Genomic DNA, 495,426 nt, shown 5'->3' on the forward strand with positions numbered 1-495,426 from the left:
ACGATTTGTTGTAATTATTTTATATTATTTGATGCCAACGTGACACAAATTGCCGTATTTACTCTGACAATACCCGAATCACTGCATGTAAACCCATTACGGAGCTGATTTTCCTTGATATAGGGGTAAATCAGAACAAATATTTGTCAACTACTTTTTGTCATGTATAAATACCATGCCCACATAAAGTTCATGATAAAGAATGTTCAATTGATTTTTAGTAAAAGACCAACGATGTTTTACTGGAGTAGCACGTGTCCGCAAGGTAGTGTCACGTGTAACGTATAATAATTAAGACCTGCTTTTAGTAGGGTCGGATGCATTAATTAATATAAAACTATTCTACAGAAATTAATCACTTCTTTTGAGATATTATTTTGCTCGTTTATTAATAATTATTTGAACGCATGTTGCACTTTGCAGTTTCGAGAGTGTGGTTTGGTTTACGCCAATTATTTATGGTCAAATCATAAAGTCATATTCAAGTTTAAGACGGTTTGAACGAAAGTGTTGTTTTATAAGACCTTCTAGTTTTAATCAGAATATAAAGAGATTTTAGAGATTAAAGAAACAGCAACTCTAAAAACAATACAACAAGAATAGACATCTGGATGGTAACATAAGTTGTTTGTTTATATGTATAAAGGAGAGGCGGGTGATAGCAAAAGGGATAATCAAACTCATAGGTCGAGAACCCGAAGCGACAATGCCATGGCAAAATACAAACACGACAAAATGACAAACAACAGCCTACTAAAAAACGACATAGAAAACTAACAACCAAGCGGAACGAACCCCACCAAGTGAAGAGGGTGAAGATGTTTTATTGTTAATGGCCATTGTTATATTATAGTTCGTTTCTGTGTGTGTTACATTTTAATGTTGTGTTTTTGTTGTGTCGTTATTCTCCTCTTATATTTGATGCGTTTCCCTCAGTTTTAGTTTGTAACCCGGATTTGTTTTTATCTCTATCGATGTACGAGTTTCGAACAGCGGTATACTACTGTTGCCTTTATTTATGTTTAATGACGTAATTAACTATATTACATATATCAATACAGGAATCTGATGTTCAGTAGTTGTCGTTTGTTGATGTGGTTCATAAGTGTTTCTCGTTTCTCGTTTTTTATATAGATTAGACCGTTGGTTTTCCCGTTTGAATGGTTTTTACAATAGTAATTTTTTGGGGCCCTTTATAGCTTACTGTTCGGTGTGAGTCAAGGCTCCGTGTTGAAGACCGTACTGTGACCTATAATGGTTTACTTTTATAAATTATGACTTGGATGGAGAGTTGTCTCATTGGCACTCATACCACATCTTCTTATATCTATGAATATAATCGGATTAGTTAAATCATGGAAGTAATATTTAAATATTACTTCTATGGTTAAATGAAGATAGGCTATTTAAGTTGTGTGTCTTATGGACGATCGGTAGAAGCACAGTGAAACATCCTACCTGACAAAAAAAAATCGAGATTAAAAGGGGCGTGTTCAGTACAAAAAAAACCCCTAGTTAAACACCTTCACATATTCATATGCCTTTCCACAGTGAAGAATATCGCCATTAATAGTTTTTGTCCTTAAGGGAATTCGGTGTGGATGGCAGATCTTGATGATCTCTCAAATATATTTACTTTTCTTTACTCGATTTGTGCTTGACAATTTGTCTAGCTACTTGTCTATTGTTGAAGACTGTATGTTGACCTGTAGATGGATTTGTGTCGTTATGTTGCTGTCTCTTTGACGCTTATCAAAAATCTCTATTTATTCATAAGGACAAATGAACGCAACGATGCTGTAAAATTCATTCAACTCCAAATTAAGTGTTATAGGAAAAATATTGCTTTGTATATTATTCTAATTTTCATAAGAGTGGATATTTTTGTTTGAACTGCTCATATAGCTTATCTTATTTCAATATTCTAATTGAAATTGGTCTCAGTTTATTAACTTGAGAAGTGCATTTCACAAGAACTACAAATAACAAATCTTGAAAACGACGCAAATTACAAGGTATAGACTAAATTAGTTGGAAAACACGTTCTGTAATGACGAGTTTTCTCCGACGATTTGTCAATAATCTCACAATATTGTCGTTGATGAGTGATAATGAATTACTAATTGGTACGTTTGTTTTAGACTTTTGTCATAACGTGTTTCTCACGTAGTTTTCATCATGGGAGAACAGATAAAGATGTTTATGGTCAACTAAATTCTTCTACTTTATTAGAAAATTGAAGGAAATGTCAGCCAAATTATTGATATTGAATTTACGAAGACGAATTGTTTTGTTAGTACGAAGAAATTCAGTTTGAAGTAATATCTGCAACTTAGAACGTAATTAAACAGGAAAAAAAAAAAGAAATCGGCACTGGTTGTTTTTTTTCAAGTTTCATTATCAACAGAAGTCAAAGAAAAGAAGTAATTGAAACATCTGAAATTGATAATGACTGTTTGAAAGGATAGAAGGAGATGCGAGACATATTTTAATCTAATAGATATAGTTGACTCTTCTATATAAATATATGAATAACACGGTTCCGTACATTGTACAAAGACAAATGAAATCCATTGACCACATCTAAAACTCAGTGGAAAAAAACCAAGGTAATCGTTTATTCTTGTATTAAACCATGGATAATTAACATGAGAAGCTGAGAAGTTGCGCTTGAGTTATCTATTACAATGCTATATTTGAGTTGCTAAAAAAGTAATTTTCTCAAAACTTTAACTTATTAAGGATAAATCATATGAAACTTATCCACCATGACTACTCTCGCACTTCTTGCACTGTTCCGTAATTTTAAAAGCATACAATTCTAAAACAGGACCCATTTTTGGGCTTGATTTTTTCTATTGATTTTTATAAGTAACATGTGGGCTCATGGAATTTACAAGAAGGAATCATTGTCTATTTATTCAAACATCTTTTGTTCAAGCTCTACTACGTCTTTTAGTTTTAAATAGAATTGAGAACGGAAAGGGGAATGTGTCAAAGAGTATTAATCAGAGACAACAACTCGACCAAAAGTGCAGAACACAGCCCACGGCCACTAAAGGGTCTTCAACGCAGCGAGAAAATTGGCAGTGATGGTAGCAAGTGATTACACCATTTTTTTTGGATTAGCCTTTCTGAACCCAGATGAAGTAGGTGATTGCTTTGCTGAAGATTTAATACAAGATATGCCAAAAGAGAAGAAAATAGAAGCTTTTGCTGATTATGTTTTAGCCACATATGTTGATGACAGTGCTTTGTTCCCACCATTCGTATGGGCTGAAACCCCATCTACCGCAAGACGTACCAATAAAGGAACAGAGGCATTCCACAAGAATTACAATGAATTGTTTTATGCATCCCATCCTTCAATGTTTGTGTTTTTGGCAATATAGTGAAGCTACAAGCTACTACATACATTAAATTGCGAACTACCCGTGCAGCAGCAGTAAGAAGTAGACATGTTTCAGAAAAGGAAACATTTGCCGTTCAAAAGTATGAGAAATATGCAGAAGGAGAACTCAGCCGCAGAGACTTTGTGTGTGTAATGAGTTACAAATTCCAGCCTTTAATATAATATATATGTTTTCCGACTGTACATAATTTTTTGTTATAAAGTATTCTATTAAATGACTTAAAATGACTTTAACTCCACCAGTGTAAACTGCCGGTCAAAAGCCCGGATAAAGGAGGAGGGAAGTCATTTTTCTTTTAATTGGCGCAATCGTATATTTTATTTTTGGCGCAAATGATACTATGCCGCGGATTTCTCCCGTGTGCTAGTAAGTAGAATAGGCAGTTTTGTAGTGGACAAATGGCTTGAAGACGGAATAAATATATATTTGTAAGCTGTTTGTGCAACTTCGGCAGCCAGTACATAGTTGAAATTTTCATGTTACTCAGTTCTGCTTGTAAAGAGATACCAAAAAGTTTATGTTTGTTAACGATGTCATTTTCCGAAAATTGAGTCATTTGGAATGTTTGTGAATTCGTGATTTCCTTTTGCAGAACCTCAATATAAAATTTACGTCAAACAATTATGATATATTGTCAGCCTTATCAGCCGTGACTAAAACAAATTCCTTGCTGAATTATTTTAGCTTACGTTTGATAAGAGAAATAGGGCTATTATGGTTGTTGTAAGGAGTAAAATGTTTTTTTTTTAAATGTTTAATACGTATATCAACAATTTTCATTACTGAATTGAAAAAAGAATCTAAGGATTTCATGTCGGCTTTTTCTCGTTTTGTCCATTTCATAAAGTATATAAGTATGTAGTGTGTCGTGGATGATATTACGACACTCATTCCAATTAATAATTGATATTTAGGTCCTATACTAAGGAACGATTTTAACTCTCGGTCCTGGACGATGTTAATGTCTCCTTTTATAACATGGGAACTGGGGCTATACTTGTATTTGGAATTACTGGAATTTTTTGACGTAGGTGTATTTTCACTAACATAAAAGAACGATTTCGCATTACTCCCATACACAAATGATTTCGCACTACTCTTACACGTGCATGATTTCGCATCACTCCTATACATGCATTATTTCATCAAACCCTTGCCATATAATTCTACATATGTTGGCTATATTTTCACATACTTTTTTCACAGACTCAGCTTTAAAAATCATATTCTCAAATCCATAAAAAAACAACAGTCGCTTCCTCCTTTTCCAGAATAGTAAGTAACAAATTTTGTATGTTTTTTTTGACAATTCAAGATCCGCCTCTACCAATGTTGAATACCAAATATCATTGTTAGAGTAATTCTTAATCGTTAAGGAGGAGTGAAGCGAGTAAGCGCCCTTATTAACCTTTAAAAGTTACCTAATATACTGTATAGCTGGCTATAAGAATGTGATTAACAATTTTCCCATTCCATACTGATACAAATTAACAATTTAATGTTATTTCTACTAGCTTGAATAGTCTGATTTTTTTATACTTAGATATAAGAAGATGTGGTATGAGTAGACAACTCTCCATCCAAGTCACAATTTGTAAAAGTAAACCATTATAGGTCAAAGTACGGCCTTCAACACGGAGCCTTGGCTCACACCGAACAGCAAGCTATAAAGGGCCCCAAAAATTACTAGTGTAAAACCATTCAAACAGGAAAACCAACGGTCTAATCTATATAAAAAACGAGAAACACTTATGAACCACATCAACAAACGACAACCACTGAACATCAGGTTCCTGACTTAGAACAAGTGCAAACAAATGCAGCGGGTTTAAACGTTTTAATAGGCGCCAACCTTCACCCTACCTGAAACAGTAGTGTAACATCACAACACAGAAAGACACACTATGAAATATCAATTGAAATGGTTTAACTCAATTAAAAGACATATTAACAAAAACAAGTGAACATACACTGAACGAATAACTTTGATCTATGACACAATGTAAATACAAAATTAATAAAACAAGGGGGTTAGATATAAAACAATATCAGAAAGACAACCATAACCTGGGACAAAACACTGCCAAACAAAATAACGTACACAGGTAAATAAAAATAATTTTTTAGTAAGGTATACATGGAGTACGGAAATAATTTTTACAAATAAATAATTTTGTTGTTCCTAGTACGAGAACAAAAGTGAAAATTTATCGTCATACTATACACTTATGAAAGGTGGTATATATTGAAAATAGTGAGACTAGATACAACACTGAATAAGTAAACATTAAATAACAAAAATACATTACAAATTGTATCAACAGGTCAAACAAGTGAAACTGCGAGCTACTGCTCACTGATGATATCCCCGCCCAAATACTTGACGGTAAACAGGAAGTTTTTGAGGGATGAATCTGAAAACGCATCACACGGTATAGCTGACTTATATAAAACCTGAAACCAAATTTCAGAAATCCTTGTAATGAAGTTCCTGAGAAAAATATGACGAAAATTTTCAACTTGGATGTCATGTGTAAGATGATGCAAGTGTTCGGTAAACAGGAAGTTGTTGGGTGATGAATCTGAAAACGCATCACACGGTATAGCTGACTTATATAAAACCTGAAACCAAATTTCAGAAATCCTTGTAATGAAGTTCCTGAGAAAAATATGACGAAAATTTTCAACTTGGATGTCATGTGTAAGATGATGCAAGTGTTCGGTAAACAGGAAGTTGTTGGGTGATGAATCTGAAAACGCATCACACGGTATAGCTGACTTATATAAAACCTGAAACCAAATTTCAGAAATCCTTGTAATGTAGTTCCTGAGAAAGATGCGACTAAAAATACTCATGGGACGGACGGACGGACTGACGGATGGACGGACAGACAGAGGTAAAACAGTTTACCCCCTTTTTTTAAAGCGAGGATATAATTAACACGACAGTACGATTTGAGAGTACTCGCAGTTACTGAAAGCTAGTTAAAAGCCAAAAACAATTAATAATAAAAAATCATGCATCAGAGACTAAAATCATCTAAAACACATCCACTTGGGATTTAGTGTTTTAACGTCATGGACAGTCAAAGAAGACATGACTTGTGCAATGCCAAAATAAAACTATCGACAGGCAGTAGGATAGCTAGGAGTTAATAAATATGTATAATGTAATATATAGATAGAGTAATCTCTATATAGAAAATGAACGTGGATGTATATTTATACATCCCGAAAAAAAAACGTTTGAAAAGAATACAAATTTAGTTATGTTTTAATTTGCTGATGACCAAATCGATATTTGTGCCAATGTAAACTATATTCAAAGATCTAATTACAACATTGGTAAGATAACCTTTACTAATAAGTTTGTTTAAAGGTTCGATGAGTTTACACGGATCACATGTTTCTTTATATGAAATGCATTTTGTGAGAATTTGTCGGTTTAGAAAATATCTTTATAGAAGATAATATCATGAAGGTAAATGCCCGTTTCATCGAAATTATATACTGGAAGCAGTATGAAACACATTTTACGTGCTAAACTGAGAATATATCATTTTCATGTAAAACTATAGGCTCCCAGTTTATCTTTATTTTTACGATTTGCAAATGTAATATATTACGTATAGATTAACCAAATACAATTTATCTAGTTAGCGCAAAAATAATGAAGTATAAAATTTGACTGAACAATATTATGTTGAAACGTATTGTGGTAAAATAAGAAGGGTTCAATGACAAAGTTATAATTATGGACATATCAGGCCACGTTCCTCAAATGGAGACATGTCTGTCGAAAATGTCAAAAGGTGGTCAATTATATCGACACCGAACAAATGTTCCGTTCGTGATACACATGGTCTTAATATAAAAAGTTCGTTCAATATTTCCATGTTACTTGCATTTAACTAATAATTTTGTATGAATAGGGACATGTTTTAATCGGGGCGTTTCTGTCAAAATTTTAGGATGAAAAGAATGTCTGCTGTTCCCCACCATGTTTACAGCTATCCATTAGGTTTCATTTCTGTCAATAGAAAATCATTTTGAAAAAATTGTCTTTTCATTACAAGAAGGTCAAGTAAAATCAATCTGACACGACCCTTTCAGTGGCCTACCGCGTTGTAACAATACACTAATACAGACTTTTCATTAAATAGCATCCCCTAATGGGCGGGTAATCGCTGGTTGAAGTGGGAGCTAGAGGCGATTATTTGTCAACAGCGGGAATTGACAAATATTATTATTATTCTAAATGAGACGCCTTGCTATTATTATGTATTGTTCAAACTCGTTTTGTTGTAAAATAAAACAACTAAAAAAAATTCAAAATACAAAAATAAAAACCTACTTTGTACTTTCTATTGTCGGAAACCAGGTGGTACCATAGTATAATTATAGGTAGTCTTTACTGTTAAATCACTTTATACCTACACATAGGACTATTCTGAGAATTATTAGCCGTTCTTTACATTTTTTCTACTTTTAACATCAAAGATAGGCATGTACTAATTTTGTTGCATTATTTTGTCATAACTGGTATTCATATATTTCCGATAGTGCAATCATACCTTGCGATGTTTAAAATAGTGTCAAAATGTTCGACACCCAATTGTAAATGACCCAATACAACAATCACGCGTCCAGATATGCAATATCGTATCAATAATATTTTCCATTCAGGAATAATTTAAACGAGGCGATAACACAATTCTTACGCAATAGTTACTGATATTTGTAACAAGGGAATTCCGTGCTTTTGATGCAGGGGCTTTCTTCACCAAAAAGAAACTTACGACAAAAATCGATCGTAAGTTATACTGATATGTTCATGACTAACTTGTCAATACACAATACCTTTGTCCAAGAAAAATCTAAGACAGAAGCAAATAACACGAACTGAACAAAGAATTTCTGATTTGATTGACATAAGTATATACAGACCCATGGAGAAAATGTCAACCATTACACTCATTTTTATACTCAATGGCAAAAACAAATGGTCGGTCTTATATTATGTCCAAGTATTAATGAAATGAGTCTCAGATGTTGTTTGATTTGGTATAGGATCCTTTAGGATCTCAAAATGCTGAAACAAAAAAAAAGGACAGAGGACATATAAAGCAAGTTATGACCTTTAATGAATAATAACTGTATGATACTATGATACTATGACGTCGTTTCTGTCTCCAATAAATTACGTTTATTACATCAATTAACAACTTAAATTATGATAATTACTGATTCATATGTTGGAAATACCCAACCGCATCAGTATTCTAGGGGAAACGGAGGCGTAAGAATTGCATGAATTTTATTTTGCATGAAATGCCAACGAACTGTATAGACGATGGAAATATTTTATCAAAATAGAAAATTAATTAATGGCACAGTTAAATATGAAAAATTAGATTAAATTGAAGGTCGGACTCATCACGATGAGCAGTGAATTGTCTGTGATAACAGTCAAAAAATAAAATTAGTAGGAGTAATTTTATTTACATATACTTGACTTTGAATTTTGCTTCGAAAATTAACAGAAGAAAATTATTTTAATAATTTATAATTTGTTTCAAAATTTTCCCATGACTGCTTACATACTTTTTCAGTCACGAACAAAAAAAACCAAATTGGCTTATCTTAATAGCTACATTTAAAAGCTAGAAAAAAAAGGAAAACAGCAGATGTAAATTAAAACAATTACACAGACAACTACACATAAATGGTACATTTCAAGGACAAATGAAATTTCAATTATTTTTCCATCATATAATGACGATTTTTCAAATGTATCTTCCATCTATATGACATTTATTTCTTTGCGCGTCGTGCAATTAGGAAATGAAAATAAAAACGAAATGATTTTAATGCGGTCAAAATTAGAAATTAAAATTTAATCAAAAAGTTGTTCAGAATTTTTTTTCAGTTTAAACTGCAATGTTGATAAATTTTGACAAATTTTCTGTTATTGTCCTAAAATTCACTACGAACAGAATTTTAAAACCAAAACCAAATTCTACCGGAAGAAACGCTGTGTTTTGTCTGTCTGGTCATGTTAGTATTATATTGACATTTTTATATTTCATTTTACTTCCATGGTCAGATGTTGGATAAGTATGTCCTGCGAAGCAAATTCACAAAAAAATCGAACATTATGATAAAACTGTTTTCAACAGCAACGAAAAGCACCGAACGACAATTTTATTTTATAGATTATATGTTGACTTATTGTAAATCTTTTAGATATTAATAAGACTCTTTAATATTTTCAAATATCAGATGTTTAAGATAACTCCATTTACATGGACATAGACAACAAAAATGTCGTTCAGTGCTATTCGTTATATTGATAATAACAAAAAGACTAAAATTTCGTAAGTTGATCAAACAGGTATACCATTGATAGTATGCATATCCTTCTGCATATAAAAGTCAAAGTCCTTGTATTCACACAAATACACTTTTTAAAAAGGTAACGTTCGGTCGGTACAGTCTGGATATTAATGCCTAGCACCTAAACTCTAACACTTGATGATATGACAGTTTGAGATACGTATCAACTGATACAATCTATTAAAAATCAAAATAAATGAAGAGAAAACAAAATTGTAGCCTATGAACGCACACGATGTGATGTCAACGGTCCGCCATACGACACCTGACTGGTAAATGTAATTAGGGAGTAAAAAGAAACTGTTCCGCTGAAATGTCAGAAAAATTTTCTGCCTGATCTTTATAATCAAAAACAATCTTTTAAAGACATGTAAATATTAGGGTGTTTTTGAAGAGAAAAATGAGAATTTACATTGGAAGGAACAAACTTTAACGTCAAAATAATAGAAGTCATGACACCGTGTCCGTAAATTTGAATATCGACATGAATCTCATTATGGACATAAAGAATAAAGACTAACTACTTTGATAGGACCACCAATGTAACATTTAGATAGTTTGTATCACAAAATTAATTTCTTCAAAAGAAATTTGAACGACGTATAATTTGGTCGTCACGGAATCAAATCATTTTCCACCGACTTCACACGTCTTTATCATTTTATATCACCAATTTACAGTAAACTGTTGACACGATGTTATTTCTATTTTTGTTGATTTGATTTAAAATTTGCATAGATGATTCAAACATTATTTCACATAATATAGAAATACTATAGCAGTAGAGCATTTGTAAACTTTTTTTCTTTAAAATCACATTTAAATGGTTTACTAAAAAACTTAGAGATTTAGATATACAAATAAGTAAAAGGAAGATGCCCGCTCAAGAACAATGGTTATGTACCATCAACTCATTATTTGAGTCACACTATAAATAGTTGTATTACTCTTGACATTGTAACTTAACTCGCAGCTCCTTTAAGTATATAAATTGACCTTGAGAAGTGGGGACAGCTCGGTTTTTCTTTGTAATTTAAAGGTTGTCATGTTATAGCAGCTCATTCATGTTGACGTCAACATAGCAACAAACATTACACTGACAACCAGCAAACAAATATCGAATATCTTTTTATTAAATTTTCCGATTTTAGGCAGTATGGAAGACATTGAATTCATCACAATTTTATAATAGCATGTCTAGAAAAAATGATATGGAACATGCATTGAAAGGTTATTGTGATCTGCAGGAGTCGATCTGCGAAAGAACAGAAAGACCAACTTTTACAATGTATGACAGACTAGTATGCTGATAAAAAACAAAGGCTCAGGCGGGATTAGGGAAAGAACGAGAGAAAATGTTAAAGTGAGATAACATCAAATGGGAATTATATCATATTACAATACCAGAAGGCCTCAGACCACAATTATTCTTCCCCTTTGCTACAATGCATTTTTTGGTAAAAGTCAAATTGAATTAAAAAATTTGCACCGCTTCAAACCTGAAATAAATTTAACTGCTTATAGACCATTATTATTCTAATAAAATATGCTTGTCCCAGAACAATCTATCAGTGCTTTTTCTTTTGAGAGCCCTATTAACATGCCAATGGTAGGATTTGAATCTTGAATAAATGACAAAGGCTAATTTCTACCCTACTTTCATTTTGGCCAAATCACTACTTTCACTTTCAACAATAAATTTTTTCCACATGTTTTACTTATTTCAATATATATGCAACTGATAGGATCACTTAAATAGTTAACATTTCAAAGAAAACAGTAGACAGAATACTTAGGAAAAAATACCCCATATAATAATTGGGAACTATATTCCTAGACCACGAACAAAGGGAATTAATTGTGGTCTGAAGCCAGAAGATGAAGTGAAAGGACTAGACTAAAAAGCTTTGATAAAATTCAGAAGTGAACAATAATTAGACCGTTAATTTTCTCAATTGAATTGTTTCATATTTTTCATGTCGGGGCCTTTTATAGCCGACTATACGGTATGGGTTTTTCCCATTGTTGAAGGCCGCACGGTTGCCTATAATTGCTTACATCCTCTTCATTTGAACTTGGGTGGATAGTTGTCTCATTGGCAATCATACCACATCTCCATATTTTTATATATTATCAAAATAATGAGACACAGAACAATTTTGTTTCACTCTTGATGTCTTGTAGTTGCTGCAGAGCTATTTGCCTATGTGTCCATTCATTGTATTTAAAGCGACACGGCCATATTAAACCCTGAAATTAATATCAAAGAGTCTAAATAATATATGAATAAATAATAGTCCAGCGCGATGGAATAGAACTCAGATAATTTTATTTTATTTGAATTTTGGTGTTTTAACGCCACTTTCAGCACTATTGGCTAATTCGTGGCAGCCGGTTTTTATTGGTGGAGGAAGCCGGAATGCTCGGAGAGAACCACCGACCTTCGGAGGGAAAAATGACAATCCTTGTCAATTAAGATTGGAGTCGAACACACCTGCAACGTGCGGAATTCGAACACACAACCTCAGTGTTGACAGGCTAGTCATACAGTAGTTTAACTACTTATATAAAAATAAGGAGATGTGGTATGATTGTCAATGAGACAACTATCCACCAAAGTTCAAATGAAATGTATGTAAGATATTATAGGCAACAATACGGAATTATACAATGAGAAAAACCCATACCCTATAGTCGGCTATAAAAGGCCCCGACATGAAAAATATGAAACAATTCAATTGAGAAAACTAACAGCCTAATCTATAACAAAACAATTTACGAAAAACAAATATAACAAACTTGAACCAACGACAATTCACTGAGCTACAGATTCTTGACTTGGGAAGGCACATAAAGAATATGGCGGGGTTAAATATGTTTGAAGGCGCCAGCCCTCACCTAACCTGGGACAGTGGTGTAGAAGTACAACATTACTACTCGGTCACTGAGGCCCCGAACTCAGATAATGTATAGTATCACCAGGTGCCATTTTTAACGCCTAATTTCGAAATTACTTCCGTTTTGGTCGATGCATTTTGCATCTTTGTCGTAAGTAATCCTTTTATTTATTCATATCGATAATAGTGTGGTATACAACAATAGAACAACAACCTGGCTCCATTGAAAATTTTCCATTTCCAAAAATTTGTTAAAACCACTGAACATTTGACAAGCCTTCCTTTCGTAGTTTTCTGTATTTTGTTTTTTCCACTTGAGCAAGATTGACATGAATCTTTAAAGACAGACATGAAATAATACCAAAATTGTCTTGTTTCTTTACAGTATATTATTTGCAATGAAGTATTCCTTTGACTAAACAAATTAGTATGCATCAAAGGACATACGCAATAATCAAGTCGACCAAAACAAACAATTCTTCAATTGATCATACATAATGTTATATCGGTATATAAATACAGAGACATTATTTTTATATTGATAGTTCCTTTGAAAATGAGAAAATCGTAGTCTTTGAAAATAGGTAGATTTCGATAAAAATTACCTTGCTAAGGATCAACATTAACACAATGAAAATCGATGTATGGAAAGACCTTTATATATTCATTTTTCGCTTTTATTTCATTTATTTTTTTAAATTTATAGCATCAGATGGATATTCTATTTTTCAATCCAAGACAAGAATAATCATATTTTTATGTGTTTTCTTTATTTTACAAAAAAGAGTTGTTACCGTCTTTTATTCGCACCAAAACAGAATTAAAAAACTATCTGTAACATGTTAGTATACACATTAAGAATAAATAATGTTCTCTAAAATTACGTAATGTTCTCTCTCTTTATATTATATCGATTCACTGAAACTTTGTTTTTGTCTATTAAGGTATAACTTCGTCTCAGTTAAAAAGTTTTCTTTTTTCTTTCATGTCGTTTAAATGTTTAAATTTCCTATTACTTTCAAATTAACAGCAGATTACAAATAACAATAACAGACAGATGTTACCAGTTTATTTTACTTTTTCGTTTGTTGTTATTAATCAGATGACATAAATACCGTCAAAGCCGTTGACAAAGCGTGCCGTTCTACATTTCTCCACAATATACTTGGAGGTAAATATTTTCTCTAAATGGTAAAAGAACTTTCATGGATGAAGATGGGGTTTTATGTGTGTCATAAACATAACCAATTTATCGATACATTACATTTGTCGGTAACATATTGAGGCAAACGATACATCATAATGTCTATATTATCTCGTGTAAGTTTGTTTGTTTGTGGTTCTTTAATCATTTATGAAGTGACAAAATAAAGAACAACTTTTATTTGAACCAGTTTTTTGTCAATATTAGATAAATGTTGAGTGATTATACGATTACAGATGTATATACTGATTATGCTATATGATTAAAAGTTAATGGATAACACAAATGTTACAAATCTTTCTTATGTTGAAGACATCGTAGATATACATGCGCTTAAACTTATATCGAATATTAAGTTTCATGTTATAAAGAAAAAAATGTAAATGGTGAAATAGTCTAGTTATAATAAAGAAAAGCTAAATTGTTATAGTCCCTACAGTCTTGTTACAATGAATGACGATAAACCGCCAGTATGACGACGCAAAATGTGATGATTAAAATAATGTTTAATTAATAAATTCAAGAACTTTGGTTGATAAAAAAGGTTGAAAAAAAATCTTCATTTTCTGCTTGTTTTTTTAGAGATGCATACAATTGAAAATACAAAATAAAGTACTGAACATATTTGCCAATAGTACTCAAAGTTCAGGACACTGCGAAATGAAATGAAAGACATTCACTGACGAGGTTTGTCTTCAGCCAATTCTGAAATATAGCTGACCCTAAACTTATATATATAGTAAGTGAGACACTGAGCTAAGCGCGGAATCTTATCATTGAGCCATGGAGATGAACCGTAAAAATGTCATAGTCAGTTGACTTCTGTCAGACGTACATATACACCTAACAATCATTCTATGCGAATATATTTGACTTATTATTTACATGATAAAATAGATAAACAGACAAAAGAGCAAAAACCGAATTATCACTTTTGTACGTGAAAGGACCATGAATGTGTCATCTGCTAGATGGAAACTTCAGACCAAGGATTTATACTTAGTAACTAACTATATAAATCCTTGTTCAGACATTAATGAGCGCAGTTAGTAAATGCCTCTGTCGCCGCCAAAATATCTTTCCTATTATTTACATTTAGTCCAAATAAGAACAAATGAAATGGTTCCGAAACAAAATCAGTGAAGATAGATGTGTATCAAATATATATAAACACAGATGTCTGTGCACCACTGGTTTACAACAAAAGGTAACAGCTATCCATAATACATGTATTGCCTTCGTGCTGTTGCTTTAGATATTGTATAAACATAAAACTGAATAAGAATTTGTGACATGTTTTGTTGGTCTGTCTACTTGAAGGGCAGGAGTTTCGTTAACAAGTGCGTAAACATGGTCAGCAAAAGTTCATCCCTTAATATACAAAATAATAAACTACTGAATTATACTTGAATGAAAAGATGAAATTGTGGTGTGGATACTATTGTCATAGTTCGAGTGGACATCAACAGGAGTACCAAACAACTTTAATAGAAGTGGTATTTATTTACTGCTAGTCTGTCATTCATGAAGATCTCGATGGAAATCTTGAAAAATATTAACTGTTTTAGATTTACTTTACGTTTTGTGGTTTTTTGTTGTTGTTGTTCATCATTTCATACTAAAACTAAACGAAGGAATGTCGCTGATAAATTATTTAATTTAGAGTGTTACTGTAACATTAAAATAACTATAGCATTTATGGAATGAATATAATAATGGGAGACTGAATGTCAAAATAATTTTGGCAGTAACTTAATTATGCAATGTTATTGTACAGTTAATAACTTTAGATAAACAATAAGTATACGAAAAATAATTTTTTACTTTTATGTAGTTCTTTCATCTTGTAAATAAATAAAAACAATGATGAAAAATATATTCCTATGTATATATAAAGCTATAGAAGATAGCTTGCAATCTAAGTGCATATATAAAAATAAGAAGATGTGGTATGATTGCCAATGAGACAACTCTCCACCAGAGACCAAATGGCACAGAAATTTACAACTATGGTTTACCGTACGGCCTTCAACAACGAGCAAAGCCCATACCGCATAGTCAGCTATTAAAGGCCCCGAAATGACAAATGTAAAACAATTCAAACGAGAAAACTAAGGGGCTAATTTATGTACAAAATAATGCACCAAAAACAAATATGTTACACAGCAACAAACGACAACCACTGAACTACAGGCTCCTGACTTGGGAAAGGCACAGAATGTGGCGGGGTTAAACTCGTTTGAAGGCGCCAACCCTCCCCTAACCTGGGACAGTGTTGTAACAGTACAACATTAGAAAAAAACTATAAAAATCAGTTGAAAAAGGCTTAACTCATTAGATGGATACAAATAGTAATACATCACACAGCACAAATATGCACATTTATAGTAGTTTCAAGATAACATTCTTCTCATCCATGATACTGTTATCTGTCTTGGTTCATCAACACTCAAATAACGTTTCCTTTGTACACTTTCCCTTTCCCATGTTAACCTTTCCTTTCATTTTTGCAACTTTTATTTGACTATATATAACCCCTTAAACAATCTGCTTATAAATCTAATTCAATCGAACTGATGACTAACTGTACATTTTTATTGGTTTTTCACCGCCGTTTAAGAAATTATCATTTTTTTATTATCATTATTATAACTATTTGTTAAACAGATGGGACTGCATCTCCGCGTTATAATGGTAAATTTAAAGTCTTGACGAGTATGTAGTTTATGCTTTTTCGTTCTAAATCTACCAAATGTGAAATATCCTTATCTTCAAGAATAATGAAATAATTTTTGTTAGTGTTATGGGATATTAAAACACCTTTTCAATACAGTTTGATATAACATTCTATTAGGACTGACCAAGTTTTTTTCTTCAAAAAAGGATGTGATAGCGAACAGTTTTGTTACATAAACTAAAAAGGATGTGATAGCGAACAGCAGTGTTAAATAAACAAAAAAAAGGATGTGATAGCGAACAGTAGTGTTAAATAAACAAAAAAGGATGTGATAGCTAACAGCAGTGTTAAATAAACAAAAAAATCGTAAGGTTTCTGCGGAACCCAGTGTCTCTCCTACTTTTGCTGTTAGTCGCAGGCTCAACAAAAATAGGGAAACAATTATTAAAACATTTCCTCTAGATAATATCTTTTGATTGTAAGAAGTTTCTGTCCAAGTTTGGTAATATAAATAGTTAAGTCCATTTATAAGTAATATACGGAAAAACAGGAAATAAATGTTTACAAAATTTCCTTCTAGATACTAGCTTTTGATCATAAACAAGCTTCTGTCCAAGTTTGGTACAAATCCAGGATAGTTTAAGAAAGTTATTAAATTTTTTAAAACTTTAACCACAGAGTGAATGTTATGTTAACTGGCAAAAAAACTATGTCCATTTATAAGTAAAATACAGATAAACAGGATTTTTTTTTACAAAATTTACTTCTGGATACTATCTAATGATCATAAACAAGCTTCTGTCCAAGTTTGGTAGAAATCCAGGATAGTTTAAGAAAGCTATTGAAATTTTAAAAATTTTAACCGCAGAGTGAATGTAATGTTAACTGGCAGAAAAACTAAGTCCATTTATAAGTAAAATACGGATAAACAGGATTTTTATTTTTAAAAAATTACTTCTGGATACTATCTTATGATCATAAACAAGCTTCTGTCCAAGTTTGGTAGAAATCCAGGATAGTTTAAGAAAGTTATTAAAATTTCAAAACCTTTAACCACAGAGTGAATATTTGTGGACGCCGCCGACGACGACGGAATGTAGGATCGCTATGTCTCGCTTTTGCGACAAAAGTCGCAGGCTCAACAAAAAGGATGTGATAGCGAACAGTAGTGTTAAATAAACAAAAAAAAAAGGATTTGATAGTAAACAGTAGTGTTAAATAAATAAAAAAATTATGTGATAGCGAACAGTAGTGGAAATAAACAAAAAAGGATGTGATAGCGAACAGTTTTGTTACATAAACTAAAAAGGATGTGATAGCGTACAAAGTAGTGGATTTAAACAAAAAAAGGATGTGATAGCGAACAGTTTTGTTACATAAACAAATAGGATACGCTGCATACTGTTTGGTTATATAAACGAAATGTTTAATATATTAAAACAAATTGCAACGGAAATGCCAAAACAAATTTAATTTGATTCATTATTACAAATGTGATGTTCTGTTAAATTGACGCCTGTATCTACACTTTTCGTTGTTATTATGGGTTATCAATGGATGACTTCATATCAGTTTCTTGTTTTAAATCAATTACTTGGTTGAAATAACTATCAATTTTCTATCATTTGTTTATAGTTCTTAACAGAAAGTATCGGATTTGTATCCGTTAGGCATTATTTGCAAAGATAACAAGTTTAAGCCATCGGCAGAAGCAATTCCTTCACTTCAACAACATTTCTATTTAATACGGTAACTAAAAACACACGACAATTCTGTTTTGCTTTGTCAACAATGTATAGAACGTCCATCTGACTAATCGAAAGAATTTTTTCAGGAACTTTAGGAGTTTCTGTACTTTATTTTAATAATAAAAATAACACAAATTAGAATTAGTATTATTCATTTTGAGGGACAATCAAAGCAAGTTAATTAGAAGTCCAGCAAAATTGATGCCAGTTTATATCAAGTATAAATTATAAGGTTAGTTAATGGAAGCACACATTAAAATAACCTGTATTTCATAAATTGTTGTACTACAAAGGAAGAAAGAGAATCATAGTTAGTATGTCAAGAGGATTTAAAACAGTATTCATTTCTGTATCACATGTATCATGGCTTCGTATTGTACTTCTGGGTTCTGAAAATATTATGTCATATTTTATCAAATCATTAGTTGTAATAGATGTCTCAAATCTGCCATTTTCATAACCATTTTGACAGATTTTAGCACAGGTTTTTGTGCCGATTTGCTATATATTAAATCTTTTGTAAAAAAACATGTTTCGATTTTTTAAATGAAAAATAAACTTCAATGCAAAACCAACTTTCTATAGAGATTTTCTTTCATGTCTAGTCTGGTGACGGGTGTACACTGCAAGTTTTTACAATAATGCAAAATTTGAATATGTCAGAATAACATCTTAAATAACGAAAATGCCAAAAAATTCTGTGAAGAGGTACAGTGATTTAAAAGAAACCGATTCAATTTTTAGTATTTCATTTTTTGATAGGTAGAAAAAGCATCAAAATAGGGTTTTTTTTCAAATTAAAACAAATGAATAACATTTTTTGTTAAAAATATTAGAATGAAAGCTAAAATTTAAGAAAGAAATGACCAAATATAAATAGGTGTGTAATTTCAGTTTAAGGTCATATACATTTCTTCAATGTTTACACATGCTTATGGTTGAATTGTGAAAATATACAAAATGTTACAAAAATAAGAAAAGAACTACGTGCCACCCTAACTTTATGATAATAAACTATAAGTGACCGATACGAGGAGAGAGGTACGGTCAATTTACAGAGAAAAGTATCATGCATGTCAAAACATAGTTTTTGTGCCGGAGGGTACCGGATAAACAAATTTGAAATGGAAAATAAATATGTGAGACCATAACGATATGAACCTAAGAATATAATTATGTCCAGACAATACTAGCGCAAAGCGAAGGTATCTGGACAATAATAAATAAACAAAGTTTATAAACAAATTTGACGATGTATCAATAACTAAATATAAACATTTTCCTGCCCTTATCTTATATAAATATATATACAATTATCTCCGCATCACCCTCTTCAAGATATCATATATGACAGGAATGGCGACTACTTAGAACTTGTAATTAAACGGACACAATTCTTACAAGTTAAGGATAATTTTGCGTTTTCCTGAATGAATTCATTTTAAAAGAAATATGATTTATTGAGTACTATTTGCTTAAGATTAATGAATATAAAAACGTGAATAAAAAATAGCAACACTAAATAAAATGGCGTATTCTTATCAATTTGTGTATCTTCCTTATCGTTTTTATAGTCAACACCACAAAGAAATATCAGAGACATATAATACATTATTATATGTATTATATGTCTCTGGAAATATACAATTCATATTTTGTCCAAAGAAACAAGGTTGTATTATATATGGCAAAAACTTTCACAAGATATAACATTTGAATTGAAACTTTGGGATTCAAGATAACGCACATATGCAACAGATCACATTTTTAACGAGTTGACTGATGAGCAGATGACTGAATATAGCTCATCTTCTGAACAGTGTCTCAGAAGTGTTGGGCGGACCCGGGATGGGGATAGGTCCTCTATCTTGTGTGCGAAATTTCGTTTCCTTAAAAACATAATCCATTTCACAGTTCCCCTTTTATATAACCAAAAACAATCCGGAGATTTTCTCGGTGGCCCCTCTTTCTTTTAACAACATTGTTCCGCAAACCCTCATTCAAAAAGTCATGGTATAATAAATTAACTGATTTTTTTGATTTTTTCATAAATCCCCATCCCTCGTTATCTTCAATTTCGTTACCCTGGAAATGCGAAATTTAGTTGATTTAAGCTTTAAGGTTTCATCGTAACCATACTTACTTTCAAAACGTATGTAGTCCACACCAGCTACCTCATTTTAATATATGATGTTACACTACCGGTGAAGGTGTCCTTGCTCTGGTCACTTTATCTAGTACTTTATTTTACTATTTTCGTCTTTATCTAGACCGCACTGAAAATTTCAGAAATTAGTTTTCTTCATAGTTGAAGGTTGACCTTTATTATAAATGTCTTTTGTGTTATGTGTTTGTTTTTGTTGTAGGGCTGCTGGCTCATAAATGGATATCAAACATTAAATTTTATTCATACACATATTTTACTATGTGTTTCTTTATTCTACATTGGCTAGAGGTACAGGGGGGGGGGGGGTTGAGATCTCACAAAACATGTTTAACCCCGCCGCATTTTTGCGCCTAGCCTCTGGCCTTGTAAGTCTTGTATGTTTTTTTAATTTTAGTTCATTTATATGTTTTGGAGTTTAGTGTGACGTCCATTTTCACTGAACTGGTACACAATTTTATTTAGGGGCCAGCTGAGGACCACCTCCGGATGCGGAATTTTCTCGCTGCGTTGAAGACCCATTGGTGGCCTTAGGCTGTTGTCTGCTCTTTGGTCTGGTTGTTGTCTCTTTGACATATTCCCCATTTCCATTCTCAATTTTACATACTGACTATATATATATTATTAGCAAGTCTTTCATTTATATTATTCACTTGAGGACTATGTATGTAGTTTTGCAAAGAAACGGTTGAATATCTACTCTACAATTTTAAGTATACGACATAATAAAGGGCATTCTGTACTTTTGTCTATAAAATACAATTGTATGACCATAGACTGCCAGCCGTGCATGTCAACACTTTTTTCTTTGAAGGTAAAAATGTAAGAAACTGTTTGCAAACGTACATGTGAAGTTTGATATGTTTTGTGTAGAATAATTATAAAACTCTTAGTTGTTATGCAAATATGGATTATATTGTCAAATATGTCAATTTCATTGGTGTTTCGATAAATCAGGACCTTGTCTATTTTTCATTTCTTCAAAAACTAAAATGATAACAATTTGTCTACTCAAAGTGGCTCCCTCTGTAAAAAGTCGTAACCTTTTTGCATATAAATATCTTTATTGAATTTTCATTGTGGTTCTGGTGCAATAATCTTGTGATGTTTAGAGGTTTAGGCGAGATAAGTTAAATTGATAATCTTTTAAATGACAAGTTACAAACGAGAGGGATTATCATTAAAAAGATTGTTTGTCAACAGTTAACGGTGTGGGAGATTCCTAGGTACGGTTTGATATACAGAGAAAGGTGTCGTTTGTTTACACTTCGGCAGGTGTAAAAGTTGTCAAACTCGGAATATGTAAAATATGTTGGTGCACTAGAACGTGATTTTTTACCAACTTTAAATTTTGAGGTCGATATATGCACTTTGGAGAGAGATAAATTAAAGTTTTGCCTACCGTGATAATGTATGATTGTTATAATGAACTATTTCAACATATTTCACAATATAGATATAAAAGAAAATAATCGCGTTCATCAACCTTATTTGATAACTGTATATATACATCCATTCCTGACTTTTGGTTACTTGGTAATGAATAATTGGTTCCTTCCAGAACACCTTGACCTTGAGTAATGGATTTTACTATTTTGGGTGTTTGATTTCTTGAAAATTGAAGAATGGTTTCTATATCTAATTGGTCAAGAACCTAAAAGTACAGCGGAGAAATCTCGTAACACATCTCAGATAATCATAATATTATTATCATTCTTTATGAAACTTTTTATTGTATGGTCGAGGATCAAAGTTTTGAAAATTAAGCTCTTTTTAAAACATGTCCAATAGCTGTATGAATTGTTTCATAATGATTTAAGATTTTTAAAAATGGATAGTTTAATCGTAATTTCTAATCTTTTGTACAATGTATTGATCTTGCAGATTTTTTTCATTAAATATAGTTTCCTTTTCTTTTTTGAGATTTTCTATAAGGGACAATTGTGTCTATGTATGTCGTCTTCTTGCAAATTATAAGTGTGTACAAGTTATAAGTATTTTGCGAATTTCTTAACATAATATGAAAAAACGGAACACTTTCTGTTATTTACAATGTAGCTTATCACTGTCATACTTGTATTACTACATGCTACAGCCATATACCGCGTGACACTGATACCAAGCTTTTAGGGTATATTTTGTGGTCTTAGAATGTGGTACAAGCATAAAAATTGCAGCATTATGGGAAAGAGGACAGAGCTGAATATTATGTTGAAATATATAAAGTGAGCAAAACACCAAGTTGGTTAATTATTCAGGTCAAACTTGTTTCACTTGATGTAATAATGTGCATAGCTGTTCAAAATTTAGTTTGTGTGTGTTCAGAAAGTCGGTAAAACTTATAACTTGCACAAAGTATATTATCATGATAAGAAATTCATTTACATTAAAAAGGTATACCATCTCTACGGGTTAGTTATGGTCGTTATCTCGTTTCTAATTGTTACATACCTTTCACTGCACGAGTGTCTCACAAAAGGTTAAAGATGTGTGATCACTTATCAGATTCGGCACATTGCTGACCTTGACTACCAGGCAATAAGAAGAATGCAGTATGTGGATATGCTCAATCAACTCATTGTTGACCTTGAATTTCAGTAAATCAGACGAAAGCCGTATGTGAATATGCTGCCTCAACTCTTTGATGACCTTGACTTCAAGGAAATATGACGTATGCCGAATGTAAACATGCAAAATCGACTCTTTGTTGACCTTGACTTTCAAGCAATATTACAGATGCTGTATGCGGATATGCTGAATCAACTCATAAATGACATTGTCAACCAGGAAATATGACGAATGCCGTATGTTGATATGCTGAATGAACTCATTGTTGACCTTGACTAGTAGGAAATATGACGGATATCGTAAGCAGATATGATGAATCGACTTTTTGTTCACCTTGACTTTCAAGCAATATGACAGATGCTGCATACGGATATGTTGCATTAACTCATTGTTAACCTTATCTATCAGAAAATATGACGAATATGCTGAATTTACTCTTTGTTGACCTTGACTACCAATGCAATATGACGGATGACAAATGACCTTGACGGCCAGGAAGTATGAAGAATGCCGCAGACAGATATGCTTACCCCATGCGCATGATATCACTCCCGAATTGCATGGACGTTCAAATTTGTTGTTTGTTTGATGTCTGCATGTCTTTAAACCGTCTATCATTTGTCTCGGTGTAGTATTGGATTTTCTGATATGTCCTTAATTTGGCGCTTCGGTAATCTTCTAAAAGAGGAAACGAGATCAAGGGGGCAATACAAACCAGTTGCTACAATACACGCTACAACACAAACAAAAGAAAACAGATGAATAGTCTACAAAATACTACACAGAATGCCAAAGACTGAGTAACACGAAACTCTCCAGAAAACGGGATGAATGCGGGTGCTCGGGAAGGGTAAGCATTTTCCTGCTCAACTAGTGACGCCCGTCGTGTTGTTCAAGGTAAGCAAAAAAAAAGAATAGTCAAAGTATTCTTATATCAAGTTTTAGTGGCGAAATTGCAACATTAATGTTTGTGTTTCTTACAAAATTTGTTAACTGAGAATAAACAAGAATGTATGTAATATAGGCTATAAACTTCAACTCGTTTGAAATATATTGTATATAGGTTGGGTAGCACTGAATGTTGGGTAGCACTGCGTATTGGGTATGACTAATTACAAAGTAGCATAGGGTTTTTGTGTAGTACTAAGTATCGGGTAGCACTGAGTATTGGGTAGTTTTAAGTATTAGGTACAGTGTAGCACTAAGTATTGGGTAGTACTAAGTATTGGGTAGCACTGAGTATTGGGTAGTACTAAGTGTTGGTAGCACTGAATATTGGGTAGTACTAAGTATTAGGTAGCACTGAGTATTGGGTAGTACTAAGTATTAGGTAGCACTAAGTATTGGGTAGCATTAAGACGTATTGGTTAATACAAAGTATTGGGTACCAATAAGTATTGGGTAGCACGAAGCATTGGGTAGCACTAAGTACTGGGTAGCAATAGGTGGTTGCCAATAATACAACTATTTATTTACTTATAATCATGCTTAAACAGAAACCAAAATACAGATATATAGTGGAAGTTATGCAACCAAGCTTAATGTATCGATACCAATCTTGTGTAGTAACTGTAAAGATCATTTACCCAATACACACTGTACCCAATACTTAGTGTTACACAGTATTCAGTGCTACCCAATACTTAGTGCTACACAGTATTCAGTGCTACCCAATGCTTAGTGTTATCCAATACTCAGTGTTACCCAATGTGCTACACAAATACTCAGTGCTTCCCAATAACATCTTTTTGATTTTTATATTGGTTAGAATTACAGTAATGAAAATATTCATTCATACATTTTGTTTCACATTTTTGTTTGTAATTTTTTGTGTGTGTTAATAATCAGCAATCAATCAGACTGGCTGTTGTAGCCCTTAAATTTGGGCTTGAACTACTTGAACTAAAAAAAATCATCAGAAGTAGTATTAGTGTTATTGAAATAAATGAAGAGTCACATGTCAGAGAGGAAGAGTCACATGTCAGAGAGGAACAGACAAAGCCATGTTCATGACGAAAGACAAACAAGATTTTAAAAAGAACAGAAACACTGATGCTTCAGTTAAAGGAACCCTATACCAAAAACAGGTTTTTTTTTTAACTTTAATGATGTGGACACCGTATATATACTTATATTGATAAGGTCTAGACAGTACAAATTGTAACACACAATACTCCACTCAAAGTACTTTCTTTTCTGAAGAATCAGATATATACTGGAATCCAATACCGAGACTTACTAAATAAGACATTAATACATAACATACACTAGCTTGTTAAATAGACATCGACAAATAGTATTAATCTGTAGAAAGTTCAAACCTCTTAAATGTTTGTTATACATTGTTTTAGTGTAATTACTTTTCCATAAGATTTAATTAGATTGTTAATTTATTCATTCAATATATTTGTTTCCTTATTTTTAGTTTTATATTTTAAACTAAACTTTAAGAAATTAAAATGAAAACAATTTACAAAAATAAAAATTTATAAATTAATGTTTATAAATATTATACTGCATCACAATACAGGAGAATTTCAGTCTAATAATTCGTTTTAGCATGCATTCCTTGATAATTTTATCAATTCATGATAATTATAGGAACATTTTCAATTTATCTGTTATTTCAAAATTATTCCTATATTATTTCAATTGATACCCCAATAAAGTGTATTGTTATACTTTTAAATTTGAATGTATGTATTTATATATCTTTATGGAAAATAGTGCCTGGCAGAGCTTAATTTTTAGCGAAACAAAAGAATTGATGTGACAGGGGTGACAAACTGAATTTATCACTTTTCTTTGCTTCACCTCATTCCGGAAAAACAGCCGCGTGCACATATTGATTTCCGTAAATTTGCCGAAAGCTTCACCGCATGTTCCTTTTTCTGTATTTTCAGAAGTGATAGTTTTTATGTCTAAAATTATTTTATGGTGAATATTTGATTGACATCTTAATGTACATGTTTAAACAAATGAATTAGCAAATTTTTCAATATATTTTTTATCAAAATTGCAAGGATGATCTACAGATTTCCTATTTGCAGCACGTGTCTATTAACTGAAGAAAATCTTCATTTGATCTCTAATAGCCATTGAAATCTTTATAATGAGTTTATATAAAATTGGTTATTTTGTGGTAAAACTTTCTCACGTCGTGTTTTGATATAAAAAATAATTAAACAAGCTTTAAAACTTAATATTATCATTGCATAAAAGTGGAAAATAAACAAGGTTGATATTGCTAATTTTCTGAAGGGTAAAATGCAATAATAACGAAAATATGTATTAACCACAGAACACACATTTTATATTTGTTGTATGAGGCGTTTTTATGCGAACAAATTTATTGTTTGGCGTGTAATCCCATGTTTATTGAATTTCTGGTCTTGTATTTTACATAAAGAAATCGTGTTTGTTGTCATATATCTCATGCAGTCGAATAAAATCTCCTCAAAATACCAACTGTTGCAAACAAGGACGTCTGTTTATGTTGCAAATTCAAATAATAATATTAACTGTTACATAGAATTTGATAGTATAAATTACCATTGAAATTCATCACAATAAAGTGTAAAAAATTCACCGGGAGTCAATAATCGTGGCGTTTCATCCTTTCAAATTACCTTGTAAAGTAAAATGTTGGTGGTCCTAATCTGCCCAGTGGATGTCTATCATCCCTTGTAATACATATTTCACGTAGATATTATTTATAAAAAGAAGTGAAAATCAAAGAAAATGAACACATATTTTAAAGTTGAATAATAAAAAAATAATCTTCTTGCATAGAACTTTGCTTTGATTATAGTACTAAAAATTAAAGCAGAATTTAACATAATTAAATTGATATATTGAAGATGCGAATGTATGCAACAGATTTTTGAGAACAAATCTGTGTACTGTCTAATTTCTGAAATTTAAATATGAGCAATTTTTTTTCATATCTTGACTTTATTTTTGTGCCTATTTTGTCCAGTTAATTTTCTGGGATTAAATCCTATATTCTTATCATTCTGGTTTTATTCCGAGTCATCTTTCTATCTTCAAAACTAAACCGTTGAACATAGTTAACAAAATGACTCTAATATTTTAATATTGAAGTTCTGTTAATTATCAGTGTATCCAATACTGAATTTTACATTTTTAAAGAATGGAAATTAAGAAAAAAGAATAGAATGTTTAGATTTTCTTGTAGTTATCAAATTACGAGTGCAAAATACACTTGTATAAAATGTAATAAACTAATAATGACATCTATATTGAATTTAATAATATATATTAAAAAGATAATCCTTTTCAGGTAACATACTATAACAGATTAAAACAGTTATTTTTTCAAATGCATGCACTAAAAACAGCACTTTTAGAACAGATTTTTTGACAGTTTACCTTGAAGTCAATTATCTTCCATAATGTTTCTATATTGCACCGAAATAAGTTATATTTGTCAGATTAACTTGTTCTGCCATCATTCACTGATTGTCTATGGTGTAACGATGCTTGTGATAAAATGTTTCTGTTCAGGGCAGTGGCCTGTTGCAGAGAGACGGGAGACGTGAACGCAGACCCAGGCGAGACTGGAAGACCATGGAGTCCTTTAAGAAAACTTAAATCGAGTCCTCGGGGACTAGTTTCGGGATCACTTACGGGTAGTCTTAGTCCTGTTGGAGATGGATACCACTGGAAACTCTGAGATCCATTTTTAACAGATTGCATATTTGACGCGTTAGTAGCACCAATGTCTAGTCCAAGTAAACGATCTACGGAAAAGTTCGTGGTTCTAGTATGTGCTGGATTTGGCATGGCTGCTGCGGACGATAATAAGTTTGTGTATGGATACAGAGACAGCCCTGAAAGTCCAGGATACCTCAAAGAGGCCGCACCGGCTCCAAGGTTGTAAAAAGGTGACATAGACCACATGTACGGAGAATTTGGTTTGAAAGGAAATCCCGGAAAACCTGCTCGTTTCAATGCGGCAAGTCTACTTCGAGAGGCTGTTGTGGATCTGCGCCGAAGTTTTCCAGTTGTTCCACCTATGAAAACATCATCGCAAGATGGATCTAACATCCAGTAGTTTCCTTTTCCTGGATCATCATAATGTCTTGGTACTTTGACGAAACATTTATTCAAACTCAGATTGTGACGGATAGAATTTTGCCAGCCCTGTTTATTGTCTTTGTAGTATGGGAAACTTTTCATGATAAATTCGTAAATTCCATTCAATGTCAGTCTTTTTTCAGGACTACTTCTGATAGCCATCATAATAAGTGCATTGTAACTAAATGGTGGTTTTTCTGGCTTCTTCACTCCATTCTGTTTTTCATCTTCGCGTTTTTTATCTTCAGTTTTAGCTTCATTTGATTCTATCCCTTCAGAACAAGAATCTGCATCTGATTCGGTGGGAGATTTTCCTCGGAACATACTCTCTGAAAAACTACTTTCCTCGACATCAGATTCAAATGTTTCAACATCTATGTTCCCATTGTCATCATTTGTTTCATTACTTGAATTCTGGGCTGAATTTTCACTTTTGAAATGTAACGAATAATCTCTTGGTGTATCGTCAATGTCTTCTCCAAGCACCCTACTGATGCTGAATGACGGTCTTGACTTCTGTACTGGAAAATCAGGACTTGTTCCGAACTGTACCATACCGACTTGAATTATTTTCAAATATGTGATTGGAAGTGTATTATTGAAACTAATCTGATCATATGAACGTTTTGTCAACTTTTAACAAGTCTTTATTAATGACAATTTGTATTACTTCTGGGTATAACCTAATCTCAGCGAATCTTCAACGATCATCACCAGATGATATGACTCCGCCTTAAATTCGAGTAAACCAATAACTTAAAGAAAACAAGCTGTGGAGCTCCGCCCTAATTCAACAGTACTTGTTCAATCTAAGCTCATTTTCTTTTATATCATATTTTTATTGTATTATGTATTTACGCCAAAAAGGTGTAAATTTATAACATACGAGACACGTGTAAAAGATTGATATACGATACTCATACTGGGAAAATTACATTTTTTTACTCTTTTAAAAATCTTGTCACTACAAAAATAAAAGAAGTCCGATTTTAATGATGCATGCAGCAAATAAGATTTTCATTTTAGTTTTGAAGATAATTTAAAACAAAGAAAGAAACAGAAAATAAGAAAATATATAAATGGAAAGGCGGGGAGGGGTGTTATTGATCATCTGTGATATCGAAAATTGACCACCCATTTTGATAACTCCAGCTGAAACACGTTAAAGTACAGGGAATGTTCACAGGTGTCATTTTCCTATCCTATATAAAATCATATAAAATTACAAATATATTGACTGGTTTTTTTTCGGTTAATCTAATTTTGTTACAAACGTAAATATGTTGACGTAGAACTTTACTAGAAAAACATAAGAAAAATTCCAAACGCAATATTTCATTCCTTCTGTATTTACAAATAATTTTAGATGTCTCTGTTTACTTTTAAACAATCTTCAATTTTTAATAATTTTTTTAATGTCCCTTGTTCTTAACTTGCTTTATTTACCAGAGATTTATTTTTATTTGTGATTCAAATTATTTTTTCTCATCCATTTTATTAAAAAAAATAATTCATTGATAAAAGTGGCCTTGTTCTCTGTTTTATAATTCCAAACTACGATTGTCTACTCATTTTACCTAAAATATAATATGTGTAAAATCAAAATAAAAACAATATATTTTTTATATTACCTAGATAACCTTTAAAAGATGGAGGAAATCCACCGAGAATAAATACAAATGATGGAAACTTTCAGATGCAAATAAAATTTTGCAATACGGCTCTTATTTTCACATTATCTTTATTATTTGTAAACACAGCCTTTGACTTGTCTTTCATACTTGTGAATGTTAATAAGCAGAACCTTTTGAAATCTTTACTTGTTATACTTAACAACTTGTTATGTGAAACTTGTTTCCGTCGGTTCTGTTAATATTTAGATATATGGTTTGGTGTTGATAGAATGTTTATATGTTAAAAGTCGAAGGATAGTAACTTCAAATAAAAAAATCACACATACAAATCTAGAAGTGAATGAAATTTGTTGGACGCTTATTTTCTGTATCCGTTTCTTTTAGAAGTATGATCGTCAAAATAGTTTTGATAACATCTTTTTCTAAACAAATAACATCTCAAAATTATTAAGGAAGAAAAGACGCAACGCTTATTTTTAATGAATGACTTTATGAACATGATTGCAAATAATCCATTTAAAAATTGTACATGTAATCAGAACTTTATAAGTTCCCAAATATTTTCTTATTTGAAAGTAGGTATATGCTTTTGGTGTTTACAGCTAACTTACTAAAATTAATATCGACGTGAATATGGATACCGATCCTAGTGAATTGATGAACAATGATGAAAGTGCAAGAGGATATGGATGGGGTTTACAGAATTGAGAAATATAAAGAATAGAGGGTGCTGAATTATAAAGAATAGAATATGATAAGAATAAATAAAAAAAGAAAAATTACTTAACAGTTACCCCCCTTTTTTCCCTATCCAGACCCTCGTGCAACACATTTTTTTGCATATCAAGGGTACAACTCCAAATTTCGCTTTTATGTATTCTAAACTCTGTCCCGGTTTCAGAAAAAAAAAAAAAAAATGCCTATTAACATGAAATTTTATTTTCATTTTTTTTACGGTAAAAATAAAAGTTTAAATTTATCTTCTTTTGAGTAAGTAACATGTCTATTCATTCATATTTTTTTTTACTTGTGCAGTTTTTTTTTTTAAATAGCCAATTTTAAAGACTTATTGCTATTTGAAAAAAGAAATAATTTTCTGATTTGAAAACCTAAGTTTGTATTTTTTTTTTTATAAATATGCCATTCTATCATAAAACCAATGGGTTAGTAGAATCTGTCTGCTTGGGTTTGTTTTCTTTTGTTCTGTGGTAATTAATTGTTGAACAACATTACCAATACAAATATGAAAGCATATTGAAACAGAAAGCCCTTGAGAAGTTGAAAACCCGCTGATACACGAACGTGAAGTTTTGTAAATTAAGTCAATTAGACTCTTTTTGTCATCGTTATATTTTTCTTTCTTGATTAAACTTAGTCTAGTCCTCAAGCACGCTGGGAATGAAAACAAGCTATTAGATAATGCTAAGTTCATTAACTTGAGAAAATATCATGTCAGTGTGGCATGGCTCAATGCTTCCGTGGCTCGTCTGATTGTCATACGGTTAAAAATAATAATAAATCAACGGTTTAACTGTATACAATGCCACGGGAAAAAACAAATAAGGACTTCAAATTACCATCGATTGGACCCTTAATCGACTTGCTTGTTAGGTGTTGGTCTAACGGTTGATTAGGACGACAGGGGTACAAATGTCAATGAGATCTCGTATTATTAGCCCACTGGGAAATTGTCAAACACCAGTGCTTAGTCGCGATTTTAGTGAAAGAGTTAAATTCTATAACAATATTGAATTGCAAACTTTCACAAAATGTATCCGTCATAATTATATATAAACGAAAATAATACATGGTGAATTTTATTTCGGAATGTCAAACAAAGCATTATCATAGTCACATGAAGAGTCTTCGACATTGAACAAAAAGCCAGTAACATAATGTACCCTTAATACTGAAATGAATATATGCTTGGGTAATTAATTAGATACACAATAACTTTCTGTTTTGATGTCATCTTTACACTTCTGCCAAAGACCTACATATAACATTGATAAAGTACTTAAATGAGCATTGCTCAGATAAAAGATGACTTTACGTTTGATTAAGTTATAGACAGGGCTTATTTCAGATGCGTTTACGTTGTGAATCAGTTTATTTATTTTGTCGTTTCATCTGTCTTTGTACTATAGTGTTCCTTTTGGTCGTACGAATCTTGATGTACATCCAGCTTTCGGATTTTTGGCTTTGGACGTTCCTGATTCGGGTGGGTCAAGATATGCAATTTTAATTCATCATTTTCAAAGTGTTGCTAACATTTGTATAACCTTGTATTTTTATTTTACTTTAATTTGTATACTTAACGTGTATCATTATGTACTAGTACTATATTGTACTTTCAACTACAAAACTGTTTTGTATGTTTGTTTGGATGGTTTTAAGTCAGTTGTGTTGTATATCTGATTTATATTTTAAACATAATTTTGGCTGCTGGATCCTAGTTATTGTCACGTAAACCAATTATGTATGTTTGGATTGCTCACACAATTTTGTCAATATGCCGGAACTATAAACAACTGTCATACAAGTGGGAGGTTTGGCTAGCTATAAAACCACTATTTTTTTTCTCGAAAAATGCCTGTACCAAGTCAGGAAAATGACAGGTGTTTTCTAGTCGGAGAATTTGGTATTGTAAGGTTTTATGGACTTCCCCTTTTTTTAATTTATCTTGGAGTTCGGTATTTTTGTTGATACTTGTTTTATCTTTGGTTAAGTTATCAGAGTTTTTTTTCAGGTAAAATAACCTAACATAAAGTTATAATGGCTTTTTTTTCTGTCGACTTCACCTTTGTTTTGGGTTATTTTCAACCTGTACAGTTTGCAATACTGGTTTATTTGATGATGAGTACAGAGTATCAAATTGTACACGACCCATGAAAGATAAATTCAGAGCTCCACCAAATGAATTATTTAATTAATATAGTGTTTCCATTAACTCAGACCAAGAGACTAACACCCGCTTTGGTACTGACTAACTCAAAGCTTCACATCTTTTTCTTGTAAACCATCCATTTAATTCTACCTCAACTTTCGGACAGCTTTGTTTCCGATTTTTTATAAGCATTAGTCATCCAAACATTTTCAAATATTTTTGTCAACTTCGTTAGTAAGTGTGGGAAAAAGTCTTAATCTCCTTTTAATCCCTAAACATCTTTTACCGCAATAAAGTATGTCTTCACTTCTCTCTGCGGTGACCAGTTTTTCTTTTATATCTGTATTTGTAAATAAAGGTTACACATACAAACACCATTTATATACATTTTAAAAATATTGAATAGATAGATTTGATGTGGATATAAAAACTTATCTGTTAATTTGTGTTGACCGCTGGGATAATTAGTTTGACCATGGTGGTCTTGTTACATTCCCGCGGATGTGTATGGTCAATCATATGTTGTAGGCGATTAACAATCATAATAAACAAATCCTTCCGCTAACGAGACCGCTGAAACATAATGCCAAAATAATGGATGATAAAACTATTTATCAGCTACATATGTTTGTGTGTAATTTGTTTCAGATTCTTTATAAAACAAACAATTGCAGATTATGTCAGAACTGGATAGGATAAAGTTGCCAAACAATTAGTGCTTAGGCAAATTTGTTTGTACTCTTGGTAATTAGTATATTATTCCATCTGTCTTGCTAAATTATAAAGACTCGGAGTCGGTTTTATGAGAAGAAAGTGCCATTTTTATGTTATGGCTACTAAAGACGAACGATAAAGGCAAAATCGGTTATTGAATCCTGTAGTACCAGAATTAAAATTGAAAAATACACCTTGCGTCTTTTATGCAGTCATTCTATACGGATTGGAAAACAACGTTAATTTGAAACAAACAAAAAAACGCGAGTGTCTACACCCAATCTGTATTTTATTATCCTCTTTTTCAGTCCCTGTTCGTAGTTTGTCTCTTGTGCCACAGGAGCACGGCTGTCATTCGGTATATCGAGAAAATGATCGTGAAATAATAAGTAACGGTGGTCAAGTATTGCGATGGGATTGTGAAAGATCTGGTATAGGATCGTGAAGGAAATCTTATCGAGATAACACATGCAAGGTCAATAGATAATCTAATTTATCAAGTTATATAAAAAAAAAAAAAAATGTTATGTCAAAATGGTTCATCATTATGATCAGTATCAGACGGAAAATCAGTGCTTAAAAGATCACCGTTTGCACAAAATTCCAAAAGGCAGATTGCTCTTCAACAATTCAATGACATAAAAATATAAACAAACATGAATTTGTTCATCATATGAATGACTAAATTACTATTCTCTATACAATGGCGTTTTGTATTAATGTTTCAAATGGTTTTTAAAATTACTTTGCAGTGGCTTAATCAGAAAGTGGGGCAAAATTGAAATGTTTACATAAATTTGATATTGATGATCGTGAAAGATCGGTACCACTTTTTTGTGGTCGTGAAAAGGACGTGAAAGATCAGTTGTCGCTAGGTGTCGCTTATTTGTCATTGGAAAAATCATTGAAAGCGTTCAAATCGTTTTGAATTTATATGTACATTTATCATTGTAATTGGTACAGCAAAACACTGGACTTCCATGACTTCTACCGATTCACTTTTGTTTGGTAATCAAAATGTAGGGGTATGTTGGTTCAATGTCAACTAGTCCGCGGTACCCTATAGCAATAATTGTCTGTCCGTCCGTACATCCGTCAACATGATATATCGTATTATAAGTCAAAATTGCTTCAAATGATATCAGTATTTATATCTATAAGATGAAAATCCTTATTTATTTTTTTGTTAAAAAAAGGAGGACAATTTTGGTAAAAACTCATTCTTTTTTTTATTAAAAACTCACAATGATAATTGATTCCGGGCATTTCAAATTTGCGGCATCTGAAATTTGGTGAAAGATAGGAAAAAAAAAAGTTTTTAGTTACAATTTAACAAATTATGATTTTCATCTTCATGTGCATGGTAAGATTTCAACAACAATTTATATTTAGGTATAATAAAAAAATATCCATTGGCTGCCATTTTCGTAATGACCGTGATAATGCATGAACAATTTCATAGAAGAAATTTTATATGTATAAAGAACATGTATACCCCGAAATAATCCTTGTTGAATTTGTTGTGTTTAAGCACTAGATAGAGGCGGTGGAAACAATGAACGATACGAGTCCTGCTCAATAGTTTTCGATCTGCCGAGCTAAATAGTTTTACGTTCGAGCTGAACAAGTTTTGACAGTTCACAGGATCACTATATCCGGACATATGGTTTTCCCTTAGAGTTAGACAATGTAAGCTTTTATTACTATAGTGCAGCGTGAATGCATTACCAGGCAAGCGAATCCAGATTTGTTACGATCGGGAATAGAACAAAATCGGTAAATTTACAGACCAAACTAGGGAATCGATCACACCACAATCGAGGTACGTAGTTCGTATTTTCACCAGATAGTAAGGAGCTAGGACGTATATCAATGCGTAAACATTTAATGTAGTTCAGGGTAAATATGTGTTTTACGAACAGATGAATATACATAAGTCCCGTGAAGGATGAAATCGCTAGACTTATAACATATAAGTTGGTTAATTTTTCTTTCCTCTGTGAATGACAATGGAAGTGCTAGTGCTACTTGGATACAAATTTAATAAGTATTATTTTTCATTTAAGTTTTTTTCAAAGGTTTTGTAGAAAATGAGGTGGTATTAATTTACCAAATTACCAATTTCATCCCCCCCCCCAAAAAAAAATGTTCTTATTAAGACATCAATACTCTTCAATCTCTTCAATCAATTTAAGTACATCAATTGGTAATAAAAAAAAATTCTGATGATTAATTTAAAAGTTAGATGTGATATGATTGGCAATGAAACAACTATCCACCATAGACCAACACCAAATAATGTAGATGTAAGCAACTATATGTCACCGTTCGGCATTCAACGATGAGCAAAAACTCTAAACAGTCTGGTCTGATTACGCATTGTTTTCACCATCAAAATAACGTGTTGCCTGATCTTTCACGATCATTTTTTTATAAAAAATCAACAAAATCCTTTTTAAAAATAATAATCTTAACCTTTTCAAAGAAAACATCAATTTCATTGTACAGTACTATCTGACACACAAAATATTTTGTTTCAAATATATCATGATTTATTGGAATGTTACCATTATAAATTTTAATACGTGTTTTTCTTTATGATTCGCATAGGGTTATGTGTAGCCTTTTGTTTTTTCACATAAAGTACCGCATTTTATTTTAATTACCATTACCTTATTCAGGAAGTTGAACCATTTTCACAGACGTATTGCTTTTTCTGATTTTTTCCGCGTTTTGACAATAGAGCGTTATGCACGGTATTGCGTAATCGGTAACGACGTAATTTGACGTTTTCAAACAATAATCGTGGACGTTTTTACTTTCCTCTTCTTTTTTTTCAACGTCAAAGTTTTTTTATGGCCAATATTGATACTTTTAAGTGTGTGAGTAAGATAATATGAAATGTTAAAAAAAAAATTTCAATAATATTCCATTTATTTCTGAAAGGAAGGAAGCGGCCCCCAATTTTGATTCATACTTAAAAAGTTAAACACGATTAAATAGTTAACACTTCACCAATTTAAATAACTGGTAAATTTAATTTTTAAAGATAAGAAATGTGGGGGAAAAATAATTGTATTCATCTTTATACTCTATGAACAACTCATTGCAGTATTTGCAGGAATTTTTCGCAATTTCAATTATTGACTCCTCACATATCATAACAAATATGCAGCGGCCATCGGAAAAAACATCGGTTAACATCGGTCCTCAACAAACACGAATGTCTATACAATATTTCAAGCTTTAAATGAAGTCTAGAAAAAGCAGTAAGTATATTCAACATTGACAACTCCAAATTCCCTAAATGAAAACAATCTTGATATATATATACCTAAATACAATCAATGATCGAGCACAGATCATGTGTATGTGGATTAAACTAGCTTCGTTTAATCTAATCCATTCTCTATCAATCATTTTAAATTTGGTTTATTCGGTTGTTCTATTAAGGTCCTTTTACGCTCATAACCCTTTATACATTTTGCTAAAATAAATTATGATTTCGAGCGTACTTTGTGGAGGTTAATCTAGAATCATGTGTATAGTACATGCGCACTGGTAGTATATACGTTTATTTATTAGTAGTTATTAAAATCGAGAAGTAACGATGAAAAAGAAATGATACAAGAAAGAGATATGAATAATTTAAACGTCTGACGTTGTTTTGGATATTTACAACCATGTGTATAGAAGCACAGTATTCCCAAGGCAGAAGGAAGAAAACAGAAGCAAAACATAATGAGAGAATTGGAAACTATTTACAGGAACTGAATTCACCACCATCGGAAATCATTGACATGAAGAATACATTTTAAGGAACGTATCTTGACACGATGAGATGACTGCTGCCTATTTTTGAGTAGTTTGAAGTAATTTGTCCTGTGTACCAGCTGTTTGTTAGAAATTGTTTTCCTCTAATTAGTACCCCTCGGCATCTAAACACAATATTGCTTGACGTTTCCCGTTTATGTTTTCTATTTAATTGAACACATAAAAGACTATCTCTTTTAACTTGTACGTCAACATGGTATCAATCAAACATCAACCACCTAGAAAATAACACTGGCGTTTGTAACATTCTTAAAAGCTTGTTTGCAAATAATCTGGAATCAAAGAAAAAAGTTCTTTCAGGTCGATGGAGAATTCCTGCAAGACATGACATTATATATTGGAGTAATTTAACCTAAAGAGTATTTTGTTTACCTTTACCGTTACTTAAAAAAACGTACTTAATCAAAACAAGAGGCTCTCAAGAGCCTGAATCGCTCACCTGTATTTCAGAGGAGAAGATTTTTAAATGTTAGCAAACTTGAACAAATTGTGTAAAATTGTCTTTAAAGGGCAATAACTCCTTAAGGGGTCAATTGACAATTTTGGTCATATTAACTTTTTTGTAGATCTTACTTTGCTGAACATTATTGCTGCTTACAGTTTATATATATCTATAATAATATTCAAATAATAACAAAAAACTGCAAAATTTTGTTAAAACTACCAATTCGGTGGCAGCAACCCAACAACAGGTTGTTCGATTCGTCTGAAAATTTCAGGGCCGATAGATCTTGACCAATTAAACAATTTTACCTCATGTCACATTTGCTCTAAAAGATTTAGTTTTTGAGATATAAGCCAAAAACTGCATTTGACCCTTATGTTCTATTTTTAGCCATGGCGGCCATGTTTGTCGATGGATACAAACTTCGGATACAATTTATAAACAAGATACCCATAGGAACATTTAGTTAAAGTTTGAAGGTAATTGGCCCAGTAGTTTCAGAGGAGAAGATTTTTAAATGTTAGCAAACTTGATGAACAATTGTGTAAAATTGTCTTTAAAGGGCAATAACTCCTTAAGGGGTCAATTGACAATTTTGGTCATATTAACTTTTTTGTAGATCTTACTTTTCTGAACATTATTTCTTCTTACAGTTTATATATATCTATAATAATATTCAAAATAATAACAAAAATCTGCAAAAATTTGTTTAAACTACCAATTCGGTGGCAGCAACCCAACAATGGGTTGTTCGATTTGTCTGAAAATTTCAGAGCTGATAGATATTGACCAATTGAACAATTTTACACTGTCAGATTTGCTCTAAAAGCTTTAGTTTTTGAGATATAAGCCAAAAACTGCATTTGACCACTATGTACTATTTTTAGCCATGGCGGCCATGTTTGTCGATGGATCAAAACTTCGGATACAATTTATAAACTAGATACCCTAAGGAACATTTATTTAAGTTTGAAGGTATATGGCCCAGTAGTTTCAGAGGAGAAGATTTTTGAAATAGTTTACGACGACAGACGACGACGACAGACGACGGACGACGACGGACGCCAAGTGATGGCATAAGCTCACATGGGGCCCTTCGGGCCCCGGTGAGCTAAAAAGGAAGTAATGAAATAGCACCATGTTAATATTGCTAGAAGTTTGTCTACCAGTCATGCATCTATATAATTAATACATGCATTCAATTTATTATATGTATACAATTAAAAAACTGTTTCAACCATACAATGCAGTCCCCAATTCTTTTTTGATTATAACAAAACACGTTTTAAATATTATATATATATATATATATTAAAATGTCTCTAATCAAAAGTGAGCATTTTAATCTCTTATGACATCAGGCTTCGACCAATACAAGTTCATTCTCCATTTGATGTTATAACCTGTCAAATGATACGTTTATAAGCACTACTGCCTGATTTTAAATAAAATTGAATCATTACAAATGTTTAGAACACATTTTGAATACACAAATATACGTACGGTTGCTTATAATTGCTTACATCCACTTCATTTGAACTTTGATGGATAGTTGTCTCATTGGCAATCATATACCACATCTCCTGATTTTTATATGCAAGTAAAATATGGATCCGATTCCCACAGAGGAACTATGCTCCGTGGGAATCGGACTCAGATTTTACCTACCTACTGTTACAAACTTTTCATAAATTGCTCCTCGGGATTTGTATCCGTCTGTGGATTTCGGATCGGCATACACGGTGTGTATACTTTAGTATATAGCACCGCAAATCTTACATTAGAGACCTCTGAATGCCTTTTTGTTATTTAGCAAATAAATCTATTTGTTAGTTCATAGGCATATCTATCAATGCTAAATTAAAAATTACGATAAAAATAACAATGTTTAAGTTTTAAGATAAAGTAATAGAAACTACATTTGTTTTGTCCTTATGTTTCCTTTAGACGCCAACAGTGACGACAGAACACACCTCTGGAAATAAAATAGTGTTTGTTAATTCAAGAATCGACAGTGAGAAAACAAATTTTAACAAACTATTCAGTGGCAACCAAATGTTTCTCACCAGATTTTAAGTCAGATTGATTTGCTCCTTGTACTATGAAGCATTTTTGTCTTAAAGATGAAATATTGAAGAAACGATGATGTGGCTGTTCCAGAATGACATGCAGATATTCCCCATGACCTATACCGTAAATACAAAGATATAGCATCAAGAATTCAACAACCACCGAAGAGGAAAAAATCCAATATACACCTGCAAATATTAAACATATGAGAGCTGACGATAGACTGTATTATGACATCGGTCAATATTTATTTTTCTGCTGTAAATGTTTACAAATTGTACGTCAAAGGATACAAACATTACTAATGAAGGAGACAAATACGGAATCTAATTCCGGGATCAAAATATAAACTGCCAACATATATAATTAAATATTGGCAGCCTCTATTTTATATTTCATTGATGATTATTTTCGTCCTGTTCGTAATCAATCCAATATTGATGATTTTCGTAAAAAAAGAATTATCTTTTTGAGATGTAATAAGAAATCTTTAAAAGATTAAAATTGTACGACTCATAAGTCAATTGTGCCGTCAAAACATGTTTTACTTGAATGATTTGATTGAGTAATCAGGATCAAGCATTGAGAAAATAAGCAGGGGTGAATTTGATAAAAGCAGAAACTAATAATTTTGTTTCAATTAGAACAGAAAATGTGTGAGAAATGAAGAAAGGTGTAATTTGATTGTTTTGCCTCGTCGACTTCGACATTGTGGACAAACTAACATGACTGATTAATTATTAGTTGTCAAATAGTAGAAAAACACATTCTAACGCCGCACAAATACACAATTACTTTGCTTTTAGATTTTTGAGAAACTGAACAATAGCAACATTAATGACATCTTACATGAAATATGAAATATGAGTTGCCAATAGTTATACAGCCATCACATTATTGCTATAAAACTTAAAAACACGAAATGAACAAATTTGACAGGACTATGCTGCGAGGATAATACCGGAAACTTTAGTTTTTAATGATCATATTTTGAAATAAGTGGTGTTAATGTTCCGTATATTACTGGTATATAAAGTCTGCTTACGAGTATTGATAGTAGCCTAGAACACATATTTTTAGAAAAAAAGACAAAACACCAGTACTGTATAAACAGATGAACACAAATAACCAAAACACATCAGTGAACATTTGTTAAAGGGTTGTTTGATATACTAAAGCTCTATTTTACAGCCTAGATGACCGAATGGTCTGAGGTAGTGTGCAATGTGCAGGCAGTGTTGAATTAGCGATTCCCATCTGATGGAACGATATACATTTAAAGGTGCAAACATGCAGTTATAACATAGTTAAGCTGAATGAAAGCCGTAAAAAGTATACGTGATATAGTTGGAAGCCGTCATATAGTGAAAGCCGTCTATAGCTTCGCATATTCAATCGAGATCATGCGTTTTCAAAGGAAAAAATAATGGGTGAATATACACAATGAAAAACAATCAAATACTAGAAAATACCAAGTATATAAAATTCAATCCAATTCAATATTTGTTTAAGTCTCGTCTCTCAATAATATACAATACACCAATAAATTAAGTGTACAATAAATATATAAAATAGAGAGCCATTCAATATACAGATAAATAAGAGACTATAGCATTAAAACATTACAACAAATTCGTCCATTATAAGATATATTTTATGTACTTTATTTACAGTATAAAACATTTCTACATATATCAAAAATATGATTACGCGCTTTGGCACAGCTACGAATCATATCATTCTATGAATAAAAACACTAATTTCTATTTATCCTCAAAAGACTAAAAAAAATAAAAAAAATACTGAAATGCTTTGCTTCATCAAATACATTTTCCCTAAGTCGTCATATAATGGACACGTTAAAATTAAACGGACTTCATCTTCTAAAATATTTTTACAATTATCACAAACTAGATCTTGCAAAAGTAAATACTGAAATCTCTCAAATTCAATTCTTAATGGGGCCACCCAACACCGAAATTATAGCAAAAGAACTTTTTTGTATAGATGTTATTCGAATTTTCAATATGTTTCAGTTTCAAAACTTTTCTTAAATAAATTATATGTTCGAAATTTGTTGCAACCTTTACCTGATATATAGCTCTCTCTCTCTCTCTCTCTCTCTCTCTCTCTCTCTGTGACTAAATTGTATAGCCACGTTTACTGAACATTCTAGACAAAATAAAATCAACAACTGAGGTGCATTGTACTTTCAATATATTCTGTAATGTTATATACACAAATACATATAGTGATCACGTACTCAGAAAATGTTTTCCTTACATGCAAATTCCATTTTTTAATACAGCCGTGGTTTCTACGCATATTATCGGCCCATATGGAAGCCTGTCTGTTTAGCCGATTAGAACACCCATATTGTTCAAATAGCACCAAACTCGAATTGAACACCTTTTTTTTGAAAGAAAGTGCAAGTCTCCACCCAACATCCCCTGGAACTGCTGCGTTTGGAGTTTATTTACCAACTCCAAGAAAAAAATCTTCAAGCTCTATTATGAATGGCATTAATAATAGAAGAATCCTTGCAACCCCAAATTCAAGCACCTTATTCAAAAATCGGGAGCACCAAAACTGTATATAGTTTTAAAAACATTATGAGTAGCACCACCTAAAATTTACACTTAGCTATAACAAGACCAAATGCTTTATATGCAGAAATAGAAACAGCAGCAGCTTTAGTAGTTACATTATAATTAAAAAAAATATTCACGTAAAACTAGACCTAAATAATTATAAGAAGTAGAGTATTCAATGATATTATATCCATATTTGAATACAACTTCTAAAATGCACAATATTACTCTTGTTGGAATCAAAATGAAAAGCGCTTTATTGCTGTTCTCCATCTTGATAAATATGAGACCTTCAAAGATAACAAAAAAAAAGAAAAAAAAGAAGGAAAAACAACTTCCTAAAACAAGATATCCAGACGACCCAATCGAACAAAACTGGCAATTAATGAGAAGTATTATTTCACCATTCGTGAAACATGGAAATGTGCGTTATTACATCAACACAGAATAAAACAGCAGAAAAAACTGGTAATTAATTTAACAAGAAAGGATAGGGTAGCTGTAAAGGTCGGTTGTTTTGTGTGTGTCTGAGCTACTACATAATTACACGTGATAATTACGTGTAATATTAAACAACATACATGTTTTGTCGAAAGAAAAAAAAACAAATACAAGTATTGTTTCAATGCAGATTGGGGTACCTTAAATAATCTGTGTTTGTATTTTATACTTCTTTATTTGTTAAGTAAAACGACAAAATGTTACATACATGTATAAACTTAATATATTCATTAGGGTTTTTTTTTCTTTTTTATTTTCATAGGTTTTTAGTTTTAAATTAATGCTTCATAATATAACACATCCTATTTAAAAGAACCCGAAGAAAAATGTTCTGCATTCTGGACATTCGACCCCGAGCAAGGTGCCTAAGTATTTGTTTGTTTTATACTTTGTGATAGACTATGCATTGATTGCAGTCCAGGTGGATACTCACCCACATATGTCTTACACCTGTTGTTCATTTCTAGACGACTTTGTCGCTACAGGTGTTGGAAACCAACTTGGAAGCAATTTTACAAGTTGACAGATAAGTTACGTAAGTAAATTTCTCTGCTGTAGACATTTGTATAATTAGATGTTTAAACATGTAGGAATTTCTAAAATCAGTGTAATGTCCGGTATTAATTTTAAAAGCATTTTTTTTTTCACTGCTGAAAATGAACCATCTTCCTTTTCGTCCTTTAACATATCGGTTTTAGGTTGACTTTATGTTAAGCACCAATTTCCACTGAATTACTTCACTCCAGGATCATTTTCAAAAAGTCTTTCAATCTTTAAAGAAAAAATCCATATCCGATCACTTTATGGTTCTTATTATTTCTTTCATTATTATTTAATCAAACTTTATAAATGCTTTAAGACGAACAAGCACTACACTTTTGGCAGATTTCTGTAAGTTTAACTTGGCCCTAAATATTTAAAAGAATGACACTTCTAATGAAAACCAAGTTTTCAAATACACACTTATAAAGTTGTTGAGGATCTGGTACCTGCTATAGAACCAGACGAATATCTCAAGAAAGCATGCGCAAACAGAACAACTATACTACCATGAAGTACGAAAATTACCATCCAACAAATATCATAGGAAAAAGTAAAGAAACAATGCAAATTATTATGACATTCCAACCAGATATTCAAACTCATTCTTTGTGAAAATAGTGACCGATTAAAACCATCTAGAAGACACTGTAGTGGGCGCACCAAGCTAAAATTGTATTTTTACACTAATCATGGCGATGTATAGCGCTTTTGATCGATAGATGTTAAGTTAAATTGTTTTAAAAAATATTTAGACTCTACAATATTCAAGTTTCATCAACTAACCCATTTTGATTGACCATACATACCACTTAAAGAGCCATTTTGAGATTGTTTTGTGGTAGTATTGTTGTTTTATTTTTGAACGTTTCGAATTGTCATGCGATTATCCAAATATATTTGGTTATTTCTTTCCATTTTAGATATATTGTGAAAAAATGAAATAATTGAATGAATGTTTGGATAAAAAGCTGTGATCCAGTGTCTTGTTCGAAAAGAATGATAAAGGAAACAGTCATATTTCGATATATATATATATATAACGATGAAAATGTGATGTGTCTTGTCAAGGTTTTGTATAGTGACTATACAAATCCTTGGTCTTGTCTTTATAACTCTCGACTTTAAAAACGAATCTTTAGTATTTGAATCAGTATGAAGAAAGTATACAAATATTTTCCAACAAAAAATAAAAAAAAAATATGTGTTTCACGATAACGTAGAAGACACTCAAAATCCAAACGCGATATAAACTGCATTTGAAAAGGTCAAATTTAATTCCTTACATATATTCAAACTGTGCAAACTCTTGCCATTTGTTAATTATTTCATATTTGCACTTCCTACGCCAAACGAAAATCTCATTATCCAAACAATAAACTAATACGTTCAAGTCATTAATATTGTTAAGTACATGTTCATCGACAATTATATGACCTTTCCATTTGCAGAATCTAAGGGTCAAATTGAACGAAGTCAATATTTTTTGTAAGCTTGTCATTGTCAGCAATAATAAGTTGCCATATAACGGTCAGACCCAGCATAGGATTAAAGCTCTTACGATTAAAATTGAATTTGTAAATCGACTGGCAGTTGATGCTGACCTTTGCGTCAGAGCGCAGTCTTCATGACACAAAAACGGAGCATGCACGTGAGTTAAAGCAGAATAGTAGTAAATCATTGGCGATGTTAGATTTGTATGCTTCAAAAAGATCCTTCTAAGTATTGAATGCTGTAAATTTATCTATTAGAGATCAAGTAAGTGACTTAGGAAGTTTGAGAGCGTAGGACGGTAGTTTTCTCCAGGCACTCCAGCTTCCCCAAACAAAATAAAAACTGGCCGCCACGATATAGCCAATAGTGCTGAAAGTGTCATTAAACACAAAAAATCAATCAATCAAATTAGTGAATGTAGAAATTTCACAGATTTAGAATGAAGGTAGTGCACTAAGAGCAGTGAAAATGTCATAGAAGTCGAATCGGTATGGAGTTAACGTCACAGTACCCAAATAGCACCGAGTACCCAAATTGCACCTATTTAGCAAAAATAGCAGCGAAAATCTTACAAGTTTTCTTAGGGACTAAACAATCTGATTTTTTTTTATTATTTGACATTATGCACGTCTTTCAAATAGGTAAATATATTTGAATATATACACAAACCGTTCACAGTATATATCATCAGATGAAGTATTCACTGGAAAAAGTAAAATCTACGGAAACGTCGCCATGCAACGTTCACAAAAAAATCATCTTTTAAAAATGAGCAAATAAAATATGTTACGAGCATCCATTTCATAAAAAAATGAATAGTAAGCATGGACTAATGTCAAATTGTTCTAAATATTTGAAAAAATTAAACAAAACATCTGTTATACGATTTTTAAGGATGTGAATTTAAGCATGGATGCAATTTGTGTACTCCTCATTAAAGAATCATGGATCGTTTAGTGGTCGGTTCATACCTATTTTTCTATGATTCAATATGGATTCAAAATTAAATTGGCGGAACTACATAGTAATTAAGGATACATCTACAAAATAAACATACAATGGAAACTTTTGTCTGGATCATAAATAAACGCTGGTGAAAAAACTGTCAAAATAGGTGCCATTTGGGTACCCTCACGTTAGTGCACTAAGGGCACCAGAAAAGTCATAAAAGTTTGATCAGCATGAAGAATTAGTTTACTTAGGTCAGTAGAAATATCATAGAAGTTAAATCAGTATGAAGGTAGTGCAGCAACAATAACCGCAGTAGACACAAATGTTCTGTAACAATCAACCAAATTATGATAATGTCAGCAAAACATTAAAGAGACGCGGAATTAAGATACCAAAGGGATATTCAAACTCATAAGTCGAAAACAAACTGACGAAGCCATGGCAAAAAATAAAAACGTCGAAAAGAAAAACAACAGTACACAAAACACTTTGTTTTGAATCCCCAGGATTTCATACATTATTTTCTTCCATCAATAAGAGGGGTTCAAAGGGAAGACTTTCCAAATCTTGGTACAACAGCTATCTTTTAAGCAGTTACCAGTATCCTGAAATCCTGATAGGAAACATTGCATCAACTGGGAAGTGTAGATATGAGAAATGTTACAACATTAAAATGAAAACTTTACATTTGAAAAATTGTTGATTAAAACACAGAGTAAAAGTATAAATCAATCTGGAAACTATCTGTCTGAAACTTTTCATGAAGAGACATCATAAAACAATAACTTGTTACATCTAGAAGTGTTATTCCATCTAGAAGTGTTATTACATCTAGAGGTGTTATTACATCTAGAAGTGTTATTACATCTAGAGGTGTTGTTACATCTAGAGGTGTTATTACATCAAGAGGTGTTATTACATCTGGAAGTGTTATTACATCTAGAAGTGTTATTACATCTAGAGGTGTTATTACATCTAGAAGTGTTATTACATCTAGAAGTGCTATTACATCTAGAGGTGTTATTACATCTAGAAGTGTTATCACATCTAGAAGTGTTATTACATCTAGAAGTGTTTTTCAATCTTTAGTTTTCTGTGTAGTATTCTGTGGACTGTTTGTCTTTTCGTTGTTTGTATTTTTGGACATGATGTCATTTGTTCATTATTTGAATTGCATTTTTTATTGCCCATGGCAAAAAATGTAATTCGACGAAAAGACGAACAATGGAACAAGACCATAAAGCAAATAGAAAACAAAAGATTGCGTTTTTTTTGTGTTTTTACAGAAGTTATGAAAAGAAATATACCGAGGGGACATGCAGCAAAATTTATGGGTAGTTATAATTATGTGTAACAACTAACGTGTGTAGGTATAAAACAAAGTTGTTCCGAAGTTAACGAATTGATAGTTACTTGACATTTTATACTCAAAAAAAGATTCATACAACATACTAATAAGAAAAATATTTCTTTTGTTAGTGCATTTGCTTTATATTCATTTTTGCAGTGATATAAGATGTTGGCGAGCTATTCGTATTTTTTTGTCAAATTTCAACATAGATCGATAGTATGAGGGTAGGAATGTCCTTTATCGTCAGGCGTCAAACGGTCATTTTCGGCTACCGTTATAGCGTCAACTTGGTTAAAATTTTATCGTGATTCGTCAAAATATCCTTATCGTGATTCATCAGAGGTCTCAAATAATTAACCGTTACCGTTATTTTGGAAAGAATTTAACATGATTCGTCAAAATCAGTTCGATTTTCTAACGTCATAAAGAAAGTGTACATTTTATAGTCATGCAACAAAAATTACCGTTAACGTCATTTTGCAAGACTTTTTACCGTTATTCGTCATGAAGGTACCCCCATTACGACCCTCATAGTATAGGCGCCTCTTTGGAAAAATTAGCATAGCCTTCAGCAAAAATTGTTTTATCTTATGTTTACAAAATTAGAGTCAGTTGCAATACGCATTAATGTAAGAATTCAAGGTTAATAAGAATCCAGCTCATTGTACATTTACCTCATACCTGTTATATGTTGCTTTCTGTAAAACTTCATTAATGTTATCCAATATGGCGGTTGAAACATTGTTTCCGTTTATGCCGACTTCTCGTTAATTTTTTTTAGTTATGTTTTCCTAGTTAATATAAAAAACCATCTATAAATAAATCGAAACCTGGTAATTATTTGAGCTTTCTCAAAATTCAGCATTACTTTATTTAAGGAAAGTGTTTCTGTGGGTAAAAGTATACCAAAGACGCATCAGTATATATCCCATATTGAGCACTCTGCTAATTTTGAGCTATTGCTATTTATCTGACAGTCCAAGATGGCTGTCATTGTAGAACACAGTTTATTATAGGACTCTATGAGGAAAACGTATAAACAGCTCCGAAAACCTCTGGTGGGCACATAATAAATCTAACATAAACAGCAGTAGTTGTCCTTTTCTATATTTAGACATTTCAATTTTTAAAGGGAAACTCCATACTAAAATTTACGACAAAAGAGACGATTTTTCATTCCATATTGTTAATTTTCCCTTTTTAGACGGCGATGTTCCTTTGGCTCCATCATACGGTGTTTATATACCCCAACTCGTTCGTTATGCCCGTGTGTGCAGTGATGTCATAGATTTTAACGAACGTAATCAATGCATCACTGGTAAATTAATAAGTCGGGGATTTCGCTACCATTTAATTGCTAAAAACTTTTACTAAATTCTTTCATAGATACAAAGTTTTGATTAGTAAATTTGGCTGTACCTGTAGTAAACTTAAAAACGGTATTTCACATCCTAAGTTGTACGGTAATATTGTACTGAAAGCGCGGAAATCACTTTGTGATCCGTGTAAACTCATCGAACCTTTAAACAAACTTATTAGTAAAGGTTATCTTACCAATGTTGTAATTAGATCTTTGAATATAGTTTACATTGGCACAAATATCGATTTTGTCATCAGCAGATTAAAACATAACTAAATTTGTATTCTTTTCAAACATTTTTTGGGGATGTATAAATACACATCCACGTTCATTTTCTATATAGAGATTACTCTATCTATATATTACATAATTAAAGAGTCTATCCTAAATTGAGGTAAATTATATGGCCTTCCAAATACCGTTTCGATTCCTAACATCACTGAAGAGACATTAATTGTCGAAATCCGGATATGGTGTACAAATTTTTGCACCTTTTGTTTGCGGTATACCATTTTTTCCGCAAGTTTATTGTTTTCTGTTTGGTTTTAAATTAATAATAAAGATCCAGTTTGTTACATCTTGTGATCCGTTTATTTGGCAATCGCCAATGGCAGTCAGCAGGGTTTAAGAACATCCGTTGTTCGACCTGTTAGTCAAATGCGTTTTGTTTAAATATACTTTTTCACTTTTTTGGTCTTTTGGAAAATGTTGTTTGTGCTGTATTTAGACCCCTCTACCAAGAAATTTGTTTTGCATGCATACGTATAAAAAATTTTATCCAACGCAATCATAGGTTTGAACGTTGTTTTCAATTTAGACTTATTTATACTTACACTATAAATATTTATTAACAGGTTAACTCCTAACTATCCTACTGCCTGTCGATACTTTTATTTTGGCATTGCACAAGTCATGTCTTCTTTGACTGTCCATGACGTTAAAATACTAAATCCCTGGGATGTGTTTTAGTTGATTTTAGTCTCTGATGCATGATTTTGTATTATTAATTATTTTTGGCTTTTAACTTGCTTTCAGTAACTGCGAGTACTCTCAAATCGTACTTTCGTGTTAATTTGACCTGTTGATACAATTGGTAATGTATTTTTGTTATTTAATGTTTACTTATTCAGTGTTATATCTAGTATCACTATTTGTAATATATACCACCTTTGATAAGTGTTTAGTATGACGATAAATTTTCACTTTTGTTCTCGTATTAGGAACAACAAAATTATTTATTTTGTAAAAATTATTTCCGTACTCCATGAACACCTTACAACAAAATTATTTTTATTTACCTGTGTACGTTATTTATTTGGTGGCATTTTGTCCAAGGTTATGGTTGTCTTTCTGATATTATTAAACATCTAACCCCCTTGTTTTACTAATTTTGTATTTACATTGTGTCATAGATCAAATTTATTCGTTCAGTGTATGTTCACTTGTTTTTGTTAATATGTCTTTTGATTGAGTTAAGCTATTTAAATTGATATTTTATAGTGTTTCTTTCTATGTTGTGATGTTACACTATTGTTTCAGGTAGGGTGAAGGTTGGCGCCTATTAAAACGTTTAAACCTGCTGTATTTGTTTGCACCTGTCCTAAGTCAGGAACCTGATGTTCTGTGGTTGTCGTTTGTTGATGTGGTTCATAAGTGTCAGTCACGTTTCTCGTTTTTTATATAAGTTAGACCGTTGGTTTTCCTGTTTGAATGGTTTTACACTAGTCATTTTTGAGGCCCTTTGTAGCTGGCTCCGTGTTGAAGGCCGTACTTTGACCTATAATGGTTTACTTTTACAAATTGTGACTTGGATGGAGAGTTGTCTCATTGGCACTCATACCACTTCTTTTTATATCTAACAACCAATGCATTAAATCCGTGATATAAAACTACTACTATCAAAACTGATCTGTGTCCACACTTGTTAATCTATAACAATGACTTAGAACTGAAAAATACACTTGTATTATTAGAAATGTATTAATCTATGCAAATGTCAAAATATTGAGAAAAAAATATCGTTATAACACAGCCGCTGTACAATTTTCAAAAGACGTGATCAATTAATTACATTTTAAAAATACAAAATATATATAAAGACATAGGCGCCTATCCTCTTTAGCATATTCTGAATACTAGTATGAAATATAAGTAACATTTTTGAAACAAAAATAGTCAGCTGATAGATGTTCAAAAGAAACCCGGTCATCATCAGTGAAATAATGTAATTTGTAATTTGGTTAGATTTCACAATGACAGATCAAGTTTGTATTTTGTTTCATCTCTGATATGATCAAATGTGACGCTTCTATTACCGTAATTGGTATCTGATTAGTTTGCCCGCGGTGTTTCCTGTGACATTTGGAACACATCAGTAGTGCTCATTTATTTGGACAATTATCTATTTTATGTTCGTATAATTTAACTATTTGGTAAATAAAAATTTGTTTCTGCTGTGGGAAAATACGAGGACGAAGTCGTAGCTAATCATAAGTGGATTTGGTATTAAAATGTCAAGTAGTATATTTAACAACAAAGCCAGAAAGTTTGGCATCTGCACATGAAGAAAATTACTAAATAATAGCAACAAATATGTGCAATTTGTATGGCAGCGCTATGATAAGTTTGATGACACAACTACAAAATAATGGTATCATATAAAATTATTGATATTAAACAAGGTTAAACATAGTTTATAACCTTTAAGCTATATATCTAATGATGAAAATAGCTGCAAAATTTTGTTTCCAGCAAATAAGTCTCCATTTAGAATTTGAAGAAAATCGTTCATGAAAAAGAACAATAAATTGTACTCTTTCATTCTTGGTGACAAATGCAGGTTTACTTGAACTGATTTTTACTGCGTATTACGATATCGTGGTATTTTTTTCATGTTCCGATAGACTTATAGAACTGATTTTATACAGCTTGACGTGTATGCCGTCATGGCTTGGACTATTAGTATATACACAGTTGTTCGTTTATTCTTCCACTTCTGATACAGATCTTTGAAATGATATAAAAGTCGTGCCAGTGTCATAGAAAAAGAATTACAAAAGTACAGTAGCGTGTTATCAGATGCGGATCCAGGATTTAGAAGAAAAAAAAGTGCAGAGGTCAAACTAGGCATACAACGTTAGGAGTGGGACAAGTAAAAACTCTATGCATGAACCATAAATGCAGCTACATAATGGGCGCACAGGGCCCTGGACCCATTTAATCCGCGTCTGGTTATAGAATGCAATAAAGCGACTGTTTAGAAAGTACAGATTTCGCTAGAATATCGATAACAAATTTATGTATATATGTATATAATGCATCAAACATATATTTGCATAAAGATATACAACAAATGCATGTCATTTTCTGTTAATATGCATTTAACATATGACAACATTTGGTGTTATTCATAAATGTGTATCATTGTCTGTAGTCATGGACGTGTACAGCAATAAGTTTGTTTCATGGAGACATTTCCCAATGTATTCCTTTGATGTCAATGAGGACAAAACAAATTAAATTATTGTATATTCTATGTTATTTCAACACTCCATAACCGGACGAGAATTAACAAGGCGTAGAAATATTATGGACTATTATCGTCGACAAATGATTTAAGCATGCCATTTGGATTAATGAATGCATCAGCCCTCATATCCGTATTAATTACAATTTAACAATAAATTAAATACTGTATTCTGATTACAATTTCAACGAGAGGAAGTTATTGATGATAAAAACAAAGTATTAATACCCATGTCTGTTTCACAACCTAGCAAGAAATTGCTTTAGATAATTGAAAATTGATTTTATTAACCATAAATAAACAATGAAAGACATAGGCCGTTACCAGTTTATAATGAATTGATATAAAATAGGAAAATAGGATATGCTTCCGAAATGACAAAATATAACAAATGAAAATGAACATCTGTTTTTGGTTGTGACTGTGTCCAATTAAACATAAACTGAATAAAACAACACATGAGTTTAGGGGATTAGGGCATTCTGTTTTATTCTATACGGAAATAACTGCAAATTTTAATGTCAACATAATTAATGAATTCATACCAATTTACTACCTGGGATATTTTTCAGAAAATAATGGAAACAAAATAATGAATTTGTACAACTGCTGAAATTCTTGAAGGTCTATAATATTATTATCATTCACTATGTCCAAATATACTATGGTCTTTTATTTCATTGACATTATTTTACTCGTGCATACGTAATTGTGCGTATTTACAATTCCGCAGTTGTGGTTTTACACTGTTAGTCCCGAAAGCAAATTATGTATGCTTATTACATTGATATGCTCTGAAACCTATAATGTTGTCTGTAAAAAGATACGATAAACTGTAAAACAGTTCACCATAGATGGCAAAATATTGTGATTTTGATACAACATCCCATAATTAGAAAATCAACAAATATATACTGTCATGCACATACAGGCCTACAGACACCTGGTCGGAATGAAACACATAGTCATAGGTATAACCTGTTTCCGCACACAGCCATGGGTCAATGATACATAGAAATAAGAAGATGTGGTATGAGTGCCAATGAGACAACTCTCCATCCAAGTCACAATTTGTAAAAGTAAACCATTATAGGTCAAAGTACGGCCTTCAACACGGCTCACACCGAACAGAAAGCTATAAAGGGCCCCAAAAATGACTAGTGTAAAACCATTCAAACAGGAAAACCAACGGTCTAATCTATATAAAAAACGAGAAAAGAGAAACAGTATATGAACCACATCAACAAACGACAACCACTGAACATCAGGTTCCTGACTTAGGAAAGGTGCAAACAAATGCAGCGGGTTTAAACGTTTTAGGCGCCAACCTTCACCCTACCTGAAACAATAGTGTAACATAACAACGTAGAAAGACACACTATAAAATATCAATTTAAATGGCTAAACTCAATCAAAAGACATATTAACAAAAACAAGTGAACATACACTGAACGAATAAATTTGATCTATGACACAATGTAAATACAAAATTAATAAACGTGACAAGGGGGTTAGATGTAAAACAATACCAGAAAGACAACCATAACCTTGCACAAAATGTCACCAAATAAAATAACGTACACAGGTAAATAAAACTAAATTTGTTGTTAGGTATACATGGAGTACGGAAATAATTTAACAAAATAAATAATTTTGATGTTCCTAGTACGAGAACAAAAGTGAAATTTTATCGTCATACTATATATAAACACTTATCAAAGGTGGTATATATTAAAAATAGTGATACTAGATATAACACTGAATAAGTAAACATTAAATAACAAAAATACATTACAAATTGTATCAACAGATCAAATTAACACGAAAGTACGACTTGAGAGTACTCGCAGTTACTGAAAGCTAGTTAAAAGCCAAAAACAATTAATAATAAAAAAAATCATGCATCAGATAGATATAAGAAGATGTGGTATGAGTGCCAATGAGACAACTCTCCATCCAAGTCAAAATAGAGACTGTTTGCTTTAACTTCAACTGAGTGTGAATATGAATTTGTATAGTATTTTCAATGAATTCATTTTGTTTTGAGTTGGATGACCGAGCCCCCGACATTAACAAAAACTTACATATATCAAACAATCTATTAAACTTGGTGCTTTTTATAAGTATTCCATCTGCTACTATTAATAATAAGGAAATTACAAGCGACAAAAACATTAACGAAAACTCGAACTGTTGTAACCCAAAATATTCTACATCTGATATTGATATGAACATAAAAATATATTAAAAAATACCCATTGTGTATAATATAACAGGTTAAGATGAAAATATTCTTTTAAACTGAGTTTTACTGTGCGTATTGCTATGTGTTTCTTTATTCTACATTGGCTAGAGGTATAGGGAGAGGGTTGAGATCTCACAAAACATGTTTAACCCCGCCGCATTTTTGCGCCTGTCCCAAGTCAGGAGCCTCTGGCCTTTGTTAGTCTAGTATGTTTTTTAATTTTAGTTTATTTATATGTTTTGGAGTTTAGTGTGACGTCCATTTTCACTGAACTAGTACACAATTTTAGTTAGGGGCCAGCTGAGGACCACCTCCGGGTGCGGGATTTTCTCGCTGCATTGAAGACCCATTGGTGGCTTTTGGCTGTTGTCTGCTCTGTGGTCAGGTTGTTGTCTCTTTGACATATTCCCAATTTTCATTCTCAATTTTATTTCACTAATTACCAACCAACAAAATGTTTCTCCGACTGGTTTCCAATCTTGCGAGATACACATGGTTAATTGAAAAAAGAAATATTTATATTTATATATAATTATACATACTTTATTTTTTCATATACATGTATACTATATTTTTTCAATTAGTGCGTATTCGTATTTTATGGTACTATATATGTCTCTGTCCGTTTTTATATTGGACTGTTATGTTAAAAACCTTTCAACTATCACTATTATGATAATTAATTATTTTACAGTGACATTTTTCAAAGAAGAGTTGGTCTGACGATGTGTCAGTTTTATATCTCTAACAGTAGTATTCTATTTTCCTATTAAATAGTCAGTAATTTTGCACGATCAGATGTATTAATCACCAAGAACAATCAATACGAAGATTAAATCATTGTTTATCTTAAATTTAAAACCATAATAACCGTTTAAAATGGTTTGAAATTGAAAACAAATGACTCTTGCATCATATTTTCCCCGATTTGTATCATTAGAAAACTATAAAAATATTATTAGGATTTAATTCCGACTAAACCATCACAAACCGTGTCAGATTTAATATAAAGGGTATTTAACGACAATTAAATCCTTGGAATTTTCTCTGCTATGACGGTGAATACGCACCTGCTATAAAGAGCTCGAACACGATCTAGTCAACTCTTGGTAATAGCGGGCACGTGCCTCGGCGGTCGGACAACTCGAATCTCAAATGACACGAAAATCTCCGATTAATGTCTTGATTAGGAACATTTTCAATTCAGATATTTCAGTACATCAGGATCGGCGCTTTTTATTTCTATTTGATAAGGATACGGGTGGATACCGACTTGTAATAACGTAATTACAATGTGGCGGTTTAAAAACATCAACTTGTCACCGTATCGTTGTAGATATAGACAACAATATTACAAAAAAATATCCTTGGCAGGTATATGTTGATTAGATAATCACTGAAGACAAGTTAAGAGTTAGTTAATTTGTGTCATTAGACATCCGTTCACTGTTATATGAATTTCAGTCGTTTAATTTCTGAGAAATTGTGTTGGGCGATTTTAATAAGTTGACATTCATAAGAAAATGTCAGTTTGTTAAAAGATGAAATAAAATTCTGAAAATGGAATCTTTTGTTAAAGATCGGAATTAACTGTTAAACTATAATACTGGCAGATTTATTATTTTCAGTCCGATAAATTTGTTCCATTTTTAAATTAAAATTTAAAATGAGATTTTGACACGAGACATTTACCATTGACTGTTTTAAAGGAGTAATGCAATAAACTGTTTTTAAAGATATTTTTTAATTACTATAATTTAAACGGGTCTTTGATTCAGATGCATTCCTGCTATTTGAATAGAATCAAGAAGAGTTCTTATCCGAGCTCCAGATAACTGATTTAGCGGGCAATAAAAATATTAAGGATTATCGTGTGTACATCTTACCTCCTCTTCTGGAAAAATAACTTTCCTATCATTTTTTTCTTCGTTTGTTTTTGATTTTTTTTTTATGGTTGATTTCCTTGTGTTTGTCGCCATAATGAAGTTTGTGGCAAAAAGTTGGCTTATTATCGAAAACTCAGTACAAAATAGTCAGATAAACTAATTATAAAAGGAAAAGGAAAATAGTCCGACATTGCAGCTTTAACCGATTTTGATCATAGCTTATTGATCTTTATAAAATTAAAACATTCTACACATTATATTTCCCTACCTAGATTACTACCGCCTTGAACTATGAAGGACGTTAATTTGTTCACTTTACTCTTATAAAGCGTTCCTCCGGCAAAATGCATCAGCATATGTATATAAAAGATTCATAATTTTTAGCTTTTTTAAACTTTTCTTTCAGATTAGTTTTTGTTTAAACATATTTTATTCTTTCAGTTGACATCTCAACCCAATATATGGTGTTATGGCAAGATGGTTTTGTATCATAAGAAACAAATCTTTATTCGGAAAGACGAAGAAATGCTATAGGATCTATACAATTCAAGGCTGTATTGACTGAGTTTTCAGAAAAAGAGGTACTCATCTTCATAATACTTAATACCCGTGCGTGTTTTGTCATGTATCAATCTTTATTCAAAAAGATTTTTTTGAATTTTATACTTTGTTTTAAAACCTATTTATATATGGGAAGCTTATGCTTATGAACAATGGTAAAAAATGCCTAACTGTATCTTGCTCAAACCAAAAAAATCATTATACAATTGACTTTGATAAAGTTTCAAATTGATTTTGTGATAAAAAAATATTTATACCAAATAATGTAGGAATATAGTTCTTATTCTATTCGTCATAGATATATTTTCACGGTTGATTTTATTAGGGGTATAAAGTAAAACAAGTCCGGAACCTTGACAGTTGTCTACGTTTGTCATATCTTTAATGTGTGTCTTTATTTGGAGAAGTGGGGGTTGATGACAGATCTTTTGTTGTTTTTGTTAAATTTATTCACATAATTTTTTAAACTAGGCACAATTTATAGACTAAGAGCTTATATTATTGCATAGACACCTGTCTATAATAATAGTTGAAGACTGTATGTTTTCCCTCATATGTTGTTCGTGTCGCTGGTTTCCTGTCTCGTTGACGTACACCCACATCTCTTGTTATTCTGTTCATCTTTTGGTTATTTTTTTCGTTGAGATGCTGTCTCAAGTCTTTTTTTTAATGATACCTCATCTTATTGCTAAATTTTTCTAAATTCCTTATTGCTTTTTCCCCAAAATATCTTTCACCTCATTTATATGAATGTCCTTTTGGTATCTTTCGCCTCTCTTTTATACTTTTGTAATATTCAAGTTTGTTTAAAACTACATCAAACCCTATCTTTTTCAATGTGAAAAAGACCTGTCCAAGTTCGAATAAAACTTGATATTCCAGTAGTTTGATTTATGACATGGCCCTTGCATTATTCAAAGATAATTATAATTAATAAAGATTGAAAATGTCATGAAAATTTTAGGTTTCATTTAAAATGAATATATACGATGTGCATTTATATTGTTGTCATAACAATATAAATGCACATCATAAAAATCATACGGGTACATTAAAACGAATGGGTTTTTGTTTAGCAAATATTAAAATTAATAAATCATTTGACTTTCAATGCATACTTCTACGAATGTGAAAATTTTCCCCAGAAGATTTGTTTGAATTATTTAAAAGAGATTTTTTGAAAAACCATGATCATTGACTCTAAATATGCGGGATGATGTGTATTTTCATTTTTCTTTTTATTTGCGTCGCGATTTGTATCTCCTAATATCGTTGCTGTGCACCTGCATAAATTATTACATTTAGTGTCTAGTAATAAACTTGAATTGCAAATAAATATTTTTCAAAAGTTATTAAAATTGCGATCAAGTGTTATAGTTGCAAAATGAATGCAAATGCAATTTTGTAACAATAAGATGTTGCATGATTGCCAATGAGACAACTATATCAACATACCAGAGTACAAAGATGTGAACAATTACAGATCACCGCACATCCTCCAACAATGAGCAAAAATCATACCGTAAAGTAAGTTATAAAAGGCCCCGCTTTATGACAAAATGTAAAAAAAATCAGAACAGAAAACCAACGGCCTAATTTATATCACAACAAAGTACGAAAAACAAACATGACAGACAGCATCCAACGGCAGAATGTTCCTAACTTGGGACCGGGGCTCATAAAAAATATCATGGTGGAGTTTAACATGTTGGTACAGCAAAACGTATGATAAAACTGTAAAAGTTAATTGGAAAGGCACAGATCGGTCATCTAAACGTAAAAACCAAATTTCAACAATTCAGCAGACACAAAGTATCGATCTAAGAGTTCTCGCAGTTACTGAAGCTAGTTGAAAGCCTAATTTAAATTAATAAATAAACCATTTTCTTCCAGACTTAACTTCATTATTGTGCATTTTAGAACACCTTTGTTGACATAATGGAAAAAAATAATATATTGTAGCAATCAATAACACGTCATCACTGCACGCACAAGAAACTCTATGACTCTTTTTACAGAATAATCTTCGTAATCAAGAGATATACAATCTAGAGTAAAATTACTATTTTTAGCTCACCTGGCCCAAAGTTTTCAGACCAATCAGGCAACACGTTGTTGGGTTGCTGCCCCTAAATTGGTAATTTTAAGAAAATTTTGCAGCTTTTGGTTATTATCTTGAATATTATTATAGATAGAGATAAACTGTAAACAGCAATAATGTACAGCAAAGTTAGATCTACAAATAAGTCAACTTGACCAAAATTGTCAATTAACCCCTTAAGGAGTTATTGCCCTTTATAGTCAATTTTTTACAATTTTCATAAATTTTTGTAAATTTTTGTAAATTTTCACAAAATATTTTCCACTGTAACTACTGGGCCAAGTTCATTATAGATAGAGATAATAGTAAGGAGCAAGAATGTTCAGTAAAGTAAGATCTACAAACACATCACCATCACCAAAACACAATTTTGTCATGAATCCATCTGTGTACTTTGTTTAATATGCACATAGACCAAGGTGAGCGACACAGGCTCTTTAGAGCCTCTAGTTTTATTTTTCATTTTTCTGTATTTTACTAATATGATAGTTACGCTTTTTTGCAGTCAATATTTAGAACAGTCTGTGGTTAAAAGATTTTTGCGTACTTGAATAACTTTTAAAACCTTCATGGATTTTTACAAAACTATGACAGAAGCTTCTTTATAATCAAGAGATAACACCGTTAGCAAAATTTTGATGTTTTTCTTTTTGATTTTCTTGGCAGTCAACATTACTCTTAACCCTTTACGATTTTTTCTATACTGTACACTTTGTGTAATATTGTATTAATTATAGTAGAGATATGAGATATAAAAATGGAAATTGAAAGTGAATCATTTTTTTATGTTTTGTACATTTTTTCATTGTCTCACAGTGATATAATAATAAAATTATGGGAAAATGTTTCAAATGCTCAAGATTTAGATTAATTGTACGTAATTTGTTAGTGTAGAAATATTTTTAGGAATATGAATGTGTATAGTTATTTGCATTGACTGATTCATTCATTCATACAATTTTCTTGCTAATCATAAAGTCCTGCCAAATTATCAAAGACAAACATTTGTTTAAATGAATCTGTGTTTGTAAATCTAGATCCCACATTAAAAAGTCGTTTACATAAACAAGGAATATTTTATGTACCAGCAGCACAAATATGTTTCGAAATCAAAGTTAAGCATTTCCTTATATTATACTGACAGCAAAAGTAACGACCACATCTGTTCTAGTATTATGTAAACTTTCTAGTTTCAGACAGCCATTTCAACACTTACAATAGGTCTGTTTCTTAAAGTTTGAAGCTTTTTCCTGTAAACAAGGGCAAAATTGTTTATTTGAAATCTGTTTTATGGGACATAAAGAGCTACGAATACAGGAAAACAATAATATATAGATACAAACAAAACAGAAATTGGCCAAGTTTTCAAATAACAGGGATTACTTAAGAAAACAGTGAAACTCTCTAGTATCAATATCGATATGGCATTTATTACTTTGCACCAAGTTGTTCTTTGTGAATAAAAAGACAGATCACACTTGAAGTTTTCTTTTCTTTTTCATATACACGTAGACCTCTATATAAATCAATAGTAAAGATGAAAGCTAAGGACTCGTGCGATTTGAGATATATATGAATTTACAATGAAATTTTGATAAATGAATGCATGTAAGGCTAAAAAAAAAACCATGGCGACTAATTACGTACAGTAAAATTAAAATAAAACGTTTTTTTTTTATTCTACCACAACCTTTAACATAAATCACATTCAATCCGAGTAACAACCAAAGTACAGACGTACTGATGACCGCAAGTTCTGGTGGATGGTCACAAGCATTTGTCTCAGAAAAAAAATCATATCTCTATATCTGAAAGTTGGATTAAGGTACATACACAAAAAAAAAAAAAAAAAATCTGAGACAAGTTCTTGTGTGGATGATGAAAAAATGACAGGGAATTCAACCTCACCGTAATAATTATTATTATATTGTAGTGATATAATCATTTGTTATCAGTATACTCTGGATTGTTGTTATATATTAAAAATATAATATTATATTAATATTTGTTTAACAGTTATATATAGATAGCAGATCATCTTAATAACTCTACAGGCAAATTTTCATCCATTTATATATCATTCTATTCTACTTTTCTAATGATAGTGGATAGTGCAGTGCAAGTGCATGGTGGAAACTCTTCTGTGATAATTCGTTTTTCTAATAGATTGGATTTGAGTAGGCATTCATATTTTCCCGCTTTTGTTGCAAAACGTTCTCGAGATATTCTTCCGCATGCGTTAACACAAATGTTCGGTATTCATGATTTGTTATTGATATATATATTTCTCACGACAAAACATTTTCATATCATTTATCTATGTTCTTAAAAATTATTTTCATGAATATTTATTGATGAAATTAATATATAACAAGCGATAGGGAATGTTATTTTGCACTCGATAATATCCGCGTAATTATACGAAATACGTTCGCGGTTATCAGTCAAACGGCAAGGAAATTTCTGCGGCAACATAACACCGGTATGACCTCTCAAGGTCACATCCGTTGTAAAAAGTGATATTTTTCCAAAGCATTAACGAGATGGATTATCTCTTTGCTGTCTTCATATAAAAATAATAAGATGTGGTATAATTGCTAATGATCAAACTATCCACCAGAGACCAAATGACGAGGGTATAAACAGCTATAGTTCACCGGAAGGTCTTTAACAATGAGCAAAATCCATACCGTAAAGTAAGCTATAAAAGTCCCGAACGTGACAAAATGTGAAACAATGCAAAAGAGATTTATGCTAAAACAACAAAAGAAAAAAATTTGAGAGCAACCAAAGACAAACATTAAATAATCACAGACTCCTGACTTCATAACTATTTGTTGGGACAAAGACATAAAATACTATGTTATTATTTCATTGATAACATTACGATGGTTTCGAAACAAATAAATGGCTGATCCGAAATTTTGGGTTTAAAAACTGGGATGGCCTACTTATTTATTCTAAGCAATACCTCACCCCACAAAAAAATAACACATTAAAATGTCTATGCAGTTACAATGTATTGTATAGCTTGAAGTTAAATTTTGTGGATGAAGTTTTTTCAAATATATTTCTACATATGTTTTTCTAGAACAAAATCGACGTCACAACATTCAAGTTTAGAGATTCCATTTTTTCATGCAAGCCAGACTCAATAGGCTATTCCAAATATTTGACCTTTCAGTATTTTGTTCAGCCGTTTAGGATAAAAAATGTAATGAAGTCTCAACTATATTTAAAACAGTCATAGAGTTCTGTGGGATTCCGATAAAGGAGTATGTCATATTTATGAACATTTAATACAATTTTATTGTTATAACTTGTGTCAATCCCGTTTGCTACTTTAGCAAATAAAATATGTTTAAACTAAACTTTAAAATGCTGGTAGAAAGCACAAAACTGTGATTTTCATACATTTTTGTAAATTAAGAATTTTTTTCTAAAAATGAATAGGCTGTTACATCAACTTTACCAAGTTTAACAAATATAGGGTAAAGTAGCTCGTTATAATTTTACTTTATTAGTTTAAAGACACTTTGATTTCTCGATGTCAACGGATTTGTATATGGAACGTATTTTTGCGTGATTGGTTTATGTTGGAATAGCATGTTTTAATCATTCGTGTTATATAAGAGCGTATTAATTTAAATGAGATAGTTTGGTTGAAAATTTTCAATTACAATCTGTCAGAGCAGTGATATAAATAAAATTAAGATGTAATTTGTTTGTTGTTGATGTGCCATCGTCGTACAACAAATCTAAAGTTTTACAGAATCATTAGCGAAAGTAATGAAAAGACTATCAAATGAACATGGAAATGTCACCAACAATATCCCAACGTCGTTTAAAAGCTCTTCATACAAAAGCAAATATTACGACATAGGCATAATATTTACTTATATGAGTAGACTTCGATACTAATTAACTTTACAACGTCTGACGAAAATATTTCTAATAATGTGCTGTAGAAAGAGTAATTATATAGTTTTATCATTAAGATTTTATTACTTACGCTGATAACGAAAGAAATGGCACAACCATTAAAAAAGTGCGACATCGATATCATGGGATCATATATAGGTAAACTAACAACCAAAGAGGACACAACGACCGTGTATTGGTTTGTACATAAATCAGGCCGATAGTTTTCTCGTTTGAATTGTTTTACATTTGTAAATTCGGGGCCTTTTATAGCTTGCTGTGCGGTATGGATTTTGCTCACTGTTGAAGGCCATACAGGGACCTATAGTTGCTAACTTCTATGCCATTTTGTCTCCCATGGAGAGTTGTCTCATTTGGAATCATACCATATCTTCTTATTTTTATATAGTACACTAAAACCTTGTGTGTACAAACAAATAATCAGACATAGTACAATAAGACGTGTGTGTACAAACCAATAATCAGACAAATAACACTAAAACGTGTGCATGCGTATAAACACATAATCCGACATAGTACAATCAAATGTGTGTTAACAAATAATATTCAGACAAAAATGAAGGTGCACCAAGCAACAGAGTAATGCCAAATTTGTAACATGATGTATATTATTTGATTGATAACGAAACAACAGAAAAACATTAGCTTAAACAATATACCATGATTAGTCTTTTCTGCTTCTCCGCCAATCATAAACAGTTCACGTGACAGCTTTAATATGATGAGCTAGGTTATCAGGTAGGATGTATTTGTAAATGAAGATCAAAAGATGCTATGTGCTATTTATAAACTAACAAACCTTCTGATGATTTGCAATTTTCAATGGATATGAAAATAACACTTTATTTATAAATGTTGTGCGTCCGAAGCGCTTTTCTTGATTTACTTTCATCATGAACGGTAAAATCCAAAAATTCAAGTCAATGCAAGAAGGTATAAATTAAGATCAACTTTGCCTGAGAGAGTTGGAACCTTATGGTTTCTCAATAGTTTCTGATATCTTATCCACTAAGAATTTTAGAAAGTATTCTATAAATCGTGTCACTGAGTACTGAAGCACGGACTACCCACTGGTGATACCCTCGGGAACTAACTGTCCACCAGCAGCGATATCGACCCAAGCACGGACTGAAGCACGGACTACCCACTGGTGATACCCTCGGGAACTAACTGTCCACCAGCAGCGACATCGACCCAAGCACGGACTGAAGCACGGACTACCCACTGGTGATACCCTCGGGAACTAACTGTCCACCAGCAGCGACATCGACCTAGCACGGACTGAAGCACGGACTACCCACTGGTGATACCCTCGGGAACTAACTGTCCACCAGCAGCGACAACGACCCAAGCACGGACTGAAGCACGGACTACCTACTGGTGATACCCTCGGGAACTAACTGTCCACCAGCAGCGACATCGACCCAAGCACGGACTGAAACACGGACTACCCACTGGTGATACCCCCGGGAACTAACTGTCCACCATTAGCGACATCGACCCAACACTAGTAAACGAAAACAACACTTTATAAATTATGTGCGTCCAAAACGCTTTTTTGTATTTACCATCATCAGAAACGCTCAAACCTAAACTGGCATTTGAAAACCAATGCAAGGATGTATAAATACCTAAGATTGAGATGAACTATACAACAAAAAGGGGCCTAAAATATAGCCACATCCATTTAAATTGCAAAATACATCAAACATCACGTACAAAAGAGTTAAGTCAAGCGTTTCGAAATTATGGCTTGACATTCCTTTCATTACATACAGTATTCTGTGCGATGACAAAAGCACGGTCTGCAATCACAGGCACTTTTCTCTGAAAAAGTTACCTTTATACCTTGATATATTTTATGTAGGTAATCTTTTTTTCAATAAGGTTTGTCAATCTTTTACATCAAAACAAAACCACTCGGCCCCCATTCTGCTGTTCTTGTCCATCCACAAATAGATCACGTGACCACGTTATTGCTATAGTGGCATAATCACATCGAATAATCATGATCAGGACCTAAGACAGAATTATCGTCAAATAAAGATGCAATCCTGAAAATAAGGAGATGTGGTATGCCAATTAGACAACAACCACCACTAACAATGCAAAGGACCAGGGTGTAAACAGACAATTATAGATCACCGCAAGGCCTTCAACAACGAGAAAACCCCACGCCATATAGTAAGCAATAAATGCCCCGGCATGACAAAATGTGAAACAATTCAAAAGAGGAAAAGCAAGTACTGATTTATGCTGAAAATAATAAATAAAAAACTAAAATAGCAGACAGCAACCAACGACAATCATTGAATTACCCGACTTGGGACAGGCACATAAAGAACGTTGCAGTGAAAAAAAAATGTTTGTGAGCGTCGCAGTTACAGAAAATAGTTCAAAGTCAATCTCAACAAATAAATAAACAATGTTTTCAAGATCAAAGTACACAACAAACGGATTTAGTGAAAAGACCTCATTAAATCACTTGTATTTCGAATTATTAGCAAAATATAGCTAACATATTGAGTGGATGATTGATAATACAGAGTTTTACTCTAACGACCGTGTCTAAAGAAATCCGTCTTGTCTTCCTTTCGTATCAAAATTATGGGAACATAAAACAGAACAGCCAAAAACCACCGAACATTGGCATAGGGAGTTGCAACCATATATTTAGATATGAAACAATAACATTAGTTTACGAGCTGGAAATTTACAACCAAAATGTATCATTTAAATCATGCCAAAACCATAGCCTCGGCTACTTGGCGGATGGTACTATCGGGGACTTATCATTTAACAGTCTGCGGTTCCGACCATTTTGAAGATATGATTTTCGAGTATGTGGAATAATCTTCATAAAGTACGATTGTTATTGAAAGTTTGGATGTTAAAATCATAAAATCAGATTAACAAAGAAAGAAACTTGTAAAGCTTGTAAATTTATAATGATTTATTAAACAATTAACATAGATTATTTCTATTCCTTATTTTGTTATTATTATCATTATTATTTAGAATAAAAAGAAGAATGTGTCTGAGGACACGAATTCCCCCGCTCATACTGTCTCGTGATGTGTGAAAATACTTTTGGGACGGACGGACGGAAGGATGGTCAATGTTAACACTTAATGCCACCTTCGCCTAGCGGCGGGGCATAAAAAATATATTTTTAATACCACTGTTATCAACATTTATTTATTTTATAAATTTTGCTGACTAAAAATATTTAATTGTAAGCAATTTTCGCATGGATTGTCTCGCTTTTTCACTAAACAATATCTTTACGTCCTTTGATTTCAGCTGTCGGTTGTGTAAGTTTTGCAATATTTTGTCGATATGTTACAGTACTTTAATGGACGTATTTTGTGCTTTTGTTCTACTTTAAACTTTCAAATAGTGGAATCCTCAAATACCATGCGAACAACGTAAAACATTAAAAGGCGAAACTTAGACATACAAACTCCTTATAAAAACCTTTTTGGGGACTGGAGTTTTCTGCATTGACATTTAGTTCAGATTTACTCTCGGCTGTGCACTAAATCGTGTCTTTCTGTTCTTTTTAAGAAGTTGCTGAGAGGGATATACTGGTCATCTCTGTTCCTTCGTCCGTCTGTCCTTAACAAATTTCTGAAGCATTTTTCACGACAACTACAAGCCTTAGCTTCTTAGCTCAAAGTATATTATAAAGCATTATCTGGTAATGTCATACTGTTTGACACATTTGTAGTTCCTTCGATCTTCTTATGCATCTACACATATATTAAATTTTCGTCACATTTGTGTAGCAAGTACAAGTTATAGTTTCTATATATTTAGCATGAAGCTTCATACTGGTTATGAAATACCATGTGACGCATTTTCAGTTCCTTCGAAGTTCTACTTTCCTTTTGATAAAAACTTATAATAACTTCAAGATTTTACTTTTTCATATATAACACCAAGCTTCATCTGATTATATCATAACTGCATGTGTTTCATAACGTTTAATGGACACATACATCTGTAATAAGAGGATACAGTAAGTTTCTATCGGAGTACTAATCACTTGAAGGTGTATTTTTTTTCCAAAACGAACAGTATCGACACATCGGATAGATCAGCCAATTCGTGATGGTGACCGTCAAACTTATGAAGTGATTTCAGTAATTCTTCCTCATAACTCTGTTGGAGTAGTTTTTGTCTAAGGAGCACATCCCTGTATACGAAGTCCGTATTGTGTGATCATGCACGAGCGTAACGAATTTACTGAATACGACGGAGCAGAGGGTATTTTACTGCTGAGAAATGGGATGTTGACAATTGGATAGTTGAAATCATCAAGTTTGTCATTGATTCTAATGTGAAGTCGACCATCTGTATCAATATCGAGGAAAAGATCAAGATATACCTACTTTTGGTAGTACATGTACCATTTATATCAACTCCACTTGGGTATATGAGATGTAAGCACTCATTGAAATGTGTTTTTTAGTGAAAGGACATCATCAATATATCTGTCAGTGAAATCAAAGAACGTTGCAAGATGCTTTATTTTATGCTTTGAGGGTTCTGATAAGTCAAAGCCAAATTAAAAGATTTGTTTTTATATAAAAAAAAAAATCTGGATTGTCATCAAACACAGAACAGAACAATCATCAATTATCATTATAACATATATACATAAATATACAAAACAAAAAGTATATAAAAAAATTATAAGAAAGAATTTTTGTTTTTATTTGACTGAGGAGATACTACAACCTTACAGGCAGTTATTACTGTCCATATAATGATATTAGCATAAAAATGGTTAAATGATAATATATAAATATATAAAGTGATATATATGTTAGCGGCAATAAGTGAAATTAGACATTAAGCTTTAATCCTAGGCAATAAGCTAACGCCTAGTCAGTAAGTCTATTGCCTAAATAATGTTGGGCATTACTATTAAATCCTAGGATTTAAACTTAAATCCTTAAAATTATGTCCAGGCATTAATGTTAATGCCTAAAATATAAATGAGAGTAAATAAAAAGAAATTCATTCAAAGTTAGAATACATTTTGTACATAATAGAATAATAAGAAACTGAAGTTTGAATGTCAATTACATGAAATAAGATCATAAGTAAAATACTTATGTTAAAACTCACTGAATAAACCTCTTAAAATAAATGTAAACGTGTTGGATAGTTGTCTCATTGGCAATCATACCACATCTCCTTATTGTTATATTAATAGAATATTGTATTGAAATTTATTTGTTACCAAATGGTGCGGTACTAAGGCACAGACTATTTCACAGTTTTAAATTTTTTCTAGCATTTGTACCTGGTGGTCGTTCAATGCCTTTGTGTAGAGTATAATTCTTTTGTATATGGACGAATTTGATTCCAATTGACCACTGCCGGTTAATTCGTTGTTCCTCATCCATGCAGTAAGCATGTCATGAATATTTCCGTTTGACCACTCAATACTACCCTGTGATTGGAGATGTATTGGCTTCCCGTGAACAATAACTAGTTCTGGCCACATTAGCATTAATTCAGATATAACATAAGCTTTAAATTCACGACCTTTGTCACTTTGCTGTTTATATGGCACACCAAATATTGTAAAAACATAAATTAAATGAGAAGCTACCTTTGAAGCACTTTTTGACGCAAGAGCTCTAGTGATATAAAAATTGTTTAGGTAATCTTGATACACCATAAGAAAATACAGTTTCCATCTTACTTTGATTAGAATCGATTGAATCAACCTGTCCTCTTCTGTATAACTCTTTGGATAAAACGGGTTTCTAATACTCCCTTCCCTATAGATATAAGAAGATGTGGTATGAGTGCCAATGAGACAGCTCTCCATCCAAGTCACAATTTGTAAAAGAAAACCATTAGCCTTCAACACGGAGCCTTGGCTCACACCGAACAGTAAGCTATAAAGGGCCCCAAAAATGACTAGTGTAAAACCATTCAAACAGGAAAATCAACGGTCGAATCTATATAAAAAACGAGAAACGAGAAACACTTATGAACCACATCAACAAACGACAACCACTGAACATCAGGTTCCTGACTTAGGACAGGTGCAAACAAATGCAGCGGGTTGAAACGTTTTAATAGGCGCCAAACTTCACCCTACCTGAAACAATAGTGTAACATCACAACATAGAAAGACACACTATAAAATATCAATTGAAATGGCTTAACTCAATCAAAAGACGTATTAACAAAAACAAGTGAACATACACTGGACGAATAAATTTGATCTATGACACAATGTAAATACAAAATTAATTAAACAAGGGGGTTAGATGTTTAACAATATGCACATTTTAGTATGTTACAGTTTTCACAAAATGGAAGAAATATGGAATCAGGAAAAATGTTTGCCCTGATTCAAATGTGTATTCCGCAAAGATTCAAGAAATTTGTTGTTGCTTAAATGCTAATAATCACGATTAAGAAGTGAAAATACAAGATGGGTATTTAAGAAAATTAACATATCCTATAACACAGATGGAAAGATGATCTTACTGGCAATTTCATATCTTCGGTTGTCTATTTTGGACCAGCTCAAACCGGCTCGACCATTGAATTTTCTAAAAATAATTTTCAGACAGAATCTTCATTCCCCCCTTTTCCATTAGATACCATTACTTGTTTAAAACCCTTTTTTTGCAATACCACAAAGAAATACGAGTAAGTACTGTTTTGAATATGAAAACATTCTAAAAATTGAAGATCTTTTTAATCAGTTTGTATTAGTTTATGGAATATAATTTTTAAAATATTGTTCATCAAGAATATTTTACCAAAATATACATGTATTTGGAAGATAAACAAAAATCCCAAAGTAAACTTATGCCTGAAATGATGTTCGGCAATAGGTTGAATAATCTTCATCCAATTTCAGGAAATAAGCTAAATGCCTGAAAATTTCAGGCAATAACTTAATGCCTATAGGCGTTAGCTTATTGCCTAGGATTTAAGCTTAATGCTTAATTTCACTTATTGCCGCTAACATATATATAATGAAATAAATTAAGTTAATTATCATCAAATTTGAACAGCTCACTTATACATTTAAAGCAATATTTATTGATACCATAATTATTACTTCGAAATATGAGATGAAATTTTTCAAGGTCTGAAAGATTATATAAAGAAGGTATTATATCTGAAACTTTCTGATAAAATCTATTTCTTATCTCTTGGAATTAAGTACATTTCATAGTAAAGTGTAATTCATCTTCCACTTCAGACTTCTGAATAAAACTCTGTTTCAAATGAGTACAAAAACAGTAGTGGTGCACAATTAGTACCATTGGAATACCGGCTGTCTGCTGAAATATCACTCCACTAAACAAATGTTGTCGATAAAAAAGTCCACTATTTTGATGATATCTTCCTCGATGAGTTGTTGTGGGCAGCAGTGTGGTTCTTCACAAAGTCAGATTTTTCATGACCCAGGACAAGCTATTTGTATCTACGTTTCCTATTTTTGCCGAAAGAGAGCTGTTTGGGTTGGAATTCGCATGGCGGGTGATACATGCATAGCAGGAGAGGCTTACCCTGTCAACGCACCCGGTCTTGCTCCTTTTGGAGCTCATGCGATTCCCTCAGTTTTTTGTTTGTTAACTTGATGTGTCTCTTCCTAATCGATTTTTGTGATTTGAACATCGATGAACTAATGTCGCCATAATCTATGGAATGGTGAAGTTGATCTTTCAATTGAGCATGGGGAATAGTAGTATAAACTGTAGAAAATTCAAAAGTTTTGATATTACAGCAAGATTGTAAAGATTGTAATTGAAGATTTTGGAGTAGATCTTTAGAATTCTTAAGATCAACATCTGATTGACACCACCGACCGAAACTTACCTCATCACAATATTTCTGAAAGACTACTTTAACTGTGGAAAGAATTGCGGTGAGAACTTACTAAAGTTTAGTCGAAAACTTGATAACCCTGTTTAATATTGTTCTTTGTAAGGATTTTTGTGAAGTTTAGGTATCCAGTATAAAGATAGATTTTCATCGCCTTTTTATGTTAATTTCAAATGAGAGAAGGATGAAATGTTGATTTTCTAAAATTTCATCTTTTGTGAGTGATGTAGAGGTATATATGGGATTCTAAGTTCTTAAGTGAGAAATTTCTAATTTAACATAGAGCAAACAGTCTCACCTCACTGCAAGTTCAAGACAGTCACTTGCAAAAGATAACAAACTTAGAACTTTTCGAAATACTAAGGATTTTCTACCAAAGGAATAGATTAATTTAGCTTTATTTGGCAAAAACAATATAACAAGGAAGTCAATTTCGTATTTATACTCTCCCTTGGTAACATAACTATTATTAACAGTTTCTTGCAATGAACTGCGTGTTCTTTAAAACTAATGAAGCAGAATTTCATTGAAACTGTGTGTGTAGATTTCAGTTTTTTAAACAGATGAGATGTCTATTTTATATGTGCTAATTTAAATATTTTTGTTTCAATGTTTACCTCAATCATATAAGTTGGTCTGATTATCGTCCTATATATAGTCATTGTCTCATATATATAGATGGAGATTTGCAATGTCATGTACCGCAGTATTTGCCCGCGAAAGCCTTTGGCACTACATGACATAGTAAAATCTTCGTTTTACCAAAAATGCGTATAAAATTAAAATAATAAGATATCAAGTTCTATAAAAGTGATAACAATGAATCATTGGATGTTATGAATTTTTGTCATTGACCTACATGATTTTCTACTAAAATGAAATAAGTTAAGGTAGCACAGCAGTCTTATTTTTGAAAATACAACTGTTTAAGTTGTCTTATGCTTGACATGTTTGACGATGCTCGAGGCCGAAATATTTGAAAATACAAAACCTAATAAATTTTAAAAACATTTCCAGAACATGATTTCAGATAAAGTTTTATTAGTTATATTGAAGGATTTCCGAAAAGTTGTCGAAAATGTAAACCAATTGTGATTTTTGAATGTCCAACATCCCCCCTCCCCCCTGACGTTTGACCACAATTTTCAAAAAAACTGTACCACTTTAACACTATACGACTGGTTTTAATCCGAGGACATTATTTTATCTTCAAAATAAGACCAAAATCAGCCGTGAGGTATGTCGGTCCATTGAATTTTAATGTTTAACCTTCTTGACATGTACTAAGGGATAACAGGTGCTCTACACCTATATATATATTTTCATAATGTAGAGAAAGTTTTCGTACAAAAAATTGTCTCTTTTCTTAATGTTTATCTTTTTTCTAATGATCGATTCTTAATCTTTTCACTGGGAATGCAAAAAGAGTAACTCTGATATTATAAAATATCAAACGTTGTCATTTAACTTCTCCCTGTTGCCAGTGATGAGTCGGTAGCTTTTCTAGTATCTTTTAAATTACCTGTAGTCTCCATCTTTTGTCTATTTAGTACTGTTATTTAAAGAAATATATAAATGTTGATGTTTTGTTTACTTGATTCCTCAAAATTTCGGTATCGAGTGTACGTGATGGAGACTATTCCAGAATTACGCGTCATGCGCACTGACATCGGTATAATACGTTAACTTTATTGAACATAAATCATCGCGGTGGTCGTCCAGATGCTTCGGCTGTGGGAAAACAATTAAAGTGCTTGACTAAAATTACTTGTAACAGTTTGAAAATACAGAGTTGTTGAAATAAACAAGCGGAAACAAAGTCGGAATGAACAACACTGAAAAAGATTTGTGTTTATATTTCATGTATACATAGGGATAGAATCATTAGCATGTTGCATTAACACATAATTACTTTGTCAAAATCTTAATTCAATTTAGAAAGAAAATAATCAAGCATTGAAAGATTGGTTGTGTTCACGTTACGTCGTGAGGAAATTCATTTAATTTTGATCAAACACAGATTCTTAATATTTAACGTTGGACAGAGTGGATTTCTTAATAGTATTTACTCAATTAATATGTTAACTGGTCTTTTTCAGGGAAAATAAATAAAATCAACGATACAAAGAAAAGGGAAGATGGCTATTGTCAACATTTTAACAGTAAATGTTTTAGATCGACTACAAACTCGGCAAGAAAAAAGCATTTTATCTCTCGGCGTCGTTTTTATGCAAATTCCTCCTTTAGTTATTTGTGGAACTTATGTTTTTTCATCCTTGATGTATTTCTGTTTCGCTCAAGCTTTCTGGTTTTATTCACTATTACAGATCTATCATTAATTCTAAAGTCATTTTACCACATTTACTTTCACGATATCTAACATAGGACAGTGGTTTAAAAAGTAAAATAACAAAAATACCGAACTCCAAGGAAAATTCAAAACGGAAAGACCCTTATCAAATGGCAAAATCAAAAGCTCATACACATCAAACGAATGGAAAACAACTGTCATAATCTTGACTTGGTACAGGCATTTCCTTATGTAGAAAATGGTGGATTAAACCTGGTTTTATGGCTAGCTAAACCTCTCACTTGTATGACAGTCGCATAAAATTCCATTTTATTGACAACAGTGTGTGAACAAAACAAACAGATATAATAGGTAAAAATGTCAAAAATAGGGGTACAGCAGTCAACATTGTGTTATAATCTAAATCACTATAAAATCCAAAAAAAATATGTCAACAACGAAAAACAAAATAGTATATAGACAAAGCACGTAAGCAAAAATGACAGACAGGAATACAAAAAATGACCATAGCACAATAACACAATGGCGGGATGTATAAGTACCGAGCCACGCCAAAAGGATATTACCAAAGATGGACTAAACAGTAAAGGTTAAAATAATTTAAAAAGACACATAAAAGAACACTATAACACGTTATTAAGATGATAAATAAAGTCAGTACCTAGAATCTATACTTCAAGACCATCATGTATTATTTGTAAAGTTGATACGGAATATTTATCAACAAGGTATTGGTATCTTCCGATGAACTTTTTTTAGAAAAAGGACGAGACGTAACAGCACAAAATAACCACATACTATAAGAATAAATTGAAGAGGGGTTAACTCGTCAGATCTGTGCTATAATCACAAAAACAATTAACAAAATAACAAAAGACAAAGTTCCAATCTAAGATAACTCAGATAACTCAGATAAAAAACAAATTAATCTAATAAATAAACCACGTTTTCCAACTGATTCAGATTGAAACGGCATAAACAGTCTGAGAAATACTTATTCCTGTTGGTGTTGCACAGGTCACAGATTGTGAAATTTTACTAAAATTCAGATTGCAAACCCCTCACGATAAGTGGGCGGTTTAAGCTGTTTATTTCGGCCCTTTTCGATTTAATACTCTCGTGTTTTATAATTTGGCTATCTAAACATTCAGTACCCAATGATATTATGCGATCAGAAGCTTTTTCGATGCTGCTGGTAATAGACTATATCAGTCTCCGCCGATACCATCCGACCAGAAGCTTAGTGGATGCTACTGCTAGAGGACCATCATTCCTCAATTATTCAATCCGACAAGAAGCTTGATCGGTAGCGCTGCTAGTGGAATAGGAACTCACAATACTATCATCCGACCACAAGATGGTCGGTATCACTTATAGTAGGCTTTATTAATCTCCAATGATACTTTACAATCAGCTAGAAGGTTTGTCGGTGCTGCTGATAGTGGTATATATCAGTCTCCAATGATACTTTCCGATCAGAAACTGGGTGGATGTCGCTGATAGTCGACTATCAGTCCCCAATAACACTATCCGACGAGAAACTGTCGGTGCATCTGCTAGTGAACCATCAGTCCCCAGTTATACCATCCGATCAGAACCTAGGTAGATGCCGCTGTCAGTGCCAATGATACCATTGACTATCTGTTCCCAATTATACCATCCAACCAGAAGCTTGATCGGTGCCTCTGCTAGTGGACTATCTTAGGTTACCAATTCAATATTGTAGTTAGATCTTTGAATAATATTGTTTATCGGTATACATATTGATTTTGTTACGCAATTTCATATTATTGTTTTACACATACATGTATATACATTCACGGTCCTATAATCTGTCGATACCTATATTTTGGCATTGCACAAGGTCATGTTTTTCTCCTGACTGTTAATGACGTCGTTACACTAAATCCATTGGATGTTGGATGTGTATTGATTGATATTTTGGTCTTAGATACAAGATTTTTTATTAGTTGTTATTGGCATTGAACTAGCTTTAAGTAACTGAAATCACTACAATCAGATCTCCACTTTGTGTCGTGTTTTTGTAAGTTTTTTTTGCTCTTTGTGTCTATCTGATGATTTAAGCCTTTCTCAACTGATTTTTATACTTTGTTCTTATGCTTTACTGTTAGAGGTTAAAGGGAGGGTTTGGTGCCAGCAAACATGTTTAACCTCGCCACATTCTGTATATCTGTGTGTCTGTCATTTGTTGCTGTGTATCGTTTTTTTGTTTTGTACATAAATGAGGCCGTTAGCTTTCTCGTTTGAATTTTTTTACATTTGTTATTTCGGGACCTTATGGGTTTTGTTCATGGTTGAAGACAGTACGGTGACCTATACTTGTTAACGTCTTCTTTATTTAGTTTCAGGTAGAGAGATGTTTCATTGGCAATCATACCACATCTTTATATCAGACCCCAATGATACCATTCGATCAGAACTTGTGTCGCTGCCGCTGCTAGTGAACTATTATTACCAAATTACAACATCCGACAGAAGCTCGGTCAGTTCCGCTGCTAGAGGATTATCAGTCCCAATGATACATCTAACCAGAAGCTGTATCGGTGCTACAGCTAGTGGACTATCAGTAACCTATGATACCATCCAACCAGAAGCTGGGTCGATACCGCGGCTTATGGACTATCAGTCATCCCCAATGATAATTACCGACCAGAAGCTGTGTTTATGCTGCTGCTAGTGGACTATCAGTTACAAATGATACAATTCGACCAGAAACTGGATGGGTGCCGCTGCTAGTGGACTTGAAGTTACCAATGCTAACATTTGACAAGAAGCGTGGTCGGTGCTGCTGCTAGATGAACTATTAGTCTCTAAAGATACCATTCGACCAGAAGCTTGGTGGATGCCGCTTCTAGTGAATTATTATTCCTCAATGATACCATGCGATCAGAAGATTAGTAGGTGCCGCTGATAGTACATGTATACTATATCAGTCTACCATGATATCCTACAACCAGAAATTTGATAGATGCCACTGCTAGTAAACTATCATTCCCCAATGATAAAATGTGTCGGTGCACTGCTAGTGGACTTTCAGTCCCATGTGATAACATCAGACCAGAAGCTAGGTGGATTGCGCTATCATGATACCAATGACTATCAGTTTTAATTATACCATTCGATTAGAAGCTTGATCGGTGCCGCTGCTAGTGGACTATAAGTTCCCAATGATACCATTCGATCAGCACCTGCGTCGGTACCACTGCTAGTGGACTATTAGTTACCAATGCTACCATCCGACCAGAAGCTTGGTCAGTGCCGCTACTAGAAGAAAATCAGTTCCCAATGATACCATCCGACCAGAAGATTGGTAGATGCTGCTGCCAGTGAACTATAAGTCCCCAAAGATACCATCGGATCAGAAGCTAGTGTTTTAGTACTGGTATGACTTAAATGATACCTCTCGTAAATATCAAATTTATAAATTGTGCAAGTATAACAAATCAACAGTTGCAACCCCTTACAGCAAAGTTGACCACTGATGGTAAAAGCTGTTTGAGTTTTTTGTATTTTATCCTTTTACGTTTTGTATTTTGGTTTTCTAAAAAAGTACAACAAAAAGACCGAACTCCAAGGAAAATTCAAAAAGGGGAAGTCCATAAAAAACTTGACAAATCAAACGTTATCAAGCAACACAACGAGTGGAAAACAACTGTCATATTCTTGACTTTCGAGTCAAGGTTACTCCAGGAACACGGTCGTACGTATGGAAATATCAACTGTATCATACGACTATTTAAATTGAAATTGCATCGATAGTTTCTGTAAGACTTAACCGGTGTACTTGAAAACTGTTGCTGTTGAAAATTGGAACATTTCTCGAACATGTATATGGTATATTACTATCGGGAACACTATGAAAATTCAAGTATGGAAATAACTTATATCCATCATAGGTATATTGTTTCCAAAGTCAATATTTCACGATTTCAATACATGTTTCCTACTAAATATTAATGATAATTCAATGTCACAATGTTTGTCTGGATGTGAAATACAGAGTTTATCACATGACTGATAACTGAAAAGTACAAACACTCGCCGCTTGTTCAAGTTGTTACTTTTTTTTTTACAGTAATGAAACAAATATATGTTGCAATTATTTTATCAAATTATATGTTATCAAGTTGAAGCAATGTTTAATACCACATATTATCTTACCTCCCATACATTTCTAGGAATATGATTGGTTAAAAGCAACCGCATGGAGACCGTGTATATTCAATATTAGGTTAGTAGGATTCCATATTGGGTTAGAATGCGGGACTTATTTCAATACACGGTTAGTAGTGGTGCTGAAGAAAAATCTTAAAGGTGACAACAGACGAAGAAATTGATGATGAACGATTGAAATAAATTCATAAAACACATTTAAAGCTAACAAGTTGTTATTGTTGGCATCTGTTTTTGTATAGACTAATGGAAGTAGGTTCTTAATACTAACGGTATTGAAGACTTGATCACTTTCATAGGCCACTAGTCTAAATACCACATGTTAAGATAGTCGGTAAGATAAATTCGTTACATAGTGTGCTAGTGACCTAATACGATATATATGGGGTCAGTAAATTCCATATGGGGATTCGAGCTTAGCTCTCACTCCATATGGAATTAACTGACCCCATATATATCGTATAAGGTCACTAGCACACTATGTAACTAATAATATCTTCAACGTGTATATAAGTTTTGGTTTTTCAAATATTTTGGTTTCGAGCATCACTGAAGAGACTGGTGCAGTATATTTTGGTACCGTATAGTATTACTAAGTGTTCCTCTGAAAACTAGAATCTTATACTCGATGATACAGTCACTGAAAGATGATTTATTTTAATTGTTGAGGGGCCAAATAACTACATCATAAAATGAAGAACGTAAACTTGAATGTCTTGAAACAACAATACGGAAGCGTATTAGCAGAGTTGACGAGGGAAATTGTAAACATAAAATTAGCACTGCACTTCTAAAATTTAACCTCAACATTTCAAAATAAACAATTTCACATTAAACATGGCATAATTTCTGTGTTGTTTGGTCTCTTGTGGAGAGTTGTCTCATTGGCAATAATACCACATCTTCTTATTTCTATTTAGTAATTGATCAATGGTATGTGATACAGTATTCACTGAAATGTACATATTTATACAGCTACATAAATAATATACAAAATTAGTCAGAAAAAAATATATAATTGTCTGAAATATTTAGGGAAAATGGCCGTAAAATTACAACGGTCCATTAAGCTGGGGTCATGCAAGTACATTTCAAGAAATACAATACATTTGTGTATTACTATACTATAAAACTAAGGTTCATCCCCCCTCAGACAAAGTTGACATTAGAGGAATTTGGCTATTCTTTTTATGTCCCTTTTTGGTCATATAACTCCTAACGTTTCAAGGTAATTATACATACCTGGCATTCAGATGTGTTGTTTTGAGCGTTCCTAATGAAGGTAAACGAAGAAAAATGTTTCGAATGCACTCAATTTATAATGCATCATTTTCATTGCCACTTGTGTTTCGATTTTCTTGAGAATATTGACGTCATATAAAACAATTAAAAATTACTTACACCAAACGAATATATATTCATGTTTTTTCATGAAATCACCTTAGTTGTTCGTTGGTATTTTCAATGTTGAAAGGATATATCGCTGTTCAAGTGGCTTTCATAAATCAGGTACCACAACAATATAAGCAATCAACAATGTAAAATAAACTACTTAATACTTTCAAACAGTTACTCTAGAATTCGTTGAAAACTTTTTTTATACCATAGAATTCTATACTCTATATATACACTGTATTTAAAAGAGTGTATATGTTACTAATTATAATATTTGATTAATTTTTACTGAGCTTTTTCTCTGGAAATTCAATAACTAATAGCAAGGATACTCGGACTAACGCTATAATCCGAGTTAAAACAGCAGATATGTAATAAAAGTTATTTACTTTAAAAAAAAAAAGTATTTTGTATTTTACATATTTTTCAGTATATGATGGTCCCTTTTCACTATTGGGAAATATCAATTCAAAGTGATGTTTCAGTATTGAAATTAAACATGTAGATGGTATCACAATATGATTCTGTCTGATGAACGGCCTATAAAATATAAATATTTAACAATCCTTATTTATACCAACATGTAAAATTTTAGATAACTTTTTCACCCTGTTTAATTAAAGAGAGTAACTCGTGTAATTCATATGAAAAGGAGTAGAGCCAATAATTGTTTCACTCATTGAGCTTTAAATTTAAGTAAAGAATGTAAGCCCTTTTGAAAATGAACCAGGTGTGAAATAAGCACTACTCCTTTCCATATTTTACGGCGACTTACTCAAATAAATAGTGGAAATCTGAATGCAATTATTTTCTGCTTGATCAAGAAGCTTAACTCTAATATAAAAATAAGAAGATGAGCGAGAAAACACTCCACCAGAGACCAAATGACATAGAAGTTAACTATGTGTTAAATCATAATTTTATAAAAATTCAAGAAAGAATTGTTGGTCGCATTTCAACTACCCTGCTTTTAATTGTGCAAAATTTGACTTACCTTGATTCATTTTGTTTGTAAGACGGAAACGGTGGTGTTTAGTGTACGATTGGTTCGTATATTCGAGCAGTTTGATCCAGATGAGAATATATTTGACAAGTGAGCGAATTTGGTTCAATATTCATGTTATAACATTGACGTCTGAACTTTCATTAACAGTTATATAGAAATATATATGTCACACATTGATCACAACCTTCACTACGTTTTCCTTTACAGATATAGGGAATTATTGTGGAAGTATGACTCTACATGCAGGAATTTCGTACAAAGTGGTATTTCATGCCCAGCTTTTTATGGTCATATTATTTATAAAGCAAGCAACTGTTGTGTTTGTACTTACCAGTTATATAACCGGGTATGATTGGCATTTAGACAGCTGTTGTGTTTGTATTTGCCAGTTATATAACCGGATATGATTGGCATTTAGACAACTGTTGTGTTTGTATTTGCCAGTTATATAACCGGATATGATTGGCATTTAGACAGCTGTTGTGTTTGCACTGACCAGTTATATAACCGGATAGTATTGGCATTTAGAAAACTGTTGTCTTTCTACTTGCCAGTTATATAACCGGGTAGGATTGGCATTTAGGCAAATGTTGTGTTTGTATTTGTCAGTTATATAACCGGATATGATTGGCATTTAGACAACTGTTGTGTTTGTACTTACCAGTTATATAACCGGATATGATTGGCATTTAGACAGCTGTTGTGTTTGTATTTGCCAGTTATATAACCGGATATGATTGGCATTTAGACAACTGTTGTGTTTGTATTTGCCAGTTATATAACCGGATATGATTGGCATTTGGACAGCTGTTGTGTTTGCACTGACCAGTTATATAACCGGATAGTATTGGCATTTAGAAAACTGTTGTCTTTCTACTTGCCAGTTATATAACCGGGTAGGATTGGCATTTAGGCAAATGTTGTGTTTGTATTTGTCAGTTATATAACCGGATATGATTGGCATTTAGACAACTGTTGTGTTTGTACTTACCAGTTATATAACCGGATATGATTGGCATTTAGACAGCTGTTGTGTTTGTATTTGCCAGTTATATAACCGGATATGATTGGCATTTAGACAACTGTTGTGTTTGTATTTGCCAGTTATATAACCGGATATGATTGGCATTTGGACAGCTGTTGTGTTTGCACTGACCAGTTATATAACCGGATAGTATTGGCATTTAGAAAACTGTTGTCTTTCTACTTGCCAGTTATATAACCGGGTAGGATTGGCATTTAGGCAAATGTTGTGTTTGTATTTGTCAGTTATATATCCAGATATGATTGGCATCTAGACAACTGTTGTGTGGCTTATTTTATATTGTTACACTGGTATCAAAGAAAGTTTATTTTTTATCTGAATATGTTTACTGTACGTTGTTTATGTAAAGCTGTTATTCCAGCAATCGAGATAAAAGGGGCATAGAGATCTGAAAAAAAATTAGTTACGTTGATGTGTCTGTCAGGAACCTCACCATGCAGTGGTTGTCAGGTTATATCTTAATTTTTTGTTCTCTACATAATTTGGTGTGAATGGGAGATTTTTAAAAGTCTCTGTTAAATATAACACAACTTATCCAAACTAGGGGCTTTAGAGTTAAGAGTTGGCTATTGTACAGAAGACAGTATGTTGAACTTTAGATTTGTTTTGTCGTTACTTGCTTAAGCTGCCACAGAGTATACTATACATCTAGAGGGTACACTATATAATCTTGAAAGAACAAAATAGCCTACTGTAGGAACAAGAAAACTTTCTTGTAACATAAAGATTTTATGTTGTTCAAATAAGATATACTAAGATGTGGTGTCAAAAAATAACAATTTCTTGCATGGCCTCATTCTGCCACCGTACAAACATTTAAAAAATATTAGACTTATATTGTATATTTTTTAGATTGATAAATTGTTGTACTGTTTTCATCATTTCTCCTTATTTTGCTAATTCTTACATCTCTCGTTGCTTAAGATATGATCTTTCCCCTGCAACTTTATCAAATGTTTAACAAAACAATCGGTGCTTAATGACATTCTGACCGCCACATCGGAGATAACTATATGCACAATCTCCATTATACACAATTGATTTTATATAGATTCTTTTTTTCACTAATTCAAATATTGGTAATATTGGCTATCGTGAATTTCGCTGCCTATCCAATTTGAAGGTAGAGTTCTGCATTAATTTTACTGTTGTGTTATCATTCGTAATCCCTGTGAGAAATTTTGCAGATGTTACCATTATATATGAATTTCTTCCTTTTTTTTTTGTATTGCACATTATGTGCAGATCAACCAATAAATATGATCATAGACAACAAGGCCTAAATGTAAACAAAGCATGAAAAACTGGCTCTGGTTGATCTCTCATCAAAACCATACATAAAATGTCAATAGATATGAACAATATTTGTATTTGATTTAAAATGATTAAATGTAATAAATTCTGTCCCTTCATACAACAGTGTATAAAATTACTAAACCAAAAAGACAACACATACACCAAATAAAAAATGATGACACCAGCTCAGTCATAACCTTATGAACTTATGCACATGAATAGTAAATAATATTGAATATAGTAAAAAAAACATTGAGCAATGTAAGTATTATAATATCCTATTCATTGCACTACAACCGCATAGTTATAGTTATGATCATATGATTCTTCAAAATTTAAAAAAAAAGTTGAATATGTTACATATACTATGGCTAGGTTTTACTATAAAACACGTGTACATGGACTTTCTTTTAAAAGAAAATCCTTAATCTGATCAAAATATTCAGAAATGTACTGCTGTTGAAATATTGTCTTCCCGTACTATAATTCGTCGATAGCTTTTCCGTATGCAATGGCCTTAACCAAGAGACCTCTTGAACAATACTTCTGCAATCGAACATCGCAAGTGCGAGGGGGTAAACCGTGGCGAAAAAGAAAGAAAATGTAAACAAACGTGGAAATTAGATAGTGTTAATTGATTCTGAAAGAAAAATTGTGATACACCAAAATCATTTAACAACTGTTATGACAACGTTTGATTAACAAAAAGAAACGCATCGAAAAAAAATGAACATCGCTCTTTAACATTTCTATCATCTCACGTATTTTTCACGTGCTCCATGATTGATTCTGTGTTATTTTTTATTAAGTTCTGTAAACGTCGGCGATACAACACGAAAGTTAATAAGCAGGGAAATTTAAATCAAATATTTTTTGTCGATTATATGTTATGGATTCGTAATAAATGTACAAAATCGTACATAGAGGACTTAGTTTTGTATATATACATGCATTGATTCAATAATTCCCGTAACATTAATTTTTCAAGAAAATCGTTTCATATGTTTTTATATAGATGCTGAAAAAGTTACAACACGCAAAACATGAATTATGTCATACATTTGAGTATAAACCATCGAAAGCCCATCTTTCACTGTAACCCATTTATCCCTAAAAGAACAATTATTTGATAACAAAATATTATTGATTATCTTAGAAATTATCAAGGTGAAAATTTAAAAAAATGAACGACTCTGATATTTCTATGAAATGATAAAATTAAGCATACATTAGTACAAAATATGTAATTAAAATATTTAAATATATATATATATGAAAGTCACATATTTTAATACAATTGGACTGGCGCAATCTATTTGCATTGATATTTTGGACGGATAAAACTAGTTTCATTTCCCTTTTTCAAACATTCTATCGTCCATATGTCCAACAATCATTGCATCTAACAAATCTGTAAAAGCAGATAAAATTTAACAATCTTACCAAATGAGTTTTCAATTTAGCATTCCTAAAAGTTGTCAGTCAATACGAAGTCATCAATATTCAATTGGACAAATATATGGTTTTGGTGGAAAGTCGTGGCTCCATCGAACAAATTCCTTCGGGTGAACAATCTGAAGAGAGGTGCAGAGTGTTGTCAGATCTTGCTCGATACCTCTAATAAATAATTTCACATTTGGACATTGGCCAAGATTTACTGCTATCATTTGAGGGCAGTTGTTCAGGGACAATCGGTGTAAATCATTACAGCCATACATATTCAAAAATTTCAAAGGGGGCGACGCAAGGGCCACGTTTGTAACTCGTCGGCATTTTTCTAGATTCAAATGAGCAATCTTTGTGCATCCCGCCAAAACCATTTGAAGCGTGTAATCCGTCATTTGACATCGATATAAAACAACGGTCTTTACCAGCGGAGTAGAGATGCATAGAAGGTTTACATTACAGTCAAAGAATCGGAGAAATCCAATTGCATTCATTGCATGAATCACACAGGATTCTAGATTCAACTGATCATCACTACAGAGATTCATTTCAATCGAATCCACACTAACGCATTGAATTGTGAGCGTTTTTAAAGCTGGCATCCCGACTAAGGCCACTCTACATAAATGATTTGCTGTAATGTACATATGATTCAAGGTCACGATATCCATTTCTGCTTCAACATAAATGAATCTTAAAGTTGGACTTCGTATATGCAGAGTCTCGCATGCAAAATCTCCAAGTAGACACAGTTCTTGCAAATTTGGTACTGTGTATTCATCGAGTGTCAGACTGTCATGAGATATACACCCTAAACGTAGACATACCAGTTTGTCGTTGTTTCTCAGAGTCTCCTTGAATGACCTCATCTCAATTTCTTCGCACTGTTTCAATTCCAGAAAAGTTAACTTCTGACTTTTGATTTTCATGGTTCGGAGAACGTGACTTCCATTGACATTAACCTTCCTCAGATTATCCGATGTAACTTCTAAGTGTTCTATAGACGCCAAACCTACATCAACGGTAAGGAATCGTAGAGACGAAATGTCTAGACTGACAAATGAAACGTTCCAAAGGTTGTGCAGGCATACCTTTACTAAGGAATCGGAGAGCAATCTAACACCGTGGAGGTACTGAAACAATTAACAAATTATTCATGTACAACAAAAGAAAAGGAAAACAAAGAACCGGCATAGATTTACCTGAATTTAATATTAACACTGTTCGTTTCTTTTTCTTTTCTGTCGTTAGATACGGATATTACGATGGAATAGGAATCTTTAAGTTCAGCTCTGTATTTTTTTGTGATTTTCATAATACTAGTATTCCGAACAATGTTTTGTGTACGTTTGTCTTTTCGTTTTGTTTTTATTTCTTTTGACATGACATTGTATGTTCCTTTTATTGATGCTTCAATGTTTCTGATTACCTCTTTTGGATACATGACTAACTGTTTGTGGCACAGTTTTTAATGGCATATCTTGGGAATGTTTCATGACGTCAAAAGCTTAAATTGATAGGAGATAAAATGTTCAAGTTGTCATAAGCTGTAAAGACATCTGTGTCAAAATAAGTGTTTATTCCTTACAATATCAGCTTTGGTGTTTGAAAATGCTAACTCTTTGCTAGAAAACCTAAAAAATGTAGCTTTTGATGTAACCCTATAAAACGTTTTTAATATAGAATTAATTACAACTTATCCATGTAAGGATAGCCTTAATAGTCGTGGGAAAATATGGATTCTTAGCCATATGTTGCAGTCTATTTGCGTCAATTGATAGTAAAACACGTACGTTGTGACATCTGTTACAAATGTCAAAATAACTTAATAAAATTTGGCAGTTTCATATATGATTTATTGATGTTTACAGGATAAAATAAAAAATAAAGAGTACATAAAACGGGTATAAGAAATGACCAAAAATATTGGACAGTAGAACAGACCACACCAACCATCGACGCCCGACTTCTCCTGGAAAAAAAACGACGTACAAACAAAGAAAAACAACAGAGAAACAAACCATGATCCAGATAACCCAACTTTGAACAGACATAAACTATGGTGATATTAAACAAGCTTTACATGAGCACAAGCATCCCCTTTGCCTATCTATATGGACAAGTAAAACAAACAGTAAAAACCAGCACAATGAAGCAACTAACAGGATGACCACTAACTTGAACAAAGAAATAAAAGACGACATTTAATTTGGAAAGGAGGGACACAATGTGCTCGTTTAACTGGAAAGGAGGGACAAAATGTGCTCGTTTAACAATACTACAGACCGTATTTTTCTTACCTCACAATTGCTGATACTAAGTTTCTTCAAGCATGGTAACTTATTCACTATTTCCCAGAGTTCATCCACTTCAATAGGTAAGAAATGAATACAGAGAACTTTAACTAAATGTACAGTGCTGTTATCAACAATGTTACGTGCAATTCCAAAACCCCTTGCAATTGCATCATCACTCCTTCTGTCGTTTATATCTAATCCAGAGTTGAGTTTAAGTTTTACCGTTTCTAGGAAAGGAAGTTTTGACAGCAATCTTTTCACTCCATTAGAAGTTATTCTCCAACAAGCATTGAGGGAAATCTCTCTCAGGTTTGGGAAGTACGCTAAAATTTGTTCAAGTTCGTCATCTGTTAATTCGTAGCCACCGTTTATTTGAACTTGCTCAAGATTAGATAGGGTAGACAATTTATGTAATACTTCAGGTGTCCATAGTATAGGCAGTCGGAGACTTCTTAAGTTACTAAGAGTTGGTATCAGTGAAAACACACTGCGAAACACTGGAGAGCTTTCCCGCCAACTGAGCCTTTGAATATGATATCCGTAGTTACGAAACATGGAACAGAGCAGACTAAAATGATAAATAGCGAAATAGTTCGGATCAACATAAATGTGTCTCCACAGAATACCATGTGTTTGCAAAACATCCCGCCATTTAGAGCAAACAAATGCCAGAATGGGTAATTCGTCCCTGATTGGATGAAGATAACGGAAAATGCGCGCCAAAATTTCGTCGGGTAATTCATTGATGTCCTTTGCATAACTTAAATCGTTATTATCGTAAAACAGTTGATGTTCACTAAATAAAGTTTTAAACATCATCTTGAGTCTGCTGCTCCATACGAAATTAACCTTATTGATCTCAATGCAATATTAACGATTCTATTCATTTAATGTTCAACATATTGGGGATTCGTATTACGTAGGATTATTGACGTCAAGCGCTGTGACACGTATCCTTATTTTAGGTCACCGTAAATCTTTATGAATGAAAAAATGTTGTTTTTTTCAATTTACGATATTTGTAATCAATAAGTGAATTACATAGTAATGACAACAGATTTTGCGCGGATCATTTCTTCCTGATCTTGTACCATATTGCCTTGTAATACACTGTTGTTATTCTTTACATATCGATCACATATTTATAGTTAATTCATCTCTAAATCATCTTTTGGAGGTACCAAATTAGGTGTGAGGGAACCTTGTTTCATAAATATTGTGATATACAAAGGTATGTACAGTTGTTAAAAAAAGTAAAATTATAAAAATACCGAACTCCAAGAAAAATTCAAAACGGAAAGTCCTTTATCGATTGGCAAAATCAAAAGCTCAAACACATCTAATAAATGGAAAACAACTGTCATATTCCTGACTTGGTACAGGCATTTCTTTATGTAGAAAATGTACCCACAAACAATCTACCCCTTCACAAGTCAATGAGTTGTCAGTGGCGTAGCTATCTAAGGCTCGACTAGGCACATGCCTATACATAAATTTGCCAGTTTTATACCCCTTTAAAATAAAAAAAGAAAGAAATTTGTGTAAGAAATATGATGTCAACTGTACAGGAAATTGCGTTCAAATTTGATTATTCGGCTAAAAGCTTGACTGCTTTCACAGAAGAACTCTCCGAAAATGAAAATGGTCAAGAACATTTAGAACGCCGAACAAAGTTAAGAATGCTGTGTGAGACTCGTTGGTCAAGCCGGGCAGATTCTCTGTTTACATTTCGAACAGCATTTGCAGTAAATTGTTGTCTCTGTCCTGAATTCCCTGAAAGTCGACAATGATGACAAATCAGAACAGAGTATAAATGCGATTCTTCGATTCGAATTTATCATAAGTCTTGTTGTTGCAGAACACATATTAAGCTCAACAGTCGCCTTGACAAATTATTTACGGAAACCCGATATTGATTTGATAGACTGAGCTTTGACAGAAGCTAAAATTGTCATTCTAAGGCTTTCGGATGAAAGAGATGATGATACAGTTTGAGAGTCTTTGTTTGCAAGAGCAACAGATATTGCAGCAGAACACGACATTCAGCTATCAGTTCCTCGTATCGCTGGACGTCAACGACACAGAGCAAACCACCCAATTCGTGACCCGTCAGACTATTGAAGAGTTTCGTTGTACTTCGTATTTCTCGACCACTTGGTTGCTGAAATTACAAAGCGATTAATCAGCAACGAGGAACGTTTTTTTGCATCTTACTTCATTCCAGCCAAGTTAGGGGACTTGACTCCTGAAATAGCGGACAAAATCTACAACATTTACCTTTCGGATTTAGGTGAAAAAAGAGAATTTGACGATGAGGTCGCTCGATGGAAATCCCGTTGGCCAGATAGACTTCTTGGTGTCCTTAATGTCAAGAACGCCGATTTTTACCCATCGGTGCATAGGATTTTTTGGATATAATTGACAATGCCCGTTTCATTCGGCAACCAGTGAAAGATCCTTCAGCGCGATGCGACGCGTAAAGTCCTGCCTGAAATCGACAATGGGAGACGAGAGACATTCTAATCTATCTCTTCTTCATATCCACCGACACCTCAATTGTGATGTTGATGCGAGTATTATCGATTTTGTTGGAAGAAAAAACCGTCGACTGGACTTTTAATAAGTGTATCATTTACTTTGTGTATGAAACTGGACCTGAAAGTTATTTATAAAAAGTTCAGAAATTTTAGATTTGTTTAAGTTTAACCAATTTTTGCCCAATGAGTTAAAACAAAATCCGTTCGAAAAAGTTAAAAATCGTTTTCCTTGATCCTCTGGGCCCGGCCTTAAGCTTATTTTCTGCATAAAATAGTCCAAAAAATGTGCCTACACTTAAATACTATTCTAGCTACGCCCCTAGTTGTATTGAACTTATAGACAATATCCTGCAACTGACATGTTTGTGCTTCTATTTCAGTGGTTTCCCATAGAAAAACTAATTTCCCTTTTTTTATATAAAGACTTAAAAGAGGGAAAACATCCCTATACGTAACTTATTGCAAACCAAGGAATGAGCTTGGAAATTATTTTTCCCGGTAAATAAAATTATGCTCATAATATTTTCTTTTTTTCAACTTTTATTTTTTATAAAAAGATTTTTTTCATGAGTAAATATTAAGTTAACGTAGCCGTTATTGTGTAACTTCAAATCTGTGGTGGAAATCCGCGTTATAACACGTGTTTTACTAGTAAATGATATGTGTTTTAACTTTGAATTTGAGTCCAGCTTACGGAAGTGCGGTCTTCATCAGATCTTTGGAAATCCTTGAGGTTTATCGTCATTCTATTGCAATCTGGAAAGCTTCCGATTTTTCAAACTCCAAAACAGTGGTGAAATACGCTGCACTGCTTTCATTTCTATATCAAGCATCCCATAAAGATTTGTTTGACTCATTATCAGATATGCACATGATATATTTTCTGAGACATCTACATACGACGTATTTGAAAAACTGACAGAAGATTGCTCGTGTGGTGTTTTATAACGACGTCTATTATCAAAGCATCCTCCTCTTGTCGCCTCCACCGGTATACTAACAGTATAATAGTCCCAGCCTCCACATTGTGACTCATTTGTCCCCATGTGCCTTGTAAGTTGTATATTTTACTTAGTCAAGGATTCTAAGGTTGGGAAGGGGGAGAAGATGTTGGCAGAAATAGAAGCAGTGTTACTGTAAGGGCTTTGATGATTGCTGCAGTTGCCGTAAAAAGGTTTCACCATGGTAAAAAAAAAGGACAAATACTAATCATCACAACAATACACAGAATACAAAATAATCAAAAATAAATACTCGGTGTTGGAATGTACACAGAAAAGATAGGCTTGGAAAATTTGGTGGGATTTTGTATTATTCAATCAAAACAAAAAACCACACTTAGACAGGATGATTTGGAAATGAAAGAAAAAGTGTCTTGTGGATAAAAGTTTTGAATATTCATCAAAAACAATTATACTTGGTTAGAAACAAACACCACCTACGACAGTCATGCCAATGATGAGTGACTAGGGTATAGAAATATGTTCACCTTGATGTTCTTCGGACCGGCAGTAAAACCCTTGCCAAAGTGGAGTGTCTGTTTGGATGTGCGGAATGAATAAATTCGCTGCCACGTCCAGTCGGAATGGTGACGTTAAATCAGAAGCTTCTCGTAGAGAGTGTCACGTTCTCTGCATGTTTAAGAACCCTTGCAATACCGAACTTTAAGATGGGTCCGTAGATGGCCTGTTGCAATGCAAAATGTCTGTCCTTATCCAATATAACCATATTTTTCAGTGGAAAACTGAATTTCCGGCACTTCATCGACTCGTATTAGTTATTTATATGTTCTCGTCCTGAACATGCATGGACATGTATGAAATAATTGCCACTAGACGCAATACAAACAATCATCCTAAAGGCTACGCTGTTTGAAAACATGTTGTTATAAATATTTTATAATTTAATATGGATACAAATTTATACAATTTCATATTTAGCAGGGCGATTCTTACACAAAAATTCAGACAGAGTTATTAGGAAGAACGACTAAAATAGATAATACATAAGTCTTACGTTCACCATAACGACTGGGTTGACCAATACGATGTATCTGTGTCTCAACTCACTAGCGACATGTTTTCGCTGTCTTAGATCTTTAGATACCAGTATAGTCGTGTGATCTGTAATTTTACTGATTGTGTCCTATTCTCGATTGTGAAATTTTGACTGTGTTTGGAATCGCATGGCTTGTGATGCATGCATTCCAGGAAACGCCTACCCTGTCGACACACTCAGTCTCGCTCCTTTTGGGGATCACTAGATTCTCTCAATTTATTGTTGATACCTTGATTTGTCTCTTCTAAATCGATTTACCAGATTTGAATATCGATAACCTACTGTCGCCTTAATTTTACATTAAATATTTACAGAAAATATCTGTTTGGCAATTTGTATTTAAATGTAAAGTCATGCAAAAATCAACTCAAAGTGGACACCCCTTAGAAATATTTTCCTTATAAAAATAAGAAAATATTTTGATTTATTTTCAATAAACCAGACATATAATACGTTTATATGTCTCTGAATGAATAACTATACCATCGTTTACTATCACGAGAATGAGCAAATATGATTTTACAGTAAGAAAAATATGTATAATGACTTTATAATTCTGGAGAAACAACGTCAAATATCTGATAGAAACTCAAAAAAAGAATTCTGTACTGATTTGATATAACATAAAATGGAAACAGTTTCATACTGACAGTGGTATTGAAAATTATTTTATTTCATATCGGTTAAGAACTAGCTTCTCTTATTGGATAACAAGGGGCCACATGACATTCTTTATTATTCAGTAATAATTTCTATCGGTCTTTAACAGAAAAAAACGGACCAGAAAACCAGAAAACGGGTCGTTAAGACTTTTACGCGTTAATGACCGGTGGGGCGTGGTTTCTCTGTTTAGAGAGATGTCCCTTTAATGAAACATTTTCCTGATTTCAATTTTATATTGAAGTTGTTGAATTTTAGAAAACTTTATTTTGTTTTCATATACTGAAAAATTGCACTTAAATGAATGGCAGTGACTTATGATTATCACTATGACTGGTCTTCACTCTTTCCTATAGAAATCGTACAATAACTCGAGTTTGTATTGAACAATTTGAATTTATGAGAATTTTTAAAAACATGGTTCCTCAATGAAATAAACATAATAGTTATTGAAGAACTGGTCATTATCGTGATACATGGACTGCCCGTAGGACAATGGTATTGACTGCGACAGCGATAATGACCTCGCCTACGGCTCAGTCATTATCGTTGGCTTAGTCAATACCACTGTCTTTTGGGCAGTCCATATATCACGATAATGACCAGTTTTTCAATAACTATTATGTAAATATGGCCTTATCCATCCCTAATTGGTTGACTGTTACGATGTGTCTTTGCCTCAACTCAATAGCGACATGTTTTCACTTTCTTAGATCTTTAGATTCCAGAATAGTTGTCTGATCTGTAGAATAACGGATTATGTCATATTCCCGATTGTGACATTTATAAATTTGAAAATACTTTGAACGACAAACGACAAATTTATTTTACTCGCGTAGTGGTATTAACCATATGTGGATTCTTAAAAATTCTAAAGAACTTCTGGACAATTTTAAATCTCGGTCTATTTCTGAAATTAATTCTAACATAACTTTTGATTTTTTAACCCTGTATACCAACATTCTCCATGTGAAATTATAAAATTGTTTTGAATAAACACTGAATGACAAAATTTCTTCGTATGTAACGTTTACATTTTCTGACGTCAGACACGCGAAGCAATGAATGTGGTTTTTAATTTGATAGATGCTTTTGTGCTTTTTTGTAAATAATTGTTTGTTTTGATATTGTTACACAGTGATGACTGCTGTACCCATATTTTGACTATTTTATTTATAATGTTTGTTTTGTTCACGCATCGTTGTAAATATAACGGAATTTGATGAGACTGTCGTACAAGTGAGAGGTTTAGCGCTATAAAACCAGGTTCAATCCACCATTTTCTACATTTGAAAATGCCTGTACCAAGTCAGGAATATGACAGTTGTTGTCCATTCGTTTGATGTGTTTTGTCATTTGATTTTGCCATGTGATTAGGGACTTTCCGATTAAATTTTCCTCGGAGTTCAGTATTTTTGTGATTTTACTTTTGACTGAGTGTAGATTCGCATGGCGGGTGATGCATTAATAGCAGGGGGCCATTTCTGTACCGAAACACCCGTTCTCATTCCTGTTCAAGTTCATGAGATACGCAGTTTTTGTGTTTTGCCTCGATTTATATTTTTTCAATCGATTTATGAGATTTGAACATTGGTAAACTAGTGTTGCCTAAACTTACAATTTCATAAGACTGAAACTATATAGATTCATAGTGCATAGCGGATAACTAACTACTATGCAATTATCACTATTTTCAAATATCATTAAAATCATTATCTTATTTCAGACTACAGCAATAGTTGTACTAGAAATACTTAAAGTTCATACGAGATGTTTTATTATACCACATATAACCAGTGAATTGTCCATTATTATTTAATCACTCTCGATGTGTCATAAGTAATTATATCATATCTATGATGTCATATTTTTTTTATAATTCAAGCATCAGAAAATTCGTAAAAACCAACTTTATTGCAACTAGCTAAAGTTGTACCTGTTTTTATTTTAGAATGAATATGATCGAAATAACAGGTTGGAAGAGTTTCGTGAATAATAATTCAATCATATTTTAGTCTTCCATTAAGGTATGATAGTGGACAAAGACATTTTATATAGCATTTTGGCATATACTAGTAGTTTTATTACTGTTTCTCTCAAAATTTACTTAAAATGGTTTCTTTGTGGCCATTTCTATTTTGAAAAAAAAAACATGTAATACATTATACTATCTTTTTTACGCCAATGCACTACGGAATGCTGATTGATTTTGGTTAAATAAATCATACAACACTGAAGATAAATGGTTGTAGGGCTGCATAGGGTAATTTTCATTTTCATTATCTGACTGTTTTTTTTGTTGTTTTATTGTTCGATGATGGGAGTATTTTTAATTTAAAGACAATTCTTTTCATATATTAATTTAAGAAGGTGCACTGATTTTTTAAATCTTTTTTTAACCAAAAAGGAAAGAAGAATTGTCAATGGATTTTGATTTTATATTTTACAGACAAATGCACCATTTCAACAACAACAAAATAAGGAACTAACGATTTAATCTGATTTAAAATGGAGATCATTCTTCTCTGGGAAAAAAACAACGAATATACAAATACTATATACTGTAAAAATGCAATATTATGGGGAACAAACACACATAAATTTTATTGGATTTTGTTCATGTTAGATACGTATTAGCCCGAAAGTTCATGTTAGGAAAATACTTCTATGTGTCTAACCAATTTTCCGACTTTTGACAAGCATAAACCAATGTTAACAAGGTATGAGTTAAGGGCGTGTGGTTATTGGGACTAGCTGTTTTTGTTTCAAGCAATTCCCTAATGTGGGGAGTGCTTATTTCTTAAATACTGCTTTCTTTATAATTTTTTCCAACTTCCCACTGTTTTCCTTCTTTTTATCAGATCCCACATTTTTTTGCACCCTATATCCCACATCCCAAAAGCGTGTCACTCCCCTCACTGATAATTATAACCTAAATTATGGATTGATTACAGATGATAATGGAACGTATTTCAGACCCCACTTGCATTATTTTATTTATACAGATTTAATTGTTTGTCTTTTCTTTGAGAAAAAAAAATCCTAATTAATCTGTAATCCATAATCCTTCATGTTTATGACATAATTTACAGAACAATTTCAAGGAATTGTATTAATGTATTAAGGAGGAGCAGATCCCACCTTTGAGTCAATCACACTGGGATCGTATTAGAACTCTTACTTTAATAAAAAGACCAAAATTCGCCAACAAATCGACAAAACTAATGACAATAATTGTATAAACTGCTCTGAAGATATAACCCATTTCTTAAATGTTCATTGGTGCATAGTTTCATAAACATGAAAAGTATTAGGAACAATAATTAAGTGTGTAAAGAATGACTAAAATTGAGAATGGAAATGGGGAATATGGCAAAGAGACAACAACCCGACCAAAGAGCAGACAACAGCCGAAGGCCACCAATGGCTCTTCAATGCAGCGAGAAAATCCCGCACCCGGAAGTGATCCTCAGCTGGCCCCTAAATAAAAATGTTTACTAGTTCAGTGAAAATGGACGTCATACATAACTCCAAAACATATAAATGAACTAAAATTAAAAAAACATACAAGACTAACAAAGGCCAGAGGCTCCTGACTTGGGACAGGCGCAAAAATCCGGCGGGGTTAAATGCGGCGGGGTTAAACATGTTTTGTGAGATCTCAACCCTCCCCCTATACCTCTAGCCAATGTAGAATAAAGAAACACACAGCGATACGCACAGTAAAACTTATTTAAAAGAAGTCCGAGTCCGATGTCAGAATAGGTAACAAAAGAAATTAAGCAAAATGACAATGATACATAAATTAACAAAGGACTACTAGCAGTTACTGACATGCCAGCTCCAGACCTCAATTAAACTGATTGAAAGATTATGTCTTCATCATATGAAAATCAAGTACAATCCCTCCCGTTAGGGGTTTAGTATCATACCATCATAAAATATATGAGAAGAACATAACCCGTATCATGCAAACAACTGGTTTTAGAATAAATGTGTTTATTTCCGACGCCAAGACCCTATGAGTGAATCAGTATTAATACCAAAATATGCAATCCTTAATGACTTGACAACAGTATCGTAACTACATCCCTTCCGAATAAGTCTGTTTAAAGGTTTGGTTAGCTTTTGAGGTGAATGCTAGCATTTTTGTGCTTTGTAAAGAATATTACCATAAAAGTTTGGATGTGAAATAACTGAACGTATAAGATGTCTGCATGTTAATTTATAGTTACGAATGATGTCCTTGTATCGATGATAAAATTTAGTAAATGTTTTGACTAGTTTGCGATATCGAAAACCCTGGTGTAATAATTTTTCAGTAATACAGAGATTTCTTTCGTTAAAATCAAATACGTTGTTACATACACGAGCGAATCGAACAAGTTGAGATATATAAACACCATAAGATGGTGACAAGGGAACGTCACCATCTAAAAATGGATAATTAACAATAGGAAATGAAAAATCATCTCTTTTGTCATAAATTTTGGTATTAAGCTTCCCGTTAAAGATATAGATACTAGTATCAAGATCCAGGAAAGGGAAGTGTTCATTGTTAGTATTAGCTTTATTTAAGGTCAGTTCGGCAGGATAAATCTCCTTAGTGTACATACTGAAGTCGTCATTATTGAGAGCCAATATATCATCTAAATATCTAAAAGTGTTATTAAATTTTTTAATCAGATGTTGTTTCGATGGGTCTTTGCTGATTTTAGTCATAAATTGTAACTCATAACAATACAGAAACAGGTCCGCAATAAGTGGTGCACAGTTAGTCCCCATGGGAATTCCAATAACTTGACGATATACGGAATCTCAATAGCGAAAAAAAATGCTATCTAGTAAAAATTCAAGGGCAGTTATAGTATCAAAGCAGGTCCAATAGTTCTTTTGTTTGTTGTTACTAAAAAATTACCTAAAAGAGTTTGAACATATATATTCGCATTCTGACTTTTAAAATGCCAATTTAATCAGATGTGTGAATTTTTTCTTAATATAAGATTATGATGCAAAGTGGTATATAGGGTAGAAAAATCTAAACTTTGAACAGATTCGAAATCACCAATATAAGCATGCAATTTATCAAGTACTTCCAACGAATTTTTGACACTCCAAAAGTAATTAATTCCACTATTTTCAAAGGCCTTATTTGAACAATTTATTACCAGGTTTTTGATTGTACCAAATGTACTAGTAAGTATAATAGATAGTTTAGTAGTGGAACAATCGCTTGAAGACGAAATAAATCTATATTTGTCAGAAAGATTTTTGTGTAGCTTCGGAAGCTAGTACACAGTTGGAACTTTCATTGTAATTGATTCCGCTTGTAAAGAGGTAGCTAAAAGTTTATGTTTGTTACAGATGTCATTTTCCGAAAATGGAGTCAGTTGGAATGTTGGTGAATTCGTGATTTCCTTTTTCAGAACCTCAATGTAAAATTTACGCCAAACAATAATGATATTGTTAGCAGCCTTATCAGCCGGGACAGAAACAAATTCCTTGTCGAGTTATTTTAGCTTATGTTTGATACGAGAAATAGGGCTATTATGGTTGTTGTTAGGAGTAAAATATTCTTTAAAATGTTGAATATGTATATCAACTATGTTCATTATCGAATTAAAAAAAGAATCTAATGATTTCTTGTCAGCTTTTTCTCGTTTTATCCATTTAGAGCAGTAAGTACGGTGTGAGTCGTGGATGATGTTACAACACTCATTCCAATTAATAATAGACGGGGAACGATATTTAGGTCCTTTACTGAGGAATGACTTCAACTCTCGGTCACGAACGATGTTAAATTCTCCTGTTATAACATTGGAACTGGGGCCATAAATGTATTCGGAATTACTGCAATTTCATGACGTAGGTGTATTGTCACTGATATTAACATCTTTACACACTTCGCTGTAATTGAACACATATTTCCGGGTAGATTTTTTGTATACATAACAAATAAGAGGGAGTTCAGTATTATCAAAATAGCCGGGAATTTGTTCTTCAACAGAATTATCATTAAAAATACCGGCAATATTTACAAAATCAAAACCTTTATTGACATATTTAGTTTTAATAAAATGTTTTTTGTGATCTTCGGGGCGATCAATTTTGGGAAACAATTTAGAATAACAATATGCAATTATAATTTGGACGATTTCATACTTAGGACTGCAATATGGAATTGTGTTGCATTCCTCCAAAATTTGATGTAGTTTATTTACAGGTAAAGAAGAGAGCTTGGTTAATAGATAATGTCTACCGGTTTTTTTGAAATAGAAATTAGGTTCGAAATATTTGCATTGTTGGTACTAAATTTTCGACTGACTACATCCTTAGGAATAAATTTGAAAAATAGTTCCAATCTTTCCAAAAAATAAATGATACAATAAGCACAGACCTTCGATTCTTTTGCTTGGCTGTACATTCTTAAATCAAATTTTAAATGCTGGAAAACAAATATGAATTACACAAATAGTAATCCTTAAAAGGCTCTTACAGTGTGTCGGTCACCTAGGTCCTATGTGCATCTTCAACAATGGACACTTTCCAGCATTGTCATGATTGTAGACTAGTATATAAGTCAAGACAAAATATATTTTTTGTTGATCTTGTATTGCTGGTAATTTTTTCTGTTAACAGTTTCTTGCTATTTTTTTTTAGTAGGGCAACAACTCCTATAATGAGTCTACAAATAATTTCTGCAAAATTTGACTTATTTTAGATCTTATCTTGCTGATCATATTTGCTTTTTATTTTAAGTTTCAATCTATAATAGTGTTTATGATAGTAGGCAAAATCACAAAAAATTGTAAAAAAACATCATTAAAGGGCAATAACTTCATTAAGGAGTAAACTGACGATTTTGACCATGTTGACTTATTTTCAGATCTTGTCTTAGTGAACATTTTGCTAGTAAAAGTGTCTATCTATCTATTTTATTTTGAAGATAATAATAGGCAAAAACCACCAAAAATTGGTAAAATCGTCATTAAAGAGCAAAAACTACAATATGGAGTCTACAGAAAGTTTTCACCATTAAACTTATTTGTAGATTGTGTCTTGCTGATAATTTTTGCTTTTAAACTTTCTACCTATCTATTATACTATTTAAGGTATTCAGCAAAAATGCCAAAAAAAATGTTAAAAAATCGTCATTAAAGGGCATGAATTCCAATAAGGAGTCAACTGACAATTTCGGTCAATAGATTTATTAATAGATCTTGTTTTGCTGATCTTTTTTGCCATTTAAAGTTTCTCTCTATCTATTATAGTTTTTAAGATAATAGGCAAAACATAGAATAAAATAGTTGAATTCGTAATTTAAGGTCAATAATTCCTATTAGAAGTCATGTCACAGTTTTGATGTAAATGTACAATAGGTAGATCTCAACATTCTGAACATTTCTGCCCTATTAGATTTTCTCTATTAACATCGGACACATTTTTATAAACTATATAACCCAATGATGATTGTGGCCAAGTTGAATTTTGGCCCAGTAGTTTCTGAGAAGATTTTTGTAAAAGTTAAAGGACAACAAACGTCAAGCAATGAGAAAAGCTCACTTGGCCCTTTGGGTCAAGTGTGCTGAAATAAATGTCTACCTAAATGCATTTTGTGGATTATACAGTTTAACACTGACATTTAACATTTACTCCGGTAATCCCTTTTTCTGTTTTGTGACACCTGTTAATTAGTTATTTTACACTTCTTTACTTCTGTACCTAATTTGTTTTGAATAGGGTAATAATGATTAATGATTGATGGCTGTTTAATGTCAAGCGGCAAATTAAATGCATATTCAGGAAGAGAACATATTAATGTAATATGAATATTAACCCTGCTTTGTACTATACTGACACACTGAGCCAGATTATTAACGTGCTTGTTCACAAGGTAACAGTCTGCAGGAAGACATGTCACCATTCCCAGACACATTATTCGGACTCTAAGCCAACTTGCTCTTACTCCTAAATGCTGCATGCTTAGCGGAGAAGCAGCCAATTCTAATTTTAAAGTGGAACCCACGACTTCCTGTACTCGAGATGAACAAGCTACAACGAGACCACTTCAAATTGTAACTGTAATTGTAATTGTAATTTAAACCAGGCCAGAAAATAATCAAATGGTTGTTGGTAACATTTGGCTACTGGACAATTTTATAACATTATTTCTTAGAAAATTAGCTAATTGTCATATTTTCTTTCCTTATAAATTTGGAAGTCCTTGTTGAGGGCATCATATAGGAATTTCTGTCCTTCTCACAACAATCTCACATGTCATACGTTTAACTTTTTTGCCTACTAAACAAAAACAGATCATTATTGTTTTTAAATATTTTATTATGATATATCTATCAGCTACCCTTGAGATGAGTTATTTTGTCTATAATTTCAGTCAATGTTTGATCAAGAGAATCACAAACATCTTTAACCTCTGGCTTTAATTCTTCTGTCAGTGAATCTGTATGTTGTTGCTGGAAAGAGAAAAACGATAAATAAAAATTGAAAATGAAATTTATTCAGACAAGAAAGAGAACAATTGAAAAAAAAATCATAGTATAAACTATACAAATAATAGTTCAAACATTCTACAGTATTATCCTAACTTTGCATTTTACAATTCATAATAAAAAAGAAGGACCCATAGCAAAAGAGCAGTGCTTTTATTGCTCCTTTTATCTCAAAGTTATACTTTCAATAAAGTGCAATTTTGTAACCACATTTATGATTTCAGAACAAATATAATAGCGACTAGATTTTCCTTCAGTATGTGTTTTGATTTTATTTTCATTTATATTCTGTTTATAAAACCTATCACTAAATGTTAGTGATACCTGTCTCAATCTAATCCCTTCTGGACAGAAACAACTTTTTATCTGCAATTTGTACATTTTCCCTTTGATCTTACTGCCTAATATTTTCAAGATCATGGACAGGACTTGATACTCGAAATATAAGGCAACGACATCATGTATCAGTGCAGCAACGTCACATGTTCATGTCCATCTGCATCAATTTATCAATGAAATGCATATGACTTCATTCATACAACCGAACAACTATCACAACGTTATTCATATTTTTAACCAAAAAACCTACAGTTAGGACAAACTGCCAATAAAAAGATAATAATATTTTTTGATACCTTCTTTATCAGATCGAATAACAGCTCCCTCTAATGGCTCGCTTGATATTCTTGCTGATAAAGTCAGTATCAAAAATGAAAATGCCATTATTCTATATATCTGAATGGACAAGCATTTGAATCACCACAGGAAAATCATTATATACCCTGGTACATTATCTCAGTTTGGACAGGTTAGACTGGTTTACAATGTGCTCAGAAAGATAAATTTAACTTTCCAACTAAGTATTTATGTGCAAGATCAAAATGTTATGTTCAAGTACTTGCTAAATGGGTCAAAAACTCAAATGGATGGGTTGAAATACTTTTGTAATCTGAAAGGCTATATAAATAACATTGACACTAAACTATGATTTGCTCTAGGGAACATCTATTTGAAAGCTAGTAAGGATCAAACATATAATTTAGTAAAACTAAGGAAAATAACAGCGAGGTACATCATATTATAAGTCAGATTAGCCCATTGTGCAATCAGGTCAAAAATGATGATTCAACTATCAGTGTTCTCCCTCAGGACTTTCAAATAGTACCATGGGATTTAAGATAGCAGGTTTTATCCTAAAATTTTAACACCACTTTAAAAATACATTCTATTTCAAATTTATTCAGCCCTGTGGAGAACACTGGTAGCATAACAAAACATTTTACCTTAATTTTTGTGACCACTCCTTTCAACATGAGTTTAGCAGACGACAACATCTGTATGCCTTGCATGCTTGTTGAAGCTTTTTCACTGCACTTTGTGTACACTGCAATAAATATTAAAGTGATACAAATAATAACAATACAACTGATTTCTTTCTTGTTTATGTAAAAAAACTGTATTTGTTTGAATAGGCAGATGGATCCATTAAAAGATTTATTAAATAATAACTGGTTTATTTGCCTTCAGACGTATAAAACTGTTCTTATTACATGCATATGTGAATTAATGTGTTGTTCTGCCATTCATTTAATTTTTTTTCGATATTATAACTCTTGGAATAATTCTGTTTTTTCTTTTGACTTTTAATGTCAATAGCTCACTCACATAGCCGATAGGGCTATGTAAGCTGGAATGCCATTTTTGTATGGTATATAGCCGATAAGACGTGAGCTAGAATACCATTTTTGTATGGTATATAGCCAATAGGATTATGTAAGCTAGAATGCCATTTTTGTATGGTATATAGCCGATAGGATTATGTTAGCTAGAATACCATTTTTGTAAGGTATATAGCCCATAGGATTATGTTAGCTAGAATACCATTTTTGTATATAGCCGATAGGATAATGTTAGCTAGAATGCCATTTTTGTATGGTATATAGCCGATAGGATTATGTTAGCTAGAATGCCATTTTTGTAAGGTATATAGCCGATAGGATTATGTTAGCTAGAATGCCATTTTTGTAATGTATATAGCCGATAGGATTATGTAAGCTAGAATGCCATTTTTGTAAGGTATATAGCCGATAGGATTATGTTAGCTAGAATGCCATTTTTGTAATGTATATAGCCGATAGGATTATGTAAGCTAGAATGCCATTTTTGTATGGTATATAGCCGATAGGATTATGTTAGCTAGAATACCATTTTTGTAAGGTATATAGCCGATAGGATAATGTTAGCTAGAATGCCATTTTTGTATGGTATATAGCCGATAGGATTATGTTAGCTAGAATGCCATTTTTGTAAGGTATATAGCCGATAGGATTATGTTAGCTAGAATTCCATTTTTGTAAGGTATATAGCCGATTGGATTATGTTAGCTAGAATGCCATTTTTGTAAGGTATATAGCCGATAGGATTATGTTAGCTAGAATGCCATTTTTGTATGGTATATAGCCGATAGGATTATGTTAGCTAGAATGCCATTTTTGTAAGGTATATAGCCGATAGGATTATGTTAGCTAGAATGCCATTTTTGAAAGGTATATAGCCGATAGGATTATGTTAGCTAGAATGTCATTTTTGTAAGGTATATAGCCAATAGGACTATGTAAGCTAGAATGCCATTTTTGTAAGGTGTATAGCGGATAGGATTATGTAAGCTAGAATGCCATTTTTGTATGGTATATAGCCGATAAGACGTGACCTGGAATACCATTTTTGTAAGGTATATAGCCAATAGGACTATGTAAGCTAGAATGCCATTTTTGTATGGTATATAGCTGATAGGATTATGTTAGCTAGAATGCCATTTTTGTATGGTATACTAAGTAGATGAGACTTACTATCAGCTAACTCTGCAGACTGTGTGGCTACCTCTTTACACCTGTCTAAATCAACCTGCCAATTAACATCCTGTACTACACACCTGTGGGATTTCTGAAGGTACTGTAACACCTGTAATGTAAATCTACCAAGTTTCTCAAAAATGTGTGATAAGAGCCCACATTCAAGCCCTAAAAATGTATATATCCTTCAAAAACTAGCTCATTTGAATGATAAATGAAAAGGGTAATATATCACTTTTTAGTAATAGTGATATGTCAGTCTATGAATGCCATTTGTATGTCAAAAGCATGTCATAACAGATTTATCAGACCAAAAATTGTTGTTTTACATACCAGTATATTTTTTTTAAATCACATATGAGCAAAAGTCTTCCAGAAAAAAATTGGGGCTAATAAATTAATTTCTTTATAAGACACTGTGTGGCAAAATATTTTTTGAATGTTTTTTTGTTGCATCTTAACAATCTGAATAATGGATAAGAAATTCTTCTTTAAATCTGCATAAAAAACTAAAGTGCTCAAAACTTACTTTTTGTTGTATTTCCGGACTGTTGTCTGTTCCCTGATTAGTCAACTGACCATAATGCTTCCAGATCTTCGAGTTATTTGTAACCTGTTAGAATGATAAATTCATTAGGGGTTAGTTTTGTTATAGGGCAAATATGGTTATTTAAAAAACTGAAGTGAAGATAAGTTTGCCGTATGTCTGGCTGTTCTATTTTACCCCATGTAAGATAAGGCTTAAAGTTTCCAATAAATCTATGGCTTGCATGAATTATTTTTTAAATAACCTCTAGAAAAAAATGTGTTAAATCCTTATAATTCTAAACCCAAACATTTGTTTTCGTAGGCTACTATTTGATGTCAAATCCATGCATGTTGTAACTAAGGAGTGAGCTGCCATGTTGAATTGCTGAAACCCAAAAACCTGCCAACAATGCAATAGAATATAAAATAAACTAATCCTTACTCAAAACTTCATTCTAATGTGATATTATTGGAATTTGGAGCTTAGACGTAACAGAATAACCTTTAGCCTGAAAGTTTTCATATATAGGTATGATGTCGTGTTTTGAAATGAAATGTGCCAAAATCATTCATTAATTTCGTGGAAAATTATTTTATTTTAATTTTATACATTTTTTCCAAGCTCGGATGCATTACTTCTGTTTATCATAATAAATAGGAATAACTTCTGTTGTTTTTTTTCTTCAAATTAATATTTACATCTCTGCGTCTGCGCTAAGTATAGATATATATTGAGAATTTTATCACGCTGTTGAAAGTGAGAGAAGCACCTCATATTATAATTTCCTATATTCATAGGAACATGGAAATTATATGTAAAGCCATTCATATCTCAGAAAAAAGAGTTTTTGTAGTCCAAGCCAACCAAAAGTACAAAAATGTATGAGGGGTTTAAATCATAGGTTGATTATATAAATTTTAACTTTTTTCTAGTGTTTTATTTGATTTTGTCTTAGATGCATGAACATCCTACATACATGCATATCAGTAGTTAACAATTTTCTTAAGCTCATCTAGATATACTAGACAAGCCAAAATCTCCTAAGCTCAAAGAGGCACGATGGGCTAGATAGGAACATTCTACCTACATAAGGACAACACCAAAATTTCTAAGGTGAAAGGAACAGAACACTAAAAAATAACTCAATAGTTGGAAACATCCTACCCAAATGAATATCTGCATATCATAATTAGAAGTTTGTCTAGACATACAGACAGGCTGATTCCTATAGATGTGTGCAAAGGGGTTGGGGGGTATAAAAATCAATTTAAGGCTAGTTTAGCACATTACCTTGGATGTGATTCTCCCAAATAATTCTTGTAATTTCTGTTTAAAACTGGTTCCTGGTTTGCCATTACAATCTGGTATATCTTCTACGACAACTCGCACTAGCACTCCCAGTACCTGAAATCAACACACTTAATGATTATCAAATTTGTATATAGCATTTCTATAAAAATATACTGAAATTAGATTCTTTAGCAGCTGTTTAAGATTTATTTTTTGTTTCAATTTAATTGATTCATCTTGTTAAAGGTAACCTATCTGTAAATCAGAATCTCTATATATCATCCTAATCCAAACAACAGAAACTAATATTTCTAAAAAAATTTAAATTCTCCCCAATATTTTTCCAATGAAATTAAATTTAAGTACGCATAGTATTGCTTTTGTCGTATGAAAACTTTGCAAGTATTTGGTTTTGATGATTTACTTTTATATTTGATATGTTTATTTCCCTCTGTACCAAAGGTGTTTTTTACCCACTGTACATCAAGTTCAATCATAAAACCCCACCCATTCTGAATAAATATTCACTGATAGATTCATATATTACTCTATGTCTTGTTTTAGGACTTCTTACCTAAACCTAGGAGAACAGCGGTCGCATGGACAATTTCAGATCATCAATTGTGGAATTGATGCCATGAAATGTTTGGTGCTATCAAAATAAAATAAAACAAAGTTGCATCAGAAAAGCATTTCATGTTTGAGAAAAAAAGTATTGATTATTTGATCAACATACCTCTGGGTCTGTCCATTTGTCTTTAATGTCTATCAGTCTGTGATATGAATGAATAGCTTCACTAAATTCCCCACAGTCAGTACAAACCTGGAACAAGAGTATATATCATTTTGACATTTGCTAATGAGATACCATGGGTAATAGTGCATGCTATTTTTGTGTATAAAATGTTAACGTCCAAACACTTAACGATAATTCAGAACAACTTGTAAAAAAACTTAACACAGGTGGATTTTAAGAACAGAGTTACAATGCTAATATTTTTAATTAATATCTTAATAGAAATGTAGGCATGAGATCACTAACAATGTTATTTTCTGTATATTTCTATTTCCAAGGGGAATTACTAAAAAATGTTAGTGTGCAATTGTTTCTCTAGGAATTCTTGTTATTAGGATATACCTTTTAGTATGTTTTAAATCAAATATGAGAATTTGAGTCAAATCGGTGAACTTGAATTTGACAGCTAATGCCCCTTTAAATCTGTTTAAATATATATACTGGTATATATTTTTTGTAATGACATTACCAACAGATAGTTTTCCCAGATCCTCCAATCTTCATAATTACACTTCAATGCCTCTTTAAGTGCTGCACAAGCTTTACTCCTGAAAAGTAGAAAAGCCCTTTGTTGTAAAAGTAAATCATGACTTCAACAATCCATTTTTATCTATTTTATAGTACAAAATTTTAATCCTGGTATCTATGAAGAGTTTATTATGAATAGAACATATTTTTATTTGAAATTCTAAGAAAATTTGACAAAGTCATTGATGTATAAAAAACATTAACCCCAGACTGTATCTAAATGTTAACTGCAAAACAATAAAAAAAGACCTTTTTCAGTAAATTACAGATTAACACAATACACATTTTTTTCCAAACTTTGCTCTTGATACTGTCTTTTGATCATAAAAAAAATTTAGTCCAAGATTCATAAAATTTCATGAAGGTTTGACATAGTTATTGGTATCTGAAAAACTTAATCCGTTTAGGTGTTTCTTAATGTTAACTGCAAAAAGAGTCAATTTATCAGTAAAATACAGAAAAAGGAAAAAATAATATTTCCAATTATGCTCTTGATATTGTTTTATGATCATAAAAAAGCTTCAATTCAAATTTGGTAAAATTTCAGGAAGGTTTGATAAATTTACTGATGTCTAAAAAACTTTAACCAAAGACTGAACCTAAATGCCAACAACACCCATGACAGATTGTATGATCACTATGTTTCACATCGATAACAAAATGTTACATGCTAGACAAACAAGTGAAACTGCAAGCTACTGCTCACTGATGATACCCCCAGCCCAAATACTTGACGGTAAACAGGAAGTTATTGAGTGATGAATCTGAAAACGCATCACACGGTATAGCTGACTTATATAAACCCTGAAACCAAATTTCAGAAATCCTTGTAATGCAGTTCCTGAGAAAAATGTGACGAAAATTTTCAACTTGGATGTCATGTGTAAAATGATATAAGTGTTCGGTGAACAGGAAGTTGTTAAGTAATGAATCTGAAAACGCATCACATGGTATAGCTGACTCATATAACCCCTGAAACCAAATTTCAGAAATCCTTGTAATGTAGTTCCTGAGAAAGATGCGATGAAAAATATTCATGAGACGGACGGACGGACTGACGGATGGACGGATGGATGGACAGACAGAGGTAAAAGAGTATACCCCCCTTATTTAAAGCGGGGGTATAAGCGGGGGTATAAAAATGACTGAATACTTTTTTCACTTTTGATAAAACTACTTACTTTTCTTTCAGTTTTATATATGCAGATGCTAAGTTATTCCAAGCTTCAAAATTCTAAAATAAATAAGTTAATGTCATAAATGTCATAATATGCCTAAGGTTTTCAGAATTTGAAAAATGTTTGTTGCTATAAACATTGTAAAGTCAATATGCAGCTTATATATAATTTACAGGGACATTAGCTATGAGATATAGAAAAGAATAAAATATGATTTTTTTTGTTCAATCATTCATGAAAGTGAAATAGTGATATAATAATTCGCTTTTAGCAGCCAGTTTGGTTCAGTTTTGTCAAAATAAGAAAAGAAACATTGCTAATGAATTATTCATTTGCAAGTGAATAATTCCTTCTCATTAAATCCGTATTCATGTGAACTTCAATTGAACCCCTTAGCTAGAGATGGGTTACGCACGAACTAGGCGTGTTCATCTATTAAAAAGAAAAGAATGTCAACATTGAAAGTGATACAAGGGTAAACCATTTGGTTGACTGATTTTATCTACAAAAACTCATTGTTAAACAGGTAAAAACCATTATTAACATATTTTTTAAACCTATAATATGAAATCAAATAGACCTAGAAAATATGAAATCAAACAGACCTAGAAAAATCCAAATGCATGAGTTCGCTATCTATGTTTATGTTTATATAGGGTTATATGACCGTTGGCAGTCTTCGGAGATCACCTCAATGGTTAATTAGATGGCGAGTAGACTAAAATACACACAAAATGCTGATACATATTATCGAGGAAGTGCACTGTAAATTGTTTATTTTAGACTTTATTTGGATATACGTGAATTCGACAGCTAATGCCCCCTTAATACAAGGTAATCAATACTGTGTACTTGGAGAATGAACTTATTTATTCATCTTTAAGATATTTTGACTTTTCTCCATATTTTAAGAAATCTGAAGAAATCTTGTGTTTTAAGGATACTTTATTTTTTACTGTAAAAATAAGTGACTTACATCTGTGTCTCTCACAACACAACGTTTGAAGGCTGTGTCTATCATAACACAACGTTTAAAGGCTTTAGCTGTGTAAATAAGTGACTTACATCTGTGTCTATCATAACACAACGTTTGAAGGCTTTAGCTGTGTAAATAAGTGACTTACATCTGTGTCTATCATAACACAACGTTTGAAGGCTTTAGTTGTGTAAATAAGTGACTTACATCTGTGTCTATCATAACACAATGTTTGAAGGCTTTAGCTGTGTAAATAAGTGACTTACATCTGTGTCTATCATAACACAACGTTTGAAGGCTTTAGCTGTGTAAATAAGTGACTTACATCTGTGTCTATCATAACACAACGTTTGAATGCTTTAGCTGTGTAAATAAGTGACTTACATCTGTGTCTATCATAACACAACCTTTGAAGGCTTTAGCTGTGTAAATAAGTGACTTACATCTGTGTCTATCATAACACAACGTTTGAAGGCTTTAGCTGTGTAAATAAGTGACTTACATCTGTGTCTATCATTACGCAACCTTTGAAGGCTTTAGCTGTGTAAATAAGTGACTTACATCTGTGTCTATCATAACACAACGTTTGAAGGCTTTAGCTGCTAACTTATTATCTTGTGAAGCTGTAGCACAACATCCATAAGTAAACCATACAGGAGTCTGAAAAATAAATAGTTTAGAGATATAAAAATAAAGAAGACCAAATGACCAAAAAGTAAGCTCATAGGTCACTGTACTGCCTTCAACAAGAAGCAAAACCCATATCACATAGATAGTCTGTAAGAATAAACAGTCAAGAGATATGTAGATACATGTCTAGTAAGAAATTACATCTTTCTTAGATTTTACTGTCCCTCATAAAAAAGTTATCTGTGTCATCTTAAAAATGACTGTGCGTTTTAAAATATTGCCTAACAAAATTCAGATTTTTAATTCTTAGTACAGGTACTTTGATATATTTTCCTTTTCTAACTTTTATTGGTAATCAAAGATTTGTATCACTTACCTGAAGAGAATTTACTTTCAAGGACTTCTCAAAACACTCAAGTGCCTTTTCATACTACAACAAATTAATCTATGGTGTTAACAGAGATTCTGATAAACCTGTTTTAATACAAATATAGTGTAACTTTTATGGCAAACTAATTATCTCCCTTGTTTAAACATATCATATTTATCTATATCTATATCTATTTTAACCACATATCTCACTCTGAATTTAAAAACAAGAGTGCACACGCTGAAATATCTCGCCTATTTTACTGACCATTAAATTTATGTTGATAGTCCTGAATATAAAGCTTTACTACAAGTATCACATAAACTTAACATGATCCAAGAAAATGAGGTCAAGGTCAGATGAACCATGCCAGACAGACATGTACACCTTACAATCAATCTATGCATTAAATATAATTGACCTATTGTTTATAGTAACTAAGAAATAAACTTAACCATGAAAACTCAACATTGACCAATGAACCATGAAAATGAGGTCAAGGTCAGATGATACCTGCCAGACAGACATATACATCTTGCAATCATTCCATACACCAAATATAGTTGACCTATTGCTTATAGTATCTAAGAAACAAACTTAACCATGAAAACTTAACATTGACCAATGAACCATGATTATGAGGTCATGGTCAGATGATACCTGCCAGACAGACATATACACCTTACAATCATTCCATACACCAAATATAGTTGACCAATTGCTTACAGTTTAACAAAAAACAGACCAAAACACAAAAACTTAACTTTATCCACTGAACCATGAAAATGAGGTCACCGACAGATGACACCTGCCAGTTGGATATGTACACCTTACAATCATTCCATATGCCAAATATAGTAGACCTATTGCTTATAGTATATAATATATGGACTTGACCATGAAAACTTAACCTTGTGCACTGATCCATGAAATGAGGTCGAGGTCATAGGAAAACTGTCTGACAGGCATGAGGACCTTGCAAGGTACGCATATACTAAATATAGTTATCCTATTCTTCATGATAAGAGAGAAGTTAACATTACAAAAAATCTGAAATTTTTTTTCAAGTAGTCACTGAACCATGAAAATGAGGTCAAAGACCATGGACATATGACAGATGGAAACTTCATCTATATACAAAGTATGAACCATCCAGAACTTCCATCTTCTAAAATATAAAGCTTTTTAAAAGGAGTTAGTTAAAGCCGCCACCTCATTATCCCCATGTTGAGCTTTCTGCGACAAAAGGACAAAAAACTGACTTTATTTATATAAAAGCATAAATTTCTGATTTCCCTTTTAATTGTTCAATCCTGAATTTTTGTGCAAAATTTATTTAGTTTGCATAAGCCTGAATGATAGGAAAAGTTCAAATAATGAGAAACAGTTTTCATCATGTCATCTATATTGAATGGCCATAGTTTGTCTGTACTTACATTTTCTTCAGCAAAGTAAATATAACCAAGACATCTCTGTGACCTAGCATTATGATGTTTGGACATTTCCCAAGCTTTCTCATAATAACTTTTATCTCTGGTAACATCACCAAGGAAACACCACATATTTGGAGTCTCTTTGATTTGAAGTTGTTCTCTTATGACTGTTTCTGCCTGGAAAATATGAAACATTTTTTTTTATGCAGTTGCTGGTCATTTCTTCATGATACAGCAGTCAGTTTATCCTGGATGATACTGTTGATGAAATTAATAATTTATTTTATAGGGACATTTTTAAAGCACCAGAAGGAGTAGAAGACAGACATGAACATAACACTGCCCAACTATTTGTTTTACGTTTAAATACGACCCATTGAGTATTATCCATTACAAAATCACCTCATTTCATTATACCCCAGTACATTTTATGCAACAATGTTATACAAAGGGAAACAACTTATTATTTTCAGATATTTGATCAATTCAAAATCATATCTGATTCAATAAAAATTAAATGAGTACTTCATATGTCTGATCATCTCTTTCAGATAGACCCTAAATTTTGTTGGGAAACTTTCAGATAAACAGTGGTAGTCATTCATGCCTGAAATGGTTATGGATATAATGATAAAAAAAAAAAATTTTCTCTTTAATTATCCTTTATCTTAATCCTCATACATTGGAAACACAACTATATTTTTAGGACCCTTGTTATATATGGGTGGTCATAAGAATTTTGATTGCTGTCCATTTGCTTTTAAATAAATATACCTTTTCCATCTTTCCAAGTCTTTGATAACATTTTATTGCATCTTCCCATAATTCCAAGCGTTCAAATACTTCTAATGCTGCACCGGTAGCACCAAGATCCAGTAATAAGTCTGCTAAATGTTTCTGTTCAAGGAAAATTCTACTATATTTCATCAAAGTTCAATTTATAATCAACCCCCTTCTCCAAAACCTGTATAGAAGAAATATCATATTTCCCCTCTTTCACCAAAGAGAAGTTTCATTAAACTTCTCTTTGAAACATAATTGGTTGTATTTTATGACATGCTATCCATGTTATAACATTAATCAGTATTATCTCCTTTTTTTGTCTTTTGCTATTTATTTTCTCAATTTTCAAACAATGAATGTATTACATTGTTCTGTGATTTACAAGATTTCTAACTTAATTGGAATGTTAACAATTTGATTGAGATAAAATTTCATAGTATATAGGGTCAGGTCCAAGTAAGCAATTGAAGTTGTACTATGAAATTTTAGTCTTTGCATGCTGATAGATTTCACCGAGATGTATGTGAATAAAGTATTTGAGGGTACCTAGGTATTACTCTGTTAGTTGCAAAAGTCACAATCTGTGACCTTTTATCAGATGGCAACACAAAACTGATTCTGCTAATTTCTTTGCCAAAACCATCCAAATAAAAATCTTTGTGCATTTAGTTAATCTTCAGCCTCCAACTTCAATAACAAAAGACCATGTAGCAACATATACCAAGTCTTATGAATGAACTAAGTTAAGTTTGTATCATGTTAAGTTGCCCTTCACTCTCCATCAGAAGCGTTTCACCTGGCTATTTATCACTGTTTCCAAATCAATCTAAAAGTTTTTCAAACCCGTTTTTAACTTATTTACACATTGGTGTATATATGCATTGAAGGCAACCAATGGAATTCTCAAAGCAGGGGATTATGTTTCAAAATTAAAAAGTGATGTCTATGTACTGTTTCTCTTATCTGATTGTGTATTGTTTGATATGTGATTAGATGTAACCTTTTACTGCCTCAATAATCTTGATTATTTGCATACATACTTGTACTATATTGACAAGCAGAACACTTTTATGAATACTTTAAATTCAGAAATTATTGCAAGGTTTTTATTAATGCGAATAATGCGACTGTGTGAATATCTCAATAATAAGAACTCGCATACTGATATCTGATACATATATACATATATCTGCATGCAACTTTTCCTGAAATCCCAATAATTAATCTCGCATCTTTGTCCATGGTTGAAAAATCGCAATAATAAATGCATGCAATAATTTCTGAATTTACAGTAGCTGTAATCTTTCACCTGCTGATGTATCTTCACAATTTGTGTGTACAGCAGTGTACAACCTAGACAGGGAAAATACCTGACCTATCAAACAGTTGTTATATATCTACTGCAAAGGGATGGTTTCCTTTCATGTAATACCTATACATCAAGACAAGTTGAAAACTTAGCACTGTGGAATAGCTAAAACCTGTGAAAATCTTGGAGATCTTGTCTATTTGCATACAAACCCACATTATCCAGACAAATAAAATACCTGCACTTAAGAATGCATACCTGTACTATCCAGACAGGTGGAATACCTGCACTATAGAAAAGATGTAACCTTTCACCTGCTGGAGGGTCTTGCTTTTTTGTCTGGTTAACAAGTTCCTGTAATAAATATTTAAAACATTTTAAATCGTCTTAAATTGCTACAACTTCTGTTGAGTAAAATTGAATTATTTTGGCCTTAAAAGAGTACTGCTGGCTAAATGTTACTGTTTTTATACCCTTCAGTAAACACCGAGTCCTTTACTTGGAACTTACTGTGGTCAAGGGCCCTGGCAATGCATTTACTATTCTCAAAAGAACTACCTGCATTTTTAGGGAAAACTTCATATATGCTACCTCAACTCTTATAATAATGAGCAGGTTTATATTGACTGTTACATAGATTATATTTTTAGTGAATATCTAGTCTCTGAAAGATAAAAACTGTCTTCTTGGAAATTGTTTCCAACAGTTTTGTCATAATGTTGTAGACATAAATGTGACCTTTCTTATTAGGATACACAAGGCTGTAAAGTTAAAACAACTTTTACAATTAGTAACTTAATAGTTAGTAATGTTTTATGATACTTTTCATTCTATATTGGTGTCAGTATTATTAATTTGACAAAAAAAAGTTCAAAATAAAATATATTTAAGAAAAATTTAGCTGACAAAAATTAGTTTTATGGTAATAAAAACATTTTTGACAGGAAATTTTTATACATTAATTAGGATACTGTTACAACTTGTATAGGTTTTGTTTCTTATCAATGTTGTAATATGAAACCAAAAATTCCCATGGGGTTTGTAATTCCATCTACCATTACAAATGCATCATATGTATGTCTGAAAGTCTAGTACAATTTCTGTTTTAACTAATGTCTCTTCTTTTTGTGACTTGTACATGTAACATTCAATAAATTCACCTCTATCAAATTTAAGTATAATATCATGGTAACATATAGTATCATTTGTACTAGAATTAATCAATACTGTCAGCATTATTACTTACCTTGTCTAGCAGAGATGTTCCAGGGACATAAAATTTCATCTCAGTTTAGATGGGTTTATAAAGAAGTTAAAATTCTTATCTTTATGATTTTTTAAAACAAAAGGGATGTGCCTTTCATCTATATGTGAATAATGAACAAATTTTCTGTACCTCAAGTTGCATCATGGATCTCTCAACAGTTCTCCTTCTGCCCCTCTGAAGCAAACATCTACGATACAAAGCACTAATGCATATTGACCAACACTTGACTTGTGATAGAACATACTGAAAAGAAGAAGTATTATATAGTTTCCAATCTTTCAACAATTTGCTTGTAACACAAATGATCAGGTGATAGCCCAACATATGACTAGATGAACATACACAACTATTCCATCGCAGTGTTCTCCCCAGGCCCTTAAAGCACCATGGTACCCTGGTGCTATATTTTCTACCATGGTGCTTTCTTGGATAATTTTATAATAGAATGTATAGGGGCCATGGTGCTATATTTTTGGGAAAACCAGTGCTATGTTACTTTCCATGATGCTATTTGAAAATTCTGGGGAGAACACTGCATCATCATGATTATACAGCAAGCAGCTCTTGTTTTTAAACAAAAACAGCTCAACATTTTTGGAATGTACCAATGCTAATGCAAATGCACACCAAATATCATTGACTTTTTTATACTGGTTCCTGTTACACTGACATGATTATCAACTTTTATGAGGAAACTTCCAAAAATTTCAATGTCAATGAACAATGTCAATGTTTGATAAATAAATGAAATCATGAACCTTGTCAGTGGTTGTCTTATTTCTTACTGTGTTTTGTCATTTAGGGAATTTGGTACTGATTGCAGTTTTTGATAGTCTCTGTTGAGTCCTTTCACAACTGATCTGTAGATTTATTCATAACTAGAGTCTGGACAATTAAGAGCTTGACATATTGTGGTGGTACATTGAAGACTATATACTACCCTCTAGATGTCTTTTTTCTTGTTGGATTGTTGTCTCCTTGACATTTACCCCACATCTCCTTTTATTCATCTGTTTGTTGTATTTTGTATTGTTAGATCATTCTATAATTGGTGTTTACCAAATATCTTCTTTTATTCATGTCTCAATGCTTGTACAAATCAGTAATTATTGGAAGCTGTTTCTTTCCAAGAACGTTTACATTGAAGTAATGAAAAACCTTCTTTTATTTGACAATGACTTATGAGGCAGTGCTAAACGCTCTCCAATGAAATAGGATTCCATATGCTAACATATATGCAACCAAATACTATTGCCTAAGTGGCTCTTATTAAATGCTCTTATCACAAAAGTTAAGCAATAATTGCTGCTACTGGTTTTCCTTTCAACCTTATAAAAACAATGTATCTTGCAATCTACACCATTTCTATGCCAGGGAAACACTATTACATCATACAGCCTGTTTTCTTACATTTATATAAGCCATGACTTCTTCCTCTGTAATTTGTTCCATATGAGCCTGACTTCTTCTATGGTCCTCCCTGAAAGATAAATTCAATTATATATTTGTTCTATAACATAATGGGAATTTGTCACGTTTTAAAAGATATTTGATTCTTTTTTTTTAATTTGAAAATTTAACACTGATTCTACATTTTAACATAAATTTATTTTCATGCCAAGCTATAATTTATTTTCCAACTCAGTGAAGAATTATCAATTGAGTACTTATTTGTTTTGCAGAGCAATACCCAAGTTCTATTCTACAAAATGGGAACACATTAATACACATTTTATGCTACTTCAGTACTCAATATATTAAATACTACATCAGTGATCTTATGGTAGAATGCACTCATCTCTGGTTGGGTATAACCAAAGATGTTAAAAATGTGTACTTGCAGTATGTTGACTAAGCACTCATAATTAAGTAGTAAAAGCACACTAGTTAAATCAAAATGAAATAAACATTCAAATCAGTTTGCAGTCACAAGACTGTCACAAATGTCTTTGATTTATTACAGAAAAATCATAATCTTTGGCATATTTACATTCAAAAATATCATATGCTTGTCACCATGTAAAGCTTTTTAGGCAAATGAATTTAGTGAACAAGCTCTAAAAGCTTCACATCATATGAAGCAGATGATATTTTTCAATATCTATATCAGGAAAATGTGATGATTGATGAATTTAAATGTATCTGTGTGATTATCGTTATTGAAACAGTTCATTTTCTTTGTTTTACAAGCTAACTGGAAGAGACTCGATAAGTTGGTTTCAAAGTTTTCAACATGATGTCAAACATAAAGACTTCATTGTTAATTCTGAGTCTAACTCCTTAAGGCCTGGTTAAAAACAGATGTGATTATGAATTATTAGAAGAGCTGAGCAGGGTGCAGGGAAGATCAATTATTTATAGAATAACTGATCAAAGAATTCAAATATAGAAGAATATTCAACAAATTACTGAACAACACATTAATTCACAAATGTGCATAGTGCATGAGTTAATTATTTGTGCTGTTCGTTCACGAGTTGAACATATTTTTGATATTTCAATTCTCAGATTAGTTGTTCTTTTTATTACATTGACCATGGAATTATATTAATTGAAATAAAGTAGAAAATGGAAGGAACTATGTTTTTTTACGCATTGTCAATCCTTTTTGATGCAATGCATCAACAATGTCTTGACAACACCCATTGTTGCATGATGTCAGAAGAGTGAAATTATCAGTTTATTAACGGTTTTTATTTCACTAGGAAATCACGGTATTTCATTGCAACCAATGTAATAACATTTGATATAAATTACACCATTCATTTAACCAAGAATTGTTCAACAGGGGACAATTAAACATACGCCACAACTCTCTGATCAAAGGAGATAGCTTTTAATATTGAATTGTATATCAAACACTTACATCATTCCAATGATCAAGGACTGTTCAACAGGGGACAACTTTACATATGGCATATCTCCCTGATCAAAAGAAATATCATCTAGTACTGTTTCATCATCTAAGGATAAAATCTGAAATAAAATAGATTCTTTCAAATAAGAGCGTTTTGACAATACTGAAGGCTACACACCACTAACCATTACTTATCCTGTAACAAACTCAGTCAGAAATGATATTCATAGGTTTAAAAGTCATATATTAACAAACATAAGTCACATAGAAATGTTATTCATAAAGCTTAATGTCATACATTCACAAAGAAATATGTTTAAACAAAATTACTTACAATATGTCGTTAAAATAAATGTTTTTAAATCCAAGTCAAATTATTTAGACTAGTTGTTTGATATTTCCAAATTATTCATAAAACAGAAAGGAATCATTAGAGTTGCATATCAAAATTATTGCCATTTCTATTGCTTTATACTCCTATTAACCTTTCTCTAACAATGGGTTATCAAAAATGTTTACCACTAGTTTGAAAAGATGAATTCAAACTGCAACTGGAACTATGTGTTTTGGCTCATTTGTCTTGTGAAAAGACAAAGCCTTTTAGAGAAGCACATTAAATGGTTAACACACAAAAATAAAAAAAATAAACCAAAATGTTGAGGCAAATTATTCGTAAGACTGCACAGTGTTTAAAGTTAACTGGAAGAAACATATCACTATAGTAAAGTGAGGTACAAGATGAATGCATATAACCATTTATTATAAAAGCATTCAAGCTCTACTTTAACCTTTTGATGATAATTATGTGTATAACATGTGTACTACTATTTTCCGGATATTTAATTTGCTATAACTCTGAAATTATTAAAGTTAAATACATATATATTTTTTTAATGTTCATATGTAGGTCTTCATGCTCTAGTTGCATGCAAACTTTCATAAAATAAAAACATTCAAGTTCAACAAATAATAAATAAGAAAGGCAAATCTGTACACCAGTCATCCACCAGTCACCAGACAGAAATGTATTATTTCTTACCTTAGGCAGACATGAAGGTCCTTCCGTATTATAAATAACATCTGTTTCCCTGTTGACCCTCAACACTAGCTGTGACTTACTATCCTGTTGAAACCGTGTTCTCTTTCCCATTAAACCTATAATTAATCAAGTCAGAAACTTTAAATCTCTTATCTAAATAAAACACTTACAAATATCAGTATTCATGACATAATAAAATACATAGTCTTTGCCATTAATTATTGGTACTTAAACATGAACAAGAGGCTCCTAAGAGCCTGAATCATTCATTTGTTAAAATATGTCATTTTGGTATTTATTTTCACCAAGTTTAAGTTTGATTATTTGTTAGCTGATCATATTTGCTGTATACTCAAGAAAATATCCAAAAATGGGTAAACATTGTCAATTAAGATTTCTGTTATATTCTATCTAGTGCAGTTTTAAAGATAATTGCAAATTATGTATAAAAAATGGATAAAAAAGTTTATAAGCAACAACACAGAGAAAGGAAACAAATAACATTATCACAAGTTTTTCATATGTTGAATTGAGATTAATGGAATTTGTTCACTTTTCCAAGATTCCATCTATTGTGATTTAATTTTACTACAGTCTAGTTATGTTAACCAATACCTGTTAATTCCAATGTTAAGCCTGCTACTTTGATAGCTGTTTTAAAATGTTCCTTGGCCCTTTTGTACTCATAAAATGTGTGACACAAATACCCAGCTTCTAAATTAAACTGAATAATCAGATCTCTGGAATAAAAAAGGATGACTAATAATTAGTTTCTAATTCTAATACACACATAGACTGGTGATTCATATTTCAAATTATATCTAATAACAAACTACAATTACCAATTTAATGAAAAAGTACTGACTACTTACAAATACTTATTTACAGATTAAATTGATACTGGTAAAATCGTTGTCAATATTGTAGATTTTTAATGATATTTATGTTTCTCCTTGTCAATGATGAATTCAGGTTACCTGGACTTGACATACAAAATTTACATTCCCTTTGCTAACACTGTTAAACATGTATTATCATTATGTGTTACTTAAGTGTTATTTGAGTTTGCCAAAAAAAATATTTTTTTTAGTTTTAAATTAATGGGAAATTTTTAATTTGTACCTTTGGACTCTTGATTCAAATGTACATAACTGGTTGTCATAATTTTTCAGGAATTCACTGTTGTATTTACCAAAACAAAACCAGAGGCAAAAACAAATCTTAGTCTTTTTTTATTAGTTTATATGAGAATTCATAAATCATTTCTAAATCAGTCAACTGCTTGAACGAAATAAAACTAAGATATGAATAAGGGTGATTCAATCTTTATCAATATTGAATATGAAGTGCCCCATTGCAGGATATCCAACTACAGTTTGGGCTGCTGTTAGAGAAAGAGACCATCATTTTCAAAATGTTCTTTTTCAGAAAACTTTGTACAGTCTTAGGTATAAATAATAATTCAAGAGAAATTAAGAATTTAACTTTTTATATACCTGTTGGAATCATCTGTAAGGAGTGGTTCTGTTTTTGATACTACAATAAAGAAAAAAAGAACCACATGATCAATTTAACAGCAAGTATTTATCTAACTCATATTCACTACAAAAAACTTTTGACACATACATCATATGCTTTTTATATACAATCATAACATATATAATTTTTTACCATTTTTTTTAAAATACATACAAAATACTTAATATTGTATTATTTAAAACTTATTTAGAAAGGAGAAGGTACAATATTGCTGATTTTGGTCCAAGGATCCAGAAATGTTTTCACACAAAATCAATCATTTTAAATCTGATAAAAATACAGATTCAGTGTCCACACTTTGCTTACAAGGATCTGAATACGCTCTGTTCTACTTTCTGTCTGGCTAATTATTACATCAGTCAAAGAAATTCCTGCCTATAAACATTTGAAGGTTTATATCATTACTACAAAACCAGAAAATCCAAAAGGGTCTATAAAACAGAAAGTAGAATGAAGCTTGTAAGCTTGAACATCCTTGTAAGGGAAGGGGGGACATAGGATTTGTATTTTAATCAGATTGGGTTATTTTGAGATAACTTGAAAGTTTTTCATTTTTTCAAACTGTTGGATTCATAGTAGATTCATGCCATCAATGAAGTTATATTGATGGTCTCAATGCATTTACCCTATGAAAATTCTTACCGTTTTTCCAGAAACGGTCAAGAACAAGTTATGGATTGCAACGGTTTAAAATTGAAATGATTCTAATGATTAAAAAACTGTAAAATTCTCAAGAATCAACCACCCTACCATCGATTTTCAGAAATGAAATAAAAACTAGAAGTTTGAATTTAATCATAAATTACATATTTCTGGTTTGATTTGGTTTAGCATTTCAAATGAGGACTTTAAACATTTAGATAAATTCTGTACTACCTACATTCATCCATTAACTGTATGCATGTTGCTTTGATTGTAGGAGATTTATCATCCAGTATACACTGATGTATTGCTAAACATCTCATTAACCACCAGGACCAAGTCTGAAATTTAAAGAAAAGACTCAATATAATATAGAGATTTGTGACCTACCATACTGTTGTGTACTTCACACCATTTCATCATGTAACTTTTCAAGAAAGCAATATCACTTACAGACATACAATTATATGCTGGGTTTGTTTAAAGTTGCTCTGAATATCAACACAACATTATGTTTATAAACAAATAACAAATATAGGGATATGCTGGACATTGCTGGGCATTGCATGATATGACTGCTGTATGTATGTAAAACAATGTTTGACCTCTTATATTTCCTTTTCTTATTTTATCTTTTATTTTACCTGTAAAGATTTGATACATTCCCTATGCTCAAGCAATATTATTCTGGCTATATATAGATATTCTATTCCTATACATCTACTGTAAATTTCTTCACCATCCATATATAAATCTGTCTCTATACTTGTCCTAAATGTATGGTCCTGAAATTTTATATTAACAAATCATTAAGATCAACAAAATTTGAAAGAAATATACATATTTTTCTCATTTTTGAAGGTTGTACAGTTGCCTATAATTGCTTACATCCACTTTATTTGAACTTTGGTGGATAGATGTCTGATTGGCAACCATACCAAATCTCTCCTTATTTTTATATAAAAGATGCAAGTTCTTTTTAATGGGAGACAATTCTCCAGTTATGAAAATCACTCAAGTACTTCCAATAACACATTTTGAGGTTATCTCTAAATATACAGATTGATCCATACTCAAACCTGTTCTCTTGAAACATTTCAATTAACATCCTGGTCAAGAAGGAATTTTGAAAAAGGCATATGTATAACAAAATCTATATGAAAATCATTTCAGATCATCACATTTGAGGCGTAACGCATTACTGTACCGTGATGCTAAAGGGCACTGAGGAAAACACTGCTCAATATAGATAATACAGCAAACTTTTAACCTATAGAACACTAATTAAAATATACTCAATAAGAAATATTAAATGATGTTACAACATTGTCCATCATTCAGTAAAAATGAAAGCAAGTAAATGCAAACATTTTTTATCTAGAAATACATGCACACATCTCCTTATTTACATATGTATACAAAATACAATTCATTCTAGGAATTGGAAAACAAGTGGATAACCACTTATTTAAACTCCCTACCCATTACAAGTTAATTAATTAATTATAGTGGATTCAGGTTAAAACAAATATTAAGATTTAGATTTTGTAACACTAAGGCAATTTGATGGTACAGTTTGGTACCAGTAATTAAAATTAAAGCCATATTGATTAGTCTGTCAAAAAAATAATTTCCATTGATATTGTGTACTTGTTCCTTGTTTTCCTCTTTAATGAAATTCGAGATTCTACATCTACATCTACATATAAAAATAAGAAGATGTGGTATGATTGCCAATAAGACAACTCTCCACAAGAAACCAAATGACACAGAAATTAACAACTATAGGTCATAGTAAAGCCTTCATCTACATCATCGTGACAATAAAGGTCAATCTAACATTCTATTTTACCTTTCGTTTCTCTTTGATATTAGATGACAACCATTCATATGTGTCTGTTGTGTTGATTGGACCTAACCAATTATTCTGTACAAATGTCTGCAAGCATGATACTGCTATCCCTAACAGCTCTAGTTCTCTGGAAGTTAATATATTTGTTTTTATACATGTATATAAAATTGTTGATCAAATACATACTAGATTTATTCTCTTTGACAGAATTCATTTTCATTTTTTTCCTACTGTTAAGCTCACTGTGGATGTCAGTGGCGTAGCACCAGTGTAGCATTGTAAGCACGTGCTTACAAATAATTGTACAAAACCTTATTTTTTCAATAAGAATTTTATTATATACATTCAGCTTCAAGGGCGCTGCCGCCCCCCTAGACCCCCTGCTTACAATTTATTTTCCAGTGGCTATGACACTACATATCACTACATTATAATCCAAATAAAAAAAATGTGGATAGTGTCCACATGTGGACACAGATGATGCCCCCGCTTGCATATCATATAGTTATAAAGGGACATAACTGAAGAACGGTAAAAGTGACGCTACCCAAATTTGAACTTGATCTGAGTTTTGTGGTAATAAGCATTGTGTATAAGTTTCATAACATTTGGTTGAGGCAAACTAAAGTTAGAGAACAGAAACGATAAATTCAGCAATTTTCCATTTGTAAAGGGGCATAACTCTAGAACAGTAAAAGTGACGCCACCAAAATTTAAACTTGATCTGTGTTTTGTGGTAAAAAAACAACATGCAGGAAGACATTCATATTTCTTTAGAATACACAACAATGGCATGCAAATACAATTGAAACTAACCAAACCCTGTTCAAATTAAAACTCGTTATAGGTTCTATCATGTCTATTTTACAACCCCACTTTCAATATTTCTAATATCAAATGTAGTTTGAATCAAACAATTGCCCAATAATATCTTGACCTGTACAAGAATGACACTTACCTCAGTATCCTATCACCATTTTCTATAAACTGTGGGATATTATCCTGTAACAATAGATCTATTCTTTCTCTGCTGTTTGTATTCACAGTAAGAAGTTTTTTTGTAACCTCGCTGTTTAACACACTGTCGAATCTGGATTGTTGTAAATATCTTAAAAAGTCTTGGTCAGAATCAGTAACACCTGAAGTGTAGATTTAATACAAGAAACAATGATTTCAAAGTTTTTTTCATATCAATAGTTCATGCATGATGAGTTAATATAAAACATGTCAAAGAGAATATATGATTATATCAGATATAAGGCTATGTTTCTGGCATGTTGAATTCATGTATTGTAAATATAAAAATATGTTCACAAGCCCTATCCATTACTCTGTCAGATACACAAATGTATCAGTATCAAGTTAAAAAAATCTTTATTATTTATTTGCATAAGGCCTCCAAACTGCTTACATTTTTTGGGGAAATGACTACCAAACCTTGTCAGAGCAAATTATTGTAGGCTTGATAAAATATATATGTATTATCCCAAAACAGCATGTATTTGTACAATTCTCAGAAGTGATTTATTGCATTCTTTAACTTTGTTTTAAAGAGTATGGTACAATGAGTTATAGTAAATTTTGATCTTATATGTTTTAAAAATCAAGTAAAATCAGTGAGTGTTTTATTGCAATCAGACATGTACATCAATGTATATCACAGACTTGAGTCCACTGATTTTCTACACTGTAAAGTACAAAATATATCATTTTAAAATATGTTGTGGTATATTTTCTTGTCCATGGACTTGCAAGTTCATAATCAATAGTTATTATAAAAAATGTCCATTTGATTTACTTGTGCACCATTATTTGATAGTATTTTACGTTATTATTGTGTATTTAAAAAAATATCAACACAGGATCACATCAGCACCAGTGAAAATTCAGCATGCAATTGACACTTCAATAAAATTGAGAATGGAAATGGGGAATGTGTCAAAGAGACAACAACCCGACCATAGAGCAGACAACAGCAGAAGGCCACCAATGGGTCTTCAATGCAGCGAGAAACTCCAACTCCCGCACCCGGAGGCATCCTTCAGCTGGCCCCATAACAAATATGTATACTAGTTCAGTGATAATGGACGTCATACTGTTCTTATATCTATCATGTCTATTTATTAGATTTATGAGAGACCTTTTACTGATGTTTACCAAAATTTAACTTCATTTCACAAATATTGACATAATTTTTTATTCCAATCCTTGGATTATTTGGATTGCCTAAGACTATTTAAGGTTTATCATTACTATTTTAACACAAGTGACTGTGTTCACTTACAGCTTGAAATTTTCTCTCAATACAGACAAAATCGTACAACAGGAAAAGTTTTTAAAGCCAGGCAGAACCTTAGATATATAAAGTTACATCCATTTAACCATTGTGTGTTTCAGAAAGTTAAAATAGTTTCTGGATTTTGATAAGCAATTTCTTTCCTTGTCACAGATGTGTAAAAATAGGACTAAGTCTCAAATGGCCAGGATGCAATATTTGTGACTAAATTTTGCCAAAAAATTTCTAAGTTTCAAAGTCTGGAAAATGAGATACATGTATTCCATAATCAGAGGCGGATTTAGAGGGTTTTCCAGGGGGCCCGATCCCCCCTTTTGTGGGAAAAATTTGGTTGATTACCGGTATATAGGGAATCACTGAAGCATGACTGGAGCGGGCCCCCTCTTAGGCACAGTGGGCCCCCCTTATAAAAATATCTGGATTCGCCACTGATAATAGAAGATGCACAACTTCAACATATGTGCAATCTTCCTGTGAAGTGTAAGGGAACTAACTGTAGGAGGAGTTGATTACACAAAACTGATACCCTCTTTCCCATTTGAACTTTGGTGGATAGTTGTCTCATTTGCAATCATACCACATCTCCATATTTTTATATTCATAAATTTTTCTGAAAAAAGACTAAGTTAAAGTCTGGAAAAATGATGATGGATGGCTGCTTAAAGTCCAGTTGCATTTAAAAGCATATTCAGGATGAAATAAAATTGAGAATGGAAATGGGGAATATGTCAAAGAGACAACAACCCGACCAAAGAGCAGACAACAGCCGAAGGCCACCAATGGGTCTTCAACGCAGCGAGAAAATCCCGCACCCGGAGGTGGTCCTCAGCTGGCCCCTAAATAAAATTGTGTACTAGTTCAGTGAAAATGGACGTCACACTAAACTCCAAAACATATAAATGAACTAAAATTAAAAAACATACAAGACTAACAAAGGTCAGAGGCTCCTGACTTGGGACAGGCACAAAAATGCGGCAGGGTTAAACATGTTTTGTGAGATCTCAACCCTCCCCCTTTACCTCTAGCCAATGTAGAATAAAGAAACACATAGCAATACGCACAGTAAAACTCAGTTTAAAAGAAGTCCGAGTCCGATGTCAGAATAGGTAACAAAAGAAACTAAGCAAAATGACAATGATACATAAATGAACAAAGGACTACTAGCAGTTACTGACATGCCAGCTCCAGACCTCAATTAAACTGATTGAAAGATTATGTTTTCATCATATGAAAATCAAGTACAATCCCTCCTGTTAGGGGCTTAGTATCATACCATCATAAAATATATGAGAAGAACATAACCCGTATCATGCCAACAACTGGTTTTAGAATAAATGTATTTATTTCCGATACAAAAACCCTATGAGAGAATCAATATTAATACCAAAATATGCAATCCTTAAAGACTTGACAACAGTATCGTAACTATATCCTTTCCGAATAAGTCTGTTTAAAGGTTTGGTTAGCTTTTGAGGTGAACATGTTAATGTAATATTTATATATAATTTTTAACGTGCTAGTTCATAAGGTAACAATCTACAGGAAGACATGTCACCCTACCCAGACACATTATGGTTCATATGGACCCTTTGGCTGAAATGGATGCATTTTCACATCAAAAATTTACTCTGAGTACAGACAAACCTATGCATCTGGAAAAATTTTAAGGCATAGCATGCCCTAGATAAATAAAATTCAAATACATTTTATGTTTTAGAAAATTAAAAACTTAACTGAATTTTGCTGTGCACTTTTTTTCATTCCTCCAGAAGGTGCCAAAATAAACAAAGTCGGGAAAGAGGTTTGAGAACTTCCCCACAGGTAATTAATGAAGTGACATGTATTGATTGACATGGACAATAGAGGGCCAATAGATACCAGACAATAATTGGTGATTTAAATTGCATACCTGAGTGGACCATATCAAGTGAAACTCAACTGTTTTTTAAAATAATCATCTTCTGCAGGGATGTATAAGGGTGCACAGTAAAATCCAGTTAGGTTTCAAATTTTCTAAAACATAAAATGCATTTGAATTTTATTTATCTAGGGCATGCTATGCATTAAAACATTTCCAGATGGCAGGTTAGTCTGCACTCAGAGTAAATTTTGAGGTGAAAACACAGCCATTTTAGCCAAAGGGTCCACATGAACCTTATTCTGACTACGAGCCAACCAGTCTTTGCTCTTACTCTTTGGTGCAGCATGCTTAGCAGGGAAGCAGCAAATACCAATTTTAAAGTCTTTGGTTTGACCTGGCCGGGGTTCAAACCCACAACCTCCCACACTCTAAATTGTAAACTGTAAATTGATACCCCATTTGGGAAAAGTATTTATGTGTAATGTTTATTGGTCGTTATGGGTACAAACAAGAAGAATCTTGTTGTATCAATACATGTTTCACGCAGAAGGAAGCGTTGTGTCGATTTAGACGTTTGGCGGGAAAGTCAGTGGTTGGGTCCAAGGGTATGGGGATGTTTGTGAGGGATTCTTGTGTTCAGTATGGGGAACATTTCGAAAACACCCCTATCCAGAAAATAGTGTATTCACCCTGGAGTATATGAGTGGGTGAGGAATACATTTCGGTTTCTGTCGATATTCTTATTAAGAAGACCAGTGTTCAAGAGTAAGCATGTTACATAGCTGTAAGTGATATAGTCAAGGACAACTTGTACTGGGGACAACTTGTACTGGGTACAAGTTTGTCTAACATAGGAAGTTGGCAGAGCAGACTGTCCCATACTGAGGACAGACTGCAATAATCCGTACTGTCTGGTAGTGACAGTTTGTCCCACTCTGAGGACAGGCTGTACCAACCCGCACTGTCTGGTAGTGACAGACTGTCCCACTCGGACAGCTGTACCAGCACACACTGTCTGGTAGAGACAGACTGTACCAGCCACACTGTCTTGTAGTGATAGATCGTCCCACCTGGAGGACAGGCTGTAAGATTGTATAATATTTGTATATATATATATATATATATAACTGTTCGTCGTTACTTTATATCGGCAAAGAGCCCCTATGTAGTATGTATATTTTAGTTCATTGTGCATAACATAGATAGATATATAGTTTTTAGTATTGCTGTATTGTTTATGGACAGCTTGCATCCAAGTATTTACTGGAACGAATCGTTTGAGATATAAACGCCTGGTTACAGGTTACACATGTATATGAGGATCTTCCCCAACCAGCTTAACAGAAAAGGGTGTTGAAAGATCCCTCTTGAAAGATACTAAGGAGGGAGCCTCAGACCGTTTCAGGTTGTCAGTTCTTGGGCAAGAGCTGTACTTAAATCTGTTGAGTTAGGTTGAGTGTAGCAAAATTATTTATCAAAGAGTAATGTTCAACCTTAACCCCCGTTGGCGTTGTAATAAAGCCAGTATTGGTTACTACGACGCATACAGATATGTTGGTTATAAGCTCATTCTAAGAGCTTATTATAATTCCTTGTTTGTACACTATGCCGACTCTAAATAAAGCTTATTTATTTATTATTTGGATATAATTTGGTTATTTAAAATAAACAATATTATTGTTATTGCAGTGTTTTAGATTACCGTCAAAATCTGTTAATTCTTCCACGGTTTTTTGCTCATTATTTGATAAGATGTCATTTTCAAAATCTGTACACATCTTCTGTTTTCTTTCCATGACTGAAAATAAACACAGACGTGCTGCGAACCTAAAGAAATCTTTACATGTGAAAATGAATGGAGGCTGACATATTGAAATTTTTAAATGTCAGCTCGAATGCGGTACAACTATGTTTATATTTCCGAAATTTTCTTTTTTTTTCTACATTGTTTATTGTTTCTATTATTTTCATGATTGGTTCTGTGTTGCTGTTCTTATTTCTTTTCTTTTCCTTTTATCTGATTTCTTTACATTTATATGTGTTTTTTTTCAATATTTGCACTATCTGCTTTGTTATGGTTGGCTAATTTTTTTGTTTTTAGGAGTTTCTTTTGCTGTTGTTTAGGGGATGAAAATTTGATTTTCCTGTGGTGGTGGCCCACTGATGAGTCACAAGGATTTTGAAAATGAATAACTTGTCCTGTTAAGAACTGAAAATATATAACATTGCACAATACAGAATGGAAATGAAAATTCTGCAACACAAAATGAAATAAAAAAGTAAAAAGAAATTTTCACGCAATAAAAAATAAGCATGTGTAGCAACAGATGAAAATAAATAATCAATCTGAGAAAAAATCCTCCTGCCACCCCCAACCCCTTCCCCTCTGGAATATCAAATGGCCCTTTATATTTCTTTCTTTTTGGTCCATTGTATGCGTTATATAAGTTTTGTTACTAGCTTGTAGTTTATTAAGGATATCACAGACAGTTTAATAGTACAAAATAAGGAGATGTGATATGATTGCCAACAAGCAACTCAGAGGCAGATTTACGTGGGGACTCCTGGAGCTTCATATATTGTTAATGCATAGACTTTATACAAGTCCAACTCCTAAAAATATTGCCTTGTCACAGATGACCACAAATATGATCCACTTGTATACACAAAATAACACAATCCCATTCTCATTTCCTGGTTCATGACATCACCTTATGTGACTTTTTACCAGACACTAACTTGCCACCATCAACAGGACTGGTGCAACTTAAGTGGATTAGGAACTGCAAACCATTCCAGAGCACCTATAAGTTCATCATCCAGTTTTTGATAGGGTTCGTGCTGCTCAATATACTGTAACTCAGGCCTGGGGTAATGGTAATTTGTAATTGTAATGCATTGTAATATTACATTTTTTTGATGTAATGCAAAGCAATTTGTAATGCACATTTTATGCATTACAATTACATGTAATGTAATGATTACTTTAGTCAAAAATCAATGTAATGCCTCCATTACTGTACATTACTTTTCATTACAAATTGGTAAAATACATAAAATTGAAGAATATAGTAAAATAAAAATAAAATATTAACAAAAACAGGGATATAATAAATGTGTCATTAAAGGATTATCTTGTTAAATGCCTAAGGGCTCTGTGAAGACAAACATAAGTTGAGAAGATTTGATTGCAATAAAAAAAATTTGATATTAATCAGGTGAAATAACAACACAGACAGGACCAAAACCACAGTTTGGTGTAAAAATGTTGATTGACACATTCAATCTTTCATTGAAATACATGTAAGGTGTGTATAGAATTATGAAAATTTCATCTTCATATTTTTTTCCATTCATCTATATAGTTTTGTTTAATAATTTTTTTAGAAGATTTTTCATGGACCACCAAACACCAAAATATTCCCAATATCATTTTATACAAATATCAGAAACCAAGATCAAGACTTGATAATTTTCACCATACCCCGCCCCCTTTGCCAATTAAAGAAGTTTTATATTTCTTACCTTAATGTGTGGTTTAAAATATTTGAAGTCTATGTCACTAACACTGTATATATATGTACATATACCCCGGTAATATTTATCAATTTCTTATAAAAATCTGTTTTTGAAATGTTTTTAGTTTTTATATTGAAAAAGTAATGTGTAATGTAATGCATTACACAGGCAAAGTAATTGTAATGTAATGCATTACATGTGAGAAAAAATGTAATTGTAATGTAATGCATTACATTGCAATGTAAAGGCCCCAGGCCTAATACTGTTTACTATTTAGTATTCTCTTAATTTATAGTGACTTGTCTGATAATCTTTCATCATTTTGTTTTGGTTGCCAACATGTTAATATCTTATTTCCTTTCTTATAGCTAATCCTCTCTCTTGTATTTAGGCCACTAAAATAATATTAGTAGATTCTCATCCCACTTTTGAAAAAAATTTGGAGAAGGGGTGAATTTAATTTTTTAATGTTCACCATTTATGGTGAAAACCTATAGATGAATGAAAGAAAATAAAATAAAATGCTCTGTAGGGTGCAGCTTGATACTACCGCAGAAGTCAAACCTTGAATAATTGAGGCAAGTATGGACACAACATTCAAGCTTGATACAGCTCTGAAATTGGATTGTGATTAAATATTTGACACAGCATAGGTTTCTGACACAATGAATGTGGTCTAAGAACTTAAAAATTTGAAATTGGACATTTACCTATTATGGTTCAATATTCAAAATCTTAATACATGGTTAGATTCAGCATATCATAGAACCCCAAGAATTCAATTTTTGATAAAATCAAACAGACTTTAATTTTGGATCTTTTGGACCTTAATGAGGACCAATATGAAAACCGGGCCCAAAATCAAAAATCAAAATACATGGTTAGATTCAGCACATCAAAGTACCCCTAAGTATTCAAAACTTTGAATTAAAACCCATTGAAATTGGTCAAGAAATAAGCAATTTATACAAAGTATTAGAAAAGTATTGTTTTTGACTCCTTTTTCCTAAACAGTTAGGGCCATAACCCCCAAAATCAATCCCAACCTTCTTTTTTTGGTAGGGAACCTTGTGGTACAATTTCAAAGAGACTTATACAGAAAATCCTTTTTTTTTGGCCCATAATTCTTTTACAGATTGGACCATAACACCAAAAATCAATCCCAACCTTCTTTTGGGGTATGCTTTGTTGTACAATTTCATAGAGATCCATACACTTATACAGTTATTGTCCTGAAACAAGAAAAATGCTTGTTTTTGGCCCCTTATTCCTAAACGGTTAGGACAATAACCCTGAAAATCAATCCCAACCTTCACTTTGTGGTATGGAACCTTATGGTACAATTTCATAGAGATCTCAAGTTATTTTCTGGAAACCAAATGTCTTCAGACTAAGACTTCGCAGACAATGCGATAACATTATACAGCCGCAAAAATTTTGCGATCGTATAAAAATTGGAGCAGGGGATGAGAATCAAGGATTTTTTTCATCATCATTATATATATATATATATTTATATTTTTACACTTTTAAGTATGGAACTTTGTATGGTGTTTAAAACATAATGTATCAACTAGCAAAACTTGATTAAAGCTTTCATGAGTAAAATGAAGATCAATAATGTCTAAATCATATGTGGCCTTAGTCATTAACATGATTCTTCAACTGACAAAACAGAATTTCTCTGACAGGTAGTTGCTTTGATCTAACCTTTGGGGCATTTTATAGCTGATTATATGGTATGGGTTTTGTGGAAGGCCTTACAATGATCTACTGTAGTTGCTTAAATCCACATAATTTGGACACTGGTGGATAATTTTGTCATTAGTAATTATTTCTCATCTCCTTATTTTATATAAACCGGTGAAATGAAAATCATGGACACATAATTTTTGTCTTGACACTTGTCATTCAACATGATTCATCAACTGACATAAGGTCCAATATGATTTGTAGCTGCTTGGATCTGAAATTTTATGCAAAACTGAACAAGGACCGAACAATTACATGTATGAACAAACAAACTTATGTACAGATCAAATGCCACGACTTATTTGGAAGTATGTATAATCAAAAACAAGCATCAAGCACTTGAAGGGTTTGAATATACTTTTTTAAGAATATAAAATGTGGGGTCTACATCAATGTGACAGCAACCAAACGAAAACATCAACCAAAAGACATCTAGAGCGCAACAATAGACAGGAATATGTCAAGCTCTAAATCATCATGGTATAACAAAAGACATATAGAGGGCAACAATAGACAGGTGTCCATACAATATGTCAAACTCTAAATCATCATGGTATAACAAAAGACATCTAGAGGGCAACAATAGACAGGTGTCCATACACTATGTCAAGCTCTAAATCATCATGGTATAACAAAAGACATCAAGAGGGCAACAATAGACAGGTGTCCATACAATATGTCAAACTCTAATTCATCATGGTATAACAAAAGACATCTAGAGGGCAACAATAGACAGGTGTCCATACAATATGTCAAGCTCTAAATCATCATGGTATAACAAAAGACAACTAGAGGGCAACAATAGACAGGTGTCCATACAATATGTCAAGCTCTAAATCATCATGGTATAACAAAAGACATCTAGAGGGCAAAAATAGACAGGTGTCCATACAATATGTCAAATTCTAAATCATCATGGTATAACAAAAGACATCTAGAGGGCAACAATAGACAGGTGTCCATACAATATGTCAAGCTCTAAATCATCATGGTATAACAAAAGACATCTAGAGGGCAACAATAGACAGGTGTCCATACAATATGTCAAGCTCTAAATCATCATGGTATAACAAAAGACATCTAGAGGGCAACAATAGACAGGTGTCCATACAATATGTCAAACTCTAAATCATCATGGTATAACAAAAGACATCTAGAGGGCAACAATAGACAGGTGTCCATACAATATGTCAAGCTCTAAATCATCATGGTATAACAAAAGACATCTAGAGGGCAACAATAGACAGGTGTCCATACAATATGTCAAACTCTAAATCATCATGGTATAACAAAAGACATCTAGAGGGCAACAATAGACAGGTGTCCATACAATATGTCAAGCTCTAAATCATCATGGTATAACAAAAGACATCTAGAGGGCAACAATAGACAGGTGTCCATACAATATGTCAAGCTCTAAATCATCATGGTATAACAAAAGACATATAGAGGGCAACAATAGACAGGTGTCCATTATCAGTCCATACAATATGTCAAGCTGTAAATCATCATGGTATAACAAAAGACATATAGATACTAGAGGGCAACAATAGACAGGTGTCCATACAATATGTCAAGCTGTAAATCATCATGGTATAACAAAAGACAACTAGAGGGCAACAATAGACAGGTATACAATATGTCAAGCTCTAAATCATCATGGTCAAGAAAAGACAAGTTGTGAATACATTAAACCGACACAATAAGAGATTGGCCATTTATCCGTAAAAGATTACAAAATGTATCTACTTTTGCATGGTAGTCAAGCCTTATGTAGTATTAATTTACTTGTAGCTGTGGTTTTGTTGTTTCTTTGACCATTATTACAGAGTTATGTGTTCTTTCTTAACCGATTTTTATTTAACTTTTCCTTGTGCACATTTTGTCATTCCATGGGTAAAGGTTAATAAAAGGGGAAGATATAGTGCTCAATAAACTAGTTCAACACAATAAAATGTTCATTTACCTGTGTCAAGGCAGGAAGGCTTACCATGCTAATGGGTTGTCTTTAGTTACGGCTTACTTTTTTTTATACTTTCAGAGAATTAAGTGTTGATGAAAGACCTATGAGGTTTCCTGTTAAATTCATTCAAAAGTTCTCTAGACTGTACACCATGACATATTGCATACAATATTGCACCATTTTGTGTATTGTTGAAGACCATAAGATGATATCTAAATGCCCAGTTTTTTGTCTAGGGTTCTTATTGACATATACCGGGTACCTGACATCTATTAGTCACTGTATTAAAGACATTAAATCATTAGTGTATCATGGCCAATTATAAATACATCATTAGGTTAAATCTTTTAATTGGCTTTACATAAAACCAACATTAACTTATAGGTAACATAATAAATTATACAGAAATAAATACTCAATTAAAAAAAGTCGTATTAACCAGTGTATAACACTAAATCACATTTTTTCCTCATAAATTATTCCATACTCTTTTAAAGAAATTATGTTTAATATTAATAGCATATCATAACAAAATTCTGTATTCAATACTTTGTAGCCTCATTTGTTCAACCAACAACCTTGTTTATTATCATCATGTAATTGTATTTCTCAGAGTTCATTTTACATACATTAAAAATTTATTTTTTAGCACCATCCTAGCTAGCCTATCAGAATCACCTCCTACAACAACATGTTCAAATTGATCAATACTTGTACAAAAGATCTGGGTAAAATGCTAACAAGACAGCAACCCAACAATCTAAATATTGTTTTGTCATAAATCAGGCAATTGGTTTTCTATTTTAAATTGTTCACATTTGTCATGTAAAGGACTTTTATAGCTGACTATAAGGTATTGTTTTTTCTAATTGTTGAAGGTCATATGGTGAGCTAAAGTTGCTTATACATGTATCACCATCATTTTCACTATTTGATAGATGTCTCAGCAATAATATGACATCTCAATATTTATATATTGTCGATTTGTTTATATTTGTTGTATATCAATCAAAACATTGGAGGAAGCAAACTTTGTTTGTACATTTATACCAAGCAAATATTATCCTTTGCTTTGAAGAAAATTTTCAAATCACATAATGAAATTATATACCCGATACTCTAAACTTTTCTTTCAAATGAGATTAAATCTGTAAACCTTTGGATTACATTAAAAGGCATATACACATTCAAACCGTAAGTTATGTTGGTTTTTTCAAAGTTATTGCTATTTGTGACAGACTATTTTAAGATATTATGCAAAAATGCACTTTATAGTGTTTTGGATGGAGAGTGAAACATTTTTATTTAAATTTGAATGTTTTAAAACAGAAAACTTTTATTGCATGATAATTTCGGGTAAGGAATATTTTGTCTGTCTTATACATTGTTATAGCAAAAATACTATTCTGCATATTGCATAATAATACAGATTCAAAAAGTGTCAGCATTTTATGGGATCACTGTGTTTCTTTTATTTTCCTTTAAACAGATTATCATTTTGGCTAATACCATTGCTGAACAAAATTTATCCCTCTTTCTATTAAATGAAATAAGAAGATAATTTTAGTGAACTTTATTTCCTTCTGTGTGAGCAATGGTGGGAAATTCAAAATGTGTAATATTTTTGAAATGAACATAGATTGCTTCTTCAAAATCTATCAGAAGAAATATCATTGTATGAAAATCTAGAATCTTTTTTTGGTAAAAATGTTGCATTCAACTTTCTTAAACTTAAAAATAAACAGTTAACACAGAGATATGTCTCGCCTTTTTGTTATTTTGATAGCAAAATTCATATGTTGAAATTGAAATAGCAATACTTTTACATGAAAGCAAAATATTCAAAGTCAATGAACCATGACTGAAGGTACAGGGCCTAAAAATCTCCATAGAAATGAGATGTACTAGTGCTAACACAAATGCATACCAAACATCATTGACCTACCACCAGTGGTTCCACATAAACTGACCTAATCACAACTAATACACGTAAAGTAAGCAAAAATTTCAAAGTCAATAGACCATGATTGCGGGGGCAGGGCCAAACAATCTCCATGGAAATGAGATGTGCCGATGCTAATACAACTGCATCCCAAACATCTTTGACCTACCACAAGTGGTTCCCCATAAACTAACCTAAGCATAAACTAATACATTGTTGATGCCGCCGCCTGAAACAGCATATCTATGTCTCGCTTTTTCACTCTGTCAAGGCGAGACAAAAACATAATCACTGTTGATATTTTCCCTGATTTGTATGTCTACAGACTTAAGTAATTTTCAGAGAAATACTATATTAGTATTTTCTGTGGATAAAACATTAGAAAAACTCAAAAAAGCTAGCTTTGATATAATACTGTAAAATATGTATAAATTTCAAGTTAGGATTTCCAAATTTGTATTAATTTGTAATTTTTGACTTTTATAATTGCTATCAAACAAATTATGGTAATAAGCAAATAAATATCATCCTGATAAAGTAATTAACTTCACAATGTGATTAAACGGTGTTGCTAAATGCTAATGAACTCTTTAAAGAAAGCAGCAAAACCTAAAAACACTTTTGACTTTAATTACATTTTATGCACAGAAATGATATTTTCATGTAGCAATGACACTTCTATAAATCTTACATTCTGTAAAAACTTGATCACAGATTAAAAATGGAATGTATATAAATACTGATATATATCATCACCTATTCAGAGGTGTAACTGTCCGTGATTTACTACTTGATGGCCTCTCCGAATCAGGAGGCCTAGGTGTTATACATTCCCCATCTATGGACATAATCTCTATAGAGTCTTGATGTTTAGTATTATAAATATTAGTCCGAACTGAAGAAGCAGAACTTCTACCACTCTGAGCACTAGAAGCTCTGCTGTAATCCTGATATACAAGACTACCAGATCGGTTGATTTCTGGTAAAAATGAAGTTTTAGAATCACTAGTAACAGAATCACTTCTCTCCAAACTAGAATTATCATGTTTTAGCACTTGAGCCTTCCTTTGAAAATAAGGTTCATTCATTGAATTAATAGGTTTTAAATTTTCTTTTGAATAATTTTCACTAGGAACCCATTGTTGATAAATGTCTGTTTCTGACCCATTAGTTTCTTCTACTGTTCTGGAACTGTATTCTTGTATTGTATCTGTTTGTTGACTAGGTTCATTAGAAGGACGTTCTGTATATGGACGGTCTGTTTGACTATTGTCATTTTCATTGTCTTCACTTTCAATATTCATCAAAAGTTTTTGAATTTTTTTCCATCTTTCTGTTCGAGCACTTTCAGCCTCTTCAGACAAAACACCTGATATTTCGTTGCTCAATTCAACATCATTATAGATTTCATTATCTTCTCTTATCTTCCGCCATCGTTCAACTCGAGCAGAAACATCCTCAACAAAAGTTTTTTCAATTTCGTCATCTGAAAAAAATGAATATTCAAATTTAATTTAATTCTGACATAATTTTAAAGAATTGGATATTCTACAGCCACATCACATCTTTGTTACAGACAGTCATAACACTAAAAAGTAAATTTATATTTTGCTTATGGCATTTTGTTTATTTTAATGTCATTATTTTTTGTTGCATTTTTGTATAGGTCTTTTTTCAGCTGTAAAATATTGACAGTGAAATTTCCACCTATTGCATGTGCAAGCTTACTTCCGAACAATAATTATGCCTCATGACATCATAAAATAGAAAGATTTTTTTTTTGGCCAAATCAGAAATAGCTGTTGAAAACTCTATTTTATATTCTAAACATTATGAGAGAGTCACATCTTCTTCTGTGAGATTCAAGATTCAAGATTTTATTTACTGTCAGATAGCATAACTTGGAATAAGAGGCAAACTATCATAATAATTAGAAGGCAATTGTGAATGACATAGCGAAGCATTATGATATTCATTTGTTTTTTATAATGTCAACAAAGTAAAACTACAATTGACCTTAATCTTTAACTGACCATTAAGTCGTAAATATTATGTGATTTTCTTAAGAAAGACAGACAAATTATTGAGGACTTTAGTACTACAAAATGAAGCATCCATTTCATTTTATCATATCACTAGGATTTATTCTCAAATAATCTGCTATATATTTCTCCCCTTGAAAGTTGATATCTGTGTGTTGACGTGTTGACAAATAACGGTAAATAAAATGTGAAGTTCATACCCATTTGACTATCTTTACATAATATGCAATATTTCTTCCCTAGGAATGTTTTTCCATCTGACAGTTTCAATAGTAAATTTGAATTTTGAATCATTGTAATTTAGTTATGTAAATGTGACATCACATCTCATTACTCTAGATGTAACTATCTGGCCTGTGTTTCAATAAAAATCTTACATTGGTCGTAAGTATACTGAAATGTTCATGTACTTACAATCTATTTTTGTCGTAGATTTTTTTTGGAAACGATGGCCAGTACTGTAAATTCAGAAAGTTGTGGATGCTTATATTATTGCCATTGTTGAAACAATGAACAAATGTGTGAGATATATCATTCCAAATGTGCTATCAAAATTTAAAATGTTAGTTTTAATTTTTGCAAAAAGCAATCAATCCCTGTACAATTATTGCAATAATAAAAACATTACAAAAGTTTCTGAATTCACTGTATTTCACAATTTTTTTTAACCCGAAAGAGGTAGTGGCATAATCTATTTTTACATGGAATGAGAAATGATTACCATTCTAAGAATTGGAGAAAAGGATTTAAAAAATTTTAACAAACCATTTTCATCCTCCTCTCTTAGTGTAGACAGTCTCGAAGGAAGGGCTGTATGTGCATCAGTCAACAGTTTGTGTAAAACATCACCCGATAGTTTAGGTGGATTTTCCATCAGCATTTCCCTGGAAGATTTGGGTGTTCTATAATAAAACAAGTTACAATGTGTACTGAAGACATATAAAACTTTTAATATTTTAAGCTTTCCCACTGAGGTATCCAGAATTTAAATGACTATTAGAATGTTATTCTCATACCTGCCAAATTTTCAATATCTCAATGGCGGATTTTAGGAGGAGGACCTTCTGATATTCTTATACATGTTATTAATGATTTAATCTAATATACTGTGGTTTTGAAAGACTAGATATGTGCCAAAAAAGTAATTTTAATTCCAATTCTGTAAAATGCCTGTTTTGAGGTATTCAGTTTATAAAATGGAGGATTTCAACGGTCGGGTCAACACCTCTCATTGGTGAAAACCCCCCCCCGCCCATAAATCTAAAGTTGGCAGGTCTGAATTCAGTAATGTTTTACATACCAATCCCATGCTATAATCTAAGAACACTCGTAGTTACTGATAGCTATTTCAAAGTCTAACTCCAACTAACAAACTTGACTAAAAATTCGTAAGGGTTCCGTGGAACCCAGTGTCTCGCCTACTTTTTCTGTTAATCGCAGGCTCAACAAAAATGAGGAAGTAAATCAATAAAAATATTCCTCTTGATACTATCTTTTGATTGTAAGAAGCTTCTGTCCAAGTTTGGTAAAAATCCAGGATAGTTTATGAATCTAATAAATGTTTAAAAACTTTAACTGTAGACTGAATGTAATGTTAACTGGAAAAAAACAAAATTTCCTTCTAGATACTAGCATTTGATCATAAACAAGCTTCTGTCCAAGTTTGGTACAAATCCAAAATAGTATCAGAAAGTTATTAAAATTTTAAAAACCTTAACCCCACAGTGAATATGTTGTTTCCTGGCAGAAAAACTAAGTCCATTTAAAAGTAAAATACAGAAAAAAATGGATTTATTTTTTTACAAAATTTCCTTCTAGATACTAGCTTTTGATCATAAACAAGCTTCTGTCCATTTTGTACAAATCCAAAATAGTATAAGAAAGTTATTAAAATTTTAAAAACTTTAACCACAGAGTGAATGTGTTGTTTCCCAGCAGAAAATCTAAGTCCATTTAAAAGTAAAATAAGGAAAAAATGGATTTATTTTTTTACAAAATTTACTTCTAGATACTATCTTATGATCATAAACAAGCTTCTGTCAAAGTTTGGTACAAACCCAGGATAGTTTAAGAAAGTTATTAAAATTTCAAAAACTTTTACCTTAATGTAGGATCGCTATGTCTCGCTTTTTCGACTAAAGTCGAAGGCTCGACAAAAATCTGTCTGACAGTACAACTCCAAATTCCAATGGATTGAGATTAAAGAGGTTATTAGCAGTCTAGGCAAAGCATGACCTTGTGCAATGTGAAAGTATAAGTATCCACAGGATGAAGGACCATAAGAGTTAAGAATTGGATAGCAAAATATGTTTACTTATTTACTAAACTTTGGAAATAAATTCAATGTTAGTATTGATAAAGGCAATTTTTAACAGATCTTCTATATATATTTTATCTGGCAACAGATTTTCATGTCTGTAACATTTCTTTTAAAACTTGATAAGAGCACAAACACTATTACTTAAATAGTTTTCTTCATTATTGATCTACTATGCATGAACTGACTTCAAATTGAGGTAAACCAAAGCTTGTTGAATTTCTGCAAAAAAGATGGTCTTGACCCAAACTATTTTTAATACTAGATTTAAACATTAAGCAGCAATAAAATTGTTTGAGACATAAAACATACCCTTTGACTATCTTCATATCCTGTATCTTCAATTGCAACAGAAATTCCTTTTTCCATAAAATTTTAAGATTTTTATAAGAAACTTAGGAACAAGTTTGCTATAAATTATCTCAAAATTATTTTTGATCTGAGAAATATAGAAATGCTTACCTGGGTGTAGATTCAGAAGAGTTACACAATGTTGATTCTGAATCAGCTTCTGATACTCTAGAAGATATGTCAGAATATGATGTCCTAGATAATGACCTAGCACATTGATCTAACAAGTCATTTAGTTGAGACCTTGGTAGAACTCCTGAAATCTCTGACAACTGCAAAAATAAAGAAGTAAAAATTAAAATTACCTAATTTATACTAATTTAATATATATATGCACTAAGAGTTATACTGTTTCAAGTTTCACAAGACATTATTTGCTATCCTGTTATTCCAAGAGATCATTTGTAACTAGGAGATACTTAAATTGCAATTTAAATCGTAAGGGCATGAATTATATTTAATTTAGAATTCTATGCATTATCCTGTGGTCAAAGTGTGTAACTCCATTTCACCTATTTCTTGAAAAGCTCAATTGTATACGTAATAAAGAATATTTTTAACAAAAGTAATCTGTTTTCTGTGTAATTTAAAATATGTGTTGTCTTTAGATGATTTAAAATAGTATTACGAAATTAATCTGTGTCCTCTAAAACTTCATTTTAAATTAGCTTCCGTCCCAAATTTCAAAGGAGAAAATATGAGACAGGATATTAGAATTAGAAATGAACAATACACAATTTAATGGCTGTTTTTAAATACAAAAAATGTTCATTTGAAAAAAAATTTGTAAGGGTTCCACGGAACCCAGTGTCTCGCCTACTTTTTCTGTTAATCACAGGCTCAACAAAAATGAGGAAGAAAATCAATAAAAATATTCCTCTTGATACTATCTTTTGATTGCAAGAAGCTTCTGTCCAAGTTTGGTAAAAATCCAGGATAGTTTATGAATCTAAATGTTTAAAAACTTTAACTGTAGACTGAATGTAATGTTAACTGGAAGAAAACAAAATTTCCTTCTAGATACTAGCATATGATCATAAACAAGCTTCTGTCCAAGTTTGGTACAAATCCAAAATAGTATAAGAAAGTTATTAAAATTTTAAAAACTTTAACCACAGAGTGAATGCGTTGTTTCCTGGCAGAAAAACTAAGTCCATTTATAAGTAAAATACAGAAAAAATGGAATTTTATTTTTACAAAATTTACTTCTGGATACTATCTTATGATCATAAACAAGCTTCTGTCCAAGTTTGGTAGAAATCCAGGATAGTTTAAGAAAGTTATTAAAATTTCAAAAACTTTAACCACAGAGTGAATATTTGTGGACGCCGCCGCCGACGACGACGACAACGCCAACGACGGAATGTAGGATTGCTATGTCTCGCTTTTTCGACTAAAGTCGAAGGCTCGACTAAAATGAAAAACATAATTTTCCATAGATTTATTAGTAAGTGTGATGCAGGGCTTCCAAAATTATTTTTAGCCAGCCGGACATTTTATATATTATCCCGATTTTAATCCCTTAAGACTAAATAAATAAAAGGCAATTATGGTAATCAGTTGCCGAGTTGGCCATCCCAATGATTGACATTAAAAAAAAAACGATATTAAACTTTCTTTGATTCATATTCGAAGTTCTGACGTAAACTGTTAAATTGGCAGTGCATCATTCGAAGTGTGCAACATCAGCGTACTTATATCTGCTTAGACTCTTTATTTGTGCAAAATAACGTTGTCAAAAACTTTACTTTCGTTTTAAATCTAAACCGGATGTTATCTTGACAATGGTAAAACATGGACCAGAGACGGATACGTAAATTCCGTGTACGTTTGCAAAGCATGAATGAGTGTTCGTAGTTATTTCTTCAAGAAAATATTCGAAATAAACGTGAGATAAAGGTATCAATGACAATTTAAGCATTTTTTTAAGAAATTAGTTAGCATTATTAAATTAAACACCTGCTCACATGCGCACACTTGTACTAGTTCAAACAGAGACATGTCTCTGGTTCAAACAACGTGGTTATGACGATTTTTCATTTTCATCTTTTTAATTTTTTCATCAAATCATATTTGTAAACGTATTTCTGATAATTTAAATCTTTTTAACTAAATTAATTAGATGCAAACCGCTGAAATGTAAGAAAATAACTTTGAATAGACCGATCAATGTCCGGTTCAAAATAGTTTACCTGTCACCTGAACAGGTAAATTTCATCTGTTCGACAACTAATTAGCCTTGATTAAAATGAGAAGGTATTAAAGTAGGGGTTGTTTTGATAATACTTAATGATCATGTCACTTTTATGACCGGAAATGTGTGGCTGTTAAAGGCGACAGGTTGGGTCAAAAAGATCGCGAATTATGTAAAAAATGACCGTCTCTTAAGCCTTGAAAACTAAAAAGTAGATGTCCGTTTCATGCTTTGCCCAGCTGGACTTTTACCGGACATTATACAAATGTCCTGAATATATGACCGTTTTGGAAGCCTTGGTGTGATGGTACCTTCAAGGTCAGTATTGTTTGATGGGACTAGTTTACAGCTTTATTCATACACTTTGAGATAATAGGATTTTTGCATTAACTTACAAAAGACACAGATCTGAGATAACTACTGAGAACTATTTAAGAGAAAAAATAGGATGTTTATCAGGATATTGATCTTGGAAACGTATAAAGAAATTGATGGCATGCATCTTAGATATATTTTGATTTCAGCTGATAAGACATATTGTTGCAACACGACGGGTCCCACATGTGGAGCAGGATCTGCTTACCCTTTCAGAGCACCGGAGATCACCCCGTTTTTGGTGGGGTTCGTGTTGCTTAGTCTTTAGTTTTCTATGTTGTGTCATCTGTACTATTATTTGTCTGTTTGTCTTTTTATTTTTGGCCATGGCGTTGTCAGTTTGTTTTCGATCTATGAGTTTGACTGTCCCTCTGGTATCTTTCGTCCCTCTTTTGTTGCTTGAAGGAATTTTTTTTGAGTTTGATGAAACTGCTTAAATACTTTAACCAGAGTAAAGAAAGTTAAAAGACATCAGGTATATTTAAAAATAAGGAGATGTGGTATGATTGTCATTGAGAAAACTATCCCATCAGAATCCAAATTACGTGGATGTAACTATTTGACCTTCAACAATGAGCAAAACCCATACCATATAGTCTTGCATTCTTAAATACCTATTATTCAACATAAAACAATATTTCTCTATGTCTATATCATACTGATTTCTATTGCTGATTTTTATTTACATATGTATGTAGAACCGGAAGTTATCAATAACATCATAATGTTTGACTTTCTGTTCTCAACTTTTGACCTGATATTTTTTATACCATTACTGCATCTCCTGTTTAACTTTTCTTAAGTTTAGCAATAGCTAACGACCTTACTTAACAGTACTGATTTTAAAGCTGTTTTCAAGTAATCCAATCTAGTTCCCACTTACCTCATCTTCATCCCGATTACTCAAATTAGATAATTGTTCATCTACATCAAACAGCCTTTCTCTCAGTTCTCGTTGATCTTTATACTCTAATAAAGCCTTCTCTCCAAAATGTTCTATGTCCATGTTAGATTTAATTGATACTGGTGTGAATAACTTATACGACTGTGCAATAAAATTTGAAAATCAAATAAAATAAATAGTACACAACAGTTCATTCCATCTTGTCATGCTTATTTATTTGTTCATAAGAAATTTTTGTTGTTGTTGAAGCTGCAGTTGCTTTAAAGTCCATCCGAATACATTCTCTCCAAAAGATTTCAGATTTGCAGACATAAAACAACATTTATTTAAAGAGTGTATGCATTTATAGAAGAAATAAAAGAGATACATGTTAAGAAATAAACATTGTGTTAAAGCCAGTAACAATGAAGTCCGAGATTCTCAGTGTCATTCATGTCTGCTTTTTACCAAGTCTAGTATAAAAAGTTTCAGTTTTTTTGTCTAGCCAGCAACATTTTTTCAAGTGATTCAACAACCAAAATTCCGATCAATCAGAAATCCTGAATTGTAAATATCTTAACATTTCACAGCAGTGTATACCTGTACATACTGCAGTTTTTAAGTTATTTAAAGACTTATCAATGTAAATAAAGGGTTGAGTTTTTTTGTATGACAACACATATCCAATACTGTGGATTCACTGTTATTCATGGAGTACCAATTTTCATGGAATTTCGCTTGTATAGGTGAACCACAAATTTAAGTGTTCAATGAAGGAAAATTACATGTAAACTTGAATGCAGCCTTTGTTAAAACATACAGTAGTAGAGTTAGGAAATGGATGTCCATTCATTGACTTTTAAATTTTTAAGTTTTGGCACCAACTATTGTTTGGTTGCTGTCTCATAGATTTTTTATCATCCATTTCTCTTTTAAATCATGCATTTCTCTTTTAAATCATGCATTTCACTTTCAAATCATGAGGCATGCAACTGTTCATTGCAAGATGAAACAATATAGTGATGTGTTCATATATAAGTGTAAACATATTGCCAAATAAGAAGTGATAAACTGCATAAGAAATTAAACCAACCTGAGGTGTAGAAGGTGTATGCATGACAGATTCAAAATCTTCTGGTGGCATTATTTCCTTAAGCCTACTTTCAATATTTCGTAAAGATTTCTGGTCATCATCATCTGGAACAAATCCTTCACCAGAATGTACTGCTAACTCAAATCTTGGAATTCTGAACTCCTGTGAATGAAGCATACATACTATGGATCTTGTATCTCTAGTTTTTCAATTTCTTAAGTCTTTTTCTACTTAGTTTTCCTGTTTATTTCTTTTTTTTTTCCTTTCTAAAGTTTTACTTGTTTGAAGTTCATGTATCTGTTTTATTATTTTATAGGCTAAAGCCATACAAGGTTCCATTGCAAGAACTTTTATACTCATCTATAAAACTCACAATAAAAGTACAAAAAGAAAGACAACACCAAATTAAAAATCTTTATTAACAATAAAGATTGCAAACAATTCAAACTTTCAACAATTATGTAATTTTAACATATAAAACTATTTTAAAATAATGTTAAATTAGAGTTCAAATCTCATGATTTCCAAGCAATATAAGCATGTTTATAACGTACATCAACATCTTCATCCTCTGTTATCTCTGGCAATTGGTCAAGGTCAGCTAAAAGAGAATCTATACGATCTTTCTCTTCTTGGGTCATTGGTATTGGGTTTTCTGCATCTGCAGCAAGCTACAAAATACAATAATAATTATGTCTAGATTATATTGAAAAAATTAATATCAGTTTAAATTCTGACTTATATGAATCAGAATCAGTAACTTATAACAGTATATGTAGTCATGTCAATTCATAAAATTGAACACTGCTAAGATTTCTGAAAATAAATAAATAATTGTTAAAAATTCCTCCTTTGTAGATGACTCAGTACAATTTATTAAAATTAGAACTGTCCATTAAGTCATTAACATCATGACATTCTTTAGGATTCATTGTAATAATTGTGTGACGCAACTAGTGGCAAAGGGTTGTACTTTTTTCCTCCTTTTTTCTTTCAATAGTATGTTGAATGACTTCCTCAGAATACTATCAGTATTAACCTGAATTACCCAAGTCAATGCATTGTAATACAGCTAAAACAAAGAAAATATTAAAAAAAAAATCAAAACCTTAGTCACATGTTTGTTTCTATAATTTAATCAATAAAATATTCTGTATCAAACCCAAAAATTTAATTCTGATGAATTATTTATTTAAAATCATACAAGCAGCAAAGCATGTAAATTAAATTTCAGCTTTAAATGCTGAAAATGATACCTCTTTGTTTCTTTTTATAAAATCTTTCTTCTTTTTATGTTTCTTTGATCCTTTCATGCTGCCATTCATAGATGTAGTATCACTTGCTGACATCGCATCTCTATCTGTACTCTTAGCTGACTGGGAAGCCTCACTTCTACTTGAATTTACTGTCAAATTGAAAATGGAAAGTCATTAAACCATTTTTTTCATTCATATAATAGACAGATTTAAAAGTTGTTTTGTAATTTTATAGCAGTCAAAGAAAGAAAAAAAGATGATAAATTGCTGACACATTCAATTATAGACAGACATGGTCATTATCATGAATTCATTGTTTGGTAAATGTTTAGAGTTACATTACTAGTGTAAAGTTTTAGTCATCTTAAGAAGTTTACAGACAACCTTTGTTCATAAATTAGTATAAAAGCCTCCCAGTTTTATTAATGTCTAAGCCACCAAGAATAGAAATTCAGGGATATCAGTTGTATCCTTAGCTTCAATCCACATCCACAGATCCAGTACACAAGAACTGAGTGACAAACAGCTTCATAAATATTTAACAGGAATTACCCTGATCTACACTTCATAATTGATTGAAGGTAAGATAAGGAAAGAGGAAGCATGAGGTCAATAGATGTAACCTTGATTGCATTTATCATTAAATACTCAATTTAACAAATCATTGAGTGATATTTTTTAAATGATTTAATTAATAAAACATGTGATAAGCAAACTTAATCATGTTAGGAAAAAAATATGGTACTTCATCAATATTAAAACGGGCAAAAAATATGTGTTCATTCAGAGAAATTATTTGTGTTAAGATGTTAACAGTTATATAAATACACACCTTTAGACTTAGCACCTCCACTTTTCAGGTTTGGATAATCCTGTTCATTTAGTTGTGTGGCAAATACTGGCTCATCTGGGAGATCTGATAACTTAATGCCTACAATATGTTATATAATTTATCAATATGTTTATATGACTTCAAAGTGGATATATATGTACAAAATCATTTCATGAAATGACCTTCAATTATATGATTTGAGAAATAGATCTAGAGGGACAAATCAGCCTCCCATGTGATATTAGAATACATGTATAAGAGGATTATTGACAAGAATTATACAACTGTAACAAGCTGACAGACAAAAGGAAAGTTGAAAACATTACAAGTCTATCAAAATGTATACACTGAAACATAATACCTGCTTAATAGATCATAAGAGAATAATACATATTTGTTGACAGTAATTGAGATAATGCAAACAAAGCTGTACATTACTTTCACTACAAAAACTCTTTTGAGCAACTGGTTGCCTTTTTATTTTCGAAAAAGATGGGACTATAATTCTGAAATCAATATGTGCATTTGTAACTTAAGTTAAAAATATACCTGCTTTAGTTGTCTTGATTATATTAATGTGAAAAGTGTGTAATGTGAAGGTCTTACTTCAAGTATCACATAAACCTAACAATATCAATGATTAATATAATTAAGGTCAAGGTCAGATGAACCCTGCTAAACAGACATGTTCACTTTTATTTCATATCATACATAATAACATCAAATATTACTAGCCTATTGCTTAAAGTATCTTAGAAACAGACCTTATCACAAAAATTGAACACTGACCAATAAAGTAACAAAATGAGGTCAAGGTCAGACGAACCCTGCCAGACAGACACCTTACAGTCATTCCATACACCAAACATAGTTAATCTATTGCATATAGTATCTGAAAAAAAGACACATGAAAACTTAACATTGACCAATGAACCATGTAAATGAGGTCAAGGTCAGAAGAAACCTGCCAGACAGACATGTACACCTTATAATCATTCCATACAACAAATGTAGTTGACCTATTGCAAAAAGTATCTAAGAAAAGGACCTAACTATTGAAAGTTTATAGTGAACAATGAACCATGAAAAAAGGGGTCAAGGACAGATGATACCTGCCAGACAGACATGTACACCTTACAATCATTCCATACACCAAATATAGTTGACCTTTTGCTTATACAGTACACACAGAGAGGATGTAATCTCATACTCCCTACACTGTGTAAAAACTTGGTGTCACACCAAGAAACTCCAGCAACTCTCTCCAAATCTTGGGAGGAAATTGGGAGAAACTTGGAGTAATTCCTCCCTAAAACTCCTTAATTGTTTATTACCTTGGTGTGGTTTCTCCCAACAACATGATTTTTATTGCTATGATTACCTTTGAAGTGTGCCAGTAGTTGATGACTACAATAAACATTTCTTGTGTTTCCTGTCATTAAATGACAGTCACAAAAATGATGAAAAGTGTGAGATTTGTTAAATTTAATCAGAGACATATTATAATCTGATTTTATTAAAGAATCCTGTACAACTTTATTTATTAAAATTATATTCAGCATTTGTTCTGACAGTGTTGGGTTTTCATACCTAAGAAACATACAAAAACAAACAAAACATCACCTGTAAGTGGAGTATTATTAATAGAAAATAAAGACATATATTTTAGTTGAATTTATTCAATCGTTTTTTCTAAATTTAAATGATAAGAAATAAAGGAAGATTATATAAATATAATATATATATGTAATTTATCTACATTATTTTATTTTATTCATTATTTTTTTTTGTATCATTACTATTATTTTTTAAACCATGTATATACTAATATCTATATGTTTAAACTGACTATCATTGACTATGAATACAACTTATTGTAAATATCAAGTTGCCATTCTTGATTATGAGATTATGAAAGAATGTAAATAATTTTCCAATCTAAAAATACATATTTGTATAAAAATTTTAAAAATCATTTCGTTAACCTTTTTTTATAGCTTTCAGAAATAAAACTAAATAGGAAATGATTGAAATAGGAAGAAGTGAGAGAATAGTTGACATGTAATTATGTCACTGTCAGACCATGCAGTCGTGCTTTGTTGATTTTTATTACTCTTACCTGCAATCAACAGGTCATAAAACCCTCCCAGATGGGAGTAATTACTTGGTGTTTTTTGGGAGAGAAATCTGTGTTTCACAGTGTGACACTGTGTTACACCAGAATCAGTGTTGGGAGTATGAGATTACATCCTCTCTGTGTGTACTGTAGTAAATGTATTAGCAAAACAGACCAAAACGCAAATAAATAAACATTGACCAATGAACAGTGAAAATGAGGTCAAGGTCAATGACACTTGCCAGACTGACATGTACACCATACAATCAATCCATACACCAAATATAGTTGACCTACTGTTTTACAGTAGCTGAGACACGGACCTAATCATGTAACTTCAACCTTGATCACTGATCCATGAAATTAGATCGAGGCCAGGTGAACTTTGTCTGGCGGATATGTAGACCTTGCTAGAAACCCATATACCAAATATAGTTATCATATTACTCATAATAACTGAGAAATTCACATAAATAAAAAAACTAAACTTTTTTCAATCAGTCACTGAACCATGATGATGAGGTCAAGGACAACTGTGACATATGACAGACTAAAACTTTGTAACATAAGCATCTGTATTCCCTGCCGCCACTGGGGGATTGCAATACTTAGGTAGCATTCTGCTTCTTTTGTCACAGACGAGACAAAAATGAGATTCAGATTTTCAGGCATTACAAAAAAAGTCTGGAATTTTCATGAAATTTTCTAATCCAAGGGCCATAATTCTGCCAAAAGGAAGTCAACCAGAATAAAATGCAATCTCTATTCCATATATATATTTACGAACCAAAAATCAGATCAATATCTGCAGGCATACTACAGACTGTATCATTAGGGAAATTCATTCGGTTATATTTCCTTTCTGCTCTGTGTGTTGTTAAAAATCAACATTTTAAGCTTTGCTCTTTGAATAAAAATCACAATAGCTTTCACAAAATTGACATTTTGGAAGGGAAATCAAAGATTCATACTGCGTACTTCCAAGTCTCCAGAAAAATCATGCAATTTGAAAAATGCAAAAGAAATTTGTGTGTTATTTCCTTTTTTCTAATGATATCAGGTGTTGTAACAATTCATGCAAATAATTACGATAGTTTATCAGACATGCAGGACATGGTGATTCAACTAACCTGCAATATCACCTAAAATCAAAATACCAGAAACAGTAATGGAAAGTCTTTGTGTAAAGCCATGTACAAAATATTCATATACTTTCTTTAATACTCATTTCACACATGCATAAGTTTCTTTAAACTTAATGAATATGAGCATGATCCTTGACCCCCTCCCACACATATATATCCAAATAAATATTTTATAACATGTAAATTTTGATATAAGGTTGAAGTCATCTTTAGAAATTTTGATGTTTTGTCTAAATTAATATTTTTTTATGGAAATTATAAAGAATCAATTTTTTTCAATATATGTAGATACATTTTGATCTGTACCAGTACAGTTACTACTACTATTTGTTTATTATGGAAACAGGAACAATACCTTCATTGTGACTAGGTGGCAGTGTTAGAGCCAGAAATTTCTCTGTGTTTAATTTGACATCAGTATTCTGTTGGTTGATAGCTTCTAATTCATTCTTTATCCTGAAAATAAATATAAAAAAAAATTAAATCAAAGCACTGTAAGTGCTGTAGGCAGTTAACCAAAAACCAAGGCAAACGTAATTATGAAAACTGTGGCAGTGTTGCTTCAATTTTTTTTAAAGATTTGAAAGAACAAACATTAAACATTCGTATATTGTACAATTTTATGTTCATTAAATGAATTGATTATTAAGGCAAATTAATTAATATTTCATCAAGGTTTTCAAAAGCAACTCATATATCAATGTAAATGACCCCCATCTTCACCCCCATATGCATGATGTTACTCCATACCAAGTTTGGAATAAAATGACAGGTGATTATAAAACAGTTGGTCAAACATTATCGGGCTTTACATTGCTTGAAAGATTTATATGTTTTCTTTAAAATGAGCCATAAATGAAAATTATTATAGACCCAGAAATAATTTAATAAATAATTAAAGTAAATTCAATTAACCTAGACTCATTTTTTGCATCAATAAAATTTTATAATAAACAAGAAATAATTGTAACAGGATGCCGTTACGAAGTCTCCCAAACAAAGCCCCCATAATTCGTCATTCCCATGGTCTCCTGACATTGGGCAAAGTCCAGTTCATATTGGTTTGGTCTAGTAAAGTGATATGCATATGTGACACCTAGGAGATTGACCCTGTATGTCATTCAAATCTTTTTGAAATAATGAACAGGAATAAATATGGTTTAGGTGTGGGTATCTCGACCGTTTACAAGTTCTCAAACAGGAGGGGTGGGGTGAACCCAGGGACTCCCCCTATATTTCATTTGATTTGTTATATTGTCCCATACATGAATACATATGGTTTAGCGGGTAGGGATCTCGACCATTTCCAAGTTCTCAAACAGGAGGGGGTGGGGTTACCCTAGGGACTCCCCAAATATTTCATTTGATTTGTTATATTGTCCCATACATGAATATATATGGTTTAGAGGTGGGGATCTTGACTGTTTACAAGTTCTCAAACAAGAGGGGGTGGGGTGTCCCCTTGGACTCCCCCTATATTTCATTTGATTTGTTTTATTGTCCCATACATGACAAGAAATAATTGTAACAGGATGCTGTTACAAAGTCTCCCAAACAAAGCTCCAATAATTTGTCATTCCCATGGTCGCCTGACAAGTCCAGTACAAATTGGTTTGGGATATGCATAAGTGATGCCTATGGATTAACCCTGTATGTCATTCAAATCTTCTTGAAATGACACACAGGAATATATATGGTTTAGGGGTGGTGATCTCGACCGTTTACAAGATAAAAGCACATTCTCAAATTGAAGGGGGTGGGGTAAGAATATAAGGGGGTGATCCCCATAGACTTCCCCTATATTTCATTTGATTTGTTTTATTGTCCCATACAAGAATATATATGGTTTAGGGGTGGGGATCTGGACCGTTCACAAGATAATAGCACATTCTCAAATTAATGGGGGTGGGGGGGATGACCCCAGGCACTCACCCCTCTATTTCATCTGATTTGTTTTATTGTTCTGTGATCATTTCTGAAGACTGCGTGTGTCTATCACTTACAATTTTCAAGTTAAAGTCATTTGAAAATTTAAAAAAATAAAATCTCATAGGTTTCTTAAGCAAACCCCTCCCTTCTTTATACCCCTTAATAGACCCCAATGCACAAACGATTGGTTGATGGCTCCCCTAGACATGTTAATCTAACATTTTATGAAACCCTAAGTAAATCTGACAAGGGTTTTGGAGAACCGCTGCAGACAAGTTCATCTTTATAGTGGCGGAAGAAGAAAAAGAAAAAGAAAAAGAAGAAGAATAAGAAAAATAATAAGAACTGAGCAAAAACAATAAGTCTCCAAATTAAATATATATGGTTTAGGGGTGGGGATCTCGACCATTTCCAAGTTCTCAAACAGGAGGGGGTGGGGTGACCCGAGGAACTCCCCATATATTTCATTTGATTTGTTATATTGTCCCATACATGAATATATATGGTTTAGAGGTGGGGATCTTTACAAGTTCTCAAACAAGAGGGGGTGGGGTGTCCCCATGGACTCCCCCTATATTTCATTTAATTTGTTTTATTGTCCCATACATGAATGTATATGGTTTAGGGGTGGGGATCTCAACCATTTCCAAGTTCTCAAACATGAGGGGTTGAAGGGACTCCCCATATATTCTCAAACAGGAGGGGGTGGGGTGACCCCAGGGACTCCCCTATATTTCATTTGATTTGTTTTATTGTCCCGAACTTGAATATTTATGGTTTAGGGGGTGGGGATCTCGACCATTTCCAAGTTCTCAAACAGGAGGGGGTGGGACGACACCAGGGACTCCCCCAAATTATTTTCATTTGATTTCTTTTATTGTCCCATACAAGTACTAGTATATATATTGTTTGGGGTGGGGATCGCGACGGTTTATAAGATAAAAGTACATTTTCAAATTGAAGGGGTTAGGATGACCCCCAGGGACTCACCCTATATTTTGGTTGATTTGTTTTATTGTCCTGTTCTCATTACTGAAGACTGCATGTGTCTATCACTTACTGTTTTAGATTGATTGATTGTTGGTTGCTTAACGTCCAGTGGCAAATATTTCATGCATATTCAGGACAATACTGTTTTAGAGAAATAGTCATTTGAAAATTAAAAAAAAAAAAAAAAATCCCATAGGGTTCTATAGTAAAAAGTAAAATCACAAAAATTTCCTCCCTTTTTCAGGCCCCTCCAAGTACCCCTAAATAGACACCAATGCACAAACAAAAGATTAATGGTTCCGCTAGACATTTTAGTCTAATATTTTATGAAACCCTAAGTAAATCTGACAAACGGTCAAAGTTGTCTTCTTAGACGGTTTGATTAGATTCGGTCCGACTTGTCTCGGGGACGAGTTTGTCCACATTACTTAAAACATCCTATCAACGTCGATTTCCGCATCTGTTTCATGACCTCGTATCATTCATAAAATAACAACAACCTTATTTGGCAAGATAAGTTAAATATTACCGCCCACTTATATTGTTGTACATGAACAATATTCCTGCGCATTTTACCATTTGGGAAATATAAACGACTTGTAATTACCGATTTTCGGCGATGAAATATTTCATACAATTGTTCTTTGACATCGTAGCCAAAAGCACAGGGGATAATAAACTACGTACGGATTTCTATTGAGCACTACTTCCTATGTGCAACTTCAAAAGTTTTCGGTAGTTCGACGATCATTTAAGGTTTTTCTGGTCATATTTTTTGTATTCCAGAAATAAAAGTATTAAAAAAATGTCCAATTAGTTATAAATAACATAATAGCCAGCTAGATAATAACAATGGCACATATTTCAGCATTTATTGGGTAGAACACAAATCTAGGGTGCTTGCATAAGGCAGCTTAACTACCTAAAAATAGTACAAACATTCTCTCAACTATCTTTAAAGAAGTGGTAGTCCCCATGCATGGTACTATGCCAGTATTTGGTGATTTTGTATTAAGAAGCTATTGCATAGTGTACACTTATATATTTATTCAACTAAGAGATCCTGATATTTTTTTTCTTTTTCTTGTTCACTAAGGATGCAGTCTATCACAGATATTTTCTAAATGGTTTCTTGTTTTTAAAAGATAACAAGGATCTCACAGATTGTATTTTGCTAAAAGGAGGTTGGTAGGACAAAGAAATCAAAGTGCTTGTAAGCACTGAAGGGTAAAGATTGCTTAAATTTTTCAGTGGGAAGTAAAATTAAATATTGCATTGTATAAAGCATTGGTTGTAGTTGATTCAACTACAATTATATATGAACAAAGGAAGATAACTCCAATGTTACAGATTACTTTAACAATGACATCATTGATATTTTTGGGAACAGATATTAGATTACTGCACCTTGCACAAGTTATGTTATTTTCTTGACAAGTATAACTTCATTTTGTAACTTGAATATCCGAGCATATATTTCATTGATAAATTTCTGGAAATGTTCATGGATAGAATGTTTAGAATGTTATGATCAATGCACTATATTTTGTGTATCTCAAAAGTAGTAACAAACCTTGGAAGATTTAGAAATCAAGTCAGTACAATAGGGTTTTGATTGCATTTCTTTACCCAAAAAATAATATTTTATTCTGAGTTTATAGACAAATATGTGTAAGCAGATTGGAGCTAAATTTTGCTTTCCTGTTTAATGCTCTTAAAATTTGCATCCCTGTCTTTTTTTTAGCCATGGTGTCTTTAGTTGTCTTAAATCTTTGATTTATGAATTAAGATAGCTGTTCTTGGTATCATTGAAATTTTCTTGCTTAAATACTGTATGAGTGTTGGTTTAATGTATTCTAATTTTCTTGGTATTTTGTGCATAACGAGCTTCATACTAATTTACCTCCTTTCCAATACCATTCTGTCCTTCTTAACTTCTCTCTCTCGTTTTATCTTTTTGGACAGAATTCTGTCCAACTTTCTCATTTTCAAAATGGCTTCTTTCATTTTTGGATCAATGTCATCTTGACCTGTATCCCTGTCCGACTCTTCTGCCCTAGAACTACCTGCTTCTAAGGCTGCCACCTTGGCTTGGTACAATTCCAATTCAGATTTCATTTCCCCTCTGATCTGTTTTTGAATCTCATCCTTTATTTCTTTCATTATTTCTTTTTCTTCATCACTATCCACATCAATACCATCTTCTACAATTCATCACATATAATCATCATCATTTTTTTAAGAATGATATTTATCCCAACAGAAATATGTGGTCAAATAAAAAAAAATGTACAGAAAAATTAATGTGTGGGTATATTATTTTGATAGTGAACATCCTACTTTACTGAAATCAGTACATAAACTTAACTTCTAATATAACAAGTAAAACCTTGAGCTACTGCTCACTAATGGTAACCCAGCTTTATGTAAGCTTTTAGGTAAACAGAAAGTTGATGAGCTATAAATCTGAAAACACATCACACTGTAAAGCATCCTGGCATGAAGCCTGATAATAAATTTTAGGAAGCTCCTATCTGTAGTAGCACTGAAAAATGTGAAGAAAATTTCAAACATGGCAATTATGTTATAGAATATAAAGTATTCAGTAAGCAAGCAGTTGAGGATCAATGGATCTATAACTGCATTACACTGTAAAGCATGTTCACATGATGACTGATAAAAAATTTCAGGAAAATCTGATTTGTAGTTCCTACATGTATAGAAACCGGCTCCATTTCAAATTATAGAATGACAATCTTATTTAGAACTTTTTCCTAATCTTAGTATCTATCTCTAGAAATATTATACCTTAAAAATACACCTTTTCACTGTTAAAAGTAGGAAAATGTTCCAAGTAATGAACTTACATATCATTTGATTAGTAATACTCAAAGTTTTGATATGAAAGTGTGTATACAAACATTTTATAGTGAATTACAGATTATCAATGGTTTTTCAAAAAGAGGGTGTTTCTCAGCTACAATCTCATTAAAGGGCAACATCTTCGAGTTTGATAGACCATTGATAATCTGTTTATTGCTATTTTGCTTATGACGTTGTTGATGTTTACATTGACAACGGCACATAAGTCCTATGTTTTTAGCAATAATTTTCTATCTCAGAAGAGTATCATGATATGAAAAATTATCACAAAAAACTTAAAGGAATAATATGCCAAATAGCAATAATATTGCATTACCATAAGGAAGAAGTCCTCCATGTTGCTTTTCACTTCCCTCAGCACCATCAATTCCTTCTAAATTTAAGGAAAGTTCATCAGGTAATTTTTCTTTTTTAACTTCTAGATTCATCATCATAGGGTCATCTTCCCATTCTGATGATTCATCAGACATTTCAAAATGTGAATGTGATTTGGCTGTATCCAGTGATTCAAGATTTAAATGAAGATCCATGTCCTGGAAGTGAAAAGTTAAAAACATTTCTTTTAATAGGTCAAGGAATTACAAACTTTTGGAAAAGATTAAATAGCAACATATTATATAAGAACTAAAGTGTGAACTGTTATATCTGACTGTTTTAATCTTTAAACTCTTGGCATTTACATGTATACAAAACTATATCATGTTTTCAAGCATGATCTGCATGCAAGCAAATAAGCAAAATGTGTTGTCCAAAATATACAGAGTCAAAAGTTACCTGATGGTCATAAATCATGACCAAGTCTGTCCAAATGACCACATCAAATTAATATGATTCCTCCTTATATCATGATTAAGTTGTCCCTTCTTTGACAAGAAACCATATTAAATTGCCCTTCATCTTAACACTATGTCCCTCTACCCTTAAATACTAGCTAAGACACAGTACAGGTATTTTTAGTTTACCGGTATATGAAATAAAAATTTAAATATTAATAATCAATTTTAAAAATTTAAATCTTTAATACTTCAATTTATGTGTGTTTGAGTTATCTTTCTTTATCTGATATGTATGTTGTAGACTGATAATCATCCTCCCTTTTGAAAAGAATATACATTGTACAAGTATATATCTGTAACTGGTTTCAATAAGTCATTTTGTTAGTATGTATGGGACCTGTCAGATTGAAAAAAAGTATAGTGCTATATTACTTGTTTTTTTTTGCTTTGCACTTTTCATCCCCAATAAATGAACCCTATATATGAATACAGAATAAGCGGAGTTACAATTTAAACTTACTTCTAAATCTGGATTATCACTAAGGCCATTCATCATTGTTTTTTATGTAAATTCTTCAATAAACCTTCTCTGATTTAAACTGACACTGTTGTAATGGTATATAACATAATCCAGTCACAGGAAATTGTGAAATTCAACATCTGTCAATTTTTAAAAAATAAAATTAATGTAAATAAGAATCTAATAGTTAGATAGGTGAATGTGTTAATTGCCAACAGCTACAGCTAAAAAACGAACCAATTGGTTCAATTGAGTTGTTGTGTATGATTTTCACAAGTAACCAGCATTATTGGATTTGGACTTCTGAACATGATTTGGCATAAACTACACTGTAACTTTGGTTTTGTGATCCAGTCCTAGTAATCTATGTTGTGTGCGACATTCAGATCAGCGGATATCATTTGATTGACTTAATTTTAGTGATTTTTTACCTTGAAAATTTAGATCCAATACATTTTTTTTGTAAATATGCCAAATAAATATCATTTATAATTGTTGTATTCCTTTAAACATTGGTTAAACAAAATACAAAATGAATGTGTACAAGAAATCACTTTCACACTTAATTGTATGGCATATATGTTTATGAGATTACTTACTACACGACAGAGGAAAATATAAGTAAAACAATGTTTTCTAATGAGTTCATTACAGTGTTCATTTATATGTTAATTATGTTACTACATTTTGTAACATGAAACAACAGAAAATGTCCCAAATGTGTGGTCGTATGAAAATCTTTTTTGAAAAGATTTCAATAAAGATTTTCATACGTCTTCAAATGCCGAATAATCTATTATATTTTTATCAATAAATTTTAGAGGATCATTAATGACCCATTGTATGTTCTGGTTGAGACCTCTGTTATTTGGAGCTCCCCTTGAAAGCTGCGAGGGTACAGTGGTATCCATGAACACTCCCTAACAGGATTAATGGAGATACATGTGTCACTTACACATGTACGTACAGCCCACCACCAAGGACAGATCCCCAACCCAACACCACTGGAGTGCTAGGACACCGGGAAGTCTGTTACTATCCATTGAGTAAGTGGATTACCTACATGTATAACATCAAATATTGACACCTGCTATAATCGTTTATTAATATTAGCTTGGGGTTATTATAAACTTGTCTCCAAGTAAAATTTTGTACAATTTCTTTTTTTACTTTTAAAATTTAAGTGACAAAAAAGATTGCATATACTCTCATCATTTTGAAAATTGTTTTCGCAAATGATCAACTCGGGCGAATGGAAATAAGGGACCTTGCACCTGGATTCAAAAGTAAAACAGACCACATCAACCACCACCACCTTCCCTGTTGTAAAAGGCATTACATTCAGAACTAGTCCATAATAAATTAGTGGAATAAACTTCTAACTTAGGAAATAAACTGTATAAAACATAATAAATTACCAGAAATAGATGATAGTTGACACAATTTCCATGGTGATTATACGGACAAAAATTCAAGTTCACTTCAAGACAAAATACATAGCCTAATAAAGCATATTTCTCAAAGACAAACAGGTCAAATGAGACGTAAACTAAAAGTTACAGATTAATGATAACTTTTAGAGGTCTAGGTAACATTTCAACAATTCATTCTGGACGAAAACTAGCTTTTGACATCCATTGGTATGTGAAAAAATCAAAACTTCCGGTAACTGACTTCCGATTTCACCAGACGATTCTACTTCTGATGATAGGTGATTTTTATTCAATATTTATAATAAAAATATTTCTGTCTCTCGTATAAATTTCGTAGAAATATTAATTATCTATACTATATTAAGCTTCATTCATTGCAAAGGTAAAATTTAATTCAAATAAAGAAATATTGCATTTTTTTGTTAGTTCTAAATAAAAAATGTTACCCACAACAATAGATTCATCCATGTAACAACTTCCGTTCTAAAAAAGCCATGTGGATGGCGGGTTTGACATGAAAATTTAAACATAGCTATTTTATCGATTTGAGAATGAAGAAAGTGTCGGCATTTTCTGTTTTTCGTTCACGTAAGGTAATAAAACACGTGTAATGCTCACAGTGATAAAATTCATCAAAAATGACATTTCAAGGACCCATTAAATTAAAAATCCTCTCAAGACAACTAACTTTGGAAGTCTTCATGCTCTTGTTTTACTCATCGTGACATGGGGTCCTAACTCATATAGAGTTATACTAAACCGTCAATTACCCTAAACCTTACCATAAAATTGTTGATTGAAGTCATAAATTATCTCCATATTAATTAAAACACAAAAGAAACAAGTTACAAGTGCTAATTCAAGTAATTGATCGATTAAATCCAATCAGCAAAAGGTAACCGTCATCAGGTAAATCAATCACCTGTTGTAATTATCATTTCACCTGTAATTTTATACCACACCATAGGCGGATCCAAGGGTGGCCCCTGCCCCCCCCCCCCCCTTTTGTGGGAAAAATTTGGTTGATTATATAGGGAATCACTGAAGCATGGCTGGAGTGGGCCCCCCTTAGGTCAGTCAGCGGCCCCTCCTCCCCTTATGAAAAGTTCTGGATCCGCCACTGCACACAGATGAGATTTTACAAGTCACAATTTTATCTAATTTAACGAAATTATAGCACAAAATTCTTACAAACGCACAACATGGATTCCGCAAACAACGATCTTGCGAATCCCAACTTATCACCATTCATGATATTGCATTGAAATTAAAAAGTAACAGCCAAGTAGATATCATCCTACTAGATTTCACAAAAGCATTTGATAAAGTGCCACACCATTGCCTACTACATAAACTTGAGTATTACAGAGTTAACCCTTAACCCTAAAACAAACAAGTGGATAAGATAATTCCTACAAAACAGAAGGCAAAGCGTTATCTTAGAGGGAGCTGTCTCTGAACAGGTACCAGTACTCTGGTGTACCTCAAGGCACAGTTCTTGGACCTCTGCTGTTCCTGGCCTACATAAACCACATGCCAGAAACAGCAACAGCATCAGAGACCAAATTATGTGCGGACGACAGTCTCCTCTACAGAACAATAAGCAACCAAGCAGAAAGCGACCTACTGCAGAAAGACCTAACGTCATTAGAGGACTGGGAAAATAAATGGCAAATGAGCTTCAATGCTAAAAACTGCATTGTAATCCAAATACAATCCAAGAACCGTCCAGTGATACCAACTTATTACAAACTACATGGACACACACTAGACACCATTGAAGCCAGCAATTACCTAGGAGTAACAATCAGTGATAACCTAACCTGGGACAGACATAATGACAACATAGTGAGTAAAGGCAACAAAAACACTAGGCTTCATAAGAAGGAACCTAAAAGACCGCACTAAAATGGTTAAAGCAGCAGCATATTCAACAATAGTAAGACCTTCAGTTGAATATGCATGCACTGGTATGGGACCAAACAAAACAGATTAAAATAAAGGCAATTGAACAAGTGCAGAAAAGAGCAGCCAGATTTGTAAACAACAACTATACAGACCGCACACCTGGCTGTGTAACTCGCATGGTAAAATCATTAAAATGGGAAAGCCTTGAAAACCGCAGGAAACAAAATAGGCTATGCATGCTGTTCAAAATACAACATGATCTAATTGACATAGATATATGACGCCAAACGATGGTCGGACCAGAGGTAAAAAACGCTTCTATCAAGAAAGGACCACAACAGACACCTTCGGCCAATCCTTCTTTCCAAGGACCATCAGGGAATGGAACCAACTGCCAACATCAGCGACAGCAGCAGACACAGTCGAAGGATTCAGAGCTGCCCTGAAGGCATGCTCTGCTAAAACCTAGACAGTAACATCCTGTACATAGTTTTGTATATATAGATAATGTTTTAAATGTTAATAGCCAAGAGAAAACTTTCTGTGTTGTCCGACACTGCGCCAAGTTTTCGTGGGACCTAATACATTCAGTTATTGAATCCGGTTCCTTACCTGGAAGAAGAAGAAGAGCACCACGGAAGAGAAATATAGGACTGCGTGAGGACTGATAGGACCACGCTCGGAAATTATAGGACCACGGGTCCGTGGTGCTTTAAGGGCCTGGGGAGAACACTGAGTTGACTTTTGTAGGAGTTGGGAGTTTTTGAACTGAGGAATCTGGAGTGATTTTGTTTGCCCAGTGACAAGGGGAGGGGGGGGGGGGGGGGTGTGGGATATGTCCGCGTGCTCACAAAGGTTCTTTGATTTATCTTGTTATTGTTATTTATATTTATTTCCTGCAATCTGGTGTTGAGAAAGATATTACATGAACAAGGGTATTTGAATATTTTAATTGATAATTAATTTCAAATTAAGTAGATACCATTGTTTATCTAGCTTTAATTCTTCTAGTAGTCTCAGTTTGTATAGTCCTAGTTAGTTATTGGCCAAGTTATTAGGGAATCTTCATAGTACATCAACATATAAATGATATATGTGAAAATAACAATTTAAAAAGTGATAGTAAGTTGTTGGTAAAAGTAAAAACCTGCAAGAAAAAAAGTTTTGAAGGAGCCAATTAATTATCAAGTAATTGCAAACAAATGCATTTAAATTGCTAGTTACAAAATGTTAGTAATCTAACACACTGAAAACAATGTAACAATTTTTGATGAGAATGAGAAGATATGCTTTATTGTTGGAAAAAGAAAAATGTTGAAAACATAGTTTTCCATTGAAGTCATATCACATCTCTATAAATTAATATTTAGCATAAAAAAATTTCTGAAATTAAAAACCGATTGCAATGTCTTTAATTCATACTGGTTCAGGGTTTGAAATTAGCGGTCACCCACTCTCCAACAACGAGTACATTTCAGTGTGGGCCCATAAAAATTCCATCTCTGTCGCCCACTTGGCGTGTGAATATCAAATTCCAGTGTTGGCCAATAAAAATCCAATCTCTGACGCCCACTTTTCCAGTGTAAATAAAAATTTAAAAAACAGAAATTTTAACAATATATTTCTAATATTAATCGGATTCTTCCTACTTTGTTTACTTAGTTTGTGTGCATGCTTCTGCCTCTTCTTATGGAAATAAAACTTTATCCGTAGCAATTTGGTGTGGTTCGGTTGTTCCCTTTAACCCGTCACAGGTTAAACGGAACAGCCAAATGACACCAAACAGAAGTGTGGCGTCATTTTCAATTTTAATACTTCACCAAGCGTAATTAAATTTTAGTGATTATTCTATTTTCAAAAGTTGATGAATAAAGTTAAGCAGTGATTGATCTGAAGACGAAAATTTCCCTGTCGCTGTTGTTTTTCTCATACGTAAATTTATACACCCTTCTCATGACTTTGCGATTATTATACTTCAATCATAATATCCGACTGGCGAAAATATCTTGCCCAGACAATTTGAACACTTTCTTCACCAACCCGCACCACCTAAAAGGGGAGGCAAACAAGAAAGAACAAAATATTACCAAAGTATCGATCCATCTAAAAGGTCAAGAATGTTTTTTTTCTTCTGATAAATTAAATGTTTTTATTAAAATTAAATGTCTGCAACTCTGGTTTGGTACATTTTGAATATGACAGGGAACCAAGCTAAGGGAACCAAGGGACCCAATGATTAAATGCCTTTATGGTAAACAAACAATTTACAGTTGAGGATTAAAGACCAGGCCAAGAAAAAAAATTAAATGGTGAATTTCACTTTTTTTTTGAGAAATTTCTTAAGTTTTCCATATAAAATCATGATTTCCTTAAAAACAATTTTGCTGCCAGGAGAGTGCCAGATTGCAGGATTTTGCCCAATTTACCCCAGACTCTTCGCTGTAAGGCACCTTGCGCATAGACACGCTTATGCCAACCTGTGGGCCCTTACTTATTAGATTGACTACCAATTATTTTTTTTTGGTTGCCCACTTGGCTACTGCTCTATTTTCCTAGCTTCAAACCCTGTGGTTCCTTTGTATTTGTACATTTTCATTGTTTGCATTCTTTATTATTGTTATATAAAAACAATGGAATTTGATAAAATTCAATGAACTTAATTTCAAAAGTTCCACTTATTTTACTATGTTTGAATTGGGAGGTGTACAGATGATTTTTTTGTTTGTATGACCCATGCAGCTTAAGTTTACCAAACCTTCATTATATTGTCACAAGTAATGATGACAAATAAGTGAATGCTAGTCTTTTTTGTAACTTGTTTCACAGAAGGTTGATTCACATAATGACATAGTGATAGTGTGCTCAATTCAAAAATAAAACAGGGACTCTCAGTAACTTTTTGGTCAACATGGTCAATTGGAGTCCAAACTAAAGCCTAAAAGGCCTCACAATGAAATAACAGAAGGAAACATTTCAGGATGAAACATTTCAGAGTTGTGCATAATTATGAATTTATCTATATGTAACTACTGTAAGGCGAAAAAAATATATGTCTGTTTCCTGCCTCCAACCAGTTTAAAACACTGTTGGTCTGTCAGGATTTTATTTTATGTTTTGATTTGATTTGATTTTTTGCATATTGACAAAATCTGGAAAAAATTTCATGTTTTCTCCAAGTTTATTACCTTTATGTACGTATGCATCTGGTAATTTGTGCATGCATGTTGATACTTTTATAATTTTAAAGGATTTGACATGTTCTGCATGCGATATGGGTTGATCTTATTACAAATTTTTGTGAATAATCCAGTGGAAATTTGATTTTTAGTTAAATAAGGAGACTCAATTCTTTTCTTGAATAATTTTTTGGAAAGGCAATCAAATATTTGAGGGTTGGCGATTGAACTTAAGAGTCTGTCAGGAGGCAGGAAACAAGCATCTTTTTTTTTGCCTAAGTGATATATATATATATAATCAGTCTTAAAGGGTACAACATCACGAAAAAATAACAATAAAATGAAAAAATGTAACTATAAATATTTCGGATAACAGATATCCTTCATCAGTATGATCATGATGTAAAATGAATCTTGTCAACCTATTCTGATTATAAAACTATAGCAATCTTGAATTCTATACAAAAAAACAGTTTTGCCAGAACATCATATAGACGCTAGTACAATCTAAAATTTCCAAACACGGTGCAACGACATACGGTCACATACCTAAAATAAAAATAGTACTAATTTGCGATATGAGCTTGCACAACTTTAAAATTCCAAAGGTGACGACAGTTAAGATGTTACAGCATTCTTATCCTTAGGGTAAGGTTTTGAATAAGAAAGCTAAGGACAGTTTCCTCAGAGGGCATAAATGAAAAAAACATAGAATGTTTCACTCATTTTGCCTACCATCACTCATTTTCATGCTATCACTTTTTTTCCTGCCATCACTTGTTTCCAGTAACTCCGGCTTCTGTACTAGACTCCTACATTTTTAAGGAATTTTTAATTATACTAGTTTTAATTACAGGGTTCTACTCATTTGGGATGGATGTAAAAGTATGCAGTCACTTTCAATTATTTTTCTTATCATTATCAAACTGCTATTTATTTGGGGTGTTTAAATACGCAGCCTCTGTGTTTTAATTACTCTACCTTTGTCAAATTTGAAATATTATACAAGCTTAGATCGGTCAGTGCTGTTTATTGGGAATGTATTTCCACGCAGTAGCTGTAACATCTTAACTGTCGTCACCTTTGGAATTTTAAAGTTGTGCAAGCTCATATCGCAAATTATTACTATTTATTTTAGGTATGTGACCGTATGTCGTTGCACCGAGTTTGGAAATTTTAGAATTGTACTAGCGTCTCTATGATGTTCTGGCAAAACTGTTTTTTTGTATAGAATTCAAGATTGCTATAGTTTTATAATCAGAATAGGTTGATAAGATTCATTTTACATCATGATCATACTGATGAAGGATATCTGTTATCCGAAATATTTAAAGTTGCATTTGTTCATTTTATTGTTATTTTTTGGTGATGTTGTACCCTTTTAGACTGGTTATATATTATATTTTGTAGTGTACTGTATCATAATCATATGATCCATCGCCCCGTAAGATTTATTGTTGGCTATTATTCAGTCATTTAATATATATATAAACAAGTCTAAATTGAAAACAACGTTCAAACCTATGATTGCGTTGGATAAAAACCGCAATTTTTATACGTGTGCATGTAAAACAAATTTCGTTGTAGAGGGGTCTAAAAACAGCACAAACAACATTTTCCAAAAGACCAAAAAAAGTGAAAAAGTATATTTTAACAAAACGCATTTGAGTAACAGGTCGAACAACTGATGTTCTTAAACCCTGCTGACTGTCATTGACGATTGCCAAATAAATTGATCACAAGTTGTAACAAAGTGGATCTTTATATTAATTTAATACCAAATAGAAAACAATTAACTTGTGGCAAAGATGGTAAACCACAAACATGATATATATATATGCACTTACTGAAGTGCTTGTGTAAAAATTGGGGTTTTTTTTCCAATAAAGTTCAAAGCATACAGCTTTTATTATTCTTTTAAAAATGTGAATAGGCCTATAGAAGTCCTGTTTTATATTTTAATAGGAAAAAGGTGACACACCTAAAGTAAGTAATGAAGAAGAGAAAGGAAATATCAGGAGAGCTTCTAGTACACCAATGATAAAAACTGATGATGGCAAGAGTGCAAAAGGAAAAAAACTTTTGGTAAATATTTGTATTTAAGTTATAATGAAAAATATGTGTATAGTATCTTAAACATGATAAATAAAAATGTTTATTTTTATATTTTACACACATGAAAAAGAACAAACATGTATATCCCATAGAAATTAACCAAATATATCCATCTTTCAAATGAAACTGTTAATATCTGCACTTACTATAATGAAAATGAAATCAATTGGTGTTCCTTGTAGATTTTTTGAGAGAAAAAACGCTGGATCAGTAACTTTTATGTATTGCATTTGTAATTAATCACTGAATTCTCTTAAAGATTCAAACCTTTATTTCATACTACCCAGTATACATATTTCCCAGTATTACCTGGCAAAATCTGGGGTTTCCCAATACTTCCCACTGGGCTTGGCAATACTCTTGAAACCCAGGTTTTTGCCAACCCTTGATTAGTTCAATCAATCTTGACCTGAATAGTCTTTTCTCCAGATACAACTGAAAAGTATTTTTTCCGGTGTTCCTTGTCTGCTTATAAAAACATTCCTTGAATATTTGGAATTGGCATTATGAAATATGTTTCATAACATTTCAATCACATTGTAATTGAAGATAACAAATTTTGATGAGCCTTTCTATTTCAGAAAGTGTTGAAAGGTGGTAGCTTAAGGCAAAGTATGAGAGGAACCCCAAAATCTAGGCCATCGATCTTAAAGATGGTGGAGGATCAAGCTGTAGCAGGGGACTCAGATTCTGTCACCTTGACCAGTGTCAAGTCTAACCCAGATCTGTTGACTGTTACTTCAACATCTAGTATGGTCACTAGAAAAAGATCTCCAAAGACAACAGGTATTTAAAGCAAATTTCAGTGCACAAAGTTAGTAAACTGTAAGCTAATTATATGTACATATCAATGACATCAGCTCTCTACATGAGACAGTTCGCTGATTATGTGTACACATCCATTATTCTTGATAACTTCTGGTTTATTGATAAGTTTTCAGAATGAAATTATTTTGAGTGCGATATATTATGTAGACACATTTCTAATGATGAAGACCTAGATAGATGTCTTTTGAGTTTTTTTTGTGTCATTTTGGTCACTTTCTCCACATCTCTTTTCATTCACAATTAAATGAAGATTGTTCTTAAAATACCAGAGTTTTCTGCAAGTACCTCATAGTTTGACAGTCTTCAATGACAGGATCCTAATATTTTTAATCTTTTGCAATTACAAATAAGATATATCTATAAATCTAGAATTTTATTTCAATTTTATTTTATTTAGTATTTGCAACTGAATTTTTCAGTTCTTGTCAGTGCTACCAATGACACTCCATCTTTGCCAAAAGTTCCAATCAATAAGCCAGTTAGAATTGGCCTTCCTCCAAAGAGTCAAAAACCAACAAATGCTGGATCACAAAATTCTCTAAATATTATGAAAACATCTCCTAAATCGAAATCATCACCAAACCTTGGTGTAGCTGCATTACAAATTGCAAGACCTTTGAGTTCAGAGAAATCAGGGAAAAGACAACGTGAAGATGGTGACACAGAGCCCAGTAAAAAGAAGAAAACTGGGAAAGAAGACAAGAGTATGGAGGTAAAGTGTAATCAAGTGTAACCTTGTTGTACTGCCTAACCTATACATTTATTTTTAGGATAAAGACTTTTTTTATTATAAAGAAAATATAATTCAGAGCACTTACGGTACAATCAAATCCATAGACCAAGATCAAGACTACAGACTTAAAAAGTTAAACAATAAAAACTGAAATCTGCAGGATAATATTTAGACAACAGACAAAAACATGGAAAGATAAACAAACAAATCCATAGGACTATATATAGACAACAGACAAAAACTTGAAAAGATAAATGATCGAAACCATTTCATAATTTATAGTGACTGACCTTTGTAAATATTTGTGTATACTATTGATTTTATTTGTGCATGATTTGTATCTGTACTTGTGTGTTGAATTATTATGAAGAACTAAAAAATATGGAGATTGAATACACAATCATAAAGCATCATATAAAAAAAAGGCACACTGTTCAAAGTATCTAGTTTACACAAAATTTCATACAGTATTTCATGCGTTCCAAATTTATGACGACACACTCGACCTCGGATGAGTAGAACTTCGGATAAGTTGAATACTTTGGTCCTGTCCCTTCGACATGACGAGGTTCAACTGTATGTGTCAACAAAATCGAAAAATCCTTCAGTTTTAACTAAGCACATACATTTGTACTCCCAAAATCACATGATTTTTTTAACCTTTATTTTTTTTGGCCAAATAGGACCTTTAATGCACTTCCTCCTTTAACAAAACAAACTACCAAAAATCTGCAATCATCAACAAATTCTTTAAAGGGGTACAGAACACCTAATGGAGTAAAATCTTTAAAAATCAGCTGAACGTTTAATCACATACTATTAGTAAAGAGAATCAAGCTTCTCAATGATCAAAATTAGCATTTGTCAAACTGCTATATATCCAATGAAATTATTCATTGTGTGGTTCAAATTTCTTGAAATTTTTATAATTTTTGTCACCAGGTAAAAGTAAATATTTTGTCAAAATTTTATGAAAATTAAAAGAGCCAAATCTATTTTAGTCAAAGTTTTGGGTACCCCCTGAAATGATAAAAAACTTAAAGATATAAACCAACAACCAGTGATCAGGTTCCTGATTAAGAACTACACATTTATCTAGTTTTATTCATAGCTCGACCACCCCCTTTTCTTGATCAGTTGAAAAACATTTAGTAAAGTAAAAATCAGGACAACAAAAGGAGCTATCTTTTTAAATGATTTTACAAACGTATAAAAAAAGAGTTACAACTATATACCAATACTAAATAGTACTGTATCAAAGAATCCTTGCAGTGTCTGAAAGCAAGATCAAAATACTAATATGGTGATTTATAGAAATCATGTCTTCTCTGTTAGGATATAGAACAAGTGATGAGTTTTACTGACGAGAACAACACAGGAGTGTGGGACCATAACTTGCCTTATATGTTCAACAGTACAGAAGAAGCCAAGAAAATATTTGAGTGTCTAATTCACCCCATCAAACCTGATAAGTTCTTCAAGTATGTATAAAACTAGTATTGTTGTCTTGTTTAATCAAATACAAGATTTCATTTGTATCCAGAGTGGAAAAAGTCATACACAAGCAAAACAAATTTCAGGCAAAATAGATATGCATGTTTGTCAAACTCAAACATTAAAAAGTATTGTTTTGATACAAGTCTTTTTCCACAACTATAAAATGAAATTAAATAAAGTGTTTATCCAAACAAGAATTAACTGAAATTAATAAATAATTCATAAAAAATGTATATACTTAATTTACTCCTTTTATTAAAAAATAGATGTATTAATATTTCAGAGAGCTATGGGAGAGGAAACCTTTGTTAGTTAGAAGACATTTAGAGAATTATAATGATGGCTGGTTTAGTACTGCTGAATTAGATAAAATTTTAAGACAGGTATAGTATTGATTGTTGTTTAACACCTATTTCAGCACACTTGGCTATAGCATGGCCACACACTTTTATTGCTGTAGGTAGTGAGAGAAAACCACCAACCTTCTGCAGGTAAACTAACCATCCTAGTCAATTAAGATCGTAGTTGAATGCACCTGGTTGAAATAGGATTAGAACCCACAACTGTTAGAGTTGACTAGGTTAGCCATAACTATAGATGAACTACTTAGACCACTCAGCCACTGCTAAGATTTAGAACGATACGCATCTTAAGTTGAAAATTACTATTACATGAAGTTTTTTTTTTTATTGCAATAGGGAATGGTTCTGATACCTGATTAAATGTTATTTTACAGATAGAAAGTCACACTCAAGCTGTGGTCAGATTCTAACTGTGGCTGTTGGGGATAAAATACTGTACTTTTCCTAAGTTAAGCATGTCAATCACTAAGATTCCTCACCCTTTCCTTAAAAAAATGCTCCACTCACTTTCAGACATGACCTGACATTCAAATTTTCAAACAACAATATTAGAAACTTTACTTTACCACGTTTTTAGGATTTAATGGCATTATAGAACTAAACTGACCTTTTAACCCTGTAGAGATTCTTGTCTGTTCTGAAAAAAAAACAGAAGTGTTGTTTGTACATCATTAAAAAAGTGTATTGCTGCTTTGAACTGGTAAGAAAGGTTCTCAGTACAACCAATTATGTTTCACACTTAAGATTTAATATTTCAATCCTACATAACAAAGCATGAACCCCTAGAGTATTTCTAAAACATAATCCCTTTTAATGAAATCCTAAAAATATATCAATAGCATTTAAATGTCATTGAATGATTATATTTTTCAGGAAAATATTCACTTTGGTGTAAATTTAGATGTGACCACATTCACTGATGGAAAACGAGAAACTCACAATCCTGCAGGTCGAGCCCATGCTCCTGTTGTTTGGGATTTTTATCAGGTATCTTGGGACATATTAATACATATGGCAAATTAGGGCTTTGGCTTAGATTTCACAGTACACAAATGATATAGTGTGGGAATGATGCCCTATGGACACATATTTTTGTTATTTATTATTTTGTAATCCTCTGTCACCATAAAACAAAAGTAACCAACACCTTATGTAATTATATTAGAGTGTCCCCCAAAACTATGGCCAGTGTTTTGTTATTTCTGGAATATCCTTGAGATTTATTCCATTTTTGGGCTTCTGTCATGTTATTTTGAAGTAGTAGAAACATGTGTCCAGTGTGTATTACACAAAGAAAAACACAACAATATGTTTGTTTCCTGTCCCCAGGCGGAAAAAAATGTGCAGACTGCAGTGATTTTGCTAGCACTCGTCACTTTCGTAATTTACGAAACTGTTTTCAAAATGACGAAAGTATTTCAAATCAATTTCGTCACTTAAATTTGGAAAGTGTAAAAATATTTTCGCATGAAAATACTATAATTCTACCTGTCTACATGTTTTTGACAAGTTTATGACCCTCAGCTAATTAACATTTACAACAGGTGTTATAAAGTTGTGATTACAGCTAATCCGCTTATCGCCATCGGATGGGTCACTAACCTGGTAATTATTTTCCCCAGTAAAATTAGTCAGTCTGCATTTTAATTTCAATATTTCTCAAGGCCAGCGACCACAATTTGCAGTTCGCTTGTCGTAGTTTCGTCATTTGAACAAAATTGTTTTTCCCCGGACAATTCGCTTTTTAATTTCAATATTTCTAAAACGATCATAACTTGCAGTTATTTGTCGTAGTTCCGTCAGCTGATCGTATTTTCGTCAACTTTGATATAAAACGTTCAATTTCGATTAAAAAGATAGAAATTTATTCAAAACATTCAGAATTGTTTTCACGTTAAACACTTCCATCATCATCAACGAGTCAAACAGGTGCTTCCTTTACGATATACTGCATGCACATGCGTGAAAGTATTCCTATGAATTTATAGACACTAAAACGTAAAATACGAAATAGATTTAGTGCCAAAATAAATGAGAGACAAATATAGTTCTTACTAAGCAAATTGAAATTAAAAAAATGATAATTTCCTGCCTTTTTTTAAACACGAACCAATCGGTAGATGAATCCGGATTCATTCTGAATTTATTATCTACCTGTCACTTCCTGTTTACATTTCATTTGAAAATCGAAAGTAAACGTGATCAATTCTCGATTAATTTTACAGTTTACAGTTATTGGAATCGTTCCATGTGAATTTGTACAAATCCTTGGTTCCAACTTTGAAGAAATTAATTCAAAATATCGATTTAAACGTCTTATAAGGATGATGATTATGCAGTGTAATAGTCTTACAAAGTTCAACAAGTTCATTTATACTGTGATTCCTGGTTTTAAAAAAAGGAACCCAACTTTTGTTGATCAGGAATGTCCCCTGAAACTAATTGAAGTAAAATTTTGAACTAGATTTTCAGATCTTATATCCTAATATTCATATTTAAATGGCACATCAGTCAAATCATGCAATTAGTCCTTCATAGTCTGACAAAGATGTATAGTTAGTAATATACATACAACCTTGGTCCCTTGCTGTTACCCAAAATAATGTTGATTTTCATCTCGCTCAAAAGTGACTAAAGCACTCAAAATCCTAGCTTAAACACTGCAGACTGTATAGGGAATGTTGTGGTCTTTATATTTTTTTATATATTATTGTTATAGTTGTATAATTTAGATAATTTAAACTGTTATTTTGCAGAATGGTTGCTCAGTTAGAATGTTAAACCCTCAGACATATTCCAGAAATGTTTGGAAATTATTATCAGTTTTACAAGAATATTTTGGATGCTGTTGTGGTGCTAATGTGTAAGTTCTTATGTTTTACTTCTATATTGTGATCGAACTTTCCCTTTATTTTTTCCTATGGTGAGGAAGTATGTAAGGAATTATAATAAATATTTTTTGTATAATCATGTGATAATTGACCTGAAATTTAATTGGAAAAGCTTATAGTTTGCCATGATTATATTTGCATTATATTTTACTACCTTTTTAATAATAAAACTATGTGTCATAGGATTTAAAATAGTTATTTATAATAATAATTTTTGCTTTAGGTATTTGACACCACCTGGAACACAAGGCTTTGCTCCCCATTATGATGATATAGAAGCATTTATTCTACAATTAGAAGGCAAAAAATACTGGCGATTGTATAGCCCCAGGTTGGTATTGTAATAAATTGCAGACAATTATTAAGTTTTTTGCTTTCCTTATTAGTGGGTTAAACCATAGCTATTTGAATTGGACTTAAGTTATGATATAAATCTCAGTCATTAAACTGTTTCAAGTCAAATAAAATATGTACAACACGATTGAATGTATATAAAATATGTACAACACGATTGAATGTGTTATTGCATATTTTTATACCTATGAAATACAGAGATGCAATCTTTTGGGGGGAAAATATTGAAAGATTTCCATCTTTTTATTAACAATCTATACATCCAAGTATAGAAAGTAAGATTTATAAGAACGTAAGCAGTTGTTTTATTTAGAATTTGGTAAAGAACTTAAAAGAAATTTTTTGAATTGTTTTGAATAATAGAATATTTTTTCCAGGTCTGATGCAGAAACATTGCCAAGATTATCTAGTGGTATGTATTTATTAACTAGGATAATACAGTTTGTAACTTAGAATTTATTTAGCTATTACATATATAAAATATGCATACAACACTTACAATGAATTTTCTCTATTTTTCTTGTGAACTGTAATTTGTTTTAATACTTCTACCTTAGATTTTGTAAATTAAAACTTTTAGACAAAGAATTTAGTTAATTGTCATAATATAATTACCATGTTGTGTCATTTCAGGTAATTTTTCTGAGGATGATATAGGAGAACCTATATTGGATGTTGTACTAGAACCTGGTGATCTGTTATACTTCCCAAGGGGAGTAATCCATCAGGTAGGTACTAGAACCTGGTGATCTGTTATACTTCCCAAGGGGAGTAATCCATCAGGTAGGTACTAGAACCTGGCGATCTGTTATACTTCCCAAGGGGAGTAATCCATCAGGTAGGTACTAGAACCTGGTGATCCGTTATACTTCCCAAGGGGAGTAATCCATCCGGTAGTACACAGTATCAAAATTAAAAATTATGAATGATCTGATCATAGTTTTGGAGCATGAACCCAAAATCCTTGAAAAGACCAAGAACTTTGATAAGTCAGACATTTTAAAACCAGTTTCATTTTGAAAATCTACAAGTTACATTGCCCAAATCTATACAATGTATTGTATGAAGGTTACATTGCAGAATGTAACTTCCATGACAATCTATGTTTGATATCATGGAATTTGTTAACATAAAGCTGTATACTTTAGTGTGAATTCTGGTACATTCAATTTGTATAGAGATTCTTACTTTGGTACCAGTGGATTATCAGATTTATTATCGAATTTTAAAGACTGAGCCTTGGCGAGAACTATAAAATTCAATAAGTTAACTTTTGAGATTGGATAAATCCGATAATCCGCGAGTAACTATGTAAGAATCTGTTTCTCTAATTAAAAAAAATTCATTTGTGATAAACCAAAATCCCCTTCAAGTGCCTCGATCCACATTCCTGATTTCTTCTTCATCAATAAATATTCATGAAAATAATTTTTAAGAACATAGATAAATGATATGAAAATGTTTTGTCGTGAGAAATATATATATCAATAACAAATCAAGAATACCGAAAATTTGTGTTAACGCATGCAGAAGAATATCTCAAGAACGTTTTGCGGGAAAATATGAATGCCAATCTATTAGAAAAATCGAATTATTACAGAAAAGTGTCCACCATGCACTTGCACTGCACTATTATTAGAATAGTAGAATAGAATGATATACAAATGGATGAAAATTATATATACATGTAACTGTTATATACAAATATTGATATAATATATAACAACAAACCAGAGTATACTGATTTGTATCACTACAATATAATAGTTATTACAGTGAGGTTGAATTCCCTGTCATTTATTCATCATCCATGCACAAACTTGTCTCAGAAAAAAATATATCTATGTACCTTAACCTCACTTTCAGGTATAGAGATGTGATTTTTTTTTCTGAGACAAGTGCTTGTGACCATCCACAAGAACTTGTGGTCATCCGATGTTCAGTACTTCAGTATTTTGATTCTATTTTGACAGGGTAAAGCTTTAGAAGATACACATTCATTGCATATTACTGTTTCCTGTTACCAGAAAAATACCTGGGGAGATCTTTTGGAAAAGGTAAAATTTAATTTTTAAATTTGTCTTTTTGAAAGAGTTGTAGAACTTAGGAATTTACATTTTACAATACAACAAGCAAGTAATAGACCAATCTTGATTTGTTTTTATAAATGAGTTACACTTGTTGACCTGATGTCAATCAGCTAAAATGACACCATTGAACAATGCCTTCTTACTGTGATTTAATAACATAGGCATTTGTGTTTCAGTTAATGCCTGTTAAAGTATTATTTTTTGTGTTTCAGTTAATGCCTGTTAAAGTATTATTTGTTGTGTTTCAGTTAATGCCTGTTAAACTGTTATTTGTTGTGTTTCAGTTAATGCCTGTTAAACTGTTATTTGTTGTGTTTCAGTTAATGTCTGTTAAACTGTTATTTGTTGTGTTTCAGCTAATGCCAAGAGCTTTACAGGTTGCAATTGAAGAGGATGTTGACTTTAGAAAAGGTCTTCCAAGAGATTACATGGATGTCATGGGAATAGCTAATTCTGATATAGTAAGTGATCCCATGTTTCATATTGTGAGGTACAGATCACATACGAGTTTCTCTCAGAAAGACATACTTTTGACCTTAATATGACCATTAGACTTAGTAAATATCACTGGAAAAAATAATTTTCTCTTTGATTTTCACAGCCTTTGTCGATATTGGGCTGATGGTTTATGATTAAATAATGATTAATTACAGTTACATATCACAAAGCTTTACTCTGATTGACAAACTTTTGATCAAATTATGGCCATTGAACTTAGAAAATTTCATTGAAATAACGCTTGTTTTCTTGGTTTTTCAGCCTTTGTAGATATTATACTAGTTGTGGGTTTTAATTTTGTAATGATTATTTTCAGATCACATATAAGTTTCAGTCTTGTTGACCTACTTTGGATGTAATTATGGTTATTGGTCTTAAAAAAAATCTTGAAAATACTGTAAATTCAGAAATTTGTGCATGCATTTATTATTGCCATGGTTAAGCAATGGTAAAAAACAAAAGATTAAATTATTGGATTCAAGAAATGCTGTAAAAAACAAAATACTATCTAAATTAAGAATGTGAGTTTTTGTTTTTGCAAAACTTATCCCGTCTCAATTTTAGCAAATATAAAAACATGGCAAAAATTTCTAATTGACAGTCTAACAGTCTTCTTCTCTGTAATCACCCTCATTGAAGATAATCATGAGGTAAGATCTGGTATATAATTGTAAAAAGAGAAGTCACATATCATATATAAGTTTTGTTATGGTTGACCTTCTTTTGACCCAATAATAGCTATGGGACTCTAGGGACATTAGTAAAAACAGATAATGTCAGAATTTTGTTACAAGCGACTAAGTTTTTATACGACCGCAAAAATTAAAAAATTTTGGTCGTATATTGGTATGACGTTGGCGTCGTCGTCGTCGTCGTCCGAAGACACATTGGTTTTCGCACTCTAACTTTAGTTTAAGTGAATGGATCTCCATGAAATTTTACCATAAGGTTCTATACCACGAAAGGAAGGTTGGGATTGATTTTGGGGGTTATGGTACCAACAGTTAAGGAAATAGGGGCCAAAAATAAGCATTTTTGTAACTTCCAGACAATAACTTGTGTGTAAGTGTATGGATCTCTCTGACATTGTACCACAAGGTTCCATATCACAAAGAGAAGGCTATAATTGATTTTGGGGTAATTGCCTCAAAATTTTAGGAATTAGGGGCCAAAAAAAGGGGCAAAAAACAAGCATTTTTCTAGTTTCATGACAATAACTTGTGTGTTAGTGTTTGGATATTTCTGAAATTGTACTACAAGGTTCCATATCACAAAGGGAAAGCTGGAATTGAGTTTTGGGGTAATTGCTCGAAACGTTTAGGAATTGGGGGCCAAAAAGGGGCCAAAAATAAGCATTTTTATACGACCGCAAAAAAATTTTGTGGTCGTATATTGGTATGACGTTGTCGTCGTCGTCGTCGTCGTCGTCCGAATACATATTGGTTTTCGCACTCTAACTTTAGTTTAAGTGAATGGATCTTTTTGAAATTTGACCATAAGGTTAAATACCACAAAAGGAAGGTTGGGATTGATTTTGGGGGTTATGGTACCAACAGTTAAGGAATTAGGGGCCAAAAAGGGGCCAAAAATGAGCATTTTCTAGTTTCCAGACAATAAATGTGGAACGGTGTATGGATCTCTCTGAAATTATACTACAAGTTTCCATACCACAAAGGGATGGTTAGGATTTGCTTTGGGGGGTTATGGCTCAAACCGTTGAGGAATTAGGGGCAAAAAAGGGGGAAAAACAAGGTTGTCCTGGTTAATGGACAAATACTTTAGTACAAAACATAATTTAAAGCAGTGTAAGGGAGATAAATCAAATACATCATTGAAATTATCTCCCTTACACTGCTTTTAAATTATGTATAAAGTAATGGTTAATGAACAATAAAGATAATCTAAAACAGTGTAAGGGAGGTAATCCAAATACAACGTTTTGGTTACTTCCCTTACACTGCTTTTAAATTATGTTTAAAGAAATGCATATTTATAAAGGAAGACCAGTAAAAATATCTGCAAATGTTTTCATCTTTTTTTTTTACAAAAAAATCCATATGAAAGATTTGACACTATATTTTTATTAATTCTATTATAAAATAGATTAAGTTAGCACTATGGTAAATTTAAATGGGTAATTATGGTTGCCAACTCCATTGGAAATTAGAATTGAGATTATGACCATATCTTGAGGGAAAGAATTTTTGGGGGGAAAAAGGGGGGGGGGGATAAAAAGAAATTGTGGGGGGCCAATTTTTTCTCATTTCAGATTTCAGAAATTAAAAAGAATTATTCTTCAAATATTATTTTTTTTTCAAATTTCAAATATTGAAAAATTTCAAGAAGTAATGTTTAATTGCACAGTATGGCGCATTAGATTTGTAAATTCTGTGATCACATTTATTTATTTGTTATGCCGAATCTAACAGTGTATTTAGATTTTTAATTTTGGGTCCAGTTTTCAAATTGGTCTACATTAATGTCCAAAGGGTCCAAAATTAAACTTTGTTTGATTTTAGCAAAAATTGAATATATGAGGTTCTTTGATATGCTGAATCTAAACATGTATTTAGATTTTTGATTTTTGGCCCAGTTTTCAAGTTGGTCCAAATTGGGGTCCAAAATTAAACTTTGTTTGATTTCAACAAAAATTGAATATATGGGGTTCTTTGATATGCTGAATCTAACCATGTATTTAGATTTTTTATTTGTGGACCCCGTTATCTAATTGGTTCATATTGAGGTCAAAAGGGTCCAAAATTAAACTTTGTTTGATTTCATCTAAAATTGAATTATTGGGGTTCTTTGATATGCTGAATCTAACCATGTATTTAGATTTTTTATTTGTGGACCCCGTTATCTAATTGGTTCATATTGAGGTCAAAAGGGTCCAAAATTAAACTTTGTTTGATTTCATCTAAAATTGAATTATTGGGGTTCTTTGATATTCCAAATCTAACCGTGTATTTAGGTTTTTAATTTTGGGTCCTGTTTTTTAAATTGGTCTACATTGAGGTCCAAAGGGTCCAAAATTAAACTTAGTTTGATTTTAACAAAAATTAAATTCTTGGGGTTCTTTGATTTGCTGAATCTAAACATGTGTTTAGATTTTTGATTATGGGCCCAGTTTTCAAGTTGGTCCAAGATAGGGTCCAGTATTTAAACTTTGTTTGATTTCAACAAAAATTGAATATATGGGGTTCTTTGATATGCTGAATCTAAACATGTATTTAGATTTTTGATTATGGGCCCAGTTTTCAAGTTGGTCCAAATTGGGGTCCAAAATTAAACTTTGTTTGATTTCAACAAAAATTGAATATATGAGGTTCTTTGATATGCTGAATCTAACCATGAATTTAGAATTTTTATTTGTGGGCCCCGCTATCAAATTGGTTTATATTGAGGTCAAAAGGGTCCAAAATTAAACTTTGTTTGATTTCATCAAAAATTGAATTATTGGGGTTCTTTGATATTCCAAATCTAACCGTGTATTTAGATTTTTAATTTTAAGTCCCGTTTTCTAAATTGGTCTACATTAAGGTCCAAAGGGTCCAAAATTAAACTTAGTTTGATTTTAGCAAAAATTGAATTCTTGGGGTTCTTTGATATGCTGAATCTAAACATGTGTTTAGATTTTTGATTATGGGCCCAGTTTTCAAGTTTGTCCAAGTTGGGGTCCAAAATTAAACTTTGTTTGATTTTAACAAAAATTGAATATATGGGGTTCTTTGATATGCTGAATCTAACCATGTATTTTGATTTTGGACATTGGACCATAATAGGTAAATTAAAAAAATTCAAGTTCTTAGACCACATTCTTTCTGTGTCAGAAACCTATGCTGTGTCAAATATTTAATAACAATCCAAATTCAGAGCTGTATCAAGCTTGAATGTTGTTTCCATACTTGCCCCAACTGTTCAGGGTTCGACCTCTGCGGTCGTATCAAGCTGCGCCCCAGCGAAGCATTTTATTCTAGTTTCCAGACAATAACTTGTGTTCAAGTGTATGGATCTCTCTGAAATTGTACTGCAAGGTACCATACCACAAAGGGAAGGCTGGGATTGAGTTTGGGGGTGATGAATCATAAGGGGGTTCAAAAAATTTGGGGGGGGGGGATTTTTTTTTTTCTTTTAAAATTTTCCATGTTAAGTTGGTTATTTCTGATTTATATTTAAAAGCAAATAATAATGATATGGTAGGAGATACACACCAAACAGGATGTGTAAATTATTATATAATAAGTATTGTGCAATAGCAAGAAATTTTCAAATTGCACAGTATTGCACAATAGCAAGAAATCTTCAATTACACAGTATTGCGCAATAGCAAGAAATCTTCAATTGCACAGTATTGCGCAATAGCAAGAAATATCCAATAGCACAATATTGCGCAATAGCAAGAAATTGTCAATTGTACAGTATTGCGCAATAGCAAGAAATATTCAATTGCACAGTATTGTGCAAAAGAAGATACTTTGTATAAATTGCTTATTTCTTGATCAATTTCAATGGGGTTTTATTCTTGAATTCTTGGGGTTCTTTAATATGCTGAATCTAACCGTGTATTAAGTTTTTGGATTTTGGGCCCCGTTTTTAAATTGGTCCACATTGAGGTCCAAAGGGTCCAAAATTTAACTTTGTTTGATTTCATCAAAAATTGAATTATTGGGGTTCTTTGATATGCCGAATCTAACCGTGTGTTTAGATTCTTAATTTTTGGTTCCGTTTTCAAATTGGTCTACATTAAAGGTCCAAAGGGTCCAAAATTTAACTTAGTTTGATTTTAACAAAAATTGAATTTTTAGGGTTCTTTGATATGCTGAATCTAAACATGTATTTAGATTTTTGATTATGGGCCCAGTTTTCAAGTTGGTCCAAATCGGGGTCCAAAATTAAACTTTGTTTGATTTCAACAAAAATTGAATATATGGAGTTCTTTGATATGCTGAATCTAACCATGTATTTAGATTTTTGATTTTTGGGCCCCGTTATCAACTTTGTCCACATTGAGGTCAAAAGGGTCCAAAATTAAACTTTGTTTGATTTCATCAAAAATTGAATTCTTGGGGTTCTTTGATATGCTGAATCTAACCATGTATTTAGATTTTGGATATTGGACCATAATAGGTGAATGTCCAATTTAAAATTTTTAAGTTCTTAGACCACATTCATTCTGTGTCAGAAACCTATGCTGTGTCAAATATTTAATCACAATCCAAATTCAGAGCTGTATCAAGCTTGAATGTTGTGTCCATACTTACCCCAACTGTTCAGGGTTTGACCTCTGCGGTCGTATCAAGCTGGGCCCTGCGGAGCATTTTATTTACTATATCAGCTTGGGCTCAATTTTGGGGGATCTAAATTCTGATATTGGTAGAAATTTGATACATGTATCAATTCTGTAATATATCTACCTAGACAATAAGTCTACAAGTTATTCCAGATAGGGAGTACTGATACTAATATTCTCTATAAATGTATTATCTTTTATGCAATAACTTTTAATATATTTTCAGGATAATCCCCAAAGGAAGGTATTTTTACGTAAGATTCAGCAGTTAATGACAAAATTGATCAGTTACGCACCAGTGGACTCTGCTTGTGATCAGTTATCTAAACATTACATACATGATAGCTTACCACCTGTTCTTTCGGAAGGCAAGTTCACTAAACAGAATTTGACAATCTATGAAAATAAAATTGTTTCCTCTTTTTAACCAAGCTAGTGGCATATGTCAGATTCTGCCACTGTGCTAGTATTGTATTTTATCATATGTTTAATACTTGTTACTGCGATTTTGAATATTTGATAAAGATGGAAACTCAAAATAAAGATCTGCAAATCATTTCATTGGTCTTTAACATTTTGGTGACTGCTTAGGGGAGGGTCATTTGATAGGGGGTTGGAATATTTTGTTAAACTTTTTTTTTCTTATTCAAATTTTTGTACCTCAATTAAAATGGCATTATATTGACAGATGAGCAGGTCAGGAATTTTTTTAATATAAAAGTAATTATCACTTTACAGCTATTAAAAAAAAAGTTATATCTGCAGGCTTGACAAAGAAATCAATCAATAGCTAATTATTATATATATTAATTACTAAAAATCAACAACACTTAAGTTAACTGTTGGTTCAAGGTTTATTCATGTTGACTTTGTTGGCCACATGGGACAGATGCAAAGTCATGAAGTGTACAAAACATGGCTTTTTACAGCGTTTACAATTTATCTGTGTTAAATTTTCAAGTTCTGTAGCTACATGTTATCATATAATTTTCCAATAAATGACACTTTACAAGCCATTAGGTTCCATTTCAATTAGCTTTGCTTTGCAGAGATGCTGCCTCTAAATTTGTGGGAAATGTGATAAAGATATATCATCGCCAATATGTTTTAAATGTTGTAACTTGGAGACTAAGAATGATGCCCTTATAGTTAATGTAATTTTTTGCGATGGCCTAAATTCCTCTATGAAGGGTGTCTAATCAGAATGTTGGATGTTGCTGCTACTGACTACTTATTGTAGAATTAGGTGAAATCAATTGGCTGCTTATCTGATTGTTGGTTGCTTAATGTCCAGTGGCAAATATTTCTTATCTACATATGATGACACAATGCATGTACAACAACAAAATTATCAAAAATTGTTCATGGCAGTTCTCTAACCTTTTTTTAAAACATTGATGGGCCTAAATTGGATTGACTCTAGATCTGTATTCACACGAAAATTCTATAAACCCCCCAAAAAAATTGCAAGACAGCTAAGAGGTAGATCTTTCATAGCTTTTCAATAAAACTATTTTGCTGTTTACTTTCAGCTGAAAAATCTTGTAGTGTACATGGTGATGGAGAACGATGGGAGAAAAGTAAAAAATGTGTTGTTGGTACTGCTGAGATGGAACCAGATACACAGATCAAAATTATTCGCAAAGGAGTTCTCAGGTACTATTTTCTTGAAAGTATTGCGGGATGTAATTTTAGTATGAAGAAGCTAAAGAATAGACCTACTACTATGAAAATGACTTGATACTAGATAGTCTGTTATAACATTTGACTCTCAATAAGTTTGGAGTTGTACAGATTGGAAAAGCCTAGAAAAACATAACCTTTGATTCAGTTGAACTTATGTTTTTAAGTGAAGCCAAATGCTCTGTTTGGTACTTTGTATCTCTGTGATCTGATGATTCTTATTACTTCAAGTTTAAGCACAGTGTAATTTCAAAAATTTGTAAAAATATTTAGGTATTTTTTGGTATCAAATGAAAGCTTTAGGACTGGGGATCACTGAAGAACCCTTGTTAAAAGCTTTAAAAAAAATAACAAAAAAGGAGGACATAGTAACTGTTTTGGGGTAAAGATTGCATGAAATGCAATCATAACCCTATGGTACTGACTTGATATCTATATCTTCCAAGGTTTATCACTACCTTTGATAGTTCAAACAAACTAGTGCAGTGAAATGATCATTATTTAGATCCAATCCAGTCAATGTCATGCAGTTTATTGATTATATGATATTTAAGCAGTGATTTTGCTAGTACTCGTCATTTTCGTCATTTACGAAACGGTTTTCAAAATGACAAAAGTATTCCAAATCAATTTCGTCACTTAAATTTGGAAAGAGTAAAAATATTTTCGCATGAAAATACTATAATTCTACCTGTCTTATTGTTTCTGACAAGTTTATGACCCTCAGCTAATTAACATTTACAACAGGTGTTATAAGTTGTGATTACAGATAATCCGCTTATTGCCATCGGATGGGTCACTAATCCGTTATTTATTTATCAACCTCATAATTGATCATTATAATTATTTTCCCCAGTAAAATCAGTCAGTCGGCATTTCAATTTCAATATTTCTCAAACGATCACAATTTGCAGATCGCTTGTCGTAGTTTCGTCAAATGAATGTATTTTCATCATATTTGATATAACTTTTTATCAAAAACTTTCGACAATTTCGATTAAAAAGATAGAACTTTATTCATAACATTCAGAAATGTTTTCACGAGTCAAACAGGTGCTCCTTTACGATGAACTGCGCACGCGCGAAAGTATTCTTATGAATTTAAAGACACTAAAACGTAAAATACGAAATAATTAAGTATCAAACTAAACGAGAGAGATAAATATAGTTCTTATTTAGCAAATTTAATTTAAAAAATGATAATTTCCTGCCTTTTTTAAACACGAACCAATCCGTAGATGAATCCGGATTCATTCTGAATTTATTCTGAATTTATTATCCACTTGTCACTTCCCGTTTTCATTTCATTTGGAAATCGAAAGTAAATGTGATCTATTCATGATAAATTTACAATTTAAAGTCATTAGAATTGTTCCAAAAAGGATTTGTACAAATCCTTGGTTCCAACTTTATAGAATTAATTGGAAATATCGCTTTAAAACGTTTTTAAGGATAATGAGTATGAATAATGTAGTGAAATAGTCCTTACAAGTTCATTTATGCTGTGATTCCTGGTTTAAAAAAAATGGATCCCAACTTTTGCTGATTAGGAATGTACCCTGAAACTAACTGAAGTGAAATTGTGAACTAGATTTCTAGATCTTATATCCTAATCTTCGTATTAAAGTGCCACATCAGTTAAATCATGCAGTAACTGCCTAGTATGCCGAAGTCCTTCAAAGTCTGACAAAGATGTATAGATAGTAATATACATCCTAGGTCCCTTGTTGCTAACCAAAATAAGGTTGATTTTCATCCCGTGCAAAAGTGACTAAAGCCCTCAAAATCCTAGCTTAAACCCTGTATTTAAGTTACGATATGATGTGTACCAGACTTGTCAAGAAAACATATTTTTATTAAAAATTACATAAGTAATGCATGGTGTGTGAATCTGTTATAGAAATAGGATCAATTAAAATGTACAATCATGAACAAAGGAAGATAACTCCCAACTCAAATTTTTAATTTGCCTAGCAAAATCCAATTCAATGTTTTATGTATAAATTCACAAAATTGCAAATTGAAAGCAATCTTTACCTTTCAGTGCTCATAAGTACTTTGATTTAAGCCCTGCCACTGAAGAGGGGGGTAAATAGTGTTACATATGTTCGTCCATCACAAGTTTCTGGATGGTAATTAAAGTATCACTTTACCATATCTTTTTGAACTTTAAGGTAGATAGGGTGTCTTCCTCCATCTTGGATTTTGAAATACCATAAAACAATCGGTCTAGATCATTAAGAAAATGTGCAAATTTTGAGAGTAGTAGGTAATTCATGTGTAAGAATTTTCATTTTAATACAGAAAATGACATGTTTTATCATATTTATGGTTGTATTTTACAAAAAACAGAAAACTTTTGTTTTATTCAATTTTTTCCAACTTTGCCACATAAGGGGAGGCAACTCAAATGTAAGGGCAGATAATTCAGATAAAGTTATTTTTACAATAGAATGTGTTAAGAATTTACCCTATTTTATTATGTAGCAAGAAAACGGGTCCGGTGACCCCAATTTTTCTTTTTCTTATCTGAAAGCATAATATTTGAGCTATCTTCTCATATTTTATCTCAAAATTCTATGGTGTAGTTTTCGTTTTATGGCAGAAAATTGGGTTTTCCATGCATAATCTATACAAAATCTGTCAATTTTGCACAACCTGTAGCGTGAAAATAAGCCCCGTGACCCATTCTTTTTATTATTTTTTTAAAAAAAGCATGATATAAACTACATTTTGACAAATTATTAAAAAAATCTATGGATTGTTATTTAGACACCCCATCTACCTTAAAGCTAAAACATAAAATACAGCTAATAAATTTCAATTTTTTAACATTTACCATTGTAAGAGTTAAAAATACATATGGATCGTAATGTGTAGATTCATTTTTTCACTTTTGTATGAAATATGGTGTATGCATACAAGTTATGCCACTGATTTTATCAAAGAACCATGCTCCTTTTTAAATTTGACAGAAACACGAGTCTATTATACAGATAACATGTTATTATAATATAAAAGTATTTAGTTTTGGTTTTTTTTTCCAAAATTGTGTCTGAATTATAAAAATGTTTAAATTTTCTATGTTTCCAGGTTATTAACAGAAGATGATGATGTCAGAATTTATCATTCACTTGACAATACTCGTATCTACCATGGATCTGATCCACAATATATAGAAATATCTGCAGAGGTAAGTAAGATAAGAAGTATAAGAGTTAAAAGCTATATACATTACTAGTGGCAAGCCTATGTTTGGTGGTTGTTTGATATCATCTGCCATTTGGAAACACTTTATCTACGTAGGTTAGTTCTAGTTTCAAGACCTACACATTTGATACAACACAAAATGTCCATCGTCATACTATCATTTTTATGCCCCCGCCGTAGCGGTGGGGGCATTAAGTTTTACCCTTGTTCGTCTGTACGTACGTACGTTACGTACGTCCGTCCGTACGTCCCAAAATTGGTTTTCCGTTCTCTAACTTGAGTTTGCCTCAACCAAATGTTATGAAACTTATACACAATGCTTATTTTCACAAAACACAGATCTAGTTTGAATTTTGGTGGCATCACTTTAACCGTTCTAGAGTTATGCCCCTTTATAAATGGAAAAATTGCAAAATTTTTAGTTTCCGTTCTCTAACTTAAGTTTGCCTCAACCAAATGTTATGAAACTTATACACAAGGCTTATTACTTACAAAACACAGATCAATTATGAATGTTGATGGCTTCACTTTAACCGTTCTAGAGTTATGCCCCGTTATAAATGGAAAAATTGCAAAATATTTAGTTTTCGTCCTCTACCTTAAGTTTGCCTCAACCAAATGTTATGAAACTTATACACAATGCTTATTACCACAAAACACAGATCAAGTTTGAATTTTGGTGGCGTCACTTTAACCGTTCTAGAGTTATGCCCCTTTATAAATGGAAAAAATTGCAAAATTTTTATTTTCTTCCAAATATCAAGTTATTATACGACCGCAAAAAATTTTGCGGTCGTATATTGGTATGACGTTGGCGTCGTCGTCGTCGTCGTCGTCGTCCGACGTCGTCCAAAGACACAGTGGTTTTCGCACTCTAACTTTAGTTTAGGTGAATGGATCTCTATGAAATTTTACCATAAGGTTCAATACCACAAAAGGAAGGTTGGGATTGATTTTGGGGGTAATGGTAGCAACAGTTAAGGAATTAGGGGCCAAAAAGGGGCCAAAAATAAGCATTTTTGTAACTTCCAGACATAACTTGTGTGTTAGTGTATGAATCTCTCTGACATTGTACCACAAGGTTCCATATCACACAGGGAATGCTGGGATTGATTTTGGGGGTAATTGCCTTGAAATTTTAGGAATTAGGGGCCAAAAAAGGGGCAAAAAACAAGCATTTTTCTAGTTTCATGACAATAACTTGTGTGTTAGTGTTTGGATATTTCTGAAATTGTACTACAAGGTTCCATATCACAAAGGGAAAACTGGAATTGAGTTTGGGGGTAATTGATCTAAATATTTAGGAATTGGGGGCCAAAAAGGGGCCAAAAAACACATTTTTCTAGTTTCCAGACAATAACTTGTGTTCAAGTGTATGGATCTCTCTGAAATTGTACTGCAAGGTACCATACCACAAAGGGAAGGCTGGGATTGAGTTTGGGGGTGATGAATCATAAGGGGGTTCAAAAAATTTGTGGGGGGGGGATTTTTTTTTTTCTTTTTTTTTCTTTTTTTCCTTTTTTTTTTCTTTTAAAATTTTCCATTTTAAGTTGGTTATTTCTGATTTATATTTAAAAGCAAATAATAATGATATGGCAGGAGATACACACCAAACAGGATGTGTAAATTATTATATAATAAGTATTGTGCAATAGCAAGAAATTTTCAATTGCACAGTATTGCACAATAGCAAGAAATCTTCAATTGCACAGTATTGCGCAATAGCAAGAAATCTTCAATTGCACAGTATTGCGCAATAGCAAGAAATATCCAATAGCACAATATTGCGCAATAGCAAGAAATTGTCAATTGTACAGTATTGCGCAATAGCAAGAAATATTCAATTGCACAGTATTGTGCAAAAGAAGATACTTCGTATAAATTACTTATTTCTTGATCAATTTCAATGGGGTTTTATTCTTGAATTCTTGGGGTTCTTTAATATGCTGAATCTAACCGTGTATTAAGTTTTTGGATTTTGGGCCCCGTTTTTCAATTGGTCCACATTGAGGTCCAAAGGGTCCAAAATTTAACTTTGTTTGATTTCATCAAAAATTGAATTATTGGGGTTCTTTGATATGCCGAATCTAACCGTGTATTTAGATTCTTAATTTTTGGTTCCGTTTTCAAATTGGTCTACATTAAGGTCCAAAGGGTCCAAAATTAAACTTAGTTTGATTTTAACAAAAATTTTAATTTTAGGGTTCTTTGATATGCTGAATCTAAACATGTATTTAGATTTTTATACGACCGCAAAAATTGAAAATTTTTTGTTAGTATATTGGTATGACGTTGGCATCGTCGTCGTCGTCTGGCGTCGTCCGGCGTCGTCCGAAGACACATTGGTTTTCGCACTCTAACTTTAGTTTAAGTGAATGGATCTTAATGAAATTTTACCATAAGGTTCAATACCACGAAAGGAAGGTGGGGATTGATTTTGGGGGTTATGGTACCAACAGTTAAGGAATTAGGGGCCAAAAATAAGCATTTTTGTAACTTCCAGACAATAACTTGTGTGTAAGTGTATGGATCTCTCTGACATTGTACCACAAGGTTCCATATCACAAAGGGAAGGCTGTAATTGATTTTGGGGGTAATTGCCTCAAAATTTTAGGAATTAGGGGCCAAAAAAGGGGCAAAAAACAAGCATTTTTCTAGTTTCATGACAATAACTTGTGTGTAAGTGTTTGGATATTTCTGAAATTGTACTACAAGGTTCCATATCACAAAGGGAAAGCTGTAATTGAGTTTGGGGGTAATTGCCCGAAACGTTTAGGAATTGGGGGCCAAAAAGGGGCCAAAAATAAGCATTTTTCTAGTTTCCAGACAATAACTTGTGTTCAAGTGTATGGATCTCTCTGAAATTGTACTGCAAGGTACCATACCACAAAGGGAAGGCTGGGATTGAGTTTGGGGGTGATGAATCATAAGGGGGTTCAAAAAATTTGGGGGGGGGGATTTTTTTTTTTCTTTTTTTTTCTTTTTTTCCTTTTTTTTTTCTTTTAAAATTTTCCATTTTAAGTTGGTTATTTCTGATTAATATTTAAAAGCAAATAATAATGATATGGTCGGAGATACACACCAAACAGGATGTGTAAATTATTATATAATAAGTATTGTGCAATAGCAAGAAATTTTCAATTGCACAGTATTGCACAATTGCAAGAAATCTTCAATTGCACGTTATTGCGCAATAGCAAGAAATCTTCAATTGCACAGTATTGCGCAATAGCAAGAAATATCCAATAGCACAATATTGCGCAATAGCAAGAAATTGTCAATTGTACAGTATTGCACAATAGCAAGAAATATTCAATTGCACAGTATTGTGCAAAAGAAGAAACTTCATATAAATTTGCTTATTTCTTGATCAATTTCAATGGGGTTTTATTCTTGAATTCTTGGGGTTCTTTAATATGCTGAATCTAACCGTGTATTAAGTTTTTGGATTTTGGGCCCCGTTTTTAAATTGGTCCACATTGAGGTCCAAAGGGTCCAAAATTTAACTTTGTTTGATTTCATCAAAAATTGAATTATTGGGGTTCTTTGATATGCCGAATCTAACCGTGTATTTAGATTCTTAATTTTTGGTTCCGTTTTCAAATTGGTCTACATTAAGGTCAAAAGGGTCCAAAATTAAACTTAGTTTGATTTTAACAAAAATTGAATTTTTAGGGTACTTTGATATGCTGAATCTAAACATGTATTTCGATTTTTGATTATGGGCCCAGTTTTCAAGTTGGTCCAAATCGGGGTCCAAAATTAAACTTTGTTTGATTTCAACAAAAATTGAATATATGGGGTTCTTTGATATGCTGAATCTAACCATGTATTTAGATTTTTGATTTTTGGGCCCCATTATCAACTTTGTCCACATTGAGGTCAAAAGGGTCCAAAATTAAACTTTGTTTGATTTCATCAAAAATTGAATTCTTGGGGTTCTTTGATATGCTGAATCTAAACATGTATTTAGATTTTTTATTTGTGGACCCGCTATCAAATTGGTTCATATTGAGGTCAAAAGGGTCCAAAATTAAACTTTGTTTGATTTCATCAAAAATTGAATTATTGGGGTTCTTTGATATGCCAAATCTAACCGTGTATTTAGATTTTTAATTTTGGGTCCCGTTTTTAAATTGGTCTACATTAAGGTCCAAAGGGTCCAAAATTAAACTTAGTTTGATTTTAACAAAAATTGAATTCTTGGGGTTCTTTGATATGCTGAATCTAAACATGTGTTTAGATTTTTGATTATGGGCCCAGTTTTCAAGTTGGTCCAAGTTGGGGTACAAAATTAAACTTTGTTTGATTTCAACAAAAATTGAATATATGGGGTTCTTTGATATGCTGAATCTAAACATGTATTTAGATTTTAGATTTTTGGTCCAGTTTTCAAGTTGGTCCAAATTGGGGTCCAAAATTAAACTTTGTTTGATTTCAACAAAAATTGAATATATGGGGTTCTTTGATATGCTGAATCTTACCATGTATTTAGATTTTTTATTTTGTGGGCCTGCTATCAAATTGGTCTACATTAAGGTCCAAAGGGTCCAAAATTAAACTTAGTTTGATTTTAACAAAAATTGAATTCTTGGAGTACTTTGATATGCTGAATCTAAACATGTGTTTAGATTTTTGATTATGGGACCAGTATTCAAGTTTGTCCAAGTTGGGGTCCAAAATTAAACTTTGTTTGATTTCAACAAAAATTGAATATATGGGGTTCTTTGATATGCTGAATCTAACCATGTATTTTGATTTTGGACATTGAACCATAATAGGTAAATTAAAAAAATTGGTGTTCTTAGACCACATTCTTTCTGTGTCAGAAAACTATGCTGTGTCAAATATTTAATCACAATCCAAATTCAGAGCTGTATCAAGCTTGAATGTTGTGTCCATACTTGCCCCAACTGTTCAGGGTTCGACCTCTGCGGTCGTATCAAGCTGCGCCCAGCGAAGCATTTTATTTTTAAAATTGGAGTTATCTTCCTTTGTCCATGATTATAGTTGAATCAACTACAATGAATGCTTTATACAATGCAATGTTTAATTTTGACTTCCACTGATAAAACACAGATCAAGTTGAATTTGGGTAGTGTCACTTTAACCATTATTGAGTTATGCCCCTTTATAAATAGAAAAATTGCTGAATTTTTAGTTTCTGTTCTCTACTTAAGTTAGCCTCAACCAAATGCTATGAGACTTACACACAAAACTCAGATCAAGTTCAAATTTGGGTAGTGTCACTTTTACTGTTCTTCAGTTATGTCCCTTTATAACTATATGATATGCAAGCGGGGGCATCATCTGTGTCCACATGTGGACACTATCCACATTTATTTTTTTTTAATTTTCAACAATGGTTCATATTCATGAATAAAATATTGAAGGATATGAAGAAAAAGATAATAGAAATAGAAACAGTGCACCTGTGTTGGATTGTAAATCATCATTCCCTAATTGACATTCCTAAAGAAACCTGATATTAGTGAGCACCATATAGCAGGAAGTCCACATCTAAAAAAAGGTTCTGATCAATAATATGGAACCACTTTTTGAGTGACATGTACAACTGTCCCTTCTTTGGTTTTCTTAGTTTATAAGATAATGATATTTATGTCTCTTGTGAAGTCAAAGTCAATGATTGTATTGATATAAAGTCCAAAATCTGGATTGTCATCAACACACAAACAAAGAACAAACATTAATCATTACAATCAATTATATGTTCATAAAATGGTAGTATATATGTTTAATATATCAATGATTTGTTGATTTTTCCGGCTGGATCTGCAGTGGAGTACCTCATCCACTCCTATCCTGATTATGTCTGTCGACCATCTTCCTATAAATATTTGTTATATTTTTCAGGCTGGACCTGCAGTGGAGTACTTCATTCACTCCTATCCTGATTATGTCTCTGTTGACCATTTTCCTATAGATATTTGTTATATTTTTTAGGCTGGACCTGCAGTTGAGTACCTCATCCACTCCTATCCTGAATATGTCGCCATTGACAGTCTTCCTTTAGGAACATTGGATGAAAAAGTAAGGTTTTATAAGCAAAATTGTGGTGAAGACTAAAATTGTGGAATGTATTTGTATGAAAACATTACTTGTTTGCATACTTTATCAAAAGGAGGAGGGGCCTAGGTTGCAGTGTGGTATATGTAGTTCATCTACTGTATCACTCATCTGTCATCAATGAGGCTGTGAGTTTATATCCCGCATGTGTCAGGTGCATTTGGTTTTAATTTTAATTGACTAAGTTTATCAGTTTTTCTGAAGTTCAAGGTTCTCTCTGGACACTCTGGCTACCTCCATTAATAAAAACTGATGGCCCTTATATAGCCAATAGCTGTCTGTTTTAATGAGGTAAAATAATGATAGACCAGCGACTTTGTTTTTATTTTAAGAAATTAAAATGGAAATTAATGTCTCAATAACATTTAACTTTTATAGAAATTTCTATGGATTTGTAATTGGAGATATGATGAATTTAAGACATATGTAAGAACATTTTTCATTGATTTTATGTGCATTCTATACAAATGTTCTATTTGAAAGAATTATTTCAGAAAATAAGAGATGAATGCATAATTTTTATACGGCCACAAACAAATTTTGGGGTCATATAATGCTATCACGTCGTCATCGTCCGAAGACATTTGGTTTCCGGAAAATAACTTTAGTTTATGTTTATGGATCTCTATGAAATTTAACCAAAAGGTTCAATACCACAAAAGGAAGGTTGGGATTGTTTTTGGGGGTGATAGTCCCAACCGTTTAGTAATTAGGGGCCCAAAGGGGGTCCAAAACAATCATTTTTCTAGTTTCAGGACAATAACTTGTGTATTATAAGTATTGTGATTGCTCTGAAATTGTATCACAAGGTTCAATACCTCAAATAGAAGGTTGGGATTCATTTTGGGGGTAGTTGCCCAAACCGTTCAGGAATTAGGGGGTAAAAAGGGTCTTGATTTTTGTCGAGCCTTCGACTTTAGTCGAAAAAGCGAGACATAGCGATCCTACATTCCGTCGGCGGCGGCGGCGTCCACAAATATTCACTCTGTGGTTAAAGTTTTTGAAATTTTAAAAACTTTCTTAAACTATCCTGGATTTCTACCAAACTTGGACAGAAGCTTGTTTATGACCATAAGATAGTATCCAGAAGTAAATTTTGTAAAAATAAAATTCCATTTTTTCCGTATTTTACTTATAAATGGACTTAGTTTTTCTGCTGGGAAATATTACATTCACTCTGTGGTTAAAGTTTTTAAAATTTTAATAACTTTCTTAAACTATCCTGGGTTTCTACCAAACTTGGACAGAAGCTTGTTTATGATCATAAGATAGTATCCAGAAGTAAATTTTGTAAAAAAAAAAAACCATTTTTTCCGTATTTTACTTTTAAATGGACTTAGATTTTCTGCCGGGAAACAACACATTCACTCTGTGGTTTAAGTTTTTAAAATTTTAATAACTTTCTTATACTATTTTGGATTTGTACCAAACTTGGACAGAAGCTTGTTTATGAACAAAAGCTAGTATCTAGAAGGAAATTTTGTAAAAAAATAAATCCATTTTTTCCATATTTTACTTTTAAATGGACTTAGATTTTCTGCCAGGAAACAAAACATTCACTTGTCGTTAAAGTTTTAAAAATTTTAATAACTTTCTTATACTATTTGTTGAGCCTGCGATTAACAGAAAAAGTAGGCGAGACACTGGGTTCCGCGGAACCCTTACAAATTTTTCTTAAATTGTACCACAGTTTACAAATAGAAAATTTCTTCAAATGTTATTTTTTTCAAATAAGGGGGAGGGGGGGGGGGGGAGGGCAATTTTTTTTCCTCAAGATTTAAGAAATTGTCAATTTTCGAAAGAAATCATATAACCAATTCTAAGTTCTTTGACTACAGTTATTCTGTGTCAGAAACCTATTATGTGTCAAACATTTAATTACAATCCAAATTCAGACCTGTATCAAGCGCGAATATTGTGTCCATTTTTGTTCAGGGTTGGACCTCTGCGGTCGTATCCAGCTGCGCTCTGCTAAGCAATTTATTGTAATATTGCATTATATTTATTAGTCCCCTACCGACAAAGTCGAAGGGGACTTTAGGTCTGTCCATCCGTCAGTCCGGGCAAATCAGCTTTCCACACTTTTTTTCTTCGTTCTTGGAAGATATTGATTTGATATTTGGTATATAGTTTTATCATGACAAGTTATAGATCAATTTCTAATTTTGTTCTGGTCTGATGATTTAGTCCAGAGTTATGGACCATAACTCTGGACCATATCTAATGTTAGCTAGAGTACTATGTTAAACCATATTTATGTACAAAGGGAGATAACTCATTTTTTAAAAGACATTCTTTGTTGAATTATTTGCAGGAATTTTTTGGCAGGTTTGTTTGTTATTTAGTATAAACTAATTTTCTGAATGCTATATATAATAAAAAAAATATGAAGAGAAATCCTTTAATTAGATAATAATCTATTTTTATTAATGTATATATTTCAATACATTACATTGTGTAGATAAAAGTTGTTGACATTTTATAGATAAGTTACAAATCTATATTAGTTTGTGACAAATGAAAGAAAAAATATTTGGAACTATTAATTATATTTGATTATAATTTGAAAATAGATATACACTGTATTACATCATATCTAATTTTAGAGAACTATTAATCATATCTAATGTTTTTTTCACTCATATAATCAGTTTTCCACACTAGTCATGCTTGAAGATATTGACATGATATTTACTTTTTGTTTACACCATGACAAGTTATAGAACAAGTTAGCATTTTGTTCCAGTAAAATGAAGTTTTACCCGGTAGGGGACTATGTATTGCCATGCAATACTCTCAGAATGCTTGTTTAAATACTATTTTCTCCATTTTCATTTTGCAGATTGCCATAGCATCAGTTTTATATGACCATGGATTACTGCTGACTAGTGAACCTTTGGGTCCAATTGACGATGATGAAAGCTCAGGTGAACCTGACAATTGTTGATTGTAAAAGTTTGATCATGACTTGACTGGCCATCTGAGTGGAATCTCTCCAGGGCTTGTCCTTGGGAAAGGCAATAATACTATCAGTTAACCCAGGTTTCATGTAACCATGTGATGTAACAGGAGATTTACTTTTTGTATGAAATATTAGTACTGTCAGTACTGCAGTATGGTTTCAGGAAGAAATTAAGGCATTAGAGAAGCAGCTTTTTATTTTTGCTTTATTGAGCTTTTTAAATGCTAATCATGCTGACGAGCTTTATATTTTGCCATGGAATAGGTGAACAGACAAACAAATGTAGTGACATTAATGTTCTGTTATATATAGTAATCTTTAAAGAAGAAGATTCATTTATATTTGACATTACATGTATATAAGAAGGAGTTGATTTTTTAATATCAGTACAATAAAGTTTATTTAAAGATTAATATTAAAAACTTCATTTTGTGTACAAGTCTTGTCATGAATGTGGCCGGACAATTAATCAATCAACAACGCAAGAGAAAAAAGTGATACATCAAAAAGGAATTTTCCAAACATGCATATCCAGAGTGTTTTAAACCTTAATTTTTAGTAGAATGCATATAAACAGATACATGTGTATTGTTTAAAATTTTATTCAGAATTTTATTTATTTATACAACTTCAAAATAGTGTGTATATTATTTTATGAATGAAACAAAATTGTTTCACTGTAGAAGAATGATAGTATTATAATGTTTGACTTATTTTGTAACATGATAAAAAAACTGGTTGTGATTCAATATTACTTTAGTGTGTTTTAGATTCTTATCTTTTTTACACTTTATGTATACTACACACAATAGATACAGTGTATATTGAAACATCACAACAAAGGAAAAAAAAAACCAATTGAGTCAATATGCTGTAATATAGCCACTTATACATTCATATTTTTAAATTGCCTTTAAGCTTCAACATATAGTTATAAACCTTAGGAAAGACTACTTAATGAATATTAGATTAAGTGCTACATAGTTTCTATTCAAATTAGGTTGAAATAGATTTTTTTATTTGAATTACATTTAGTGAACAGTATTCCACCCAACATCCAATAAAGTAGAATGAAATATAACATCTCTGATTTGGAGAAAAAACTGGTGAATGATTGTTTTCTTATAAAGTTATCTGCAGGATATGGCAGATTTTGTGTATTATTATTGTATCAATGTTCACTACAGAAAATGGTTGTTAAGCAACCAACAATCAATCAACCACTACATGAAAATAATCAAGAAAGCTTAAACAGTAGATTAATATAGATACAGGGCCTTCATCAAACTACTTTCTTGTATTTCCATAGTCATTTTTGAAACATGTGTTAAGTTTCTATTAGTTGAATTGATAGAAATAACTGACTTAGATCCTTATATGGAAGTTAGATATAAACATTGCTTTAACACATTATTCAAACATTTGATTTAAGAAGTTAGAAATAGTTTTCACTTTTTGACTCCTTTTGTAAGGTAAAACATTACCATAGTAACATAATAAAATAGTGTTGAAAACTTTGACAAATAGATGTTAATTTTGAAGAATCCCTCAACATACTACTTGACTATTGAGGAAAACTGTTTAATGATTTCACAACTGTATATTTCAGACTTTTACACGAAATAACTATAAAGAATAATTTTGATTTCAGTGCTAGTCATTTCTATATTGTATTTTATGTGATATGCATTTTTATTTGTCCTGTTTATAATGAAATACATTAAAGATATGTTGGACTTTCAATCATTGATTGCCTCAAAGTTAGTATACTGAGTATCTGAAAAAAAAACATTATAATGCAAGTTCAACAATGGTTAGGAACGATATTTAGTACAAACGATGCTCCAATTTTTATGTCTCACACAAGTCACCATCTACGACCTTAAGATTAGTGCATTTTATTCCAAGATTTTGGATATATATACACGGGATAAAAGTCTAATGAAATCATAAGAAATTGAACACATATTACTGTTTCTGCTGTTCCTTGTCTTGAAGCTTCTGTGATGTCTTCAACAATGAAGTCAATAAAATATACAGTGAGCAATCTCAAGACAACTGACAGCACACAAAACATAGTTTTACAGTGCATTTTAGTTGCAAGCAAAGTCAATATCGATTTGTATCAATGATCTTTAAAATCTCATATCGAAAGTTCAGATAGCACAAAAATCAAGTTTTAATTGTTGTAATGCCTTGTATAAAAAACAGCAACACTCAAAAAGAAGTAAATTTTCTCCTGGAACATATGCATTTTATTCCATTTATTTACTAGTATGTCAAATATGAGAGCACACGGTAATAATTGTTTTCTGCCATTATTAACGATAATACAACTCTACAACAAAATCCCATGAAATACTGAATTTAAATGTGAACAAAATGATGTTTTGGTGTATGTGAATGAAACAGCAGCCCAACAACCAAAACAAAAAAAAACATCTAGAGGTCAACATATGGTCTAAAACAATACATGAGTGTGTACACAGTACCAGCATGTCTAGCTATAAATTGCCACAATTCTTAAAATTAATATGCAAAGAAATTCAACAGCGCATAACTATACCTGAAATGTTTCTCACTTAAAACATGAACAGAATAAAAAAAGAGAGGTATTTAGTAAAAAAAAATATTTTTATTTCCGAAAACAATATTATTTTAATGTAGCTCTTTATAAACAATATATATATACACCTGAAAAATGTTGACGATAACCTTTAGGGATAATTGGTAAGAGATGTTGAAATTGTCTGCCAGTGACGTCGTGCATTTTCTCACTAACATTGAGGTTACCAAGGGGGACGCAATTTTTAGGATTAATCGCAATTTCTTAAAATCAAGCATGGTGACATATCATTTTTATTCATTATTTGGAGAAAACATGACAAAAGGCAGTTAATGTAGAAAAATGAGAGAAATGACATTATAAGAACCTCTTGATTTCTACATTTTAAGGTGAAAAAAATATCCCGCTTTCAGCATCTTATCTGTAATGTTAAGCATGGCTTGAATAATTAACTACTCTTTCTTTTGGATTTATTTTTCCCTTATTTCCACTTATCACAGCTTCAAAATGAATCCAATCTTATCAATTGATGACAAAAAATATCTACTCTAAAATTTTTATAACTTTGCTTAAATTTTTTTTTAAAGTGCTAAAATCCCCAATTTTCAGCCTTAATTTTCTCGAAAACAAGCACGGTATCCTATGTTATATTTGGTGATTTTTTTTATAACTCACCCAGGCCTATAACATGTTTCAAAATTATGAAAGTGACAATATAACGTGAAACTGTATCGGATGCCCTTGATTTATTATCTTGAAAACTAATTGACCCCTTATTAGAGTTATTGTCATTGAAATATGATTCTTACTATTTTTTGCAGAAACTATAATAGAGAAAAATTGTAAAGGCAAAAAAAATCAGCAAAAGAAGATTTACAAACAAGTCAACATGGCCGAAATACTAAATTACCATCTTATTGGAGTTTTGCCCTTTGAAGACAATTTTTCATCCTTTTTGCTGACACTACAAAAGATTGTAAATAACAAAAATGTTCAGCAATATATATACAAATAAGGCTTAGGATCTACAAATAAGTCTTCCTCGCTGAAATTGTTAATTGTCCCTTTATAGGAGTTAAATGCCCTTTTAGCTTATTGTGTTATTGAAGCAGCGTGTTTGTCTTAAAAGTACTGGAGGTTGTGGGTTCAAGCCCTGGCCTGGTCAAACCAAAGTAAAATTGGTAGTATCTGCTTTTCTGATAAATAAGCAGCATTAAAAACGGAGTTAGAGCAAAGACTGGTCGGCTGACAATCTGAATAATGTGTCTGGGTAGGGTGACATGTCTTCCTGCAGACTGTTACCTTGTGAAAGAGACATTTCAGTGTGTGCACTCTTGTTACAACATTATATCACTTGTGTTTACTAATTATACTCCATGCTATGAAGAAGTGTGGTAAATAGGTTTTGATATTGCCGGCAGTTTGTTAGTTGTCTTGGGTTTCCAGATGTTTACTAAATACTTTAAATATGGTTTGTAACCTTTCTTGAATATGTGGTAGAATATAATGACAAGAAGATGCCCATTGTTACATTTAAATCCAAACTTCAAAACCCCTCTGAAACTACTAGGCGACCAAAGGTTACCAAACTTTACCAGAATATTCCTTCGGGTATTTAGGTATCCAGGGATTTGATTAATCAAAATACATTGCTACTGTTACTAAAAATAGAACAGGAGGGTAAAATGAAATTTTTGGCTTATATTTCAAAAACTGAAGCAGATATAGCAAATCTGACAGGGTTATAATGATGAACAGGTCAATTTCGTTAAGGTACAATTTTCAGAACAATCGCACTACACATTTTTGAGTTATTGGCCCTGAAATGTTATTTTATTGTCTAGACTGCGACCTTCGTCGCAGAATGCAAGACATAGGGATTACAATATGCTGATAGCGTTAACTATTTGTATAATGTATGGATGCTTTTTGTATACAGATACCTTCTGTTACGAAGTTTCCGTCTGTCATATGTCCATTGTCCTTGACCTCATTTTCATGGTTCAGTAACTGCTTGAAATTTTTTTAGTTTTTTTGTCAAGTGAAATAATAGGATAACTATATTTGGTATATGGGTTCCTTGCAGGTGTAATACCACCAAATCATAGTACGTCACATCCGGTTGCATACAAAAAAGGGTAAAAAAAATATATTTCCTTGAATTTGACAGTTGTAGGAAATTAATCCTACATTTCATTGCAGTAAAAAATTTCTGAGTCATAAACATATATCATGGGTGTTTCAAAGCAACCTTATTTTTATGCCCCACCTATGATAGTAGAGGGGTATTATGTTTTTCGGTCTGTCCGTCCATCTGTCCCGCTTCAGGTTAAAGTTTTTGGTCAAGGTAGTTTTTGAAGTTGAAGTCAAATCAACTTGAAACTTAGTACACATGTTCCCTATGATATGATTTTTCTAATTTTAATGCCAAATTAGAATTTTGACCCCAATTTCACGGTCCACTGAACATAGAAAATGATAGTGCGAGTGGGGCATCCGTGTACTATGGACACATTCTTGTTTTATTTGGTGTTTCTATAGAATATTTTGGAAACTTGAGGTTACGTGGTTACTAAAGCTTGTACACAGGAAAAAAATAGGGTGAAAATTTGATTGGTTAACTTCCAGTGATGGTTATTTTCTTATATGCAATGAAATGTTATGTGAAATTTTGTTTGTCTATAGTACTGGACAGGTCAAGACTTTACTCATGCCAAGTATTTCTATATTTGAAACAAAGATAAATTCTGCACAATTTTTTGAAAAATGAAAATTTAATAAAGACTTATTGGGGAAAATCCATGGTGGTATTACTCCTGCAACCTTTACAAGTCATCAGGTAGGGTTCACATGACCTCCACCTTTTTAGCTCACCTGGCCCAAAGGGCCAAGTGAGCTTTTCTCATCACTTGGCATCTGTGGTCCGTCGTCGTCTTTAACTTTTTACATTTTGAACTTCTAGAGAACCACTGAATGAAATGAAACCAAACATGGCATGAATGTTCCTTATGAGTTGTTACTTTGAAGCCGATCCATCATCCAAGATGGTCGCCAGTGGGGGACTTAGTTTAACACAGGACCCTATGGGAAATACATACAAAAGTCTTCTTTTAGAGAACCACTGAATGCAATGAAACCAAACATGGCATGAATGTTCCTTATGAGGTGCTGACCAAGTGTTGTTACTTTGTAGCAAATCCAGCAACCAAGATGGCTGCCAACGGGGAACTTGGGTTAACAAAGGACCCTATGGGAAATATATACAAATGTCTTCTTCTAGATAACCGCTTAATGGAATGAAACCAAACATGGCATAAATGTTCATTATGAGGTGCTGATGAAGTGTTGCTACTTTGTTGCCGATTTACTGTTCAAGATGGCCACCAGGATTTTTTTATTAAATTACGGGGCCAATATTAAACCAAATTTGGCTTCAATCTTTATTAGGGTATCTGTTATGATTTCAATCTATTTTTACATGATTTCCAAAACCAAAGTAGAACCAGGTGAGCGACACAGGCTCTTGAGAGCCTCTAGTTTCATGGATCAGTGATCTAGGTAAAAGTTATGTGGTCAGATACTATATGCATTATGTCAACTATATATGTGATAAGGTGAACATGTCTGACTGGCGTGTTTCATCTGATCTTGACCTCAATTTCATGGTTTATTGGACAATGTTTAGTTTTTGTTGTTTGGTCTGTTTTTCTCAGATATTACAAGCAATAGGTCAATTATATTTGGTGTATGAAATGATTGTAAGATGTACATGTTTGTCTGGCAGGGTTCAATTGACCTTGACCTCTTTTATGGTTTATTGGTCAATGACAAGTTTTTGTAATTTTGTCAGTTTATCAGATACTATAATCAATAGGTCAATTATATTTGGTGTATGATGTACATGTCTGTCTGACAGGGTTCATATGATCTTGACCTCATTTTCATGGTTCATTGATCAATGTCGAGATTTTGTGGTTTGATCTGTTTCTTGGGTATTATTAGCGATAGGACCACTATATTTGGTGTATGGAATGATTGTAAGGTGTACATGTCTGTCTGGCATGGTTCATCTAACTGTGACCTCATTTTCATAGAACATGGATAATGTTAAGTTTATGTAATACTTGTAATAAAACCTTCTTATTACAGACTTTCAACATGAATTCAATGATAAGTAAAACGGGCATGACATTTCAGCATGTGCACTCCTGTTATTATATTAAATCTCAAAATCTAAAGCAGTTGGAGCAAATCTGACAGGTATACAATTAATCAACAGGTCAAAGTCTAACTCATGCAGAAATTCAGTAAAATCGTACAACTTGTTATGGAGTTATTGCCCCTCTAATGCCTTTTTTTTTGGTAAATTTCAGTTTTTGATTATTTTCTTGAAAACTATTAACAGAGAGAAATTTTCTACAGTAAGAATGACCAGAACAATAAGATCTACAAATAAGTCAACTTGGCCAAAATTGTCAATTAACGGGGTATAGGAGTTATTGTCTTTGAAAGATGGTTTTATCCATTTTTCGTTGTTTTTTTTCAGAAACCATTACAGAAAGAGAGAAATTGCAAATAGCAAAAATGTTAAGCACAATTAGTCAACATGGCCGAAATACTCAACTGACTCCTTTTAGGAGTTATTGTCCCTGAAAGACAATTTTTATCAATTTACTGAAATTTTTGCCGAAACAAAAGATAAGAGCCACAATATATAGCAAAAATGTACATCAAAATATTATCTACATTATTGAAACTGTCAATTGCAGTGGCGGATCCAGAAATTTTCATAAGAGGGGCCCACTGACTGCCTAAGAGGGGGCCGCTCCAGTCAAGCTTCAGTGATTCCCTATGTAATCAACCAAATTTTTCCCACGAAAGAGGGGGGGGGGAGCCTCTTGTATTCTTTTCAGGGTTAAATGATCAACGCTCAGTTTTCACGTGTAGGTTTAATTGCTTTGTCCACTATGGAATTATAGGACAGCTATATTTTGTATACCGTATATTATGTCGTTATATATGTGGTTGGTGTTAATCAAGTGTCATATTTTTAATCATTATTAATAAGAAAGCATTAAAAATACTCTTCTTGAGTATATCCTGAACTTTTTTTAAGAAGATCGTGAAATCGATTTTAGGATATGATGAAATCTACTGAAGGATATCCTTCAATCGAATTTTTGAGGTCCAGAAAGTTTTCAGGATATCCTGAAAACGAATTATGGAGGTCCTGAAATATTTCAGGGTGTCTTTAGTTACAATAATTTTGACAACATCCACGCCTTATAAGGAATGATATTTTCATCCTATGTGTATGCATGGGTGGAAAAGATACATAACTAAGTTTGTGCAAGTGGTAAGTTTGAATAAACGGACTCAAAATATACCATTTTCTACCCTTGAATCCGTCTCTTATATTTACACATGCTGCATGATGATTTAATGCGATTGGAAGCTTTCGCTGTTTCTTAAATAAAGACACATCTTTGTGAATTTACCAGCTGCAGACATGAAAAAGGCATTTACTCTTGACGTCTGAACTCCAACCCTTCAATCCACGACACCCGAAGCTTCTGCTCAACCTCACAACCTGTGATTTTCGTGGTATAAAGCCGTAAATTGAACAACTATTCATCCGTCTCTGGGTAAATCTAGTTCAGATGGTTATATAATTATGACGTCCTAAAATTATGTTGCGAAAGTGGAGGAATAAATCAAAATTTGTAGATTAATTTGTTAATAATTTATTAAGTTTACAACAGATGATTATAAATAGTTTCTGTACAAACGAATGACTGATATGCATTTCAGAATAACACAGCTGCAATGTCGTACAGCAGTCTTCAAGTATACAACAAGTGGAAAATAAATGGTCGCATTTGAAAGTATCTTTATATGCTTCCATCAAATTCCACGAACTCAATGAATTTCTAGCTCCTCATATTTTGATAAAAAAATCAAGTTTTGTTTTTAATACATTATCTAGTAATGAAATTATGATTTACCAATAGGAAAAGGTTCGTAAAAGGTCAATAATTCAATAATTGCGCGCAAAGCCTAAAACTTTGATTATTTAGTATATATCTTCTCGACACGTTTTTCAAATGTGTAAGTATTGAATTTAAATTTTATATCCTATGATCTGTCACCAAAATTAGGATATTTACGAATATGCAGCTTTCTTTTATACATTTTCTTATCACTAACTCGGTGTGTCTAAAGGATAGAGATCATCTAACATTTTTAACAGAATAAGGGGTTAGTAAACCTTGTTGTCACTGACTAGAGTTAACTGGGATTGTTTCCCAAAGCAGATACTGTATATACGATGTCACAAAATTTTGGTCAGTTGATAATAAAGTAAAGTAATTCTAGTATAACCAAAATTGTACATATAATTGTTTCCGAATCCGTAGTACTAATCTTTTTTTCATATTCCAAAAACTATGAGAATAATAAGTATACTCTTATTTTACAGCAGGTTCAACATCACATGATCATAATAGATGCAACATTTATCAAATGTATGGAATGTTCAAAATTCACAAAACGGTCACACATACGTCAATCAGATCACATATAACACACATTTACAGCTCATTCACACTAACACTCATACGAAGAAAGAGTTCATTTAAACAGAAAGTTTTCAAAATCACACCACATCATTATATTTTCAGGTTTGATCCAGTCTGTGCTGGTTGTTGGAACTGTTGTTGTGGTTGTTTAAACTGTTGTTGCTGGGGTGGATTATACTGTTGTTGTTGTTGTTGATTTGGATTGTATTGTAGTTGTTGTTGATGCTGTTGTTGCTGAAATTGTTGTGGATTTTGTTGAAATTGTTGTACATTACCGCCTTGATGTTGTTGCTGTTGTTGCCATTGCATGTATTGTTGGTATTGTTGCTGTTGCATGGCAGCTTGTTGTTGCATATTCATTTGGTTATGATGTGCCATTTCTTGTTGTTGTTTGACATAATCACGTTTTCTTGCTGACATGTATTCTGGGTATGAAATGTAGCCATCATGGTTGAAATCGTCATCTTTCAGAACGTTGTCAATAACATCTGAAATAACAGTGGCAGAATATAAAATTCAAGATTTGCACCAATGACGTTAACTTTCAAATACGTTCATCTTTTGTTCTAAAACTTACTTCTTTAAACCCATGTTGTTGCATCAACATTTAATGTGGTCTTATTTTAAGTTAAAAATTCTCACTATTTCACAAATAATCGAAATTTGAGTTTTCTTAGTGTAGCTTTTTTAAATAATTAAACAAACGAAAGAACGTGATGGATTTCGAATTTTAAATTGACAAGAAAAAAGGGTCGAAAAGATAAAGAAATAAATGTAATAGGAATGTAGGAACTCTATGTCTTTGTAAGTTACTCGATGAAGCCAAAATTACCTGCAAAATACTGAAGTGAACCAGCTTTCCTCTCCGCTTGCAGTTTCTGTATTTCTGCCTCCGTTTTTCCTTGTTTCTCTTGTGGTTGTATCTCAAACATATGCTGAATGTGACTTAGAGCCGACATAATCTCCAGACCATCTAATTTGGTATCATTGTTTGTGTCGTGTAATCTAAAATAAATTACACAAAATGATTAAAACAAAGGTAGAAATAAATGTTAAAAGATTGTAGTCAGCCGTAGATATCCTCCTCAAAAAGCTTTCTAAGTCATTTACCTATTGCTTTGGGCTTGATTTAGTAAGGTTTATTTGAGGTTTTGGTTTATGCTTAATTTTCTTGTCTTGATTATGTTCTGTGTGTGTGTGGTTTTCTTTTTTTTTTTTTTTAACTTTATTGAGACTTTGATTTCTGTATACTTCTGGTTTTGAATGTGACTACGGCTCCGGTCCACCTTGCTTGTATTGACTGTTAAAAGACTTTGATTCCAGTATAATTTTCTTCACTTAGAATTTGATAACCGTGTTATGTTCGTGTGTTCACTGTTATGGGAATACGTTCATGTATAGCTCCCTGGTTTATATCGTGGTAACACTTTTGTTTCTAGTAAATGATTTTGTTTTACTGGGTGTATTTGAGACTTTGATTCCTGTATAAGTGTGGTAAATTTCAATTAAATAGCATACTAACAACACAACTTAGCAAAAAAGACAACGAAGACAACTAGAGTAGATCAAAGTACTCTTGAAAGATAGAAATTATAATACGTCAAGCTCTAAATCGCCCCCCAAAACTAGTGAGGATTTGATTTGATTTCAATGTAGACTGTGGTAGATCTGTCTAAACATCACATTGCAAAGAAGTACAAAAAATAAGGCTGAAACAACGATAACGAATGTCAAGGTTTTATTAATTATTCATTATTAATATATGGCGGGTTGTGAGTACTCAGCACTGCTCGTATTGTCTAGATTAGTGGAATACCAAACAATACAGGAAGGACGCTCAAAATAACCGTCATCATTGTTTGGGCTTAAACAATGATTAAACGGATTATTTTTTTATTTTTCAACAATATTCCAATCAAATCTGTAAGTGTGTATAACATTTGTTTTACATTCATTTAACGTTAATGATAGTTCCTCCTATTAATGATAGATTGGTTAAAAATTTTGTCAAAATTTATAATGTCGTTACAATGATGTAGAAAAACTGAAGACCGTATATTGACCTCTAGACGCCTATTTATATAATGTGTTGTTCGTTTGTTGTCTAATTGACGTACACCCCACACCTCCTTTTTGTACAAATCAACAAAATTTTGGAGTTACCGTGCATCCAAAACTCTTCCTAAATATTGCGGATTAAATTCCAGTGAATTGGCCATTGAATATTTCTTGCATATTGATTTAATCTTTCATCCGAATGATTTAAAAGATTTAAAAAGGAAAATACGGACTTGCTATCTATCGAGACCATATCTGTGCAAATGGGTTGGGGGGGGGGGGAGGATGTTGTTGTAGGGTTAGGGTTTAGGGTTAAGGTTAGGGTTGTTTTGCTCATAGTTATTTTTTTTTGTTCCAATGAGTTACTTTGAAATTTCCAGGTTCCAAAAAATTCGTTTATAATAGATCTTTTAAACTGTGTTTAACTTCCGTATATGATTGCCTCCTTGTAAAAAAGATTGTTATTAGCGTAATGTCAAGTGGCAAATATTTCATGAATTTCAAGCACGAACAAAATTACCTGAAATAATGGAATTCCAATTCTTGTGGTGTCATTTTCTTCGTGACATCAATTTCATCCTTTAAATGTTCCTTTATATGACTGAAAGAAAATGTTATATTTTAATACTCAAAGAAAAAGTTGATCGAAGATTTTATATATGTCAATTTTTCCATTTTTTTCCATTCTTCAATAATTTCTGGAGTATGGAATTATCATTGAACTGACATCAATATTTTAAGCGACTACAACATGTCGAATGTACTTACAACGAAATTAACGGCAAACGTTAAATCTATCTCTTCCATCTATATTTTGAGATAAAATGTCATTGAAGAGATATGACTTAACATATCATATAGACAGGTTAGGTCACTTTTGATTCTAAACTTACGCTTCATCCTGTGTTAACGATGTATCATGGAATCCCATAGTATTCGCTGGTGGTGGTGTAGCCCCTGGGGCAGGGGGAGCATGACCGTGATTGCCGTGTCCTAAAACATAGCCCACACCAAGAAGTACTAGTAATATGCTGCTGGAAGTCATTTCACTAGATAAAACAAAAAAATGGCTGTAAATGCAGATATATTTTACATTTTGCTTACGAATAATAGGCTTCTGTCTCACTTCGTTCAATTTTTTATTTTTTTTTATTTCAAACTAGCACTTGGTACTTGTTGACTGCATGACTTACGTCCCCCTTTTTTGTTTTTGGTTCATTTTGTTTCCGTCACTTTAATTACATATTTTGGCAACAAAACCGTGTTGTTTCTATAATTTGTTCAATAAAACTACTGGAAGTTGATTCAGGCTCCTGTTGGAAAAAAAATACCCGTGTTTATCCTTTCCACTGCCTACCTGATGCCAAAATGAGGGATGGTAGTTTTAGTTCAAAATGTTTCTGCACCAACTTTTAGGTACCTGTATTTAAATATAAATCATGAGAAATTGAACATTTGTTTTAGTAGAACAAACAATAAAAGTGACAGAAAGAAATTAACGAAGATAACATAAAAGGGTGATGGTAACCAAATCACCAAGTAAAAACAAATATTCTTGACCAGCCGTGGTACTCATCCCTGAGCTGGAATAAGAACAGACAATTTTACAATAAATGAGCAGAATAACACTACAATTGTGATTCAATTACAAGGATAACTACTGAATATAAAAGTAAGGAGATGTGGTATGATTACCAATGAGACCAACTATCCACCAAAGTTCAAATGATTTAAAGTGGATGTAAGCAATCAAAGGCAACCGTACGGCCTTCAGCAATGAGAAAAAACCATACCGTATAGTCGGCTATAAAAGGCCCCGACATGAAAAATATGAAACTATTCAATTGAGAAAACTAACGGTCTAATTTATAACGAAACAATTCACGAAAAACAAATATGACAAACATTAACCAACTACAACCATTGAACTACAGGCTCCTGACTTGGGACAAGCACATACAGAATGTGGCTAGATTAAGTGTGTTTATAAAGCTCAATTAAGAAAAAGCAAAAGCAAAACTACAAAATGACTACGGTTTGAAAAAAAGTGTGTTTCATATATACCTGTTAAATGAAAAAACAACCTTCTTTATATACATGTTATATCTGAATGAGAAATATTGTTATCATTTTGTAAGTCCACGTGTCTTTTTCTGATTTGACGTTTTGTTGTTTAAACACTTGGGTTGCATAAATGTATCTCGTTAGATGCAGCTTATTTCATTTACATAAACAATCAATTGGGTGTCAAATTGATGAAAAAATATTATTAACAAGATGAAAACTTACGTTCAGTATGGTGCAGATTCATATACTTCCTCAGATATACCGGTGAATGTCAGGAGGCCATCTTTACAACGTCTTCTGCCCTCAGGACAGAACATTGACAACGTATGATTGATGTTTTTGTGGTTACAATCATTATCCTGGATTATAAATTGTACTTGTTTGAAAAGCTTTATTTTGTTGCCTAAAGGATTACATAACCATCGTTAAATTCAGTGGTTGATTCAACTGGGTGATGCATAGACCCCCTCTCATTTGTCGTAGCGAAAATGATACAATGATAGAAAACAACCTCGAATTACTTTTTATGTTTATCAGGGATAGCCCTTGTGTTTATGAAGTCAATAGTATTATGAATGATAGAGCACGAAATTACAAAAAAAACGTGACCTAACTAATTAAAATCATAATTATGAATAAAAGGAGATGTTAGGATTTGGTTATGCCTAAGTAAGACAGCGACCAACGACATTAAAGAAAATGATAAATTGATTGTTGTTAGTTTAACGTTCAATGTCAAAAATTTCATGCATATTCAGCTCGAGAACAAACTAACAATAAATGTATAAGTGTGACAACCGGTTTGAAGGAGGGAAAGTTTAATAAAAAGGGTACATTGGCTCTTTCGGGATAGATTTTTACTCGAAAAGGGCAATCTATAGACCCATGGAGAAGTTGTTACAAAGGTTCTTTGACGTGCAGAGATCATGGCATGCTCCTACAGAGAGACGCCGGATTTAACGTCCCATTTCCGATCGGACGTGGATACGTAGTTATAAATCCACGCAATCAAAATGGACGCACCCCCTTTTCAGCATAAGTTAGACTGCCGGACGAGATGAAGTCCATGTGAACAAGTCAGGAGTATGTCAGTGGTTGTCGTTTGTTGCTGTGTATGATCTTTGTTTTTTGTTTGTTGTTTTGTACATAAATCATGCTGTTAGATGTCTCGTTTGAATTGTTTTACATTTGCATCTCGTGGCCTTTTATAGCTTACTGTGCGGTATTGGTTTTGCTCAGTGTAGAAGACCTTACGCTGACCCATAGTTGCTAACTTCTACGTAATTTGGTCTCTGGTCGAGAGTTGTCTCATTGGCAATCATACCACATCTCCTTATTCATCAATCAATCATTTGCGTTTACAATTTATTTTTTTCGAACCTCGGGGTCAACATACTGTCTTCAAACATACAGAAGTTGTAAATTCTCAAAGTTAAGAGGCCTTCTTAATGATCAATTAAAATAGACTAGATATGCCGAGTTTTAATATAAACTATAGTATACTAACAAATATAAATCACACACATTTTAAGACATAAATATGAGGCAAGAAAAAAGTTTATTATAAACATACACTAAAAGAGGTGAATGTGGAAGCTGTGGAAGTTTTTATAGGTTTCCAAGCAAAATCGTGATAAAAACTAGCCCTAAACATATAAAACAAGCACTAAAGCTATATATATTTATTTGTAATAAGCATTACATTTGCATGACCATTCCATGTTCTTATCAGTTAAAAAAAGACTGGATCTGAACTAAAACGTTTAGTTAACTCGTCTTGGTAGCAGTAAATCTTAATGATTTTTGCCCATACCTTGCTGTTTCTATACTATTGGCATTCCTGCTGTTTGATCAGATGTAAAATAATATATATAATTTCTTTTATATTAAGTATACTGGCTTAAGTGGAAGTAAAATACATAAAGAGCGAAATCTTTTAATACATAACTTCCACATTTTTTTTTTATTTCCTTTCAGTTATCTTTTTTTTCTTTCGAGTTACCTCGTTTATCCTTTTAAACTTTAAATCAAAGGATACTAAAGTGTCCCGTAAGTCTGTTTCATATCTTAATCCTTTTTTTCTTTCTTGAAACTGATGCTGATAAACAGTTAAAATCTATCTATTAAAAACGTAATGTTTTCAGATTTCCTACCATCAACCTCCCATTCTTGAGTGTTAACTTGTCGTCAGAGCCAGCCTTTGCCATTCATGTTTCTAAGTAATATACTGTGCTCCCTTATCATTATGGTTATGTCCTTACTGAAAGACTACTGCAGCTGAACAAAGGAAGAATGACAAAAGTTTTCACAAGTTCTCGATAGCTTTTACGAATTGATTGATCGTCATGTGCAGGATCTCAGTTTCTAAACTGACTAGTGATATTTTGACTTTTTGTCATAAATCCCATGTATAAAGATAAGAAGTGGTATGATTTTCAATGAGACAACTATCCAACAGGGACATTGGACGTTAATGTAAACAACTATAGGATACTGTACGGCATTCAACAATAAGCAAATCCCATATCATATAGTCAGCTACAATGCATGCAAATGTGTTATACCATTTTTGATATTCAGATGCAGGTCAACGAGTTCTAAATGCATACAAGATTTCACAAAACCCCGAAATAATTCTTATTACATATACTTCGTCTCAAGAACATGCTTGACAAAATTCCAAACTGTAAATACTGGATATCTGACAATCAAATTTCTCGTGGACATCTGAAGGATGATACTACATAGATTTATAAAACGTTTTGCTTTAAAAATTAAAAACACGAGTCGACCTCATCATGTCAGTATAAGGTTGATTGAATAAATGACCAAGAGAAAAAACTCGACTTACAGGTCAACAAGAAAGCACACGCTGAAATGCCTCGCATGCTTTACTAACCATGATTGAAAGTCTAAAGATAAGTTTTACTACACACACACTTAACATTAACAATAATCCATGAAAATGAGGTCAAAGACAAATAAACCAAGATAGACAGACATTTATACCTTACAACTTTCCATACATTAGTATAGTTGAATATTTGCTTATAGTATCTTTGGAACAAATTTAACCAGGAAAACTTAACATTGACCAATGAACCATGAAAATGAGGTCAAGGTAAAATGAAACCTGCCAGACTGACATGTACACCTTAAAATCATTCTATACATAAAATAAAGTTGACTTATTGCTTTTAGTATTAGAAAAACAGACTACATATATGAACACAAAAAATTAACATTGACCAATGAACAGTGGAAAGAGGTCAAAGTCAGATGAAACTGCAAAACATCAATCTAACTGGTTGACAAATGATCAAATTGTCAAGGATATTGATAACAAACATCTTATTAAGATGGTTTTCTATTTAACATAAAAAAGAGGCATAACAATGGATCTGTTCTCCAAGAAATAAGTCACCCAATATCCTATTTTATTTTCCATCAGTTTGATTTTACCAACGTAGATAAATTGATAAAAATCCAGATGAAGCAGGGAAATTTAACTTCAGTATAGGTCCCTTAATATCCAAGAAATCAATGAAGTGGCAAATAAAGGAAATCATGACTTTTTACAAGGAGGTTGCACGACTCTTTAATTCACGCTTTTATGATTGTGGGTCTCCTAGATTCTGACAAATCAGCTCTGATTTAAAAAGTAATGATTAATGAAACCTAAAAACTTTATTTAAACCATTGTGCCATAACTTGGGTATTTCAACAGCAATCATGGCAATTTGGAGACAAAATGAATATACCCTCAATTCAATTTTAACTAGAGGCTCTAAAGAGCCTGTGTCACTCACCTAGGTTTATGTGTATCTTCAACATTGTAAACTACTGTTTCCAGTTTCTCTCTCATTTAGTTTTTGCCCAAAACCTGAGACTACTAAACCAGGGACAGTCTATACTATGCTATTCGACTTATTTGTAGATCTTGTCTTGCTGATCACTTATGCTGTTTAATGTATCTATATATTGTAGTTAAGATTATATTTTCTCTATTTATAGCGGTTTTCAAAATAAGACAAAACTTACATTTTACCCCTATGTTCTATTTTTAGCAACGTCAGCCATCTTGGTTGGCAGGCAGGGTTATCAGACACATTTTTAAACTAGATACCCCAATTATGATTGTGGCCAAGTTTGGTTAACGTTGGCTCAGTAGTTTCAGAGGAGATGATCTTTGTAAAAGTTAACGGACGAGAGATTACGGACCCCAAGTGATGGGATAGACTCACATGGACCTTTGTGCGAGGTGAGCTAAAAAAACACAAGGTAAGGTGAGGTGAGCTCTAATAAACAAACACATTACAATGATTCCATAGACAGGTTAAAGTTGACTGCTGGAAGACTATCAGAACTGAGACTACTATAACACATATGTGTTCTAGTAGTCTCAGATCAAAAGCATGAAAACTTAATGCTAATAATTGAACAAACACCCAGTAGCAGAGATTATATAAAAATACATTAGGAATATACTGTTTTGTCTTAGAATAGTACATGATAGATCAGAAGTTGGCATTCAGCAGGAAAATATGTCTCCTTAATAGACACATAATGACTAGTCCTTGCTCCTACTCCTAAATTATGCCCATTAGGTAAGCAAGCTACCATGACAGATCATGACACAAGGTGTATCTATTAACTGGAGGTAAAAATCAAGGAACCCTTCTCAAATAAAATTGAGAATGGAAATGGGGAATGTGTCAAAAGAGACAACAACCCAACCAAAGAGCAGAAAACAGCCGAAGGCCACCAATGGGTCTTCAACACAACGAGGAAATCCTGTACCCATAGGCAGGCTTCAGCTGGCATCTAAACAAAACTAGAGGCTCTAAAGAGCCTGTGTCGCTCACCTTGGTCTATGTGAATATTAAACAAAGGACGCAGATGGATTCATGACAAAATTGTGTTTTGGTGATGGTGATGTGTTTGTACATCTTAATTTACTGAACATTTTTCCTGCTTACAATTATCTCTATCTATAATTAACTTGGCCCAGTAGTTTCAGAGGAGAAGATTTTTGTAAAAGATTACTAAGATTTACGAAAAAATGGTTAAAATTGACTATAAAGGGCAATAACTCCTAAAGGGGTCAACTGACAATTTCGGTCATGTTGACTTATTTGTAGATCTTACTTTGCCGACATTTATCGTTTTTTACAGTTTATCTCTATCTATAATAATATTCAAGATAATAACCAAAAACAGCAAAATTACCTTAAAATTACCAATTCAGGGGCAGCAACCCAACAACGGGTTGTCCGATTCATCTGAAAATTTCAGGGCAGATAGATCTTGACCTGATAAACAATTTTACTTCATGTCAGATTTGCTTTAAATGCTTTGGTTTTTGAGTTAAAAGCCAAAAACTGAATTTTACCCCTATGTTCTATTTTTAGCCGTGGCGGCCATCTTGGTTGGTTGACCAGGTCACGCCACACATTTTAAAAACTAAATAACCAAATGATGATTGTGGCCAAGTTTGGTTTAATTTGGCCCAGTTGTTTCAGAGGAGAAGATTTTTGTAAAAGATTACTAAGATTTACGAAAAATGGTTAAAAATTGACTATAAAGGGCAATTACTCCTAAAGGGGTCAACTGACCATTTCGGTTATATTGACTTATTTGTAAATCTTACTTTGCTGAACATTATTGCTGTTTACAGTTTATCTCTATCTATAATAATATTCAAGATAATAACCAAAAACAGCAAAATTTCCTTAAAATTACCAATTCAGGGGCAGCAACCCAACAACGGGTTGTCCGATTCATCTGAAAATTTCAGGGCAGATAGATCTTGACCTGATGAACAATTTTACCCCATGTCAGATTTGCTTTAAATGCTTTGGTTTTTGAGTTAAAAGCCAAAAACTGAATTTTACCCCTATGTTCTATTTTTAGCCGTGGCGGCCATCTTGGTTGGTTGACCAGGTCACGCCACACATTTTTAAAACTAGATAACCAAATGATGATTGTTGCCAAGTTTGGTTTAATTTGGCCACGTAGTTTCAGAGGAGAAGATTTTTGTAAAAGATTACTAAGATTTACGAAAAATTGTTAAAAATTGACTATAAAGGGCAATAACTCCTAAAGGGGTCAACTGACAATTTCAGTCATGTTGACTTATTTGTTAATCTTACTTTGCTGAACATTATTGCTGTTTACAGTTTATCTCTATCTATAATAATATTCAAGATAATAACCAAAAACAGCAAAATTTCCTTAAAATTACCAATTCAGGGGCAGCAACCCAACAACAGGTTGTTCGATTCATCTGAAAATTTCAGGGCAGATAGATCTTGACCTGATAAACAATTTTACTTCATGTCAGATTTGCTCTAAATGCTTTGGTTTTTGAGTTATAAGCCAAAAACTGCATTTTACCCCTATGTTTTATTTTTAGCTGTGGCGGCCATCTTGGTTGGTTGGCCGGGTCACGCCACACATTTTTTAAACTAGATACCCCAATGATGATTGTGGCCAAGTTTGGTTTAATTTGGCCCAGTTGTTTCAGAGGAGAAGATTTTTGTAAAAGATTACTAAGATTTACGAAAAATGGTTAAAAATTGACTATAAAGGGCAATTTCTCCTAAAAGGGTCAACTGACCATTTCGGTTATATTGACTTATTTGTAAATCTTACTTTGCTGAACATTATTGCTGTTTACAGTTTATCTCTATCTATAATAATATTCAAGATAATAACCAAAAACAGCAAAATTTCCTTAAAATTACCAATTCAGGGGCAGCAACCCAATAACGGGTTGTCCGATTCATCTGAAAATTTCAGGGCAGATAGATCTTGACCTGATGAACAATTTTACCCCATGTCAGATTTGCTCTTAATGCTTTGGTTTTTGAGTTATAAGCTAAAAACTGCATTTTACCCCTATGTTCTATTTTTAGCCGTGGCGGCCATCTTGGTTGGTTGACAGGGTCACGCCACACATTTTTAAAACTAGATACCCCAATGATGATTGTGGCCAAGTTTGGTTAAATTTGGCCCAGTAGTTTCAGAGGAGAAGATTTTTGTAAAAGTTTACGGACGACGGACGACGGACGCAAAGTGATGAGAAAAGCTCACTTGACCTTTCAGGTCAGGTGAGCTAAAAATGTACTAGTTCAGTGAAAATGGACGTCTCACTAAACTCCAAAACATATAAATGAACTAAAATTAAAAAACATACAAGACTAACAAAGGCCAGAGGCTCCTGACTTAGGACAGGCACAAAAATGCGGCAGGTTAAACATGTTTTGTGAGATCTCAACCCTTACCTATACCTCTAGCCAATGTAGAATAAACAAACACACAGCAATACACACAGTAAAACTCAGTTTAAAAGAAGTCTGAGTCTGCTGTCAGAATAGGTAACAAAAGAAACTAAGCAAAATGACAATGATACATAAATTAACAAAGGACTACTAGCAGTCACTGACATGCCAGCTCCAGACCTCAATTAAACTGAATGAAAGATTATGTCTTCATCATATGAAAATCAAGCACAATCCCTCCCATTAGGGGTTTAGTATCATACCATCATAAAATATATGAGAACATAACCCGTATCATGCCAATAACTGGTTTTAGAATAAATGTGTTTACACATGTACACCTTACAATTCTGTAAACCAAATTATTTTCATGGGTACTATGAGATCTACTATACAAATATGATATATTTAGGACTATTTCTATTTGCGTTATTTTCTACTAGCAAAAGTAGCATAATTTAAAAAAATCACCATATTTGTTGGTTAATTACCAGAAATTCTTCAAATCCAATTGATTTTGCTTATTATTTATAGTAACTAAAAACTGACCTTAGCACATAAACAAGATTAATAAAGTTTGAAAATGAAGTTATGGTCAAGGAACCTTTGAGACATATTTACACCATATAATGATTCTGAAGGCCAAGATAATCGACTTTTAGTATTTGGGAAACTTTAATATCAAAGTATAGAAGGTGAGGAGACGCTGAACTATGAAAATGATGCTAAGGAAAACCGCTATATGCCAAAACTATGAGATAAAAATTTATCTTTATACAATTCATGTTATGTCTAGCTTTTCTATCCTCTGAAATATAATTCTTTATACTATAAAAAAGAAGATGTGGTATGATTGCCAATGAGACAACTCTCCACAAGAGACCAAATGACACAGAAATTAACAACTATAGGTCACCATACGGCCTTCAACAATGAGCAAAGCCCATACCCCATAGTCAGCTATAAAAGGCCCCAAAATGACAAATGTAAATCAATTCAAATGAGAAAACTAACGGCCTGATTTATGTACAAAATAATGAACAAAACAAATATGTAACACAGCAACAAATGACAACCACTGAATTACAGGCTCCACATGATTAAGGCCTTTAAGAGATGAGCTTACTAGTCTAGCCTTTAGTGACATGTGCTGCATGTTTTTTTGCAACATCTACTACAAAACAAAGTAACAAAGGAATTTGCATTTGGATTTTCTGTAAGGATGGCACAAGCCTGCACTTGTAAACACTGTGTTCATTTACTTATTACATCAAATTTAAACAAATAAGACCAAGTACATTTTATTCACAAAATGTCTAACAATAAAATATAAAATAAACTTTCATCCTGGACATTCATGCTTCAATATAAATGATATTTACAATTGTAATAAATATTTCAAAAAAATAAATTCAACAGAACAAGATAACAATTGTATATTTGTCCATCAGTCTTGTCTGTCTAAGTCTTTTTATTATAATGTCAATTTCATTTAGTTCTGTTACTAGACAATGTCATTCATATCTGTTACAATGTCATTGTCATTAATTTCTATTACACTGTCAATGTCATTAGTTTCTGTTACAATGTCATGTCATTACTTTAAAAGTTAAAATCAAATTTATGAACAGAAAAACTAAACCAACACCATGCAAAAATAATGGAGCTTTAACGCTCATAAAATTTGAGCAAAAGGGCTCATTTATGTATATAATATGACAAATGTATAACCATATGTATAATCATGTATAATATATAAAGAAAAGTATAAATAAAGTGTGAACAAGTATAAACTGATCAAGGCAATTATAAATATAATACATGAAAAAACAGTCAAACCAGCACCTATTTTTTCAAGTTCATTTCAAATTGTGCTATTTTTTTTCCATTTTTTTCTTTCTTGCAATTTTTGTAGCACAATTCTCACTTTTGCATTTTTTTTGGTTTTTTTTCACACATTTTTCTCTTTATCCACTCTCATCAAACATCCACACACAACTCTCACTTGCTAATAAGCAGCTTAAAACACTTGCTAATAAGCAGCTTAAAAAGTAAGCAATTATTATAGCACCATAAATCAGTTTTTTTTTAATGTAAAACACAAATAAATAGCACATTAATATTTCTACATAGTAGTTTTTAAATCACAGACATGATAATTAAAATAGTAGTCCAAGTCTTGGATTCATATGAATTTTACATAATCAGAGTTTCCTCCCCTGCAATCTCTTTCAGGAGGTCTTTATTTTGGAGAGCAGGATGGTTGCTGATACTATCAAAGTTGGTCATACTGTTATATTTGTTTTTGGCTCCCTGAAAAATATATTTTCATATTAATTTTCATATAAATTTCTCCTTAAAAATATTTTTTGTGAAGGGAGATAACTCATAGAATAATCTATGCAAGTAACCAGCAGATCTTGGTTGCTTAATTCCAATTTAGAACAGAATTAATTTCACAAAACTAGATTGTTGATATGGAACAAATGATCGCTATCCTGAAGCATGAGAAAATGAGAAAGAATGGAACAGACATTACTTAATATTACGTTGCATACACAAAGGAGAAAAATTTGACACGACTTAAAACACACTGGAATGGGTTATAAAAGTTAAAACTAATTTTTGTCAAAAGAAGGTCAACTAGGAGAAAACACAATACTGGTCTGTAAATAATCAATGTACAAGCACCAAAAATAAGTTCAATATCTTCAAGCTCAGAAGAAAGTTGGGACAAGTACAACTAATTTTCTTAAATTCTCTCTATATTCAACAATATTAGTTGTAGTAATAAGTATATTCCAGTTTTCAAAAATAATCAGAAGCCTTAGAGTTTACACCTGTAAAAATCTAAACCAGTGAAATATAACTCATATTTTTTGACAAAATATATAAAAATATAATAAATCTTTTTAAGCTTGTAAGCTTCATCTTTTAGTAAGGAAAGCTACCTGAATGCATTAAATATACAGTTAAATGTCAATAAACAAACTCTTCTCAATAGACCTCAATGAAATAGGACAAAATTCTAATTTTTAATTATTGAATCTGGGTAGAAATCAACCTCAAGTTGTTGGTTTACTGGTACAGTGGCTTTTGAATTTGCTATAAACAGCATTTTAGCGTTTTCTTTTCAAAAACTAGCTTAAATGTATCCAAGCATAGCATTGACAATGGAGTTTATTGACTTCATACCTGGAATTTACTAGTTGGAAGTTTAAGCAATGATTTAGAGTAAGCTTTAGTACATGCTGCTAGATCCTTTTCGGAGTATCTACTGTAGTAAGCCAGAGTTGGGTTCCATGGATCATCAATGTCAGTAAGTTTTCTGGACAGGTACATAGCACTGGCAGCCATAATGGATGACTGGTAAACTGTAAATCTGGCTTCAGTCAGGGACAAATCAAGTAGGTACTGAGACATATGGGCAATCTGAAATAGAAGTTCATCAGATTAGAAGCTAAGTTTTAATGATTGATCAAAGAACTAAGGAAAGGCTTATTGGAAAAGACCCTATAACATTTTCCGTTTATAGTCAACCATACAATTTTCAAATAATAATATTATTTTATTATGGATTCTAATTTTTGTGGTTTGTTGAAAATCGTTGCTTTGTTGTTTCAAACTGAGCTCATAAAAATATCCATATTTTTTGGAGTATTCATCAATGAAAAAATCTCAATATTCCTTTGAATAAAAGTACTGTCTAAGTATAACAACCATGGATAAATGGTCAGATGATTTGTAGTAGTAAAAATATCTCAAATGAATTATCATCTATGATCAAACTTTTTGTGATTTGTGAAATATTTTTCCTTTCCCAAGGTGTCATTATATGACAATTGTATTTATTTGCAAATTATTTTACTTTATGAATGTCAATAAACTGAGAATAAAAAACTAATAAATCACAGAAATGAAAATAAAAAGTTATCAAGGTAGGAAAAATTGATACAAGTTTACAAAATTACCATAATTTAATTTCTGTCCATTCCAGTTAAATCACAATAAGTAATGATTACTTGCCAACTTTTTCAAAATTAACAAAATATGTGTTGTTACTCTAGTATAGTTTTAGTCACTTATACCTCCTTATTTTGATTTGTTTCTATTTCTAGGAAGCGATCCAAGAAAACTGTTGGGTCTGTTATGTTGAGATCAAAGTTCAAAGCTTTCAGTACATGAATCTCTAGCTTCAGTACTTGTGCTGGCTGAAAACTATTATCAGTAAGATGGCAGAGTGTAGCCACCTGCAAAAGTCATAATTTTCAATATTATACACTTATTGGATCAATTCTGGATGGAAAAATCTTGGTAAATGTTTGTATATTTGTCCTGCCAACCAACTGAATTTTTGAAGCTAACTTAAGAAACAAGCAGCATTTTTACACGTTTATCTGACACATTAAACTGATTCTTTACTTTCCAAACTTCCAGGGAGCAAAATGTTTCAGCTTTCACCACAGGAGCTGCCTAGAAATCAGCTCAGACTAGTTCTAGGAATCGTCTTGAAGTGAGGTGTAAGCTTTAGCTCCATGTTGAAGAATAGACTGACATAAGATGAAGAAAAGCAAATGTAGAAAAAAGGTTTAAAACCCATTTCTGTTCCAAAACTTAAAAAATGACTGTTCATACTTGGGTCATATTTTTTCTATACTGAATATACAATTTCAGGCTATCCTCCAACAACAAAATGGTTGGTGGATTACATTGATACTCACCTCTGGTGGAAACCTTTCCACATATTTTGCCGCAATAAACAAACATGTGATTCCGAGAAGTTGAAGTAATTGCAGTTTGACACCCTTCAAGACAAGAAATCTATCAATCAGGGCCACTGTCAAATGTATTGTCTGTTGACACAGTTCTTCATGGACCTAAAATGAATTATTTCCCCTTACTGATATTATGTTCTATTGAAAAGCACATTGTTCTAAATCACTATTCCTGTTTTGAGTGTGTGTGTACTCATTTTGTTTTAATACCAAAGTGAATTAAAAATGGACATCATTTTTGGAGTTGAAATATATCGGTTTCATGATTCACATTGAATGCATTCTCTGTTTTAAAATCAGATTTATTGAAGTACTAGATTTTCATTGTCTGTTACCAAAAATCAATCATTTGAGCAGGTTTTCTGGACAGGGAATTGACATCAAGTAAAATTTTCTCCTGTTCATTATTTCAAATAGTTTTGTCTTACATTGTACAATATAATCATGTATAAGCTAGTCATAATTGCCCGTTGAAGTGGTTCTACCAATTTTGTAGGTGACCATTATTTTTCCTGTACATGTATGACACTAATACCCATTCTACAAACCAGATATTCTTACCAATATTTATAATAGTCTGTACATGTATGACACTAATACCCATTCTACAAACCAGATGTTCTTACCAATATTTATAATAGTCTGTTCTTGTATGAGCCAGTCTTAGTATTGCTCTCATATTTATAATCATATATACTGGTAAGAATTTAATGCTCCCTTTTGCAATATTATAAGGGTGTTAAAGCATTGATCAAAGCACATTTTGAATGAATCACTGAACAAAATGTGTACATGTACAATGCTTTTACAACTCTATAAAATTTCAAAAAGAAGCATTCGATTCATATAATTTGATTTTTATTCTACAACTATGAAATTACAAGTAAAATCAAGCTTTTCCTTTGTTTTTCTATGTAACAGTTTTCATAAGTCATGGATAGCAAGTGTAGTCATAGATGTTGCATTTAATAGATTTACTTCTGGAATGCGGCAGCCAATTGAAATTATGGAGTCGTATGAAACTATTAAAGTGATTATTAGTCTATAACTTTTACTTGTACTTGTATGAGCCAGGGGCCGGTAACAAGAAGCATTCTTGTGTCTTACGAACGTCTAAAGAGCGTCTTAAGATTTAAGAGTGTAACAAGACCCAACCTCATACCCATCTTAGAATGATTGACAGCCCTTAATGTTTTGAAAAAGTGCATGATTTAAGAACGATTCTTAAGTCTACCTTAAAGCGATCTTACTAATTCCGGTAACACAAAATTATTCTTAAATTTTGGTCAGTTATTAAGTGTTCTTAAAACAAACTTAGCGACTTAGGGGTGTACCAAGAACAATTCGCAATAGCTTCTCTTGATATTTTTTGTAAGAGTGGTCCCGACTACTCTTAGCTGCACATTCACTTGTTAATAATAGAACAAAGTTGCTTTTTTAAAACTAGAGGCTCTAAAGAGCCTGTGTCGCTCACCTTGGTCTATGTGCATATTAAACAAAGGACACAGATGGATTCAGACAAAATTGTGTTTTGGTGATGGTGATGTGTTTGTAGATCTTACTTTACTGAACATTCTTGCTCCTTACTATTATCTCTATCTATAATGAACTTGGCCCGGTAGTTACAGTGGAAAATACTTTGTAAAAATTTACAAAAATTTACAAAATTTATGAAAATTGTAAAAAATTGACTATAAAGGGCAATAACTCCTTAAGGGGTCAATTGACAATTTTGGTCATGTTGCCTTAATTGTAGATCTAACTTTGCTGTACATTATTGCTGTTAACAGTTTATCTCTATCTATAACAATATTCAAGATAATAACCAAAAGCTGCAAAATTTTCTTAAAATTACCAATTCAGGGGCAGCAACCCAACAACGGGTTGCCTGATTGGTCTGAAAATTTCAGGGCAGATAGATCTTGACCTAATGAACAATTTTATCCTCATCAGATTTGCTCTAAATGCTTTGGTTTCAGAGATATGAGCCAAAAACTGCATTTTACCCTATGTACTATTCTTTAGCCATGTCGGCCATCTTGGTTTCTTGGGCGGGGTCATCGGACACATTTTTTAAACTAGATACCCTAATGATGATTGTGGACAAGTTTGGTTAAATTTGTCTTAGTAGTTTCAGAGGAGAAGATTTTTGTAAAAATTTACAAAATTTATGAAAATTGTAAAAAATTGACTATAAAGGGCAATAACTCCTTAAGGGGTCAACTGACCATTTTGGTCAAGTTTACTTATTTGTAGATCTTACTTTGCTGAACATTATTGCTGTTTACAGTTTATCTCTATCTATAATAATGTTCAAGATAATAACCAAAAACGGCAAAATTTCCTTAAAATTACCAATTCAGGGGCAGCAACCCAACAACGGGTTGCCTGATTGGTCTGAAAATTTCAGGGCAGATAGATCTTGACCTAATGAACAATTTTATCCCATCAGATTTGCTCTTAATGCTTTGGTTTCAGAGATATGAGCCAAAAACTGCATTTTACCCTATGTACTATTTTTTAGCCATGTCGGCCATCTTGGTTCGCGGGCGGGGTCATCGGACACATTTTTTAAACTAGATACCCTAATGATGATTGTGGACAAGTTTGGTTAAATTTGTCTTAGTAGTTTCAGAGGAGAAGATTTTTGTAAAAGATTACAAAAATTTACGAAAAATGGTTAAAAATTGACTATAAAGGGCAATAACTCCTTAAGGGGTCAAATGACCATTTTGGTCAAGTTGACTTATTTGTAGATCTTACTTTGCTGAACATTATTGCTGTTTACAGTTTATCTCTATCTATAATAATGTTCAAGATAATAACCAAAAACGGCAAAATTTCCTTAAAATTACCAATTCAGGGGCAGCAACCCAACAACGGGTTGTCCGATTCATCTGAAAATTTCAGGGCAGATAGATCTTGACCTGATAAACAATTTTACCCCATGTCAGATTTGCTCTAAATGCTTTGGTTTCAGAGATATAAGCCAAAATCTACATTTTACCCCTATGTTCTATTTTTAGTCATGGCTGCCATCTTGGTTGGTTGGACGGGTCACCGGACACATTTTTTAAACTAGATACCCCAATGATGATTGTGGCCAAGTTTGGTCAAATTTGGCCCAGTAGTTTCAGAGGAGAAGATTTTTGTAAAAGTTTACGGACGACGGACGACGGACGCAGGACGACGGACGCCAAGTGATATGAAAAGCTCATTTGACCTTTCAGGTCAGGTGAGCTAAAAAAGGACAATACGTGAACAATATTCTAATTATTAATTCAACTGAATAAGAATTATATATCAGTGTTATCTTGGCCATGTGTGTGGAGGATAATATTTTCTTTTTATTGTAAATCATTACAATTTTGGCATGTTGAGAGAAGTGTTAAATATAAAGCAAGGAGAAAAAAAGAGATTCCCAGACGTTTAATTTCTTCAAGAATAATAATAATTCAAAACATGGGGGACACATGAACCTTCTTCCAAAAAATTCATAAACATTAATCTAGAAATAAGAAATGAGGCATTGCGAACTGGTCAGCTAGCAGGAAACATTGATGTTCGTTACCGGCCAATCATCAATAAGTGTAATTCTACCGCGAGAGATACTTACTTGATCTAATAATAAAACTATTATTGAAGAGGCATAACTTTATGGTCCCCCACTGCACTGACTTTGGCCGCTATTGTGCCCTACAACTTTTTCTTCCTCTCGTTTGTTACTGTATCTGTGAGTTTGCCCAGGAGGATGATTTTATTCTTTTCAATCTCGTCGACTAGTATCTCTTACTCATTAGAATTAAAGTTTGGTTTCATTGGCTTGGTGGGCTGTTTCCCCTTTGATAATTTATTCTGAGCCATGCTGTTGTGAGAAGTGTTAGATATAAAGCAAGGCGAAAATTGTGACCTTTTTCATTTTTAAACCAAGAGTTCCAAATGGTGAATTTGAAATCATCACTTCTTAAATTTTACGGACGCCATCATGATTTAGTTGACAGTTATGGAATATCCGTTATACAGATGATAGCAGATATGTTCCTTATGTCGTAACAACAATCCCGTTCCCTTTTCACGAATGTGATCTACCGAATTAGACTATTTACCGGCTTCGTAATATAATGAGCAACACGACGGGCGCCACACGTGGAGCAGGATCTGCTTACCCTTCTGGAGCACCTGAAATCTTCCCCAGTTTTAGTGGGGTTCGTGTTGCTGTTAAAAATTGTACCCCTATTTATGACATTTTTGCCTATTGTGTCTGTTTTGTTCACGCATCGTTTTCAATATAATGGAATTTGATAAGACTGTCATACAAGTGAGAGGTTTAGCGCTATAAAACCAGGTTCAATCCACCATTTTCTACATTTGAAAATGCCTGTAACAAGTCAGGAATATGACAGTTGTTGTCCATTCGTTTGATGTGTTTTATCATTTGATTTTTCCATTTGATTAGGGACTTTCCGTTTTGAATTTTCCTCGGAGTTCATTATTTTTGTGATTTTACTTTTTGTTGGAAGGCTTCAGACCACAATTAATTCCCTTTGGTGGTGGTCTAGTTCCCAATTATCAGATTATTATATGGGGTATTTCTTCCTAAGTATTCTGTCTACTGTTTTCTTTGAAATGTTTACTATTTAAGTGGTCTATCAGTTGCATATATATTGAAATAAGTAAAAAATGTGGAAAAAAATTATTGTTGAAAGTGAAAGTATTGATTTGGCCGAAATGAAAATAGGATAGAAATAAGCCTTCATCATTTATTCAAGATTCGAATCCTACCATTGACATATTAATAGGGCCCTCAAAAGAAAAGCACTGATGGATTGTCCTGGGACAAGCATATTTTATAAGAATAATAATGGTCTATAAGCAGTTGCAAATTTTTTAATTCAATTTGACTTTTATCAAAAATGCATTGTAGCAAAGGGGAAGAATGATTATGGTCTGAGGCCGGAATTATTTTGGGATTTCCTTAGGTTAAATGGGTAGTTGATTGTTGTGCGCATTTTATCGTTCATTAAAACGTTTGTATGATTCATTTAAGGCGATTCTAATTTCTTTGCGAGGAGCCTTACACGGAGACGCCGGAAAATTATTAAGAACTTGCAACTTCGAAACTATTACGATGCAACTTAAGGGGGAAATAAGATCGATCTACGAACAACCTGAGGGAGCTTTGATTTACACTCTTTGAATGATCTTAGGATTATCTTATCTTCCCCTTAATTCCACACTTACAATATCTCTTAATAACATTTCTTGTTACCGGCCCCAGTCTGTTAGTATTTACCTGTACTTGTATGAGCCAGTCTGTTAGTATTGCTCTCATCTGTGGAGTAACTTCTGGATCTGATGCAAGGTAGTCATCAGAAAATGTTAAACGTCTTTCCACAGACTTCAGATAAAAAAAAATCATTCAATAAAATAATTGAAGAGTCAAGATAATAGAAATATTACTTGTTTTATTGTATATGGAAGAATTTTAATAACTTTCCAAAATATGTGCACCTTTTTCATAGCATTGTTATTTTCTAAAATTTGATGTAAACAGATCATATTAAGAATCATCAGGTTCTATTATCAATTTTATTGTACAACCATGAAATTAAGTGTTATATCAAAGCTTTCCGTATGCTTTTAGATGCATTATTTTAACATTGTCATGGATAGCACATGCAGTCATAGCTGTTGTATCTCATATGAAAATAAAATATGACATTTGAGCGCCTCACAATTGTCACCCAATCAAAATTACGGATTGTAATGAAACATGCATGTAATGTAATCATTAATTATTATAAAAAGATTGAAGATGCATTTTAGGTTGCTTTTTTAAAATTATAATTCCATATAGATGAAGTATTTTTTCCTCACCTGTAAGTAACAGTAAACTTCTTGAGCATATTCAGGGCAATTAAACTGGTCATTTAAATGTGCATAGATGTCAACAACATCGTCTGGTCGTTTGATAAACATCTCTCTGATCTTTGTTGAAGGGTCCAACATATCAATGTCCATACACAACAAATCTGGTAAAATAAAATCAGACCATCAAAAAAACTCTTCCTTTAAATAATTAAAAAAAAAAAAATAATACTGACTATTTTCAAATCTTTCAAACAGGTCTCATTTAAAGGAAAAAATACCCCATGTCATAATCAATCTGTGTATAATTTCTACAATTTCTTGCTATTTTCATTGTAACATGCATATGTAAATTATGTCCCCTTGGCAAATACTGGTGACAGACCGAATATTTCTGAAAATTAATCCATTACTGAAGTATGAGAAATATAAGCTTGGTTTTTTAAGACTATAATACCTATCTACTAGTGAGAGCAATTTCTGGTTTAGATTATAAATTCTGATTTAGCATCAAGACAGTAAAACAATAAAAATAATTATAGTTACCATCATCCAAGATTGCAGATGGTTCTGGGTTCAATACATTGAACAAGGTAGATTTCTTGGATTTGCTTTTTGTCTTTTTACCTTCAATAAGAAGAATGCTTAAAATTGAGAGTTAAGTACCGGAAATGCATTTCCCGTCAAATAAAAGTAATTTTTATAAATTCTTTTGGTCTTTTGGAGCAATAGTGCTGAACAATACTGACTTACAGCTTAATTTTATCAACAACTATGGTGCTTTATATTTTTTGTGTCCGAGATGCCACTACCCTATTTGTTATCTTTTTCTTTTGTGAACAGACAGAATTGCTTGTTGGTTGTTTCATCATGTCCAGCAGTCCAAATATCAAAACCATAATGCAGGAAGAATAGTTTGATAATGAATTTATAAGTTCCCAAATTTAAAACTTTCAAAATTTCCAAGTTCAAAGGTACATAACTCAGTGAAATGTCAACTTCATATTTTAAGATCTTCCAACGTACAAAGGTTCATAAAAATCTGATGAGGCATTTAGGAAGCGATGCTGCCACAATATTTCCGACCGTGCAAGGGCTGTATAGCCAGTCAAGGTCGTTAAAAACTTCCATTTGTTGCCACAATATGCATACTTAAATGGGAAGAAATTTTCTAAGTTAACGGTGCATAATTCTTGTAATACTCAATGAAGAATAAAATATTTTGTGCTGCTAAGTTGACACATTATAGTATAACTAGACAAAGGACTACCAAAAATTCAGACAGCCAGGCTGATTCCTATATACCCCCTCCCCCATCTTTTTTGGCATGGTGTATAACAACTTACCCATTATCTGCTGGGTCAGTTTATTTTTGGCTACATTGTAAAAGCTTTTCTCCTTGGACTTCTCTTTCTTGACCTTTGTAACATGATCTACGTTGGGATTCCCTTGAATATTCTGGGTTTCTCTCAACACTCTTCTCTCCTACAAAAAAAAATGCTCCTGGTAACATATACAATATATCTCTCAAATGACTAACAAGAAATGAATGTAACAGGATGCTGTTACGAAGTCTCCCAAACGAAGCTCCCATAATTCGTAATTCCCAGGGTCGCCTGACATTGGGCAACATCCATTGAAAATTGGTTTGGTCCAGTAAAGTTATATGCATTAGTGATGCCTGGGTACTAACCTTGTATATCATTCAAATCATCTTGGCATGACAAACCAGAATATATATGGTTTAGGGGTGGGGATCTCAACCATTTACAAGATACTAGAATATTGGGGGTGGGGAGGAACCTCTGGGGACTGGCCCTATACGTCATTCAAATGTTTATTACATGACAAACAGGAATATATATGGTTTAGGGGTGGCGATCTCAACCATTTACAAGATATTAGAACATTGGGGGTGGGGGGAACCCCTGGGGACTGACCGTATACGTCATTCAAATGTTCGAGACATGACAAATAGGAATATATATGGTTTAGGGGTGGGGATCTCGACCATTTACAAGATATTAGAACTTTCTCAAATGACAGGGGGTCGGGATGACCCCTGGGGACTAACCCTGTCTATCATTCAAACCATCTTTGCATGACAAACCAGAATATATATGGTTTAGGGGTGGGGATCTTGACCACTTAGAAGATATTACAACTTTCTTAAATGGCAGGGGGTGGGGGTGACCCCTGGAGACTAACCCTGTATTTCATTTGATGTGCTTTATCATGACAAACCAGAATATATATGGTTTAGGGGTGGGGATCTCGACCATTTACAAGATATTAGAACTTTCTCAAATGGCAAGGGGTGGGGGTGACCTCTGGGGACTAACCCTGTATAACATTTGATGTGCTTTATCATGACAAACCAGAATATATATGGTTTAGGGTGGGGATCTCGACCATTTACAAGATATTAGAACTTTCTCAAATGGCAGGGGGTCGGGATGACCCCTGGGGTCTTACCCTGTATATCATTCAAACCATCTCAGCATGACAAACCAGAATATATATGGTTTAGGGGTGGGGATCTTGACCACTTAGAAGATATTAGAACTTTCTTAAATGGCAGGGGGTGGGGGTGACCCCTGGGGACTTACCCTGTTTAACATTTGATGTGCTTTATCATGACAAACCAGAATATATATGGTTTAGGGGTGGGGATCTCAACCATTTACAAGATATTAGAACTTTCTTAAATGGCAAGGGGTGGGGGTGACCCCTGGAGACTACCCCTGTATTTCATTTGATGTGCTTTATCATGACAAACCAGAATATATATGGTTTAGGGGTGGGGATCTCGACCATTTACAAGATATTAGAACTTTCTCAAATGGCAAGGGGTGGGGGTGACCGCTGGGGACTAACCCTGTATAACATTTGATGTGCTTTATCATGACAAACCAGAATATATATGGTTTAGGGGTGGGGATCTCGACCATTTACAAGATATTAGAACTTTCTCAAATGGCAGGGGGTCGGGATGACCCCTGGGGACTTACCCTGTATATCATTCAAACCATCTCAGCATGACAAACCAGAATATATATGGTTTATGGGTGGGGATCTTGACCACTTAGAAGATATTAGAACTTTCTTAAATGGCAGGGGGTGGGGGTGACCCCTGGGGACTTACCCTGTTTAACATTTGATGTGCTTTATCATGACAAACCAGAATATATATGGTTTAGGGGTGGGGATCTCGACCATTTACAAGATATTAGAACTTTCTCAAATGACAGGGGGTGGGGATGACCCCTGGGGACTAACCCTGTATATCATTCAAACCATCTTAGCATGACAAACCAGAATATATATGGTTTAGGGGTGGGGATCTTGACCACTTACAAGGTATTAGAACTTTCTTAAATGGCAGGGGGTGGGGGTGACCCCTGGGGACTAACCCTGTATTTCATTTAATGGGCTTTATCATTTAGAACATTTTCAATTAAAAAGTTTGTGTCTATCACAAACGGTTTTCAATTTATAATCATTTGAAAATTTTAAAAAATAAAATCCCATAGGGTTCTATAGTAAAACCCTCTTTTCTTTTTGCCCCTCAAAGTACCCCTTTATAAACCCCATTGCAAAAACAAAACCCTGATTGCACCACTAGACATGTTAGTCTAACATATTGTGAAACCCTAAGTTAATCCGACAAGCGGTTTTGGAGAACGGGTGCGGACAAGTTCAAATTTAAAAGCGGCGGAAGAAGAAGAAGAAGAAGAAGAAGAAGAAGAAGAAGAATAATAATAATAATAAGAACTGAGCAAAAACAATAAGTCTTCCCTTGGGAGACTTAATAAACACATATTGATTACGTCACATTTAGTCTTGAAGGATGAAATCTTAATAATACATAAAATAACAACATGTGTGGATAGATTCAACAACTCGAGAGTACTCAACCCCCCCCCCCCCCCCCTTACCATTTTTGTTCATTTGGTTAATTTCTTCCTCTTACCTTCCAAGGTGTTAGCCTGAATTATCAGACCCAACATGGTGGGAAAGACTTAGCAAATATAAATCTAAACATACCATCTGAGAGGCAGGAACCATTTTTTCACTGTCAAGATTTTCTTGAATCTTGTCTGGACTTATCTCCATGTTTTCAAATCCTGTAAATTCTGCATTGTGTTTTTGTCTTAGGGATTGACCAGAAAATCCCTTATTCTTTCTCTGTATGAAGTTGGAGCTATTTGTAGCAAATGCTGTAGCCATTGCTACAAAAAAAAAAACATAAGCCAATAGATTGAACATATATTATGTCTATGAAAAATAGAATGTGCACAAATTTTGCAATCCAGAAAAGTTCAGTAAATGTAAAATACAAGGTAATTGGAAAAGTTCAGTAAATGTAAAATACAAGGTAATTGAGTCAATTCAACAATAATAGGTACAAAATTATCTCCCTTTGACAGTTTGCAAATGAAGTTTCTGCATTTAACACTTGGAAGTGCATGTTAAAACTATAGACATAATTAAGAATAGCTGAATATTTCTGTATAACAAAATTTCAAATTTATCAGGATTTTTTCAAAATTTGTGATATTTAAATATTTATTTTTAAATTTATTTTTGTTTTGGGGTGGGGACTAATTATTTTTTCACATTAAAATTTAAAAACAATATTACTAACAATATCAAATTGAGAATGGAAATGGGGAATGTGTCAAAGAGACAACAACCTGACCATAGAGCAGACAACAGCCGAAGGCCACCAATATCCCTTCATTATAATCAGTAGCACTTTTTATATCAAGTCTGAACTTTTAAATGGCTATTCCATACAATAAGTGAAAAACAGAAATATGAATAAAAATGTCATAGGGAGATAATTATTGACAGCCAGATTAAGCTATTCAAGGACATAAACTGTCCTAATTGTCTTTTCACTGTGTCAATAAATGTAAAAGGAAAGCATAAGCATAAAGAATTGACAATATATTTCTTCTGGAACTATATTCATTATTAAAATGCTTTTATTTTTCACTAATATTTGTCATCTCTCTAATAATTATAAATAATAATGCGATGTTGGCCAACTCATTTTTACAGATCGATACCCTGGAGATCTGTTAACTTTTTTTCAGAGGGATCATTCTCTTCAATTATTATTTGGAGAACTTTTCAGTTGTCTTTAAAATGATTGGGAGTGTGTGTAGGGACTGACCCCAAGATGAGAGATTATCCTTGAAATAAAGGGTTTGTTTTACAGTGAATTCAAGTTTTCGAGTTGAAATTTACAAGTGATCATTCAAATGATTGGACAATGGTGGATCTATGGTCAAGAAACACATTTTGATTTAAAACTTTGCAAAAGTTAGAAAGCCAACCATTTTGAAAGGAAACGGAAAATAAAACCAAAATTTTTTGAGGAAAGTAATTGTAAACATTTAATCACTTTCGAATAAAAAATCTTTAGTTATAAAAAATACGGAATCATCGGTGTAACTACATTATAAGTTTCTTTGTCTTTACTTGTTCGCTATTCCTTCTTCAGTCTGTAATCTGTTCATAAACAATTGCCTGTCGTGTTCTTTCTTCAAAACCTGTTCATAAACTATACTCAATAATTTGCATAATAAAGAATTCCCGCCCTTTTCGACCATGCATGGTCAACTCGACTCTGTGTTTATGTAGTTTTTTTCTTCAAGTTAACTATGTGAAATTGAAGAGTGGATGGATTAAATTTTGTCCTTATACAGAACAAATATTTTTTTACAAGCGGCATTTATTAGTATTATATTAAAACATGAGGAATAGTTTATTACGCACATGTTGCCGTTTGTCGGCTCCCGACCGTATAAGAAACCTGTCCCCTTATGATCTTCAATGGATTTTCCCCTAGGAAAAGGACGAAGGAGAAAGATTGGTTGATTGATTGTGGGTTGGTTAACGTCCAATGGCAAATATTCCATGCATGTTCAGGACAATTTAGGAGAAAGAAAGGAGAAAAAAAACCAAAACAAAACTAAACCTGAAAGGTGGTCCCTATACCCTTTGCTCTAGTTGATTTTTTTAAGTTTTAAGATCAGTGCAACATCATGACATGCGACCGGATATCATAGTATTCTTTAAAATACATGCATTGGCAGGTTTAGGGGAGTTGAGCGTTAACAACCATACTCAGCCTCGTCACAGTGTATATGATTGTCCCAAGTAATGAGTCTGTTATTCAGTGGTTGTTGTTGATTGCTGTCTGTCATATTTTTTTCTTTTATTATTTTAGCATAATTTAGGTTGTTGGTATTCTCGACGGAGCAAAATAGTACAAGTCTCCTGTATTTGATTCTCTCGCATGGTCAATATCTTGTTACATCCTACCGAATATTGAATATTTATTGAGGAAAACACTAAAAATGTTGTTTAATAATATCACATATTTCGATAAAATCCACCTTTTTTTTTAGCGTTGAGGGAATTATGAAGGAAAATTTCAAATTTTTTTCAGTTATCAAATTTTGTATCGAAGGACATCGCGGATAACCCAAATGAATTAATTTGTTCCCGAACAAAAATAATACATAGCTTTACTTCCAACAGTGTTTTTGGTTTTGGTTAACGATTTCCTTCTTATGCCAAAATTTGTCAAAATAGCCGCGAGTCTTGGAATTTTTTTTGCGTTTATGATTTGATGATCTGCATAGACATCAGTTTGACAAACATAAAATCCTAACTAATGCACAACATGGATTCCGCAAAAAACGATCATGCAAATCACAATTAACCATAACCATCAACGGCATTGCAAAATAAAACTGGAAAAGGATCCCAAGTCGACATCATCCTTCTTGACTTTGCAAAGGCATTCGACAAAGTACCACACCATCGTCTATTACACAAAACTATAATACTATGGAGTTAACCCTTAACATAGCACATGATTCGTTCTTTCCTCGAAAATAGAATGCAGAGCGTAATATTAGAAGGAGCTCCTCTCAATTTCCCGTACTATCTGGGGTACCGCAAGACGCAGTTCTTGAACCTCTATTGTTTCTGACCTACATAAATGACATGCCAAAAAAAATCAACGTCATCTGAAACCAAACTATTTGCAGAAGATAGCCTTCTCTTTAGAACGACCAACAACCAGGCAGACAGTGACCTTTTGCAAAAAAGACCTAACATCATTGGAAGATTGAGAGAATAGATGACAAATGAGCTTCAACGCCAAAAAATGTATATAGTAATTAGAATTTCATAGATAAGTAATTGATACCTCATACAAACTTCATGGACATACAATCGACAATGTTGATGTCAGCAAATACTTAGGCGTAATCATCAGCAACAACTTATCCTGGGATAGACACATTGACAACATTGTTGGCAAATGAAATAAAACGCTGGGATTTATCCGACGAAACCTAAAAGATTGCACTAAACCAGTAAAAGCAGCAGCATATACAGCCATGGTAAGACTTACAGTGGAATATGCCTGCACAGTTTGGGATCTATCAAGCCAAAAAAAAAAAAGAAGATCAAATCGTTAGAACAAGTACAAAAAAGAGCAGCAAGATTTGTCAAAAACAACTACACAGACCGAACATTGTAAAACAAACTACAGTGGGAAATTCTGGAAGAACGTAGGAAAAGCAACAGACTATGTATGTTATTTAAGATCCAGCATGGGCTAAGATATAAACAGACAACAATATCTAATCCCCAACGACAGCCGGACCAGAAGTAGAGGCCGCTTTTATCAAGAGAGAACAAAAACTGACTCCTATGGACAGTCATTCTTCCCAAAGACCATCAGGGATTGGAATCAACTTCCATGCATCTAAAGTCACCTCGGCCCACACAATAGAGGGATTCAGAGCTGCTCTGAAAGCAGTCTCTGAAAGGTAGTAGACAGCACAGCCTGATATAGTTTTAATTGTAAATTGGAGAATGGATTTTTTTAAATGTAAATAGCTTTGAGAAGACTAGCTGTGTTGCCCGACACTGCGCAAAATTTTCGCGGGACCATACACATTCATGTATGAGTTCGGTTCCTTACTTGGAAGAAGAGAAATAAGCCATAATATTGTTAGAACCTTAAAGTACACACTTTGGGCTGTGATACTTCGAATTAATGTAACGATTCAAAGAGTTTTTGAAAATATCCCTGGTTTTGAATTCCAGAGAAATTGGCCCTACCTCTATATGTCACCGAACTGTAAATGGTTGGTAAGAATATTTCAATGATTAATCAAACTTGTTTGCATTAAACTATCTTATCTTAGCAATACCAAGGAAGTTGGTCTTTTGTGAAGAAACTGGTGGTCATTAAAAAAACAAGATCGGCCTAATAAAACAATATAATCATGTTTTTTGCAAATCACAATCATGACACATTTTATACCGTAAAAACTTAGTAGACTTATAAAGGTCATTGTGATCTTCAAATTTTGTCATATCAACAATTGTATCACCAAAATTACTTTTTTATTGCAATTCGAGCTTAGCTGTGAAAAAAATATTAAACTGGTCCAGGTTTCACTGACGTGCTCGAAATCCCCAATTTGATGAAATCTTGTAGAACTTGAATATTCAATAGTTTAAATAATATTGCAAGAACAATTTAACTGCTGATTTCACACATAGGGTCAAAATCAGAAATTGCTGAAACCTACTGGACTGCAGGAATTTAGATCTAAGCGAAAGACTAAATAATTGACTTGAAACGTAACGTATATTAATTACATCTGGGACCTAATATTATCAATTTATGGGTTATTACATGAATATTGGTGAACATTGTCCTGACGGTAAATTTTTTATTGGACTTGGCGAGTTTGTTGGTTTCATGGGAGATTGCACTGATGTACGCCAATCTGGTTTGCCGTTGACTTGTTGGGGTCATGTGAGATTGCTCTGACGTCAGACAACCTGTGTTCGTGACTTATTGGGGTTATGGGAGATTGCTCTGATGTCTTGCAACCTGTTTTGGTGACTGTTGGGGCCATGAGAGATTGCTCTGACATCACTGAGACAACCTGTGTTTGTGACTTCAACGGCTGGGGTCATGGAAAAATGCTCTGACGTCTGACAATCTGTTTTTTGTGAGATATTGGGGTCAGAAATCATGTATTGGTGATTAATTGGGGTCATGGGAGATTACTCCGATGTCTTATAGCCTGTTTTTGTGACTTATTAGATCTGAAAATATTATAAAATGGAATACATTCTAGTACCAAGGGGAGGGCAATACAAATGCATACGTCAAAGAAAGACAGACAATACTACAGCCAAAAGAAAAAAATTAAGTCCACTGAACTAAAGATAGAGCAACATCAAAACCGTGGGTTAACTCAAGTGCTCTGGAAGGACATGCAGCAGTTCTTGCTCCTCAAGTGTCATTCATTATTTCACTACTGTTAAAATCTGTTGATGAAAGACTTTAAGTATCTGGTGATAAGGTATCCCACAAGAATGGTTAATGTCTCTGGTCTAATCATAATGGTGTCTAGCATTTCAAGGTTCTGTGAATTTAATCACACAAGTGATGATATATGTTCTCATCAAAAGTTCTCACATAAAAAAATAAAAACCAAATGACTTCAGGAATTAGGTGTAAAATACAAATTTATAGAATCTTATTTACAGAAATAGCAGCCTTTTCTGGGAGTGGATACAACAATACATTTTTGAAAATGTACACATGGAAACAAGTTAAATCTATGATTCAACTGTATCCTACTGATGAAAAATGTTTATTGCCTTCCAACCAAAGTGATGGAAAGAAAGCATGATAAATATATCATAAGATGTAATGATGAGACAGCTTTTAACAGATACAACCTAAAATTGTAAAAATATTAAAATCAAAAGTGGTTGAAGTCAGCTCAGAGCAAAAGCTCTTTCATGTAAAATAAAAAAGGACATTTGTTTCATGAAGTCTAGTTAGCAATGATACCAAATCAAAGTGTTCTGTAAAATTCATGTTAGATTTATGGCAGACAAGGGCCTCAACAAAAACTGAGTTTCATCTCAATTGAATCATTTCTCTTTGAAAGAGATATGATTCAAATGAGATGAAACTCAGTTTTTGTTGAGGCCCTTGTCTGCCATAAATTTAACTTTTCTAAAAGTAACTCCATACCACGTTTTAAGTAGGTAAGTAATTCTGTATTCTAACTTGATACCTTAACTAATATTAAGAACTTACAAACTTGGAGAAGATATGGAACAATGGATGATGAGTTCACTGTAGTAACAATACATATTTTTGAGATTGTGTCCGTTACCAGAAAAATCCCATTCTACTCTAAAAGCCAGCATAGTACTCAAAGGGGACAGAATGGATCTTTTTATTTAGTTAAATGCTTTTCTTAAACTGTCTTTTTATTGTATGTTCTTTTATTAATGCTTTGTTAGTCCACTGATAGATATTATAAACTCAGCCTAGGGGAGGGTTGAGATCTAAAACACTAGTGACATTCAGTGGCGATCCCCTGGATCTATGTGCATCGTCAACTAAGGCTACTCTCAAACATTGTAGACTGGAATATAATTCCTGACTAAGATCTTTTTTATGTTGAACATGTCTTGATCGTTTTTACTGCTTATAGATTCTATCTACTACTTTTTTCCCAAAATACAAAAAAGGGTGAAATCGTCAACTGAGTCTGATATCTTAAAGGAGTCAACTGATAATTGCTATGTTCACCTAATATTAGATCTTGTCTTGCTGGTAATTTTTGCTGTTTACAGTTTTTCTGTATCCACCAAAGTTCCCCCAAAAATTAAAAGTAACTTAAGTTGGGAAAAACACATCATTAAAGGGCAATAACTCATATAAAGAGTTGACTGACAATTTCCCCCATGTTCAATTATTTGAAATAGAGTAGATCTGGCCATTTTAACCAATTTAGCTCTTAAGGTTTTAATGTATCTATTGTAGTTTTCAAGATGATAGGCAAAAACCTCTAAAAATTAATAAACATCGTCATTTAAGAGCAATAGCTCCTATAATGAGTTGACTAATGATTTGGATAATTCAAACTTATTTGTAGATCTTGTATTGTGGATCATGTTTGCAATACAAAATTTCTCTCTATCTGTTATAGTTTTCAAACTAATGGGCAATAATGAAAAAATTATAAAAATCATTATTTAAGGGAAATAACTCTATGGAGGAGTCAACTGATGATTTCCACTGTTTTTACTTATTTGTAGATTTTATCTTTCAGATTATTTCTGCTGTATAAAGTTTCTATCTTTCTATTGTACTTTTCAAATAAATATGCAAAAACACGAACAACTGGTAAAATTCTTCATTTAAAGGCAACAACTCCAATAAGGGGTCGACTGACAATATCAATCAGGTTGCATTATTTGTAAATCTTGTCTTGTTGATAATTTTTGTCGAGCCTGTGACTTTTGTCGCAGAAAGCTTGACATAGGGATAGTGATCCGGCGGCTGCAGCGGCGTTAGCTAACTTCTTAAAAGCTTAATATTTCAGAAGGTAGAAGACCTGGATGCTTCATACTTTATATATAGATGCCTTATGATATGAAGTTTCCGTCTGTCATATTTCCATTGTCCTTGACTTCATTTTCATGGTTCAGCGACTACTTGAAAAAAAAGTTAAGATTTTTTGTAATGTTAATTTCTCTCTTATTATGAGTAATAGGATAACTATGTTTGGTATGTGCGTACCTTGCAAGGTCCTTATGTCTGTCAGACAGCTTTCACTTGACCTCGACCTCATTTCATGGATCAGTGAACAAGGGTAAGTTTTCGTGGTCGTCCATATCTCAGATACTATTAAGCAATAGGTCTACTATATTTGGTGTATGTAATGATTGTAAGGTGTACATGTCCAACTGGCAGGTGTCATCTGACCTTGACCTCAATTCCCTGGCTCAGTGGTAATAGTTTAGTTTTGTGTTTTGGTCTGTTTTCTCTAATACTGTATGCAATAGGTCAACTATATTTGGTGTATGGAAATATTTTACGATGTACATGTCAGTCTGGTAGGTTTTATTTTGAACTTGACCTCATTTTCACAGTTCATTGCTCAATGTTAATTTTTTGTATTTTGGTCTGTTTTTCTAACACTGTATGCAGTAGGTCTACTATATTTGGTGTATGGAAATATTTTATTATGTACATGTCAGTCTGGCAGGTTTTATTTGACCTTGACCTCATTTTCACGGTTCATTGCTCAATGTTAAGTTTTTGTGTTTTGGTCTGTTTTTCTAAAACTGTATGCAGTAGGTCAACTATATTTGGTGTATGGAAATATTTTATGATGTACATGTCAGTCGGACAGGTTTTATTTGACCTTGACCTCATTTTCACAGTTCATTGCTCAATGTTGTTTTTGTGTTTTGGTCTGTTTTTCTAATACTGTATGCAGTAGGTCAACTATATTTGGTGTATGGAAATATTTTACGATGTACATGTCAGTCTGGCAGGTTTTATTTGACCTTGACCTCATTTTCATGGTTCATTACTTATGTTAAGTTTTTGTGTTTTGGTCTGTTTTTCTTAAACTGTAAGCAATAGGTCAACTATATTTGGTGTATGGAATGATTGTAAGGTGTATATGTCTGTCTGGCAGGTATCATCTGACCTTCACCTCATTTTCATGATTCATTGGTCAATATAGAATTTCCATGGTTTGGTCTGTTTCTTTTGTACTATAAGCAATAGGTCATCTATATTCTGTGTATGGAATGATTGTATTAAAGGTGTAAATGTATTTCCCCCTTGGTTTGTCTGACCTTGACATCATAAATGTTAATGTGATACTTGTAAAACTTTATATGTAGGACTATCAACATAAAATCAATGGTCAGTATAGTAGGCGAGACATTTCCGGTGTGCACTTTTGTTATTATTATTTTAAATTTCTATTTATCAAGATATCAGGCAAAAATGAACAAAATTGGTAAAATTTTCCATTTAAGGGCAACAACTTCTATGAAAAGTCCTGAAAGTTTTGATGTAAATAGACAGTAGGTAGATCTTAGCATTCTCATCATTTTTGTCATGGTTAGATTTTCTCTATTTATACTTTTTTCAAGGTAAAAGACAAAACTTGCGTGTTACCCCCATGTTTTATTTATAGCCATGTTCCTTGGTAGGTGGGATCATCGGACACAGTTGTTAAGCTAAATACCCGATGATGATTATGGTTAAGTTTGGTTCTGATTGGCAGCAGTTGTTTCAGAGATTTTTGTAAAAGTCAACAGACAAAGAACAATGACGATGACAAGTGTTGAGAAAAGCTCACTTGATCATTCGGGGAAGGAGAGATAAAAACAAGTTTAACCTCACCACATATTCATGTGCCTGTCCAAGTCAGAAACGTTGTTATTGGTCGTCTTATATCTTAATGTTTTTGTTATTTGGAGTATTTGTTGTTGATGGCAGTTCTTTTCTTCTGTTTAATGTTTTGACAACTTTTATATATATACTATTATACACTACGAACATAATAGAGCTTGACAGTGTATGGACACCAGTCTATTCTTGAAGATTGTATGTTGCCCTCAAGATATCTTTTGGTTAATTTTGACATTAGGTTGCTGTTCAATTGACATATATCCCAAATCTCCATTCATATATACTACAGATTAATTTGCATTGTGCTGCAAACTCAACCTGCCATCAAAGAAAGATAAAAGAATATATAAATGATATTTATTATATGAAATGAGATCATTGTTGCACCAAAGCTAATCACAGAATGGCAAATATTTCTAATTCTATTCAATCACAGATTCTTTTTTATCACAGTTTTCTAAGAACATAACATATTATATTTTACTAAAATATTAACATAAACTGGTAGTCAAAAAATTGTTGTATTGTGTATCTCATGAAAATATTTATCCCTGAATTATCATTCTTATGGAAATGCAAATTATAATATTTGACAAATTTTATCACAGGATAATAACAAAGTCTTTTTTACATTTCATCTTTAAGCAATAGCAACATTGTTTAGAATTTTTCATATTTGTTTTTCATTTAACATTAGATTGACTTTTATACAATTTTATCACAAATCTGAAATTCTTTTAAATATACAATTGAAATTAACAATAACATCTATTTACATGAATACATTATAATTTAGCACTTTTCTTGTAAAAATTAGCATCACTGTAACCTAAAACATTGTTTATATAACAATTAAAACATTTATCAAAATCACTGCTACATCAAATGTGTGATCCTTATAAAAAAGGCACAAAATCAACAATAAAACATTTTATCCCTACACGAATAACTTTTAACCTAACTCTATTTTATGACAAATTATTCAAGAGTAATTGTCTCCCCTTGTTGCACTATTTCAGAAGTGGAACGTGTCAAGTTCAGTATAACATGGCTTGTATACAATCTGAAAAGATAAAAATATGAAAAAATAAATGGAGAATGTGTCCATGGGACACAGATGATGCCCCCGCTTGCATATAACATTATAAAGGGACATAACTCAAGAATGGTAAAAGTGATGCAACTCAAATTCAAACTTGGTCAGTGTTTTGTGGTAATAAGCGTTGTGTATAAGTTTCATTACATTTGGTTGAGGCAAACTAAATCTAGAGAACAGAAACTAAATTTGGGACATACGGACGGAAAATGATAACCCTTAATGCAACCTCTGCTGTGGCGGGGGCATAAATATTATATTATAAAGAAATCCGATATATCGTCTTTGAAATCTATATATAGAACATTATTTTTTACTTCGTTGACTTTCTAATGAAATATGTCAAGTCAATTATACTGCTTTAAGAAAGTAAGTCATTTTTTTTCAATAAAACTTTGGATGTAAACTTACAGTATTAAAACAGTTTATATACTGGAATTTGTGAATAATGATTTTATGCCCCAAATTTTTTGATACATCAAAAAAGTTCTTAAAATTAACTAGTAAAATACCTCACCATTATTTCAACTTACCAACAGGGGTATTTCTAAGAACCTCTTTGTAATCTATATTGCACGTTGATCTCATTTTTATAGGTTTAACTGGAATATTTAGAGCTACAATGCAACACTGTTCTTTGTTTCTATCTTTCGACTTGGACTTATTGGATGTGACAGGCTTAGTTTTTACTTCTAAAGACATATTTAAAGGAACAACACTGATATTTCCATCATTCACTGAATTGTTTTTAGAGCCATCATTGTTGTTTAGATCTTTTGGATGTGTGACAGTAGAATTTTGAGAAATTTTTGTTGATTCTGTACCATTTTCACCATCTTTGAGAACAGATGCCTGAAACAGAACATAACATTAATTAAAAAAAAAAACAAGGTTCATAACCAAGGGGAGATAATGTTGTAAGATAGATTTTATAAAATAGTAAATAGAAATTGAACTGTTCAGAATAACTAAAATTTCTTATTATGTGTAGACCATACTTAATTAACTTATGCAAGCTTATTGTTCAAATTTGTAAGCGAAAACATTAGGAGATGGCAAACTTTTCTTATTAATTTTTTTTGTAAATTGACAAAGCGAAAGCAGTATGTACCTTCAAAATTACCTATATAGAACTTTGAGTAAAGATTGGTTAAGCTCATCAAAAAAACAAACCATACCTTAAAATTAATTGTAAATTTTTTACAATTCTATCTTCTTATAATATTACTAAAATTCACAATTAGTATCAAAATGTTGAAAATATTCTTCACTTGAAATAAGAACCTCTTTTCCATTATTAGGTTTTCTCTCCAGAACTACTGGTTCTGGGATGTCCACATCCTCCTCAATTGATTCACAAACAATCTCTTGTGAGTTTACTTCTCTTGACTCGTAGAATTCAAGTTCATCTTCATCAAACACAGGTAACTGGACTGATGATAGATCAAACTAAAATATATAAATATCAAAATAAGATGTTGTATAATTGCCAATGAGACAACTATCCCAGAGTCTGAATGACGTGGATTTTAGCAACTATAGGATTGAATTTACATCCGATTTAATAATTGTGTTCACTTTATTGTTTGCATTTTGAACTGTTTATTCAAACTTGTTTTTATATTATGTATTATCAGCAGCACTCATAAAAACAAAACTTTGCAATAGTTCCTTTTTTCTGCCATATTGTCATTTTAGGTAAACCTGTATTTTCTAATATGGTGTGCTGGAAAGATCATCTGTGTAAGGACCAAACCGCAAACATATTTTGAAAAATGGTGGCCCCAAATAATTTTTTCTTCTTCAAAAATACTTTATATTTTAAATTTGGTCAATTGAACATTTTTCAAATGTGGAAACTTGGAATGTCCCTCCCTCTAGCTGGAAGGAAGTTAAAAACAACAATTTTCCCTCCAGATGTTTTTGGGGTTCATTTTAATAGGATATAACAGAGTAATATAACAAAATCATGAATCTTATTTATCTATAATACAATTGATTTATTGATTGGTGTTTAACACCACTTTTGTGCTAATTCGTGGCAGTCAGTTTTTATAATACAAAAGCATCTTTCTACACAAAATAAATAGTATTGCCTTCCAATTAAATCATCTCTGTCCTTAAAATGTTCCTCGTAATAAATACAAGTATTTCAACAACAAGAACATTGCCAAAATTTACAGAAAAATACCTGAGGAAATTCTTTTTCTTTATTTTTATCTTTAGTTGGTGTGCTAGTGAACACTTGCTCCTTATCTGTCTGAAAAACAATTATAAACAGTAATATTACCTGTTCAAATAATGCATTGATTATTCAAATTTACTTTGTTAAACTAAGGGGAGATAACCTTAAATTCCAACTTCTAAAAAATAAAAGCATTTGCAGTGTCATCTTTCATATACTCACATTTAAATAAAATGTGTCTGAATATTAAGAATTCATTACCAAGCAAAATATTCAATGTTCAGTCCTGACACTTGAATTTTGAAAAAGACAAAAACAGAAGGTGGTAATGGTTAGATGTATATTTAAGGCAAAATGGGACACACCAATTATATTTGATAAATGATAAGATAAATGAAATATTCTTTTCCACTGATTTTGGTTACAAGCCTAATACTAACCTTAGGTGAAATGAAAGGTGTAATTGGAGATTCAGTTCTACACATCTTCATAAACGGTGACTTTTCTCTTGTCATTTCAATACTGTCATCTGATTTACCACAAACTAAAATTGAAATATAATTTTTACACTGCTAAAATAATTTTTCAGGCATTATTTTCTTTTTTTTTTTAAAGTAAAATACTGCACAATTTGTAGTAAAAAACCTTTTAAAATCTTTATATGCCTGTATGATGTCCTATACCAAAAGAAATGTACTATCATCAAAAGTTTAGAAAATATACTGAATAATATATTTATAGATGTCAACGGAAAATGTTATTGATGTCAAACTAGTTTGAAGATTCGAGAGAGAATCCCTTTTTTTATTTGTTATTCTTAGTTCAAACAGTTTAGTTAAATTCACTAGACTTTAAATTTTGAGAATACAACGGTTTGTGATGTATTTCTTGTCAATATGTTTCTTCCTTTCCTTGGTGAAGAATGAACATGTCACTGGTGCATTACATATCCATGGATTTGCATTACATGTGCGCAAGAAATATCATTATGTTTGCGCAGATTTAAAAAAGGTAATTTAAAGGTAAATATGACATTTACAAGCTGTTTCGTCCCTGCCAAGGTGGTAGAAATTCATCAGTTCTAAGTTTCGCTTTACACAACTTTTAGCAATAGTTAAGAGTTCTGGTTCCATCATGAACATACTTATGGGTTAAATGACACCAACAAATTGAATGGATATTTGCTCAGTATAAAATATATAATATGACTTAACAGTGAGCTGTATTTACTAGCATGGAAAATATATAGGTAGATCTATAGGTTAAAGTCGTGCAAATGTAATAGTGTTTTCACGCAAATGTAATGTCTGTTAATCCCCAAATCCATGCAAATGTAATACGCCCCAAGTCACCAGGTAATGAAATTCTTAAGTCATTTTTTTTATAATTATAAAACAGAAACATTTATTTTTTTAAAAACCTATTTTTTTACACATAATTGATAATTCTTATAATACCTTTGTTTATTGTTGACAATTCTGGTACCATATCTACAAATGCAGCATGGTCAGACAAAAACATTTTTGTAGAACTAAGTTGTTTATCTGTAAACTTTTTCTTTTTAGGTCTTGATGGTGCCCTTTACAAGGAGAAATGTACTATCTTGTCTATGCTTGTTTAATCATTTAATTGTCAAATCAAATAATGTATTTAATACAAAATATATCTTTTGTTAACTAATCACAGATTGTTAAAGCCTCTTTTCCCTTTTCAAACTGAGCTGTTTAAATTCTTTTGTAAAATTCTTTTCTAAAGAAAAGTTTCATTAAAATTATTAGAATAAAAACTTGTACTTTTGAAACAAATAATAGCAGTTTGTAGATATCAATTTCATGAAGTAGAAAATAATTTAAAATTACTGAACTTGAGCAAATGTGATTTGTATACAAATCATAATCCAGGGTATTTAAAATCAGTTGGTATACTTGTGTTTAACAGGAAATAAGACAAGACTTATACTATAGACTGTAAAATAGTTCCAAAAAGGCAAAGTCAAAAGATATATATCTCAAGTAAAAAGACAAAAATCTAAAATAATTTCAGAAGTACAGAACCATTCTGTCCATCTTAATTAATAACTACTATTTTTTTTTATCAATGAAATTAAGGAATGGATTTTAATGCTGAACCAGTCAATATCAACATATTATTTTTCTGTGTTTCTGGTTGATTTCAATCTTAAAAAGACATATAACTTGTTACCTTAACTCTTCCAAAACTTGCAGTGTAGTTATCTGTTTAGTTGGTGTCCTCTCTTCTCTTTGTTGAATTGGTGTCTTTTCAATAATTTCTGTAAAATCAACTGAATTGTGTAGCTTCAATTTGTTTTGTTTATAAGACATATACTATTATTCCTTTATATATACATAAGATAGGTGAAGTCAATTCCACTCAAAGAGACAGAATCTTATATATTAAGTAGAAGTAAGTAGATTGAGTTAAATACTCAGCTTGGGTAGAATACATAGTTTTCTACACTGTATAAACATACTTAGAGTACACAAATTTAGATGGCTACCACTAATTAAAATTACCAATAATTTTAATGTATATGTGAGTGTTTTGATCTTTTTATATTACATTACTATAAGTTTTAATCTGAATTAAGGATACAATGTCTAGTTACATGTTCAGAAATTTAACTGTGAAAGCATAAAATATTTGATTTTTTTAATTCTTTTAAATATTTGCTGATACATGTTCTTAATCTTATTTAGTAAACGATCGCCTTGTATTGACCTTCAATATAACAATACAAGATACATATCTTTTTTCTGGAGTAACATTTTAAATTTGTCAATTTAGATCCACATCATCCATTTAATTTATGTTAAGTTCACATCAATATAAAGTTTTTTTTCTAACTAGTGAAATGATTTCTGTTTTCTGAATCAAAAAGCATGTGAATACGTCAAACCAGATAACAGAAGTGATCTCTAATATTAAACATTGTTCATCAAGATCATCTGTCAGACTGCTAGGTTCATATCAGAACAAAAACTCTGCTGCAGTGTTGATTTCTTTTACTGAAAATTTTTGAATTTTCCATCTCCATAGAAATAAAGTAATTTCATTCAAAATTATGGCTGCTCTTTCACAATTTTAAGCTTGGGGACCTTCCTGGCTTGAAGTTCACAAGTTTGTGCAAAAAATACAATTAAAGACACTTCATCTGTTGTTTAAGCATAAGGAGATATCTGTGAAAATAGTTCATCTACAATGAAACCTTTTCTTACCTATTAACCTTTTAGGAACCAAAACCCTATCTGAGTTCTTGCATCAAATGATAAAGCGAATAGTCTTAAATAATTTAACTGTTAAACAAACATCTTTCTGATCGAAATAAAATCTTTATTCACAAAAGGGTTACATTTATACAGATTTCACTGTAACATGAGAAAGGAAAGTGTGGTGACGGTTATGTAAGGCAAAACTGTTGTTTTATTTTCGATCTCTTCTTGCAGAAACTTTGGGAGTCTTTTCATTTAGAAATCATCTTAAAGCATGACATAGAAAAAAATGTTACAAAATGTTCAAATATTTCTTACTTGATCTACCCTGAGAAAATCTTATTGATGATAAATCTACAGGAAAGCCACATTCTTTGATGTTTTGTGCATTTTTCTGAATTGTCGAGTTCAATTTTTGATTAAATGAAATGCCTTCTTTGTCCTTTTCTATAAACTCACATTCTGACTTCACTGTGGTAGGCTGAGAAGGTTTATCTGTAAAAAACGGGGTTAATATCAATAAGTATATAGATATAAGGAGATGTGTTATGATTGCTGATGAGAACTATTCACTAAATACTACAAGACAAATATGTTAACAACTACAGGTTACTGTACAGCCCTCAAAACAATAAGTAAAACTAATACCGTATAGAAAGCCATGAAAGGCTCTTGGGATAACTAAAACTTGAAAAGAAAAAAAACCAACCGACAGATTCAAGCTTAAGTTAAACAAAAATTTATGACTGATAGCAACCAAGTGGGGGGGGGGGGGGGCCTCAACATACAAATTTGGGGACAGATCATGTCTGTGTAAAGAATGTGGTGGGTTAAACATGTTGTGAGTGCTCAATCCACCTTCTAACCAGGGACAGTGGTGTTACATTATAACATAAGAACAAACTATAAAAATAAGTTTTTGAATTTTTCAGCAAAATTTTTCTTTCCTTGATAGTTTTCAAATAAATGAGGTGAGAAAAGGCATAACATTATTCTTCTATAAATACAGGTACTTCTTAAAAACAGAAAATATACAGGTACTAACCAGGTAATTTTAGCTTTCCTGTTCTGGATCTCCCATTATTTTCAACAATTTTTTTCAGAGTAGATGTGCCAGTACTGTTTGCTTCAATATGAGTGATACTGGTATTTTCTGTATATGGTTGTATGGAATTTGCTGTTTTACTCGTTTTCTTCGAACTGGGTACAGTTGATTGCACTGTTTGAGTAGCAGATTCAGTCACCCAGGTGTAAGTATAGGTATATTCATTCTCATCATCCTCTTCTTCTTCATCGCTGTCATCATCATCAATGTCATCAAATGTTTCAGGATTTTCAGTAATTTCTTCAGCACTAACATTAACCAACAGTCTGTTCATCTCTTCTTTTTTTCCTGTGTAACAGATTATAATTTAAATTAAAACAAATTATTGTTGACAAATTCTACAACACATATATGGACATACCAATGCATAACATTTTCAGTACTGAAGAAAGTAAACATGGAGTGAAAAATTGAATTTTTTTTATAAATGCAGTGTGAAAGAATGATCAAAAACTATGTTAAGCATTAATACTAGGCATATAGAAAAAGAGGTTTGCACAGTAAAACTGAATACCTTTAACCTGTATGTTTAGCTATCAATGTCATTTTTTAATAAATACAGCTTCTGACTATTTTTATTGACTATAAATATTCAACAAAATATTTGTGCGTTTATGTATTATTATGAACAAAGTACAAAATAATATAAAGAATCTTTCATTTATACCTTTGTAAATGTCTGGAACTTCACTGACATATTCTTGATGCATTTTTGGTAATAGGAATGAAATTTTTTGCTGCCCTGAAAAATAATATCTACAGTGCACAAACAGGAAGGACTATAATTACTGTTAAATTTGTTGTTGATGCAACTCCCTCCTTTTTCTTTTGTTTATGGTAAGTTACAAAGAACAAAGATTTTAAGGAAGAAAAAAACATGAGTTTGCCATTAAAAAACCAAGAAAATCGTTCTGACAAAAAACTAAAGAGAAGTGTTGGATTTACTAAAATGAATGCAAATGATTGGCATAATAGGATAAAATCATGAGTGGATTATATATTTAATTACAGACATTGTAGATAATTTACAGAATTTAATTTTTCAATCTTTTTACACCTTTTGTCTAGAAATCATCCTCCAACACTTTTTTTTCCTACAATTTTCCATATGGATGACTTCAGCATAGAAACACGTGTGAAGTTCCCAAGGGTAATTAGGTATCAATGCCTAGGGTTATGGTTTTTTTTAAAGACATGGCATTAGCCAATCGAAATCAGAGAAATATACCAAGCTGGGGATAAGCACAAATATCAAGTTTCATTCAATTCCAATGTAAAGTGCAGCAAATTTCCCTATGTGAAGAAATGATCAAGTCTATACTGTTTTGCTCAAAGAAAATGTCTTAACCTTCACAAATTAGCAGATAAGGACTAGGTCAAATTTGAAATTAATCATGTATTTTGTTGGTTTCTTTCAATCTGCTTTCAGACAGATGGGCAGTACATCAACAATATTTCTCCCTGCATACAATGTTTTGGAGATATAATTAAACAAACCGTGGCATCGACAGACATGAAACCTAAAAAGTACATTATGTTTCAAGTAGTTATCTGAACAAATATCAATATGGGCATTAACATACATGTCATTCCTTCATCCTTGCGCAGAAGTTCAATACTTTCATCACTTCCGGACCAGGAAAATTTTGTCTTCTTTCTTTCTTTCTGAGTTTTACTCAATTTCCCTTTGTCCTTTGATATATCCATTTGCTTTATATTTGCACTGTTTTTCATTGTTCTCTTTACACCATGTTGTGGCATTTCTAATGAGTTCCTCTTCAATGGAGTTGACTGGTGTCCAGCTTTCTTTGTGGACTTCTAAAAAACCACAAAGTTAAATTTTGCATTTATTGTATGTGGTTTTCTTTTTCTACAGTATACTCATTGTAATGTGTGGTGTTTTTTATAAAGAAACTTATGAATAACTTGATTATTTCCAGAATGAATAAGATCTATAACATTGTGTGTTTTCATTGATCTACACAGATTTTCACTTCAAAATACAAAGGTGTAAATTTTTTCAATACATTTTCTTAAGCATGTAGAAACAAGTATCCCGAAATGACAAAAACTCCAATAGAAAGCAAAAATTTTAAAATAACATTATAAGAGCTTACCAAATTTCTTCGATTACATTGTGCTGTTTTTACTGGTCTCATTATGCTTCCGCCAATTAGTGGAGATCGTCTGTAAACACAATAACAATATTAGAATCTCATCTAGGCACAATTACTCTGCAATTATAAAAACAAAAGGGATGATGGATTCTTTATCTTTTAAGGATGATTGTTTACTTCAGGATGAGTACTTTATTTCTGTACTAGACTAACACATAGAGATGGATATCAAACAAGAAGTTGTAGTCTCCTGAGACATCTAGATTATACTTATAAAACTTGAAAATTTTGTCAGAATAAACTGATAATTTATTTGCTTTACATACAACTGGTGTCGCAGGAAAAATGGGACACCAATAATACATCGACTTGGGATAAGGAATAAGTCACCATAAACCCATAAACTTGTCGTGGTAATGCGTGTGGGCCATTTCTGCATTAAATGAGTCGTCCAATTTATATATACTTTATTATATAATCTGCAAGTAAACAAATTGTAAACCAAGTTTACAATTATGTTCCAATAAATATGAACAATATATATGACTGAAATATTTGCATGCAACGGAGCTTTATTCTGACTTTAACTTACATACCAAAATGCGGCTTTCAAGCCATACTGAATTCTATATATGAAATACTAAAGTAACTTTACTTTAATTGAAACATTTTAAACATAGCTAAAAGGATAAATAAATTTACAAGTACCTGCAGCGGTGACTTTAGTCTGCCGCCTCCCCGATTGTAATAATGACCAGTGACTAACTCGAAAAGTGAAATTGTATTAATATATATATGGTTAGTATTGCCGCGCTTTGAGCTCATGCATAACTCATGCTATTTGAATATAAATATATATCATTTAAATAATAATAAAGAATCGCTTTACCTTTCTATTGTACTAATTTAAATATTCGGTACGCAAAGCAAAACATAGCGTACAAAGCTATAGTTTATTTCAAAATACGCAGCGCAAAACTATTTTCGTCAATCGTCAAGAATCAAGAATATGAAATATGAATATGATATGAATGGGAAACATACAACACTGAAAACACAAATAATATGAAATGCTTTATAATGAACAAAATGGATAAATATATCCGGTGACACTGGCAACAATTCTGTGTTAATTCTTTAAAAAGCAAGCTTTAATATCAGTGGTTTCTACAAAACAGTCATTTCCTTGTTCTATATTCTGTTGAAAGTTTTTCACCTCCCTCAGGCAAAGTTTACCTTAAATGTTTTTGGCTGTTTCTGTTAAGATTCCTTTGATTTCATGCTTTTAAGCATACTTGAAACTTATTCCTGAAGCATTTGTTGTGAGCATTGAAATGATGTCAAACATGGAGGGTTATTTGGATGGCATCTAGTCTTAAATATGTATATATGTTGATACATTATAACGAGTACATGCATTGTTAATTGTTTCCTTTGGACTTTTTGTATTTTGGATATTCGTTTTACAATATAAATCAAATATGAGAAATTGAGTGGAATCAGTGAACATGTAATTGACAGCTAATGCATCTTTAATGTTTACTTTCCATCAAATATATTTTTTGAGACCATTGGGACTCACCAGTACGCACAGAAGCTCTTAAACTTACCTTCTAGGCTGATTAATTCTTTGAATCTCTACATCATCATTGCAATCTGTTTAAATTTAAGATAATGTCACAATCCATCAAAATTGAAAAATACAAGCAATCTGATGGTGTTGCATATGCAATACAATGATCCTTACAAACAAGAACATTGATTTTATACTTAAAAGGGACAAGCATTCAATTGTGAGAGAGGTGTGGTGAATTTTCAATTCAAATTTTCCATCTGCTTTAAGGGGAAAATATTACACCCTGTCGATACTCTTTACTATTATTTTGACATAGCACAAGGTCATGCTTTTCTCAGACTGTTTATGACATCTTTACACTAAATCCGTTGGATGTGTTCTAATAGATACTTTAGTCTGGTAAAACATGATTTATTTATTAGTTGATTCTGAACTAGCTTCCATTATCTGCAAGTACTCTTATATGTGCTTTGTGTCTATTGTTTTTAAGTTAGATGTTTTTTATGCTTTGTACCAATCTATTGAGTTAAGCCATTTGCAACTGATCTTTACAATTTGATCTTATATTGCGCTGCAACATCACTGTCCCAGGTCAGGGGAAGGTAGAGCGCCCACAAACATGTTTAACCCGTCACATTCTTTATGTGCCAGTCCCAATTCAAGAGCCTATAAATCAGTGGTTGTGGTTGGTTCATGTGTCATTTGTTTTTTTCTTATTTTGTTACGTATTAATTAGGCTGTAAGTTTTCTCGCTTGAATTGTTTCACATTTTTCATGTTGGGGCCATATATAGCTGACTATATGGTATGGGTTTTTCCTCATTGTTGAAGGCCATATGGTGACTTATAATTGCTTTTATTTTTTATTTGAGCCCTGGTGGATAGTTGTCTCATTGGTAATCAAACCAAATATGACACAAAAAGAAAATGAGAAAAACTTACATTTTCACAACTATTACTCAGGGAAATTACTGCAGGACATATTGTAAAATTGAGAATGGAAACGGGGAATGTGTCAAAGAGACAACAACCCGACCAAAGAGCAGAAAACAGCCCAAGGCCACCAATGGGTCCAACACAGCAAGAAAAACCTGCACTCATGTATAACATGTATACATTTTTTTAAATTTTATTGTTGAGGACTGTATATTGACCTTCAGATGTCTTTAGGTTTTTAAGGTCCTTGGTTAGCTTTCTCATTAACACATATCAAACATTTCTTTCATTCATACTAAGATAACCTTAAGAGAACCAACGATAAAGTTTCTTACTTGGGTTAGACACACAAAGGTAAACTAGTTTGGCCTTACCTTCATCACTTTCAGATTCAGATGCATCGAATATGGTGTCATCTTTTTCCTGTATAGCAACAGATTTTGGTCTGCTTTTAGAATATGTTTTGATTTGGTTCATTAGATGTTCAGCATTTCTCAACTTGCTTATCCTTGAACAAAAATTAAAATATATACACCAAAAAAGGAGCATATGATTTCCTGAAAATTTGTATCTCATTACACCTAAAAGAAGAATAAATATTTTCGCAAATTGGTATATCTGTTTGATGTGACTGCTGAAAACTAGTATGACAAGAAGAAACAAAATCAAACAGCCAATATCAATAGTATTCTGGAGCTCATCCTACTATTACTTTACTTCTACTTCTACTTCGTAGTGACCGCCTTCAACACGTTGAAGTTTATGTCACTTGTACTACGTATGGCTTAGTGGAAACGTATATACAGTGCACTTTTTTTTTTTACAAGATAAAACTATTTATCACATATTTGTTATGAAAACATTGGGTTTGCATATGTAATAACCGCACATTTGTCCTACTCATATTGCTGCCTGTGGCAAAAAAGTGGTTATTGGTTATTGTGCCCCGGTTCCAAATGACGTGATGTCATTGTGTCCTTAACGACAATGGTGAACAATGACTGTTTGTATTGAAAATTATGAGAATTATGCTACAATGGCCACTAATAACAATGTCCAACCAACTATTATCGATTTAGGTCAAGTTATGACAAATTCTCGCTTTTGTGTATTACCATATTCAAAATTAAGGGGAATGTTACAATAAATTTGTATGCAGTAAATATTAAAAATTAATGGAAAATGTGATAAATCTTTTCAGATTTTACCTGTTGTGGTTAATTAAATAGTTATAATTGAACGTTTTTCTCTTTTCTATAGAACTTAGATATGTGATAAATAGATTATAACATGTCTTTTCCATATTGGCCCTGGTATCATCCCTCGACCCATATCTGCCCTTGGCTAAAGCCTCGGGCTGATATGGGAGTCTTGGGATGATACCAGGGCCAATATGGAAAAGGGCATGTTATAATCTATAATTACACATGATAAATTTACTGACTGTAGGTGTAGGTTGAGACAGCTGCTTTGAACGACTCTACAGAGTCGCTCATCACAATACTCAGAGGAAGGCTGTTCCAGTATTTAATTGTATGTGGAAATAAAATGCTCCGCTGGGCGCAGCTTGATACGACCACAGAGGTCGAACCCTGCAACAGTTGGGGCAAGTATGGACACAACATGCAAGCTTGATACAGCTCTGAATTTGGATTGTGATTAGATATTTGACACAGCATAGGTTTCTGACACAGAATGAATGTGGTCTAAGAACTTAAATTTTTTTTAATTTACCTATTATGGTCCAATATCCAAAATCTAAATACATGGTTAGATTCAGCATATCAAAGAATCCAAAGAATTCAATTTTTGATGAAATCAAACAAAGTTTAATTTTGGACCCTTTTGACCTCAATGTGGACCAATTTGATAAAGGGGCCCAAAAATCAAAATACATGGTTAGATTCAGCATATCAAAGAACCCCATATATTCAATTTTTGTTGAAATCAAACAAAGTTTAATTTTGGACCCAAACTTGGACCAACTTGAAAACTGGGCCCATAATCAAAAATCTAAACACATGTTTAGATTCAGCATATCAAAGAACCCCAAGAATTCAATTTTTGTTAAAATCAAACTAAGTTTAATTTTGGACCCTTTGGACCTTAATGTAGACCAATTTAAAAAACGGGACCCAAAATTAAAAAATCTAAATCCACGGTTAGATTTGGCATATCAAAGAACCCCAATAATTCAATTTTTGATGAAATAAAACAAAGTTTAATTTTGGACCCTTTTGACCTCAATATGAACCAATTTGATAGCAGGGCCCACGAATAAAAAATCTAAATACATGGTTAGATTCAGCATATCAAAGAACCCCAATAATTCAATTTTTGATGAAATCAAACAAAAGTTTAATTTTGGACCCTTTTGACCTCAATATGAACCAATTTGATAGCGTGGCCCACAAATAAAAAAATCTAAATACATGGTTAGATTCAGCATATCAAAGAACCCCATATATTCAATTTTTGTTAAAATCAAACTAACTTTAATTTTGGACCCTTTGGACCTTAATGTAGACCAATTTGAAAACTGGACCCAAAATTAAAAATCTAAATACACGGTCAGATTCGGCATAACAAATAAATAAATGTGGTCAAAGATTTTACAAATCTAATGCGCCATACTGTGCAATTAAAGATTACTTCTTGAAATTTTTCAATATTTGAAATTTGAAAAAAAAAAAAAAATTTGAAGAATAATACTTTTTAATTTCTGAAATCTGAAATGAGAAAAAATTGACCCCCCACAATTTCTTTTTACCCCCCCCCCCCCTCCTTTCTCCCCCAAAAAAATTCTTTCCCTCAAGATATGGTCAAAATCTCAATTCAAATTTCCAATGGAATTTGCAACCATAATTACCCATTTAAATTTACCATAGAGCTAACTAAATCTATTTTATAATAGAATTTAAAATATGGTGTCAAATCTTTCATATGGATTTTTTTGTAAAAAAAAAAAAGATGCATAATTTGCAGATATTTTTACTGGTCTTCCTTTATAAATATGCATTTCTTAAAACATAATTTAAAAGCAGTGTAAGGGAAGTAATCAAAACATTGTATTTGGATTACCTCCCTTACACTATTTAAAATTGTCTTAATTGTTCATTTACCATTACTTTATACATAATTTAAAAGCAGTGTAAGGGAGGTAATTCAAATGATGTATTTGATTTATCTCCCTTACACTGCTTTAAATTATGTTTTGTACTATAGTATTTGTCCATTAACCAGGACAACCTTGTTTTTCCCCTTTTTTTGCCCCCAATTCCTCGACAGTTTGAGCCATAACCCCCCAAAGCAAATCCTAACCATCCCTTTGTGGTATGGAAACTTGTGGTATAATTTCAGAAAGATCCATACACCTTTCCACAAGTTATTGTCTGGAAACTAGAAAATCCTTATTTTTGGCCCCTAATTCCTTAACTGTTGGTACCATAACCCCCAAAATCAATCCCAACCTTCCTTTTGTGGTATTCAACCTTATGGTAAAATTGCATAGAGATCCATTCACTTAAACTAAAGTTATAGTGCAAAAACCAATGTGTCTTCGGATGACGAGGACGACGACGCCAACGTCATACCAATATACGACCGCAAAAAGGTCGTATAAAAATGGTTGTTGGCGTATATGTGTTCTGCAGGATGGAATTTGGAATGAGAGTGCATGTGTGCATGTTCCGGGACTAACTGAGCGGTTGTATTAGTCTGTGTGTTTTTGTGATTGCAATGAGTTGATATGAAATTTTATAAAACATGACAAGTTTTGTGTCTGTTCTTCTGTGTGCAAGGTCTCACCATTTTAGGTGATTAAATCATGTCACTAACACTTAAGTTGTTTCTATCTGTTTCGTTTAGTGACAAATCTAGCAGCCCTTCTTTGTACTTTTTCTATTTCGTCTATATCCTCAATAAAGTTATGGTCCCAGACTGAACAGGCATAGTCTAGTGATGGTCTGACTAAAGATTTATATGCCTGTTCTTTTAACGAGGTGGAACTGATGTTTTAGATTCCTTCTGAGAAAACCTAGAGTGTGCTGTTAGCCAGGTTATTACAGATGGTGTTTATGTGACTGTGCCATTTTAGGTCTGATTGAATTGTCACGCCTAGGTATTTTGCTTTGTCAACATGTTCAAGAATGTGGCCATGTAGAGTGTAATTGTATATGAATGGATTTTTTATTTCTGCTGATGGACATAACATTAATACACTTGTCAGGATGAAAAGCCATTTCCCATGTGTGTTCATAAATACCTAGTGTATCAATTCTTTTTGAAGGGTTTCACAATCGCTGTTAGATTTTATTACCAGATAAGCAATGATGTCATCTGCAAATAGGCGTATGGTACAATTTAAGCCAACTGGTATGTCTTTGATGTGAAACAAAAACAGACTTGGGCCTTAAGAACAGATCCTTGAGGCACTCCTGACTTCACAGGGACATAGCCTAAATTCTCACCCTCTAGGATGACAGCTTGGGTACGACATGATAAGAAGCCCCTGCATCCCATAGTGATTTAGTTTGTGAGTTAATAAGTTATGACGGACTTTATCGAAGGCTTTAGAAAAGTCCATTAAGAGTACATCTGTTTGTTTTGAATTTTCAATATATTTTTAGTGTCATCTGCATCTATAAATACCAAAAGCTGAGTTTCACAAGATCTTTTTTTTTTCGAAAGTCATGTTGAAGAGGATACAGGATGTTATGGTTGTCTGCATGTGTCATGATTGCGTTAACTACAACATTGTCCATAATTTTGCAACATATGCATGTTAAAGAAATAGGTCTATAATTCTCTGGATTATATTTGGACCCTTTCTTGAAAATAGGGGACATATGTGCATGGGGATTTTGCCAGTGTCAATGATTTCTGGTATGTTAGGCATAGAATAGGTGATATTTAATGTGCTAACTCCTTTGGGACGTGTGGCTTAGTTTGTCTGGTCCACTTGCCTTTCATGGGTTTAAATTTAAAAGTAGTTTGGAGATACCTTGGATGGTTATGATTATGTTTTGCATGGTAGGGTAAGGGAGCTACCATTTGATTTTTATGGGGGGGCTAGGATGAAAAATTTGTCCTGCATTTAATTTTTAGTTGTAATCTCTGTCCTGCCTTTTTATTTTTCACTCTATTCGGTCCTGCCTTTTTTTGTTATTAGTTTATCCTGACTTTTTTTACACAAATTGTCATCCTGCCTTTTTTTTTACTCAAAATTTCTGTCCTGCCTTTTTTTCAAATTTCATCCTAGCCCCCCCCCCCCCCCCCCCCCCCCAATAAAAATCAAATGGCAGCTCCCTAAACTGTTTTCTGTTGCATGTACCGATTGTTTTCAAATTGAGTAGCAGTGATTATGTTTGGTTCTCAGAAAACTGATTGAAACTGCCTGTTAAGAGCATAAAATGGTCCTTAAAAAGAACAACATTATTCTGCAATCGTTGTATTTCTCAATATTTTATACCTATTTTTACTAAAAAAAATGGTAGGTAAGGTCATGCACAAATAATCAAGCACACCGAACTTCGCAATTTTACTTAAATAAAGAGATAAAAATGGGACATAAACTTTAGAAAAAATTGATATACTGCTATGACAAATGTGTGTTTGGTGTGCAGATCCTGTATCCCAATATTTAGAAGAAGAAAAAGTTGAACAGGACACCTCTGACTCTGTTCGAGTAGTATGATTTATTGCCGTCATCAGTTTAGATAACCTTCTCTCATTGGGCAATTTTTTATCAAAGGATCTAAACGTATTCTTGATTGGACAACAAAACTTGCAGACGAACTCTGAACACGTGCTCCAAAGGTAAACAAATAGTTCAAATGTATTCGAAACAAAGCAATGTTAACTGGAATTTTAGCTTCTTTATATTCAGCATTATTGCTGACATTCTTGTCTGGTTTTTCAGTTGAAGAAACAATCTTGATTTATACACCGTTAATGGTTTTATTTTACGGACTATTGCTTTTTTCATTGTTTTTAACAATTGTTTGGGTTAGTAAAACTAAGACATGCATATGATTCTATTGAATAAGAACTACTGCTGACAGACCAGAAGTGCTTAAAGCTACACCAAAAAATGTCATATTTAATTTCCACTGACAGGGCAATTAGGGGTTCCATCAACATCCAATTCTTCAAATGACAATACATTTTTATCTGGAAATATTTAGACCTTATATTAACATTAAAAAGTAATTTAAAAAAAACATTGACAAGGTTCCTGACATGAGATGAGCACATGAGCATGTCACAAGGTTGAGAAGATACCAAGGGGACAATTTGAAACCATAAGATGATAAAAAATAAGACAACTACATGGCCAAAAGAATGAAAACAATAAAAAGGCAAACTATGTACACATGCTGAGATGAAATCATGCTATTCTTCACTCTTGGTGAAGATCCGTTAAAAGATACTAGAGTTATCCTGATAACGTTTATATATGCTCATGATTTTTAAAATTTATTTATCAAAGTCATGTAACACTCATGAGGAAATGTATATGAAGGTTGAGGCAAACTTGAATTATCAAATCAAATCAATTCAAATCAAATAATTTTATTGGTGTAAATTCCAATACAGGAATGATACCAGCTGACATTTACAAAATTCAAATACAAAAACAGACAAAAATAAACAAAAAAAAAACAAATATACAGAGATATGTTTTCTCAATGATAAGAGACACATATTTTATATCTACATTGCGTAGAGGTGTTATTCATACGATATTATCACTTCAAGTTATTACAATAAGCTTTAATACTACAACAGTTCTTAACAACATTATGTTTGCTTTAAATGAATGTTCGAATCATACATATCGCTTATTCCAGCTACACATACAGTACAAATGTCAGTATCATTACTTTTCAAAATGAAACTAAATTTATCTTGTTCAGACATATTAACAAAAGATGGAACTATATCACTTAAATTACAAAAGAGTATATTTCTATTAAATTCTAACGCTTTACATTTAATGAGGAAATGGAATTCATCTTCAATTCCATCCTTGCAAAGTGGACAAATTCTCTGTTCTAAAGAATTTGTTGTTATCATGAGATATTTTAAGAAGTTCCAGATAACTATGAGACAAAATTTTGAAAATTATCAGTATTGAAAAGGGCTTTCTTTGCCTTCATGGAACCAATCAAATTTGACAAAGATTTATTTAAGTAGCCAGTTATTGTGAGATGTGTTTTAAGATTGATTGGTGTAATGCCACTTTCAGCACTATTGTGCTATTTCATTGCGGTCAGTTTTTATTGGTGGAATAAGCAGGAGTGCCCAGAGAGAACCACAGACCTTCAGTAGGAAAACTGACAATCCTAGTCAATTAAGAGGGTAGGAATGCCCTTTCTGTCAGGCATCAAACGGTCATTTTTTGACTACCGTTAACGTCAAATTGGTTTAAATTTTATCTTGATTCGTCAAAATATCCTTATCGTGATTCGTTAGAGGTCTCAAATGATTAACCGTTACCGTTATTTTTTGGAAAGAAGTTAACGTGATTCGTCAAAATCAGTCGATTTTTTTATCGTCAAAGAAAGTTTACATTTTATCGCCATGCACCAAAAATTAACGTTCACGTCACTTGGCATGATTTTTTACCGTTATTCGTCATGAAGGTACCCCCATTATGATCCTCAATTAAGATTGGAGTCAGGCACACCTGTCCGTCAAGATTCAAACTCAAAACCTCAGTGTTCACAGGCTAGTGATACAGTAGTTCGACTACTCGGACCACTCGGCCACCTAGGCTCCGAGATGTGTTTTAAGAGAAAAACAGTACTAAACCATAAATAATCTGATTTTGATGGGTGTATAAAAACTCACTTGTTGGTACCTCTATTAAAATGGAGCAATCAAATTACCAACCAACTTTCCCAAATTAAGTTGACTAGCAAAATAACTTACTTAAAAGTTATTCAATTGCAGGGTCTTGTTCCATTTAAAAAATGATGTTCACCAGTAACAATGTATTGGCTTGAAGGATCACAAGAACAATCTGTTCCACAGACACCACCAATATTCCATGAACTGAGAGACAGAAGTACTTATGACTCACCATTTGCTACAGTTCCAGATTACAGTGATTTTGGTTCAAGTCAAAGAAGCCAAGGTACAAGTATTACTTTACAGATTCACTGCTACAAAAATTACCTGGGTATTACAAAAGCCAGGATTCATAGGCTTAATTACATAGTGGTATACATGTATGTGAGACATTATTTTCAGTTAGTTAAATGATCTGTAAAGTTATTTCACAATTTAATGTAAAAATACTGTTAAAAAGAACTAAATTTAAATAAAAAAAAAAGAAAATGTAAGTTGCTTGCCAGTCTTAACAATTAACCACAAGCACAAAGGCCCAAACCCCTAATATATTTAATATAGGGTCAGAAGTAAGTTGTGAAAAACTGATTTTCAGGCAGGTAATTGGAGTATGCTAAAATGTTTTTGTGAAGACTGGGTGCCACATGTGGAGCAGGATCTGCTTACCCTTCTGGAGCACCTGAGATCACCCCCAGTTTTTGGTGGGGTTCGTGTTGCTCAGTCTTTAGTTTTCTATGTTATGTTTTGTGTACTGTTGTTTGTCTGTTGGTCTCTTTCTTTTTTAGCCATGGCATTGTCAGTTTATTTTTGACTTATGAGTTTGAATGTCCCTTTGGTATTTCGCCTCTCTTTTTCTAGATATGATCCACTATAGCATCTTCAAGTTATTGGTTTATCAATTTTGTTAGTAATCAAAGCTCACATTTTCTTTAAGTTATATAAATACATGTATTTTCAGACAGCCAAGAAGCAAATGTTCCAGGAACACCAGTCATTCAGTCAACTGTTCACAGTTTTCTTACACCTTCCATACCAGTAAATTTGAACAGGAGATCACACCATCATGAAACACCTTTGCTTGAAATTGTTCTGCTTAGATCAGGTAATTTATATAGGCTTAAACTTCTCAACAAATATTACCAATAGTTACTAGTGTGTAAAGTTTTTGTAAATGCAGGGGAAATAACTCATGTTTTTAACAACACATATACAGATTTTTCAAGTGCAACTACATTGTTCATTGTACTATAAATTATATTTGGTCCAAATTTGATAAAAGAAGCTAATAATGGCTAATTTTGATTTGACTGAGTTCTCTGCATTTAGGATAGAAATATGAGTACATATTATAGTTTGTTTTAAAGGAGAATTATATTTCCTGTAAGTGATAAAATTATTAAATTTTTTGTTTTTGTAAAACATAAATGTTCAATGACTGTATTAAAAAAACTGAATGACTGTTGATTTTCTAACATAGCTGTGAGAATGTAAAAGCAATGGGCTTGTGATTCAATGTGTATGCTATCTGTCTGTTTTTCATCATCATTTTATTGATTATGAGATAACTTAAGAAAAACAAATTGGTAATCTACTATTACAAATAACTCCTCCTCCCCAAAATTGCTGTTATTATAAAATTAGTTATCAAAAGTGGAAAAAGTACAAAATGTGAGAATTAAGTGTCTGAGATATGAACTTAGATGTTAAAATTAATGAAAATGACTGAAGCCTAAAATATAGGACGATGAGACCACTTTTCTCAGAAGAATGTTTAATACTCTGTTAAATCATTAAATGCACCCTTACACCAAATTAAATGTATTTAGGTCACTATTTACAAACTGAACTCAAATGTTGAATTTAATAAGTCAATAAAGCATATAGTGTAGGTCAGATGTGACTTACATTTTCTGGAAGTTTATGTTTATTATTAACTCTTCCCTCTTTACTTCACTAATCTCTTTTTCAGCAAGGAAGCATACCATTACAAGTTCAGAACAGATTCCAAGGCCAATTGATAGTCCAGGAACACCACTGCTTGAACAGACTGTGCCATGCACACCTAAGCAAAATAGTGTTATAAAAAAGACTTCAGGCAATTTAAGATTATCACCTGTTATGTCACCAACACCAAACAAATGTGAAAACCTTAATATTTTTAATGATGATGATGAAATTTTCTTGAAATAAAGAAGTAAATTTATTTCTATTGATGTTATATTTTTTGTTTAATTTTGCACAGCCTTCATTTATAGAAATTTAAATCAACAATTTAGATGATGCAAAAAAGCAGAATGTGGTGTTATATTTTGCATGGTCAAAATTAGCTTTCTGTTCTTAATACAATATTGCTTAATATCACTATACTAGCTACCTAGTCATTTGAAGGAAAGAAAAGAGATAATGAAGAAAAGACACAATCCTTACATAAAGAGTAGAAGGAGATAAATATATAAGATGTTGATAAAATGTTTCTCTTTATATATACATTAATAAATTATTAAACTTACCGTGTTTTGATTTAATTCATGAATAAGATATTTGTAGACTGTGTTCATGGAAGAAGTAGTGGTGTTACAATTTCAACCCTAGTTTGTCCAGTAAATTTAATAAATTTATAATCTAAGATTGCTCTTCAAGTAGAAGTGTAGTTGTTGTATTGTCTGTATTATCTTTGATGAGGCCTTCTACTTAATTTGCAATTTTGGTCTTAGTTTCAAAATAACGTATGCTTTTGGGCATTGTTTTTATATTGGCTAGGACATATAAATAACATGTTGGTAACTATTTTGAAATTATAATTTTATGATGTGAACCTTGGACCAAAGGATATTAATCCCAGGGTGAACCATCACCTAATGTAGTAATTTTGTGTGAGAGTAAATTTTAGGTGGATATTTAAAGTATTTACAGTTGCCATTCTAGGATTATAAACAATTCATCATTTAAAGACAACATTATTTCTTGTTTATTACCCAGAATAGACAAAATAAGCATGCTTTAATTGAAGCTGTCACTTGCTGTCTTTGAATGATGAATTGTTTATAACTCTGGTGAAGACAACTGTGAACCTAAGGTATGTAACTGAAGTTTACTCTACCACACAGTTACCACTTCAGGTGTTGGTTCACAGGATGAGAATGAAATAATTTTTTTCGGAAAAATTGCCATCAAGTGTGTGGTAATTGAGGTCCTTTTTTATATAAATCATATGGAAACTATGGTCCCAACTTCCTAAGGCAAGGTTGTCCTTATTTAAAGTGTTAGCATTGGGATGATACCACTGCTGGTGGAATGCAAGTCCCTGAGGGTATCAGCTCAGTAGTCAAAGGCTTCCCTACAGATACAATTTATAACACACATTTCTTAAATTCTGTTTTTAAATTTAGAAAGGATCCAACTTCCTCAGGCAAAGTTTACCTCAAATGGTTTTGGCTATTCCTTTTAGGTCTTTCTATCTTAAAGCTCCAGGAGTATTTATTCATCTTTTGCTTTTTGAGTGTTCCTGATGATGGTCAGCCAAGAAAAGCACTTCGACTGCACCAAATCAATAAAGTGTTATATTCATTTTCACAGCACTGAATCTTAAAACAGAGATAAATGATGGCCCTCTATGAAATAAGTAATTTGGGTATCAGTCTAATCTATTCCAAGGATAGCTATCTGAACATTGCTTTATAAAGGACCCTGTTAGAAAATACATGCAAACTGTTTCATAGATTGATTTTAGAATAAAGAGATCTGGATATAGTCCTTTATAAAAAGATGGAGAATTAGTGATAAAAGTCAATATTTAGTTCACATGGTAAAAGTGTTAAAGCAAACAAGTTTAAGAATTGTCCCTAAAATCTTCCTTAGCTAAACTGACATAAAGTGCCAGCAGTGTGAGCTATTTACATTACTAGGCATTTGTTGCCCTTCTGTAAACTTTGTATAACAAAGTGCTTGGGAGCACTAAGTGGGTAAAGATTGCTTTCAAATTACAATTCATATCTACACTTAGCGTCTAAACGTATTAAAAAAAAACCACATTTATTGATAGGCATTATTGTGATTTAAACTATTTCCCTTTGTCAATGAAATTTTGGATATAACAGACAGGTCCATACATCATAACTTTTTTCTCCTACTTGTGTTTTTTTTTATGAAATCATTTTCTTTACAAATAATAATAGACACATATATCATTTTGTAAATTTGATATCTGAGCATATATTATCAATAAATATTTAAAATACTTGAGCTAGTCATGGATATGATCTAAATAATGAACACCTCATTTCACAATGTTTTGTGCTCTCACAAAATATAGATAGGTAGCAGAAGGGTATGGAATATAGCTATCCAGCCAGTGACATTAGGGTTGCCCCAAAATACTTGGAAAGCACTTGGCCAATTTTACTAAATTAGGGTCGCAATCATCATCTGGGTGTGTTGTTTCAAATTTTATCCTTACCTTCTTGATGATCAACCAACATGGCTACTGTTTAAGGGGTAATACCACCAAAGTTTTTCTTTTAATTTTCTTTATAAAACAAAGCACCTTCCAAAAGTAATTGCCAGTGTTGTTCTTATTTATAGCCATGAATGTTTTCCTTATATGATATGCAATATAGGCCTGGCTGCCTTTACTAAACTTGTAATATTTGAGACAAATCAGAGGAAAATATACAATAAAGAAGAAGTTAATTGTACTTTGCATTATGAAATATATGATTTTGCTTGCAATGAAACATTAAAAATAGCAACTACTTTGGCTAGAACTTACAAAAGACATCATAGCTAATGCAGATTCTTCAAGTAAATTATTTGAGAGATTGAAAAATTCATATTACACATGGGTGGACAAATGATATTTCTTCATGAATATGTAATTTTAGTGTTGATTTTAAATTCAAGATGCCTTCAGAAGCAGTTAATAGATGATTGTAAAGCTAACAGGTAAGAGATAAAATCATCTTGGAGTCAATGTTTGTCATTAACATGTAATGATGTACACTAGTAGGGCTGGCTTCATCATGATCACACAAGGCAATGAAGAATAAACAGTCATTGACATGTAATAATGTACACTAGTAGGGCTGGTTTCATCAAGATAACACAAGGCAATGAAGAACACACATTGTCATTAATATGTAATAATGTACACTAGTAGGGCTAGCTTCATCATGATCACACAAGGCAATGAAGAACACACATTGTCATTGACATGAAATGATGTACACTAGTAGGGCTGGCTTCATCATGATAACACAAGGCAATGAAGAACACACATTGTCATTCACATGTAATAATGTACACTAGTGAGCTGGCTTCATCATGATCACACAAGGCAATGAAGAACACACATTGTCATTGACATGAAATGATGTACACTAGTAGGGCTGGCTTCATCATGATCACACAAGGCAATGAAGAACACACATTCTCATTGACAAGTAATAATGTACACTAGTGAGCTGGCTTCATCATGATCACACAAGGCAATGAAGAACAAACATTGTCATTGACATGTAATAATGTACACTAGGGAGCTGGCTTCATCATGATCACACAAGGCAATGAAGAATAAACATTGTCATTTACATGTAATAATGTACACTAGGGAGCTGGCTTCATCATGATCACACAAGGCAATGAAGAATAAACATTGTCATTTACATGTTATAATGTACCCTAGTGAACTGACTTCATCATGATAACACAAGATAATGAAGAACAAACATTGTCATTGACATGTAATAATGTACACTAGTAGGGCTGGTTACATCATGATAACACAAGGCAATGAAGAACACACATTGTCATTGACATGTAATGATGTACACTAGTGAGCTGGCTTCATCATGATAACACAAGGCAATGAAGAACACACATTGTCATTGACATGTAATAATGTACACTCGTGAGCTGGCTTCATCATGATAACACAAGGCAATGAAGAACACACATTGTCATTGACATGTTATAATGTATACTAGTGAGCTGGCTTCATCATGATCACACAAGGTAATGAAGAACAAACATTGTCATTCACATTTAATAATGAACCTTGTAGGGCTGGCTTCATCATGATCACACAAGGCAATGAAGAACAAACATTGTCATTAACATGTAATGATGTACATAGAAGGGCTGGCTTCATCATGATCACACAAGGCAATGAAGAACACACATTGTCATTGACATGTTATAATGTATACTAGTGAGCTGACTTCATCATGATAACACAAGGTATTGAAGAACACACATTGTCATTGACATGTAATAATGTACACTAGTAGGGCTGGCTTCATCATGATCACACAAGGCAATGAAGAATAAACATTGTCATTTACATGTAATAATGTACACTAGTAGGGCTGGCTTCATCATGATCACACAAGGCAATGAAGAACAAACATTGTCATTCACATGTAATAATGTACACTTGTGAGCTGGCTTCATCATGATCACACATGTCAATTAAGAACAAACTAATCATATTTTTAAAAATTTAATATTAACTAAACATAAATGTGTATATGAAAAATGTTGCTTTAAGAACAATGATATGAGACAACTACCTCAATGGACGGATAATCCACATGGTTACATTTCATTGCATTTATTAGTTGCAAAAATTGATTTAGTACTATTCTTATTCTGCTTATATCAAGTTGTGCTCTAAAATAAATAAATGGACGGATCTAATTTCTACACAACATCAGTAGCAAAAAGTGACTTCTTAAAGAAGATCCTTTTATCAGGGCTTACTTTTTATTCAGAAGTCTAAAATATTATTCCATACAAGAATGAGTAAGTGGGGAAGAAGACATATCAATCATAATTTGATGTATGGAAATTTTCCTTGAAACTCACATTCCAAATAAATACACATATAATTTATCAAATCTAAAATACATCAACATATTTTTTGTCATAGAAAACAGAAGTTTTTGTCTCTTTGACACATTCCCCATTTCCATTCTCAATTTTACATGACATCAAGTTGTTTTTATGGCATGTAGTTAAATTACAGACAAAGTTTTGCAGTTATTCAACTTTTGCAGTTTTACAGCCAAATGAAAGCAAAAAAAAAAACAAAACAATTTGTTCAGTATTGCATTAGGAATTTAGGACAGAGATAAGTTAATGTATTTACAGCAGGACAAAACATTACTACTGTAACAAATATCTGCCTTCCCAGCTCCACTACAATCTTCGTTATTTTCAAACAATTTATACTATTATACTATTATCTTCATCAGGATGTTGTTGTAACAAGTTTAGATATAACATCACATACCAGTCTCCTAGCAGCACAGGTTGTAACAAATGTATTACTGTAATAATGGGCATAAATTCTACCCAATTTATTACTGGAAATTGGACCTATTCATTTTACTACATAAATAATTATTTTTCATAATAAATGTTGAAATTAAATTAATGTTCTATAATATCATATAAAATTATACCCTCAAACATTAATATATTTATCTTTAAAGCACCTTGTATATTCTCAACTATATGAAAAGCTACATATTTCAAGCAAAAATTAATATTTAGAATTACGTCATTTCATATGATAGATTGATTGATTAATGTTTGCCTTATGTTGCATTGACAGATAGGCTATATAGCGACCAAAGTGTATGTGTATACATGTATCTTGTTATTTTTATTTGAATTTTATAATTTCAAACATTCTTCTTTTATGTTAAGTTAAACTGTTACAATGAAAACCCAATCTTTACAAAATGTGAAATAGTTGAAGAGAAAGTATTTCAGATTTTCATGAGTTATCTGTATTTCCGATGACAAACATTTTACCTGTCATAACATTTTTTCTCTTCAAAAGTTGGGACCTTGTATCTTCATGAGTGAGTCCATTAAAAATATAAAAGCAAAAAATAAAAAGGATATCCTTACCAGTAATTGCACAACAATGATAAAATGTATGAAATGAAACATAAATATCACAGACAAACATATAACCTAACTACATATCTGTTAACCTCTAGTCTGGTATGAAGCTCAAGATCATTAAAAGCCTATACACTTTTACAAATGCAAGCTGACAAATTGATAGGTCTCTAATAATGAAGTTTGTCCCAAGTTTACCTTTGGGATAAAATAAGCTTTCTTGAATAACATAAGCATAAATTCAAAAATCTAAAAAAAAAATAGACTTTTATGATACCCACATTAAGTAGAAAGTTTTACCATCTGGAAGATCTGCAAAACTATCCAAACGAGTACAGAAAGTTAGCTGCACATTTTCAATATAATTATATGCAAACATTCTAGAAATTTTGAAGGCTCTGGGTTGAAAGCTGAAGGAGTATAAAAGAAAGGTACTCTGTCCACCTATCCATCTGTTTGATTGACATTCATCATACTATAAGCCAGATTTGCATTTTTATATCATTTGGTTTATAAAGTAATAGAATACACGATAATCAGCTGCAACATATATTCTAGAAAAAAAAAAAAAAATAATAATATAAAAGAATTTTAGCAAAAAATTTCACATGAACCATACCCTTATATGAGCAAAATGCATATATGAGGCGACAGATTAATGGAGGGATCAAAACATTGTACTAGCCACTACTTCATTGCACTGTGTATAAATACAGATGTGGCATCAATGACAGCATCTTCAAACAATTTTGTAAAATACAAAATTGATCTTATTACATGTACAAAATATGCTGAATATCTAACCCTGTCAAGTACTAGGACTTCAACATAAGTTTAAACCTTAAAGGTTTTAACAAGCATATTATAATAAAACAAAAGCTCCTATATAATATAATAGTTGTTTTAACAATATTGAGCAAAATTTGATGATTAAAAATCCTATTTGTGGTTTGATTAGAAGTCCCCATCACTTTCAAATTCATCTTCACCATACTCTCCTTCATCAGTCTGATCATTTTCTGTACGATTTTGTGATCTTTCTGTTAATGTATCATCATCATGTTGACTTGCTGGTTGTGATCTCTGTTTTGATGATTGTGCTCCTTCCGATTTCTTTCCAGCAGACATTGCCTTTGAGGCATGTGAATAAACTGAAGCATTTCCTGTTGACCTAGCTTTGGAAGCTCTTGAATGCACAGAGGCATTATCATCCTCTTTGGATGAAACTTGTATGACTTTTGCTTGTATTGAAGGTTTTTCATCAACTTTCAGGCTTTCTGATTCATCAGGAGTGACTTCCCCTTCACTCATTTCTTCCTTCCTGGTGATCTTCATCTGGTAATCTTTCAAGGCTTGAGAAGCAGATAAATCCTCATTTTCAGAGTGGATGGTGCTATACATGTCTGCAGATGATGTACTTTTAAACTTGTATGTGTTTTGTGAATCCACAGTTGAATCAAATGTAACATCAGAAACCTTACTATGTTCAAATTTAGCCAGAGTAGGCCTCAATTTAAAAGAAGAGGTGGATACTGTTTCTCCCATACGATTACTTTCTCCAAGATCAGATTCATCATCATCAGCAATTCCAAGGTCATTGCGAACTTTACCCAACATGGATCTCATTCTCCTCTGAAAAAAAGTGAATTATAGAATAACTCCATGTATACAGTGAATAAGTAATACTAATGTTCTTCAAAATGAAAGATAAGATTTAGAACTTTAAATATCAGCATTCATTTCAATGTTAAAATTCAATCACTAACCAGTTGAACTATTCTAGAGATGATGATGGTCATATGATGCTTTTTATAATGTTTTACTTAGAATACAAACAATTAAAGTTAGAAGTTACATATTTGAAAAGTATTCAAATTGACAAAGTAAAGTTCTAAATAACATGATTCAAACAATGTTCAAATTGACTATTGCAGTCACTAATGTGCAGCAATGTCTTTTTATTATGGGTATCCAAATAGACTTTTGTTCTAATACAATGCTTAGTGAAGTTATCATTTAATCATGAAGTGTGGAAAGATTCAATGCTATGATTTTTAAGTTTCATAAAATTTGGATGAGGAAAACTTAAATTAGAGTGCGGAAACGAAAATTTGACGGAACAATGGATGGATGGCCAGACTTACGGAAGGACAGTCAAGGGTAACACTGAATGCCCCTGTTGCCTACGACGGGCACATAAAAAGTGAACCTTTGTTCTAATTCTGAAGGGGATACAACAAGAAATGAAGGCATAAATAATTATGTGATATTTGTAGAAGGCTCACCTCAAAAAGATGGTTCCTGTTTGTTATTCTTTTAATAGAACTCATTTATGGTTTTGATATGAATAATCTGTCTCTCAAATATGAAGAACATCAGACAAGAAATAGATTGTTATCTAGCTGATGACAGACAGACGGATGTGTCTAAAGCATTATATCCTCTATTAGTTATGGCCTTGATATAATTAATATATTACCACAATTCTTCATTAGTACAAATGTAGCTTGCACTTTCTGAAACTGATTGATTAATTGACTGTTATTTGCTTAAAATTCAGTAGCAAATATTTCATGCATATTCAGGACAACATTCCAGAACTGACTCTTCTGATAAAATTGTACCATACCAAAACCATTTTTCAAAATCAGGTCAGTAATATTACCGGTAGCTTCTATAACACTAACTGATAAACCTACTTCACCATCGTATATTCTTTCAACTCATTACTTTCAAATTTATTTCATACACCCAAGTTTTTAAATACATACTTTGAAATATGTCTACTATTTATAACAGATTTTAAAAATATAAAAATTTTAGATTAATTGATTAATCATTGCTTGATGTAGTGTCAGCACAAAGCAGCTATATCATGAGGAGATATCCAAACTAATATTTAAAAAGAAAATTTCTGTGGTGTATGTATTGTATGTAAACTTTGTTTTCCTACCTCATTTAGCTGTCCTTTCTTTTTCCTTATGTGACTTTCAAACACCTGTTTCAGTACCCTACAGTAATAAGAATTAAGAAAATTAATGTTTGAACAAATTATTCAGTATATTTGGTTATCTGTTATTCTGGTTTTTACTCATACATATCTTTATCAAGTCTGAATAATTCTTACCAGTCGTAACTAAATACCTGCAAAGTGTGAAGTAGAAATTGACTGCCACTGATCATAAGCTCTCTGTTTTTTTAAGTGTAATTTTAAATTAGTTTATCTTAATGATGTGAAATTCTAGGTAGCTATTATTTCCTTAGCGACCTATATATATATATATTTTTTCTGTCCCTTTTATATTTATTGTTGCTTAATATCATTTAAATTTTCATATCCCACCTGTTTGTAAAAACTCCTCTAGTTAGAACATCATCTGTAACTTCTTTCATAAACTCCATATATTTTAGTTCTTCTTCCCTGTAAAATAAAGCATCAGTCATGATTAAAGCATTTGCTTTACCAATGGGTTTCCTTTAAAATTGTAAAAAAATATGTGCCAAATAACAGTAACCTCAATTTTACCATAAAATGCATAAAAAAATTCTGAGACTAGTTGTTTCTTTATTTTTTTACAATTTTTTTAATCTGTTTATAAATTAAAACTCGTTTAATGCATCATCAGATTTTTACTTAGTTTCAATCATCTTTTGTTACATGTTCTTACAGAAATTTCCTCTGATTACCAGGAATGTTAAAACATGGGTTTTATAAGTATGCAATATACCAGAGAAAAGATGACTGCAGTGATAATTAATTTGACTGTTTCTACAGTAAAACTCTATGTGAATAAGGATTTATTCATTTGTTGTACTTTTTCAGTGCTGATTACAAACAATTCATTTACATTATTGGTTCAAATTATGTGTAACTTTGAAGGATGAAGTAAGAAAAAATTTCAATCAATCAATCAATGAATTAATAAATCGATCATCAATCAACCATGATTGATTTACCAATCAATCAATCAATCAAATATGATGCCCAAGAAAAAATATGTTTAGTTGATCATATGGCAATGTAAGATAGCCTGATGAATCATTTCATCTCTAAAATTAGATAACTGCAACTTATGGTTTTTGATTTTTTGGTGTTTTAACGCCACTTTTAAGCACCGCTTTTGGGTTATTTCGTGGCGGCCAGTTTTTATTGGTGGAGGAAGCCGGAGTGCCTGGAGAAAACCACCGACCTTCGATAGGAAAACTGACAATCCTAGTCAATTAAGATTGGAGTCGAGTGCACCCGCACGAGCGGGGTTCGAACTCACAACCTCAGTGTTGACTGGCTAGTGATTACAGTAGTAACTACTTAGACCACTCGGCCACCGAGGCCCCTGCAACTTATGGATGAACTATTCTATTGCATCTTGTTGGTTTTGGGCTTGACTTATATGGTATTGTCAAAATCCATATAATGACATCTATGTGTTTATTAGTTTGTTGTTTTTGTTTTGCTATATGGGAATTTCTCTATGATGAGTGCTCACATTCTTTTAATAATATCATGCAATTGACAATCTATATTTATGAATATATCACAAAATGCACACAAAAAACTCTGGTTAAGATGACCACTGATAATGATGATTTAATTTCTGATTTTTATATCTTTTCTAAACTATCAATCAAACAAACCCTAATTCCTAGATGAAATATAATTTTGCTGATGAATTCTAACTTTGCATTAAAAAATTGCTAAATGTGCAAACTGAAGCATTATTTATCACACAACATGATGTGATTAACCACATTCAAGATTCACTCTAATGTGCATTTAAAAGAAATGAAATTTTTTGTTTCATAAAACATTGAAGTTGAGTTATGCCTGGTAAGATTACTTAGCTGTAGCTAAACTTGTAATTTTATGTAAACCAAAAAGAAGAAAGACCTTTGCAATTAAGGAATCTCCATGAAATCCTCTGCATACTTTGGAAAGACCATTTAGTATCTTTTGGTGAAACGTTTACATTTGCATTGGCCATGCAGTAAGTATACCATAAAGTGACCTCAAATTTCATTAATACAGTTTGTTGTGTATTACCAATCCATATTCATATATAGTAAAGATAAAATGATTTGGAATACAAATACTTTCAGAATTTCAGGTGTAAAACATTGTTTACATCCAGTTGTTGCATCATTGATTTACAGGTTCCCCTGATGATATGTAAATTATATGTAAAACTTTCTAATTACTGATAACTGTACTCAATAATTTGTGCTGATAATTGCTTAAATAAAATTTAATGAAATTTAATCACTATCCAGGAACCATTGATTTAAAGTATTCAATAATGAATTATTAAGTTTATATGTTGCTTGTTTACTACAGTACCACTATCTGAAGACACATTTGTCATTGCTTGTAGTGAATCTTGATGTGTTAATAAAATCCTCTTCCATATTTAACAAAGCACATTGTGACACACTGCCAAACCACATCTTACCTTTCTCTTTTTCTTTGATCAATATAGGATTGCCTATCCAACAAAGTTATTACAATTTATAACATTCAGAGTCTTAATGTAATATGTGCTCAGCATACCAGATCCATCTACTGACAGATTAACAAGATTTTTGTTTAATATATGACTACCTACGCAATACTATTATTACAATTTATTATATCCAGAGTATGCCTTACAGTGTGATGTGAATTTATCATAATATAATGTGTGATAAGCTTAAGATCTGTAAGGTAAAACAATTCTGGTATGTTGTATCTAAATTAATACACATGAAACAGAGTAACAAAAGAAAGATACATACATGTAATACTTATTGAGGAGAATCACTAACAATAATTGTAGTTGGTATTGATAACTAATTTGTCTAAAAATGGCTCGAACAGTTAAGAGGCAACGAACATACCAAAATCTCATTGGAAAGGAAAGAATTTAGGGTAAATGCATAAGCGGCAATGAAATACTAGGTGTAATACCACCATTGATTTTCCCCTATTAGTCTTTGTTAAATTTGCACTTTTCAAAAAATTGCGCAGAATTTATCTTTGTTTCAAATAAAGAAATACTTGGCATGAGTAAAGTTTATCCTGTCCAGTACTATAGACAAAATTTCACATAACATTTCATCCCATATAAGAAAATAGCCATCACTGGAAGTTAACCAATCAAATTTGCACCCCTTTTTTTCCTGTGTACAAGCTTTAGTAACCATATAACCTCAAGTTCCCAAAATATTCTATAGAAACACCAAATAAAAAAATAATGGTGCTTTGAAACACCCAATATATATGTTTATGACTCAGAAATTTTTTACTGCAATGAAGTGTAGGATTACCTTCCTACAACTGTCAAATTCAAGGGAATATTTTTTTTCGACCCTTTTTCGTATGCAACCGGATGTGACATACTATGATTTGGTGGTATTACACCTAATAGCGAGTTCAAAAAGTTTTTTTTTCTTTTAGTATATATCAAAAAAGTCTTTGTTCTTTCACAATACCAATGGCTAAAATGTTTTACCAGATTGCAGTTTAGGATATGCACAGTTACTGTTTTAAATGGACAACAGATGCCAAGTGATGACAAAAAAATCATAAAAAAAGTGTGAATGGGCACAATCACTCAAATCAAATCTTATTTATTTGAGTAACTCAATTACAACTACCTGTATAGTTGCATAGATTGATTGATAGTCATTTGCTTTATGTCCAGTGGGAAATATTTTGTGCATGTTAAAAAATTAATAATAAATACAATACATGTAGGTAGGTCCTGCAATAGTGGGTCAAACAGGAACAGACAGGAAATTTGGGTTGACACTGGAAAATGAGGGTATATTGGATAATTACAGAAAGTTAGGCTTGCAACAGGCCACCTACGGAACCCTAAGAGTTGCAAGAGTTCTTAACATAGTTGCATAGAAATCAAAGTGATAGGGATTAGTAAAACTAGATGCATCAAGTCAGACAACTTTTCCTTATCAGAAACTGGAGACTGTCCGTGTGCAATCATCGTTATTGTGTTACCACAATCCAAAACTACATTATACGTCAAAATCAAGTGTATTTTTTCTTAAACCTCAATAAGGCATGAAGCTACACAAACAGTACCAACTTGAACAACTAAGAGGGATTAAGTGGGAGCTTTCTCCATTTACTTTTTCCCCAATCGTCACCTTTCTTTTTCCGTGCCTAATTCTCCATTATAATTGCATGACCAGGTTTTCCAATTCAAATATACAACTTTTCTAGATTCAGGAATTACTAGAATTTCATGTGGAGACCCATGTTTCAGCTACAGCACACAATTATTTTTCACTGAAAGGAATAAAAGTCATCAACACCTAACAAGTTTGACTGGTATCATATTACCGGGTACAAACGAAAAAGATTTTTCAATTTTCTTGAAAGATTTCACTTTTATCTAAAATTTATCAAGAGCTGTTTAAAAAAAAAAATCAGGTGTTATGACTAAATTTGCTCATGTGCAACTTTTAGTCACCATAAGGAAAGCTGTTTCTCCTGAACCATATTGAAATCAATATAAGCTTTGAAATTGCTTTTTCAAAAACCAGATCCCAAATAAATTCAAATGGAACTAACTACTAGTAGTTAATTGAACAACACCTGTTTGGTTTTGGTTGCAAATTTGTAAAAAGATGAACGATTGTAATGTTGGTAATATATGATATATTACATAGAAAATATCATTGTTCCTATGTCGGTAGGTAGGATTTGTGGTAAACATTTATAAAACAAAAACAATGCTAGACACACCAAGAGATTATTTCCACAGTTTGTAATATTTAAGTAAGTAAACTTGATTATCTCCCCTTTAATAAGTGGAACTGGGATTATATTCCTTTATAAACATCCTCAGATAGTGTTATATAACTATGTAAAGTTTCATCAATATCCATATAGCCATGTAGGAGGAGTTGCATGTATGAGAGCATATAGGAAGATTTGTGCTTACATAGAACATGTACACCAAATACTGTTTGCAGTGCCAGTGGGTAAAACAAATAGACCATCAACTATTTTTATAAAATATTTTTAAAGAGTCTACAAAAAGCAAGACAAGAAAGAAGACAGGCAGGACTGAAATCATGTTTAAACTGAAATCTGGGAGTGTACCTTAATCTGCGTTACCATTAGTGTGCTCATAAGCTAAGTTCCTAAAAACCAAAACATTCCATGGAGAAATTGTAAATACAAAATAGTCATCAATAAATTAAAAGAGAAAAGTTAAACATTTGTATGACATTTTATTAATACATGCAATAAATAGATTAGGCTACATAAATAACAAAAACAATATTTGGAAGGAAAACATAGGAAGGAAACAATATTACATAAGAAACACATAAAAGGTAAACAGGTAAAAACCAATATCTTATTTTACTTTAGTGTGTATTCTCTTAATAAATAATAAGGAAGAATAAAATTTTCCCATAGCAAATAATACTGTCTGTACAAGCAATTTTATTGATATAAATGCTTGTATATTACATTGTTTTTAACATTTTTAAATTATTATTTTCCATAAAATTTTGTATAATTTTACAGTAATTGTGCAGTATGGGATTTTTTTACTTCCCTGACATTAAACTCCAATCAACACTAGCAAACAGAGTCCCAATAATAATTCCTCAAAACAAATAAATGACTGTATCATTTCACAAAGGCAATTTTTCAAAATGAAATTTATTTACGCTCAGGAAAAAAAATCTACAAACTCAACATTTCCTATCTGTTATTATTCAATTTTGTTTATTTCTTACCAGGACGTGGAAGGAGGTGGTGGGGGTATTATATATATATATAATCAAAAAGAATTAAAACAGTTGCAATTTATTTAATTTCTATGCTAGTCTGTTGACTTTTATGACAGATTTAACAATTTTAACCAGGCTTCTCACTCCGTGAGTTCTGGGTACTCATCAAAAACATTGACAAACAAGGGTCTGCAAGCATTCTTAGAGGCAAAAATCAGCTCAATAAAAATTACAGAACAATAAATCAACAACTAACCAACTTGATCATGCTTTCACTTACGCCAACTTAAGACGTGGACTTTTAGATATGTCAAAATGTCTGAAATATACACAGTGTTTCTTTAATTACAGCATATAAAAATCATTTATATCAGATCACATTTTGCTTCTCTTAGCTTGGTGGCCACTGATGATAATAATAGTACATAAATGTGGAAAATTGTGAGCAATCTAGTCAAGTAATGCAATTTTACTTGAAATTTACTTAATTTTACAATTAATTGTGTTTTGTCACTGAACTAGCCTGTGAAATATGTGAAAATTTGAAAAAAAAATGTCAACAAATGCTAATTTGTTAAATATGATTAACAAACTTTTTAAAAAATTTGTTGAAGCACCATTTACAAGAATCCACTGTTAACTTTAAATGCTACAGATCTACTGCTAAATCAGAACTTACATGCAAATTTTAGTGAGTTTTAATAGCACTTAACTACTAACCACTAACCAGACAAAGGGAACTAATTCTTTCTCTACTAAACCGTTTATCTTTAATATTCCGCGAGTACATTGTGCTTCAATAGATTTTCTTAGAAAAAAAAGACATTTTTGTTTTTGTTTTTATTAGAGTCCAGAAGCAAGGGAAGACTACTTGGGAGCATTCTAGAATACAATGTAACTATAGTAACAGCCCCTTTGAGTCCAGGTTCAAATGCTGTAATATAAGGTTGACTGTTCATCATGCAAATCTAAAATAAAATGTAACTTTGTATATCAAAATTTGTTTAAGTCCTTGTAATCAACTGAAAGCTAAATTTTAAAGCCCTTTTCTGATTCTTTACTACTGCAAAAGAAACTAAAGAACATGCATGAATTTAATGTTAAATTAATTTTCAACATGGAATGTTTCAGTAGTTGTAAGAAAAAATTTCTAGATTTTTAGATTCTAAAGCTAAAGATATTCTACTCTAAAAAATCAAAAAGCTAAGCTCTTATTTTGTCAGATGCAAAAAAGGTATATATGTAAAAATCAATGAGAAATAAAGATATGTGTAGTAGACTTCCACCAAACCGAAGGGAAATTAGAATGTGCATAGACATAGAAAGATTACCTGCTGTTAACAGTTTAAAAAAAATTAAAAGTGGATATTTTATTTTGAATCCAAATTATTTTAAGCTTTATTCTTTACATTTTAATATGTTGGAGACATAAATAAATGCAAGATTGAAAAATTTGACATTGAAATTATAAAAATTCATATTTAACAACTTTTTATTATTTTTCTTTCACTTTTAATTCAAAAAAATGAAAACATAATAAGACTCTGTTTACAGCAGTTTACAATAATTAGTTAACAGGTTGACAACACAATGTCCTTACTCTTTATGTAGTCGCTGACTGCCAGATGTGTTTCCAAAACCCCTGTAATATAAATTACATTCATTTATTCATTTGATCAATTATTCATCAAATCTTTTTTTCAATATAATTTCTAAAATTTGTTATTCATTTACATATTCCCTTAATATCATTCTATTTACCACTTTGAAAAATATTGTAATTGTCAAATGTCTTTGACAATGTTTATAGTATTAACCCCAACTTCGAACAGGATTTCAGAACATACATACACTCTTTTCATATGATGAAGACATAATCTTTCAATCAGTTTAATTGAGGTCTAGAGCTGGCATGTCAGTAACTGCTAGTAGTCCTTTGTTTATTTATGTTGATCATTGTCATTTTGCTTGGTTTCTTCTGTTACCTATTCTAAAATTGGACTCTGACTTCTTTTGAACTGAGTTGTACTGTGCGTATTGCTGTGTGTTTGTTCATTTCACCTTGGCTAGAGGTATAGGGGGAGGGTTGAAATATCACCAAACATGTTTAACCCTGCCACATTTTTGCATCTGTCCCAAGTCAGGAGCCTCTGGCCTTTGTAAGTCTTGTATGTTTTTTTAAATTTTGGCTCATTTATATGTTTCGGAGTTTAGTGTGACGTCCATTTTCGCTGAACAAGTATACATTATTGTTTAGGGGCCAGCTGAAGCACGCCAACAAGTGCGGGAATTTTCTTGCTGTGTTGAAGACCTATTGGTGGCCTTGGGCTGTTTTCTGTTCTTTGGTCGGGTTATTGTCTCTTTGACACATTCCATGTTTCCATTCTCAATTTTATACTCTATGAATATATGTTAGTAGTTAAAACAATTTGTTATTGATATCTCTGAATTTTTCAACATTTTATTTTCAAATGCTTTCCCTATGGTTATAGATTTTGCATATTGTTGAAGAAAAATGTATCATATTCTTATATACCATTAAATTTTTGTGAAAACGGGTAACTTGACTAACCTTGTACTTGATTTGCCTAGTGTTGACATATCCCTTGTCTGGTCAAAGTCAGTGCTATGCATCATTTCATCCTCCTGGATACGGCCCATTGAAGACCTTAATGTTCCACTCTTTTCTCTAACTGTATTTCTATACTGTTGCTCCTGGAGCCAGTTCATGTGGTCTTTGTCCAAAGAAATGTCTAATTTAGGAACTAATTCTTCCTTATCCTTGAATCTTGAGAAATCACGACTCTGGAGACTTTCAAACATTAATGTGTCAGTCATAGAAGCATCAACTCTCTGTGGAGATTTAGCACTTTGTCTAGGCCTTGGTTTTGGTGCTGGGGTTTCCTTTTTCTTTGTTTCATGATCTTCTTCTTCCTGTTTCTTTCCCGACCTCTTCTGAGGAGGAGGAGTGTAATATTTGTATTCACTTAACCTTGATGATCTATTTTTAGTTTTTAATGTCCTCGGTGTAAATGGCTTTTCCTCTGTAAATGCATGTGATCTCTTTTCAATTAAATCTCCATCATACGTTTTATCTTTTCGAGCTGATGTTGGTGCTGTAACAGCCCTCACTGCTGTCATAATATTTCTAGTTTTCATCCATTTAGAATTTGCAGACATTGCCCTTGGTTGTTGTGTTACATTTGTATGAGCATAATCTTCATATTGTCTTTCTGTTGGTTCGGTCACTGAACCATGGGTGGCATTTACACTGGTACTACTTTTAGGCTTCAATGTAGTTCTCATTATAGTCTGAACAAGTCTTTCCTCTTCATCATCAGGATCATATTCTCCCTTAAGAAAAATACAAATTGTAAGTTGTCAATATTCACATTGTGGAAAAAATACATGTTAAATATAAACAAGGGCACATATCTACCAAAAAAGGTTATCTTTGTGAACAAGGACAATGAAAATTGTCTGATATTCTGTTGGAATAAAGATTATTTATACTGCTGAAAAACAAAGGCTGTATTTGTATTGCAAAAGGTCAAGGGATATAAAAAAGCCATGCCTTGCCATAACTTCATTGTTTTGTGTCCATTCTAAGTTGATTTTTTTCCAGTTGATAAAAAGACCCTAACAAATCTAGAGGCTCCAAGAGTCAGACTCTTTCATCTGGGACCATGAGGAATATAAAGACCAAGCTTATTTTTTCCATTTACATTTTTACATACCTATTTTACTTTTTAATATAATCCCAAACAGAATATGTGTCAATAGACTATATTTACATGTTTAGTGAACTGAGAAATCGGGGTCAAAATCCTAATTTGGCATTTACTTTAAAAGTTAACCTCATAATGAAGATGTGTACCAAGTTCAAGTTAATGTGACCACAATTTCAAGGTTAACTACCTTCACCAAAAATCTTAATCTCCATTGGGACTGAAGAATGGACGGACATACGGACTGGAAAAATACCCACCCACCCATATACTATCTGAGACTGGTCATTAAAATGCAAAGAATGAATATAAATAATTCCTATGAGGAGTTGATTTAATGATTTTGGTCATGTTTTAGCTTTGTATAAATCTTGTCATGTTGTTTATTTTTGCTGTTTACAATTCTCTTTGTCTACTAATTATACAAGATCATAGCTAAAAAATAAAATTCAGTCATGTAAGAGAAAGTAATCTGTTAATAGTCAAAGTTCAAAGGTACCAAGTCCTTATAGAACACAACATTATGTAAAAATCTAGTAAGGATCATTAAGCATACTTGAGTTATCTTTGTACAGACATCCGACAGTGATATAATATATTGTCTTAGACCAGAGTATAATTTGTGACATAAGCAACCGAAAGCAAAATCCCTGAAGCATGAATTAGGAAACAGGGTCTCATATGCTGCTTGAAACTAAAGTGTAGGGGTGCTATCTTAACCACTTACCCAAGTGTCTTATGTATGTATCAATATAAACACACTTAACCAAAAAGCTTAAACTTTCAACAATGTAAAAAGTCCATAATGAATGACAAAAGGGGAAAAACATTATAGTCTGCTTTGAAATAATATCCTAGATGCTAATGCAACAAGCAGTAGCATACACATATGAAAATCCTCATTCATGCATTCAAACAATGTAAAGTTCCAAAAGCATTGATACATGGCTAATGGAGTCAACCATCAAATTCTGCTAGAAACAGAAATGTGTGAATACATCAAAAAGACTGTCATAACATTTTTTTTTTAACAAACTTCTATGAAAACTATATATTTCAACAAGGGGAAAATTTCATAGTCAATGAATGTCTCATATACTGCATGCAGTTGTGATGCATGAAAGCTACTGTATAACAATGATGATCTTTTATAAAAATGTATTCTGAAATGGGCATACCGGTAATCAGAGAAGTTAACAGTAGGTGATGTAAATGACAGAGCAACAATTGAAATAAAAACACTGTTTTGCTTTAGAACAACAGGCAGAGGCAAGAGAAATGAAAAACATACCCATTGATTTTCATCATCATAATCATCCTGATCATAATACTGCATCTGTGAATGAGTTCTCGAAGGAATTGTTCTAGAAGGGGGACGAGTTCCAGTTTTCTTTACATAATCTCTTGTTTGTCTATCACGTACTGAAACAGAGTTGAATAAAAAAAAACAATATATTGGTCTAAAAACACATACAAATAAAACTTTTTAGATTTTTGTCTTATCAGTTTTCACATGTTTTTTATTCTTAAATGTGAACATTCTGACAACAGATTCTTATACCAATCATTTTTTTTACTCCTAATCTATATTTCATATATAAATGAGGTTTGAGAAAGTCATAATGACCTTGAAGTTCATTGAAAACAAACAATTAATTCAACTAATTTAAATACCAAAATATTACAATGTTAGGTTAAGTATAAATTTAATGAATTGACACTTTAAACCTATATATCAAATTATTGCATTCTAAATCAACTTATCTAAAAACATATGTTATCCAGAAAAGTTCAACCTTCTTAACCTACTTGTCCTTTAAACTTATGTAATTATTGAAACTTATGAACAGAAAATCTAATTTCAAAGCTAAAAGGGCTGAACTATTTGTCAAAATGACTGCATTTAATGAAAATTATGGCTGTGATAAACTACAGAATACATCTAAATATGATTACTGGTTATAGCGTACTGAAGAAATAGCTTTGATAGAATGAATGCTGCATGGAATCATCCCTTCACTAAGATGTTTAGTTGTAGGTCATTATAAATTCACTTAACATTATATATAACTGTAGCTCATTCAGTATCTTGGACCTAAACAAGGACATATAACTTTATCAAAGTCCATGTGCCAACTGTAGATCATAGTGACCAATTTTGGTTGGAAGCTATTATACCCCTTAAACAAGTACATGGAACAGGTTATTGGCCCACCTAGACTTACCAGGTACATGTAAATGTAAAACTTAACTAGAGACACTGCAACATGAGATAGGTTTGAGTGACCTTAGTCTTGAAGGAAGCTGATACACCAGCTCCTCTAGATGCATCTTTTAAATTATTTTTAGGTCACTTTGTATCAGAGAACTGAAATTGAATGCAAAACTTATCCAAAGTCACTGAAACATGAAATGTAGATCAAAGTGACCTGATTTGGATGTAAGTCTGTTAAATTCAAATGGATGCATAACTTATACCCAGTTATGTGATTTTAGGTTGTTAAGCATCCAAGATCTGAACTAAGATGTAAAGGTCAGTCACTCAAGCATGATGTGTTTTAATTTATAAGCCTAATTTTGATGGATGGGTTTTCATTGGCCTAGATGCATTCTTATACCAAGTTAAATGTTAGTAGTTAACTTTTCATCTAAATAAACTGTTAACACATAGATATGTCTCGCCTATTTGTTATTTTGATAATGCAAATGTTGAAATTAAAATAGCAATACTTTAACATGTAAGTTATGCAAATATTCAAAGTCAATGAACCATGACTGAAGGTACAGGGCTAAACAATCTCCATGGAAATGAGATGTGCCAATGCTAATACAACTGCAAACCAAATACCATTGACTTTTCATAAGTCATTCCCTTTAAACAAACCTAAACACAAACATTAACTTGTAAACTATGTAAAAGTTTCAAAGTCAATGAACCATAATTAGGGGGTGGGGTTATATAATCTCCATGGAAATGAAGCTTGCAAATGCCAATACATTTGCATACCGAATATCATTGACTTAACATTAGTGGTTCATCTTAAACTGACCTAATCACAAACTAATACATGTAAACTAAAGCAAAAGTTTCAGTCAATAGACCATGACTGAGGGGTAAGGACCAAATATTCTCCATGGAAATGAGATGTGCTAATACTTATACAACTGCATACCAATTATCATTGACCTACCACTAACAGTTCCCCTTAAACTAACCTTATCACAAACTAATACATGTAAACTAAGCAAAGTTTCAAAGTCAATAGACCTTAACTGAGGAGGCGGGGCCAAATAATCTCCATGGTAATGAGATGTGCCAATGCTAATACAACTGCATACCAAATATCATTGACCTAACACTAGTGGTTCACCATGAACTAGACCTAATCACAAACTAATACATTGTTGACGCCGCCGCCACTGCCGTCACCAATGCCGGAAACAGCATACCTATGTCTCGCTTTTTGACTCTGTCAAGGCGAGACAAAAAACTGATTTTTTACATGAAATAGAATACCATGAAATATTGAACATGACCTAAATCTTATAATAAATGGTTAGTCCAACAAAGGACTGAGACCTGGCTGTAGATGTCTAAAGTATGCAATTAGTCCCCCTCAACATTGTTAGAACAAAATTAATATATTGACTATATAATTTTGACTAACAGTAATATTTTTTCAACAAAGACAAATCTTTTATCTTAATATTATAATTCCAATTTCTCATAATTTCAATTCTTACCAAAACCTACTCATTGAAAATGAATACAATAAAGAATTGTTTTAAACTTTAGTGTACAAAGAAATAACTTACTCTTTTGGCTAGTTTTGAGAGCCTTTGGTGGTTTGTTATCGATGGCAGCTGTTGAAAGAAAACCATACATTTTATAAGTACAGGCTTAAACATTTAAAATTAAATAATTTGTTGTCCTGGTGCAAAAATTATTATTTCTCAATACCCTAAAATCTGTATAGATTCTTTTGCTAACTTTTTTTTATACAAACTGTCAAATAGCACATACATTTTTTGTTTCTGTTTTTTTGTGCTTCTAAGTAAGATTTCTAGTGATTTTTGAAATAATTCTTGTAAATACTTGTTTTTGTGTTTAGCTCTTTCTAACAAACAGCCAATTTCAATTTTATCAATTTTCCAACTTTTTTTATCTTGTTTTTTTAAAGGAAGATCCAAATTTTACATATTTCAAAACATTCATATTTTTTCTGTTCTTTTTCTACGAACTTGCTGTTATGTGAGGGTATTCAAAAAAATATTTAAAGGTGTGGCAGCAACTCTCAGTGTGTTGAATTGCATTTTTCCTCAGTTCCTTTGGATTATAACGATTTTTTCATAAACAATTCTTTTACATCGTCTCATGAACATTTACTGACAGTCCCATCTTTTTAAAAATTGTGAAAAAGTTTTTTTTAATTAAATTCTATCTATACTATTACCCAAGTATATTTCATCCTTTAAAAAATACATTTGAATGGTACAGATAAAAATTAAAAACATGCCAGATGAGCAATAGCAATAGCAAAAAAAAATGTATTTTGATAATACAGGGTTGCTCTCTCATTGCTATATACCCTGAATCTCATTTAATTCATATTTTTCCTTGCCAGGGGACTATATCCTATACACTGTATCATTGTTTGGATATTTCTGACACATATATTTGTTTTTTTCCTCATCTATAATCAGCACTTACACTTAGCACCAACAACTTTTCTGTAGTGATTATTCATATGATCCAGTACCAGATATTGTGTTGTTATCTTACTCGATGTAGGAGCTAGAGCTGAAATAGAAAATATTGTTGTTATCTTATTAAGCGGAAGCTAGAGCTTTAATAGAAAATATTGTTGTTATCAGACATAATCTTCCTTGATGTAGGAGATAGAGCTGAAATTAAAAATATCAGAGTTATCTTATTGAGCAGGAGTCTATCGCTGAAATAGAAATTATTGTAGTTTTCTTATTGAGTAGGAGCTAGAGATAAAAAAGAAATATAATGGCGTTATCTTATTGAGTAGGAGCTAGAGCTGAAATAGAAAATATGGTAGTCATCTTATTGAATAGGAGCTAGAACTAAAATAGAAAATACTGTTGTTATCTTATTGAGCAGGAGACAGAGCTAAAATAGTAAATATGGTAGTTATCTTATTGAGTAGAAGCTAGAGCTGAAATAGAAATATACAGGAGTTGTCTTACTTGATGTAGTAGAATGAGCTGAAATAGAAAACATTGTAATTATCTACTCCATTTAGGATATTATATTTAATTTTAAAGCTATTTTCATAAATTTGTCTTTGATCTTCTGTATGATAATTTTTCATCTCAAGCTACTCGAGTGATATGGGTTTTTCCCCAACTTATTAGACCTAAATATAAATCTGTATAAAAAGATTAAATTTGTAACCATAATTTTCTTCACTCAGTTTTAGAGCTATTACTTCCACATTTTGTTTAGTTTTGAATATGAATTAATGATTGAACTTATTTGATCCCACAGATAAATAAAAGATTTTTTATAAAGCTAGAACTGTGAGTCAATTCACAAAAGGATACCCCTATCCTGCAAATTGTATTATCTCCCCTTTAACATGTTAGACTGCATTATATACCCTTATGTACATCCTCAGGTAGAAGATATCAAAGGGATATTCAAACTCATAATTTGAAGAAAAATGGAAAACGCCACAGCAAAAAAAAAAAAAAAAAAAAGACAAAAAACAGTCTACAAAACATAACATAGATAACTAAAGTAAAATTATAAAGTTTCATCAATATACATCTAGTCGTGTAGCTGGAGTTGCACTTTCAAAGCACATAAGCCAGACAGACGGACAGGGCTATTCCTGTAAATCCCCCTAAAAAAAACCAAAACAAACCAACTTTCTTTGCAGGGGAATAATAATTCTATGTAATGGATCAACATTCTTCAAATGGTTAATCAATAAAAAAAAAGTATCTACTATTTCAACAAATGAAATTTCCTTAGACACAATCAAAACCATGCATGTGTTAACCAGCTTTTCTGAAATTTTCAGTTCTTTTTAAATCTTATTATGAATTGTTTTATAAACTATCAGATGTTTTAACCAAAGCTGCTCTGGTGAAACTAAGGGTTAATCTAAGGTAGTCACTTCCTTACATTTCAATATTTATCACCAATTGCTTTAAATTCAAATGGCTGGTTGTAAGAAAAATAATTTCAATGATTTATTTGTTGTAGGCCTCTGGAAAAGACATGATGTGATAACAGTAGCAATGATGTAAGTTTAAAGTAAATATAAAAGAAAGTTTGTTCTTGTAATTTAAAACCAACAAAATAATAATACCATTGTTCTTCAAGACATCTTACCTTTATGTGCTGAAAATGTAGAACATAAAAATTTTCTTTCAGTTTAACTTTAAATGAATTCATCAATACTTATCAAATTCAATAGAATGGCATTTTAAAGCGACATCGTAATAAAAGAACAGAGTTCCAATGTCCCCTGCGTTGCACATATTTTATCTATCCAAGGAACAAGGCAAATGCAATGTGATTTTTCCAAGAATTGTACACAAGAGAGTGCTAACAATACAATTTTCCATATTATCAATATTTCCAAGGGGCATAACTCTTTTAAAAATATTTGATCAGCAGTGATTTTCGAATTAGTCTGAGACATTGCTGATATAAACCTATGATATAAGTTTCAGAAAATTCTGGCAAGAATTGTACACATGAGAGCGCTAACAATGCAATTTTCCATATAATTAATATTTCCAAGGGGCTTAACCCTTTTAAAAATAATTGATTGGCACTGATTTTCAAACTCTTCAAAGACATTGCTGATATAAACCTATGATATAAGTTTCAGAAAATTCTGGCAAGAATTGTACACATGAGAGCTCTAACAAGACCAGACGTCCGTCTGTCCGGTATTTCTATGTCCCCTGCAACATGTTGCGCAGGGGACAAAAAGATCAAATTATGACAGCTATGAAATTTCAAAACTGAGCAAACTACATACATGTATATATCTAAAAGATAAACCGTCTTATTACAAAAGCTTCCCGTCAGAGAGTCGAAATCTTTATTTTGCATAATCATCTGATGCATACATGTAACATTAAATAATGTCCCCCATGAAATATTGTCCGTCCGAAAAATTTCATATAGAATATTTGTCCACGGACACTTTCATAATGAAATACTGTCCTTGCCGATGAAATTTTGTCACCTCCTTCTGGACAATATTACACAATAAAATACTGTCCATGACAATATTTCACTGTGAAATTCTGTCCATGACAATATTTCACTGTGAAATACTGTCCACGAAAATATTTCTTAATCTAATTATGTCTTCCCTGAGGATTCCTCTGCCAAGAAATTGCGAGCGTTTCTGGTTTTTAAAAAAAATATTTTTCATGAAATTTACTGTGTATAACCATAAATTGCTTCATAAATTAATGAAGCAGGTATATTTGTTATTATCAATCAAATAAAACATTTTAAAAATATCCAAAATATTAAATGTCTATAACCCCCTTTTCTTGAGACAAAATTTCATAACAATCCATCTATGAAATATTGTCACAATATACACAAAATGTAACTTTGGATAACCTCCCTTCAACAAGACAAAATTTCATACTATTCATCTATGAATATTGTCTGTATATGGACAAAATTTCATATGGAAATTGGTCCTTCTCTGGACAATATTTCATGATACAAAGCCATGAATTATTGTCTTGGGGGACAATATTTCATAGGACCATATTTTGCTTTACATACATACCTACATATGTACATGCAATTTTTCAAATTGTGTTTTCAGTTTATTTCTTTATATTGGTTGTTTGTACACCTTCTTTTGACAATTATTTAACTTTAAACAGGGATTATGTTTAAAACATCTTTCCAGTTGAAAAACCCAATCAAACAAACAACATTTTTGGCTAGATGAATATTCTTTTTTTGCACCTTCAGTAACAATTTATCTACCGGTAATTCTTTAAAATAGAATAAGATCATTTAAAATGACAGTAATTCAAAGTAAAATGGTTGCCCCATAACTAGTAATCAGTCGGCTGAAATAGTTGATTTAGAAAGGGGGTAAAAATGTGCAGTTATTACAAGTAAAAACAAATTATTGTACTTCAACTTACCACTGCTCCTTAATCCTAACTGTCCTTTCATAGTCTGCATGTTTCCACCACCTGTAAATAGAAAAAAACAAAACAAATCTAATAGACATTTAACGTTACAAAAACAAAAGTGAAAATAAGATGCACACAGTCATTTAATCCATAATTACTTTAATAACATACCTAATTAATGTCATTTTGTTTCAGTTTTTAAAGCAATTTTAGTAATTTGTTGGCTGAAATAGTTGTTTTAGACAGGGCATAAAAATGTGCAGTTAGTACAAGTACATTTTTGTAAATACAAATAATTTTAATAATTTAGAATACAAAATCTTCAACTTAATTTCTGTTTTCTGTCTTTTGCATATGCACTGTAAAATTTATTTCTGGAACAAGTTCCCACTATTAATGTGTCTGACTACACCAAATAGCAGTCTGATTAAAAGCTCTAAATCTTTTTGCCTGTACTTTCAAGATGTGTGCATATTGCACCAGTGGCAGATCCAGAAATTATGATAAGGGGGGGCCCACTGACTTCCTAAGAGGGGGCCCGCTCCAGTCATGCTTCAGTGATTCCCTATATAATCAACCAAATTTTTCCCACAAAAGGGGGGGCCCGGGCCCCCTGAAAAACCCTCTAAATCCGCCGCTGTGCAACTCAGTTTTTTGAAGATTTCTTGTTATTGTCAGAGTTTGAGCTTGGAGCTTTAAATTGCACAAGTTGATTAAATATTTTTCATATCTTCTGTTTGTTTACACAAATAAATGAATCACTTAGACTAAGCGCTTATTCAACTAACAATATCATTTTAAAAAATAGGAATAAACAAATAAGTGACAAGAACCATCAAGAAGCAACAAAAAAAGTCAAAGAAAGAGTTGACAAAAAACAATTTTAAGTCAAGAAATATTATCTATCAATTATTTTAAATCAATAAATATAGAAACCTGCATTATAGTAATGATTTAGAAACTCTTCTAAGACTGCAAAGATACTAATTTCATCACATAATCACCTACATGTATCTAAATTAATCCAAATAATTATGACGTCTTGAAAGGCTATTTCACTTTTTTGCTGTATCACCTATGTGTAGTAGGAAGGCATCACAGCAAAAAAAAAATAAAACAGCCTTTCAAGTAATCATCATTATTTGGACTACTATCTAAATTTTCCACTTGTCACCTCAACACTTTTTGTCGTAAATTAGTGAGACTGTGCACCTGACATTATTAATGGTAAAATATAATACATGTTCATCATGACATGATCTTTCAACTGGTGATTTTTCCCTGAAATACTTGATGTCACAAAGCAAATACATATTTGTGTCACAATGTTCCATGACATGTTTCCCCCCAAATGACCGCAGGTCAACTGTAGCAGTTCATGCATAAAATCTAAATTGGAAACTTGTTTTTTGTTGGCCTTGAATATAGCTGCAGAACCTTAGCTCTTACGTTCATTATATTTTTTGACAATTTGCTGACACATAGTAGCTCTATGGTTTGCAAATTGTCAAAAATTTATTAAGGACCATAAGAGCAACATACACCTTATCGCTAATCCCGCTTGACCCGAGAATCAGTCCTGCTCGAACTTTTGACGTCTTACAACAATCACTTTTCCATTGTGGCGTCAGATATTTTCTATTATGACGTCAAAATTTTACGGGAACTTGTGTGATGTCCAGTAATGGCGGACAAATAGCGATAAGGTGTATTGTATGGTTCCTTAGCTAGCCTTGAATTAGACTAATTTGTCTCAGTCTTCAGCAGAGTAAAAAATCACGAACATATACTTCATCATTCATCACAATAAGTAACAAATGATGTCATAATTCTTTAACCCAGTCACAGATGCTAAATAATGAAATCTATTTTGGTTGTAAATGAGTATTTTATCAATATCATGTTTAAACATGCATTAGTTTGCATATAACTTAAGCATAACACAGACCAAGCAGTTGATATAGTGTGTCTCTCAAAAATAAAACCTACTTTGACAATTTCACATTTGAAAATATCTAAAATAGACGATAGTTAACCTGCTGTAGTTTTCTGTACACCCATTGTTTAAAAAATGTCAAAATAAGGTCGCCATTTCAATTTTGTAACCAATGTATACGATCTGTATCTCTCTTGACAATTCTTTAATTTAAACGAAAATTTTGAGACACGTCGAAAGCCTTTTGAATGACTGTTTCGTTGTTTTTCGACAATATTTGTACGAAGGGAAGCTACTCTTGCCGGAAATCGACATCAAAGCGAGACTCGCACATGTCAGTCTTTTTAGATTCGCCATCATGGGGTTCGCAAATATCTGGAATGCTCATCCCAAAAAGTTCGGCGCTGGCTCACGTTATTGGTACTTTTTTTTTTAAACGTAACAAGTGTTTAAATGAGAGAACACTTCTTTAATAAAATTGATAGACAACGATCAATTTGGAGACCAATAACTCGAATAAATCTTTGCCAATTTCTTTCAATTCAATCTTTATTTTATTGGGCATTTTGATATCAGACAAAGCCTATTAACCATTTCTCCTATATCAAGTTTCTCCATACAGAAAAGCCATCATAGACCGTTTGTTTTTCCATAATATATTTAAACAAATTGAAGGGGCATACTCGTCTTCCATGAATTTGATGAAATAACACGAGAGATTTAATAATTTCGAGGATAATACTTTTACTATACAATCATGGGTCAGTAGGACCATAGAAGAAGCTCAACACTGACCTCAAAGGTGCTGTGTGTGGGTCGTAATGGCTTTCACACTAACCAAACAAACAAATACTTTACTAAACAGTTATGGTTTATTATAACCTTTCGTCAAATATGGCCATGTAACATGTTTAAGTTTAACCCACAAATGTTACCCTCGATTGTAGAAAAACCTGTGCACCCACAGGCACTTGTTTATATCCATGGGAAGGTCAACTATACATATATATATTAGAAGGTGACTAACATATGTCATGACTGTCACTGCTTCAGACCCTATAATTTTTTTCAAGTTTTTGTTACTGTTAATGTAAAATATTTCATACCTTATTTGAATCATTTCAATAATTTTTTTCCTTAAGACTACACATATTTAAATCCCCCTCCGTGTTCCTCTTAGTACTAATCTTGATATTATTCAGTAAACCGTCTAAACGTGGTTTAAACTTGACCTACCAGCTTCTTGCTGTATTCAATAGAATTTGTCATGAAATGTGGTGCTATTATTTTATGAAAAAGTGCCATTTCAGATCCAAGGGTGCTGTTTGAAGATCCTGGGAAAACACTGCTTTAAAATATCTTCACACTACAGTACACATTTGATCTGACAACTAACAAGATGTTTGAAAAAACTCATTATTTTAATTTTGATTTTGCTACATTTCATAAAAATGCATTAATTCCTAAATTAAATTTACCGAAGAAGGTGTTGAGATTAAGGACAGCACCATTTAAACCTCTTTTTGTATTTTCTGTACATGTACTCAATTGACAGTAAAACAGAAATAAAGCTTTTGCATTTACCTTGAGTTTTAAGTGATACAGTTCAAACATTATACTAGCACATTTTTGCAACAAAAGTTAAATTTATATTTATCAATGTAAAGATTAAATTTTTATTAGTATGACAGCATTTCTTAAATTGATGTATATTTTTTTTTGCAGTAGAGTATGTAAGAATACTCATGGTCTGATAAGAAAATATGGCTTGAACATGTGTAGGAGATGCTTCCGTGAATATGCTGATGACATTGGATTCAAGAAGGTAATTAAATACCAAAAAACATCTCAATATTACCACTCTAGTCGTGATGATTTAAGAAAATGTAATGAAATATGTAACGGTTAGAAAAAAGTTTAACCCTGTATAATACAATACTATTGTATCTCTTTCAGGACTGGATTGGAAAAAAAGGTCATTGCAAAAAACAATAATTACGCAATGAATGTATAAATTAAAAACTGAGAAACAGCAAAATTTGTTCCCTCTCCTTTTGAATGGTTGGAATACTAGCATGAAAATTAATGTTGTCCCATTATCATCAATGGCAATGAGGATAAAATATCAGGAAATATACATGTCTGTATAATATACGCTATACTGAGCCTTATATTGATGTGTTCAATAATGTCAAGTGAACATGAAATGGTTTAGAAATCCCGAAAAAGGGGGTTGTACTAAATTTTTGCAATATGAGGCATTGAAAAGTCTTGAAATTGAAATTCACACAATTATGGAAATGAAGTTAAAAATTCATCTTTATGAAAAGAAGAGTCAATGACTTGAGAAATGGCACTTCTGTAAAAATAAATCTAATTTATGGTGGTCTATTTGAAAGTCTGCTTGAAGAGGCATGCTGAAAATAAAAGAAAGTGTTGTCTACTATTTTGTTATTGCATGTCAAAAAGTGAAAACCTGTAACATTCATGAACAATATAGTTAAATGGAACCACAAGAAATTCTTAGAGCACACAAATATAAACTTTCTAATTAAAATGGTGAGAAATATGTGAGAAAAAATTGTTAACAAAGAATAAATAATATTGTATATCTTTCAGGTCTATATTTGAAAAATTTGTCATTACAAAAAATCAAAATAAAAACCCTAACCCTAAATGTGAAAATTAAGAACCAAGGAACAGCAAGATTTGTCCCCTCCCCTTTTGCATTGAAGGAATACTCCGATGATAATGAATGTAATTGAATTAACATCAAAGCCAGTGATAGTGTTCCCTAGTAGAGGTTTTGACGTGGTATGCAGGGGTAGAAATTAGATAAAGACCATTGACTTGCCCTTCAATATCTATTTAGATTAACTTGCCCTACGAATGGGGAAGGCTAAGCTTAAGGCAGGGGTCTAGGGGTAAATGAAGCCAAATCCTGCATTCTAGACCTCTCCTGGCAGATGATTTCAAGTTTCCATACACATTTTTTTTTAAACAAAACTTTTACTTTTACAAAAAAATTTCAAATGTACATGTAGAAATTGACCCAGTTGTCAAATTTCCTGTAAAAAATGTGCATTCATTCTAAACAATGCAATTGTAATTTATTTTGGCATTTTTTACATTTTACAGCAATACTATAAGAGCTTGTTTCTACAGTAACATTGAATGAATTTGAAACCTTTAATTTTATAAAGAGAGTCAACCTGTTGAAGACCTTGTGGTGACCTCTGAATGTTTGCTGCTGTTGTTGTTCCTAGTGAATTAGGTGCATCTGGTCCATTTTCACTGAACTAGTACACAATTTTATTTAGGGGCCAGCTGAGGACCACCTCCGGGTGCAGTATTTTCTCGCTGCATTGAAGACCCATTGGTGGCCTTCGGCTGTTTTCTGCTCTTTGGTCAGGTTGTTGTCTCTTTGACATATTCCTAATTTCCATTCTCAATTTTATTTAATACTCTTTATTGTAACTAACTGACAAGTTCAAATTGCAATAGGTAATTGTTCACTGCAGAAATGATCACATTTAGTGTGCTCAGCTGTAAGGTAAAGAATTGAAGATTTCTACTTTCATTTTTAAATCAACCCAAAAGTTGTTTGCGTTCTGATTGGATCGTTGTATCGACTTCCTTAGACGATAAGTAGCGGAAATCCCTGAGCAGTTGTGACTGGACAATCTAAAACGCCGGTGCTCAATGGCTTACACATAGGAATTGTCGACCAATAGAATTATTTGGGGGAAACCAAGATGTTTACGATTTTCCAGGCATGCGCATATGAAAAAAATAAAGACAACGAAAAATAGTAATACAATAATACACACACCTCGGAGAAAATAACATCTGACATAGTTGTACACAAACACAATATTTCAACTTGCCCAGCGGACAACTATTTGATGGGTTTCACTTGCCCGCTGCAGATTTTACTTGCCTCTGGCAAGTGGAATAGCGCTTATCTCGAACCCTTGGTATGACACCATGCCACTTTTCGGTTGTATCTTAAAAATCCCCACAGTAATTTAAAGATTGGTTCTGCGATTAATTCAACCATCTCAAGTTATTTCTCTTTAATTGAAATAAAAATGTTAATGGACAACATTTTTTTGAATTTAGTAATTATGTTTAACTTTTTTTTAACTTTTTTAAAGTGAATGTCATTTGTTTATATTTTAATATTATGTATGACCAATTTGATTAAGTGCATTATTAAAAACTAAGGAACACCTCACTTTTTGAATTTTAAGTATACTAAGATGATAATGAATGTTGTGGCAATAACATCAAAGGCAATGAGGATAAAATATCAGGAAATATACATGTCTGTATAATATACGCTATACTGAGCCTTATACTGATGTATTATTGATAAATTAAATAGAATTGCCTATTGAGGGGGGGAGGGGGGGAATTCAAAGAAATGCAGTGCATGTTTAAAAAAATGTTACAGCTTTTCTTTAAAAGCATGCAAAGCAAACCTTTGATCAACTTGCTTGCTATGTTTGTTTGGATGTTTGTAAACAACAGGTAGGTAGCCTATTTCAGTCTGTTTACTATATACTGGAATTTGATTGGACAATAAACATTAACATCATTTAAATGTTAAGTTTCACATTGTCTGTCAATTTTTATTGTCCAATCAAATACCAGTATATATTAAACAGACTGAAACTCCGCCTACCCTTTTGTTTACAAACATCTATAAGCAAACATAGCAAGCAAGTCGATCAAAGGTTTGCTTTGCATGCTTTTATAGAAAAGCTGTAATCCTGTAATTATACTTTTGTTTATAGTATCCCTTTCAGGACTATCTTACTGTCATTACAAGAAAAACAAATTAATTCACACTAAATGCATAAATCAAAGACTGAGAAACTGATAAATTTTTTCCTCTCCCCTTATGAACTGTATGGACACCAAGATAATGACGAATGTTCTTGCATTAAAATAAATGTTACATCAAAGGCAATGAGGATAAAAATATCAGGAAATATACATGTCTGTATAATATACGCTATACTGAGCCCTTATAATATTGATGTGTTCAGTAATGTCGAGTCAAGTGAGCTTAAGCTTGAACTTGAACATAGTAGCTTATAATAATTGTTACTGACTCTAGGGGTACAGGTCTTGAAATCCTTGAAAGTAGGAATTTAATTATTGCAATCTTTACTTAGTTATGAGCACACATTGAACAAGATAGAAATTTAAAAAAAAAAAGAATTATATACTGTCATTTATAAAAATAGTCAGTCCTTGAAAAGTGTTGGAAAAATGAAAAGTGTATCAACCCTATACTAATAGTATTGTATCCCTTTCAGCATGTTCTGGACCATTTTGGAAAAAATTGTTTTTGTTAAGGTGACTGGGAAATCCTCCAATTTTAGTTGAATGATTCAAATGTTTTGTTTTGGGGAGAGGGGGAGGGGGGGGGGGGCTTATTTTTTTGGTGATGTATGAAACAAACATGATCTTGTCTACAACTTTTTTGGCTTTGCTATATTATTTTACCCTCGCCATGAAACTGAGAAAGAACCTTTAAAATAATCACGAACTACATTTTTCTCATGGCTGATCAATTTTATGTTTATGCATTTATGTCTTTGTAGTAGGCTTTTTACCAATAGATCTTTTCAATTAGCGTGTACACATCTAACCAACAGCATTTTATAGAAAAATACAAACATAAATTGTGTATTTAAGTCTATCTGCTCTTAAGTATAAAATGCAGAGGCCAATCTTGATTATAAAGAGTGAACTTGTTAAATACTGACTAAGGCAATGAGGAGAAATACAATGCAGGAATAAAACATGTCTGTATAATATACGCTATACTGAGCCTTGTAATCAGTCAAGTACATTTATAAGTTATTTGAAGTCTCTATATGTGAATTTGTTTTCAGATGACCCTGTCAGAATTTATAACTGGGCATTTCTTTAATATCAAATGTTACAATAACATTTTTATTTGCATAGCGTTGGCCATTAATATTTAAAGTTAGTATTGTCTGTGATAATGGAAAATGAAATCTAAATTTCCTATTTTCTTTTTCAGTTGGACTAAAGAAGAAAAAGGACATGAAGATGGACATGGTCAGTTTGACAATCCATTTTAATGCATCTCCATGATGGATTTATGTTATGTCAATAAAATGTCCACTTCATAATCTTATTCTACTTTGTAACAATCCATTAAATATTTTTTGTTGGAGATGAGTGTCGAAGAATGTGAGACAGATTGGTATCTTTTCTGGCAGCAGTCTTCGGTTAATGCCTAAAGCTTCATGTTTCAAAAAATTGATGAATGGGATGATCCATATCTGGTATATGGATGCTTATAGTCTAAGGTTTCTGTTTTGCATATGTCTGTCTTCCTTGATCTCATTTTCATGGTTTGGTTATGTAGGTCTGTTTCACAGATACTTTAAGTAAGAGTTAATCTATGATTGGTATGTAGAACAAGGCCTAATGTATGTCAGTCATTAGGACTACATTATGGTTTGCAAATCCATATGTCTGAGGAAATGAAATTTGAAAGATATGATTACATGAAGTGAATAGTTCTCTAATATTGATTGATTATGGGTTGTTTAATGTCCAGTGGCAAATATTTCATTCATGTTTAGGATGAGAACATATTAACAATACATTCAATACCGGTAGTTGGCTACTGTAAACCAGGTTGACTGGGAAATTTGGAAAAACAAAGGGTAAATTGGATGGGGACTGAAATGTAAACTTGCAACAGGCCCCCTACCGACCCCTAAAAGAGTAATTTAAAGGAGTTTTAACATGCTGAGAGCATGACACACACTACATGTGGCATCAGATTTAACGTCATCATTCTGACAAGAAGAGGTTGTGAATTTATACATCCTATACAACCAAACAGACGCCCCACTTTTGGAAGTGCAAGTAGTAGTGTTCGATCTTCAGACTTAAAAATCGGTATTTGCTGCTGCTCCTCTAGCACACAGCATTCAGGAGTAAGACCTAAGATGAGATAGCCCAGAGTTAGAATAATGTGTCTATTTTTTGTTTCCTCTGTATCTGACAAATTGTTGTCAGATTTAACGGTCTTCATTTAACACGAAAAACCTTTTCTTTACAAATCTTTAAAGATTTCCACTTGTCTAATGCACCAATGAAGCTTTTGTAATGTTTAACATGCTAGTTCACAGTCTTGGGAAGATGCATGTATATCATCCTGCCCAAATTCTGAGCCGACCATTCTTAAATTTTTCAATCACTTCGGAGTTCAATGCTCCTTACAAAAGCCCTTTACAAGTGTAGTAACTTAGGGTGACAATTTGTCATCAAAAACAGCAACCTTTGCCTTTTGTAATCTCTGATTGGATGAACTTAAAAAATCTTCTCAGGAACAACTGAATTAATGGAAATCAAACTTATTCTTGTGAATGACTTGAACAAGTATTGCTATTTTGGTGCTGATAGAATATCCATGACTGGCAGCAGAGTTGACTTTGAAATCTATTGGAAATAACATATTTGATATTATTCTTCTAAGGAATGGTTGCAGTGAAAACGAAAACAAAGCTTGCAGAATTTTCTCTAAAGTGTAGTAATGAAGTGTTGTTAAGTCCTTACAAAAAGTCCAATAAGGCTTCAAAGGTCAAATTCAAAGATCTTTTTATAGAATTATAAAGCAAACTTTCGACATAATTTCCTGTGATGCATATATATAAATTGGCATTGCCTATTTCTCTTAAGCCTTATAGATCACTGAATGTGAACGTTTGAAATGAAAACCCAGTTTTTATACGACAGCAAAAAAATTTTGCGGTCGTATATTGGTATGACGTTGGCATCGTCTTTGTCCGAAGACACATTGGTTTTCGCACTCTAACTTTAGTTTAAGTGGATGGATCTCTATGAAATTTTACCATAAGGTTCAATACCACAAAAGGAAGGTTGGGATTAATTTTGAAGGTTAATATGGTACCAACAGTTAAGGAATTAGGGGCCAAAAATAAGCATTTTTGTAACTTCCAGACATAACTTGTGTGTTAGTGTATGGATCTCTCTGACATTGTACCACAAGGTTCCATATCACAAAGGGAATGCTGGGATTGATTTTGGGGGTAATTGCCTCAAAATTTAAGGAATTGGGGGCAAAAAACAAGCATTTTTCTAGTTTCATGACAATAACTTGTAAGTGTATGGATCTTTCTGAAATTGTACTACAAGGTTCCATATCACAAAGGAAAAGCTGGAATTGAGTTTGGGGGTAATTGCCCAAAACGTTTAGGAATAAGGGGCCAAAAATAAGCATTTTTCTAGTTTCCAGACAATAACTTGTGTTCAAGTGTATGGATCTCTCTGAAATTGTACTGCAAGGTACCATACCACAAAGGGAAGGCTGGGATTGAGTTTTGGGGTGATGAATCATAAGGGGGTTCAAAAAAATTTGGGGGAGGGATTTTGTTTTCCTTTTTTTCCTTTTTTTTTCTTTAAAATTTTCCATTTTAAATTGGTTATTTCTGATTTATATATAAAAGCAAATAATAATGATATGGTTTGAATAGGTAAATTAAAAATTTATAAGTTCTTAGACCACATTCATTCTGTGTCAGAAACTTATGCTGTGTCAAATATTTAATCACAATCCAAATTCAGTGTGTATCAAGCTTGAATGTTGTGTCCATACTTGCCCCAACTGTTCAGGGTTCGACCTCTGCGGTTGTATCAAGCTGCGCCTAGCGGAGCATTTTATTAGCACAAATGATAGCCAAAACTATTACATTGTTAACTTGCAGAAACATCACAGATATTGTATATAATATGTCAAAAACAAATTACAGCAAAAAGAAAGAACTCGGGTGCTTCATAAGGGTCCAAAGCAATTTCCTCTCCTTTAATGGCAAGCATAATGCTTCTCATGATATATAATAAGACCGATACTGGGTCTGGACCTGTCTCTTTAAAACTATCTGCAAACAGGTAGTGGCTGCACCGCTAAAAATCATTACACTCTACAACTCAACACTATCTAGCTGCAGACCAAATATAAAATCATACCCCTACATAACAAGAGTGCACATGCTGAAATGTCTCGCCTACTTTAATGACCATTGATTTTATGTTGATAGTCCTACATATAAAGTTTTACTACAAGTATCACATTAACATTTATGATACAAGAAAATGAGGTCAAGGTCAGATAAACCAAGCCAGCAATACATGTACACCTTTAATACAATCATTCCATACGCAGAATATAGACATAGTATAAAAGAAACAGACCAAACCATGGAAATTCTATATTGACCAATGAACCATGAAAATGAAGTCGAGGTCAGATGAACCCTGCCAGACAGATATGTACACCTTAAAATCATTGCATGCATCAAATATAGTTGACCTATTGCTTATAGTATCTAAGAAACAAAGTTAACCAGGAAAACTGAACATTGACCAATGAACCATGAAAATAAGGTGAAGGTCAGATGATACCTGCCAGACAGACATATACACCTTGCAATCATTCCATACACCAAATATAGTTGACCTATTGCTAAAAGTTTTTAGAAAAACAGACCAAAACACAAAAACCTAACATAAGCAATGAACCATGAAAATGAGGTCAAGGTCAAATAAAACCTGCCAGACTGACATCTATATCGTTAAATATTTCCATACACCAAATATAGTTGAACTTTTACATACAGTATTAGAAAAAACAGACCAAAACACAAAAAATTAACATTGAGCAATGAACCGTGTAAATGAGTTTAAGGTAAAAAAAAAAAACCTTCCAGACTGACATGTACATCGTAAAATATTTCCATACACCAAATATAGTTGACCTACTGCATAGAGTATTAGAATAAACAGCTGCGCCACGAGCACATGATACGCCCGTCGTCTTGTGTGAGGTTTTATGCAATAATCATAAATCGTTTCTGAGATACAGCGCGACATGTGAAACCCCCCCCTTTTTTAATAAAAAAATCAATAACTCTAAAATAAAATTTTGAATCATCACCAAAAAGTATACAGATCTTTAGATTAATATAACTAAGAAGTGTGTAAAGATTTAAGCAATAATCATAAATCGTTTTTGAGATACGGTGCGACATGTGAAAAAAACCACCCCCCCTGTTTTAGTTACAAAGTCCTGTAACTCAAAAAGTTTTAATCTTATTTTCACCAAAAAGTATACAGATCGTTTGACCATCATAAGAAACAACTATGTTAAGTTACATGAAATTTGGATAAGTCGTTCTCAAGTTACAGTGCGACATGTAGACGCCGGACATTTGAATACCATAATATGTCCCGTCAAAATTTTGACGGGCGTATAAAAACAGATCAAAACACAAAAACTTAAAATTGAGCAATGAACCGTGAAAATGAGGTCAAGGTCAAATAAAACCTGCCAGACTGACATGTACATCGTAAAATATTTCCATACACCAAATATAGTTAACCTATTGCATACAGTAATAGAAAAACAGACCAAAACATAAAAATTAAACTATAACCACTGAACCATGAAAATGAGGTCAAGGTCAGATGACACCTGCCAGTTGGACATGTACACCTTACAATCATTACATACACCAAATATAGTAGACCTATTGCTTATAGTATCTGAGATATGGACTTGACCACGAATACTTAACCTTGTTCACTGATCCAAGAAATGAGGTCCAGGTCAAGTGAAAACTGTCTGACGGGCATGAGGACCTTGCAAGGTACGCACATACCAAATATAGTTATCCTATTACTCATAATAAGAGAGAAATTAACATTACAAAAAATCTGAACTTTTTTTTCAAGTAGTCACTGAACCATGAAAATGAGGTCAAGGACAATGGATATATGACAGACGGAAACTTCATAACATAAGGCATCTACATGTATATACAAAGTATGAAGCATCCAGGTCTTCTACCTTCTGAAATATTAAGCTTGATATGCCATAAGGAACAACCAAATCACCTATTTGTAAGTTTAATAGATACCAATCATGATTTGGTAGTCTCTTTATGGAATATCTCTGTCATAGACGACCACTGATATGTTCTTTTTGTCATAGCTACAATCCTGTTGTATGTAAAATTAAGTATAAAATAACAAGATTAGTAACGGAGTATGAATTTTTATTGATTCATCTTTTAATAAATTACCACTTGCAGTTATACTCAAGTTGACAACTTGCCGCTTTTTTAAACATGATCAGAAGAACACTTGTTGCCATAGCTACTTTGACATATATGGCTATGAATACTGTAAATTCAGAAATTATTGCGTGCATTTATTATTGCGATTTTTGTGGAAAGGACAAATATGTGAGATTAATTATTGCGATTGCAAGAAAATCTGCATACAGTTATTTATATCAGATATCAGAATGCGAGTTCTTATTATTGCGATACTCACTCAATCGCATTATTCGCATTAATAAAAACCTCGCAATAATTTCTGAATTTATAGTATCTTAATATAATCTGCATATCAAAATAACTTTAAATTAGAGAGAAAATAATGTGCTGCAGCTTTCATAAATGCAAAAAAAAATATATATGCCGTAAAACAGAACTGGAAAACAGTTATACATCAAGAAACAACTGTGTAAGGTTTCAAATACTGGAAACTAATTATATGGATTGATTGTTGTCTGCCTAATGTCCAATGGCAAATATTTCATGAATTATACATAAAAAATAACCTTGTGATGTTTCAAATGCATTTGTCTGGTGTTTAAAGTTCATTTAGAAAGCAATCTTGGGTAAGAAATGTTGGTAGTATGACAACACTGACTTAAATCTATAACAGTAACAATCTTATCAAATATATAGTATAAATAACATAATTCTTTGTCAACATAAGTAGATTATTTGGAAAAGTAACAGCAATGCCTTACTCATTCCATATTTGGATTTCAAAATAAAACCATTTTTTATCAAGAAAGCAAAGTTTCAAAATGTCTGTATAGTTTATATAATATCTAAAAAGTTTATAGTTTATTGCTTAATACATGAATTTGTGACACAATTGGAAGCTGAAGTAATTGTAACAGATAATAAACTACAATAAAAGAATCATGCAGGAATATTCCAGTCATAACTTTCTATAAATAAAACAAATCTAACTGCACTTATCAAGCTTGAATGGTTTAATGAATCATTTTGACTTTAATTGATAATTTAGTCTCTAAATGGGTATATTTTCCCTAAGCTGTCAATTTTGCTGAGAATAAACTAAAAATTAAGTATTCTCATAATTTTATAGAAAGTACGAAATTTCCTTTGTATATTGGATTCAGATCTGTGTGTGTTCTACTCAATTCACACCTTAATACTTAACAGCAGATCCATTTAAAGTGTAGAACAAAATGTAAACTATGATATAATGAACTTCATCTTAAATAGCAAGACAAACAAAACTAACATATTTTTTTTTTACTTAGCCTATGTTGAAGTCTTTACATATTGTGATTCTTTTAATTATTACCTAAACATGCAATATAAAATGTGTATTGAACAAAGTATTTGGATCTAAAAGCTTGTAAGTTTTTAATAACTTCGTCCAAACAATGTATAGAATTGTGGTTTGTCTTTACAATCTGGATGTATACACTTGGCTCCTGATGGTAATTTCTGAGGTTGTTTGAATGGTATACATAATCCTTTAGCTCCCATAGCAGGTGCCCCTTCTTCTACAACTACATCTCTGTAAATACAAAACATGACAATATATTAACAGCTTACAAAATGTACTAGTTTGATTATACTGAAATAGGACATAGTTTGTGTTAAGTTTTTTTAAGTTGTAGAAAAGAACTTGTGTTAAAGTTTACATATTACACATTAGTCATAAGTATGTCACATAATGAATTCTTTGGAATAATAAGAGTCGAGGGCTGATATCAGATATTTTTAAGTAGAATTAAATTATCCTCCAAATATGTTGTTGACACAAATCCCTAAGTAAACAGAAACTTCAACTGTAACATATTCAACCCCTTCCCATAATTTTTATTTCTCTACGCAAAACACTTGATTAACAATATTATGTGGGGTAATTCCAGCAGATAACATGAGATAGCTCTATGATATTTCAATTTTTTTTTTTTTTAATTTTTTTTAGTCGTTCTTTTTTTTTTATATCTACAGCAAATGTATTTTTTGAGAACCTTCTTAAATGCAATGCTCCTAATCATGATAAACAGTAAATCTGGGGTCATGAAAGATTCATGATATCAACTGTTAATTCTTAAAGACAGTAAAAAATCAATTGCACCTATATACATAATTGATTATACCTTGCACTATCCTTCTTGATCTTGTCTTCACAATCAATCCTTCCACAGAATGGTGCTTGTATAATCTTTTTCTTATCCAACATATCACAGAAATTAGTCCAATCATGAGCTATTGTTAAATGTTCATCTAAATCTGACTTTGCTCTGCAAATGAATGAATAAGAGGATGAATATTTAACTTTGTTGATTTGACTGTGGTTTTTCTACAGCAGTTGGTTAAAATATCTGACCATTATAACATTATATAAATATCGAACCGTAACCACTCATTACCAATCGAAAGTGGACTTTGGTATAATTATGACCAATCAGAAAGAAAATGTAATATCTGCAATATGGAAGAAATAGGCGACGAATATCATTACATCATGAAATGCCCTGCTATAGAAATCGAAAGGAAAATTCTCCTTCCATCATACTATTATATAAGACAAATACCGCAAAATTTCACTCTCTGTTTAATTCAAAAAGGATTTCAATATTAAGAAGACTGTGTAAATTTATTAGAGTAACAAATGAAAAAGTTAGTGCTTCTGGTTAATGGACATTTTATTATGTATCTATTTCTATCTCTTTATTTTTTATTAATATCACATTTCTGGGTTTCTTTGTTTTTTTGTTTTTGTTTTTTCTATTTTTGTATTGTCTTTTGTATAAATTTACTCCATGTATCACCTTAATATGTATGTTAAATTATTATGTTTCCTTCTCCGTACCTTTTTTAATTGTTTTTAGAGAATAAAGTATCTATCTACCAGTTGAACAGTTTGATTTGATGAAACTAATTGCAGTTTTGTCAGAATTTTGAAGGAACTACAATTGTGGAGAGAAACACAAATAATCTTCTGTATATGTACTGATTTTGTGTCATGGATGGATACTCTATATCCTTTGTTTTTCTATTAAATCATAGTAATGCAAAAATAAGACAACATAGTGTATTAAAAATAATTTGTCAATCAGTTTTAGAAGTTAGAGTACAATAAATCATACAATCTTGCAATTAATCTTGCTTGCAGTAGTCAAAGTAACCATCCTTTTACCTCATTTTATGAAAAAATTGGAAGTTTTTGAGAAAATCTTAAAAAGTATACATATTCAATGTGCTGAAAATCAAACTTCAGATTTCAAACATGAGTTTAAATACAACTGTATACAATGTCCATTCCTATTTCAAAATTCAAAAACAGTGTTTTAGAAATTTTATATTTTTTTCTCGTCTCTGTTTTGGTAACATCCCCTTCCTTTAAAATTTTTGGTGAAATCAAGGTTATTTGAAGTTTGTTTTTTTCCTTCCTATGTATTCCAAATATTTCTAGTGTATTTGGTATTGAGTAATCCTTACTTTGAATACAGATTATCTTGTATTTTGTCTAGCAATGTCTTTAGCTGACTGACTGCATTATCATTCTTCATCGTAACTTTTTCACCAGTGTCTCTTCTGACTGCTACAAACTGGTTGTTCTTTATATCACGTGGACCCAGTTCTAAACGGATTGGAACTCCCTGTCAATTTACAAACAATGATATACAAAAGGTCAAAAATGCAATAACATTAATTTGTATATAAAAATAAGAAGATTGGATATGATTGCCATTGAGACAACTATCCACAAGAGACCAAATGACACAGAAATTAACAACTAAAGGTCACCGTATGGCCTTTAACAATGAGCAAAACCCATACCGCATAGTCAACTATAAAAGGCCCCGAAATGACAAATGTAAAACAATTTAATCAAGAAAACTAATGGCCTAATTTATGTACAAAATAATGAACGAAAAACAAATATGATACACAGCAACAAATGACAACCACTGAATTACAGGCTCCTGACTAAATATATTTTTTATCATATTTTGTTCTTTGGTCACTACAATGAAAAAGTAGAGCCATACATTGTTCCCTGAACAGCACATCAATGGATGATCCCTACTAATATTGCGAATAATAATCTTGAATTTTGACCTATTGACCTCAATATTAACAGACTTTATCCCTTTCCTAATATCTACCATTGTATCAAAATCCAACAAGTGAACTGAATTTCCAGAGACTTTAACTGTGTGAAAAAGGGACTTTTTACTTGCTGAAGCTGCATCACACTGGCCCTTTTTGGATGTTCCCAATTTGTGAAAAATTTAAGCTTACTTCATACCCCAAAATTAACCATATCTGTAAAAATGTCTCAGCATTGAAATGAGTCATCATACATACCCAAGGTTACCATATGGACAGAGGAATGGAAGAAAGGGTTACCATTATGGCCTACCTGAAATGAGTTGCACATCTTGACCCATACATTCCCTCCAAAAAATTTGGGGAGTATAATAAATACACAAGGGCCTTTAGTTGTCTTGAAATCATTAAACTATGTATTCAACTTTGATTTATAAGCATTGTTTACCTTTAATTCCCAATGATTAAACTTCCATCCTGGAGAATAGTTGTCACGGAGGTCAGCTCTACATTTAATGCCACCATCTGATAACAAGTCCTTGAACTCTGTACATTTATCCATCAGAGCCTTTGTGTCTTCAAGAGACAGGTTAGCTGTGATACCACATGGTACTATTATAACCTTTTAAAAATATAACAAATAAATACAGAATGTATATGTAAAGGAAATAATTAAATACAGTCAAACCTAAAACAATTTGCTGTGATCCTAGCCAAGGGCACTATGGGAATATTTAGAAACCACTTTTAAAAGGTCACCTCTCTTGAGCAGTCACTTTTGTCATTCCCCATGGTTGACTGCTGAATACAGGTTCAAATGTACATCAATGATTAATGATTAATTCTGGTTAAATTTGACTCATTAAATTCATTTTGTTCTAGTTTATTTTTTACTGATTTTTTGTTTTGTTTTGACAATTATAAGACAAACAATGACAAACAATTTTACAGCAAACAAATTACAAATATTGGATCCACACCTTACATTAAAGACAAGGAATTTATTCTGAATAATATCCAACCTGAACACATGCAACTCTTGGTGGCAGGACTAAACCAGTGTTATCTCCATGTACCATACACATAACACCAATTGTACGTGTGGTCAATCCCCATGAATTCTGGTAAACATATTGTTTCTCTTGCGTTTCTGGATCCTCAAATACTATCTCAAACATTTTGGAGAAATTCTGTCCTAAGTGATGTGATGTAGCACCCTATGATAATACAAAAGGAATACAGTTATTGTACTAACAAGTGATTTTTAAGAGTAACAACTGTTTTAATATATCAAGCTGAAAGTGATTCTATTTTTTCTGTCCAGATTACATAATGTCTCAAGTGCTTAATATAACGCCTTTTACACAATTTATTTAATAGAAAACTTTTTCAATAACTTTTTACAAATCTTTTTATTTGAAAATGAGCTGTTGCATTGAGAGTATAAAACCTAGGAATTTGAGTTTGAACTTGATTTTATCATTATGCTTAAAAAAACATTGAAACTATTTTGCTAATGGGAGTTGATTAAGTTAGTGTAAAAGTAACAAAAACTGATGTTTGAACTGTCATACAGTGATTAATTTATCTTAAACAATTAAAATCAATGAGAAATATTAAAAATTGAAGAATCTGTTTTTAAACTTTAAAATCTTTTTTTTATGTTGAATATTTTTACAACCAAGCTACCTAAGGGAGACAACTGAAATAACTCCTTTTACCTCTAAAATTTCTTTGTAATTTGGTTATTGATAATAACTGAATGATTTTCCAAAAGCTTGCAGTTTTTACAGACCAACCTGAATGGCTCTTCCACTGGCTGAGATATAACCCTCTACTGTTGTTGTATAATCTCCACCAGCAAACTTTTCTTTCTCCGTCTTCTTTCCACGGACAACTGGTATAGCTAATAACTCTTCATAAACTCTGGCATAAAGTTCTAAGATTGTGTATACCTAAATAAAAACAAAACCGGTAATTAGTTGGATTGAAATAATATCTGTCAACAGTGTTAGAAGTAGCTATTCCTCTTTCTCAATAATATTCTAATTAGGGATACATGAGCTTATGATACACCTATCCTACCATTGACATAATTGAACAGCAGATGGATTACAGGATTGTAAAAGTTTATTACATTTCATGGGACTGATTGAAATAAAACTGAATTTGCATAGGTAAAAATGTCTTTAAATTGACCAATAAAACCATGTTATTCTGCAGAAAAAAAATTAGGACCATTATCAAAATCAGGAGAGGAGCTTAATTCATGGAACTTGACATCTTGTTAAAATTTCAGTGAGATTTGTAACAGAAAAGCTGAATTATCATGGGATTTTTAACTTTTCTAGTTACAAAAACAAATCTGGAGCAACAAATTTCAAAATCTTCAAAATCTAATTGGAGCTTGCTCTTTGAACATTGGATATAAAGGGTATATGGGGTAAAACAAATGACCCAAAAACCAAACAAGAATGCATGAGTTGTCGTGCTAAGCATACTGCCAATCATAGTTCAAAGTATTGAAAAACAGGAAGCAGGTATCTTACAGATCCTAAAAATGTACTAGCATTACAACTCATCACTATTGAGCTGACCAAATATACTTTCATAATGTTCTGTAGTATTGGAAATGTATGTGATGAAATATTTAATTCATTCAACATATTAAACAAATCCAAAGTATCAGCAAACAGGAACAAAGTATATGACAGATTCAAAAAGTGCTCAAACATGACAACGCATCACTGTTAAGTTGCTGACCATATGAAGTCATTCTGTTTAGTAGTTTCGGAGAACAGTGTGATGAAAATATTTGTTGTGAGGAGGACCAGACTGACAAGGGGATTGTAAAACAGCCTCCATGTTTAGAGTGGGGGTGTAATTTATTTCAGTTTGTAGGTACAAAATGTTGAATACTTGTTCTTTAATACAAAATTCCTAAAAAAAATTTCTGTTAATGGAATAACTGAACATTCAGTAAAATGGCAAAAAGCTTTAATCTACCGGTATACACGATTAGAAAATAATAAAGAGCACAAGCCTAACTCAAAATTCACACAGAATTTATATTTTGTATTTAATTATTATCTGGAAAAAATATCTTAAGCAACTCATTTAGCCAAAATGATCTAAAAATTAAAAACAATTTTAACAAATTTCCTATATGACATCCCAGTCAAATTATGCCATTAACATTATGGTAAAATTTACATTCTCTGAAGTTCAAAAAACCCAAATAGGCCACTTCAAGGTTAGTTCGGCATTATTGAATAGGGGGCAGATTTTTTGGATAGTGGTGGAAATAGTATGATAGTACGGGAAATCGTATGCATGTTACCAAGCAACTGTTCTGTTTTAATGATGTTTTCCCGTATTTTTCAAACCTTTTTTACCTCCATTATGAAAATCTGCTCCCTATTCATTATGGCTGCACTAACCGTGAAGGGGCCTATTAAGACTGGTAAAGTACAATTATCATAATTCTTTAATTTACAAGGACAAAATCGACCCTAAATGTAACTTATTCTTTCCTAAAGAATCCTTAAAAGAAACGTTAGTTATCACCAGAGAAATTCATCATTGTTGAAATTTTAATGTTTAAAGAGCCACAACTCTTGAATAAAATGCTTCGCTGGGGCGCAGCTTGATACGACCGCAGAGGTCGAACCCTGAACAGTTGGGGCAAGTATGGACACAACATTCAAGCTTGATACAGCTCTGAATTTGGATTGTTATTAAATATTTGACACAGCATAGGTTTCTGACACAGAAAGAATGTGGTCTAAGAACTTGAATTTTTTTAATTTACCTATTATGGTCCAATGTCCAAAATCAAAATACATGGTTAGATTCAGCATATCAAAGAACCCCATATATTCAATTTTTGTTAAAATCAAACAAAGTTTAATTTTGGACCCCAACTTGGACAAACTTGAAAACTGGGCCCATAATCAAAAATCTAAACACATGTTTAGATTCAGCATATCAAAGAACCCCAAGAATTCAATTTTTGCTAAAATCAAACTAAGTTTAATTTTGGACCCTTTGGACCTTAATGTAGACCAATTTAAAAAACGGGACTTAAAATTAAAAATCTAAATACACGGTTAGATTTGGAATATCAAAGAACCCCAATAATTCAATTTTTGATGAAATCAAACAAAGTTTAATTTTGGACCCTTTTGACCTCAATATGAACCAATTTGATAGCGGGGCCCACAAATAAAAAATCTAAATTCATGGTTAGATTCAGCATATCAAAGAACCCCATATATTCAATTTTTGTTGAAATCAAAAAAAGTTTAATTTTGGACCCCAACTTGGACCAACTTGAAAACTGTGCCCATTATCAAAAATCTAAACACATGTTTAGATTCAGCATATCAAAGAACCCCAAGAATTCATTTTTTGTTAAAATCAAACTAAGTTTAATTTTGGACCCTTTGGACCTCAATGAAGACCAATTTAAAAAACGGGACCCAAATTAAAAATCTAAAAACACGGTTAGATTTGGCATATCAAAGAACCCCAATAATTCAATTTTCGATGAAATCAAACAAAGTTTAATTTTGGACCCTTTTGACCTCAATATGAACCAATTTGATAGCGGGGCCTACAAATAAAAAATCTAAATACATGGTTAGATTCAGCATATCAAAGAACCTCATATTTTCAATTTTTGTTGAAATCAAACAAAGTTTGATTTTGGACCCCAATTTGGACCAACTTGAAAACTGGGCCCATAATCAAAAATCTAAATACATGTTTAGATTCAGCATATCAAAGAACCCCATATATTCAATTTTTGTTGAAATCAAACAAAGTTTAAATACTGGACCCTATCTTGGACCAACTTGAAAACTGGGCCCATAATCAAAAATCTAAACACATGTTTAGATTCAGCAAATCAAAGAACCCCAAGAATTCAATTTTCGATGAAATCAAACAAAGTTTAATTTTGGACCCTTTGGACATCAATGTAGACCAATTTAAAAAACAGGACCCAAAATTAAAAACCTAAATACACGGTTAGATTTGGAATATCAAAGAACCCCAATAATTCAATTTTAGATGAAATCAAACAAAGTTTAATTTTGGACCCTTTTGACCTCAATATGAACCAATTAGATAACGGGGTCCACAAATAAAAAATCTAAATACATGGTTAGATTCAGCATATCAAAGAACCCCATATATTCAATTTTTGTTGAAATCAAACAAAGTTTAATTTTGGACCCCAATTTGGACCAACTTGAAAACTGGGCCAAAAATCAAAAATCTAAATACATGTTTAGATTCAGCATATCAAAGAACCTCATATATTCAATTTTTGCTAAAATCAAACAAAGTTTAATTTTGGACCCTTTGGACATTAATGTAGACCAATTTGAAAACTGGACCCAAAATTAAAAATCTAAATACACTGTTAGATTCGGCATAACAAATAAATAAATGTGATCAAAGATTTTACAAATCTAATGCGCCATACTGTGCAATTAAAGATTACTTCTTGAAATTTTTCAATATTTGAAATTTGAAAAAAAAAAAATATTTGAAGAATAATTCTTTTTAATTTCTGAAATCTGAAATGAGAAAAAATTGGCCCCCCACAATTTCTTTTTATCCCCCCCCCCCCCTTTTTCCCCCCAAAAAATTCTTTCCCTCAAGATATGGTCATAATCTCAATTCAAATTTCCAATGGAGTTGGCAACCATAATTACCCATTTAAATTTACCATAGTGCTAACTTAATCTATTTTATAATAGAATTAATAAAAATATAGTGTCAAATCTTTCATATGGATTTTTTTGTAAAAAAAAAAGATGAAAACATTTGCAGATATTTTTACTGGTCTTCCTTTATAAATATGCATTTCTTTAAACATAATTTAAAAGCAGTGTAAGGGAAGTAACCAAAACGTTGTATTTGGATTACCTCCCTTACACTGTTTTAGATTATCTTTATTGTTCATTAACCATTACTTTATACATAATTTAAAAGCAGTGTAAGGGAGATAATTTCAATGATGTATTTGATTTATCTCCCTTACACTGCTTTAAATTATGTTTTGTACTAAAGTATTTGTCCATTAACCAGGACAACCTTGTTTTTCCCCCTTTTTTGCCCCTAATTCCTAAACGGTTTGAGCCATAACCCCCCAAAGCAAATCCTAACCATCCCTTTGTGGTATGGAAACTTGTAGTATAATTTCAGAGAGATCCATACACTGTTCCACAGTTATAGTCTGGAAACTAGAAAATGCTCATTTTTGGCCCCTTTTTGGCCCCTAATTCCTTAACTGTTGGTACCATAACCCCCAAAATCAATCCCAACCTTCCTTTTGTGGTATTTAACCTTATGGTCAAATTTCAAAAAGATCCATTCACTTAAACTAAAGTTAGAGTGCGAAAACCAATATGTATTCGGACGACGACGACGACGCCAACGTCATACCAATATACGACCACAAAATTTTTTTGCGGTCGTATAAAAAGACTTGCCTTTATGGCACCAAGCATTGAGTTAAAAATTTTAAAGATAAATTAAGAAAACTGAAATGATCATGAGATATGACTGTCAAAACTTTAGTAAATTAGTCTAATAACTCTGGAAAGACATATCTGAAATTGGGAAAATATTAGAAAAGATAAAATTTTATTACAAGACTTTTGTTCACATTAAAAAAGTAGTATAAACAAAAACACATTATTATCATACAATAACATGTAACATGGGTATACAATTAAATGTCAAAATAGAATCACCTCTTCCTCCGCATCTTTCTTATTAGACCAGGCTGTATGACCCTCCTGCCATAGAAACTCTCTGGTTCGAAGAAATGGCTGTGGATGTTTGAACTCCCACCTCTGCAATAATAAATGATAAACTATTTATCCTTGAACTATTTACTTCAATAAACTATACAGCTTTCTTTTACCACCAGAAATAGAAAAAGTTTATTTTGATATGAATAAAAACAAAAAAATTAATGAGTATGCTAATGAACGGCTACTCAGCAAAATCCACAGGTAACATGGTCACTACTTTCAATAAACTGTTTTTCTAAATAAAAAAAAAAAAGAAAAGACAAAAATGAAGAATATTTCAAAGCACTTTGTATTGAACTATTTCAATGAGTATAAATCATCATTATCTTAATTTTACCTGCATTGGTCTAATTCCATAAAAGAGAAAATAACACATTGCAAGTAAGGGCTATTCCATTAAAAAGGAGGTACTAGGGTCGGAAGGCAATTTTTAAGTACCCCCACGACCAAGAGGAATGTACCATGTATCTTAACACCAACCAACAGGAAGTCATTTCATAATAATACAAGAACCAACTGGAATATATCTAACTTATTTTATTCTAATTTACCACAACCAAAGGAATTGTTATTTAAACATTATAGTTGCTGGACAATTTAGAGGGGGTGGACAGGGTCAAGGAGCTACAATATTTGCTTATTACTATGATATAAAGGGCTATTTGTATCTCTTTTTTTTTATATTGTTCAATTCATACCCGAGTATACAATTAAAGTAATAGTTCAAATTCAAAGCTGTTTAAATGTATCCTATCTAGTTGCACTATTATATTAGCTCTGTAAAAATAAAGTAAGAAACTTCCAGATTTTTACTGGCCGTTCAAAATTGAGAAGAAATGACCTCTTGGAATTGTAGATATATGTATACTCTATAAAAACATCTACATGTAATATCAACATTTATTAATGATAAAGAAAATTACTGTCACATTTCATTGGATTTTGACATGAAAATTTGTGAGCTAAAAGTTATTTTGAGTCTGTATAAAATATTTCATGCTTTTTCTTTCTTTTCCATATAAAATTGAGAATGGAAATGGGGAATGTGTCAAAGAGACAACAACCCGACCATAGAACAGACAACAGCAGAAGGTCACCAACAGGTCTTCAATGCAGCGAGAAATTCCCACACCCGGAGGCGTCCTTCAGCTGGCCCCTAAACAAATATATATACTAGTTCAGTGATAATGAACGCCATACTAAACTCCAAATTGTACACAAGAAACTAAAATTAAAAATAATACAAGACTGACAAAGGCTAGAGGCTCCTGACTTGGGACAGGCGCAAAAATGCGGCGGGGTTAAACATGTTTATGAGATCTCAACCCTCCCCCTATACCTCCAGCCAATGTAGAAAAGTAAACGCATAACAATACGCACATTAAAATTCAGTTCAAGAGAAGTCCGAGTCTGATGTCAGAAGATGTAACCAAAGAAAATAAACAAAATGACAATAATACATAAATAACAACAGACTACTAGCAGTTAACTGATATGCCAGCTCCAGACTTCAATTAAACTGATTGAAAGATTATGTCTTCATCATATGAATATCAGGCACAATCCTTCCCGTTAGGGGTTTAGTATCATACCATCATAACATATATGAGAAGAACATAACCCGTGTCATGCCAACAACTGGTTTTTAAATAAATGTGTTTAGTGCCGATGCAAAGACCCTATAAGTGAATCAATATTAACGCCAAAATATGCAATCTTTAATGACCTGACAACAGTATCGTAACTATATCCCTTCTTAATAAGTCTATTTAAAGGTTTTGTTAGCTTCAGAGGTGAATACTGACATTTTTGTGCTTTATAAAGAATATTTCCATAAAAAATTGGATGTGAAATACCTGAACGTATAAGAAGTCTGCATGTTGAGCTATATTTACGAATGATGTCCTTATACCGATGATAAAATTTAGTAAATGTTTTGACTAGTTTATGATATCCAAAACCCTGGTGTAATAATTTTTCAGTAATACATAAATTTCTCTCGTTAAAATCTAAAACATTGTTACATACACGAGCGAATCGTACAAGTTGAGATATATAAACACCGTAAGATGGTGACAATGGAATGCACCATATAAAAATGGATAATTAACGATAGGAAATGAAAAATCATCTCTTTTATCATATATTTTAGTATTAAGCTTTCCGTTAATGATATAGATATCAAGATCGAGGAAAGGGCAGTGGTTATTGTTAGTATTAGCTTTATTTAAAGTAAGTTCAACAGGATAAATTTCTTTAGTATACATACTGAAGTCGTCATTATTGAGAGCCAAAATATCATCCAAATATCTAAAAGTATTATTAAATTTGTGTATCAGATGTTGTTTCGATGGTTCTTTGCTGATTTTTGTCATAAATTGTAACTCATAGCAATACAAAATAAAATGCTTCGCTGGGCGCAGCTTGATACGACCGCAGAGGTCGAACCCTGAACAGTTGGGGCAAGTATGGACACAACATTCAAGCTTGATACAGCTCTGAATTTGGATTGTGATTAAATATTTGACACAGCATAGGTTTCTGACACAGAAAGAATGTGGTCTAAGAACTTCAATTTTTTTAATTTACCTATTATGGTCCAATGTCCAAAATCAAAATACATGGTTAGATTCAGCATATCAAAGAACCCCATATATTCAATTTTTGTTGAAATCAAACAAAGTTTAATTTTGGACCCCAACTTGGACAAACTTGAAAACTGGTCCTATAATAAAAAATCTAAACACATGTTTAGATTCAGCATATCAAAGTACCCGAAGAATTCAATTTTTGTTAAAATCAAACTAAGTTTAATTTTGGACCCTTTGGACCTTAATGTAGACAAATTTAAAAAACGGGACCCAAAATTAAAAATCTAAAAACACGGTTAGATTTGGCATATCAAAGAACCCCAATAATTCAATTTTTTATGAAATCAAACAAAGTTTAATTTTGGACCCTTTTGACCTCAATATGAACCAATTTGATAGCAGGCCCACAAATAAAAAATCTAAATACATGGTAAGATTCAGCATATCAAAGAACCCCATATATTCAATTTTTGTTGAAATCAAACAAAGTTTAATTTTGGACCCCAATTTGGACCAACTTGAAAACTGGGCCAAAAATCTAAAATCTAAATACATGTTTAGATTTTGCATATCAAATAACCCCATATATTCAATTTTTGTTGAAATCAAACAAAGTTTAATTTTGGACCCCAACTTGGACCAACTTGAAAACTGGGCCCATAATCAAAAATCTAAACACATGTTTAGATTCAGCATATCAAAGAACCCCAAGAATTCAATTTTTGTTAAAATCAAATTAAGTTTAATTTTGGACCCTTTGGACCTTAATGTAGACCAATTTAAAAAACGGGACCCCAAATTAAAAATCTAAATACACGGTTAGATTCGGCATATCAAAGAACCCCAATAATTCAATTTTTGATGAAATCAAACAAAGTTAAATTTTGGACCCTTTGGACCTCAATGTGGACCAATTTAAAAACGGGGCCCAAAATCCAAAAACTTAATACACGGTTAGATTCAGCATATTAAAGAACCCCAAGAATTCAAGAATAAAACCCCATTGAAATTGATCAAGAAATAAGCAATTTATACGAAGTATCTTCTTTTGCACAACACTGTGCAATTGAATATTTCTTGCTATTGCGTAATACTGTACAATTGACAATTTCTTGCTATTGCGCAATATTGTGCTATTGGATATTTCTTGCTATTGCGCAATACTGTGCAATTGAAGATTTCTTGCTATTGCGCAATACTGTGCAATTGAAGATTTCTTGCTATTGTGCAATACTGTGCAATTGAAAATTTCTTGCTATTGCACAATACTTATTATATAATAATTTACACATCCTGTTTGGTGTGTATCTCCTACCATATCATTATTATTTGCTTTTAAATATAAATCAGAAATAATCAACTTAAAATGGAAAATTTTAAAAGAAAAAAAAAAGGAAAAAAAGAAAAAAAAAAAAAAAAAAAATCCCCCCAAATTTTTTGAACCCCCTTATGATTCATCACCCCCAAACTCAATCCCAGCCTTCCCTTTGTGGTATGGTACCTTGCAGTACAATTTCAGAGAGATCCATACACTTGAACACAAGTTATTGTCTGGAAACTAGAAAAATGCTTATTTTTGGCCCCTTTTTGGCCCCCAATTCCTAAACGTTTCGGGCAATTACCCCCAAACTCAATTCCAGCTTTCCCTTTGTGATATGGAACCTTGTAGTACAATTTCAGAAATATCCAAACACTTACACACAAGTTATTGTCATGAAACTAGAAAAATGCTTGTTTTTTGCCCCTTTTTTGGCCCCTAATTCCTAAAATTTTGAGGCAATTACCCCCAAAATCAATTACAGCCTTCCCTTTGTGATATGGAACCTTGTGGTACAATGTCAGAGAGATCTATACACTTACACACAAGTTATTGTCTGAAAATTACAAAAATGCTTATTTTTGGCCCCTTTTTGGCCCCTAATTCCTTAACTGTTGGTACCATAACCCCCAAAATCAATCCCAACCTTCCTTTCGTGGTATTGAACCTTATGGTGAAATTTCATGGAGATCCATTCACTTAAACTAAAGTTAGAGTGCGAAAACCAATGTGTCTTCGGACGACGCCAGACGACGCCGGACGACGACGACGACGACGACAACGACGACGACGACGACGACGACGCCAACGTCATACCAATATACGACCAAAAAATTTTTAATTTTTGCGGTCGTATAAAAAGGGTCCGCAATAAGTGGTGCACAGTTAGTCCCCATTGGAATTCCGATAACCTGACGATATACGGAATCTCCAAAGCGAACAAAAATGTTATCTAATAAAAATTCAAGGGCATATATAGTATCAAAGCATGTCCAATTGACATAGTTTTTTTGTTTATTGCTACTAAAAAATGACCTAAAAGAGTTTGAACATATATATTCACATTCTGACTTTTTAAATGCCCATTTAATTAGGTGTGTGAATTTTTTCTTAATGAGAATGTGAGGCAATGTGGTATATAGGGTAGAAAAATCAAAACTTTGAACAGATTCAAAATCACCAATATATGCATGCAATTTATCAAGTACTTCCAACGAGTTCTTGACACTCCAAAAGTAATTAATTCCACTATTTTCGAAAGGCCTTATTTGAACAATTTATTATCAGGTTTTTTATTGTACCAAGTGTACTGGTAAGAAGAATAGACAATTTAGTAGTGGAACAATGGCTTGAAGACGAAATGAATCTATATTTGTAAGGTGTTTTGTGTAGCTTTGGAAGCCAATACATAGTTGGGACTTTCATTGTATTTGGTTCTGCTTGTAAAGCGGTAGCTAAAAGTTTATGTTTGTTACAGATGTCGTTTTTTGAAAATGGAATCAGTTGGAACGTTGGTGAATTGGTGATTTCTTTTTGCAGAACCTCAATGTAAAATTTACGTCAAACAATAATAATATTATTAGCCGCTTTATAGGCCGGGACAAAAACAAATTCCTTGGCTAGTTCTTTTAGTTTATGTTTGATACGAGAAATATAGGTTTATTGTGGTTATTGTTAAGAGTAAAATGTTCTTTAAAATGTTGAATACGTATATCAACTATGTTCATTACTGATTTAAAAAAAGAGTCCAAAGATTTTTTGTCAGCTTTTTCCCGTTTTATCCATTTCAAACAGTAAGTATGGAGTGAGTCGTGGATGATATTACGACACTCATTCCAATTAATAATTGACGGGGGACGATATTTAGGTCCTTTACTGAGGAATGATTTTAACTCTCGGTCTTGAACGATGTTAAGATCTCCTGTTATAACATGGGAAATGGGTCCATAAATGTATTCGGAATTACTGCAATTACATGAAGTAGGTGTATTTTCACTGATATTAACATCTTTACACAATTGGCTATAATTAAACACAAATTTCCGGGTAGATTTCTTGTAAATATAACAAATAAGAGGGAGCTCAGTATTATCAAAATATCCCGGAATTTGTTCTTTAACAGAATGGTCGTTAAAAATACCGGCAATATTTACAAAATCAAAACCTTTATTGACATACTTTATTTTAATAAACTGTTTTTTATGATCTTCAGGGCGATCAATTTTGGGAAACAGTTTAGAATAACAATATGCCATTATAATTTGAACGATTTCATACTTAGGACTGCTATATGAAATTGTGTTGCAATCCTCTAAAATTTTATTTAACTTATTAACCGGTAATGAACAAAGCTTTGTTAACAGATAATGTCTGCCGTTGTTTTTTGAAATAGAAATTAGGTCCGAAATATTGGTATGATTGGTCCGAAATTTTCTTTGATTGCGATTTTTTCTACGACCATGAGAACGGTTTTTACGAACAGTTTTAGAAACTATATCCAAAATTTTAACAGAATCGGTTCTTGATATATTACCAATTCCCATGATATTATCATTAAGACCGAGAGGGTAGACTGTCTGTAATTTTTTAATCCAATTTAATTCAATTATTTTCCGCGATCGTACAAACTTTGAATGAGATTCACCAGGCTGCTTATTTACTACTTCTAAAGGTTGAACTGCTAAATATTTAATAGGATGATTGTGCTTCTTAAGGTGTTGATAAATGATACTTTTGAATTTATTGGGTCTTTTAAAACGATACAGATGTTCTTGAGTGCGTTTAGATAAATATCGTCCAGTTTCACCTACGTACTGAATACCGCATCCCGGTTTGTTTCATGTGAGTAAATAAATTATACTGTTTGTTTTTCAAGTTATATCAGTTTCAAAATTTAAAGAAAATGTGTGACCATTAAACGTGGACCTTACCGTATTGTTGGTGGAAAGACGGGGACATGTAAGTCATTTTTTGGCATGACACTTATCGATAGAAGGGTAACCACGATTTTTATTGTTAAAAATGTTAGCGATGGTAGTATTTTTAGATAAGCGATTTTGATGATTGAGACGTGTAGATACCCTTTGAAGGAGTTTAGTATTTAATATTTTTCCATTTCTAAGCTTCATATTTGTTTTTTGTTTGTGAATTATATTAGAAAGGAGCAAAGACTGGCGTCCAGAATATGAACCAGCATACAATGAATTAAATTATGTAAAAATGATAAATCTGTTCGGCTAAAGATGTCAAATGCTATCCGTATTAATTACCCGAAAAAGAAAGGGTATATCAGGGTAGCGACTGACGTCTGACTAAATAGTAGAATGGGGCTGAATATTGAAATACTACTTTTTGATAAATATTCCTAAAGTAATGAACTAGAGAAATTCTCGCTCAGACACACACTCCATAATCTAGTATATTATAAGAGCATAAACCTGAAGCACGGGGAGGCACTCTACTGTCTCCACACGGCACTAAAGACAAACTCTGTAAAAAATAAAATTGAGAATGGAAATGGGGAATGTGTCAAAGAGACAACAACCCAACCATAGAACAGACAACAGCAGATGGTCACCAACAGGTCTTCAATGCAGCGAGAAATTCCCGCACCCGGAGGCGTCCTTCAGCTGGCCCCTAAACAAATATATATACTAGTTCAGTGATAATGAACGCCATACTAAACTCCAAATTGTACACAAGAAACTAAAATTAATAAAATGCTCCGCAGGGCGCAGCTTGATACGACCGCAGAGGTCGAACCCTGAACAGTTGGGGCAAGTATGGACACAACATTCAAGCTTGATACAGCTCTGAATTTGGATTGTGATTAAATATTTGACACAGCATAGGTTTCTGACAGAATGAATGTGGTCTAAGAACTTAAAAATTTTAAATTGGACATTCACCTATTATGGTCCAATATCCAAAATCTAAATACATGGTTAGATTCAGCATATCAAAGAACCCCAAGAATTCAATTTTTGATGAAATCAAACAAAGTATAATTTTGGACCCTTTTGACCTCAATGTGGACAAAGTTGATAATGGGGCCCAAAAATCAAAAATCTAAATACATGGTTAGATTCAGCATATCAAAGAACCCCATATATTCAATTTTTGTTGAAATCAAACAAAGTTTAATTTTGGACCCCGATTTGGACCAACTTGAAAACTGGGCCCATAATCAAAAATCTAAATACATGTTTAGATTCAGCATATCAAAGAACCCCAAGAATTCAATTTTTGTTAAAATCAAACTAAGTTTAATTTTGGACCCTTTGGACCTTAATGTAGACCAATTTGAAAACGGAACCAAAAATTAAGAATCTAAATACACAGTTAGATTCGGCATATCAAAGAACCCCGATAATTCAATTTTTGATGAAATCAAACAGTTTAATTTTGGACCCTTTGGACCTCAATGTGGACCAATTTAAAAACGGGGCCCAAAATCCAAAAACTTAATACACGCTTAGAATCAGCATATTTAAGAACCCCAAGAATTCAAGAATAAAACCCCATTGAAATTGGTCAAGAAATAAGCAACTTATACGAAGTATCTTCTTTTGCACAATACTGTGCAATTGAATATTTCTTGCAATTGCGCAATACTGTACAATTGACAATTTCTTGCTATTGCGCAATATTGTGCTATTGGATATTTCTTGCTATTGCACAATACTGCGCAATTGAAGATTTCTTGCTATTGCGCAATACTGTGCAATTGAAGATTTCTTGCTATTGTGCAATACTGTGCAATTGAAAATTTCTTGCTATTGCACAATACTTATTATATAATAATTTACACATCCTGTTTGATGTGTATCTCCTACCATATCATTATTATTTGCTTTTAAATATAAAACAGAGAAATAACCAACTTAAAATGGAAAATTTTAAAAGAAAAAAAAAAAGGAAAAAAAAAAAAAAATCCCCCCCCCAAATTTTTTGAACCCCCTTATGATTCATCACCCCCAAACTCAATCCCAGCCTTCCCTTTGTGGTATGGTACCTTGCAGTACAATTTCAGAGAGATCCATACACTTGAACACAAGTTATTGTCTGGAAACTACAAAAATGCTTATTTTTGGCCCCTTTTTGGCCCCTTATTCCTAAACGTTTTGGGCAATTACCCCCAAACTCAATTCCAGCTTTCCCTTTGTGATATGGAGCCTTGTAGTACAATTTCAGAAAGATCCATACACTTACACACAAGTTATTGTCATGAAACTAGAAAAATGCTTGTTTTTTGCCCCTTTTTTGCCCCTAATTCCTAATATTTTGAGGCAATTACCCCCAAAATCAATCCCAGCATTCCCTGTGTGATATGGAACCTTGTGGAACAATGTCAAAGAGATCCATACACTAACACACAAGTTATGTCTGGAAGTTACAAAAATGCTTATTTTTGGCCCCTTTTTGGCCCCTAATTCCTTAACTGTTGGTACCATAACCCCCAAAATCAATCCCAACCTTCCTTTTGTGGTATTGAACCTTATGGTAAAATTTCATAGAGATCCATTCATTTAAACTAAAGTTAGAATGCGAAAACCAATGTGTCTTCGGACGACGCCAGACGATGACGCCAACGTCATACCAATATACGACCGCAAAAATTTTTTGCGGTCGTATAAAAATAATACAAGACTGACAAAGGCTAGAGGCTCCTGACTTGGGACAGGCGTAAAAATGCGGCGGGGTTAAACATGTTTATGAGATCTCAACCCTCCCCCTATACCTCCAGCCAATGATGAAAAGTACACGCATAACAATACGCACATTAAAATTCAGTTCAAGAGAAGTCCGAGTCTGATGTCAGAAGATGTAACCAAAGAAAATAAACAAAATGACAATAATACATAAATAACAACAGACTACTAGCAGTTAACTGATATGCCAGCTCCAGACTTCAATTAAACTGATTGAAAGATTATGTCTTCATCATATGAATATCAGGCACAATCCTTCCCGTTAGGGGTTTAGTATCATACCATCATAACATATATGAGAAGAACATAACCCGTGTCATGCCAACAACTGGTTTTTAAATAAATGTGTTTAGTGCCGATGCAAAGACCCTATAAGTGAATCAATATTAACGCCAAAATATGCAATCTTTAATGACCTTTTGGTTTTCAATTCTAGTGTTTATATTTCATCATCATAGATGTATTTTGTCACCTGCCTGGAATTATTATTTTTTTTATTGTATTTGATCGGCAAACCCGGAATTACCCTTATCCGACCCCGGAATTTGATCGGTATTGTAATCGTCTTCATTTCCGGTTTATGGCATCCATTGCTTTTCAATGGTTGTTTTTGTCAGTCAGATATGATTTTACTCGTATTTACACATTACTTGTTAGCAATTTTCAGTATAAAGCTAGCGGTTGAACAAACTGAGCATCGCTGTCATGAATAATAAAGATAAAAATAAATTTTGAGATCGTTTGGAAGTTTTGGTCCCAAATTGAAAATTGGGAAAAACGTAGGGTATTTGCCATTGCCAATAGGAATGGGTCCGGTATTTGGACCCTGTGGAATGCTAGAAAAATCCCTGGAGGGGTGTACGATCTCAATAGTAATATGGCTTTAAAATGACCATACTGATGGTTAAAAAGGTCGTCAAAGTTAATTTTTATTTTATTTCAAATCGAAGGTCCGTTGGGCCTAGCTAGTAACCAAACGAAAGTCCGATTGCAAAAGTGGAAGGTTGCTGACCTCGGACCACCGCTAATTTGAACCTCCGACTATTATTTTCAATAGAATTTGACATCGTTCGCCATGTGTTTGTCATTAAAGGGAAGTAACTCTTGCACTTCCGGAACTGGTACCATAGGTAGAATTCAACGTTGCGCCTGCCGCTGCGTAAGTCGCGGGAACAGTTATGTTTTCCAAAATATCACGATAAGAGCAGGAGACAAAAACAATCGGTTATATAAGTCCTTGCAAAAACAAATAATAATAAAAAACGGAAAATAACACATTGAAACCGACAGTCACGAAAAATGACTGTCAAAGAAGACCAACAACCAACAATACTTAGTTTCTCTAAACACCAAGGGCCACTGGCCATACACGCTTCAACACATCAACAACCAACGGGATTTTTTATAATTGCCGTCCGACCCTGGTACATTCTTTTTAATGGAATAGCCCTAAAGGATTTTATAAAATAATAGGCTTGAACAGCACTGCTGATCATACACTCATATACTCATGTAAAACTTTTTACATAAGCCAAATAAATAACTACTGTTTTGCAAATTATAATTTGATTGCCATTATGTCTATTAAAAACAGATTTTGTGATATAATGGAACAACATACAACAATAATTCTGGGTTACTGTTACCAAAATATTATACAAAATTCTACCACAGTATTTTTTTTCTTTAACCAATTATTCAATTTTGTAATAAAATAAATTATTCACTAAAACATGTTCTTACCACAACATTACACCACTGATTCAGCTTCAATGGGAGATCTCTGTGAGATTTTATCCATTTGGCATACGATGGGTACATCACAGTTTCACTTGTTGGTCTAATAGCTATTGGTTCCGCTAATTCAGATTTTCCAGACCTTGTTACCCAGGCAACCTAAAATTAAACAGTATTAATGTTTAAAAGGTATATCGAAGCCAAATATGCTTTTTTTGTAAAAAAAACATATATATGCTGCTATAGTGTAAACATTATTATGAAACAGGTGTTACATGTGACAGAAGACAAAGTAAATGTTTGAAGGTATCTATAAATTGGCCACGGTAAAGTTTTAACATTCATCTCCCCTTACTGGTGTAAATATAAACTGTAGGAGACTCTTTTAAATGACCATACAATTCATTTAAATGTACAATCATTAATTTTTTAAAATTCTAAAAAATACAATCAAATCTTTTCAGTATGACCAAATAATCCCCCATAAACAATAAGACCAAATTAATCTCTTATTACACATCCTGGTCCTTGCTTACCTCTGGAGCAAAGTCTTCTATATGAGCTTTCTCTCTCTCCAAAGCTGCATGGGACACAAACATAGGGAAATATGTGTTCTCCACTCCTAGTTTCTTTATCCCTGTATCAAAGAATTCCTTAATACACTCCCATATAGAATATGACCATGGACGGAGAATGTAACAACCGCTTACATCATAATATTCTATCAACTCAGCTTTCTGAATGACCTGCAAACAAATAGCAAACAAACAAAACAACTTATTAAAATACAAACAAGATTGCTAATTAGCCATAGTGAAATCATACCTGTTACTAAAAGTTTCATACAATACAAAGTATATTTATGGTAGTATGGAACATTTAACATTTTATAGATTAATGTTTAAATTTAGAGCAGACAGAAGAAATTAAGAGGTGAAATAAACAAGCATTCTGAGAGTATTGCATGGTAATACATAGTCCCCTACCGGGTAAAAATTCATTATACTGGAACAAAATGCTAACTTGTTCTATAACTTGTCATGGTGTAAACAAAAAGAAAATATCAAGTCAATATCTTCAAGCATGACTAAAAACAGTGTGGAAAACTGAATATATGAGTGAATTTTTTCATGTCCAAGGACCATAACTCTGCACAAAATTATCAGACCGAAACAAAAATTTGAACTTGATCTGTAACTTGTCATGATAAAACTATATACCAATTGTCAATCAATATCTTCAAGCATGATGAAAAAAAGTGTGGAAAACCTATAACACTCAAACATTAGATATGATTAATAGTACTCTAAAATTAGATATGATGTAATACAATGTATATCTATTTTCAAATTACAATCAAATATAATTAATAGTTCCAAATATTTTTTCTTTCATTTGTCACAAACTAATATAGATTTGTAACTTATCTATAAAATGTCAACAACTTTTATCTACACAATGTAATGTAATGAAATATATACCTTAATAAAAATAAATTATTATCTAATCAAAGGATTTCACTTAATAAAATATATATATATATAGATATATACATGTAACATTCAAAAAATTAGTTTATACAAAATAACATATAAACCTGCCACAAAATTCCTCAAACAATTTACCAAAGAATGTCTTTTAAAAAATGAGTTATCTCCCTTTGTACAGTTTATATGGTTTAACATAGTACTCTAACATTAGTTATGGAGTTTTTTTATGGACCATAACTCTGGACTAAATCATCAGACCGGAACAAATTCGAACTTGATCTTTAACTTGTCATGATAAAACTATATACTAAATATCAAATCAATATCTTCAAGAACGAAGAAAAAAGTGTGGAAAGCTGAGTTGCCGGACTGACGGATGGACATACGGACAGACGGACAGAGTGCAAACCTAAAGTCCCCTTCGACTTCGTCGGTAGGGGACTAATAAGAATATTTACAACTTACCTGTGAATACCAATCAGATAAATTCTCTTCTTTTCTGGCTTCTAAACCTAACCTGTAAAAATAAAATAATTACTACTGAGATAATATTTTTATACACAGTACATATTTTGTCTTGTTTAATTACTTCATATGTCATGTAATTTTGATATTAAAGTGCTAATGTTGAAATTAAAATGACAATACTTTAATATCACAAGTGGTTCCCTTAAAATGTCCTAATCACAAACTTTATCATGTATAAAACTATGCAAAAGTTACAAAGTCAATAGACCATGAGTTAGGAGGCAGAGTCAAACAATTTCCATGTGTATCAGATGTGCTAAAACTGATACAACTGCATACCAAATAAAATTGACTTTAATACCATTAGTGATTCTCTTAAACTGAACTAATTGCAAACTTTTACAAATTGTTGATGCCACCACCGCTGGAAACATTATTAAAGTCTTATCTCAAATACTTTGTAGAGGTGAGACAAAAACTCATTTTAGAATATAAATACTATAAGGAGTTATTTGATGGTTTCAATGATGAAGCATTTTGAAGATCAGTTTTGCTGTTTACTGTTTCTGTATATCTTTTATACTTTCCAAGATAAATTGCAAAAAAGTGATAAAAAGAAATTGTCAATGAAGGGCAATAACTCCTTAAAGAGGTCAATTGACAGTTTCAGTAATATTGAAATTACATAGAGAATAAAGGACCACAGGATATATATTTCAAATGGTGGATTCATATAAAATACACATACAACATGACCAAAACCTGACCTGTGTTGCTGTATGCAATTGATTGAGTTAATGTGTGTATCAGAGCATAACTGATGACTCCAAGACCAAATATTAAAATCATTCACTTCAATAGGAGCCAAGAAAGAAAAGTTTGATGAAAATTTTCCTTGTACAATGAGCGTTGTAAAATTTCAAACTATCCATAAACAGGAAGTGGCTACACAGTAGATTTAAAATTGCCTTCATTGCAACAACTCAATATTAAATCATTTCTTTTCATAAAAGCCAAGAAAACCTTGACGAAAGGTTTCTTTCTGACAGCTGGAGTTGAGTGGTTACTAGACCTGCTTCACCCTTTTGCGACGCAGGTAAAAATATTGAAATACATGGCATCACATCAAATAATAATAATAATACCTTGTTATTTTCTTGTGGTCTTTTTGACTGTCATCTTGTACTGGTTTTTTAGTTTCCTGTTTGTTTTCTTTGTTAGGTTTCTTATCCTTCTTATCCTTTTTGTCTTTCCTTCCACCACCTCCAGCCAGATCTTCTCCTGTCTGTTCTTTATACTTTGTCTTTAGACTTAACAATGTCTGCACTTCTTTTTCTACTTCTTCCTACAAACAAACAACAACTTATCAATTAGGGATTGAAAGGTTGTCCTGAACAGCCATCTACAAACAGGTGCAAAAAATATGTATAAATATAAAAAGAATAATACCCTATGGCCTTGCTGCTTACCTAATTAGCACAATGTTAGTGGCATTCAAAAGAATGCAGCTTCTCTGACCTTCTCCTTTTCAGAAAGCAATAAAGTTCTTAGTATTTACCTTGATCGATTTAAAGAGAGTTAATGCTTAAACAAGAGTAGGTCATAGAAATACAATATAATTCACCTTTGATGCTCCAGATGACTTCAACTTGCGAACTTTCTCACCCTGTGCATCTATCTGGGTCTTGAGCTCTGAAGCATCTTTAGTAGTTGCTGGCATTTTCTCTGCAGTTTGGGTCACAGTGGTTGGGGTTGGTTTTAAGTCTTTGCCTGTAGCTGACTTGTATTGCACTTTCAGATCCAATAATATCTTTACATTTTCATCAATTTCATTCTAAAAATAAAATACATATAATGATATTGTTATCTTTTTTACACTATCAAAGTTCATTGTAATTGTGAAGATTCATGATGCTGGGTCAATATAAGTTTTTCTGATGAGTCATGAGTCAGGAGGAAGTTTTAGGGTCTGAATAGCCCATTTTCCAATTACCGATTTAATAAAAAAAACTGATACATTTCAGTGGCGGATCCAGAACTTTTTGTAAGGGGGGCCCCCTCCAGTCACGCTTCAGTGATTCCCTATGTAATCAACCAAATTTTTCCCATGAAAGGGGGGCCCGGGCCCCTCAGGGCCCCCCTGGATCCGCCTATGCATTTTCTTCTGATCAGTGGTTCTTTTCACAAAAATCTACAAAACAACAAACTAGAGGCTCTCAAGAGCCTGTGTCGCTCACCTGATTCTACTTTGGTTTTGGAAATCATGTAAAAATAGATTAAAATCATAACAGATACCCTTATAATGAGTGAGGCCAAATTTGGTTTAATATTGGTCCTGTAATTTAATAAAAAATCCTGGTGGCCATCTTGAACAGTAAATCAGCAAAAAAGTAGCAACACTTCATCAGCACCTCATAAGAAACCTTTATGCCATGTTTTGGTTTCATTCCATTCAGTGCACCTCTAGAAGAAGCATTTGTATGTATTTCCCTTAGGGTCTTATGTTAAAGAAAGTCCCCCCATTGGCGGCCATCATGGATGAAGGATCAGCTTCAAAGTAACAAAACTTAGTCAGCACCTCATAAGGAACATTCATGCCATGTTTGATTTCAATCCATTCAGTATGTGGTTCTCTAAAAGAAGACATTTGCATGTATTGTCCATAGGGTCCTTTGTTAAACATTGTCCCCATCTGGCGGCCATCGTGGATGAAGGATCAGCTTCAAAGTAACAACACTTGGTCAGCACCTCAAAAGGAACATGCATGCCAGGTTTAGTTTCATTCCATTCAATGGTTCTCTAAAAGAAAACATTTGTATGTATTTCTCATAGGGTCCTATGTTAAACTAAGTCCTCCAATGGCGGCCATCTTAGATTGTGTATCGGCTTCATAGTAACAACACTTGGTCAGCACCTCATAAGGAACATTCATGCCATGTTTGGTTTCATTGCATTCAGTGGTTCTTTTAAAAAAGACATTTGTATTTATTTCCCATAGGGTCCTATGTTAAACTAATTCCCCCGCTGGCGGCCATCTTGGATGATGGATCAGCTTCAAAGTAACAACACTTGGTCAGCACCTCATAAGGAACATTCATGTCATGTTTGGTTTCATTCCATTCAAAGGTTCTCTAAAAGAAGACATTTGTATTTATTTCCATTAGGGTCCTATGTTAAACTAAGTCCCCTGCTGGCGGCCATCTTGGATTATGGATCAGCTTCAAAGTAACAACACTCGGTCAGCACCTCATAAGGAACATTCATGCCATGTTTAGTTTCATTCCATTCAGTGGTTCTCTAAAAGAAGACATTTGTATGTATTTCCCATAGGGTCCTATGTTAAACTAAGTCCCCCGCTGGCGGCCATCTTGGATTATGGATTGGCTTCAAAGTAACAACACTCGGTCAGCACCTCATAAGGAACATTCATGCCATGTTTGGTTTCATTCCATTCAGTGGTTCTCTAAAACAAGACATTTGTATGTATTTCCCATAGGGTCCCATGTTAAACTAAGTCCCCCGCTGGCGGCCAGCTTGGATTATGGATTGGCTTCAAAGTAACAACACTCGGTCAGCACCTCATAAGGAACATTCATACCATGTTTGGTTTCATTCCATTCAGTGGTTCTCTAAAAGAAGACATTTGTATGTATTTCCCATAGGGTCCTATGTTAAACTAAGTCCCCCGCTGGCGGCCATCTTGGATAATGGACCAGCTTCAAAGTAACAACACTTGGTCAGCACCTCATAAGGAACATTCATGCCATGTTTGGTTTCATTCCATTCAGTGGTTCTCTAAAAGAAGACATTTGTATGTATTTCCCATAGGGTCCTATGTTAAACTAAGTCCCTCGCTGGCGGCCATCTTGGATGATGGATCCGCTACAAAGTAGCAACACTTGGTCAGCACCTCATAAGGAACATTCATGCCATGTTTGGTTTCATTCCATTCAGTGGTTCTCTAGAAGAAGTTCAAAATGTAATAAACTGCTTCGCTGAGCGCAGCTGGATACGCCCGCAGAGGTCCAACCCTGAACAGTTGGGGCAAAAATGGACACAATATTCAAGCTTGATACAGGTCTGAATTTGGATTGTAATTAAATATTTGACATATTATAGGTTTCTGAATAAATGTTGTCAAAGAACTTGAAATTGGTTATATGAATTGAATTTATATTCAATTAAAGATTTCTTGCTGTTGTGCAATACACTGTGCTGTTGCACAATGCTTAGTAAATCTGTTGTCAGACTATAAACAAATAAAATCTTATAACTCAGAAACCTAAATTCGAAAATTTATAAAAATCAAAAGGGAGTTTACAAAAATAGATATAAACAAATTACTAACGTTTCATAAAAAATGCTGAAAGTGTTTTTGAGTTATTGTCTGAAAACTGGAAAATCCTCCTTTTTGTAATAAATAAAACCCCATAAATTGGAAACGGTAAATCCGAAATTTAGAAAAACACAAAAGGGAGCTCACGTCAATAGATATAAACAATTCACAAAAGTTTCATGCAAATTGGTGAAATTGTTTTTGAGTTATTGTCTGAAAACTGGAAAATCCCCCCTTTTTTAATGAATAAAACCCCAAAACTCGGAAACGGTAAATCCGAAATTTAAAAAAAACGAAAGGGAGCTCACGTCAATAGATATAAACAATTCACCAAAGTTTCTTGCATATTGGTTAAAGCGTTTTTGAATTAATGTCTGACATGTTGACGACAGACGGACGGACGGACAGACGGTCAACAGTATACCATAATACATCCCGTAAACGGGCGTATAAAAATTGTTGTTTTTGGTCCCTTTTTGGCCCTTAATTCCTAAACTGTTGGCCCCATAACCCCTTAAATGAATCCTAACCTTTTACTTGTGGTATTAAACATTGTGGTACAATTTCAGAGCAATCAAAATACTTATCCACAAGTTAATATACTGAAACTAGAAAAATGCTTGTTTTTGGCCCCTTTTGGGCCCCTAATTCCTAAATGGTTGGGACCATCATCCCCAAAATCAATCTCAACCTTCCTTTTGTGGTATTGAACCTTCTTAAAAAATTTCATAGAGATCCATTCACTTAAACTAAAGATATTGTCCGGAAACCAATGGGTCTTCGGACGATGACGCAGACGACGACGACATCATACCATTACACGATCCCAAAAATTTTTTTGCGGTCGTATAAAAAGCTCCAATTTATGTTTCTCACACACATCAGCTTCTGCCGTCTGTGAGGTCTTCCACAATGAAGTTAATAAAATATCATACTGTGAGCAATCTCAAGATGACAGACCCCTTTAGTGTCAACATAATGCATGCCAATTTTCATTTTTATTATCATTCATCCATGATCAAATTTTGATTTGGATCCAATTTTCTGACAGCACACAAAATTAGTTGTACAGCGGATTTTAGTTACAAGCATACTTTGTGTCAATGATCTTTAAAATCTCATATTGAAAGTTCAGATAGCACAAAAATTCAGTTTGAATTATTGTTATCCCTTGTATAAAATAAATGTGGATAGTGTCCACATGTGGACACAGATGATGCCCCCGCTTGTATATCATATAGTTATAAAGGGACATAACTGAAGAAAAAAGTGACGCTACCCAAATTTGAACTTGATCTGAGTTTTGTGGTAATAAGCACTGTGTGTAAGTCTCATAACATTTGGTTAAGGCTAACTTAAGTAGAGAACAGAAACTAAAAATTCAGCAATTTTTATACGACCGCAAAAAAATTTTTGTGGTCGTATATTGGTATGACGTTGGCGTCGTCGTCTGGCGTCGTCCGAAGACACATTGGTTTTCGCACTCTAACTTTAGTTTAAGTGAATGGATCTCTATGAAATTTTACCACAAGGTTCAATACCACAAAAGGAAGGTTGGGATTGATTTTGGGGGTTATGGTACCAACAGTAAAGGAATTAGGGGCCAAAAAGGGGCCAAAAATAAGCATTTTTGTAACTTCCAGACATAACTTGTGTGTTAGTGTATGGATCTCTCTGACATTGTTACACAAGGTTCCATATCACAAAAGGAATGCTGGGATTGATTTTGGGGGTAATTGCCTCAAAATTTTAGGAATTAGGGGCCAAAAAAGGGGCTAAAAACAAGCATTTTTCTAGTTTCAGGACCATAACTTGTGTGTAAGTGTATGGATCTTTCTGAAATTGTACTACAAGGTTCCATATCACAAATGGAAAGCTGGGTTTTAGTTTGGGGGTAATTGCCCTAAACGTTTAGGAATTTGGGGCCAAAAAGGGGCCAAAAAACACATTTTTCTAGTTTCCAGACAATAACTTTTGTTCAAGTGTATGGATCTCTCTGAAATTGTACTGCAAGGTACCATACCACAAAGGGAAGGCTGGGATTAAGTTTGGGGGTGATGAATCATAAGGGGGTTCAAAAAATTTGGGGGGGGGGGGGGGGATTTTTTTTTTTTCCTTTTTTTTTTCTTTTAAAATTTTCCATTTTAAGTTGGTTATTTCTGATTTATATTTAAAAGCAAATAATAATGATACGGTAGGAGAGACACACCAAACAGGATGTGTAAATTATTATATAATAAGTATTGTGCAATAGCAAGAAATTTTCAATTGCACAGTATTGCACAATAGCAAGAAATCTTCAATTGCACAGTATTGCGCAATAGCAAGAAATCTTCAATTGCACAGTATTGCGCAATAGCAAGAAATATCCAATAGCACAATATTGCGCAATAGCAAGAAATTGTCAATTGTATAGTATTGCGCAATAGCAAGAAATATTTAATTGCACAGTATTGTGCAAAAGAAGATACTTCGTATAAATTGCTTATTTCTTGACCAATTTCAATGGGGTTTTATTCTTGAATTCTTGGGGTTTTTTAATATGCTAAATCATACCGTGTATTAAGTTTTTGAATTCTGGGCCCCGTTTTTAAATTGGTCCACATTGAGGTCCAAAGGGTCCAAAATTAAACTTTGTTTGATTTCATTAAAAATTGAATTATTTGGGTTCTTTGATATGCCGAATCTAACCGTGTATTTAGATTCTTAATTTTTGGTTCCGTTTTCAAATTGGTCTACATTAAGGTCCAAAGGGTCCAAAATTAAACTTTGTTTGATTTCATCAAAAATTGAATTATTTGGGTTCTTTGATATGCCAAATCTAACCGTGTATTTAGATTCTTAATTTTTGGTTCCGTTTTCAAATTGGTCTACATTAAGGCCCAAAGGGTCCAAAATTAAACTGAGTTTGATTTTAACAAAAATTGAATATGTGGGGTTCTTTGATATGCTGAATCTAAACATGTATTTAGATTTTTGATTATGGGCACAGTTTCCAAGTTGGTCCAAATCGGGGTCCAAAATTAAACTTTGTTTGATTTAAAAAGAAATTGAATATATGGGGTTCTTTGATATGCTGAATCTAACCATTTTTTTAGATTTTTGATTTTTGGGCCCCGTTATCAACTTTGTCCACATTGAGGTCAAAAGGGTCCAAAATTAAACTTTGTTTGATTTCATCAAAAATTGAATTCTTGGGGTTCTTTGATATGCTGAATCTAACCATGTATTTAGATTTTGGATATTGGACCATAATAGGTGAATGTCCAATTTAAAAATTTTAAGTTCTTAGACCACATTCATTCTGTGTCAGAAACCTATGCTGTGTCAAATATTTAATCACAATCCAAATGCAAAGCTGTATCAAGCTTGAATGTTGTGTCCATACTTGCCCCAACTGTTCAGGGTTCGACCTCTGCGGTCGTATCAAGCTGCGCCCTGCGGAGCATTTTATTCTATTTGTAAACACGCATAACACTAGAACGGTTGTGTATAAGTTTTATAACACTTGGTTGAGACAAACTAAAGTTAGAGAATGGAAACGAAAAATTCAGCAATTTTTATGTTTATAAAGGGACATACATGTAACTCAAGAATAGTAAAAGTGTTGACACCAAATTTCGTACTTAATCTGTATTATGTAGTAATAAGCATTGTGTATATAAGTTTCATAACATTTGGTTGAGGCAAACTAAAGTTAGAAAACGGAAACAAAAAATTTGTACTTGATCTTAGTTTTGTGGTAATGAATATTGTGTATAGGTTTCATAATGTTTGGTTGGGGCAAACTTAAGTTACAGAATGGAAACTGAAAATTTTGCAATCTTTCGATTTATAAAGGGGCATTACTCAATAATGGTTAAAGTGACACTACCCAAATTCAACTTGATCTGTGTTTTATCAGTGGAAGTCAAAATTAAACATTGCATTGTATAAAGCATTGACTGTAGTTGATTCAACTATAATCATGGAAAAAGAAAGATAACTCCAATTTTAATAAAATGCTCCGCAGGGCGCAGCTTGATACGACCGCAGAGGTCGAACCCTGAACAGTTGGGGCAAGTATGGACACAACATTTAAGCTTGATACAGCTTTGCATTTGGATTGTGATTAAATATTTGACACAGCATAGGTTTCTGACACAGAATGAATGTGGTCTAAGAACTTAAAAATTTTAAATTGGACATTCACCTATTATGGTCCAATATCCAAAATCTAAATACATGGTTAGATTCAGCATATCAAAGAACCCCAAGAATTCAATTTTTGATGAAATCAAACAAAGTTTAATTTTGGACCCTTTTGACCTCAATGTGGACAAAATTGATAACGGGGCCCAAAAATCAAAAATCTAAATACATAGTTAGATTCAGCATATCAAAGAACCCCTATATATTCAATTTTTGTTGAAATCAAACAAAGTTTAATTTTGGACCCCGATTTGGACCAACTTGAAAACTGGGCCCATAATCAAAAATCTAAATACATGTTTAGATTCAGCATATCAAAGAACCCTAAGAATTCAATTTTTGTTAAAATCAAACTCAGTTTAATTTTGGACCCTTTGGACCTTAATGTAGACCAATTTGAAAACGGAACCAAAAATTAAGAATCTAAATACACAGTTAGATTCGGCATTATCAAAGAACCCCAATAATTCAATTTTTGATGAAATCAAACAAAGTTTAAATTTGGACCCTTTGGACCTCAATGTGGACCAATTTAAAAACGGGGCCCAAAATCCAAAAACTAAATACACGGTGAGATTCAGCATATTAAAGAACCCCAAGAATTCAAGAATAAAACCCCATTGAAATTGGTCAAGAAATAAGCAATTTATACGTAGTATCTTCTTTTGCACAATACTGTGCAATTAAATATTTCTTGCTATTGCGCAATACTGTACAATTGACAATTTCTTGCTATTGCGCAATATTGTGCTATTGGATTTTTCTTGCTATTGTGCAATACTGTGCAATTGAAGATTTCTTGCTATTGTGCAATACTGTGCAATTGAAGATTTCTTGCTATTGTGCAATACTGTGCAATTGAAAATTTCTTGCTATTGCACAATACTTATATAATAATTTACACATCCTGTTTGGTGTGTATCTCCTACCATATCATTATTATTTGCTTTTAAATATAAATCAGAAATAACCAACTTAAAGTGGAAAATTTTGAAAGAAAAAAAAAAGGAAAAAACCCCCCCCCCCCCCCCCCCCCAAATTTTTTGAACCCCCTTATGATTTATCACCCCCAAACTCAATCCCAGCCTTCCCTTTGTGGTATGGTACCTTGCAGTACAATTTCAGAGAGATCCATACACTTGAACACAAGTTATTGTCTGGAAACTAGAAAAATGTGTTTTTTGGCCCCTTTTTGGCCCCTAATTCCTAAACGTTTAGGGCAATTACCCCCAATCTCAAACCCAGCTTTCCCTTTGAGATATGGAACCTTGTAGTACAATTTCAGAATGATCCATACACTTACACACAAGTTATTGTCCTGAAACTTGAAAAAATGCTTGTTTTTTGCCCCTTTTTGGCCCCTAATTCCTAAAATATTGAGGCAATTACCCCCATCATCAATCCCAGCCTTCCCTTTGTGGTATAGTACCTTGCAGTACAATTTCAGAGAGATCCATACACTTGAACACAAGTTATTGTCTGGAAACTAGAAAAATGCTTATTTTTGGCCCCTTTTTTGGCCCCCAATTCCTAAACGTTTCGGCAATTACCCCCAAACTCAATTCCAGCTTTCCCTTTGTGATATGGAACCTTGTAGTACAATTTCAGAAAGATCCATACACTTACACACAAGTTATTGTCATGAAACTAGAAAAATGCTTGTTTTTTGCCCCTTTTTTGGCCCCTAATTCCTAAAATTTTGAGGCAATTACCCCCAAAATCAATCCCAGCATTCCTTTTGTAATATGGAACCTTGTGGTACAATGTCAGAGATATCCATACACTAACACACAAGTTATGTCTGGGAGTTACAAAAATGCTTATTTTTGGCCCCTTTTTGGCCCCTAATTCCTTTACTGTTGGTACCATAACCCCCAAAATCAATCCCAACCTTCCTTTTGTGGTATTGAACCTTGTGGTAAAATTTCATAGAGATCCATTCACTTTAACTAAAGTTAGAGTGCGAAAACCAATGTGTCTTCGGACGACGCCGGACGACGCCAGACGACGACGACGAAGACGACGCCAACGTCATACCAATATACGACCACAAAATTTTTTTTGCGGTCGTATAAAAACCAATATTTATGATCTTAAATATGCAAATAAATCTAGATTAACTACACAATCTATAACAATGCTGACAGCTTCAAAAGTACAATGTTTTACAAGTTATTAGCCAGATTGCCCTTTTTGTACACTTTGTCCACACTGTTTGACCAAATAAAATCGTATTAAAAAGATGTATACGGATACACATTCTTACAAAATATCATGATGGTCCATGCATGTGGCCAATGTCATTTGAAGCAATATTTAGGAAGAAAATTTGTAAAAAAGTACGATTTTCTTCAAGAGAGTGCCTTATTCTGACATCACAATGACATCATAAGTGTTCTTGTGAATCAGAGCTTGTTAATTTTGTATTGGTCAGATATTTCTTAAACATGTTATCATCAAATATTGACATGTATTATTGAAGTTAAATTTCAAGAAATTTAAGGGCCAATGTAGACCCTTCATGAACATACTGCTTTATAAAGTGATATTTTCATTTTATGATAAAAATTTTGCACCTAAATGTTGAAAAATGAAAAATTCATAAAATGACATGAAAGTGCAGCAATAATTATTGATCTGATCAATTTAAATTCACATTTAAAAAAAATGTGACAATATGATGGGCTTCAAAATATATATATATTTATATATTTATATATTCTTAAAATGTTTAATAAAATTGAATAAAATAACACAGGGAAATATCTATCAAGAAAATTATACAAATAAGTTTTAGACTGATTGTTTTAATTCAAGGTTAAAATTAAGTACATGTACACATGTAGGCCATATACTGACATGTTATAATAACAATTAATTAATGAACTGGACATATGCAAGATTCACAACTATAAATTGTCCAGAGTGGTAAAAAACATGTCAATTAAAGTCAGCTTGATAGATATTCATCCGTGTATCTTTAGAATAAAAACTATTATTGTCAAAGTAATAGAAATTTTGATAAACTATTATATTCAAATGAAATTGTATATAAACTATTGCTTGTACTGTTAGAGGAGACCGTCCTTTGGAGACCGTCCGTTATGGACACTGGTCCATACCGGTTTGAATAAACTGTTGTTCCAAATAACCTTGTGTTGTGTTACACAGTGGTTATTTTTGGTTAACCGTGACCAAAGGATGCTAAGGTAAAGTGGCTATTTTTGATACTCTTTATTTTTAATTTCTTCTCGAAATGGCGGGACAAGAATTTAATGTAGGGTTACTTTTTCAAAATTTAGTAACAAAAGTTCAAAGTCTTACTCAAAGGGTATTTAAAAAGGGCATTAATTCGATTGAAATCTTTGATGGTTCAAAATCGGAAAAAAATAGGAATAAAAGTTTACAAGATGTAAGCACACTTTTTCGTGCTCAAAAAGTTAACTTGGATTAACTCATCAAAAGAGCAAAGTTTTGTTGAAATAATGTTGATTTTAGAAGCGAAAATGTAGATATTTATTTTTTTATGATTCAATGGTGAAGGGTTTTCTTTATTGATATTTTTTATGTAATCATTTATAAGGGTGAAGGACTTTAACAGGTATTTGATTTTATAAGTCAATATAAAAGACACATTTTAATTATAATGACAAAACGTTTTTATATGCTGTCTATTAAAAGACAGAAAAGATATTATTTAAAACACTTGAATATTATTATTTTAGAATTAATTCACAATAAGTAAAAAAAAATCTTAAGATGCTTGTTATATTTAGAGTATTTAACTGCGTGAATAATGATAAGATATGTCGATTTGGAATATATATGAGTTGTTTTCTGAAGATACAATCCGAAATTATAGAATATACGCGCCCTTATACACTAATATAAGAAAGTTTCATTTAAGAACCTTTTGGCGACGAAGTAAAGGGTATTTCTGCGATGTTATAACCATATGGTTGTTTAAATATGGTTGACGCAGTTGGGTAAGTGCGTAAGCACATTTGTTTAGAGAAACAAAACATTCTATGTTATTTAGAATCCAAACCTTTTTTTCGCACAATTAATAAGGCATACGTTGCTAAGCCATGAAAATGGTGCATGTGGTTAGGTAGAGTAATCACGGTTGCTATAGTAACAAATTTTCTATGAAAGAGAAAACCAACCCTTATTGTGGTATTTTTCAAGAATGGCGGACCTATCTTCAGAAAATAGCGCATAAATGATAAAAATTGATACAATTATATTGTTCACTCTTTATTACACTTAGGGTTTTAAGTTTTAAAGTATTTCACGGTAAATGAAATATAGGATAATAAATTTTTTGAAGGAAGATTTGAAAATCATGTATAATCAATAATGCGTAAATGAAATGCATGACTAGTATAAAAAATAGATAAAAAAATATAAGGGTTTTTCTAATGAAAATGTTTTTATAATAAAGCATTGGTAAGGTTTGTAAACACGGATTACAATCTTAATAAGACAAATAATTTAGGACTTAAATATATGGAAATAAGTATCATATGATTAATCGTTATAAACAATAACGCGATACATCTTCTAACGAATATAGTATAACTTTTATTGCTGATTAAAAAAAAACGAGAACAGAGGGTCATAAGGTCATCTATAATAACTTCCGGTTTAAGTGAGATGACAAATGATAACAGTTCTGATAGATATAGTTAAGAAAGTAGCCAGAATATGGGTGTTGATGAAATTAGAATACCAAAGAAAAATAAACGAAAAAATGTTAAGTTTGAAAGAAAGACCAATTAATGTTAAACTTTCTCTCAAACATTTCTTGTTATTTTAATAAAATGCGCGACTAACAAGACGTAGTAGTAGGCTTCGCATAATAATTAGCTTGGTTATTTATGAAATATGTGTATATGGAATATTAGTTTTGTGTAAATAATATACTTTTATTAGAATTAATCATATTCAATGAGATTTTAATTGTCGCTTCAGATAGACCGCTTAAAAATTATTGATTGTTTAGAATTCGTATTAATATCAGTAATCTCTTAATCACAGCTTTGTTTATGAAAAAGGAAGGAAAGTGTTGGTTGAATGTCAAAACTTATTTAAAACCTTTTCAGTGTTGTCAAACCTTATTTAAAACCTTTTCAGTGTCTGCGAGAGCGAAGAATATATTAAAAGGTTGTTTTTGGGGGTTAATTGCTACACAGTAAAAACAAATAATTATATAACTTAGTAAAAAAAAAAACTTAAATTTAATATAGAAACCATTTTGTATTTTTTCCAGTTTTTATATTCTAGTTAAGTAAATAACATATTGATAAGTCCATTTACCAAATTAAAGCAATAAGAACATATTGAGGACGACTTTGAACTATCAAATTTAGTAAATGCATTAACTTATTTTGTTGCTATATTTATAGGTATTTTGTTATATTTATTTTGCAAATATATTCAAAAGTTTAAGTGTAGGTGCTTAGCCAATTGAGAATTGAGTAATAGAGAGGTTCAAATAGTCACTAAATACCTTGGTGGCGATCCAGTGGTGTCAACTAATGTTGAGGGCGATGGTACTGCCTCCAGAGATGTTAAACTAGCTTCGGCACCACTACTAGAAACAGTCACTAAGAACCATTATCCAGTTCTCAACTTGTCAAACAATGAGAAGTAACAATCGAGTAAACTAACCACAAGAATGACGATTGGACAAGAACACTGGATATTGATTTTGATTATTGGACACAACGCAGATGTAAATAAAACTATACGATCACATAACTTTATATTGGTAGAGGGAATCGTTCTACAACTTCACAGGTAGAATTGCCTGATTTGTTACAGCCAGTGATAACTGAGCAACCTAGTCAGGGACCCTGAATCAACAGGGTAGGTAAGCTAGGTCAGTTTTGAGTAATATCAACGACTAATGGTGGATCACATGGAGGTCGTTATCAACGACTGATGGTGGATCACATGGAGGTCGTTATCAACGACTGATGGTGGATCACATGGAGGTCGGAGTATATCAACGACTGATGGTGGATCATATGGAGGTCGGAGTTATCAATGACTGATGGTGGATCACGTGGAGGTCGGAGTTATCAACGACAGTCGGAGTAGTTGCAGTACTCCTGAATGACAGGGATTTGGCGTTGCAGATAAACAAACGGATTGTTGGAGTTGACAACGACGATCGGAGGAGCATTTCACCGGAGTCGGGGTTAAGAAGACAGTCCGCAGTTGATGGTTGCGCCTTTTTCTGGTATTATGAAGTTCCGATTTTTGATGTTACGAAGAGTGTAATGATAGAACTTTTACAACTTAGTTATTCACACAAGAATTGTATGCACTATGCATTGCTGGAGGTTGTTGAACTGTTGAAATGATTTTGTTTATGAATGTTGTTTTCTTTTGCAAGCATTCATATTGTCACGGATTTAAACTAAAATATAAGATTATATTTCTTAAGAAAGGGAGGAATGTGACAATATGATGGGCTTCAAAATATATATATATTTATATATTTATATATTCTTAAAATGTTTAATAAAATTGAATAAAATAACACAGGGAAATATCTATCAAGAAAATTATACAAATAAGTTTTAGACTGATTGTTTTAATTCAAGGTTAAAATTAAGTACATGTACACATGTAGGCCATATACTGACATGTTATAATAACAATTAATTAATGAACTGGACATATGCAAGATTCACAACTATAAATTGTCCAGAGTGGTAAAAAACATGTCAATTAAAGTCAGCTTGATAGATATTCATCCGTGTATCTTTAGAATAAAAACTATTATTGTCAAAGTAATAGAAATTTTGATAAACTATTATATTCAAATGAAATTGTATATAAACTATTGCTTGTACTGTTAGAGGAGACCGTCCTTTGGAGACCGTCCGTTATGGACACTGGTCCATACCGGTTTGAATAAACTGTTGTTCCAAATAACCTTGTGTTGTGTTACAAAAAATCTTTTATGAATTTTCTATAAACTTGGTTTCTTATTTAAAACCTTACAAGTGAAAATTTATGTTTTATGAAAATTTATGTTTTTATATGATTTATGAAATTATTTTACCTGAACAGACATGAAAGCTGACCTGAATGACATGAAAGTTGTGATCTAATTTTAACTTGAATCATTAAAAGAAATGACAAGAAAAACCGACAAATATCTATGTAAAATTGGTTTATGAAATGAATGAAACATCATGTTGTTCAAGTCACATTTTTCAACTAAATCTAAAAAATGTTTGAGGACTTTTGATCATTTATAACAAGTGTAATTATTTTTCTTTTTTCTTCCTTAGGAAATTGACAATCCTAGTCAATTAAGTTTGGAGTCAAGCACACCTGCCACATGTGGGATTTGAACTCACAACCTTGGTGTTGACAGACTAGTGATACACTAGTTCGACTACTTAGACCATTCAGCAACCAAGGCCCCTAGTTTTAGTTTTACCTTTGAAGGAAATCTACTGAGAAAAAACCCCAGTTATAATTGGTCCCAGCCTGTACATGTTGTTTGGACCATTTTAATCTTTTGATTTCCTTATTCAAGTCCAATTTAAAAAAAAAAGATAAAAATAAAACCTGACATATTCCAGCTTCTTTTAAACCACCCCCTTTTATTTCAAGGTTCACATTCAGGATTCTGTAAATTTCCTTTTCCACATTATTTACTTATACATCTTGAGTTTTAGTCAAATATACTGTTTATGTATATAATTATTCAAAATGTTTATATTGCTTCGTGTTAGAACACTTTTTTTGTTCCACATCTTAATGTTTCATATCCATAACAAAAGCTTACTGCTAGTACTATCCTGAACTTATTTCACAGATACTGAAAACCTCTTTTTCACCCGTAGTGATAAAAGGGTTGCGATTTTTTTTCTTTGTAATATTTATTGACCAATTTAATATTTTGTATACTGTATTATGTTGCTCTTGTTGCATACAATGTGCGCCTGAGTATATTAGTAATAAACTTGTATTAATTCTTACTAAGAAATAAGGAAAATATCTTATTTCAAAAGTTTTCATATCTATCTTTATGTTAATTCAGTACAGAAGAGACACTAGTTTTTATTTTATTGAGGACTTTGAAATATTGCGTTTACAGTGATATATAGCAATCCATAGGTACAATAATTCATGTGATTAAATCTATACATGCTTCATTTATAAGTACTTCATTTCTTCTACATAATTTATGCATGACAAACTCTTAAATTATTGAACTAACTACGACAATCTGTCACAAGTAAAGTACTCACTCTGCTAACAAATATACACATATAAAACATTTAATGACAATTCTACAGGACCATTGAAACAAGAACCATGTTTGACTTAAATGAATTAAGGAAAGTAGATTCATTTATCAATTAAAGATACAAATAAGACAATCAAAATTTTTCCATAAAGGACAAAAAAACCATCATCATCTTCAGAAAAATATAACACTACAAACAAAAGTCCACAACATATACAATAGAAACAATAATTTTTTGCAGCATGTAACCTTTTCAAAGTTATTGGATTTTTTTTCACGTGCAATTTCAGAATAAAATTATGAAGATGCTTGTATTGTTTTAAAAGGGTTGTATTTTTGAAACTCAAGAGTTTTTTTTTGTTTTTTTTTATGAAAATAGTACATGTATAAGTTTATAATTTAGTTAGGCTTTTTAAAATGTATTAGGAATTTCAGAGTCAAATCTTTTGTTTCTATACAGGAATTTACCCTAAATTATTTCTACTTTCCAGGTATAATAGCTTTTCTTCTTTAGAAATAGATAGGCCTCTTACCTATTCCTAAATCTCTCATTCATTAAACAAACAAACCACACAAGTTCAAAGGAAATTTTATAAATAGATTAACATTACAATGTATTATATCACTGTTTTTGTCAATGTACAACTTATCATAGCACCTGTCAATGTCCTCAGAAAAGATTGCATCACCTCATATCATATTCATATTTGTACACAAATCTTTATTATCTCCATTCAATATAGCAAAATATTATGGATTTGATGCATGACATATTATAAAAATTTCTTAAAAATTTGCATTTAACCCTATTATTGATCATAAAAAATTCTGAAAATTAACAAAAATATCAGATTTTACCTTCAGGAGATGTAAGATGTATAAGAAATCAATCCACGTGGCTAAATATTTTAATGGGATTGTAGGTCAAAGTTAAGAGTAGTAGGTGTAAGTTTATAAATAGAACAAATACAAGGCATGTTAAACATGTGTTTAAATATTCATTAAAATGTAATAAAATCAATGAAAAAAAGTATCAATGATGGAAATAATAACTTATTTTACCTAATTTTAAAAGTGAAAGCAGTTATAAAAGATATAATTTGCGTGTAAAGGAATGCCAAAGAAAAAAAGATTACTATTAATTGAATATAACTCTTTACTTATAAGCTATCTTAAAAATAAAATGATTCATCACTGCAATCTGTGAAAACATCCCATTACAAATCACTTACAGATTTTCCCATGCAAAACTATACTGTTGGTTAATTCTACATTCTGCAAACTGTTAGTCTTTACTACTTATAAAAGACACTGCGTCACATAATATTTAAAATAGAGGACAATACAATTCCAATGAAAGACCCTTAAGTGGGAAAGTTCCCATAACCTCCTCACACATGAAAGAAAGACGGGTTACAATGACCTGCTGGCATAGCTTTTTCTTTAAAGCAAGTTCCATGAGAAAGGAAGAACATTCAAGCAATGAGACTTGTAATGTAATAGTAATATATTTTTACAACTCCCCCTCCCAAAAAATGCTTCTTGATTTAAGATTTTTCTTATTATCAAACTTATCCAAACTTTTCGTTAAAGTAAACCTTCATACATATTGGCAGAGGATCTGATAAAAAAATTAAGGAGCTATCCTGATGACAATAATTAATAAGTGATATATTTATAAGTCAGATTTTTCTGATTATTAAACTTATCTAAGACTTTATTTTAAAACAAAGATTTTACTACAAGTATCACATAAACTTATTCATAAATATTACTTCACTGCCAAAAGCTAAGTTCAATTGTCAATAAAATAAGGAATTTTTTGCTTTTTAAATCAAATTTTTTTTTTCAGATGGTATTTCTTGATCTTCAAGAAGTTTTTGTCCAAGCTTCATTGCATTCCATGACAATCAAACAAAGTTATCCCAGACTGTATATAAATATTAACTGCAAAAACCGAAATCCATTTATCAGAAAAATACGGAATGATGAAGAAAAAAAAACAGCATAAACCGGTCCATTTATCAGAAAAATACGGAATAATGAAAAAAAAAAATTTCAAATAATCTTTTAATCATTACAAGAGTGCACACTCTGAAATGTCTCACCTACTATACTGACCACTGATTTTATGTTGATAGTCCTAAATATACAGTTTTACTAAAAGTATCACATTAACATTTATTCAGATAATCCAAGCTGGAAATACATGTACACCTTTAATACAATCATTTCATACACCAAACATAGATGACCTATTGCTTATAGTATAAAAGAAACAGACCAAACCATGGAAATTATATATTGACCAATGAACCATGAAAATGAGGTCAACGTCAGATGAACTCTGCCAAACAGACATGTACACCTTAAAATCATTCCATGCATCAAATATAGTTGACCTTTTGCTTATAGTATCTAAGTTACAAAGTTAACCAAGAAAACTGAACATTGACCCATGAGCCATGAAAATGAGATGAAGGTCAGATGATACCTGCTAGACAGAAATATACACCTTACAATCATTCCATAAACCAAATATAGTTTACCTATTGCTTAAAGTTTAAGAAAAACAGACCAAAACACAAAAACTTAACATTGAGCAATGAGCCATGAAAATGAGGTTACGGTCAAATCAAATCTGCCAGACTGACATGTATATCGTAAAATATTCCATACACCAAATATAGTTGACCTATTGCTTACAGTATTAGAAAAACAGACCAAAACACAAAAACTTTTAACATTGAGCAATGAACCGTGAAAATGAGGTCAAGGTCAAATAAAACCTGCCAGACTGACATGTACATCGTAAAATATTTCCATATACCAAATATAGTTGACCTATTGAATACAGTAATAAAAAAACAGACCAAAACACAAAAACTTAACTTTTACCACTGAACCATGAAAATGAGGTCAAGGTCAGATGACACCTGCCAGTTGGACATGTACACCTTACAATCATTACATACACCAAGTATAGTAGACCTATTGCTTATAGTATCTGAGATATGGACTTGACCAAGAAAACTTAACCTTGTTCACTGATCCATGAAATGAGGTCCAGGTCAAGTAAAAACTGTCTGACAGGCATGAGGACCTTGTACGCACATATCAAATATAGTTATCCTATTACTCACAATTAGAGAGAAATTAACATTACAACAAATCTGAACTTTTTTCAAGTATTCACTGAACCATGAAAATGAGATCTAACTTCTGAAATATTAAGCTTTTAAGTAGTTAGTTAACGCTGCCGCTGCTGCCGCATCACTATCCCTAAGTCGAGCTTTCTGCGACAGGCTCAACAAAAAAAATACACGGCACAGGGAAGGCTTATCCAAAAAAACATACACGGGACACAGGGAAGGCTTATCCATAAAAACATATATAGGACACAGGAAAGGCTTATCCATAAAATATCCACAGGACACAGGGAAGGCTTATCCATAAAAACATACACAGGACACAGGGAAGGCATATCCAAACAAGTAAAACTGTGAGCTACTGCTCACTGATGATACCCCTGCCGAAATATTTCGGTAAACAGGAAGTTGTTGAGTGATGAATCTGAAAACGCATCACACGGTATAGCTGACTAAAATAAACCCTGAAACCAAATTTCAGAAATCCTTGACAAGTAGTTCCTGAGAAAAATGTGACGAAAATTTTCAACTTGGCTTTCATGTGCAAAATAATACAAGTATTCAGTTAATAGGAAGTTGTTGAGTGATGAATGTGAAAACGCATCACACAGTGTAACTTACTTATATAAACCCTGAAACCAAATTTCAGAAATCCTTGTCAAGTAGTTCCTGAGAAATTGTGACGAAAATTTTCAATTTGGCTATCATGTGTAAAATAATACAAGTGTTCGGTAAACAGGAAGTTGTTGAGTGATGAATCTGAAAACACATCATATGGTGTAACTTACTTATATAAACCCTGAAACCAAATTTCAAAAATCCTTGTCAAGTGGTTCCTGAGAAAAATGTGACGAAAATTTTCAACTTGGCTATCATGTGTAAAATAATACAAGTGTTCAGTTAACAGGAAGTTGTTGAGTGATGAATCTGAAAACGCATCACACAGTGTAACTTACTTATATAAACCCTGAAACCAAATTTCAGAAATCCTTGTCAAGTAGTTCCTGAGAAAAATGTGACGAAAATTTTCAACTTGGCTATCATGTGTTAAATAATACAAGTGTTCGGTAAACAGGAAGTTGTTGAGTGATGAATCTGAAAAAGCATCACACAGTGTAACTTACTTATATAAACCCTGAAACCAAATTTCAGAAATCCTTGTCAAGTAGTTCCTGGGAAAAATGCTACGAAAATATTCATGGGAGGGACAGACTGACGGATGGATGGATTGACTGACGGAAGGACAGACAGAGGTAAAACAGTATACCCCCACTTTTTTAAAGCAGGGTATAAAAAACTAGCGCAGGACACAGGGAAGGCTTATCCATAAAAACATACACTGGACACAGGGAAAGCATATCCATAAAAACATGCACAGGACACAGGGAAGGCTTATCCATAAAAACATACACAGGACACAGGGAAGGCATATCCATAAAAACATGCATAGGACAGAGGGAAGGCTTATCCATAAAAACATACACAGGACACAGGGAAGGCTTATCCATAAAAACATGCACAGGACACAGGGAAGGCTTAACCATAAAAACATACACAGTACACAGGAAAGGCTTATCCATAAAAACATACAGGAAACAGAGAAGGCTTATCCATAAAAACATGCACAGGACACAGGGAAGGCTTATCCGTAAAAACATGCAGGACACAGAGAAGGCTTATCCATAAAAACATACACAGGACACAGGGAAGGCTTATCCATAAAAACATACAGGGGACACAGGGAAGGTATTTTAAAATCTCCACTGAACTAAACTCAACGCGTAAAAGTTTCTTCAGACATATAATTTTGTCCTGTATTGTCCTGCAAGTTAAATTATTCTTTTCTCTCTTTTAATTAACAATGTGTAGCTACATGATAAATTGATTGAAATGCAATATGCCATCACAGCTCTATAGTTTGAAAAAGTTCTGTTCAACTTAGGTATGGGTATTAAACCTTGCATATAAAATAATTGTGATATATAACTACAATGCAATGAACGTATTGCTGCAAGTGTTTATTTATTCCACTGAGGAAATGAAAGCTATTTATAGATTACAAAATATTATTATGCTTTGGATCATTTCCTCTTGGAGACACATGTGATTTTAGAGAAAATTCTATAGGTAAATGTTTGTAATAATTTATTTTGTTGTTTTACATAATTGTGAATTTCATTCTGATGGGAAAACATAAACAAAAATCTTTAAAGATAATCAAAATAAATAACATTGAAATCCTTTCCTGTTTTGTGTTTTTCACTGTTTGATTGATTGATTGTTGGTTGCTTAACGTCCAGTGGCATTCACTGCTTGAATACATAAGTTCAAACTTACTGTGGATTCATTATTATTAGTTGGATACCAATTTTTGTGCACAGGTAAACCACAAATCTAAATGTTAAAAAATCTACAAATTTTCTATTTATATATATGCAGACTTTGGCAAAATCAGGACATCAAACATTCATGAAAATAAAATTTGTCCTCAATCCATGAAAATTATTATCCAGGATAATACATGAATCCACAGTAATAGTTAAATTATCTAATCAATCTTAAAACAAGAGTGCACATGCTGAAATGTCTCACTTGCTTTACTGACCATGATTAATTTGATGTTGATGGTCTTCAAGATAAAGTTTTACTACAAGTATCATACAAACTTAACATTATCAATGATCCATGACAACGAGGTCAATGTCAGATGAACCGAGCCAGACAGATATGAACACCTTACAATCTTCCATATACCAAATATAGTTGACCTATCGCTTATAGTATCTCAGATATATACCATGAAAACGAGGCCAAGGTCAGATGAGCCCTGCTAGACAGAGATGTTCACCTTACAATCATTCCATAAACCAAATATAGTTGAACAATTGTTTTTCGTATCTTAGACGAGGACAAAACCACTAAAACTTAACATTGACCAATGAACTGTGAAAATGAGGTCAAGGTCAGATGAACCCTGCTAGACAGACATGTTCATCTGACATTCATTCCATTCACCACATATAGTTTACCTACTGCTTATAGTATCTGAAACGGACCTCATCACATAATTTTAACCTTGATCACTGATCCATGAAATGAGGTCAGGTGAACTCTGTCTGACAGATGTAGAAATTGCAAGAAACCCATATACCAAACATAGCTATCCTGTTACCCAAAATAAGTGAGAAATTCACATGACAAAAAAACTATCCATTTTTTTAAGCAGTCACTGAACCATAAAAATTTGTAAGGGTTCCGTGGAACCCAGTGTCTCGCCTACTTTTTCTGTTAATCGCAGGCTCAACAAAAATGAGGAAGTAAATCAATAAAAATATTCCACTTGATACTATCTTTTGATTGTAAGAAGCTTCTGTCCAAGTTTGGTAAAAATCCAGGATAGTTTATGAATCTAATAAATGTTTAAAAACTTTAACTGCAGACTGAATGTAATGTTAACTGGAAGAAGACAAAATTTCCTTCCTGATACTAGCATTTGATCATAAACAAGCTTCTGTCCAAGTTTGGTACAAATCCAAAATAGTATAAAAAAGTTATTAAAATTTTAAAAACTTTAACCACAGAGTGAATGTGTTGTTTCCTGGCAGAAAATCTAAGTCCATCTAAAAATAAAATAAGGAAAAAATGGATTTATTTTTTACAAAATTTACTTCTGGATACTATCTTATGATCATAAACAAGCTTCTGTCCAAGTTTGGTACAAACCCAGGATAGTTTAAGAAAGTTATTAAAGTTTTAAAAACTTTAACCACAGAGTGAATGTAATATTTCCCGGCAGAAAAACTAAGTCCATTTATAAGTAAAATACGGAAAAAAATGGAATTTTATTTTTCCAAAATTTACTTCTGGATACTATCTTATGATCATAAACAAGCTTCTGTCCAAGTTTGGTAGAAATCCAGGATAGTTTAAGAAAGTTATTAAAATTTCAAAAACTTTAACCACAGAGTGAATATTTGTGGACGCCGCCGCCAGAATGTAGGATCGCTATATCTCGCTTTTTCGACTAAAGTCGAAAGCTCGACGAAAATGAAGTCAAGGACAATGGACATTTGACAGATGGAAACTTCATAACATAAGGTATCTGAATACAAGGTATGAAGCATCAGGTCTTCTACCTTCTGTCTCAACTCCCACCGGATAGTAATCCTAACATCTCACATTCTGCAACTTTCATTGCAGGCGAAACAAAAAGCAATTAAATTAACATTCATGCAAAATATGCATTTAACATTGACACTGTTAAACTGAGCATATTTGAGGGCAGCCATTTTGTTTGAAGGTGTTTTCTGCAAACCAAACAACACCATAGTCATATACTACTGAAAGAGTACTTACCTTGGCTGCTTTATCAGACTTCAACTGCCGTACTTTATCACCCTGGGCTGCTATTTTGTTATTAATATCAACAGCAGACCCTCCTGTGGATGCTGCAGCTGGTGGTGTTCCAGTGGAAGGAGGAACACAGCCTGGTTTCCAGTCAGAACCAGTAGCAGATTTGTAGTCAGCTTTCAATGCCACGAGAGCCTTCACTGCTGCATCAATGTCAGCCTATTTTAAATAAAACATGATGTTTTTTTACAACTTTTCAGTCAAAGCAAACCTTCACATATTTGGTAATTATGTGTTGTTAGGTTGCTTTTTCATTGACATTTTCTATGGATACATTACTGTGGATTCATTTTTATTCGTGGTATACCAATTTTCGTGGGTTTCGTGGGTCACAGCGAACCACGAATTTAAGAACTCAACGAAGAATAGTCCCGAGAAATGTGTATGGAGTCGGATGTTTATTTCCGGTTATGTTATGCAGTTCTAGTATAGTGTTGACTGTCGATAAACACTGTTACATAACACGTGTTTTTATTAAAAGAAGATACAAGTATTTTGATTAAATTAATAATGAATATATCGAATATCAGTGATAATTTACTTTTTAAAATTGAATAAAACTGTTGATGGAAAATAACTGCAAGTTGTTAATTACCGTGTCATAGTGTGGTTTACTGGTGATTAAAAATCAATATGATTAAGTACGTGGATATTGCCCGTAGGTAATATTGTTTATGACAGGAACATTTATTTTCACACCTTTTACTTATATGGCTGTTTATTATATCGTGATTAGGGAAATGAACTTTCAATCATAGAGTTTTGAATGTCTTATAAAATTCCGACAAGAATTTATAAATTGTAAAACAAACAAGTAATTAGTTGTCTCTGTCCATTATTGTAATAGAAGTTTTCAATGAACACTTTAACCTAGAATGACCAAGCGAGGATTTTGACAATTCAATACTTTTTCAATGAATTCCTTCTTTTTTGTTTGTTTTATTATTGATCAAACCAAGGAGGTTATATGATCTCCTAAATTAAAAAGAAATCCACGAATTACGTATCTGATTTTTTTTCTTTTTGTAATCAGCGATCCACGAATTTACGTATACCACGAAACGTCTTTTTTTCTCTATCCACGAAAATTGATACCCACGAAAATAAATGAATCCACAGTATTATTCGTGGGACATTAATTTTTGTCGATTTTGTAGGCATATGTGAACCATGAATTTGAATGTTCAACAGAATACAAATTACCAATAGGCTTGTTAGCAGTATAAGTGATAACCATGAAATCAAGTCTCTACCCAAGAAAATACAATTTTTCTTGAATAAGTTTTCAGTGAACTAAAGAATACTATACTCATATACTACTCAAAGACATCTTACCTTAGGTGCTTTATCAGACTTCAACTGTCGGACTTTATCACCCTGGGCTACTATTTTGTTATTGATATCAACAGCAGACTCTCCTGTGGATGCTGCAGCTGGTGGTGTTCCAGTGGAAGGAGGAACACATCCTGGTTTCCAGTCAGAACCAGTAACAGATTTGTAGTCAGCTTTTAATGCCAGGAGAGCCTTCACTGCTGCTTCAATGTCAGCCTATTTTAATCAAAACATGATATTTTTAGTTTTTAGCATTAACAGTATTTTCTATCAAAGCAAACTTTCACATATTTGGTAACTGTGTGTTGTTGGGTTGCCCTTTTATTGATATTTATTCAATTTATTACTATGAATAAAAGAAGATGTGGAAAAAAGTAAAGTAGTGAGTAAAATGTGGAAAAAAGTAAAGTAGTGAGTAAATTTACCTTTGAATTAGTTATTTATCAAATGCTTTGTCCTTTTCAAATGAAACAAAAGACCAATATTTGTATTTTGTAAAAGTTATTGCCAACACTTTTACTACCTTTACAATTTTTAACTTTTCCCAACATTAGAATATCATTTTCCCACATACAATGAGGTGACCATTGGGGAATTACATTTCAGAGTGTCTTTTCTTAAATACATACTTTTAATGTAGTTATTTAAAATTACATTATAAATGTGTTACAATTCCATAAAATTTTCTGTAATAGAACAATACTATAATCAAATACTACTAAAAGATTCATTACCTTAGCTGCTTTATCAGACTTCAACTGTCGGACTTTATCACCCTGGGCTGCTATTTTGTTATTGATATCAACAGCAGACCCTCCTGTGGATGCTGCAGCTGGTGGTGTTCCAGTGGAAGGAGGAACACAGCATGGTTTCCAGTCAGAACCAGTAGCAGTTTTGTAGTCAGCTTTCAATGCCATGAGAGCCTTCACTGCTGCATCAATGTCAGCCTATTTTAAATAAAACATATTGATGACTTATTTTTACAAAATTGAGTTGGTAGAATATGGGATGCTTGCTGAAAGCTGTCTGCAACAACAAACTATGTATAATAGATACAACAATCACCAATTATAACATTTGTAACTTTAACAACATGTATGTAAATTTGTTTCAAAAAGAATCATCACTAATCAAAAATAAATGTGGATAGTGTCCACATGTGGACACAGATGATGCCCCCGCTTGCATAGCATATAGTTATAAAGGGACATAACTGAAGAATGGTACAAGTGACGCTACCCAAATTTGAACTTGATATGAGTTTTGTGGTAATAAGCATTGTGTGTAAGTCTCATAACATTTGGTTGAGGCTAACTTAAGTAGAGAACAGAAAGTAAAAATTCAGCAATTTTTCAATTTGTAAACACACATAACTCTAGAACGGTTGTGTATAAGTTTTATAACATTTGGTTGAGACAAACTAAAGTTAGAGAACGGAAACGAAAAATTCAGCAATTTTTATGTATATAAAGGGACATAACTCAAGAATGGTAAAAGTGTTCTCACCAAATTTCGTACTTAATCTGTATTATGTAGTAATAAGCATTGAGTATAAGTTTCATAACATTTGGTTGAGGCAAACTAAAGTTAGATAACGGAAACAAAAAAATTGCACTTGATCTTAGTTTTGTGGTAATGAATATTGTGTATAGGTTTCATAATGTTTGGTTGGGGCAAACTTAAGTTACAGAATGGAAACTAAAAATTTTGCAATCTTTCGATTTATAAAGGGGCATCACTCAATAATAGTTAAATTGACATTACCCAAATTCAACTTGATCTGTGTTTTATCAGTGGAAGTCAAAATTAAACATTGCATTGTATAAAGCATTGATTGTAGTTGATTCAACTATAATCATGGACAAAGGAAGATAACTCCAATTTTAATAAAATGCTCCACTGGGCGCAGCTTGATACGACCGCAGAGGTCGATCCCTGAACAGTTGGGGCAAGTATGGACACAACATTCAAGCTTGATACAGCACTGAATTTGGATTGTGATTAAATATTTGACACAGCACAGGTTTCTGACACAGAATGAATGTGGTCTAAGAACTTAAAAATTTTTAATTTACCTATTCAAACCATATCATTATTATTTGCTTTTATATATAAATCAGAAATAACCAATTTAAAATGGAAAATTTTAAAGAAAAAAAAATCCCCCCCCCCAAATTTTTTGAACCCCCTTATGATTCATCACCCCCAAACTCAATCCCAGCCTTCCGTTTGTGGTATGGTACCTGCAGTACAATTTCAGAGATATCCATACACTTGAACACAAGTTATTGTCTGGAAACTAGAAAAATGCTTGTTTTTTGGCCCCTTTTGGCCCCAAATTCCTAAACGTTTAGGGCAATTACCCCCAAACTGAAACCCAGCTTTACCTTTGTGATATGGAACCTTGTAGTACAGTTTCATGAAGATCCATACACTCACACACAAGTTATTGTCATGAAACTAGAAACATGCTTGTTTTTTGCCCCTTTTTTGGCCCCTAATTCCTAAAATTTTGAAGCAATTACCCCCAAAATCAATCCCAGCCTTCCCTTTGTGGTATGGTACCTTGCAGTACAATTTCAGAGAGATCCATACACTTGAACACAAGTTATTGTCTGGAAACTAGAAAAATGCTTATTTTTGGCCCCTTTTTGGCCCCTAATTCCTAAACTTTTTGGGCAATTACCCCCAAAGTCAATTCCAGCTTTCCCTTTGTGATATGGAACCTTGTGGTACAATTTCAGAGAGATCCATACACTAACACACAAGTTATGTCTGGAAGTTACAAAAATGCTTATTTTTGGCCCCTAATTCCTTAACTGTTGGTACCATAACCCCCAAAATCAATCCCAATATTCCTTTTGTGGTATTGAACCTTATGGTAAAATTTGATAGAGATCCATTCACTTAAACTTAAGTTAGAGTGCGAAAACCAATGTGTCTTCGGACGACGCAGAAAATTTTTTTTGCGGTGGTAAAAAAATTACTTGATATTTAGAAGAAAATAAAAATTTTGCAATTTTTCCATTTATAAAGGGGCATAACTCTAGAACGGTTAAAGTGACGCCACCAAAATTCAAACTTGATCTGTGTTTTGTGGTAATAAGCATTGTGTATAAGTTTCATAACATTTGGTTGAGGCAAACTCAAGTTAGAGAATGGAAACCAATTTTGGGATGTACGTACGTACAGACAGACAAGGGTAAAACTTAATGCCCCCACCGCTACGGAGGGGGCATAACAAGTTTATTTCTGAGAAATTTGACCCTGATCTGGAGGAACCATAGACATTTAAATATTTCACCAAAATTCCAATTTTTTCTTCATTCACAAATCAAATTAATTCAGACAGGGGAAACTGCACTCAGAAAAAGAACTGGCCACAAAAAAAAACTTTCTGAAATATAATATTCAGTAATAAAAGTGATAAAACATCATTAATATCTTTTATTTACGAAGATTTGTAGATGTATCTAATAAATTAAAAATTTTCACTAAATTCTTACTTTTGCAGCCTTCGCACTCTTAAGATCCCTGACTTTATTACCCTGGGCTGCAATCTCTTCATTCAGTTTTCCAGCATCACATTTTACAGAACTTGTTGTTGCAGGCAGTGTGGCCTTTGGTGGATCATCTGGTTTCCAGTCCTTACCAGTGGCAGCCTTATATTCAGCTTTCAGGGCTAACAGTATCTTAACTTCAGTATCAATCAACTCCTTAACATTAGGGAAAACAATATAATATTGAAAAAAAATTAAAAAAATTGTTTCACAGGTAAAATGTATCAATAAATAAATGTGGATAGTGTCCACATGTGGACACAGATGATGCCCCCGCTTGCATATCATATAGTTATAAAGGGACATAACTGAAGAACGGTAAAAGTGACACTACCCAAAATTTTGTGGTAATAAGCATTGTGTGTAAGTCTCATAACATTTGGTTGAGGCTAACTTAAGTAGAGAACAGAAACTAAAAATTCAGCATTTTTTCTATTTGTAAACACGAATAACTCTAGAAGGGTTGTGTATAAGTTTCCTAACATTTGGTTGAGGCAAACTAAAGTAAAAACGGAAACAAAAAATTTGTACTTGATCTTAGTTTTGTGGTAATGAATATTGTGTATAGGTTTCATAATGTTTGGTTGGGGCAAACTTAAGTAACAGAAAGGAAACTAAAAATTTTGCAATCTTTCGATTAAAAAGGGGCATAACTCAATAATGGTTAAAGTGACAATACCCAAATTCAACTTGATCTGTGTTTTATCAGTGGAAGTCAAAATTAAACATTGCATTGTATAAAGCATTGATTGTAGTTGATTCAACTATTATCATGGACAAAGGAAGATAACTCCAATTTTAAAAAATAATCAAAGCGCGAAAGCGCTGTAAAGGCAGTTAATTACAGGTTGTGTGTATTTTTAGTCCAGTTATATCATTATCTTGCATAGTACATTGTACTTATCAGAGGTGGCTTTCAGTATTTAAGATTTAGAGTTCTCTTGGCGTTAATATTGATTCACTTATAGGGTCTTTGCATCGGCACTAAACACATTTATTTAAAAACCAGTTGTTGGCATGACACGGGTTATGTTCTTCTCATATATGTTATGATGGTATGATACTAAACCCCTAACGGGAAGGATTGTGCCTGATATTCATATGATGAAGACATAATCTTTCAATCAGTTTAATTGAAGTCTGGAGCTGGCATGTCAGTTAACTGCTAGTAGTCTGTTGTTATTTATGTATTATTGTCATTTTGTTTATTTTCTCTGGTTACATCTTCTGACATCAGACTCGGACTTCTCTTGAACTGAATTTTAATGTGCGTATTGTTATGCGTTTACTTTTCTACATTGACTAGAGGTATAGGGGGAGGGTTGAGATCTCATAAACATGTTTAACCCCGCCGCATTTTTGCGCCTGTCCCAAGTCAGGAGCCTCTAGCCTTTGTTAGTCTTGTATTATTTTTAATTTTAGTTTCTTGTGTACAATTTGGAGTTTAGTATGGCGTTCATTATCACTGAACTAGTATATATATTTGTTTAGGGGCCAGCTGAAGGACGCCTCCGGGTGCGGGAATTTCTCGCTGCATTGAAGACCTGTTGGTGGCCTTCTGCTGTTGTCTGTTCTGTGGTCGAGTTGTTGTCTCTTTGACACATTCCCCATTTCCATTCTCAATTTTATCTAATGATATTGAACAAGTTTTATGAATGTCATATTCTGAGCACTATATGAAGGCGATTGTTCTCACTTGTTTATGAACTGGTGCATTATGTCCAGTTTGTACCTTTTTTATCTATGTTTATAGTCAAATACTGTTTAAAATAGTTTGGCATTTTCTTTTAAGTAATAAGTAAATGTTATCGACTGTATTTTATTCAACTTTGCAAATGTGGTTTGTTACTGGTAAGTACAATGTATGGATGATAGTTGTTTCATTGGCAATCATAACACATCTCCTTATTTATATAATGATCTATATTCAACGACCTCAGGTACAAAAAAATGTATGTAACTAAACTATGATGGGAAACCTTTGACTTCTTTCTTTAATATAAACTTTTGATTTGGTACCATAGAACTATGTAGAATAAATGTACATTGCAACATGTCAACTCTTTCAATGACAATACTTTTTTTAGAAACTATAACTCCAAGCAAAATTATATTTCCAAGTATAAAGTAATTTATGAATGAAACAAGAGTGCACAAGCTGAAATGTCTCGCCTTCTTTACTAATCATTGATATTATGTTGATAGTCCTAAATATAAAGCTTTATTACAACTGTCACATAAACTTAACATTAACCAAGTAAACTAAACATTGACCAATGAACCAAGAAAATGAGGTCAAGGTCAGATGAACCATGCTAGGCAGGCATGTACAGCTAACAATTCTTCCAAACAACAAATATAGTTGACCTATTGCTTATAGTTTAAGAAAAACAGACCAAAACACAAAAACTTTAAACTGAGCAATGAACCTTGAAAATGAGGTCAAGGTAAAAAAAAACCTGCGTGACTGACATATAGATCATAAAATATTTCCATACACCAAATATAGTTGAACTATTGCATATAGTATTAGAAAAAAAGACAAAACTCAAAAACTTAACTTTGACCACTGAACCATGAAAATGAGGTCAAGGTCAGATGACACCTGCCAGCTAGACATGTACACCTTACAATCATTCCATACACCAAATATAGTAGACCTATTGCATACAGTATAAGTAAACAGACCAAAACACAAAAACTTAACTATAACCACTGAACCATGAAAATGAGGTCAAGATCAGATGACACCTGCCAGTTGGACATGTACACCTTACAGTCCTTCCATACACCGAATATACTAGACCTATTGCTTATAGTATCTGAGATATGGACTTGGACCACCAAAACTTAACCTTGTTCACTGATCCATGAAATGAGGTCGAGGTCAAGTGAAAACTGTCTGACGGGCATGAGGACCTTGCAAGGTATGCACACTTTTTTTTCAAGTAGTCACTGAACCATGAAAATGAGGTCAAGGACATTGGACATGTGAATGACGGAAACTTCGTAACATGAGGCATCCATATACAAAGTATGAAGCATCCAGACCTTCCACCTTCTAAAATATAAAGCTTTTAAGAAGTTAGCTAACGCCGCCGCCGGATCACTATCCCTATGTCGAGCTTTCTGCGACAAAAGTCGCAGGCTCGACAAAAAGGAGTTCTTAATTAAGTAATAAACTGATTCGCTGAGCGCAGCTGGATACACCCACAGAGGTCCAACCCTGAACAGTTGGGGCAAAAATGGACACAATATTCAAGCTTGATACAGGTCTGAATTTGGATTGTAATTAAATATTTGACATATTATAGTTTCTGAATAAATGTAGTCAAAGAACTTGAAATCGGTTATATGAATTGAATTTATATTCAATTAAAGATTTCTTGCTGTTGTGCAATACACTGTGCTGTTGCGCAATACTTAATAAATCTGTTGCCAGACTATAAACAAATAAAGTTCAATTTCTTCTCAATGTCATATTTGAAATTTATGAAAATCAATAGGGAGATTACATCAATAGCTATAAATAATTCACCAAAGTTTCATGCGAACTGCTTAAAGCATTTTTGAGTTGTTGTCCAAAAACTGGAAAATCCCCCCCTTTTTAATGAATAAAACCCCATAACTCAGAAATGTAAAATCTAAAATTTATAAAATTCTAAAGGGAGCTTACGGATTGATAATTTAGTCTTAGATGCAAGATTTTTTTATCAGTTGTTTGTGGCTTTGAACTAGCTGTCAGTAAATGCGAGTACTCTCAGATCTGTACTTAGTGTCTTTTTGTTGTTTGGATGTACAACTACCCGGCCACGTCCACTTGTATTTGTATTTATCCATCTGATGAGTTAAGCCTCTTTCAACTGATTTTTATAGTTCGCTCTTATATTGTACTGTTACACCACTGTCCCAGGTTAGGGGGTGGGTTGGGATACCGTGAACATGTTTAACCCCGCCACATTCTGTATGTACATGTATGTGCCTGTCCCAAGTCAGGAGCCTGTAATTCAGTGGTTGTCGTTTGTTTATGTGTTGCATATTTGTTATTCGTTCATTTTTTGTACATAAATTAGGCCGTTAGTTTTCTTGTTTGAATTGTTTTACATTGTCATTTCGGGGCCTTTTATAGCTCACTGTGCGGTATGTGCTTTGCTCATTGTTGAAGGCCGTACTGAGACCTATAGCTGTTAATTTCTGTGTCATTTGGTCTCTTGTGGAGAGTTGTCTCATTGGCAATCATACCACATCTTCTTTTTTATATTTACATCAACAGATATAAACAATTCACCAAAGTCAAGGTGAGACAACAAAACTTAGTTGTAAGATCTCTGAAATTTTTTACACGGTACAAGTTTTTCTAATTGTTGGAGATTGTATGGTGACAGTAACACCTGTAACTGCTTAACCCATTTCTTATGCACTTTGGTTCGATAAACTCACTGAATATCATACCACATCTCCTTATTTTTATATGCATTACAATTTACATGTGCATGTAATTGTAAATAATATTTATATATATATATCAGAACAAACTTCATTGCGTCACTTTTATTTATGCATCCTTTGGCACAATACAAGTTCTAAAATTACACAACATAAAACAACTAAATGTTATTTCAGATGAAAGTTTTGTTTCAGTTCCATTCATAGGATTTATTAGAATTTTGTATGTTTTGCAAAGTCCAATAATTAGCTCTATGTGCACGTGTTAATTGGAGACTTTTCTATCCCGTATAAGAGTTTTGGAACTAATTCTGTTTCTTTTTTTGAAAAAAGTGAGCAAACAAATCTTGCACATTTAAACCTTTGTCTGCCATCACACTGTCACCTGGATCACATAATTGAACTATTCTACATCTTTCAACTATTTCACAGTCACTGGTACAACCAACATATGCATTAGAGACATAGTTGACTAAACCACCAGGTGTCGAACATACAAGTATTTTCAGTGTTTCTGTTTTTATATGATGAAAAGGTTGCCTGAGCTCTAGGAGCTTTAGGTTTTATCACGGGATATTCTGTGCTGTCAATAATAATCCAAGTTGTAGGAAACTTTAATTCTAAGTTGGATGGCGAAAAATACCTGACTAAACCACTAAATGGCCAAGTGTTAGCCTCACGCCACTGTTTAGACATAAAAACAATCCATGTTTACACAATATTCTTAACACTAGTTTCAATCTAGAATCTAGACAGTTCAAAGTTGGTTGTATAATGCATCAATTTCATCAAAGTCATAAAAAAACTGATTTTCAAATGACACCCTATCAATTTGAAAATATATGTAACTCAAACAATGTGCTGTTGGACCAAGTGTGGTCAAAACAAATAAAAATTTAGTATACAACTCTAAACCTGTATAAAAATGCATGGCTGTGTCACGTGTCTTCATTTCAAAATTCTCTGCTGAAAATATAGGCATTGATGGTGTTTGCGTAATTCCATCTGTGAATCTCAACATTAGCTCGGCAGTTGGTGGTGGACAGTCATAAATCCTGTCTGCAGAATGAATTACTTCTTCAGGAAAACCAACTTTACAATCAAAACTTTCCTCTAGATTTCTACTACAATATTCATCAAGTTTAGTTCTTTTGTTTTCACAGGAAACTGCCCTGATTTTTCTTTTTGCGGACGATTCAGTCTCTTGCTTGGTCCAGGAAAATAGGCTGGGATTGGCAGTAGACTTAAGTCTCTGTATGGTGGGTTTGTGCCCTGAAAAAGGTTATAAAACATTTGTTTTTTGATAATTAAATGAACTTCCATTAGCAATGCATACTTTGTACAGAAGCAAGTTAACTCGTACCATTGTAAACTCGTACCACGTAAACTCGTACCAACGTAAACTCGTACCACTGGGAAGTCGTACCAATCAGACTCGTACCACTGCAAACTCGTACCATTAAAAATATATTCAAAAATACGAAAGTTTTATGATTTTTTTTTTGGTAAACTAAATAAAAAAAGTTGAATTACTTGAATTTTATACTAGATTTTAATGAAAACTTAGACAAAAATATGAATGTTTTATGATTATTATTTTTTTAAGCTTTATACAAAAAATTAAAATATCTTTGAAATTTATACCAGATTTTAATGAAAACTTAGACAAAAATAATGTAATTTCTTAATTACCATGCTAATAAATATATTAAATTCCTTTGATTGTGTGATTATTGGTTGATTATTAACTAATCAACTTGTTTTTTTTTTATCTTTAACTAATCAACTTGTATAATCATATACGTGTAAGCATGGTCATACATATTCTGCTGAAATGTGCTGAATATTGTATAAAAATAAATTTCATACTTTCTAACTGTTGGTCATAAACAATTTTAAACCTTTAAAACACAATCAATAAATTCTTTCATTAAATAAAATTCCTTTTAGAAACAATAAAAAAATACCCAAATCTATTCAATGTTACTGATTTGGAATGATTAAAAATTAAATCAAATAGTTGTCAGTAAAAGTTTAAAAAAGAGTCTATTCAAGGGAGACAAAAAAGCCAATCTGCCACGGTTTTCTCTATCCAATTAGACAAGGAAAATTAGCTACAAATTGGTTATTGTAATTTCAAATTATATACATTTTACAGACTTAAGAGGTATTGAGTGAAATTAAAGTATATATTCATCATTAAACACCATTTGAATGCATTTAAATAAGTTGGTACGAGTTTACAATGGTATGAATTTACCGTGGTACGAGTTAGCAGTGGTACGAGTTAGCAGTGGTACGAGTTTGCATTGGAACGAGTTTTTGTTTAGTGGTACGAGTTGACATTGGTACGAGTTACAATGGTACGAGATAACTATAATTCCTTTGTACTCGTAACCTGGCAAAATATTAACTAGATTTATTCATTACAATCTGGATAAAACTATGTTAGCCTGATTCAATGTACATCAAAATGTATGTTATGTAAATCCAAAGGACAAACAATGAGAGACGTATGCAACAAACATACATTGTTTGTACCTAAATAACTATAATATAGATGAGAGCATGTCATTGTTTTGTTCCTGTTAACATTGTCATTGATATTTTTCAAGAAAGTCTATGAGGCAAAGCTTATGCATTCCTGTCATTACTACATAAGCATAATTACTGCTAAAATAATTCTCAGTATGATATACCTCTTGTAAGAAATCATTATAATTGTAGCAAGCACCAAAAAATCTCAAACAGATCACATTGAATCGTAATCCAAAAAATTATGACGTCTTGAATACACCTTATCGCTATTTAGTCCAATCCGGAAAAAACAGTCATTTAGACAACTTCCTGTTTGGGTCAACAGGCCGCAAACAAAGGTCATCAGTAACGAGCTGAGGGAGGGAAAAATTTAGAAAGCGATCAATAGGAAACTTTGATAGATTATGATCCACTTTTTCCAAACTCAAATTAAAGTCAAAAAAATATTGTGTTTGAAGTATTTACGATGTTTTAAACAGGTCTCATTAAAAAGTATCATGCATGGTGCATTGTTTAAACAGGGTCCCAGATAGCGTCAACTGGATGAAAAAGTTTTGTAATTTTAGAACTTATCCGGAATGGAATAAATAGCGATTAGGTGTATTAACCACCCCCTTTTATTCTAAAACGATAATTGCGGTTGTAAACTGACTTTGGTTTATTCGCATGGCGATTACATTTATAACTATATATTTTAAAAAGAAAATAGAGTTTTACCATGAACAGTTTCCTGCACGTAGTCTTTTTCAGTAAAATGTGCCTTGCAAACAACAGCTGATTGAGATGGACTCCACGATTTCATCGTGTTCTCGTCCAATCTGCGTATGGGCCATGGCGTTGATCCAACTTTTCCTTCTTTTTAAGTCATTTGGAAATGCATGTCCTCCTCTTAAATGACATCCAGGTACACAACAACAAGTACTTGGCATCGTTAATAAAATATGCAACTGTAATAGTTGCACAGTGCAGAAACCGGAAGTTGAAGTACAGGATCGGCTACCACGGCGCCACCTATTCAGGAACGATAATTTGCTACTTTATATAACTGCGAAATAACAATAACGTTAGACGGGTTCGCGTGCATAAACAGAAATGCGCTTTAAATTGTATAATATAATTCATGTTCAGTCGACCTTTAATTATTATATCAACGACTGAAATGATTTATAAACATCTAGATTGCAGATAACACTCGAAATTAACCCGTCCTCTTTCCACAAGGAATTCAAATAATTCTAGTTTGTCAATCGGTTGACTGCTTATAATGTAAAATACAAATATATCAAAAGTTTTTAAAACTAACAAAACACAATGATCGTTTCTCTATTTCCCAATGTAAATGAAATGAGACAAAAAACATTTTATACCACAATAAGAAGAGGAGAGAATCAACATTTTCCGGATCTACTTGGAGCTAAATGACCCCCCACGTAGATAAGTTGGATATCGCGGAAAGAAATATTAACACGGCAACTAGAAAGGCATTAAAGCACTGCCTTTAAAAATTACTTGATATTTAGGAAAATAAAAATTTTGCAATTTTTCCATTTATAAAGGAGCATAACTCTAGAACGGTTAAAGTGACTCCACCAAAATTCAAACTTGATCTGTGTTTTGTGGTAATAAGCATTGTGTATAAGTTTCATAACATTTGGTTGAGGCAAACTTAAGTTAGAGAACGAAAACTAAAAATTTTGCAATTTTTCCATTTATAAAGGGGCATAACTCTAGAACGGCTAAAGTGACGCCATCAAAATTCAAACTTGATCTGTGTTTTTTGGTAATAAGCATTGTGTATAAGTTTCATAACATTTGGTTGAGGCAAACTCAAGTTAGAGAATGGAAACCAATTTTGGGATGTACGTACGTACAGACGGACAAGGGTAAAACTTAATGCCCCCACCGCTACGGAGGGGGCATAACAAGTTTATTTCTGAGAAATTTGACCCTGATCTGGAGGAACCATAGACATTTAAATATTTCACCAAAAATCCAATTTTTTCTTCATTCACAAATCAAATTAATTCAGACAGGGGAAACTGCACTCAGAAAAAGAACTGGCCACAAAAAAAAACTTTCTGAAATATAATATTCAGTAATAAAAGTGATAAAACATCATTAATATCTTTTATTTACGAAGATTTGTAGATGTATCTAATAAATTAAAAATTTTCACTAAATTCTTACTTTTGCAGCCTTCGCACTCTTAAGATCCCTGACTTTATTACCCTGGGCTGCAATCTCTTCATTCAGTTTTCCAGCATCACGTTTTACAGAACTTGTTGTTGCAGGCAGTGTGGCCTTTGGTGGATCATCTGGTTTCCAGTCCTTACCAGTGGCAGCCTTATATTCAGCTTTCAGGGCTAACAGTATCTTAACTTCAGTATCAATCAACTCCTTAACATTAGGGAAAACAATATAATATTGAAAAAAAATTTAAAAAATTGTTTCACAGGTAAAATGTATCAATAAATAAATGTGGATAGTGTCCACATGTGGACACAGATGATGCCCCCGCTTGCATATCATATAGTTATAAAGGGACATAACTGAAGAACGGTAAAAGTGACACTACCCAAAATTTTGTGGTAATAAGCATTGTGTGTAAGTCTCATAACATTTGGTTGAGGCTAACTTAAGTAGAGAACAGAAACTAAAAATTCAGCAATTTTTCTATTTGTAAACACGAATAACTCTAGAAGGGTTGTGTATAAGTTTCCTAACATTTGGTTGAGGCAAACTAAAGTTAAAAACGGAAACAAAAAATTTGTACTTGATCTTAGTTTTGTGGTAATGAATATTGTGTATAGGTTTCATAATGTTTGGTTGGGGCAAACTTAAGTAACAGAAAGGAAACTAAAAATTTTGCAATCTTTCGATTAAAAAGGGGCATAACTCAATAATGGTTAAAGTGACAATACCCAAATTCAACTTGATCTGTGTTTTATCAGTGGAAGTCAAAATTAAACATTGCATTGTATAAAGCATTGATTGTAGTTGATTCAACTATTATCATGGACAAAGGAAGATAACTCCAATTTTAAAAAATAAAAATTACTTGATATTTAGGAAAATAAAAATTTTGCAATTTTTCCATTTATAAAGGAGCATAACTCTAGAACGGTTAAAGTGACGCCACCAAAATTCAAACTTGATCTGTGTTTTGTGGTAATAAGCATTGTGTATAAGTTTCATAACATTTGGTTGAGGCAAACTTAAGTTAGAGAACGAAAACTAAAAATTTTGCAATTTTTCCATTTATAAAGGGGCATAACTCTAGAACGGCTAAAGTGACGCCATCAAAATTCAAACTTGATCTGTGTTTTTTGGTAATAAGCATTGTGTATAAGTTTCATAACATTTGGTTGAGGCAAACTCAAGCTAGAGAATGGAAACCAATTATGGGACGTACGTACGTACAGACGGACAAGGGTAAAACTTAATGCCCCCACCGCTACGGCGGGGGCATAAAAATATTCCTCTCTAAAACATAGAAAAACTTGCTATGAGGCTTAACAATTAAAATAAGTCGCTTTCAAGTGCTTAATTTTGGGAAATCAGCCACAAAGACAACTTTTATGACTAAACAATAGTGAAAAATGATGATGTTTCATTACAGAGGTCCTTTGTATAAAGTCATCAGCTATCAGCCAGAATATCAAGTTAACAATTCTGTCTCATAATAACTATCCTAAAAACTTTAAGACTTTTAAAAAATGTAAAGTAGTACACACATTAAATTATTGTTGTTTATGATAATTGTGGAAGTAACCTTTTACCTTTTTAGCTTTTTCAGTCTTAAGATTTCTGACCCTTTCTCCCTGAGCTTTGGTCCTGTTATATAAATCTACTACATCATGGTTAGATGATGGAGGGTTTTCTTCCTTTGGTGATTTTTCTGCTGCTTTACCTTTCTTACTCTGGGCTTTCTGTAAATACAACAGACTTGGCTATAAATCATTTGAAAATTATTTCAACAGTAGTGCATGCAAATATTTGGTGAAAAAAACAATCCTACATTGATTCATTAATATTCAATAAATCATTGTTTTTTTTTTTTCAAATGTGATTTCAACACTTTTATGTTAAACATGACAAAGGGTACATAATTTTTTTCACTTGATTTTCGTCATTTCTTAAGATACTTGAAAGGCAGAGATATAATTCAAACCGTCAAACTCATACCAGAAGTTTGAACATAAACAAGCCTATATCAATAGTTGTAAAACATATATTAAATAAAACTGCGTAATTTTTCAATAAATCATTAAAAAGTATTTATGGGATGTACATTTATTTTAATTTACTAATTTTGAAAATTCCTCAGGAATCTACCATGCTTCTTTTGACTCTTGATTTGTAAAGATTTACTGGAAAAGTGTAGTAATTAGTATTTAATCACTGGTTATCAAACATTGCAGTTTCTGAAAAAAGGGTGTTGAAATTGTCCAATGTTGATAAATTTCCATTTTCACTCTGAAATTTAAAATTGGTCATGGCTGGCAAATATAACCATTTTTAGATCCTTGATTAAGAAATTTACATGTCATTCTATTTAGTTTATCTATTCCTGCAGAATATGTTACATCTTTTTTAGTACTGACAGATAAAAAATTCTCTTTTGTTACTTTATTAAATTCTTTTTTTTTTAAATAAATTGGTGAATTTCACATCCAGTCATATTTTCATAATACATATAGTATTCTTACCTCTTTGGCACTGCCTTCCTGTTTATGCTTAGAACCAGCTGTAGGCATTTCTTTCTGATGACCGTCTGGGATATTCAGAAGTACACATGGACCACACTTTCCAGTGAAGACACTGCAACAGAACATATAAACTAATTCAAAACAAACACTTTTAAAGTATTGCTTGAGCTGAACCATTTGTGTTATTTTCAAGTTCAGAGGATCATAAAATTAACATGTATTATAAACCATGGAGTTAATAAAGTTTTGCAAGGAACACAGAATTATCAGAGAATTTCACTGTGTAAAAATTAGGAGATTTTTTATGGAGGATTTTACACTCCAAGAAGCCTAATAAACTGCTTCGCAGAGCGCAGCTAGATACGCCCGCAGAGGTCCAACCCTGAACAGTTGGGGCAAAAATGGACACAATATTCAAGCTTGATTCAGGTCTGAATTTGGATTGTAATTAAATATTTGACATATTATAGGTTTCTGAATAAATGTAGTCAAAGAACTTGAAATTGGTTATATGAATTGAATTTATATTTAATTAAAGATTTCTTGCTGTTGTGCAATACTTAGTAAATCTGTTATGAGACTATAAAAAAATAAAGTTCAATTAAGTCTCAATGTCATATTAGAAATTTATGAAAATAAAAAGGGAGCTTACATCAATAGATATAAACAATTCACCAAAGTTTCATGAGAATTGGTGTCAGCATTTTTGAGTTATTGTCCGAAAACTGGAAAATCACCCCTTTTTTTAATGAATAAAACCCGATAACTCGGAAACTTAAAATCTAAAATTTATAAAAATTGAAAGGGAGCTCTTGTAAATAGATATAAACAATTCACCACAATTTCTTGCAAGTTGGTGGAAGCATTCTTGACTTATTGTCTGAAAACTGGAAAATCCCCCTTTTTTTAATGAATAAAACCCCATAACTCGGAAACGTAAAATCTAAATTTTATAAAAATCGAAAGGGAGCTCACGTCAATAGATATACACAATTCACCAAAGTTTTATGCAAATTGGTTAAAGCATTTTTGAGTTAATATCCGACATGTTGACGACCGACAACTGTATACCATAATATGTCCCGTAAACGGGCGTATAAAAATGGGATCTTTTGGTTTGCTTAAACAAGGATTTCTTTTATTATCTCAGTTGGTACTTCAAAAATCAATCCACGTTATTTGAAAATGTCCCAGTTTCAAAACAAGCTATCATACATATCCAAGGTAATGGCATAGGCAAAAGATTTGAAGAAACTGTTACCATAACTGCCTACCTGAAACAAATTGCTGAATTGATCCAAATAAGTGACTGACATATTAGATGTAGAAAAATTACCCATAAAAACCTACACATGAATAAATACCAGTAAATTCAGAATTTATTGCGGTGTTTTTATCATTCCAAAAATTGTAATGGGATATGTTTCGCAATACCAAATGCATTAATTGTATATATGCTTTACAGTTGTAGGTAGCAAATTGATGTGTCTTGTGATCCTAGTACATGTTTTAATGGAACAATCCTGAGTTTACAATAGTAACTACATTACCTCAGAGGTTCAAATGGCTGATCACAGATATAATATCCTCTCCTCTGGAGCTGGATTATGTCCCCTTTCTTCAGGTCTTTCAAACATGGATCTCCATACATTACATTGTCTTGCTGAAAATAAATAAAAGAATTGAGTTCCAAAGCCCCCAGCTTTTAAAAATAGTTGATCAGCACTGATTTTCGTACTTGTCAGAGACATAGCTGATATAAACCTATGATATAAGTTATATAAAAATCTGGCAAAAATTGTACATGTATGTGAGAGCGCTAATAAGACCAGATGTATGTCCCTGCAACACGTGGCGCAGGGACAATTAAGTCAGATTTGACCATATGCATTAAAATGCACCTTTTGATCCCAAAAGATACAATAGAAGCATTAATGCATTTGTAAGATAGACATATCTATACAATATTTAACAAATGATTCATGGCATTGACGGTCATATGGAGAGTAAAATATTATTTTATAAAAAACATGAAACAATTACTGCTTTTTAAGAGATTGAACTTCTACATTTTAATTGAATCCTTTCAGCAAAACTCTTTTTACATTCATGACATCACAATACAATGTAGTCATGTGCCTACTGTTCTGGTCAAATATATGATATTAGGGGACCGGCTATAAAGTTCGACAACGACGAGGGGGGGTTTTTAACGACCTTGACTACCCATGAGGGTCTTGCACGGTCGGATCTGGCTTGCTCCTTTTTGGGCATTAAATAATTTATTTTTACCTTATGGTAATTGATATAATTTTGAGTGACAAAAAGAAATAAAATGCTCCGCAGGGCGCAGCTTGATACGACCGCAGAGGTCGAACCCTGAACAGTTGGGGCAAGTATGGACACAACATTCAAGCTTGATACAGCTCTGAATTTGGATTGTGATTAAATATTTGACACAGCATAGGTTTCTGACACAGAATGAATGTGGTCTAAGAACTTAAAAATTTTAAATTGGACATTCACCTATTATGGTCCAATATCCAGAATCTAAATACATGGTTAGATTCAGCATATCAAAGAACCCCAAGAATTCAATTTTTGATGAAATCAAACAAAGTTTAATTTTGGACCCTTTTGACCTCAATGTGGACAAAGTTGATAACGGGGCCCAAAAATCAAAAATCTAAATACATGGTTAGATTCAGCATATCAAAGAACCCCATATATTCAATTTTTGTTGAAATCAAACAAAGTTTAATTTTGGACCCCGATTTGGACCAACTTGAAAACTGGGCCCATAATCAAAAATCTAAATACATGTTTAGATTCAGCATATCAAAGAACCCTAAAAATTCAATTTTTGTTAAAATCAAACTAAGTTTAATTTTGGACCCTTTGGGCCTTAATGTAGACCAATTTGAAAATGGAACCAAAAATTAAAAATCTAAATACACGGTTAGATTCGGCATATCAAACAACCCCAATAATTCAATTTTTGATGAAATCAAACAAAGTTAAATTTTGGACCCTTTGGACCTCAATGTGGACCAATTAAAAAACGGGTCCCAAAATCCAAAAACTTAATACACAGTTAGATTCAGCATATTAAAGAACCCCAAGAATTCAAGAATAAAACCCCATTGAAATTGATCAAGAAATAAGCAATTTATACGAAGTATCTTCTTTTGCACAATACTGTGCAATTGAATATTTCTTGCTATTGCGCAATACTGTACAATTGACAATTTCTTGCTATTGCGCAATATTGTGCTATTGGATATTTCTTGCTATTGTGCAATACTGTGCAATTGAAGATTTCTTGCTATTGCGCAATACTGTACAATTGACAATTTCTTGCTATTGCGCAATATTGTGCTATTGGATATTTCTTGCTATTGTGCAATACTGTGCAATTGAAGATTTCTTGCTATTGCGCAATACTGTGCAATTGAAGATTTCTTGCTATTGTGCAATACTGTGCTATTGAAAATTTCTTGCTATTGCACAATACTTATTATATAATAATTTACATATCCTGTTTGGTGTGTATCTCCTACCATATCATTATTATTTGCTTTTAAATATAAATCAGAAATAACCAACTTAAAATGGAAAATTTTAAAAGAAAAAAAAAAGGAAAAAAAGAAAAGAAAAAAAATCCCCCCCCCCCAAATTTTTTGAACCCCCTTATGATTCATCACCCCCAAACTCAATCACAGCCTTCCCTTTGTGGTATGGTACCTTGCAGTACAATTTCAGAGAAATCCATACACTTGAACACAAGTAATTGTCTGGAAACTAGAAAAATGCTTATTTTTGGCCCCTTTTTGGCCCCCAATTCCTAAACGTTTTGGGCAATTACCCCCAAACTCAATTCCAGCTTTCCCTTTGTGATATGGAACCTTGTAGTACAATTTCAGAAATATCCAAACACTTACACACAAGTTATTGTCATGAAACTAGAAAAATGCTTGTTTTTTGCCCCTTTTTTGGCCCCTTATTCCTAAAATTTTGAGGCAATTACCCCCAAAATCAATAACAGCCTTCCCTTTGTGATATGGAACCTTGTGGTACAATGTCAGAGAGATCCATACACTTACACACAAGTTATTGTCTGGAAGTTACAAAAATGCTTATTTTTGGCCCCTTTTTGGCCCCTAATTCCTTAACTGTTGGTACCATAACCCCCAAAATCAATCCCAGCCTTCCTTTCGTGGTATTGAACCTTATGGTAAAATTTCATGGAGATCCATTCACTTAAACTAAAGTTAGAGTGTGAAAACCAATGTGTCTTCGAACGACACCGACGACGACGACGCCGACGCCGCCAACGTCATACCAATATACGACCAAATATTTTTAATTTTTGCGGTCGTATAAAAACATAACATGAATAAAATGTGAAATGAACAATAATTTGATAAATAAAATAAATAAATAATTTGATGAATTTAAATAAAAGATAAAAATAAATAGAACCTAAAAAAATTAAAAAAATTAAAAATGAAAATTTTAAATATAGAAAAGAAAAAAAAAAAAAAAAAAATTAAAAATAAGTTATATAGATACAATTGATAAGCGTGGATTCTTGAAAAAGAAACCATGAGCCCGGAGGGCGAATGGTTTGTTTTTCATGAATCTACGCTTATCCATTGTATCTATAACTTAAACTATTGTGTTAATTTCTTTTCAAAATTAAAGCCTTTTCTTAATTAGAAGGTATTGTAAGTGAGTTTAAATAACCATGTTATCGTGTCCAACGATGCATTGATAATTCCCAGATCACAATTAATTGGTTAACAAAACACAAATATAACATTTCTTCCTTTAAAGATCTTTATATTATCAGGCATCTGAATATTATCTGTTTTTACAAAATAAGACATATTCGAACTTATTTCTAATAAAATTGAGAATGGAAATGGGGACTGTGTCAAAGAGACAACAACCCGACCAAAGAGCATATTTAAAGTATATATAATAAGTATGTTACCGAAATTTCTAGCACTCTAGGCACATCACGATTTTCTAGCATAGGAATTTGCGAACAAATATTTGTAAAATTATGTAGTAAAACAGATGAAATCATACTATATTTATACAACAAAAATTGACAAATAGAATGTAATCATTTTTGTTTCAAACATGTGAAATAGCCAATAATAATCCAAAAAATAAACGGTAAAACACGCTATTATTACAAAAATATCCACTATAACATGCAAAATTAGAAAAAAACAGAATTGTGACAACAGAGATAATACAGGGATTCGAACCTAAACTGACAAATCCCTATTTTTTAACTCGTTGATTTTAAGCATGCTAACCTCACGGCTACCAACTTATACTATACGACTGCCCATTGTGCATATATAAAGGTACAACCCCTGTGTGTCCCATGTTCATTTATATATATAAAATAGACATCTAAGTTGTAACCCATTGGTAGCCGAGAGGTTTCGTCGATGTGTTGATGTCAGTCATTCATAACAGATTTCAAGGAAGGGTTCGATTCCCAGTGAAGGCATATACAAATTACAAAAATTAAAGGTAAGTTTTTAAATTAATTCCATTAGTGAACAGAAATCAGTAAATTAGCCAATTCAAACTTAATGAAATTAGAAACACAAAGGAAACAAATGAATATAATTTGGTGAGTCCATTTCAGCGGCAGATTTAGGAAGCGTTGATTGTAGAAAAAGAATCCACGGTAAATGAATAGGCTGACGTCATCACAATGGTTTAAATGTGGATAGTGTCCACATGTGGACACAGATGATGCCCCTGCTTGCATATCATATAGTTATAAAGGGACATAACTGAAGAACAGTAAAAGTGACGCTACCCAAATTTGAACTTGATCTGAGTTTTGTGGTAATAAGCATTGTGTGTAAGTCTCATAACATTTGGTTGAGGCTAACTGAAGAAGAGAACAGAAACTAAAAATTCAGCAATTTTTCTATTTGTAAACACGCATAACTCTAGAACGGTTGTGTATAAGTTTTATAACATTTGGTTGAGACAAACTAAAGTTAGAGAACTGAAACGAAATTCAGCAATTTTTATGTATAAAGGAACAAAACTCAAGAATGATAAAAGTGTCGCCACCAATTTTCGTACTTAATTTGTATTATGTAGTAATAAGCATTGTGTATAAGTTTCATAACATTTGGTTGAGGCAAACTAAAGTTAGAAAACGGAAACAAAAAATTTGTACTTGATCTTAGTTTTGTTGTAATAAATATTGTGTATAGGTTTCATAATGTTTGGTTGGGGCAAACTTAAGTTACAGAATGGAAACTAAAAATTTTGCAATCTTTCGATTTATAAAGGGGCATAACTCAATAATGGTTAAAGTGACACTACCCAAATTCAACTTGATCTGTGTTTTATCAGTGGAAGTCAAAATTAAACATTGCATTATATAAAGCATTGATTGTAGTTGATTCAACTGTAATCATGGACAAAGGAAGATAACTCAATTACTTGATATTTAAAAGAAAATAATTTTTTTTTGCAATTTTTCCATTTATAAAGGGGCATAACTCTAGAACGGTTCAAGTGACGCCACTAAAATTCAAACTGGATCTGTGTTTTGTGGTAATAAGCATTGTGTATAACTTTCATAACATTTGGTTGAGGTAAACTAAAATTAGAGAACGGAAACGAAAAATTCAGCAATTTTTCCATTTGTAGAGGGGCATAACTCTAGAACGGTAAAAGTGACGCCACCAAAATTCAAACTTGATCTGTGTTTTGTGGTAATACGCATTGTGTATAAGTTTCATAACATTTGGTTGAGGCAAACTAAAGTTAGAGAACGGAAACAAAAAATTCAGCAATTTTTCCATTTGTAAAGGGGCATAACTCTAGAACGGTAAAAGTGACGCCACCTAAATTCAAACTTGATCTGTGTTTTGTGGTAATAAGCATTGTGTATAAGTTTCATAACATTTGGTTGAGGCAAACTAAAGTTAGAGAACGGAAACCAATTTTGGGACGTACGTACAGACGGACAAGGGTAAAACTTAATGCCCCCTCCGCTACAGCAGGGGCATAAAAATAAAAATAGGAGCCACCAAAAGCCGGAACAGGAGAAAAGGCCAAGCAAACGACAGTGAGCGGCAGCAACGTTATCATGGTACACCAGCAGCCAAGTAAAAGCAGAGAAATTTGATATGCCAAATTGTGTATGTGAATTTAGTTGCCAAAATATTTTGTATAAACCCAAATAGGCCTAAATATGTGTATGTGAATTTAAGAAAAATAATTAGTATAAGGTTTTATATGTACATAAAAAAAAGAATAAGTAAAAGAAAATAAGAGAAAACCAAAGGGTGTATGTATAATTTTGACTGCTTTGTGCTTAGCCTACTGTTATTGCAGGACTTTAGTACACAGGAGCGCTGTCCGCAGGAAGACAAACACCCCACGCTAATTAAATCTGGGTTAGTGCAAACCAGTATTATAAAGTTCGATAGATAAATAGAAGTTATGTACTAACCATAATATGAAAATGTATTTATCAGGTTAAAGCTGCAATTTTTTAAAATAACATCATAAATCAAAGTACAAGCATACCAATACATGTAATTGCTCTCATATTTTGCTAATAGTGTTTTTTTTAAATATAAATTGTTAACCTCTTAATATTTAGTAATACCATACTCCAGTAAAGGCATTGAAAGATAAAATTTACCTGAGAGTTCCTGTTGACATACTGTTTAAAGTCCTCGCCTTTTGCAAGTATAGGTTTAGTTATAATGTGATCATACTGGACACAATCACATGGAATGAATGGAGCCTTGTCTGTTACAGCTAACCATGTGATCTTCTGAGTCTTCTTATAGTCCTGAAGAGAGACCATTTCATTTTACAACTTAAGTATTTACAAATGATTAGGAAAACTTTTGGAAGAATATAAACATGCATCTAAGATAAGATCTATTTATATTTCTTTTACACATGAAAAGATATTTTTCATCTGTACCTTTACACTGCGGGATTTAGTTACAGTAAATGAGAATAAGAAAATCATGAAAAATAAATCATTGTCAGGGTTCACCACAGACTGAAAATCAAGGGTTGGGGAGAAAGTTCATCAAATCAGAGATTTTGTGTTGCGTTGTCGAATCGATTCCTTGTGCATGAATTATTAATTATATGCCTTACATGTATTTGTCATATATATAGCTAATTGGAAAGGGGTCTCACACAGATTTTGTAGTTGGTTCTATTAGTGGTCACCACACTTGTAGGAACATATTAAACAGGGAGAGTAAACACCTGATGTGGTTTCCCAGATTGCAGGAATATTCTGACAAATTTTATCTAAATTGTCTTATGGAAACCACATGGTAATAAAATGCTCCGCAGGGCGCAGCTTGATACGACCGCAGAGGTCGAACCCTGAACAGTTGGGGGCAAGTATGGACACAACATTCAAGCTTGATACAGCTTTGCATTTGGATTGTGATTAAATATTTGACACAGCATAGGTTTCTGACACAGAATGAATGTGGTCTAAGAACTTAAAAATTTTAAATTGGACATTCACCTATTATGGTCCAATATCCAAAATCTAAATACATGGTTAGATTCAGCATATCAAAGAACCCCAAGAATTCAATTTTTGATGAAATCAAACAAAGTTTAATTATGGACCCTTTTGACCTCAATGTGGACAAAGTTGATAACAGGGCCCAAAAATCAAAAATCTAAATACATGGTTAGATTCAGCATATCAAAGAACCCCACATATTCAATTTTTGTTGAAATCAAACAAAGTTTAATTTTGGACCCCGATTTGGACCAACTTGAAAACTGGGCCCATAATCAAAAATCTAAATACATGTTTAGATTCAGCATATCAAAGAACCCTAAGAATTCAATTTTTGTTAAAATCAAACTAAGTTTAATTTTGGACCCTTTGGACTTTAATGTAGACCAATTTGAAAACAGAACCAAAAATTAAGAATCTAAATACACGGTTAGATTCGGCAATATCAAAGAACCCCAATAATTCAATTTTTGATGAAATCAAACAAAGTTTAATTTTGGACCCTTTGGACCTCAATGTGGACCAATTTAAAAACGGGCCTCAAAATCCAAAAACTAAATTCACGGTTAGATTCAGCATATACAAGAACCCCAAGAATTCAAGAATAAAACCCCATTGAAATTGGTCAAGAAATAAGCAATTTATACGAAGTATCTTCTTTTGCACAATACTGTGCAATTAAATAATTCTTGCTATTGCGCAATACTGTACAATTGACAATTTCTTGCTATTGCGCAATATTGTGCTATTGCGCAATACTGTGCAATTGAAGATTTCTTGCTATTGCGCAATACTGTGCAATTGAAGATTTCTTGCTATTGTGCAATACTGTGCAATTGAAAATTTCTTGCTATTGCACAATACTTATTATATAATAATTTACACATCCTGTTTGGTGTGTATCTCCTACCATATCATTATTATTTGCTTTTAAATATAAATCAGAAATAACCAACTTAAAATGGAAAATTTTAAAAGAAAAAAAAAGGAAAAAAAGAAAAAAAAGGAAAAAAAATAAATCCCCCCCCCCCCCCCAAATTTTTTGAACCCCCTTATGATTCATCACCCCCAAACTCAATCCCAGCCTTCCCTTTGTGGTATGGTAACTTGCAGTACAATTTCAGAGAGATTCATACACTTGAACACAAGTTATTGTCTGGAAACTATAAAAATGTGTTTTTTGGCCCCTTTTTGGCCCCAAATTCCTAAACGTTTAGGGCAATTACCCCCAAACTCAAACCCAGCTTTCCCTTTGTGATATGGAACCTTGTAGTACAATTTCAGAAAGATCCATACACTTACACACAAGTTATTGTCCTGAAACTAGAAAAATGCTTGTTTTTTGCCCCTTTTTTGCCCCTAATTCCTAAAATATTGAGGCAATTACCCCCATCATCAATCCCAGCCTTCCCTTTGTGGTATGGTACCTTGCAGTACAATTTCAGAGAGATCCATACACTTGAACACAAGTTATTGTCTGGAAACTAGAAAAATGCTTATTTTTGGCCCCAAATTCCTTAACGTTTCAGCAATTACCCCCAAACTCAATTCCAGCTTTCCCTTTGTGATATGGAACCTTGTAGTACAATTTCAGAAATATCCATACACTTACACACAAGTTATTGTCATGAAACTAGAAAAATGCTTGTTTTTTGCCCCTTTTTGGGCCCCTAATTCCTAAAATTTTGAAGCAATTACCCCCAAAATCAATCCCAGCATTCCTTTTGTGATATGGAACCTTGTGGTACAATGTCAGAGAGATCCATACACTAACACACAAGTTATGTCTGGAAGTTACAAAAATGCTTATTTTTGGCCCCTTTTTGGCCCCTAATTCCTTTACTGTTGGTACCATAACCCCCAAAATCAATCCCAACCTTCCTTTTGTGGTATTGAACCTTGTGGTAAATTTTCATAGAGATCCATTCACTTTAACTAAAGTTAGAGTGCGAAAACCAATGTGTCTTCGGACGACGACGACGACGACGCCAACGTCATACCAATATACGACCACAAAAATTTTTTTGCGGTCGTATAAAAAGGTCTAAAAAGATAAAAAAATTAATAATAAAAAAAAAATATTCAGTCACAGAATTTCAGTCATTTCAACCAAATTAAGCCTATCTAGCAGTTTATAAAATCATGTGTTATGTAGAATTTTATTTAATTAACTCCCCTCTTTTCCAATACAATTATGTAAAGGAATTATATATCCAGTTTTACTCTTTTCTTACTTTAAATGAGTTTTAAGATAAGGAAACTCCTATCCCAGATCTAACTGTCTTAACATAACCAGACAATATTTGTCTGTTATTTAGGTATTCCCCAGTGTTTTCCCGCCAAAAGAGATCATGTGACATTGTTGTCAACAAAAGGACCATGTGGTCAGGGAATTTATTTGTTTTCTGGATTACTGCTTTTATTAATCTAGTTAGGATATAAACATTCCATTTAAGGTATAGTCAAACATATGCATTTATAAAATAACTGTAGTTTGCAAACAAGTTTTACTTTTCAAATAAAAGAAACTGGGTCATGATCGTTCATTGGTTGTTACCTTGTTCAACCACGCAAGACCATGTAAATAATAAAATCAGCTGTCAGTGTACATCCCTTAAGGCAATTAACAATAATTCGACTTCTTAATTGCCACTGACATGATAATTGGATTAGGGATATCTGAAGTTTAACTTCAATCTATTGATTTTTCAAGTGTGGAGGACAATAAAATAAGCGTGGCGCTGGGAATTTTAACGTGGTGCTAGAAATTTAAGCGTGGCACACCGCCATCCTTAAAAAGGTTGTGGTGATCCCTGATTGTATTACTGTGTAGGCAAATAAAAAGAGCAATGTGCAAAATTAAGTATATGTGAAATTAAGCTGATTTACAATAATTAGGTCTTTCCACTTTTCTGTGGAAAGACCTATTGTATTTGTTCTGATTATTATTATTTTCTTCCGCCAAATTTTGTTCTCGCGTAAAATTTTTGTTTCGCAAGATGTCGCTTAGATATTTCTTATATAGTATCATACAGTTTATGCGCTTTTTATTTTCACCCATTCAAAGCCGAACAATTTTCTTTGTATGAGTTATCTCCCCGAACACTGTTTTCCTTGTGACTGCATCTCCTCTGTAACCGTAAAAGAAAGCCACAAATTTATTTTATAAAATTGCTTGTTATATCCTTTGCATGATTTGTCCTTTTTTGACCGAAGCGATATGAATATTCCATATGAGAGTTATTTCCCCTTATGCATTTGATATAAGTGATATGCATTTCTATCTTGTAAACCATAAGTGATAGAGACCTAGGATCTTTTGATTTGAGGTCCTTGATCCAAAAATAAGAAAATTAGGTCAAGGTCAGAGGTCAAGGTCATATTTCAAATTTTGACTTTGGCTTATTTTCAATTCTTTTCAAAAACCGTATAAGATATCGACAACATATTTTTACTAAATTGTAAGTTGCGACATTGTAACACATAAATTTTTGTTAAAAGGGTACGCTAACATTAAATTGGAGTTTTCTCCCCTCTTTTATTAAAAGTTAAGCATATAGTGATATAACTCATTAACCATATATAATTAAGACCTATAGTCTTTTGATTTGAAGCCCTTGGTTTATGACCTTGAAATTGAGCTCAAGGTCATAGGTAAAATTGATGTTCTAGATTTTGACCTTTGCTTTTACCTCATATGTATACATGATAAAGCCATGGGACTTTTTGCATTACGTGGCAATCCACTTGACTATGGAAAAGCCAACAGGAAGTGACCTGGTGTAAACCGGTAGTAGCTATTTTTTGTACTTATTTAATGTAAAAGTATATTGAACCATATATTTTTGGAATCAGTATCAAGTAAGCTATCAAATAAAACCGGAAGTGACATTTTTCAAACCGGAAGTAACAATTTATCTCCCTTATTTAGAAAAAAATGGACCAACTTGAAAACTGGGCCCATAATCAAAAATCTAAATACATGTTTAGATTCAGCATATCAAAGAACCCTAAGAATTCAATTTTTGTTAAAATCAAACTAAGTTTAATTTTGGACCCTTTGGACTTTAATGTAGACCAATTTGAAAACAGAACCAAAAATTAAGAATCTAAATACACGGTTAGATTCAGCATATCAAAGAACCCCAAGAATTCAATTTTTGATGAAATCAAACAAAGTTTAATTATGGACCCTTTTGACCTCAATGTGGACAAAGTTGATAACAGGGCCCAAAAATCAAAAATCTAAATACATGGTTAGATTCAGCATATCAAAGAACCCCACATATTCAATTTTTGTTGAAATCAAACAAAGTTTAATTTTGGACCCCGATTTGGACCAACTTGAAAACTGGGCCCATAATCAAAAATCTAAATACATGTTTAGATTCAGCATATCAAAGAACCCTAAGAATTCAATTTTTGTTAAAATCAAACTAAGTTTAATTTTGGACCCTTTGGACTTTAATGTAGACCAATTTGAAAACAGAACCAAAAATTAAGAATCTAAATACACGGTTAGATTCGGCAATATCAAAGAACCCCAATAATTCAATTTTTGATGAAATCAAACAAAGTTTAATTTTGGACCCTTTGGACCTCAATGTGGACCAATTTAAAAACGGGCCTCAAAATCCAAAAACTAAATTCACGGTTAGATTCAGCATATACAAGAACCCCAAGAATTCAAGAATAAAACCCCATTGAAATTGGTCAAGAAATAAGCAATTTATACGAAGTATCTTCTTTTGCACAATACTGTGCAATTAAATAATTCTTGCTATTGCGCAATACTGTACAATTGACAATTTCTTGCTATTGCGCAATATTGTGCTATTGCGCAATACTGTGCAATTGAAGATTTCTTGCTATTGCGCAATACTGTGCAATTGAAGATTTCTTGCTATTGTGCAATACTGTGCAATTGAAAATTTCTTGCTATTGCACAATACTTATTATATAATAATTTACACATCCTGTTTGGTGTGTATCTCCTACCATATCATTATTATTTGCTTTTAAATATAAATCAGAAATAACCAACTTAAAATGGAAAATTTTAAAAGAAAAAAAAAGGAAAAAAAATAAATCCCCCCCCCCCCCCAAATTTTTTGAACCCCCTTATGATTCATCACCCCCAAACTCAATCCCAGCCTTCCCTTTGTGGTATGGTAACTTGCAGTACAATTTCAGAGAGATTCATACACTTGAACACAAGTTATTGTCTGGAAACTATAAAAATGTGTTTTTTGGCCCCTTTTTGGCCCCAAATTCCTAAACGTTTAGGGCAATTACCCCCAAACTCAAACCCAGCTTTCCCTTTGTGATATGGAACCTTGTAGTACAATTTCAGAAAGATCCATACACTTACACACAAGTTATTGTCCTGAAACTAGAAAAATGCTTGTTTTTTGCCCCTTTTTTGCCCCTAATTCCTAAAATATTGAGGCAATTACCCCCATCATCAATCCCAGCCTTCCCTTTGTGGTATGGTACCTTGCAGTACAATTTCAGAGAGATCCATACACTTGAACACAAGTTATTGTCTGGAAACTAGAAAAATGCTTATTTTTGGCCCCAAATTCCTTAACGTTTCAGCAATTACCCCCAAACTCAATTCCAGCTTTCCCTTTGTGATATGGAACCTTGTAGTACAATTTCAGAAATATCCATACACTTACACACAAGTTATTGTCATGAAACTAGAAAAATGCTTGTTTTTTGCCCCTTTTTGGGCCCCTAATTCCTAAAATTTTGAAGCAATTACCCCCAAAATCAATCCCAGCATTCCTTTTGTGATATGGAACCTTGTGGTACAATGTCAGAGAGATCCATACACTAACACACAAGTTATGTCTGGAAGTTACAAAAATGCTTATTTTTGGCCCCTTTTTGGCCCCTAATTCCTTTACTGTTGGTACCATAACCCCCAAAATCAATCCCAACCTTCCTTTTGTGGTATTGAACCTTGTGGTAAATTTTCATAGAGATCCATTCACTTTAACTAAAGTTAGAGTGCGAAAACCAATGTGTCTTCGGACGACGACGACGACGACGCCAACGTCATACCAATATACGACCACAAAAATTTTTTTGCGGTCGTATAAAAAGGTCTAAAAAGATAAAAAAATTAATAATAAAAAAAAAATATTCAGTCACAGAATTTCAGTCATTTCAACAAAATTAAGCCTATCTAGCAGTTTATAAAATCATGTGTTATGTAGAATTTTATTAAATTAACTCCCCTCTTTTCCAATACAATTATGTAAAGGAATTATATATCCAGTTTTACTCTTTTCTTACTTTAAATGAGTTTTAAGATAAGGAAACTCCTATCCCAGATCTAACTGTCTTAAAATAACCAGACAATGTTTGTCTGTTATTTAGGTATTCCCCAGTGTTTTCCCACCAAAAGAGATCATGTGACATTGTTGTCAACAAAAGGACCATGTGGTCAGGGAATCTATTTGTTTTCTGGATTACTGCTTTTATTAATCTAGTTAGGATATAAACATTCCATTTAAGGTATAGTCAAACATATGCATTTATAAAATAACTGTAGTTTGCAAACAAGTTTTACTTTTCAAATAAAAGATTGATTGTTGGTTGCTTAACTTCTAGTGGCAAATATTTCATGCATATTCAGGACGATTCAAATAAAAGAAACTGGGTCATGATCGTTCATTGGTTGTTACCTTGTTCAACCACGCGAGACCATGTAAATAATATAATCAGCTGTCAGTGTACATCCCTTGAGGCAATTAACAATAATTCGACTTCTTAATTGCCACTGACATGATAATTGGATTAGGGATATCTGAAGTTTAACTTCAATCTATTGAATTTTCAAGTGTGGCGGACAATAAAATAAGCGTGGCGCTGGGAAATTTTAACGTGGTGCTAGAAATTTTTGCGTGGCGCACCGTCATCCTTAAATAGGTTGTGGTGATCCCTGATTGTATTACTGTGTAGGCAATTAAAAAGAGCAATGTGCAAAATTAAGTTTATGTGAAATTAAGCTGATTTACAATAATTCTATTTAAGTTCTGTCAAAAGAAATTACATTTCAACCGAAATCACTTCTTCAAATAACTCATCTAACAATTTGATAGAAAACTACTAGGATGAAAATATCTACAAGGTTGTGTAGTTTCCCATATTATACTTAGCAGGTATATTTTTTCTTAACTCTTGAGTGCATTTACACCAACCTTATTATCCAAGTTCAAAACAGCCTCCATAGACTTTACTTTTCCATTTTCTCTGAAAAGACATATAAATTTAACATCATCTAATGAAGTGATTTAAGTTTTGTATTCCATTATAACTTTAAAATTTCTAAAACTATAAATATTGAATGACAGCAAGGATATCTCGTACAGTATCTATAAAAGATAACAATAAACTAATGTGATACAATTTATTTAAAGACTGAGTATTAAGATACTACTTACTTGACAATTTTGGTGAAACTAATGTTTCCCCAGTTGACAAATGTTACCATTTCTCCCTCAGATATTAACTCTGCATCAGCGCCATCTATGTAAACCAGAGGACTATACCATGTATCCTTGTCTCCTATTTCTCCATTCTAAAATATTAAGTGATTTTTCAGCAACAAGCAAATTTAGAAATCAATGTGTACTTTTGCAGCAGATATCAAACAGTTATCATAAGACTATTTAAAAAAAGCTCAGATACAAATCAGATATTTTAAATGCCTATTTGAGAAATGCATGTATTAGGTGTATTAGGTGGGTATACACTGTCCATCAAAGTTGTGTAAAATCATTTAATTAAAGAACTTTTGGAACAGCAATTGATCATTTTGAAAGGGTATCCAGGTATATCCAAAAATCAGACAAAGTAAAAGGGCTTAATCTTTGATGTCTGTTCTTTTTTGATAATATACCTTGGTGTCATCCTGAGGTGTTGAGTAATAGTTAGGTCTCCTCAATTCTTCTTAGATGATTGGATAATTGATAATTGTTTAACCTGGCATCAGCATAAAACTTCTATATCGCGAAAAGGTTTTAGATAATAATACTGTAATTCTTTTTTGACGGAATGGAATGTCAGTAGATTAAAGGATTGATATCTTACCTTTGGATGTTTAGGAACTTGTTTCATACTCTCCTCCGCCCCTTTAATCTTAACAGGAACTACATCGTCTTTCAACAGAGCCGTGTACCTTGGTACAATTGGATCTATGACCTGCATTATTCAAACATTATTATCAAGTAAGATGATGGTGTTTAATATTTTCTCCAATGATTAATATTTTTCCATTCTGGTTGTTGACATTGATCTTTTTGTTCGGCATGATTATAAATAAAAGGATATGTGGGTAATAAATATGTCAATAAGACAGCAACCCAGCAAAATAAATAAACCAGAAAAGACATCTAAATTTCAACATACAATAGACAAGTGTCCTATTCATGTGTCAAGCTCTAAGTGGCTCAAGTTAAGGGCATACGATACAGAAAAGATCTCTCATTGATTTTTCCTTAAAATTTTGACACATAGTCAACTTTGATATGTACTTTTGAAATATGCAAAGAAAAATATACCATCATGACTAACTTTTTGAGATATTTCAGTTTGAAATTTGCATGTTTCATGTAAAAACACAAATTGTCAATTTTCAATACTTTTCAGGAAAAATAACACAATATTCACACACAAAGAGACATTGTCACCCGATTTTTTGCTAAAAGATCCTTAATTTATAGGCCTTTAATGCCATCCCTAAAATGAAGGTGTAACGTGAAAAAAAAATTTGATATCATACAATTATTGGTAACAAAAGCTGTAGACGACTTTCTTACCAATACAAATGCATATATAAAAAGTTGTTTGTTGATCTATCTATACATGATGTACTGATTGGTAAATATGGTAATACTTTACCAACCTTCTTATTAACAGACCATATCTTGTCCCATTCCATCATAACAACAGACCTGGAAGACCCCTGTTACAAAAAAATAACATTTTATCTTAAAACATATGTCTCATACAATTGCTAATTCAATTCATTTTTATATGACATAATAGAACATTTTTTTTCAAAACAGCTTTACAATTTTGCTTTGGCAGTATTTAATTCTTCTTTTAAGATAGAAAAACCCTTAAACCACAAGAGTGCAGCAAATCATTGCATGCAATTCCCAATTATATGGCATTGAAATTTGTGCAGTATGTTCTGTTAGAAAAACAAATTGATCATCTTACAATGTTACATGATTTCATTCATACTGGTGTTCTCTTGTAATACCTTACTGACAACCATAACTTAGCTATACTATAACCATTAATCTAACAGTATACAATACTAACCTGAGCTACAATAAACTGTTTTAATCCCTCTACTGTAAGTCCTCTTCGAAGTACACCTCTTACTGTTGGCATTCTAGGGTCATCCCTATATAATGTCAATAAAGTAAGGATAAAGAATCATTAGTTTAGTTATGTGCAGTTCAGAAATAATATTCCAAACAGCTCAAATTTACATAAAAAACATAGAACAGATCAAATACAATATCTATAATGAGGCACAATCACTCTTTCTGGAAAACTCATTTATAAAAACCAAATTATTATGTGATCTTAACTTGTCTTGTTTGACCATGAGGTTTTGCCCCCAAAAAATGTGGTTTATGACACTCTCTACCAATGAATGGCTTCCAAAACATGTCTTACACTGCTTATTTTCCATTCCTTTGGTTTGATCTGAAATTCTTGACATTTGGCATGAAAGTACATTTAACTGGGGTTTCTATCTTTCTGTATAAAACTGTATTTTTTTTTGCAGTGTTTTTTTTTCGTCTAGTGTTTGACTTTTCATTTTGTTCTTTTGCTATGGTGCTTACTGTCTTCTTTTGACTTATAGTAATAATTGCCCCTTGATATCTTTTACTCTGATAAACTGCTCAGAAAAGTGAATTGACTAACCATCCATCTACGATTCCTTCGGTAACAAACCAGGTCAGTTTTCTCTTAGACAGTAATGTATTCTGAAGATTTAATCTGCTGTACTCATAGATATGGGGTTTTCTTAGTTCTGTAATTCAAAATGGAAGCTATTATTATATTTTACAATGTTGCTGATGTCAGGACACTACTTTTCTATTGGTTGCTATATGAACACAGTGTTAATAATTGAACATGCCTAAATGTTACCCCACCCATCCACTTTCACCAAGAATAATAATAAAAAATAAAAATTCATTTTAATGGAGCAAACCTACCACTAAAGTCTTCAAACAATTTACTAAAGAAAAGGAAAAAAATCCAAAATGTCATTTATCTTAATACAATGTCTTTTACAAATCTTTAAAAAAAAAATGAATTATTTCCCTTTGAACAGAAATCTAGTAATTAATAAGTATTTCATCAAAAATTCTAGGGAAAGGGCTTTAACTGAACAAGGAGAAAAGCTAAAATCATGAAAATCAAACTTGACCTGTAACTTGTCATGATAAAACAATACACCAAATATCAAATCAATATCTTCAAGCATGAAGAAAAAAAGTCTGGAAAACTGATTTGCCGGACTGACGGATGGACAGACGGACGGACGGACAGACAGACGGACGGACGGAGTGCAAACCTACAGTCCCCTTCGACTTGGGACTAAAAAAGTCTAATGAGGATTGCTTATGAAGGTACTTTTCTACACTCCATTAGTCAGGTTAATTTTGTATTAAACCTTCAGAATAAGGCCTTTTCTTCAACAGTTTTAAAATATTGATTTGTTACAAGGAGTTTATATCCGCCTGACAAGTGACATGGTCCTGAATCTCAAATTTACTCTTCAGAAGTTACTTTTAAGTTTTTTTTCAGAGTGAAATGACTTACTTAGTGCCTCTATAAACCAAAAATACTGATCATCTCTATCATGGTACTCTGTGGTTCTCAGAGCATGCGTCACACCTTCTATACTATCTACGATTGGACAGGCAAAATCATATGTTGGATACGCCCTGTAAGACATTATCAAAATTGAGTCTTCAGTAATAAACAAACACAAAATATAACAGTATAACTGTAAATATTCACAGGTCAAATTTTTTTTCCAGAATTAAGGTTAAAATGTGTATTTCTAATTCTGCAGATTTTTCTTTTTGCAATTGGCATTAGACTTTCAAACAGTAAATGAAGGCATTTGAACTACCACACCAACCGCCATAGCCTTTTATGTTCTCATTGTCTTCCAACCGTACAAAACAACAGCATAAAATACACTCTTCTATTTGTTTCATGTTTTCACATGTATTTCATTATTTCATTAGTACACTGTATCATTCCTTAAAATAGTCATTGCCTGACTCCATGTTTAATAGAGCCCCTATAAAGCATTACACATTTCTTACTTGTATTTGTTACCAGTTTTTACATGGGTCTCATTTTTACACCTATACATTGTTGGGTCCCTCAAACAGCCATTGTCAGACTGCATGTCTAGCTTTGCCCTGACACAGCATTTCAGCCCAGAATCAGTTCCTTTTTTCATCTCCTCCCACATTTTCAAATTCTTCTCCACACCTAAACAAAAAAAGGACAACAATTATTATTAAAATATGTTAATAAATAAATGTAGATAGTGTCCACATGTGGACACAGATGATGCCCCCGCTTGCATATCATATAGTTAAAAAGGGACATAACTGAAGAACGGTAAAAGTGACGCTACCCAAATTTAAACTTGATCTGAGTTTTGTGGTAATAAGCACTGTGTGTAAGTCTCATAACATTTGGTTGAGGCTAACTTAAGTAGAGAACAGAAACTAAAAATTCAGCAATTTTTCTATTTGTAAACACGCATAACTCTAGAACGGCTGTGTATAAGTTTTATAACATTTGGTTGAGACAAACTAAAGTTAGAGAACGGAAACGAAAAATTCAGCAATTTTTATGTTTATAAAGGGACATAACTCAAGAATGGTAAAAGTGTTGCCATCAAATTTCGTACTCAATCTGTATTATGTAGTAATAAGCATTGTGTATAAGTTTCATAACATTTGGTTGAGGCAAACTAAAGTTAGAAAACGGAAACAAAAAATTTGTACTTGATCTTAGTTTTGTTGTAATGAATATTGTGTATAGGTTTCATAATGTTTGGTTGGGGCAAACTTAAGTTACAGAATGGAAACTAAAAATTTTGCAATCTTTCGATTTATAAAGGGGCATAACTCAATAATGGTTAAAGTGACACTACCCAAATTCAACATGATCTGTGTTTTATCAGTGGAAGTCAAAATTAAACATTGCATTGTATAAAGCATTGATTGTAGTTGATTCAACTATAATCATGGAAAAAGAAAGATAACTCCAATTTTAAAAATAACTTGATATTTAGAAGAAAATAAAAATTTCGCAATTTTTCCATTTCTAAAGGGGCATAACTCTAGAACTATAAGTTTCATAACATTGGTTGAGGCAAACTAAAGTTAGAGAACGGAAATGAAAAATTCAGCAATTTTTCCATTTGTAAAGGGGCATAACTCTAGAACGGTAAAAGTGATGCACCAAAATTCAAACTTGATTTGTGTTTTGTGGTTATAAGCATTGTGTATAAGTTTCATAACATTTGGTTGAGGCAAACTAAAGTTCGAGAACGGAAACGATAAATTCAGCAATTTTCCATTTGTAAAGGGGCATAACTCTAGAACGGTAAAAGTGACGCCACCAAAATTCAAACTTAATCTGTGTTTTGTGGTAATAAGCATTGTGTATAAGTTTCATAACATTTGGTTGAGACAAACTAAAGTTAGAGAACGGAAACTAATTTTGGGACGTACGTACGTACAGACGGACAAGGGTAAAACTTAATGCCCCCTCTGCCAAGGCGGGGGCATAAAAATATCTTGCAGAACATGATATCTATAAATTTTTAGACAACCAACTGAAATAAATCAACCATCTATTATTTAATTACTTTAAGTTATACAGGCCTGTAATTAAATTTCATACAAACAAGCATTATGAGAGTATTGCATGGCAATACATAGTCCCCTACCGGGTAAAAATTCATTATACTGAAACAAAATGCTAACTTGTTCTATAACTTGTCATGGTGTAAACAAAAAGAAAATATCAAGTCAATATCTTCAAGCATGACTAAAAACAGTGTGGAAAACTGAATATATGAGTGAATTTTTTCAAGTCTAAGGACCATAACTCTGCACAAAATTATCAGACCGAAACAAAAATTTGAACTTGATCTGTAACTTGTCATGATAAAACTATTTACCAATTGTCAATCAATATATTCAAGCATGATGAAAAAAAGTGTGGAAAACCTATAACACTCTAAAATTAGATATGATGTAATACAATGTATATCTATTTTCAAGTTACAATCAAATATAATTAATAGTTCCAAATATTTTTTCTTTCATTTGTCACAAACTAATATAGATTTGTAACTTACCTATAAAATGTCAACAACTTTTATCTACACAATGTAATGTAATGAAGTATATACCTTAATTAAAATAGATTATTATCTAATTAAAGGATTTCACTTAATAAAAAAATATATACATGTAGCATTCAGAAAATTAGTTTATACAAAATAACATATAAACCTGCCACAAAATTCCTCAAACAATTAACCAAAGAATGTCTTTTAAAAAATGAGTTATCACTCTTTGTACAGATTATATGGTTTAACATAGTACTCTAACATTAGTTATGGAGTTTTTTCATGGACCATAACTCTGGACTAAATCATCAGACCGGAACATAATTCAAACTTGATCTATAACTTGTCATGATAAAACTATATACCAAATATCAAATCAATATCTTCAAGAACGAAGAAAAAAAGTGTGGAAAGCTGAGTTGCCGGACTGACGGATGGACAGACGGACGGACGGACAGACAGACGGACAGAGTGCAAACCTAAAGTCCTCTTCTACTTCGTCGGTAGGGGACTAAAAATGGTCTGAGGCTCTTTTAAAGAAAATACCACTTACAAGTGTTTTTTTCCCAGAAGATTTTTTGTGAAATGAGTCACAGATGTTTAATTAAGAGAAAAATTGAAGTTTATTGTAATTTCAATCTTTTTTTCACATTTGCAACAATACTTAACAATGACTTTTTTACAAACACATTTTATTTATATCATTCAGACATAACCAAAATGATAAAAGAACAGAGTTCCAATGTCCCTCGCGTTGCACATATTTTATCTATCCAAGGATCAAGGGCAATAACTAAACTAGAGGCTCTAAAGAGCCTGTGTCGCTCACTTTGGTCTATGTGCATATTCAACAAAGGACACTCTCCAGCATTGTAGACGAGAATAGAATGCATGATAAAAATCTCTGTTTTGATGATCTTGTATTGCTGATCATTTAGTCTATTTAGTTTCTCTCTATCATCTTAAGTTTTTGCTCACAAAACAAAAGAGGGTAAAAAAAAATCCTCATTTAAGGGCAATCACTCCTATAGAGAGTGACAGTCTACTAACTATATCGACAAGATTTGACTTGTTAGTAGATCTTGCCTTGCTGATCATTTTTGTGATTTAAATTGTCTTATTATCTATAATAATTTTTATCATATAAGACAAAACGCCAAAAAAAATAGTAAAAATCGTCCTTTAAGAACCATAACTCTAATAAGGAGTTGTCCTACGATTTCCTCCATAGTGTCTTAATTGTAGATATTGTCTTGCTGATCATTTTTGCTTATTTAAGTTTCTATCTATCTATTATAATTTTTATCACATCAGGCAAAAACACAAAAAATCGGTAAAAATCATCATCAAAGGGCAATAACTCTAATAAGAAGTTAACTGACGATTTCGACCATGCAGGCTTATTTGTAGAACTTGTCTTGCTGATACTTTTGCAATTTACAGTTTCTCTCCATCTATTAAAGGTAAAAATAAAACTCCTATAAGAAGTCGTCTGACAGTTTTGACGTATATGGACAATTGGTAGAGCTTAACATTTTGATCATGGGACACATATTTTAACTAGATACCCAAATGATGATTGTGGCCAAGTTTGGTTAAGTTTGGTCCAGTTGTTTCAGATGAGAAGAAGATTTTTTGTAAAAGTGAACTGACGACGACGACAATGGACGCCAAGTGATGAGAAGTGAGCCAAAAATACACTTTTTTTTTGTTCTTTAAAACTGTTGATAAATATCTTAGAGAAATAAATGCTTCAGAGCAAATTCAATGTGATTTCCAATATGATTAATAATTCCAAGGGGCAAAACTCATTAAAAATATTTGATCAGCACTTATTTTCAAACGTGTCAAAGACATTGTTGATATAAAATTCATAAGAATTGTACACATGAGAGCGCTAACGATGCAATTTTCCATATAATTAATATCTCCAAAGGGCATAACTCTTTTAAAAATAATTGATCGGCATAGATTTTTCCAACTCTTCCAAGACATCGCTGATATAAACCTTAGATATAAGTTTCATAAAAATCTGTCAAGAATTGTACACATGAGAGCACTAACTATGCAATGCTCCATATCATTAATGTTTCCAAGGGCATAACTCTTTTTTGAAATAATTGATCGGCACTGATTTTTCGAACTGTGTGGGAGCGCTAACAAAACCAGTCGAACGGACGCCTGGTATTTCTATGTCCCAATGCAACGCGTTGCACTGAGGGGACAAAAACAAATTTAAACTATAAATCACCTTTGCAATCAGTAATGGAATTCACACATATATCAACCCAACTTGAGATGTCTTTTGTATTTTTTGTTGGGTTGGGTTGCTGTTTCATTTAGATGCAATTTCCATCTTTTTATTCAATTATTTACTATTCACTACTTATATGATACTTACTGTTTTTCCTGTTATCTGATTCTACCCTTTCCTCTCGCTCTTTTTTCATCTGCTCAGGTTCAGTATTGTCCACATAGGCTTTTCCTTCTTTAATCATCTTGGTACACAAGTCCAGCATCAAGTCAAAATGATCTGAAGTGTGACTGAACTTGTCATACTTAATACCCAACATAGCCACATCTTCCAATATTACCTACAATTAATTAGGAAATTAAAATTTTAATTTCAACTACTTTTATTACTTCATTATCTTAACTTCATTTTGTTATCAAGAAAATAAATGTTGTTTTGTTTGCATGTCATGTTAATTGTAAATAACAATACTACATGAAAAAATCTTTTAATAAAATTTCAAATACTGACAGATACTCAAAACTCAAAAACTTCTCTTGTACTTATACAGAAAACACTTTACTAAACAATGCAAATTTGCCAGAAATAAAGTCGTAGCTCTTTTTACAGAAGCTGATTCACAAATTTCATTTATTGTCGATTCGTTTATTTTCATGTGTACCAATTTCCATAGATTAAAGAAAAAATGCGTTTTCATGGATATTTGAATTCGTGGTTTTACAAAAGTCTGCTTACAAGTCTATAGAAAATTTGTAATTTGCTGAAGTTTTGTGGTTCACCTGTCCCACGAAATCTACAAAATATGTAACCCACAAATAACAAAGAATCCACAGTACTTAAAAATGTCTGTTATGATAAGCAATATGTACTCTCCAAATATTTGCATGCACGTTAACACAGTGAGGTTAGCATTAAATTATATTTTATGATTATTGATATACTTTGTAATACAGTGTACATTATAGTTTACAATGTATTTTTAATGCCTTCGTACTGTGTGTGTATTCTTCAAGTTTTCTGTTTCATAATCTTAAAGGATTGACTATGGTATAGAGTTATAGTCACCTGGACTTCTCTTCTTTGAAAATTATCATGAAAATGTCTATTTCAAATAATTTAAAATATCAATTAGAGCTGTTCCCAAAATTAATGAGTATGCTTGTATGAATGAAGAAGGGGAGATCAGAAAACTAGAGGCTTTCAAGAGCCTGTGTCGCTCACCTGTATTTACTGATGCTTTGGAAATCATGTAAAATAAGGTTAAAATCATAATTAATAGTATTAGATATTAGATATTATAATGATATCTAAGATAACAACAAAAAACTGCAAAATTTCTGTAAAATTATTAACTCAGGGGCAGCAACCCAACAAAGGGTTGTCGGATTCGTCTGAAAATTTCAGGGCAGATAAATCTAAATCTGATGAACATTTTTGCCACCTGTCAGATTTGCTCTAAATGCTTTAGTTTTAGAGATATAAACCAAAAACTGCATTTTACCCCTATGTTCTATTTTTAACCATGTCAGCCATGATGGTTGGAAGGCGGGGTCATCAGACAAATTTTTAAACTAGATACCCTAATAATGATTATGGCCAAGTATGGTTAAATTTGTCTCAGTAGTTTCAGAGAAGAAGATTTTTGTAAAAGATTACAAAAATTTACGAAAAATTGTTAAAAATTGACTATAAAGGGCAATAACTCCTAAAGGGGTCGACTGACAATTTTGGTCATGATGACTTATTTGTAGATCTGACTTTGCTGAACATTATTGCTGTTCACAGTTTATATCTATCTATAATAATATTCAAGATAATAACCAAAAACGGCAAAAATTTCCTTAAAATTACCAATTCAGGGGCAGCAACCCAATAACAAGTTGTCCCATTCATCTGCAAATTTCAGGGCAGATAGATCTTGACCTGATAAACAATATAACCCCATTACAGATTTGCTCTAAATGCATTGGTTTCAGAGATATAAGCCAAAATCTACATTTTACCCCTATGTTCTATTTTTAGCCATGGTGGCCATCTTGGTTGGTTGGCCGGGTCACCGGACACATTGATAAAACTAGATACCCCAATGATGATCGTGGCCAAGTTTGGTTAAATTTAGCCCAGTGGTTTCAGAGAAGAAGATTTTTGTAAAATTTAACGGACGCCGGACGCCAAGTGATGAGAAAAGCTCACTTGGCCCTTTGGGCCAGGTGCGCTAAAAACCTGGTCACCAAAACAATGTAAAAACAAATTTTTTATAATTCTTCTATGTTTGGGAAAATAAAAGCACACACCAATTATTCATTCTAACTGACTCACACCTTCCCCATACAATTCATAATAGGATTACTTTAACTGCCCTAATCAAATATATCATTCACTATAAAAGGCATAGAATTTCTAGATTATACCTGCTCAAACTCTGATGATTCTTTAGCTGGATTTGTATCATCAAATCTCATAATCAACGTTCCTTTGAACATCTCTCTATAGTAATAATTCAAAAGGGCTGCCTTAGCATGTCCAACATGTAAATATCTGAAAAGTAAAATAATCAAATCTGAAAAAAACATGACTTTCTTTTGATAATCAACATCTCAAAAGAAAAAAAAACTTGTGTTTTTTCCTTTTAAGAGTTTTATACATCTACATATATCTTTGAATATATATATAATATATATCTTTCAACAACTCATCTAATTCTTTGTGAGCAGCTTTATAATTTCATGATGATGGATAAACCCAGGCCTACATATTTTAATGAGAAGCCCTGTTACATATATCAGGAGATGTTCAAAGGAAGCAATGCAATCTTTATAATGTTCAATTTCATACATATTTCTTTACCTTCTGAAATTCTGCAAAATATCTTTCAGGGTTTGTGTCATCAAACCTCAATATGTATTTGCCTTTAAACATCTCCCGATAGTAATAATTGATTAATGCTGCTTTACCATGTCCAATGTCTAGATATCTAAAACATTAGACATCTCCCGATAGTAATAATTGATTAATGCTGCTTTACCATGTCCAATGTCTAGATATCTAAAACTTTAAACATCTCCCAATAGTAATAATTGATTAATGCTGCTTTACCATGTCCAATGTCTAGATATCTAAAACATTAAACATCTCCCAATATTAATAATTGATAAATGCTGCTTTACCATGTCCAATGTCTAGATATCTAAAACTTTAAACATCTCCCTATAGTAATAATTGATTAATGCTGCTTTCCCATGTCCAATGTCTAGATATCTAAAACATTAAACATTTCCCGATAGTAATAATTGATTAATGCTGCTTTCCCATGTCCAATGTCTAGATATCTAAAACATTAAACATCTCCCGATAGTAATAATTGATTAATGCTGCTTTCCCATGTCCAATGTCTAGATATCTAAAACATTAAACATCTCCCAATAGTAATAATTGATTAATGCTGCTTTCCCATGTCCAATGTCTAGATATCTAAAACATTAAACATCTCCCGATAGTAATAATTGATTAATGCTGCTTTCCCATGTCCAATGTCTAGATATCTAAAACATTAAAGATCTCCCGATAGTAATAATTGATTAATGCTGCTTTACCATGTCCAATGTCTAGATATCTAAAACATTAAAGATCTCCCGATAGTAATAATTGATTAATGCTGCTTTACCATGTCCAATGTCTAGATATCTAAAACATTAAAGATCTCCCGATAGTAATAATTGATTAATGCTGCTTTACCATGTCCAATGTCTAGATATCTAAAACATTAAAGATCTCCCGCTAGTAATAATTGTTTAATGCTGCTTTCCCATGTCCAATGTCTTGAAATCTAAAACTTTAAACATCTCCCGATAGTAATAATTAATTAATGCTGCTTTCCCATGTCCAATATCTAGATATCTAAAACATTAAACATCTCTCGATAGTAATAATTGATTAATGCTGCTTTCCCATGTCCAATGTCTAGATATCTAAAACATTAAAGATCTCCTGATAGTAATAATTGTTTAATGCTGCTTTCCCATGTCCAATGTCTAGATATCTAAAACATTAAACATCTACCGATAGTAATAATTAATTAATGCTGCTTTACCAGGTCCAATGTCTAGATATCTAAAACATTAAACATCTACCGATAGTAATAATTTATGCTGCTTTACATTGTCCAATGTCCAGATATCTAAACCATGAAACAGCTTTCATATCCAACACATACAGCCCTACTATTAAATGAACACTTCATTGGTATATCTTTTTTATTCATGACTATTGTAATTTTATGTTGAAGATTTGTTAAAGATTCCATATTAAAAACATTTCACCAAATGGGTTTATCACATATATATTGAATTCAATTTCTAACTGTTCGATAAAATTCTTGTGGAATGCTTGAATATTCAACATTATTCAATATTTCATAACCATGAAATTTTCTCTGGTATAATATGCATGTCTAAATTGAATTGAGTTAACCTCCACTTACCCACTTGCTTCTGGAGGAAATCTGACCACAACTTTGCCCATCTCTGCTCCTGGGAGGTCAACAAACTTTCCTTCATCTTTTTTGATCTACAAACATTAAAGCTATACAGTTATTTCTTTGCAAATTTTAAACATATCTATGGTTAAATATTTGTAGTTCCAAATAGTGCCAGTTAAGCTTCACGTCTTGCCTTTTCAGGAAAATAGAGACCCAAGGTTCCAAAATTTGCAGTCTCAATGACTTTTAAATTGATCATTAATTAATTTGATATATAATAACAAACATGACATGCTCAGTAAATCCCATAATTTTACTTTGTTCCTCAGGCTGTTTAACTATCAGTTCACTTTCATCATCAATTAAAAGTAGCAAAAGTCAAAAGTTTCTAATTGATATAAAATTACAATCAAGTTGGCATTATATATTATGAAAATAACTACAATATACTTTATAAAAATCGCTATTAAATACTTACTGATGACTCCGTCTTTTTATCCTTTCCTCCTCCTCCTTTGACTTCAACCTTAGGCGTCTTTTTCATGATGGACGAGAAGACAGGTTGTTCACATAAATATTTATAATATCTCTTGACATTAACTGGTGCTTCTCCACTGGTATACAACTTCTGCCATGCACTATTACCTATATATTTATATAAATATTTGTTATCAGACAAAATAAGATGATGCAATAATCATGAAATGATTTTAAGATATGAAAAAAATGGAATACTGTTTATCTATATTTGTGCAACAATCAATGTGCATGAATAGTTAAACATAGATAGAAGCTGATATACTTTAGTCTGGACAAAATAATTTAGTTGTAAGTTGTTGCTAGTTTTTGAACAGCTTTTAGTTTCTGTTACAGTTAGTTCTCTTAGATCGGTATTTTGTGGTCTTTTGTGTTTATGTTGTTTTTGCTGCTTTTTGCTACCAAATTGATGAATCAAGCAATTTCTCACTGATTTTCAGTTTGTTTTTATTTTGAAATGTAGTACTCACAAAGATGTTTAACAACACCACATTCTTTTTGTCCCTGTCCAAAGTCAGGAACTTATATTCAGTGGTTGTCATTACCTGCTGTCTATCTGTTTGATTTCTTTTTCTTTTGTTGTTTTGTCATAAATGAGGCTGATGGTTTTCTCCTTTCAATTCTTTCACATTTTGTCATGTCAGGGTCTTTTATAGCAGACTATATGGTATGTGTTGTGAGAGTTATAATGGTCTGATGACTCTTGAGGTGGGGGAAGTGAGATGGGAGTGCTTCTTTTGGGTAATAGAGATTTAGCCAACTGTAAACGATTGAGTTGGGAAGTACTTCTTTAGCTCAGTCAGATAAAGCACTGACTTCCAACACAGAGGTCCTGGGTTTGAGCCCTGGATGAAACAATGTGATTTTCTTATGAGAATCATGCTCTTTGGTTACTGTACAAACCAAGATGACAATTACAATTGTAATTTAAGTTGTATGAATATTTTTAAAGTCCACATAAAACAATTAACTTTTACATACTATGTAAGCATTCCCATACTGCAAAATCAGCAATGGTTACACAATGACCAACTAGGTAGGTGATTGGTCCTAACACTGTATCAAGGTAGACAACTGCTGATGTGAAATCATTAGCACATGATAATCTCCCTTGAGCAAACAGCAACCAATGGTCTACCTACAATATATAACAATCAGATATAATTGCTTTATGTAAAACATGATTCAAGGCACTTGGTACTTTCTCAAAGATTTTAGAAAAGGTTGCCATTTGTTACAAACTTTCCCTAGTCATTTTAAGGATTTTGAGAGATAAAATTCTGCACATCAAGCATCCATGTTTAAAAAAATACAAGGGATTCAATTCTATTCTATTCTATTTAGGAAATGTGCAGAAGTTATCATAATTTCCTACTGAAACAAAAGATACATTGTAACCTCTACTAAAATATGACGATGATATGCACAAACATTGTGGATTTGTCCTGGTCATGTCTTGTTGGATATTTTACAATGCCCAGAATGGCTTTATTTAATTTCCATTAATAGCAACCCATATTTAAATCCAAATCATACATACATGTACCACAACAAAAAGAATTATTTTTCTTATAAAGACAACTTACCTCTGTTTTTTCAACAGCTGTATTTCCTTGAATACCAAGGTCTGGAAAACTTCTGGCCAAAAATCGGCAGATTGAGTGGTTCGAACTGAATGAAGTGTTCCTATGAAAATCAATAATCGTAAGTTTAAAATTCAATGCTACTTTTTGTCTGAACAAAGGGTATAATTATGTTTGTATTGTTTCTGCATTTTACAAAGATATTGTTGGGCAAATGATGACTGTATTAGTTTTAAATTTTGCCCTACAAAGACTGTAATTTGCTAATATTTCCATTCATCTGTTTAGTCTTAAATGCACATGTTTAGTGTATTGAAATCAAGCAAACAATTCTACTCAAACAAGTATCAGTCTTGAACTTGAAGTGAGTTGAGAGCTCTTTAACGGAGTTGAAGGCTTCTTTATGACTTAGAGATGAAGAATAGCAATAAAATATATATTCCCTTGTTTTGGGTTTTTCAGGTGTCAATAGGGATTTTGTGTCAAGAAATCCACCATCCCTTTATTTAAAACCATATTGCAATCACATTATTAGTTATTGGTCTTTTTTTTGTTATCAAGTGATTTATCATGATCAGGATTCCAGCAGTACCTGGATATTTCTCAAATTACTCAAACCTACAGATGCCAAAGGGCACTTTCCAATAGGCTATTTCTGGAATCTTGTCTTTCACCGGAAAAGATCGTCAATTTTGCACGCCTTTATAACGTCATTTACCAGATAGAAGGCGCGCCTGTATCCCTGCTCTATTAAAGTTTCAAGCACTTTCAGAATCGTCATTCTGCAGGGTAGTCTAGAAATAATTTACGTTCCGTAAGTACGTAATCTTAATTCCCGTACGACTGAAGGGAGGGTGACCAACTTATTAGATTTAATTTCCCAAATAATTTGTGCAGTATAAGATCAAACTTTTTCACCTGTTCGCTCGACATGTGTTGGAAGTGACGATGCCTACATTTTGGTCACGAGGTGATGGAAGTCACATGACAGATTCAACTAACTACCATATCCCGGAACTGGCGTATACTTTCAACCAAGTTTAGATACAGATGTCAACTTTCCGTAAAGACAAAAATCTTCCAATATTTACTTCTTATCATTTTAGTAGTAGTTTTCATTCATTATTTTTCATTTATATTATAAAATGACCATCTAATTTGTAAGCAGATTTACAACTGAACTTTTAGAGTGCATGTTTCAAGAAAAATCTCTAAGTTTGCTTGTTTGACTTGCAAAATAGACTGGTGAACCATTAGTTGTTTACTAGTCATTGTAAATATGGAAGCAGACTGGTCAAACAGGTTTTACAAGTATTTCTTTTTCTACCTGTCCCATGATTGCCTGGTAATTTTGATTTTACGGTATTCCATCAAACAAACAAACTGAAATTCAGTTTTCTATTTACACACTCAAATATATATTCTTTAACATATACATACATAATAAATGTTTTGACTAGTTTTACATGTCTGCCTTACATTTAAAATACATTTTATCACAAACAACAACTTCGATTAAAGTATACAATAAAAATATTTTCATGTGGTTAGTCCCTAACCTCATATCAAAGTTGATTCCCAATTCCTGCAAATGAAAATTAGTGAGCAATAACATGTAGAAACTAATCTGAATTGTCACAATCATAATAAAATGCTCCGCTGGGCGCAGCTTGATACGACCGCAGAGGTCGAACCCTGAACAGTTGGGGGAAGTATGGACACAACATTCAAGCTTGATACAGCTTTGGATTTGGATTGTGATTAAATATTGGACACAGCATAGGTTTCTAACACAGATTGAATGTGGTCTAAGAACTTAAAAATTTTAAATTGGACATTCACCTATTATGGTCCAATATCCAAAATCTAAATACATGGTTAGATTCAGCATATCAAAGAACCCCAAGAATTCAATTTTTGATGAAATCAAACAAAGTTTAATTTCGGACCCTTTTGACCTCAATGTGGACAAAGTTGATAACGGGGCCCAAAAATCAAAAATCTAAATACATGGTTAGATTCAGCATATCAAAGAACACCATATATTCAATTTTTGTTGAAATCAAACAAAGTTTAATTTTGGACCCCGATTTGGACCAACTTGAAAACTGGGCCCATAATCAAAAATCTAAATACATGTTTAGATTCAGCATATCAAAGAACCCTAAGAATTCAATTTTTGTTAAAATCAAACTAAGTTTAATTTTGGACCCTTTGGACCTTAATGTAGACCAATTTGAAAACGGAACCAAAAATTAAGAATCTAAATACACGGTTAGATTCGGCATATCAAAGAACCCCAATAATTCAATTTTTGATGAAATCAAACAAAGTTTAATTTTGGACCCTTTTGACCTCAATGTGGACAAAGTTGATAACGGGGCCCAAAAATCAAAAATCTAAATACATGGTTAGATTCAGCATATCAAAGAACCCCATATATTCAATTTTTGTTGAAATCAAACAAAGTTTAATTTTGGACCCCGATTTGGACCAACTTGAAAACTGGGCCCATAATCAAAAATCTAAATACATGTTTAGATTCAGCATATCAAAGAACCCTAAGAATTCAATTTTTGTTAAAATCAAACTAAGTTTAATTTTGGACCCTTTGGACCTTAATGTAGACCAATTTGAAAACGGAACCAAAATTTAAGAATCTAAATACACAGTTAGATTCGGCATATCAAAGAACCCCAATAATTCAATTTTTGATGAAATCAAACAAAGTTTAATTTTGGACCCTTTGGACCTCAATGTGGACCAATTTAAAAACGGGGCCCAAAATCCAAAAACTAAATACACGGTTATATTCAGCATATTAAAGAACCCCATGAAATCAAGAATAAAACCCCATTGAAATTGGTCAAGAAATAAGCAATTTAAAGGAAGTATCTTCTTTTGCACAATCCTGTGCTATTAAATATTTCTTGCTATTGCGCAATACTGTACAATTGACAATTTCTTGCTATTGCGCAATATTGTGCTATTGGATATTTCTTGCTATTGCGCAATACTGTGCAATTGAAGATTTCTTGCTATTGTGCAATACTGTGCAATTGAAAATTTCTTGCTATTGCACAATACTTATTATCTCCTACCATATCATTATTATTTGATTTTAAATATAAATCAGAAATAACCAACTTAAAATGGAAAATTTTAAAAGAAACAAAAAAGGAAAAAAAGAAAAAAAAGGAAAAAAAAATAAATCCCCCCCCCAAAATTTTTTGAACCCCCATTATGATTCATCACCCCCAAACTCAATCCCAGCCTTCCCTTTGTGGTATGGTACCTTGCAGTACAATTTCAGAGAGATCCATACACTTGAACACAAGTTATTGTCTGGAAACTAGAAAAAAATGTGTTTTTTGGCCCCTTTTTGGCCCCAAATTCCTAAACGTTTAGGGCAATTACCCTCAAACTCAAACCCAGCTTTCCCTTTGTGATATGGAACCTTGTAGTACAATTTCAGAAAGATCCATACACTTACACACAAGTTATTGTCATGAAACTAGAAAAATGCTTGTTTTTTGCCCCTTTTTTGGCCCCTAATTCCTAAAATTTGGAGGCAATTACCCCCAAAATCAATCCCAGCATTCCTTTAGTGATATGGAACCTTGTGGTACAATGTCAGAGAGATCCATACACTAACACACAAGTTATGTCTGGAAGTTACAAAAATGCTTATTTTTGGCCCCTTTTTGGCCCCTAATTCCTTTACTGTTATTACCATAACCCCCAAAATCAATCCCAACCTTCCTTTTGTGGTATTGAACCTTATGGTAAAATTTCATGGAGATCCATTCACTTAAACAAAAGTTAGAGTGCGAAAACCAATGTGTCTTCGGACGACGCCGGACGACGACGACGACGACGCCAACGTCATACCAATATACGACCACAAAAATTTTTTTGCGGTCGTATAAAAACTTACTTATCAACTACCAATGTTGTACTATTTCCAAGCTCTATCTTGACAGACTTTCCTGCTTTCACTGCAAACTCTGCCGTCAATAAGGCAGCTGAAATACATTAAAACATCAATAAGCTGTTATTGCAGAATATCAGTATGAGCAGAAGTTAGCTGATTGCCCTTTTGAGATAGAAATGAGTAGGTATGATATGGTCACTTTTTTAGTTCCTTGAATTCCAAAATAATTCTTTAAATGTTCACGATATAAATCTGGCAGATGCTGCTGTCAGAGTAAAATGTGTAATGTCCAGATTACCCTGTACTCAATCTGATTTGTATCTTTCAAATGGTTAATAAAATGCTCTGCTGGGCACAGCTTGATACGACCGCAGAGGTCGAACCCTGAACAGTTGGGGCAAGTATGGACACTACATGTACATTCAAGTTTGATACAGCTCTGGTTTTGGATTATGATTAAATATTTGACATAGCATAGGGTTCTGACACAGAATGAATGTATCAAAGAACTGGAAAAATTGAAATTGGACTTTCATGGCCCTATTTCCAAAATATAAATACATGGTTAGATTCAGGTTATCATAGAACCCTAAGAATTTGATTTTTGATGAAATCAAACAAACTTTAATTTGTGGACATCGTGTAAATGTAAGTTGTCTGCTAAAATAGTCGTCTACATAAGGCGAAAAACGATGACATATAGTGGCAATAAGTTTACTTTATGTTCATCCGTCGTTGTTAAATGTGGAGAGACAAAAGTCAAAACATTGACAATAAAATGCTCCGCTGGGGCGCAGCTTGATACGACCGCAGAGGTCGAACCCTGAACAGTTGGGGCAAGTATGGACACAACATTCAAGCTTGATACAGCACTGAATTTGGATTGTAATTAAATATTTGACACAGCATAGGTTTCTGACACAGAATGAATGTGGTCTAAGAACTTAAAAAATTTTAATTTATCTATTCAAACCATATCATTATTATTTGCTTTTATATATAAATCAGAAATAACCAATTTAAAATGGAAAATTTTAAAGAAAAAAAAAATCCCCCCCCCCCCAATTTTTTGAACCCCCTTATGATTTATCACCCCCAAACTCAATCCCAGCCTTCCCTTTGTGGTATGGTACCTTGCAGTACACATACATGTGATGGACTGTGAAACTAAGATCAGGAGTTTGGGAAATTTTGGTCAGGAGATTAGGACTCAGATCAGGAGGTTTTTAATCGACATAAATTCTGTCGTAAATGTAACCGTGTGCTGTAGAAATTGTCTGTTAAAGTGTGTTTTCTTCAACATTCCATCCGAATGTATTATGTTTATAGTACCCTTGTACTTATAAATTTTCTCTATCTTTTTAAACTTTCAACTTGTTCAATCTAACATTCTTCTTTTTTAGTATGTTCTTTACATTTTTTAGGTCATATCTTTTTTGCCATTATTCATTGCAATCAGAACATTTGCTTATCTATCTGCAAGTAGATCTTTTATTTTTATCTTTATGCAAGTAGATTTTTAATGCATAATAAGTAACAAATACAAACTATTATCATGGGTCATAGTTATTATATAAATTTCACTTTAAGCCTTGAAAGGAAGTATAGAACCCTCAAATAATTTTCAAATTATTATTTTTTTTATTTGTCCTATGACATTTAAAATCATTTAATTACCATCCTATTATGATTATTTGTTCAATTTATATTTTATTTATATTCTTTTAAAAATTTACATTATTTAAAGGAAAGTAACTTAAAACAGGATAAATCAAGGGAAGTAACCCAACATTCATTTTAAATACACAAAGTTTTATTACACAACGGCAGTTAGCCTGAGGTAAAAATCGTTGAATACCAGTATGTTTGACACCCAAGGTGACAAGTGAAGCCATATAATTATGCATGTTAATTGATTTACAGGTAAAATATAACTTCAGGTAATGTCAGTTACACCAGATATGTCGGGCTGAAATTTTTCATTCATGAAATATTTCATACATGGGATTTATTTGTCTTCAACAGGAGGTCGGGAGGAGACCCCTGAAAACGGGATTATTGTACTCCCGTCGGGAGGTTCACATGTATAAACTGTACAATTTCAGAGAGATCCATACACTTGAACACAAGTTATTGTCTTGAAACTAGAAAAATGCTTGTTTTTTGGCCCCTTTTTGGCCCCAAATTCCTAAACATTTAGGGCAATTACCCCCAAACTCAAACCCAGCTTTCCCTTTGTGATATGGAACCTTGCAGTACAATTTCATAAAGATCCATACACTTACACACAAGTTATTGTCCTGAAACTAGAAAAATGCTTGTTTTTTTGCCCCTTTATGGCCCCTTATTCCTCAAATTTCTAGGGAATTACCCCCAAAATCAATCCCAGCCTTCCCTTTGTGGTATGGTACCTTGCAGTTCAATTTCAGAGAGATCCATACACTTGAACACAAGTTATTGTCTGGAAACTAGAAAAATGCTTATTTTTGGCCCCTTATTCCTAAATGTTGTGGGCAATTACCCCCAAAATCAATTCCAGCTTTCCCTTTGTGATATGGTACCTTGCAGTACAATTTCAGAGAGATCCATACACTTACACACAAGTTATTGTCATTAAACTAGAAAAATGCTTGTTTTTTGCCCCCTAATTCCTAAAATTTGGAGGCAATTACCCCCAAAATCAATCCCAGCATTCCCTTTGTGATATGGAACCTTGTGGTACAATGTCAGAGAGATCCATACACTTACACACAAGTTATTGTCATGAAACTAGAAAAATGCTTGTTTTTTGCCCCTTTTTGGCCCCTAATTCCTTAACTGTTGGTACCATAACCCCCAAAATCAATCCCAGCCTTCCCTTTGTGATATGGAACCTTGTGGTACAATGTCAGAGAGATCCATACACTAACACACAAGTTATGTCTGGAAGTTACAAAAATGCTTATTTTTGGCCTCTTTTTGGCCCCTAATTCCTTAACTGTTGGTACCATAACCCCCAAAATCAATCCCCACCTTCCTTTTGTGGTATTGAACCTTATGGTAAAATTTCATAGAGATCCATTCACTTAAACTAAAGTTAGAGTGTGAAAACCAATGTGTCTTCGGACGACGACGACGACGCCAACGTCATACCAATATACGACCACAAAATTTGTTTGCGGTCGTATAAAAACCGGTTGTGTCGATATCACGAGGATGAAACACGGAACGATGTCTAGAGTGAGTAGTCTAGACACCGAAAGCTACAAGCTTCTAAAAACGGACATGGTTACACTTAGCTGTTGAACTGAAGCTCTTAGACCCTTATGATATTGTTTGACATTTTGTGGACATTGTCAAAAAATATCACAAGGACCTAAGCTCTACGGTTCTGCAACTAGGTGTACACTATGTGAGTGATAATCTGATGGGAACATTAACATTTACACCTGGTATTGAAGAGGCTTTTAGAATAGTCAAAAAGTTTGATAAAAATTTAAAATATACATGAACATCTTATACAGTACACAGAGATGTAGATGTTAGTCTGACAGCCGATAAAAAATGCAAATACTTAAGGTACAACAAAATCTGCATTTGATTTAATGATGAATTCCTCCAACACGAAGAAATATCCTACACCAAAGGATGCCTCATAAAATTTTTTTTACAGGTATGTTCAATGCAAATGAAATGAATTCTCTCAAAGAGGAGATTGGTTCCTTTAGGATAAGGGGAACCTTCTCCCATCTCCTCTTTGCTTTTTTTTTATAACCTGGGTTTAGGGTTGGGGGGAAATCCCTTATCATATGGGGGAACCCCTGCCCAAATTTTTTTAGGGGTACGTAAAAAACATCTCCCCGATTCAAAAAAAAAGGGGGCTGTGAAATACAAACAAAATGATTTCTGGTTTCCCTAGGATAATGGAACTTTCTGCCATCTCATTGTTGTTATCACACCAGTTGGTAGATTTAAAGATCTGTTTTAACCTTTGTTCATTTTCATAATAATGTATCATATTTTGCAAATTTGCGACATACATTTGTAACTTTTTGAAATTATGCAAGTCAGAAACATTTTTGATGTGCATGTGTATCAAAATATAAAAACTTCATTTTTCTTGAACTACACAAAAACTCCAAATAAATGTAACTCTTTATATATAAAAGTCATTTAATAAATCAAAAGAAAACTGGAAACGTCAACATGTCACGAAATAGAAGTTCCGTCATAATACAAGTTCTAAATGGAATAAATATTGTGGGATATTATTTCCACTGGAATAAATATTACAGTATATGTTCCTAACGGAATAAATGGTATAGAATATTTGTTCCAACAGGAACAGATATTATGACTTTGTTTATAACAAAGTTTCCAGTGGAACTTCTGTTAGGAAGAACAAATATATGTTGACAAACAATGACACAGCAATCAATAGTAAAAGATACCAAATATAAGTGTTTAATTTTTTATTTAATATTTACAAAAATTTCATTTCCTTCCTGTATCAGATGAAAAAAGGTCTTTGTATTAATGGTTTCCTTTTTTTTTACAGGAGATGCATTGCAGGGAAAAGCTTTTGTATGTTTACAATTGTCATGTTCAACATATATTGAGTTTCCTTTCTATTCATCAAGTGTTGCTATCAATGTGCTGCACCCAATGCACCAAGGGATGAAAATACCTTCATGAAAACTGACAAAGCTGTGTTACCAGTTTGCCCAAACTTGTGTGCAGAAGGGAATAGCATAACAAATGCCAATAAAATGACATTTCTTCTACAGCAGTATCTGTCAGACATTCAAATTTAGTTACAAAACAGTCAAATCTAGTCATTGAATAAAAGTCTGAAAGCAATTTTAATTCTATTTTCTCTTTTTCAGAAGAAAATTTTGTGGATTAAAAAAAAAAAAAAAAACTTTTTTTACCTACCTACCTACCCACTTTTGAAAAGTAGGGAAGGGAGAGGGGAAACAAACATATTTTAAAATTTGGCTTGGCCCTAAGAATTTGATGTTTTTTTTAAATCCGGCCAAAAGCTTTCATGTCGATCCGTCCCCACGTGGATCCGGCCCAAGTCGATCCGTCCCACGTCGATCCGGCCCAACGTCGATCCGGCCCAACGTCGATCCGGCCCATATCTAAAGTCGATCCGGCCCAATAAAAAAATATATTTATAAGGAATGAAAATAAAGATATATATTAATTGTAATTCATAAATGTTTATGAATTTTATTATAATGTAAAAGGTGTACGGTAAAACAAAATGGCCTTTGACAAATATTTTCTTTAGCTGATACAAATTTTGTTTTTGTTTTAAGTTCTTAAAACTTCTCAAATTGAGAAATGTTGTTTGATTTGCCGAATCCTTTCTATAAAAGAGGAGACAGAATGCGTTTGCTTTTAATATCACAATGGCTTTTCCTTGTGTGGTATGTAAAAAAATGAAAAAAAAAAAAGAAAAAAAAATGTGTGGTATGTGACCAACCATTGTTAAAAGTTTTTGAGACTAGAGACTCATTTGCCTAATCGAATACTTTTAGTTAAACATGTCAGGCAGACCGACAAAGTTTGAACTATATATCAAATACATAATACATCTGACGAGAAATTGAGTATGGAAACTTCCACACAATTACCAGATGATATAACAGCAGTCATTTCTCTCGTTGAGAGTCAACCTGCCGATTGGATACTAACCAAACGGAATGGCAAATACTCGATCAAGATAAAACGGCGTCAAATCGAAAGACAGAAAACTGTGACGAAAAAGAGGTCATCAAAAGCAATTCAAGATAGAAATAACCGTCGACGACAAGCTTTCCTCTCTCGCAAAAAACAACAACAGTCAGGAGGCCCGACTTTAAACACCGAGGAGCTGGAAACATTAGCTATTTTGTGTGTGAATTAAATAAAATAAAAATCGCCATGACATTCAAAGTTATCATGGAAAATAACTTCATATTAATATGCTGAAGCTGCTAAACAAACAGACACAATCACACTCATTTTCGTATCGATGTAAAATAATTCTTTGACTGGTAACCCTCCAATACTTCACTTACCTGTTGTCATCCATCAACGATACTTTTTACAAATTCCATTTATACTGTTAAAATTTGTCACAAAATCCTCCAAAGTCAATATAGTTTATTCATATTTTATTATGGGGACGGATCGACGTGGGCCGGATCGACTTGGGACGGATCGACTTTGGGCCGTATCGACTTGGGGCCGGATCGGTTTGGGGACGGAACGACCGGATACCGGCCAAAATACTACAAATTTTAAATAGAAATAGTTGCGATGTAACTATTTACACAAGGTTACTTCTTTTTGACACATCACATTGAAAATGACAAATAAATTATCCCTCAAATATGCCTTATTTGTGCGGAAACGTCAGTTTTTGGTAAATTTTCAATATTTCCAACAGTTTTTTACATAATTTACTTTGGACACCATCCCTGAACCAGAATGTTTTGTGTCTAGGGATTGAATATCATGATTGGCAACTTTTGGCTACTGAACATTTTTGATCGCCTCTGGGTGTGGATTTTCTCACTGTGTTGAAGACCCTTTGGTGACAAAATCTGATAGACCTACGTACTAGGGGGCAACATAAATAGCAACTAATAAAGACTTCTAAGTTCTATAAATATTCTTTTTATCCGACCACCATCTCTGACTGGAATTCACTACCTGAAGCAATAGGTATGTCTGACACCCTGGAATCCTTCAAAAATGGCATATCCACTGTAACATTTGAAGGACCCACACCAACTTATTAAACTACCAATGCCACTGTACATAATGTATTTACGTAATTCCATAGATTATTTTTCTTTATTGTTTATATTAATTTTAATTAAGTTCATATGTACATAGCACACAACTGTTTACACTGCTACCTAGGAGTCTACTCCCGTATTCGGAAGAGGAAGAAGTGGCCTTGGGGTGTTTTCTGCTCTTTGACTTTGCCTTTAGGCTTTGTCGGGTTGTTGTCTCTTTGACCAGGTCAGGAATAACCACCAATTGGTGGATTATACCTCAATTGACGTATAATCCACCAATTGACATATAATGGTATAGACCAATTGACGTATAATTCTTTGTTTTTCAAAGCAAATTTTTCAACCAAAATGGAGCATTGTTTTCTTAAAACCATATTATTGTATGAAAACATGTCAAACATTCCTAGTTTAGTATAGTGACATAACATATTGCATTTAATCAATAATTGTATTTGCAGTTTCTTCTATTGTTATCTTGTCAATTCTTGATTGGCAAATTTACCACTAATCACCTGTCAATGGACATCAATACTGTCTGTAGTCATGTGATTATGAGTACAACTCCACAGGTGAATGGAGCTCTTTGTTAATACTTGACTTTCATTATTAAAAGTCAATCATGGTCAATAGTACAGATGTTTCAACAAAAGAATTGTTGTACACATGCATTCTCAAGAGGTGCAACAGGCTTTGACAAAACTGAAACTTTCGGAGGACTCAATAATGGTCATAAAATAGGTTGTAAGTTGCAAAATGATGCTCCTATCTCACACTAGCATTTTATAACAAAAAAACTTGCATTATACGTCAATTGGTCTATACCAATATATGTCAATTGGTGGATTATACGTCAATTGAGGTATAATCCACCAATTGGTGGTTATTCCTGACCTGTTGTCGTGTTGACACATTGTGACATTCCCCGTTTCCATCCTCAATTCTTTTAAGTAGATATTCTTTTCACATTTTCTTAATCAGAACAAAGATAGTCTTACCAATAGCAGGTTTATCTTTCGATGTGGAAAAAGAAAATGCCATATTTGGAGACTTTAGTGTTGCTCTCCTTCGCCGGCGTGTTTCGTCAGCCTAGTTTAGTCCTTGAAAAGCTTTCTTGATATAATATTTTTATTTTGATAAAAAACGTGTAAAGGACCAGGACAAATAATATTGAACAGAAAAAATGTGCCGGAATAACTACGGAAAAGTTCCGATATTTGAACTGGTATCTTTTATTTTTATAACTTTTCTTCCTTTGCATAAATCTATTTCAGAACCAGTGCGAATCCTAAACAGCCATGGGAAACCTCGTCATCGTTGGCGCCTGGTGCAGAAATTGCGTTTAAAACAGTAATTATGTACTCACAAAACTGAACAATATTATTTTATTTTCCATGTATTTGAAGTGTTTTCCCCTTACACTTACAGATTACTGGTGTTAGAAAACATGGAAAAAAATCAAAACTAAAAATCTTTAAATTTATACCGTCAGTGTCACTGTTTAAAACAAGTTAAAATGTTTACAGTAACTGTGTAAGAATTTCTAGTTTCCTCTCATTTTTAATTCTACAGGGGTGAGCACAATATAAGGCAATTATTCCATTTAAAAAACATTGTTTATTAATTTTAAAATTTAGTTTTGAAACTTATCAGTTTTAGCCGGGGCGTTTTTTTTTTGTTCTTCGGTAGTGAGCCAGAAGATGTTCATTTCTGTTTTTTTTTTGCATTGGGAAGATCTTCTGGCTCTCTTCTACCTCTTCCTTTTAAATAGGTGGTTTAGACGGCAGAGGCACATAACAAACATGGTGTCGCTAAGTCCAAATGACATTGATAAATTTATAAATGCAACTATAATAGAATGTGAGCTTTGTGATAAACGTTTTTATGGTATGGCAGCCTTAGTAGGACATCCCTGTAGGGACGATAAGCGGGATAAATACAAGAACTACACGGACAATAACAGTAAGGGGACTATTGTTTGATATTCTGGGGAAGGGAGGGGGCAGGACGATTTTTTGTGGATTTATTATTCATTTTTATCTGTCGCTAATCATGTCTTTTTTTCAGCTCTTACCAGGCCACTATATTCATATGTAAAATCCTCCTGTCCCCCACCCCATCCCCCCAAAAAAAATATCAAATGGTTTTCCCCTCTTTTAACACAAGTTTAACATGTTTAAATTGATTTATTTTTGGTGGCTTATTTTTAACGTCCAGTGGCAAATATTACATGCATGTTCAGGAAAACACGAGTTTAAAAATCAGGTATATAATATAAAAAAAGCCTTTAAAGGAGATGTGGTATGATTGCCAATGAGGCAACTATTCATCGGAGTTCAAATGAATGGATGTAAGAAATTATAAGCAACCTTACGGTTTTCAGCAATGACAAAAACCCATACTGTATAGTCGGCTATAAAAGTCCCGACATGAAAAATGATAATCAATTCAAACGAAAAATCTAATGGCCTAATTATATATAACAAAACAATTTACAAAAAATCAAATATGAGTCGACAGATATGAACCAACGACAACCACTGAACTACAGACTCCTGACTTGGGACAGGCACATAAAGAATATGGCAGGGTGAAACATGTTTGTGAGCGCTCATCCCTCCGCTAAACTGGGATAGTGGTGTATCAGTACCACATGAACAAACTGTAAAAATCAGTTGCAATTAGATTAACTCAAAAGATCGGTACGAGACTCAAAAAACAAATAACATTAAGACAATAGACACAAAGCACCGAAATAAGAGTATTTGCAGCTAATGAAAGTTTAAAGCTAATTACAAATAACACTGAAATAAATCTCCCAGATTAAAGTATCAATCAGTACACAAGCAACAGATTTAGTCATGAACAGTCTGAGAAACACCATGACCTTGTATACATGTACATGCATATACAATTAATGTTTTTGAAAAGTGGTGGTCCAAAGGTTTTGCCCATCGAAATTTTGCAATAGAAATAATAGTTAGGACCAGCAGAATTTCTTCAAGGACCACCAGGATAAATGATTTTGAGATTTCTGCGATGTCTTTGCTTTATACAAAAATAATCCAGTTTGGTCACTTTAAAAAAAAGTGGATAGACAAGATGTCATTTTCGATCATATGCCAGAGAAACATTGACAAATTCTTGTACAGTTTGAGATTATTCCTGAAAGTCAAATGGTCGGGGCTTTAAGCCGGATTTGTTTAGCAAAATTAAGTAAGGACAGCATAAAGAAAAAAATGTCACGAACACAATGATTACTTCCAACCAATTTTCTTTGTTTTTACACGTATTGTATAACTGCATCAATGCCAAAACAGAGCACACTATATTATTGTAATGTCTATCGTATCGGAACTAAAGTATCTTAATTTTCTAATGAATCGAATCATCGTAAACTTCATTTATGTAATCCAAAATAAAAAAAATCAGCTATTTTCGCGACAGCAAATTGAATTTTTGTTTTATTGCTTCTTCTACAGAATATCTCCAGAAGAGATCCAGATTCATTTTTTTGGACTCTTCACCAGAAGACATTCTGGAGATGTACAGAAGAGACCAATAAAACACGCCCCCGGTATCAGGTCGGTTCACGCCTAATACACGTTCGCACCCCACATGTTCGCCCCCTGGGTCCGTTCCATCCCTACACGTTAGCACCCTTTTTTTTATTCAAAAACCTGATGAATTATTAGATGTTTTTTAGATGTTTATATCAACTATTTTTATTTTCATAAATAAAAATTTGGGAATTTTTAAATGAAATATTGTTTTAAATTGATTTGATGATTAATTATTATATGTTAATTATGATTGATTACTGTTAATATGGTGTTTACACAGCTAAACTTGGTGCCATTTTATGTGTTTGAAAATCGTGATTGTTGTTTTAACTATCTTTGATGTAAATTCTGCATTGGTGTTATTGTTATGTGTTTGACAATCGTGGTTGTTGTTTTAACTAGCTTTGATGTAAATTCTGCATGTAGTTAGCATGTATTAAGCTTGGTATGAGTAAAAACAATGAAGGTTCAAAATGTTATTGTTGTTGAGTTTAATAGCGGTTTGGTATCTTAACATTAAAAAAATATTCGACACAAAAAACCTTTTTAGAAAGACACTTTATTTTGAAACAATGAAAAAAAAAATTGTAGCAATACACTAACCAAAACACAATTAAAAAAATATTCAACACAAAAAACGTCACTTTATTTTGAAACAATGAAAAAAAAAATTATAGCAATGTAATAACCAAAACACGATTAAAACATTATTCAACACAAAAATCTTTATAAGAAAGTCACTTCATTTTGAAACAATGAACAAAAAAATATTTATAGCAATACACTAACCAAAAAACGATTGAAAAATTATTTAACACAAAACCAATAAAAGGGGAGCGAATGTGTAGGGTGTGAACGTGAAAGGGGTCGAACGTGAATGAGAGCGAACATGTTTTTGGGTGAATGGACCCGGATTTGTTTTAGCCCCTGTATAATAAACAAGGATAATAACAAGTGAGAGGGGTGACACGAATCTGGGTCCTTTCGCCCAAAATCACGTTCGCTCCAATTCACGTTCGCCCCCTTTCACGTTCGCACCCCACATGTTCACACCCTCTTTATTGGTTTTGTGTTGAATAATTTTTAATCGTGTTTTAGTTAGTGTGTTGCTATAAATACATTTTTTTTTATTGTTTCAAAATACAGTGACAGTCTAAAACTATAAGCCGGTTTTCTTTAATGTTTTATTAATTATTTTGACGAAATGAATAATAAATAAAAAAATTGTCATGATGATCATGGCATTGCATGGCAAAGTTCATTCATCTAAGACTTGTAAAGGAAAGGCGGAAGATACCAAATGACTATCAAAATCATCACAATGATTTTGCCACAACAAGAATAAAACAAAAACCTGGCAGGCCACAAATCACATTTTTTTAGGTGTTTATGGTGAATACAGCACAAACAACATTTTCCAAAAGACCAAAAAAATGAAAAAAGTATATTTTAACAAAACGCATTTGACTAGCAGGTCGAACAACGGATGTTCTTAAACCCTGCTGACTGCCATTGGCGATTGCCAAATAAACGGATCACCAGATGTAACAAAATGGATCTTAACTATTAATTTACTACCAAACAGAAAACAATAAACTTGCGGAAAAGATGGTATACTGCAAACAAAAGGTGCAAAAATTAGTACACCATATCCGGATTTCGACAATTAATGTCTCTTCAGTGATGTTAGGAATCAAAACTTTATTTGGAGACCATATAATTTACCTCAATTTCACAAAGGGAATGCTGAGATTGATTTTGGGGGTAATTGCCTCAAAATTTTAGGAATTAGGGGCCAAAATAGGGGCAAAAAACAAGCATTTTTATACGACCGCAAAAATTGAAAATTTTTTGGTCGTATATTGGTATGACGTTGGCGTCGTCGTCGTCGTCGTCGTTGTCGTCGTCGTCGTCGTCGTCGTCTGGCGTCGTCCGGCGTCGTCCGAAGACACATTGGTTTTCGCACTCTAACTTTAGTTTAAATGAATGGATCTCCATGAAATTTTACCATAAGGTTCAATACCACGAAAGGAAGGTGGGGATTGATTTTGGGGGTTATGGTACCAACAGTTAAGGAATTAGGGGCCAAAAAGGGGCCAAAAATAAGCATTTTTGTAACTTCCAGACAATAACTTGTGTGTAAGTGTATGGATCTCTCTGACATTGTACCACAAGGTTCCATATCACAAAGGGAAGGCTGTAATTGATTTTGGGGGTAATTGCCTCAAAATTTTAGGAATTAGGGGCCAAAAAAGGGGCAAAAAACAAGCATTTTTTAGTTTCATGACAATAACTTGTGTGTAAGTGTTTGGATATTTCTGAAATTGTACTAAAAGGTTCCATATCACAAAGGGAAAGCTGGAATTGAGTTTGGGGGTAATTGCCCGAAACGTTTAGGAATTGGGGGCCAAAAAGGGGCCAAAAATAAGCATTTTTCTAGTTTCCAGACAATAACTTGTGTTCAAGTGTATGGATCTCTCTGAAATTGTACTGCAAGGTACCATACCACAAAGGGAAGGCTGGGATTGAGTTTGGGGGTGATGAATCATAAGGGGGTTCAAAAAATTTGGGAGGGGGGGGGATTTTTTTTTTCTTTTTTTTTCTTTTTTTCCTTTTTTTTTTCTTTTAAATTTTCCATTTTAAGTTGGTTATTTCTGATTAATATTTAAAAGCAAATAATAATGATATGGTAGGAGATACACACCAAACAGGATGTGTAAATTATTATATAATAAGTATTGTGCAATAGCAAGAAATTTTCAATTGCACAGTATTGCACAATTGCAAGAAATCTTCAATTGCACAGTATTGCGCAATAGCAAGAAATCTTCAATTGCACAGTATTGCGCAATAGCAAGAAATATCCAATAGCACAATATTGCGCAATAGCAAGAAATTGTCAATTGTACAGTATTGCACAATAGCAAGAAATATTCAATTGCACAGTATTGTGCAAAAGAATATACTTCGTATAAATTGCTTATTTCTTGATCAATTTCAATGGGGTTTTATTCTTGAATTCTTGGGGTTCTTTAATATGCTTACGTGTATTAAGTTTTTGGATTTTGGGCCCCGTTTTTAAATTGGTCCACATTGAGGTCCAAAGGGTCCAAAATTTAACTTTGTTTGATTTCATCAAAAATTGAATTATTGGGGTTCTTTGATATGCTGAATCTAAACATGTATTTAGATTTTTGATTATGGGCCCAGTTTTCAAGTTGGTCCAAATCGGGGTCCAAAATTAAACTTTGTTTGATTTCAACAAAAATTGAATATATGGGGTTCTTTGATATGCTGAATCTAACCATGTATTTAGATTTTTGATTTTTGGGCCCCGTTATCTACTTTGTCCACATTGAGGTCAAAAGGGTCCAAAATTAAACTTTGTTTGATTTCATCAAAAATTGAATTCTTGGGGTTCTTTGATATGCTGAATCTAACCATGTATTTAGATTTTTTATTTGTGGACCCGCTATCAAATTGGTTCATATTGAGGTCAAAAGGGTCCAAAATTAAACTTTGTTTGATTTCATCAAAAATTGAATTATTGGGGTTCTTTGATATGCCAAATCTAACCGTGTATTTAGATTTTTAATTTTGGGTCCCGTTTTTAAATTGGTCTACATTAAGGTCCAAAGGGTCCAAAATTAAACTTAGTTTGATTTTAACAAAAATTGAATTCTTGGGGTTCTTTGATATGCTGAATCTAAACATGTGTTTAGATTTTTGATTATGGGCCCAGTTTTCAAGTTGGTCCAAGTTGGGGTCCAAAATTAAACTTTGTTTGATTTTAACAAAAATTGAATATATGGGGTTCTTTGATATGCTGAATCTAACCATGTATTTTGATTTTGGACATTGGACCATAATAGGTAAATTAAAAAAATTGAAGTTCTTAGACCACATTCTTTCTGTGTCAGAAACCTATGCTGTGTCAAATATTTAATCACAATCCAAATTCAGAGCTGTATCAAGCTTGAATGTTGTGTCCATACTTGCCCCAACTGTTCAGGGTTCGACCTCTGCGGTCGTATCAAGCTGCGCCCAGCGAAGCATTTTATTCTAGTTTCCAGACAATAACTTGTGTTCAAGTGTATGGATCTCTCTGAAATTGGCCTGCAAGGTACCATACCACAAAGGGAAGGCTGGGATTGATTTTGGGGGTAATTGCCTCAAAATTTTAGGAATTGGGGGCAAAAAAGGGGCAAAAAACAAGCATCTTTCTAGTTTCATGACAATAACTTGTGTGTAAGTGTATGGATTTTTATGAAATTGTACTACAAGGTTCCATATTACAAAGGGAAAGCTGGGTTTGAGTTTGGGGGTAATTGCCCTAAACGTTTAGGAATTTGGGGCCAAAAAGGGGCCTAAAAACAAGCATTTTTCTAGTTTCCAGATAATAACTTGTGTTCAAGTGTATGGATCTCTCTGAAATTGTACTGCAAGGTACCATACCACAAAGGGAAGGCTGGGATTGAGATTGGGGGTGATGAATCATAAGGGGGTTCAAAAAAATTGGGGGGGGGGATTTTTTTTTCCTTCTTTTCCTTTTTTTTCTTTAAAATTTTCCATTTTAAAATGGTTATTTCTGATTTATATATAAAAGCAAATAATAATGATATGGTTTGAATAGGTATATTAAAATTTTTTAAGTTCTTAGACCACATTCATTCTGTGTCAGAAACCTATGCTGTGTCAAATATTTAATCACAATCCAAATTCAGTGCTGTATCAAGCTTGAATGTTGTGTCCATACTTGCCCCAACTGTTCAGGGTTCGACCTCTGCGGTCATATCAAGCTGCGCCCAGCAGAGCATTTTATTTTAATTTGAAATTATTGTCGAAAAAAATGCAATACATAATAACTGTGTTCTTGGGCCAAATTACCTAAACATATAAATGATTTTAACTTTCTTAGGACAATTAAAAAATTGGGGTATCTAGTTTAAAATATTTGTCCGATCCCCTGCCTGCCAACCAAGATGGCGGACATGGCTAAAAATAGAACATAGGTAAAAAATGCTAGTTTTGTCTTTTATTATGAAAACCGTTATAAATAGAGAAAATCTGACTGAGCAAAAATGATCAGAATGTTAAGCTCTACCAATTGTCCATATATGTCAAAACTGTCAGATGACTTATTATAGGAGTTATTGCCCTTAAATGACAAATTTTACTTTTTTTTTCCATTTTTGCGTATTATCTTGAAAAGTATAATAGATAGAGAGAAACTTTTAATTGCAAAAATGATCAGCAAAACAAGTTCTACTAATTAGTTAAACATGGTCGAAATCGTCAGTCGACTCCTTATTAGAGTTATTGCAGTTGATGACATTTTTACCATTTTTTTGCGTTTTTGCCCTATATCTTAAAAATAATAATAGATAGATAGAAACTTAATTAAACAAAAATGATCAGCAAGACAAGATCTACAATTAAGACAATATAGAGGAAATCGTACGACTCCTTATTAGAGATATTGCCTTTAATGACGATTTTTACCATTTTTTTGCGCTTTGCCTTATACAATAAAGATTATACATGTAATAGATAAATAGACACTTTAAATCACATAAATGATCAGCAAGGCAAGATCTACTAACAAGTCAAATTTTGCCGATATAGTTAGTAGACTGTCACTCTTTATAGACCTAAGTGATTGCCCTTAAATAAGAATTTTTTTTACTCTCTTTTGTGTTTTGACCATAACTAAAGAAGATAAAAGAAACTAAACAAACTTAATTATCAGCAATACATGATCAACAAAACTGAGATTTTTGTCATGAATTCTATTCTTGTCTACAATGTTGGAGTGTCTCCTTTGCTGAATATATATGCACATAGACCAAGGTGAGCGACACAGGCTCTTTAGAGCCTCTATTTATATGAATCCTAGCACAATTAAGCTTTGATTTTAAAACAGTAATCATGCACTATTTTGATAAGTTACAATTTTGCAAGAAAAAACACTCTGGCTGCATACCTTAAATTTTTTATCGCTATGCTATTATAAATTAAGGCCTTGGTGTCTTTGAATGTCCTAGTGGATTCGACCTTTGCCGCTTAGTATATTCACAGGTATTAGCCAAATACATTGTTATGATGATTTGTACTGGTATGTCACTGTCCCAAACTACATACAAGTACAGTTGTTGTATATAGTGGCATGGAGTTGGTAGTTTTGATAAATATAATGATCATGGTGATTAATTTTTATTGTCTTTTGCAGGTATGTTTAGATAAAGAACTATACATAATATAGTAAGGAACATACTAGAAGCCATTAATACATAATCTGCTCAAGCTAAAATATGGAAAATGGATAACAAAATTTGCAAAATGTATAGATCTGTAAGTTTATCAGATAGGGATGTCTTAATGAAAAATCAACAGATAAAAAAAGGTGGAACACATAATTATTAGCATTTAGTGAATAAGCCAGCTTTATTTGATATGCTGACATATATCTACTCAGCTAACAGAAATATCATGCATTTACAAACACAAAGAATGCTGTTACAGTGGCATTCAAATGTGAAGACATTCAGTGGCATTCAAATGTAAAGACATTTAGAAATCGGCTCAAATAGGATATAGGGACAAATAGTTCTGATAAATTGAAAGATTTATATGTACAAAAGCTTGAAGAAATTAGTCAGTATATGTTGTGTGTTATTTAACCGGTTGGCATGTCAGCAGTTGAAACTATTATATAATAGTGCATATATTAGTCTGCAATTGGCACTAGTATGTACTTTATAGTATACTAGTCGGTATAATAGCTCTTAATGTTGGTGGACAGGTCGGCACTGAAGTTGGCAGTCAGCACTTATTTGTTTACTAGTCCTTACATATTTAAGCTCTTATATGTTGATGAATGAGTCAGCAGTTGGCATTAGAATATATTGTAGTGAGTATTATAGCTCTTATATGTTAGAGGACAGAAAAATAGAAGATAGAAAAGTTGACATGTTTATGGTTTATAATTAGAGGCTAAGCATGCAAAAAATGAAAGCAACACTTTTAAATTTCATGCTTCCTAAGCCCTTTACTGGATTTACCTTCATTAGGAATGCTCAAAGATGAATATTTGAAAGCCAAAGATGTATAAGGACTGCAACAGTTGAAGAGGTATGACTAAAAAAACACCAAAAATAATTGCCAAATTCATCTAAAGTCAACATTGCCTGAGGGAGTTTGGATCCAAATTACCGGTAGGGAAAATGGTGTAAATTTGCTACAAGTCAGATTTCTTTGTTGAGAAGGGACTTGTATGTATATTGTAAAAAAATATTCAAAAGGAATTCTTGGATATCGGGAGGAGCTTCTATGCCTATTTCCTGTCAAGAAAAACAGAGATAATTTACATTTGTACATGGTTGTGACAAAATATTCATTAACATTCCTACTCCATATATGTATATATTGTGTATGGAATGATTGTAAGGGGAACATATCAGTCTGTGAAAGTTTCATCTGACCTTGGCCTCATTTTCATGGTATATTTGAATCATTGGTCAATGTTGAGTTTTTGTGTTTTTGGTCTGTTTAAGCACTGTAGGCAATAGGTCAACTATATTTGGTGTATGGAATGATTGTAAGGTGTACAAGCAGGTATCATCTGACCTTGACTCATTTTCATGGATCATTGGCCAACATTAAGTGTTTGTGTTTTGGTCTGTTCTTGTCACGCCTTGACTGAGTCAAAAAGCAAGACAAAGGTATACTGTTTCCGGCGGCGGCGGCATCAACAATGTATTAGTTTGTGATAACTGTAGGTCTAGTTTATGGTGAACCACTAGTTGTAGGTCAATGATATTTGGTATGCAGTTGTATAAGTATTGGCATATCTCATTTCCATGGAGATTATTTGGCCCCACCCCCTCAGTCATGATCTATTGACTTTGAAACTTTTGCTTAGTTTTCATGTATTAGTTTGTGATTAGGTCAGTTTAAGGGGAACCGTTAGTGGTAGGTCAATGATAATTGGTATGCAGTTGAATAAGCATTAGCACATTTCATTTCCATGGAGAATATTTGGTCCTTACCGCTCAGTTATGGTCTATTGACTTTAAAACTTTTGCTTAGTTTACATGTATACGAGAAACCTAACAGTCTGATTTATTGCAAAACAATGATTGAAAAAAAGAATATGATATACAGCCAATGTCAACCACTGAATTACAGGCTCCTGACTTGGGACAGGCACATTCAGAATATGGCAGGGTTAAACATATTTGCAGGTGTCCAACCCTCCCCCTAATCTGGGACAGTGGTGTAACAGCACAACTTATGAACAAACTTTAAAAATCAGTTGAAAGGGCGTAACTCATCAGATCAATACAAAGCAGAAAAACAAGTAACAAAAACACAAATCAGATGTGGCAGAGTATTTATACATCAACAAAAAAGACACCAAGTACAGATCTGAGAGTACTCACAGTTACTGACAATGACTGACAGCTTGTTCAAAGCCAATAACAAGTAATAAAAAAATCATGTATCTAAGACTAAAATATCAATCAGTACACATCCAACATCCAATGGATTTAGTGTACCCCGTTTGGGTATAAGGGGCCAAAAAACAAGGACAAGAATTTGAGTATAAGTCTATGGATCTCTATGAAATTGTACCACAAGATTTCAAACCAAAAAAGGAAGGTTGGGATTGATTTTGAGGGTTATGGCCCCAACCGTTTAGGAATAAGGGGCCAAAAACAATACTTTTCTAATACTTTGTATAAGTTACTTATTTCTTGAATTCTTTGGGTTTTTTAATATGCTGAATATAACTGTGTATTTAGATTTTGGAATTTGGGCCCCATTTTTAAATTGGTCCACATTGAGGTCCAAAGGATCCAAAATTGTACTGTGTTTGATTCCAACAGAATTGAATATACAGGTTCTTTGATATGCTGAATCTAAACATGTATTTAGATTTTTAATATTCTGATTCTAATCGTGTATTTAGACTTTGGATTTTGGGCCCTGATTATTAAATTGGTCCACATTGAGGTCCAAAGGGTCCAAAAGTAAACTTTTTGTTTGATTTCTTGCGGTTCTTTGATATGCTGAATCAAACCATGTATATGTATTCAGAATTTGGATATTGGACCATAATAGGTAAATTTCCAATTTCCAATTTTTAATTTCTTGGACCACATTCATTCTGTGTCAAAAACCTATGCTGTGTCAAATATTTAATCACAATCCAAATTCAGAGCTGTATCAAGCTTGAATGTTGTGTCCATACTTGCCCAAACTGTTTTAGGGTTTGACCTCTGCAGTAGTATCAAGCTATGCCATGCAGAGCATTTTATTGCTTAATATCTTAAAAACTATAAAAGATAGATCACTTTTAAGAGCCAAATCATCAACAAGACAATATCTACAAATGAGTCATTTTTGCCAAAAGTGTTAGTATACTCTTTATAGGAGTGATTGCCTTAAAATGAAATTTATTTTTACCCTTTTTTGTGTTTTGAGCAAAAAACTAAAGAAGACAGAAAGAAACTGTAAACCTTAACCCCAACCCTATAACCAGAAAAAATTATCAGCATTACAATAAAAAAAAAGATTTTGTCATGAGTCTACTGTACTATCAAAGACACACTACAAATACAAATGTACATGGTGGTTGTTTTAACAGTATACATCATAAAGCAAATGATTTTGAATTTTTATGGATTTTATATGGTTGGATGTATAAACTAAGACGTTTAGATTATTAAATACTAGTCTTTAAAAAATAATAACTTTAATATACCTAGCTAATAATAAGAATTTCTTTCTTTCTTTGCAGGATAAACATTTCCACCTTCAGATGTTGTGAAGTATGAATAGTTAAGTGAAGACACATAGAAGATGGAGATCGATGGTGATTCCATTGACACAGATACTGTGCAGGATGCTGAAACTTCTATGCCAGAAGGATCTCAGAATATCCCACATACAGATTCTGTTAGAGACATTCCCTCAAAAGAAAATCACACAAATAAAGTGTGTGAATACAACCATTATCAATGTGGATCATTCCAATGTTTTGAATGTAGAGCTGTATTTAGAACATTCTTTGACCTGTTCACACACATAGTTGAATATCATCAGGCTACAAAATCTGACCTGCTTAACTACTGTAATAATTGTGGCACTGGTTTCAGGGATGGAAAGCAATATAATACCCACAACAATAGAAGGAAATATATCTTACCAGAAATGCCTTTTGAATGTGACAATTGTGGTATGGGGTTTACAACCAAAGTCTTACTAGACTTCCACAATGAAGGACATAGAAATCCTGATCTAATCCAATGTGGATCATGTGATAAGACATTTTCTGTTAATCCAGCAGACTTTGTCAGACACTACAGGCATCATTTACCGAAAATTAATCAAGGCAATGAGAAAGAAAAACCAAAACTTATCAGCAGGGAACCTGTTTTTACTTGTAGTCTTTGTAGTCAGGTATTCATGACACCATCCGAATTATATATTCACCTTAAAACACATTCTGGATTTGAAACAAGAATTTGCCTTAATTGTGGGCTAGGATTCGACAACAATCACTTGTTTAATAAACACAAACGTAAACACAAAAGCAATTCTGATGAATTAAAACATAGATGTACCGTTTGCAAAGAACAGTTTCAAAATTCAGCTTTGTTAGAAGTCCATTTGCAGGTGCACAATGGAAGTTATTTATACAAATGTCACATCTGTTCAAAGGACTTTAAGTCTGGAGTTAGCTTATATTATCATTTGAATGATCCAATAGATAAATGCAAAATGTTAACAGAAGATGATAAAATAAGTCCACCACAGACATTATTTAAAAACAAAAAAGTAGCATCTTATGAAGGCAACAATGGAAAATGTTCAGGGTCATTATTGTCATGTTTAGACTTAGGACTTAACAAGGAAACAACAAAAGAGGGAAAAATTATTTTTCATAGAATCTATAAATACAAAAGTGAAATATATAGATGTTACAAGTGTCAAGAATCCTTTGGAAAGTTTGAAAAATTATACCTTCATCTTAAAGATCATGGTTTTGATAAAGTTGATATCTGTAGTATGTGTGGACTTGGAGTGAGTGGAATAGCACGATTTTATAAGCATAAATTGAGTCATGAAAATGAGAAATTAGAATTTTTGTATCACTGTAATATATGTACGAGTAAATTTTTGTGTTTAGACATGCTAGACAAACACATTGATATTACACATAAAGAGAGAGGGTTAATGAGATGTGACCAATGTATTGACAGCTTTTCTTCCAAGGACTTCAAAAAACATTTGTGTACAGTAGCGCACAAAAAAAATAATAATAAGCGTCAACATAGTGTCGATGGCTTTGGTGTTAAAGTTGGTAAACCATCTGGGAAATATACATCACTTGAGTGTAAACTTTGTGACCAGAAATTTAGAGGACAAATGGAATTACATATTCATATTAATTATAAGCATTTCTTACTATGCCATCTTTGTAACAAGAAATTTGAAACATATTCTGAGTTTAAGACACATAACAAAGAAGATCATGCAGAAGATTTTCCATTCAGATGTGGTGTATGTGACAATGTTTTCTGTGACTATAAAACAATGATTCATCATATTAATATTCACAGCAAACTTTCAGATGGCACTGTTGTACATGTCTGTACTGTTTGTAGCAGGATGTTCACTGACAAAGAACAATATGAATTACATCAATCAGATCATGGCTTCAAGTATTGTACAAACTGTAGACAGAGGTTGGACTCAGAAATTGATTTAAAAGAGCATCTGAAGACATGTCCTGGAGCAGGGAGACAAAGATATAGAACAATAAAAAGAAAAAATACAGGTGACATTATGGATGAAAATATGATTATTGTAGAAGGCTTTTTTGAAAAAGAAGAAAGGATAAATAATGAGAGAAACAAAACTAAAGATATTGACAAAGATATGAACCCAGATGAAATTCCAGAAAATGAAACTGAAGAAAGATTAATGAACACGGAAAAGGAGGAAGCACCCAGAAGTAGACAGTATATTTTCAAAAGGCCTTTGAAAAAGAAAGAATCTAAAAGTACAGTTGGTAAGAATTTATTTACCTCTGCAGCTTTTGAAATGGATACAAAAAATGGGGAAAAGGAAGAATGCAAATCAAACAGCATTGAATCAGAAATAAACAATAGACAAAAACAGAAAATTCAAGTATCACCCCAGAAGTCCAATTCATCATTGTCTAAATCTGATGAAAAAAGAAAAGCAAGAAGCAGCTTCGGTAGAAAAGTGGAAAAATCTACATCCAGCTATATGGAAGTAACTAGTAATCATGTAGATGACACTGAAATTCATAAAGAGAGCATCGAGGAAAATAATGAATTAAAGAAAACAAATAATAAGATTGTAGCTTCGGGCAGTCAGAACATGTCTGAGGTGGATAAGAATAATAAAAGTCAAACAACATCATGTATTCCTGTAATTCTGCCTGTTATAAAGGATGGAAAGATAGAATCACTTCTTAGATTTGATCCAATGACAAAAAGTCACGAAATTTCTGATAGGTTGTCTTTTTCCAATGTTCCTAGCTCAGTTAAAGTGGACCAATCTAGATTGCCAGCAGCTCTCAGTCATGGCACACACATATCAAATATTTTTGGTAAGATGGACAGGTCTAAGAAGGAAACTGGTTTTTATGCTAATGATTTAATAGGACAAAAATTATCTGCACACATACAAACTCCTAGTAAAACTTCAGAAGCACAAACCTTAATCCAAAATGCAGGAGTGTTTAATAAGAGTAGTTTGACAAATTTAACAGCTAACAGTAAATTGTCAGAGTTGAAGAGTCCAATTTTACTTCCTATAATGAATCAAGGAAACATTCAATCTGTCCTCAGTTACTGCCCTTTTAAGACTGAAATCATTGATATGGGAACTCAAGCCACACCATCTTCGTCATCAACTAACTGTACTGACCCATTAAAAATGTCGACAAATTCTGTTACATCAACAATTCTAAGTTCAACTATCAATACAAACCAAACAACTTTAGCATCTCAGTCTTCATTTGTGAGTACAGACCAATCTACAAAGCCAATAGATTCTATTATAACGACATCTGAGTCTTCATTTGTCAGTACAGACCAGTCAACAAAGCCAATAGATTCTGTTAACTCAACAACTGTAGCTGTTGGTACTGACCAACAAGCAGAGTCAGCTGAATCTGCAGACAGAATTACAGGATTCATGAAGACAGAGGATCAACCTGATAAATCTTCCAATCAAAATGAAAATCAAGCTGGGTTTCACTGTATTGATGATCTGAAAGAGTTAAATCAAAATTCAGTAAGTCAGTCTGACAAAAATATTTTAGAAGCAAACAACACATCAAGTAATACATGTAATAGCGACTTTTCCTCAAAATTATCTGAAAAGTCTGTAACTGAAAGCATTGAACTTGATTTAGATAATGATTTGGATATATCTGATGGAAAAGAAAAATGCAGAAGTCTAAGAACTCGCAAACTAAATAGGAAATATACAACAGGTTTTGTTAGTGGAGAAAGAAAGAAGATTATATATAACACTGTAAAATTCAATTGGAATAAAAACCTTGATAGTTTGAGTAAGAAAGAAAATAGCATACACAGAAACCATCAAAAGGCTGTTCAGAAAGCTTTGGAAGAGAATTGCGGAAGCACATATACTGAATCAATTGTTAATATGAGTGAAAAAGAGTTAGAATCCATCAATCCAGATACAATTAATAATGCAAGTCAGACTGACAAAGAAATAGACATTAATAAATCTGAAGAAAACACAACACATTCTGGTACAATTAGGAAAAATGAACAGGCAGAGTCATTTACTAAAAGCATTTATAAGAAGAAAAAATGGGAAGGACATCAGGTTTTGGTAAATAAAAAGGAAAGAAATAAATTACATCGAAAAGGCAAGTTTACAACTGCTCCTGGGAATGACCTGAAACTTGATTCTGCAAATGCAACTAAAAAGGATATAAAAACTGATTGTTCATTATTTATTTGTGGCCATTGTAAAATTGGCTTTGAGAACTATCGCTATCTTATGGCCCACTTACCTTCTAAACATTCTGGCCAAGATGTTTTCATTTGTTTTCAATGTGGCCAAGGATACCTCTTTAATACACGTTCTTCCAAAGAAGAAATTAATCGTCACATGGAAGCACACAAAATAGATAATCAGGAGGTGTTGCCTTTCATTTGTAATGCATACAAATGTAGTCTTAAAGCATTTAAAAGTAAGAAGTTAAAAGAAATACATACAAAGATAAGCCATGACAAGAAAAGCTTGGGATACTTGAATTGTGATATATGTCATAAATTCAAAAATGGAAGTTCAGTCCCATCGTTCATTAAGCATTATAAAAGATGTCTTAAATCAAAATTTATTGACAATCAAAACATAAAAGACAAAAGTGAGGATGACAGACAAGAGCTTAATAGTGAGGAAAAGTCAGTTGATGGCATTCTTGTCAAGCAGGGAAATAACCTTGATAAACAGCCAGTAAATGATTGTAGTGTCAAGGAGGGACTATTTCTTGAAGAGCTGTCAGCAAATAATGATGTGAAACAGTCATCAGATTTTGATGAACAATGCATTGATATTGTAGGTGTCAAACAAGGGGAAAACCTTCAAGAAGAGCAGTCCTCAATTAAAAATAGACGGAAAAGCTCAAGAAACAAGAAATCAAATGCAAAATTTGCAGAAAGACCGTCAATTCAGTCAAAGAAATCTAAGAACAACATTGATGAGAATGTTAGATTATCAAAAAGTAGCAAGCCAAAAAATGGTGAAAATTCTTTGAAACCAGATTTGAAAGAGCTTTTTAGTACTGCTGATTTATACTCATTTGGAATGGATATTGATCAATCTGATGTAGGTGAAAAAGATGGTATTTATTGCTGTGACCTTTGTACTGCAAGGTTTAACAATTATGGTGATTTGTATATTCATTTGCATGAGCACAAATGGTCAGATGTAAAACATGCGCAGCCAGTTATCTGTCTTGTTTGTGGTAGAGGATCGAAACTGTCAAGATATCAAAAAGGCAGATTAAGTTCACCATGGTACGAACCTCACAAGAAGCATGAAAATCTGCAGTTGTTATACACATGCCAGATCTGTAATGAAAAATTTAATCGTCAAGAATTTTTAGATTTGCATATGAGGAAGCACTTTGGTCAGGAACTTTTTGTATGTACCTGTGGGAAAGACTTTCCTAATGGGGGCAGTTTTGTCATTCACATTAAAAGTAAAATATGTGTAATGTTGAATAACACAGAAGTGATTAAGATCTTGTCTGATAACATGGCAAAAGAGACAAATGAGAAAGAAGATGCTAAAAAAGACAATGATTCCTCAAACACTCAACCCTTTACGCTCTCTACTGAACTAGCTTTTCTAAATGCAAGAAAAAGTTATGATGCTAATATCAATGAAAAGAAAAACAATGAAAAAGATAAACTAATAGCTGCAGATAAAGAAGGAATTGATGTCAGTCATGTAAATGCTGAAAATAAACGTCAGATCAGCAAAAAACATAAAGAATTGTCTAAAGAGGAAAAGAAAAAAAAGTTTGCATTTAAAAGGGAAATGCAGAAGAAACGATTTAAGCTACTACAAAAAAAATTTGTTGATGCACGCAAAAAGCATGAAAAAGCAATTAAAGAATTAAATGGTGTCCATTGTAAAGTTTGCAAGCATTTCTTCAAATTTGATAAGAGTTCTTATTGGGCAGGTTATATGTGTGAACATGGCAGATCCTTTACATATCCAAATGCAGCAGTATGTCATCAGTGTGGCAAAATTTTCAAACAGAAAGATTGTCTTAAAGTACATATTAAAAGAATGCATTCAGAGAGATTACGTAAATGTTATATTTGTAATACACCATTTTCCATTGAAATAGCATTGCATCAACACCTGTTGAAAATACATAACATTCGTCACACGAATGAAATGACAAATAAATCTTCTTTAATTGAAGATCATAATTACACAGAAATAGAAAAAAATGGTCAGAAAGCTCCAGAGAACATAAAATATATTGATGTCATATCAACTGATATTGTTGAAGGTTCAAAGGCAGAGGATTATATTATGAAAATAGGAGACAAAAGATGTGCTTGCAAACTTTGTGGGAAGGTTATAAATCGATTAAAGGATTGCAGAAAACATGTTAATAGACATATGACCGAAAAAAAACTTGCATGTCCCATATGTTTCAAAACTTTTGCATTTCAAACAGATTTGGATTTTCATAAAAGGGATACACATGATTCTGCAAAGAGGACATGCGAGTTTTGTGGTAAAGTGTTGACAAGGCGAGGATATCAAATGCACATTGAAAGTCTACATAAAGATGTATATGTACGTGAAAAAAAGATAAAATGTGCAATATGTGAGATGTCTTTTGCATACTTTAAAGACATGGTGCAGCACAGAAAAGTTTATCATGGGAATAAATATAAATGTAATATCTGTGGTCAGACATTCTCAGAGTCACGAAGTCACAGAAGACACAAAGAGAAGAAACATGGTATAATTGTTCCACTCAATACAAGGTATCTCTCAGATAAAAATAAAAATCCTGAAATGTCAAAGACAAATAAAGAGGAAATAAATAGATCAAAGGTTATAGGTTCAAAACATATTAGAGCCAATCAGTCAAAAAAACAAATTAAGGAAACTTTGGAAGCTGTTAGCTTTTTACAAAGTTTAATGAATTCGTCACCAGGGAAAGATCCAATAATTGAGCCAACTTCAAATAAACCATCTTTATCTTGCAAAGATACTATAACACAGTTGTCTAGGAGAATTCAGTCGGAAAGTGCAGGACAAAAAAGATCTAAATTACCAGCAGTTCCTATGAGGAATCAATTTGAGTCTCAAAACAAATCATTAGGACCAAATCAAACAGCATTATCATATGCCACCCCAGCACAGTCTTCTCATTCTATAATTAACTCTTTCACAACCTGTACAGATACAAACAATATGAATACAAGTATTGTACCTACAAAATCAAAACCTGTTGAAAAATATGATGATGAAACAGGACAAGTGCTATTAACAAGTCACAGAGATGGTGGTGCTATCCTTCAAGATTTGAATAGAGATCAAGACAGCATGTCTGTTATTGAAGAAAATACTGTATACAGCTCAGCTAAAGCTAATGAAGTTACATCAGATGAGTTTTTTATCTGTGATTTATGTGGGTCAATATGTGCTGATAGAACAAATCTGAATTCACATTATAAAAGAGTCCATAAAAAAGACACAAGGCAGTACCGTTGTAATTTCTGTGGTGTCATTGTAGAGAATGTAAACAAAGCAGCTAAACATAAAAGAAAATTTCATAAGAAAATAAAATACATTTCGTTTTGCTTTACACCAGTTATAGATTCAACAAACCTGGAAAACAAATCGGATATTGACGTAATGCCAGACATACATCATTCCATGGAAGAGAATTATACCAGGAAAAGAAAGCAAACACCTACTGTAGATGGCTCATGTAAATTTACCAAAATGGCAAACCCATTGGTTATGGAGGGTGAGCAGGATTGTAATCAAGAAAACCCATTGGTTTTGGAGGATGAGCAGGATGGTCAGGAAAACCAGTTGGTTATGGAGGGTGTGCAGGATGGTCAGGAAACCCCATGTGACATGGAGGGTGAACAGGATGGTCAGGAAACCACATGTGACATGGAGGGGGAACAGAATGGTCATCAAGAACATAATGATATTGAGGAACATGAGCCTGACTTTGATGATGATGATATTTATGAAGAAAATGAATTAAATAGTGATATGATGAACGATTCCAAAAAGAGTACCATTGGTAAGGATACTGCTCCAAGCATCATGGAAATTTCTAATTGGGTACAATCAATCAAGGATGGACAGCTAACTAATATTGTACCCAATGTTTTGATTGAAGAGATAATTGTTCATGATCACGATTATACTGAGAGAAAAATATCTGAAGAAATTCAGCAAAATCAGTTCTTATATACTGCAACTAGATTAGATAATCTTGACGATTCAGAGAGAAAAAGTCAGGTTATTGAAAGTTTACAGAAAAATGTTGAAAAGGAAACCAGTTTCTTTGATAAGGAGAAAGATATATCCAGTTTGAATTATGATATACAATTGGATACAATGGAAAGGAAAATCCGTTTAACTCCATTCAAAGAAAGAACAGCCCAAAATGACAAAATAAACAAAGTTCAAAACAACAGAATAAACATAGATCAAAGTAACAGAATAGAAACAGTTCAAAGTAATAGAATAGATGCAGTTGAAATCAAAAGAGAAGGTGATGAAATAAATGTCAGTCAAACTCCTAGTAAAGAAGATAAATGGATCACATCTAAGCCAGTGATTATACTAGACGAGAAAAATGCAATCGGAACAGATCGAGTGATAGAAGGCATTTCTAGAAACAATGACAATCAGCAAGAGGAATGTTATTTTAAATTTGGGAAAAATAAACTCATAACACATACTGTGATTGACACAGAAAAAAATGAAAACAAAAACATAAACAGAGTTGTAAATGTTCCACAGAAATTATCAAAGCCATATGCAGCCAATATCCGAATTCCCGATTATTATGGACCAATATATAATACTGTTGTAAACTTACCAGAAGGTATTGATGATGTTAATTTACGTGTAGTCAATATGGACAAAGATGATCAAGATGTTTATCTTTTCTTTACAGTCGGAGGAGAAAAATAGGTCGTAGTTGAAGAATGATATTTTCTTTAAATTATATAAAATAGCATTGATAAAATCCTGCCAGATAAGTTCTCACTGCAGAAGATGGATATTTAAAATTTTTTAGGATTTTTCTTTTTTCTCTAAAACTTATATGTGATAATGAATTGTAACTCCCACAGCATATGAAGCAAGTTATGTCCCAATTACTGCAAAGACTGTGGGACCAATTGACAAAGTGTCGAGGATAAGCTTTATTTAACCCTTACTAATTTTCAGGTTTGACTTATTTGCATTTTGGAATTACTTTTGATCATATATATCAATCTGCAATTTTCTATTTACTGATAACTGTGACCCTACTGTATAAGCAGTTCTTTCCAGCATGGGAGATAATTTGCTTCAAAGAGTAGATAAAGCAGTCAGCATTTTCATACTTTTGATTGTTTGTAAGAGAGTTACAATGACAGTTTATTGCATGATTTGTGGAATTCTAAAATTTGTAAATCTACAGGGTTTTTTTTAATGATTTTACATGGTCAAGTCATTGAAAGTACATTTTATATAATCCATATGTTCTTTTAAAAAAAAAACAATTGAAAACAAAGCTGACTACTTCATAATGAAGGACTTTAAATCACAATTTAGCTCAAATTTGAATTTTTTTTTTATCAATAAAACATATTTTGAAAAGCACCTTTAATTTAAGAAAAGGAATACTAGTATTGGAAAAAGCTTAAAAAAGTACAAATTATATCTCTTTTTCTTGATAATTTTTTTTTAAAAAAAACTTTCTGAGTACATATTTTAGAAGCACATAGAATTTTTCCATTTACTACATATATCATATATCTATTCTTAACTTGTAGCTTAATGGCATATTTCAAGGAAGATATATATTAACAAGCATGTGTATTAATGCATTATCAGAGTACAACCTAAAAAGCAATTTTCAAAAGGAATGGATACTACATACTAAATGCTGTCATTACCTCATATATCTGTAGATCATATTTTTTTGAGGTTTAGAGAGGGCGGCTGTTTATTATTTTTTTTTATACACTTCTTTTACATCTCGTTTTTGAAAGCAGGTGAATATACAAAAAGGTTTTGGTTTCTTTTCTTTCTTTGATAACATCCAATGAATAACAGTAATTTTTTTATAACATTGTGTGGTTCAATTGGAAAGCCTGCATTAGGATGGTACATTAGGCATATAGTGTAACCTTGGTCAGTGCCAAAAAGATAGATCGGATTTTCAACATTTAAAAATAATTTTTGGCTTAAAAAACAGCATATTGGATAGGGAGCCTTCAATTCTGTATTCTTTTTTTTCTGCTTGATTAAATTGTAATTCAATGTTAACAAATGTGTTACATATCTCTGGTATAAAAGGATACAACTTGTCTTGTTACTGCATACACATCAAAGTCAATTACTAATTAGGCAGATTTTTTATGCATCTAAAATTTGATAATTCAGATTCTTTGCTTGATCAACAGCATACAGGTTAGTAAGATTTGAGAATACTCCAATGGTGGATGAATGCTTCTATTCAGACACAGTATTGTCAAAAATTAAACGGTGTAGGCACATTTGTGCTGTATGCTTGATAACAGATTTTGGTTTAATAGAGAGTTTAACAGTTTTCGTATTAAATTTATAGAAGAATTCAAAATTGTGTTTTTCAATCATTATTTTTTTCAAAAATGCATTTGACCAAATGATTAGATTTTATGCCTCATATGTGTTTGTGATAACCATTTTAAAAAACTTGTATATGTATTCTAAAAAAGAAAATTTAAGCAGCTAAATAAATGAATTCAAAAAAAATACTTTATTCAAATAATGGAAACAAAATAATATTTCGAATTGTTGAAATAAATGCAGAGTTCATTTTTTAGTTCAAGCTTTTAATAAGTGGAAGATTCAACTTAAAGCTAGTGTTTTATCAATATTTTATCCTAAATAAAAGAAAATAAGTTCTTATCATGATTAATTCACAATATGAAATGATTGTATTTTTACTGCCCAACATGCATGTATCTATTATACAATTGTACTGAAATCATTGGTTTTGATAATAATGCAGTGATATTATATAGAGGAAGAAATATTTATGCAATTGAAGAATTTTTTGGTGGCAGTCATTACCTGATAATTCTCATATGGATATTGTTGATACAAATATTCCCCCTTTTTTGCAGTTGACTAGGACGCAAATAATGTTAACTCTTTATTAATGAATTATGATACATGTAATATTTGTCTACGAAACTAATGTATATGAATGTAAATGATTTATAACTCACTTTTTCTTTGTTCAACTGTTGATAAATTGTTTTATGATTTATTATATTATATTATAAAGACCAAGCACTTTGTTTGTTGTTTTTGGGGTAAAGGTTGCAATAAAAAAATCTATTACACCTTGCTAGATTTTTCTATATTTAGGCTACAGCTCTTCTTAAATTTTGTGAGTACAAACATCACAGTGCAGTGAGGGAACTGTCTTTAGAGTCTGTTTATACCCATGTCAAACAGTTTATTAATAATATATCTTCAGATTTACAAAATGATGTATATCTGTATAACCATTATTGTCAATAAAACATTTTCATTCAAATTAGACACAAATTGCAGAAAGTAGTACATCTCGTATGAATCTATCTGTTCTTCCTACAATTATGGACAAAGGAGGATAACTCCAATTCAAAATATTGCCTTATTTTTTTCTTCTGATTATGTTTTATGTTCCAGTTCAATTCTCAGATATGCAGCTTACTAATGTCAAATAACTTAGTACATGTATAAACAATATTTTATTCAGAAAACCAATGCATACAGAGGTACAGCAATGCAATGCAAGGAATGACAAGCATGTGACTAGACATTAGATAAATTCCTTTCATACATAACTTGATGTCAAATGTGAGAAGTACATTCCTTTAATAAAAAATTTAGTCTCCCTGGTCTACATTTTTCAATTTATTTGATGTGTGAGATGTCAAGATGCTTAGCTATCTAGAGTAATAAATACTAGTAAAAAAATGGACCTAGAACAGTATAACTGCTTTCATAAAAAATTATGTTTGAATAAATTATCACATATACATGTAATAATAAGGATTCAGAAATAGCAAAGTTGCAATAACAAAAAGTCCCAAAAAAACATACATTCTAATATAAGAGGAACATTTTCGTTTTTTGGCTCTGTACACATTACCTCAATAGGATATATCACCTATCATTTAATGTGACCATTGGGTTTAAGGTCCGTTTATTAAGTAAGTGACACAATTGTGTCTGGGCAATAGTTTATTTAGACACAGACTTGATATTAAGTGGAACATCGTCTCAAAACAATGTTGTGTACCATCGAGTTTGAACTTTACCTTTAACCCCAAGGTAAACTTTTTGGTATTTATGACATATAGTTCTTTTAAATTGGCACGTTGTTACATCACATCAAGAAGATGTTATGTTTACCAATGGATGTGACTTCTGTCCTTATAGTCAACAATTTTTTTGTTGATATGTTGATGACATGAACATATCTGGGTCTAAACTTTATTATCTTTTGACATAGGCTTTTTATATTTGTGTTGTTACATAGCCTTAAGATGAAACTTAAGTACCATTTGGTGTTTACTCTACATGTCCCTCAGACGGGGCTCACCTGACCTCGACCTAATTTCATCGATCAGCGATCAAAGTTAAAATTACGTGATTATGCCCGTTTCTCATATACTATAAGCAGTATGTCAACTATATGTGGTGTATGGAAGGATTGTAAGGGGTGCATGCAAGTCGGGCAGATTTGATCTGATCTTAACTTCATATGCATGGTTCATTTGTCAATGCAAGTTTTTTTGTGTTTTGGTCTGTTTTTCAAATACAATAAGCAACAGTCAACCATATCTGGTGTATGGAATGATTGTAAGGTATACATGTCTGTCTGGCAGGTATCATTTGTCCTTGACCGCATTTTCATGGTTCATTGGTCAATAGTAAGTTTCTGAAGTTTGGTCCTCTTCTCAGTTATTATAAGTGATAGTGATAGATCAACTATATTTGATGTATGTAATAATGGTAAGGTTTACATGTCTGTCTGGCAGGGTTCATCTGTCCTTGTCCTCGTTTTCAAGGTTCATTTGTCGATATTTAGTTTTCCATGTGAAGTCTGTTTCTAAGATATTAAAAGCAATAGGTCAAATATATGTTGTGCATCATCATGGAATAATTGTGTACATGCCTGTCTGGCATGTTTCATATGACATTGACCTCATTTTCATGGTTTATTTGTCAATGTTACACTTTCCTGGTTAAGTCTCTATTTGGTGCAAGGAATGATTGTCAAGTGTACATGTCTGTCTGTCGTGTATTGTCTGACCTTGGTCACATTTTAATGGTTCAATTGGGCAATGTTAAATTTTGACAGTTTGGGTCGTTTCTTTGATACTATTAACAAAAATTCAACTATATTTTGTGTATGGAATGGTTGTAAGGTGTAATTGTCTGTCTGCCATGGTTTATCTGACCTCAACCTTATTGTCGTCGATCATTGATAATGTAAATTGTATGTGATACTTGTAGTAAAACCCTATTGTTTTTGGCAGTGGCTATTTTGCCGGCTATGATTAAAATATCTCAATTCAAGCCGGCAAAATAGTCTTTTTCTATAGAAATTGCTATTTTACCTGCACTAGCAATAAAGTGAAATTGTTGCCGGCGCTGGAAAAATAGAAAATAAGTTATCATGTGCAAGAATATGTCACATTTCCAAGCGAGATAACCCAATCTGTTTAGATTGGACAGTAGATAATTAACGATAACTCTTAACTCCTTCCAATAGACGTCGTTGCATTTACTAATCTTGTTAAATACAACAGAGACATGCATGTCTCTGATAAAAATTAATTAGCGTCTTCACGGGAGTTATAAATTACGATACTTGAGTTAGTGGTCTTTAAAAGGGCTATGATATTGAGATCAAAACCGCGTCGAGATTATAAATCAATGTACGAAGGGGAAATTATTTTGAAAAATTAGGGAAAAAATCCATAATTTTTGTTAATTGATCTTGAATGACATTTTTTAACAAACACTCATAAAACGTATCTCATGAGTTTTGATGTTCATATATCTTAAAAAAATACCATCTAGGAGGTTATATGATATCCTTGTTACCCAGAAATTTAATATTTTCATTACAGAGACAAATATATGTCTCTGTTCATTAGCACTGACGACGAAATTGGTACCGAACCGTAGATTACGCATTTTAATCACTATTAGTAATGAAATTATATTTCATAATACCAGCTGCGTTTTTATACGACCGCAAAAAAAATTTTGTGGTCGTATATTGGTATGACGTTGGCGTCGTCGTCGTCGTCGTCATCGTCGTCGTCCGGCGTCGTCGTCGTCGTCGTCGCCCGAAGACACATTGGTTTTCGCACTCTAACTTTAGTTAAAGCGAATTGATCTCTATGACATTTTACCACAAGGTTCAATATCACAAAAGGAAGGTTGGGATTGATTTTGGGGGTTATGGTAGCAACAGTTAAGGAATTAGGGGCCAAAAAGGGGCCAAAAATAAGCATTTTTGTAACTTCCAGACATAACTTGTGTGTTAGTGTATGGATCTCTCTGACATTGTACCACAAGGTTCCATATCTCAAAAGGAATGCTTGGGTTGATTTTGGGGGTAATTGCCTCAAAATTTTAGGAATTAGGGGCTAAAAAAGGGGCAAAAAACAAGCATTTTTCTAGTTTCATGACAATAACTTGTGTGTAAGTGTATGGATCTTTCTGAAATTGTACTACAAGGTTCCATATCAGAAAGGGAAAGCTTGAATTGAGTTTGGGGGTAATTGCCCAAAACGTTTAGGAATAAGGGGTCAAAAGGGGGCCAAAAATAAGCATTTTTCTAGTTTCCAGACAATAACTTGTGTTCAAGTATATGGATCTCTCTGAAATAGTACTGCAAGGTACCATACCACTAAAGGAAAGGCTGGGATTGATTTTGGGGGTAATTGCCTCAAAATTGTAGGAATTAGGGTAAAAAAAGGGGCAAAAAACGAGCATTTTTCTAGTTTCAAGACAATAACTTGTGTGTAAGTGTATGGATCTTTATGAAATTGTACTACAAGGTTCCATATCACAAAGAGAAAGCTGGAATTGAGTTTGGGAGTAATTGCCCAAAAAGTTTAGGAATATGGGGCCAAAAGGGGGCCAAAAATAAGCAGTTTTCTAGTTTCCAGACAATAACTTGTGTTCAAGTGTATGGATCTCTCTGAAATTGTACTGCAAGGTACCATACCACAAAGGGAATGCTGGGATTGATTTTGGGGGTAATTGCCTCAAAATTTTAGGAATAAGGGGCCAAAAAACTGAAAAAAAACAAGCATTTTTCTAGTTTCAGGACAATAACTTGTGTGTAAGTGTATGGATCTTTATGAAATTGTACAACAAGGTTCCATATCACAAAGGGAAAGCTGGGTTTGAGTTTGGGGGTAATTGCCCTAAACGTTTAGGAATTTGGGGCCAAAAAGGGGGAAAAAAACAAGCATTTTTCTAGTTTCCAGACAATAACTTGTGTTCAAGTGTATGGATCTCTCTGAAATTGTACTGCAAGGTACCATACCACAAAGGGAATGCTGGGATTGATTTTGGGGGTAATTGCATCAAAATTTTAGGAATAAGGGGCCAAAAAGCTGAAAAAAAAACAAGCATTTTTCTAGTTTCAGGACAATAACTTGTGTGTAAGTGTATGGATCTTTATGAAATTGTACAACAAGGATCCATATCACAAAGGGAAAGCTGGGTTCGAGTTTGGGGGTAATTGCCCTAAACGTTTAGGAATTTGGGGCCAAAAAGGGAAAAAAAACAAGCATTTTTCTAGTTTCCAGACAATAACTTGTGTTCAAGTGTATGGATCTCTCTGAAATTGTACTGCAAGGCACCATACATTGTAACACAAAGGCTGGGATTGAGTTTGGGGTTGATGAATCATAAGGGGTTTAAAAAATTTGAGGGGGGATTTTTTTTTTCCTTTTTTTTTCTTTTAAATTTTCCATTTTAAATTGGTTATTTCTGATTTATATATAAAAACAAGTAATAATGATATGGTTTGAATAGGTAAATTAAAAAAAAAATAAGTTCTTGGACCACATTCATTCTGTGTCAGAAACATATCCTGTGTCAAATATTTAATCAGAATCCAAATTCAGTGCTGTATCAAGCTTGAATGTTGTGTCCATACTTGCCCCAACAGTTCAGGGTTCGACCTCTGCGGTCGTATCAAGCTGCGCCCAGCGGAGCATTTTATTATAAACATATAAACACCAGCAAACAGAAGTTTGTCCAGCTTTCTAACAATAGGCTATATATATTCATTCATTTCAGTACAATCATTCATTTATGCCTTGGACAAATAAGTTTGCTTTAAAATGATGCTATATATGTCTTTGAAGAAATAACTTACAAGCTAGATGTTTTTAATTTTTTAAATGTTTTATGTAAAAACGGCTAAACATATCTCAATCATCTTTAGTTAGGTAAGGCGTAAGCAGACAAAAAGGTTCAATAAATCAAATTTAGACAATTGGTGAAATTAAAGATATAAATTCTAAGACTAAATAATTGAAGAATAAGTCATTCAACAGTTAAAATATATTTTTATTGATATTGATAAGTAGAGCTCTCTCTCTGATTGATAAGTGAAGGTTTACCAATTGCAATAACTAAAGACATCATCATGAAGCGAGTTAGTTCGCAAGCGCTTTTATAGTGGGTCTCCCTTTTTATGTGTGTTTAGGAGTAATACTTATTTGAAAGTTTTCTTTCATATTTCAACTTATTTTCACTTATCTAAAATTTTGTAACTGCTATCAGTGCGATTTAATACTAACAGTATTTATATCTGATGCCCTCTGTCCTTATTTTCAACAGTGCAAGAAAGGCAAAAAATTTGCCTGAATTAAGTCATGGATAAAAATTCACAGGACAATAAGGGACGACACCAAAAGTTCAATGTAGTATAAACAAACTTAATCCACATAGTTTTTTCACGGACCCCAACCCCCTCTTAACTTAATTTGGGAAAAATCAAGTTGATTGACCAATACAGATATATGTAAAATCGATGTCAAATAAACAAAACTTGCAGCACTTTTTACCCCACCCCCAAATATTTGAAATAAGTTTTTTTTTTTATCTTACATTGATCTTTTGATGTCGTCCCTAAATCAAAGCTCATTTATACGATTCATAGTTTGTCTTTGATAAATAAATCGCCTTTAAAAAAAGCATTTTACATTGTTCATGAACAATAGATTATAAAAACTTTGGAACAATTTTTCTTGTTTGAGATTTTTTTTCCACACAGCAAGAAAGAACGAAAACTTACGCCGGAAGATGGACAGACGGACGCCGGACATTTGTATACCATAATACGTCCCGTCAAAATTTGGCAGACATGTACAGCTAACAATTCTTCCATACAACAGATGTATTGCTTATAGTTTAAGAAAAACAGACCAAAACACAAAAACTTAACACTGAGCAATGAACCGTGAAAATGAGGTCAAGGTCAAATTAAATCTGAGCAACTGACATATAGATCATAAAATATTTCCATACACCAAATATAGTTGACTTATTGCATATAGTATTAGATAAAAAGACCAAAATTCAAAAACTTAACTTTGACCACTGAACCATGAAAATGAGGTCAAGGTCAGATGACACCTACCAGCTAGACATGTACACCTTACAATCATTCCTTCCTATCCTCTTCGCTCCTGGCGGAGCATAAGGTTGCCACAAGATTTCGCCATCCAACTCTGTCTTTAGCCTTTGTTTCGGCTTCTCCCCAGGTCATGTCAAGCTCCTTCAGTTCTGCTTCAATCGTTCGACGCCATGTGGTTTTGGGTCTTCCTCTTGGTCTCTTCCCCTGGGGCGTCCATCTAAGAGCTATCCTGGTGATATTGGATACAGGCATCCTGAGAACATGCCCCAGCCATCTGAAGTGCCTCTGTCGAATTTCTTTCAGAATACATGAGGACTTAGTCATTTCAAGGAGATGTTCATTTGAAATGCGGTTTGGCCAGAAGATTTTGCAGATTCGCCTCAGACAATTGTGGTGGAAACTTGAGAGCGATCTCATATCTGTTTTCGTTACTCTCCAGCATTCACTTCCATACAGAAGGACAGATTTAACAGTACTGTTATATAGCCTTATCTTTGTTTTCCTGTTGTATCGTTTGGACTTCCAAATGGGTCGTAGTCTTTGAAATGCAGATCTTGCCTTGGCTAGCCTACTTTTAATATCTTTTTGTGTTGGATCTTCTGTACTAACCACAGTTCCTAGATAAGTAAATTTATCTACCTATTGGATTTCTGTGCCCTCAGCTTTAAGTCTTAAGTTTGATGTTGTGGTAAGTCGCATTTCTTGAGTCTTTTTTGCGTTCATTTCAAGTCCAATTTGGCTTGCAAAATGGCTGAGCCGATTTGTCTTTTCCTGCATATTGTCTTGGTTTGATGAAAGGAGTGCTATATCATCAGCAAAGTCAAGGTCCTCTAGGGTTGTAAACATTGACCATGTGATGCCTCTTTTTTTGTCACTGGTGGTCTTCCGCATCACCCAGTCAATGGCAACCAGGAATAAGATGGATGAGATAATGCAGCCCTGTCGTACTCCAGATTTTACTTCAAACCAGTCAGTTTCCTTGTTGTTGAGTATCACAGCACATTCAAAGTTGGTATAAAAGCATTGTTACGATCTTGTGTGGTACTCCATATGATATAAGGATTGTCCAAAGAGTCTCTCTATGTAAACTGTAGAATGCTTTCTTGAAATCAATAAAGTTGATATATAGAGGTGTCTTCCATTCTATACACTTCTCAATGATGTTCCTTAGAGCAAAGATCTGATCAATACATCCTTTCCCTTTCCTAAACCCAGCTTGTTCCTGTCTTAACCTGTCATCCAGTTCAGAGTCTATCCTGTTTAACAGTATTCTGCAAAACACTTTACTTGGGATTGAGAGTAATGTTATACCTCTCCAGTTGTCACAAATCCCAAGATCACCTTTCTTCGTTAGTTTAACGATAAGACCTTTTGCCCAGTCTTCAGGTATTTTATTTTCTTCCCATATGTCTTTGAAGAGATCATGTAGTATGACTGTTGCTGTGTTGATGTCAGCTTTCAGTAGTTCAGCTTGAATTCCATCTATGCCTGCTGCCTTTCCAGATTTCATGGATTTAATTGCCTTTGTTATTTATTCTTTAGATGGTGGGTCAGTGCTAATATCTAGATCTTCAAATTGTGGTGCTCCCTGAAATTCGTTTATTAGTTCTGGTCTATTCAAAACAGCCTTGAAGTGTTCTACCCAACGTGCAGCCTGTTCCCTTTCAGTTGTAATGATTTTTCTATTTTTGTCTTTAACTGGATGTGGTTGTTTGGATTGACCACATAGTTCTTTTGTGATCTTGTATAATGTACTTAAATCACCTTTTGCAGCAGCCTTTTCTGCTTCTTCAGCTCGTTCTTCTAGATGGTTCCTTTTATCTTTTCTAGCTCTTTTCTTTACCTCCTTATCTTTCTCTCCATATTCTTTCTGTGTTTGTTCTTTTAACCTTGATGACCTAGTGCTGAGGACCTTTTCTTTCAGTTTTGCTCTTTCATCGATTGCTTTCCATGTGTCTGATGTTAACCATTGTTTATTGCTGTCCTTACGGGCGCCAATGATCTTTTCACTTGTGTTTTGATACACCTCCTTGGTGTTTTCAGACGGTTGACATTGATGATCTTTCTTCCAGGTTTGTTATTGTCTGGTACCTTTTTCAGCTTTAGTTGGAGTTTAGCTATAACTAAATGATGGTCGCTGTTCACATCTGCTCCCCTAAATGCTCGGGTATCGAGTAATGATCGTATCCATTTGCCATTTATGATGATGTGGTCAATCTGATTTTTGTCCCTGTTTTGTGTATGTCTTTATGCTTAAATAGGGTTCCTCCAATTACTAATCCATTAGTTGAACACATATTTACAATCATTCCATACACCAAATATAGTAGACCTATTGCATATATACAATATATGAAAAACAGACAAAAACACAAAAACTTAACTATAACCACTGAACCATGAAAATGAGGTCAAGGTCAGATGACACATGCCAGTTGGACATGTACACCTTACAGTCCTTCCATACACCAAATATAGTAGACCTATTGCATATATACAGTATATGAAAAACAGACAAAAACACAAAAACTTAACTATATAACCACTGAACCATGAAAATGAGGTCAAGGTCAGATGACACATGCCAGTTGCACATGTACACCTTACAGTCCTTCCATACACCAAATATACTAGACATATTGCTTATAGTATCTAAGATATGGACTTGACCAACAAAACTTAACCTTGTTCACTGATCCATGAAATGAGGTCGAGGTCAAGTGAAAACTGTCTGACGGGCATGAGGACCTTGCAACGTACGCACATACCAAATATAGTTATCCTATTACTTATAATAAGAGAGAATTTAACATTACAAAAATCTTAACTTTTTTTTTCAAGTAGTCACTGAACCATGAAAATGAGGTCAAGGACGTTGGACATGTAACTGACAGAAACTTCGTAACATGATGCATCTATATACTAAGTATGAAGCATCCAGGTCTTCCACCTTCTAAAATATAAAGCTTTTAAAAAGTTAGCTAACGCCGCCGGATCACTATCCCTATGTCGAGCTTTCTGCGACAAAAGTTGCAGGCTCGACAAAAATCATGCATCTAAGACTAAATTATCAATCAGTACACATCCAACAGCCAATGGATTTAGTGTAAAATGTCATAAACAGTCAGAGAAAAACAAGACCTAGTGCAGTGCAGGTATCGAAAGATTGAAGATCCATGAATGTGTATATGTATATAACAATAATATTTAGTTTGCTTTTAATTTACTGAGAACAAAATCAATATTAATACCAATTAAAACAATATTCAATGATCTAATTACAGTGTTGAATTGGTAACCTTTTAGAATAAGTTTATTTAAAGGCTCGACTAGTACTTAGAAGCAAACGATTCTCTTTATGACTGAGGAAGAAAAGTGGAGGGCAGTGCCAAACAATCTCTATGGAACGAGATTTGGTAATGTTAATTCAATTGCATACCAAATTTCACTTAACTGAAAAATATTTATTATTGACTTACCGTTAGTGGTAGTCCCTTTAAAGTTTTTCAATGACTTAATCTTGGGGAAGATTTATGCTAAAAGTCATCAATGAAAATGAGGTCAAATACAAATGACTTATACCAGATGGACACCCCAGAGCACTGAGCAAATAAACAAGAACCTGAATCGTTCACCTGGTAAAACATTTTCATTTTCATTGATAGATCGTGGTTACTAAACGTCAAGTGGCATATATTTCATGCATGTTCAAGACCAGTTAATTTTTAGATTTATTTTAAATCTATTGGGATCCGTTATGTTGGCTTTTTCTAACTTCTTAGACAGTCTTTCCTCTGGTTGAATTGGGGATCTCATATTTGTCGCCTTCATTGCAATTTTGTCTGTGATCAAATTCAACAATGTTAAAAATTGTTGAAGACTGCATCTTAGAAAATTTCTAAAAGAATCACTATCTTCATTCTTTAGCTCTTGTAGCAGGGTCCTACACACGCCAAGCTGATTTCTCCTGCCTAGCCAGGGTTTTGTCCAAAAATTCTTTTGTTTTTTTTGTAGAGGCCTTTTTAAAGGCAAGTGCTGCCACCAAACATCTGATTGCTCTTTTTTTCTTGCTGTTCATATTGCTGTTTGCAATCTTGAAAGAAATGACGTCATTGCAAATATTGAACGTTATGACGTCATGTGTAGTGCAAAGACAATAAGTGACAAAGGGGTTCTGGACAAACAGTTTATTGGGAGTAAATAGATATTTTTCAATTGCATACAAAAGTCGGTGCCTCATGTAAACGATAACTTTCTCATTTTCGCAAAACAGATAAAAGCAGCGACAGCCTTTCATCATTATGTCTACGTCTCAATTTATCTAAAACACAATCTATAATGAATAAAATGCAGGCAACTTGACATATATTGTACAGACAAATTTCAATTGTTGAAACCCAGTCTATGGAAGAAGCGAATCGATAAAAACGTTTCTTATATCAAATAGCGATATTGTCTAATATGAATTGTAAATGTGCAGACATTCCATGCGGAAAAAATAGTTTTTGGCAACGAAAAATTAAGAAAATACGAATTTTAAAACAAATTGTTATAGGATTAAACGCCTTTTTAAAGGAATTTATTGATGTATAAACTCGACCAATTCAGTGGGTCTCATTGGGGTCTAAGCGTGACGCGGGATTGGCCGATTTTTGTAAGCGTGACACGTGAAAGTCAAATTATTGTCCGTGAAAACGGGAAATTAAGTCGGGCGGGACACGTGAAATTACCAAAAAAATGAGTCGGGAATCCGGGAAAATCATCATTTTATTAAGCGTGAATCAAAATTTGTTGTCAAAAAATGAAAAAAAGGGATATGGATTAACTGCCTATGAGACAGATGTCCACCAAAGTTCAAATGAAGTGGATGTAAAGCCCCCATCACCGTGACAGAACGGTTCTTCGTAACTGTTTCAAGCTTCCATAAATATCGCCAAAAAACATGCAATTGACGGTCTTCCACGAAACAAAACGTCACAATGTCGAAAGAATATCATTGTATATGCCATTAGAAATTAATAAATAAACGAAGGAAAATGTTTTATCCAGAAAACTTATTCCGTTTTAGTTTTATGATACTCGACGTGATATTTGTTCAATTATCAAGCAAACGCACTTGTTCGAATCTGTTCAAAATCGGATGGAAAAACGTATCGTGTAAACAGGGCGCTGTACGATTTACCTGAGCGTTGATATAAAATCGTATTGAAAATCGGATGGAAAATCGTACCGTGTAAACGCACCTTAACTTAAGCCTTATAAGGGGAGATAAGTCAATTAAACTTACTTACCACTTTTGTTAAATATACATCATGTGTAGCAAGTAATCAAATCCCATGACTTTGATTTTCTCACATTTTAAGCAAATTTTTAGAATTATTTTCTCATATTTCGTTTTAAAATTATACATTTTATTGTTCTTTCTATCACAAAAAGTTTGTTTTTTCCATTTATCAACTATACAAATTCTGACAATTTTTACACAACTTTTAGATTATAAGAAAAAGGAATAAAGCAAGATATTAACTTTATTTTTGCAAATTATCAAAAAATTCTATTGATTTTAATTAAGACCCTTTACAATTTGAGAACTTTGACAAAGTTATTTAAGAAATAATTTCTTCATGTCATGCTCTATGCTCATTTTAACATGGGTAGGCATTATATTTGTCGATATTTTACACGGAGCGTTGACGTTAACTGTTGACGAAGCTACAGCTTCAATGACAAAGTGTTTCAGACTTGAAAAAAATATCTAAGGAATAATATCATATGCATTGCAAGGGAGACAAACCAATACTTTTTTGTAGTTTAATCATATTCCAGATGTCATTTGCCGAAATATTTATCAATTATGGACTTTTGACGAGGTCAATACGTTATATATGGACCTGTTCAGATTATTTTGACCGAGGACGAAGTCCGAGTGTCAATATAATCTAACAGGTCCATATATATAACGTATCATACACAAGAATTGCGGACAGCTCAGCTGGATGGCTTTATCAGCTACCACACAGAGAACCGTAATCATTGAAATTTTGTTAACGTTATTGTCTATGGGGAATTATGACCACTAGCTAAATAAACGAATACTATGTCTATTTTATAAATCTCATATAAAATTAATAAATTATAGAGATCTCACCAATTTTTTAGCTTTGAAATGGTGTAATAAAATCCACTTTATCTTGATATTTACTGGTGTCCCTATCATGTTGAACGTCGGGTTCTCTTTTGGTTGAGATATGTTAAATTACGAGGTATACATATTTTATAAAAATTCATATTAAATTCATTTTTTATTGTAAATCAAATTAACAAATTATACAGTATTGGCAAATAATTTTCCTATCAAATGGTATAAGAATCGTCATTTTAAAATAATGTTTACTGTTGTCCCTAAGCATTTGAAAGTGAAACTTCATTATTAATGAATACGATGTATATTCATTCAACTAAGATTGACCATATTCAAAGACAAATTGGTCTTGTTATTTAGTTGAATTCTCATTTTTATGATGTGAACTTCTTTTCTAATTACATCCATCATTTTAAATATCTAGTTAGGTTTTAAACAATATATTAATTTCTATTATACCAAAGAGTTCTTTAAACATCAAAATTTTAAAAGTAGTGTGGTTTTGTTGACATCTTGAAGAAAAATATGCAAAAAGTGTTGCTTTTTTTTTTTCCTTTTTTTTTAAAGGCTCTGTCTAATTAATCTTATTTTGATTTGAGTAATTATATTATTATTATCAAATATTTGAATACACAATTGCATGATTGTATTATTGAAAAAAATGTCTACGAAATCTGAAAAACTAAATTGAAATAGAAAAGATGACAACGTGCAATTTTTAATGTTATTCAAAACATACAAAATTTTATACAAGTTTTGTATAATGAAAAGGTATAGGGAATATTATTCTTATCATTATAAGAAATGATCAGAGAAGTAAATGCAAGTATTTTGAATGTATACAGTAAGATATCATAGCATCAAAATCATTGTTAGGCTATGCTATCTTTATGTTCTCCTTCATACATTAATCTTATTGTTTAGTACAAGGATTTGTATAGTACTATACAAATCATTGTTTAGTATATTCATAAAATGTCGTTTAATAATACAAATGACGAAAAACATCGAAGTCCTTTTTAAGAAAAGCTCCATAATTATCGATCTCAGCTAACATATAAACACGAATGTGTCAATATTTACATAGTATATTGTTTAAGCGTCCCATGGTGCCACAGCAAATCCTTTCCAGTGCGGTATCACTATTCAATACCATATGTTACTATTTTATCTTATCATTGAAGTATTATATTGAAAATATAGTAGTCCATGCAAAAGAGATTGTTGGGAGTCCCCCTTTTTTATTTTTTGCAGTTAATTTATAATTTGAAAATAGTCTTTTCACATCAACTTTTTTACCTTGTCTTAAGTGTTCAAACTCTTATCAATGCGATTTAACAATAATAATTTATGTATGTTGCCCTCTATTCTTATGTTTAAATGTTTAAGAGTATTCTACACATAAGAATATAGGGTAACACATATAAACTAATTTTATAAAGTAAAAAAAAAATCGAGAAACGGCTGAAATATGAACGAATATTTTCAAATAAGATTAATTACAACAAAAAAATAATTATAAAATTAACTAGACAAAGTGATGCCCTGCACTTCACTCTGAAGTAACTGTATCATAACAAGGATTATGTAGAACTTTATCTGAGATTTAATTGTGTCTGGGAGAAACAAATGATGCCCCCGCAGATGCAAAGTGTTATTTTAAAAAAACTTCAACTATCTCCCAAAAGAGCAAATATTAAACCCTGACCACATGCACACCTTCAATATATGTACAAACCACTAAACTTTAAGGAGAAAGTCTGCGGTTTTATTTACTGATATCTATGTCTAATTAAGGGTAGTGAATTATGTAAGTTTTATGTTCCTAGAGGACAGGAAAATATTGCAATTTAATCCACAGGTGTTAATGAGTTTACGTGTTACCTAGATCAAATAAAATTCAGCATGGAGTATACATCTGGCTTATACAATGTCAATGTCGAATACATGTGACCTACCCATATCAAATAAAATCTAAAATTGACAGTAAAAAAATGTACATCTTGCCATATTTATGATATTGCCTTCTGTAGCTTTTATTTATATGTTTTATGAGATTTCAACCCTCCCTCTATACCTCTAGCCTATGTAGAATAAACAAAACACAGCAATACGCACAGTAAAACTCAGTTTAAAAGAAGTCCGAGTCCGATGTCAGAATAGATAACAAAAGTCTTTTAAGACACTAAGCAAAATGGCAATGATACATGATAAATTAACTAAAGGACTACTACAGCAATAACTGACATGCCAGCTCCACACTTCAATTAAACTGATTGAAAGATTATGTATTCGTCATATTCATAAATTGTCTATCCTTTTCCAGAATCACGTTGAAGAGTTAAATGCTATTTTTTTTTTATATAAAACATAATCTAGATAATACTCAAGCCTGCTTGATGTTGAAAGGATTTGTATATTGGATTTTCATCTAACCCAATTAAAAAGAAATTTACAAGGATAGATCAGTTTGCCTGCGGCTTTTATTGAACTTGTTAAAATCAGAAACACCGATGATAAATTATTTGGACTATCTTAAAGCTTCCGAAAAGGTCGTGTGTAGTATAAACAGGGTTACAAATTTCATACAATAAGAAAATTTACTAGATTAAGAAAAAAAAATTAAAAAAAGTATTGATCAAGAGATATACATATATTATAAATATAGGAAATATAATAACATGTAAACGTATCTCTTTTGAACCATCGTTAACAGAAAATATTCTTTCTACATCGTAGGGCATGCAAAACTTTTCTTTTTTTAATTACCGTATCACCATGGTGATACGGTCTGATTAGTCAGAGGCTGGACGTCTGGAATGTGGTAAATCTGTTAACGGTATCTCATTGGTTATAAATAACATTAAATGGCTGCATCTCAGCTGCTTCCGGTCTGCTTCTGGGGGAAGTGAAGGATATCTTAACGTCTGATTGGCTATTATTGAGTTGTATGCATTATATGTCAACGCGTCCGTAAGTGGGGTCGGATAAAAATCATGATATTAGGTCATCGGTAGAAACTATAATGACGTGTTCAATTGCTATCATAATTTAAGCCAAATTTAGTTCACGAAGCCCTGTCAATTTGAGCAAATGATATCATTCTGTGATGATGAAATTTATGTTATCTTGAAATTGTGTTGCAATTTTGGTACAAAGGTGTGTATTTATGGATAATCCTATTCTTTCAAAAACAAAACAATAATACATCTAATCTTCACTTTATAGTGCGTATTGAAAAATATTTTGCTATATTTCTTCATAAACTATAATTTTAAAAAGTAAATACACAAAACGTGTGCTCTATGATAAAAAATGTTATCCTAATATTTTTCATTGCTTGAACATATTGATTAGAAAATATTCAAATCACGGAATTTACCGTATTGATACGAAGATTCGTTTCCCCGCGCATTCAGTGCTTCATTGATTTCTGATGTAAACAAAACAGACAATATTGCCGATAAACAGCTGATTACAAGAATAGAAAACAAACAAGGTGAGTATGAAAATAAGGGTTTCAGTGCACTATAGTTTGTTTAATGACCCCTCTAGCTGGACGTCTACGACTATAGATAGATGAAATTAAAAAAGGCCGCAATGAGCAATTTGAATTAATATGCCTGAAAACCCAAGATACTTGCAACACAGCGAGGTCCCAAATGATGTTCGCATATGGGGCAGACAGTTTAATGTACTCGTACATGATGATTTATTCTTTGGAGTCGTTGTACACCCCAGGCGGATCCAAAAGGGGGGCTGGGGCCGCCCCTCCCCTTGGTTGATTATATAGCCCCCCCCCCCTTTTATGAAATCTGTACACAGTGGCGCTCAGCAGTCATTGTTAATTGATATATCATCAGCACTGAGAACTGCATTTGATATAGAAAAATCCAATTCTAATTTGTTCACATTACAATGTATCAGGTCTTACAATAAGTATATTTCGTCGTGATGATAATTACTATTTGCTTTGATTCATATGCTCGAGATAATAAAGGTTACCCATTTTCAGATGGTGCTGCTATTTTGCTAACATTTTCAAATCTGAATAAGCTGATACTATATGTATAATCATCAATATACAATATTATATGGTGCTGAGTTTAATCTATCGGCTGTATTTGTATAAGTATTTGTAATATGTGATATTGGCAGATCGAACTGACTATGTAAAGGCTCTAGTTTATGACTTAGATGCGTTAACAATGATGGTGGTTGATAAGGAAATCCAGATCCAGGATGTTAATCCAAAACATACCAGGTATTTTACGTATTATACTATATATATTAGAATTCATCCTCCTGAACATAGTACCCATATATAATAACCATACACCTAATCGCTTTATGGAATTCTGTCCCAGCTGATCTAAGAATCTGTCCCACTTCAACCATTGACATCATACAAAAATCACTTTTCCATTGTGGCATCAGACATTTTGTATTATGACGTCAAAATTTTATGTGAACCTTTGTGATGGCCAGTAATTGCAGACAAATAGCAATAAGTAGGATTCAAAGCAATCTTTAATAAATCAACTCTAATGAAATATTCTTATATGTATAGATGATCACATGACATCATGAACATAGACCAGTCTTCACGCTTAACCACAAGTCCTACGGCCATGGCTTGTAAAATTGCTTTCAGGCTTGTAAAATTCTTCTCTACAAGCCAACAGAATCCAACTAAAATTTTCTAAAATTTGAGCTTCGGGCTTGTTGACTCAAAAGTTTAACGTGAAGGCTGTAGACGTTGCTTTACTAGTGCCAAAAATAAATTTTTCAAATGCATCTATTGAAAATAAATTATTGCATGCCTTTCATAAGTTCTGCTTTGGACATAACTGAATAACAATGCCGAATATAATGGAAGCATACATTAAGGTAAATTTCTTTATTTTTCACATAGCATCTGACAGCATTGAATGGTACGATATGAATCAGCAGATTTATCGTTGTTTTAGAAGTTTAACGAGAAGTTATATATTTTACTTTAAGTTGGGCGGATAACATAACATTTATCTTGTCATTATAATATAAAAAAAGAAGATGTGGTATGATTGCCAATGAGACAACTCTCCGAAAAAAACCAAAATGACACAGAAATAAACAACTATAGGTCACCTTATGGCCTTCAACAATGAGCAAAGCCCATACTGCATAGTCTGATGATGCAGCAGCTATAAAAGGCCCCGAAATAACAATGTAAAACAATTCAAACGAGAAAACCAAAGGCATAATCTATGTTTGCTCAGCATTCATCATGAAAACGATCACATTACAAATCATTTTAGGAAAACACTGCGTAAGCAGACATTTCAGGAAGCAACGAGTCTGTAGGCTGACCGTATATTATCTGAACAAGTTCATTTCTTGTCAACTTCATAATTATTTCAAACATTTTAATAGATGTCATCCAAATTTGGTCTATTTCTTTTAGCTTAATATTCTTGCTTTTTCAAAGTCATGTTCATTTATTTTTCAACCGCTCCCATAAATATGCGGTTACCTTTAATTTCAGAAAAGGATTTAGGGAAAGGCGATCTGGGTCCCCCTTTTAAAACCTACATTTAATGTTAATCCAGACATATTACTTGTTCCAAACCAATACTTGTCAAGTTTGGGGCCCCCGGGTACCCCTTCTTTCTATAATTCATCCTACATCTACTTTTGAATTTGTTGCTTATTTGCTATTTGGTCTATGAATATCTGTCTATATATTGACAATGAAACCACATCTTGATGGTCCCACAAAAATGTTGAAAATGTGTACATTTCATTTTTTTTCTAGCTCCTCTCATATGATAGCAGTACCTTTTTGGTCACTATTCTGTGTTGCGTTCTAATTATTAATTGTAACACTTTAAAGTGACTGAACAGGTCAAAAAAATACTTCTCAAGAAACAGAAAAAGAAGACTACTTGGAACAGCACCAGACTATGTATGAATAAAAACTCAGATCGGAATAGCATGGATGATATATTTATACATTTTGTACATCATTGTGAATAAGCAAGGAAAGCTATTAATAATTGTGCATTTTTTAAAAGTTTATTGGGTTTTATATTCATATTTTGTTCGAATTTTCACACAATCTGTCAAAAAGGAAAAAACTAACTTTACTGAAACTTTCAAACAATATGAGAAGTGTTTCATTCACCAAAATACTCTTGCGATTCTGCAAAAAAAAATCATGCATGATTTTGTGAATGAAAGGGGAAAGAAGATCCTGACACAGCGCACCTGAGCATGTCAATTGCGAACTGACCCAATAATTTATATATCACGACCAGTCAACTGATACTGACATTATCAGAGAGTACATATCAAAGGAAAAATGCAGAAATTACCGATAAATTGTTAAATATGATATCATAGAATTAAATATGTTTTATTACAAAAAAATGTGTTCTCAATCTTGTCGATAGATATAACAGAATGTCATATCAGTACCAAAGACAACTCTCCATCCAAGTCACAATTTGTAAAAGTAAACCATTATAGGTTGAAGTACGGTCTTCAACATGAAGCCTTGGTTCACACCAAACAGCAAGATATATAGTCCATATCAATCATGACAATAAACATAAACAAACAAAACAACTATCGCTTACTAATAATCCTGACTATATGTATTACATGAACTTGTTGCCATCAGAAATGAAAATATAAATATTCCAACTAACAAAAGCATATGCTTACACATGCAACCAAATATAAAGCACTAAATGATAATACCAATATGAAGCTCTCATCTATAGAACTTACAAAAACAATGTCAAGATTACAAACCGCAACAAAATAATAAAAAATATAAGAAGCCAGCTGACAACATGTTCTAGAAAATTATTTGCAATTAATATTTCATTCCAAATCCATTACCACAAAACATCTTCTTACGACATCTGGAAATTAGTAATAACAACACTTAACCTGTTCCTTCAAAACTAATTGCTTCTTCTAAGATAAAAGCCAGATGAGATAATCATCACTTGAAGTGCTCCAGCTAGAAATAGAAAGGGGCAGGGTGCCAGTGAAGGGCAGGGCACTTTTTAATGATAGGAAAAGGCACTTCTCATTTCTTTTGTCTACGTTTCTGTGTGTATCACGAATTCACTTTTTTTTTTACTGTATATGTCAGTCATGGGAACTACTTGTACAAGTTATCTTTATTTACTTGAAGAAGTAAATAAAATAAACTTATATAAGTTAATTATAATGTTTGAATAATCTCCCCTTAATTTTCTCAAAAATTTACTTGTATAAGTAAAATTTTTTTACAATCCCACAAAAATTCTCAAGTTTTGAGATGTAAAAACATGCCATTAACAATTTTTCTCAGGTTAGCTCATAATTTTTGATTAGAATTCAATGTTTCATCTCGTTAATTCAACAAAGAAACTGATTGCGCAAAGATCTTAAGTCTTTGGCAAGGCCTTCAAAAATTGCCCCTTGGGGGCTTGTAAATGAGCAGTGTTCTGAAGATAACAGACAAATGAGATTTTCATTGTCCATGAAATTACACTTAAATGATTAGTAAAGACATCTGCAAAGGACAGACAATCAAAAAATTCTATTAGAGCAAAGAAGTCCTAAGAATTCAAGAAAAGAAGATAGGAAGACTTTTTTACTTGTATAAGTAAAAAAATCTGAATGTCTAAGGGACATAACGAAGCCCATTTTTTTTTACCTATACAAGTAAATAAAATACACTTGTATAAGTATCCTACAAATTTACTTATATAAGTATATTAATATTTACTTCTTGTACAAGCAGTACCCCTGACTGTATGTTGTTAATAAAGATGCATAAGTTGTTGTTTTGATTATTTATTTGCATTAGAAAAGTCATTCATACTACATGTTCATAAAACATGGCAATACACATTCATACATTAGATCACTATTAACCAAAAGAAGCGAAATAAACATACTATTCTCCCCTCCCCCTCCCCCCCTGGAAAAAGGTGTCAGGGAGGGGCGCAATTGAAGGCACCCAGGGTGCGGCGCCCTTCTAATTTGGGCTAAAGAGACCACTGTCTTCTATACATATAAGATGTAATATTCTCATATTCGAACGGCCAACTATAGTAGTCAGAGGCTGATTTAGAGAGTTTTACAGGGGACCCCCCCCCCCCCCCCTTTCTTGGGAAAACTTTGGTTGATCATATACATGTAGTGAATCACTGAAGCATGACTGGAGCGGGCCCCCTCTTATGAAAATTTCTAGATCTGCCACTGGTAGTCCATTTTGTCTAGCAGTAATCCTCAAAAGTAAATAATACGTTTTTCTTATCAACTTGATTATAGCCTATTACATAACTGTCAAGACACAGTATGCATGTTAAAACTACTTGCATTTTCATAAAGAGTAAACAATCATATTCCACAAAACAAACAAAAAAGTGTTTGTATCGTTACTCTAGGCTGAGTCTAGCTATTACAAACCATATATATATATTATCATATGTGACTATCAAGCCTCCTTCAATGATAACCCTGATTCACCAACACAACTAAAAAACCAGGAGAAAAAAGACACTATATATTCTAATGCTTGGAGTGCAAGATTCCAATAAAAAAAACCTATATCCACAAACCACCGATCTCAATACATGTATAAGCAGCTAAAATACGGCAAGCTTTTTAGAAAAGCTATTACTTGTTATTTCTTTCCTATCGGCAATTTCTTCATCATTCATCTGTGTATAGTGTACGCGTGGTTTCTTTCTTAAATCCAACTGCGTTCGAAATTATCGTATAACTGCTTATAAGCTAAATTACCCTATAGGCATAACGTCGAAGTGACATCTATTGGCGGGGTGTTCGTTTAGGGGAGTTATCTATTCTTATCTACTGGTCACCAGACGATGAGAACAAGATGGGAACCAGAATAGAAAAGTAACACAAGTTATCTCGCCTTGAAATGTCCGTAATTCTTGTACATGTGACTGAGTGAAAGTCCTTAATTTCTATATTACATATGTAAATAATGTATTAGGAAAATGACGTTCAGTGTTCTTTCTGTGGATTTTTTAATTGTATTTTGCAAGAATTTTAACATCATGGCGTTACTGAAAACAAGGATTTGTATAGTACTATCACGTGACAAATCCTTGCTGAAAATATCATTTTTTTTATTTTTAAACTTCATAGCTTGTTGCATTAGCATTGTTTCTTGTATTCTTATCGTCTGCATTTAACATAAAATTCTTGAGATCTCCTGATAAACTTGCAACTTTTCTTTTCTGATGTTGGGCTTCCTCCGTGGTTGTTATGTGTGAAGTCATGAAGTCATAAATCTAAATTTAGTAACATTTTCATATTGACCACCAATATACGTATAAGGCAGCAACCATTTGATCTTCGGGGGGAGGCTATGGATTTTTTTTCCGGACAAACTTTGGCGAAAAACAATCTATTTTTTTGGCGACAAGTCGAAAACAATTTTTTTCTTTCAATTTTAGCATTACATCAAGGATTTGTATATCCTTGATTACATATAGTGGCAGCTGAGGGTGAAACAAACAATTTTGTATTCTCAGGGTCATAAACAAATTATTTTTTTCTCCAAAAACTGGAAACAAACTTTTTTTTTCCAAAAAAAAATCCATAGCCCCCCTCCCCCTCCCGAAAAATGGTTACTGCCTAAATAGAAACACAGCGTCAATATACGTAATAATAGAAACAAGGCGTCAGATACGTAAAATAACATTTGAAACACGTGATCGTCATATCGAATGAAAACATTAGAATGCTACACCATATGTAATATAGAAGAACAATGTTATCAAAAATTTGTCCCAAATGGCTTCATGACTTGGTCAGGAATGATCAGGAATGCTCACAGGGAAATGCCTTGCCCGTGTAACTGATGATGGATGGGCATTGGCTGCTTAAGTTCAACTGCAAATTAATATGCATATTAAGAATGAGAACATGTGAATCTTATATGGAATATTAACCCTGCTTTGTACTAAACAGACAGGCTGAAAACTGATGAAAATTGAATTCTATGTTGAAAGACCAAAAATGCAGGTTTTAATCTAGGTATAACAGAACATTTACATTATCATTACCCATGAATATAAGGTCAATTTCAGATAAACCCTGTTAGATGCAAATATAAACCATACTACACCTTACAATCATTTTATACACTCACTATAGTTCTGACCTAATCATAATAAAATGCACTGCAGGGCACAGTATGTTACAACCACAGAGCTTGAACCATGAACAATTGGGGCAAGTATGAAGACAATATTCAAGCTTGATACAGCTCTTAATTTGGATTGTGATAAAATATTTGACACAGCATAGGTTTCGGACTCCAAATGAATGTGGTCTAAGAATTCAAAAATACATTTACCTATACCCTAATATCCAAAATCTAAAATAAGTGAGAATCAGCATTTCAAAGAACTCAAAAAATTCAATTTTTTATTTTTTTATTTTGGACCCTTTGGACCTCAATTTGAACTAGTTTGTTAACAGGGCTAAAAATCCAAAATCTAAATACAGATCACAGTTACCAGTAGATTCGGCATATCAAAGAACCACAAGAATTAAAATTTTGGTTTAAATCAAACAAAGTTTAATTTTGGACCATTTGGACCTCAATGTGAACCAATTTAATAATGGGCCCAATATCTAAATACACAGTTTGATTATATAAAAAAAACCCAAAGAATTCAATTTTGGGTTTAAATCAAACTTAGATTAATTTTGGACCCTTTGGACCTGAATGTGAACCAATTCGAAAACAGAAATACACAAACATGGTAACAGATTCAGCATATTAAAGAACCCAAAGAATACATGATTCTCATCGAAATTGAAATTGGTCAAGAAACAAATAATGTATACAAAGTATTGGTGTTTGTTTGGTTCCTAATTCATAAACAGTTTGGGCCATAATTACCAAAATCAATTCCAACTTTCCCTTTTTGGTTTGAAATCTTGTATAATAATTTCATAGAAATCCATGGATTTATTCTCGTTATGGTCTGGAAACCCCGGAAAATCTTTTTTTAACCTTTATTCCTAAACTGTTAGAGCAATAACCCCAAATTCAATTCATACCTTCCTTTTGTGGTATGGGAACTTGTGGTTTTATTTCTTTTGAGATCTATACACTTATACTCAAGTTATTGTCTGAAAAACATATGTCTACAGACCACAATGACGACATATCCACACCATTATAAAATGGAAAAAGTTTTGCAGTCTATAAAAACTGAATGTTGACCACACTTCAAAAAAAGGCCAAGGTCAGATGTATCTCATCAGACAATCATATTCACATTACAATCATTCTGTACACCATACATTGTTGACCTAGAGAATCTGACCGAGAACAGACCAAATCATGGGACCTAAATGATGACCAAATGGTGCAGGATAAGCCACTCAAATTAACAAATTTTTCGTAAACCTTTTTCTTATCCCAATCCATGCAATGTGATACAAAATATATCTCCTCATGTGAGAAATAGATCACAGGCAATAACCATAAGAGAATTATAATTGTCCTTATTACACATAAAAACTGTCAAATTAATTTGAGATTAAACCAGACCATAAGGTAACTGCATACAAGATATGGATTAACTCATTCTTCTTCAGTCTGGATTATGAAGTTTTATATCAGGAGCATCCACTGCTAGATCTGTATCCCTGTGTTTTGTATCTGATGAGCCTTTATATAAACTAGATCATTTTAGAATTCAAGATCTATTTAAAGACTTGGCAGCCAATCAGGTAATCAGCAAGTCCAATGAACATTTCTGTCATGTAATTCCTAAGTATTATTTGTGTCAAGTCTTGTTTAAACTAGCGAAGAAGTTTCTGTGACATTTAAAACTCAAAACATGATGTTGAAAGATACCAAGAGATGGAAATATAAACTGTTGACACAGAGACATGTCTTGCGTTTTTTGGTGGTATAATGCAAATGTTGAAATTAAATTGCAATATTTAAACTTATCTATGCAATGAACCATGACTGACGGTTCAGGGCAAAATAAAAACACCATGGAAATGCTAATGCTTATAAAACTGCATACCCAACACCATTGACTTATTAATTGGTTCCTTGTTAAACTGTGAAAGTTTCAAAGTCCATGAACCATGATAAGGAAGTGGGACCAAATAATCTCTATGAAAATGAGGCTTGCAAATGCCAATACAACTGCATACTAAATATCAGATATTAGTCACTCATCTTAAACTGATCTAATCACAAATCACATGTAAATAATGCAAAACATTCAGTCAATAAACCATGACTGAGGCTGGAGCTGAACAATCTCTATGGAACTGAGATTTGTCAATGCATATACATCTGTATACCAAATATCATTGACATACCACTTATAGTTCCCTTTCAATTGACTTATCACAAACTTGTACATGTAAACTAATTAAAAGTTTTAAGTCGACTATGACTGAGGGAGAGAAGCAAAATAATCTCCTTAGAAATAAGATGTTTCAATGCTTATATAACTGCATACCAAGTATCATTGACCTACCACTAGTTGTTTTCTTTAACTTGAACTTATCACAATCAAATACATTGTTGAAGCTGCTGCTTATGGAAAAAGCATGCCCAAGTCTCGCTTTTTCAACTTCGTCCATACCATACAATAAATCAGCTGTGTGTTACCCTTGACCACAGAAACCTCTTCCCCCTTTATTTGTCAATCAGATTCAAATAAAATATAAGATAGGTTTTCTCAATTAAATATTTATTTACCTATTTATTTATATCATTATCATGCATCATAATATAAAATACCCAAATGAAACCAGACCCATTCTGCTCCATCAAGTGTGTACAAATACCAAAGAAATTGTTATAATAATAATTTTTTAGTCCCTTTATAAGTAAAAGGAGGAAAAGGATCTGCATCATGGGTAAGGTATCATTGGTTAAATATTACAATTATACAAAATAACTGACAGCACTGAGGATTCTTTTTAGTTTCTTGATACCAGTTCACAGACTAGCTGTTTAAATAGAATTTAGAAAATCAATTCTGTTCTGAGATACATGTCTTAAATTTTAATATCCTTAGGTCTTAAAGGAATATTTTTTTTTGCTCAATATTAAACTTGGTGCTTTCCAATACTTTTAAATACCACACTTAAAATAAATTTATATAATTCCATAAAATATATGAATCCTCAGTTTGTCACATACGAAGAGGCATTTACAAATATAACAAGGAATACAATGGTAAATACTAAGATAAAAAATGCATAAAAATACATGAATCAAATTCATTTATGAGGTGTACTCAATTTATTTACTGGGTTTTTTAAATAAACTAATATCGTGATCTGTGCAAAAATTATTAGATCACCAAGGAAATAGTTAACTGCATTTCAATAAACATTTATAACCCCAAGCTCTTATATTGTATATAAAGTTTCTTTATAATTCCTCCCAATTTCTAACCAAAGTCAATTCTTTATATCAAAGTAGGATAGTTATTTAACAATACATGTATGATATAAATATTTTTTTTTATTATTTTCTTGGAACCAGAACTTTTTGCCACGGAAGTAATAAGTAATTATTTCATATAAAATAAAAAGAGGAGATATGATTGCCAACGAGACAACTCTCCTCCAGAGACATAGAATTTAACAACTATCAGTCACCTACAGCCTTCAACCATGAGCAAAACCCATACCCATAGTCCATATCCTTTAGGAAATGTGCCATAGTAAGCAAGTATATCATCTGTTTGCTCATCCATCTACAACTTCCAATCACAATTAAAGGATTGAATTGTTTTTGCCTAAATTTTCAAATAATCTTCAGTATCTGTTAGCATTGTGTATATTTTTTTCACATCCAAAGGTTCCCCAATCGAAGAATGGACTTTTCCATTTATAAAATTTGATTACTCATATTGAAGGATAGGTTGGTTCAGCTGATAAGAACATAGATTTAGTTAGAGCAAGATTCTGCATTTATAAATCTTGTAATTTGGTCAATCTTCAACGACAACTTCAATATTTATGTTCATTCATTTTTCTATTTTATCCACTAAGAAGAGTTAAAAGCATAATAAATGTCTGATCTCATTATGTAAATTTATATTTTGAATTGCATGTATAATCAAAATATATAAACTCAATCATACTAAGACTTGGTATAACAAGATTTGACAGTAAAAACAAATAAAATCACATAAAAGCCACTAAAATCAGATAAAACCAGATAAAACACAAATCTTGTTATAGCAAAGCCTTATAAAATTTACATTAAAGCTACAGTGGTAATATATATCAGTGTGAACCCCAAATTTATTTTGAATTGAAGTCATTAAAATTTTGTCATAATGAGATCCAACTACTAAAAACATGAATAAAAACAAATATATTTGAACCAACCTATCCCTCACACGATAAAATGGTGCTACGAGAAGCTTCTTTCCCTTTTTTCAAATACTTAGGAGATCCATTCATTACAATTGAGAACCCCAAAATTTCATTATAATAAAATAAAATACACACAGCCATTAGATACAGAAGATAATCTGAAAGTTTAAATGAAAACCTTCCAATAGTTTTATAAGCTGTGGATGAGAGATGATGATGGACATACAGACAAATCTTCTTTAATAACCTTTTTATGCTCAACATGAGTGCAGATGGTCATGGGATTTGGTCCTGCCCTGGGTCATATCAAAGAATTGAAAATTGGTATTTGATGCTCTCCTGCTAAGCATTCAGCAATTAGGAGTAGGAGCAAAGACTGGTCAGCTGGAAGTCAGAATAATGTGTTCAGGTAGGGTTAGATGTCTTGTGCAGACTTTTAATTTATGACCTAGCACATTAAAAAAATCTTTTCTCTTAATTATCCATCCATCCTTCAAAATCAAAACTTCTTTTACAGGATCCTGGTTGTACATGTGGAGGGGGGAGGTAATTGTTTAGAAGCTGAGTACAAGCCTCAAAAATCAAACATTAAAATATAAATAATCATAAATGAGAAAAAATATAGAAATCAATCACACAAAAATGAGAAAATATGACAAACTGCAAAAACTATGTAATTATTTTCACTTGAGTGGTCTCAGATGCTGAATAATGCATTTATAATATATAAACAAAACCAATAAATAAAACTGACAGCCATTAATTTGTATGAATGTAAAGAATGCAGAGTCAAAACAAACCATCTAACTTAACATTTTTATTTCTAGTTCATATTGCACCAAAAACTCCGTACTTAAATTGTTTAATAGGGGATTTGTTTTATTCCCTTATAGTGTTTGGCCATCAAAGTCCTACTTAATAGGTTTCTAACCAGAAAAAATAATTTCACAAAGGACTTATAATTCTTAACCAGTGTACAAAACTTAATAAATACATGTAAACTGAAACAAGTCTTGTGGGTATCTTGTGAAACCATACATCATACCTTTGGGACCTCTCAAATAACAATAATTTCACAGGTTTTTTTTATATTTCTTCAATCACCAAACAATAATTGAATGCAAGAAAAAATAATGAAATAAATATTTATAATTTGAATAATAAAGCATTAAAAATTAATTGCATTTATAATTCATTCTGCTTATAAGACAAATATCTGCTGATTTTTTTACAAAAGATAGCAACAGTTCATCCAATGATTTGCAGGATTGTAGTGTGAGGATTTTACCATACAAGGAAGGCAGCAACAGCAACTCTTCCGACTGAAAAAGAAACAAAGTTAAGTTTCAATTGTTGATTCTTAATTTTAAAATAATCTAACGAAACAGACATCAGTGTATGTTAAACAATTTGTTTTTTACTTATATTGATTACTCAAAAATATATAGTATCAAAAATATCCGATTTTATTGTTATCTCCCCTTCATTTATCTTCTTCAGATCTAGTATCTGCTTTAAAGGGTATATTATTTTAAAATGAAAAGATTGAATACTGATTTTTTTTAATTGTAAATTAAAAAAATTATATATATTGAAATCTTATTTAGTGACATTCATCACACTATAACATAAACACATTAAAGTTGTATGTTGATGAACAAGTTCTCACCTTATAACAGCTTTATCCCAGCAAGTAACCCAATGGAAACCTGATGCTAACCTGGAATATAAAAGTAGTGAGTTATACTAAACTTTCCTAAAAAAAATTATTACACATGTACTAAATTTAAAATTGCACTAGGATAACAAAAAATCATGGAAAAAATATTTGGTATTCTGAATTATAAACTCAGTTTTATATTTACCAAAAAAATTCAACCAGTATCTCATCAGTGTAAAATTATTTTTTTGGTACTAAAGAACCTTATGAAATTGATTTCAAATATTATATTACTAAAAAGATGCTTGATTACCTACCAACATGTTAACAATATCAGACATCCAAGTCTTACTCCCAACACCATGAAAATATCATTATAACAACCTAAAAATAAAAAAAATAAAAAAATAATTACTTGTTTTACAGATCAATCTGTCTCTAAGAAGACTAACAAAATAATGCTATGTTTCATTTATTAAAACCTGTTATACGTTATCATCTTCACTATATAAACTTTACACTGCTAGAGATAGAAATTGACCTTGTGCAAGTGCACGTATATGTATAAGACAATGATTTTGGAATATTCAATTACAAAATCGGATGGTTTTGTTCTCTTTTGATGGTTCTTAAAATCATTTTCATAACAGCGTAGACAACCCCAATAATTATGTTGGTAATAATACTAACTCAATTACTGTAAATTCAGAAACTATTGCAAATGTTTTTATTATTGCAAAAAATGCAACATGGTTGTATTGGCAATAATTTAAACTATCATTTTGAAATTTTTATATGAATTAAACAGGATTTTTCTCAATATCGCAAAAATTAAAATCGCATTTTAGTCTAAAATTACAAAATCGCAATTAATGAATGGTTATTATTTATTTTGAATTTATTGAACCATGAAATTAATTTTTGACTCTTCACATTGAATAATCCGCAAAGTGGATTATGTAAAATGTGAAGAGTCAAAAATTAATTTGATGGTTCAATAAATTCAAAATAAATTATAGCCATTCATTATAAATAAATTTCTATCAAAAATAAGGCTCAAAGAACTTTTTATATTATTTATATTAACCATAACAACGTACACGGATGTTCGCGTATGAATATATAATTTAATTTTGGATGTAACCCGTCTTCTGATTGGCTGACGTTGTTGTGTTTATTAGCTCATAGACATAATTTTGTCATGCGACCGTGACGTCATCAACGTTTTTTCATGGTTTACTCAGGTTTAAAAATGGAATTTAGAATTAAATTATAAGAAATGACTGTAATATTTTTTCTGTCTATTCGAAATAACATAAAAAATGTGGTGCACACTTTAAAATAACCCGCTATGCGGGTTATTCAGTGTGCACCACATTTTTGATGTTATTTCTTCATAGACAGAAAAAATATTACAGTTATTCCTTAAACAACGTCAGTTTGTGCTGTCGCCATAAAAATTGACAACATTGAAAATAAAAGTAATACTTTTAACCAATCAGAAGACAGAAAATACACCAAATTTATCTATTAATAATTGCACACAATAATTTCTGAATTTAGAGTACCTTGAACTTGTTTGCCATTGGCTATCGATAACAGTGATTTTACGCTCACTCAGTCTGTCAGAGGCCTTCCAATAGGGATTTAAATAGAATAAAAGAGCAAAGTACATGTAGGCACAAGAGAAGAAAAAAAGAAAATAATTATTCAACATTTAAATCAACACACAAGGTTTAGTCTTCTGCTAGTAATTCGTACTATTTGATGTAGGCATTTAGAACCTTTGGCAACCCCAGTTTAAATGTCTATAACACATTCAATGTGACAAGTGGGCGTTACAGACAAACTTTCACCTTATCTGACCCAGTCAATAGATAACATAAGAGCATCAAGAAATCGTCTTGTCCACGCTTTTATGAAAATGATTCTATATCAATTCAATATGTCTTGTCCACGCTTTTATGAAAATGATTCTATATCAATTCAATATTCAAACAGTTGCAGACTTTGCATAAAAATTTGTTCGACCCAAATAAGTTCACAAATTCATTTATAATAACTTGCATACAGTTGGTTTCTATCCAACACAGTTCACTCGATACCAGACAGAAAACAAACACTGATAGAAAAGAACCCTTAAAAAATAATGTTAAATGCCTATATATATTATTACCATAAAATTTGTGGAATATATAAACTTACCACATATTTTTCATGGTAAAGCCTCAGGCTTGGTGAAGATTAAATTGACCATCTCCCTTAGAGATGCTCTCCCGGCTGACAAGGTGGCTCTCCTCATCATCTTAACATTATTTTTTTTTAAATATAGTTTTATACATTAAATATATCAGATGCATTTCCAATAAACCCCTTTCTTGAAAATTTCAGCAAATCAATTGTTAATGACCCAAGATTTCTCCCACCCTGCATACTTATTATCTAGAGCTCTGCTTACATTTATTTTTTTTTATTACAGAGCTCTAAATAATAGTCAATATTAGCTAGTATACATCTGATATTAAAAAAAAATGTACAAACATGAATATCCAAGTAGATGAAAATCCTAACATTGAGGGAATTTCAAGTATGTGGAGTTAAACAGGGGTATAATAAATTTCCTCCCTTTGACCCAAATTTCACCCTGTTCGGACTCCACATCCTTGTTATATTAAACAAAATAAATAAAATAGTACAATTAAAATTAAAAATAGATTGATAACAAAAATCTAACACATTTCAATAAAATATTTCGTACTGATCGACTTATGGTGGCAGAGTGGTCCTATAAGTAGTTCAACTACTGTATCACTAGCCTGTCAACACTGAGAACCCTCACATGAAATGTGTAACTTCATTCTTAATTTGACTAGGGTTTGCCCGTTTCCCTGATGAAGGTGATGTTTTCACCAGGCACTCTGGCTGTCTCCACAAATAAAAATTTACAGCCAAAATTATAGTAAATCATGTTAAAGTGGTGTTTATCAACCAATCCAATTTTAACAAGATGTTCTTCAACTATGCCTTTTGTAAAATTATTCTTTAAAAAATATCACCTTGGTTACAAACCAAAATCAGCTAAAAATGACAAAAAAAGTGCAAAAAATATATTTCTAACTTCTTAACTTCGTAAATTCCTCTGCATTAGAGCACCCTTGTCACATATCTTAAAGATATTAAAATTAAAATGAAAGAAAAGGTTGTAAGGGGATATATATATATATACTGCAGACCATTATTCATCTTTTTAGTTTACACTAGAGAGGCATTTGCTATGGTAAGGTATTTTGAAACGTTGCTAAAAAAAACAAAAATAATTAAAAAATTTTGCTAAGAAATTTAGTGGGAATATTCACATCGGCAGATTTAATTGCATTAACTACATGTATAAAGTAACTTGTAAAATTTAAAAGTATCTCAAATCCTAAAATAACAAAAAGATGGCAAAAATATATACATTACAATTTGCAAAAAAAAAATACATTTCAATAATTGAACATTTTTTTTTCTTTTTTCTTTCTTTTTCTTTTAGATTATCCATTCTTAAACTGCTGGAAGTGTTTTGACTAGACATGAGTATAAACGGAAAATAGAAAGTAATTTTTGTAATGTCAAATACAAGTTAACCTACAACTTCCAATCTTGTTGAAAATGGAGAATCTTTACATATTTTTTTTTTTTTGGTAAAAAAATTATAAACATTTTCTCAAGCATACACAAAAATAGTCTGAATTACATTCTTTACTGTTGCAGTTATATCACACAACCATTTTATGCAGCCACAGTTATCTGAAAAAGAAATATACATTACTCATGAACATTGAAATAATATTTAATGCAAAACAATTATAATTAACTGAGCATTACAATTATAATGTATAGAACATTTCTTTTTCTTTGTTATAAAGTGATTTGTTGACATAAATTTTAAAGTACCAGTATTTCTTAGCAATAAAAGGATGAAAAACGGGTCATTGGCTGATGTCTTGACAAATATCTTTTTAACATTGTTTTATAGCTATATATAGTATATCAGGCTATTAACATACTTGATTGAATTTTTTAACATTTAGTCATGTTGCACCTTTATAGCTAACTATACAATATAGGTTTTGCTCATTGTTGATGGCATAGGGTGACATTTAGTTGCATCCACATCATTTGGTCTCTGGTTGATAGCTGTCTTATTGGCATACATACCACACTTACATATTTTCATATATGGGGACAACTATAGATAACAAAAAAACTGAAATCCCAAGAGTTCGCATTATACATTATACTTTTTGACTTCCCTTATATATCTTTATATCTCCTTCTAAATTGTTTACTCAACTATAAGTAAAGAAGACATTAATATGTAAGATTTACATCTGTGAATAACAAAAATCTTGGGCTTTAAAATGCTCTTGGATGAAAAGTTCATAAATCTATGTATTGATTCTTACCATAAAAGTCAGCTCCAATGCCCACTCCCAGCTTCAATCCTTACAGACAAGCTGTGATGCTAACCTGAAATATAAAATGATAATCATTAATAAAACCCTGTAACTCGGAAACGTAAAATCTTAAAATTTATAAAAATCGAAAGGGAGCTCATGTCACTAGATATAAACAATTCACCACAATTTCTTGCAAGTTGGTGAAAGCATTCTTGAGTTATTGTCCGAAAACTGGAAAATCCCCCTTTTTTAATGAATAAAACCCCATAACTCGGAAACGTAAAATCTAAAATTTATAAAAAACGAAAGGGAGCTCACATCAATAGATATGAACAATTCACCAAAGTTTTATGCAAATTGGTTAAAGCGTTTTTGAGTTAATGTCCGACATGTTGACGACAGACGGACTGACGGAAAACAGTATACTATAATACGTCCTGTAAATGGGCGTATAAAAACTGTTTAAAAGGTTCTTTGTTGGTTTTATTTATGTATATTGAATAGATTGAATGATTGGTTGTTGGTTGCTTAAGGTCCAGTGGCAAATCATTAAATAGAAATAGTCAAAACATTTACTAAATTTTATCATCGGTATATGGACATAATTCGTAAATATAGCTCAACATGCAGACTTCTTATACGTTCAGGTATTTCACATCCAATTTTTTATGGAAATATTCTCTATAAAGCACAAAAATGTCAGTATTCACCTCTGAAGCTAACAAAACCTTTAAATAGACTTATTAAGAAGGGATATAGTTACGATACTGTTGTCAGGTCATTAAAGATTGCATATTTTGGCGTTAATATTGATTCACTTATAGGGTCTTTGCATCGGCACTAAACACATTTATTCAAAAACCAGTTGTTGGAATGACACGGGTTATGTTCTTCTCATATATGTTATGATGGTATGATACTAAACCCCTTACGGGAAGGATTGTGCCTGATATTCATATGATGAAGACATCATCTTTCAATCAGTTTAATTGAAGTCTGGAGCTGGCATGTCAGTTAACTGCTAGTAGTCTGTTGTTATTTATGTATTATTGTCCTTTTGTTTATTTTCTTTGGTTACATCTGACATCAGACTCGGACTTCTCTTGAACTGAATTTTAATGTGCGTATTGTTATGCGTTTACTTTTCTACATTGGCTAGAGGTATAGGGGGAGGGTTGAGATCTCATAAACATGTTTAACCCCGCCGCATTTTTGCGCCTGTCCCAAGTCAGGAGCCTCTAGCCTTTGTTAGTCTTGTATTATTTTTAATTTTAGTTTCTTGTGTACAATTTGGAGTTTAGTATGGCGTTCATTATCACTGAACTAGTATATATATTTGTTTAGGGGCCAGCTGAAGGACGCCTCCGGGTGCGGGAATTTCTCGCTGCATTGAAGACCTGTTGGTGACCTTCTGCTGTTGTCTGTTCTATGGTCGGGTTGTTGTCTCTTTGACACATTCCCCATTTCCATTCTCAATTTTATTAAAATGTGTTATATATGTCAAGAACATATGGATGAGACAGCAATCCAACAAGCCAACACATTTTTATGTAAACAATTCAGATCCTAAACTTTACTCTTATTTGGTTACTGATATAATATTAAGAGTAGATTCCTGTAAAAAATCTTTGAAGCGTTCAAATCTTGTTTTTCCATAAAATATTTATAATACATTTGAGTTTTCCAAAACAGGACTAACATACTGGTACATACCTTTGTATTAGCTGTATAAGACCACCAAGTCTTATTCCCACACCATGAAAACATGTCTCAGAAAGAACCTGAAATGAAATTATAATCAACACATTATACATTTTGTAAATCAATTTGTGTGTTACTGATAACCTAAAATTTACTGAATATTGTTCTGATTTCTTATTGCAGGTAGACAATTGTATAAAATCTTTTTTTTTTTAAATCAATATAAAAGATAGAAAAGTAAAAAAACATTAGATTTAAATTTAACTGCACAAAAAATATCTGAATATTTTACAGTTATCTCCCATTGAATGCAAAATCGTGTTTTAAATTGTACTGCTCTTTTCTTTAAGTTTAATGACTATTTTTAGGATTTACTATTGATATTTTAATAGAAAATCTTGTTCATGTATCTTGTATCTTTAAATACTAAACTAGTAAATTAATTCATCAATGGTGTTTTAAATGCAATATTTCAGAAGGGTCTGTTATCTTAAAAGATCTGGCTAAAATAAACTTGCCTTTTCTATTTTCATGGTAAAGAGTCAGACTTGGTTGAAGATTTAATTGACCATCTTCCTAAGAGCTGCTATCCTGGTTGACAAGGTGGTTCTTCTCAATATCTTATTGTCAATCTATGTTGTGTCCATTTGTTTTTAGAAAATAAAGTAACATACATAAAAAATATCAGATGCACTTTCAATTAATAAACTTTTTGAAAAATTTCACGTTATTATTTTAAGTGACACATAATTTTTCCCACCCTAAATTTCTATTATCTAGAAAACATCTGATATGTAAAAAAGTGCATAAATGTGAGTATCCAAGTAAATAAAAATCTAACATTGAGGGAATTTCAAGTATTTGAAGTTAAACACAGTATAATAAATTACCTCCCTTTGACCTAAATTTCACCCTGTTAGAACTCCACATCTTTGTTATATATAACAAAAAAACATAAATGGGTCATAAATAGTATACCGGTAATCAAAATAAAAAAATAATTAAATTACAAAAATTCAACACATTTCAATAACATATTTAGTGCGGATGGAGTAATGGTGGCTGAATGGTCAAAGTAGTTCAACTACTGTATCACTAGCCTGTCAACACTCTGAACCCTCACATTGTAGGTGTGTTTAACGTCAATCTTAATTGACTAGAGTTGCCAGTTTCTCTGTTGAAGGGGATGTTTTCACCAGGCTGTCTCCACAAATAAAAACTGGCAGCCAAGATATAGCAAATCATGCTGAAAGTGGTGTTAAATACCAAAAATCAATCAATCTACTTTCATCAAGATATTCTTCAACTATGCTTCTTGTAAAATATTCTTAAAATAATATACCCTTTGTTATAAACTCAGCTAAAATGACACAAAGGTGAAAAATTATATTACAATTTGCAAAAATAAAAAACATTTCAATAATTGAACATTTTTTTCTTTTCTTTTCTTTTTCTTTTTCTTAGATTCTCCATTCTTAAACTACTGGAAGTGTTTTGCCTAGACATGAGTATGAACAGAAAATAGAAAGTAATTTTTGAAATTTCAAAGACCTATTAACCTACAACTTCCAATCTTGTTGAAAATGGAGAACCTGTACATAATTTTTTTTTTCTTTTTGTAAAAATTATAAACATTTTCTCAAACATACACAAAAATAGTCTGAATTACATTCTTTACTGTTACAGTAAAATCACATAGCCCTTTTATGCACCCACAGTTACCTGAAAAAGAAATATACAGAATTAAACGTAATTGTCAAAATCTGAAAATTGAAACAATATCAAATGCAAAATAATAAATAACTGGTCATCATAATCATGATTCATAAAACCTTTCTCTTACTTTGTTTAAAAGTGATTTGCTGATATATTTTTTGAACTACCAGTCTTTATTAGCAGAAAAGGATGAAAAACAAGTCAATGGTAGATGTCTAACATATTTCTTTTTTACATATTGTTTTTTTTGTATTGGTTCTTACCATAAAAGTAAGCTCCAATGCCCACTCCCAGCTTCAATCTTTACAGAAAAGCTGTGATGCTAACCTGAAAAATATAATGATTAGACATTCAAGATTGTTTAAAAGGATCATTTTTGATATACTGTATGTATATTCCATATTTTGAATGATTGATTCATTTGATTGTTGGTTGCTAAATGTCCAGTGGCAAATTAAATAAAAGTCTATAAATATGTAATAGAAGTTGAGAACAGCAAACCAGCATCCCAACAAACTTTACATAATCAAATCAGATAATTAAATTTACTCCTTTAAAGGCAATTACAGAAAGCAAAGACTTCTTACCAAACTACTACAAACCTTCACGCTTAGAGCACATGATATTTCCAAATACATTTTATAATACTTTTTCTTTTTTCAAAACAGGACTAACATACTGGTACATACCTTCGTATTAGCTGTATTAGACCACCAAGTCTTATTCCCACACCATGAAAACATATCACAGAAGAACCTAAAAAGAATTAAAAAAGACACATTATATATTTTACAAATCCATTTCTCTATAAATATAAAGTCACTGTATAATGTTCTGATTTCTTACAAAATGTACACAATAGTATCAACACAAGTCTGTAAGATAAACTGTTGACAGAGATGTCTCGCCTAGCAGCGGAAAATGAAAAACATCTGATGATTAGCAACAATGCTAATTAATTTGATAATTTGTTAGTAATGCAAATAAATACAAAATGTCATTGATCTATAGCAAGGAGTAACTATTAACCTGACTAAACAGAAAACTTGACATAATAAAAATAAAACAAGTCAAAGGTTTTTGTTTGGAATTTAATTGCACAAAAGTGATGTGCAAATTTAACAGTTATATCCCATTGAATGAACATATCTTGCTGTTAATTGTACTTGTCTCCCCTTGAAGTTTTAAATATTTTGATCGAAAATCTTGCTCAAGAAAATGGTAACTTAAATTATAAAACTTATTAAAATTAATACATCAATGGTGTTTTGCATGCAGAAGATCAGAAGGGTGCTGGTGTGTTGCACTTCTTGTCGAATATTTCTAGAAAATGTATACAAATATTTGGCTTAAATAAACTTGCCTTCTTAATTTCTTGGTAAAGCCTCAGACTTGGTTGAAGATTTATTTGACCATCTTCCTTGGAGCTGCTATCCTGGCTGCTTTCAAAGGTTTTCCATCATAGTTTTTTATGCTAATCAGTCCACTGAATCCATTTTATCTAAGTAATGAAATGTCCTTTCCATTGTACATTATAAAATTTACAATAGTCACCAGAATGTTCCAAGGCATCTCACATTATTTTTCCAATCATGGAAACTGAAGAAATTCTCAATTTAAAATACAAATAATTTATTAAATTCATTTAAAAAGTACTGTAAAAATACCAGACATGCTTTTAAACAGGTAACTTGTATTTTGATAATTTACGAAATGTATTCTGTACCCCACAATTTCTTCCACTCATTAAAATTATATTTTAGAACTATGTTTACATTTTTTTTTATTTACATAGCTCTAGATAATAGCTTTTAAATAAGTTACCAGACATCTGATATGAAAATACTTATACAAATGTAAGAAAAAAAGTACAGTGTAGTAATAGTATAATAAACACATATAAATCAACATTTTTTAAATATTTTGAAGCATAGTTTAATCAAAAATTTCTCATTTTCAAGGTTTACTACTCATGTACATAGTAGTCATGTATTAAGTCCCAAAATTTGTAAAAGCCTCTATAGATTTGCAAACTCTCTGTGAATTCCAAAAGATATGGGTTAAAAACTATTTATTTTACCTTTGATGAAAAATTACTTAGTTCCCCAAGTCAGGAAAAAAATTATTAAACAATTCCATAGTACCAAGTGGACAACTTAAATATTTGTACAATCATTGTGTGAAGTTAAAAAGATTGAGATTGAAAACTGCAGGAGTTGATTACACAAAATCAGTACCATCTTTGAAAATTTTGGAAAACAATCATCAAGATCAGAATTAAGGGAAAAATGGGGGGCAATTCCTCAAACAATTTCATATAAGCAGGTACACAACTTCAAAATGTACGCAATTATTGTGAAGTTTCAGTGGTACAAGAAAAAGAAGCTGAAATGAAAAAATACAAATATGATGCAAAATGATATTACATGTATCAAGTATGAAATCTTTAGATTTAATAAAAAAATTTAGAAAGAAAAAATTAAGAACTCAAAGAAATGATATAAATACTGATTCTTTATAATAAAAATTAATTTCAATACTTTATAATTTAAATTAATTTCAAAACTCAAATGGCACGTAATACTTCAATAAAATAGATTTTTACTTTTTACTTTAGTTTTATACTTGAAAGAAAAATAGTAGCAAAATTTACAATTGAAAAAGTAAAATTTTTTGTTCCCAGATTATTTATGATAGCATTTTTGATTGGTTATATCAAAATTTGTTTTATGTAAGATTACTTCCAATGACTTTTGTCAGAAAAAAAGGAAAATCACTGATATCTTGACAATAATGGACTGAGGCAAGTTTACTGCACTCTCCGGAATCATTGGTTCCTTAAATGGATAAGAACCAGAAGCAGCCAATATACAGACTTACAGGAATCAGCTCTTTTTTGCTACCGGGAAAAGAAAACAGATTACGAGTTAAATCTAAAATAGTCTGGTTATCTTTAACTTTTTTAGTGATTAAATCCCCAAAGTCTGAAACAGGGTCTAATATAAATCTAAAACTGCTTGGTTAACAGAACTGATTGTATGCTATCGCTCAGGCAAAAATAATCTTGTATATAATGCCTACCCATGTTAAAACTACAATAAAGTATAGCTTGCAACAATTATTTCTTAATTATTATGGACTAATGGAAAACTCCTTTGAACTAATGAGGCTAAAGTTGGATCCCTGTTAAAGAGTCAAGCTCTTAGATTACTCTTTGTCTGGCCATGAGTTTCAAAAAGGATCTAATGAAGAATAGCTGCAGTCAGTTATTGATAATTGGGTTTTACTTATTTTATTTTTTTAAAGTATTTTATGATGGCTAGTGCTTTACCTATATTGTAATTACCAAATTTGAAAAAGATAGAATGGTTTGATACCAAGGAGCAAATTAATTTATGTTGTAATTCAAACGGTATGATAGGGTTAAGATCAGTTTAATACCTTTTTCAATAAAAGATCTAAATTGTATAAAATGAGCTATATTTCAACAAACTTATGATTTGAAATTTGAAATTTTTGTGTTGTACAATCTACTCCTTTTCATGTACACATGATAAATAGAATAAAATAGACCAGTTTTCAGCTCCTTTTTTGTGATCTTGAAATGATCCTGCTCACTGTCAATAATTTTGATTGCAAAAAAGAAAAATTGTTTCAAGAAGCTGGACAAAATTATCCTTTAATATATTGATCACAGAATGGCTTGGGAAGTTAAAAAGATTAATTTTCTATTAAACAGGAAATTTTTACAAAGAAATGCTTAAACTCAAGACAATTTAATTTTACAAATTACGATGAGCAATTGTTAAATGGGACTAACAAGTAAAATTAAAACATTAATACCAGTTGTCAATTATGGTCTCATAATAATGAAGTTATCATTAAATGTCTGGAATCTGTGGATGAAAACCTAGTGTTGAAAGTGAGAGTTGAAAATTAACCAAGGTTGAGAAGCTTGAAGCAAAGGGAGATAACTACTGTAAGATATCGGGATTGATAAGTTAGATAACTCTTCACTTGGAGATGATGATAGTTTCAGATAACTCAAAATGAAGTTTTTGGGGTATTGGAAATCATTATAAATTTTGTTGGTCATCTCAACGAGATTGATTTTCTCCCTTGAGCCGGTACCGCGAAAGTGAGAAAAACAATCAAGTTGAGATGACCAATGATAATCTGTTTATCGCTATTTTGCTTATGACGACGTTGAAATTTACATTGACAATGGCACATGCAGCCTTAGTTTCTAGAGATACTTTCCATATCTTTCTACTATGCTGAGAAAGGAAATTATCAGTAAGATCAAAGGAAAATTCAGTAAAATAGTGATAATAATATATATATCATAGAAATTTATTATTGTTCACCAAATATTAAGACTTGACAAGCTTTCAGTCATGTAAGAATTAATAACCTTTGCGATTATGTTTATAACTCTATAATAAATGTAGATTAAACATCCAAATTCTTTTTTGTATGGCAGAATTTTAGTTATGGCTTGACTGTTATGAAAATGTATTTTTACTTCTTTATTATCTTAATAGCGATCAGTGCTTTAAAGATGTAGATGTAGATACCCAGAAACAATTTTGAAGAAGATAAAGTATATCTAAAAAACTTTTGGGATCATTTTCCACTTCCCCTGAATTCAACTTAATTTACGAGAATATGTTATCTAGTTTTCCATTTCCAATACCTCATAATATGTCAATTTTGAAAATAAGAAATTAAAGAAAGTATGAAAATCGTACAGATTCAAAGTTCAAACAAAGCAGCTTTATGCTCAAACATTTGATTATTTTTTTTATGACTAGAAATATCAAATATTTTTCATTTCAGAATTACATATATAGATTCCTTCGAATGGTAAACACCACACCCTAAATACCTCAAAACCAAAGAACCATCCAAAGAACAACTGAAACAAACAAGATATAACCAACCCTACTACTTGAACACCAATAAGCAACTTTGTTATATGTTAGTAAAGACACGCAGCGCTCCAAGCATAATGTATTTCTGAAATGATCATTTGATATTTGTTAAGTCTACACCAAAACTCTGAAGATAAAGAATGTTTTGCTTCGGAACTTTGCATGCACTAGACTACGAGTTTAAATCAATTTCAAGTACTATGTTATTCTATAATCTGACAACTACAATGCTTTGAAAATGTAAAAATTTTAGGAAAATTATTATTTCACTATAAATTTTAAATTTTTATTTAAATGTCTTAGGAAAATTATTTCATTATAAATCTGAAATTTTAATTTAAATGACATCTTTTTTTTTTAACGAAGAACCAAAAAAAATCCATTTACTCATTATCTTTTGATTTTGCCATTTGATTAGGGAATTTCCATTTTGACTTTTCCTCAGCATTCAGTATTTTTGTGATTTTACTTTTTTTTTCACCACAAAAAAAGCACTGATAGACCTTTAAGACAATGTTAAAAAAACTTTCAATCGTTGGATCAAATGACAGTCTGTAGTGGTGAAAATACAGAAAAATTAATCATAACCAGGATAAACCTCATCTGAAGTTATTGCAACTATCATCATCTCTGTATTGATTACTTTTAATATTGAATTAACACCCCAAATATAAAGAAGGCGTTATACCCTGGGTTAATCTCCAACTTCTATATTTTACTTCTTATGTTGTTGCACATTAATAGATGCATAATTTAACTATTGAAAATTATGGACAAATCTTTTACAGCATTCAAGAAGAAAAGATAGACATGTTTTGAGTACAGGTACTTGGCTATCATGGATCAAATGATCATTTGGCTACTGTTGTAATAAATAACATGAAAACTTTCACAATTAAAAATTGCTCATCATAATCCTTCAGAAATATTAGAAATTTTAATGGTGAATATTTATAACAAATATAAAAGAAGACTTTTTCATATAAAAATAACTAATTCAGAATTAAAGTATTTTTAACTTGGGGTGTACTGGATGACACACACAGTACATCTGTGTTATAGAAATTTCGCCTGCAGATTTACCACATAGGAGTAGTAGTAGAAGTAAATGTGTGCATTTTCAAATCATCAAAAGTTGAGAAATTAAAAAAATTACTGGATTCAAATTTTGTTCTAAATACCGGTACATATTAAGAGTAAAAATATGAAATTTAAATAATCTGAACCCAGTCATATTTTTTCAATTGATAAATACTTCACATAAATATCTAAATTTTGAGTCTGGGGGTTGGAATTCCTCCTTTTATTCTGATTCCTCTTTTTTTTTTAATATGTGAATGTTTCATGGTGTTCCTAGGTTTGGAACCCCCCTTTTCAAAATGGCTGTATCCACACATTGTACTGACTCAACTTCCCTTATGTAAAATAATATACACAAATGACTTCTCTGAGCATGGTCCCTGGGGCTTACTTTACAAATGTATAGCTCAATTGGATCATATAGTTTAAATTCTTTCAAATTTGTAAATTCATTTCATATGAGTTACCTCCCCTTCACTAGTGAAATTTTTTAATTTTCTATCATCATGGAGGGGCATAAGGATTTTTTACAGACTTCAAGGTTAATTATTTTTGAAGCCAAAGGGAATTCAGTATAAGGACTTTATTTTTCGTGGGAATTTGATTCACCCTTATCAGAACTCTGGAATTAATGAGTAATTTTTCCGACTCAGTGAGTGAAAGCTTTATTCTTTTACACAAATTTTGGTAGCACCCCTTGCTAAAGCCCCTCATAATGCAAGATACCAGTGTTTTCATGGAGTAAGATTGAGTCATCATTATCTTAACTTGACTCACATGAATTTTAAAATAACCAATATTTTCTGTGAAAAAAAGGTGTATCAATTTAATAAATTTTGGAGCATATTTTTTTAAAGTTAAATTGAAGTTAAAATTTTGTCAAACATGAAGATACTTCAAAATAACAAACAAAGAATAATTCTTCTAAAAAAACTATATTTGAAAATTATGTGCCATCTTTATCTAAGTGTCACATTTAAAATTTAGAATTGAAGAAAGAATGAATGAAAAAAACACCCTTAACTTTGTCAATTTGTAAATTTGTTAACATATCAATTACTTACCCACTACTGTCCTGTCCTGGTAGTAAAAAACCCATCCTAGTAGTACTTCTGTCCTGGGTCACCTGAGTTCATCCCCTGGTCTCTGATTGGCTCGATGTTGTACATATTTAGTTTTCAGTTTAGTGTTTTGTAGACTTTTGTCTGTCATTTCTTTTGGTTCCAACTTCCTGGATCACCTGAGTTCATCCTTGGTCTTTGATTGGGTTGGTGTTGTACATTTTTTAGTTTGTGTATTGTTTTGTATATTTTTGTCTGTCCTTTCTTTTGGTTATGGGTAGTCTGTCTTTCTGCATCCATACTTATAGGTATTTAACTTATTTTCGTCTGTGTTTTATTCCATTGACATTAATACCACATACTATTTCTTTATGACAAACTTACAAACATAGGACCAAAAAAAAATTAAAAATACGGTATACCTATATTCTCTGTATATACTCTGTAATGGAAACAGATAATAAAGATTAGTGATGTGTTTGAGAAAATTGTTGTCAATTCCATCGAAGCAGATCTCTAATAAGCCATATTCAAGGTTTATGACTGAATCTGCCTCTGGCCCCCATCTGTAACAAAAATTAAATTTACAAATTAGTAGTGTTGGGGAATGTTGGCGTCACTTCTATCAAACAGGCCCTTTAACAATCTCAGAGTAGAATGATCTTGTTACTATTGTATAGCGTTACGAGAACTATATGCTACTCTCCCTAGTCTGCTACAACGGAGTCTATCCAAGGTCTATGACTGAAACATCCTCCCAGCTGCATCTGTAACAAAAATAAAATTCATAAATTAGTAGTGTTGGAGAACGTTGGCGTCACTTCTATCAAACAGGCCCTTTAACAATCTCAGAGTAGAATGATCTTGTTACTATTGTATAGCGTTACGAGAACTATATGCAACCCTCTCTAGTCTAATACAACGGAGTCTATCCAAGGTCTAGGACTGAAACATCCTCCCTGCTGCATCTGTAACAAAAATAAAACTCATAAATTAAATGTCTGTGGTAAACCTTAAAATGAAATAGAAATACATATAAAACATTACACATAAAAACATAAAATAAAATGGATCAACCAACCTTATTTCAATTCTTTGAAGTAACTTAACCCCCTGAAATGAAATATAAATATTTATTATACCTCAGTTATAATTTTCTATATAAAATAAGTACACAATATTTTGACTTACAAGCTTTGAACTATTGGACCGGTCAATAGTTTCCAACTATTCTGGTTGAAACTATTTGACTGCAAGCTTCATTATATTTCGCGGGATTTCCAATGCAGCTATAATGGAGGATTTTGAAAATACCAGGGAGAGTAATTTTTACCTATTGTATCTAGGGTTGACGTCAGTGCAAGACGTAGCCTTAGCATTTCAGAATATTTATGAAGTAAACGTTATGGTTGGGTTTCTGCTTTATATATTACCATAGTTGATTTATCACAGCCATTTATTGTTTGTTGTCTTTTTTTGATATAATAAAACACTTACGGACTGGATATTTGTGGAAAAGTAAGTTTATTGTCCCCTCGGATACAACTATTGCCCTCGGCTACGCCTCAGGACAATAGTTGCACCATGAGGGACAATAAACTTACCGGTACTGCTCCATTCATACACAGTCAATAAGTATACAATATGCATTACACATAAACATATAAAAAAAAAAAAAGTTATTATATATAAAACAACCTTTTTTTTAGTTCTTTTAAGTAACTTTTAACCTTTATAGAAACTTGAATTATTTTTTTTCAAAGTTTTTTTTACCTCACTTTACCATAAAATTTGCAGGGAATAAGACTGCTGTCAAAAAAACAATTTAAGATTTTTATTTTCAAAGAAAATTTCTCTCAAGCTAGTCAAATATGGAAGCATAAAAATTTTAGTTTTACCTGTGAAAGAATATTTTATGGGGACCAAATTAGTCAGGGATGCTGTTTTTTGTGGATGCTTCCTTTTTATTAAATTTTGACATTTCTTTCCTTTAAAGATTTGACCATGCTGTACATATGTGCAACCATCCACTACTATTGGTCAAATTAAATGTTGCATGCAATACAGACCAAAATGAGGTTCAATTTTCGTCTTGGAAAACAATAATATATCAGCTATGTTTTTAAGCTCAATTTTACAAAATTTACCCAAGTGGCTGCTTAAATCAAATTATTACTTCATTATTTCATTTTAATTAATGTTTAAAAAAAATCCTGTAAATATTTTAAATGTATTTTTTTTTCAAACTTTAAAAAAAGAGTGGAAGCTGGCTAAAATACACAATATAATTAAACGTTTTTTATAACCATTTCAACCTCAAAGAAAAAGATAGTCTTTCCTAAGCGTGTCTCTAGCTTAGCTTTACAAATTTGTTCGTTAATTTTTTGTTGAGGAACAGTGACAACCTCTTTTTCCAAAAAAGTTTACTCTAGTGAATAAACCCTCAGCCTTGCTATCAAAAGTAAAAAATATAAATTAATGGAATATTGAAATCAAATCTTCTCAACACTTGGAATAGATAAGCTGGGTTTTGATCAAACTCATTTAAACTCTGCAGACACTAAAAATAAGTCAAAGTCAATCAGATGTCTGGCAGTTATAATGCACTGAACATTTATATGAAACTAAGGAACATATGTTTCTATGTGTTTTTTTGTTTTTTTGGTGTTTTAACGCAACTTTTAAGCACCGCTTTTGGGCTATTTCGTGGCGGCCAGTTTTTATAAGTGGAGGAAGCCGGAGTGCCCGGAGAAAACACCTGTTTCTATGTGAGACCTCATCTAAGAAATCAAAGCACTTAAAACTACCAACAATGATAGAGTGCTTTCCACATCCTCAAACCCGGTCGCCAATAGTGCATTCAACTCTATTGAGTACCGGTACTTATTTGTCAGAAGTCTCTGTGCATCAGTCAAAGTGCTGGTGAAATAAGTCTCTACAGAGTAGAAATGAGTAAAATCTTTTAAATAAAAATTCTTTTTCAAACTTTTTTATTAACATTATTAAATAATATTTGCATTATGAAGTAGGATACACTTTTGACATGTTAGTGTGATGATGTGGGTCTCCATGCTGTGATGTTTTGTTAGAATGACATCCTACATCACTGCCTTATTTTTGTGGAAAATGAAAAAAAAAAAAAAAAATGTGATGTAAGCATGGCAAAGGGTTATGTTATAACCAATTTCTGTAATTCTTTATATTCAGTTATCAATTATGAATATAAAAGACATTACCAATAGGAACAATTGAGAGAAGAAATTCAGTTTCTTTTAAAAATGAAATTTTGCTTCATTTAAAAACACATAAGAAAAAGCTATCAAAGTTACCTCCCATTGATAAAAGGTGATTTTCATCAAAACAACTTCCATTCACTTGTAAAAATTTGAATGAATTAAAGTACCAGAGCAATTGAAAAATTAACAATGTTAAAGGCCAATGATATTTAAAAAAATAACAGGATTGAAATTTTTCTCTTGGTGTCATCTCATAGATTTTCAAAAATGTTTAGTTGCATCTGGTAGTTTTGTTTAAAAGAACATAAATTAGCAAATCTAAAACTTTGAAGCCGTTCAAAAAAAATAATTCTGCTTGAAATTATGTAGTTTGATTTAGGCATTGCACAAGTTTTCATATCAACAGGTCTAAAATTTTGAGCATTCTTCAATTCATTTCTAAGGATGGGCTTTAAGATATGAAAAAAATAATTTCGTTGGGTTGCTGTTTCATTGATGTATACCTGCATCCCCTTTTTTCTTAATGAGGATCTAAGAAAAAAATTATAGTGTCCTGATGCATAATTTTTAACCAACAAAAAAATACTTACCATGTATAATTATAGACGAGGTTCTTACCACACTCTTTGGTAACTACAATGATGGATATCTAACTGTACATATTGCTTACTCTTCAAGGTCATTGCTCAATTTTTGGGTTACTGAAAAATATTGGTTTTGTATATAATATTTGAAAGGGTGGAAACTTATATTATTTCTGGTTCTTTAAAAAATTTACATCTAAGACAGTCATCATGGTCATATGTTTTCTTTGATGCATCTCCTTTAATCATTGCTATCTTTCACTTAAATTCTAATACTGTAAATTTAGAAATTATTGCGTTGTTTTTATTATACAGGATTTTCTCAATATCACAAAAAATAAAATTGCATTTTAGTCTAAAATGACAAATTCGCAATAATAAATGCACGCAACAATTTCTGAATTTACAGTACATGTATATTTATCTCAAAAAGATATTAATATTGTCCTGTAAAAATAACCGATCAAAATTTTTTTTGCATGCAAGTATCATTAACTTTGATTATGGTTATTGTTCCATGACCTATGGCTGTTTATAAACAGAAATTGTCTCAATAGCAATCATACCACATCATCTTATTAATACCAGTATTATTTATACTGCCAAACCCAGTCATTTGTTTTTTCTTTCTGTTCAGACTTGTTAGCTTATAGGTTGAACCTCTGTAAATATAGACAATGCAATTTCCAAAAGGAACTCCTTTCAAGGATAAAAAAAAAAAAAAAATTACTATAAAGTTTCGTAAATAAACTGTTATCACAGAGAAATGTCTCGCTTTTTTTGTAATTTCAATAATGCAAATGTTGAAATTAAAATAGCAACACTGTAACATGTAAGTTTTGCAATTATTCAAAGTAAATGAACCCTGACTGAAGGTACATGGCAAAGCAATTTCCATGGAAATGAGATGTACCAAAGCTAATACAACTGCATACCAAATACCATTGACTTATCATAAGTAGTTTACTTTAAACAAACTTAACAAAAACTAATACATGTAAACTAAGCAAAATTTCAAAGTCAATAAACCATAACTGAGGGGGTGGGGTCAAATAATCTCCATGGTAATGAGATGTGCCAATGCTAATACAACTGCATACCAAATATCATTGGCCTACCACTAGTGGTTCCCCATAAACAGACCTAATCACAAACTAATAAATGAAAACTAAGCAAAAGTTTCAAAGTCAATAGACCATGACTGAGGGGGCAGGGCCAAATAATCTCCATGAAAATGAGATATGCCATTGCTTATACAACTGCAGACCTATTATCATTAACCTACCACTAGTGGTTCCCCATAAACTAACCTAATCACAAACTAATACATGAAAACTAAGCAAAATTTACAAAGTCAATAGACCATAACTAAGGGGGCAGGGCCAAATAGTCACCATGGAAATGAGATATGCCAATGCTTATACAACTGCAGACCTATTATCATTAACCTACCACTAGTGGTTCCCCATAAACTAGACCTTATCACAAACTAATACATTGTTGACGCCGACGCCGCCGAAAACAGCATACCTATGTCTCGCTTTTTTACTCTGTCAAGCGAGACAAAAATCATATCCTGGAATCTTAGCTTCATATGCACTATTATTCTTTACAAAGTTCAAAACACAGGGCTGTGCAGTATATTTTCAACATGTTTATGCCTTTCAAAGCCTTTTTAATAAGCAAGGTAATTAATATTGTACTTAAAAAAAAATCATTTTAATGTTGAAAATTGATGAAGGGAAAAGTAATATTCAACCAATACAAACCTTATAGATGAACGCAACTGGCTGATTCTTTTATATTGTTGTATATACTATACAGCCTAGGTTTTCTGAAGGTCTTCTTTAAGTTTCTGTGGTTTAACAATTCATCAAAATGAGAATGTTGTGGATAGTCTTGTAAATTCTCTGAAATACAAAATTCAATTTACTTTTCCATATATATATATGCCTTTTTCAGCTGCACTGGTTTTTCTGTGATCAATTTGCTGTAATATTTTCAAAAGCATACACAAAAACATTATGATTGGTTTAAAAAAATCTTAAAAATGGAAATTAATCAATGATATAACGTTGTTTTATTTTTTGGTGTACCACCAATGAGATTACCCATAGTCCTTAGATTTTGAAAAAGAAAATTACATTTGTTGCATAAACACAGCCAACTTTGCCAAATGATTATGATGAACTAAAACCAAAGGAAATTACATATAATAAGCTTTCTAAATAGATACCATGGTCCCAATTTATTATATTAGTAAACTCAAGGAGATGGTGTTTATAACCTCCTTGTTTAATTAAATATCTTTTACTGACCTTTGTGGCATTTTAAATAGCTACTGAAAGTACAATTTCTTTGAAAAATATTGATTTTGTAGTGATTTTGTATTATTGTCCATCTGATGAGTTAAGCCTTTTTCAACTGATTTTTATATTCGTTCTTATGTTGTACTGTTATACCACTGTCCCAGGTTAGGGGAGGGTTGGGATCCCGCTAACATGTTTAACCCCGCCACATTATGTATGTATGTGCCTGTCCCAAGTCAGGAGCCTGTAAATCAGTGGTTGTCGTTTGTTTATGTGTTACATATTTGTTTTTCATTCATTTTTTGTACATAAATAAGGCTGTTAGTTTTCTCGTTTGAATTGTTTTACATTGTCATTTCGGGGCCTTTTATAGCTGACTATGCGGTATGGGCTTTGCTCATTGTTGAAGGCCGTACGGTGACCTATAGTTGTTAATTTCTGTGTCATTTTGGTCTATTGTGGAGAGTTGTCTCATTGGCAATCATACCACATCTTCTTTTTTTATATTTAGTTGAAATGATAGGACGTTTTTTCAGTGGGAACTCACTTTTGTCCTGACTGTATATACTCTGAGTCTAGCATTGTTGAAAATCTATATAATGGCATATAGTGTCTGGTTTTCCTATCTAATACCAATTTAGATGACTTTAAGTTCCTAGAATCCAAGAACTGAAAAGAAACATTTAATATTAAAACAAGTCAATGAAAAAATGTTATACTTCTCAAATGAATAAACCAACATGGAGAAATGGTTAAGAGTCATCATTGTGTTTCCCATCCAACCTTATTATGTATGAAAAATTTGTGAAATCTTTAATTCTTTAAAAGTAATTTTCTGGAACTAAAAGTTTGAAATCCAGAACAGAATACATTAAGGTTTATGACCCCTTCTGTAGCCATCTGAATTCGAAATTTTCAAACTGCAATAATATCAAAACAGCAAAGATAATGTACAGTAGAGAATGGCCATTTTGTACATATACCAAGGGGAAACTTCGAACAAAGCATTATTATTTATAGTTTCATTGCATTCGATAGAAAATGGGAATTTTGAGACAAATAAAACCAGATTTTTGTAGAAAATCCAGACTTTAATACTGAGATTTTCGTTATAAAATTCTAAACATAGATTACTTACTTGTTTGTCCATGATGTGCTAGCGTTTATTCTTTACAAAAAGTCCTAAATAACCTTTTAATTCAAAAAAACTCGTGGTGAGTCATTAAAGTCTAGCGCACCCTAGAAGGTGTACTTGAATAGGTCCGTATTTACATTTGTTTTTAACCAATAATATATCTTAATTTATAATTTTGTTTTAAGGAAATCATTGCTAGCACTGCATGCAATTATCGTCTATCAATCAAGCACCGAATTGTCAAATATTAGATTACAAGGGGAAAGGCTGTGGATTTATAAAATTTCCATATGTTTAGCATTGAACATGTTGAATCAACAGAAGGGTACATAATCCTTAAAGTAAATAATTATTACTACATTAAATACCTAAAACTCGTCATGAAACTTTAAACTTTTTCATGTCTTCTATGTCTAGTCTTTCATGTCAAACTAATTTGAATTCAAATCCTAACCTGTAAGTCACATGATCATGCGTACAGGTAAAAATCTTTTCACTTGAAATCTACTCACTTCATACTTGAGTAACTGGCTGGGTAGAAAAATATAATAAATGAAACCTGACACCAAGAGTTTCACAAAATATGTAACAGAATTTTGTTCAGATAATAAAGCATTCACTAAAGGCAAAATGAACAGTAAAACCTAAAAACATGAGGCTCCAATAACCTGCATAATTTTTGAAAATTTTGCATGATATTGTCTAAAGCATTTAAATGAGTACATATCTAAACACTGATATTTGGGTTAACTCAGTTAAAAAAAAACGTTTTTACTATATGAACAAAGTTAATTTTGGACCCTTTGGCCCCTTATGTTGACCCATAGTAAAATGTGGCTAAAATAAAAAAAATCCAAATACACAGTTAAATTCAGCATATCAAAGAACCTCAACATTGCAATTTTTTATGACACTTTAGACCCCAATGCGGACCAATTTAAAACGGGGCTCAAAATCTGAATACAAGAGTAGATTCAGCATATTTTAAAAAGTTTGATTGATTGATTTTTGGTGTTTAACGCCCCTTTTAAGCACCACATTTAGGCTATTTCGTGGCGGCCAGTTTTTAATGGTGGAGGAAGCCGGAGTGCCCAGATAATATTTTAAAAAGAACACCAATAACTAAAAGAGAAGTCAATAAATGATTTTGGTCATGTTGACTCATGAGTAAATTTAGCTGCTGATATATTTTTGATTTCTTAAGTTTGAATCTATTATACTTTTCAAGATTACAGGCAAAAAATGCAAAATAATTTGTAAAAAACGTCATTAAAGTGCAATAACTTCAATCAGATGTCGATCAACAATTTCGGTAATGTTGACTTATTTGTAGATCTTGTTATGCTATGCTTAGAGGAAAAGATTTTTGTAAAGGATATCAGACAACAAGAGACTCGAAGTAATGACAAAAGCTCATTGTTGTTTTACTGAAAATTCACAAATTAATATCAAGATCAGAATAATGTGATACAGAAGAATATTTATACACCAAACACAAATCAGAAAACGTTTTACTATCACGGGGGTCATAGGACAATTTCAAAGTCAGAGTGACCTTACTTTGGTAAATGATAGTCACCCCAATCCCATGTTGTATCAGCATAACAAAATTGGTCTACCTAAGTTCTATGGTACAAAAATTATGAGTGACCTGACTTTTGGATATGATACATCCTTGAAGCCCATGGTGCAACTGCATACCAAGTTTGGTTAACGTAAGTTGAATAGTATAAAAGTAACTTGACACAGACGGACAGACACATATTACTTTATTAGATATGTGTAAGCTGTTCATCTACAGTAGAGACATTATGATCCATTATAATATCCACCAAATCTGTGACTGTTGTGTGGGACCATAATCAGTTCTTTGAATAGTTATTTCCAATATAGAAACAAAGTTGTTATTGGTTGCTTGCAGAAAAAAATCTTATATAAATTTGAGTAACAGACACAGTTGAAATCAATTTGAAGAATTTTTTTTATCTTTTATTCACATTAATGATTTTGACATTATATAGGCATCTGTTGAAGATCATATCAAGATCTCTTCCTGTTGTTTTTGTTTTGTTATGATGTGTCTCATTGGCATATACTCCACATCTCTTTTTAAATTTATTCATTCAAGCTGTTATTTCAATTTTGAAACTTAAAGAATCGTAGCAAGCATGCTCATGTACCCCATGCCCCCACATTGTCACCGGACAAACAAAATCCCACCAGAATCCTAAGTTCAAAGACTCATAACTTCTACAAAAGATAAGTTCTTGTGGATATACACATCTACATATTATGTCCTATTTAACTACAAACTTTCATCATGAAATTCTGTTATGTGGATTCAGATGAGTTGCAACAACTAACTGTTGCAATTGTATATTTAGACCAAAATTCTAAGTTCAAAGGGGCATAACTCTAAGAAGAATAAAAATTGAATCATAATTTCCTGTCATTTTGCACATCTTTTAAGTATGTCCTTAACAGTAACCTACAAAGTTTGATTTTGATATGGTTTCAGAGGGGTGGGATGGCAAGAACAGGACTGATGAATAGACAGACAGACTGACAGACAGGTCTACTTTCAATATTATTATTTTCTTTACACATTCACCTCAGCATCACTTGTACCTATGTGTTTTTTATTCATTGTATTATATGTAATTCTAAATATTTCATGAAATTTTTGTCTTAAGTATATTCATCTTATACCCTATAGCGGTTATGACAAAACGGATTAGTAAAAACTGACTGTTGTCAATGTAACGAAAATAAGATACAGTCTGTGTTTGAGGCAATATATGTCAAAAATGAAAATTCTAAAACAGAATATGAAAGTAAATTTTACTAGCTAAAATGAAATATACAACAATGAAAAAAATATATAATATGTCCATCACATTTAATTGTAGTACAGTACAGTCTTAAGTTTCTTCTTCAGTGTACATTTAAAATTCATTTATGCCATGTCAAGTTTTTTGTCTTTTTTGATCAGGAGGAGATAATCCATTCTCTACTTCATCATCATCATCATTTTCTTCATCATCTTTATTTTTTTCTTCAGACTTTTCACCTATTTAAAATTTTACTTAACATATTATATAGGTAAATATATAAAAAAAAATCTTTATTAAAAATCAATATCTTTGCAATTATAGTTAATAGATATATGGAGATGTGGTATGAGTGCCAATGGCAATGATACAACTCTCCATCCAAGTCACAATTTGTAAAAGTAAACCATTATAGGTCAAAGTACGGTCTTCATTTTACCATGTTAATTGTCCGTTATCAATACTGCCAACTCTTGCCAATATCGCATTAGATGCCAGTCTTTTGTCCAGCAATACTAAATTCTTTTAAAAGAATAATCACCCAAATTAAAAACAGTATTTTCTTCCATGAAAAGGGTCCCATGAATAACCTGTTTGTTTGTATTTATTCATTAGACCTTTGTGTACACAGTTGCGGATCCAGAGGGGGGGGGGGGGGGGGGGGGGTGGTCCAGGGGTTGGACCCTCCCTTTTTTTTTTACAATCAATGCTTTGGAATGGGGACATATGGTTGGACCCCACCCCTTTTATCCTGGGTTGGAACCCCCTTTTAAAAATGGCTGGATCCTACCCTGCTACAACATATATAAAATGATAAAATACTAATTCATTTGTTATATATCTGTATTTTTTTTAAAAATCAAGTATCATTAGTCTTGAATTTAAAAAATAATCAAAATAAAGAACTTAAGTTGAATAGTTAACATGATTCTGTGATTTTTTTTAGATTTAATTAGCATTTCAAATGTGCTCGACTTCAACACACTGTATGAGGGTCATGATGGATGGTACATTCATGACAAATAAAAGTAAAAATTCATGTCAAATGATGTGAACGGTAATTTTTGGTGCATGACAATAAAATGTACACTTTCTTTTAGACGATAAAAAAAACGGCTAATCAGTTTAAATTAAAAAAAAAAGTCAGGGACACAAATTCGTCGGACAAAATAAATTAATAAATATAAGTTAGATTTTATGAGTCGTGGCATATGCACCAGACAAAAGGTGTTTTGAAATACAAGGAAAACCCAATATATCAACGAAGAAGGGCCTCTTTTGCTGTGCATAAGATTAAAACTTGTCACCAGGTCTACAGCAATCTGCTTTTTAATATTCATTCACAATGACAACACATTCATTATTATAACAGAAACCAACATTCAATGTGTTGTAAGCGTTACATTTTTTCACACATGAACATTTTAAACAGTGTATTTCTAAAATGACCGAGAGTCAACTTAATTACATGTGTTTTGTATTGCACCATTACGTAAAAATAACATATATATAGAAAATGACAAATTAAAAGAAGAAATAAAAAAATAAAAGCAGCAAATTAAACTATCTATACATAGATAACACTAATCAATTTACTTCCATGGTCGAACTTAAGAGCGAGGAACACGATTCCCTAAAAAAGAGTGATTTGAAAGATTTTTTGCATTAGATTTCGAGTTCTAAAATTTGTTTTAATAGTTCCACCACATTGATGTAATGTCATTACAGGATGATACTCCCATAACAAACCGTGCATACATTCATTACATGTACATATGTCACCAATTAACACAAGTTGTATTGTTTCAGATTCAATTTGATAAAACAAACAGTGGCATCCTGTTGAGCATATATAAGACATCGTAATTGGAGATAGGAAAGACAATCAAGCGACAGGGTGCCTGCTGATAATAAAATTCATCTGACAATATATCAATTTCGAGCTTTTTTAATATACCACCTTTTCATTTTCTTTAAATATTATCGAAATACAAATGATGGAAAAATGTTGTACGGGTGAAAAAAAAAAGTGAACAGCGAATCGTTTATTATTATTTAAATGTAAATGTATACTTTATCATTTATCATTAAATACGTTTCGCCAAATATGAATAAAAAATATCTTTATAGTCTCTATTATATGAAATTATACGAACTATAAACTATCATGAACAAGAACCCTTATAGTAAAACTCCCATTATGTCCTTTGAACAGATGAGTTATCCCGACGAATACAATTTGATATAATTAAATATAATTTTATTTTGTATTCAATATTTATCGTTTCTGTTTGAACAATAAAAAATAGCCGCAGTGACCACTTTGAATTTGAACTTATGTATTATTTCATTTATTTAAGAACAACTGGAATTTATTTTACATGTATAACAGTATGATCACGCTAATGTACGTTGTTTTCGTATATTACATTTGTGTTGGTTATTTTTTTTCAAAGGCAACATTTCAAAACGCCGGAGACCTAAGAATTTCTTAATTCAAACTGACTTTTCTGACATCAAAATATAGCTTTTTGACAGGAGTATTCAACAGTATGTGTTAATAGTATTTCCTTCGAATAATAAGTGTGCTTCAATTTTTATACGCCCGTTTACGGGACGTATTATGGTATACCGTTGTCCGTCTGTCCGTCCGTCCGTCCGTCCGTCCGTCCGTCCGTCGTCAACATGTCGGACACTAACTCAAAATTAAACGCTTTAACTAATTTGCATAAAACTTTGGTGAATTGTTTATATCTATTGACATGAGCTCCCTTTTGTTTTTTATAAATTTTAGATTTTACGTTTCCGAGTTATGGAGTTTTATTCATTAAAAAAAGGGGGATTTTCCAGTTTTCGGACAATAACTAAAGAATGCTTTCACCAACTTGCAAGAAATTGTGGTGAATTGTTAATATCTATTGACATGAGCTCCATTTCGATTTTTATAAATTTTAGATTTTACGTTTCCGAGTTATGGGGTTTTATTCATTAAAAAAAGGGGGATTTTCCAGTTTTCGGACAATAACTCAAGAATGCTTTCACCAACTTGCAAGAAATTGTGGTGAATTGTTTATATCTATTGACATGAGCTCCATTTCGATTTTTATAAATTTTAGATTTTACGTTTTCGAGTTATGGGGTTTTATTCATTAAAAAAAGGGGGATTTTCCAGTTTTCGGACAATAACTCAAGAATGCTTTCACCAACTTGCAAGAAATTGTGGTGAATTGTTTATATCTATTGACATGAGCTCCATTTCGATTTTTATAAATTTTAGATTTTACGTTTCCGAGTTATGGGGTTTTATTCATTAAAAAAAGGGGGATTTTCCAGTTTTCGGACAATAACTCAAGAATGCTTTCACCAACTTGCAAGAAATTGTGGTGAATTGTTAATATATATTGACATGAGCTCCATTTCGATTTTATTATATTTTAGATTTTGCGTTTCCGAGTTATGGGGTTTTATTCATAAAAAAAGGGGGATTTTCCAGTTTTCAGACAAAAAATCAAAAATGCTTTCAGCAGTTCTTATGAAACTTTGGTGAATTGTTTATATCTATTGATGTAGGCTCCGTTTAGAATTTTATAAATTTTTCATTTATCATTTCTGAGTTATGGGGTTTTATTCATTAAAAAAGGGGGGATTTTCCAGTTTTATGACAATAACTTCAGCAGTTCTTATGAGACTTTGGTGAATTGTTTATATCTATTGATGTAAGCTCCCTTTACATTTTCATAAATTTCTGATGTGACATTGAGAATTAATTGAACTTTATTTGTTTATAGTCTGACAGCAGATTTACTAAGTATTGCGCAACAGCACAGTGTATTGCACAACAGCAAGAAATCTTTAATTGAATATAAATTCAATTCATATAACCAATTTCAAGTTCTTTGACTACATTTATTCAGAAACCTATAATATGTCAAATATTTAATTACAATCCAAATTCAGACCTGTATCAAGCTTGAATATTGTGTCCATTTTTGCCCCAACTGTTCAGGGTTGGACCTCTGCGGGCGTATCCAGCTGCGCTCAGCGAAGCAGTTTATTTTAGTTACTGCTGTCTCGTTTCTTTTGAGGTAATTCATCGTTATTTACTGATGTGAGTAAGGGAATTTAGATAATGAAATTTCAAAAAAACGGAGACCTAACAATGAGATAAGATAAACTGATTTTTTTATACCATCAGAAAGGTAAATCTATGTAGAATTCGGTCGTATGTGTTAATAAGAATTCAGATGATTAATAAAAATAATATGAAGAATTAATGAAGGGTACCCATTTATTTTCCCATTACTTTCTATATTAATCGAACATCATTAAAAACATTGCACCCCGGGTGTCGCTGATAAGGGTAATCGGCCATTAGTGTCCTTCATTCTTGGGTATGAAGTTTGCTGGCATTGGGTAAGCCAAGTTAAAAACTATTTAATTTACACATATGCAATTCAAATAACTGACTATTACTTCAAAAGCAAGTTTAATTTAAACATTTTTGATTTTTGAAGCTATGTGATTGACTTTGTTATATTGTATAATGTTTTATCAAATTTATGATGCAATATTTTTTTTTATAAAATACAGTCGTTTATTCTTATGCATACATGTGGCATTAGACTGACTGACTTTAGAAATAATTTCAACTACATGTTTAGATATGATTTCATTGCAACAAATGGATGCTCAATATTTTTATTTTGTTTTTTTTTCTTGTTATAAATTCCAGTCTTTACAAAGAACCGGCAAAATAACAAATTCACTATATTGCTGGTGCCGGTAAAATAGCCATTTCTATAGATATATGCTATTTTGCCGGGTTGAATTAAGATATCTTAATCAGAGCCGGCGAAATAGCAAATTTTCTATTTTGCCGATGCCGAAAAAATAGCCACTGCCATTGTTTTTTAAGACTTTTAACATTTAATCAATCATGGTCAGTAAAGCAGGCTTAGGACACAATTTCTATCATAAAAAAGAAAGAAAAGATATTAAGGGGCAGTCAAAAATCATAAGTCCAGTAAAAACATAACACAATTATTGAAACATGGAACGTCAGTAGTATGAACGTATGTAGTCATTTTCATTATTATTTCACTGAATAATCTGGGATAATCCCTGGAATAATAAAGAAATTTATATAAAAAAAATGTGTCTGAAAAAGTTTATCCTTGTAGTTCCGAATAAAGATTCATCGTAAAAAAGTTTATCCTTGTAGTTCCGAATAAAGATTCATCGTAAAAAAGTTTATCCTTGTAGTTCCGAATAAAGATTCATCGTAAAAAAGTTTATCCTTGTAGTTCCGAATAAAGATTCATCGTAAAAAAGTTTATCCTTGTAGTTCCGAATAGAGATTCATCGTAAAAAAGTTTATCCTTGTAGTTCCGAATAGAGATTCATCGTAAAAAAGTTTATCCCCATAGTTCCACAGTTAGTACGGAAGCGTATTAGGGCCATCCTTTTTTATTTTTTTTTCTTCAAATTGTCGACTTTAATCTTGGAATTATCAACTTTAATCTTGGAATTTCCAACTTTAATCTTGGTATATCAACTTTAATCTTGGAATTGTCAACTTTAATCTTGGAATTTCCAACTTTAATCTTGGAATTATCAACTTTAATCTTGGAAATGACTGATATTTTAGCTCTAACCCATAGTTTATTGTGTTTCTCCGTAATACTATACTTAATCTACTTATAATTATTTTCGCGGCTAAATTTTTTTGTAAAAAGTTAAAGCAAAATAGGCGTGTATCATAAGTCTTGTATAGCTTCACGTGGCCTAATATCCATGAAAGGGGGTGTAACTTCCTATTTTTTGGGTATACGTGGATATGCCAAAAATATGGGTCATAAATTTGAGAGATTTTATATATATGACACTACTTTTTACTGACATTCTATATTGATATGCATGATTGTTCTTTCATAACTTTATATTGATTTGGGGTATGTTCTATATATCTTATATAAATATGTTACTGGAAATCTTATATAAATGGTAAATTGTGGTATTTGAATCAATCAAGGACTTTATATTTACATATATTTACTTATATTTACATAAATATAAAGTCCCTGAATCTATGCATTTTAAAATTAAAATATTGTATATAAGTAAAAGTCATTCTTTGTATATATTTAATGTCAAAATTTAAATATCCATTTGTAATTATGTATGCAGTACATGCATTTATTATATTATATTGCTGAATAGGCGGCTGTTTAAAATAGCATTCACCAACAAAAAGTAAAGTAAAGCACATCAAACTGAAGTGCACTGTTTAGCAGAGGCGAGAGTCCAGTGAGCCAAACGTCACGATGTTCTCAATTCAGTGATTCACTCGATTAATGAAAGTTGGAAAAAAATCAGTGTCAGACTAATGAGGGTCGGAAGATTAAAGTTGAAATTTCCAAGTTTAATGTTGATAATTCCAAGATTAAAGTTGGAATTTTCAAAACTGAAGTAAATAATTCCAAGATTAAAGTTGGAAATACCAAGATTATAGTTGATAATTCTAAGATTAAAGTTGGAAATTCCAAGATTAAAGTCAACTTTAAAATTGATAATTCCAAGATTAAAGTTGATATTTGCAAGATTAATATTGATAATTCCAAGATTAAAGTTGGAAATTCCAAGATTAAAGTTGAGAATTCCAAGATTAATATTGATAATTCCAAGATTAAAGTTGATAATTCCAAGATTAATATTTGATAATTCCAAGATTAAAGTTGGAAATTCCAAGATTAAAGTTGATAATTCCAAGCTTAATGTTGATAATTCCAAGATTAAAGTTGATAATTCCAAGATTTAAGTTGGAAATTCCAAGATTAAAGTTGATAATTCCAAGATTAAAGTCGACAATTTGAAAAAAATAAATAAAAAAGGATGGCCCTAATACGCTTCCGTAGTTAGTCTACATATCTTTCAAACAGCGTTTACCTGACATCGACCCCAGTGATCAAAGTTAAAGTTACGTGATAATGTCTGTTTCACAGATACTAAGTAGTTGGTCAGCTATATTTAGTGTATTGAATGATTGTAAGGTGTACATGTCTATCTGGCTGGTATCAGCTGACCTTGGCCTCTTTTTCCTGTTTCATTGGTCAATGTTATTTGTTTTTGTTTTGGTCCGTTTCTCAGATACTCAGAATAGGTCAATTATATTTGGTGTGTGGAATGATCATGATGATTGTAAGATGCACATGTCTCTCTGGTGGGTATAATCTGCCCTTGACCCCATTTTAATGGTTCATTAAATGTTAAATGTTGGTCCTTTTCTCAGATACTTTACACATACATACAATAATTCGTTTTTGTGTATGGAGTGATTGTAAAGTGTATATATCTGTCTGGAAGAATTCATCTGACCTCAGCCTCGTTTCATGGGTCATTGGTCAATGTGAAGTGTTTCTGGTAGTTTGTCTGTTTCTTAGATACTATACTCAAAAGGTCAACTATATTTAGTGCATGGAATGATTTTAAGGTGTAAATGTCTACCTGGCAGGTATTTGCTGACTGTGACCACATTTACACGGGTCATTGATAATGTAACGTTAATGCAATTCTCGTGGAAAAACCTTTATTCTAAAGACTTTAAACAATAAACTCAACATGATTAGTAAGACCAGCGAGACTTTTCGGCGCACGGTGTGCTGTGATCTGCTGTTGCACTTTTATTTTGGATAAATACTAAAAATTTGCACAAATCTGTCAAATTGCAGCTTTGAGCACTCTTTAGACATTTACAATGCGATAACGTATTCGAAAATACACCAAATGTTGTATCCTTCGGTGTCGCTCTACATGAGTACATAACACTCCTCTTTAATCTTATATCGTTTGAATAAAATAAGATTCAAGTTACTTCATGACCCAACAAATGCATTCGATTTCTTTCTAGTTTCTCAATAGTATTTTCGTGAAATCCTTTCTAGTCAGTTTTCAACTTCAGTTTAACCCATATCACAGAGGTTCACTTTTACTGGCAAGGAGAATACAGTGAATTTTGGTCAAGTTGTAGCTTCTTTTTAACCTTAAATTCAAATAACTTTTCTTTTTAACCTATAAACTCCAACTGCAAGCAATCGTATATTAGTACGGACAGATCATATGTATCTTTATTAATCAAAGTGATGGAAAACACTCATAAAAGATTGGAAGAGTAGTTGGAATAATTTCAAATTATATTCAGGTATGGTGTGGACATTAAAGAACATTAATATAGCACCATTGCTGACAATTGCATTAACTGCAGGTCTTTAGAAGGATAAGCACTTTTCAGAAGATAAAACGAGCTAAATGTGAATCAATGATAGCAGGTCCCTTAATTTGCACAACAATTTCGTTTAAATTGCAATTTCATATCTTAATCAAATAATGCTCCCTATCAGTTCAGTTCAGTTTCTTGTATATTCCTCCATTAATTGTGGAGCACTACCCATAGGGTATAATTGTAGCAACTATATACACCTTAGAACATAAGGAAGCATTTAATTATGTACAGATGACTGAATTTAGGCAATAATAATTACTAAAAATTAATATTATAACTAATTCATAGGATTGTCATCATAAAATTTTAAAAATAATATTCATAATGTGCTGAAGTGTAAGTATAAGTTAAGTAAGAACTGGATATATTTACAAATAAGAATTTAGAATTTAAGTGGTCTTAAATTAAACTTTCTTATAATTGTTAGTTAAAGGTGCTATACGTACATCAGAATTTATAATGAGAAGGTTATTTTATAGGACTTATGTAAAAGTGTTGGGGTTTAGAACAATTCATCATATATACATAAGTTTACCTTCACAGTTTAAAGTTACCTTATTTCGGATCTTATCATTATTCTTTAAAGGTAACTGGATATCTTAAAACTTTGCAAAATATTTTATTTAATTTAGGTCCTAATACGTCATAAAATAGTAAGATGGTAAAGTAGGGAACTATTTTATTTTAAAAAAGTTTACTTATACTGTACTTGTGTTCAAGTTTTTAATCCTTTTTGTGCGCAGCATGTGCATCTCGTAGCACATATTTCTAGCCAGAGTTTCAATGTTTTCATACACAGTTGAGTAACAGTTTATGTCCTTGCTAGTACAGTTCATTATGAGCTGCAGTAAATTCCCTTCTTGTATGATCTTGTATGTTGAGGTATCGATTTCATCCATTGTCTGTTCTATTTTTGAGCAATATTTAGATCTTATTTGCTCCAATTCTTTGCAGCGTAGAATAAAATGTTCCAGATCTTCATTTTCCTGTTCACAGATTGTACATATCGGGTTAACTTTCGGATCGAACTTAGCTCTTTTGGCTTGTAATATGTACGTTTGAGTACTTATTCTTGCTTTTATTTCTCCTGCCTTTACATCTTTACTATTGTTTTTTACGCTTTTCCATATATTGTGTGCTTCATTTAATGGATTGTTCTGTATCTCTATGTATTTAAGTGATGTTTTTTTCCATTTTTTCATAGTGACATTCATTTTTCCAGTATTCCTTGATCTTTATTCCTACTAGTCTTTTCCATTCGATTTTCTTAAGTGGTTTTTCTATGTAGTAACTACTAGATTTCAAATTGTATTTTGATAGAGTTTGTTCCACTCTGTTGATAAAGTCTTTTCCTCTTTGGTCTGAGAATGCTATTTGTCGACGCAGAATTTCACATTCTATGGTTCCTGAATTTCGAACAATATTCATGAAGAAGGTAAGTAGATTTTTGTCTAATGTGATGACAATAGGTTCTGCTCCTACCAGGGTATAGACAGCCATATTTGCTGTATTATTTGGAAGCCCTTGAATTTGTCGGAGGATTTTTCTCTCTGCCAGTTCTAGCATATCCTTTTCTTTTGCAAGTAAGTTCATCACCTCAAGTCCGTAGATGCTTCTTGGTACTGCATATGTTCTCCATAGCTTGTATGCGACCATGGGTGAGAATCCCCTTCTGACATGTAAACCGGCTCCGAGAAGGCTGTATATTGTTGCCCTGCCGGTTCTTATTCTTTCAGAGATATTTGCCCGGTTTTGCTCGTTTCTTTTGATACCTAGATGTTTGGTTTCATTGGTTATATTGATGTCATCGTCTTCGAATTGCAGTGTTGTTATGTTTGAGCCTTTTGCATTATATAAAACCGCTTCAGATTTACATGTAGTTGGATTGATTTTAACTAGATTTCTGCTTGTATGGTGCTGTACTATGTCTAATATTCCTTGTGCGTCTGCAGTACTATTTGCCAGGACAGCAATGTCATCGGCACATGTGGGTGCAGAGACTTGTATATTACCAATACATGCTCCAAGTCCACTTTTTAAAATGCTATCCAGTATGACGTTGTTGTAGCATTTATATAGCGTTGTAGATAGTTTTGCACCTTGTTGAATTCCTTGTAACACCATTACATCTTCTGTACATTGACCTTCCCATTTGACCTTAATGCTCATGCCTTTATACATGTTTCTCAGTAGTATCCAGAGTTTTCCTTTTATTCCATAATGGTACAACTTGTTGAATAGTATTTCATGGTTTAGTTTGTCAAATGCTTTTTCTGCATCAAGAGTTATTAAAATCATCAGTATCTTTAATTTCTTACTTTCTTCGATTGCTTCTGATGTGAGGAAAGCTGCGCATAGTGATGATACTCCTTCTGTAAAGCCTCTTTGCAAGGAGTTTTGTATGTTATTAAATACAGAGTCAACTCTAT

General features: G+C 32.4%; 12 protein-coding genes, 5 long non-coding RNA genes and 2 other non-coding genes across 28 annotated transcripts; 6 read left to right on the forward strand and 13 right to left on the reverse strand.

Annotated features, from left to right (window-relative positions):
• Positions 1-27,318: 27,318 nt before the first annotated feature.
• LOC127737662 (forkhead box protein fkh-2-like) lies at positions 27,319-28,834 on the reverse strand. The gene has a single exon (XM_052248524.1). It carries the CDS (start codon positions 28,720-28,722, stop codon positions 27,523-27,525), a length of 1,200 nt encoding a protein of 399 aa, XP_052104484.1. The 5' UTR covers positions 28,723-28,834; the 3' UTR covers positions 27,319-27,522.
• A 53,190-nt stretch (positions 28,835-82,024) lies between these two features.
• On the reverse strand, positions 82,025-86,500 carry LOC127737671 (uncharacterized). Its single transcript, XM_052248535.1, has 2 exons — positions 85,666-86,500; positions 82,025-84,498 (listed from the first exon to the last, which is right to left on the reverse strand). The coding sequence occupies exons 1-2, from the start codon at positions 86,479-86,481 to the stop codon at positions 83,416-83,418; spliced, it is 1,899 nt and encodes a 632-aa protein (XP_052104495.1). The 5' UTR covers positions 86,482-86,500; the 3' UTR covers positions 82,025-83,415.
• Positions 86,501-99,236: 12,736 nt separating this feature from the next.
• On the reverse strand, positions 99,237-127,329 carry LOC127737653 (tetratricopeptide repeat protein 27-like). The gene is made up of 24 exons (XM_052248512.1): positions 127,157-127,329; positions 122,256-122,436; positions 121,298-121,424; positions 120,090-120,230; positions 119,684-119,786; positions 118,761-118,800; positions 117,880-118,004; positions 117,265-117,380; positions 116,235-116,344; positions 114,779-114,848; positions 113,498-113,611; positions 112,360-112,455; positions 110,784-110,906; positions 110,013-110,186; positions 108,583-108,636; positions 108,138-108,236; positions 106,604-106,656; positions 105,364-105,442; positions 104,835-104,921; positions 104,099-104,212; positions 102,809-102,892; positions 102,277-102,388; positions 100,711-100,811; positions 99,237-99,391 (listed from the first exon to the last, which is right to left on the reverse strand). The coding sequence occupies exons 1-24, from the start codon at positions 127,248-127,250 to the stop codon at positions 99,272-99,274; spliced, it is 2,517 nt and encodes an 838-aa protein (XP_052104472.1). The 5' UTR covers positions 127,251-127,329; the 3' UTR covers positions 99,237-99,271.
• A 5,692-nt stretch (positions 127,330-133,021) lies between these two features.
• On the reverse strand, positions 133,022-156,476 carry LOC127737654 (uncharacterized). The gene is made up of 12 exons (XM_052248513.1): positions 156,333-156,476; positions 155,353-155,569; positions 154,057-154,357; positions 149,590-149,690; positions 145,974-146,072; positions 145,142-145,290; positions 144,440-144,556; positions 143,886-144,047; positions 142,793-142,954; positions 139,452-139,612; positions 137,438-137,574; positions 133,022-136,116 (listed from the first exon to the last, which is right to left on the reverse strand). The coding sequence occupies exons 1-12, from the start codon at positions 156,366-156,368 to the stop codon at positions 135,383-135,385; spliced, it is 2,376 nt and encodes a 791-aa protein (XP_052104473.1). The 5' UTR covers positions 156,369-156,476; the 3' UTR covers positions 133,022-135,382.
• A 1,762-nt stretch (positions 156,477-158,238) lies between these two features.
• LOC127737655 (ribosomal oxygenase 1-like) lies at positions 158,239-195,210 on the forward strand. Of its 2 annotated transcripts, XM_052248515.1 has the most exons (19): positions 158,239-158,358; positions 164,815-164,934; positions 165,546-165,750; positions 166,212-166,504; positions 167,861-168,006; positions 168,306-168,405; positions 169,258-169,371; positions 171,141-171,247; positions 171,499-171,606; positions 172,007-172,041; positions 172,263-172,306; positions 172,417-172,467; positions 173,603-173,686; positions 174,076-174,180; positions 179,734-179,875; positions 181,040-181,163; positions 184,284-184,383; positions 190,365-190,451; positions 193,330-195,210. In XM_052248515.1, the coding sequence occupies exons 1-19, from the start codon at positions 158,317-158,319 to the stop codon at positions 193,432-193,434; spliced, it is 2,112 nt and encodes a 703-aa protein (XP_052104475.1). In that variant the 5' UTR covers positions 158,239-158,316; the 3' UTR covers positions 193,435-195,210. The 2 variants fall into 2 exon arrangements, with proteins under 2 accessions (XP_052104475.1, XP_052104474.1); XM_052248514.1 differs by lacking the exon at positions 172,417-172,467 and having other exon boundaries at positions 172,263-172,357.
• LOC127737677 (uncharacterized) lies at positions 185,168-187,179 on the forward strand. The gene is made up of 2 exons (XR_007999752.1): positions 185,168-185,643; positions 186,954-187,179. It is a non-coding gene; the product is annotated as an uncharacterized LOC127737677 (long non-coding RNA).
• A 6,533-nt stretch (positions 195,211-201,743) lies between the features above and the next one.
• LOC127737665 (multiple coagulation factor deficiency protein 2 homolog) lies at positions 201,744-207,029 on the reverse strand. 2 transcript variants are annotated; one of them, XM_052248528.1, is made up of 5 exons: positions 206,941-207,029; positions 205,545-205,700; positions 205,172-205,252; positions 203,426-203,598; positions 201,744-203,081 (listed from the first exon to the last, which is right to left on the reverse strand). In XM_052248528.1, exons 2-5 carry the CDS (start codon positions 205,694-205,696, stop codon positions 202,684-202,686), a joined length of 804 nt encoding a protein of 267 aa, XP_052104488.1. In that variant the 5' UTR covers positions 205,697-205,700; positions 206,941-207,029; the 3' UTR covers positions 201,744-202,683. The 2 variants fall into 2 exon arrangements, with proteins under 2 accessions (XP_052104488.1, XP_052104489.1); XM_052248529.1 differs by lacking the exon at positions 206,941-207,029 and adding an exon at positions 206,716-206,749.
• An 8,257-nt stretch (positions 207,030-215,286) lies between these two features.
• LOC127737661 (uncharacterized) lies at positions 215,287-230,221 on the reverse strand. 2 transcript variants are annotated; one of them, XM_052248523.1, is made up of 10 exons: positions 230,135-230,221; positions 228,692-228,876; positions 225,991-226,129; positions 225,191-225,271; positions 224,654-224,808; positions 224,070-224,174; positions 218,723-218,878; positions 218,090-218,251; positions 217,197-217,433; positions 215,287-216,314 (listed from the first exon to the last, which is right to left on the reverse strand). In XM_052248523.1, the coding sequence occupies exons 2-10, from the start codon at positions 228,872-228,874 to the stop codon at positions 216,198-216,200; spliced, it is 1,335 nt and encodes a 444-aa protein (XP_052104483.1). In that variant the 5' UTR covers positions 228,875-228,876; positions 230,135-230,221; the 3' UTR covers positions 215,287-216,197. The 2 variants fall into 2 exon arrangements, with proteins under 2 accessions (XP_052104483.1, XP_052104482.1); XM_052248522.1 differs by having other exon boundaries at positions 230,112-230,217.
• Positions 230,222-238,281: 8,060 nt separating this feature from the next.
• LOC127737658 (probable serine/threonine-protein kinase kinX) lies at positions 238,282-250,703 on the reverse strand. The gene is made up of 14 exons (XM_052248519.1): positions 250,557-250,703; positions 249,282-249,327; positions 247,672-247,741; positions 247,138-247,372; positions 246,222-246,296; positions 245,495-245,842; positions 244,768-244,944; positions 243,422-243,509; positions 242,677-242,798; positions 241,660-241,763; positions 241,226-241,294; positions 240,319-240,483; positions 239,568-239,886; positions 238,282-239,001 (listed from the first exon to the last, which is right to left on the reverse strand). Exons 1-14 carry the CDS (start codon positions 250,657-250,659, stop codon positions 238,976-238,978), a joined length of 1,947 nt encoding a protein of 648 aa, XP_052104479.1. The 5' UTR covers positions 250,660-250,703; the 3' UTR covers positions 238,282-238,975.
• A 5,255-nt stretch (positions 250,704-255,958) lies between these two features.
• On the forward strand, positions 255,959-260,239 carry LOC127737669 (uncharacterized). Its single transcript, XM_052248533.1, has 4 exons — positions 255,959-255,999; positions 258,139-258,322; positions 258,995-259,138; positions 260,006-260,239. The coding sequence occupies exons 2-4, from the start codon at positions 258,178-258,180 to the stop codon at positions 260,224-260,226; spliced, it is 510 nt and encodes a 169-aa protein (XP_052104493.1). The 5' UTR covers positions 255,959-255,999; positions 258,139-258,177; the 3' UTR covers positions 260,227-260,239.
• Positions 260,240-264,519: 4,280 nt separating this feature from the next.
• LOC127737657 (spermatogenesis-associated protein 7 homolog) lies at positions 264,520-288,719 on the reverse strand. Of its 3 annotated transcripts, none has more exons than XM_052248516.1 (11): positions 288,611-288,719; positions 286,584-286,634; positions 283,126-283,215; positions 282,231-282,278; positions 279,706-279,836; positions 277,259-278,040; positions 276,287-276,328; positions 271,392-271,424; positions 269,288-269,365; positions 268,898-268,955; positions 264,520-267,576 (listed from the first exon to the last, which is right to left on the reverse strand). In XM_052248516.1, the coding sequence occupies exons 1-11, from the start codon at positions 288,633-288,635 to the stop codon at positions 266,899-266,901; spliced, it is 2,016 nt and encodes a 671-aa protein (XP_052104476.1). In that variant the 5' UTR covers positions 288,636-288,719; the 3' UTR covers positions 264,520-266,898. The 3 variants fall into 3 exon arrangements, with proteins under 3 accessions (XP_052104476.1, XP_052104478.1, XP_052104477.1); XM_052248518.1 differs by having other exon boundaries at positions 288,564-288,703; XM_052248517.1 differs by lacking the exon at positions 271,392-271,424.
• A 1,897-nt stretch (positions 288,720-290,616) lies between these two features.
• Positions 290,617-290,682, forward strand: LOC127699286 (small nucleolar RNA U54). The gene has a single exon (XR_007981163.1). It is a non-coding gene; the product is annotated as a small nucleolar RNA U54 (small nucleolar RNA).
• A 2,797-nt stretch (positions 290,683-293,479) lies between these two features.
• On the forward strand, positions 293,480-293,546 carry LOC127699285 (small nucleolar RNA U54). Its single transcript, XR_007981162.1, has one exon. It is a non-coding gene; the product is annotated as a small nucleolar RNA U54 (small nucleolar RNA).
• A 2,747-nt stretch (positions 293,547-296,293) lies between these two features.
• Positions 296,294-435,715, forward strand: LOC127737672 (uncharacterized). The gene is made up of 3 exons (XR_007999740.1): positions 296,294-296,447; positions 434,265-434,888; positions 435,537-435,715. It is a non-coding gene; the product is annotated as an uncharacterized LOC127737672 (long non-coding RNA).
• LOC127737650 (bifunctional glutamate/proline--tRNA ligase-like) lies at positions 299,629-407,531 on the reverse strand. 5 transcript variants are annotated; one of them, XM_052248505.1, is made up of 36 exons: positions 407,413-407,531; positions 399,645-399,732; positions 395,711-395,810; positions 395,106-395,262; positions 394,066-394,232; positions 393,591-393,676; positions 391,522-391,648; positions 389,258-389,450; positions 384,803-384,974; positions 384,288-384,412; positions 383,382-383,490; positions 382,767-382,851; positions 382,342-382,401; positions 381,528-381,638; positions 380,879-381,015; positions 380,636-380,687; positions 372,564-372,716; positions 366,412-366,524; positions 364,862-364,973; positions 363,932-364,081; positions 353,115-353,324; positions 350,343-350,555; positions 349,612-349,824; positions 348,223-348,435; positions 325,537-325,746; positions 325,058-325,257; positions 323,910-323,961; positions 322,491-322,700; positions 321,961-322,113; positions 310,535-310,636; positions 305,567-305,722; positions 304,790-304,984; positions 304,216-304,389; positions 303,153-303,313; positions 301,808-301,951; positions 299,629-301,215 (listed from the first exon to the last, which is right to left on the reverse strand). In XM_052248505.1, exons 1-36 carry the CDS (start codon positions 407,453-407,455, stop codon positions 301,059-301,061), a joined length of 5,103 nt encoding a protein of 1,700 aa, XP_052104465.1. In that variant the 5' UTR covers positions 407,456-407,531; the 3' UTR covers positions 299,629-301,058. The 5 variants fall into 5 exon arrangements, with proteins under 5 accessions (XP_052104465.1, XP_052104464.1, XP_052104466.1 ...); XM_052248504.1 differs by lacking the exon at positions 353,115-353,324 and adding an exon at positions 362,340-362,549; XM_052248506.1 differs by lacking the exon at positions 349,612-349,824.
• On the reverse strand, positions 333,443-334,516 carry LOC127737676 (uncharacterized). The gene is made up of 2 exons (XR_007999750.1): positions 333,869-334,516; positions 333,443-333,546 (listed from the first exon to the last, which is right to left on the reverse strand). It is a non-coding gene; the product is annotated as an uncharacterized LOC127737676 (long non-coding RNA).
• On the reverse strand, positions 357,705-361,652 carry LOC127737667 (uncharacterized). The gene is made up of 2 exons (XM_052248531.1): positions 360,870-361,652; positions 357,705-358,886 (listed from the first exon to the last, which is right to left on the reverse strand). The coding sequence occupies exons 1-2, from the start codon at positions 360,952-360,954 to the stop codon at positions 358,372-358,374; spliced, it is 600 nt and encodes a 199-aa protein (XP_052104491.1). The 5' UTR covers positions 360,955-361,652; the 3' UTR covers positions 357,705-358,371.
• Positions 435,716-461,917: 26,202 nt separating the features above from the next.
• LOC127737673 (uncharacterized) lies at positions 461,918-465,910 on the reverse strand. Its single transcript, XR_007999741.1, has 3 exons — positions 465,846-465,910; positions 464,139-464,202; positions 461,918-463,479 (listed from the first exon to the last, which is right to left on the reverse strand). It is a non-coding gene; the product is annotated as an uncharacterized LOC127737673 (long non-coding RNA).
• A 445-nt stretch (positions 465,911-466,355) lies between these two features.
• On the reverse strand, positions 466,356-468,301 carry LOC127737678 (uncharacterized). Its single transcript, XR_007999753.1, has 3 exons — positions 468,239-468,301; positions 467,813-467,876; positions 466,356-467,555 (listed from the first exon to the last, which is right to left on the reverse strand). It is a non-coding gene; the product is annotated as an uncharacterized LOC127737678 (long non-coding RNA).
• Positions 468,302-495,426: the final 27,125 nt, after the last annotated feature.

The sequence above is a fragment of the Mytilus californianus genome, unplaced genomic scaffold (assembly GCF_021869535.1).
Source record: "Mytilus californianus isolate M0D057914Y unplaced genomic scaffold, xbMytCali1.0.p SCAF_4, whole genome shotgun sequence".
NCBI classification, from domain to species: Eukaryota; Metazoa; Mollusca; class Bivalvia; order Mytilida; family Mytilidae; genus Mytilus; species Mytilus californianus.

Coding starts and splice junctions, on each gene's coding strand:
- LOC127737662 (XM_052248524.1), bottom strand. CDS start 28,722: ATGGTACAGTTCGGAACAAGTCCTGATTTTCCAGTACAGAAGTCAAGA.
- LOC127737658 (XM_052248519.1), bottom strand. CDS start 250,659: ATGAACCAAATCAAAACATATTCTAAAAGCAGACCAAAATCTGTTGCT. Junction 247,373..247,671: donor AATGTAATCGAAGAAATTTG/GTAAGCTCTTAT, acceptor GTGGTTTTTTAG/AAGTCCACAAAGAAAGCTGG. Junction 239,002..239,567: donor TCTTAGAAATACCCCTGTTG/GTAAGTTGAAAT, acceptor TTATCTTTTCAG/ATTGTATACAAGCCATGTTA.
- LOC127737661 (XM_052248523.1), bottom strand. CDS start 228,874: ATGGCTACAGCATTTGCTACAAATAGCTCCAACTTCATACAGAGAAAG. Junction 218,879..224,069: donor ACTGGCTCATACAAGTACAG/GTAAATACTAAC, acceptor AATTCATTTTAG/GTCCATGAAGAACTGTGTCA. Junction 217,434..218,089: donor AAACAAATCAAAATAAGGAG/GTATAAGTGACT, acceptor CTTCTATTTCAG/ATTGCCCATATGTCTCAGTA.
- LOC127737669 (XM_052248533.1), top strand. CDS start 258,178: ATGTATTGGCTTGAAGGATCACAAGAACAATCTGTTCCACAGACACCA. Junction 258,323..258,994: donor TTCAAGTCAAAGAAGCCAAG/GTACAAGTATTA, acceptor ATGTATTTTCAG/ACAGCCAAGAAGCAAATGTT. Junction 259,139..260,005: donor AATTGTTCTGCTTAGATCAG/GTAATTTATATA, acceptor TCTCTTTTTCAG/CAAGGAAGCATACCATTACA.
- LOC127737655 (XM_052248514.1), top strand. CDS start 158,317: ATGAAGAAAGTGTCGGCATTTTCTGTTTTTCGTTCACGTAAG. Junction 166,505..167,860: donor AAGAAGACAAGAGTATGGAG/GTAAAGTGTAAT, acceptor CTTCTCTGTTAG/GATATAGAACAAGTGATGAG. Junction 172,358..173,602: donor CAAGGGGAGTAATCCATCAG/GTAGGTACTAGA, acceptor CTATTTTGACAG/GGTAAAGCTTTAGAAGATAC.
- LOC127737654 (XM_052248513.1), bottom strand. CDS start 156,368: ATGATGAATGGCCTTAGTGATAATCCAGATTTAGAA. Junction 137,575..139,451: donor TCTTCTGAATCTACACCCAG/GTAAGCATTTCT, acceptor GTTTTATTATAG/AACACCCAAATCTTCCAGGG. Junction 136,117..137,437: donor AAGAGAGGAGGATGAAAATG/GTTTGTTAAAAT, acceptor CATTTTTTTCAG/ATGACGAAATTGAAAAAACT.
- LOC127737653 (XM_052248512.1), bottom strand. CDS start 127,250: ATGGAAAGAAAACAGAAGATGTGTACAGATTTTGAAAATGACATCTTA. Junction 119,787..120,089: donor AATGTATCAAATCTTTACAG/GTAAAATAAAAG, acceptor TTTAAATTTCAG/ACTTGGTCCTGGTGGTTAAT. Junction 118,005..118,760: donor CTTACAGATGATTCCAACAG/GTATATAAAAAG, acceptor TTTTTATTCCAG/AGATCTGATTATTCAGTTTA.
- LOC127737657 (XM_052248516.1), bottom strand. CDS start 288,635: ATGGGTGTACAGAAAACTACAGCAG. Junction 282,279..283,125: donor AAAAGTTGTTGGTGCTAAGT/GTAAGTGCTGAT, acceptor TTCTTTCAACAG/CTGCCATCGATAACAAACCA. Junction 278,041..279,705: donor ATGATGATGAAAATCAATGG/GTATGTTTTTCA, acceptor ATTTTTCTTAAG/GGAGAATATGATCCTGATGA.
- LOC127737671 (XM_052248535.1), bottom strand. CDS start 86,481: ATGATGTTTAAAACTTTATTTAGTGAACATCAACTGTTTTACGATAAT. Junction 84,499..85,665: donor TTAGTATCAGCAATTGTGAG/GTAAGAAAAATA, acceptor TAATTGTTTCAG/TACCTCCACGGTGTTAGATT.
- LOC127737665 (XM_052248528.1), bottom strand. CDS start 205,696: ATGACTTCCAGCAGCATATTACTAGTACTTCTTGGTGTGGGCTATGTT. Junction 205,253..205,544: donor TCGTTAACACAGGATGAAGC/GTAAGTTTAGAA, acceptor ATTTTCTTTCAG/TCATATAAAGGAACATTTAA. Junction 203,082..203,425: donor TTCACTTCAGTATTTTGCAG/GTAATTTTGGCT, acceptor CTGTTATTTCAG/ATGTTATTGACAACGTTCTG.
- LOC127737667 (XM_052248531.1), bottom strand. CDS start 360,954: ATGAAATCGTGGAGTCCATCTCAATCAGCTGTTGTTTGCAAGGCACAT. Junction 358,887..360,869: donor CGTGCAGGAAACTGTTCATG/GTAAAACTCTAT, acceptor AACCTTTTTCAG/GGCACAAACCCACCATACAG.
- LOC127737650 (XM_052248505.1), bottom strand. CDS start 407,455: ATGGCATTTTCTTTTTCCACATCGAAAGATAAACCTGCTATTG. Junction 366,525..372,563: donor ATGTCAACAGGAACTCTCAG/GTAAATTTTATC, acceptor ATTTATTTTCAG/CAAGACAATGTAATGTATGG. Junction 325,747..348,222: donor AGTCTGATAAAGCAGCCAAG/GTAAGTACTCTT, acceptor TTTTATTTTTAG/AATGAAATTGATGAAAATGT.